Source organism: Panthera onca, chromosome B3 (genome assembly GCF_046562875.1).
Source record: "Panthera onca isolate mPanOnc1 chromosome B3, mPanOnc1 haplotype 2, whole genome shotgun sequence".
Lineage (NCBI taxonomy): Eukaryota > Metazoa > Chordata > Mammalia > Carnivora > Felidae > Panthera > Panthera onca.
The window spans coordinates 135,541,182-136,117,897 of record NC_138344.1 but is presented as its reverse complement, the minus strand read 5'-3'; the positions used below and the strand labels follow the sequence as shown (position 1 = coordinate 136,117,897).

At 45.5% G+C, this 576,716-nt stretch overlaps 5 protein-coding genes, 5 long non-coding RNA genes and 1 other non-coding gene across 31 annotated transcripts; 5 read left to right on the top strand and 6 right to left on the bottom strand.

Moving 5' to 3' along the window:
• Window positions 1-2,491: 2,491 nt before the first annotated feature.
• On the bottom strand, window positions 2,492-13,320 carry CCDC197 (coiled-coil domain containing 197). The gene is given in 8 exon segments (XM_081795820.1): window positions 2,492-3,295; window positions 6,485-6,601; window positions 7,041-7,112; window positions 7,937-8,032; window positions 9,673-9,851; window positions 11,603-11,645; window positions 11,647-11,797; window positions 13,292-13,320. Coding segments are annotated over 8 exon segments (1,248 nt in total). The 3' UTR covers window positions 2,492-2,734.
• Window positions 4,031-5,137, top strand: LOC132670249 (uncharacterized). Its single transcript, XR_009606549.2, has 2 exons — window positions 4,031-4,301; window positions 4,544-5,137. It is a non-coding gene; the product is annotated as an uncharacterized LOC132670249 (long non-coding RNA).
• A 20,418-nt stretch (window positions 13,321-33,738) lies between the features above and the next one.
• On the bottom strand, window positions 33,739-36,108 carry LOC132670248 (uncharacterized). The gene is made up of 2 exons (XR_009606548.3): window positions 36,038-36,108; window positions 33,739-35,049 (listed from the first exon to the last, which is right to left on the bottom strand). It is a non-coding gene; the product is annotated as an uncharacterized LOC132670248 (long non-coding RNA).
• Window positions 36,109-36,156: 48 nt separating this feature from the next.
• ASB2 (ankyrin repeat and SOCS box containing 2) lies at window positions 36,157-78,918 on the top strand. 3 transcript variants are annotated; one of them, XM_060620639.3, is made up of 10 exons: window positions 36,157-36,427; window positions 49,426-49,704; window positions 56,395-56,484; window positions 59,640-59,806; window positions 60,606-60,761; window positions 63,316-63,561; window positions 66,477-66,648; window positions 74,445-75,009; window positions 75,833-75,986; window positions 78,247-78,918. In XM_060620639.3, the coding sequence occupies exons 2-10, from the start codon at window positions 49,499-49,501 to the stop codon at window positions 78,381-78,383; spliced, it is 1,893 nt and encodes a 630-aa protein (XP_060476622.2). In that variant the 5' UTR covers window positions 36,157-36,427; window positions 49,426-49,498; the 3' UTR covers window positions 78,384-78,918. The 3 variants fall into 3 exon arrangements, with proteins under 3 accessions (XP_060476622.2, XP_060476623.2, XP_060476624.2); XM_060620640.3 differs by lacking the exon at window positions 78,247-78,918 and adding an exon at window positions 75,289-75,442 and having other exon boundaries at window positions 75,833-75,943; XM_060620641.3 differs by lacking the exons at window positions 36,157-36,427; window positions 49,426-49,704 and adding an exon at window positions 54,706-55,150.
• On the bottom strand, window positions 50,213-58,056 carry LOC132670247 (uncharacterized). 3 transcript variants are annotated; one of them, XR_013555971.2, is made up of 4 exons: window positions 57,679-58,056; window positions 50,645-50,820; window positions 50,418-50,548; window positions 50,213-50,320 (listed from the first exon to the last, which is right to left on the bottom strand). It is a non-coding gene; the product is annotated as an uncharacterized LOC132670247 (long non-coding RNA). The 3 variants fall into 3 exon arrangements; XR_013555972.2 differs by having other exon boundaries at window positions 50,418-50,545; window positions 50,645-50,823; window positions 57,679-58,055; XR_013555970.2 differs by having other exon boundaries at window positions 50,418-50,545; window positions 57,679-58,053.
• A 2,877-nt stretch (window positions 78,919-81,795) lies between the features above and the next one.
• On the bottom strand, window positions 81,796-90,189 carry FAM181A (family with sequence similarity 181 member A). 5 transcript variants are annotated; one of them, XM_060620645.3, is made up of 3 exons: window positions 90,088-90,175; window positions 87,482-87,662; window positions 81,796-83,231 (listed from the first exon to the last, which is right to left on the bottom strand). In XM_060620645.3, exon 3 carries the CDS (start codon window positions 83,142-83,144, stop codon window positions 82,266-82,268), a length of 879 nt encoding a protein of 292 aa, XP_060476628.2. In that variant the 5' UTR covers window positions 83,145-83,231; window positions 87,482-87,662; window positions 90,088-90,175; the 3' UTR covers window positions 81,796-82,265. The 5 variants fall into 5 exon arrangements, with proteins under 5 accessions (XP_060476628.2, XP_060476627.2, XP_060476630.2 ...); XM_060620644.3 differs by lacking the exon at window positions 90,088-90,175 and adding an exon at window positions 88,697-88,843; XM_060620647.3 differs by lacking the exon at window positions 87,482-87,662 and having other exon boundaries at window positions 90,088-90,189.
• A 27,146-nt stretch (window positions 90,190-117,335) lies between these two features.
• LOC132670243 (uncharacterized) lies at window positions 117,336-122,692 on the top strand. The gene is made up of 3 exons (XR_009606543.3): window positions 117,336-117,787; window positions 121,038-122,573; window positions 122,614-122,692. It is a non-coding gene; the product is annotated as an uncharacterized LOC132670243 (long non-coding RNA).
• A 956-nt stretch (window positions 122,693-123,648) lies between these two features.
• On the top strand, window positions 123,649-126,033 carry LOC132670242 (uncharacterized). Its single transcript, XR_009606542.3, has 3 exons — window positions 123,649-124,070; window positions 124,667-124,717; window positions 125,405-126,033. It is a non-coding gene; the product is annotated as an uncharacterized LOC132670242 (long non-coding RNA).
• Window positions 126,034-184,274: 58,241 nt separating this feature from the next.
• Window positions 184,275-247,013, top strand: PRIMA1 (proline rich membrane anchor 1). 4 transcript variants are annotated; one of them, XR_009606541.3, is made up of 6 exons: window positions 184,406-184,540; window positions 185,219-185,344; window positions 193,113-193,248; window positions 229,004-229,133; window positions 240,416-240,585; window positions 243,940-244,048. XR_009606541.3 is itself a non-coding variant. In XM_060620637.3 (5 exons), the coding sequence occupies exons 2-5, from the start codon at window positions 185,252-185,254 to the stop codon at window positions 244,040-244,042; spliced, it is 462 nt and encodes a 153-aa protein (XP_060476620.1). In that variant the 5' UTR covers window positions 184,275-184,386; window positions 185,219-185,251; the 3' UTR covers window positions 244,043-247,013. The 4 variants fall into 4 exon arrangements, 3 of the variants coding, with proteins under 3 accessions (XP_060476620.1, XP_060476621.1, XP_060476618.1); XM_060620637.3 differs by lacking the exons at window positions 184,406-184,540; window positions 240,416-240,585 and adding an exon at window positions 184,275-184,386 and having other exon boundaries at window positions 243,940-247,013; XM_060620638.3 differs by lacking the exon at window positions 240,416-240,585 and having other exon boundaries at window positions 184,405-184,540; window positions 242,757-247,013.
• Window positions 247,014-255,880: 8,867 nt separating this feature from the next.
• UNC79 (unc-79 subunit of NALCN channel complex) lies at window positions 255,881-517,974 on the bottom strand. 10 transcript variants are annotated; one of them, XM_060620631.2, is made up of 52 exons: window positions 517,068-517,974; window positions 475,993-476,113; window positions 468,760-469,064; window positions 465,265-465,435; window positions 455,538-455,630; window positions 446,415-446,470; window positions 445,601-445,730; window positions 420,017-420,081; window positions 415,100-415,188; window positions 414,429-414,469; window positions 411,724-411,752; window positions 406,478-406,707; window positions 402,413-402,584; window positions 400,811-401,041; window positions 388,104-388,294; window positions 387,410-387,533; window positions 385,303-385,443; window positions 382,974-383,195; window positions 380,653-380,880; window positions 376,346-376,487; window positions 374,524-374,603; window positions 374,291-374,439; window positions 369,378-369,535; window positions 365,748-365,929; window positions 363,395-363,596; window positions 362,143-362,322; window positions 360,590-360,655; window positions 351,911-352,197; window positions 349,452-349,634; window positions 348,701-348,863; window positions 346,029-346,178; window positions 344,228-345,445; window positions 336,463-336,570; window positions 333,052-333,168; window positions 330,187-330,270; window positions 324,825-324,927; window positions 322,434-322,574; window positions 319,557-319,595; window positions 308,920-309,032; window positions 308,746-308,831; window positions 307,684-307,857; window positions 304,446-304,514; window positions 301,378-301,488; window positions 295,706-295,810; window positions 287,497-287,574; window positions 280,235-280,324; window positions 278,012-278,187; window positions 276,881-277,067; window positions 275,201-275,398; window positions 273,315-273,392; window positions 259,256-259,297; window positions 255,881-257,064 (listed from the first exon to the last, which is right to left on the bottom strand). In XM_060620631.2, the coding sequence occupies exons 3-52, from the start codon at window positions 469,004-469,006 to the stop codon at window positions 256,864-256,866; spliced, it is 7,920 nt and encodes a 2,639-aa protein (XP_060476614.1). In that variant the 5' UTR covers window positions 469,007-469,064; window positions 475,993-476,113; window positions 517,068-517,974; the 3' UTR covers window positions 255,881-256,863. The 10 variants fall into 10 exon arrangements, with proteins under 10 accessions (XP_060476614.1, XP_060476607.1, XP_060476610.1 ...); XM_060620624.1 differs by lacking the exon at window positions 517,068-517,974 and adding an exon at window positions 516,883-516,996; XM_060620627.1 differs by lacking the exon at window positions 517,068-517,974 and adding an exon at window positions 516,883-516,996 and having other exon boundaries at window positions 344,228-345,319.
• On the bottom strand, window positions 416,147-416,250 carry LOC132670504 (U6 spliceosomal RNA). The gene has a single exon (XR_009606742.3). It is a non-coding gene; the product is annotated as a U6 spliceosomal RNA (small nuclear RNA).
• Window positions 517,975-576,716: the final 58,742 nt, after the last annotated feature.

Genomic DNA, 576,716 nt, shown 5'->3' with positions numbered 1-576,716 from the left:
GGTTTTAACGAACACGAGAGTTGGAAAACAACCCCTCAAAGGAACTGGTATACCTTAGTGTGTGTGGTCTAAAAAGAGGACATAATTTGATTTTCCCACCATTTTTTTCCAGCACCAGCCACTTGCTAACAATCCAGCTCTCCCAGGATGGTCAGCGGGAAGAGTCTTCTCACACTTGAAGTTACTTAAAGCTGGAATTCATTGACAGGTAATGAGCTCTCAGTCTCACAAAATGTCCAAGCCCCGGACCAACTGGTGTCTTGGGGTCTCAGGGTCTGCATGGGAGGTCAGATGAAGTGACATCTCCTAAGGTACCTGAACTACTGCTTTTTTTTTTTTTTCTTTCTCCAAATGCACTTGAAGGCCTTTCTCCAGCTGACAGGGAACCCAGGAAAACGTACCTTAAAGGGACAGGGTCTGGGCGGAGAGAGCTTCTGTCGGACATAAAAGCCCAGAAAGGACTGAACCCCAGCGTTCGGGTACATGCCCGCAGCAGCACGGCTAAGCCCAGGGCCCCATCTGTCTCTTTCATGAGCCAAGCCCTTCGCCGTGGAGGCTGGGAACTCCTAAAAGACTCAGCTGCCCGTTGCAAATGTAGATTGATGGCTGGGCCACTGTCACCCCAGGCATCTGCTCTGATCGTCCTCCTCCCCGAGGCGTGTGACAAAACATCTGAACCAGACCTACAGAGTCACAACCGGTGCACAGCATGTGGATGGCAGGGGACAGGAAGAAGGAAGCACTCCTCAGAGCCCTCACAGGCAAAGCCAGGAAGCCACAGGACTGTGCCCCGGGCCTAGAAGCGAGTGTATGTCTGGTACCTTCTGGGAGGTTAGACAGGGTGGGGACGGCCCTCCCAGGCTGCCAGGTCCAGGCCCATCACGCAGGCGGGATGCTGAGACCCAGGCATGGGGGGGGTGGTGGTGGTGGTTGTGCTCAAGGAGGAGCAGAACCAGCTTAGGCAGTTAGGATTTGCCGTAATTCTAAAGTGTGGTCCTGGGACCTCCAGCATCAGCACCTCGTGAGAACATGCTAGAACTGCAAATTCTAGGGGCGCCTGGGTGGCTCAGTCGGTTAAGCATCTGACTCTTGATTTCGGCTCAGGTCATGATCTCACAGTCGTGGGTTCAAGCCCCACGTCGGGCTCTGCGCTGACAGTGCAGAGACTGCTTGGGATTCTCTCTCTCCCTCTCTCTCTCAAAATAAATAAACGTTAAAAAAAAAATGCAAATTCTAAGGCCTCTAAGACCCCAGATTGTTGAATCAGAAGCTCCGGGAGCGGGGACACACTCTGTGTGGGTCACACGTCTTCCGGACAAACGTTCGAGTCCAAGAATCGTTGGCCCAGCATGTGCCCACGTTACAGGGAGATGGATGGGAGACTCTAGGTGTCTTTGGAAAGCAGATGTTGCGGGGAGAGGGAGAGCAGAGGAAGGCAGGAATGTGGGAGCCTCCCTTCAAGGGACTGAATGCTTGCGTCCCCTCACCCCAAATTCACATGGTCACCTTCCAGTCTCCAGTGTGTTAGGAGGTGTTAGATCACGAGGGTGGTGCCCCCAGGAATGGGATCTGTGCCCTTATGAGAGAGACCCCCACAGAGCCGCTTTGCCCCTTTCACCCTGTGAGGACACAACGAGAAGACGGCCGTCTATGAAGCAGGACGCAGACCCCCGCCAGACTGCAACTCTACCAGTGCTTTGATCTGGGACCTCCGGTCTCCATAAGTACGAGAGATAAATGTTTGGTGTTTAAGCCCCCAGTCTGTGGTCTTCTGGCGTAGCAGCCCAAGACCAAGCCACCCCCATGTGTGGCCTCTGGACCAACGTCCAAACCTCGTAGCTGGGCCTGTGGACCCCACGATGGTTCCGCAGTCCACCTTCTCAGACCCCCCATCAGGTTCTTCTGGCTCCAGCCAGACTGGAAACCCCTCCCCTCGTGATCCCTTCACTTTCTGAGCCCCGCCCCCCACCATGACCTCCGCCTTCTGGAATCTGACTCCAGCCTACCTGAGATGTCCTCTTTGCTCCAAAGGCCTGTGAGACCAGAACTTGAAACAATGGTCCCCCCTTGGTTCCCCTTCAAGCTGCTCAGAAGACCAGACCACACTCAGCCTCACTGTATGTAGCTCCTCTCACTAATTCCGCAGCTAAGTCCTACCCCTGCTCCTACCGTCCCTCCCTCTGAGCCGCCTGTCCCCTCTCCCAACAGCACCTGGAAAAAGACGACCCTCGGCGCTTGTGGACCGAACAGCAGCATCTTTTCTGAAACTCTTCTTTGAAAGTTAACTCGCTGGTTCGCAGCTGGTCAGTTGCTCTTAACTTGCGACTTTTATCCACACCAAAAAGCCAAGGCAGGCCGGCCTCCAGACGTGAATTCTTTCCAGGGCTGCGGCGGTCACCAGGAGGGTTTTACACCAGTGACACAAGAAAGCCAAACCAGTGCTTTCATCCAGACCAAGCTCTTCCACCCCCAGCCTAAGGACATCCGGCTGGGGAGGGGGAGGGGACTCCCTTAGATGCCCTCTCGCCCAACTTTCCAGGCAGGCTGGAGAGGGAGGGGTTCTGCCTTGCCAAGCTCTCCCCGAGAGCAGCATCCACTCCGGGCAGCTCTGGGACCCTTGGGAAACGCAGAGGGCAGTGACCCTGCGTCTGCTTCTGATGAGACGCCCCCGATGAACAAATTCAGGACCCCCAGCCTGCTGTGCTCTCCCGTCTGCAGTGGGCAAGGCGAGCTCTCACCTCCTAGGCCCTGAGGGGCTCTTTAAGGGAGTTTCTGTGACGCGCATATTCCTAAAAGCTAGGCACCTATCCAGAGCTCTTCTTAGACAAACCCACCTAAGACCTTGACAGTGTGGCCCTGGCTCCCAGGTGCAAGTCCAGCCTGGCAAGTCCCACCTGACCTCCCGCTGCCTCCCACCCGGCGAACTCCCTCTCTTCCCCGGTCCGGTCCGCAGGCTTGTTGCCTGCCAATCCCCCAGTGCGGGGAACAGGCTGCCTCCCACCCACTTGGGGGCACTGTGGTGACAAAAGGAGGCCGAGGGGCTAAGGAGATGGTCCTGAGGCTGGCAGGGCTGGCTTGGTCGCCAGCCTGGTCCGTACGGGCCGGAGCGGGCTGAAGTCTGGGTGCTGGGAAAGGGCGTTTGGGGGATCGAATCTCGATCCCTTGGGCATTTCCTGAAGGACCTGGGGCATCTTCTGAGGCCCTCACTCTTGTCACTGTCCGCTGACCAGCACACTCTGGGTTCCACACGCAGTGATATAAATCTCACTGTCTCCATTTTGTCCAACATAAATTCCTGGGAGGAAAAAGAAATCTCTGTCGCCTGAAGGTGCTTTGACACTACTTCCCAGGGACCAAAGCACCATCAAAGGTTACCTACCCTTCCTTTAACTCTTACAAGCGCCCTGCCAAGCATGTGCTATAGGTGACGGTTGGCAAATGAGCAAACTGAGGCTCAGAGAGGTTAAGTGACTTGCCTGAAGCTGCACAGCCCAGTGGTAGCAAAGCTAGATGACTGAGTCCAAGTACTTGTGTGGTTTCCTGATGCGGTCGCTTGCCTCTTTTCACCGCTTCCTCCAAGAAGCCCACCCTGACTGCCCCCAGCCTCCCTCTCTTAGAGACATTCGTTTCTGAAGGACCTTCTACCTCCAACTCTTAGCACAACGCTGAGCACATGTGGGCGACTCAATACGTCTCGGTTGAGTGATTGTTGCAGGAGACCCACGGGACCCCTTGACATCACCGTGTAATTTCTTCCTTTTTCTTCGGAAGAAGATGAAATTAATGTACTGTGAGTATGTAGACAAACGTGCCCTTATTGAAACCGACATCGCTCATATCACAATGTGAATATGAATAACATGAGTTTTGCCCCAGGGGAAGCCAACGTGGTGAATGGTGTCCCTGGAGCTGGGCCGCTGAGCAGCCCTGACGCTGTGTGAAGTGCTTGTGAGAAGTCCTTCTCAACGGAGGCGCAGGCTTGCTGACTGTTGGCTGTTGCTATGGCAACCCTGGGGCGGGGCGGGGCGTTCCGGGTTCCAGAGGAACCAAGCATCCTGTGTTTTGAACGTCTCCACTGAGCCTGCCTCAAGTACGGAGAGCGAGTTGTGACCTAGAATGAAGCCAGTATTGAAGAGGGCAGCCAGCAGTGTGTGGAAAGGACGAATCTTTGATGAGCCAGGGAGCCTCGGATCACACCATTCCTGAAACCCACCCGGCCGCTGAACTTCCACTCGTGACGCCACCATGCCCTGCTGGAAGAATCAAACCACCTCAGAAAAGGACAAAGTTGGGGCGCCTGGGTGGCGCAGTCGGTTGAGCGTCCGACTTCAGCCAGGTCACGATCTCGCGGTCCGTGAGTTCGAGCCCCGCGTCGGGCTCTGGGCTGATGGCTCGGAGCCTGGAGCCTGTTTCCGATTCTGTGTCTCCCTCTCTCTCTGCCCCTCCCCCGTTCATGCTCTGTCTCTCTCTGTCCCAAAAATAAATAAAAAACATTGAAAAAAAAAAAAAAAAGAAAAGAAAAGGACAAAGTTGGAGGACTCAGAACTCCCGATTTCAAGACTGACGACAAAGCTATAGTAATCAAGATAGTGCGGTATTGGCATTGGGTAGACATCTAGATCAACGGAATAGAATTGAGACTCCAGAAATTAACCTTCACGTTCACGGTCAGTAGAGTTTTGACAAGAGAGAGGAGAGGCCAATGCAACAGGGGAGGATAGTTGTTTTTTTTCTCCAACAAATGTTATCAGGACAACTGAATATGTTTATGCAAAAGAATGAAATCGGACTCTTATCTCATACCATATACAAACGTTTTAACTGAAAATGGATCATACACCTACATATTAGGGCAAAAACTATAAATTTCTTATAAGGAAATTTAGGTATAAATCTTCATGACTTTGGATTACAGTTTTTGTGATAGTTTCTTAGATGTGATGCCTAAAGGCAAGTAACCCAAGGGGGAAAAAGTAGCTCACTTGGATTTTCATCAAAATTAAAAGCCTTTGTGCTTCACAGCACACCATGCAATGAAAAACACAACCCATAGAATGAGAGGAAATATTTGAAAATTGTATATTTGATAAGGGACTTGTATCTAGAATATATCTTAGAATGCAATAAAAAAAAACAACACCCAAATAATCTGATTTAAAAATCGGCCAAGGATCTGAATAGACATTTCTTCAAAGAAGAGATACGAATAGGCAATGAGCACCAAAGAGACGCTCAATGCTACTGTCACCAGGGAAATGCAGAGCAAAACCACAACGAGCTAGGACTTCACACCCACCGGGATGGCTGCATTACGAAAGACAGACAATTCCAAGTGTGGACAGGATGTGGAGAAATCGGACCCTCACACATAGATCGATCACAGGATTGTAAAATCACCCACTTTGGGCAAACAGTTTGCAGTTGATAATAATATTTGCACAAGATTTAAATACAGAGTTGTCATATGATTCAGCAACTCCACACCTAGGTATGTCGCCAAGATAACCGAAAACATATGTCCACCCAAACACGTGTACGTGGATGCCCACAGCAGCATTGGCCACAACGGCCAAAAAGCGGAAACAACCCAAACGGCCATCACTGATGGATAAAGAAAATGTGGTATGTCCACACACAATGGGATATTATCCAGTCCTAAAAAGGAACAAAGTCTTGATTCACACTGTATGACGTAGATCAACCTTGAAAACGTTAAGTGCGAGAAACCAGATGCAAAATGTATCTTGTGGGGGGTGATGAAATGTTCTGGAGAGTAGTGATGGCTGCATAATTCTGGCTGAATTAGAAACACTGAAGGGTACGCTTTAAAAGGGTAAATGTTATGGTATGTGAATCATATCCCAACGAAGCTATTATTAAAAAGAAGGAAAAGACACGCTCTGTGGTCAGTAGAAGCCGGTCTGACATGTTCCCGGCTACTGCAACTTCAGCGTATGACAGATGGGGGGGGGGGGGGTGACAAGGGGAGGCTCAGTGGACTTGACCGAGAGTCCAAAGTGGAAACTGAAGACCCTGCACAGAGGCTTCCTCAGTCACTGAAATGCGCCCTCCCAGAGTGCACACGTGAGTGTAAATGTGTGGCCACACCTGTGTCCATCTTGGGTGTGTTTGTTTGCAGGTGTGTCTGTGTATATTTCACGTGTATTGTTAGGTGTGTAGAGAGCACGTGTGAATGTGTGAGTGTGTGTGTGTGTGTGTGTGTGTGTGTGTGTGTGTGTGTGTATGAGATGCACAGAGAAAGACCGGGCAGGACAGGAGTTCCTTTGCACCTGCCTCTGATCCTATACCTAACGGGAACTCATCACCAGTTTCTTGAGTGACAATAGAGACACCAGGACCTACTGACCCAGGAGCACGTGTAGCCACGGAGGGATGGACTCACGGGGGCTAAACGTGAATGCACCATGAGCGGAGGCCCTGCACAGGCTGAGATTGCCAGCCTGGGGTGGCAGGGAGTCCTCACCTGAATCAGGTCGAGCTTGGAGAAGAGGTCCCTGCTCTTGGGCACGCTGTGGGCGGAGGGCGAACACTGCTGGACCATGTTGTTGATGGCCACGTGCATGTAGTTGAGCAGCTCTTCCTGCAGGAGGAGAAGGAGAAGGAGGGGGAGGAGGAGGAGGAGGAGGAGGAGGGGGAGGAGGGGGAGGAGGAGGGGGAGGAGGGGGAGGAGGAGGAGGAGGGGGAGGAGGAGAAGGAGGGGGAGGAGGAGAAGGAGGGGGTGAGGAGAGGGAGAGGGAGAAGGAGAAGGAGGGGGAGGAGGAGGAAGAGGTCCCAATCCTCTCCCACCATTCCCCCTCCCCAGCTCACTCAGACCAGAGAAGCCACCTTCTCATCCTGGTCTGTGCTCCACTCCCAAAGGGCCTTGGATGAGTCCCTCCCACCGCAGGACCTGAGTGTCCTCCCCTGCCATGAGAGACATTGAACTAACTTCCCAGAGGATCCTCCTGGCCGGAGACCCCCACGGTCCACACCTGGAGCAGGGGCTGGGAAGGGGGCTGGAGGAACCCAGAGCTCCTCACTCTGGGCAGCCCCGGAGTCCTGGGCTTCAGGTCTGTGGGGCTGTGGTCAGCGGTGACAGCCTTGCTTCCCACCTTGAAGAGAAAGACCCAGAAGGGGCTCTGTGAACAGTGGCCAGTCCACTCCCCCTCTAAGCCCCTTGGCTGGAGGTCAGCCACCTGTAGATCCCAACCATCTCATCTTCCAGGATCCCATGGGGCCCGAGAAGGCCCTGGATTCGCTGACCACACTCAGTCCAGGTGCAGTGTGCCCAGGCCTATGGTCCTGGTGTCTTCCCAGCAGCCCCTGAGGCTGGAAGGGTACAGGCTCTGATTTTAGTGAGGACCCAGGGGCCGGAGGGTAACCAGTCCCCATTCCAAAGGCCAGTAAGCAGGAGCTCGAGAGCTTAAGTCCAGAAATCCTGGCCTCTGGTCACGGATTTCGGGCATGGCTTACTCTTTCCAAATAATCACTCTTCTCATCTGTGAAACAGATAGAGGTAAGAACCAAGCAGCATTTAGGAGGGCCTGTCCCGGGCAAGGCCTTGTGCCAAGTACTACCTGCCTACCATCAGACAGTCCTAGGAATTACTGACGATCGTGAGTGACAACCACTCACTTAAAAGCCATCGTTCTGTTATTACCTACAAGCATTATCGGAGGACCGGGTAAGCACCCAGCACATGCCAAGCCCGGGTACTGGTTCTTGGTAGAGCTTGGCCCTTACCTATCTGTGATCTCAGTTTTCCCATCTGTAAAGTAACCTCTGCCCCATCTTCGAGAAGCCCTTGGAAAGCTGACAGTCACCAGGGTGAGGTAAGCAGGGGTGTGTGTGGTGGTGTTGGGGAGGGGGTGATGCTTATTGAGGAGACAGCAGCCCCCAGCCCTGCCCCCGCCCCCATCCCACAGAGCGGGCTCACATCACAGCTGTCCACGTCTCTCTGTTCCAACTGTCACCACTGTTCCTGCTTGCCGCGACACCTCTTTCGCAGCTGACACAGAGGAATCTTGAGGCTCTGCGGTGGGAGGGGCTGGGTCACCTGGGTGCCGCAAACCCTCCTGGGGCATCTGCCCTGGGCCTGGTCCGGAGGAGCTCACTGCCCGGGGAGATCTGAGCCTGATGGGGGGAGGGAGGAAGGGGAAGTCCTGGGTGGTCTGGCTGTTCAAGGTACCAGGAAATGCCCAAAAGAGCATGTCCAGGCTGACTGGGGCTTAATGCTCGCTTCCTCCCATAACCAGACCCAAGAGTCTGTGCCCTTCTGGGCTCCGAGGCTGCTAGGAGGGCACCGTGGAGCAAGGCCGGCGAAAGCTTCCTGAAGCCCAGCCTGCTCTGGTCGATGTAGTGCCGGCCACACCCCCGCCCCCGCAAGGCCCCATGGGATGCGGGCTCAGCCCTGGACCTACACAGGTGTCCTCACTTCTCTGAGTCTTCCTTTCCTCCTCTGGAAAGTGGGAAGAAAAGCACACCTCGGTCTAAGTTGCAAAATTCAAGGTGGCATCGAAAAACTCAGCTTATGCTTAATTAAGATAAATTACAGTGAAGAACATTTTAATTCACTTGTTTAAAAATCAAAATTAAGGGGTGCCCGGGTGGCCCAGTCGGTTAAGCATCCGACTTCGGCTCAGGTCATGACCTCACAGTCCACCAGTACGAGCCCCGCATTGGGCTCTGCGCGGCCAGCTCGGAGCCTGGAGCCTGCTTCGGATTCTGTGTCTCCCTCTCTGTCTCTGCCCCTCCCCCCCAACAATAAATAAACATTAAAAAACATTTTTTTAATCCATGATGAACAAAATATTAACATTTTAAAGAAAGATGAGATCCAACCCGGCACTTGAACGCTCAAGGTTACTCACCTCCCCTTGTCTCAGCGCTAGGAATGAAAGCACTTACCTCCAGGCGCTGGGGTGAGATTTAAATGAGATACAGCAGGTAAAGCTCCCTCACCCTGCCAGGCTGCTCATAAAGGGTCCGGTTTCCCGGAGGCGAAAAGGTGCCAAATGGTGTAGGTTTTCAGTGCTGCCACTAGGGGGCAGAGGCTCGCTGCAAACTGCGCACAACGGTCCTGTGCCAGAATCAACCCACCCTCAGCCGTCCTCTCCGAGTCCCCTTCCCCTCCGAGTCCCCAGGCCCCAGCTTCAGCATGCAAATTCATCTTGCCACGCCTTTGCCTGGCGCAGTTTCTTCTGGAATGGCCGGCCCTCCTGGCAAAAGTTCTATTTATTATAAGATGAACCAGAAAGGAGAGACAGGTGGCTTCTCGGGGCACGAACTTGGGCACTGTGTCCTGTGCCTCAGGACAACCTCCTAGCTAGTTTGCATTGCCATCTGACAGATAAAGAAACTGAGGCTCAGACAGGGTACACACTTACTCAGCTAGTCAAAGACTGAACTGGGATCCGCACCCAGTCTGTTTGAATCTAGAATTCATGACTTTTCTACCCCCAAGAACACGTTTAAGCATAAGCACTGTCAGGGGTCAGCCTGGAGAAAGGGGACGGAAAGGGAGACAGAACAAGGCTCTGGAGTGACAGCCTCACCCAGACCCTCTCAGCAGCCCACCAATGCTCCGAGACTTCCTCGCAGGTGCAGAGGAGACCCCTATGCCCCCGGTTTTATGGGCTAAAGGCAAAGGGCCAGGCTTCAGATAGCTGTTACCGGGGTACGAGCCCTATGACTCTCCTCTAGAGACCCCAGGCTCTGGTGGACGACCTGGTTCCTCTTGGAGAAGGCCTCCAGAGGCTTCTGGATGTCCTGGTTGATGGTGAAGAGCTTCCCATAGTGCCCCACCACGGTCTCCACGAGGGCCTCCTCCGGCCCCTCCCCTTCACTGTGGCCTGTGGAGACAGTGCCTCGGAGGGATGGGTGGGCACAGAGAGCCCAGCCCCCACCTGCCCCCTGCAGTGGTGATGCTAATGAGGCAGATGGGACTTCTGCCGAGGTCCCGAAATCCCAGCTGGAGTCCCAAAGTTGACAGGTGCCAGACAATCCACGCAGGGCTTACTCCCAGATGGCAGGACTGGTCCAGCAACTGTCCGGCCTCATCGCCCACCTCCTGCCCCTTCAAGAGAAGCGGCAACATTAGAAGGACCGCCTAGCGGCCAAGAACCCGGATTCCGGATCCAGACTGCCCGGTGAGACAGGAGACTGTCCCCCCAGGAAAAAGTGCTGACTGGGGGAGCCCACAAGGAGGGGATAGGAATTGTTGCTGTCCTGAGTGATAGGGTCCCCGGCTTTGGTGGTAACCCATCCCGGATGGGGTGAGCAGGGTTGAATTGCTGAGTTAGGAAGACTCCAAACCAGGAGGCTGCTTGAGAAGCAGCTCTGGGTGCCGGGTCTGGCCAAGCCCCATGCTGACCTGGAGCCCTCACCCCTCCTTGGCTTGGTGCTCGAAGCTCTTCGGTGCTGCTCAACTTTCTGGTGCCATCTCCCAGCAACTCCCCGAACCAGGTCCTGGTGCCCCAAACCCGTCATGCAGGGCTGTGGCTCCAGCCTACGTTCGTGCTGTTCCCCCTGCCTGCCATGCTCTTCCCCCTCGCTGAGCTCATTTGAGCCCAATGAGAGGCCACCTCCTCCGCGAAGCCTGCCCTGACCTCCGGGGCAGAGTTCTGGCGGGGGGGGGGCTCTCACAGCTCCACAGTGCTTAGTGCGGTGGCTCTGAAGTCAGACCAGAATCTGAGACCCGGCCCCAGTATTTCCTGGCTGGGCATTTGGGGCAAGTTCCTTAACGTCTCTGAGCCTGGGTAACAGAAGCTCACGCAGAGGGGTTAAAAAAAGATTCACTAAAGAGCTTGGCACAGAGTAAGTAGTTAATAAACGGTAACAGTTATTTTTATTAGTGTAATTTGAGATAATGACGATGAGAAAAATACCTGCTTGTGTCCCCTTCCCTTTCCTAACAAGCTTCTGGCCCGGATGGCAGTGGGCTCTGGGTTGAATCAGGATAAAACAAAACGCAAAGCCCATTTCCGGTGTCTGTGTCATTGTCGTCGGTCATAGCGACACATGAAACAAAACCAAAGACTCACGAAATAGTAGCGATAATAGCTAACATTTACCAGGTGTCAGCTGAATGCCGGGGCTTCTGAAGGGTGAGTTCCTCCATTCGCGTGACCGGTGCGGCTCCCCTTGTACAGATAAAGAAACCAGGACCTCGGGGCGCCTGGGTGGCTTGGTCGGTTAAGCGTCTGACTTCGGCTCAGGTCATGATCTCACGGTCCGTGAGTTCGAGCCCCGCGTCGGGCTCTGGGCTGACAGCTCAGAGCCTGGAGCCAGTTTCACATTCTGTGTCTCCCTCTCTCTCTGCTCCTCCCCTATTCATGCTCTGTCTCTCTCTGTCTCAAAAATAAATAAACGTTAAAAAAAAAATTAAAAAAAAAATAAGGAAACCAGGACCTCGAGAACTTGCCACAGGCCACAGTGGCCTCACCGGGGTTCACGAGGCAGGCTCGCTGGGCACCTGTGCCCTTTTGAACCCCTGTGGCCTTGACCTTTGCGGGTCCTCATGCTGCAGGTGGAGTTCAAGGCTTACTCGGTGTCCTGGCCCCAAGGCTGGGAGGCGGCCTCGGAGGGGAAGCTCCATACATACCCTTGGGGATCTTCTCAAGGACCTCAATCAGAGAGTCTTCAAAAAAGTCTGTGCTTCTCCACCTGGCTCTTCAGCTTCCTCTGCCTGCAGGGACATTTCAGTGACAGGAAGAGCCAGGCACCAGTGCCTTGTTTGGAGGCACCCAGGTCATGAACTCTTGCAAGGCTTTCCCTGGATCTCCTGCTCAGACTTGCCCTGGCCAGTACCCCCCTCTACCCCTCATCTCCACCCCATTTCCTGATGAGCTAACTGAGCCACAACGGTTCAAAGAGCTGCTGTCGTCAGGCACGGGGGAGAGTGGAGTCCAGTCTGTCTGGTGGGGGGTGGGGGGGTCTACAGAGCCTCTCCTAGAGGTAGCCTGAGCCCCCCCCCCCCCCAACAGCTGGTGACCTGGCCAGGAGCTTCACTTCTGTGCTTGGACAGCCCATCTGTAACGACAGTAGTGAGAGCCCCTCCCTGGGATTACGCATGGGGTGCCCAGCACATGGTGAGTGCTTAGTCCGAGGTCGGGAGCCCCAGCACCCCGAGAGGGGAGATGACCGCTTACTGCTGCCCAGCCACGCTTGTCTCTTAGGCGAGCCCCTGAGCAAGATGGGTCTCCAGTAGGGCTCCTGCTCTGCGCCCCGTCAAGGTCAGGGGTCAAGGGCAGAGGCAGAGCGGGCCCCCTCCCCCCTCCGGTCAGCTGGCTGAGCCTCCAGGGGCTGTGGTAGGATCTCTGAGTGATTGCTGAGTGACCCAAGGCAGGCCTCTCTGCCTCTCGTGCCCCATCTTGTCATCCATACAGTCCTGGAAAATGCAGGGAAAACTGTCTTTCCCCACAAACACCATGTGGCCCTGCGCATTATGGGGCTAAACCGTAGTGGGGTCGGGAAGACATTCTAGAATCTGATGGAAGGGTTGGACCTTTTCTCCATAAAATTGCTCACAGACACAGACTTTTGCATCTAATTCAGGCTTTTAAGGGCAGGCTGAAACCGGAGGGCTGCCTGAGGGGAGAGGACCCAGGGTCGCCTTGCAAGTTGACTTGGGTTGAGCTGATAGGTGCAGGGGACGGCCACCCACAGCCCTGCCTCTGACAGGAGACAAGCCTGCAGAGGGCGTGGGATGGCCCAAGGTCCCCCACCGCCCTCACCGGGGCCACCTCTCCCCATTTTCTTCCAGGTGTCCTTGTCCCTTCCCTGATGGCCCTCCCAACGTTCGCTCAGTCCTGGCCACTTAGCCCACCACGGGTGGCGCTGGGTCTGGGGCAGGGGTCCAGCGTGGCCTGGGTCAACTCGTACTTGGCCGGGGGCTGGCAGAGTTCCGTAACAGCACCTGCAGGGCCCTGTCCTTGTCGACAGTCACACTGGCCTGTGTCCCTGGCCACCAACATTGCCCCTCGTTGCCCCGGCTGTGCTAGAGGACGAGGGCCATGTGGGCCAGGTGGGAAGAGGATGGACAGCAATGGCAACAAGCAGGACAGCGGCTTTCTCTCCCTACCTTCCCGACGGTCCTCAAAAGCCAGGGTACGTTCCCGCTCCTAGAAAAGGAGACAGAGGCTCTGAGGGGGCCTGTGACCAGCCCAGGAACACACGGCAGGACTGGATATGGACTTGAGCTCATTAAAGCCAATGTTTGGGGTCTTTGAGCTGCACCCCCAGCTCTGGAAGGGCCAGATTTGCCTTTCTATAGTGGCATTATTGGCCTTACCAGCCCATAACTGGGATCGGTCCCATCATCGTCAAGTCCCAAATTCACCAAGATACCCGGGCCTTCCAACAGGTGCTGGTTCCCAACAAGAGAGTCCCAGGGTCAGGGCTGGGGGCCGGTTCAGAAAGCAACCCGCATGGGGAGGGGACACCTTTGTCACCTACCCTGCCCACCCACCCTCCACCCCTTTATGCATTCAGTGACATCACTGTGAGCGGATAGGAGCTTATCAAAGGACAGTGGGGGCTGGGACAGATCAGTGAGCCCGTAGTCAGGCTGGGGAGGTGGCCTAGGTAACAGGTAGTTTCCACACAGCCTTGCAAAGAGCCCCCGGACCATTTGCCTAAGCCCGGTTCCCAGTTATGACCCAAAGGAGAAGGAAGTCTCCCTAAGCCTGCCATTCATTGGCCATCTGCTGGACCAGCCACAGCATGTGCGTGGAGCAGGGAGAGAAGGTGAGGGGCTACATGGTCAGCCTTTCCAGCCCTGAGCATCAGACGTGAGCTTGGGGAAGGAGGAGGGGGTCCGGTGGACTCACTCACAGCTCCAAGGGCACAGAGCCACAGCGGGGCCGTGACATCATAACGTTGGCTTCTGTCCTTATGACATGTCCACTGCAGGATCCACCCGTGGGTGGCGTGGCCTTACCCCTGCCTCCCTGGTTCAGGTCCCAAGGAGAAGGGGGAGAGGCATCAGTGACCCCAGGGAGACTTGGGCTGTTTTTGTCCTTTCAGGCTGGTCGACTATAGGCAAGGTAGAGGTCATTTTTAATGTCCCCACTCCGCGGGCTCCCCAGATCCCACTGGCGTGCCCCAGGACTCTCCCTGTTACCTCCTTCTACCTGACTTTGCATGGCTGAAGGCTGTGCAGTTCCCCAGCTGGGGCACTGAGCAACCCATAATGACTCAGCCCTGCCCCTGGCTCAGAACCACACCCGGCCCAGGGGAGGGGAGGGGGCATGCTGGAGGGCGCCTCAGGTCCTCAACCTGGGACCAGCCCCTGCCTTATGGCTTGGCCCTGCTACCTGCTGTTGAAGCTGCTGGGCCTGTGGCATTTGGGGGAGCCGGGCCTGGTGCCCTACTAACTGTCCAGGCCTCCCCAGCAAAGCCCCATTTGCTCAGAGCCAGGGTCTCCCGGAGGGCAGCCTGGGTAGCCCTGGCGAGAATGCTGGGGGGAGGGAGGGACCACAGTGAGGGGAAAGGTGGCTGGGGGAGCCAGGGGCAGGGGCTGGGGCCTCTGGTGAGGGGGCAGGGGCAGGAAGTGGGGCCTACGCAAAGGCCCACACATCAGAGGGCAGTGGATTGAGTCCCTGCCGGCCCAGGAGTCCCTGAGCAGGACTCAAGAGAGCTGTCTCTGTCTGACCTCCATGGTTCTAGAGCCCCTCAAACACCTGAGGAGCACAGGCTGAGGAAGGACGGAGAGCAGGGCCTGGTGCTGGCCTTGGGTTCATGTGGTGCAGACGGTCAGAGGTCTGGGGTCTGGGGTCTGGGGTTGCCCAGAGAGTCAGAGCCGGCCTGAGGGTGGGGGTGGGGAGCAGGGCTGGAGGAGTCTCCCAGAGTCGACAATGTCTGAGGTGGTTCTTGAGGATAAGGACGAGCCAGGAAAAGTAAGGTGGGAACATATTCCTGGTAGAAGGAACAGCCGGGACAAAGGTTCAGAGGCAGGAAATAGCATCCAGGTCTGTGAGAACTAGAGGCAGATCCTTAAAAGCAGAAGGCGAAGGTCAGAGTGGGAGCAGTGTGGCTGTGGCCGGACGAGCCGTCAGCAGGAGCCAGAGTGTCCGTGCCAGGCTCTCTGTTGCCTGCGACATAAACCAGTAGTCTGCTCGGGCAAAGGGGGCATCAGTGGAAGGTGCGAGGCAGGCCGCAACATCAGCAGAAGAGCTAAAACCCAGGCTCGGAGAGCGTGGGGGCCCACGGCAACCCTGGAGATCCAGGCAGCAGGAGCTCAGGGGGGACATCCCCCCAAATGGACCCTCCCCTACCCCTTGCCGTCAGCCCCCCTCGATCCCCAAGAATCAAGGTCCTTAGAGAGGGCACCCAATTGGCCAAGCCTGGTCATGTGCCCGCCCCTTGGCTTGACTGACAGTCACATCGTAGGAACTGCACTGGGGGCTAGAAGTTTCCCAGAGCAAATCCCAGGCCTTTGGCGGGAGGCCCGGAAATGGATGCTTAGCGGGTGCTCAGGACACGGAGGCTCAGGGGAGTCCGGCGAGTCTGGGCTTTATCCCGAAGACAACAGGCAGCTGGAGGGACCCAGCGGAAGGAGTGGCATGGTCAGACTGGCATTTTGGAGCATGCGCTCGGGCTCAGAGCGGAGGTGAGGCAGGGAGGCGGGCAGTTCTAGCGTCTAACATTTGTCAGGACACTTCTAAGTGCTTTCCAAGCAGGGCGTAACATCACGTGGCGTGCCACGGGGTCAGAGCTGTCCTTTCGCTGTGGGGAAACCGAGGCACAGAGAGACACACGCCCAAGGCCTCACTGTGGGGAAATCGAGGAGCTGAGCTGTTAATCTAGGAAGCTGGGACTTCAGAAAGTCTGGGAGGTTGAGTTGCTGGGACTTGGGAACCGATCCAGTGGGGATGCCACAAGCTGGGTCATAGGGTGAGGGAGGGCTGCTCCCGGGGGAGACCCTGTTAGCGCCTGTGGGCGTGGGGCCTTCACACGTGCAGGGCAGATGACTGCCCCTCTCCTGGGCTTCAGCAGATCCGGGAGCAGGCCTCCCTAGACCTCATCTTCCTCCAGGCTCCCAATCCCTAGGATCCCATCTCCTGGTCATCTGGGGCCCTGAACCACTTGACCCAGTATGGCCGCAGGCAGGGGGGTGTGGGGACGGGGGAACAGTTTGCTTCCCAGAGAGGATGCTAGTTTGGGTCTCAAGTGTTCTGCACCCACACAAGGCTGGGGGACACACGGGCTGCTCTGGAAACATGTCTCCCTGTCAGGCCCTAAAGAGCGATGCTGCCGAAATTACCAGAGATTGGCAACTATTACGGATTGACCTCCGCCTGGCGCTTTGCCTGGAATCTCTCATCTACTTCTCGAAAAGACCCTCCGAGGTAGTGGAAGCATGGTTCCGTTTTGCAGAGGAGAAAACTGAGGGTCTATGAGGCAAAGGAACTTGCCAAGGCGCACAGCTAACAGCCGGCAGCACGGCTGACTGCTTAACTCGTGGAGCCCAGTGTGACCTGAAAATGCCGGGCCCCTTATTTAATAAATTAAGAATTTGGGGGCGCCCTGGTGCCTCCGTGGGTTCGGCATCTATGTTCGGCTCAGGTCAATGATCTCGAGGGTCACGAGTTCGAGCCCCACATCGGGCTCTCGGCGGCCAGCGCGGAGCCCGCTTCGGATTCTCCGTCTCCCTCTCTCTGCCCCTCCCCGGCTCACGGGCACTCTCTCTCTCTCTCTCTCTCTCTCACTTGCTCAAAAATAAATATGAAAACAATTTTTCAAAATAAGTAAATAAATAATTAATAATTTTTTCAAGACGGCAATGGTAGAACACAAAACCAACCATGTGCTCTTCTGAGAGCAGGCCCCGGGTGTAGGTCCTGCGCAGGGATTTGGACTCACATCCAGTGAGTGATTCCGGAACCTAGTATTATTATTATTTTAATGTTTATTTGTTTTTGAGAGACAGAGAGAGACAGAACATGAGTCGGGGAGGGGCACAGAGAGAGGGAGACGCAGAATCCAAAGCAGGCTCCAGGCTCTGAGCTGTCAGCACAGAGCCCGACGGGGGCTTGAACCCATGAACTGTGAGATCATGACCTGAGCCGAAGTCAGATGCTTACCGACTGAGCCGCCCAGGTGCCCCCAGGACCCATTATGTAACTCTACCCCACTCCTTTCCAAACTCCACCTGCCCTGCCCCCTCCCCTCCTCCCCCCTCCCAACCTTCGCCCCCAAATGCCTGCCTCAGAATCTCTTCTGGGTTCTGGCTCTTTCTCTCCTCTTCCCATCCCTACCCACACCCAGCAGGCTGCAGACCCGGGCCTTCCCTGAGTAGGGGAAGAATCCTGGGCTGTGAGGCACTTTAGAGGAGAAAAGGAGACCAAGGCCAAGAAAGGCTGGAGCTATCAAGGGGACCCAGCTGGTGAGGGGCCAGGTCCCAGACCCCCTAGACCTCCTCTACCTCCTGGGCTGTGGGGGAGGAAAATCCAAGACCGGGCTGTGTGTTACAGACAGCTGGGAACCTTGGGGCCTGGGGGGTGCCTTTCAAGGGCAGAGACACAATTAAATGGCCATAGAACCGCGCCCCGTTTAAGTCTTAACAAGCACTCCTGGGGCTGGAATTTGACCCCAGGGCTTGAGTCTCCCAGAACAGCAAAAGGGACGGTCAGATCAGGCCTCCTGCCCAGATTTCCAGCCCTGCCTGCCCTGTAGCCCCAAATGTCCCCAAGCCCCACGGCCAGCCCTTCCCCAGCCACAGGGCGGTGCTCAGGAGGGCTACCACCTGTGTGACCTCAGGGAAAGTACAAAACCTCTCTGAGCCTCAGGTTTGAAATGTAAAGTGGAGATGATAACGGTGATGAGGGAGCTTGGGGCGAGCTGGGGACAAAGTGCAAGCAAGCGGCCCCACCCCCACCCCCCCAGGCGGGATGCGTGTGACATTCCTCAGGCACTTCTGGCTCCTCAAGGACAAAGGAAAGGAAAGGAAACAAATGGCTGGCGGATAGAGATCACAGTCCTACGGGACATGGGTCCCTCTCAGTTTGCAAATATCTTAGTGAATGACAAGAAAAGGGCAGTCTTACCCATCGCAGCCGAATCCCCAGAAACCTAGAGACTGACAGCATCACCCCTTCATAGTGATGTGGGGAACGAAGGCAGAGGAAATGGCCGGTAAAATTAAATTTCCTCCTGACCTGCAGCCCATTGACAGATACTTGAGGCGAATCCAGAGTGTAACATTCTCGAGGAACCCTCTACCCTCCTAACGTGAATGCCTTACGAGAGGGAAAACTCCCTTAGCTTGACAATAGCAGATCCTCGGTATCGAGTATCTTGAGTATCTTTGGAGTCCTCTTTTTAGCACATCAAAGTCCCTCCGGGGGCCTCGCATTTGACTTTGCCTCCCCAACTCCATAGAGTATAAGGAGCCACTCTTTCAACCCCAGTGCAGCTCTTCCTGCCCACGGGGTCCCGTCCCCGTGCTTTAATAAAATCACCTTTTTGCACCAAAGACATCTTCAAGGATTCCTTCTTGGTCGTCGGCTCCGGACCCCCCGCCATCACCCGAAAACCTAGAACTAGATGCCATAATCCACACCGAGCATCATCTCATGTTTGTCAAAAAAAATCTGTGTGCGTGTATGTGTGTGTGTGTGTGCGTGCATAGGAGAGAGTCTAGGAGGATACGAATGATATTTTTAGGCCTTACTTTAGGGGCAGAGATGTGGAGAAACTTCTACAATCATAACTCTGAGAGCAGCATGCAATGCAGTGCTTGGCACATAGTAGGTGTTCAATCAGACTTAGTTTTTGTCTTGAAAGTTGTCTATTTATTTTGAGAGAGAGAGAGAGAGAGAGGGAGAAAGAGAGAGAGAGTGTGAATCGGGGAGGGGCAGAGAGAGAGGAAGACAGAGAGAATTCCAAGCAGGCTCCGCACCGTCAGCGCAGAGCCCGATACGGGGCTCGAACCCATGAACCGTGAGATCATGACCTGAGCCAAAGTCAGACGCTTAACTGACTGAGCCACCCAGGCGCCCCAGTCAGCCTTAGTTTTGATTCCTGTCACTCCCTTTCCACTCCCTCCAGGTGACAGTGGTCATGATCCCTGGCACCGGACCCTTTCCTAACAGCCTTGTTGCTGGGGCTGACTGCCAAAGGTGGCTTCGGGGAAGGGGTGGAGTGTTGTGAGGCCTGGGTGTGGGTGTAGGGGGTGGGCGGGTGCAAGGAAGACAAGCATGGCAGCTAGGGACGTCATTAACTAGTTCTTCTCGGTCCCCAGCAAGACTTCATGGCAACTCAGTGGAGAACACTGAAGGGTAGGGGACAGAATGGGTTTAGGGGCCCACAGACTTGGGCTCAGATCACACCTCCTCCATGTCCCTGGTGGGTGTGACATTGGCCACATCATCTCTCTTGCTCTGAGCTTCAGTAATGATGGTCCCGTCAGCAAGGCTTCTTGGTCCCGCCTCCAAAATCACCCGAATCCATCCACGGGGCCACCCTGGTCCAAACCCAACACAACGGCCTTCCCCACTGGCCATCTCCACCCAGCAGAGGGCTCTCCTTCAAAAGCAAACCTAACCTCCCATCTCTCTGCCTAAAACTGGTGCTTAGGCAGGTAAATGTTTGAAGGCCCGTCACCCAGGAGGCAAAGCTGGGGTTTGTGGCATTTGCCAATTTCCATGGTGCGTATATTCTCACCGTGGCTGATTTCCAGCTACCAATGGTTTACTGTCCTGCTTGCAAAAGTCCTGAAGATTTCTTCAGGAATCAGGCCATTCCTTCCACATTGGTCTTATTCTCCCCGCTGACCTACCCCAGGGCCTTTGCACCTATAGTTCCCTCTGCTCAGAGCCTTGTTCTCCTAGCTCTTCCTAATGCTTTCTCCTTTTTGCCTTTCAGGTCTAAGATGCCACCATCTCAGAGTGACCTTCCCTGACCATGTCGAACAGCCCAGACCCCGCTTACCTTTGGTCTCACCTCACTGTTGTTGAGCTCTATTTTACTGCTCTCATTACTCTGGACTATCTCCCTGGAGTGTGATCTCCAGGAAGGCCAGGACTGGTATGAAATTGTCCCTGCTAGAGTCTCAGTGTCCAGAAGAATAGAGCAGCAGGTCCTCAGGAGATGCGTGGGTACAAGCAGAGCTTTGGAGATACACAACTTTGGGTCTGAGTTATACCTCCCCACTAACCATCTGCAGAACCATCAAGGAGTCTCTTAGTGTCTTTGACCCTCAGTTTCCTCATCTGCAAATGGGGACAGCAGTACCTATGCGATGCAGCTACTAGGGTCTAAAGACGACTAAGTATAAGGCGCTCAGTACAGTGTCTGTTATTAGCAGAGCCTCAGAGAATGAGAATGGCCTCTTCGCTTGCATGTATTCAACGACAGGCAGCTCATTCCCTCCCAAGGTGGGCTTGTCCACCTCTGAACCACCGCTGACATCTGCCCAAATATGTCTCCCATGGTGTCCTTCCTTTGGTCCTGGCTCAACCACGTCCCCCACCCCACCCCACCCTCACCCCCACCCCCCGGAGTCTCTGGCTATTACCACCACATTGATTGATTGAGCCTATTTCGGCACAGCAGGGACACTAAAGGCGGATGTGATGTCTGGCCTCGAATGAGTCCCTTAACTTCACTGAGCCTCAGTTTCTTCCTCTGTAAAATGGGGCCAGCAATAGTACCTACCTCATTAAGTACTCATGGGCTCTAAGTCAGCTGGTAAACACATAGACTTAGCACCTGGCACGGGGAAAGTGCTCCCGGAACCAGCCACTATGATTACTACTACCCTGCCTGGTGCCTGGCCACTCCCGGATCCAGCGTCTGCCACTTTTGGGTCCACAGCCATTTCTAGTGAAGGCCAGGCCCCTCTCTTGAACGCTCTCCAGCCGAGCTGGAAAAAGGGCCAGTCTGTTTGGGTCACCCACGCCATCTTTACACGCAGCCGTCAGAGCTGACTCTCCCCGTGGACTCAGCACTTTCCCAAGCACCTCTCTCCCCGTCCCCCCCGTCCCCCCCCCAGGGGACTACCTGACCCTGGGCAGTCACTCCATTTGCTGAGCTTGGAGGTCGAGGCCCTAAGCCTCTGGGACACAAACTGCCTTGTACTGGGGGTTGGGGGGGACTGAGTGTCCCCAGCTGGGGTGGCTTCTGCCAGCTCCCTGGGTGGCCTGGACCCGGCCCTCCTTTTAGTATTGTTTTTTAAAGGGAGTCTTGATGGTCATAAAAGTGGTGACAGTGGGGCTCTAACCGGGGAGTAGCAGCAAGGGAGGAGGAGGAGGAGGATCAGAACAGTGCAGCGTCCTGAAAGCCAGGGGGAGAGGGGGCAGGGCTGGAGGGGGAACCAGATCTGCCCTGGCCCCACAGCCCACCGCCTGAGACTGTGACTAGGATGGGCAGGCCCTCCTGAGAATTTGCAAATGTAACTAAGGCTCTGATCAGTGGCCCTGAGACCCCTGGAGGGTCCGGTCTAATCACAGGAGCCCTGGAAAACAACTCTGGCCTGTCCAGCAGGTGCATCCCGGTCCCGAGAGATTTGCCGTGGGAGAGAGATTCAAAGTGAGGGAGGTTCTCACTGGCTGAGATGCAGGGATCATGAAGCAAAGACCTGGGAGCCCAGAAGGGTCCCCGGCCAACAGGCAAAGAGAAAGTGAGGACCTCAGTCCTGCGGCTGCAAGGAACTGACTCCACCAGCAACGTGAACAAGTCTGAAAACAGATTCTTCCTCAGAGGCTCCAGAGAAGATCCCGGGCCTTGATTTCAGCCTTCGGAGACTCGGAGAACCCAGACTTCTGAACTACGGAGCGTCTAGACTGGAACAGGAAACACCTTAAGAGACAGGCTAAGAATCTGGGGCTAGACTGTGGGGGTCTTAGGGACCTCCCAGGCATGAGGAGCAAGGTCAATGTGTGTTTCAATGCCATCATTTGACCTTGCCATTCTAAGTATCCCAAAGCCAGGAGAGTGTTTCCAGGTGAAATCGCGAGGGCTTTCTAGGAGGGCCATCCGTGAACCCCGCTGAGCACGCTGGGGGCACCAATAGCTTCTGGATGCACAGGAGTGCCACACTCCGAGCAGCATTTTCCCTGAGCAGGGGCGGTGTGGAGCCGGGCAGCTGCTACCTAGGCCCAAACAGGCTTCCCCAGTCCTGGGTGTCCTTGTGTATCACCAAACGCAGCCTGCAATTCTCGGACAGTCTGTGCCTCCAGTCCTGCGTCCTGAGGCTGCCAACCCCTCTGACCTGGGAACAGGGTGGCTGGGCCTTGGCCAAGGTCAGAGGACCAGCTGGCCCTTTGTGAGGACGGACGCTCTGACTCAGTGTCTCTGGCCAGAGGATGGGGCTTGGACTCAGAGTGGGTGCCTTTTCCCCGTGTGCTCATTCAGACTCCTGCTGTCCTCAGTTAATCACCACCCTTCCTACAGGCTTCACACTTTAGAAAATCTTTTGTTTGCAGCAAGATTTCACGGAGGTGCAGGCACATGGGGTCCCAGACTCAGAAGTACTTAGTTTCATGCTGTGCTATTGCTGCCTTGAGACTCTTGACGATCTCTGAACAAGGGCGTTGCATTTTCATTTTGCACCAGACCCTGCAATACACACACACATTCTGCTATCTCCCCTCTCCAGAATGTCAGCAGAGGGGCAGTGAGCACACCCATTTTACAGGTGGACCCTGTGGGCGCCTCCAGCATAGGGACCTGGCTGGAATGAACACCTTCCAGGAGCAGGCACAGGGTCTGGGGAGACGCTTCGTAAATACTGTTGCAAAAGAACAGAACTTGCCCTCCAAGAATGGATTGCGAATACTCTGCTTTTCAGACCCTCACCCCGCCTGTTTTCCTGGAGGACAGCCACGGCACAGAGCTGTAAGCGCCTGTGAGTCCCGGAGGGCTGGGCTGCCTGTGTTCTTGGCTGTATCCTCAGGGCCCAGGACGGTCATGGCCACATGTTCAGTGGGCCCCCAGTGAGTGTCGTTAAGTGAACAGAGAATGGACCGGGCTTACAAGAGATGACATACTTGCCCAAAGTCTCGAGCCAGGAAGCGACAGACCTGGGCTCCAAACTGGGTCAGTGGACTCCGAGTCAAGTGCTCACCCCTTGGCCACACAGCTGCCTCCAGGCTCTCTGACCCCGCTTCTGGGAGCCATCGGACCAGGGCGCAGGTGATGGACAGTGACTGCAGGTTGGGAGCTGACCCCTGCCCTGTCGCTTCAAGGGGCCATTTGATAGGAAATCGAGTGTCCCTTGCAAACTTGCTGCGTGTAGCAGACACTGTGGATGCCCGCCCGGGACCCCCCGCCCGGACCACCTGGTCCACGCCTTCAGGCTTCCACCTGGTAGCACCTGCATATCTCACTCAAGCATCCTTTGCCACATTAGAGGCCACATAAGTGCCAGGGAATTATCAGCCTCCCAGGAGCAGTCCTCAACCACTGACTGACGTCCCCCTCCTGTAACAGGACGACTCTGAGGCTCGTCCCACACTGCCGTTCCAGTCCCCAGCCGGCTTTGAGCTTCGGCTGCCCACAGGGCTCACTGGCCCGAGATCGTGCCCTCTCTTAGTTGATTTCCCTCTTCTGTTTCACTTCCCTACCCGCCCCCGCCACGTTTTGTGGGATCCCTTCCTGCATTCACCGTGTAAACTCAAATTCTTGCCTGTTCCCCGGGGGAACCCACAACAAGACTCACAGCCTCATTTCTTTGGAGCTACCTTCTCCTGGGGCCTCCTCGCAACCCCTCCCGGGTGTTGTCACTCAAGTCGTTTCCGGGGGCGAGGAAGTGTGGCCGGGGCTGCTGGCTGCCACAGGACCTGTTTCCCCTTCTTCCTGGGAACGGGGCCAGAAAACATTTCCCGGCCTGTGTGAAGGGACAAGCGGCCAGGGGACCAAGCGCTGGCCAATATAACGTGAGGAGCATCTACCACTGGCAGGCCCAACTGGTAGAATGTCCCATGTGTCATCTTTCATGGTCTTTCTGCTTGCACCTCAGCGCACATGACACCGGTGGCCCCGATGGCAATGGCAGAGCCACCCACAGATGCAGCCTGGGCCCCCGAATCACCTCTGGGTGGAGAGCCGTTTGCCCAGGAAGAATGACAGCTGTGTGTGGATTTTCAAGAGCGAGGAACACACTATTGTGTTGGAGCCATTGTATGTTTTGGGATTTGTTAAGGCAGCAAATATTTACTAATTCAGAGGACAAGAGGCTGGGCCTCAGGAGGTGGGCAGGCCTCAAATGAGTGCTGATTGCTTACTGTCTGAGTGCCCTGAGCAGTCCTTAATCTCCCTGCAGCCTGTCCTATAGGAATCACTGTCCATGCTATGGATGAGGAAACTGAGGCCCAGAATCACAGGGTTGGATAGTGATAGAAAGGGCATTCAATCTGACCCCAAACCCGGTTTATAGTTCATGGAAGGACTCCAGATCTTTCTAATGCCCTCTCTCTCCAAATGTCCTTGTCCTGGTTGCCAACCCCCTCAAGCCTCCGTGACCTCAAAGTTGCTGAGAATTTGGCCACGTCACTGCTAATGGCCAGGACCTGCTCATGGGAGAAAGGGGCCGGAATACCTCTGTCCATCGTCCCGGGGGCATTTTAGGGGCCGCTGCCAGCAAGTGGGGTGATGTCTGGGCCAGTCTCATCTTTAGGCTCCATTCTGGTCCCCAGGGCAGCCTCCCACTGTCCCAACTTGAGAAGGAAGCAGCCCTTAGTCCCGTGTCTGTGTGGCATGAAATGCCCCATGACCCGTTAGGGACATGTTAGTGTATTAGTCAGGGACCCTACAAGTACAATTGTCAGATTCGGAAAGAAAAAGAATGTATATATAGTTCAACATGAATTTCAGATAAACAAGCAAGGAATTGTTTAGGGTAAGTATGTCCCATGCAATATTTAGGACATACTTACACTATGAGTATTGTTGCTTATCTGAAATTCACATGGAACTGGGCCCCCTCTGTTTTATCTGACGACCCCAACTGCAAAACCCAGCAGCAGGCACACGCATAAAGTAAACAGAAGTAATGAATTGGCAGGGGTGTGGGCAGGGTCAAGGGCACCAAGACAGAGGGAGGCATCCGGAGTCTAGCCTGTCAACAGGCGCTGCAGCCTTGGAGGATGGAACCCTGTCAGAGCCCTGGTGGAAAGCAGAGGAGAAGCTGGAGAAATAAATAGCCTCCCTTTCCTCTTGTCCTGCCTACCTGGCCTCCCATTGGTGGACCCAGTCAAAAGCCACAAGGCAAGGACGCTGGGACAATGCTGCTGGGACAATGCTCCGTCAGCCTGCCGGGCACAGAGCGGGGCACAGAAGGACAGAGCGGGGACCTGACAGCAAATGAGGAAGCCAGCTCTGTCCAGAAAAGGAAACTAGGGTTTCCTAATCTCCCTTGGGCTCTGTCCCCTTGGTGGTACTTAAAAGAGGACACTCCTTGCCAAGACGGACAGGGACGGTCACAGATACCACACCCGGGCCCCCAATCCTCCTTAAGGAAGCTCTGTTAAGAGCCCAGCAAGAGGCTCAGAGTGGAGGCCACGCACAGGTGGCCAGATGTCCACGGGGGTGGGGGTGCCTCTCACCCTCACTGCATGGCTGTGACTGACTCCAAGCTCATCAGGTTCTCTGGACTCTTGCATCCAAACCCTCCCCTAAGATTTCTACCGATTCCTGGGGCCCATGAGCCCTCTGCTGTCTCCATCCAGACCTGCCCCTCCCCTGGCAGACTTGGGGCCTATAGCAGCCACCATCCAGGAGCCCGGCCTGTCCTCCACACCCCCTGCTCCCTCTGCCCTCCTCCCTGGCCCAAATTCATCACCCTGTCGCCCTGAGGAGGTGGGAGTCAAGTCCACTCCACACTTTCATCCAAGTATTTCCCAACAAAGACAGCTGTCTCCCCCTCGCCCACCCCCAGCTCTCTTTCTCCCTGTCTCCCTCCCCCTCTCTCCTTCCTCGGCACCCCCCCCCCCCGCCCCTACCCCATCCATTCTGATCCCCTGTGCCTTGCACTAGGCTGTAGAAATGAAAGAAAAGATAGGAATTCTGAACTGCTTAAAAACCTCTCTACGCCGCTCTTGCCCCTGGAGGATAAAACTCGAAGCCAGCCATCTACAAGGCAGGGGTGGGGGCCCCTCACAGACACCGGGTCAGCCGACACTTTGATCTCGGTCTTCCCGGCCTCCAGAACTCTGGAGCCCGTGGCAACAAACACAAGGTGCCCGGCCACAGGTTTTAAGCAAAACGGGGGGCACTGACTGAAAAGCAGAGCTACAACCTGGAAAGTTGGTCTCGGCCTGATATATGGACCCAAGGGCTGTCCTTTGTAGGCCAGCCCCCCCAAACCACCACTCGCCCCTCGTCTCCAAGCCCTTAGCAAGCCTTACAAAGCTCTCCAGATCCAGCCCTGCACGTTTGCCCCTCCCCTCAGCCTACTATGACCACGCCCATCTCCTGGCCTTGCCAAGCTGGCCACAGCCCTCCGAGCCGCAGACTTTGGCTCCTGCCGTAACCCTCCGCCTGGGGTGCCCTGCACCCACCTGTGCACCAGACAAGCTTCGTCTGCCAAGACTCAGGGTGGCAGGCATCTCCTTCGTTGGAAGGCCTCCCCTACCCTCTCCTCCCTGCCCTTCTCCTTGCCTCCACTCCTCCTCCCTGTCCCCATCCCTCCCCTACTCCTCCTCCCTGACCCACCCCTCCTCCCTTTCTACCCCTCTCTGCCCCCCCTCTTTCCACCCTCCCTCTGCCCCATCCCTCCTCCCTGCCCGGACCCTCCTCTTACCCCTCCCCTTTCTACCCCCTCATGCCCCACCCTCTTTCTACCCCCTCATGCCCCCCCCTCCTTCCACCCCTCCCCCCCTCCCCCCTCCCGTCCCGTCCCACCCCTCCTCTCACTCCTCCTCCCTGAACCCACCCCTCCTTCCTAACCCTATCCCTTCTTCCACCCCTCCTCCTGCACCCAACCCTCCTTCTATCCCCCTCTCTGCCCCACCCCTCCTCCTTGAATCCACCCCTCCTTCCTCCTCCCCTCTCTGCTCCAGCCCTTCTCCTGCCCCTCCTCCTTGTCCCCACCCCTCCCCCCTTCCCTGCCCCCACCCCCGTCCCCCTCCCTCTCTTTGAGGCTGTGCCTCCTGACAGGTAGCTCTGGTATATCTCAGCAGCTGACACTGCTTCTGGCTCTTAGTAGGGCACCTGGCATTTAATTTGTGTCTCGAGGATAGAAATAGTAATAGTTGCATTTATTGAACACTTGTCTCAGGCAGCCACTGACTCAGACCGTCTTGGCATGTTACTCGGGTCACCCCAAGCCGCCCCACGAGGAAGGTGCCAGTTATGACTCCTGACCGACAGGTGAGAAGGGCCTGCGCAGAGAAGGGGCACTCAGCGGGCCACCAGAGCTCCAGCCGCTCAGCCCCACACCACCGCTCCGCAGAACCCGCCTGACGGCAGGAGGGAGTGGGCACTCCAAGTGCAAGAGGGTCCAAGGGCACGCCTGTGCAGACAGGTGGAGCGAGGGTGGGGGCACCGAGGGAGAAGGGGGGCGAGGAAGGTGTGCGGGGCTGGTCTCAGAGGCCTCAGAGGCCCCATCAAGACCACCGGGCCACACGGCCTCTCTACATTCTCCCGGGATCTGCCTTTCCCCCGTTTACCCCCCACCCCAGGGGAGGCAGCAGCCCTCAGCCAGACAGGCACCGACTGCCCCGGGTCGGAAAGGCCGCTGGGCACTGTAGCCCACAGATGATCTTTTAGGCCCCAAGCCTCTCTCTCCCGGGACGTGTAGCACAACAGACACCTGATCCTGTCGGCCAGGCGCTGCTGTTCAACACAGGCCCGGGGCCCCTGAGGGGAGGGCAAGGACTGAGGGACCAGCTGGCCGGCCAGAAGGGGCTACAAAACAGGCCCTGAGGCAACAGAAAAGTCGGCTCCCATCCCAGGAGCCCGGAGGCTGGCAGGACCTTGCAGCGGGCCCGGCGTCCACCCCCTGAGCAGAACTCTGGCTGTGGCAGGCGTGGGTGCGTGCCCGGGTCACATGCTCCTCGGGGACCAGGCCAGGAGCTATGACAGTGCAGTTTACAGCCGCTGCTGGCTGTCGGCTGTGGCCCCCGGAAAACTGGGAAGTAAGGGAGAAAGAGGAAGAACAGAGAAAGAGAAAGGAATCTTAAAAATCCAAACCCTGTACTAACTGAACTTGGACATGTATCTCAAAGTCTCTGATCTACTTCCTCAGCTGTGAAAAGGAGACGGTCACATCTTTCTCCCAGGACGGTGTGAGACATCACACGCCCTTCTTCCCTGTGTCAAGCTCGTGCCAGGGGTCCCCGGGGGCTTCCGGGGGGCCAGCCCCCGTGGGGCACGTACAAGACCGTGGGTGTGCACATGTGAGAGAGCCTTGTGCACATTGAGTTCTGGCCAGCAGCCATTATTTTTGAAATTACGTGTGATGAGGGGCCCAATCCCACGATTCACAGACTCTTGCAAAATCATCCGTACCCCATTTTTTAATTTCTGTTTTGAAAATACGTAGGTAGGCTTGATTTGAATTCCAATACTGATTTACGCGTAGAATTCTTGATCTCAGAGAACGAAGACACACGAACGCACTGACTTATAACTGCTCGTTCTGGTTTCACACTCAGGGTTTGGAGGGCCCTGTGTTCCGAACAGTGCCTTTTCTCCATTTAGGGCCCCAGAGAGGGGAACGATTTGTCTAGAGTCACATAGAACTTTCCAGAGGGGCCGAGACCCAGCACCCTGGTGGCTAGGTCCGAGCTCTTGTCAATGTGTCAGCTGCCTTTCACCCCACCTGTGCACACACACACGCACCGAGAAAGACATGGAGAGCCGTATTTTTAGAAAACAAGAGACTTCAACACTGATTTAATATTTTTATAAGACTAGCTCATTCGCCAACTGTCGTGCCAGCTTGTGGATCAAATGCACCTCTTGTCTTCACTTGAAGAGTGTGAGCTCTGTGTGCATAGTGTGCTTGTGTGCACGTGTCCACAGGCACCGGCCGCCGGTAGGAGCCTGGCCGCGGCAGGGCTGAGACCCACCTAGGGTCCCCCCTTTCTTGCTAAATGGAGAAACCCCAAACTGCATAATGATCACCAAGGCCGTTCTTTTTTCCCTGCTCGAACCTGACTGCGTTTCCCTCCGCAGTGACCTTCAGGGCTGGTTTATGAGCACATTCAATGAGCCATGCCTATAATAGTCAAGGGCATTTGAAATCCGAACACCCGGCCCTCCTGATGGCAGCTATTCCTGAAATCCAAAGCCGCCCCCCAAGGAGCGAAGGAGAGACCCCTGCCCCTTCCCCTCATCCACTCAGTGCAGACCTCATTCTATTCACACTGGCCCTTTTCCCACGGCAAGCCAGGCTTTTCTCCACCACAGCACTGTGGACATTGGATGGTGAATTCCATACTGGGGAGGCTGTTCTGTGCTTTGTAGGATGTTTAGAAGCATCCTTGCCCTCTACCCGCTAGATGCCAGTAGCAACCCCCCCTTCAGTTGTGGCCACCAAAAATGTCTCCAGGAATTGTCAAACGTCGCCCGGGAGGAAATTGTCCTCAGTTAAGAACCACTGTTTCCAGCCAACCCCCATCCCCTCCGTCTCTATCAGGAAGTTTAAGCTAATAAAAACCACCAACATTTATAAGGCTTTATTCTAAGGAAGATAAATACATTTTCTTATCAGCTACGGGTACTATCATTTTTCTTTCAATTTTATATATCAGGAAGCCAAGGCTCAGAGAGGTAAAGTGAGTTGTCCAAGGTCACCCAGCTACCAAGTGGCAGTGGAGCTGGCTGGTGACTCCAGAGTCTGGACTTTTAGCCACTGGGCTCTGTAGGAAGTGGCCCCAACCTGACCTTCGGGAGGGGGAACAATGAGGCACAATGACATTGACATTGACACCCAAACTGCCTATACTTGAAGCCTCCGGCTGCTCAGTGGGGCTTGTGGTCTATTGTAAACTACATCCTCCCCACCGGAGCATCTCTGGGAGTCTGCAGGGGTAACAGGCATCGTAAATGTGCTCACGAGGAAGTCCAGCCCGTCTTCCTGTGTGGTGGGATTCCTGCCACTTTGCCCAACGACTTGGGTGGTAGGGTCTGCAGCACGATGTGACCATCAGCCGCTAAGATCACACCGTAAGCTTGGGAAGGAGCTGCAGAGAAGCAGGGAAGGAGTTTCTGGAAGCTGTGGCCTCTGCAAAGCCTTGACAACTCCTCTCGCTGTCCAGCTCGGTTTCCCTTCCCTCAGAAAAAGGGTGCTGGGGCGGATGAACTCCCAGCGCCTTCCAGTTCCAACATTCTTTTCTCTCAGTTCTGTGTGGGACACGGGCTAGTGGGAGGACGTGTCACCGTCGCGGAGTTCACCATGCAACGGGATGCCAGGTCTGCCCCCGGCCCTGCCCCATCACACCCAGAACCCAGGCCCTCCTCATCAGGGCAAGCCCGGGGCCGTCCCCAGAGCGGCGGGGCTGGCTGACACCTCTGTGATGTCACCTCAACCGGCCACTTTGGATTCCCCAAGGAGCAAGGCCGAGGTGAAAGCCGAAGGCTGGGAGCGGTCCACTGCCCTTCGCCTGCCAAATTGGTAACAGCTGCACGCCTGGGGCAGCCACCGTGCTCCCTGTGAGCTCCGCGTCCACACTGGAGGGACCAGGGAGTGCATGCGAGAGGTATCTGCCTTCTCCTTGTCACCGCAGTGATGGGGGGATGGGCCGCAACGTGGCCCTCGCTCTGCATAGATGGTGAGGGGCCAGCCAGGAGATGCTGCACCCAGCAGTCTGTCCAGCATCCGGCACAACCAGGGGCTCATCCCTGGGAAGGAAAGATGGGTGGGAGGGTCTACATGGTGGTCTTGTTGCGAGAGGCCTTTCTCTCCTACCAAGAGGCAATAGAAAGCTCCCAGGCCTGCCATGGACACATTTATGTGCATGGAAAACATGTTCCCAGCAGCTAAGTTGGGTTTAGCTTTGTTTCTGAGTTTTAAAGGGTGACCCAGGCATGGTAAGTCAAGTGACCTGACCAGCTGATCGGGTCAGCAGCCTCCAGGATGGACCAGCCGAAGCCCCACCGGCCACCTGAGCTTGCCTGACCCCTGAGAGATGCCTTCCCCTCCTGCCACCTCCCTGCAGGTGGCAGGTGATCCCCTCCTTCCCTTTCTATAGATGCACCTTCCTCCCTCCCGGGTGGGGAGGAAGAAGTCCCAAGGATGACTGTCTCCTGAGTGCTGAGCCCTGGGTGGGCTCTTTCAGCCCTGGGATCCCATCTAACCCCCTAGCAGCCCTGGGAAGATGGCTCATGTCTCAGAAGATGAGACAGAGTCAGTGAGGTGCGGGGCGACGGCCAGGGTCCCGCTGCAAGTGAGGAACAGGCCGGGATTATCAGACGCCGGAGCCCATGCTGGAAATAAGACGACACGGTGCCAACTGGGATTGCATGTGGGTGGCATCTCCCAACAAGGAAGACGCCATCTGCACAGGACTAGCCAAGCATGTCCCAGCCATGTCCCCACCGGGCCCAGGACACCCTCCGGGGGCAAGACGTTCCCTGGAGAAAGTCGGAACCCTCAGGCAGATGGTCCTGGACACCAGGATCTCGCCTGCACATGGGTCTTTCCCCAACAGATGAGAGCCAGGAGGGACGCCAGATGGCCTCACTCTGTACCCCTGGGCAGGGGTAGCTCACTCTGCCAGCCGAGGACAGTCAGCAGTTTGTGGGGAGCAGGGAGGCTAGTGGCTCTGCCGTTTCTTTCTGTCTTATTGGTCTGCCCTGGCCACTCTTGTCTGAAGGGTCAGTTACGGCTCTGGAAGGCCCCAACCGGCTTCAAGAGCATCACGTCCCACGATTGAGCTTGTACCTCAGTTTTGCTTATTTAAAAAAAAAAATTTTTTTTAATGTTTTTTCTTTGAGAGAGAGAGGGAGAGAGAGCATGAACAGGGGAGGAGTAGAGAGAGGGAGACACAGAATCGGAAGCAGGCTCCAGGCTCTGAGCCGTCAGCACAGAGCCCGATGCGGGGCTGGAACTCACGAACCTCGAGATCATGACCTGAGCCAAAGTCGGACACTCAACCGATTGAGCCCCCCGGGCGCCCCCAGATTTGCTCGTTTTGATGGAAACCCTTGTAAGAGCCCACGGTTCGTCCCCTTACATACATGTGGGGGGCATTGGAGAGAACAGGGCTGGACCAGACAGCCCCTCGCCCGTCCCTAGGGGCCCTCATCCTGTGGGTGTTGCCCCCACATGTAGGGTATTGATAGAACATGAAGCCGTCCTGCCCCTTTGTCCCGTCTGAAGGGTGAGGGCTATGTCCCGACTCTGTGCTCTAGAAATGAGAAGATTTTCTGTCTTCTCTCCCTGGAGTTTGCCATGCCCCCACCCCCGAGCTGAGGGGTTCCGGATTGTTCCAGAGGAAAGTACTGTTGGCCGCACACCAGAGGACACGGTGCCCATTTTAAAGAAAGGAAGAGAGTTGGGGATTTGGCTCTGTCTTCTCTTCAGTCCCCCCCTTCCCTTCCATGGATGCGTCTTCCTCCCTCTCAGGACTTGGCCACCTAAACCCCCTACCATGTGCCCTCTGTCTGCCCCCTACCTCCCATCCAGGGTAAGGATCAGACTCTTCTCTGTTCTTCATCTCTTGAAACCAAAATAAACTGCTATCAAGAGGCAGCCAGGGCCGGGGGCCAGGACACCAAGCCCGCAGGGGTGCTTATTTTAGAGGGTGATATTCCAGTGCTGGGTCAGAGCCTCTCAGGACTCGGCACTGACCCACATCCCAGCTCCCTCCTCTCCGCTTAGCTGGCTCTTCCTGCCTCCACTCTCCCCCTTTTTCTCTCCTTCCTGGAAGAGGCATCGCTATCCTAGGAAAAGGTGCTGCTCTTGGCATCCTCTCTGGGCCCTGCTAGGTGTGGGGCTCTATGAACTGCCCCTGCATCATATACGTGCATGCACACACACACATGTTTAATTATGGGAATTGAGACTAAAATAAACAAGAAGGGAAGTCTGGAAGGGAGAAGCCAGGTGTGGTGTGTGTGGCTGTGCGTGTGGGGGTGGGCGGGTGGCCAAGGGTCAGGCTGAGGCAGACAGACGAGGCTACAGACCTCCCCAGGTCTGACCTGGGAGCTGTGTGGCTTGCCTGGTAGCACATACATTCAACAGTTACTTAGTGAGCACTTACTACGTCCCAGGCACTGTTGTAGGCACTGACACGCAGCAGGGAACAGAAAGACTGTTCTAGGCGGGAGACGTAGGCAATAAACAAACGATATAAATACATAATTGGTAAGGGGGGTGATAAGTGTTATAGAAAAAAATGAAGCGGGATGAGGGACTAGAGAGGGAGGGAGGGAAGGTTCTATTTAGGATCAGAAAATAGAACCTCCCTGGTGTCAAGTGTGAGCCTTGGGGCTTTTCCTTGGTGGTCACGTCCTTCCTCCTGCCTCCCTGCAGGTCGACCAGTTGTTTGCTTTCTGCCTCAGCATCTATCGGTCCCTCTGTTACCCACGTCTCCATGAAAATGCTCCCTGGGGGACTGTTCCACAGGACCACCTCTGGGGTCTTATACAAAGGTGGAGGCCCTGGAAGGGTTCCAGAGATCACTGAGGCCAGGGATTCTCTGACGCTCGATGTCGTTTGTCATCCGGGACGTGCCAATTAAACCTGCAAAAGATACCGCTGAAACCTATCAGATTGGCTAATATGAGAAAAGCTAGCACACCTGGGATTCTTGCTTTTGAATTCCTTTTATTTTTGAGAGAGAGAGAGAGAGAGAGAGAGTGAGTGGGGGAGGGGCAGAGAGAGAGGGAGACACGGAATCTGAAGCAGGCTCCAGGCTCCGAGCTGTCAGCACACAGCCCGACGCGGGGCTCGAACTCACGGACCGCGAGATCAAGACCCGAGCCGAAGTCGGACGCTTAACCGACTGAGCCACCCAGGTGCCCTGCAACCGGGATTCTTCTACGTGGCTGACAGGAATGGGGATTTGTCACTGGTATGACAACTTGGGAAAACTGGTCGCTTTACTAAAGTTGAACACATGCCCACCCCGGGGCCCAGCGACTCCCATCTGAGGTGCACGCCCAACAGAAATGCGGACACGCACGCACCAAAAGACGTGTGCTGGAATGTTCGAGCTATCCTGTCCATCATTGTCCCAAACTCCCCAGAAGTCCACCACCAGTGGAACAGAGAAGCCGGCAGCTCAGGATACCGCACGGCCGTGGGAAGGGACACCCGTCACGTGGACGAATCTCGCACCACACGGGAAGAAGACACAGGGATGAGGCCGTTCGGAGGACATTCAAAACAACCTTTACTGTTAGAGGTCAGGGGAGTGGTCACCCCTCCTTGGCAGGAGGAGGTGGGTGGTGGTGTAGAGACGGGGGCAAAGAGGGGTGCAAAAGTGGGGGAGGGCTGCTAAGATCCTCCCTTCGATGCAGATGCTGAGTGTCCTCTGTTTGCAAAGTTCGTGGAGCTGTGCACCTGTGTGCTTTTTGTGTGTATGATACGTTAATAAAAAGTTTTAAAAAGTCAGTGCTCGTGCTCTGTCTCTCTCGGTCTCAGAAATTAATAAAACATTAAAAAAAAAAAAGTCAGTGGTCGGCCCTCCGCTCACATGCATTCAAGAAGAATCTCCGGGGGAAGAGTCAGGCACAGGTACGTTTCATAGGGTTCTACTGTGCGGCTTCAGGCAGGAACTGCGGACTTAGCCCGGCCCGTTCGTTCTGGACGTGACCAACCCGTGACGTCAACGGACAGGCCGGCCTGTCTTTGTCTTGGGCTTTGCGGACCTTTACTGCAGTGTCAATGCTCCCAGCTAGGATGAGTAAGGTCCAAGGTTAAAAAAAGCAAATGTCCACCAGTTTCCTTTCGGAGCCTTGTGGGTGGGGTTCTTTGTTTGGCCCCAACATTCGGATTCCCTGTTACATGGCGGGTGGGGCTGTGGCTAAAAGCACTGCCTTTTGCGTCAGAAAGTTCTGGTTCAGATGTAAACCACCACTTGTACGTTGTGGGATTATGGACAAGTCCCCCAACCTCTCTGGGCCTCAGTTTCCTCATCTGCGACATAGCACCTGCTAGGAAGGTTGTGTGGGCACAGCAGGATGACGTCATTTGTTAGTGGAGGGGTGCCTGGCTGGCCCTTCGCCCCGCATTAAGAAATCATGCTACGGGGTCGGAAACCCAAAATCCTCCGAGGCAAAAGGGCCTTCGAAATTGAAATTCAGAAGAGTATTCAGAATGGACCAAGTGATGTTTCCAGCCCCCTCCCCCACACCAGCCTGTGGGGATGGAAGCGTCTGGCAACGTGCCAGGAGCATCCCGGACGCTCAGTGCACGTGGCCGTGGGTGTTGTCCTTGCCACCTGATGATGCTGACATCTTGTGCCATTGGGTCTATCCCAGAAACAGGGGCCCTCTTCCCTGGCCCTGGAGGAAGGCTTCCCTCCGCTGTGTGCCTGCTGGGGCTTGTCCACATGCTTGCTTGTTTGCTCCCCTACCCTCTGCAGCCCAGCCGCACCCCACGGCGTCCCGGCCCCCCGCAGCTGGATCCCTGAACCACCCCGCCCCTGTGGCATGCTCTGCCTCGTCTGCCCAGGCCCCTTACCCCAAACCCAAACCCCCTTCTTCCTCCCTCGTTTCCCTTGCTCTCATTCCGTCCATCTTCTGCCTCCCTGCCTTCCCTTTATCCGCCCTTCTCCTCCCCCTCTTCCCAGCCTCCCTGTCTCCCCCCCTCCCCTCCCCCTCTCCTCCCCCTTCTGTCAAGTCCCTCCTGGCTCCATTCCATCCCCTGATTATCTCAGTGTCCCTCTCCCTTTGCTTCCCCGCTTTCCCCAATTATGTCTTCTTCTTTCTTTTCTTCTCTCACTTATGCCTTATCCTCTCCCCCCTTCACCTCTTCCTTCTTCTCCATCATCTCTGCACTTGCCTCCCTTCTCACGCCCCCCAGTGTCCCCGGCTCTGTCTCTTTTATTTCCCCCTGCTCGCTCCCGTTCCCCACCCTCTTTCCCCTTCTCTCTCTCTCTCTCTCTCTCTCTCTCCGTCCTGGGGAGTTCCAGAAACATACCCATATATGGCCTCCATGTCAAGGATCACAAACGACGACGTCACGTGAGGGCCAGTGCTCGGAGATGCTCTCTGCCGCGAAGTCCGTAATTGACGCGCCGCCGTGGAGGAACCGAAGGCGGCATGGCAGCCTCCCCCGGTGCAATCTTCAAACAGGAAATCCGAGATGCACAACATCTTATAGTTTGGCTTGCCATCACTGGTCATGCGGTGGGCCCGAAATAAACTCCCTGCTTCAAAGGAAAGTGCTTCAGGACTGCCTGGGCAGAGCGGCCAAAAGCTCAGGGCCAGGGCAGGAGGAAAACTCAGGGAGGATGTTCTGAATTAAGGCACTCTCAAGAAAACCCTTTTTAGTTCCCCCGAATTGGGCCCCTGTTTCAGAGCCTAACAGGTAATGCATGCTTTCAACGTTCTTACACAGACCTCAGGGAAGGTTGCTTGGCTGGGACTTAACCACTGCGCTGCTTGGTCGCGATTCTTATCATCAGACCCCTTGCCTGCGTCCCTGTCTCTAGTCTCTTGTGTCACAAAGCATGCTGGTGACTTTCACTTTGGACCTGGGGGACGTGGAATCAGCTGTGTGCACACACGTACGCATTCTTCTGGGGGACGCTCACTCACAGTCTCACTCTGCGGTGCACTTCTGGACGTGGAAATGAAATGGGGTTATCGGTGTTGCTATTGTGGGTTCCGTAGGCCTTGGGCAGTATCCGGGGGGGGACAAGTGACTTTCAGAAAGGCTTTCAGGTCAGGTGAATAGATAGCTATTTTTATGCATGGGGGCATCAGTGTCACGTACGTCCATGGAGTGCCTCTGTGTGCACAGTTTTGTGGGGCGATAGCAGCCCGGTGCGGTGAGCTGTGTCTCCAAGCTGCTCGGGGCTTACGGGAGGAAATCCAGTCTGCAAACAGAGACTGACACCATGTAGAGAATGAGAAATGCTTTGTGAGATTTAACAGAGCGCTGAGGGAATGCAGAGACGCTAGAGTGCCTCGTGTGTGTGTGTGTGTGTGTGTGTGTGCGCACAAGGACATATGCAGGGAGGGGACAGCTTTTGAGAAGATGGCTGGATGGATGTCACCAGGCAGAAGGACAGGGCGAGGGACCTCCAGGTGGAGGGGCAGCTGGGGCAAAGGCAGACAAGTCAGGGTGGGTCTGGGGTGTCGGGAAGTGCCAAGTGGCTACAACAAAGGCTCAGGAAGTGGGGCAACACTGGCGTGGTGGGGAGGGAAGCCAGAGGGAGATGCAGATACCCCCGGCCTGGCGGGAAGATGGCACGTTTGCTGATTGCATTGGAGCAAAGGGGGTTCAGGTGCGATCTGACTTTAGGCAGCTCCTTGGGAAGCCAGGGGAATGGAGGGGAATGAGGAAGAAGAGGGGCAGCGCTCCTTAGGGAGGACAGGTAAATGACGGAGACTGCAGGCAGGGCAGGGGCCACCCCCCTGCAGAGGGTAGCAGGACTCTCTGCCCATAAAGGAAAGCTGGGGTGTAAGTAAGGCAGGGGTGGAGAGAGCTCCCGGGGCCCCGGGGAAGAGCCGGCTGGGGCCAGAAGAGCAGCCACGGCCCCTGCCCTCGGCATCTGAGGCCTGGGGTAGAGCAGGGGTGAGGCAGCCCCAGGCAGATGCCCCAGTCACTTCCAAAACGGTTGGATGGGTCCCGACAGCTGGTGGCAGGCCTGTTTACAGCTCGGCCTCCTCCGGGAGCTGGCGGTGGCCCCCACCTGGCGCTGTTCTCGTTTGCATCATCCATTCTTGCACAAACAGGTCAGGCCCTGAGTGCCCCGGGTCCTCCACTGCCCCCACTCCCGTGACCTCACGACGAATAACATGGCAATCAATATCCGCGAGCAATTCATCAGACACCTCCTGGGAGCCAGGCACTGGCCCAGTGCTTGAAGTGATTTCTCTTATTGACGCTTCTCAAGGGCATCCTGAGTTAGAGGTGATCATGACTCCCATTTTCCAAATGTGGAAACTGAGGTTCTGAGAGGTTAAGGGTCTTGCCTGGGGCCAGACAGCTAGGAGGTGTTAAGTTCGGGATCAAACCCTGGCCTCTTGGCCTCCAGGGTTCACATTCAAAGCCACGGCCTCCCTGGGGCCCAGCGCTGCGGTAAACAGACCCGCCCCTGGCACAGTCAAGGCATCATAAGGTCCCTGTATATTGTGGACAGGCTAGATCCAAGAGAGTTCTCCCGAAGGAGTCACAAAAATATCTCTGGACCCGCCCAATGTCCTTCCATTTCTGAGCTACAGAGGGTCAGGCTGCCCAGAGGAGGTGGCCGGTCGCAGGACTGGTTTGTATTTTTACCTTTTATCCTTAGCACCTTCTTTTGGACTAATTAATGCCCAGGAATATAATTGGCTCCTAACTTGCCTGATTTTTTAAAGAAAGGGACACAAAGGAGAGGGGTAGAAAAAGGAGAGGAAAAGCAGGCAAACAGAGAGAAGAAGAAAAAGATTTCAATAAAGGCAGTGGGGGTGGGGAGCGAAAAACAGAAAGGAGAAAGACTTTGGTGAGACCCTGATTCAAAGATTTCCAGGCAGTACTGCGGTTGGATCCAGGTGAGGAGGGGGTCTGGGAGGGCCCTCCTGCCCCGCTGAGCCTTCCCAATGTGCAGACTGGAGCTAGGGTTTCCAGAGCCCCCGGCCCCCCCGGGGCCAAGGTGAGGGCTTATGTTCTCCTGCTGCCCAGGACCAGGCTGGGCAAGGCAGCACTTGGGTTGCAGAAGGGCAGGGGCGATGGCTGTTGGAGTCTCGGACCTGGACCGGAAGGCCCCCTCCCCCGCCCCCCAGGCTGCCGGCACAGATGGCAGGGCCTGCATTTGCCGAATCCTGGGCAGAAACTGGGTTGGGGCCAGCACCCAGACCTGTTTGCAGCTGAGCCCCACTGGTGGGTCTGGCTGCAGTAGGAGAGGGACAGGAAGATGGGTCAGGAGACGTGCGGAGGGGGCTAGGGCCAGCCCCCTGCAGGGCCAGCAGGTGAGGGAAGAGCCTTCCGTCTGGGAGACTGAGGCAAAGGTGACCGAAGGGCCCGGAGGTTCAAGTTTGGGGCCCAAAGAAATAAAATGGAAACCTGGCCTTCATTGATGCTCCTCTAAGCTGGTGCTCACGGCTCTGCCTCAGATTGTGGACCTTTGGGTCTGTGTGGAATTAATGCTTTTCCTTGGAAAACAGATGGTTTTCCACCCACAAACAACAACAAAAATTTTTTTCCATTGTTTTTCCTACTTCCCTCTCTCCTCACCCTCTTTCCTCCTGCTTTGGGTGGCTTCCTCAATGTACACCGATAAATAAATAAACCCCCAAGACTGGTTGTCAGAGATCCACGCAGAGTGAGGTCAGCAAAGGGCGCTCACCTCCAGACCAGACGGGGCCCTGGTCTCCCTGGCCCATCGGATGGGCAGAGCCGGGTGGCATGGCTGAGCGGGAACAGAGCCAGCTTTGGACGGGTTCAAATCTCCGGTCATCACCTCCTACCTGGGTGACCTTGGGCCAGTGTCCACCCCTATCTCAGCCTCAGCTTCCCCTCCATACAATGGGGAGAGAGCCTGTATGGTGGGGGTGGGGGAGACCTGCCGCCCCCCACCCCCCAGCAGTTCCCCTTGGTAACTTCCAGCAATCCTGGCCCAACCTTGGAAGCCTAAAAGTCCTGGCCTGAGGGAAGCCAGGGGCTTGTAAACTGCATCAAAGGGTCGGGGATTAGCAGAGCTGGGAGGGACTTCTCAGAATCTTTAAGAGTCTGGACAAAAGGCTCAGAGTCCCCAGCAGCTGTGAGGCCCGAGAGCCAGCAGCCAGAGGCCTGTCAACACTGCCCCACTGCAGAAACCTACCCTAGGGCTTTGACCTGAGCCCCTCCTGGGGCCCCAAGCAAAGTGGCCTGGATTCCACTCCCCATCTCCTCAGGGCTGGCTCACCCCTGGCAGAAACTTGCAGAGTAAGTGACCCCTGGCCGCTGCCCTGAATTCTCATTGTCAGAGGGTCCTATGAAAAAGAAGGGCAGGGAGGCCAGTTCTCAACCCACTGGGCCAATTGCGACCCAGGCCTCAGTCTTCCCTTCTGCACTATGGGAAGAGCGCTACCCCACCCCACCAGGTACTGGGAAGGTCAGATGGTGCAGTGGACCACAAATACCAGCTCCCTTTATGATTTAGGTTTTCAAGCAGTAGGACCCAGGAAGGGGAGAGAACATTTGAATGATTTACAGCCATGAGCCCTCAAGCTAGAAGTGTATCTGGATTTTCTAGAACCCTCTACAGCCTGACGGAATGGCAGATCGGAGAGAGAAGGTTTGACAGAAACTTACTGGGCTTTGCATGGAGTGGGGTCAAAGACCCTGGGGGCCAAGTCCCCGCTTCCTCGCATGGCCCCGGGCCGTCAGGATTGCCTCAGGCAGAGGCTCATGTGATCTTTGCAAGAAACTGAAACTTTTGCAATTGGCAGATGGGTAGATTATGTATTACATATACCGTATACGCTTGTAAGATAGATGTGCACGTATCCCCATGTACACATATACACATAGACCTTCTGATTACATACATGCGGCCTTCAGTGTGACTCCGGCCTTTCCTCAAACCCACAGAACAGAGGGATGCTGCTGTCGGCTACATGGGGGGAGGACAACGGTCAAGTCCGATGCTGCAGGCTTTCGTCTCTTCCTTGTCGGTTTCTCCCTGATGTGCCTCTGTTTCCTCATCTGTAGAATGGGAACAACAATAGTCTTATCACAGATTTATCAGGCGGCTCAAACTCACAACGTGTGTGAGACCATAAATTAACTGCAGGGGAAGGCATTAGGGGGTGGTTTCGCAAACACACATTGAGATCTGCAGTGACAGATGTACGCGACAGTGTGCTGTGTACGAGCTAAACCGAATGGTGAGCACGCCCCTCTCACACCTGAGAGACTCTTGCGGACACCGAGGAATATTATGCCACACCTGTCATTTGTAGGCTGTTGCCTCGTATATAAATTCAAACCCGCGACTGAGAGGAGAGTGGAACAGGTTGTGACTCCTTCCCAAAGCTCCTAGGACAGCGGGTGACGTGAGCAGGAAGGGCGGAGGGGGCAGGAGGGACCCTGGGGAGCAGAGGATTTGCAATGAGGGGACAGAATCCAGCCTGGGTGCTGACCCCATCACTGACCCAGCCACCCGGTCGGCGGCCACAGCCACAGCCACAGCTTTACCTCCCGACCACAGCTGTCAAGAGAAGGCTGGCTCACTGTTGCTGTCGCTCTTTTTAAATGGAGGACGGTGTAGGAGAATCCAAGCCCCTCAGAAGGCGCCTCCTTGGAAACTGCCAACTGGGAACGAGGTCCAAGGGAACGTCGTCCCAGCAGGGATGAGTCAGAGCAGAGAATCACAGCATCTTGGGAGCCATTGAATGACATTAGACGATTTTCCTGGGCCACTGGCTGCGTGCCTAGTGCTATTCTCCGCATGTATACACGTTACCTCATTTCATCTGATGACGCTTCCAGGGGCTGTATGCTCTGATTATCTCCATTTTACAGATGGGCCGAGTGAGGTCCCTGGGGTGGGGGAAGTAACCTGCTCCCCATCGCACAGCCAATAGGTGGCAGGGCCAGGGCTGAACCCGGGCAGTGGGACACCCGTGGCTGCACCACCTGCCGGTGCAGTGATCTTGACAACAGCTCTGCTTCCAAGGTTTGACTCATTCATTCATTCATCCAGCATTTAATAAACATCTACTGTGCATCTGGCCTTGGGTTACGTCCTGGGGTCATGACACGAATGTGATAGAGTCATGCAATTTGGAAGTTTCTGGATTCTATGGGGAGATAGGCCCAGAGCAGGCCATTAGAGCAATGGAGGCAGCTCTGGATGCCTCAGACATCAGATCAGGGAGGCTTCCTGGTGGAAGAGATGCTTGAACGGCATCTGGAAGGACGACTGGCCATGTGACAGGCAGGGAAGGGCCGGGAAGGTGGATGAGCAGGGTTCCGTCTACGAACAGCCTCACATCTGGAAGTGGCTTGTCCCGGCTCATACTCCTGACCCCGGTCCCTGGTTGAGAGGCAGCCTGGGGTGCTGGATGATGGCTGCCAGTTCCCCTCCTTGGCCCATGCCCTCCCAACCATGCCCCCATCACCAGTTTTCCGATAAGACACCGACGGAACCACTCCTCCCACCGCAGCTCCCAACAGCCCCGGGACCCTACCCTCCGCTCCGGAGCCACTGCCCAGGCAGCCCCTGGCTGGCAGCAAGCTGGGATCTGTGGGAGGGAAGGGACTGAGGGCAAGAAGAACCACTTTGTAAATGCTATTGTTTCATCCTCAGCACAGCCCTGCAAGGGCCCATGTCTGTGTGCCCATATCACAGATGGAGAAACTGAGGCCCAGCTTAGAGGAACACTGACTATGGATGGGCCGGGTGCTGCTCAGAGTGCTTTGCATGTGCTAAGTCAAGGAACCTTCAGAGTCGCTGTTGTCCCATTTTACAGATGCCACCTGGAGAGAGAGCTCCACTGGAGCCAATGTTTGGGGTGTTGCAAAGGGGGCAAGAGAGGGGCCCCCGGAGGCCCCAGGGGTGGCTCTGGTCTCTCCTTTCCATGCTGGTCTTGGACTGGCTGCCCTTGAACTCCCCTCCCTCTGCAGGCCCCTCGTTTCCCCGGGTAAAACCACCTGCCTCCTGCTTTCTCTGGGAAAGGGCTATTTGTTATCCCAACCAGCCTCCCAAAAGGTCCCTAGGGAAGGCTGGCCTCTCTCCAGGACTCAGGCCTAGAAGGTGGCCCAGCCCTGGGCAGAAGCCTCAGAAATCAAGCTAGGCAGCATGCAGAGAAAGGAAACTGAGGCCAGAAGAGGGACAGGGCATCTCCCAGGATCAGTGTCCCTCTCTCTGACATGACATAGGCAGTCTTATTAAGTCCGTTTTATGGACAGAGAGCTTGGGATTCTAAGGGATCACACAGCTAATCACTGGCAAGGCTGTGACTTGAATCTGGTCAAGCTGACCCCACAGGCTGCTTTATAACTGCCCCTGCCGCTGAGACCGAGCAGCGCCAGCCGCCTCCACCCCCCACTCCCACCTCCTCCGTCAGGAGACAGACCCCAGTGTCCCTGGCAGGCATCCCGGGCCTGTAACTGCTTAGGCCCAGGGCTGCAGAGTCCCCTCCTGAAGCTCTCCGGGGCTGAGACCCTCTCCCCCGGGGTCCCTTCAAGGCCATTGTCTACCTCGCCTGTCTGTGTGCACCTTCCTCTGGGTAGGTCCAGGGCCTGATGCGGGCTCCCTGCCCCGGTGTAGGTCAGGCATCCTGGCTGGATGAAGATGGCAGTGTTACCCCTGCCTGGTCTGAGCCGATGCGCGTGCTGGTTACTTGGATGGCGTTCCTGGAACACCGGAGCTCCAAATCCCAGCTTTCCAGCTATCTGTCCTTCCTTGTGTGAACCTTTTCCTTCCCCTTCCTGAACCTCAATGGCCTCATCTGTAAAATGGGAGCAACCACACAGGGGCCTCAAGTCCTTTCAGGAGTGGAGGTATAGAAGAATTAACGTCAAGCCGAGGGAAGACGTTCCTGCTTTCTAGAGCTGTTGTCAGGACAATGCCATGAAATAACTGACAAGTCTCTGGATGCCACCAGACCTGTTGGGGAGGGTCTGGGCCACACCTGTTGGGGAGGGAGTCTGGAATTGGCTGTAGGGGACTGACAGGTCCAGGTCATGCTTACCTGGCTCCTCCCACAAGCGTCTGGTCAGGAAAGGGGCCCAGGAGCTGGGTGCTGTCCTTACGCCTCTGATCAGCTCATGCCAGGCTGCAGGGCCAATGGCTGCGGGAGGGGGTCCTGTCGACTGCTTGCTGGGCCTCCTACCCAGACACTGCCCCCGCACAGGCATCGGCTTCTAGAACGTGGTGAAGTGGGTGGTCTCATTCCCATTGTTACTGATAAAGGAACTAAGGCCCAGCAAGGGGAAGTGATTTAAAGAAGGTCACACAGCTAGTAAGTTGCAAATTGAAACTAGACCTGGGGCTTCTGACATCCGGATCTGAGACCCTTCCCCTACCACCGGGTTCCTTATTTCCTCATGACTAACGCTAAGCTCTTTGCATATGGTAGACCTGTTAAGGTGGCCATAGGGGACCCTTGGGGACAGGGAGTTTGGGGGTTAATAGCACAAACACAAACCAAATGTCTCACTGAGTTGTAGAGGCTAAAGAACCAGAACAGCACTTGGAAACCCAAAACTCTCTGTTTGCAATGGGAAACTGAGGCCCAGAGAGGGGCAGGGACTTGGCCAAGGTCATACAGCACTCTAGTATCAACATGGCTACTATAACCCAGGTCTCTGTCTCTCTCCAGTGTCTTCCCCCTTGTCAACCTGGCCTGGAGCAGATGCCCTCAGATGGGGGCACAACGATGCCAGGCCAGGCGCTGGGCACCAGCCCTTCTGGTCAGTGTAGCACCACGTGCGCTGATTCCTGCCTTGTGCCAGGTCGGGGTGGGTCGAAGCCTGACCCTGGCCCTGGGGCAGCCAAGGGGGTCACCTCTCACTGGGCAGAGCCCATTCCCCACCCTCCCGAAGGTGAGCTGGGCCCACCCAGACCTCAGGCACAGGGAAGCAGGGCGCCTGGGTCAGCTGGGCTGGGGACCCACCTGGTTGCACAGCGCCCCTGTGGGGACCAGAGGATCAGAGGACGCGCTCTAGGCCATCCTGATATTTAACAGGTGGAAAAATCGAAGGCCAAAGAGAGGAAGAGAGGTGCTCACAGTCTGTTGTTATGTGAACCTAAATCTCTTGATTCCCCGTCTTTGGCTATTTTTACGATACACAAAACTAATGTTGATGCTGCTACAAAAAATCAACATCCCAAACATCAGGCACAAAATGATTCTGAGGTCACAATGCCCCTTCCCCTCCTCGAGTGTGGAAAACCAGCATGGCCACCTGACATGTTGATCGAGAAAAGGGTTCTCGGCCCTGGCTACGCACTACAATCGTTAGGGAAGCCTGGAACATTGCAGTGCTTGGGCCCCAGCCCTGGAGGCTTTGAGTCCATCCATCTCGGGTGAGACCAGGGCCTTGGCATGTTTTCAAGACTCTTGGCCAGACCTGAGAACCATACTTTAAGATGATTTTGACTGCATAAAAAAAAAGCCCAACTAACATTTGCTTGAAGCAGAAGGATCTTCAGTCTCTACCTATCAAGCCAGAGAGGGCAGACCAGCATTGGTTCAGGAGGTCAACAATATCATGAAGGACCCAGAAGACCTAACAACGTTCACTCTGTCAAACTCATGGTACCGGCACTTTTCCCCTCATGGTTACAAGATGGTTGCCGCTGCTCCAAGCATCAAGTCCTCCAAACACAAAGCAGGGGTGTGGGTGAGGAGTTATTTTCCCCACTGCTGTCTCTTTTATTAGGAAGATGAAGTTCTTTCTAGGAGGCCCCAGCAGAATTTTCTTTATGTGTCTTTGGACAAAGCTAGGCTATAGATCCACCCTAAACGAGTCACTGGCCAAGGGGGTGAGATCATTCCAACTGGCTTGGAATAATCATGATTCATCCATGGGAAAGGGCACTCTGTTGTCTGAAGAGTTCTGCTCGGGCACTGCTCTGTTGTCTGTTGTTCTGCTGTCAGAGGAGACGGGGGAACTGGCTGTTGGGTAGGCGGTCATGAGGGTACAGTAAACTTTAACCAGGCATTCTCTTCCCATGGCCTCGGGAAGGGGACCCAAGGTCAGGTCCACACGTGAACTACTGACCACAGCCTAGAGGGAGAAGTTGTAGCAGCAGAATACTTCTTGGAAGAAACTAGGCAGGCATCCTGGAAGAAGAGGCACACTCGATCTGGGCCTTGAGGAGTGACAAGGGATCCTGAGGAGTGCAGAAAGGAGGAAGATGAGTCGGCACAGCCCAAGCAAGGGCGCTGGGGTGGGAGCCACAGGTGGGTTGGGGGAAAGGTGCGTCTTCGCCTTACCTGGAAGGTCAGGTGTGCTGGGGGCATGGGTGCAGGGAGAGTAAGAAATGGATTCAAAGGGCTGGAAGTCCCGGGCAACAGGTGCAGGTAGAGGAGGGACTTGGTGAGGTCTGGGGTGTGGGTCCTCAGAGGGGACGGTGGGTGGGTGGGGCTGGGACACCGCCGTGAAGGCCACTGCCGAGGCAGGCAGGAGGAGATCCAGGCCTGAGCCAGCCAGGACGGGTGGAGAGAGGCAGACAGAGGCGAGTGATAACCAGCGAGACTGAGGCAGGGCACAGAGTCATTGTTCCCAAATGCCTGTGTGCTGCTCGCTCGCGAACCTGCTGTCTTCAGACCTGCAGCCTCCTCTAGCTGTGCTTGAAAAGCCCAGACCTGCTTAATAATAACTTTGCTAGTGCCGGATGGAGAAGTCGTTGTGACCCTCAGGGCTGTTAACAGAATTAGAAGGGTATCTATCAATATCAGGGTATTTTTTAAAAATTTTTTTAATGTTTATTTATTTTTGAGACAGAGAGAGACAGAGCATGAACGGGGGAGGGTCAGAGAGAAGGAGACACAGAATCCGAAACAGGCTCCAGGCTCTGAGCCGTCAGCACAGAGCCCGATGTGGGGCTCGAACTCATGAGCCGTGAGATCATGACCTGAGCCGAAGTCGGCCGCTCAACCGACTGAGCCATCCAGGTGCCCCTCCTGCTTTATTCTTTATTCTTCAGTTTTTCTCCTAAGTGGTGGTTTCCAGTCACCTGTGGAGCTTTTCAATAGAGGTGTCATCCCTGGGCCACACTCCCAGAGATTCTGACTTCATTGGTCTGAGACAGGGGGTCCCAAGCACCATACTCTTTAAAACCTAGTTTGTATACTTTTTAATGATTTTACTTTTTTATTCTTTTTTAAAATTGTTATTATCCCTTTCCAATAGGCTCCATGCCCAACATGGGGCTTGAACTCACGACCCCGAGATCCAGAGTCGCGTGTTCTGGACCGACTAGAGCCAGCCAGGCACCCCTACTTTTTAAGTAGATGTGTTATTGCAGTATGATGTGCTCACAGAGGTGTGTAAATAAAGATCACGCTTGAACAGGTTCCTCGCAAAGAGAACCGACCAACCATGTTACCACTTAGCTCAAGAAATACCGGGGGTGCCTGGGTGGCTCAGTCGGTTGAGCGTCCGACTTTGGCTCAGGTCATGATCTCGCGGTCTGTGAGTTCGAGCCCCACGTCGGGCTCTGTGCTGACAGCTCGGAGCCTGGAGCCTGCTTCAGATTCTGTGTCTCCCCCTCTCTCTGCCCCTCCTCTGCTCATGCTCTGTCTCTGTCTCTCTTTCTGTCTCTCTGTCAAAAATAAATAAACTTTAAAATAAAATAAAAAAAAAAGAAATACGGTGTGGTTGGCTCCCCAGAAGTCTGGCCCATATGTCCTCCCAGCTAGTAACCACCAAAGGTCACCGTCGTGACTCTTGTCACCACAGTTTAGTCTTCCTGTGCTGGCACTTTGTATAAACGAGTCATGGATAGATGCTCTTTATGATCCGACTTCTCTTGCTCTCTATGCTTTGTAAGAATCGTCCCATTGTGTGGAGTGGTGGTTTGTCTATCTTGTCGGTGCATCACGCGAACACACCCCAACGCGGTCACCCATTCAACACTCAACCCATTCAAATGTTCAGAGACACTTAGGTAGTTTCCACTCAGTTTTCTTACGAATGGCACTGCTATGAATATTTTGGGGCTTGTTTTATGGTGAATACACGTACATGGTTCTTTTGACCCTAGAGCTGGGACTGGAATTTGGGGGTCACCGGATGCGTCTGTTCAGCTTTGGCAAATGCCATCAATTTTCCAAAGGGCTTTTTACCATCTGATATTCCTACCAACGGTGGTGGGTGATCCGGTCGCTTCACGTGCCCCGCCCCCACCCCCCACCCCCCACCCCCCGCTATTGCACATCTTTTCCATGCGGGCCATTCTGTTGGGTAGACAGTGGTGTTGTATTAGGATCTTAATCTGAACGGCCTCCCAAACACGTGGGAAGTCCGGCATCCTTACATCTGGTTCTCGGCCACTTGGATACCCTTGGGCATCGGTTAGCTGGAGCCCCAAGGATGCTGTGTCACGAAGCACCCCAACTCAGCACTTATTCTCATGCTGTGGGGCTGCGGGTCACTGCAGCTGGGCTGACGTGGGCTTCCGGTTGCAGTCTCGGCTGGGAGGGGCTCCCCTGTGCGGGTTGGGCTCAGGCTGCCCCAAGTAGGTCCACTCTGGGGCCCGGCTAACTGGCAGCGGCTCCGGGGCGACACAGACCCCACTGCACGTGCACATGTCAGTAGCCACTTTTTCAGGTTTACCAACGTTCATGGGCCAGAGGAAGTCACGGGGCCAAGCCCGATCTCAGCGGGGAAAGGAACAGGGATACCCTTGCCTCCGGGGAGCGGGGAGTGAATATTTGCTAAACACACCAAATTATAGCACTGGTATTTGGGGTGGTTTTCAAACGGCCTCATGGGTTCTAATGTTCCGCCAGGGCTGAGAACTACTGACCCACGGTCACACTGCCTGTCCGCCAGTCAAAAGAGAAAGCAGGCTTCGTTGATTTGACTTTATTTCCGAAAATGAGTTGATTCAACCAAAGTCCACTTCTCCCCGAGGCAATTTCTTTCAAGAAGAGAGTCCTTGGAATTCACAGGGCAAATCGTTTTAATGATTGATTTTAACTAGGTCCTGCGGACCCAAGGGGCAGGCCCATGTCTGATTGATCTCTAACGTTCTCAGCCCCGGCCCAGCACAGAGACCAGGAGACGTGCTGGAATGGGAGGTTGTTGGAAGGAACGAACATAGACATTGTTGTGTAATCTCCGTGACGGCAGGGATTTTTGTCGGTGGGCATCATTGTTATATCGCCAGCGCTTAGAGGCACACCTGACACGGAGTAGGTGCTCAATAAATACTCTGTCAGTTAGTGAAGCATGCATGCACGTGTAGACAAGCTGTCTGGGACGGAAAAATGAATGGTGGGCAAGCGGATGGTTGGTTGCATAGAGAGATGTAAGAGCGGGTGAATGGGAAGGTGGGTGGATACATGGACAGGTAGGTGGACAGATAGATCAGGGGACGGGTCACGATCGGTTGGACGGATGATTAGGCAGTTGGATGAATGGACAGATGTAGATGGGTAAATGAGTAGGTGGGTGGACAGATGGCTGCACGGGAGAATGAATCAACGGGCAGATGGGCGAACGAGCGGATGGATGGCTAGACAGGTGGGTGTGTTGATGGGCAGACGAGTGGATGGAGAGATGGGGAGCTGAATGGATGTTTGAGTGGATCACGTGACAAAATGAATAGATAAACAATGATCGTGAGCTTGCCAGAGGAAAGCACAGCCTTCCCTGCTGGTCAACATAACTCTCTTGCCAAACTGTTAGTGACCAGGATGGTTTCGGTCTCGTCACAGGGCTTTCTGACTTACTGCTTTCTCCTCCCCTCGGAGTGCCTCTTCTGGAGGCCGGGGTGAGAGGCAGAAGAGAATGACCATGGAGATCAGCGCTCGGGGCGGACAGCGTACCATCGGGAATGAGGAATACAGCCTGTATAGCAGCCTGAGCGAGGACGAGCTGGTCCAGATGGCCATTGAGCAGAGCCTGGCTGACAAGACTCGGGGCCCAACCACGGCTGAGGCCACTGTGTCCACACGAGCCAACCGCCAACCTGCCCATTTCTACCCATGGACCAGGTGAGCGAGGAGAAGCCAACTAGGATACCCGTGAGGTGCAGATCCCAAACGCTGCTAACCCAAGACCAAAGCCTCGGTCTGTAGGGTACCTTTTTACAGCTTAAAGACTCACGTTTGTTATCGAAACTTACCGAGGTTTGACAGGCCAGGCACTCTAGTAGGCGCTATACTCGTTTCGCCTCATTTAACCCTCTTAAAGACCTTCCAGGAGGCTCTCTGCTATATTCCCATTTTATAAACGAGGACACGGAAGCTCAGGGCTGGTAACTAGTCCCAGGTTGCACAGCTAGTAGATGGTGTTGCGGAGACTGGAACGATCCGGTTCCAAAGATCATGGCTCGGCTTTGTACCACTGGCTTTATATGTGAATGCGGTGGGGTTGATGTTCTGAGTCCTGAGCAGAGCTCCCCACCTTACCGATGCAGTCTTCCTGGGAAAACACGTCTGAGAAGCGAGGGACATTTGCCCAGCAGAGTCACCCATTCCTCCTTGGCTCTGGCTCCCCTGTCTCAGCAGGACCTCAATGGCAGGACCTCCTGGGGCAGCACCGTAGAAATATGATGGGAGCCACCCCCGAAGTTCCACACAGGCAATTCTGAATCTCCTAACAGCCACACTACAAACAGGAAGACAAAGAGGTGAAATCAATTTAGGTGGAAAATATTATCATTGCCACGTATCCTCAATAGGAAAATTACGAAGGAGACTTTTACGTTCTCTTTGTCCTACCAAGTCTTTGGAATCCAGTGTGCGCTTTGCCCTCACAGACCATCTCAGTTCAGGCTAGCCGCATCGCCACGGCTCACCAGCCACATGTGGGCAGCACAGATCTAGAGGGCACCTTCTTTGCAGGAGGTGGGAACCAGAGAGGTAATCAAGCATTGGATCTTAAGATGCTTTTAGGAGGGAAAGCTATGTTTAAAAATGCTCTGTTCCTCACTGAATCTAGGTCAAGTCCGTATTTGGGGGGGGTGGTGGTGGGTGGAATGGTTATGTTCTGTGGCCTCAGGACATGGGCCTCGAATCTCATTGTCTCCAGGGGCGCCTGGCTGGCTCCGTCAGTGGAGTGAGCAGCTCTCAGGGTCGTGAGTTCGAGCCCCTGGTTGGGCATGGGGCCTACTTAAAAAAAAAAAAAAAAAATCTCATTGTCTCCAGCAGCCAGCTGACTTTCTGTGTGGCCTTGGGCAAGTCCCGTAAGCTCTCTTAGCAACAGGGGACAGACCGTCTCTAATATCCAGTCTCAGGTGACAGGGTTAAAGGTGGGTGGTGGTACATCCCAGCCCCGTCCTGATGATAGCCACCAGGCGTTCCCCAAAGTGACTTTGGCCCTTGCTGAGGCTGGACTTCCTCTGCCAGGCAGATTGGGCAAAGACTCGGGCTGCCCTACACCGAGGAACCCCTTCTAAGGGGGAAGATGGGCAGCCTCCTTGGGCGGCGGGAAGGAGTAGGAGGCACCAGGTTACTGGGCTGCACCTTGAGGGTGTCCCATTCTGGAACCCAGCCTTAGAAACAGAAGTGACTTCATGGCCGGTGCTCTGGGAGGCCCTGGTTCCTGTTCCGGCTGGTTCATCCTAAGTCAGACCACAAGTTCCTCTTTCTCAAGAGGAGATCAGATAGAGAGAACATCCCCTGGGGTATCTGCAGCCTTCTCCCCAGTGTGGGGGGCCCCACCCCCCGGCCTCCTGGGGACACTTACAAACATTAGAACGGAGTGGGCTCGTGGGGTCCGGACCCTCACCTCCTCTTTCCTCTGGTGGGCAAGGAAGGACAGACCCACCATGGGACACAAACCCTTATCCAGCCTCCTGAGACAAAAGCTCTCACAGAGGAAGGGAAATGACTTACCCAGGGTCGCACAGCCATCACCTAAGTTCCAGGCACAAGTAATACATGGGAGGGGATTCACCCTGCACCTTCTCACTCCTGATGGGAGCTGAAATCTCCCAGATTCAGCTCTGCCCTTTCATCTCTGGAAGACGGGCAGGCTTGGGTCCTGCTGGGGAAGCCCATGCCTCCCCCACCCCCCGCCCCGCCCCAGATGCACACTGAGTGCTTTCCATGTGCCCAGCACACAGCCTTTCAGCTAATCCTTCCAAAAGCCGCGCAAGGTGGACATTTCTGGGCTCGATGTTATAAACGTGCGCACAGCAGGACCAGGAACAGAACCGACGTCTGTCCCGCTCTGCCTCTCGGACGCTTAACCAGCTCTGCCCATCCTGCAAAGGCCTCTTTTCGTGCCCCTCCTTCCTCCGCTTTGAAGTGGGGTTTGGGTCTCATTACAGCCACCTCCTACCCACAGAGTTTCAGGGTCCCCAATGGCAAGAGACACACTGGTTTGTGCCCACATTCCCAGACATGGCATTTCAAGAAGCACAGGACCCAGTAGAATCCTTTTATCCCCAAATAGCAGACTCGCCATCCAAAGCCCAGAGCAGGTGTCGGGACAGGACATCATACATGTCCCGGGGCTCCACATGGCTGGCTCCTTCTCAATGGAAGGTCACCTCCTCAGCAAATCCTGCCTGATCACCCTTCCAGGTCAAACAGGTCTCCCCCTTACTCGCTCCCTTGGCTGTTTCCTTCATCGCCCCGACTATGACTTACAGTTTCTATGTACTTGTTTCAGCCACGAGGGCAGGGGCCTCACTCATCTTCCTTTCTGCAAAACCTCTTGTCTAGCACACAGCTCTTGACCCATAGCAGCCACCAAATGGCTGTGAGCGACTATTGGGTGAATAAAGGAATGTATAGAAAGGTAGCAGAGTAGAGTGGAAAGAGAAGTGGGTTTGGAGGTTCAAATCCTTCTTCTGTTACATACTGGCTGTGTGACCTTAGGCAAGTTACTTAACCTTTCTGAGTCCCAACAATCTTATCCTTAAAATGGTAATAACAAAAACTTGCCTAGACAACATGCAGTGTTCTTATGAAAAGCAAATAAAATGGCACCTTCTTCACATCTCCTGGCTTGAGTTGATCTTCCCCCACCTCCTCTCTGAGCACCCAGAGCGCCCACGTCATGACCGCCTCTGTTTCATGGACAAGCTTTTGCGTCACTATAGGAAGGCATTATCTGGCCTCCTGAGAGTGTCCCCAACTATACTATACAACCTCTTTGGGGACAGGGAGCAGATATTGCCTACTTTGGTATCCTCAATGCCCGGCAAAGGGCCTAGATTGTTGTAGGTGCCCAAGAAATGTTTTGAGGCAAATAACTGCATTTCAAAACCAATAAAATGCTCTATAAATATAATTTATTGTTTTCACCTTGTGACCAAAATGGCGACTGTGGACGCAAAGGTCAACTGAGACGTCGGGGTTCTAGAAATGAAAGCCAGATCCACATCCCAGAGAAAAGATAACGTCCCCTTCTAAAGCCATTTTTTTCCAATTTGCTTCTCTCCCACCACGATGTAAGGGATGAAGTCAGAAACATGCATAGGGATCATCTGCTGAACTTTGGCCCCCTGAGGGCTCCCTGAAAGGCAGACCCAACTTCCCATCCCATGGAGAAGTAGGGTTCATGCAGCCATGAACCAGAGAGCCCAAGGTTACGATGATGGACCAGCCCACAGTGGGCCCAGGAATCTGGGTCTTCCCAGTTCTTTAAACTTCTGTGCGTTTTTAAGGTTACATTTCTAAGACGACAACGGAGGAAAGCATAAAGTAGAACTTTGTTTGGGTTGATGTGTGCACAGCTGCAGAGAATTCAAATCAAACCACCCACACCGACCATGCTCTTAGGAGGTGCCAGGTGCCTTCCTGGCACCTGGATGTGAATCAGGCCTCGTCCCTCTCCTCCCCAAGTTTGCAGTCTAACAAGGGTCCCAGATGTACACAATGGCCCAGCAGGAAGGGCGCAGCAAAGAGGCTTGCCTCAGTTTCAGAAGGACACAGAGAGGGTCGATTCCCTTAGCCAAGCAGGTGAGTTTTGCAGGATGAATAGGAGTTCGCGAAGTAGGCTGGAGGAAGCAAACCTCTTTGAACCTCTGGTTTGAGCCACCGGTGTTCAGCCGGGTCCAGCCGAATTTAATGGCCTCCCTGGGGTTGTCAGCTCTCGGAGAAGTTGGGGAGCCTTGTCATTGCAGCCCAGGTCCCCACTCTCCCTGAGCCTGACCCGTGTCTGGAGTAGGGGCCAGGACGTTTGGTGACAGTGCTGTACTCCTGACCCCCCGAGCTGCCGCCTACGTGAAGGACGGGGGCCCTACCTGGGCCTCTTCCAGGGCATGACCTGTGCCCACATCCTGCCAGGTTTCTCTTACCTCTGATGACTAACCCCGGTGGTTTTCTCTGCTGGGAATTCCCCCCCTGCCTCGGGGCTGAGGGGAAGTGGGGCCCGCAGCCTTGACCGGGCCGGCTCCCCATGTAGCGTGAGGCTCAGCTCAGCACTCGGTTGCTCTGAGCGCTTGCCCTGCCCATCCCCCTAAAGCCGAGTTCACGACTGACCACAGGGTTCCAGGAGGAGTCCCTGCTCTCTTTCCCCCCTCCCCGGAGACTCTATGGTCTGCATCCCGGGCCCTGGCACAAGGCTTGGGACGGAGCAGGGAGTGGGAAACTCTTGTTGCGCGGGACTCGGCCTGCCTGCTTCCTCCTCTGCGAAGCGGGATCAACATCCAGCCGGTGGGGAGGACAGAAGTGAGGCGAGGCCCTGCACGGTCGTGAGGGACATCCCCGTCACCACAGCTGTCACCCCCAGCCGCCTCGCCGTCCCTGTCTTGCTGTCGTTATTTTGCCATCAGAGATAGTCCTGGTCTTAGGGTGGTGTGATGGGTTTTTATTGGCGCTTGTCGTCTTGCTAAAAACATCCTGGCAGCAGTAACACACGGGCCAGTGATGAAGGTGGCTGGGACTCCAGGATCCTGCGCAGAGACCCAGAGCTCTGTCAGGACCACACAGTGGCGGCGGGGGGGGGGGGGGGGGGGGGGACAACTGTGAGCTGGGCCCCAGGCCGCCTTCCACCCTGCCCAGCATGCTCCGCTTTCCGGGGGGTGGAGAGGGGCCTCGGCAGGGCCAGGCTTTGCACAACCGCCCCCTTCCCAGGATGTGGTCTCTTAGATCTGTTTGACACGCAAAGTTTCCACGTGAGTTCATTTCAGCAAAGGCTCCGCAGCTACAGAAGCAGTGGGGAAACCCCCCCGTCCGGTCGCGCCTCCACATCTTACAAATGAGGAAACTGAGGCACAAAGGGGGGCGGGGGCTTGCTCAAAGTCGCAGGGCCGGTCAGAGTAGAGCCCTTAGAGCCAGAGACAGGATGAAGAGGCAAGAGGCAGGGGCATCAGGACCTCTGCAGACAGACCTGAGTCGGCCTCTGCTCTGCTCAGCTGCGTGCGAGCCCGGGGCAGTGACCCACCTCCCGGAGCCTCAGTTTACCCGTCTGTCAAGGGTGAGGATGTTGGTACCCGCTCTAGAGGACTGATGGATGGGCGCACACAGGTGGTGGTCAGGAAAGGTGAGTAGTAACACTCAGAAGAGCACGGAGGAAGGCAGTGACAGTGAGGAGAATGAAGGTGGCCGGCCTGGCGGTCCCCCCGCGCAGAGATGGCCAAAGCAAAGCAGGCCGGCTTCCTTGCCTTGCCTCCGCCCCCCTCCACCATGACCTGGCCTTGCTGAGGGCACCCACGAAATCTGCAGGTTCTGGCCTATCTTGGAGGAGCGTGGGCCTCCTCAGGGTCACAGTTCCAGCACCTGCAAACACCACAGGGTGCTGGTCACACGTAGCAATGTCCTCAGTCCCACGGGGCACCCCCGAGGGGTGCGGGGGAACCAGGCCAGGCCTCCTGGAGTGTCCATGGCACCTGGCACCCCAATCAATTGGATCTGTGGCGTGGCCACCACACCCCCTTTCACCCCTCCCATCCTCACCAAAGCCCAAGGGGGTGGGGAAACTGAGGCTCGGAGAAGTGAAATCATGATCAAGCTAGTGGCGGACGCGTGCCGAGCACCCCTGTGCCTGGACCCCAGCTGAGCTCACTCGCTGCAGCCTCACGGCTTCCGACACTGGGTTATGCGGAAAACTAAAACCCAGAAAAGCTCAACCTGTCTGAGGTCACAGGGCCGGAGAGTGCCAGAGCCTAGATTTGAACCTGTGTCCGTCTGACTCCAAGCCCTGGCCCCCCCCGATGGCCTTTCGCTGTAACTTCTGTCCTGCGTGTTCCTGGGACAGCAGGACCCTCTAACGAGGACCCGGCGAGGCGGATGCGGGAGTCCAGACCTGGTTTGGCTTCCCAGCCACGCTCCCTTGTCCCCCCGACAACCTCCAAGAACCTCTTGCCCATCCCTGTTGGGACCCAGCCTGGCCAGCCCGAGACTGAGCCCCTTCCATCCAGGGACCTGCCGCTGACTCTTCTCACATCCTCTCTGGTGAAGAATGTCACCTTGCTTCGTCTCTGCCTCCTGCGGGGTTGGCTGGGGAGGGGGCCGTGGGGGCGGGGATGAGGTTAACCTCATTGTTGTCTTATATGGTCATTTAAATCTCCCAGGGCTTCCTCCAAGGGCCAAAAATAATCCGGAGACACAGCAGCTGTGTCCAGCACACAGAGAGGACCCGGCCATCTGCTTTGGTTCAGAGCCCTGTGTCTGTCTGTCAGTCTTTCCCCTTGCGATCCCTCCATCCTGGATCCTGCCTCCGGCCATGACCCGCTTCTCTTATGCAGAGTATTTTTCCCTCTTTCACTCCTGCCCTGCACCCTCCAGGTCGACTGTGCCTCCTGAGAACCCGCCTGCCTCGGGCCCCATGGGCCTGTTCCAAGGGGTCATGCAGAAATACAGGAACTCCCAGCTGGCGTAAGTGACCCCCAGCCCCCGAGACCGTGCAAGTTCACTCTTCCACCTAGGGTTAGTGGGGGGTGGGGAGTGGGAAGCAGACCCCAGGAAGGGGGGCATCCTGGAGGGACCTCCCGGGCACACCACTCCCACGTGTGTCCCCCCTGAGACCCAGCTGAGCTGAGCTTAGCAGTCACAGACTCAGTTCAAGACTGTCAGCGGGGCTGTGCCCGTGACTGAGCCCGCAATGCCCCCCGCGTGGGCCCCGGGGGCCGGAGCAGCCCCGTGGGAGACGGCCCTAGGACCCCCCCCCCAAAAGCCCAGAGGAACTCCGAGCCGAAGCTGATGAGTCAGCCGCACCTTCTGTTTATCTCAGTTTCCCCCCTGCGTCACCGTGGGTGTATCTGAGCATATCTACAACGCTCACGCCCGTGGTCTTTGTTTTGCCTCGTTGCCTGTATTTGTTCAGTGCCAGGCTGTAAAATCCAAAAATAATCTGGGCTGCAGGAGGGGTTCTGTGTGCCTGGCACCAGGGTGCTGGGCTAGGTGCGTCCTTGGAAAACAGATCCGTGCTGCCCCTTCTCCGCCCCCCTGTATCGACCCCAGAAGCAGCTAAAAGCAAAAGAGGGGCCCCCCGTCGCGGGAACCCCTATCTCCTTGCTCCAGTTATGTTGCAGAGAGGGGAGGAGGCAATGGGCCAGTGTTTTGAGTCTCTTCCCAGCTCTTTTCAAACCCTGCCGCCCCGACTTCCTTGGTGCTGTGGGTAGAATTCTGACGGTCTGGAAAAGGGGGCCCCGGACTCTGGTCTCGGCACTGCTGCCCCTTCCTGTGTGGCTGCCTGTGAGTCGCTTTCCCTCTCTGAATCTCCCTTCTCTGTGAGAGAAGGTTGGAGAGGACAGAGCGGCCTCTGGGGTCGTGTCTAGCTCCTCGGTCTCTGATGGTCTGACACCCCCCAGCAGCCTCCCCCTACCTCAGGGCGGGGCTTTGGCTGAGCTCCTAGAGCAGCAGTCAGCATGTGCACCCGAGAGCTTCAGGGTCCTTGCACCACAGCTGGACGAGAGCCAGGCTGGGCGGCAGGTCCTGGGAGTGTTCTCATGAGACTGCGCATCCCCCACCCCCACCCCCCCGCCCCGTCCACGAGAACAGCCAGCCCTCCTCTCTTCCACTTCAGCTGGGGTCCCACGGGAGACCTGCCAGGGGAGCCGGGATACATACCCAGCCGGGCTCTTCCTGACGCCAGCAGGGGCTGCTCTGGCCGCTCGTAAGAAGAGCTCACCGAGGTGGTAGTGATGGCGTTGATGGGGACGTCGGGGCTTATCTGGTCAGTTACCCAGTTTGCTCGTGGGTCTGTAACTTAACCGGCATCTGTGCTCTGAAGCTATTAATAACCGGAGGGGCTGAAAGTCAGGAGGAAGTGCGGCTCACGACGGAGGAAGCAGCTGGGAGGGTCAAGGGGCCGGCCCCGTGGACCCTCGGGGCCCATCCTGCCCCCTGACATGGGTGAGCGCCCTGGGAACAAGGCCTGCCTCCGGTCTCACCTTCTCCATCTAGGAAATGGGAGCACTTATGCAGAACATTCCCCAGGAGTGGATCTGGGACTCACAGCTGTCCTGGTCCTCACTGACGCAAGGATGGAGGGAAGGGAGCTCAGTGAATGAATGAATGAATGAATGAATGCATGAGTGAAGTAGCAAAGAAGTTGTCATTCATAGTAGCCCTGAAATCTCTCAGACATTCAGAAGTTTAAGACTGTGCAGGCTTCATACGTATTAGTCCTTCAAGGATGGAAGTCTTTCAGCAGCTAAAGCTTCTAGGGGTGAGGGTAAAGGGTGAGGAACAAGGAAGGGAAGACCCCAGAGACATGCCCACTGGAAAGAGCCCCCCTCTGAGGGACTCTGGTCTCAGAGCTGCTTGATGTGCAAACTGGCCCCAAAGGTTCCCGGTAAATGCTAGCACACTGCACTGAAGCAGCTCCCACGGGGTCAGTTATCCATCCGTCTGGGGGCCGGCACTGTCTGCCCGAATCCTCTTGGTAGACGTGGTCTTGGTGTAACATTAAATGCAGCCCTGCAAGGCGCAGGGACAGAGGGCTTCCTTCCCTAATTTTCTTTTGGCCACCAAGGAGCCCCGTCTAAAAGATACCCTCAGTTTCCATGTGTGGAAATGAACGAGCCTGCCATGTGTCATAGACTTTCCCTACATGGTGCCCACTTGGAGATAAAGGCGTGGAAGGACCCCGGGTCCTGGGCTGCTCGCAGGGGGACCAAACACTGGCAAGGCTCGACCGGAGCCCCCACATTGACTTGTATAGGCCAGTTTGTCCTCCAAATGCACAAAGGAGGCCGTTGCAAAGAATGTTTTGAACAAGATACAAACAAAATTCCCAAAGAAGCAAGCAAAATGCTAGTAGGGGAGAGGTCATCTTTTTGGAAATGGAAGGAAATAGAAGAGATGAAGGAGTGAAATAATCGTTAGGTTCTGGAAGTTTCCTTCCTTCCTTCCTTCCTTCCCTCCTTCCGTCCTTCCTTCCTCTTCCTTCTTCCTTTCTCTCCTTCCTTTCCTCTCTGCCTTTTTCTTTCTTTCTTTCTTTCTTTCTTTCTTTCTTTCTTTCCTTTCTTTGAATATTTATTGAGTACCTATTATGGACCAGACACTGAGCTAGGCCCTGAGAATGAAATCATGAGAGATGGAAGAAATAAAGGCGCTGTCCCTGTCTTCCTGGGACTCATAGTCCAGCGGGGGACACAGATAGCATCAAATAACTGTTCAGAGACACGCAAAGGCCAATGGTTACATGAGGGCTTATGATCGGAGGCAGGGAGAGGCTGACCTGGGCCTGTGGGCCGCGCTTGACAGGCCTGAGGAAGCTGTGATGGATAGCTGGTGGATGGATAAGCCAGAGGAGCCAAGGTCAGGGCCAAGGTCGGGGCCGAGTTCCAGGGCACGCCCATGTGGTTTAGGAAGGATTATTCTCCTTATTGAGGAGGACACTGCCGGCAGGGGGCTGAGCACCTGTTCCAGACCAGCAGGGGCCAAGCAGGACCGAGTGGTCCCACCGCCAGCACTGCCCCCCGCCACCAGCAGCCCCGCGTTCCCTCTCCCTGTGGGGAAAAAAGCGGCCCGCCCCTCCCCTGCCGCCTGGGTCCTGAGGAGTGCCCCGCCCCTTGCTGTCACAGGCCTGTGGACCCGGTGCTGAAGGCCATCAAGGAAGGTGATGAAGAGGCCTTGAAGGCTATGATCAAGGCGGGCAAGAACCTCGCAGAGCCCAACAAGGAGGGCTGGCTGCCGCTGCATGAGGCGGCCTACTACGGCCAGCTGAGCTGCCTCAAGGCCCTGCAGCAAGGTGAGGCCACAGCTCCGGGTGCAGCCAGGGCTGGGAACAGGACTGGGGGTGAGGCTCCTTCTTTTCCAGAGCGTCTTGGGCAGGGGGAGGGTGAGAGGCAAGATTCTTACCCCGTGGCAGAGTTAAAGTCACCACGCTGGGAGAGAAAAGTGGCTTGTCCCCACCCGCCCTGCTGCCACCGCTCTGGGCCTTTCAGGACAGCAGAGCCTAATTCCTAGAAAAGGAGTGGGGGAGGGCTGACTTTTGGGAGAGCCACTGCCAGCTTGTTCCAGAATGTTCCAGGGGCTGATGTGGTGTGGAAAATACTGCAGCTGTGCCTATGCCCCGCCAAGGCTGTCCCCCACAGCTGTGGGAACCTGGGCAAATCATGCCTCCTCTCGGAGCCTCGCCTTGCCCCCAAGCCAGATGTGGATAAGGTAACACTTGCAGACAGGACTTACCTCTGCCCTGAAGGAGCGTGAGCCCCAGACAGCCCGCCATACTCTAGGGCAGAACCAGTTGTAGGAGACGGAGCTTCTGGCCGTGGCTGGTGGGAAAGGACAGGGTCATTCAGAGAGGGAGAGGGGTTCAACCAGGGAAAGCTTCCCAGAGGAGGTGGCATCTAAGCTGAGATAATGCAAGTGGGAAGCTGAAACAGCCCCGTGAGAGCAACGGAGTCCAGGGCCAAAGGATGGATGGTATATTTAGGTGGATGCCACACATGTCTGCCGTTGGAATTGGGCAGAAATTGGGGCCACCTTTGTGTTGGGAAGGTGGGAGCGTCTTCCCCCTTCACGAACTCCCTGTCTGTTCTCCCCAGCATACCCTGCAGTCATCGACCAGCGCACCCTGCAGGAGGAAACGGCCCTTTACCTGGCGACGTGCAGGGGACACCTGGACTGCCTCCAATCCCTCCTCCAGGCTGGCGCCGAGCCTGACATCTCCAACAAGTCCCGAGAGACCCCGCTCTACAAAGGTGAGCCCCCCCACAGTGGGCTTCCCTGGGGAAGGGTCCAGAGGGTAGGTGGGCAATTGGGAACATTGCTCCCAAAGTGCATAACTCCCTCCCTAGCCCCCCTTCTTCCCAGCCAGGGGTCTTCTGTGAAGGGCGGATGTCTACGGGCCACACTACCCAAGTCCTCCTGTGGGCCCGGCACGCCAAGGAGCGCTGAGGGCCCAGAAACAAAAAGCTATGATCGGTGCCCCAGCGCTCTCCCAGTCCAGTGGGCAGTGACACACAGACAACATAACAGCCAGGCAACAAAGAGCTCGGCATGATGCACCCGGGAGCATCGGGGAGGGCTCTAGCGTTGGGGGTGAGCACCCACAAAAGGGGGCGTCGGAGCTGAGCTGGAACAGGAGGCTGTTTCCAGCTGGACAAGCAGAGGGAACAGCATAGACAGAGGCAAAGAGGTATGAAAGAAAATCTGTACCTCCGGGACATTTAAAACAAACCAGAAACTTAACCTAGCTCATTCAATACATCACCTGAGGACACTGGCATCTCTAGCAAAATCTGAATCATCGTAATAGCTGGTATTTACTGAGTGTTTACTCTGTGCCACGCACTGTTCTTTAATTTAACCCTAATATCCATCTACATAGGAGACGGGCATTACATGGGAGGTATCTCCATGTTATAGATGAGGACCTAAGGCACAGAGACATGAAATGAGGCACCCAGGATTTCACACATGCTAGCAAGGGGCAGACCTGGGATTTAAACTCAGCAAGCTAGCTGCCTCACAGTTCATATGCTGAACTATGACATTATAAAGCGTCCAGTTCATGCCCACGGGCTTAAGCAATCAGGCTTGGGTCTTGCGCATACAAATATGAGAGGGCCTTTACGCTTTGAAAAACTGCTTTCTCGTGTGACTGGTATCCAGTACCTGGAATATTCCACGGGAAGCAGGTGCCTGGCAGCTGGTAACTGGGTCCACTGTAGACCCGAGATAGAAGTGTTTCTCAGAAGTCGTGTCTGTCCGGGCACCAGAGCCATCACCTAGAGGCCGAGCTGCCCAAAGGGAGCTTCCCGAGCACTGGGCAATTCTCAGCCGAGGCTTGGGCCCTGGTGCTGAGTGCACTTCTCCCACGTGCCAAGTACTGTGCCAGAGTGTTCCATGCACTCCCTCACCCAGTACTCTCACAAGGTCCTCTCAGGAAGGTTTTATTATCTCTGGTTGACAGGCGAGAAAACCAAGGCTTCGAGAGGTGGGGAGCTTTGCCTGGGGTGCTGTTTGAAACACTACCCAGGAAGCCCCCTTTCTCTTCTTGCCCTCACCCCTGCCTGACTCGAAGAAGTGGTAAATTTAGACAAGAGCCCAGCAGCCTCCCTGGTGATAACCCTGGACCAGAGCCAACAGTGCATTTAGGTTCTAGAAAGCAATGAGGCTTGGGGCGCCAGGGTGGCTCAGTCCGTTAAACATCCGACTTGGGCTCAGGTCATGATCTCACGGTCTATGAGTCTGAGCCCCGTGTCAGGCTCTGTGCTGACAGCTGGGAGCCTGGAGCCTGCTTCGGATTCTGCGTCTCCTTCTCTCTCTACCCCTCCCCCACTTGTGCTCTGTCTCTGTCTATCAAAAATAAATAAACATTAAAGGGGCGCCTGGGTGGCGCAGTCGGTTAAGCGTCCGACTTCAGCCAGGTCACGATCTCGCGGTCCGTGAGTTCGAGCCCCGCGTCAGGCTCTGGGCTGATGGCTCAGAGCCTGGAGCCTGTTTCTGATTCTGTGTCTCCCTCTCTCTCTGCCCCTCCCCCGTTCATGCTCTGTCTCTCTCTGTCCCAAAAATAAATAAAACACGTTGAAAAAAAAAAATTAAAAAAAAAAATAAATAAACATTAAAAAAAAATAAAAATAGAAAGCAATGAGGCTTAAGAGGGAGGTGTGAGCAGATCGAGAAGACTCGACAAGACTTTGTCTTGTACGCAGAAGACAGATTTTACCTCAGTTTAAGTGTGTAGCCTGAGGAAGGGCTTTGAGCAGGGCTTCTGGGACCCTCCACTTCTCCTGGCTCTGGTGATGTAGAGGACTGCAGCCTGTAGCGCTGGAGAGGGAGAGGAGTCAGGGACACCCTGGAACATTCCAAGGGACAGAGACTCTGGGCCTGATTGCCTGAGTTTGAATCCCTGTTCTGCCACTATCTGTGTGACCTTGGGCAAGTCGCTTAACGTCTCCGTGCCTCATTTTCCTCCTCTGTCGGAAGGGGGATGATGGCACTACATCCTTTATAGGTGACTGGGAGGATTATATCGGAGGGGCCCAGAAAGTGCTTTGAACAGAGCGCCTGCCACCTAATCTGTGCTACGTACACCAGCAAATATTACTGCTATGAGTAGGACTGTTATTTTAGGTGTGCGTCCTGGGTAAAGTGCAGGGACTGGAACTCGGGACAGACCCAGTGGATGTCTGTGGACGGAACGTCTGGCGGACGAACGGGTGAATGGACAAATAAATGAATGAAGTCTCGGCCGGCCGGGTCCGGCCAGGGCCCTGCTGACCACCCCGCTTCTCTGTGCCTGGGCTGCAGCCTGTGAGCGCAAGAACGCAGAGGCGGTGAGGATGTTGGTACAGTACAACGCGGACACCAATCATCGCTGCAACCGAGGCTGGACCGCTTTGCACGAGTCTGTTTCTCGCAACGACCTGGAGGTCATGGAGATCCTGGTGAGCAGAGGCGCCAAGGTGGAATCCAAGAACGCCTATGGCATCACCCCCTTGTTCGTGGCCGCCCAGAGCGGGCAGCTGGAGGCCCTGAGGTTCCTGGCCAAGTACGGTGAGTGCTAAGGGTCCCCGGGTCACGTAGCCCCCCCAAGGGGCAGCGCCGGGGAGGACCTCAGACGTCTGAGGGGAGGCAAGCTTAGGTCATACTCTGACCTGGGAATAGCATCCTCTTGGAGGCCTGTGTTGAGAAGGGATCTGAGGCTGCGTGGAAGCTCGGTGGGAAGCGTGTTGAGACCCACCAGCGACGCCTGCAACGAGGCACAGGCCGGGGCGGGAGGAATGGCGTGAAACACGTGCCGTCGCTAATCTAGCCCAACATCCTCATTTTACGAATGCGGAATCGGAGGCCCAGGAAGGGGAAGTGACTTATTTGCAGTCCCGTAGCAAACTGGTGGTGGAACAAGCCAGACCCCGGGTCTCCTGACACGTCAGCTATTTCTCTTTCCACCCACATCACACCTCAAGGCCAGGAGGAACCTCAGACAGCATTTAGGTCACCTCCTCAGTGTACCCGTGATGAAACCAAGGACCAGGATGGGAAAGTGATTTGTCCAAGGTCTCGCCGCGAAGTAGTGGAGGAGTTGGGATTTGAACCCGGGTCTTGGCACTCTCTGCCTGTGGAAAACCTTAGTCACGTTATCGGGAGAAAAGACACCAATATTGCCCGCATCGTGAACAGAAGACCCCGGGACAATGGGAGGCATTGTTCCGGCTAAAGGGTGTTGTCATTCCGTTCTTCCCCGAGAGAACCCCTTCGATTTCTTTTCTCTCTCTGTGGGAGGTGAACCTCCCTCCCTCCCAACAGAGAGGCCAGGAGCAAGCCAGACCCTCGGGCTGAGCTGAAGTAATTGGTTGAGGACCTTCTGTGTTAAGCGTGAGCACAGGATAGGCTAATGGGGTTTTCTCCATAGCCGTAGGAGGTAGAGAGTGTCTTCATCCCATTCAGTAGATAAGGAGACTGAGGCCCAGAGAGGTGAAATGGTTGGTCACATCAGAGCCTGGGTTCCAACCGCACGCATTTGACTCCAAACTGCACGCTTCTTGCACTTGGCCATGCTACCCCAGGCCTCGAGAATTACCATCGTGGGACTTTGCTTGGCTAAACATCCACTTACTCAGCACGCGCCTGAGCAGTTGAGAAAACAAACCCAGGGCCCTTCCTTGCAGCCAGGGACAAATCTGGACCGACCCGCATGAGAACAAAGGAGCACGGGCAGGGTCCTGGGAGCCCAGGCAAGGAGGCTGGGCAAAGGGCAGGGTGCTCAGCCGGCAAGGGGAACCGGCCGACTCTGAACATCTGTCCAGCTCTCCTGCCGACAGTCTGAGTCAGGGTCTCGCTCCCTTTGTGGGCTGAGTCCATTTTTAAGGCCAAATATTTTTCTTGTGAGAGCGGGCGGCTTTGCTGGCGGGGTCCAGGCTTCCAGGGAGCCTGACTTCAAGAGCTTGGACCCGTTCACTGGCTTTCCCTCAGGGTGGGGGGGCAGAACCAGCCTCTGTGCCCCAGCCCTTCCGTGCTGGAGAACTGGCCTTTGCTGAGTACCTTCTCTGTGCCCAGCACTGTGCCGGGAGATTGTCTTCGTTTGTTTGGGCCACTGTGACAGAAAACCATACGCCGAGGGGCCTACAGCCTCAGGTGCTCATTTCTCACGGTCCCAGAGGCTGGGAAGTCCAAGATCAAGGTGCCGGCAGATTCGGTGTCTGGTGAGAGCCTGTTCCTAGTTTACAGACGGCCACCTTCTCCCTGGGTCTTCACGTGGTGAAAAGCACAAGGCAGCTCTTTGGGGTCTCCTTTGTAAGGAGACTAGTCCCACTCATGACAACTCCACCCTCGTCACCTGGGCACCTCCCAAAGGCCCCACCTCCTAACACCATCGCGCTGGGGATCAAGTTTCCACCTGGGAATTTTGAGGGGACACAAACATCCAGTCCATAGCAGATAGTAACATGTTTTATCTTCTTAAAGCAACACTGACTGGTAGGCATTATTCTTCCTGGTCTACAGATGGGAAAAGTGTGGCCCCTAGGGGCTGCCTGAGGCCACAGGGCTTGCAAGCCCTGAAAAGAAACGGCAGCTAGTTCTCGTCTCTTTCCACTAGGCCAGAAATCAGTTACCAAAATTGAAAATTACCAGAAAGCCTGAGATAAGCAGAATGCCCAGGCAGAGCAGAGCTGTGGTTAACGGATGCTTTTGACTTCAGCCCTTACTGACACTTTCCTGCTGTCTCAGCTCTCTTTCCTTCCAGAATACGGAAGGACTGGTGAAGAGACCTTTCCTCTTCTCTCAGAGAAACCCATGGGGCTCTGAGAAGGAGATGGGGAAGTTGTAAATGAGGCTGATAGGGTCTGTCCCCGAGTCCTTACCTCTCAGCATGCTGTAGTGCCCTCTTCAGAGGGGACAGGAAGTAATCCCTCTCTTATTCCTTGCGATGGAGGGCGGAGGAGGACAAATCCCAATTAAGACGGTTCTTGGGGTCTTTCTTTATTAGGGGGCTCTGCACTCCTAGAGCTGGGTGGCTTCCTCAGAACAGGGTCTGGATGCTTTCACATGGAGCGAGGGGGAAGAGCATGGCCTCTGCCATCAGACCAGCTGCCGGGGCTTCCGCTGTCAGACCCCCTGGGGTTCAGGTTTGGGCTCCGCACTTATGACCCCGGCGGCCTGGGGCAAGTTGCGTGGGTCCTCTGTACTCAGTGTCCTCGTCTGCAACACGCACGTAAGAGTTGTGACTGCGTGGAGTGACGCCGTGGATGCAAAGAGAGAGAGCTCCCCTACGGCAGGGTGCCTGGCGCGTAGTAAGTGCTCAGGAAATGCCGGCGGCAGCGAGGCAGCTGTTCACTTCCGAGAGCGCCCCCCCTCCAGTCTCAGGGTCGCAGAGTGGTTGTTACATGATCCAACGCGCCACGGCGGTTGGCACCGTGCTTGACAGTGACCGCCCTGGTCACTCCTTGATCCGCCTTCTCCTTGGCCAGGCGCCGACATCAACACGCAGGCCAGCGACTGCGCGTCCGCCCTCTACGAGGCTTGCAAGAACGAGCACGAGGACGTGGCGGAGTTTCTGCTGTCGCAGGGCGCCGATGCCAACAAGGCCAACAAGGACGGCATGCTCCCGCTGCACATCGCCTCCAAGAAGGGCAACTACAGGTCAGCCCGGGCCCTGCCACCGATGCTCGCGGCTTCCCCGCCTCACCCACGCCGCTGGAGCGGGGGCCGCGAGCGTCCCGCCCATGGGACCAGGGGGGCTCAGGAGGGGTCAGGGTGGAGGGCGCCTTCCAGGTGGAAAGGAGGAGACTCCCCACTAGTCGGCAAGCTCGAGCGCGTCGCCTGATTAACCTGCTTCACCCTCTGACTACTGTTAACAATCCTTTTAACACGTCTCCGGAGGTAGATGCCTTTACCTCCATTTCATCACACGAGGAAGCTAAGGCACAAAGAGGTCAAGTGACTTGCCCGAGGTCACACATCTTGCAGGCGGCGAGCACTGACCCGCTACAAAAGTCGCTTCTACGGGAATTGCACTCAGGGGGAAGGATAGGAGTCGGGGCCAAGGGATATTTCTGTTGGGGGTGCAAACGTAACCTCTGAGGGGGTGCCTGGCCGGCTCGGTCAGTAGAGCACCCAGCTCTTGAAATTAGGGTCATGAGTTCAAGGCCCGCACCGGGCATGGAGCCTACTTAAAAAAATAAAAATGAAAAAGATAGCCTCTCAGGCCGTTAGCAAGCACGTAGGGGATACACCCAATAATCTGAATAGTGCCAATGATACAATAACACAGACAGTGCCAATGGTAGTAGCTAGGCTTTATTGAGCACTTACTATCTGCTGCACACTTGGATTAAGACGAGAGAAGCTTAAGTTCTCCGGGAGTGATCTCGGGGGAGGGAAGACACACACACACGAACTCATGACATAATGGAAGAGTGTGGAGAGCTGGGCTCCATAGCAGCCCTGGAGGAGAGGGACTCAGGGGGCCCGGAGGCAGAGGTGTGCTAGAGCCGACTCGAACCCGCTCACGGGAGCCGACTGTGCACACGGGCAGCCTGAAATTGGCCATGGTGGGAGGGTTTACACCACGGAAATTGCTGGCTACAACATATCAGGGCCCCCTTTGCTCCCCAGAGAGCCAGTTGTTAAACGTGCACCACCCCCAGCTGGTGGGGTCACAGAAGGCTCTCCAAGGAGGCAAAAGACCCCCAGCTGCATTTGAAGGACACCGGGGCTCGGCAGCTGCCACTCAACTAGCATTTTCCAAACCTCGTTCACAGACTTTCTTCCTGATCTCAGGCGTCTCTACCCTCATTGCTGAGTATTTTCTTCTGAAGACATGTTTACCGAAAATCTGTTTTCAGAAGGAAACATCCATCACACTACTAAATTCCTAAAGTTGCCAACTTACAACTGATTAAAAAAAAAAACCTTTTTTTTAAAAATTTTTTTTTAACATTTATTCATTTTTGAGACAGAGAGAGACAGAGCATGAAAGGGGGAGGGCCAGAGAGAGGGAGACACAGAATCTGAAACAGGCTCCAGGCTCTGAGCTGTCGGCACAGAGCCCGACGCGGGGCTCGAACTCATGGACCGCGAGATCGTGACCTGAGCCGAAGTCGACCGCTTAACCAACTGAGCCACCCAGGCGCCCCTAAAAGAAAAAGCTTTTTACATAAAATTCCATCCCGTGTACCCCAGACGACACACTCTGGGAAACACAGCCTGCCATCAGACAGAGAGAAGAGGGGAAAACACAGACTGTGCGCATTGGTGGGGGTGTTGGCTGTGTTTGCTGAGGCAAAGGGAGAAGGGGGTGAGAGTGACATCCCAGAGAATGAAGTGGAGATGAAGAGACGGACCCTCACAGCCCCAGGCCCTGCTGTGCAGGCCGTCTGTACCTAAGGCCACCCAAAGATGCCCTCTCCACCCAATCTGTCCCCACAGAGGAGACCCTGCCTTCTCTGGACCGCAGGGCAGGCTGCAAGTCACAGGGACCTGGGTTTGAATCCCTGCTGAAGCCATGGGGTATGTTTCTGAACCTCAGAAAGGTTTTCCTCTTCTGTAAAACGGGCGATAGTTACAGCTGCCTCATGGGGTTGCTGCTAGGACTAGTGCAATGGATATGTGTGGCTTATGGAATGGAAATAAAGTGCCCAGCAGAGTGCCAGGCACACAGCAGGGACCCAGTAGGTCTGTGCTCATTCTCTCCCAGGTCGGAGGAGCCTTTGTTTTTTAGTGAAGCCAAGAGACGGGAGAAACCACCAGGTCAGGCAGTGGTGACAGGCAAGACACGTTATTTCCCTTCTGCCCCGGGAAACAAACATGGTTTATCTTGGAGAGAGAGATCCCAAGAATGCAAGAGAAGGGAGGGGCTGGAATCTCCAGGCCCACGGGATCCCTGTACTGGCCTGTAGAGCACAGTCATTCTGGGCTATTTGTTAAATGACAAATCCCAGAACCACTAAACCAGAATCTTCGGGGGTGGGGGCGGGGGCGGGGGGGGGGGGAATGCTAAGCCTCTACCTTTGAAAAGCTCCCTGAGCCGACCAGATACAGCCCATCTACACCTTTGAGGGAATCGCTGATCTCATACAACTCCTGATTTTGTAGAGAGAGATGGGAAGTGGCTTGCCAGAGAGCGGCAGGGCGGGGACTGTCCCTTGGCATCCTTCGATCACACCCAGATGCCTCAAGTGGACCCCGATGTTGGCAGTCTGGCCCCAGTTGGAGGAGAGGTTGAAGGAGCAGTGGGTGCACCTAAGGATGACTAGGAAGCAAGGCGGGTCCTCTCCGGAACCACCTATATGGGCAGTTTGTGTTCCCCCCAAATCTGCTTCAGATTCAGGACTCTCAGAGCGATTTCCCTGGTTACCCACCCTCCATTCCCAGGCCCCATTTCCCTCTGCTCCCCAAGACTGAGAGGGGCCAGGCCCCTTTGGAGGGCTGCCCAACAAAGGTTTAAAGCCGTGTTCCCAGCAGCTTCTGCCGCAGGGCCCATGGCCAGGCAAGTCCCGGGCACTTCACTCCTTGGGCATGTGGCATTAATGGCCCTCTCCGCGCTGACCTCCCATGAGCCGCTCGGGGATTTGATGTGACATTCCATGGGCATTCCGCTCTCGGCCACCTGCCAAAACGCCTTGCCCACCTATAGCATGGAAAGCAGGGCCCAGTAGCTGGTCTCTGTGCTTGCCAGATGATGTCATCTCTGTAGCACATTTAACCAGAGGCCTTATCTTCTAGTTCATTTCCAGTTTAGCAAAGGCACCTTATGAGATTAAAGCTCAACACCAAAGATAGATTTAAAAAAATTTTTTTTATGTTTTTGTATTTGAGAGAGAGAGACAGACCACGAGCGGGAAAGGGAGACACAAGATCCGAAGCAGGCTCCAGGCCCTGAGCTGTCGGCACAGAGCCCGATGCGGGGCTCGAACTCAAGGACGGTGAGGTCATGACCTTAGCCGAAGTTGGACACTTAACCCACCGAGCCACCCAGGCGCCCCACCAAAGACAGATCTATTAAGAAATGGTTTGTGTTGGACAAGACCAGGTGCCCCAGACATCTTTCAAACTGAATTCAGAATAGCACTAAGACCAGAGATTCTCAGCCTTGGCTACATACTGGAGTCCCACGCGCACCCCACTAAAGGGCTCTAAAAACCCTGATGTTTGGGCCTCACTCACCCCAGAGATTCTGATATAAGCCGGCTGGGCTGGGCCTTCAGGGTCTCTAAAAGCTGCCCAGACGATTTCACCGCACAGTGTGGGACAGAACCATTCTTTTAGGGTGCATTTTGTGGCTGGCATTTTGAAGCTGGCCCTTTTGGGCCTCGCTTCTGATGCCCTTGTGTTTAACTATTCTTTCTCTTTTACTTCTAATCTCTATCACCTTTGCAAGCCACTTAAAACTTTTTTTTTTTTTCTTTTTGGAAGAAGGGAGGATAGAGAACATCAAATACATTAAATTAAAAGGCAGATTATAAGGCACATTCACAAGCAAGTGAGTATCCCTATTAATTAAAAGGGAACTCTGGGGCTCCTCCCTAGACCTGCTGAATCAGGCCCTGGATGGCAGGGCCCAGAAGTCTGCATTGTGGGGATCCGCTGAGCTGTTCTGAGTCCTGATGGAGAGCAGGCGGTTTGCATCCCCTCTCCAGCTCCTAGTACCTCGGGACAAGAGGTACACATCCGCCTAGAAGGGTCCCTCGCGGGCAAGAGTCCTGCTGTGCCCTTGGGAATGTCCACAGGCAGATTCCTCCACTGGTGGAGTCTTTTCTGGCTTCAGCATGAGCATCACCTGGGCTCAGAGAAGAGGCAGTCTCTCCCCTCCAAAATACACACACACACACACACACACACACACACACACGGCAGGGTCACCACAGTGCAGCCCGGTGGTTTTGGCAGCCGAGCCATCTGTGGGTGACTGGCTCCCTTGCGAAGGTCTAGTCTGCAATCAAATTACACCCAACGCTGACAAAGGTCACGCCACCGTGACCTCGTGACCCAGAATGCCCGCGTGCTGCGTGTGCAGGGCAAGTGGGGTGCAGTCTCCACGGTGGTCAAGACACCAATGGCCACCGTTTATGGGGTCCCTACTACTCGAGTGATCTCATTTTATCCTGAAGACCAGCCTCAGGGAAAGGTATCAGCGAATTGTGTTTTGTAACCGGGGCAGAGGGATCCCACCTTGCTGGGTTGTTACGACGAGTGAATGCGATAAAGTCCTTAGCTCATTCGGTCATTTCCAGGATAAATGAGGTCGGTGAGTAAAGTACCTCGAATGGCGCCTGGCACAGAGCAAATGCTCAGTAATATTATTTAGGAGGGTGGGGTGCTCCCAGCAATTCACAGGGGCTCCCTAAAGGGCAGCTCTCATCGTCACCATCGTCATCATCACTCTTGTTGTGATTAATTACCTCCCTGTTACACACGTGGTTCAGAGAGGTTGAGTGACAGGCCTGAGATGGCCCAGCACCGACAGACAACATCGGTGGTGTAACCCAGGTCCACAGCCCCATGTGGGACCCCACACCGCCAGGGGCAGCTTGCTTTGACTCGAAGCTCTCTGCTCTGTTCCCTATCACTGGGCTAAAATTCAGGCAGGACACTGGAACCAGGGCAGCAGCCTTGAGGACACCAGAATCCTGGGTGGGGACCCGGGGCCTGGAGAAAAGACAGTGAGGCTGTCTGGGACAGAGAAAGTTGGATTCGTTTACTGGTGGGTCCTAGAAACAAGGTGGGGGGGGCAGTTATTGTGACTGGGGTCCAAGGTCACCTGCCCAGCTGCTGCTCTAGGCCTCCTTGAAATAGCCCTGAGCTGGGTCTGGTCTGGTCTCAGGGCTTAAGCTGGTGGGTGTGGCTCTTGCCCCCGGGGAAGGAAGAAGGGGGGTCGCAGGGAACCTGGCCTCCCAGACACCAAAGGTTCTACTGGGCGGTGGTCAGCTTTGTTCCTCTTCATGAGGTACACTTTGAGCCCTGTGGCCCCAGGACCTGCCTGTGCGAGAAGTAGAGAGACTCAGATCAACGGGGTCACCTCCTCATCCTCCAGCCTTCTGTCCCACAACACGGGCTGGGGAAAAGGAGTGATGATTTGTGTCAGGGCCACCAACGCGGCCACTCCCTGGGGCTGGGGGAGTGAGGCATCACGGAAAGGCCTGGCCTTGGGAATTCTGGACACCTACATTCTGCCCTGGCTTTGTCATCTGCCTCCAATCCAATCTCACCCTCTTCCTCACCCCATGCCCGGGGCCTCAGTTTCACCCCCTATAAAATGGGAGGGCTGGACAGGCTGATCTCCAGACCCCGTCCTGCAGGGCATATTACTTACTCTGCAAAGTCCTACGGAAGCGTACATTAAGATGACTTTATTGTGTTATTAAGATGACGTTTCTGGGACTGTAGGTGACGCTAGTCATGTTCCCACATTCCTGCCGCTTTCCCCTGGTTGGGCAGGGCATTGCTGGAGGCCAGCTGTGACCTGCCGGGGATGCCAGCCCCATCTGGCCAGCGGCCCCAGGGCAGTCCCTCTCGCTGTTCTTTCCCGGGCTCGGGCATGCCACGGCTGTTAGGGAGCATTTGTTGGCGATGGCTGTGGTCCAGGGCGAGGCCCCAGCCCTGCCTTTGACCAGCACCTCTACAGAGTGAGGTCAGGCCTCCTGCGCCTGCACAAATAGAAATTAGGAGGCAATTAGCCCCCCCGGGTGTGTGAACTTCCTTTTGAGGTTTTAGGGGCAGATTTTAGGCAAACACGGCGTCACTAACAATAATAATACTTTCCGCTGAGATCTTAGCAGGAGATCACTGGCATGAGATTTCCAGGAAGCCGCAAAGCCAGCATGCCAGGAGGCTGAGAGGCATGGGAACAGGCCTGGTGGCACCTGCTTGCCTCACCACGGCCACCTCCTTGGTGGCCACGTGGGGCTGGGAAGTCACCTGTCAGCAAGGGTTGGATGGATTGGGGTCGGTGGCGGAAGCTTGTTCTTGCAGGTGGCAGTGGTCTAGGGGAAGAGAGTAATACAAGGGGCCGAGAGCCCCCAGAATTGCTTTACTACCTTTGATGAGTTGCCTCCTCTCTCTGAATCACATCTGTCAAAAGGAAGGTCACAGACCTGCTCAGGCTACCCCACAGGGCGGCAGTGAAGGTAAACTGGGGCAGGCAAGTTAATGCGCAGCGACGCCAAACTCTGTGACCTATCAGCTGTCACCCTGCCTGCGACACAAGACGTACGGCAGGAGTCGAGAGTGTGGCCTGGGGAATCAGACTGCCTAGGTTCAAACCCTGGCTCCATCACTGACTGGCTGTGTGTTCTTGTGCAAGTCACATACCCTCTCTGGGCTTCTGTTTCCTCCTCTGTAAACTAAGATAGCACACGTACTAGCTCACGGGGCTACTGGGAAGATATAATAGATGAATGTAGATGAAATGTTAAGAGCAGTGTCTGATTCAGGAGAGAGCAAAGCCAGGGATCACAGGAATCTCCAGCCTCAGCAGTACCTGACCAACCCTCTCCAGGCCACAGGCAAGGCAGACAGCCTGGGAGAGACTCGAGTTAGGCTTCAGGGAAAGAGGTGTGGAGACTCACAGGAGAGGGGCAGGGACTTTGTGGTCACCAAGGGCTGACCGGGGCCGAGAGCAGGAGTGGTCCACGCCAAATGCATTCATCCGCTCCTGTCCCCCAGGACCTGGCGGCTGCACAGAGATGCAGGACGGCGCAGCCCTGGGGCAGGAAGGGGGTACATTTCTTGGTTTGCCGTTCCCGATATACGGCCTGCACAAGTCCGTCAACCTCTCTGAGCCTCCAGCTTTCTCATCAGCACAACGGGAACGATGAGCCGGACTTTATGGGTTGTGGAAAAGGTTAAACCAAACTGTGTTCGTAAATCCTTTAGTTGTCTCCTGGGACGCTGTGAGCTCTCGGATATGACTGTCACTGTCCCCCTATACCCCCACCCCATCCAGGCAGGGCAGGCGCCGAACTTCTAGCTCCAGATTTCACTACGGGCTCCACTGCCTCCTGCATCAGGTCTGTGGGCCTTCCGGTCCATTCCTTCAGGGAATGAGTTGGGAATGGGGAACACTCTTTACCCTGAAATAAGTCAGCAGGAAATTCCTGAAACCACAGGCCAGTCGGGCTGAGGTCTTTCAGAGCTAGGACTTCGGAGGCCATGGGTTCTGAGAGTGAAGCCTAGCTCCACCCCTTCCTGGTTCTGTGACTTCGGGAAGGTGGTCGAAGCTCTCGGAGCCTCAGTTTCCCTGATCTGCAAAGCGGGGATAGCCGCAGACCCGTCCTTCCCAAAGCGGTCATTGTGGGACCGGCTGGCTCCCCGGCGCCCCCCGCTGGTGGGCCACTGCCTCCTCACACCGTAGTCCCCAGCGGCCCGGCCCGGACCCTCGGCGCCCCCTGCCGGCCGGGCCGCCCCGTGACGCCCCGGCTTGCCCGCCCCACCCGCAGGATCGTGCAGATGCTGCTGCCGGTGACCAGCCGCACGCGCGTGCGCCGGAGCGGCATCAGCCCGCTGCACCTGGCGGCCGAGCGCAACCACGACGCGGTGCTCGAGGCGCTGCTGGGCGCGCGCTTCGACGTGAACGCGCCGCTGGCGCCCGAGCGCGCGCGCCTCTACGAGGACCGCCGCAGCTCCGCGCTCTACTTCGCCGTGGTCAACAACAACGTGTACGCCACCGAGCTGCTGCTGCTCGCCGGCGCCGACCCCAACCGCGACGTCATCAGCCCCCTGCTCGTGGCCATCCGCCACGGCTGCCTGCGCACCATGCAGCTGCTGCTGGACCACGGCGCCAACATCGACGCCTACATCGCCACTCACCCCACCGCCTTCCCCGCCACCATCATGTTCGCCATGAAGTACCTGTCGCTGCTCAAGTTCCTCATGGACCTCGGCTGCGACGGCGAGCCCTGCTTCTCGTGCCTGTACGGCAACGGCCCGCACCCGCCCGTCCCGCCGCCCTCCAGCCGCTTCAGCGACGCGCCCGCCACGGATAAGGCGCCCGGCGTGGTGCAGGTAGGCAGGGGCGCGCTTCCCAGGCCCAGCACCCGCCAGGGTGGCCTGGTGGCGGATGCCCTTCTGAGCCCGGGGCGGGGCGGGGCGGGGGGGGGGGCATCGCGGTCCGCACACCCCGCAGGCCGTGGAACCCCGTGGCCGGCGTGCTTCAGAGGCAGCAGAGCTCAGTGGCTCCCGTGCACGGGTTGCGTCCTCTGTTTGCTCCCCGGTCTGGGGGGATTTAAGGAAACAACAGCGGAGCAGGGGAATGTGGGAGACTGAGGGGTTCATCACCCACAGCAAACCTGCGCCCGGAATATGATGTTGAATGACCCCGATGGGGATGGAGGTGAGAGCAGATTGGCTAAGAGCAGACGAGGTGCAAAGAGGGACCCAGAGGCAGGACGTGGCCGTGGTGGTGACTTAAAAAGTCCGAACTTGAAATGAAAAGGAGGTGAGAAACACCCTTCTCTTGGAGATCAATGTAGTGGTTAATGGGAATCATTGCAGGGCCACTTGCTGCGTGCAAAGAAGGTGATGTTCACATTACCTTAATTCTCGTAAAAAAATAATCCTCCAGTTGTCATAGTCCCATTTTCCAGACAAGGAAGTTGAGGCTTAGAGAGGTGATGTCCCAGCTGCCCGCCTTCCGCTTGTGGCAGTAGAGGCTGTGTTGAGGAGAGGGGCGAGGGCTGGTGGAACTGGATCCTGCCTTAGGCGTGCCCAGTGTCCGTCCTCGAATACACCCCTGCTCTCCCCGGCCTCGGGTCCCCCGACCGATGTGCTCACAGAGGCGCTGCCTTTGGTCCCGGGTGCCCCAGCCACAGTGTGTGATGTCTTCCAGTTCTGCGAGATCCTGTCTGCCCCGGAGATGAGCCGCTGGGCAGGGCCCATCATCGACGTCCTCCTGGACTACGTAGGCAACGTGCATCTCTGCTCGCGGCTGAAGGAGCACATCGACAGCTTCGAGGACTGGGCTGTCATCAAGGAGAAGGCAGGTAGGGGCCGTTGCTGCTGCTGCTGGCGGGGCACCCTGCCCGATTCAGGCCCAGGACTCGGGGCACGTGACTGTTACTGACATTTAACGAGCACCTACTATGTGGCAAGCTCTGTGCCGCGTGTCACATAGAGGGTCTCCAGGACTGTTCTGTGACTAGAAGACTGGCCCTCAGAGAGATGATGTCATCGTCTGAGCCAGGGTCTGCCCGCTAGTTGGTGGCATCTGGGATTCAAACCTAAGTTTGACCAACCCCAGGGTCTCTTTGCCAAATCGAGCACGTTTTAAATGGCTCCAACTCACCGAGGGGTACTGGGACTTTCAGAGTAAGTTGCCCGTGTTTGTGGGCCACTGAGGTAGTGTGGCGGGGTAGAGGAGGGAATAGTGGTCTCGGGCATTTCAAACGGTAAAGTGCATACAAAGCTCCTGGGCATTTTGTTAAAAATGCAGATTCTGACTCAGCAGGTGTGGGGCAGGGCTGCATTTCAGCGTGCTCCCAGGTCTGGTCCACAGACCGCACCGGGAGCAACACTGTGGCCTGTCCACTGACCGTCCAGGTGCCCCACCCCGCAGTGCCCCACCTCTCCCTTGCCACCTTCCTCCTTGATCCCCGTGCCCCGATGAACCCGAACGCACTGTAGGATTTTTCATTTGCACGAATGCCTGGGAAGCACTTGCGTTGGACCCTTGGTCGAGTTACTGGGGCAGCGACAGCGGAGGGTGGTGGTGACTTGCCCACTCACCCAGGGCACAGCTCTAGAGGCTCTCTAAACATTCACCGAGTTCGTGAATCATTGGCTGCTATCACGGTGATCCTCGGCCACTAGAGGACCGAGGAGCAGTCCCTGCTTAGATGTTGGCCCCACCCCTCCCAGTCCCCTTCTGCCCTCCCTAGAGAAGGGTAATCGCTCTCGAGACCTAGTCCCAGGGACAAATGTGCAGAACCCTTCGGTGTGCTATAAACATTTATTAGCAGGTAGTACAAATAGTTCTTAACCGACACCTGCTGTGGTAACTTTAAAGCCCACCCTCCATCTACAGAACACTCTCCACGTGCTTTTTCGTTTAATGCTGTGATGTTGACATTATTTTACCAGACGGAGGGTGGACAGAGGCTCTAAGAGGCGGCAGGTACCCCAGAGTCTCCGAAGCCAGCCAGGCCAGCGGCCCTGTCCTCTGCTCGCCAGTGGCCTTTTACCTTCCTCCTACAAACTCAGTCTTCACTCAGCTGAGAAAGGGACTGAGCTTCCCGGAGGGGAGGCTCTGTCCTAAGCGAGACCGAGCAGCCAGAAATGCATCTGGATGGCATTTCAGCCACCTGGCCCCTCTGCCATTGTTTTCACATTCCCTCCGCATCCCGATCTTCCCGGGATGGCCACGGCCTCCTCGGCTTGGCGTTGCTGTTTCCCCTGCTTGGAATGTCCCTACCTCCCTTCTTCGCCTGGCAAATACCTGCCCACCCACCAAGACCCTGCTCAGATGGCACCATCTGGTGTGGAAGCCTTCCCCACAGTCCTGGGTTGGTTCCTCTGCATCCCTGGCGGGAACACGGGGCCAGGCAGCCAAGGGGTCAGCATGTGTTTGTTGAGTGAATGGATGGCATCCTTTGATTCGGCAAACCCCTCGCCTGTGCCAGACCCTGTGCCCAGGACTGAAATAAATTGCCCCATCACCAGACACATCAACCCCTGTTCCTACCTCACCCCTCCCCCTCAGCTGAGAAAACTCCGCTGTGTGAGATATCCCGGGAGGCCTCCCAGGAGGCGGCAGCCAAGTGGGATTTGGGGACGTGTGGGGAGATGCCCCATCCCTGCCCCCACGCTGGCCTGTCTGCACCGCCAGAGCTCAGAGCTTAATTCCATGCGTGGGGGCACTTAAGCGGTCGAACTCCCCGACCCCTTCGCTAAGACTGTGTTGGGGGGTCCAGGCTGTGTATATACAGGAAGGAGGACAAGACGAGGGGGCTGGCAGATCCGGCTCCAGGTGTGCCCCCCACTACGTCCTCACCTGTGAAATGGGCTTGTACCTGCCCTAGCTGCCGCCTTGGGCCGTGCGGATCGATGAGGGGCGACGAGGCGGGAGCTGCCTCGCCAGATCTTTTCAGCTGGCAGGGGCCGGGGTTTCGGAGCGTGGTGGGGTCCAGGTGCCCCCCTCTTATCCAGTCGTATCGATTGGGTGTCTCCTACCTGCCAGCAGTCACAGAGGCAAACTCTGCTGCTTGCAAACGACACGCTGGCACTTCTCTTTCTCCCCTTTCCCAGAACTCCCGAGGCCCCTGGCTCACCTGTGCCGGCTGCAAGTGAGGAAGGTGGTTGGAAAGCACCGCATAAAACTGCTGGATGCATTGCCCCTCCCTGGCAGGCTGATTCGGTACCTGAAATACGAGAATACCCAGTAACCAAGGCCGTGTGGAGGAGTCGCTCCTCGGACTTTCGCTAAGCCTCAGGACAGCCGTGTCCCCAAATCCCAGGGGGCCTGATGACAGGACGAGGCCGTGGGTTGGCCTCCGTGGCAGCTGGGGCAGCTGCCGTGACCTCACCAGGTCTCTGGGCCAGAGCTTTGCCCGGACCAGAGAACACAACGTGTCAAGTGGGAGAAAAACCCGTGTTTGTTTTCAACCTGATGAGTAGAGCCCAGACTTCCTCTGCCGTTGGGAGTGGCAGAGGCCCCATTCCGGGGGCTGGGCGAGGGGGCAGGGCAGAAGTTGGGGGGGGGGCAGGTGGGAGCCAGCAGGGCAGCCGCAGCCCTGCCCCCAACGCTTTCAGGGATGAGTCTGCCTTTCGGAGACAACCTGCCACCGGGCTGTCCCGGTCCCCTCCCACTTTGTCTGTAAAACTCTCCACTTGACTCCTGAGCTTTTTTCCTGGAGGTGTGATCCGGCGGGGGTGGGTGGGGGACCCACTTGTCAAGTACAATAAATGTTGCACAGATGACACCTTGCCCCGCGAGGTCCCTCTCACTCGACCCCCTCCTTCCCACAGGGCCTGGGGTCTTCGGCGCTGCTCTTGGCGGGTGTAGGGGTGGGGCAGGTGCTGGGACAGGGTGCACGACACCTTTGGGCTTCTGAAAGCCACAGGAGAGCCAGCAGCTGGAGGAGAGGGGGCAGCTTCCTGCTCTGTGAGCAGAGCGGCCTGGGGTTGGTTTTTCTGTCCTGCTTCAATCACCGTGGAAACGGGAGCAGCATCGCAAACAGGGCTGCGTGTCTACAAGCCTCCTGACACCTGGGATTGCCTCGCACACACATGTTTCCTGGCAGCTTGTCCTCGCGTCCTGCTCACCCGTTTGCCACAAAACTTGAGATACCAGGAAGGAAAAGAAATCTGAATACGGGCCACCGTGAGCGAAGGTGCTGGAGGGGTGGCCACTGTCAACCCCTGCAAAGGCACCGAACCGGAGGCACGAAGCCTTGTCCCCTCTGCTGCCCCCCGGGATCCTCACGTGGCTCTGTGGGGGAAGCCAGGGGTTTTGGGGAGCCCCCAGCCCATTTTCAGGTGGGCATGGTTGTGACACCTTCTTGGGATGCTGGGATGCACTGGGCTCTTAGAATACGAGTGCTCGTCAGTACTGGTTGGTCACAGGCACTGGTCAGGGCTCCTCCTCCCCAGGTGTCTCTCCCCAGCCTTGGCCTTCTCAGATCCCGGCCCCTATTCCCCCCACACCCGCGCCCCAACCCAGAAGCTTAAGGATTAAGGCCTGGGCTGGGGCCTGTTCCCAAGGGTCGGTTGTGATTGGCCGGTGCTCGGGTTGTGCTTGGTTGTTCCATTTCTTGACCACCGCTGCTCCAGAGAACGACTTGGGAGCCACAGCCCTCTGCAGAGCCCTCCTCCCCCACCCCCATACTTGGGGCGCAGAGATGTCTCAACAGCATCACCAAACACTAAAAATCCTGAACGTGGTTCCGGTTTGTGCACCCAGCACGTGGGACGTTAGTGCTGGAGATGTGAGGCTAGGAGGTGAGTTCCTGGGTTTCACTTGGAACCAGCACGACTTTTTTGTTCAGGGAATCCTCTGCTGCGGCTGTATTTTTTTAACCACAGCTTTCCTACATGTCTTTGCCCCCAACTTGCTTCTGCCTGGGGAGTCATGGCGCCGTGTGCTTCTGTCCAGCCGCTTCTTAGTAAAGGTTTCTGCTTCCAGACAAGCCTCCCTGCGTTTGTATTCATGCATCACTAGGGTGTCCCCTGGGGGAAAGGAGCCCAAGAGCGGCTCGGGGCAGCATTCTAAGAAAACACGCCTCCCTGGGTTCTGTTCCTCCCCGGGGGGAGGACAGTTGGATGGCCCAGATGACTAGGGGAGGTGACTTTTGGCGAGTGCGGCTTTCTGTCAGGTCTGTGACACTCAAGAGTACCAGGTGCTCCCATCATCCCTACGGCAATCTGTCTATTTTCGGTCATATTTTTCTGATAAGGAAGTTTTGGCCCAGAGAGGTTAAGTAACTTGCCCGAGGTCACAGAGCCGGTAGGTGGATCAGAGCTTCTAACACCTTGCTGTACCGTGTGGAGGGGCAGAGCAGACCAGAGTGGCCTGTGGCGAGCGTCCTGATGCCCCACCCTGTGTGCTAGATAACGACTCAGAACAAGTCTGCCGGCATCACGTGGCATCCGTGGCTCTCAAGTCCTCCCAGACCATCAGACAAACTACCAGAAATCCACTGGCTTCCCAGGGAGCAGGCTGCCCTCCCATAGAGATGCTCCACTCCAGGGGAATCCTAGAGCAAAACCAGGCAGAGTAGGAAGGGCCCTTCACAATCGCTAATCCTGGAGCCTTGTGTTAGAAAGGATTCCGAGGTCATATCCGGCACCCGAGGGAGAGTGACTGTGACTAGTTGAGGACACCTGCCTTGGGTGCAGAAATGGCAGGTACCTCTGTTTGCTATCACTGACCTAGTCCCCGGCTTTATAGAGTGGGGAAACCAAGGCACAGAGGGAGATGAACTTTCCAGCATCATGCTGCTAATTAAGGGACTGCAGTCCTCAGCCAGGGCTGGCCCTGCACCTGTCGCAGTGGTGAGAGCTGTGCTTTGATGAGGTCTGTGTGCTCTCAGCCACGGAGCAGGTTCACGCAGCAGACAGACCCTGGGCCGGTATGGAGGCGCATGCCTCTCCAATGGCTTTGCCCTTTAGGCAGCATCAGGGCAAGACCCAGGGCCACTCCCTGCCACCAGCACCCTGCTCTGTGCATTGTCACAGACAGGGCACCTGGTATGTGCCAGGCCCAGGAAGGGGGCCATCAGCAGGTTACCCAGGAATCTGACTTAGCCAGAGATTTTTTTTTTTTTTTTGGCTTGTCCACAGGGGGCCAAGCTCCAGTGTGTCCTGATTTTCTCTCCGGCCAGGGTCGGGCATGATTGCCTTGGCCCAGCCTCTGCTCTGAGGCCGTAATCAGAGCGGAAGGCATAGCAGAGGGGGACCACTCTCGTCCCACCCCTCACGCTGCAGGTGGGGCAAGGAGGCCCCCGGAGGAAAGGTCCGGCACCACATCCCATTGCAGAGCCAGGACTCCAGCCCCACCTCCTCCGGTACCGGCCTCCTTGTTCTCTAGAGCAGTGTGGACCATCTGGAGATACGGGCCTCCCTCACCCTCTGTTCTTGGACCTGGCAAGCAGAGGTGACTCCCCGGTGACTCCTCTCCACCCTCCTTCCTTTGAGTGGAGCTGCCGGCCCGCAGTGTCCATTCTCAGACACCGTGGAGGTCTTTGGGTCATTCCCGGCCACCCCCACAGCCAGCCGCCTTCCCTAAGCTGCCCTCTGCCCCGGGCCCAGCCAGCATTTCTTAACCTGGGGACCATTCAACCTCATGACATCAAGATGTGGAAACTGCAAAAGAAATGTCTTTATTCTTTTAACCTTAATTATTTACAAAAAAAAAAAAAAAAAAACAAAAAAAACACCTCGAAAAGAACAGAACTGAGATTGGCTTACATAGTGGGTGGCAGGTGAACAGACGTGTAACTCTGGCTTCTGGAGCGGCTGGTGGGCCGGGGCAAAGCCCCGCCGCACAAGACCGGCACGAGGACAGTGGGATGCTCTGTCAGGCTCTGGTCTGGTGGGAGAGGGGCCGGCGGAGCCTGGCCCCACAGCTCCCAAGGCAAGGGCTGACTTGGCGCCTGCCGGAGAAGCCACTGCCCCGATCCTGTCCTCCCCTCCCATCCACACACACAAAGGGAAGAAGGTTCCCAAGAGGCCACGCCACTGCCCAGCTCGCTTCTCGCACGGAGAGCTCCCTGGGCCCCCAACACCCCTACAGGCCAGAGGTCGGAGCCGAGGGCCTCCCAGCCCGGCTAGAGGTAGCCAAAGACATTGAAGATGGGTGGCGGTACAGCCGGCTTGGTGGGGATAGGCTTCAGAACCACGGGTCTGTACACTTTCTGCCCCGGCCCATCCACATCCTTGCAGAAGTGGGCCAGCTCCCCTGGGGAAGCCGGGCTTTTCCTCCATAGGCTCAGGCCGGGGACCGGGCTCTGGGGCAAGGCCCCTGGAGGACCTGGGTAGACCGGCTGTCCATGGTACTGGAAGGGGCAGCAGCTCCAGGCATTGACGCGGCCCACCAGGGAGACCCCAGACATCTTGAGTGGCTCCTTTTCAGCCGGTGCCCTTGGGGATGCCGGCACTGGGGCCGTCTCAGGATCCAAGGGCTCCAAACCTTTGCAATGTTTCTTACCCTCATAGGGAGGTCCCTCCCTGGGGCCCGGCCCCCCGTCCAGCCCCAGCGGGTAGCTGTGGGTGGCCCGAGGCTCTTCCCAGAAGGAAGCGGGCAGCTGTCTTTTCCTCATGGGCACCTGGCCAGGCCTGGCAGCTTCTGGGTTCTGCCCCTGTAAGGTCTGCTCCTTAGAGAGACATTCCTCCCTGTACGGGTTCCCCAGAGCCTTCTCCTTGCAGCCCCCACCCCCGCCGGGACTGGAATCGTGGCCAGAATCGAGGGGCAGCCTCCCTGGCCGGTCCTCGGGTCCCCTTTTCAGGTGAGACTCCGCCCCTCTGCCGGGGAGGCCCCGAGGAAGCCGGGAATACTTCTGGGAGAAGCGTTTGAGCTGCTTCTGCAGGTACTTGCGGTGGTCCACTGAGCGGCGGCAGGGTGCAGACTTGTCCAGGGCCGCCTTGATGTCACTGGACGCCAGGTTCACAAAGTTCAGCAGCATCTTTACGTCACTGTCGTTTGCCATCACCAGGAGGCCACTGCATGGGGCTTTCCATGAAGCGGGTGGGTTCTGCTCGTGGCTGGCAGCTCCAGGGGAGGGCACAGAGCTGACCTGGGGGGACACACAGGCCATTGGGAGTCTCTCCGGGCACCAGCACCCAGCCGCCGCCCCCCCCCCCTCCCCCGAGGCTGCAGGGCCAGCGCCCCTTAGCCTGAAACACAGTCCTGGGCACCGGGCTGCCCATTCAGGCCGCTGAACATGCGTTTCCTCAGCATCTGGGAGGGAACACGCGGGCCCCCTCAGTCCTCCCAAGTCTGGCCCTCCCCTGCAGCCGAGGCTCAGAGAGGCTGGGCGGCTTGCCCAGGGCGGCCCAGCTACAAGTGGCATTGCTGGGGCCGGAGCGCAAGTCTCCGCGTGCCCAGCGCACCGTGTCTCCCACACACCACGCTGCCAACGTGCGCAACTTGCCAGCAAGGTTTTTATTTTCTGAGCCGAGGCCACCGCTCCACTTTAAAGCAAGGCCAAGCCCCTTCTCTCCCCAGTGGTGATGCCCTCCCCCTCCCACCCCCGCCCCCAGGCCTGCTAGCTTCAGCCCCCCCTCTTCGGCGCCCACGCTCCACCCCCGGCGCTCACGCAGGACAGGCAGGACCCCCGTCTGGCACTCAAGCCTGGGCCTGCCTGGCGGGCTGATCTCAGACTGTGGGCAGCGGGGCTCCCCCGCAGAAGCATCTGCAGCAATTTCATGCCTCCTGGGCCACCACCCGAGGCCCCTCGCCCCTCCCCCAGGCCCCAGCCTGCCCCACGCCCCCACCCAGCCGGCGGGAGCCGCCTGAGCCTCCACACTGACCGAGGGTGCGGGCCGGCCCCGGGCCCCCCGCCGACGTGGCCTGGCAGGTTCCCCGCGGCAGACCTGGGCCAGGCCCGGCGTGGCCGGCGAGCTCCGTGCGTCCGGCTGGAAGCAGTCGTGCAGCCCTCGAGTGGGCTGGATGGAGGACGAGTCCCCGGCGCTGGGGGGCCCCTCAGGCCAATCAGGAGCGCCTCTCCAGATACAAAGCATCCCAATCAGGCGGCAGCGCCCCGTTCCCACATTCTTTGCCGTCACAAATTGTCACCATGGGGACCATCACAAAAAAGACAGCTCCCAAATGCAATCATTTCCCGGTAAATTTCTACCCTTCAGCCCCTCCTCCCCTTGACCTCGGTTCCCTGGTTTCTCGAGGAGGCAGTGCGTGTGTGTGTGTGTGTGTGGGTGTGCATGTGTGTGTGTGTGTGCATGTGTTTAAAAAGTCCAGGATTGAGGAGGGGCTGGGCCCAGAAGAGATGGGCTTGCATACCTCCCCCAAAGACTCCAGGCCTACAGCTGCCATGCCCCAGTGCAGACAGACAATCGGATGGGGTAAGCCGGGGCGGGCTCTTTCCCCTCTGTCCTTGAGTGTTGAGTGTCTCTCCCTCTCCCCCTCCCGCCCCGTTCCTCTCTCCCTCTCTGTCTCTGTCTCTGTCTCCCTCTTCCCAGCCCCCTCCCGGAGGCACCGGCCCCTGGCCAGCCTGTGAGGGCAGGCGGCTCGCTGATGTCGGGAAAGGTAGCCAGGGAAGGACTCCCTAACGAGGTGCTGGGATATCCATGGGAAGGGAGCCGGAGCTCTCAGGAATCTTGTCTTTATGTTTGCTTCCTCAATTGAGCTGCACAAAGCCTGAATTGCCCATTCAGCGCGGCCGGACAAAAGGCTGGCGTTGCACGGTCCCCTTGCATTTGTAGTCAAACAGTTAGGGACTTAAATCGAGTCGTCATGATGGAGAAAGAGGTGGACAAAGCCCATAGAATTGCCATCAGCAAACATTTTCCTGTGTCATATTAGCCAGTCTCCATGGCTCCCCCTGGCCTGGGGACAATGGCACAAGTTTGCACACTTGGCTACTGTCACCGTGCCAACGCCGGCAGGGCCGCAAGCGGGCCGCTCTGAGCGAGCGAGGGAGCCCTGCGCTGGCCGCTGGCCCTGCCCACTGACTGGCCGGAGGGAAGGTGAGGCCGCGGGCGGAGGCAGGCTGATCGGCCTCCGTGCCGGCCGACCTGGGGGGGCCCCGCGCCTCCTGCCTTTCTCTGCTCGGCCTCCTTTCCCTTCCACCTCTTCCCCTTCCCGTCCTTTCCCCCCTTCCTCTTCCAGCGTCTCCTCCGGTCCTCCGCTCAGCTGAACGGCCGGGCCGGCGGCCTACACCCCACCTCTGTAGCACGGTCTGTGATTCCAAGGACTCCTCTCTGAGGTCCCCTCGCCCGCATGGGAGCAGTTGCAGGGCAGGCCCAGGGGATTCACCCAGGAGGATGGTCCCACCCCCTCCTGCTGGCCAATAGACTGCTGCCGCCGGCCACAGTGGCCTGGCTTCCAGCCGCCTCCCTCTCTGGCTGGAGGGTCCCTGCAGGCCAAATGAAGGGTTTGGAGGAGAGGGCCCTGTGCCCACAAGCCGGAACTTAATTTAGGGATCGGGGATCGGGCGTGGGATCCCCCGTGCCCCTCCCCCTGCTGAGGCAGCGGGGGAAGCAGGGGCTGACACGGAGGTGTCTCTGGACTGGAGTCTCCCAACCGCTGGCCATCCCCCGCCCTGGACAGCGGCCCCTCTCCGCGGCAGCATGACGGCTAAGTCATCGTTGCTCTAAGCGCTGAGAGCTGAGGGTTGTCTCTGCAGCAGAACCGAGCCCAGCCTGACCGGTACAGGCGGGAACATCCTTGCTCCTCCCAACTGGCCCTGCACAGGGCTGCCCCGAGGTCACTGGGGTGGGCCCCCTGCTGCCCCCTGCCTGGGGGCCAGGTCACACGGCTCGGCTAGTGTTCGAATCCCTCCGTAACCCAGCGCTGGCCCACTTAACCGCCTTCTGCATCATTCTCTGCTGGGACGCTGGCTTCAAACCATCCCGGCCCATTCCCACTGTGGCCTCCTGCAGGCTTGGGGTCTGTTCCTGCTGCAGCCCACCGGGCTTTGCTCGCCGGTGACGTCGTCCCCTCACTGCTCTGCCAGTAGCAAACCCCCAAGGCCAGTGAACCTTGTGGGGTCTGAGTCTATAGCTTAAAAACTCATCCCATAGTGCTCTTATATGGGCTGTTTCTCCTGTGTGTTCTTCCTACTTATTGAGGAGAAAGAAAAGAAGGGAGGGAGGGAGGGAGGGAGGGATGGAGGAAGGGAGGAAAGAAGGAAAGAAGGAAGGAAGGAAAGAAGGGAGGAAGGGAGGAAGGGAGGTAGGAAGGGAGGGAGGAAGGAAGGAAAAAAGGGAAGGAGGGATGGAGGGAGGAAGGGAGGAAAGAAGGAGGGAAGGAAGGAAGGGGAGGAGGGAGGGTGGGAGGGAGGGAGGAAAGAAGGAGAGAAGGAAGGAAGGAAGGGGGAGGAGGGAGGGATGGAGGGAGGAAGGAAGGAAAGAAGGAGGGAAGGAAGGAAGGGGGAGGAGGGAGGGAGGAAAGAAAGAAGGGAGGAAGGAAGGAAGGAAGGAAGGGGGAGGAGGGAGAAAGGGAGGGAGGAAGGGAGGAAAGGAGGAGGAGGGAGGAAGGAAGGGAGGGAGGAAGGAAGGAAGGGAAGAAGGAAGGGAAGAAGGAAGGGGGGAGGAGGGAGGAAAGGGGGAGGAGGGAGGAAGGAAAGAAGGGAGGGAGGAAGGAAGGAAGGAAGGGAAGAAGGAAGGGGACAGGAGGGAGGAAGGGAGGAAGGGAAGGAGGAAGGGGAGAGGAGGGAGGAAGGGAGGAAGGGAAGGAGGAAGGGGAGAGGAGGGAGGAAGGGAGGAAGGGAAGGAGGAAGGGGGAGGAGGGAGGGAGGAAGGAAGGGGGAGGAGGGAGGAAGGGAGGAAGGAAGAGGGAGGAGGGAGGAAGGAGCGGGAAGGAGGAAGAGGGCAGAGGGAGGAGGAGGAGGAGGGAAGAAACTGATACTTGGTCAGCACCTTATATGTGCCAAGAGCTGCAATCAGTGATCACACACGTAGAAGACCCCACCTGACCCCGCGACAGCTCACTGAGGGGAGTACTGCTATGAAGGATGTGAGACTGAGCTGCTTTCTCAAGCCCTCACAGCCAATAACTGGCAAAACTGAACTTGAAGCCAGGCCAGTCTCCGTGCACCCTCTCCCATCCCTATGTTTATAGATCCAAAATGAAGTCTAACCTCCTTGGCCTAACCCAGAAAGCCTTTGGTAATCTGACCCCTAACCGGGGCCTGGCGCAGGGTAGTTTCTCACTAAATGTTTCATGAATCACATATGTTGCCCACTCCACCGAATGGAAAAACTGCTGCCTCTGTTTGTTTATTTGTTTGTTTACTATTTGCCCCACCCACCCATCTACCTCCACCTGAGTGAGCTCCGTGAAAGCAGGGCACAACTGCTCATTCACCTCCGAATTTCTGTAGAACGGCCTCGGCACAGAGTAGGACTTAGTGAAGGAGCCTGGTGACGGCTACGGTTGCACCTGACAACAAATCCTCGGTGTTCCTTCTGGACTGTGGGTGTGTGGAGAACAGGGAGCACCGTTTCATACTTGCATCTCTCCACACCAGACGGGGCCACCGAAGCACCTGTTAAAGGCACATGAGCGGGGCTGACTTGAACTTGAGACTTCCTTCCCCATCATCCGCCGCGGATGCGGGTCTCTGACCTTCCAGCTGCGCTAACCCCTCCTCAAGGTTATTTACATGGTTCAGTGTCAGGGACTTCCGGGTTCTAGTAACTCCACTCAGCACCTGCGTGCGGGGACCAGAGGGCACGGAGGAGGGGGGCTTCCTTTGCTTGCTGCTCTGTCCCCAGTGCAACGTGCTGGAGGGGAGACCAACTCTGTTCTGACGACTTAACAGCCATCTTCTGTCCACCCATCACTGGGACAAACACCCCAACTTTCCCTGGTTTCCCAGACAAACTACCTGGAGCCACCCATCCAGAATCTCTGGACGTCATCTGACATAACCCACTTCTAGAATTCAGCCAACACAGCTGCAGATTGGAACCAAAAGTGAGAGGAGGCAGGTGGCAATGACATGAACCACCCAGCCAGAGGGGGAACCTGGAAGGTCACCTGGGGCAGTGGGCTTTCAAACTGTGTTTACACAAAGAAGCCCGTTAAACAGACTCCTGAGGGAGTCCAATATAGGAAGCAGTGACAGGGACGTGCTAGGAGGGCAGATTTCTTTTACACACCCAAATGCGATAATTTCCGCTTATTTTGAAAACAGCAGATTCACACCAGGAGAGTGTTTTGATGACCTAGAACTTCAAAATCAGGAGTTGTGGATTACAGCCTAGTATCGGTCATATTTTGCTCTGGTTGCAGAACCTATAGAAATCTTGACGTAAAGAGATAAGAGGCTAAAATGGTAAATTTTTAAAAGTCTGTCTTGCTATCTCAGGATAGTCGTCAAATGAAAACAATTCCCCGAGAAGCTTTAGTATCTAGTCCCCGGGGGCGTTAACCAGTTAACTGCCCAGGCTAACGGGTCTAGTGAGCTGGCTTGTGAGTTACAACTCGTTTCAGTGTGTGTTTGTTAGTACAGTTTTTAGCACGTAATATTTTCAATCGCCAAAAATAAATTTTAAAGACAATTTTACGTTTCCACACCTCTGTAGAAAGTTCCGTTCCAAGAGATGGGCCATCTTCCCATTTTAGAGGTGAAGAAGAGAGGCCGGGCAGGGGAGATGATTCACCCAAGGTCAGGCTGTTCTGCACCCTGACGTCTGCTCAGAGCTCGGCCCTAGCCAGCACTCATCACTGGATCAAGGTATATGACACATAGTGAGCCATTTGTTCAATGGATAAGGAAACTGAGGCACAAATTAGCATGGAAACTTGCCCAAGGTCGTCTGGTCAGTAAATGGCAGACCAGGGCCTGAGATGCCGGCAGCCGGGTCAAGACGCTTGGTCGTGACCATTGTGTGATGCTGCTCCCTGCTGACTATTAACTAACTCGCAGGCCCCGACTCCCTCCTAGGGGCTTAGCTAACCCAGAGAGCCAGGCACGCCCCTCCCGACCTGGCGACTTGGGCCTGACCATCTCGACTCCGGGAATACACAAATGCCCCTTCAGAGGCACAGCGGCACGGCCAGCACCTCGCGGACGTGTGACAGACATCACAAGATGATTTATGTAACCCCCTTATATAATGGGAGTATTTCTATCAAAGACTGGCCTGAGGCAGGCTGTCAGCTGTAATCGGAACAGACAGGCCTTTCCACTTTTCTTGGAAAGAAAGGCATTGGGTTGAAATAAACCCCTTTGGCTGCCAGGCCGCCAGACCGGGGGCTTCCTGCCCTGGTGACCTCCTCTCACAGCCAAGGCTGAGCACCAGCCCTCAGAGCAGCCGGAGACCTCGTGATGCCCCACAGCCCTGCTCCCCAGTCCCCGCGCCCCTGGCCATGGCCCGACTGCAGTGGCAGAGACAAGTGTCAGCGTGACCGTCTTTAAGGTCGAGCTAATAGCAGCTGGCTGGCAGAGTGGACAATGAGGATTAAGAGAGATCATCTGGGCAGCGCCGGGGTGGCTCAGTCGGTTAAGCGTCCGACTTCGGCTCAGGTCACGATCTCACGGTCCGTGAGTTCGAGCCCCGCGTCGGGCTCTGTGCTGACAGCCCGGAGCCTGGAGCCCGCTTCGGATTCTGTGTCTCCCCCTCTCTCTGTTCCTCCCCCACACGTGCTCTGTCTCTGTCTCAAAAATGAATAAATGTTAAAAATTAAAAATTAAAAAAAAAAAACATTTAAAAAAAAAAGAGAGATCATCTGTGACCAAGCCTAGTACAGTGCCTGGCTCAGAGTCTGTGCCCTTCCCCCAGCTCTGCCCCTCTGGGCTGGGTCCACAGCTGCCCAGTGAAGCCCAGCCTGGGCACGGCTCACCCATAGAGAGGGGCCGATGTGGCAGGAATAACACAGCAGTCATGCCTTTACGCCCCTGTCGGGTGATCCCCATGGACCACTGCCCCCCACTGATCCCAGCTACTGTGCCACATGTTGGTCACCTTGCCTGTGACTCCGGGAGCCTTTCTGGTGCGTCTCTTCACCCAACGCAGGGCACAGCCAGGAATGAAAAGTCCGTTTAATCTCAACTGCCAACTCGGATTTGATTGGTGATGGCTGGCAGGTGCCCTGTGGAAAGATTCCGAGGGCCCCGCAGGCCTGGCAGTTAGAATGCCCTGATCAGCTAGTCATGCCTTCTGTGGGCGCGGATGGAGATGGGCTGGCTGGGTGCCAGGTGTCCCTGCCTCCAGCTCCCAGTCACAGGCTGTGAAGCCAGGGTGTGCAAAGATTGGCGTTCTGGTAACCCGACCCTTGGGATTTTAATCAAGGGAACAGAGTCCCAGAGAAAGACTGATTTCCCAAGTCCTCAAGCGCTCCCACTTCCCAGACCAGAGCTCATTGACTCCGTGCAATACACAGAGACTAGAGTGGGTAGGCATTTTGGAGAATAGAGGCACTGAGATGTTTAGGACAATGGAGAGAGGAGGTCGCCATGGCAGGGGGTGGGGTGGGGGGTGGGAGGTGGGGCAGAGATAAAGTTAGGAAGAATGGTTGAATCCCCCATTTCTTCTGCATGCAGTAGGCACATAATAAATGTTTGCTGAACAAATCACAACATGGAACAAAATGACTGGTTGGCTTCTGAGTCCTGTTGGGGCCTCCGGTAGCCGGTCATGAAACATCCTGGGAACAGCATATGCTCCGTGGCCCTCCCGGCCACAGCTGTCCCCTGCCAGTTCCACATAAACAATGCACTCTCTCATCAGAGAGGAGCCCTTGCCTCCCCGAATTGGGATTTCCTAAGAGAAAGGTGACAGGGGAGGAGCCCCACTCCCCTTAAATACCGCCATGCACCGAGAGCTTTATAGCTGCTATCTCAGATATAATGTAACCATCCGTAACAAACCAATGACTGAATAAATAAAACTTTCTGAGGGGGGCGTCATCCTTCCCATCTGACAGATTAGGAAACTGAGGCTGCAGGAGGTAGAAAAGCTCTCCTCTGACCTCTGAGCAAAGTGGCCGAGGACCTGGGGTTTGGATTCAGTTTGTGTCTACACCACAGCGCCCCTCAGAGGAGGCAGGGGATATTGTCCCTCTTGGCTTGCCGCCTCTGGCCTCACAGCCCAGCCCTCGGCCTACTCCCTGGGTCACCCGTCCCAGTGCCAACTCGTTATTTCCTGACCTCTGATCACAACTCTGTCTGCAGCCCAGATCCAGCCCAAACCACACACTGTAAAAATTCTCTGAATAAAGTCTTGTCGAGAGAGAGAGAGACATTTGCACAATCAGTAACTCCCGGGCTCCCCAGCACGGTCCTGCTCAGATAAGAAGAGTTACTACAGTGAGTTCAGGAGCCCCCTCACCTCCTCTGGGGTAACGAGGCTGACAGGGTTGCTCAGGCCAAACACTGTCAAACTCAGGTGGCGTTCAGTGCCCTGCACATGGTAGGTGCTCCCGGGAGCACATTTCTCACCGGAAGCAGAGATAATGCACGAACCTTAAGAGTCAGGCAATTACATTCCAGTCCTGCCTCTGCTAATCTGGGCAAATGATTTCGCCTCTCTGGACCTCACTTTTCTCATCTGTAAGATGGGGGCCATTCTACTCACTCTGCTGGCTTGCTGGGACCATGGAGAAAGACTTGGGTCCGACAGGGCTCTAAGACCTACCAAGGCGTGGTGGAGGGGGAGAGAGAACCCCGAATAGTGCCCAAGGGCTTGACCACATCTAGCTCCAGTTCAAAGACATCTGTGAGGGGCTGGCAATGACAGTTCCCATCAGACCTTGAATGGATGATAAGGGTGATGGAAACAGGACCCCAGCTCCACAGATCCCTTCCCGCAGGCTAAAGGATGTGTTGGGTGGCTTTATCTCTGTCAGGATGCAGTGGATTCTGGGAGGAGAGAGTGTGGGCAGAGGAGGGAGGTAAGAAGCATGAGACGCGGGCTGGACAATGCAGGCCACTCCCAGGGCCAGAGCTGCGGATTTTTCCGGCAGGTCCTGCCCAGAGTGGGAAGTGAGGCAGCAGATGTGCGCTGGGTATTCACCCAGTGAAGCCTGGACTTGGATCGTCGGCCACAGCTCCAGGAACAGTGTGCTCCTCTCCTCTGCACTCACAGCCCGGAAAACTCCAAGAGTCTCATGAGTTTTCAGCACCAGTCGTGAGCCGATCATTCCCCGCGTCCGTCTCCAGCCTGCACCTCTCCCCTGACCTCCAGAGTCCTATCCAGCCGCTCTCTTGCTCTCTCCCCAAGGATCTTCCCGATCCTCCAGCTTTCTACTCCCAAGACTGAGCTCCGGGTTTTCTCCCCAGGCTTTTCCTCCTCAAATAACCGCGGCTCTTTCCTTCCAGGTGCTCAGGCCAGACCTCAGAGTCATCCCTGACCCCCGCAGTCATAGCCTTCCATCGGCTTGCCCCCTGGACTCTGCTTGCAAGCTATATCGAGAATCCGACCCCTCGTCACCAGTTCCTCTGCTCTACCCTGGACCCATCTCCCACCGTCTCTCTCGCCTCACCCGGACGCTTCCAGAGCCTCCTAACTGGGCTCTCTGTCCCCCTCCCCACACGCAGAGAAGTTTTACCAAGCTTTGCCCTGGATATAATGTTAATTTAAATATTAATTAACAGTGCCCAGGAGGACACAAGTGAACATTGGAGAGTCACTCTTTCCTCTTCCCCCTTCAATTCTGCCAAACGGTCATCTCATGTGGAGGGAGTGTCGAAAGTCTGCTCCCCACCCCCCAAAAGAGCACAAACCTTCAATGTGGGGCTGCCTTCTAACGCCCTCTGTGAGCATCCTGGGGGCAGTGCAAGGAAGGGTCTGCCACAGCATCGTCTTCTCTCCCCACACCCAGCCCCTAGAAGCTCTAGAAGCTTCTAGAGCCCCACACTGGGAGCTGATGCTCTCTGAGGCCAGTAAGCCCTGGCCAGCACTTTATATACTGGAAAGAGGCACAGAGGGGCTCATGCTCACTCTCCAGATCCTCCAGCCATACTCTAGGGCTCCTCTGAGTACCCCTGTTTCACAGAGGAGGAAACTGAGGCACACAGTGATTTGTTCAGTTTCATTCAGCTGGGAACTGGCAGACCTGAGACCTGAACCCCAGGCCCTTCTGAGTCGGGAGGCTCCTTAGCGCTTTTCATTGGTTTCTTCCTGAGGCCAAGCCCTGCAGAGACGTGCCAGCCCAGGGAACAGAGGAGAGCATCGGTTGGTTGTGAACTTCTCAGACACGCCCAAATCACCCCACAAGGGACCAATCACCTCAGCCAGACCCCTGAAGGTAGGTGTGCCAGGTAAACTGAGGCAGCTTGGGCTCTGGATAAGAGCTGAGCTCCTGGTTGGGCACTTGGCCCAGAGAACATTGTTTCGATGGCTAGTTGAGTGGTGGCCTAATTTCGTCCTCTGCAAAGACTCCATTTTGTATACGGGGTCACTCTCCACCTGTATGCCCTGTCAACTGACTCTTTCCTTCCTGCTGTGGCCCCCTGTGAGGACCCTAATGGCCCCTGTGGATCTCTTTCCTCCAGCAGGCACCCTGAACCACAGCAGAGGTGGTGGGGATCTTGGAGACCCTGAGAAGCACCAGGGAGTCAGACGAGGGGGCTTTGAAGTGACAGACCCGGCTTCACATCTTAGTTGTGACACAAACCAGCTGAGTGACCAAGGATAGGTCACTTAACCTCTCTGAGCTTCCGTTTCCTCCCGTGTCACTGGAGGGACTGCACTCCCAGGTCAGCACTGACCGCCAAATTCCTAGAGGAGGCCCAGTGAACAGGTGGGAGTGCTTCCCATCCGCTCCCCCCACCCCCACCGCCCCCCACCGCTCTAGCCTCACCCGTGGTCAGCATTTCCGTTCGTGAGAGCAGTTCCCTCATTATCAAACGAAGAAACTGAAGCTGAGAGGTGCAGTGGCTGGCCCAAGCAACCCGGTGAACTAGTGGTACGGTCAGGATTAAAATCCTGACTCCCCTGATCAGGGCTCCCACCCCCTCTTTCAATAATGCCCTTGGCTAAGAGGAAAACGCAGGATTCTCCTCTGAGCGCTCAGTCTTGGCCTCAAATGGCCACAAGAGGGCGCCGTGGGAATTCCTCGGGGTCTCTTGCGCTTCCCAGGGAAGGAGCCTTTCAGTTTCAACCTTCATGGCCTCCCTGGCTTGCAGCCCAAGGCTCCTGCCCCTCAAGAACTCTGACCAAAGCCCCCCTTCCACACCCCAGCACTTTGAAGATATTCCAGAGCCCCTGCTCATTCTTCTCCCCTGTCACCCCCTCCACCCGCCCCCCATCCCAGGATTATGTATCCCCCTTTTCCTGAGTAGATGTGGGATCCTTAGAAGCCCCATGTTGTTTTTGTCAAGCAGTTGGTTCACACTGGGCTTCAGGATCCACCCACACTCCCATCTATCTATCCACAAACATCTGCTCAGCACCTGCCGGGTGGGAGGAGGGCGGAGGGGACCCATCAGAATCATCCCCTGACTCATGGGGGGCGTAGTCTAGTGGGGGGGACGGAGTTAGTTATAACATGTGATGACATGATGCGCCTTAGTATGTTAGCTGGAAAGCAAGCAGAAGGGCTGACCGTAGGAGCCTCAGGGTTGGCTTCGGGAGGGTGTTGCCCCTGGGAAGCAAGAGACTTGGGCAAAGAAGGCCTACATTTCCGAAGGAGGGACCCCCACCCCCAATGCTGGACACAGTCTTCTCATCTGTAAATGGGGACAATAATACCTGTTCTTCCATTCCCTCATAGAATGAAAGAATAAGCTCTGGGGTGAATAAAAATGGAAGCAGGCTGGACACTGAAATACCATGTGGACATGAGGGGTGTATATTTTGGCACCAGCATTTTTGTCCCTTCCCAGCAAGCGCTGGTTGGCCGTTGGCCGTATCCAGTCAGCTCGCACTTCACATTCTCCCACATGCACAGTCCCTCGCTTGACCCGCTCACAGATGCATTCGCCACTCGAGCTCCTGGGTGACTGATGAGAGTCCCCAGGGGGCTCCTGCTGCTGGCCCTGCCAGGGCCACCCTCCCCTCTTCCTTACCTTGGTTTTTCGTGAGTTGTTTTCAGGTCCTTGCCTAAGGCTTGTTAAAATCAGAGCCAGAAGGAAGACAAGCCAGGTGACGCTGGAGACCATCTCGGAGCTCCTAGAAGATTGAAATCTGCAAAAGTGACCCCAGGCAGCTATGGGCACACTGCCCCCTGCTCCCACAGGGTGCTGGCCAGGAAGAGTCTGGGGTGAAGAACGCTGTTTGTATGTTGGCATTGCCTGGTCCCCCCCTTTCCATCTTGTCAGATAACACAAATGACAAGCTATTTCCAAGTTTCCCTCTCCAAACAGGGTCCTCCGGGTCTGGGGTGACAGTGGAGTGAGAGGTGAGCCCCCTGCACTCCCCAGCAGCCCCCCTCCACAGCCTCAGAGGACGGCTGTAGACATCACAGAAAGCACATTCACATTCCAGGACCCGTGGTCCTTGCAGGACGTAACACTTGGTTTTGTCTTCCCTCCTTGCCTTGCCATGCCTAACCAGGTTTGTGATTCTCTGATTCTTCTGAACACACACTTCCTCCAGAGAGCATTCTCTGAGAGCAGGCTGGAGCTGCTGTTTCCTAAAAACAAAGCCTCTGCTGGGGGGGGTGGGTCTGGGTCCAGGATCAAATGCTCAGTAGGGTTTGGTGGAGGGGGGCAGGGACTTACCCTCCCTGGCCAAGGAGAACATGGGGCAGCTCAGCAGTAGATTCATGTGCCTACCATGCTCCCTTTCCAGACCCCTTTCCTCTGACCGTTGCCCTAAATACCCATTTTAGCCCGATTCCAGCTGGACTTGAAGGTTGAGACAATCGGGGGGTGTCAGCATTGTCTAAAAACAGTGCTGCGAAGGATGGGCAGAGATAGATACACTTAAGCATTCTTGGTATGAGTGTGAGTTGCTGTCGCCTTTTTGGAGGGTCTGTTGGCAGCGTCTCTTAAAATAGGAAGTAGGTCTGCCCTTAGAGTTCCAAGAGTCAATTCTACAGGAATATGGGCACATGGGCGCAAAGAGTTGTGCCCAAGGATGTTTGCGGAACTGTGCCCGAGGGTGTGTGTTTACAACTGCAACAAACACACAAAAGGAAAGACAAAAAGACAAAGACTTGAAATGTACACAGTACTGTAGCACAGAATGTTTTGTAGCCACTGATAGAATGTCCTGAGGCTACAGGTGCTGACTTAGCAAGAAGGACCTCAAGATGGATGGTTTCATGAAAAATAAATAAATAAAGCTCAGAGTTAGGTGTATCGTATGACCCCATTTATGTTAAAAATAAAAAAAAACAAAGAAGAAAAGGTAAAGTAAAAGGGGCTGCTTGGGGAAAGTGTGGGAGGGAGGCACCCCAAACTGATAACAGTGGTGATTTACGAAAGGTTGTAGGACGGGAGAGGCTTGAAGGGGGTTTCATTTTTTAGTTTATAAACTTCCATTTAAAAATTTTTTTCTCAATGAGCACATAGGTATGTATCATGATTTCATCTCAAATATTTATTTATTTTTTTTTTTTTTAATTTTTTTTATTTTTGGGACAGAGAGAGACAGAGCATGAACGGGGGAGGGGCAGAGAGAGAGGGAGACACAGAATCGGAAAGAGGCTCCAGGCTCCGAGCTGTCAGCCCAGAGCCCGACGCGGGGCTCGAACTCACGGACCGTGAGATCGTGACCTGGCTGAAGTCGGACGCTTAACCGACTGCGCCACCCAGGCGCCCCTCATCTCAAATATTTATATTTGATTTTGCTCAGCATAGTCCTGCTCAGAACCTCTGAAGTAGGTTGACAGTATAATCATTCAACAGCAAACATTTCCCAAGTGAGCCTCTGCTCCACACAGCTCGGAGCTGGGTCCCGAGGACAGGAGACACCGTCTCCACAGAGAAAGGCACGTGAAGGGAAAAGGACCTTACAGCACGACAGAATCTATGACAGGGTTTTCACAGGAACAGGAAGCAGGTATGATCCATTTCCCTGGGTGAAAGTAAGGGAGGCTTCTTGGAGGGAGTGGTGTTTGTAGTCTTGGAGATGATTGGGGTGTATCAGATGCATCAGTGGGAGAAGAGTGGGGGAGTCTTGTGGGCAAAAGCATTGCAGGAGAGGAGATGTGAATGTCTGGTACATTTCAGGGATCACAGTGGGAAGGTGATGAGATGAGAAGGGGCAGGACAAGGACAGAGACAGGGCTGAGCTTTCCACGGATGCACTCTGATGTGCAGGGGTTCAGCCAGCTGCCAGCAGGGGGCGCTGAACCCCCTCAAACCGCAGAATCTGGAGCCCGCGTGGGGGGGTGGGGGGGGGGGGAGTTGGTCACAGGGCTTCCTGTGGCCTGTGGTGCAGGACGCTGGGCTCTCAGGGCCCCAGGCTGGATGCTGAAGGCAGGCGGGTGGACAGAGACCTTGCCACAGACAGTGACCGCCTGCATGAGGATTGGGGGGGGGGGGATGTGTTGGGGGGGCACCTGCCCTGTCCCACTGAGAGACCACCGGGCCACTGGCCGTGCCCTAGAAGGCCACTCCTGAGCTTCTGCAGCGTGGCCTAGGACTTGAGACAGCCCGACACAGTGATTTCATGGATGATGTTGCTTTCCTTTCCCAATGCGTGTATTTGGGTTTAAAAGGAGAGTCCACTTCCAGAAGAGTGTGAGTACGCGGTGACAAGGGAGGCTGTGACCACAGGAAATGAATGGCTGGAGTCAAGGACAGCAGACACGGGGTGTCCTGAAGGCTGAGTCAGCGTGGAGTGTCTGTGGTGTGGCTGACTGCTGTCAGCCCATCCTGTCTGCCACCCTGCCCCCCTTCTCTCTCTCTCTCTCTCTCTCTCAATCAGCTCTTCGCTCCACTCCTCCCAAGCCCTCACTTCTGGGGCCTAGACTCCCAGTCCTGAGTCCTTCCCCTGACATCCGGCAGATCCACCTGGAGCGCTGCTCTGTGCCCGGTCTTCTTGGGGACGCTGGGCCACGACGGGAGACAGACACTAAGCACAGCAGAGCTTCGGGCAGTGATGGCCCTATGCAGGAAACGAAACAGGGCCACGGGACAGATCGGCAAAGGCCTGTCTGGGGAGGGGACGTCAAACTGAGATCTCAGTGTCCAGATGGAGCCAGACATGAGAGTAGGAATGTCCCAGAGAGAGTCCCTGAGGCGGGAATGAGTATGGGGCTTTCAAGAGAAAGGGAAAATTGAAGGGGACCCCTAGACTTTTGGCTGAGCAACCAGTTTGAATGGCAAGGCTGATTCCCGGGAACGGGAAGGCGGCAGAGGACGTGAGGTGGTAGGACACTGAGCGTCAGAGGTGCGGCTGGAATGTCACATGGGCAGTTGGAAATATGGGCTTGGATTCCCAGGGAGAGCTCAAGCGAGAGGCTCCGTGGTGGACAGGTGTCCAAGGCCTGGAGCTAGGTGAGGTTGCTGCCTGGTCTTAACTTATAAAGGTGACTCAGTGGCAACACAGAAGCCAATGCCGTTGAAAGAAAATTTTAGTGTTACTCCCTAGGAACAGGAGGCTGCAGGCCGCATGCAGGGAAGCAGTTTAAGATCGGAGACTTTGAATAATTCGGGCAGGCTTGGGATGCAGGGGTGGTCTCCAGCTGTCGGAGACCTGGCTCTGGGTGCTGAAGGCAGGGGAATATCAGCGTGGTGTGGGGGAGGGCTGGATTTTCGAGTGGCTGGGGTGTGGACCGGGGAGGCTTCGTGGTAGGGTGTCCTTGCCCCCAGGAAAGCTGGACCACAGGGAGCCGTAGACAGCTTTGCTGTTAGTTTGGCCCTGTGATTGATTCATGTCCAACAGACAGAAACAGAATGCAAGAAAAGAGAGAACAGTTGTCCAGGGGACAAGGGACGAGTGAGGGGCCGGGCCCCAGCCCCGGGCGCACAGTATGAGTTAGAGGAGGGGGAAGGGAAGGAGAATGAGGAGTGAATGCCAGGAGAGCCCCACGGTGCCTTAGCCTCAAGGGAGGAAGGCATTCAGTTCAAAGGAAGCGACCAGCTGTGGCCGATGCTGCTGACAGGTCAGGGAGAGCTGAGACCTTGCTTCTGGGAGCCTGGAGGCCCTGGGTGACCGGGACACGGGTGGTACCGGGATGTGCTTCCCAGTTCTGGCTCCTACTCTCCCTGGAGCATCCGGGTCGGTCCACACCCCCCCACCCCTGTGAGTACCTCAATTGTATCCCAAAGGTCATGTGGGGTCCTTGAGGGGCCGTCCACAAGTGAGGGACACCACTGAGGAGGTCAACTGGGGCCCGGTGGAGGGTGGGTTCAGAGAGGGCCCCGCTGGATCTGGGAGGTCTGGAATAAGGGACGGCAGAGCCCTGGGTGGGGGCAGCAGCGTGGGGACAATGTCAGGAGGCCTCAGCGCTGCTCCATCAGGGAGATGAGGGACAGATTCTTGAGCAGAGTGCGGCTTGGAGCTGGGGCCCGGGGGCAGGTGGGCCAGCCAAGCAGAAAGAAGAAGGAGGGTGTCCTTGCCCCCCCAGACTGCTCCCCCCTACACTGCCCCCCCCCCCCAACTCGGTCCACATAGCACTTCTCTGAAATCATCTGGGGAGACACGGCCAGGGCCCTGGAGTCCACACTGTGTCCTTCATTTTGCTGCTTTTGTACATGTCATGCCCTGAACCTAGAGCTGCATTAGTTCTTTCTGGCAAACTCCTGCTCATCCTTCAAGACCCAGCCCAAGTATTGCCCCCTTCAAAAAACCTTCCAGAACCACCCATTGTCCAGGATTGACACCTCGGAGCACCCACAGCCTGGGCTCTGATCTGTCTGGGTCTTTGTTGTTCTATGTCACCCACTCCCTCCCCTCTCTCCCTCAGAGGCCAGGGAAGGACTCTTCCTACAGCGGCCCCAACAAGATCACATGTCCTGCCCTGATGCCGTTTCTGTCCCCAGTCCATCCATGGCCTCAGGTCCCCTTGACAAGCAAGTTAAACAGAGAGCAAGTTCAGCTGACCCAGCCCTGCCTTGAACCTCAATGTTTTCAAGCATTTTAGGCAGAGAGAGGGGCTTGTCACTAAGGGGGAGGAACTTGACAAGTAGAAACACAGCCAGCACCTGATCCCCACTGGCATGGGGTGGGGGGTGAGGGAGCCTTTCCTTAGTAAAATCGCAGGTGCGCTCGGGTGTCTGGTATGTCAGTACCACGACAGTGACAAGAATGCCTTTTCTTGACTCAGCGTGTCTTAGAGAAAGTTCTTCCTGATCCCTCCTCCTATAGATATGGAGACTGAGGTGCAGAGAAGGTCCTGGCCCAGGGTCCCTAGGCAGTTGAGGGCAGAGCCCTTCCTCTGGGGAGCAGGGTGTGGGCTTGGCTCAGAGCTCAGAGCTGGCCTGTGTTGTGGCCCACGTAGGACACACAAGTGGGTGCCGAATCCGTATTAACCAGTGGTTTACTAACAGCAGCTCCAACTCATGGAGCGTGTACTGTGCGCCCTGGCATCCGCCGCTACGCGTGGAGGGTGGGCAGCTTAAGGGTCAGCCCAGTGCTCCTGGTGCCCAGACGGGGCCAGGGCCGTCTGATGCCCTCAGGGTCTGGGCCAGCAGGAGCGGTTCTCCCAAGGCGCCCCCTGGTGGAGGAGAGTGGCATCCCCTCCCCCTTTCCTCCCAGATGGACAGCCGCCAGGGCAGTTTTCACTGCTACCTGCCTCTAGCTGGGCCTGTGTAGGGATTCCAAGTTCAAGGGTAGACGAGGGGTAGAGGTCATTCTGCAAGAGACGTCATTAGTGTGCAACATACTGGGGCCTCTAGCAGGGTGGTCAGCCCGCAAGGAGGAGAGAAGGGAGGCTTGACCCAGTGGGGGTTGAGAGGGTGGGCTCTAGGCGGGGAAGGGGGTAGCTAGCAGCCCCCTTGGGTGGGGAGGACCACTGGCAAGTGGGGTGACTCACCTGAGGGAGACCCGGCACCCAGGACAAGAGTACGGGAGGGGAGGGGAGGGCCCCGTGCTCCCTGCCTGCAAACCCTTCCCCCTGTAAAGCACCTGGCCTGGCGACATGGCTTCCCCCGGTGGCCCCATTGTGGTCTGTCAGGAACCCAGCACCTGGCTGCCAGCCTGAGCCTCTGGGTCTCCCAGTCCAGAAGCCGGGCTGCCTCAGCTCCAGAGCCCATCCCCGGCATGGACTGGAAGGAGCCCACCGCAGCTCAGGGTCCTGGAGATGCAGGACCGCAGCCCCCCACCTCCCCTTAGAGACCTTGCAGGCACCTCTTTTACGACAGCTTCAGACGCGATGCTGCCGCGACACCAGAGGTGAAAGCCAAGGGCAGCCCTTCCGCCTGCAGCCTGCTAGCCCTGCTCGGCCACCCAAGCAGGGGTCACTTGTGAGCTGGGGCTCACACCACAGAGGCTGGGGCTGCAGGGCATGTCTGTCATGCGTTAGGAGTCGCAGCAGCTATTTTCAGCTTCTGTACCAAGGACGTTTGGCTTTCCTGAGTCATCTCTGATTTGGTGAGAAGCCTGACGCAGGCAGGGAGGACATCACCACGAGCGAAGATGCATGAGAAAGGGTGGTGGCACAAGGCCACCTCTGGGTGGGTCATTCATGGCACACGCGGTCCGAAGGTGGAGCCTCAGATCCCAGACCTTGGGCCTGCCCCACCTCTGGAGCCCCCATCGCCCCCGTGACCAAGGAGAGTCACACACACATTCTCCCCAGCTCCATTCCCCCCGCCCAGGATGCAAAAGAACAAAGAGTAAAAAGTGATTCTCACCCCCTCCCCTGCTCCAGCCTGCTGGGTCCCCTCCCTGGACGCAGCCTCTATCTCCGGTTCCTGGCGGGTCCTTCCAGAGACGGTCCAAGCAACTCCAGGCTGCTGGGTGTAGACCCAGTCTGCAACTCCTTCCAGCGTGTATACATTTGTCCACAGATGATAGCACACTCCGTCGGACCACCGGGCCACGGGATCAGTCCACGTCAGTGTGTAAATGAGCTCCTCATTCTTTTTATCAGTCGCATAAAGTCAGGCTCTTAACGGGTATCCCCAATTCTGGTCTCCCCCACCTGACGCCAGAGTCCTGTTTCCAAGGCAGGTGCCCTGCCACGGTCTTTAACTGCCCCTAAACTCTACTCATTCGTAATTGTGTCATCAGTTACTTAAAGCACCAGAGTTTGTGAAGGATTTCATTTTTTTTTTTTCCTGAAGGAATGACGGCAGTTGTAACGTTATTGCTGTAATAATACCAGAATAGGTTAGGAATCTTTCTGACGCATGGAATACAAATAGTGCCCAACTCTCTTAAACGAAAGGGGAAGTTTATTGGCTCTTGTAAGCTGGGAAGTGGAGAGTAGAGTCAGCTTGGAGGGATGGCCGGCTCCAGAATCCAGACGATGTCATCGGGACCAGGTTGGTCTTTAATTCTTCCATATCCTCCCCTCTGGAGGCTTATGCTCCAGGATTGCCTGTGGCAGGCTGGGCACCAGTTCTGTCCCCACCTCGTCTCGACCTTCAGGTCTAGGAAGTACGAATAAGAATCTCTTTTCCAGAAGTCTAAGCGACGGTCTCCCTTCGTCTCTGTAACAGCTCGGCAAGGCTACGCTGCAATGACAAATAGACCCCAAAATTATGTTATATTGTGTTACCATATATATATTGTATCATGTGGTATTATATGTGTTATGTAATATAATTTTCTTATATAAACTATATAACTACATTTCACTGTCATGTCATATCCATGGTGGACACTCCTGGTCTCTTCTCCATCAGGTTGTTCGAGGATTCTGACTCTTTCCATCCTGTGGTCCACCATCCTCTAAGGCAGGAGACTGTAGCTTTTTCTGTAAAGGGCCAGATGGTAAATATTTTAGGCTTTGAGGGTCTCTGTCACATAGATATTGTCTCCTCCTCTTCCTCCCCCTCCTCCTCCTCCCCCCCTCCTCCCCCTTCTCCTCCTCCTTCTTTTTTATAACCCTTTAAAAATATAAAAAAACATTCTGAGGCACCTGGGTGACTCAGTCAGTTAAGCATCTGACTCTCGGTTTTGTCTCAGGTCATGATCTCCTGGTTCATGGGATCGAGCCCTGCATCGGGCTCTGCGCTGACAGCATGGAGCCTGCTAGAGATTCTGTCTCTCCCTCTCTCTTTGCCCCTCCCCCTCTCATGCTGGCTCTCTCTCTAAAAAAAAAAATAAACATTAACAAGTTAAAAAATATATATAAAAATCATTCTTAGCTGTGGGTCAGGCAAAAACAGTGTCCCACAGACCACACTTGGCCCACAGGCCTTAGCTGGCTGCCCCTGGCCCTAGAGCCTTGTCATCTGCCCCTGGGCAGTGGAAGGGCAAAGAAAAATCAGTAACAGATACTCCTGTTTCTAAGCCTCCACTCAGCAGCCACAGGCATCTCTTCACCTCATGCTCCATCACGCAGCCCCAGTCACAGGGCCACACCGATCTTGGCATCTGCACAGGAAGAACAGGAGCTGGGTTCTAGTCTCACTGGCTTTCATAAGGTCCCATGATTATTATTTAATGAACTGGTGGGTGTATCGGTTAGTTTTTGCTGCGTAACAAAACTGTCTTAGTTTCCCTAGGGCCACTGTAACAAGGAACCGCCAACTGGCTGGTTTAAAAGCACAGAAATGTATTCTCTCACCATTCTGGAGGCCAGAAGTCTGACATCAAGGTGCCAGCAAGGCCACGCTCCCTGTGAAATTTCTGGGTGATAATCCTTCCCTGCCATCCCCTAGCTTCTGGGGGTTCCTTAGCTTGTGGCCACATCACGTGACCTTCTCCCTGTGCCGCCTCCATGTTTCTGTCTCCAGAGCTCCCTCTCCTTTCTCTTAAGGACATCAGTCATTGGATCTAAGGCCCACCCCCATCTGGTATGACCTCACCTTAACTTGCTTATATCCGCAAAGACTCTATTTCTGAATAGGGTCACAGCCTCAGATACACGGGGTTAGAGCTTCAACATACCTTCCTGAGAGACACAATTCAACCCATTACACAGGCCATGCAGGCTTCCCACTCCAGAATTCCCACCCTCTCCACACCCCACGTTATGTGCACCATGCTGGCAAGGCACCCTGACTCTGCTGCAGGAGCAAGGCACCAGGTAGGTTTCAGAGACGGAGTCCACTGGTTGTACCCGATCCCAGGTAATGAGCACTCTGTCCCTGGAGGTGTGAAAGCCAGACTGAGTTTGAGAGTCACTCAATTGAAGGAACTTGACTCGCGTGTATTAACAAACTGAGGCTACTGGGCTGGGTGCCGAAAACTGAGATGATTACAGCCCTCCGGGGAGATAAACAAAAAAACAATTGCCTCAAAATGTGGTAGGTGCAATTGTAGGAGGGGAAAAGCACCAAAGGCTAAAGGAAGCCAGAGGTGGGAGAGAGAAAGGTTTTGGGGAAGGCCTTCTGAGGGGGGGGTAGACCAAATGCATTAGATGGGGGAGCTCAGAGGCAGGTCTGGGCCACGTGGACACGGATGGATACGTTCATCACTGGGGGTCAGTAACAAAGGCCCAGGGAGTGGACAGGCCCTGAGAAGAGGGGGGGTGGGGGAAGGCAGGGACAGGAAGGGGAGGAAGAGCGAATGGAGGGAGCCACAGGAGGAGCTAAAGGAACAGAGTTCAAGACAGAGAACAAAGCAAGCGGAGAGTGACAAGCACAGTAACAATAGAAATAAAGCACAAATGATCTTTGTGTTTCCAATGGATTCAGAAATGCATGTAAATACATTTGAAATGGACTCCGGGAACACATGACAAACTGCCCACAGTGGGCGGGGGGGGGGGTGTCACTGGAGTAAAGAGGGGTGGACGAGGGGGATTCTAACTGTATCTGGAATGTTCTGATTTTTTTGAAGGAGAGGGGGGCCTGGGTGGCTCAGTCGGTTGAGTGTCCGGCTTCGGCTCAGGTCGTGATCTCACTATTCGTGAGTTCGAGCCCCGTGTTGGATTCTGTGCTGACAGCTCGGAGCCTGGAGTCTGCTTCTAATTCTGTGTCTCCCTCTCTCTGCCCCTCCCCCACTCACACTCTGTCTCTCTCTCTAAAAAATAAATATTTAAAAAAAAAAATTTAAGGAGAAATATATGTATATAGTATTTCTTTTGCTTCTTTGACATCCACAGAGCAAAAAGACAGAGCGGCTATGCCAAAATGGCAGCCGTGGCCAATTCTGGGGGGCGGGGAAAGGTGGTGGTGGTCGTTTAATCTTCATTCTTAAAATGAGCACATATTATTTTTCATAAACAAGAATAGACTGGCTTTTCCTAAAAAAAAAAAAAAAAAAAAAAAAAAAAAGACTGAAAGCAAAAATGCCGAAGGTCACCTACCAACAGCGGTTAATTCAGAGTATGGGCCGTGTCATATCATTTTCCTGTTGGTCCAATTTCCCCAAATTAAAATGAGGCAAAGGATGGGGGCCAGAGTGGAGGACCCCAGCATCTGGGAGAAGGCCCAGCCTGGACAGCCCTATCTCCCTTGCTTCTCCAGGGACTTGACCTTGCACGGTTTTGGTAAAGGGGGGGAGAAGGAGGAGGAGAAGTTGGAGGAAATGAGGAAACAGGAGAGGGACGGAGGGAGGGGGGAAGAGAAAGGGGTGCCCAGCCAGCGAGCCCCATCTCCAGGGCTGGGGAGGGGCAGGCCTGGGCTCAGCCCCTGGTGCTGAGTCTTTTTTCTTTTTAATGTTTATTTTTGAGAGAGAGAGAGAGACAGAGCTTGAGCAAGGGAGGGACAGAGAGAGAGGGAAGGAGACACAGAATCCAAAGCAGGCTCCAGGCTCTGAGCTGTCAGCACAGAGCCCGACGCAGGGCTCGAACTCACAAACTGTGAGATCATCCGAAGTTGGACGCTCAACCGACTGAGCCACCCAGGCGCCCCTGGGGCAGAGTCTTATTGAGAATAAACCATCTTCTTCTTCCCAGATTGTACAGGGTGCAGCGTTTTCCTGCTCGGGGCTTTTAGAAAGAAGAAGAAAAAGCCTATCTTCTTCCGTATGTTTATCTCACTCCAGGGAATTCTCTGGAATGGAGAAAGAACCTAAGTGGCATTTGTTCGCAGTGAAAAACAGAAGAAGAAGAAAAGCCCTGTCAGCTGGAAAGTGTCTGCGTCACCGTGAAGGGCCCTCTCCCGTGGCAGGGCGCCTATTATTAATACGGACGTAATGACATTAGGCCGCCTGATGAAGTCAGCAGCCCTGGGCCCCGCCACCCCTCATCCTGCACTTACAGCCTCATCTTTCAATTATGCTTTAATTTGAACATCTTCGACAAAGAGGCCAAGAGGAGAACCAAGCAGGTTTTAGCCTGGTTTTTTTTTCCCTCCCCGTGAAGCAAACGAAGCACATTTCAAACTCAAGGAGTCTGGGATCGCTCCCCAAATCCTGACACTCAGTCTTGAAAAAGAATTATGTGAGCCCTGTGCACCTGTCACCAGCGGTCCCTAATAATAACACAGAAGACTTTCAGAGCTGAGAGGATTCCCCGGGGATCAAATCCAGCCTCTTCGCTGACAAGCCGGGAAACTGAGGCCCAAAGGAGCCCTAACTTGCTTGGAGCCAAGCCGGACCCAATTCACAGAGTCTAGATTTCTAAACCTGCATCAGAAGGAGAAAACACCTCCGATGGATGTCGGTGCTTCTGTGGAGCCATCCTGTCACCACAGTAAGTGGAGGGGCCTTCACCGCTCAGATGGGGGCCTCCGGGGGCTGGTGCCCATCAGACTACTCTCCTCCTCCTCCTCCTCCTCCTCTTCCTCCTCCTCCTCCTCCTCTTCCTCCTCCTCCTCCTCCTCCTCCTCCTCCTCCTCCTCCTCCTCCTCCTCGGTACCCGCCTGCAGTTCCCAGCGCCGCCACCAGGTGGCCCCAGGCATCGCCGACCACAGCTTCCCCAGGCGAGCAGCCTGGCTCCACTCCCAGGGGCAGTAAGTGCAGAAGGCTCCGTGTTCCCCGCCCTCCTCCCTCATTGTATATTTGATCAGCTGAACCCTGGAAAGGTCGTGAAGTCTTGGGTGGTGCAGGAGCACAGGGGCTGGGGGCGGGGGCGGGGGGAGGCCTGCAGGTCTCCGGAGCCTGTCACTTCCTATCTCTGAGCCTTGCCTCACTCACCTGTGAACAGGTGAGTACCTAGCCAGCTGCCTCCTAGAGTTATTATGATGATAATGGATGCAAGGCCCTGTGGGAATGGCTGTCCAGAAGTTTCCAAATGCCAGACTGTGAGTCAGAACCCCCCGGGGAGCTTGTTAACAAGATGCAGAAGGTTCAGAGCAGGTAAGTCTCCAGCGAGGCCCCTCCCTCCTCGCAGGCAAGCGGGTGACGCGATCCTGTCTGCCATCTCAACGCAGAATACTGGCGAGGGGAGAAGGTGTCCTGACCCTCCGCCCTGTCCCAGAGCTCTCCCCGGGGGCACCGCGGCTGTCTGCCCACCATGACACCTGCCCACACCGGGGATCACAATCTGGCAGGAGGCCGACATGGAAATTGCTAGCATCCTGCCTGGAAAGCCGTGACCTTGCAGTGGGACGCGGCTCACGCTGGGATGCTGTCACCCTCTGTGAGGTGCACAGCAAGACAGCAGTTACCAGCCGTCGCCAGAGCTTGGCGCTTGCCGGTGACTAATGCTACAGATGAAAGCAGATTTCAAGTCATTCCTGTACAAACATCAGTCTCATCTAGGATTTCTAGAATGTCCTGGGGGTATGGTTAGCACAGCCATGCAGACAACCGGGTCCAACCCGTGGGCATGTGTCCTGCTCAGGCGGCCATGGGACAGTGGAAAAGACAGATTCTTTGCGCTTCTGGGGTTTAGGGAATGGCTCTTGGAGGAGAGGGCATTTGAGCTGGGTCTTCGAAGAGGTGAAAGGGCCCTCCGGGAAGTGAGGGTGTGTGAGAAAAGGGACAGAGGCCTGCAAAAGGCTGGGAAAACTACAGATATTTGGGTAGGGCCAGACAGAGAGAGCAGTGGGCAGTGGGTGATGGGGCGGGAGTTCTGCAGGGGCTGTTCTGGAAGGCTTGTGCCTTGGTGACAAGAGCTGTGGGCCTGGAGCTGTGGCCCAGGGAAAGGGCTGGCAAGAGGAACCGGGGAAATAGTAAGTGTCAGCTCTCAGGGCCGTTGCCTCCGCAGAGGCGGGCAGGACGGATGGAAGAGGAGCGGGTGAGGAGGCGGCCACAGGTCCGGGGGTGCCGGGACCTGCTCTGGTGTGAGCGAAACCAGGGGCAGCTTCGCTGAAACTCCCAGGGGCCACAGAGGGATGAGCAGAGCAAGCAGCACAACACAATTGGGACCAGCTCACTGTCTGACTTTGGACAAGTCCCTTCTTCTCTCTCAGCCTTAGTTTCTTTATTTATGTAGTGAAAAAAGGTGGATGAGGTGGTCTCAAAAGGCCCTTCCAGTGTGGACTCTCCAGAGTTGTCTAACTAGGGCATATCTTTGTTCCTCAAGGAAGCATCAACTAACAAGAATGATGGGGACCTCTATACTGCATATGGGTCACTTCTGGACATGCCCTTCACACTGTCTGGAGAGTCTATTCATGTGCTTCTGGCAAGGACTGCTGCATACAGTTGCACAGGCTACGCACTACACAACTCCAGGCACTGCTATCTCTTTAGGCTGGAGTATGATGGAGCCGTGCCGTCTGCTGAGAGCATCCTGGCTGTTCCACGGACATACCATATGCAGAGCACCTGGAAGGCCTCATTCCGGGAGCCTGGAAACTGTCCCCTAACGTGACCGAAGACAATATAAGAGCCCTGAATCAGGAAACCGAGGGCCTGAGTTCTAGGCTGACCTGCTGTGTTACATGGCAAAACTGTCCCCTCTCTGGGCCTCTGTCCCTTTGTCTGTGAAGTAACAGGGACAAGCGGCCTCTGAGGCCTTGTCCAGTGACTGTGTTCCCACTGCCAGAACCACTCACCTCTGAGGAACGTGCAACAGCTCCCCCATAGCGGATACAAAGATCATGACCACTGCCAAGGTCCTCGACAGACTCCAACATTGAAAGGGCCACACGGCCTCTCCTGGCCCATCTCTGCCAGTCCTGGGAGCCGAGACTTTTCCGTGGGCCTACGTGCCGCAGAACAGAGCCTCCCCTGGGCTCGGTCCAACCCACAGGCTCCCGGGAGTCCCGGGGGATCATTCCATGCGTCAGCGGCTTCCCCCTGGTCATGGCCATGACCTAGGGCTTCATGACTGCCTCGGCTGCCAGGCCAGCATTAAATGTCCAGGCTGAGCGCTTGGTCACCACGGTACCTGACAGCTGGGTGGTTCTTCCTCAAACCGTCATTATGCCCTTTAAATCCTATGAGTGAGACAGCTGGATATGCTGCTGAGGAAAGCAAACAGGGCATTCATCCTGGGGACTCTAGCCCACGGACAGGGTTGATGAGATTCATTGCTTTGCAGGAGCTCGGCCCCATGACGGAGTGTAACGAACATAACGAACAGCATTCCCTCCACACCTCACAATCTATGAAGCTCTTTCCACGCTCATTAAGTCACTCAACAAACACGGAGGGCCTGCTCTGAGCCAGCTCGTGGGGGCTGTCGACACGAACCAGCCCCGGTATTGCTCAGAACTGCTCACAGCCTGCCTGGCTCATAGCTCGTTTGATTCTTATGATCACCATGTGAGACAGGAATTATGCTCACCCCTCCTTTTGCAGCGTGGAAAACAGGACAGGAAGATTAGGGGACTTATCCAAGATCCCATAGCGAAAGGCCAAGCTAAGCCCTGAATGCAGGCAACAGACTCCAAGCCTCAGGCTCTTTGTCCCCTCCCAGGTGCTGTGGCCTGGAGTCAACACTTCCCCTTTCCTTCAGTTTCCTTGTCTGTACAGAGGGAGCCCTGGACCGGTGACCCAGCTCTGACGCGCACAGATCCTTTGATCCCCTGTCTAGAGCAGATTTGGCAAATAAGAGAGTCAGCTCCAAAAATCAAGTTGGCAGATCTAGATCTCTAAATCAAAGGAGACTCTGCCTGACAAGCCAATGGGGCAAGCAGGTGTTCGGGCCAAGTTTGAAATACGCACAACTCACCCTTATAAGCTATAAACACACGGTGATGCGAGTTCATGCTGTCTGTCATCCGGCCTGTGAGTTGACGTCCGCAGTTTCTGAGCCAAGTTTCAGCCCAGAAGCAGACGTTCATTTCTCCCACAGCATCCCACATTGTAAATCAGGTGCTGGGCAGGGAGAGGGGAGCGAGGGGGCTGGACCTGGCCAAGCTGAGGACGGGGCGGGGGGGGCGGCCACAGATCGTGGAGGACCAGTGAGCCTCCACAACAGCCAGGGAGCTCAAGATGTCCCATCCACAGGGTCAGCTGCTCCTGCCCACGGGGCCTTGGTGTAGAGCGCTGCCTTAGAGCGGTGGGGGTTAGGGGGTAGGAGAGGCCCACTGGAATACCGACCCTGCTGTTAGGGTAACGGTGCTTGCCAACAGCTCCCCCTCCCAGAGCCACCCCCACTCTCCATGTTGTTCTGTGTCCCCGGGAGGGTGATCACGCTTCTCAGCGGTTTCTCACAATGGCAGGCACATGCACAGAATGGAGGTACCAGAGAGTGAGGTTGGGTATTTATTTCTCTGGCTCTTTCCCTTTCAAAGATGGCAGGGTCAGCCAGGCTGCTGTCCCCTGCAGCCTCTACCGAGTTTTGGTAATCTCTCACACTCCTTGCCCTTCAGGCTGAGAGGTGACAACGGCTCCCAGGTGTCATCAGCCTTGTTGATTTCCCTTAGCCCTGCCTATGACTTTGTAAATGTCCCCATTCTCAAACTTGTGATTTCTCCCAGGAGGCTGACAATGCCGCCATTACTATATGTCATAGAATCTAGAAATATCAACCTTGAGATGCACTCTTATGTCTATTTCCCACTAAGAATAAATCTCTGCCTTGGAGCGCCTAGATGACTCAGTCTGTTGAACGTCTGACTCTTTGTTTTGGCTCAGGTCATGATCTCGAGATTCGTGAGTTCGAGCCCCACGTCGGGTTCTGCACTGACAGTGCAGAGCCTGCTTGGGACTCTCTTCCTCTCTCTCTGCCCCTCCCCCCCCACTCGCACTCACACTCTCTCTCTCAAAATAAATAAACCTTTAAAGAAAAAATCTCTGCCGTAACAGTGACATAAATGAGACCCTTCAATGGTGATACTTCCCTGTCACTTTAAACTTTTTCATTCCATATTTATCAAAAACACTATTTTAGATCTGTTTAGACCTAGAGGTTTTTGGTGTTTTTTTTTTTTTAAATAATGCATCCCCCTTGTGTGTACATTGAAACAAAAACATAAGCAAAATAAGTCAATCAAGGTATTCCCAAAACTTCTTCACACACTCAGAGCCCCCTCTTGCCATGGAGCCATCACATCCACGTTTGTTCACATTGTACCAGCTCTGGGCCATCGAGGGCACTCGCGGCGCAGCATTCCTTAAAGAAGTGTCCCACTGTTGTCTCTGGGATTTTTCCCCAAGCCACTGCCCACATTCTGCAAATGCTTGTGGGCCAGTATGGGCAATGCCAAGTCTATCATGACTATCAGCCGTCAGCATCAACTGTAAAGTGCGCCTCCGCTCCAGAGAAGGTAAAGTGTTTGTGTTCGAATCAATGAAATATGAGTTTTAATTACATTGACCTTGGGTAAGTCAGGTTGCGTCTCTGGGCCTTCGTGGTTTCATTTGTAACAAGGTAACTTTGTCCAACTTGGATGCAATCCCAATCAAGGTTGCAGCAAGTTATCTTGTGGATATCAACAAACTGGTTCTAAAGTTTATTTGGAAAGATAAAAGACCAAGAATAGCCCATGAAACACTGGAGAAGGACAAAGTCGGAGAACTGACACGACCCAACATCAAGACTTACTGTAAACCTGCAGCAGTCAAGACGATGTGGATTGGTGAAAAAACAGACAAATAGATTGAAGGAACAGAATAAAGAGACCAGAAATAGACCCACACACATAGTCAACTGCTCTTCGAAGGAACAAAAGCAACGCAGTGGAGAAAGATAAGCCGCTTCAACAGGCACACGAAAAAAAAGAAAAAAAAAAAAAAACAACTCAAGATCTGCACACTGACCTTATAGCTTTCATAAAAACTAACTCAAAAGGGGGTGCTTGGGTGGCTCAGTTGCTTAAGTGTCCGACTTTTGGTTTTCTGCTCAGGTCATGATCTCACGGTTTCTCACAGCCCCTGCATTGGGCTCTGCGCTAAGAGCATGGAGCCTGCTTGGGATTCTCTCTGCCCTCTCTCTGCCCCTCCCCTGCTCTCTCTCTCACTCTCTCTCAAAGATAAATAAACTAAAAAAAAAAAACTAACTCAAAATGGATCATGGACTTCATAGAAAACACAAAACTATAAAACTTCTAGAAGGTAACACAAGTGACCTTGGGTTGGGCCATGGCTTTTTAAATCCAACACCAAAAGCGCAATCCATGAAAGAAAAACTGATACGTTGGGCTTCATCAAAATTAAAAACTGTTTTGTAAAAAAAAAACAGTTAAGAGAATGAAAACAAAAGCTACAGATGGGCAGGAAATATTTGCAAAACATACATCTGATAAAGAACTTGCATACATAATATATAAAGAATGGTTAAAAGTCAACAGTAAAAAACGAACCACCCAATTTAAAAATGGGCAAAAGTCTGAACAGGCATCTCTCCAGAGAAGATACACAGATGGCAAATATGCACATGAAAAATGCTCCACTTCGTATGTCATCAGGGAAATGCCAATTAAAACAACAACGAGACACCACTACACACCTGTTAGAATAGCCCAAACCTGGAACATCAAAATCTGACAACATCAAAGGCTGGCAAAGATGTGGGGCAACAAGAAATCCCATTCGCTGCTGGTAGGAATGCCACATGGTGCCGTCACTTTGGAAGACAGTTTGGTGGTTTCTTACAAAACTAAACAAAGGGGGGAGTTGGAGGGCAGTAAAACTTGTCCGTATGATACTCTAATGGTGTGGATACGTGGCATTATACACTGGTCAAACCCATAGAATGTACCACAGTGAACCCCAACTACAGACTCTAGTTAATAGTGACATATCAACACTGGCCCATCGATCTCAGCAAACATACCACACCAATGCAAGATGTTAGCCATGGGGGACACGGTGTGTGTGAGTGGGGCACGTAGGAGATCTCTGTAGTATCTCCTCAATTTTCTGTAAACCCAAAACTACTCTTAAAAAATGAAGTCCATTTAAAAAACCAAGAAAGTGCATCTGTAGCTACCTCCTTGGGCTGCTGCGAAGTTTGAAAGAGATGACTAGGGACCAGCACGTGGTACAGGAGCTGACATGGAAAAGATAGTCAACACCTGTCAACTGCTGGGAGCGTTGCAGTGGTTTTTGGCTGGGCTGGGCTGGATGGATTCTGTCCCACACGAAGGCCATGGCTAAGCGCTCTGCGGCTTACAGAGTCTACACAGACAGGATCTGAATTTCAAACAGCACTCGGTGTTGTAAGATGGTAAGAGCTGGACACAACTTACATTAGGTGAAAGAGGCAGGTGTCCTAAGGGAATGGGCCAAGCATGAAGAAGCAGGAAATGGGGAACTGAACCAGATCAGGGAGCAGTAGCTCCAACACTACAGACCTGGTCCTTGCTTCCATGGACATGGCATTGTAGAATGCATTCTAGAATGGCATTCTCCATGGGTAGGATCTGATAGAAAGTGTGTGAGTTTTTTAATGGGAAAGATTAAAAAAATTTTTTTTATGTTTTATTTTTTATATCTGAGAGAGAGAGAGCATGAGCAGGGGAGGGGCAGAGAGATGGAGACAGAATCCGAAGCAGGCTCCAGGCTCCGAGCTGTCAGCACAGAGCCCGACGTGGGGCTCGAATCCACGAGCAGTGAGATCATGACCTGAGCCGAAGTCAGATGCTCAACCGACTGAGCCCCCCAGGGGCCCCAGGAAAGATTTTTTTTTTTTTTTAATAAAATGGAGGAACGAGCTATGCCAGGCACCCGGGATGAAGTGCCCTCCATTGTACGGAAACTTTAGACCCGCCAGAGAAAGGCCCTGGAGTTCCTGCACTGGGTCCCCCTCCTCCATTTTTCCCCTCAGCAGCTGGTGGTGGAGGGTGATGTTCACCCTCTGTGATTCTTCTCTGTTCCAGAATGCACTGCAGGCACTGGGTCCCTTCTGGGAGTTTTTTCTGCTCTGGGAGTTGCAGACCATAGCCTCCTGGATGTAAGCTCCTACCTTTCATTCCTTCCTTCCAAGAAGGATTGAGGCCTCACAGTAATTGGAAGGAAGCCGAGTAAGAAGTGAGGAACCAGAATAAGCAGGACAATTGGCAGGAGGAAGGAAGATGAACGTTAAGGTTCATTGCCGGTGGCCGGTCAGTGGAGCAGGGACCTGAAAGTGCCAGTCCAGAAACAACAGTGCTCGGGGACTTCCGAGGCGGCCTCTGGTTCCTCAGGGGAGGGGACACTGGCGTCTTTCCCTCTGAAGCAGCATTTTGGGGCCGCTGCCCTCTCTCTACCAACCCCACCTCGGCCATGTCCCAGGAGTGTGACTCTGTACTGTCCGTGTGACCTGCTTCCGAACATGCTGTGGTGAAAGTGACAGTGTCAGCTGTGACCCTAGACCTTGAGGCCTTGGGCACTTGGGCCCAGCGTCAGCACCCCCAGGCCTGCATGCCACACGTGGACAGGTGACCACATGAGGCAGAGGTGAGCCAGGTCCAGCCACCCGTCCAGAAATCAGCCAAGACTGGCTCACAACTACAGAGGGACCAACCAACATATTACGTAGATAGGGGAGAAATAAAAACCGTTGTTTTCAGCTCCTAAAACTGGGTATTTTTTACACCGCTATAGCTAACTAATTCAGGTACATTTTCTTTCTCTAATATTTGCCTATAGTACAACTCGGCGTTGGTAAACCAGGGCCCGAGGGGCAAATCCAGCCTACCACCAGTTTTTATTAATAAGTTTTATTGGAACACAGCCTTGCTCATTAATTTCCACATTGTCTACGGCTGCTTTCAAGTACGTACGGCTTGTTTTGATTTGGATGTCTTGGATTACTAGGAAGCCCGAGCATTTTTCCCATGCTTTATTTCCTTCCTGGATCCTTTCTTTTGTGAATTCCTCGTTGCTCATTTATCTACCGGAGGATTGTTTTTTATGTGTTTGTTTACCAATGCATGTAAGCTCTTTACGTAATTAAAATAATAATTTAAAAAAGCCCAAAGACCAGGTATTAGCCAATAGACAAATAAATAAACAAACCAACAAACCAACAGATAAATAAAATATCGATCCACCTCTGTCCTGTGTGTCATAAATCCTGAAAACCTTTGCAGAGGCATTTCCGTCATTTAGTCGGGTGACTTTGTGCAATTCCCTCGGGCTCCTGAGTTTCCTCATCTACAAGACAAAAATAGAGAGATTTTGTTCATGAGGTTCTTCTGGAAAGTTAGTGAAAGCTGAAAACCACTAGAGAAGAGAGAGGTGTTGTTGTCGTCCCTACCACCCACGCTCACAAACCAGCAGAAGTTAAAGCATTGAAAGTGTCCTGCCTGAGTTTAAGGGTGACACAGAGCCATGGTCTTAAATCACGTTCACGGACCCTGACGTAGCAAGTCAGGATGCTCTCAGGTACAAGTGAGAGAGGGCCCACCTCAAACAGGCTTAAGCAAAGTAGGATATCTGTTGGCTCAGGTGACTGTAAAGTTCAGGGTTGCAGGTACAGCCAGATCCAGGACACCAAACAATGTCACCAAGACTTGCTTCCTTGCTTTCCGACTCTTCAGCCAGCCATCCTCTTGATGCCCATAGATCCTGGCTTGCACCCAACCAGCCCGGCGACCCCAGCACAAAGAGCAGACTTCTTATTCAGTGCTTCTAGGAAGAGTTCCAAGGCCAGACTCCAGACCGGCCGGGGTCACGTGTCCTTCACGAGCCAATCGCCGTGACCAGGGTGTGGCTGATTGGCTAGGCCTGGCGGATGGACCGGCTGCCTGGGAATGGGTGAGGGTGGGTCCCCAGAGGAAAATGAGGGGCTGCTGCTAGACAAAGCGGGCCTGAGCATGGACAGGCACAAACCAGACAGCTCTGCGGGTGCCTGCGGGCCCACATGGGGCGCCAGGGGGGCCAGGCGGGCAGGGACAAAGCTTCAGGCAGACTACCTTCCTGTGTATCTGGTTTGTAGATTCGGCCTGCTGTCAGATTGTGTTTGGGGAGCAGCAGCTGCTGCTAAGTGAGTTTGGACATTCTTGCTGTGGACAAAGGGAGGCATATCCAGAGACGAGGCTGAGGGTGTGTCCCCACTGCAAGGAGACTCAGGACATGAGCACTCCTAGAATGAGCATTTATTAGGCATCTCCTGTGGGCCGGACCTGGGATTACAGCAGGAACGAGACAAAGACCTCTCCCTGGGGCTCACGTTCAAATTACGCAGATGGCAACACGAAAGTTAAGTCCCTACTGTGCCGGGTCATGTTGCAGTCACACAGGAAACGGCACAGGAAAATGTGATAGAGCAATAGGGGTTAGGGGACACTTTGGATGGCCAGGGAGGGCCTCTCTGGGGAAGTGACATTTGAGCTGAGATCTTGGAGAAGGAAGCCCAGGAAAGGAGCACCCTGGCAGAGGGAATAGCACGTGTAAAGGCTCCAACACGGGACGGCGCTTTGTATATTTGAGAAACAGACAGCATCAGCTTCGGAGCCCAGTCAGGAAGGGGGAGAGCAGACGAGGGCGAGGAAGGGGCTACGTGCCGCAGGCTGTACGGGCCCCATCAAGGAGGTCTGAGCACTGGTCCCACACAGGGAGGAAGTACCAAGAGGTGGCGAGCTGGCTGTATGAGGCCAGAGCGAGGCCTGGCTCAAGGGTGTAGCAGTGACCGCTATCAGAAGAGAGTTTCAATTCCATCTCACTTCGAGAGAAGACTTTTCCATCAGTCAGTGGCATCCTACTGCGGAATGGATGGCCTGGAGGTGGTGAGCTCTCTGTCCCCAGAGGTATGCAACCAAGAAACAGTGGCAGAACAGGCTAGAAAGCTGGGAGTGGATGACTCTGTGAGATCAGCAGAGAAATACAGAACCAAACACGATAATAACGCTTAACAAAGTTTACGGTGGCAAAGGGCCACTTAGAACATTTTAGCGGCAGCCTGCTGCGATCAGAGCAATCTCTGGAAATGATTTATTTACATATAAAAATGAGACATTTCTCAACAACCTCGAGACAGCCCCTGGGGCGAGGCTCTCATTGGACAGCGCCTCCCCCGGGTCCGGGATGCTCAGCCCCCGGTCGCCTCCAGCCTCGGCAGGGGGCTGATTGCCTCTCTGAGGGGAGGCGGGCGGCTGCGGCCCGCCCTGCCCGCATTCCGGAGAGTTCCTTCTCCAAAATAAACCTCGCCTAAGCATTTAAATGTGTGGCTGAGCATGAAGTACAGTCAACAATTTTATTCCAAGAATGCAAATGAATCCCTGAGGGGCCAGGAAGAGGCAGAATGCCCTGGCCCAGAAGCTTTTTTTTTTTTTTTTTTTTTTTTTTAGAGTGTGAGTAGGACACAGCAAATTCCACCGCCTGGAGCCAGAATTGGGGAAACTGAGGCTGGGGCATCAGCTCAAGGTCGCAGAGCCGGGAAAAGGCAGAGTGGGCTGGAACGTGGCTGCCAGATGCTTTCCACCCCGCATAGAACCACCCCACCAGGGCGCTATTCCTGTGCACAGAGCACGCTCCCCGATGTAGGCCAGTAGCCCCGGAAGGACGGGTAAGGCGATCATTCTGTGGAAGGGAACCACTCAGTGCACTTCCGCTGGGTCTGTTCTGGGCACCAGTGACCCGGGGGAAGAGGGCCAGTGCTCTCAGTGCCCTGGCAGCAGCATCTGCTGGGACCTCGTCTGGATGGTGCCGTCGGGCCTGGGTCCCTGGCGAGGCTCCTCCCGGACCCCCAGGAGACTGCCTAGGTCCTCGACCTGGTATTGATTAGCCTGGGAACACAACTGGGGCACAAGAGGTAGGGGTGGTCGGCTTCCTTCTCTCTGCTGAAGCAAACGCCTGGTTCCTCGTTCCCTGGAGAATTATAACTCACTTTAAACAAGAAGGCGGATGGCTTTGTGGCTGCCTCCCCCAGCCTCGCAGTTTAGCACCACCCGACTTCCAATTAGCATCATCAAGTCTCCCCTGACACCCGCCTCCTTCCAGGCGCAAAAAGTTTGCTCAAGGGCGAGGCACATTGTTGCACGTTCGTGAGCCCATTGATGGAATATACATTTATTACCACCTGTTTTGAGCCTGGTTCCTATAATGATCATAGTTACCACGGGGGGCCAGCCAATGTTGGGGGAGGGCAGGCATGGTGTCCCTACAGCAGAGGAAAAGACCAGCCTCTGGGAGGCTCAGTAGCCAGTGCAAAGTCCACCTGCCCTGGGAGCCCCGGAGATGGGGTGTAACCCAAGACTGGTTTCAAAGCCTGAGCTATGACTGCTGAGAGGCTCTCCACAGTGGCAGCAAGGGCATTGCTCTGAGGGTTGCAAGAGATGATCTGTGAAAAACAGCTCGTGTCCCTGCACCCAACAAATGTCAGTTCCCCCTGTTATAGGAGGTGGGGGTGAGGGGGAGCTGAGTCACACCGGTGATGTCCCTCTAAGAGTGGCCTTAAAGACTGACCCGGAGGCCATGCTGTGGCCCCGTGGACTCGAGCCATAAGAGAGGTATCATGCCTTGGGAATTGGAGGTAGGGCGGATCCTGCCAGCAGAAGGAATCCAGGAAGGCTGCATGGAGAAGGGGGCTTAGGCTGGTCTGGAAGGATGGGAGAATTTCAGAAGGAATAATTCCTAACTTGCAGAGGAAGAATTCCGGGCTGGCATTCTGTCTTCCAGCGTTTGCCCTTTCAGTGGGCAGAAGCTGCCAACCTGGTGGCCCTGGGATCAATCCCACAGACGTTGCTGTTCCTTCCCCAGTTAGTACCAGAGCCCTCCAGGGCCAGCCCTGGCTCTGTGGGCCTGAGGATGTGCAGGCCTATAGTGCCTGGTCTCTGCTCTTTCCTTGGGCGCCTTAGTTACTCGCCTCTTCTCTGCTTCTGTGCCATTGACTGTGAGCCTCCTGAGGGCAAGGACGGGTCTTGTCCAGTGGCATAGCTGGGCCTGGCACTTGTTCAGCACTGAGCAGGTGCCTGGTGGCCTTCGCAAGGTCACGCCTCCTCCTTCCCGCTACCCACGCCCCACACCAAAACACCAAGACCCTGAATCCAAGCCCAAGGGTTCTGTAGGTGGAGCAAGTTCCCCTGCAGCTGGGAGCCTCAGCTGGCTCACCTGTAAGATGGAGACAAAGGATCCCTGTCCAGCTTCCCTCCGGAGCTCTGGCAGATGGCAGGCGAGGTGACTCACTCAGGTGGGAGCCCTTTTGAAAAGTAAGAGACCCTCTCAGACTCTCTATACATGCACACACAGGAAACTTTTTTTTTTTTTTTTTAATGAACTTGAAAATATTAGAATCTTTTGCTTGCTTTTTGCCTGTTGAAAGTTTTGTTTTGCCAAATCTTTTGGAACATGAACTCTGGAATGAACTACCTATTAGCTAAAAGCTGATAATTGATTATCAGTCAAATAGCCTTGATTAAGTATCATCTGCCTTGTGCGGGGGATGGCGGGGGGCCCAGGGAGAGCAGCCCTGCTTGGAGGAGCTCATAATCTCAAGGGGTAGGAGGCAGCTGACCTGGAGGGTCAGAGAGGAGGCTGTCGCTCAGCCTGAGGGGAGAGAGAGAGAGAGAGAGCGCGCCAGCGAGCAGGAAGGGGCAGAGAGAGGGAGAAAGAATCCCAAGCAGGCTCTGGGCTGTGGCACAGAGCCTGATGCAGGGCTCGGACTCACGAACCGTGACATCAAGACCTGAGCCGAAATCAAGAGTCAGACGCTTAACTGACTGAGCCACCCAGGCGCCCCCAGGCCAAGTCTCAGAGGATGAGTAGGAGACACCAGTGAGGACAAGAAGGCAGAGGGACAGTGCAGCCAAGGCCTGGAGGGGTGGGAGAGAGCGGGAGGGGCTCACAGGCGCCTGGGCTTCAGTCCCTCACTTGCCGGGAGCCCCTTTCCATTGTAATATTTGTCAGCCAAATAAAAACATGCAATCATGTCGAATTTTCTATCCACGATTGTGTTTCCTTCCTTAAAGGAACTCCCCAGACTATGCTTCCAGCCCCGGGCTTTCCTAGAAGCCTGTGTAGACCTGCCCTGTGTAGAAACCTTGTGTCACACCAGACACCTGGGCTTAGGTGACAGGGGCTGGGGAGGTGGTGGTGAAGGAGTTTAAGCAAGGAAGAGCCCAGAAGTGTCAGGCGTCTCAAACTTGGAATGTCCAGAATGGAACCCTCCAGCCACTCTCCAGATCTCTAACCAGCCCCCCCCATCCCCCCCCCCCCCCCCCCAGCTCTGAGCACTAAACGTGACCTTCCAGGTAGATGCTCAGGTCGGACCTCAGGGGTCATCCCTGTGCCTCCCTCCTCCCCACAGCCAACCACCAGAAAGTCTTGTCTGTTCTGCATTCCAGAATTGCCCGGTCTGTCCACTCTGGGTATCCCCCCAGCTGTGCTCCACACCGGAGCATCCGCACTGCTTTCTCCAGCGAGGGGGGGTGGGGGGAGCTACCTGCATTTTCCTCCTGAACCACGGCCATGGCCTCTGCGACCACCGCCATTTCCCTTCCTGCCCCTGCCTGAGATTCTGTTGCGAATAAACCATTCGTCAAAAAGCCAACGCGCTGCCCAGCCAGCCACGTGGCTTCTTCCCCATTCTCACCTGCCTGTCCCCCAGCACTGACCCCTGCCTCCAGGGCACACGGCTCCTGGCTTCTTCCCCCGGGGTCCTGCCACCTGCCTTCAGACGGGGGTGGGGGGGGGAGGACTTCTCTGCGGACTCCTCACGCTCATCTGTACCAGGGACAGAACCACCTCCTTCCCGCCCGCCTGTTGTCCTCCCGTGAAATAAGATAATGGTTCTAAACTTGTTTGTTCAAATTTTACAGATGTGTGAGATGGAGATCCAAAGACGCTTCGGAAGGCTGCTGAACACAAACACGCTCGTGTTGGCCCTCTGCTGGCAGCAGCCGGGTGCGCGGCGATGGTCAGATAAGCTGCTTCTCGGTCCTTTCCAACATTTCTGAGCCCGCAATTCACCAGGCCAGGTGCCGGACCAGGTCCTGGGGACCCATGATGAGGGTGGAAGGAGCAGGACTTCTGCAGGATGAACACTCCCCGCCCCCCTGCCCCCCAGGAACATAAATTACTCATCATGGCCATCTGCACTTGCCGGCCACCTCTGTAAGTCACTTCCACCCCGGCTGTCCCGTAAGTAACTTGAGGACATGGGGAAGAAGTCCAGGACTGGGCGTGGCAAGCCTACGTCCCCGCTCCCCACCCCCAAGTCCTCTGTTGGAGATCCCAAGAGGCCTCTGCACTCTGCCTTCCGGAACCCCTCCTCCCAGCTCCTCTGTCTGTGCTGCTGGGACCGGCTGGTGGCTCCAGCTGGAATGCCTTCTTCACTGACCGCCCCCCTCAAAGCTTCACCTCCTCTTTTGCACGGCCCATCCTCAGGGAGGCCATCGCTGGTCTCCGAGTGGGCTGGCCTCCCTCTGTGCTCCCATGAACATTCTGTCATTAATGATAAATTCTGGGTTTACTTGTCAACTCATGCCCAGGACAAATATAGGGGAAAGACCTAACTCACCGTTGTGTCTCCGACCCCAAACTGAGCCTGGCACATAGTAGGTGTTCAGTGAACATTTCATGAATGGATGAATGGATGAATGAGGAAGCATCACTTTCAGCCAGCTCTGTGTGGGGCTGTCCACATCTTATTACCACCACACCCATCTAAGCCTAGGAGCTAGGTTTTCCAGAATCCCCTCTGTCACAGGTTAAATGGGGTCTCCCTCAAATCCATATGCTGAAGTCCTAACCTCCAAGACCTCAGAAGGTGACCTTCTGTGGGAATCGGGTCCTTACGGATGTAATTAGTTAAGATGAGGTCATGCTGGACTAGGGTAGGTCCTTAATCCAATAAGACCAATGTCCTTATACAAAGGGGACACTTGGGCACAGACTCTCATACAGGGAAACGGCCCTGTGGAGACAAAGGCTGAGATCGGGGTGATGCTCCTACAGCCGAGGATGCCAGAGGTGGCCAGCAAACCCCCAGCAGCTCGGGGAGGAGCCTGGAGCGGGTTTTCCCTCCCAGCCTCGGAAGGAAGTGGTCTACTGCGACACCTTGATCTTGGACTTCTGGCCTCCAGGGCTGTGGGACAATACGTCTCTGTCGTTTAAGCCGCCGGGGCTGGTGCTGCTCCTGCAGCCCAGGGAACTAATGCAGCTTCCGGCTGGGTCTCACCAGTGTGGCCAGCTCCTTTGAGACTGGAATGTACCGTCATTCTCAGGAGGCCATGAAGATTGGGGCCAACCACTCCCTAAGATGGGGGGTTTCTCAGGCCACCCCATCTGTGAGTGCTGTCTGTGGGGACCCCGGGCACCTAGCCGCTCCCCTGCTCTAGGGGTCTCGTGCTGAGGTTTGGTGACTGTCCCCTGCTCTAGGGGCCTCGTGCTGAGGTTTGGTGAGTTTCTCTGAGCCTCCGGGCCCCAGCCCCTCCCACACTCAGCAAACCTCCCCTCCTCCACTGCAGCCCTGTTCTCGTGTCACTTGCAGTGGCTGTTTCCCCGACCAAACGCAGACTGATCCAGACTTCAGAAACGTCAGGATGTGGCCAAATGCTGCCCTCACTCTTTAAGGTGACACGTTCTTCATCAAAAAGGCAATGAACGGGCCACCAGGAGTACTGACAGTGACAGTCACGGTGACAGGTGCTCTGATGGATGAGCTTTCATCTCTCCGCTCTTACGGCGACTCCCAGTCATGCCCACCCGAGAGAGAGCCTTCTCTCCGGGACGACCCCGTCACTCACCTGGCAGAAGCAGGTCCTGTGTCCTGCAATACCCGTGTGCTGCTTACAAAGCTGGAAGGGCTGAGAAAGCCTTGCTGGGGATGTGTGGGGACCAGTCCCAGATGTCGTGTGGTCTCGAGGGCAGCATTCGAAACCACCTCCCATCAGATCCAAAGCACACTCGGCCACACGCTCCTATTAGGTGTCCTGGAAGAAGGTTCCAAGAACCAGGTCATCAGGCACATCTCCCAGTGAGGAAGGGACAGTGCTTAAGTTTCAACAGGTACTTTGAGGACCTAGAAACCTTGAAGGAGCCCGATGAATCCAACACAAAGCCCACAAGGGATCCTCAGGCTCCCGAAGTGTCCACTTTGCCCTTGACCTGTCCTCCAGCACGCCTAGGGGCACTTCCCTCCACCTGCAGGGCATCTCCAGCACCTGGTACCCCAGCACTGGATCCTTCCCCTGCCTTCACACCTTTGCACTTGAGTTTCCACTGCCTTGTTTAGTCTCAGGCCAAGAGGCAAATATTACCATTCCCCACTTTCTAGAGGGGAAACGGAGTCCCAGAGGGGCTAAGCATTGTGCCTGACGTCACACAGGGAGTAGGTGGTGAAGTTGAGGGCGGGCCTCGACTTTCAACATGAGAGCAGTGGTTTTCAAGCTTTAAAGAGTGGGAGCTCATGTGCAAAATGCAGATTCCTGGGCCTCGCACCAGGTGGTTTTGATTCAGGGTCTCTGGGTGAGTCTCAGGGACAGATGAATCTATTGCCGCTGGTTCATGGCCCGCATGTGGGGTGAGGGGCTGGGGGTGGGGGGGTTAGTAAATGATCCCACCCATAAAGTAGATCTTTCCTTATCTGCCCACCTTCTCCCAGCAGCTTGCCTTCCGGAATCTCCCTCTACACACCCCAAGGCGTGTTCCCGCTGACCCCCCTTTGCTGCGATGGCTCAAATCCCAAGTCCTCCACTCACCAGCTCTAAGACACCGGATGAGACATTTAACCTCTTCTTGTCCTGATTTCCTCCTCTGTAAAATGGGGAGCACACTGGGACCTGCTTCAGAGCGGTTACGAGTTTGAAATGAGTTCAGATACAGAAAACACTTGAAACAGCGCCTGCATGGTAAGCTCTTGATAGATATTAGCTGTCTTTATTATTACAACCATTCATGTGGTTGTTATTACCGTGGAGCTATTTCAAGGGTGTTTGTCTTGTCTACACGATAAGATTCTAAACTTCTGAAGTGTGCAGAGCTTAGCACAGGCTGGGCCATACGGTAGATGATAAATACTCAGTGAGTGTATAAATTAATCATTAAATGCATAATTAATCACATCTTGTAATTAATATATGAAGGAACAGATGACAATGACCAGGGTAACAACACTAAATAATAATATTCTTGATCCCTTGATGGTCACTTAATACAGACCAGGATTCCATTTCTCATCGCAGCGAGAAAACTGGGGCACAAACCGGGGCACAAAGAACTTAAGCAGTTTGTCCATGTTCTTGAGCTACTAAGTACTTGAGCTGTTTTTTCACTCCAAACTTTTCCGGGGCAAGAGCTCGTCTCTTCTTAACCACAACACTGCATTGGTTTTCTCTGATGAAACTGGAAAAAGTTGCTGGCGGGAGGTGAGTAGCAAAGTTGCTACAAGTTGCTTGCTAGCCTCTCCAGGGGAGTAACTGAATCTTGTTTAATTTTGTTTCCTTAGCGCCAGGAAAGGAATTCACATAAAGTAGACACCTAAGGAAATGAGCATTGGGTGTTGCATGGACGGGTGGGGTGCATGGACAGGTGGGTGCATGGACGGGCGGGGTGCATGGACGGGCGGGGTGCATGGACGGGCGGGGTGCATGGACAGGTGGGTGCATGGACAGGTGGGTGCATGGACGGGCGGGGTGCATGGATGGGCGGGGTGCATGGACGGGTGGGGTGCACGGAGTGGGTGCACGGACGGGCAGGGTGCACGGACGGGCGGGGTGCACGGGCGGGCGGGGTGCACGGACGGGCGGGGTGCACGGACGGGCGGGGTGCACGGACAGGTGGGTGCACGGACGGGCGGGGTGCACGGACGGGTGGGTGCACGGACGGGTGGGGTGCATGGACGGGCGGGGTGCATGGACAGGTGGGTGCATGGACGGGCGGGGTGCATGGACGGGTGGGGTGCATGGACAGGTGGGTGCACGGACGGGTGGGGTGCATGGATGGGTGGGGTGCATGGACGGGTGAGTGTGTACATAGATACATGCGGAATGGATGGGTAGGGTGATGGGTGGATGGATGATGGAGTGGAGAGAGCAGGTGGGTGCATGAATGATGTTCAGTTGGAAGGGTGGCTGAGTGGATGCACCTGTGGGCAGATAGGAGTATGATGAGTAGGTGGAAGGATGGGCAGGTGGCTAAGTAGGTGGCGGAAGTGAGAGAGTGTCCTCTCCGTGTTATTCTGCAGAGTGACACTCAAAGAACCCCGAGACAGGGAGACGTGGAAAACAGATGTGCATTTGGAGGTGAAAGAAGCTGAAAAATCGTTGCTGGCAGTGCTGTTCCTGGAAGGGAGACGAAGGCGAGAAGACACATTTGGGTTACAGGAAGAGGCGGCCCCTCATTCAGCATTTTTAGTCTATAAGGGCCCAGGGCTCTGCACTGAAAGCACTAATTGGATTTCATTAAAGCGAAATAGATTTCCTAGCACTGGAAGAGCCAGTTCATTAATTTCACACATGCTCCACTGGAGGAAGGCATGGGGAAGGGCAGCCAGCCCCAGTCTCCCCAGGCTAAGATCAGAGCTGGGAGCCCTCTGCAGTTTGGTGCAGAGCCTGGATTCTGAGCACCTGCTCCATGCCAGTGCCTGGGCTGGCCATCGGGGGTGCAGTGATGAACCAGATACAACCGCCACCTCCGGTAACTCGGTCTTGGAGGAGGCAGCCACACAAGGCAGGGCGTGCACAGTGACAGGGTGCTGGACAAGGGTAAGCAACATAGAATGTCTGACCTGTGCTGCTGGGGGTCCTGGGGGTAGGGTGGAGGTAAAGAGCAGAGAAGGGAGAAGTTGGCCCAGCTGCCCTAAGGCTCACGGGGCCATGGCTCACGGGGCCATGGTTTGCACGAAGGTTTTCATGCCCAGAGTGGGCAACACCAAGGGAGGAGAGAAGCAGGGGTGCTGGGGTTCATCTAAAATTCTTCGAAAATATTCACTGAACACTCATGGTGTGTCAGGTGTGTTCCAGGTACTGGACATCCAGTGGAGCAGACCGACCTGGTGCTGGAGCTGAGAAGAGTGGTCTGGGCCGGAATTTTAAATTGGGGACATTTGAACATATAAAAAGGTGGTCAATGCCCCGGTCCGGATGACGTCACCAGGGGAGAGAGTAGGAGGAGCGGGGGCATCTTAGTTCTTTCTTCCTCTCAGAGCGAGAATTCCTTCCACACCTTCCACTGACAGGTGGCTCCCCAGCCCCTGCTTGCATGCTCCAATGACAGGGAGCTCACTACCAGCCAAGCCACTCCTGCCTGCTTTTGGAAGTTCTGGCTGTTAGTTAAATTCTTTTGTATGTGGGCCAAAGTCTCCCTTCCCTTTTGATTTTACTCCTTTGTTCTGATTCCATCTTCTGGAGACCCGGCCCGTCCAGTCGGCTCCCCCTTTGCCATGATCTGCTAGAACCCACAGATGTGGTTCACCACACCTTCCTTCTTCTCCGATAATGGGGCCCTGGGTTTCTTCTGAAGGTACCGCACCGTCCCCTCTGCCGTCTCCCATCCCAGGAAGCGACAAAGTCTTGTTTTAACTTCTGAACCATGGCCTTAGAGACCAGAAGAAGAGGGGACACTTAAAACTAAGAGACTTCCCTTTTGTGTCTTTATTAAACACACCCAGTTCCTTCTGCCACTCTTAGCTGCCTCAGTGGCTACCCCAGATATTTTTGTCTCTGGGTTGGGGTCTCCACGCTGGAGGTCATCACATGAAACCAGCGGCCATACCAGGGACCCCCTCATCTTACACACACTTTTTTTATTTATTTTTAAAAATTTGCTTATTTTTGAGAAGGAGGGGAGAGAGAGAATGAGTGAGGGAGGGACAAAGAGAGAGGGAGACACAGAATCCGAAGCAGGCCTCAGGCTCTGAGCTGTCAGCACAGAGCCCACACGGGGCTCGAACTCAAAAACTGTGAGATCATGACCTGAGCCGAAGTCGGACGCTTAACCCACTGAGCCACCCAGGCGCCCCTTACACAAACTCTTTTATAACAACATTGGACCCAGCAGGACTTCCCTCTTTGAGCGGATGCTTTGGCAGTCTGAGTTGCTTGTCTGCTCTCAACCTTCCCTCAGTGTGATGTAGCAACTTTCTCCTGCCAGCGGTGACCCTGAGGGCTTCAGGCCAGCCCAGCCAGCTTCTCTCCTGCCTCCTCTCCCCACACAGTCTTACCCAGCAGGGGAGAGGCTCAGGCTGTCTGAGTTCTCTATGAAATCTCGGGGGCAATAGAGGACTGTCCCAACAGGCCTGGGTTGTCCACACCTGGCACATTCCAAAGAGAGGTCTGGCCCTTGATAGGCTCCTGAGAGAAACCCTCTGAGTCCTTGGACTATTTATTCTTCCTGCCAGGAGTGTCTTTGGGCCATGCTGGACAGTCCCCACAAACAAGGGGACTTAGGATGGAGACTCTGGGCCCCATGCTATCAGTCTGATGTCTGGGAGACTGAGTAAGGTCAGCCATGTCTCCGTGCGGAGCTGGGCACCACGGCACCACGGTTCTCTGTCGCCCACTGTTGCCACACGAATCAGGCACCGTGTGTAAGACTCCACTGGCAGAGGCACAGGGAAGCTGGTGCCTCGTGTCTCCTGGACCCCACCCTGCGCACCTTAACCCCTTGCTGATTTCAGTCTGTGTCCAGTCGCTGTTACAAACCACAGCCGGGAGTACAATAGCTTTCTGAGTCCCGTGAGCCCTTCCGGCAAATCATCAAACCTAAGCATGGCCTCGGGGCCCTCGAACACACCTGCTATCACAGAATCTGTCCTGTTTCACGACATGTTTGTGCCCCCACCCCCACGCCCCCAGACCGTGAGCCAGGATCCCAGGGTCCAGGTTTCAGCCCCATTTCCCACCATCCCCACTGGTCCTGTTCTGTGAGCTGGATACAACAGGCAAGGCTCTGGGTTACCGTTGACTTCCCCTGGGCTGCCTTCTGAATTTGCCTGACGAATTGTGAACCTGGGTTTCTCAGGCCCGTGTTGTATATGAGGGGCAGGACTCTCAAACACGACCGTCCCCCTGCAGACCATCGTCGATTTTCTATCTGGGACAACAGTGCCGTTCACAGCTTTCAGGGACCGTCCCTTGCTCTTGGGTTCTGGACGGAAGTCCACAATGAGTCAAGCTATGCAAAGCTCAGCAGAGCCTTGGAAGCCCCTGCCGCCATCCCCACGAGATACTGGTCTTATCTGCTCACGGCTGAAGGGGCTTCAGCCCTCGTCCTCACTGCTCTGATCCCTGAGAAAGACAAGTGGACCCCTGGCGGCTTCCAAGGACGGTTCTACTCACACCCCAGGCTACAGAGGGCCTGAGGTGACCATGGCCATGTCAGCACGGTGGCCCCTGGGTCCCTCCAAGAGAAACACCAGAACTGTCCTCTGCCGGTTTCTTTGGCAAGAGGTTAAGAAAATAGAAAACAGCCAAGTCTGAGAGCAAAGAAAATCCTATTTGGTGACTTCATTGCTGGGCCTGAGCCGGCCGGGCTCCACAGACCTGCTGGAAAGGACAAGTGTCCTCGTGATCCATGGCTATGATGAGGCTATCTCCTCCCTCGTCCCACTCCCTGGCCCCCTCCCCTGTGTCCCTAACCAGTGGATGGCTGGCCTGAGAACGTCTCGTCTGCCCAGGGGATGAGGGAGGGCTGGGGATAAGGGAGGGGGAAATTCACATCCTTTTTTTTAAATGTTTCTGGATAAGCGATTGGCTCAGACTCGAAAAAGCAAGACTAGAATCCAAATATTTGTTTGATGCGTCTGGTTTATAAAGCACGTTTCTTTTTTTCTTTTAATTTTGTTTTACTGTTTATTTATTTTTGAGAAGGAGAGAGAACGTGAACAGGGAAGGGACAGAGAAAGAGGGAGACACAGGATCCAAAGCAGGCTCCAGGCTCTGAGCTGTCAGCACAGAGCCCGACGCAGGGCTCGAACTCACCGACCGCAAGATCATGACCGGAGCTGAAGTCGGATGCTTAACCGACTGAGCCACCCAGGCACCCCTGTCAAACACTTTTCCAACCGTTACCCCACCTGAGCCTCATGATGATCCTGGCAACTTGGCAGGGCAGGGTCTCTCCTCCCTGCCCCCAACCTTTTCCAGACAAGAAACAGGATCAGAGAGATTATATGGCTCAGAGGGCTGAGTTGCTCTAGAATCTGGGGGTCTTTATGCAGGTGCCTGGCAGACCAGGTCACCCACGTTGGCTCCAGGAGGAAGGGAGCTGGGTGGGAAGACTAGTCACGGTCCACCAGAGAGCGGCTCTGGGCTCCCCTGCCGTGTGGCACTTGCTCAGGCCATCCCCTCTGCCAGGAGCCTTCTTCCTAGCTACTGGTCAAGTTCTTCTAGCCCCTGCAGAACCCCACCTAAACATCACCTTCTGGACGAAAATTTCAGGATGTTTGCAGGCCAGCCAGATGTGCAACTCCCTGGGCTGTCACAGCTCCTGGAATGACTCTATCACCCTGGTTGTTATTGCCACACACCTTCCTTATTGGATCCTAAGCTCCCTGGGGACACAGGCTCCGTCTGTCATCCCTGCAGCTCCAGCCCCCAGCACAGGGCCTGTCCCAGAGGACATTAAACTCTTTAATGTATAGTGGCTGAGTGAATGAATGAATCGATCCATCAAATCCAGCTGCCACCCCATGTATTTATTATCCACAAAGCAGAGTGCCCTTTTCTTTTTCTTTGCTTACGCATTTACTTCTGCTCAAGAAGCACACGATTATGTTTTTTGCCGTAAGCCATTCAAGCACTGCAGAGAAAGCCCAGCTTCCCCCACTCCCCATCCCCACCACCACCCATACGCTATGTCTCCTTCACGCCAGTCTTCCCCTGAGGGGAGCCCAGCCCAGGGGTCAGTGTGGGGTGTCTCCTTCCGGACCTCTTGATATACACTGAAAGGGACACGCGGAAACCTACGACTTTGTATTTTGTGTATCTTTTAACATAAATGATTTCCTGTTGTGTATCTCACTCTGCCACTTGGTCTTACTGACTGATGTATCTTGGACCTCGCTCCTCGTCGTTCTCAGAGAGCTCCCTAGGTCGTTTTAGTTGCTGATCTATTGTTTGTTTATCCAGACTCTTTAAAAAAAAAATTTTTTTTTAATGTTTATTTATTTTCGAAGGACAGATAGAATGTGGGTGGGGGAGGAGCAGAGAGAGAGGGAGACACAGAATCTGAAGCAGACTCTGGGCTCTGAGATGTCAGCCCGGAGCCAGACGCGGGGCTCGAACTCACAAACCGAGAGATCATGACCTGAGCTGAAGTCAGACGCTCAACCGACTGAGCCACCCAGGTGCCCCTAGACTCTCTTTTTTTTTTTTTAAGTTTATTTTGAGAGAGACAGAGGCAGTGAGGGGGGGTGCAGAGAGAGAGGAGAGGGAATCTCAAGAGGCTCACGAGGCTCGAACTCACGAAACTGTGAGGTCGTGACCTGAGCCAAAATCAAGAGTCTGACGCTTTACCAACTGAGCCACCCAGGCGTCCCCTAGACTCTTCCCGATGGGCACTGAGGCTTTCCCCAATTCCTCCTCCCGACAAATGATGTTGCTGTCGGTACCAGTCAGATAATCTCCTTTCCCAGGTGAGCTCCTTCCAGATGCCTACTGGAGACCCAGGGAAACTCTGGTCTTCCTCTAGACAATGTGCACAGAGGTTGGTCAGAATCTTCAAGCGCCTGAGACCAAAGGCATTTAGTCCAACCCCTGCCTGAGGTTTGTTACCAATTATACAGCAACCGGGTCACTGCTTCAACAGCGCTCATCACCTCCCAGGGGAAACTCATTTCGCGGTACGGTGAACAAGGCTCGCGTTCCGACACTCCTGACTTGGGGGCCTGGGGCCTTGGGGTCCAAGCCTCAGATTCCTCTTCTCTAGATCAGGAACGGTGGCCCTTGCCTCCAGGGCGTCTGTGATGGTTACATGAGATGGAGTGGGCCCTGGGCCTGGAGCAAGGCCAGCTCTTTGCAGGCTCTCAGCACCATGGCTACGGGCATCCATGCAGGCCTTTGGGGGCCGGCCACTGTCACGGCCGCCCCGAGCCCCCTCCCTGCTCAGCCCCGCTCCACCACGTGTCCTCATGTCGCCCTTCTGATGGCGGGTCACCGCGGAGGAACGGTTTTCTCGTATGTTTGGAAACGTGAACTTGGTGTTTCCTTATGTAAGACAAGACTGGAAATTCACCTGCTGCCAAAGTCGCTGACGGTCAGTGTTCCGGAATCCAAAATAATTTGTATAAGCGCCAGCTCCCTCTTTGCAGCTCCTCCTGGCACCGTAGAGCCGAGGTTAGAAGAAAAGAAGACAGATCAGCAAAGGACCTGCCGGGGTCGGGGTGCAGACTCCCCACCCCGGGGCCCCAGCCCCCCACCCCCAGTGTGGCTCGGGGTTCAGCAGGCCTGGGCGGGGTGAGCCCGCGAAGCCCGAGGGGTCTGGTGTCAACCGGGGTGCTGTCCTGCCCCAAGCCGCACAGTGAAGAGGGCCAGAGCCAGCAGGAGGGTGAGGGAACTGGCCTGTTTCTGGGAAAGACCCCACCCCTCCGGAGGAGTCCATGGGGGCCGTGGGGGGTGGGGGTGGGGGAGGGGTCGGAAGGTGGACTTGCATTGGCTGACTTGAGCTTCACTTCTTTGCTGTGTGATGCTGGGCAACTCACTCACCCTCTCTGGCCTCCTCATCCACGAAACGGGAACGGGGCTGCTCTCTCACTGGGTTGTTGCCCCAGCACGTGCAAAAATTCTTGGTGACATCTCAGGTCCGAAGCATCCGACGCACGTCAGGCCTTCCTCTTAGGACCCGCTCACGCAGCAGAAACAGGTAACAGCTTGCTCGAAAGGCCAACAGAGAGGAAGGAGGCCGCAGGCTCGAGCTAAGGAGCCGAATCGCAGGGCAAGCAGAGAGAAGAGAACTGGGATCAGGAGGAAAGAGCAGCAATGTGCTTCCTCAAGCCTCTTTTCACTCCTCTCCCCTCTGTATTTACTTCGTATTAGTCCTCGGCCCATGTGGCCCTGGGCTGATCTCCGGCAGGGGCAGTGGGTGTCTGTGGGGCTCAGGCACGTCCCCCCACCCCCCCCCCCCACCCCCACCAGGCCTGCAGCAGGCTAGCCCGTGCCCCTCCACCCGCACCTGCCGCCCGGGACTTGGAACACACTCAGGGGCCGTGGCATTGTGACCCCCTGGTTCCCTTCCTCCTGTGGTGTAAAAGGGCCCTCACTCAGCCTCACTGTGACCCACATTGCTCACCACTCACCATCCCAGCACCCAGGCTCCTGAGAAAGGCCAAGGAACGCCCACCCATCCTGGACCTCAGGCCGAGGCTGTCCCGGGGCACAGCAGAAACAGGAGACACACACACACACACACACACACACACACACACACACGGAAATACAGAGAGCCAGTCAGCGAACAGAGGAAGAGGGGGAAAAAAACCTGAGACCTACAGCCCAGGGCTGGCCAACCCAGAGAGAGAGCTACACAAAGGGGAGGGTGAGGACTCAGGAATGTAGGAGACAGAGACTCAGAGACGCAGAGAGAAAAGACAGAGAGGGAGCTGGAAAGACAAACAGGGAGCAGGGCCAAGAGCGCAGAGCAGAAACCTGAGATTATTCCGCAGGATGTTGGTAGGTGTTCGGAGGTAAAAATGGTTCCGTTGTCAAACGAGTCAGGTGGAAAGCGGAAAGCGCAGGGGAAGACAGGAACAAGAAAGGCTGTTTCCTGCGGGTGGGTCTGTGCTTCTGACATGCTAATGTAGGTGTGAATCTTCGAGATTGACTTTAGGTTTCCCAGCTAATGTCACCACCACAGCCACCAAAGACCAGAGGAAAACCCGGTGCTTTGAGATACGCTGACAAAGAGATCCAGAGGCAAATGTGGACACAGACACAGAGGCCTGGAGATGAAGGGGATGCAGACAGACAGAAGGACATGGAAAAGCAGACAGAAAGAGGGCTGGGACACAGAGAGAGACACACACAGAGTGACCGAGAACTTAATGCAAAGAGAGAGGCAGGAAAGACAAACACAACGAGGGCAGACTCAGAAAGAGGGGCAGAGACACAGAGACAGGGGCCGTAAGAGAGACACAGAGACCCAAAAAGAGAGAACCGGGGCACCTGCGGGGGCTCAGTCGGTGAAGCTTCAGACTCTTGGTTTACGCTCAGGTCATGATCTCACTGTGAGTTTGAGCCCCGCTTCCGGCTCTGTGCTGACAGTGCAGAGCCTGCCTGGGATTCTCTCTCTCTCCCTCTCTCTCTGCCCCTCCGGCTCTCTCTCTCTCATTCAAGATAAATTAATAAACTTTAAAAAGAGAGGGAGAGAGAGAGAACGGGTTGGCAGGGCCACCCTGAATCTAAAGCCAGAAAAGCTCTTGCTGGTCGTGAAGTGTAGAGCCCAGTGTTGTCCAAGTCCTCGGATGTCGGGGGACAGCCACCCCCCCTTCCCCCCCTCCAGGAACAGCCAAGTCTGCCTAACCCAGAGGACGCCCCCCCTGGGGACAGACCCTTAACCTGCAGCAACACAGAACCAGTAACCCCTCCGAGGAAGGCCTGCAAAGGACACCCAGCAGCAGCCAGAGGCCCCCGAGGGAGCACTGTTGCACTCCTCTCTGCTTCTAGAAAACCGGGGCAATGCAGCACTGGTTGGCACCGCGGCTCCGGAGGCTTCCGGAGGGCAGGGCTGACATTAATCTCCAAGAGTGAACTGAACTGGTTTTAAGTGATCTGCCATTAATCATCTGGTGTTTCAGGAGCCTTCAGGTTAGGAGATCAGCAAGAGACCTCAGGGCCTGTCACAGGGGTTAACGCTCGCTTAACCCAGCAGGGCCACCGCTCCTTCTAATCCCTGGGATCCTGCCTGTTCTGACAAAGAGCGGGGCCTAGGGGACTTCTCTGGAAACACTCAGGTCCCCGCCGCGGCAGATCTGTTTGTCCCTTTGTCCCTTGTGCTACGGTCTGGATTTGGGTGCCAGGCAAGAGGTACCAGAAGGTTCAGAGTCCTTCATTTGCTGCCCTGGGGGAGGGGGCAGGGGAGGAGGGTGCTGGCTCATGGTGGTCACACGGCTGCTCACTTCTCCTCACGAGATCTTCCCGAAGCACAGATATGAGTGACTTCTCCCCCTGCTCCTACGCCTTTCATGGCTCCCGCTTGCCACACTGTCTACCTGGTCGTCCTCAGCCCCAGCCCTGGGGAGATGTTTAAGCAGAACTCTTCACGGCCCTGACTGCTCTCTGACATACTCTGAGGCCCGTCCCACAGGATCTTTCTTCTGCACTGGCTTCGCATTCTGTGTTACGGGGTGATTTACGTACCCCCCACCCTCCAGAATTCACACGCTAAAGTCCTCAATCCCAGTACTTCAGAATGTGACCTTATTTGGAGAGGAAACTTTATAGCCCACTCAAGTTAAAATGAGGTCACTGGGGAAGGGGCCCTAACGCAATCTGGCCTTATGCAAAGGACAACTTCAGACACAAAGACACATACAGGGGGAAGACGGGTGTGAAGAGGCATAGGAAGGAGATGGCCTTCTACAAGCCGAGGGGAGGGGTATGGGACACACCCCTCCCTCGCAGCCCTTAGAAGGAACAGCCAGCTCTCCCAACACCTTGAGTTGGGACTTCTGGCCTCCAGCACCGTGAGTCAATAAATTCTCTCGTTAAGGCCTCCAGTCTTTGTCACAACAGCCATAGGAAACTCATACATTCTGCTTGGCCCGCCCTGACCTCGAACTCGCAGCTGAGTTGTACGTTATTCCACACCTCACCCTGTGACCCGCTCATGCTCAGTGTCTTACCCAACAGACTCTCCCTATAACCATCGCAGCCCCCACGCGATATTGAGAGGCATGTCTGGGAAAGGCCCGATGCATTCTGGGGCTTTTTCTTCCCTTCTCTGAGGAAAGAAGAGTCGAACACAGGACTGATTCTCACCTACCCACTCCATGGGGGCAGCTCCCTAACTGACAAGGCACCATGGTGTGCTCCAGGAACTCGAATAACTTAGCGAACTCAAAGTCAAACTCGTCATCTCCTTGCCTTCCCCACTCTGTCCCCAGGTCCCCAATCTGGATTAGTGCATGAACAGACCCCCAGTTTCCAATTCGAAGAGCCAGAAGTCGTCCTCACTCCCCACACCCCATTGGTCATCAGTTCCAGTCTGTCCTATGTAAGAAATGTCTCTTATGCCTGGTCTCTTTCCACAGCCACTGGCTAGTACCTGATCTCAGTCTCATCACCTCATGCTGGGTTGTTCCAGAAACTCCTAACTGACCTTCCTGCCTCTCATCTTTCCCCTCTCCAAACCATATCCCTGCCTCTGTAGAGCTAATCATGTCATTGTCTTGTTTGGAGATGTCAGTGCCTGATGAAATCCATACCTGTGACCAGCACCCTAGGTTCACGTCTCATTCCTTCCCCACCTTGTTGCCACATAGTTTCTCGGACGTGCCCCACCTTTTCTTGCCTTTAGGGCACTGCACATGACATTGGCTCCGTCTGGGATGCCCTCCCAGCCTCTGACTTTGTGTCTGCCTCTCTTTGTTCATACCTCTTATTAGCACTAATATTATATCGTTGTTTATTTATGCGTTTCCTCATCCATCAGCCTGGAAACCTCTTGAGATATCAGCCCAGAGCCCAGGTCTATAAACATTTGGTGAGTGATGCCTGAACGGATGCACACATGCATGGATGGATGGATGGATGGACAAGTAATTATCGGTCACAGGTCATGTGTTGAGGCTTGCCAGAAGACCACTATGGCTGATCACCAGCCTGCAGATGCCGAGGATTTTGGGGCGGGGGGTGGGGGGGGGTAGGGGTGGGGGTGGGGGATGGGCTGGTGGTGGGGAGGAGAGCAGCTGGGCTGTAAAATCCAGCTCCCGGCTCCAAGGTTGAGCTCAGCTTCTTTCAACTACCAACAGAATAATAAATAGGAGTTCTTTTATTTCAAAAAAAATTTTAATGTTTATTTTTGAGAGAGAGAGAGAGTGTGTGTGAGCAAGGGAGGGGCAGGAAGAGAGAGACACACACAGAATCCGAAGCAGGTTCCAGGTTCCGAGCTGTCAGCACAGAGCCCGACATGGGGCTCGAACTCACGGACCGCGAGATTGTGACCTGAGCCGAAGTCGGACGCTTAACCGACTGAGCCACCCAGGCGCCCCGGTTTTTACAATATTCGGATAAGTTTATTCTAATATCATTGTCGTTTTTTAAATCCTCTGTATTTTATCATATGCACTTACCTTACCCTGAGAAGGGGTCCATTGGCTCCCCTCAGCGGTCCACGCACAGAGGTGGTTAAGAAGACCTCCATCGTAGCAGAAGTCAAGGGCAGCCTCAGCAGATGTGGGAAGCCCAGGAAGAAAGCAAAGCCTCTGGCTTAGCCTGCCCTGGCCCGACCGCCTCTCGTCCACACTCCTCCGAGCCCCGTGCACAGATGTCCACTCTCACTTGGGCAGACGTGGAAGCAGAGGTGAGTCCATCATGGAGGGCCACCCAGCTGGGCCAGGCTCCCCGCCTAGCACCCCCGCCTGGGCCCGCAGCAGGTTTCAGGCAGCAAGAATCCTCTGGGTGGAAATTTTGAGATCTGACATTCAAAAGCGAAAGCTTCCTCCCAGGCCCGAAAGGATAATCCCCAGGTGTTTACGTGTCTCTTGGAGCTACAGGCAAAAGCTTGCCCCGGCTGCCAAGAGAGGGACACATGGACGGAAAGGCGCATGGTCGAGAGGCTGCCAGGCCGGGAATTAGCACGTGCTGCAGGGTGCAGGCCCCAGGCCCCCATTCTCCCAGCGGTCAGAACTTTCTGCTAGTGGCTCCCAGCTGAGCCCCTCCCCTGGAAGGCAGGCCGGAAGGAAGGTGAGTACCCTGAGGCCACTCCTCATCTTATCTCCAGGCAGCTGGTCTCCAATGGCAGTCCCCGTGGGGATGCAAAGACCCAACCCCCTTGCCTTAATCTGGAACCCTCGGAGGGCTATCCAGCTCCAGAGCCCCTGTGGGACTGACTGGTTGGCGCCTCTACTGCCCCGTTTTCTCTGCCCCTCCTGCTGGGACACACCGGAGGTGGAATTAGGAAGCTGCGTGTGCCACCACATTACAGACGGTGTCAGTAAGGCACAAGCACGAGCCTGTGGCTCGGGAAGTGCTCCCGGAGCCACGGACACCAGGCCATAATCTGCTGAGGACTACAGACCCCTTCTCAGTATCATGTTTGCAAATGCATAAAATCAAATGCAGAGAATGGCCACGTGGGTTTTGGGTACATAGCCAACAGACATATTCTAGAGCCCACACAACACAAGGGCCTGGAGACTGCTGGTCTGCTAGATCAGACACAGGAGGGAGACGTTGGTGGAGACGTAACTGCCCCCAGAATCTCTCCTTCCTTTCTCTTTTTTAGTAATAGGATCACCAGTCTCCCTGAAGTTGGGAACATGACCACCCGGCTACGGCCTGTATGAGTTTGTTTCAACTGCCATAACAAAAGTGTAGCAAAGTATTTAAGTAACAAAAATTTATTTTCTCACTGTTCTGGAAGCTGGAAGTCCAAGACCAAGGTGCTCACAGGGCTGATTTCCTCTGAGGCCTCTCTCCTTAGCTTGTAGAGAACTGTCTCCTCCCCGTGTCTTTACGAGGTCTTTCCTCCGTGCGTGTCTGTGTCTTAATCTTGACAGTCACATTGGATTAGGGGCCACCCATACGACCTCATTTTAACTTGATTACCTCTTTAAAGACCCTAACTCTAAACACAGCCACCTTCTGAGGTACTGGGGGTTAGGACTTCAGGGCATCAACTTAGGGGGACACAATTCAGCCCCAAACAAGCCTATATTCCCCAGCCTCCTTGCAGGCCCTGGGACTGAGCTCAGCCCCGTGAGCTACGTGCAGAAGTGTTGCGAACGGCTTCTGGGGCAGTTCCCTTAAGTGGAGCCATGCACCCAGCCCACCTTTGGTCTTCTCCCAGTGTCTGGGGCACCTGCCATGGACACAGATGGAGTCTCGTGTCAGGATAGCAGAGTTGGGCACCTGGGTGGCTCGGCTGGGTAAGCGTCTGACTCCTGATTTCGGCTCAGGCCATGATCTCATGATTGACTCATTGATCTCATGATTGGTCCGTGAGTCACTTCACGAAGCACAGCTGTGTGCCCTTCCTGGACTGTCACTGTAATGGCCACAAAGCCTGGACAGCCTACAACCACGGGCACATAGTTCACTCACGTGTTTGCAGGCTCTGGCTGAGACCTGCCGGTGGTCGAGCTTCCGTTTGGGTCCGAGTGGGCTCCACATTCCTCTCATCTTCCCTGGTTAGCTGGGGATTGTTCCTTCAACGCCAAAAAGCAAGAGAACAAGAGGGACAAACAGAAACATGGAAGCCTTCTTATAGCCTAGTTTTGCTGGAACGTTTTGTTTCCTCCCACTTCCTTTGATTTGGCTATGGCAAGTCAAATCCTTGAGCCTTACGTGACAGCACAGGGGAGCGTCTGGTACTTCTAGCGAGGGGAGTGTAAAGAAACGTGGCAAAGAATGCGAGTCTAGAAAGGGGTGATGAGAGGGGCCAATCATTTACCATATCTGCCCACATTTAGACATTTATGTGAGAAGGAAAGCAACCTCTATCTTTGTGAGTCACTGTCTTTTGGGATTCTTATTACAGTGGCTCAGACTAACACAAGACCTAGGGTGTGTCCCACCTAGTGCAGCCAGCATGGGGAAGAGCTGAAGAGTGAGACTACAGAGACTCCGTCGCTGTTTCCAAGAGGCGAGCTGGGGCCAGAAACAGAGGGCTAGCCTGCAAGAGTCGGACACCAAGGAATGGGGGTAGAATCCAGTCGAGTGGGCTTGTTTGTACTCAGAGAGAGGTGAAGGGGAGTAGTTGGCCTGGTTATGGGACCGCCAGGAGAAAGAAGAGAGGTGGGAGAGGGGTCGGCATTAATCTCCACATTCGACAGATACTGATGGCGCACCTACTGTGTGTCACAGAGCACCTACTATGTGTCAGGTGCTGCACTGGGTGCTCTCCCCGCCACTGAGGAGGTTAATACTGCCTCCAAAGCACAGCCACCCTTAAACACCTACGCGCCTTACAGAGCAGCTGGGGGAGGGGTTATCTGGAGCGCACCTGAGACGGAGGCATCTATGGGAGGGACTGACGTCTCTCTCTCTGCCTGTAGGTACACGCCTTTCGTTTGGGAGACCCCCTAAAAGTCCCCTGGAACTTCATGAGGATATTCCCTGTATTTCTGTTTTTCTTCAAAATGCTGTTTCAAAGGGGACTACAGGTTGTGAGGACATCGTGGCCCCAGGAGGGCTCCCCTACTCTTCCCTTACGGACTGCACTGCTTCGGGTGGGGTGGCGGGGGGGCTAAGAACATGGGCATGGGTTTTAGAGCCCAATTGTCTGGGTCCCAGTGCTGGCACCACCTCGCGCTAGCTGGGTCACCCGAAGCAAGTCAGTTAGCCCCTTTTGTTGTTTCGTGTCCCCACTGCCCCATGGGGATGATGTGAGCATTAAGAGACTAAATACATGTGATGTGCTTAGAAGAGTGTCTATAGTGCACAGGAGATGCTGTTGCTCTTACACCACCCAGCCTGCGAGCCTTTGTCCAGGCTCCACCCACAAAGACTAAGACACCCCGGCAGGAAGCACAGGCAGTGGCCATATGATACCGGCACAGTCGCTGGAGAAGAGCTGACCCAACAGCAAATCCAAGACAGTGGAATCCTGAGTCCACAGCGGAGACAGCCGGCAAACACCCCAATTTGTATTCATGACCGCCCCCCCCCCGACCACCCCCAACCAAGACTAAAACGCGGGCAGCCATGGATGCTTCAGGAAATGGAATGAAACGGGACCAAGACAAGGGCCTTTGCAGAAGTCTGGGGGTTTACTTTCCAAAGAGGATACAACAGAAGGCCAGTGGACTGGGGACACCAAGGACGGTCCAGGGATGGCTTAAGTACACTCTGCTTAAGGCAGGTGCACCCGCCTCCCAGTGCCCCTGCAACCAGCATTTCGTTTCCCGTAAGGGATGGAGCATTTGAGGAGACCCAGAGAGAACGCCTGCAAGTGAAAGAAATTGACCAATCACAGTGAAGCCTGCCGTGGACAAGCTCCTCCCACCAACCCTAAGCTCCAATCAGCTTTCTAGTTCCCACTCCGAGGTAGGTGCGTCCAGCCAGTGGCCACCGGACATTTGACAGTGGCCAGAACAAACAGAAAGAAGGAAATCGGGGAAAGGAGAACCACGCAGGAGGAGAACTTTTAAAAAACCACACAAATTATTATTAGCATCCTCAGAGTGATAAAAGCATGATAATAACAACCGTTATACCCAACACATAGTAATCTTTACAAAACCCTATGAGGCAGATGTAGTGGGTACACTTGTGTCCCCGCCAAAAGATACATTCAACCCCTAACTTCTTATTTGGAAATAGGGTCTTTGTAGATGGAATCACGTTAAGGTGAGGTCACATGAGAGGAGGGTGGGCCTTACTCCATGGACAGGTGTCTTTCTAAGATGAGGGAAATTTGGACTGGAAGACAGGAAGACAGGAAGAACTTCATGTGAGGGAAGTGTCTACAGGCTGAGGAATGCAGACAGCCATCAGGGGTCAGCAGGCGGCATGGAGCAGATTATCCCTTGGCCCTCTGGGAGGACCCACCCTTGATTTCAGACATCCGGCCTCCAGAAGTGAAATAATAAATTCCTATTCATTTATGTCATGCAGTGTGTAATACTTTGTTATGGCAGCCTTAGAAAACGAGCGTAGCAGGTACTATCGTTTTAATCCCCATTTGGTGGATAGAAAAACCAAGACCTCATGGTGCTAAGCACCTGCCCGGGGTTCTACAACTGCTGAGTGGGAGCCCGGCTTTGTCATCCAGGCACTCTGGCTCCAGAGCCACTAAAAATCCTGAAACAAGAACAGGATGCCGTCTGCTAAAAAAAAAAAAAAAAAAAAAAAAAAAGGAACATCTGGGGATAAAGTCAGAATGCTTGGAAATAAACACATGACGGTCTTCATGAGAATTCAACAGAAGGGTAGGAAGATGAACTGAAGGAGATGTGCCAGATTTTATTTTTTAAAAAGTGATCTCTGCACCCAATGTGGAGCTTGAACCTACAACCCCAAGATCAAGAGTCACACGCTGTACTGACTGAGCCAGCCAGGCACCAAGAAGATCTAGAAAGTGGAGGAAAAGGCAGAGAAATTAAAAATAAGAAGATTGAAGTTTCAATAGCCGTATAATAGGAGAGGAGGAAGAGCCAGAGAAAGCAGAAGGACAGGGCAGTGGAACAGGAGGAAGTGACAGACATTGGGTTCTGGACTGAAAGGGTCTGTTGAGTGCCGAGGACAGCGGGCAACAATAAACCCACTCTGGGACCCCACATGTGCTGGTGAGATTTCAGGATGCGGGGCGCAAAGAGAAGATGTGACAAGAGAGAAAAGGATGGAAAATCCAAACGTTGGTGGAATTCTCAACAGCAGCAATGAAGCCAGGACTAATGAAGGAATGCCTTCAAGATTCTGAAAAGTGTTCCCAGTGTAGAACTATGTAGCTAGTGGACTATCAACTCAGTGTATTGCCAGTGAGATGCTCCGAAACGCAAGGTCTCAGAGGGTTTACCTCCTGGGCTGGCCAGTCGCCAAGATGGTCCCATGATTCCTGTCTTCTGGTATTCCACCCCCTGCTTCCACGTTGCGTCAGATCTGTGTAAAGTAGCAGCAAATCGATGGTACGTCTCTTCCAAGACTGAGTCATAGAAGACGCTGTGGCTTCTGCCCTGCTCTTTCTCTCCTGGTTCGCTGGCCCTGGGGAAAGCAAGCTGCTCCGTAGTAAGGACACTCAAGCAGCCCTGAGGAGAGGCTCACACGCTGAGGAACTGAGCCAACAAAGAACTAAGGTCTTCGGTCAACAGCCATGTGAGTGAGCTGTCTCGGCAATGATCCGCCACCCCCACGACAGGCCCGCGGCTGACTGCAGCTCTGGCTGACGGCTTTACTGCCACCTCCTGAGGGACTCTGATCCAGAACCACCCAGCTAAGCCACTCCCAGGTTCCTGACATGCAGAAGCAGCGTGACATCATGCATAGTTGCTTGAAGCTGCTACATTCGGGGGTAATTTGCTATCTGTATCGCCTTAGAGCCAATGAAATACAACATTTGACTCTTTAGGTGCAAGGTATACGTTTGGTTGATACAAAAATGACAATGATGACAGAGAAGAAGAAGGAGAGAGAGGAGAAGTAGGAGAAGGAAGGAAGGAAGGGAAGGAGGGAGAAGGAAAAAGGGAGGGAGGAGGAAGGGAGGGAGGAAGGAAGGAAAGAAGGAAGGAAGGAAGGAAGGAAGGAAGGAAGGAAAGGAGGGAGAAGGAAAAAGGGAACAAGGTGGGGGGAGGAAGGAAGGAAGGAAGGAAAGAAAAGAGGGAGAAGGAAAAAAGGGAGGGAGGAGAGAAAGAGGGAGGAAAGAAGAGAGAAGAAAAAGAGACGCAATGATGAAGTCTGTGTCCACAGGACAGTGGCCTCACTGCTGCATGGCCTGGACCCGCCTGGACCAGGATGGCGTAAAGACGAAACACAACCCCAGGGTAACGCGGAAGAAGCACAACTCTCTTTTTTACCACGAGCCTTTGTTCATACTTCTGTCGTCGTTAGGGGAGTCTCACAATTAGCAACGAAGCAAGGACACACTTGCGAGCAGCAGCGGGCCACTGCGAATGACCAACTCCCGGACAGGCAGAAGACGGCATTGTCCGAAGCAACCCGCGACGTGAACGTCCACTCATAGCGTCCATCACTCACCAACAGGCTTGTCTAGTTGCAGATCTGTCTCCCCGCCCTGTGAGCTCTTTGAAGGCGGGAACTGTGCCTTTCGTCTTTGAACTTTCCGGTGTCTCGTACAGTGTTTGGTACACAGTGGCGCTCAATAAATACTCATGGGAGGAAGAAAATGACTGGGTTAATGAACTCCGGTTGAGGAATTAGTGGGGGACGGGGGCGCCCGGGTGGCTCAGTCAGGTAAGCATCTGACTCTTGATCTCAGCTCAGGTCTTGATCGCAAGGTTGTGAGTTCAAGCCCTGCATCGTGCTCTGCACTGGGCATGAAGCTACTTAAAAAAGAAAAAAAAGAAAAAAAAAGGAATTTGTGGTCGACAATAGAATCATACTCTAGCCCTGACTTCACATCAGTTATGACTCGTAACTTGCTACATGATCGTGTTCAAGTGAACTCTCTTGAAGCGTGTATAATGGGTACATTGGGTTCTTGTGAAAGTTCAGCTTTTCACAACTAACTGCCTGTGGGTCTCTTTTTCTTTTTTTTTTTTTTTAAGTCCCTAATTAAAAAATTGCTCCCCTCCGTGGAAAAAATACCTCCTGCAGTTGCCAAGCCCATTATCTAAGCTGTGAGCACATCTGGTTCTCGCAGCCGGAAGTTCAGAGGTGGCTGTTTCCAGGCCTAGTGAGTTCAGTAGCCCATCAACATTATCAAGAACCCCGACTCTTCACCACCCCTCCCCTGGGCCATGTTTGGGGCCCAACGTCGGGCCTCAAGCTGCTACCCTGGAGACACAGACGGGAAGGCCAGGTAACAGACCTGAGGACAGACAAGCAAATCACTGGCTCAGATCATTTTCCGTACTTGGCAGAAGCAGAAGTGGGAACACAGAGAGGTGAAGTAACATGCTTCATGTCACACAGCAGAGCCAGATCAGTCTTCTTTCCACTGAGTTATGATGTGTCCCGTCTCATACCTGTTCTCTCTCCAAGAGCAGCGGTCTCACCCTACCCCTTGGCTGGGAAGGAGTGATGGAGATTTGGGAGATACCACCTTCGCGTATCACATGACCGTCAGTTTAATGCTGGATGTTTGAAAGCCTCCCTACAGTAGCTACCTCCCCTGTGCTGAGAATGTGGTGAACCCAAAAAAGGCCCTGGTAGACATTGACTATGAACCAACTATCAGGCCATACTAGTGAATTATGGTTCATGATGTTAGATGTGATAATAACACTGGGGCTCTGTAAGAAGACATCCCTCACACCCCTCTTTTTTGAGATGCAAATGGAAGTATTTATGAGTGACGCGACATAAAGTCTGCAAATTCCTTTAAAATAGACGTGGGGGTGGGGTGGGATAAAACTAGGATGGCAAAATTTTGACGGCTGTTTCAGGTAAGGGCGGGGCACGTGGTAGGGTCACCGTTCTCCGTACTCCTAAGTGTTTGGAGATATCGTAATAAACATTTCAAACAAGTGAAAAACAAATTTCCAAGTAAACGGCAACATAGCCTCCTAGGGAAGCTGTCCAAGGTTCTGTAGAGTTAGTGATGGAAACAGAGGGTGCTAAAAATAGCTGAGAGTTATTTGGTTTCTCCACATGACATCTTTGATAATTTATCATCGAAGCTCACATTCACTCCGTTTGTTCTCTGGATGCCCTGGATGGAGCTTGGCTTCGAGGGGAGAAGGGAATGTCCCCCACCCCTCCATGAATACGTCCTCTTTCAAGTCGTGATGTGGCCTGGGAAGGAAGGGCTTTTCCCTGCCCCACCCCCACCCCCACTGCGGCCTCAGTTTCCCCATAGAACATTACGCATGCGGCTCCCCGCTTGGACTCCCTTATAGGGTTCTTGCCAGGGTCAGATAAGGCCTTTATTTTCTTGTTCAAAAGTGAGACATGCTCGTTGTAGGATATTTAGAAACCAAGATAATCAAAATAAAGAAAACGAAAGCCACGCACAACACTGCCCCTTCCTAGCGTATAGCTAATGTTATTGTTTTAGTATATCACCTTACAGATTGTTGTTTACCATACATACGTGTTTGTTGTTGCTGTTAATTTACAAAAACAGGCTCAAATCACATAGAATTTTGCGTTTTAACTTAACACGTCGGGAACACCTTTTCCTATCATCACAAATTCTTCCACAACATGATCGTATAGTTTAATCATCGCACTGCTTTCCGCTCTGGGACTCTACTATAACTTATTTAATCAGGGTCCTTGCGGGAGTTTCTTAGGGCCCCATAACAAAGTGCCACCATAGGTGGCTTAAAACAAAAGACACGTATTTTCTCATAGTTCTGGACACCGGAAGTCTGAAATCAAGGGTTGGGTCCTTCTCAAGGGGTTCAAAGGGAGACTCTGGGGGGTGGGGCACAAATCAACCCACAAAACCGTGCTAGGGGGGCTCAGACACCTGATCTCTGAGGGCTCACCATGTGCCTCATGTGCAGACTGCTGCTCCGGAGGTCATTGCTGCTGCTGGACAGCAAAAGACAGCCCTGTATCTTCTTGTTCTTGTGCCTTCCGTTCTCCACCTTTGCCTCCCCCTCGCCAGCTACAAGCCAACAAGGTGTCCGGAAAACATAGTTTGCATTATAGAGCAGAAATGGGCGGAGGGGAATGGAATCGACAGGCAATAAATAAATAACTGTCTTAAAGGCTTTCGATACGTATTATTCTATCATCTTCTAGAAAGTTTCTACCAACTCACACTACAAGTTGCTGCTAACAGAGAGAGCATGGAAACATCTAGTTCCAGAGTTTTGTAACACCGGATGTTATCACTCAGAGCTTTGACCTCAAAAAATTCTTCCCTGTCTTCTTTTGCGTTTCTTGATGCTGAATATAGTTCTTATGTTTTTGGCCATCATGTTTATTGCTTGCTTTATGAATCATTGAAATATAAAGCTAAAATAATTAAAATGTCACATTTTATGCCCTTTACCCATTTTTATGACAATATTCGCTTTTTTCTTATCAATTCATAACACTACTTTATGCATTAAGGATATTAATCCTTGCTCTACAATACATGCTGCAAATAATATTTTCTCATTATGGTTTGACATTTTGTTTTATTTATAGCATTTCTAATGTCAGGCTTTTCAATTTACATGTGGTCAAATCTATTAATCTTTTCTTTCATGCATTTGCCTTCGGTTTCATGCTTAGAAAGCTCTTCCCCAGGCCAAGATTACATAAATATTTCTATTTCCTTTATGGTTTCTACATTTGTAGCGTTAAAATTTTGTTTTACATTTCAGGTTTTACATGGGATTTATTTGCAGATACAGTATAAAATTAGAAATCATTGAATAATGGATTTTTCCCTCTAGAATTTGGAACATCATCTTTATCCTTTGTTAAATTCATATACAAACATACTTTTCCACATAGATATGAATATATAGAGGTAAATCTCCCTCTATTTCTGCACTGCCACTTTTACTCCATGAGTCTATCTGATCATGACACCGTATCACATTTTCACAAAAATGTCAACCAGGTGGCGATTGCCTCTGTACCCCCGCCAGTGCCTAGAACGGTGGCTGGCACATAGTATGTCCTCAAGAAATACATGTTGAATGACTGAATGGACTACTTCTGTGCCAGAACCGTGTCTCGGTTTTGTTTTTAAGTCAGGCTTACTTAGGTATATCTCACATACGGTAAAATTCTCCCTGTTTAGTGTCCAGCGTAATGAGTTTAACACACACATATGGTCAGGGAATCACCATCATGTCAAGATAAACAATAGTTCCATCACCTTCAAAAAACCTCTATCAGGTTAGAGTGGGAGAGAGGCAAAGCATAAGAGACTGTTAAAAACTGAGAACAAACTGAGGGTTGATGGGGGTGGGAGGGAGGGGAGGATGGGTGATGGGTATTGAGGAGGGCACCTTTTGGGATGAGCACTGGGTGTTGTATGGAAACCAATTTGACAATAAATTTCATATATTAAAAAAAATAAAAATTTAAAAAATTTAAAAAATTTAAAAAAAAGAAAAAAATGAAAAAAAAAACACAAAACAAAAAACCTCTATCACGCCTTCGTTTAAATTAATTTTTTATTTGAAATTGTGGTTTAAAAAAGCCACGTAGTATAGAATGTACCGTGTTAGCCATCTTTATTAAGTTTTTAATTTAATTTAATTTTAAGTCGATTTTTATTTATTTCGAGGAAAAGATAGAGGGGCGCCTGGGTGGCTCAGTCGGTTAAGCGTCGGACTCCGGCTCAGGTCATGATCTCGCAGTTCGTGAGTCCGAGTCCCGCATCGGGCTCTGTGCTGACAGCTCAGAGCCTGGAGGCTGCTTCGGATTCTGTGTCTCCCTCTCTGTCAGTCCCTCCCCCACTTACCCTGTCTGTGTCTGTGTCTCTCTCTCTCTCAAAAATTAACATTAAAAAAGTTAAAAAAAAAAAAAAAGAAAGAAAGAAAAAGAGAGAAAGTGGGGGGAGGGGAAGAGAGAGAGAGGGAGACAGAACCCCAAGCAGGCTCTGAGCTGCCAGCACAGAGCCCAGTGTGGGTCTCGAACTCACAAACCACGAGATCATAACCTGAGCCAAAGAGTCAGATGCTTAAGCAACGAAGTCACCCAGGCACTCCAAGCTTTTTATTTTAATTTTAGGATAGTTAACATACACAGTTGTATTAGCTTCAGGTGCACAAAACCATGATTCAAAATGCCTTCCGTTACTCAGTGTTCATTATGGTAAGTGTGCTCTTTACATCTTAACCATTTTTAAATGTAATGCTAAGTATATTCACATCGTTGTACAGTGGATCCCAGGGCTTTTCCACTTTGCAAAAGTGAAACTCTGTACCCATAAAACAGCAACTCTTTCAGTCTGGCTTCTCTCACTCAGTGCAACGCGTTTGAGGCTCATGCGTGTTGTTTTCAGTATTGGTAGGTCATTCATTCCTTCTTCTTGTTCCGTGATATTTCTTTGTATGGATGTATCACGGTGTACCCGTTTCCCAGCTGGAAATAAATTTGGGTTGTTCCCGATTTTTATTAAAAAGAAAAAAAGCTTCATAGAGCATTGTTATAGGGAAACCATCCAGGAAACTGCCACAGGTACACCAGTCGTGGCTGGAATGAGAGGAGCACTAGGTGTTCCTGGCACGTGGAGATAAGATTTCCCCCTGGGGGACGCCTGGGTGGCTCAGTCGGTTAAGCATCCGACTTTGGCTCAGGTCACGATTTCACTGTTCATGAGTTGGAGCCCCGCATCGGGCTCTCTGCACGGAGCCTGCGTCGGACCCTCTGTCGCCCTGTCTCTCTGCCCCTCCGCCCCCCTCAAAAATAAATAAATGTTAAAAAAAAAAAAGATTTCCCTCTGGGAGTGAGGGCAGAAGGGAGCTACACGCAGTAGTTGTGGAGGCTGCGTGTGGTATCTGAAGGCTTGTGGGAAGCAGCCAGGTCCTGCCCACCCAACTGGGCCAGGTGGGCTCACAGGCAGGGTCGCGGGAGGTGGGGGCATTAAGGGCATGGGCCCTGCAGGCAAGGAACTCTGGGTGTGGATCTTACCTCTGAGGCTTCCTCCCTGGGTCACTGGGGCAGCCTTGAGGCCTGTTGGAAGCCTTGGTTTCCCGTCTGTAAAATGGGGGCATGATAGCATAATTCCTCACCTGAAGCAGTTAGCGCCACTGCTGGCCCAAAGTAAGTGCTCAATAATTGCTACTTTTTATTAACTATCATTTCGGAAAGTGAAGCCAGACCTTGAGAAAGAAAGTGACATATGGATTAATTCGGCTGTGTTTTTCTGAAGGAAGGGGGTACAAACAGTGCAGGTGGTTATGGTAGCTCTGAAACATGCCTGCAAGTTGCCCAACATTCTTCTTTCCAAGAGATGGGCCTATATCCTCTCCCCTTGAATCTGGGTGCACTTGTAACCACTTCCACCGATAGAAGAGGGCAGAAGTGAGGCCACGTGACTTCTGAGGCCAACTCTACCTCATACGCAGGACCTCCTGCTTTCCTAGCCCTGAACCATGATTTTAATGTATTTTTTAAAATGTTTTTATTATTTATTTTTGAGAGAGAGAGACAGAAGGAGAGTGGAGGAGGGGCAGAGAGAGAAGGAGACACAGAATCTGAAACAGACTCCAGGCTCTGAGCCGTCAGCACAGAGCCCGACACGGCGCTCACACCCGCGAACTGCGAGATCGTGACCTGAGCCGAAGTCAGACGCCTAACTGACTCAGCCCCCCAGGCACCCCCCTGAAACACTATTCATTAGTAGTCTGACTATGCTGATGCTTGAAGTTCCAGTGGGGCTACCATGTAGTGAATCCCTGAGAACACACAGCAAGAAAGAGGTCCAAACAGGCATCTTGGCCAGGGTACCACAAGGATAAATAAAGAAGCTTCCAGATAATTCCAGCCCCCAGCCATGTGAGTCATCTGTAGCCTCTGGGTGTTCCTAGCTAACGTTCCCTACTGAGACATCATGGAGACAAGCCATCCCCTCCGTGCCCTGTCTAAATTCCTGACCCACAGTATTTGTGCACACACACGTACACACACACACACACACGCAAAAGGTGGATATTTTATGTCACTAAGGTTGGGGTTGTTTTGTTACAAAGCAATAGATAACCAGGATGGCCATCTAGAAGGAATCGAGAGTGAGAAAGAAAAGGAAGCCAAATGGGGAAGATTCATCTGTTTCTCTAGCAGCTGGAGGTAGCCACACCCACCTCCTCCACTCAAGAGCCATGAACAGTGTTGGGAGAAGCTACCGGACGTTTCTGTAGCCTCCGTGAAATATCCCCCAAGAACGCATAAGTTTGCTTCCTCTGCTTTTGTGCCTACAGAAAACCAATGGATAACTAACACAGCCATGATGGCCAGGAATATTCCAGACACCGGAGAAGTTATATCAATGTTGTAAACAGATAACCCAACTTTCTGGCTGGTACATCAGTCTCTTAAGACTTTGATATTTGTGACTCAAGCCCCACTGGACCTCCTTAGCAGTCCGGAGGAAAGATCTTGGGCTGAGTCTCAGTTCAGGCTCTAAATCCCAGACACCGTAGGAACCCTGGCAAGGCATTTGGCCTCTGTGGGCTCAGTTTTCTTGTCTATGAATTGGGTCAAGGGTATATCCTTCACACATACTACTGTGGGGGGTTAAATGAGATAGTGTCTGTAAAGGGTCTAGCACAGTGTGTGACTCATAATAAACCCACTGCTGATATTGTTTAATTCTCTCCCTTCCCCCAGCAACATGGGGAGCAGATTCTGGGCAGAGGGATCCCCTAACCCTCCCTCCCAGACCCCGGCACCACCCTCAGAAAGCCTGGCCACGGGCGGCCAGCAGAGTTGCTCTCCGACTCCCGCCCCTCCTGCTGCAGTGATGCTCGCACAAGTGGAAGCTAGCTGTTGGCCCAGCTGTCGACACCAGCTGGCTCCTGCATGGACCCATAGACATCTCTCCACTCTGCTCCTGCCCCCCCAGGCTCCGAGGCTTGAGAGGCTGAAGAGCAAATCAAATGGAAGCCGACAGAGGACGGATCTCTGGGATGATGGAGTACAGTCTCCGAAGGTAAACAGCTCTGTCCCATCGATTTGCAGGACAGGAGAGAAGACAGAGCTTGGGAAATTACAGCCCCATCAGGCTACCATCATCTCCTGCAGCTCATGAAAGTGATCAACAGCCCTTCGGCCCTCATTTTAAAGATTAAATGGGAGGAAGCATGACTCCGTCGGATTTCAGCCCAAGCTGCTGGCGGCCCCGAATGCCAGACAGTGTGATAGATTGAGTTCCTGAAACACAGAAAGACAACAGGAACCTCCATATTTCACTGGAAGAAGCCAGTCAGGCTTCTTCATCTCCCAGGCTTAGGGACAGACCCTTGTGCTCCCGTGGGGGCTCAGGCCCAGGCTCTGGAGCCTCAGTTTCAGAACAGCAGGGAAATCTGTTTTGGTTCAGCACACATTAGGCATCCAGTAAATGAAGGAATGAATCAGTGAATGAACGTATGAATCTTTGTTCTGTCTTTCTAGCCATGAAATCTTGGGGAGGTCACTTTGGACAGGTCAAATGACCTATCCTAGCCTCAGTTTCCTCATCTGTAAAATGGGACCAGGAATATTTACCTTGCCAGGGTTGCTGTGAAACATGAAATGGCATCATACAAGGAACACAGAGTAGCTGGCGCCTGGTACAAGGGAGAGGCAAGGGAGAGGTCAGGTGAGAGTGCCAGGTGTGAGCCACGGCCCAGAGGGGTAGGATGAGAGCCAGGAGGGCAGGCAGGGTGAGGGATGGCTCTGTGGGGCACAGTCCTGAGGTGTTCGGGGCAGCCCAGGTTCACCATTTTCATTCTTTGCCCTGCTCACTTGTCTGTGTCCCGTGGGTCCCAGAGGAATCATACAGAAGGTTGTGACCTGTGCTTAGTGGGCCCTTTACTCTCAGTGGCATGTGAATGGTACTCACAAAGGATTCGGAAATGGCAAATCGCTTTGTCAGGAATGGTTCTGAAGGTGTCATGGAGGGAAGGGCATTTGTACCAAGACAGGATGGACAGGGCATGGCTGCTGGGGCAGGAGCCCAAGTGTGTTTATGGACATGGTACGCCTTCTATGGAGGCTCCAAAAGCCAGATGAGGACTTCACACTTAAACACCAAGGCACTGGGGAGCTATGGAAGGTTCTGGAGTAGGAGAGTGACTACCCAAAAAAAAATAAAATCCTTAGCTTTGTTAAAGTGGTGTTTTGACTCTTCCACAGAAAGGGGTTAGCAGTTCAGCATTAGTCTCTAGAGCGGAAAGAGGGGAGAAAATATCAGGGACGTGGTAGGATGAGGACGAATCATGGGCTCTGGGTTCAAGCCCCCGCTCTCCTCCTCAAGGACACCAGGCCCAAGGTGAGTCACTTCACTGCTCCAAGCTTCGGCCTCCTCTGCCTGGCACGTGGAGGGCTGTGAAAGGGTCCCAGGGCAGCAATGCTAGAAGGGGCCCAGCATAGGCCCCCAAAAGCAAGTTTGAGCTGCATTCCATTCATATTTTGGGTTAAAATAGAGGAGTGGGAAACCTGGTGAAATAAGTTATTTTGAAGGGTGGGGGAGGGGAGGTGGCAGGACCGGGAAGTTCAGGCCTTTGGAGGTGGGTGTCCCCCGCCTGCCCTTGGGGAGTGTTCTGTGGACGATGCCTCCTCGTGGGGCCTAACTGGCCCTGGGTAGGCCCCAGGGTTCTTCTCTGCCCCTCCAACTTCTCCAAAGCCCCAGGGGCCTGTGGGCCGAAACAGGCTAAGTAAGGGTTTCTTCTTTCATTGGGAACGGCTTCTTCTGGGCCAAGGCTGCCTGGTTGCAGATCCAATCGGAGCCAGGGTTCCAGGGAGGCTCCCTCTGTGGCCCACGTGGCATCAGGATCGTAAAACTCTTCTGTTTCCCCAAAGATGACAAGCGGACTGAGAGACAGGAGGTGAGGGTGACGCCCCAGCCTGGTGACCGGGATCTGGGATCGGGACTCGGTGTGTTGGCATGAAATCCTCGATGCAGAAGCCACGCTCCGCAGCTTGGCAGCCACTGGCCTTGGCAGCTGTCCAACGTCCCCAGAGCCACGGCGCTGACCGCCTTTCTGCTTAAATAGGCTGGGCCTTCCCAGAACAGGCAGAGTACTATGAGCCCAGGGTCCACCTGTCAACACTCAGCTCAGCGGGAGGTACTAAGTCAACGGTCCCGGCAAGATCTGTTTTAAGAAACACAGTGAGGGAAGCAAGCTCCCTCCCCACTCACGACTCTCCTTTGGACCCCCTGCGGCAGCCCCCAGCTGTTTCCTCCACCTCCAGACTCCCCCTCTGCCCCGCCCAGTTTAACCCTGAGCTTGCGGCCAGATTGGTCCTTCCAAACTGCAGCTCTGGCCTAGTGATTCCCCAGCTCAGAAAGTGTGCTGGGGCTGCAGGCACGGTCTCCCTGCCTCGAGGCCCATCGCAAATGCCACCTCCCCCAGAAGGCTCTCCGGATTGTATTTTTTGGTGACTGCCGCCTTCATAACTCCTGTCATATACTGTGTCACATACCAGAACCCATCCCAAGGCTGGGGGTGTCACACACAGAGCCAAGGAAGACAGGACACGAGGAAAAAGTGGTTCCTCCCAGGGAGAGCTGACGGCTTCCCAAGGAGCCCACAGCCACCCAGCCACGTGTCGAATAAAGGAACATAGTCTCGCGAAGAGTCACCCACCATAACTGAGAGGCCAGAGAGGCCACATGCTGGGCAGGTGGTGTATGTGTGTGTGTGTGTGTGTGTGTGTGTGTGTGTGTGTGTAAGGGAAGCCCAAGGGATGGGAATATCCCAGGTTGGCAAATTTAAATCAAATCACAGGGTATTAGAACTGAAAGAGACCTCAGACCGTCCAGTCGGACCGTTTAGACGGAAGGAGGCCCAGAGAGGGGTGGGATTGCCGGGTAGAGACGTGGGAATCATTATTTAATACATCCGATCATTTGGTCATTTATCCTTTCAGTGATCCGCCAGCCTTCCCAGGCCCCTGTTAGATTTCAGACTTCACGCCGGATTGTGGGCACCCAGGGTTGAAGAAGAAATGGCCCCAGGTCCCGTGAGGCTGAGATTATGTGGGGAGTCAAAGGGCCAGGCCGGAGGTCAGCCTGAGTAGAGGAGGCGGGTAGAGGCCCTGCCAGGGGTGGCAAGGTAGGTGGACAAGAAGTGATCCTGGAAGGCTTCCCAGGGGAGGTGATGTCTGGTCTGGGTATGAGAAATGTGTAGGCTCTTTCTGGAGGATCGAAGCAGAGTTAGCATGTCCCCTGCATGCGGACTTCCTGCCCAGTGCTCTTCCCAAACGCCTGTGCATGGCGGCATTTTACCATCTCAGCCCGGAGGTTAATTGGAAGACATGGGCCCTCTGTCACCCCGATTTGGTCCAGCCTTCACAGAGCCACAGGCCCAAGACCACCGAGGCCCTGTGAGGATTGCATGACTGGAAAGGCCCGGTGTGACTCAGGGAGAGGCCCTGTGGGGAGACAGAGACCAAGGGTGACTCTGGGGCAGGCCTCGTGTTAAATGATTAGACCCACACGCAACCTGACTCTTGGAGTAGAGAAGACTTGAGGGTTCGCTGGGCCATTTCACAGATGAGAAAGCTGAGGCCTAGGCCGGAAGAGCTTTCTGTTCAAGGCCACGCAGCTATTCAGTGGCAGAACTGGGACCAGGCCAGCGTGCTCGCCTGGGCAGTAGTCAAAGAAAGCAACGTTTATTCCCTCCAGAATCCCGGAGATATCACAACACGCGATTTTAAAGGGCTTTTAAAACTCACAGAAACAAGCAAAAAAGAATGAGAGCCTGATAAGACATACAATCAAGAAGAAATATAGAGGTGACAGCTTGTGAAGGTCTGCTGTGGAGCGTGTACTGCATGAGGTTCAGTTGGTTCCCCTTCCTCCAGGATGGCTTCCCTGACTCCCCTCTGGCTGTACTGGAGCCTCTGGTGAGCATCCTGAGCTGTGTGTCTTCACCTTATATCTTCATCTGTACTTGAACCTGACAGACCTCTTCTCCATGGGACTGGAAGCTCCTTGAAGGCAGATGGTGTCTCCTTTATTGCTGTGCTCCACTTACCCGGCACACGGTAGATACCCAAGAGACAGGGGTAAGTGAATGACTGCACAATAAAAGAGTGAGGCCTCTCTGCAGATGCAGGCAAAGGAAAAGAAAGTCTCTTTTCCTCTTCTGTGAATTGAATCTCCCTCCACCCAACCCTCCATCCATCCCTCCACCCATCCCTCCTCCCATCCATCATCCTTCCACCCATCAACTACCATCCCTCCATCCATCCCTCCACCCATCCCTCCTCCCATCCATCATCCTTCCACCCATCAACTACCATCCCTCCATCCATCCCTCCACCCGTCCCTCCTCCCATCCATCATCCTTCCACCCATCAACTACCATCCCTCCATCCATCCCTCCACCCGTCCCTCCTCCCATCCATCATCCTTCCACCCATCAACTACCATCCCTCCATCCATCCCTCTTTCCACCCATCACTCCCTCCCTCCCTTTCTCCCTCCTTCCTTGTCCCCCTCCCTCCTTCCCTCTCTCTATCGTCCATCTGTCTGCGCATCCGGTAGCATTTCTAAAGCACCACCACGGGCAAGCCTCTGATTTAAACAAAGGGGAATGGGGCCTGGTGTCTAAGTGAAGAGCCCTCTGTTGGCAGGGACCTTCCCAGAAAATGATCATCAACGTTTTGGAGAATACAGCGGAGTCATTTAGAGATGTGATTTAGTCAATATTTCCTGGTCCCTGAAATTCGTCTCTGTTAAATGACCAACAAAAGGCCGAGGTCAGGGAAGCACCCTGACAAGACTGGAGAAAACTCAGTGTGACATGTGATGGGGGAGAAATCCACCTGCTGGGGTGAAGCTGCCGGAACCACCAGGAACCTTCCTGTTATTAGCAATCACTGCACTGGGGCTTCTGACAGTCAGCGCACGGTCCCCCACTCCCCAAGCTCTGATGCAAGCAGTGACCACGGACCTCAGATAATGGCAGGACAAATCCCCGCTGCAGGAAGCCTTGGCCCCAGCTTGCCTCAGGTCAACCTGCCGCGTGGACCAATGCCCCTGAGGACCCTCCTGCCCCTGGGGAATCTGACCAAGGGCGGCAGTAAAGTCAGCAGCTACATATTCTCTGCAGAAAGACATGCCTTCAAGTTCATTGCTCCCTTGAAGATCCTGATTGCGAAGTATCATTCTTCCCCTTTCCCAGATAAGAAAACAGAGGCTCAGGAGGGTGACCCGATTTGACAAGGTGATAAAGTTTGCAGCTGTCAGCAGGAAGGGAGGCTCAGTTCCCTGACTGATCCCCTACAAGGCCTTCTGGGGATGTGACTCAGTATCAGGACATAATCAAAAATCCTAAGTGGCATCTTCTAGTTTACACCCAGAGTGAAAACAGCCCAGTGCCGCGCAAGGAATGAGGAACACACCAGGACCTAGAATGACCCCCCCGCCATGGTCTTCCATTACCCAAGGATAGGGGCAATGCCCCCTTTTCGAGGTTTTTCGAGGCTGATCGAGCCCCGTCTTCGTTCAAGTTCTGTATCACTCAACTCAAAGCAAAAAGGCGTTCCCGAGGCCTGCCAGCTGTCATTTCTATAAGGAAATGAAATTCGCTTTCAGAGCCCAAGGCCATGCTGATGACAAAATAAAGCCAAGTGGGGTGAAGCAGGCTCAGGCAGGGCATGTGCCAGGGAAATGCCAGAAAACCTCCCACGGGGGCGGCCCGGAGTCGTGACTGAGATGCCTACACGGTACACACATACCTGCAGGTGCACTCACACGCACGCACGGGAGGCTCTGGGAACCAGGGATGTCAGGGGAAGACATTTAACCTGGAACAGAGATTTGCGGGGGGGGGGGGGGGGGGGCACTTGAGACCTGTAAATACTTCAAGGGGTGGTTACGAGGGAAAGAAATCAGAATTAATTTGAACAATATTTACTGCTCATTGAGCACCTACTATGTGTCAAGCCCCGCACTAGGGGACCTTCATCTTCAGAATCAATCAACTTATCCTCATTTTATTTCTTTTCTTTTTTCTTTTTAATTTTTTTAATGTTTATTTATTTTGGAGAGAAAGAGACAGAGCTTGAGCAGGGGAGGGGCAGAGAGAGAGACAGAGAGAGAGGGAGACACCGAATGGGAAGCAGGCTCCAGGCTCTGTGCTGATAGGCTCTGGGCCCACTCGGGGCCCAAACTCGTGAACTGTGAGATCATGACCTGAGCCGAAGTCGGATGCTCAACCGACTGAGCCACCCAGGCGTCCCCAACTTATCCTCATTTTATAGATGACAAAGCAGAGGCCCAGACTTGGCATCCCTTGCCTGAAGTCAGAGTTCTGATAAGGAAGGGGGGTGGGATTTGAAGGCAGCTCTGTCCTAACCTCTATATTACTCTACCTCCCAGCAGTTAAAAAATAAGAGAATAAAACAAAAGGCAGGTGGCTCCCCAGGGCAGAACTGAATCTGGTAGGGAGAAGTCACAGAGAGGAAGCCTCTGTCTGGATTCAAGAAAGAACTGAACGCTGCCCGGTTGACCCCAAGTGGATCCACTGGTGAGACTCCTGTCCCAGGAGGTATGCAAGAAACAGCAGAAGCCGCTCACTAGGGATGACCTGATGGTCGGTTGGCTCCTGTGTCTGAGGCCAACAGAGGACCCTCCCCACTCCCCCACCACACTCACCAGGGCTGACAAGCCCCTGAGGTGGTGGCAGTGCTGTGAGCTCCCAGGAGGGGACCTCGCCCACGCCTGTCTCAGCAGCGTTCCAGAAGCAGCCACGTAACAGCCCCACCCCCGCGGGCGCCTGACCTGTGGGTCGAGAAGCCCCCCGGGCGGGGGGGTGGTTCCCACGCAGGCTACACAGTAGCTGAGTCAGAAGCTGCCTTGCTGTCACCACCGCCCCACAGCCCTGCCTGTGGCAGGTGCTGGAGGGAGACAGCTGCCCTGCCCACCGCCCCTGAGTGTCATTGTGTCACCCCCGCGTGCTGTTCTCCAGGCGCTGTCTTCCGCCTTCGCTGCTCTGGAGCACCTTCTGAGTGCCTACTGTGTACCAGGGCCGTGGTCAAGAAGCCGGTCTTGGAGTCCAACAGTGCTGGCTTCCCCACCCCTTTCCCGTGCCTCGGTTTCTCCATCGTCAGGACTGAGAGTATATGGCCCTGGCTGACGGGAGGACTACAGGAGCCGATGGACCTAAAGGGCATAGAAGGGTGCCTGGCACGCACCGGACAGCGGTCACTACTGCTCAATGAGATGGCAGAGGTGATCCCGCTTCAATAAGTGAGGAAACGGGCTCAGAGAGCCACTGGCTCACGATCACATGGCCGGCAAGTGGCAGAGCCTGGACTAGAACCCACGAAGTTCAGACACCAAGTCCAGGTGGCTCGCCTCCCTCCTCCGCTCTTGGGGGGGGGGGGGCGCCCAACCTCTGGCCCGCCCCAAACCTGACCGTGCCTCAGCCCCAGCCAGCAGCGCCCCTCACCCATGCTGTGGCTCACACCTGGGGGGTGTCCCTAATGGCCCTCCCTCCCTGCTGCCCCCACTGGGCCTTCCCACCAGCTGCGGGCGGGGCTCTCAAAGAAAAGACCGCAAGGTTATGATACAACCGGGCAAGGGTTGGTAATGGCAGAGAGAAGGTAACGGGGAGCCGGAGAGCCTGGGATTCTGACCTGACTAGGAACCTGCAGCTTCTTGACGGAGCCACCTTGACCCTTTCCTGTTCTGTCGGACGGGGTCATGTCACGCCATCTCCCTCGCTGGGTTACTGGAGGGATGAAATGAGATCACACGTAAGAAGTCACCCCAAGGGTTGGTAAGGACTGAGAGAAATAGGAACTCTGGTGTGTGAAATGGTGTAGCTGCTGAAAAGAGCAGTTTTTGGCTCCTCAGAATTAAACACAGGATTCTGTGTGACCCACTCTTAGGTACAACCCAAAAGGATTCAAAAGAGACTGAAACGAGTACAAATATGCACATGTCGAAGCAGCACCGTTCACAACAGCTAAAGGGTGGACACAACCCAAATGCCCACCGAGGCATGAACGGGTCAAGAGACTGGTCTGTCCATGTATAGAAGGTTATTCAGCCCCAAAAAGGAGTGAAGTTCAGATATGCTACCCCACGCAGGCACTTTGAAAACTGGAGGAAGCTGGACACGATAAGTCACATACGGTAGGATCCCACTTCTATGAATGTCTGAAGTAGGTAAATCTGTGGAGGCAGAAAGCAAATTCGTGGCTGCCTGGAGAGGAGAGACTGGGGGGCGGCTGCTTAATGATTTGGGGGTTTTATCTGGGGGTGATGAACATGCTTTGGATCTCGCAGAGGTGGTGATTGTGCAATGCTGTAAATCAGCTAAATACCGCCACATTTTTCTCTCGAAAGAGTTGGTTTTAAGTTGTGTGAATCTCACCTCATTAAGAAACCAAAAAAGGGCTGAGGCTGCTGGGTGGCTCAGTCGGTTAAGTGCCGGACCCTTGGTTTCTGCTCAGGTCATGATCTCGAGGTTCATGAGTTCAAGCCCCTAGTCGGGCTCTGTGCTGTTAGCACAGAGCCTGATGGGGATTCTCTCTCTCTCTGCCCTTCTCCTGACTCATGCTCTACCTCTCTCTATCAAAATAAATAAATAAACTCTAAAAAAAAAAAGCAAAAAACAACAATAACAAAAAAAACAAAAAGGAGTTTGCGCAAAGTGCCTGACATGACGGAGTCAGACAATTGACTTCAGGTCGCGGCTCAGCTGAGCTTTTCAGGATTTTCTGCCCTGAAGAGGAACAGAGAAATGGGTGCCCCCTGGAGGGGGTGTGGGGTCAGAGGAGGACATTTTAAATCTTGGAGATCCTCACAAAGTCCTTGACAGGAGAATGGGCAGAGAAGCCAGCACAAGACAGGGACCCTTGCTTTGTCGTCCCTGGGGGGCAGGTGAAGCATGTGGGCCCAAGGGCAAGACCATGAAGACAGCTGCGTCCACTTGATTCCTGGGCGAGGCAAGGCCGCCAGTTGAGAGGGGGAAGCCGGGAACACGTGTGGGACCGAGGGCAAGTGTGACATTAACTCAGACAGCATAGAGGGGTGTGGGAGGATTTGGGGGCAGGGCAGAGGCACCCAGGGCACCTAGAGGCTTGGGCGAGTGGCCAGGCTGTGGATCACATGGTCAGGGTGCTTCTCCAATAAATAACGCAGTTGGGGAACATCTTCCTGCACAAAGCCATGTTTACATTGCACGCACTAGCTTCTCAGAACCGAGTTTTCGGGGTGCATGTGGATTGAGGCATTAGGAACATTTTGAAGATTTGTGACCGACGCTGAAAGAATATTGGTAACTTGCTTTCCCCAAACCATTCAGCTCTTGCCACCCCAGCAACCTAAAAGAGAGGGTTCTTTGCTGTTCCACCGCCAAAAGGCCGTCCTGTCGTTAAAAACCAAATCCTTCCTAATTTGATAGGAAAGAGGAGTATTTCACTATCGTGCTCGCAGCTGTTCCATTTCTTTGATTCATGTTGGAGTGAAACATGTTTTCATAAGCTTATTAGCTATTTGTCTTTTCTCTTAGTATAGATTGCCCTTTCGTGGCATATTTAAAGAGTCTCCAAGGCAAATCTCAGTGAAACAATGGCCACACAGCCCATGAGGAGCGATGCGGGGAGCAGGCTTGTGGCTATTTATTTTTCCTGGCAGCTGTAATGGGCATGAATAAACAAAAAGCCAGTAAACTGAGTCAGGGCCACAAGCAGCATATTGGAAAGCTAATTTAAGATCAAAGGCTTTATTTACACCGTCACCCCTCTCCTTATTACATACACACCGACATACGCAAACATATGCCAACAACAGTGAGGAATTATTTACGGGGTTCTATCTCAGCTGAGCTTTTTGTGATGACTTTTATTAATTATTGAATAATCCAATAAATAATTCATGATTTTCCTGCTGGGGAAGGCATGATCAAAAACTCATGAGTACAAGTCAAGTCAACCCACGGTCTTCCTGAAGCTGGGCTAAACCCTGATCGTACTTCCAGGCAGGGGTGAAGGAAGGCGTGAGCATGTGTATGTGTGTGCACATACATTTGAGAGCGTGCACACCCCTGCATGTTTGCCAATGAGTGTGGAAGCCTGTGTGTAAACAGGCGTGTGAGTGAGTGTGCATATGAATGCACATAGAGCATACTGTGTGAGTGCACGAGTGGAGGTAGACATCTGGGAAAGAGTGAGTGGAAAAGGGATTTCTCTGCTGACTTCTTATTCTGCACATTGTTCTAACAGCTTTGGTCTCCAGTGGTGAGACTGGCGCATGAGTAAACTATTCTCCTGACCCAGCTAGGGTCATTACCTGCACAGATGTCACTTAATAAAAACATCCAGATTTCAAGGTAAAATAAAAAATATGCATGCACTGGGGACCGGTAAGGAGCAGGGCAGGAGACAATGGGGAAAGATAAGGAACATGGCTTCCACCTTTTCCCCCTTTATTCCCCAAGCTGGGCTTCTCAGGGCTTGGTGCCTGATGTTACTGGGTCAAACGGTTAGGAGAATACAAAAGATAAAGAGAAGCAGCAGCTCCTTTGAAAAGGAAGGCGAAGCAGGCAATCGACCCTGACCTCTGTAGCCTCAGCATGGTTTCTTTCTGAGCCCTTTGGGGAGGGGCCTGGGGCTCAGCCTGAGGATGTGATGGCTCCTGCGGCCAATCTGAATACCCTGTGTCCCGCAGTTGTTCCTTATTTAGTGTTTCTGGGCTTCTACTTACCCCATCTTCATAGGGAATTCCTGCCTGACCATCACTGGGGGCCATCGCTAGAGCTTTGCAGAGAAGTGAGGGCTGCAGGCCTGGGGTCCTCAGGGCCTCTTGGGAGGTGGAATGAATAGGAAACAAGGGATAGATCTCAGTCCGCATCTGGTCTCTACCACTCGCTGGCTGTGCGACGGGGCCAAGTTGCTCAGTTTCCTCAAGGGGAAGTGGGACACTATTAACTATGAGGTGGGAGGGGATGAACTAACAGGATTGTGTGGGGAACTAAGTGGGCTGACACAGTGCCTGGCAGCTAGCCGGGTCAGGATAATAGTTTACTCATGCACTGCTCATCCCAAGGGGAAGCACCTGGGCATCCTCCGGTCCCCCAGTGCCCCAGGTTGGTGTCTGGTTGTATTACTGATTACTGACAAACACGCGGTAAGAACTCCAGCTCTGGCTGCGGATACAACACTTCTCCGTCTAGTTCTCTCTTCTGGCTTCACGCATTTTGAGGCCCCCATGTGCCAGCACATTTATGATCGCTCTTTCTGTTGTATACCCCCACTTTATCGTTATGAAATGTCCCTCTTTCTCCCACATAATGGGCTTTGCTCTGAAGTTTTCTCTAATATTAAGACAGTCACACAGCAGCTTTCCTTGGGTTACCATATGTGTGGTAATGTAAGGGTTAAATTGTACCGTAAAGCTAACGCTTAGCTTGAAAGATAACAACTTTGTTCTGACACTGAAGGTCAAAAGATAAGAACCTTGCTTTTACTCTTGTAAATCATACTTCACACTCTTGTGAATCAGGCTTTACCAATGAAGGAAACAAAACCTCAAAAAGAGCATCAGAGACAAGGTCAAGGAGATCCACTGGTTGCAACTTAGTGGCAGAAAGTCTAAAATAATCACCTCATTCGATAACTGTTTCTGACTCATCTGGCAACTATTTCTAACTCATCTAGAAACTGTTTCTCTGTTCTGTTCCCAGATAACGATAAAACGATGTGATCGGCTTTAAAAACTCTGTACCCCGGCTGTTCAGGGCCACACTCTTGTCAAGAGTGTTGGTCCCGATCGGTCGGCCACACTCTTGTCAAGAGTGTTGGTCCCGATCGGTCGGCCTTGCCTCTTAGCGACACCGGCAACGAGTGTGCGGAGGTCCAGGTTCGAACCTGCAATAAATGACCCTTGATGCTTGGCTTTGACTTATGACTCTGGTGGTCTTTTGTGGGAGGTTTCAGAACTTCGGGCATAACAGTAACCATCTCTTCCCATCCTTTAACTTTTAACCTATGTCTTTGCAGTTAAAGTGAATTTCTTATAGACAGCATAGAGTTGGGCCTTGCCCTTTTTCCAGTCTGGCAATCTCTGCTTTTTAACTGATGCATTCAATTCATTTACATTTAGTATAATTGTTGTTATGGTTGAGTCTAAGCTTATGACCTTGCTAATTTTTTTTCTACTTAGCTTTGTTTGCTTTTCTATTTCTCTTGTACTGCTTTCTTTTGCGTTAATTTTATACTTTTGCCTTCTATTTTATTTCCTCTACTGCATTTTTAGTATACTTCTTGCCTTTATTTTTACTGGCTGCTCTGCGGATTCTAATATACGACCTTAACTTCCCACAGTCCACTAAGAATCAATATTGTACCACTTCGTATTTTTCTCTTCATATTTCTCAAATTTAAAAACGTTACAAGAGTACAATTATATTTACTTTCTCATCCTTGATGATATTATTGTCACAGACTTGACTTCCCCATGCATGATAAACCTGAGATTACAATGGTATCTTTGCTTTCAACTGTGATGTGTCTTTGAAAAAACTAAAAGAAGTAAAAGCTAGTATGTTATATTTGCCTACATCTCTGCCATTTCTGATGCTTACATTTCTATCTTTAGATTTGAATTTCCCTCTAGATTCATTTCCATTCAGTCTGAAGAACTTCTTTCAGTATTAACTGTAGCATAGGTCTGACGGTGACAAACTCTCATTTATCTGAAGCTACCTTCATTTCCCCCTCATTTTTAACAGATTGATTGAGATTCAATTCACGTAGCACATAATTCATCCATTTAAAGTGTACCGTAGTTTGGGGTACATTGCAGAACTGATTTTTCAAATTGTGATAAATAATTATAGAATTTTCCATTTGAACCATTTTTTTAATGTTTGTTTATTTTTGAGAGAGAGAGAGAGACAGAGAGAGCTCCAGCAAGGAAGGGGCAGAGAGAGAGGGAGACACAATCTGAGGCAGGCTCCCGGCTCCGAGCTGTCAGCACAGAGCCCGACGCGGGGCTCTAACTCACGCACCGTGAGATCATGACCTGAGCCAAAGTCGGACGCTGAACCGACTGAGCCCCCCAGGCGCCCCTCCATTGTAACCATTTTTAATGTACAATTCAGTGGCATTAATCACACCCACAATGCTGTGTAACCATGACCACCATTTCCAGTACTTTTCATCACCCCAAATAAGAAATATAAGCATTAAGCAACAACTCCCCATGTCTTCCCCTTCTGGTTTACGTTCTGTCTCTATGAATTTGCCCAGTGTAGGTACCTCATATAAGCGGAAGCGGGCAATATTTGTCCTTTTGTGTATGCTTTATTTCACTCAGCATATCTTTTCAAAGATCATCCTTGTTGGAGCAGGTATCAACAGTGCTTCATTCCTTTTTAAGGCTGAATAATATACTCCATCGTCTGGCTATACCACATTATCCACATCCCATCCGTTCACAACGGACGCACGGGTTGTTTGCACCTTTCGGCTTATTGGGAATACTGCTGCTGTGAGCATGAGTGCACGAACATGTTTGAGTCCCTGCTTTCAATTACTTTGAGTTCATCCATATTGTTGGAAGGTATAGAATTCTATGTTGACAGTTATTTTTTTTTTTCTTTCTCTGCCTCAAAGCTCTTATTCCAGGGGCACGCGGGTGGCTCAGTCGGTTGAGGGTCCAACTTCGGCTCAGGTCATGATCTCGCGGTTTGTGAGTTGGAGCCCCACATCCGGCTCACTGCTATCAGCACAGAGCCTGCCTGGGATCCTCTGTCCCCCTCTTTGCCCCTCCCCCACTCACACACACACACTCCCTCTCTCTCTCTCTCAAAAAAATAATAACCGTTAAAAAAAAGTAAAGATCTTATTCCATTTTCCTTTGGGTTTCCACTGTTTCTGATAAGACGTGAGCCCTGATTTTTGTTGTTCCTCCAAGTGTGATGTGCCGTTTTTGTCTGGCTGCTTTCAAGGTTTTGGTCTTTATATTTGATTTTCAAAAGTTTGACTAAATTGTTTTCTAGGTGTGGTTTTCAAAGGCTTGGTGAGCTTCTTGGATCTGTCAATTAACGGTTTTCATCAAATTTCATCAAATTTTCATCAACTTTTATTTCTCCAAATACTTTTCTGCCTTATTTTCTGTCTCCGTGCCTTCTAGAACTCTAATCCATGTGGGTTACACTGCTTGATATTGGCTCAGAGGTCACTGAGGTGCTGTTCATTTATTTTTAATCTTCTTTTTCTTTTCTCTGTTCTTCACACGGGATATTTTCTGTGGACTGTCTTCGAGTTCACGGACTCTCCAATCTGATGTTGGAGAGTGAATGTGGATGTATCATCTCATTTTTCTGGGCTAAAACATTCATATGGTTCCTTTGTTTCTGTTTCTGCTGTGATTCCTCATCTGTTTACTCAATCAGACCATCTTTCCTTCAAACCTTTGAAAATATTTATAATAGCTTCTTCAATGTACTTGACTGCTAATTCTCACATCTGGGTGTCTCTGAGTTCCTACTCACTTCTTTCTTTCTTAATTATTGGACACACAGGGACTCAAATAAAATCTTCTCACTTTTTATCTGTGTGACCAGGAGTGGACCAGGCAGAGAAGGAGGCAGGAGAGAGATCTAGGCCTAGAGATAGGGAAGAGAAGGCCCACTGGGGAGATGCAAATTAATGAATTCCTCTGGGTCTCAGTTCTTTCATCTGTGAAATGGGAATAATAGTTATCCCACAGGATGGCTGTGAGGACTAAGGAAGACAATGTAGGTCAATTGCTCAGTGTGTGCTCTGGCTCCAACTGGTCCTCAACAAATGACATCTGTCGTTACAATTGTTGTGTGGATTGGCCCCTGCTCCCTCAAGATACCCTGGGTTACCCCACCCACCCTATTCACCCACTCCATCAAAGAGAGTCATACCTCTTTTATAAACATCACTGTTCAGAGCTTCATGAACCATGAGCACCTTGATGTGACTGGTGGGGTGAGGCATGTGCCCCTGTCCATGGAGTCAGAGAGAACTAAGCACCATGAACAGTCAGCCGAAAGAAACACTGGGCGAAGAGTCTGCAGGACTGGGCTTTCATACGACCTTGGGCAAGTCCGTCATCTCCCTGAGCCCCCCAAATCCTCTCTTGTTAAATGAGAATAGTGACACCTACCTCTTGGGGTGATAAGGATTAAGTGGAATAACATGCTTAGTGTCTAGAACATAGTAACCCTCAGTTCATTCGCGTTGGTCTTCCTCATTCTGTTTATCATCATCTTCACCATCACCAGTATCTGCCTCCCAAGTTCACTGAAAGAAACAGTGGGCCAAGAGTCATGCATTTGAGTTAAAGGGGCTGGGGAGGACTGGGAATGACTTCAGATAGGAGAGGGCCACATGGGGGGGAAAGCCTAATGCATGAACCAGGTACTTATGGTCTTAGGGCAGAAGCAATGAGTAATAATGAGACGTTGATGCCATGAAAACGAAATGTCAGTAGCACATTACAGGCAAAGTGCAACTGCGGCCTCCACGAGACCTGATACAATTCACGCTAAATGCAGTATGAGCTTCAATTACAGCCTTACAGGGCTGGAGGCACAGGGCCCCCAGGTTTCCTGGCCTATGGGGAGTTCCCAAAACATTGCAGCTTCCTCCCCCATGTAACAAACTATAATAAGCTGTTCAGACTGTATAACTGCTCCTGGCTTCTCCAAGAAGGGCCGCTTCTGTTGAGAGCAACAGGTGCGCACTGAGGACCTACTGTGAGTCAGGGACACGGTAATGAACACACTTTGTTCCTACTTTGGAGACCTCACAGCCTAGTAGGAGAGCCTGGGGTGAGCAGATAATGCAAGAACGTGCGGTTGGGAGGTAAGCCCAAGATATTGAGGGCACAGGGAAGGGGCAACCAACTCCAGATGGAGTCATCAGAAAGAGCTTCTTGTAAGAGAGAGTTCTCATGAGCTTAATCTTGAAGGCCAATAATAGCCACCTTTCATTAAACACCTATTACGTGCCAGGCTCTTCACATACGTTATCTTACTTGATCCATAGGACAATCCTGCAAAGCAGCTGTTATCATTCTTTTTATATGGAAGGGGACACAACTCCAAAAGATGTTAAGTTGCTTCACATGGGTAAATATCATTTTATATGACTAGGTCCCTACATTAGTTTAGGGACCAGGGCCTGGTCCTAGAAAACTGGTTCCTTTGGTGGAGGCCCTGAGACCCCCCACTCTAGATGCAGTATACATCACGGACAGGACACCTGGGATCTTATCCAATCTGCCTTTCAAACCTGAGGCTGCCAATTTCCCAGATCCATCCACCAAGCTGAATTTTCTTAGGCATGGACACTGGCCCAAATTGGGTCCAGGTACACTCCAATACCTGGACACTGGGTGTGGCTCATGGGATCTGCCCTTAGGGCCAGTCCAGCAGGCCAAAACAGCTTTGCCATTTTCCCCTTCCCCAAGTTTATGCCCCAGTTCCCAGCCTGCTTCGTGGCCAAGAGAGGGTAACAGCATGAATTCCCCATTTGGCCCACCCACAGTGACAAAGTCTACCCAATAAGTGATTAATTACATACTTTAATTGGCTTGGTGACCACCACCATCCTGGGCTGCCTCCCCAATTCTTTTCCTCCCATCATCCTCTTTAATTTTTATAAAAGGTGGGATTACATGGAAGCATCAAGGGTATGACTCTTATTGAGGGTGAGAAAGTCCACGTAGAGACATGGTTATTTTGTTAAGGCCATAAGAGGAAGTCTATGCCCTTTAGAGCAAAGTTGAGGCTTCCCTATGGAGAGGATGGTGTTCCCATTACTATGGCGGCAAATCAAACATGGCGGCATAAGATAGCCCTTTGCTCATCGATTCTGTAGGTCAGGGATTTGGGAAGAGCTCGGCTGCAGTTCTTGCTTGGATCCCCTGATAGGTGCAGTCAGATGTCGGTGGCAGCTGCCATGTGAAGGCTTGATGGGAGCTGGAGGATCCTCTTCCAAGGTGGATCAGTCATGTGGCTGGCACGTTGGCACTGGCTGTTGGCCAAGAGTCTTGGTTTCTTCTCCGTGAAGCTGCTTGAGTGTTGCTCTCATGGCGTGGCAGTTGGCTTCCTCCAGAGTAAGATATCCAAGAGGCCAAGTTGGAAGCTGCAAGAAACAAGCTCCCTTTTATGGCCTAGTCTTAGAGGTCACACACTGTCACTTTCACCATATTGTAAGGGTGACCCAGGCCAGACACGATCCATTGTGGGAAGAGGCCACACAAACACATGACTACCAGGAGACAATACTCATCGGGGCCATCTTGGGTTCTGGCTTCCATAGATGTCATTCCCAAGAAGAAAGAAGGATCCCCCCCAGGTGGGAATGAAAACAATGGGACCCAAAAGGAGGTGCCACATCCCTCCTGAGGTTCTAGATTTAGAGGTGTCGAGATGTCCAGCCATGCTCTCCTAAACTGTGGGTGCCATATAGTGCTCACCGCATGAAATTAGACTGCGGTCTGATGCCAGCTGCAGCTTTGGTGAACAGTTCCTGGTCACGCTGCATAGTCCCACCTACAGTGCCAGCTACATTTTGCTCTCCTGCCTGGTGCTTGCTTGGCCCCCACACGGGGCAGCCCAGAAGTACAGAAGAGTTAACCGCTACCAATGGGAGTCAATGGATCCAAGCCCTAGCCCCTCTTAATTCCCAGAAACAATTCTGAGGCTCACTCTACCCCGTTTCTTGAGGGTGCCCGGTGGACATGAGCCCCAGTTGCCCACAGCAGCCCAGTCATGCCCTCATAGCTGCCCTTGTTCTCCTTGTGTGTCTCTCCCTCCCTATTCTCTCCTTTTAAGAACCAATTCCATTCATCCAACTGCTCGACTCTACTTTCAGGGGAACCTAAACTAAGACAGCCAGCTTCACCTCATTTCCTTGTGGGTCCCATTTTCTAAATTCATAATATTCTCAGCTGCTTCTCCTACTCAGCAGACACTTTTTAAACACTTGATCTGCACCAGGCACTGGGACTCAAAGGAAAACCAGACATGATGTCAGCCCCAAAAGACCTCAGCCTCACGCACGGCAGTCCTAGACAGGGGAGTCGAATATTGGAGCGTGGACCCGGTGTCCCAGGCAAGGACCTCATGTCCCAGGATGTGACAGGAACCCAGAAGAGGGGTCTCAAAATCAGACAGGGGTCTGGGAAGTCTTAGATCATTTATATTTGAGCTGAGAGGTCGGGAGGATGAAAAGTCGTTAATGAAACAAAGCAAGGGGTGAGGTTCGTTTGGGCCAAGGGAAATGCTCGAGAGAAACAAAAGGGAACGACATTGTCAAGAAACTACTGGTAAGGCTCGTGGCTGAACACTTCTGGAGAGCTTTTCCAAATGCCCAGTCCTCCATGGATTATTTTATGCAATCCTCCTAAGAGCTTTGTGTTATATGCATAATTATCCCCATTTTATTTTTTTTTTCAAAGTTTAGTTATTTATTTTGAGAGAGAGAGAGAATCCCAAGCAGCCTCCGCAATTGCACTGAGATTGCAACATGGACTCGAACCCACGGACCCGTGAGATCATGATCTGAGCCAAAATCAGGAGTCAGAGGCTTACCTGACTGAGCCACTCAGGCACCCTGATGATCCCCATTTTATAGATGGGAAAACGTAGGCAAGGGTTAAGTAGCTTGCCTGTGGTGACCCAGCTAGCAAATGGCAGAACTATAATTCAAACAAACACGGATCAATCTGACTCTACACCCCAAGGTCTTAAGCCCAGAGTGTGTCTGCCTCTCGGGTCAGTGGTGCGTGTGGAGAGGCGGGGGCGGGGTGGGGAGGCAGAGCTGGAAAACAGCAGACTCTGAGAGTTGAAATGAGGGGGTGACAGGATCACATTTGGGATTTTCCAAAGATAATTTTGGGCGTTTCTAGGACATTCCCTTCCCTGCTCCAGAGGATGAGAAAAAGGTCCTTGTCCATACCGGGCCTAGAGGGGTAAAGGGCACACAGCATCCCCAGAAGCTGGAGTGCGGGTGGCGGCCGTTATTAACATGGTCCCCCTCCCGAGCCATGGTGACTTTGTCCCAGCGAGGTTCAGCAACACCTCCCCACTCAAGCAACTGCGCCCCCCCCCCCCCATACTAACCTTCCAGGGTCTAGGATTTTATTATGGACAGTGACATGCTCTTTCAGTTTTCTCCCTCTTGGAAAGCATAACAAGCATCACCTAATGAGCAACAAGGGCCTCCAGGGTGCAATGATATACACCATGACTACTTTTGACTCACTCTGCTCTTTTCCAGAACAATCTTAATTAAGTGGAAGGTGCCAGTAGCTCTAAAAGAATTTACCAACCGCCTCTCAAAGTAACTCTGATTAATAGCAAAGGCACAAAAGTGTCACCATAACCAGGTCACATGACATAATACAAATGACTGTCTGTTGCTATTTTTAAGTAATGTTTATTAGAATCCCTCGGCGCATAATAAATTTAATTTACGGCCGCTTGCAGCCCAACTTACACATGGCCTCCTGTGGCTTAGCTCATTAACACACTCAGGGAAGAAATGAGTTTTCTCTTGAATTCTCCTGTTCTATTTCTCCTTTCTAATAAGGCCAGATCGTGAAACTCTTCGGGAGAGAATTTCTCCATCGTCCCCAGTAAAAATCGGCTTAAATGCTCAATCTCTTTAATTATCACAGAAGTACACAGCACAAATTCACGTTAGGTGGCTCAGGGCGGAGCTGGAGGAAGAGACAGTGAATCATCCGTGCCCACGTGAGGGAGTGTGAACCCTGAGAAGGGAGGGCCAGAGCGGGAGGCCTGGAGAGGCCTGTGGGGACCAAGAATATTCCAGCTGGAGAGGTGGAAGCCTGTCAACAAATGCAACTATTGTCATTGGCCCTTCTAGAGAGCAGCAGGTGAGCTCTGATCTAGGAGGCCAGGGACCCAGGGTCTAATTCTGTTTCTGAGGTTGGGTTAGAAGTCCTCCGAGGGCTTCCCATGCTGTTAACAGTCTGATTCTTTCCATTTCTTTCTTTTTTTTTTTTTTAAGTTTATTTATTGATTTTGACAGAGAGGATGTGTGAGCATGAGCAGGGGAGGGACAAAGAAATAGGGAGGGAGAGAGAATCCCAAGCAGGTTCCTCACTGTCAGCACAGAGCCCGACGTGGGGTCACGACCTCAGCTGAGATCAAGAGTCAGACGCTTAACGGACAGAGCCACCCAGGCACCCCTGATTCTTTCCATTTCTTGGCCTGAGGACCAAATTCAAAGATCAACATCTCAATCGAACTATCTTACAAGAACAGGAGTCTAGAAGCTTGTTCTGTAAAGAGCCAGATAGCAAATATTTTGGTCTTCGCAGGCCAAGAGGCTACATCAAGGATATAACAGAGATACTTACATAGTAAGAGGGAAGACGTTTTCACAAATTATTAATGATGAAATACAAAGTATAATATAGGAATGAAATATAATACGAATTAATTAATTATTAATTAATTAATTAAATTATAATAGCAGACTTAGGTCTACCAAGGAGAAGGATGGGATTCCTCTTATGGGACAGCATTTGTTTAATTGGGGTTCAAAGCTAATGTTTACTTACCTATCATCACCCTGATGGAAAATATTCATCTGTAATAACCGTTCTTAGCACACAAGGTGCATAAATCAGGTGGTGGGCTGGATTTGGCCTCCAGGCCATAGTTTGCCAACAACTAGCCTACAATAGTATCTAAGAGTATAAGGTCACAGTCGGATTACCTGGGTTCAACCCTGGCTGCTCCAGTGAGTAGTTGGCAAGTTATGTAATCTCTCTTTCTTTTTTTTTTTATGTTTATTTTGTTTTTGAGAAAGAGAGAGACAGATCGTGAGCAGGGGAGGGGCAGAGAGAGAGGGAGACACCGAATCTGAAACGGGCTCCAGGCCCTGAGCTGTCAGCACAGAGCCCAACGTGGGGCTCGAACTCATGAACTGGAAAATCATGACCTGGGCTGAAGTCAGACGCTCAGCCGACTGAGCCACCCAGCCACCCATCACTTGGTGCCCCAAGTTATGTAATCTCTTGTATCAGCTATGTACATCTCAATAAGGCTGCTAGACTTCAGTGGTCGATACTGAGAAGTATTTGCTCGGCTCCTGAATCTGCCGGGCCCCCTGATCTGGGCTGGGTTCTGCAGATCTAGGTGGGCTTGCTCACGCCCCCGCAGGCAGTGCCGAAGGACTAAGCAGCTTTGCTGATCTTGGCGGGGCTCGCCCACAGGCCGGAGGTTGTTGCTTTGGCTGAACTAGGGTGGCCTCGGCTGGGAGGCCTTGAGCAACTCAGCTCTGTTCCATAGCTCTTTCCACCTTCTGACAGGCTAGGCAGGCGTGTTCCTACCTCTGGGACACAGCAAAGGCGGGCATAAGAGGGAAGTATATAGCAGTCCAGGCCTTTCCAAAGAAGGAAGAAAGGTCTCAGATACACAACCTAACCTTACACCTTAAAGAGCTGGAAAAAGAACAGCAAACAGAACCCCAAACCCGCAGAAGACAGGAAAGAATAAAGATTAGAGCGGAAATCAATGCTATCGAAACCAAAACAGATCGATGAAACCAGGAGCTGGTTCTTTGAAAGAATTAACAAAATTGATAAGCCACCAGCCAGTTTGATCAAAAAGAAAAAGGAAAGGACCCTAATAAATAAAATCAAGAATGAACGAGGAGAGATCTCAACCAACACAGCAGAAATAAAAACAACAACAAGAGAATATTATGAGCAATTATACACCAATGAAATGGGCAATCTGGAAGAAATGGACACATTCCTAGAAATATATAAACTACCAAAACTGAAACAGGAAGAACCAGGCCAGGCCCTGCTCTTCATGTGGCCCCGGAAAGAGAAGCGAAAAGAAGACAGAGACAAACCCAGTGACGGGGCGCCCTCCAGGCTTCCGCTTGCCTCACACTGTCCAGTGTCCCATGGGTCCAGAGCAGGGCCCAGGGGTCCAGACTCGCAGTGGGAGGGCAGTACCAAAGTCACAGGGCAAAGAGGTGGATGCCACGAGGGGTAGAATCACTGATGCAGACTCACTGTTCTTTGCGTTTTTCCCTATCTATGAAATGGTCAGCAACAGTAGCTTCCTTAAAAGGTGCCGCGAGGGCTCTTTCCGCCATGTGAGGATATAATGAGGAGTCTGTAACCCCCAAGAGAGCTCTCAGGAGCTGGCCACGCTGCTACTGTGATCCCAGACTGCCATCCAGCCTCCAGAACTTTTCTCAGATGACAAATGCCTCCTGATACGAGCCTTCCGCCATACAAAGATTACCAGGTGATGTGCCCAGGATGATCCTCCCTGCATCAAAAACATGCTGAGAGGTGCCTGGGTGGCTCAGTCGGTTAAGCGTCTGACTTCAGCTCAGGTCATGATCTCGTGGTTTGCGAGTTCGAGCCCCGCATCGGTTCTGTGCTGACAGCTCAGAGCCTGGAGCCTGCTTCGGATTCTGTGTCTCCCTCTCTCTCTGCCCCTCCCCTGGCTCACACCCTGTCTCTCTCTCCCTCTCAAAAATAAATAAACATTAAAAAAAAACCACGTTGAAATGTCAGAACTTCAAGAAAACAACAGGTCTCTCACTTTTCAGCTTGTGAAAGGTTTCCTAGGAATGCTCTGTTTCCAGAACATCGGGAGGAACCCGTATGTGAGGTTTTGATGAGCCTCCCCATGGAGAAAGCATACGTGAACATGAAGAAGACAGAGAGGAAAACAGAGCCAAGGAATGGAGAGAGACCAAGTCCTCGTTTTAACCCAGGAGCCAGCCACACCTGGGGGTTGTTTTATTTTTATGAGCTCATAAATTCCCTTTTTTTTTTTTTTTTTTGGCTTAAGGCAATACGTTAGTGTTTCTGAAATAATTCTAATTTTCAAAAGTTTCCAGCAGAATTGCATTATCAAACTGCTTTCCCAGGAAGCTGTATAAGTATCCCACCACCATCAAAGGTGTTTGAGTGCTTCTTCCATTGCGTTTCCAGCATGAAATGTTGTTACTTTGGGGGAAAAGAAAAAGGCTGCCATGAGGATAGAGGGAGTTAATATCGTAATGCCTTTAGAACACAGTCTGCCACTTAGTAAATAGCCAAGATATCATTTGTATTGCCTGGTTTACCTACTTTTGGTATTAGCATCTTAAGTCTAATAGCCTGGTAGCATCCATGCATGCTAAGGATCTAAAAATAAGAGTGCCTGAAAGAATGATTTACCCTAGGGCTCTTTCAAAGTGTCATCTATACTCAGGTAAGTGTGAACCATGGGGGCGCCTGGTGGCTCCGTCGGTGGAGCATCCAACTCTTGATTTCGGCTCAGGTTACGATCCCAGGGTCGTGGGATCAAGCCCTGCGTCAGGCTCTGCACTGAGTGTGGAGCCTGCTTAAGATTCTCTCTCTTCTTCTGCCCCTCCCTTACCCCCCCAACTCAATTTAAAAAAATTAAAAAAGAAAAATTCATTAAAAAAAAATAAAGTATGAATCACGGATGCAAGAGGAGGTCTGGTAGTACTCCTACCCATGAAGGAAGTAGAGGGGCTGAGAGAGGATCTCGTCTTCCAGGGACACACTCTAGGTTGTCTGGCCCCACTCCCTCTTGCATGGGCTGGCTGCCTCTTCTTAGACTCCTCTTTCCCTCTCCCCAAGGTCAGTGTCTTCGTTGGTTGGCTGTATGAAGGGTTTGCCTCCCTCTTAACTGTCCTCCTGGCCAGCAGCTGCCATGGGGAACTCGCCCCCTCCCCCTGCCTCCCTGACCTGAGGCTGCTGTCTGTTCTGTTCATCATGATTGTGTCAACGCGAGGGGCTTCTCAAGCCTCCCCTAAGGAGGTAGGTGTCTCCTTCTGCTTGGAGTAGGACCCAAAAAAGGGCCCACGTTATGGGAGGAAAAGGGAAATCTTTGAGTAAGTAAGTCCCTTGTAACATATGTAAGTGTCCTTCCCTCAACACTGCCTCTGGGGTTCCTGTTTCTTGTCCCATGTCCTGTGGGTGATATATCACTTTTAAGAAACCTAGCTTATGAAACTCTATAGTGAAATCGTCAAAAAGCTGTGAGAGAAATTGCTAGTTGTCTAGCTGTTCCCCAGCATCAATATGTCTGTTAATTACTCATAATGGATTTTCTGATTTTCAGCTGGGCACATGGCTACTCTAAATAGGAAATGTGTTTTCCAGCCTCCCTTGTACCTAGGCGTCGTCATGTGATTATGCCCAGGTCAGTAGGAGATAAGCAGAAGTGCCATTTGAAACTAGTGGCAAGTGGCCCTAAAGGGAGGAACATAGCCTTCTTTCTCTCTTGCTTTTTCCTGCTGGCTGGAATGTGAATCTGATGGCTGGAGTTCAAGCAGCCATATTGGACCATGGGGTGAAAAGAAACCTACATGCTGAAAATGGCAGATCAACAAGCTAGAAAAAGCCTTCACCCTGCTCTGTGGAGCACCACAATAGCCCCAAACTCCCTTTTGCCAGAAATAAACTTCTATCATGTTTAAGCCTCTTCTGATCACTTCTAGGATTTGCATGGCACTTTAGAATCGACAAAACCTATTCCCATTTATGTTCTCTTGTGATCTCCCCAGGCAAAGAAAGTAATAGTATTCTTCCCATTTTACAGATGAAGAAACTGAGGGTCAGGGAGTTTTAGATGATTGCCCAAGATCATACAGCTAGGCAAAAGCTGCTATCCCAACGTAGACTGGGTAACTCTAGGTGGAGGCTCTCAATCAGCACTTGGCTCCCATCTGCCCACCCCGTACGCACGTCCCCCTCCCCGGTGTTGCCAGTGTGTGTACAATGCTGTTCTCTTGCTTAAAACCATTCGGTGCTTCCCCACTGCCCCCAGAGTGAATTCCAAAATGTCTCAGCAGAGCTCAAGAGTCCCACCGTGGCAGAACCTTTCCCTTCTGCAGGCTCGTCTCTGTTCTCTCTACTCTCCCCCAAGCCAGGCCCGAGAACACAGGCAGGAAACAACAGTCCTAAGATTCAAACCCAGCCCTGTTTGACACCAGAGTCAGTACGTTTTCCTCCTAAATCATGAGTCTCCCCAGTGCTCATTATTCACCCAAGAGGGTAAAAGGACAGCTGGACAGGTCCCCCCTATAACGCAGACTTCAGGCACCACAGAGGATGAACGAGCTTGGCGGGGTGTGGACACAGGGGAGGGGGTATCAGCTGGGATCTGAAGTGATGAGGACTTTGCCAGGAAGACAGAAGGAAAGCTTCCAGGCAGAGGAAATGGCTTGTGCAAAAGCAGGGAGGCATAACCAGCAATGTGTGCAGAAAACCGGTTTAGTGAGTCTAAAGCAGAAAGTACAATGGTGCTGAGACAGCGCTGCACAGATCCTTCCTGCAAGTTTGCATCCTGCGCCCCCTTCTCCCTCAGTCCTTCCCACACCGTGTCTGTCATCACCTCATCCCTTCTCTGCCTCCCTGCCAGCCCGGGAGCTCCTGGAGGGAGGACAAGGATCCTGTCTTGGGCAATTCTGATCCCCAGTGCCCGAGCCTGGGACACAACGTGCATTCTACACACGTTTGAGGAGTGCCTAAATAAGCACAGATTCTCTCAACCACATTTCAGGGACGATCAGACCAAATTAATCCTCCTACATCACACTCTGAGACAGGCGCGCTCTTAGAAAAGTTATAATGAGTAGCTGAGTGTTGGGCCGGTCAACTCAGGGGTTCGTAGGAGCTCTTCCGGCTCCTGGATGGCTTCTGACATTTCTGACTAAAGTAAATGGCAAAATCCTCATTCCCTGAAATATGTACAAAGCTCACAGACAGACAGGTTTCCAGTCAGAAGCCATTCTGTGAAAATCCCAGTGTAAACACCAAGAAACAGAGTTCGGCAAGCTTGCCCCACGATGAAAAATCACCCAGACGTTCCATCATAAGACGCAAAATGTAAAACTTTGTAAATGGTTTTTCTTTTCATTCACTCGTCCGTTCACTCATTCAGCAAATATGTACCAGGCCAGAGTAGGTCAATGCCATTCTATGGGGAGGTGAGGCAGCTTGGGCCTGCGGGTTTGAGAAGCAGGGAGGTGGCAGGAAGGGTAATAGGAGAAGGCGAGGTCCCTAGGCGAGGGGGACCCTTCCCCAGAGGTCCAGTGGCACATGCTTTGAGCTGTCGCTCTCCAAGATTTCTGGAACTATTACAGATGGGACGTTGCCAGGAGCCTGAACTCAAAGATGAATAAAACAGGGGCGTCTGGGTGGCTCAGCTAATTGAGTGTCTCATTCTTGATTTCAGCTCAGGTCACGGTCTCAAGGTTTGCAGGTTCAAGTCCCACATCGAGCTCTGCAATAAGCATGGAGCCTACTTGGGATCTCTCTCTCTCTCTCTCTCTCTCTCTCTCTCTCACACACACACAAAATAAATAAATAAACTTTAACAACAACAACAACAAACATGAGTAAAACACAGTCCCTGCCCCCCATGGTCCACACAATTAGGAGAGGAGGCAGCCTCAGTCAGATGGGGTTCCTATGAGGCCTGCCCCGCAAAGGCACGGGGATCAAAGCTTTACAAACTTTGTTTCTAGTATTCCCCGCTGTAGCCCAGCAAGGTGAACATCAGCATCCTTGTTTTAGAGTCAGGGAAACTGAGGCTCAGAGAGGTTAAGGGAGCTTTCCAGATTCCATTCAACTGACATCAAAATCGAGGTTCTTTCCACTAAGCCCATGCTCTGCACACCCCTGACTGCATATGTCCTGATAATTAGAGTCCAGTAGGAGGGGTACCGTGATGGAGGGGTGCGTAAGACTGAGAGAAGGGAGCCACAGGCTAAGCAGATGAAAGGAGAAGGCATTCTGGGTGGAGGAAACAGTGTGAGCAGGGCAGGGAGGTGGGAGAAGGCAGTTCTGGGGAAATGCAAGGACAAAGCACAAAGGGGCGAATGAGTGGGGAGGGGCTGGAGGGTGGCTGGGTGCTAAGATAGGGAGCCTTCTGGGGAGTTTTAATCGGGGAGGAGGGATGCCCCTATTTGTAGTTAGAACACGTGTATATTTCTCCTCCCTCTAATACAATGTGAGATCTTAGAGAATAGGACCTATCTACTTTACACTGTCGGCTCCTGCTTGGTGTAGCATACGTTGGGGCTCAGCTGAGTTAGCTCTCCTGGCTGCGCTGGCATTTGGATTTGACTGGCCTGCCCGAAGGGGTGGTCACCAAGTCAATCCAATCAAATGTCCTCTTGAGTCATATCTGTTCAGCGTCTCCGTTGACATAGGAAAATGGCACTGGTCCAGATAATTTTTTCCTGATAATTTTTTCCAAAATTTTAGTTTTTTCTTAGGGTTTAAGAAAAGATGACAAGGGAAAGAAGATGCAGGTGGTTTTATTTTTTTTTTTATTTTTATTAAAAAAAATTTTTTTTAACGTTTATTTATTTTTGAGACAGAGAGAGACACAGCATGAATGGGGGAGGGGCCGAGAGAGAGGGAGACACAGAATCGGAAGCAGGCTCCAGGCTCTGAGCCATCAGCCCAGAGCCCGACGCGGGGCTCGAACTCGCGGACCGCGAGATCGTGACCTGAGCTGAAGTCGGACGCTTAACCGACTGAGCCACCCCGGCGCCCCAATGCAGGTGGTTTTAAAGTGAAGTTTAAAGTCTGGGCTTCTTTCTGACTCTCTTCCACATCCAAACATCTAAGTTCAAGGGATTTGGACCAAAATATTCTTGGGAAACAGAGTTAACTCAGAGTTTGAGGCAAGGCAAATCTACCCACCTGGCCCCACATAATGAGTCCTGCTCAGCTTCTAGGTGACTGGCTAGGGGGTGGGACCAACCCGGGAAGGCCAAGTATGGCTGGCCAGGTCTCAGACAAAGCCTACAGGAGACTGGGTTCCCCTTCCCCCATACCTGGTCAATCAGGAAAACGTCCTCTCTGGACACAGTCGCAGCTGACCCATAAAATGTGACATTGACAATTACATATTTAATTCAAGCTTAAGTAATGAACAATTTGGCCAATCCCAATGTCTTTTTCAATAATTGCATGTTTATCTGCAGCATTTGAAAACATAATTAGCCTGCATGATCTCATGGTTCAATAATGAGTACTCGTAACGCATTTCCTTTGTTTTTTTGTGTGTGTCTTACTCAAAAAAGATCCCCGATGTCAAGGAGCGCTCTTACAAAAGGGCAGCGTCTTTGCCCCTCTATCCTTCAAAATAATTAGGGATGGCCTTTTTTGAGCAGTTACTTTGTGCCAGGCTCAGTGTTTATATGAATTATCTGTTAATTCTTCCAAGAACGCTGAAATCTAATTACAGTTGACTGTTGAACAACATGGGTTTGAACTGCCCGGGGCCACTTATACAGATATTTTTCGATAAACACAGTACAGTATCATAAATGTATTTTCTCTCCTTTATGGTTTTCTTTTATAAACTTTTTTTTTTAAAGTTTATTGATTTATTTAGAGAGAGAGAGGGGGAGTGTGCATGAGTTGGGGAAGGGCAGAGAGACAGGAAGACAGAATCCCAAGCAGGCCCCTCACCGTCAGCAAAGAGCCGGACGTGGGGCGCGAACTCACGAACTGCGAGTTGAATTTAGGGGAACACACTCAGTTCGTACCACCAGGGGTACTCCGCCCTGTGCCCACTTTGTGACCGTAAGCCTCGATCCTCCTGGTAATCAAGGATGATTGGCCTGCCAGTGCAGCAACTCTTCTCTGACTGTTGTGTCCTTAGCACGAGGAGCCCAGGGAACCCGGTGGTAGTTACAGCTTCTGGTCTAGTGGAACGCTGACTGTGTTCAGTGCAGGAACATAAGCACGGAGTAGCACTTGGGCTCTGAGGGGCCGGCCAATCCTACTTCTACACCTAGATTTGTGTATTCTAGCTATTGGAGACACTTCTTAGCTTGTTGATTTTTTTTTTTTTTCAAGAGAGAGCACGCGCATGAGTGGAGGAGGGGCAGAGAGAGAGAGAGAGAGTGAGAGGAGAACAGAAGATCTGAACTGGGCTCTGTGCTGACAGCAGAGAGTCTGATGTGGGGCTCGAACTCACGAACTATGGAATCATGACCTAAGACAAAGTCGCAGGCTTAACTGACTGAGCCGCCCAGGCGCCCCTGGAGGCATTTCTATCGACTCACGCCTCATTCAGGAGAATGTTGCCGAAAATGCCGTGAGCCTCCATCTCCAAGTTGATGCCATGGCTGTGCCTTCAGCAGGCCATTCGGGAAACACAAGGCTGGCCAGAGAGAGAGGCTGGTTGACCTCCGGAGCATGGATCATCCTATCCAACTAATTGCTGAGAGCTTCCTTGGCAACGATGTTCTCTGGTGAGTATTAATATGGGACAGAAACGTGCCCGAGCTCATGCCTCTACAATTTTCCTGACCTCTATGCCCCTGGGTTTCTAGTCTCATTCTTTCCATGCTCCTAAACACTTACCCCTGCACACAGGGGCCAGTGTATGTCTGCACTTCAGGCCCCTCTCCTTCCGCCCCTGAACGCGGATGTGATGTAGCCGTGCCGTTCCCAACGGGCACCAACATATTGTGTTGATCTGTGTGTCGATGAGGCCCGGTGCCTTCTTGCTCCAACAGACTATTGTACAAAACTCCCCCTTGAGACTCCAGGTACGAGTTAAGGAAGAATCTCAGCAGAGTTGGGTGAGAGAAGAATTGGGCCATCTGTCTGGGTAATGTAACTGTTCCTTCTGGACCTGTTAGAGCCTGGTCCTGAGTGGACCACGTCCATCACATGTCAGGTTGCTGCTGGTCGTGACTGATCTCAGGACTCAGTGGCATCGCGTGTCCTTCAAAGGAACCCAGCCTCCCCTTCAAGCCATGGGCTTTGCGCCGTGAAAAAACTCAGAAAATTTTCCATTGCAGTAGCTGATGTCATCTTTTTGCTCTAACGTTCTAGATTATTTTAAAGAAAATTCATACAAATTGAGCAATAACCTTGTTAACTCTCCATCGATCTCATCCCTAGTGACACCGTGATCTTCGAGCCATGGACGTAGACACCTACCGCTCAAGGCACCCTAACTGCCACTCCGGCTTTGTTTTCCATGTGGTCATCACATCCCCTTTGCCTCTCATGACCTAGAAGGCCAGCTGGCCTTGGATGCCAGGGAGTCAACTTCACCACCACTTCCGGTCATCGAACCCGGCCTTCCTTCCTTCGGAGGATCGACACCACTGAACTTCTCAAAGATGCTGCTGCTTCCCTGACTCCCACCTCCCACTGGGCTTTTCTCTCCAGCTCAGTGAAGAGAACGCCCTCAGGACCACCCCAGGAAACTTAGCCACAGGGTAGATTCTCAGGTCTTGGGATTCTAATATTTGCAGCTCTCTGGGCCCTCTGTTGTTTTTTTCAACATTGTGCCAAAGAAGTTCTGGCATCTCACCTTATTTCCTACAGGCTATTGTCATGAGAACCAGCACCGCGGTGCAAGGCACCTGCTGCCATTAGGTCATTGCTTGGTCTCCAGGCCAAGAGGAGCTGTTTTTTTGTTTTTTTGTTTGTTTGTTTGTTTTCTGACAAAGGGAGAGAGAGATGCTTCTACCAGCCAGCAGATTTAGGGAGATCTGAGGTGAGGGGTCTAAGATTTTTCAGGGCTTGTCAACCAAATGTCTCTATTCCAGATCACAAGGTCCAACTCTCTCCCCATCAGAGCCCTGACTTGGACACGGGACACCTGCGTGGTTGCACGCCAAGACTCCTTGTCAGCTCTGCCACCCCACATACCAGTTCTGGAGCCTGACCTTCACACAGTCTGTCTTGTGGATGTCAGTTGGCAAATGGCTTCCCTGAGCCTATCATTGGCTTTCCAGTGCTGTCAGAAGCCATCTAACCCCACAGTCCTTATGATTATCATTTCCCCCACGTCGATCACGCACAGCAGCCACGTGACCTTCCAAAGCCTGGCTTTCTACCTGCATCTCATTCCAAGTAGCCACGGGTGAAGCTTCAGAAATTGTAGGGTCGCTATATGCCATATACGACCCTGCTTACCATCAGTAATGGGGCTCGTATTGCTTCCAGACAGATCGCAGTCCGGCTCCAACATTCCATCCTGAAGATCGGCTTTCTAGGGTCACTTGTGGTACCAATTGTCTGTAGTTCCTGGGGAGACAGAGCATGAAGCAATGCTTGCTTGCTAATCCTTTATTGAGGGATACGACCCTCGGGCAACAGACGTGAGCGGGCAAGGGGAGTGGAGCAAGCGAGGGAACACAAGGCTGTGTGCTACTGAGCTGGCCATGTCTTCAGAAGAACACACTGCCGGTGGCCCAGTCGTGCCTAACTCGAATCTCCTGACAGGCCCAGTGAGACCACTACGATCCAAGCACCGGATCTTTCCTCCTTTCACTGGTCAAAATTTGCCCCCCTGCAGTTCTGAGCAGTTGCCCGGTCCCCTGTAGGCAGATCCCAGGGACTGGGAGGGGGCCCATGCCAGAGGCTGTTCTTTGCCCTAAGGCTGTGATGCTCCACAGTGTTAGGAAGGCCAGGAGGTTACGGGCCCAGAGGTACACAGAGAGGGCCGAGCACAGGAGTCCTGAAGACCAGAATGTATAATGCAGGCCTCCCAACATATAAAACCTGCCCAGGTCCTTCCAAAGAACGGGACGACTGCCTGGGGCTCAGTCCTTCTCAATCCCAGGTGAGTGGCTGTGTGAGCCCGGACAAGTTCCTCACGTCTCTGAACCTGTCGAATGGAGCAATTACCTTCACCTCGAAGGGTTGTGAGAATGGCATTAAATGTGATACGAAGAACATTTTTTAAGCGGTAAAGAGCTCCGTGTACAAACATGACAGGTTGCTGTCACATCTAAAGACTGGAATCACAAACTGAACAAAATACCCTGACTGGCTTAAGTAGAAAGGCATTAGCATAATCAATGTTGTTTTGACCTCAGCTGATGAATAGTGGCTCAATTTTGTGACTCATCCTTCTGCTTCAAACTATTAGTGAGAGAAAGTCACCTGGGAAGCCCCCTCTTTCAATATGTTCTTACCATCCCTCCTCCCTTCGTGGTTGTTGCACAGGACAGCACCAATATCTCACTTGTGCCCGGGTGTATAACCCTCCTCAAATGCTCTGTCTGACCTCAGTAGGCACTCAAAGACACCGTGTATGGAATGGATGAATGAGTGCATGAATGAATGAGTGAATGCACAAGTATCTCCACCTCTTTGCCCAAGGGATTCCCAACACTTGAAATACTCTCCCATTCCCAGAGGCCATTTTCATCTAGAAGCCTCGACTGCCTTCTGCCTCATCCACATTCCTCTACCCCTGCTTACAGCAGACCCCTCTCTTGCACCACAGCTGGAGGGCAGAATGGCCGATTTCACCATCTGTCTCCTTGTCTGCACCCCAGGCTCGCGGGGGGGGGGGTGGTGAGGCACAGAGTCCCATTCACGTTTCTCCCCCCATGTCTTCTTGGTTCAGATGTGGCTCTAAAGAGTCTACCCGGAGAATAGTCTTGGGTGAGCACTCTGCATGCAAGAGGTCCCTAGAAAACTGGTCGGAAAACTGGTCTGCAGGGCAGTTTATACTTGGAGTGTGTGTCTATATGGGTGTGTGTCTATACGGGGTGATGCAGGGTGCCCGCAGAGACTGTGAGAAGGAACTGAGTAAATGTTTCTTCAGTGAGTCAACTACAGTGTCTGACTCTCCACTCTTAGTCCTGGGCTCTTGGTTCCCTCCTTCCCCCCACCTAAAAATAGGATTGTCCACGCTTTGGGGGACCTTCTGGAAGGCCATCCATCAAAGCGCTTCCCAAGCGCTTACACCGGATAAACAGAGCGGCTGCGCATACCTGCGGTGCGGTCTGGGAGGCCGGGGGCAGCGGGTTTGAACGAAACGTGGCAGGCTACTTCGCGACCGACTTGTTGATAATCTTGCCTCCAACAGAGGAGTTGGAGACGGTTGAGGAAAAGCAGTGGTGGAGAGGTCCTCCCCAGGGCCGCAGGCAACTCCCTCCAAGACGCAGCGTGTGGTTGGAGAGGTCCCTGCACTGAGACTACAGAAGGGACAACAGGGCCCTTGGCCCCGGGAGGGCCGGCTTGCCCCTTCGAGCCACGACACCCAAGGGGACACTGCCGTTCCGAATGGGGCGGGGGGAGGGGAGACAGTCCGCAAGGACGGAGCGCAGGAAGGGGTCTCCGCGAGTCAGTCCTTGCCCCCTTCCCGCCGCCCCGGAGAAACTCGGGGGAAGGGCGGGCGTGGAGCCAGACCCCCTGGGGCCGGGAGTCCTCTTCCTCGCGGGTGAATAAATAAATTATTAAGCTCCCAATACACAATAGCCTCGCTAGATGGAGACGAGGAATCACTGCAGCGGCGCTGGCGGCGACGGCGGGGAGCGCGGGCGGGAGCGCAGCTCCGGGCGGGAGGCGGGCGAGGCTCTGGCGAGGCTCACGTCTGTTTTCCTTTTTCGTGCATTATTTATTTCGCCTCCGCCCGCGGCCCTGCTGCCCGAGCGGGCGCACCCGGGCAGCGCCTCCCGCGGGCCGGCGTGACGGACGAGGACGGCTCCGGCACCCCCGCGCCCCGGGCAGCCGCGCGGCGCCACCGGGAAGGGCGGGGATCCGGGGAGGCTCGCGCCGCCCGCTCCCGGCGGCTCGGAGGAGACTTTCCCCGCCCTCCCCTCCGCCTCGGCAGCCCGCCCCGGCCCCGGGCGCGGGGTGCCGCCCCTCCCGACCCGCGCGCGGCCGGCAGCAGCCCGGAGCCGCCGCGCCCTGCGCCCCGTGCGAGCGCGCCGCGCCCGGCCCCCGCTCGGCAGCCCGCGAGGCCCCAGCCGCGCGCAAACTTTTGCTCCAGTGCCCGGCGCTCCTCCCCGGCACGTGAAGCCCCCAGGCGCCCGCGCAGTCGCCAGGGTGAGGACCGAGGCCCCGCCTAGAGGGCGGGGGACCGGGGAGGCGGCTGGCTTTAAATGGGGGCCGTCCGGCGGCTCGGGGACAGTCTGCCGCGGGGGGAACGCGGACTTCCCTTCCCCGCGCCGAGGATCTGCTGGGGCCGCCGCCAGGCAAGGTGGCGTGAGGCACCGGAGGGGTGCGGGCGGAGAGGGAGGCCGGAGGGAGGCTCACGCCCTGAAGCGGGAGGCCCGGGCCGGGGAGAGCGCGCGAGGGCGAACGGGGTGCGCACGGAGGTGCCTATGTTGCAGTGTGCGCAGTGGGGGCCGGCGGGGCAGGGAGGGTGCACGCAGCGTGTGATTTCCCGGTGTTGTGCATGCAGGGTCAGCGAGTGTGCAGGCATGAGTCGGTGGGTGTGCGCAGCCGTATCTGTGGGTGTGCAGGCAGGGTGAGCGGTGCCCGCCGGGTTTGAAGTGTGCTCACAGTGGGAGTGAGTTGTGCATGGCTGGGGAGGTTTCTGGGGAGATGCACTGGGCTAGGTTAAGTGTGCTTGGCTGTTTCTGGAGGTGTGCATGGAGCTAAAGTGTGCACGCAGGATTCTGGGGTGTGCACGGGGCCAAGGTATACACAGAGGGTTCTGGGGGTGTGCGCCAGGACAGAGTGTTCTGGGATGCCGGCTTCTGTGAGTGTGCACGAAGGGTCAGCGAATGTGCAAGCTGGAGTGAAGGGGCAGGCTTGGTTTATGAGGGTGCCCCAGGGTGCCCACCGCCCAACCGGGACTGCTACGTGTGCGGGTGCGCGCGGGAGACGGTGCCCGCGCGGCCTCCGCCTGACCAGGGCTTTGCTCCCCTGACAGTTCGCCCCGAGTGCGCGGGTGCCGCGGGCCGAGATGCTCCTCCGGGACTTGGTGCTGCGCCGTGGCTGCTGCTGGCCTTCTCTGCTGCTGCACTGCGCGCTCCACCCGCTCTGGGGCTTCGTGCAGGTGAGCGGCGGCAGGGGGTTGTGGGCTACTAGGCAGGGAGGTGCGGGCTCCGCGGGCTGGACCGGGGGTGGGGGTGGGGGTGGGGGGGGGGGGTGGCACTGCTTCCTGCAGGCGCCCTCTGGTTGCCCCTGGCGAGAGTTTAGGAAAAGTAGAGGTGCAAGCCCTCCCGCTCTCCCCACCCCTCCATACTCTTGCCGTGAAAAGATGGGGCAAAACTCCAGGGGGAGGCCTCAGTCCTGGCGCGCTAAGGCCTGCAGGACAGGGCCTGGGAACAGAAAGGGCTTGGGAGTGCCTTCTTGATGACAACATTCTGTTGCAGAAATGTGGGAAAAGAAACCGTAGAGCACTAGCACACTTAAAAAGAAAATGGTCCCAACAATATACATTCTTTATTTCCCACCAGAATCACTAATAAACTTCCACTCGGTCTTCTTACCCTGGAATTGACACAGCAGAGGCTGTGCTACTTGTAGGCGGCGGAGTTGGAGAAGTGCAGGGATGGTGCCCGGTGGCCACTGGTGGGGATGGAGGAAGGAGCTGTCTGTAAGGACTGCCTGGGGCTGGAGTCCTCACCCTGGGCCCCCTAGACCCCCAGGGCAGAGGCCAGGAGGCCAGCAGCTGGAGTTCTGTCAGTTAGGGTCAGGGAGAGGGTTAGATGGCATGGCCCCTAGTACCTCCCAGGATGCCCACGGTCAGTGGTACGGTGGAGTGGTGAAGTGGACTTTGGTGTCAGCGCTGAATTTGGAGCCCCGGCTCTGGCCCTCGCCGGCTCAGGACCTCAGGCAATGCCTCTCGGGGCCTCGGTTTCTTGTTCCTCTCTGTGCCGTTACAAGACTTGGATGAGATCAAGCGAGTAAAGATTGCTTAAAGCCGTGCCTGGACCGTAATCAACACTAAACGGTAGCTGCTGCGAGTAATTGATACTAGTAATGGTAATGCTGCTCTTCTGTCTGCATGGCCGGGCACTCTGTTGATCACGACAGAGTCTGTTGGAGATTTTTGAATTCTCAGTGGCTCAGCAGGCGCTGGAGGGCATTTTTATTGTTTTGAGCATTGAACCGCCCAACCCTGGGGTCTTTGCATCTTCATGTTCTTCTGGTGGCATTTTGGGGGTGGGGGATCGTTCGGATGGTTGCCCTGAACAGGGAGGGAGAAATCAAAGAAAAGAGGATAGGGGGAGACCCCTTGCCAGTCTGCCGCGGTCCGTGAGCTGTCCCGAGGGATGGGGCCCCCCTGGGAACCAGCTGTCGTCTGTCCCGCTCAGATGGTGGCCTGGGTGATTATTGGGGAGCACCAGGGGTTCTCATGCTGGAAGGAGCGTGCTGGTTGAGCGGGTGGGTCAACCAGAGTCTGCCCCCCACCCTCAGCACCAGGCTTATCTTCTCTGCTCTCTTGTCTGGCTTGCCTCTGTCTCCCTCACCATTGTTTTCCTTTTGGAATTGACAGCTTTGTTTAATGTGTGAAACAGCAGTTATTAAACTCAGCTGTGCCGCCTCGGGATTCAGGGTTTTGTCACTTGTAAACACTCGGGCGGTTTGGGACCAGCTTCCCTTGTTCAACTTTTAGTTGAACCTCAGATGTCAAGTTCACTGTGTTTTTATATTCGTTTGTTTACCGTTTTCCCTAACACTTTTTGCAGCTGATATGTATAGACAGCCGCATGATGATGTTGTCAGTCTCCAAGACTGGAATTCTGTGGTGTCGACTAGCAAGACTGAGGCAGCAGACCCCCTGTCTCCCCACCATGACCACCAAAAGAAATAATTTTGTGACAGCAGCTCAGTTTTTTTAACCACCTCTTTCAGCCAGGCCGTACTTACCCAGGCGTGTGTGTGTGTGTGTGTGTGTGTGTGTGTGTGTGTATGTGTGTGCATGCGCTTCAGATGCTGTTACTCAATACAAATCAATTTTTGTGAAAATCAATTAGAAAAGGAGTCCTCCAGACAAGTAAAATGGGTAAAATCTTGGCAGGAGGCTCTGGAAAAATTAATCTACAAATGATAAGGACCGAGAAGCCAGGGGAAGAGGGGCTTTAGAATGGATGGATCTGGTTGTTAAGCAGAAGAGCTGAATCCACGGGAACGGAGGGGAGAAGAGAAAAATACAAGTGCGCAAAGCCATGTATTTTCCTTTAAGTGGAGAGGTTAAAATCTGTCACATCATAGGAGTTCCTTGAATATAGAGAAAGAACTCAGAGCTATCTGTGTTTTCATAAGCATTTTGCCAGAAGAATCCCCCAAAGTTGTAAGCATTTGCGAGACGGAGACCGACATATCAAAGTGCTGTAATTAATAGGGTAATTGGTGAAGCAAGAGACCTGTGGTCCCCCCAAAGCACCAGGTTCCCACCTTGCAATCCGCCTGACGCCTCTGGCTGCCGCCCAGATGATAAGGAACTTAATCGTTAAAGTCAGATGACATTTAAATTGCCACAAGGTTGGTGGGGGCATTCCCTAGCCTTTCCCCTTTCTTCTTTAATGTGTCTGGAATAGCGATTCTGAGCTTTTGTGATTTAGGGTTCTTCTAAGTTCACTTCCCGATGATTCCTTTTTTTTGCAAGCAAAGAGGATGACAGGCTGGCAAATTTATTAGGTGTGACAGGAGTGTGTCTCATCAAGTTACTGTGGTGCTGGCCTGTCTCCATAAAAGATGCCAGAAGCCATCATCTTTGTGGGCGTCCTCCAGGGAGACAGGCTCTGATCCGGGCCAGTGGGTCTCTGTGCGCTAAAGAGGAGCCACCAGCAAGGCTGAGCTCATTTCATCAGTAGCATTTATTGGGCACCTACTGTTTGCCAGGCCCTTTGTGAAGTGCGGGGGCAGTCCCTGCCCTCATGGCACTGACAGTCTGGCACTGGAGAGATAATTAAGTAATGATAGGTAAGAGAACTCAGCAGGAGCAGACAGCTTGGAGATGAGACCCGATGGAGGGGTCAGAGAAGCCTGGCAGGTGGAGGGCTTCAGCTGAGGCATGAACAAGGACAAGATAGGAGCAGGATGCCGTGTGAAGGAAGCCTCCAGGCAGAGGGAATAACCCTGAGCCCAGAGCAGAGAATGGGGCACTGGAAGAACCTTGGGGAGGGGAGGGGAGTCCCAGGTAAGGCTACTATTGTAAGCCGCTAACCTAGTGTCTTACAGCTTGGACTTGATCCTGAGGGCCGTGGGAGCTGTCGAAGGTTTTCAGCAAGAAATGACATAATCTCAGCCTGGCATTTTAGAAATCTTGGTCCAGGGGCGCCTGGGTGGCGCAGTCGGTTAAGCGTCCGACTTCAGCCAGGTCACGATCTCGCGGTCCGTGAGTTCGAGCCCCGCGTCGGGCTCTGGGCTGATGGCTCGGAGCCTGGAGCCTGTTTCCGATTCTGTGTCTCCCTCTCTCTCTGCCCCTCCCCTATTCATGCTCTGTCTCTCTCTGTCCCAAAAATAAATAAAAAACATTGAAAAAAAAAATTTAAAAAAAAAAAAAAAAAAAAAAAAAAAAAAAAGAAATCTTGGTCCAGCCCCACTGACAAGATAGATTTGGAGAGGTGGGGGTGAGGCAAGAGGCAAGGAGGCCGCGGAGGGGAGCAGTTGCCAGATTTAGCAGGTAAAATTGCAGGACATCCAGTTAAACTTGAATTTCAAATCAACAGTGGCTCATGCTTTTAGTGTAAGTATATCCCATACGATATTTGGGACATACTTCTACTAAAAATTGCTGTTTGTCGAAAATTTCACAAGGTGTCCTGTATTTTATCTCACAATCCTAAGTCAGAGGCAGGTGCTGCCCTGGGAAGATACAACGGTGTCCTGGTTTAGGGCGGTAGTAGTGGGAGTGGGGAAACATTGATGGAGTTAAGGGCTATTCAGGAGGTAACATCCACCGACCCGAAAAGCTGCACTGATTGGCCGGGAGTGAGCGGGAACCGGCAACCATGGAGCACCATGGACCCCAAACCACAGTGGCAGGTACCAAATCCAGGTGACTGTGGGACTTACCTGTCCCTCAGCCCGCTGTCCATGACAGCAGCGTTGACAAGATTCTGGCCCCAGGGGAATGCTGCAGAGCAGGGGCAGGAAGGCAGGGGACAGCAAAACGGGACCAGAAGTGGTCACAGGAAGTAATGGTGTCAGCTTTTGTTCGGCGGGCTTTAGGCAGGTGGTTGACCTCCCTGGGCCTCTGCCCATTTTTAGTCAAGTCCAGCCAAGAGCAGGTGACCTCAGGGGTAAGTTTCTTCTCCTTGTGGGACTCCCCACGATTCAAAGCAAGCAAGCCAGGTGTTGAGACAAGTTCCCAGTGCTGAGATTGTTTTCTCTACTGGTCTAAACACAACAACCGCCAATCTGCAGAACCCCCGAGGGGACCCAGAGTTGGGGAACAGAAGAGATCTTGTGTTTCTCCACTGGTGGGCAGACCATCCCCCAACACGTCTTTTCATTGTGCACCAACTGAATGCAGGGCCCTGTGAAATCTTAGCGCGTTACTTAGCCTTTCTGGGTCTGTCGTCCCTATCCGAGCCCCCGCCCCACCATAAGCACGGATGACAATACTTGCCTCTCTCCGTGATCTTCATGAGAGTGAAACGAGAGCCTGTTTCCCATGGCTGACACACAGTAGGGCTCAGGAAGTCTCACTTGGTCAGGACTAATAAAGCACAGACCCACCCACCACCTGCCTGCCCCAAATGCTCACGGCTCAGTGTGGGCAGCGGACATTACCAAACAGTGGGGAAAGTGCCCAGAGAGAAGGGTTTACGAGGTGAAGAAGCTACCCTGGGCAGATGGATCTATTTTCTGGGGTGGGGGTGGGGGACGTGGGGCTCAGGAAGTTGGCAAGTAACCAGTCAAGAGAGGCTCGGCAGCCACAGGCTTGCACTGGACCACACCCCAGTGAGGGGCCCCAAGTGGGGTCCACCCCCCAGGGAGAAGGACAGACAGCCAAACACCAAGGAACCATGGATTTTTTTTTTTTTTTAATTTTTTTTTTTTCAACGTTTTTTATTTATTTTTGGGACAGAGAGAGACAGAGCATGAACGGGGGAGGGGCAGAGAGAGAGGGAGACACAGAATCGGAAACAGGCTCCAGGCTCTGAGCCATCAGCCCAGAGCCTGACGCGGGGCTCGAACTCACAGACGGCGAGATCGTGACCTGGCTGAAGTCGGACGCTTAACCGACTGCGCCACCCAGGCGCCCCGTTTTTTTAATTTTTTTTTTTTTCAACGTTTTTTATTTATTTTTGGGACAGAGAGAGACAGAGCATGAACGGGGGAGGGGCAGAGAGAGAGGGAGACACAGAATCGGAAACAGGCTCCAGGCTCTGAGCCATCAGCCCAGAGCCTGACGCGGGGCTCGAACTCACAGACGGCGAGATCGTGACCTGGCTGAAGTACCATGGATTTTTTTTAAGTGCCATGCGTTCCTTTGTTCCCTCCCCCTTCAGCCTTGAAACTTGGCCCCGGCTCCCCCACTGATAATTTCATCGCATTAAACTCTCTTATACATCCGTACCCTTATATCCTCTCACAGAAAACTGGGTCATCGTGTTGGGCTGGGTTAAGCAGACGTGCCTCTTGAACTCTTGCATAAATTGCCCCTCGGAGAGAGGGAGAGTAATTGCTTTAGCAGTGGCATTGCTTGACGTTTGCACACTGGTGGAATCCAGCAGAGGAACGCCCTCGGAGGCCAGCATTGGCAGAATGGAGCCTTTGAGCAACCCCCGTGGTCTTAGAAGGTCTTAGAAGGTCAGAACCAAGAGGGCAGCTCAATGGCCACGGGAGAGCTGACAGGTGCACTGGTGAAGCTGCTATGCCACGAGTTAGGCATCTCCATGGACTGACTAGGAGAGGCCCACCATCTGAGGATCTGCCCTTCCCGGTGGGCGATGAGATTGCCTTTGGAGTTTGAAACTCACTCCATGGCCCTCTGAAAGCATGCACCCTCTAAACGGTCGCAAGCAGCAGCTTCTTGGCCCGGTAGATATTAAGTTAGGGCTGTAAATCAGTCCACCTCCTGCTGCCATCCCCCAGTGGTCATTACCCAGCCTGTTCAAGGCCTCCAAGTGGGAAGGGAGTGTCGGAGCCCCGTGGGGTCTCTCTGCCGGGCCGGGGACACGCACAGAGGAGGAGGCTGCATGGGGCCTCCAAAGGCCGTCTGCAAATGCCTTTCCCAATGGCAGGCTGCATTGCAGGTGGCTGGTTGCAGAGAACCTGGGGTTTTGGGTTTCTACTCCCCTGAGATGACAGCCAGAGAAGTTACGGTGGGCTTCGTTGAGGTGAGGGTGACCGCCAACTCTTCCCTCCAGGCCGTTGAATCTGCTTGTTCCCTGGGACGGGCACAGAGCCGGAGGCTTATGGGTTAGGGCCCTCTGCTGCAGGGAGGGACGCTGGCGGTGTGTCTAAGCCAGCAGTTCTCACGCGGGCTAAACAGAAGTCTAGCCTGGGGACATTAGACAAAATAGTCATGCCCAGCTCCACCTGCAGAAATTTTGATTTAACCGGTCTTGGGAAAGGCTCCGGCACGAGTTTTTGTTTTTTTTTTTAAAGCTGCCCGGGAGGTTCTAATGTGCCATCAGGGTTTGGAACTACTGGTCAAGCACAGCCCCCGTCCTTGTTTACAAGTGACGTAATGAAGGCTGGTGTGGAAAGAGTACAGACCAGGAGTCAAGAGCTATGGATTCTGGTCCAGTTTTTAATACTCATCCATTCATCCATCCGTCCGTCCATCCATCCATTCACCAAGTATTTACTGTATGCCAGGCATTCCCTTAGTGGCAGAAAATCCAAGGCCCAGCCGCCACCCCTGTAGAGCTTATAGTCCAGTGGTGAAAACAGGTGGGAACCAGGCAATCACCCAAATGTAGATTTTTGCCCCACAGAGTGGAACCTGGTACCAGGAGAGCCTATACAAGGAGAACTGACCTGGTCAGGCATGCTTTCCTGAGGAGGTGATAGCCGCTCTGAGTAATGGACAAAGCGAGAGAAAGGTGTTGGAGAACATTCTGGGACGCTGGAGCAGCATATGCAAAGTGGAGGGGGAGGGGCGATGCATGGCCAGGGTCCAGGGAGTAGAAGAAGGGCATTGAAGGCAGAGCGGAAGCTGAGAGCATGGGGTGCGGTGGGGCTGGAAATGTCAGGGGCCTCCTGAGCACGGCCCTGTGGCCACATGATCTCCTGAGCTGTGGGCAAGCACTCGGGGATTGCTGGGAGGATGTGGATGGTTTGGTCCTGTGTTTCCCACAAGACCCCTCCGGCTCTCTTGCTCACATGGCCTGGGAAGGTAGGCTTCCTTCCTCAAGATGGGGGCACCTTGGCCTGAGTTGACGGAGGAAGGCTGTCAGGAGCTGTGGACAGAGAGAAGGCGAGGGCTTCTGGAGACTGGAAGAACGGTTGGCTAGGGTTACTGAGGAGGTAAAATCAGTATCCTGTCACCACATGGTGTGGGAACCTTGGGCAGCCACTTCTCCTGCCTGGGTCTCGGTTTCCTCATTTGTACAGGAGGGAAATTCTGAGAGTTAACCATCAAATTCTTGTCGACCTCTCATTAATATCCAAGTTACTTGTCACGGCCTCAGCGGGTCCCTGGCAGAGCTGGGACTAACACCTTGGTCTCTAAACCTGCCCGGCCAGCCTCCCACAACATCGTTCCCTTTGAGCCAAGCCCACGCCTTCATTCTTCCCCTCGGCGGTCTTCGGGGAGGATCCCGGGTTCCACCCTGGCTGGGATCGGGTGGCGTGGGTCCATTTCCCTCCTGGTGGCCTCATTGTCTTCTCTCGGGCGCGTGTGCCCGTTTCTGCAGGTGACGCACGGTGAGCCCCAGAAGTCCTGCTCCAAGGTGACCGATAGCTGTCAACACATCTGCCAGTGCCGGCCCCCTCCCTTGCTGCCCCCACCGCCCCCGCCCCCACCGCCTCCCAGACTCCTCTCCGCCCCAGGTAAGTAAAGGTTTGTTTCTGGGGTTCTCTCTGTGTTTTCCGGGCCCGGAAAGGCCCCGGGAGCAGAGCAGAGGGCAGCCTTGCTTCCTTTGTAATTTTCCACTGGCCGAGCAGGAGGGAAGCCAAGGCCCAACTTTTCCCTGCAGTCTGCAGAACGCCTTTCCCACAGAATGTTCCTGCGGGATGGAGGAGGATGTCTCCATCGGTTAATCAGATAAAAGTCAATCTCCATTTGATGAGTAACTCGGCCTGGATTGTTTGAAGGCCAGAGCTTGAGAGGGTTGCAGCCATCGGGCCAGTCTTAAATACCCTCCCCATGCGCATGCTTTCATGTCTCTATTTTAATTCGCGCTTGAGGAGGCGATTGGTTAGGAGCCCAAGCGGAGGCTCTGGGAGCGAACTTACACAGATGCCTGACAGCCATTTGCAGCGAGTTCTGCTAGAAACCTCCCTTTCACTTGTTTGCCTTGATTTCATCTACGAACAGGTTGATTGCCTGGTCATTCAAACAAAGGAGGGTTTTTCTTTAGCCAGAAATGGCCTCATCCTGATTCTCAGGGGTTAAGTCTCCTGCTTACAATTGCTGGTTGAGAAGGTCACTAAACAGAGATTCTGCATCTTGGATGGATCACTCCGCGTGCGGCCTCTAGACCACCTGTGATCGTGTGTGGCTCTCTCTCGCTGAACACATCTCCGTTGAGTTATTCGGGGCATATGTTAAATAACCTTGACGACGCTTATTCTCCGGTAGATGGTGTCTTCGGGCTCTCGGTGACAGTGATGCAATGTTCTAGAGGATCTTTGCAGTTCAGATGCATTTCTGAGTTTGGTCTGCTAGGCCCTTACCTGTTCCCATTCTTCCGTGACACCTGTAGCCTGGTGCTTCTCTGAGGGTGGCCCTCAACGTCACCTGAAGCGTTCCTTTTAAAGTGTAGCTCAGGACCCACTTCTAACCCACCCAGTCAGTCTTTGGGTGCGGCTTAGGAATTGGCATTATAACAAGTTCAGAGATGATCCAAATATAAGTTAAGGTTGAGAACCTTGGCCTACCGGGCTCTCTGCTCCAGGCCTCTGAAGGACCCTGTAGCCCAGGATGTTCACCTCCCTCTCTCTCCTGGGGGAACCCCTGGGCTGTACCGGGGGGGCCCAGCCTCAGGCACCTGCCTCTGCAGATCACTCCCTTCCCCCTTTCCTTCCTTTGGAAGCCCTCCTCTTTCCACTTTTTGGGCAACGAGCCTGTGCCATCTCCTGGGCAAGCCTATGCTTGCATCTGATTGGTCCACGTCCCCCAGCAGGGGTCCCTTCCATCCGCCCTGCTCTAACTGAGCCTCTGTGCCAGACACAGAGGTGAAAGACCATTCTGGTCTTCGGGGGTCTCTCAGCCTCAAAGAAGAGGCTCAAAAAGTGGCCTGAGAGAGCACAGGTAGCCTTCAAATCTTTGAGTAGTTGGGCCACAGTAGACAGTAACATTGACCCGAGTCTTAAGGCATGGATAGGGTTGTTCTAAGTTGATGAGGAAGGTGTGGGGAAAGGACATCAGACAGAAGGAACAGCGTGGGCAGAAGGGTGGAAGCATGGCTTTGTGAGACTCAATCATGGGAGTCCCAAGCCCTTCAGTGGGTCGGAAGGAGTTGTCAAGGGGCGGAACGTGAAGGGCCTTGTGTGCCTGGCTGAGGAGATCACATTTCATCCTGTGAATTGTTGTTTGCCAAACATCATTCATCATATCCAAATACATCCTGTTATTTGCCTTAGTTTTTATTTCGTTAATGTTTATTTACTCTTGAGAGAGAGAGACAGAGAGAGACAGAGAGACAGAGCATGAGCAGAGGAGGGACAGAGAGAGAGGGAGACACTGAATCCGAAGCAGGCTTCAGGCTCTGAGCTGTCAGCACAGAGCCCGACACGGGGCTTGAACCCACGAACCATGAGATCGTGACCTGAGCCAAAGCCCGACCCTTAACCGACTGAGCCACCCAGGCGCCCCTGCCTTAGTTTTTCTTTAAATAGATTCATTTTTTTTGTTTATACTAACCAATTTCCAAAAAAAAATCTTTATATAACTACTGAAATGAGTCAATGAAAAACCAGTATCATTGGCATAATTAGAGGGTGACCATAAAAATAAATGCAATGAACACAAAACAGCGTTTCAGAGTTCTAGCTTGTTGTGGAAGGTTCCGAGCTCAAGGCTTTCCCTCTTCTTGTTAAAAAGGGAGAGGGTGCGCCTGGGTGGCTCAGTCAGTTAAGCATGAGACTCTTGGTTTCGGCTCAGCTCGTGATCTCACAGTTTTGTGAGTTTGAGCCCCCCTTTGGGCTCAGTGCTGACAGCACAGAGCCTGCTTAGGATTCTCTGTCCCCTTCTCTTTCTCTGCCCTTCCCACTCTCACGCTGTCTCTGGCTCTTCCAAAATAAATAAATAAACTTTAAATACATTTAAAAAAATAAAAAGGGAGAGAAGCAAGTGGTAGAAAGATAGATGTCAGAGCTTGAGCAGGGACCGGGTGGAGATTTTTCTCTGTAAAGAAATCAGAAGGCTTGTAAGAGAACCAAAAGGGGCCTAAGTTTCTTGTTCTGTGTCTCAGTGTGTTGGCGTGCTGGGTCCACCTGCCATCTGCAGTCAGCTCACTTACCTGCAGGGACATGCACCCCACCCTTTAGAAAACCGGTGCGGGTAGCAGTGAGCCCACAGAGGTGTTACGCGGGAAGGCGGCAGGATTCCGTATCGTCTTCTTCAGAACGGTCAGCTTTCCCGACCATGTGGAGGGTGGCTTGGGGGGTGAGCTGCCGGACCGGAGTCGAGTGGGGAACTCGTCGGAGACTGCAAGCCCCAGACCACCCATCAGGGCCTGGAGCCAGGCTGAGAGCTGCAGAGAAGGGGAGGCAGGCAGCGAGTGCCTCGTGTGAGGCGAGAGAGGCCTCCTGGTGGGCTTTGGGCCTGAGGGCTTCTGGGGGCGAGGAGAGCAGACGCAGTCTGGTCCTGTGGCGGGGCTCTTTCAGTTACACATAGCTGCGATACCAAAACTGGGGAGAGAGATGTTAGTTTCTCAGTTCATGTGTCGGGACGTTCTAGAAGCAGGTCTTGTATGATGATAGCATTGGATCTCTGTCTCCGCCTCTCTGTCTTCTGAGTTCTCCTGGGTTGCCTCTTCTCTCAGGCTGGCCCAGTGTCTGTGGCTCCAGGCTCTGGGATTCCATCACCCTTACAGTTAGTAATCTTCCTACAAGGGGAGCTTCACTTTCTGAATCCTTCAACTGAAGTCCCGGGGCTGACTGTCATTGGACCAGCTTGGGTCACATGTCTGTCCTTGGACCAGTCAAGGTGGCCTCCGATGGGATGGAATAAGCTGATTGGTCAGGCCTGGGCCATGTGACCACCCTTGGCGTTGGCATGTAGGGATAGAGGTTAAAGGACAGATGGCTTTCCAAGGGAGGAGCTAGGTAGAGGGGCTGTATACAGCCCAAGGACGAGGATGTGGACCCTGGGCAGGTCAGACAGGGGAGGCACCCCACAGCCATGGCCTCCCTGAGGGCGTGCGAGGCAGATTAGACCAGTGGCAGAGAAAATATTTTGCACAATTCGCTCTGTCCTTGTCGAGCCCAGCCTAGACCTTGCACACGGTGGTGCCCAGTAAATGTCAGGCAGCTATAGAGCCACGTCGCAACTTCAGCCTGTTCTGTAATCCCCAAGGGAGTCGCCTCTCCCAGCAGGCACGGGGCTTCAGAGCTATGAAGCTGCTGTTGTCATTTCGTTCAGTAGGCGTACATGGGGCTCAGCAGGGCTGGGCACTGTGCCAGCGGCTGGGGAGCCAGCGGAGAGCAAGAGAGGAGCCGTTCCTGCCCTCATGCAGCTCAGTTTGCAAGAGGTATTGGCAGGAGCGTCCCTTCCTGCTATCTTTCTGGAGACACGGCATGTAGGCACGTGTCGCCTTTTGCCCATCGGATGTGCCTTTCGTCCCTTGTGCTGACACGGGCCTCTCCTTCACTGGCCAGCATTTGCCAAGCGCCTGCGTTGGGCGCGCTGGAGGCACACAGAGGTGCACAGGGACTTGTCCTCACCAGCAGGGGCTGGAAGGGAGCATCTGGGAAAGAACTCTCCAGTAGATGTTGGATGAGGTGGAGCAGAGGGAGGCCAGCCAGTCGGTGGAGGAGGGGGAGCGGCTGAAACCCGGAGTTAGGAGCCCGAGGATCAGGCAGAGGACTCCCTGCTGAAGGAATGTTTGTCTGTAGGAGTGGGGGTCTGGGGTAGAGGGAGAAAGAGGGAAGGGAGAAACCTCTATGCGTCTTCAGGCAGACCTGTCCAGTCTCCCATGAAAGCGACTGCCAGAAATGCGTATTGGAATTGTTGGATGTTCACCATGTGGCCAGGCAGGCAGGCCTCCCTCTTCATCCAAACAGCACCCTGCTGCTCAAGGTGACCACCTTGCCATGTTTTGCCCAATACTGTCCTGGTTTTACCCCTGAAAATCCTATATCCCGTGAAAGCCGCCAGTCCTGGGCTAACCGGGACAGCTGGTCTCCCTTTTGCTGAGCCACTCTTGTCTGGCAGAGGCAAGGTGGTGTTTTTGGGTGTTGATTTGTTTGGTTTTGGCATGTTTGTTTTGTTTTATCACGAAACTTTCAAGGACGCTGCCTCCCCCCCATCTCCATCTGGAACTCATTGCTCATGGGGGCAGCTCAGCTGTGCGTTCCTCTGTTGGGGGGGGGGGGTACCCAACCCTGTGCCACCCCTCCCAGCAGCCCTGAGAAGTCTGTTGAGTCCCACCTGTCAGTGGAAAGGAGCATGGAAAAGCACCTCCACTGTCTGCCCTTTGTTCCTCCGACTCTGCCTACGACCCTTTGCACTTAAAAGGGGCAGCTGGACTTCGTAAACTTTTACAAGCTGTGGGCCAGAGGGAGAGGCTTGACCAGTGGTTCCCAAACATGAGTGTGGTCAGAATCCCCTGGAGGGCTTGTTTAAACCCAGGTTGCTGGAGCCGGTCCCCAGAATTCCTGATTAGGTGGGTCTGGGATGGGGCCTGAGGATTTGCCTCCTTCCCACATTCTCAGCTGTTTCTCCTGCTGGCCCGGGGCGCACACTCTGAGAACCAATGTCGGAGAGAATGACAATCAGGGCAGGGAACCTTAGAGTCAGACCCAGCCCTTCCACTCCTCGCTCTGTGACCCTGGGCACATCCCATCCCTCTCAGAGCCTCAGTTTCCGCACCTGTAAAGTGGGGCTAGTGATACCTCCTGGAGAAGGCATTGCTGTGAAGGCTGGAAATTATATAGGCTGCACTTGGCAGAAGCTATGTGCTTGAAAAGCACTGTTACAACCCAGTGACTCATAGCCTGGCTTTCCTGCCCTCCAGACCTGGTGGCAAATCCTTCTCATTAGCTAAGTGATTTGGGCAAGGTACCCTTTTTCTTTTTAATTTTTTAAAGTTTATTTACTTATTTTGAGAGAGAGAGAGAGAGAGAGGGAGCATATGAGCAAGCAGGGGAGGGGCAGAGAGGGAGGGAGAGAGAGAGCATCCCAAGCAGGATCCCAAGAATCTGTCATCGCAGAACCCGATGTGGGGCTCGAACTCACGAACCGTGAGATCATGACCTGATCCAAAATCAGGAGTCGGACGCTTAACCAACTGAGCCACCCAGGCACCCCTGAATAAGGTATCCTTAACTGCTTGGGACCTCAACTTCTGCATCTGCAAAATGGGGCTAATGACACTACCTGGGGCATGTGCGTGGTCGTGAGGCTTCGGTGACATGGGGTAACCACCTTGCGGAACCCAAGTAACACTCCATAAATGGAAGCTAATAAATAATACTGGACGTGCCTGGGTGGCTCAGTCGGTTACATGCCTGGCTCTTGGTTTCAGCTCAGGTCACGATCTCGAGGTTTTGTGAATTCAGGCCCCGCGTCGGGTTCTGTGCTGGCAGCGTGGAGCCTGCTTGGGATTCTCTCTCTCCCTCTCTCTCTGCCCCTCTGCCACTCATGCTGTCTCTGTCTCTCTCTGTCTCTCAAAATAAAGAAATAAACTTTAAAAAATAAAAAAAAATAATAATACTAACAGTAACAGCCATGATAATGAAAGGTCACTGGCCTCCAGGCTGGGCATTACTTAAATGTGGTGCTGGTGCCTCTCTGTTGTCCAAGGGGCAGCAGGTTAGAAGCTTGAGGATGAAGTTGGCTCTTGAAGGGTGTGTAGGCTCCCCTAGGTATTCGACAGGAAGGAAAAGGTTTCCAGAGAGTTCCGCCCATGCCCCTTGCCAGGTTCACAGTCAACCAGAGTCCTGGGTATTTCCGGAAGGCGTGGGCAGGGGTGAATCCTGGCAAAGGTGACGGCGTGCTGGGGGCAGCCGCCGGAGTTCAGGACCTGGACTCACTTGGTGGATGTCGGCGATGCCCACTCGTCCCCGCGTGTGACTCAGACGGCGGAGGCCGCGGAAGGAGACGCGTACTAGCCCTCAAGGAAGAACACGGGCGGCCCTCCGTGCAACCTGCTTCTGAGGCTGATCGGGCCAAAAATAGCTGTGGCAGAACAGAGGCGGGCGCCTGCGTTTCCACAGTGCCTGTCTTCACGGAGTCGAGTCACCGATAGAGATTTTATTTTTGCATCTATTTTATTCTTAGAAAAACCAGAAGAGAGGTTAAGTGACTCCCCAGAGGTCACACAGCAGTGGTGGAGCTAGAATGGGGTCACCTGGTTCCCAGACCTGTGTGCCAAGGGCCAAGTTTGAACAAAGAGAAGCAAATGGGAGTGTGGGAGTTCTAGAATGCTTTTTTTTTTTTTCCCCACTCACCCAGAACACTAGAAGGAAACCAGTGGTTGGTTGCCGGTGCTGAGGTGGAAGCTTGCTTTCCTCATCTCATTTAGTCCTTAAACACTCTTTAGAGTAAGTGGTATTATCCCCAACTTTTGTGAGGAGCTTAGGGCTCAGAGAGGGTGAGTTACTTGTTCCAGGCTGCCCAGCTGGTAAGAAGGGGAGGTAATTCCTGCTTCCCGCTGCATCTTTTGCCCACCTCTGCCCCTCTGTGGCTGACCGTCAGGGTCAGGACCCCCTTTCCTTTCCTTGATCGGGCCTTACTCCTTCCTGTCTCAGAGGCTTTGCATATATGAGTCCTTCTGTTCCAGGCTCCTCCTCAAAGTGGTTGACCTTAACTCTCGCAGACCTCAGCCCAGGAAAATCCTCCCTGACCTCCACAGAGGTCACACCATTCCCAGGTCCATCTATGGCCAAGGAACAAATCACCCCAACAGTTAGTGGTTAAAAGCACAACACGTGCATCATCCTTTCCTCTCATGGTGACGGGGTTGACGGGGCTCCACCAGGAGGCTCTCGCCTGAGGTCCTTCCTGTGATTTCAGTCCCTTGGCTGGGGCTGGATCCATCTTGACGGCCTCGCTGCTCACGTCTGGTGGTTGGTTCCGGCTGGTGGTTGGGTCCCCAGCTCACCGTGCCCACCTCCGGACATTTTTGAGCAGAGGTGCGGTGTGGCCTCTGCAGAGACCAGTTCCCTAGTGAGGAGGCTGTCCTTGGGTCCAGGCCAGAACCGGTGGTGGGGGGCTGGATGTGGGGGCGATGGTGAGGTGGCAGTCTTAAGCCCCGGTCCAATTTAAGATGGTTTTGGAGGCCGGGGCGATAGGACTCGCCTGGTGGCTGTGGTTGTAGGGGAGGATCGGGGGCAGGGATTCTGCTGGGTTTTGTCGATGAAGGAGCAGAGAAGCCACAGGACGTCACCCACACTGCCCCCTCTCCTTGGTGCTCAGGACGTTGGTGATCTCACCAGTGGGGTCGTCGAGCAGACTCGTACGGTGCCACGCAGGGGTCGGCAGAGGCTCCAATGTCCCGCAGCGTGTTTAGCAGCTGCCGTTTTAAGGACACAACCTCTGGGGCTTTAGCACAAGTCCGGGGGTTAACGACATTTCATTGCTATAAAGAAGCCAACGAGAGTTTCTTCTTGGTTGTAAGGAGTTTGGGGCAAGCGGAAGAGGAGGCCCTCAGAGGCCTCTAAAACCGAGGGTGGGTGCCCCAGGTGAGGCCGACCCCTGGGACCGGCCTTCTCCACAGGCTCCTTACGAGAGCATGGCTGCCATGGTGCTGTCCTTGCCAAGAGGGAGACCTGATGAGGGACCGGAGGCGTCACCTAGGGCCCATGTCGCTTTGCACGTGTTTCGCTTCATGGCTGCATTGGCGAAGCTGGTCTTCACTGTCACATGCCTTTGGACCCGCATTCATCCAATTTGTGGGAGACGGTTTCCATGCTGTCACCTGTGAGCCACTTGCAGGCTCGTGCATAGGAGGACTGGGGGGCTGGGCCTGGCTCTGGCCCTTAACAGCCGTGCACTGGTCACTCAGCACCTCTCTGAGCTTTATGCTTATCTCCCTCCAAAAGTGGCTGTGGAAGTGGAAATAATATGTGAGGGCCTTGCCTCACATCTGGCACGTTCTCACTCTTAGTAGAGAGGACCTCTTAGTCAACATAATCCTGGCTTGAGCAAATCTCGTATCCCGACTGGCCTTGGCTCCCCCATCCATGAAATGGGCTGGGTCCGTCTCGCATCCCACTCTGTGCTGAGCACAGTGCGTGCGTGAGCCTGATTTTTGTCTCTGGACGTGAGCGTCTGGTATCCGGAAGAGCTCTAATAGTTGCTGGCTCTTTCTTTCAAGTGATTTTATTTTTTTTTTAAGTACTGAATTTTCTTCTCCCAATTCAATAAATGGAATTGTCTTCCATTTATTTGTTTGTATCCAGCAAATAAAATATTACACATTTATGTGGACTCTAATTTAGTCAACCAACCTTTATTTGTTGATTTACTGAGCAAACCGAGTGCCAAGAGGTTGTGCCTTGGCAGGTCCTGGGGCTGCAGAGATGAATTATCCACAGCCCTGCGCCTCCAGTTGGATGCCGGAGCTTTGGCTGCTGGGAGGTGTTGGCATCACCTGGGAGTGTTAAAAATGACTGATGCTCGGGCCGAGCCTGGAGGGAGGTGGTTCTTGTCTGAATCGAGGTTGAGACCCTTGGCTGTAACCAGAGGCATGAGGCAGGAAGGGCTCTGTGCCAAAAGGAGAGGAACAGGTGTGTGCAATTGAGTTAGGGGCTGGAAGGCCGGTGAAACTTGCACACGAGTGAGTGACCTCCCAGTGCCACCGTAGGCGCTGGGATGTCCCCAGAGTCAAGGCCAAACTGGACCCTGGGGACATCCAAGAATCCGGGATCTTAGGAGGGGTCGACTCGGCACAGGGGTGGAGATGGGGAGATACACCTGTTGGCCAGTGCTCGCTTCCAGCCCCGACGTGGACCTCCAGGGTGCTCTAGAGTCATATAATATAAAGTTCACCATTTTACAATGTACAGTCAGTGCTGTTTTTAATATCGTCACGAGGCTGTGCAGCCATCACCCCCTACCTAATTACAGAGCATTTTCATCCCCCCACAAGGAAACCCCAAACCTCCTAAGACAGTCCCTCTCCCAGTCCCTATTCTGGACATTTCACATAAACCTGGGTGCCTCGGTTTCCTCATCTCCTAGCAGGGATGAAGCCTCCTTCCTCAGGGTGGTTGTGAGGAGGAATCCAGACACCGTGTGCGGGCTCAGCCCCCTGCCTGGCGCGGGGCAGGTGTTCGGAGAGTGTGGCCTCCATAATGGAAAGGGATCCTGCAGGCGCACGATCCTGGCTAAAAGGCCCCGTCTGCTGCATTGGGATCAAAAGCTGGTTCTGGCTAATTCTGGCCTCGTGTGGACCTCGTGGGGCCCTTGAGCGGGTCGGCCAGGCTTGTATGCAACCACGGTTAAAACAGTGCCAGCCCCAGGTGATCACCCTGTCGATGTTAGCGACTTCATATTATGGCAGAATTCATATAGGATGTCTCACTTGTGTCCGGGACAAAGCAGCCACTCTGACCTATTAAGTTTCGGGTCCGACCCCTGAGAACCAGGACTATTGAATTCATCTTCATCCGCTGAGACAGCTCAGAGCCTGACGCAGGGAAGGTGCACACTGAGTGTTTGAATAAATGAATGCGTGCGTGACTGGCATGAAGACAGAAGATAAACTCTCCAGGAGCAACGGGGTTCGGGGGGGGACTAACAGTTTTGAGCGTGCCATTTGCCAGGGAGCATCTGGGACCGTGTCTTAGTTCGGGCTCCAGAAATAGGTACTGAGACAAGAATTCGGGTACAGGTGGCTATTTGGGAGTTGAGCCCAGAAAACACCCATAAGGAGTGGGGGAGGGAGACAGGGCAAGGGGTGATGTCAAGACAGTTATCCCTGTGGGCAGCCCGAGGGCGCTCAGTCCTGCTGGGGAGCTCTGGGAAATGGTGTAGGACAGCACCTAAGAGGGACCCGACCTGAGGGCCGAGGTTAAGAGCTGATCCCGGAGGGAGTGGTTCCTCGGCAGTTGGAGCCGAGTCAGTGAGCCCTGGAAGGACACCAGTATCCGCTACAGGCTGTGACCTTATTCCCCTGTTCTTGCCATGGGTGACCTCGCCCCTGGCCAGACCCAGATGGGTCTATGCCTTCCAGGAGTCCGCACCCCTCTTTCCCACAGATGAAAGCACATCAGCGCTCATTGGGATACCTAGTTTACATATTTACAGAGCAGTAAATCATTCACTGCTCATTTACTCATTCAACAAATATGTGTAGATGTCTCCATCGCGGTCAGAGCACGACTCAGCGGGTGGGGCAGGGAGAGCCCATAGGGAAGGTTCATGGGGGAAGAGCGGGGTTCCGTTTTTTCTCACGTGGAATGTGGGATGCGTGCGGACGGCTCGAGGAGGCGGAACACGGGAATTGCGGACAAAACGGAGCACCGAGAATCCCCAAGCAGTCAAGCTGAGTGGAGAGCGTCCCACCCGGAGCAGGAGTCCTGCAGGAGGCGGTGGGGGCGGAGCTGAGGGGGAATGATTGGCCAGGTGAAGGCTGGGCGCAGAAGTGGGGAAGAGCGGCGTGCTCTTGGCAGAAAGTTTGGCAGGGGCAAAGGATCGGAGGCCACAGAGAGTCTGTCCATCCCGGGACTGCAAATGCACACAGGGCTCGAGAGAGAAGCTAGAGGAACATGGGCAAGGCACAGCATGAACAAGTCCTGGACTTGAACCTCAGGCAGTGCAGAGCCCTGGCCCGTGTGCGTGGAGAGTCACCAGCTGAGGTGCCTTCAGACAGCCCCGGTGAGGGGCTAAGTGGCAGGGACGGAAGACAGGAAGCAGGGAGGAGACAGTGGCCCAGGGGGAAGAGTGATGGTCTGGGTCACGTGGCGGCTGTGAGCAAGGGGGTCCGGGGCTTGAGAAACTTCTGGACTAGCGACCCACATTTGTCCGGGATGAGCGGAAAGGAAGACTCCTGGATGGCACTATCTGATCAGATGCCTCTCACGGAGACCGGACACAGAGGGGGAGTGTTCCAAGGGCTTAGCAGGTCCAGATTTTGTCACGTGGTGTTGGAGGTGACCTGTGATAGGAGGACGCAGTCGGCTGGTGGGTCTGGAGTTGAGGGCGAGGCCTGAGCTGGCCCTAAGGGGGAGGGGGTGGGGGCAGTGACACTGAAGCCACCAGAGGTCACCCAGGGAGAGAGTGGGGAGGACAGAGCCTGAGGTTTGGGAGGAAGAGGCTCCTGAGAAAGGGTAGCTAGAGAGAGGGGAAGAGAAAGACCAGAAGAGGTGACTCGAGAGGAGGGAAGGAGCCAGGGCTTGGGAGAGTTCACAGGATTAGTAACCAGGCACTGGTCTCTACCCTCCCCATCCACTTCTCTGTGCCTCCAGAGTAGAGAATGATGGAGTTTAAGGACCTAGAGCTCAAACAGGTGGGTGGCTCCCACTTGGGGACCATGGGGAAGCAGGTGGGGATATAAACCAGCATCCTCGAGGGGGCCCCCAGGAAGGCGTTAGAGGTCACTGTGGGCCTGGAAGGTGGGGAGAGGTCCGACTGGCCTCCCAGAGTGGGAAGGCCATGAAGAAGGTAAGGGAGCCGGCTGCACGCGACTGGGAGCAACCAAGGGCCCCCAGTGGAGGTGTGGGTTGTCTCAGGAGCGTGTGCCGTGGTAGGGCGGGGGGGGCAGGGGTCAGAGGCTGAGTTTCCGAGACTCTGAGAGGGAAGCTGGGGGAGGTGATCACAGGGCAGGCAGACCTTTATTCATTCAAACATTTCTCGACCATTCCTACGTTCTAGGGGCTTGGGGTACACCACAGAACAGAATAGATGCAGAGCAGAGCAAAGCGAATAGGATACACCTGTGAGCTGCATGGTGTGCTAGAAGCAGCAGGGGCTGGGGAGCTGGGGAGTGAAACAGAGCAAGTCGGGGCTGGGCCGGGGCAATCCGAACAGAGGGTGGCATTGGAGGAAAGCCTCACGGTCAGTGACGGAATGGAGCTCGCTGGCCCCCGGGAGCCTGTCCAGGTGGAGAGCACAGCCAGGCTGGGGCCTGGGTCAGGGACTCGCCCCGGAGAGGTTGAGAAGCAGCCAGGGGCCCGTGTGGCTGGAGCAGAGTCAAGGGAAGGGGCTAAGAAATGACAGTGAGGAGAAGCAGAGTGGATCATGTACAGGCCCACCGCGAGGGTGTCATCGGCACTGGGCGTGAAATGCGGGGCCAAGCAGGGCGTAGAGGAGGGGCATGATCGGACTTGTTCCTGATAGGATTGCTCTGGCTGCTGTGTAGACCAGACCACGGGGGTCGGGATGGAAGCAGGGGGAGCAGTTTGGAGTCCTGTTGCAGCCATCCAGGTGAAAGGTGATGGCCACGGGGAACGGAGGGCACCAATAGGTGGTGAAAATGGTCACATTCCGGATGGGAGCCCAGTGTGTTTCTGAATAAGCCAGGTTCCAAAGCGCTGCATCCTGGGGGCCCAGGACAAGGAGCAGAGAGGGAAGGCTGGACCCTGTAGTTGCTCCAAAGCAAGTGGCCACAGTGGACTGTTCTCTGGAGCGGCCCCAGCGACGGTAGGCTGGGGCTGTCCTCGAGTCGGGACTGAGCCATTTGGTTTCGTGTCCCAGACAGCCGCTTGACGTCTCTGATTCCACCCTGATTCCCAGGGTTCTGACGAAGTGGCCTCGTGAGTGGCCTGGTGTTGGTCTAATTAAAAGGGGAAGTGACTTCTGCACCTGCTGGTTTGGGGGGACTCTATCACCCAGTGCTTCCGAGAGGGAAGCCCAGAGTCCTTCGTCGCTGTCATGGGTGCTGGGACCAGGCTCTGCAGCCTGGATCCGCTCTGGGGCTGCCCTCACAGGGCCCCAGGACTGGTGTTTCGAAAACTGCCTCCATACTGGCACCCAGGCCTGGCCCAGGGCAGAGGTCCACCATGGAGGGACCGTCATGGGGGTTCTTCCTGTGGCTATGGGAAGAGAGTCGAAACATGAGGACAGTTTCTCTAAAGTAAGTGAATGCTGACAAATGACAGTAACAATGAAGAGGCTAAATATGGTCAGAAGCAAGAAGCCAGTCTTGGTTTCTGCTAAAAAAAAAAAAAAAAAGTTCACAGCACCAAAGTCTTCTAACTTTGTTAGTCGAGAAGCAAATGAAACTAGAATTCGGATGCCCAGAGGGAGACCACTGCAGGTGTTCAAGAGGACCATTCACTCACTCACACACTCATTCACTCAATAAATCACCTCCTGAACATTTACTCTGGGCCAGATACAGTGGTAGGAGCTGGGGATGTGAGCTGTAACGGTGGTTAAAGGCAGAAATGGAGGCTACAGGGAGGGCTCTGCCTTGGACAGAAGGCCAAGGCCAAAGAAGGCCCTTCAGGCTGCCTGAAACTTGAAGGAAGAGCCTTGTGTAGACTGGGGAGGGCATGCCAGGCAGCGGGTACAGCACATACAAAGGCCCTGTGGTGGGACAGCTCTGCTGGGCTTAGTGATCAAGGGTGAGAGAGGCATTATATGAGCATGGGGGCGGGGGATAGCACCAGATCTCGCAAAGCCTCATAAACCATGCTTTCCATAGCACAAAGCTGGATTTTATCCCCCAAAGTGCCATGGGAAGACATTGAAGAGGCTTGGACCATGTAGGTGGCACTAATGGATTAAGTTTTTAAGGCAGTCGTTGGTGGCTGAGAGGAGAACGGGTTGGAGGGGCAAGAGGACCATGGGGAAGACTCTTCAGGGAGCTACGGCAGTTGATAGAAGACGGGGGCCAGGCCTGGGGCAGTGGCTGAGGGGAACGTGATCCCAAGTGCAGTTTGGACACAGAGCCAGCAGGGTGGGATGGAGGAGGATGAGGAAGGAAAGGAAGGAGTCGAAGGGAGGAGGCCCGGAGATGAGTTGGTGCCAGCCGGTGTCTGTGAAGAGTTTGGTGGCCCTGGGATCATCTGCTGATTTACCCAGCTAGTGTGAGATGAGTTTCTCCTGCGTCCTGGGCTCTGGGTCGTGTGACCCGGAGATGAGTAAGAACGGCTCCAGGCCCTGGCTGAGCTCCCGGGTCAGGGGATGGGGATGAGAAGTTGCCATCCAGCAGAGAGTACAGCGGGTACAAAGCACTGCAGGAGCCTGGAGGCCGCGGGCCCTGAGCCATCAGGGATGACTGCTTGGAGGAGGTGGCGTTGAGGTGTCTCAGAGAGCAGTTGGGATTTTGAAAGGCAGATGCAGGGAAGGGTATAAAGGTGCTTCTGGTGGGAGGAACGGCCTGAGCAAAGGTGGGGAATCAAGAAGGTCCGAGGCCTTTTGGGAACCTGTGATTTTCCCTTTCAGGACTGTAGGATGCCAGGGAGGGTAATGGGAGTGGAAGTGCCTCAGGGCGGATGGCCCAAGGGGTTTGGATGTGATTCTAGAATAGCGGAAGGTTTTTGAGCAGCTGAGGTAAGCGACCGAGGTGGTGTTCGAAAACTATTAATCTTACAGAGATGGGAAGGAGGCAGGGTCCACTGCACATCTGTGTGTCTGTGCTCAGTCCCTGGCTGTGGCAGCCATCTTTTTCCAAGATGGCACCAAGACGTTGGCCTTCACAGATCAGTTTATGGGGATTGATTTAGGCTGCCTCTCTGTCCCATTTCTCTCTCTGTGGTTAGGTTGCACATGGGGATGGTGTCTTTTAGTCCTGTAGCACGGGCCTTCCGCAGTGTATCAAGACTGGGCATGACCTGGCAGTGGCATCTAGCCTGCCCTTTGGCCTCGGGAGAAGGAACTCAGTAGAAGTTCGAGGTGTCTTGGACCAGACTGTCTGCGAAGCTTCCAGACCGTGTGTTCACACCAGGGCCTCAGCTGCCCTCAGAGCGGGGTGGTGACGCTTAGTCCCACATGGTTGGTTGCTCGCCTTTCAGGAAGGCCTCCTCTCCTTGACGTGTGGTAGTTGAGATTATGAATGGCCCTCCAGTTGGCATGTGGGGCGGTGGGGGCACAGCAGCTGCTTCCTTTCTTACTCCATCCGCTCTACCAGGAGAATTACCGGGTTTAAGAGATTCTAAACTGTGTGTTGGAAATTCAAGGCTACCTTGAGTACGCAGGGAGTGTTTTCATTCTTTCTCCTTCCCCTCCCTTTCAAGCCCTTTCCCTCTTATTCCAAGTTCATACTTTTCCAAGCTCAGATGAGTCTCCTGCACGCAGCGCACGCACACGCACACACACACACACACACACACACACACACACACACACACACACACATTGGCAGGAAAACAAAAGGAAGAGATGGGGGGAGGACTGTGCTTAAGAAGACTTCAGGTCATGGGGCTGTTATCATGGCGCATTTGTCACATTTGTTCAAGATGGTGTCAATCTGGTTCACACACTCGTTCCCTCTCACCTTGAGTTGACTTTTATCCTACCAGTGGTTCCAAATCAGGGTAAAAACACCCCTTAGACCAAGTACATTTGGAAATGTGGGGGTATTCACTTTTTGGTTGCTATAATGACGGGGGGGGGGGGAGACGAGTGTTACCTGCCTTTAGTAGGCAGGGGTCAGGGCTGATAAATGTCATGCAAGGGACAGTTTTACACAATGAAGTCCCTCCCCTTTATATTGATAGAGACCCTGCTGAGAAAGTGCTTAGCCAGTAAGCCTTCTTTTGAACCAGCCAGGTTTCACATCCTAACCTGATGTCCCAAGGAAAGCAGATTCTTTCCATGTTTTGGAAAACTCAGTGACCCACCTTGCTACCGTGGAAGACAGTTCCCGTCTCTTTGGATGATTCTGTTTCACCCTCGTATGATAGTGTTGGGCTAGTCCACATTCATTTATGAAGTATTTACGAAACACCTTGCCAACAACAGAGAAGCAAGATATCTAAGACCTGGTCCAGTCCTAGCAATCTTTGAGGACCCACTAACTTGCAGGCCCCTGGGAGGCAGAGAATGGGTCCACTTCATCCCTGCATCGACCCCATGGAGCCGACCGCATGGCGCCTTGCTCACAGAGCACTAAGTAAATTTGTGTGTGTTGAATTGACCCAAGGACTCCCGCCATGGTTGTTGGTATTCTGGTTGGCTGAAGGACACGGCTCTTTGGGTCCATCACTGGGGCTCTGCTCTACTCAATGCTTTTGAATGTTAACACGTGAGACTGAACTTTTACACATAGTCTTATGTGGTCAGCTACTTTATTAGGCTGCATCTTTATAGACTTCATGGCTTTCTTGATTTTCCTTAGCCGTCCAGTCTTAGATCAGGTGCCCTGGAAGCAGAGCCTGAGGCAGGGATTCAGGTGTGTTATTAGTGAAGGTGTGCTTTCAGGAAGAAGTGGCAGGGGTGTGAGGGAAATAGGGCAAGAAAGGGGAAGGAGTCCATTAAGGGTATGGCTTCAGCTAGAACCTAACTTCAGGAGAGCCTGTAGGGAGTGCTGGCTTGTGAACAGCTCCAAAGAGCAGACCATGAAGCGAGGGATAGCTGTTTATGCCACCATATCAATGAGTCAGTGGCCATTGACTGTGCCAGTGATCTGTGGGGGGCCCCAACAGCAAATACTGCACTTCCCTCTTAGAAGTGAGGAGAGGGCTGCCTGGGTGGCTTAGTCGGTTAAGCATCCAACTTTGGCTTAGGCCATGATCTCATGGTTCATGAGTTCGAGCCCCACGTCGGGCTCTGTGCTGACAGCTCAGAGCCTGGAGATTGCTTTGGATTCTGCATCTCCCTCTCTCTCTCTCTGTCTCTCTGCCCCTGTCCCTCTCATGCTGTGTCTATCTCTCTTGCTCTTAAAAATAAATAAACATTCAAAACGAATTAAAAAGAAGTGAGGAGAGCCTCCATCCAGCTAGATACTACACCATATGCGCTAAATTTCTTGGCCCCAATATGGCGCATCCTGCTGCTATAAAGATGGACCAAATTTCCTTTTCCTACTTTAAAAAAATGTATGTATATATATATATATATATATTTTTTTTTTTTTGAGAGAGTGCAATGAGGGAGGAGCAGACGGGGGTGGGGAGGGAGAGAGAGAGAGAGAGAAAGAGAGGGAGAGACAATCTCAAGCAGGCTCCACACTCAGCATGGAGCTCAACATGGGGCTCGATCCCATGACCCTGGGATTATGACCTGAGCTGAAATCAAGAGTCAGATGCCCAACCCACTGAGCCATCCAGGCACCCCTACTCTTTCGACTTTTGAGATGGACAAGTATCTCTCTCAGCTTCTCTCCCCTCTGGTTCCTTTCATTCCTTCCTTTCCCCACTTCTGCTGAACTTCGGCTCCCAGAAGGCCAGAGCCCAGCGCCCTGAAGCGCCTTGGGGAGCCTGAAGTGCATCCTGCGGCCTTGTGCCCTCCTGGGAACCCTGCATTCCTGCACAGTCAGAAACACACAAAAGGATTTTCGTCTCATCTCTGAGAACATTCTGGGCCTTATAGCCAGCAAAGCAGTTTATCTCCTTATTCAACTCTAAGATGCTTTCTGCCGGCCACTTAAAGCCCGGTGGGATTAGCCGGCTCTGCCGTTTCCACCAAAGTGCTGCTCTTTCCCGGACAGTTCTCAGGAGTGTGGGCAGGAGGCGGCGGTGGCTGACGTTTATTAAGCACTGCTGCCTCTGAGGGGCGGCCACTAAGTAATACGACTAATTCCTTTCTTGCTTTTTTTTTTTTCTTTCTTTCTAACACACATCCCACAACTTATCCATCCTCCCTTTGGAAGTTATCCCACTAAGTGCTGGCTCTGGCAGTTTTGTCACTGCCTGGAAAGTTTCTAGATTCTTCCCTACAAGGGTTTGAACGGGCCAAAATGGGGAGCGAAGTTCAGCAAAGACCGTGGGGAAAAGATGGGATTTTATTCTACATTTGGTAAGAAACTGGTGAAGGGTATTGAGCAGGAGTGTGATACGATCTGATTTACATTTTATGGGGAATCTTCCAGCGGGCAGAGAATGGATTGGGGGAAGGGAGGATGTGTAGCTAGGAGGCTGTTGTAAAGGGTGGAGGGAGGGACTGGAGGGGGGGCCAAATCTGAAGGCAGAACTGATGAGAGGCATTTGTTCGAACAGAGGAGCCAGTGAGGGAGGTTGTCAGGAAGGACCCCCAAGTCTCTGAGTTGAGCCTCCGGGTAAGTGGGTGATTGGGAGGGAAGGAGGCTGAGGGGTGAAAAATGAAGAGTTCAGTCTGGGGCATATAAAATATGAGCTGGCCTGTGGACCGTCCAGGTGGAGATACTGAGTCATGGTGGGAGGTATGAATCAGCAGCTTGAGGAAGGTGCTGGAGCTGAAGCCATAAATATGGGAGCTGCCGGCACCTGACTGGTCTTTGAAGCCAGCGGCCTGGAGAGCTCTTCTGGGGAAAGAGTACAGATAGAACAGGGGCCAGGTGCCCGCAGCTGCAGGACCTTTGCCCCCCACCCCTTGGGTAAGAAGTCAAGGTCAGCCAGGGCAAGGCCAACGGCAGCCTTAGGACCTAAGAACACTACATGAACTTTTCTTCCCATTTTTCTGGACGACAGCTTCCTTTTCCTCCTTTATTCCCCAAAGAGATGGAGCAAAGCTGACCGTTACCCTAGTCGCTGCCCCCCAAGAGGTACGGGAATGGCAGCCACGGTGGATGCCACACCAGTGGGCCGTGGCCACGCCCAGTGTTTGAAAAGAAAAATAAATGATATTTAACCGTCAAAGATGTCTCACATTTTGCAAATCCTGATTTCTGTATTCTCTTTTAAAAATCAGCATCTTGAAATGCTTTTGAAAGGCAGTGCTTTGAAAGGAAAGGCAAGGTTCCTGGCAAAGGCCAGGAACTCAGAGTGGTGTTCCTCAAGGTGACAAGGGGGAGTTTGGGGGCAGTGTTGGGTCAGGAAGGGGAAGAGCGGAGGAGGATGGCCTTTGGAGGTGGGGGAGGAGGGTAGGGTGCCTGCAGAACCAGAAAGTGTGTCTGTCCTGTGGTTTGCGTGGTGGTCCCTTCCCTGCACTGGCCCCAGGACAGCTTCAGCAAATGCCCGGCCCTCATCACTACCTGAGAGTTGGCTCTGGAGGTGAGGGTAGGGGGTAGGAGGGATGCTGAGTTGGCCTCAGGGTGCATTTGGCCCTAGGAGCCCATCACCTCTGGTTGACCACACCTCCATCCAACACAAGTACTAGAAAAGCTCCACGTTGCCTGTCAGCTTGCAGCCGGGTGTATTTCCGAAACCTGAAAGCTTCAGATTTTAGATAAGTGGTATCGCGTATATACTGTGGATTAAGGAACGCTGCCAGAAGCCCAGCAGCGTTGGTGGGTATCGGGGCATCTGGGTGGCTCAGTCAGTTAAGTGTCGGACTTCAGCTCAAGTCATGATCTCACGGTCCGTGGGTTCAAGCCCCGCGTCGGGCTCTGTGCCGATAGCTCAGAGCCTGGATCCTGCTTCCGATTCTGTGTCTCCCTCTCTCTCTCTCTGCCCCTGCCCTGCTCACATTCTGTCTCTGTCTCTCTGAAAAATAAATAAACATTAAAAAAATTTTTTTTTAAGAAATATGTGGGTACCACACTAAATGAGACCATATCCCATCAAGACCGTAAAGGACCCCACTTCTTGGCAGCTGAGGTTTTGCCACCAAATTTGTTTGGGCAGCAAACTACCTTTTGGGTTTGGAAATGACAAATAAGGAGTTGAGGTCCTTGAAAAACAGTTTCTCCCAAACTGGTTATATAAATCATGGCACAGCCAACAGTGACACTCCATTCAGCTCTTCAAGAAAAAAAAAAAAAAAAAAAAAAAAAAAGCAGTTTGGTTCATACCAATGTGAAAGCATTGCCAAAATATATTAAATGGAATAAATATTTTATGTCACCAATGATAGCAGTCCCAATGTGTATGGGTCTATTAGAGCTTCTATAGACTGGGGAGCTTATAAACAACAGAAATTTAATTCCCATAGGTCTGGAGGCTGGGAAGTCCCAAGATCAAGGTACAGGCAGATTTGGTGTCTGGTGAGGGCCCCTTTCCTGGTTCATAGACGTCGCCATCTTGCTGTGCCGTCTCATGGCAGAAGGGGTGAGATCTCCCTGAGGTCTCTTTTATGAGGGCACTGTCCATTTGTGGGGACCCCACCCGCATGGGCCTAATCACCTCTCAAAGACCCCACTTCCTAATCACCTTAGGGATTAGGTTTCAATGAATGAATTCTGGGGGGGCAAAAACGATCAGTCCCTTAGAGGGTCTCTCACATAGCCTGCTCTCTCCAAGGATGCGTCAGAAATTGGTTACAGTAGTGGTGGCCTCTGGAGAGGGGAACTGCATACCTGAACTAACCCCTGGGCCTCCTTTTCCTTCACTGACCAGTTTCTGGATATCTCGAGAACCTTCAGGGTTATTGATCCTATTTTATGGTTCAGAAGATTCCCCAGAACTGGGGAATGTCAGCATCAGAAGAGCTCTTGAGACTTCATCCTGTCTGGACGAGGCCGTCCTCACCTCCAAGGCCCCATCGATGTCCCTGTCAAAGGAAGATGAGGGGACAGTCAGTTAGGGTGACCTGTCTGGCCAGCTGTCATGAAAAATAAAGAGCAGACGGCAGTGGTGGGGTTCTTGAGATGCTCCATGCCCGCTGGGGTTTAGAACAATGTGTCCGGGGAGCCGGTGACTGTAAGGAATTCAAGTGAGGGCAGATTTCATCCTGTATGTGATATAAAAAGTTACTCTCTAATTTCTCCCTTGGGAAGAGCATTGCTTCTGTTTCTCAACACTCCTGGGGTCCAAGGTGGGCATGAGGCAAACTTTGTGCTCCTAGGCCTTCCTCCTCACAGACTCTTTTGCTGAGGATGTCCTGCCCTCAAGAGGATTAACTAAAGGGCTGGAGAAGCCTGGGGGCACGGCTAGGGACACCCTCACAGAGGCCACAGGTTAGAGGTCACAGCATCTCCAGGCAATGTTAGAATCTGTTCTCCCAGTTGGGCCAAGGTGCTCTGCCAGTAAAATCTAGTTAACGGTGGTCTTTACCAGATTTGCAGTAGGATAGGGGACAAGGAGGATGGACGTTGGCATCAGATTGCCCTGGAATGCTGGCTTCTCTGCTGACTTTTCCTCACAGAGTTTGTCCTCTCTTCTGTAAGTGGGGACAGTGACATCCATGTCTCCTGACGGAGCGGGAGACTTAAATCACGTAATATGCATGCGCGAAGTGTGGCTCGACAGGTACGTAGCAAAGGGGGCTGCTGTTATTACCATTATGTTCGTATTAAGCTCCTTGAAATATTTTGAAAATAGAAAGCTATTCCTCCATAAAGTTTTCTGGAACCTCGGGCATTTGCTTGTCTGCCCGTGGATGACAAATAACAAACACTAGTGAAGGCTCAGAAACAGCCTGGCAGGCCCGGGCCAGAGGTGTGGCATTTTGCATGAACGTAGGTGATGGTGACGTGACCGTGTAGGTGGCAGTCCTGGCGTCTTTTTACCATGGCAGAGATGTTCCCGGTTCGCACGACGGGACTGAACGCGTTTGGCCTCCTGCCCTCGGATTCGGAGCGGGTCAGAGAAGCCATGCTCCAAAGTGCTTTCCATTTATATCACGAGGGGAGAGGGCGGGACCATCCCTGCAGTCAGGCCAGGGTCGGTTCCAGGGGCCTGTGAGAAGGGCCCCTATTGTTGGGCTTCCCCCCAGGGAAAGATGATGCCGTTCTACCAGGCGGGTCAGAGGAGCGTCCTCTGAGCGTGGCCCCTTCTCCCACCAAGAAAACAGGGCAATATGAGCAGTGCCTGTTCCCTGCTCCCCAGTTCTGTGTCAGCCTTGCCAGCCACCCAGGCCAAAGGCCACCGTTTCCTGGAAGAGATGTTGGCCTGCCCCCTGCCCCTCCGGAGAGTAAAAGGGCTCCTTGTTCTCGGATGGAGAATGAACTGGCCTGTGGGTGGCAAAGGCACATTGTCTCCTGCTTTGGCAGGGAGAATTGTGGATGCCTGCGAAATAAGGCATTCGACTCTTCTTGGACCCTGTTCCAGGCAGTTCCGCCGTGGAAACTCTGAGCAGTTGGCGGGGTTGGGGGGGGGGTGGGGTCAGCGTGGAGGCAACTGGCCTGGAATCGTCGGTTCCAGCTGGAAGGCCGTCAAGCTTAACTCCTTGAGTCGCTGGCTGGGGTCGGTGAGGTGCACTCTGGGAGCTGAGTCAGGTCTGCACCACTGGCTGTGTGCGCGTGGGAGGCATCGTCTCTGCACCAAGTGTAGGAGCCAGGGAGGAGCGCTGGAGACCTTCCAGGGCCCCGGTTTGCAAGTGGGAGGTTTTGCTCCCCGGGGAACATTTGGGCACCACGGTCGGGAGAGGGGAGCTGCTGGCATCTAGTGGGTAGAAGCCAGGAATGCTGCCCGCCAGCCCACGGGGCGCAGGCCAGCTGCCCACAGCAAGAATGATCCAGCCCAAAATGTCAGCAGTGCCGAGGCTGAGGGACCCCGCTGCTCTAGGCTAAGGTCATCACTTTCGTTTGGCAGATGGGCATTCGAGGTCCAGATTGATGAAGTGCTTGCAAAAGTTCAAAGGGTTTCCAAGACAACGCCGGAAGCCAGGTTGTGTGGCCCTTTGGAGCGAGCCGCTCGTCCAGAAAGAGAAGGAAATTCCCAGACAGGAGCTTGTTGCCAGGTCGGGACCTTCTGCCCAGTCTCAGCACGCCCCGTCCCTTGGACAGGCTTGTCCACGGGTAGCGCGGCTGCGGGGTCTCTGGGCCGCAGACTTGGCCCCATTTCGCCGCAGTGACACCCGCAGTCATCACAGGGGGTGCAGCCGGGAGCGGTCTTCTGCTTGGTTATCAGTCATCTCAGAGACACGGCGGCCACTTTCTGGATTGCAGGTGTCGGTCTACTCACCAAGCCTTGTGGCTATAAAAGGAGCGAGCCTTTGCACCGAGCGTGGCATTAGAACTCGCCTCTGCAAACTTACAGGGTGCCCTCGGCGTTAGAACAGAACGTGCCCTGCATACTCACGGGGTGCCTGTGGTGTCATACCGTGCCTCAGCACCCTCCCGGCCGCCCCAGCAGCGGCCCCAGCAGCCTGATCGCTCACAAGCTCTGACTCTGTCCCTTCTTTGGCAGCTCGGTGACTTGGCCTCTTTGGCCCTAGGAATCCTCAGTTTCGTTACCTAGAAAATGGCGCTAATAGTCCCCGCCTTGCCCTTTTTGGTGGGAGGGGATATGAGCATAAAAGGACCTAAGAGGGAGGTGCTTTGGAAACATCTGTGTCAGCAGGTTTGTGGCTCTTGCTTCACTTTGGGGGGGGGGCGGGCACCAAACTAGTCTTGCTGCCTTTTTAGAAAGGGAAGCAGAGCGTCTCTCCTCTCATCGCCTGGCCCAGCGCCATCCAAGCAACCTGCTGCGATGGTGGAAATGATCTATGTCCGTGCTGTCCCGTGTGGTAGCCGTCAGCGACATGTGGCTATTGGATTTTTAATTCATTTTGTTTTAATTAATTTACATTTAAAGTAGTCGCATGTTTTATATATACCATAGTGCAGCCATGGACCGTTGGTATGGGTTTGTTTCCCTCTTTAATATATGGTTTTGTCCCAAAACCACACACATTTCACATTCCTCTTCCTTCCTTCCTTCCTTCCTTCCTTCCTTCCTTCCTTTCTTTCTTTCTTTCCTTTCTTTCTTTCTTTCTCTCCCTTCCCTTTCTTTCTCTCCTCTCCTCTCCTCTCCTCTCTTTCCTTCCTTCCTTCCTTCCTGCCTTCCTCCCTCTCTCTCTCTTTCTTTCCTTCTTTTCTCCCTTCCCTTTCTTTCTCTCCTCTCCTCTCCACTCTTTCCTTCCTTCCTTCCTTCCTCCCTCCCTCCCTCTCTCTCTTTCTTTCTTAACAAAGATCAACTAAGCAGTAGTGATTTTTCTCAGCTGTGTCCCCATCCCTTTTGGGTCACAACCTGGACAAAAATCATTCTTAGCTTAAGCCAGCAGGGACCTTTAAACAGGACTTAGGCTCTGTCTGGAGAAATCGCAAAAGGTGGTTCTGGGAAGGAATCTGGAACATAGAAAGCTCACAGGAACCTCTTAGGGATGTAATTTCATCTATTCGATGCTTGAGAAAGCAGGGCAGGATCCTTTGCAACTTGGCGACCTGATGCCTACGGTTCTTGACGTGGAACCTGTCCTGAGAGCCAGCGATCCCAGAGGAAACTGGAAGGCAACGGAAGATATGGGACTGGGAAGGGCAGGAAGCCAAGTGAGAGTCCGGGAGGCCTGAGCGCGATCCTGTGGGGGGGTGGGGGGGACTCTGGAGGACCGCTTACGCTCTACCATTGCTCCCAGCCAGCCGCAGGGAGCCAGACTGTCCCGTGTAGCCCCTGTTGGTCACTGGTCAGGGACTGTCCGAGGTATGGGGGAGTAAACTTCCAGGCTCCCCGCCTCGTGCCTATCCACTCCAGCAGCCCGGAGGCAGCCTTCCAAAGAAGGGCTCCAGGGGCCCGGGAAAGTCAAATGTAGCTGCACATTCCCTTGCAGCCCAGCACAGGTGGGAAGCACCCCACCTTATAGTGCGCACCTCCATGGCCAAGACAGACTGGGGTAGCTGCCGAAGATGCTGTCTGAGTGCCAAACGAACAAAAAGCCCCCGGGCTGCCCCACAAGGGATCGGTGGGAGAGGGGAGGGGCCAGCGGCTCTCTCGTGTGCCTGAAACCGCCGCCCCAGGAATGGCGGGAGCTGCCTGTCCCACAGCTAAGCTTCTTATCAGATTGGGAGCCAGAAAGAGTCTTGGAGGCTGGCACCAAAGCAGCGGGCTCCACCTGCCTTAGAAACCAGCCTGTTCGACTGTTGGACAGTTGAAGAGTGTAGACAGTTCCCAGGGATATCAGTCCTAAATCTGCCCAGTGTCATTGCCTCTGCCATTGGGAGAAGGCGTCCTTGTAACCCCCGGGGTGATAGTTGGCGCATGACTACGGCTGATCCTCTCCACCAATGTTCCAAGGAATGGATGGGGGGCTTATGCAATTTCAGTGCTTTATCTACGGTCACCTGGCACGTGTGGTCTGCCCAAGTCGGGATCCAAACTCGGGTCTGTCTGTCCTCTATGCTGCTGCTGTCTCCTCACGGTGTCATTGCTAAAATCTCAGACTGGACAGAACCTGAGGCACATGCCTCGAGACCTCCCGGCAAGCCATTGGTATGACGTTTGGAGTGAAGCGCCCTTCTGAAAAATAATATAGAAGGAGTGAAATGTTTACTTGCAAGATGCAAATGGGGTATCCTTGCAGGATGCTCTCAGGTCACTCTCCTAAGCTTGTCTAGTAATCTCAGCTTAAGATCACCCCAAGAGTTAGGTAGAAATAAGACGCTTTGTTTCTGTAAAAGGCCAGATGGTAAATAATTTAGGCTCTGCAGAGCCACGCAGTCTCCGCTGCAGCCAGAAAGCAGCCATGACCACATATGCACACGTGGGCGTGTCTGTGTTCCAACAAAACTTTATTCCCAAAGCAGGTGGTGGGCCGGGTTTGGCCTGGGGCTCAGAGTTTGTGCTGCACCCCTCTTCAACATGATTACAGCTGTTTAGACGGAGAAGGCTCTACCTGACTAGGCACTCTTGAGGCTCCATCACTATTAAGTGCCCTCTGGAAGGGAAGAAAGGAATTCACCATCTGATATACTGTATCAATTTAGTTGATACTCGGTATCTACGAGCTCCAGGGCCCTGCTGAGCATTTAATACACGCCCTCGGGAGCTTTTTCCCATCCCAAGGTCATGAGCCTCTCACAAAGAAAGGCAAGCTCATTATTCTCGGTCAACCTGCGCCGTCTCCGTGTTTTGCTTTGTGGTGCCCTGCTCTTTGTACCTAAGGCACAGGCACAACGAAGAGCCTTGGGGAGACAGGAATCGCTGTACGCATTTACCTAGTGATTACTGAATCCGTGTCCATTCTCCGGTAGACTGTAAGCATCGTGAGGGCAGGGTCCCTGTTCTGTTTCGCTGACCCTCTTATCCCCAGTACCTAGGTCAGTGCAGGCGCCACACAGAGTAGGCTCTTCGCAGATACGAGTGAGCGAGCGGATGGGTCCGCGAAGGGTGAGGAGTCAGGGCCAGGGCAATGAGGGTGGGCTCCAGGGGTCACCCAGGGCTGTCCCGATGCGGCACCATCTCGTCACTTCCGCGGTGTTCCGAAGCTGGCGCGTGTGGACCGTCTGGACAGCGGTGCGTCCGCAGCCCTGGGTGGGAACAGGAGGCTCGGCAGATCTGGGGAGGGTCCCCCAGAGCAAGGAACAGAGAAAGGATGGATCGCAGCTACTAAAAACGAAGAGTGCTGTTGAGTAACAAGTCCTGGCCTGAAGGAGCCTCACAAAGAGGGCCGTTTGGCCAAGGAACAAGGGGAGGGGTGTTCTGCACTCGCCACCAGAAGCATAATTAATGGCACCAGGCAGCGGCCTGCTGTTCTCGGCTCCTGCCCCGGCCTCTGCCCAGATCTCTCCCTCGCATCAGGAAAAGCCGTGGCCGCCCCCACCATGGAGACCGAAACCGATTCATAATTTTCCTTTCCTAATTAGGCACGGGAATGATGGAGACAAGTATTAATAATGTATTGGGTTTTTTTTTTTTTTTTTATAAATGCCCCCCTCAGGAGCCGGGCCTGAGAACAGCGTCCTTGATGATAAGCAGCCACACTGCCACCACGCTGGGCTCCGTGCCCGGGATGTTAGGCAGAAATAAATAAATCAGAGAAGTGAGTGTCCCGTGGAGCTCGGGCAACAGGCTGGGAGTCACAGATGGAAAGGCGCGGAGCCCCTCACTGGGGCTGCAGCGGTGGGGGGGTGGGAGGTGGAGCAGGGAGGCTTGGGTGCCAACTGCCCGCACCCCCTTTCCTTCCCCGGCTGGCCTAGGCCAACCCGCGTAGGACCTTTCTGTAGGGCTGCCCCCGCTTGCCCACCCGGTAGGGCTCAGCCTAACAGAAGCTTCCCTGATGCCCAGGGTGACACCCATGATCCCTTTCTGTGCACGGCATCAATCCCTCCACGTGACCCTGTCTGTTTGTCCCAAGAGTGTCTTTCCACGGTCTGGAGCCAGGCCTGGATCTGCTTGCTTGTTTTTGTCTGTGTAGCAATTGTGTGTCGGCCCTGGGACCAGATGTCTGGGTTCAGATCCCAGCTTGACCGCCTGCCCGAGTGAAGTTGGGCACCTTCACGAACCATTTCCCCTTCCGGCCCGGCACTGCACACACCCCCTGGGCACACGGCAACCCCCTGCCCGGCCCCTGCGTCATCACACACCGTGGGGGAACCCGTCCTGCCCCCCTCGCCCGGTCCCCGGCAGCTGAAGGTGGCTGGGCTGAAAAGACTGGCCCCGGACTGGACTCACCTCAGGTTCACAGCCCCAAGCCCACTGCCCCCCATGCACCTCCCTGCCCCAGTCCATTTGCTCGCCTGCCCTCTAGAACACCAGTTCACACCTTCCCTGCCCCACGGAGGCCCAACACCTCCCCCATTCTCACTCAGCTGCTGACCTCGCTTCCTGCTTTGCTCAGACAACCGACACTTGTTGGAAGGAAAGAAAGAAGCAGCCACCGACCCCACCCGGTCACCCACCCACACACTCTCCTCTCACCTTTCCTACACATCGGGGGCCCGTGTACGGGGACCCACCCTCTCCTGGGCCACACCCAGCATACGCACACACTCACGTGCACAGGTGCGTGCACACACACATCCCATCTCCCATCTGAAAATCCTTCCGTAGCCACCACCTGTCCCCTCAGCTGTGGCTCCCTGTTCTGCTCCCCTTTGCATCAAGGTTCCACCAACGAGCTGTGCGTAATTGCTGTTCTCTCTTAAATGGCCCCACTCAGACTTCCTCCACCGGTCCCCCAACGCCGCCTCTGCATGGGCAATGGTGGCCGCCATGTTGCTCTGTCCAGCAGTTGGCTCTCAGTCCTGTCGCATTTGCCCATCTGTCAGCTGCAGTGGACACAGCTGACCGCCCCCTCCTCCTCCTCCATGTTCTTCCCTGACCTGGCTGCAGGACTCCCCATCACCTTGGGCCCCCCCCCAACCCCGCCCATCCTTGCTGGCCTCTCTTCCCAGCCTCCTCTGTCCTTGGCCTCTACATGGAGGTGCCCCGGGGTTCAAGTCTGAGCCTCTTCTCTGCTCCGTCTGTGCTCCCGCACTTGATGATCTCAGGGCGGGGTGCTGACAGCTCCCAGGTTTGTGCCTCCAGCTGAGGCTTGGTTCTGAACTCAGAATCTGCTGCTTGCTCGCCGTCTCTCTTGGGGTGTGATGGGATTGTCAGTCCTCAGTCCCGATCTGCACACCCAGCAGGCCTGCCCTGCCTTGGCCTTCCCCATCGTTGATGAGAGCTCCATCCTTCCACCTGCTCAGAGTCACCTTTAATTCTTCTCTGACTCTGACACACACACACCCACATTTCCATGCACTCGACCTTCCGGAAGTATCCAGAATCCACCCTTTCTCCCCGCCTCCGCTGCTGACCCCGATCTAAGCCATCATCCTCTCTGTCCTGGGCTACTGGCAATGACCTCGCGGCTTCCCACACTGTGCCGCCCTACCGCGTGCATGCGTGTGTCCACTCTAAGCAGAGTGATCGAGCCGACATGCACGTCAGACCTGACCGCCCCCCCTCCACACCCACAACTGGCACCTCGTTTCTCGGTGTAAAAGCCCAAACCCTTCTCGTCTCCTCCGTCCTTCCCTGGCCTGCTTCATCCCAGCCACACGGGCCTCCTTGCTGGTCTTCAGACATGCCAAGCCCCCGCTGACCTCAGGGCCTTTGCTTCGGCTCTTCCCCCAGGCAGCTGCGTGATGAACCCCCTTATCAAGTCCCAGTCTCTGCTCACGTGTTGCCCCTTGAAGCCACACGGCTGTCCTAGTTCACACTGCAACCCACCCACCCTGCACCCCAGCACCCTCAGCCCCCCAAAGCCACTCTGTTTAGGGGTAAAGAAGCACATGGCAGTGTCCAAGAGAACAAGAGGCCTTTCTCTTCCCGTCCTTCTCCCTTAACAGCAAGGAGACAGTTCAGGAAGCTCCTGCAGACTTTTCCTCTCGTGTCTTCGGCCAGATCTGATGATGTGCCCACCTCTGAAGCAGTTAGGGGCAGGAGGGCTGGAATGACTGAGCCCGGCTCACAGCATGGAAAACACACCTCTGGGCTGGACACGCCTCCCTGGAGCCTGAGCCCTGTGGAGCGTGGGGGACGTAGAGGAACCTCCGGCCTGGGGGTGGGGGCGGGGGGGGAATTGGGAAGACTGTACCGTACCCAAAGCCTGAACCAGATTCTGGCGAAGAAAGGGGGGAGGCCCCCCCGACCCCCTTCAATCGGAGGTGCACATGCTCGCTGTTTTCATTGGGAACAACTCCAGAGGAGACTTTTTTCTCCAGAAATGGGGGTTTATTTCAGAGGTTTGCATGGGGTGCCAAGGTCCGATCTTGTATTTGTGGCTGTAAAGTCCGGCCAACACACTCTGGCACCTTCAGGGCGGGAGATGAGCGGCCCCACACCCAAGCTGGCCTGCATGGGAGGGTGGACGCCCCTGGCACAGGCCTCCCCGTGGATGCCCTGTGCCCATGAATGGATATGGCAGCGGGCTGAGTCGGCCCCTTGTGTTCCGGAGACAATGGGCTCTGTGTGGGGGCGGGGGGTGGGGGAGGAGGCCGCCCCATACCCCCTCCTTCCACGGCAGGGCTGGGGACACTGAGGCAGAGGCAGGGAAAGGGCTTTCAGCCACGAAGGAGCTTCTGAGAACCCGTGTCCTTCGTGGGCCCCGGGGGCAGGACCTAAGGCAGGGCTGAGGTGTGGGGACAGGTCTGCCCCTCCGTTCCTCCCCTCCTCTGAGCTCAGCACCCTCCTTTGTCCACATGAAATGGATTCTGCTGCCACATGAATGTTTCAGCAAAGCTCCTGGACCCCTCACCGTCCTCACGAGCCCCATAAACCAGCGGTGCTTTACGTGAGTATGCTGAGGCAGGGGCAGAGAGTGGACAGCTCAGAAACGCTCTCCAGAGCTTCCCGGTATGTGTATGTTCCCAGACGGCTGCACAGTGTCCTCAAGTTCCTTCCTGTGGGCGAGAGGGCGTGGAACAGAAGGGACAGAAAGGGACCCCCCCCCCCCCAGCTGTGCCAGGAGGCTGTCCGTTGGAGCGGGGCTGTGTGAGCGAGGCCCGGGCCAGCGTCCGACCACTTCCCCACGGTAGTGGCTGCACGTGTCCTCTGGTTGGGAAGCAAGTTCACGGACATCAGCCCCTCCGAGGAAGCGGGTCACAGCTCAGGGGACCCTTGACAAGCCTGTGCTCAGCGGTTGTGACCCACTGATGGGCTGATACCACGGCTGCCAGCACCAGGCAGCGGAAGGCCACCGCGGGCCCCGTCTCCTCCCCGACCGCAACCCAGGCCAGGTCGGGAGGCTGACATTTGAGCGCCGAGGGGTCAGTCAGGAAACTGCAGAGGCCCAGTGCGTGCCCATGGTGTCACCAGCTGTAGCTGGCACTCAGGCCGTACTCAAGAGACAAGGAGCCATGAGGGCGCGTGGCTGGACGCCCCAGGTGGCCACATTTGGGGTCAAGAGATCGAGCCGCGGATAAATCCTTAGACTCCATCTCACCATAGGTAAAGTGTCAAAACAGAGGATGTGGCTATAACTCCCTTCTTCTGGGAACCGTTGGAAAATATCTTGCAAAACTGAATTGTTGCCACGCTGCTTGCTGTCCCCTTGATTCATTCACGCCCCGCTCGGTACCCTCCGGTCCCTCAGGCATCTTCTGCGTACAGCCGGCCAGGAGACAGAAGCGGCGGGTTCCCCTTGGCACGTATGCGTTGAGTTGGCCGTGAGTGCCGGCCAAGGCACATCTGGGTTGACATCTTGATGGCTCCGCTGGCTGTGTGGCCTCGGTCTCCCCACTCCCCAAGGGGGGTATCAGTGGGCTCTGCCCTGTCGTCACTGATAGTGTACCTTGGGATCGGTGCTCAGCTGTACCCTCGGGAACCCTGCCTCCGCTGTCTCATCTGATGCTCACAAGAACCCGCAAGCAACGCAGGGAAGGCACTGGTCCCCAAGAGCATCTCCTCTGTCCTGCTCACTCCCCGAACTCTCAGCTCCATCTCCCCCACTTACCCAGTTGTCTGGGCCCTGCTGGCTTCTCCCTTCCGGTCCGCTCTTTGCAGACTCTCGGGCAGCCAGCGGGGGCAGCCACAACTCCCTTCTTTGTTTCTTGTTCTTCAGAGATCGCTGCCTTCTGTTGCCTTGATGTCCACTATTTTGAAAGCCATCGCTGTATGTATTGGTATATTTTTGAGATGTTTGTGGGGTCTGTGTAGGGGTGGGGGGCAGATCTGGCCCCGTTACTGTGTCTTGCTAGAAAGCAGAGGTCCCGAATGTAAGTTCTTAACGATGCATCTCTTGACTGAAACGCCGGCGGCTCCTTTGATAAAGCAAAGCGGAGCCTGGGTGGTTCTCCACTGTGCTCTCTAGTTGCCACTTTTATTATCTTTACAGGCGTCAGGAGTGGTTAATGTATACAGCAGACAGAGCCTTACTGAGTCCCAGGAGAGAGGGTATTTCGACCCCGGAGAGGTCATGACAGCTGCCGCCTTTCTGTCAGTGTTGGCAGAGTCTTGGCCACGAGCAAGGGGGCGTGTCGGAGGGGGCGGAGCTCCACAGCCTCAGGTCCTGCCTCAGCCTCCCGGGTCTGATCACCTGCCTCTCAGGGACGTGGCCCTCCCCCTTAATCCTTAGCACCAAATGGCCTCCTCTCCTCAGCCACCGATCACCCTCACCTTGTGCACATTAGCAAATCTACGTGTCTGGTCCCCTCTTGGAGCCTGCTGGCGGCTTGAGCGAGGCGACCAGGTCTCAGCCAGCTCTGTAGTGATCCATGGGCGGCTCATACCAGACCTGGTAAGGGCACAGTTTCTACTGAATCCATCTTTGTGCTCCCAGCTCCTAGCATGGTGCCAGGCACAGAGGGTTGATAGCAGATGGTTGGTGGATGAACGAACGAACGAACGAACGAACGAACGAATGAGCACCTTCATGATGCTATCTTCTCAAATATGCACCATCAGCCTGCTCGCGTGGTAAGCTGATCACATCTGCAAAGGAGTGCTGGCCACACCAATGGGAAGGACGTTTAGGCAGGAGCAGACCTGGACTGCAGCCCAGAGCCTGGTGTCCCGACCCTGGCCCCTGGGAAAGCTGCTTCTTGATCCCGAGGGTCAGTATTTCTCCCTTTGCTGAAACGATCCAGCTCTGAGAGTCCCTGATCCTTTCTAATGCAAAAAGAATGACTGGGGCAGGGATAAATCAGGATGCATTCTTTGAACACAAGAGCCGTTTTCTTGGCAAAATCCAAGATGTATGCTTTGGACTGGATTCACAAAATACCTCCCTCTTTTTCATATCTGTTAGCTTTTTGCCTTGAGTAGTTTCCCCGCATGCCCTGCTGAAGGATATGGGGGGCCCTCCCCATAAGGACCCTCTCGAGTCTCCCTGTTTTCTGTATCAACCGTGTTTGAAAAACATAAGCAAGAAGGAAATCCCCACCTCATTACCAACGAATGTGAGGAGCATCAAAAGAGGTGCTCTGAAATTAACTCTCAAATTCCAAATGAGGTTTGGAATCAACTCTTCTGTTTCCAGTGGATGGATTTTCTCAGCAAAGGCCCTGGTGGCATTTTTGGAGGGACAATCCTACCTTGTAGGAATTTCCAGGTCATTGTTGTTAACCTCTGTAGCTCTTTGGCTCAGTTATTGTGGCAATCATCGTCAGCCTCCCTCCCCATATTTCCAAGTGCCCTCTGGAGGGGGGCTGCCCCCAGCTGAGAACACATTCTGGGGATGTGTGCCCCAGCCACCTGTGGGCCATTGGTGGGCAGGTGTGAGCGTCCCCTTGGGCTGTAGGCACGGCCCTTGGGACTTGCCCGGAGGTGTTAACAGCCTGAAGTAGAATTGGCAGAAACCAAAATTGCTTCTCTTTGCAGTGATAACAAGGAGGCAAGCCCTTTGGGGTTGGGACTCAGTGTATCTGGTTGCATTTCTGAGTGTCCTGCAGTGACCATGTAGGGAAGACCCGGCCTTGATCTGTGCTGAGTCACCCTGGGGAAGACTCAGGGACACCCCAAAATGAGGAACTGAGTGGGGGGAAGGATTTTGTGTTTGGTACCTCACCAAAAAAGAAAAGCACTGAAGGGATTCATCATGGGAAAATGAGAATTCCATTGGATTTCCTTTCCCTTATCTTAGAGTTTATTCCTATGTTGAGTTCCATATTGTATATCTTTTCAGTGTTGGGGTTTCTAAAGGCCTGATCTCACCCTGGCTGAGGGCAGCCGTGTGACTCAGTGACATCCTGGTCCCGGGCATTTCTCAGGTAGCATTTCTGAACCTGCTTGGTTGTGTGATGATCTGAGCCCCACCTCTGGGGACCTTGCAATTTGTTAAAGGGGCTTTAGCACCTGCTCCCTGTGAAGCACATAACGGCTTTCTGCATCTCCCCACCCAGCGGCAGCAATGCCACAATCTGATAACAGTTCAGGAACCTGTAACCCCTCCTCGCTTGTTCCTCTCTCCTGGTTCAAGAGTAAAAGCACTTTGGAAAACGAGTGGCAGCTCCTTATAAAGTTACTCGCATGCACCATAGGACCCAGCGAGCCCACTCCCAGGTATTTATCCAAGGAAAACCTGAAAACATGTCTATACCATATATGCAAGTGATGATAGCAACTTTATTTTTCCAGCCCAAACCTGGAAAGAGCCTAGGAGTCCACAGCAGGTGAACAGATAAACAGATTGTGGTTTATTCCTGTAGCAGACTATCCCTCAGCCATCAAAGAGAAGGAACTACTGAAATTTGCAACAACGTGGATGAATCTCAAAAAAATTTGCTAAATAAAGGGAGCAAAAACACACACACACAGACACACACACACACACACACACACACTGCAGGATCCATTTTGTGACTTTCAAGAACAAGCAAATCTAATCTATGATTTTAGAAAGCAGAATAGTGGTCGGGGCACCTGGGTGGCTCAGTCGGTTAAGCAGCCGACTTCAGCTCAGGTCATGATCTCACGGTCCATGAGTTTGAGCCCCGCATCGGGCTCTGTGCTGACAGCTCAGAGCCTGGAGCCTGTTTCCGATTCTGTGTCTCCCTCTCTCTCTCTCTCTCTCTCTGCCCCTCCCCCACTCACACTCTGTCTTTCTCTCTCTCTCTCTCTCTTTCAAAAATAAAGATTAAAAAAAAATTTAGAAAGCAGAATAGTGGTTGCCTGCAGGGCAGGGATTGACTAGAAGGAGGCACAGGGAAACTTTCTGGAGTGATGGGAAAATTCTGCGTCACAATAGAGGTGTGGCTTACGCTGGCTAACTCATTTGTCAAAGCCAATCAGACCACACGCATCAGATGGGTAAGAGTCACCGTACGTAAATTACACCTTGATGATTATGACAACATCAGTAATGATGGTGATGATGGTGACAAAGCCATCCATGGTATCCTTTGGGAAGTCATTCACTTTATTCCCCATGTAGTGTTGCACCCCTGAAGGTATCTGTTATTAAGTAGACACAGATCTAGGGCAGTGTCTTGATTCCCTTTACATTTAGTCACAGGTCTTGAAGACCTGCCCAAAGCTAATAGCGTCCGTATATCTGTCCATCCATATGTCCCGCCCTCCCACCCTCACCAGCCCCCCTCTTTCCCTCCCTCTCTCCCTCTCCCTTCTCTTTTGCAATTTGGGGCACTTCTTTCCAATCGTCCCTGAACCTGTCAGAGCCTCCAGGATGAGGCTGTGTGATGTCTCTGCTTTCCTCAGAAGAGCGAACCAGCTTTGCTGTGAGCCTCGTCTACACCAGTGCTGCGGGCCGCCGCACACAGCTGGTGCCAAGAGGGAGGACAGGATCACCCCCAAGGACCCCCATGGATTGAGTAACGACAGAGGGGCCCCATGGCAGCCAGAGTCAGATGCTTTGTCAGTGACAGACTTTTCCAAATTTTGGCCGCCCGTGCAGATTGAGACAGCTGTAGGCGCTCACCTCATGGGCCAAATCCAAGAGGGGAGACAGCCTGCCTCTTAGAAGAAATCAGCTTACCAAACTGACATCGACGGGCCTCCTCCCGCCATGTGCCCTGTGAGCCCTGCTCCCCACCCCCACCCTCAGAGCAAGCGGATTTAATGCCTCAACTGAGAGAATGAGATGCTCTGTTATTTTTCATGGGAAATTAAACCTGACCCTGCCGTCAGTTAGCTCATGCCAGGGGAGGATGGATGGCCCGGGGCTCAGCGCTTAACCCCTGCTCGGAGCACCCGCCTGGCGGGGGGCCAGCCATGATGTCACCTGCCGCCGGGGTGGGGGCAGGGACGGCAGGACAGGTCATTCTGGTGAATGAAGGATGGTGAGGCCACCGTGGTGTCACCACCCCCGTCCACCTGTGACACGGCCGGCACCCGCTCATCCAGAGGACACTCAGCCTGTGCCTGTGTTTTTCAGCCCCCAACTCTACCTCGTGCCCCGCTGAGGAAAGCTGGTGGTCAGGGCTGGTGATCGTCATCGCGGTATGCTGTGCCTCCCTGGTGTTTCTCACTGTGCTTGTCATCATTTGCTACAAAGCCATCAAAAGGTGAGTGTTTACCCAGCTCTGAGCCCCAAGGGGGCGCCACCTGGGCCGGGGGCTGCTCGGCCCAGCCCCATCATGCTTTTTTTTAAACTATAAGAATTGTCAAGCATTTAATAAGCAGAATATATGATGAATGCCCATCTTCCTTCAGCAAACACTGAATGAGCGCCCCTTGTCAGGCCCAGTGTAGCACGTGTGTGTGTGCGTGTGTGTGTGTGTGTGTGTGTGTGTGTGCATGTGTGTGCATGTGTGTGCGTGTGTGCGTGTGTGTGCATGTAGTGACCCTATCTGGAAGTCACAGGCCCTGCCGTTGGGAGCTCACTCAGGGCGCCTAGGAGTAGAGTTTGGAAATGATCCTTGCAGGGTGGCTGAGGGAGGCGCCATGCAGCTTTGGAGCAGGAACTGGGTTTTGGAGTCAGATCGAAATTCAGATACCAGTTCAAACGGTGTGACCAGGAAGAAATCACTTTAACCTCTTTGGCCCTCAGTTTCCCTATTTGTAAAATGGGGGGACAGCGCGCCAACCTAATACTGTTGTGAGGAATGGTGACGTGCTTCTGTAAACAGTACGCACGACACGTTTACTCTGCAGTGCCCGGCATATAGTAAGTGCTCACCGAGTACTGCCCCAGTATCCCTTGTCCCGGTAATTCCAGACGGAGGAAGAAGGATGACAGAGAAGCCATGCTTCTCTGGGGGGGAAGAGAGAGGTTGAGATGCCTCAGAGAAGGTTTTCAGTGAATGTGACACCGAAGCTGGGTTTTGGAGGATGAAGAGGAGTGTTCCCGGGGAGTCGTAAATGATCCAAACAGCAAACTCTCTTTCAGTAATACTCGCTGTCATTTCTGTGACTACCAACTCACTTTGCCCTTCCCAAGTGATTACCAGTCACCGTCCCCTTGTCAAATTGGGGTCCTGCCGCAGAGTGTGGCTATTGTTGGGTCCGAGGAGTACTGAGGGTCCTAAGTATGGTAGAATAGGCCATTCTGTGGATGGTACCCCCTGGAGATACAGCACAGCAGCTCCAGCGATAGCCTCCAGGCTCCAAACAAAATGCAACCCCCAGCCCCCAAGGACCTTGGGGGAAGATAAAGTTTAAAAGACAAACAAAAATGTTGCAAAATGCCCAAGTGTCCTAGGCATTGTGCATAGATTTCTTTTTTTTTTTAAGTTTTAAAATTTATTTTGAGGGGCACCTGGGTGGCTCAGTCGGTTAAGCGCCCGACTTCAGCTCAGGTCACGATCTCGCGGTCCGTGAGTTCGACCCCCGCGTCAGGCTCTGGGCTGATGGTTCAGAGCCTGGAGCCTGCTTCCGATTCTGTGTCTCCCTCTCTCTCTGCTCCTCCCCCGTTCATGCTCTGTCTCTCTCTGTCTCAAAAATAAATAAACATTAAAAAAAAATTTTTTTAAAAATTTATTTTGAGAGACAGAGACTGTGAGCGGGGGAGGGGCAGAGAGAGAGGGAGACAGAGAGAGAATTCCAATCAGGCTCCAAACTGTCAGCACAGAGCCTAATGTGGGGCTCGAACCCATGAAATTATGAGATCAAGACCGGAGCCAAAACCAAGAGTCGGACCCTTAACCCACTGAGCCACCCAGGTGCCCCATAGATTTTTTAAAAAGGTTTTGGAAATTCCCAAAGGCCCAAAGTTAGGGGATCTATATTAAGAACAATTGTAAAACCTGAAATATTTCACCATAGCCTTTTAATCCGTTGTTCTATGTGATTTGCTTTAATAATTGAAAAGCAGAAAGAGTAAAATATCAAGTTCAAAGTCTTAAAACGAATGCACGATCGGGCACGGAGGGTGAAGGGCTGTTTTCAGGCAACAGCCTGCATGCGTCCCAGTGGCCTGGTGGGAGAGGCAGGACAGGGGGCCGGGGCCAGGTCCAGGAAGTCCACGTGGACAGGCCAAGCCCCGGGGATCTGCCTCCCAGCCAGGAGCGCCTTCTGCTCCCTGCTCTCATGTTGTGAGGTCACGTCCAAAGCGATGACCAATCACAAAGAGTAGCTGTCATCCAGTGTCTCTTCCACAGCCGGGGGGGCTCATGGCCTCACCAGCATTCCCTCAGTTCGTCCTTGCCACACCTTTTTCCAATCTGCTGCGTTTTATAGGCAAGGAAACTGAGATTCAAAGGGGTAAAGGGAGCTGCCCCGGATGGCATAACCGGGGAGCAATGGACTCAGAATTGGAACCCAGAACCACAGGACTCCAAAGCCCAGCCCTGACCATGGCTCCTATACTGTATATATATATACTATACTCCTATACTATATATATATATATATATATATATATATATATATATATATATATATGTATATATACACACACATATATACATGTATATATACATATATATGTGTGTATGTATATATATATGTGTGTGTGTGTATACACACACACACACACACACACACACACACACACATACACACACTATTGCAAGTATTGAGCTAAGAACACACCTCAGTATTCCTGTTTGCCTTTCCTCGAGGGTGCCGGGTACCTGGGGGGTGCCTGCTTCTTTGTGGACAGAAGGACAGATGGAGAGAAAGGCCCTGCAATTCAGGGGGAGGCCCAGGCGTTGGGAGACTCCCAGGGGCCACAGCCAGTCCAATTCCCAAGTGTTTCATGGGCGTCTACTGTGTGCCAGGCTCTGTGGGGACAGAGACAGGTGAGATCCAGGTTGTGCCGATGGGCTGCTCACCTGACCACAAGGCGGCGGGGTCAGATATGTGCAAGAAGCCTTTACAAGGCAGGTGGCGATGAGGCTGCTGGGTGTTTGCGAGGACGAGCACGCCATCCACCAGTAGACTGCCTGGGGGTGGGCACTAGTCCCCTGGAGGACGCCCCTCCTCCGCTGCCCCAAACCTCTTCTCAAAAAACATGCTGTCTGCTCCAACGTAGGAGGGCAAGAGGGCAGCATCAGGAGAACTAACTGACATTAAGAGCTGACTGTGGCAGTGTCGGCAGCTGTGGCGTGCTAGGCTTTGTTTCAGTGGAGCTAGGGGTCTCCCAGGAAGGCGTGTGGGGGCGCCTCCTCACCTCCCCTCGAGCAGCCTGAGGGGGCCTCGTGTCTGCCCTCTGTCCCCTTCCACAGGCTCTGAGTTCTTGGGAACAGCTAAGATCTGTTCTTAGCTGAATACTTTCATACTCAAAACTGTGCCTGGAGAGACACAGAACTCAAGCCACAAGGCTCAGGGTATCCCTTCCGGGTGTGTGGGCGGGGCTCCTTCCAGGGGTTGTAGGCGGGGATTCCTCCAAGGTGTTGGGCCGGGCTCCCCTCCAGGATGTGGGCGGGTCTCCCCTCCAGGGGCGGAGGCTGGGCTTCCCTCCAGGAGTATCTGCTGGGCTCCTTTCCAGGGAATGTGGGCAGGGCTCCCTTCCAGGAGTGTGGGCGGGGCTCCCTTCCAGGTGTGTGGGTGGGGCTCCTTCGTGGGTGTGGTGAGTTCAGGGAGCCAATGGTGCTGGTGAAGCACTCCAGGACTAGTAGCAGTGGGGGTGGTCAGCACCCCTGGGACCGGGACAAGGGGAGGAAATTGTGCCACAGGAACTAGGGAACTGGAGAGCCCAAGACTCAAAAGAGGGGCCGCTTACCAGGATCTGTGCTTGGAACAGCTGGAGATGAGCCCCAAAACAGGAAAGGAAGAGGAGAAACACCCCAGATTTTCTCCACACTCCCTGGTCTCCTGAGCAGTGCCTCTCATTAGCCAAACCCAAGGAACAGGAGAGGCCAGGACCAGCACTGGTAGGCATCAGCCCCCAGGGCACAGAGCAGGGAGAGAGGAGGGAATGGGTGAGTGGGGGCAGTAAAGACACCAGCACAGTCCCTGTCCCCTGTGCATCCGCACCATGATCTGCATCCATCCTCTTCTGGGCAAGCCCTGGGACTTGGGGTGAAGACCCAGCCCTCTGCCCCTCCAGACCTCATAATCCATAAAGGGCATCTGGCACACAAAGATGGATAGTCAGTGACAGGAGGGGGCTCCGTTCACAGTCAAGTGGAGACAGAAATAGAGGCCAGCACTTCCAGAACTGGCCTGGAAGGACTCCGTGGGAGAGGCTTAATCCTTTGGGGGAGGGAGAAGGAGGCAGCCCATGTTACAGCCATGGAGGAGAGCAAATGGCCCCCACTGCTGACCGAGCTGACCTCTGCCGGGGGCTGTAAGAGATAGCATCGTGCAAGCCAGCTGTCTGTCTGCATTTTTCTCCAGAGTCAATGGAGGATTTCTTGCTCACGGCCAATTCCTTTTGGTTAATAATTCATTGGAAACATGCCTTTTCTCTCAGGAAACAAAAGCATTTCATGTCACTGTAAAACCATTAAAAGGAAAAACCAGTGATAAACCCGGCTCTTTTTTTAACTCTCACAGCCTGGAGTCCCTAGGGGAGGATTTCTGAGAGATCTCTGTGAATGGCCCAACACAGCCTTTGGGAGTCACATTGCTGGGAGGATGGTTCTAGAATCAGCTGGGGTAGGAAGGTGGTTCTGGAGATGCCAGCTTGGCTTGGCATCTGGGGTGCAGGCCGCAGGGTCCACAGGCCTCTGCAGGGATGGGAGGAGACAGGAGCAGGTGCAGAAGCAGCACCCCGAGGTGCCCCCACTGGGCGCGACCTTGGGGGGAAGTGGGAGGTCTAATCAGCACTTCCTACACATAGACTTAGTGAATCAGACTTCGTCCTGTGACTCAACAGACGCACCTGAGGTCCCAACTCTGTGCTGGGTGAAATGGTGCTCGAGAGTGGGGTCTCCCAGGAGAGGAGCCCGAGGAGGGGCATCTCACCCAGACCTGGGGCCCTGAGAGGTTTCTTGGAAGTGGCGGGGGGGGGGGGGGGACTGGTGTTAACCAGACCAAGATGCTGAGAAGGGGAGTTGCTCACGGTGAGACCAGCACATGCAGTGCCCTCCAGGTCCCCTGCCAGTGACCCCAAACTCTGCGGGTCCCCAGCATGGGAGCCCACACAGCTTGCATTTCGGTGGCCTCACTGCCGTGAGCTGGCTTCTTTATTCATAGCTGCAGGATGATTGAACCCCAGACCCCTTGGGTGGTCTGTACACTTGTGCCCCCCCCCCCCCAGGCCTCCTCCCCACCACCCCGCCCTGGGCCTGGCATACACATGACATCAGACAGCCTGGGGTTGTTAAAAGAACCTGGGACTGGGAGTCCAGACCTCTGAGCCCCATTCCCAGCCTCAGCACAGCTCAGTGAGGTCACTGTCTTCCCTGGGCCTGTCTCCCTTACCTGTAAAATGAGGGTCCTCTAAGTCTCTGTTCAGCTCCTGAGCCTTTGTTTCCATCCCTAGATGACAAAGAGGATTGCCCCGAGGGCATTCCACGTCTCAGAGGTATGAATGCTGATGGAAATGCTTGCCAAGGGCTAGGCCAGGCGGCAGGGCCGTGCGTGCTTGGCACAGGGGCTCCCGTCGTGGGGTGGGCGCTTCAGGCACAGTCCCTGCCCTCAATGCACACACCTCTTCCTGTGGGGAGGAGAGGGTATTGACCAGACCACCCCCGGAAGGACCACGTATTACAATCAGAGAAGAGTATCTGAAGGGAAGAGAGGAGTATCTGAGGGAAGAGAGGAGTATCTGAAGGGACTACCAAGGGGCCCCTGGGTGGCTCAGTCGGTTAAGCATGCGACTTCCGCTCGGGTCATGATCTCAAGCTCGTGAGCTTGAGCCCCGCGTCTGGCTCTGTGCTGACAGCCCGGAGCCTGGAGCCTGCTTCGGAGTCTGTGTCTCCGTCTCTCTCTCTCTCTCTGCTCTCCCCTGCTCACGCTCAGTCTCTCTCTCTCAAAAGTAAAAATTAAAATAATAGTGATGATAATAAATGAAAGGACTACAAAGTGAAATAATGCTGTAAGGAGAAATAACAGAAGAAGCTGTCGGCCCAGGGTGGGGTAGGAACCTCAAACGAGCAGTGATCAGTGAGAGTCATCTAGACAAAGCTCCAGGGCACAACGTGCCCACTGCCCAGGTAGGAGGGCCAGGCCTCAGACCCCGGCCAGGCCAGGGCGAGGGAGGTCACAGGCCTGTGGACTCTTGAGAGTGACGCCACCCTCCTAGAGTGGCATTTGCAGCTTCTCTGGCAGCCACACCCTTCCTGCAGGGAACACCGTGTGTGGCAGATAGATGACGCCCACCCTGTCCAAGCCCCTCGCCTGGAGCCACCCCCGTACCCCAGGCACACGCAGAGCACCTTTTCTCCTGGGGCCATCCGTGGCGCGGGTCCTTCACCTTCCGCCGCCGATTTGCCATTAAGCCGCTAGACAGCCGTTTCCTTCTAATTTACAAGGTATTGGCTGAAAGACCGATCAAGGGACTGCAGAACAGTTTGGCTCATCCTGCAGACCATTAGTCGCAGACAACTAGGGCGCACACTGCTCGCTGGGAGTGAGCTCAGGCGCGCGTGGGCCGGAGTGAGCCTCAGCACACACGTTATTGTGGGACTCTGGTGCTCCTCGGCTTGGTCCACAAATATTGACTGAGTACCTACTATGTGTTGAGGACTCGACTAGGCTCCAGGGATGTAGAGGTCTACACCATGAGTCCAAGCCCCCTCACCAGTGGAGGAAATGGATTGAATACACACACACACCTACAAGTTAATACCTGAGGTGCTTTTAATGAGTGCTGTGAAGGAGGGGAGAAGCCTGAGAGTAATGGAGAGAGAGAGAAGGGGGTGGGAGACGGGTTGCTCCCCTAGCTCCGAGCCAGGAGCACTGTGCCCGCTTCCCGATGGGGCTTTATGGTTAGGAAGTACCGTTAGGAGGGCGCCTGGGTGGCTCAGTTGGTTAAGCATCCGACTTCGGCTCAGGTTCGTGGGCTCGACACCCATGTCGGGTTCTGTGCTGACAGCTCGGAGCCTGGAGCCTGCTTCGATTCTGTGTCTCCCTCTCTCTCTGCCCCTCCCCTGCTCATGCTGTCTGTCTGTCTCTCTCAAAAGTGAATGAGCATTAAAAAAAAATTTGTTTAATGTCAAATGTGCCACAAGTCTGTTAAGAAAAACAGCAGTCCCTGACTGCCCCCCCTGTTTTCTCCCCCAAGTCACATTCTTGAGAGGCAACCATTTCTGGGTGTCAGCTCTTCTTCTGGTATTTTCTCTCCATATTCTTCTTCCTCCTCCTCCTCCTCCTCCTCCTCTTCTTCTTCTTCTTCTTCTTCTTCTTCTTCTGTTTGTTTATTTATTGAGAGGAAGAGAGAGCAGGGGAGGGGCAGAGAGAGAGAGGGAGGGAGAGAGAGAGAATCCCAAGCAGGCTCCACCCTGTAGGGCAGAGCCCTATGTGGGGCTCAACCCCATGAACCATGAGGTCATGACCTGAGCCAAAATCAAGAGTCAGATGCTTAACTGGCTGAGCCACCCAGGCGCCGCTGTCCCCATATTCTAAGTGATAGTATATACCGCTGTGAGAATTCTTGTTCAATTTCACACACTATCTGTTGACTTTCCAGTCTGGAAGATGCAAGTCTCAGCCTCCTAACACAGCACCCACAGACGTACAAAACACTGCCCCTCTCCCCGTCCCCTGCCTACAGGTGTCTCCCTGGGGGGCGATCGGTGACAAGTGTCTGCCTTAGCACGATACACGTATTGTCTGCCGCTGACTCATTTCTTGTACTCTGATGTGTTTGCTGCCTTGGAGTGAGAGCGCCTCCTCTCAGTGTGGGCTAATACATCAGGTGATCTGTCCCTCTGTTCCATGTTGGCCTGGAGGCTCTGTCCTCTCCAGGAGGATGGTAACTCCCTGGGAACTTGGCTACACTCAGTTCTCTCCCTCTCCCATCCTCCGTTTCTCTCTCCAGCCTGACGCCACGGTGGAATTTTTTCAGGACCTTTCCTGAATCATAGACTCCACAGCAAATCAGCCAGTGAAATTAATTTTCTTTTTAACATTGACATTCTCTTTGGAGCTCGGGGGGGCTGCCGAGAAGGGTTGGTTCTTACGGAACATGTGGCAAGCAGAGCAGGCCTGGAGGCCTGGGGCTGTGGCCTGCCACCGAGGGGTGGGAACGAGTTTCCTGTGGTGTCTGAGCCAGAGTGAGCCTCCAAGGTCGGGAGGAAACTGAGGCCTGGCTGGGGAAGAGAGCCGCTCAGGTCGCAGACGTTTCTAGCCCCTCCTCTCTGACGGCTGAGCCCCTCCTGCTCCTCACTCAGGCCCCGGCTCTAAAACCACCTCCTCTGACTAGCATCCTGGCCGGGCCTAGACCCTTCTTTCCTGCCGAAGCCCCGGAGTTGTAGCTCTCCTTGATTCATGTTTCTGCTTTCTGCTCTAGGTAGGTTAACGGTGGTGTCTTCTTTTAAATGTTTTGTTTCTTTTAATTTTGAGAGAGAAAGAGTGTGAGCGGGGCAGGGGCAGAGAGAGAGAGGGAGTCACAGAATCCAAAGAGGCTCCAGGCTCTGAGCGGTCAGCATGGAGCCCGACGCGGGGCTCAAACTCACAGTCCGAGAGATCATGACTTGAGCTGAAGTCAGACCCTTAACCGACTGAGCCACCCAGGCGCCCCATAATGTTGGTGTTTACACGTGCATGTGCCCCCGCGTGTGTGAGGGGCTGTGTGCACACACATGCCCACCCTTGCACACGCATCAGAGGTGGAAAGCGGTCACGTCTTCCTCATCCCTGTCCCCAGTGCACCTGGCACGTAGTAACTATTCCATGACTTTCTACGGCTTGAATGGAGGCTTGTTTACATAGACTTGCCAGATTCTACCTTTCAAATGAGCAAACTCTATTTAGAATTTCAGTAAACTCAGTTCTGTTTTGTTTTTTTCTCTCTCTCTGGGTAAGTGGAGGAGGATCTGCTTTAGAGTACATAACACGCGCCCGATTTTAAGTGCCAGGCCCCTCCCCTTCACCAGTTTGGGTGACCCTCTGCCAGCTGTGCTCCCCTTCCTCTGACCCTCGTGTCTTGAGCCCCTCACTGTACTCAAGCTGGAGTACATGTGCGGTGATTCAGCAGCCCCCTCCCCACGTCCAGGGTGGCCCAGCCTCCCCCCCCACCCCCTCACTGGGCATAACACTCTCAGAGGAGCCCCCTCCCCTTCCTCCCCAGCACACACACCACCAGCCCAGCCCTCTCCCCCTGGCTTCTGCCGACCTGCAGAATCAAGGGCAGGGCTGGGCAGGAGGAAGACAAGATAGGTGGGGCCCAGGGACTGGGGACAGGAGTGGGACGTCTTTTTTTTTTTTTTAATGTTTGTTTATTTTTGAGAGAGACAGAGACAGAATGCGAGTGGGTTAGGGGCAGAGAGAGAGGGAGACACAGAAGCAGAAGCAGGCTCCAGGCTCCGAGCTGTCAGCACAGAGCCCGACGCGGGGCTGAACTCACCAGCTGTGAGATCATGACCTGAGCTGAAGTCGGACGCTCAACTGACTGAGCCACCCGGGCGCCCCAGGAGTGGGACGTCTTCATCCGGCCTTATCTCGCATGAACTTCTGGGAGCGAGATATTCACCTTGAGTGCATTTTGGATTCCTGGGGTCTCGAGACTGGGGCTACCTCGTGCGCCAAAACCTCTTGGGCCATGTAGGGCCCAGTGCCAATGATTGGGCACTTGAGACCCAGCCATTCCCATCTGTCACTTCTCCCTGCTGCCCCCGTATGTTCTTGTAGCAACACCACCCCCAGGGGCCAAATCCAGCCTCTCCGGCTGGGAATCAAGAGCAGCACGTCTGGCTATACCATGAGTCAAGCCAAAGCCAGTGCGCTCCGAGGAGGGACCGCCTCTGGCCGAGTGCCGAGCATGGGATACGTGACCTTTGCTGCTCCGAGACTACCCGACCTCCTTCGGGACCTCGGCTGGATTCAGGGAGCTGGTGCTTGTGCTTTGTTGCAGGCCCGAGACTCAGTCTTCTCACTCCGGGGCCACTGCCATCCTCCAGGTGGTCCAGGGCTCGCTGTTCCCCACTGGTGGGGTCAACACACAGGCTTCTTCTGAGTCCCCTATGCCGCAGTATCTCATTATTATCACCTCCACAACCCTTCCTCCAAAAGAAGATTGGGCCCAGAAAGGGTGGAGGCAATATGTGTCCCCACCTGCCTTGGGCTGAGACGTTTATTTGGGCTCATTTGTTACCACCCCCCCCCCCACGCCCCCAGAAGGGACCCACCTGCTGTGGTGGGTGATGAAATCCTGTCCTGGCGGGAGGAGGTGGGCAGCAGGGATGAGCTGCTTTTTGTAGCGGGGACCACATAGCGCTACAGGCCAGTCATTGACAGAAAGGCAGGCAGATTGTGGGCGCTCTCGGTGCCAGTGGGTAGGTCCCTGCTTCTCGGGGGCCCTTTTGTCACCAGGAAGCTGTATCCCTCTCTGAACTCATCTCTCTAGACATGCTCGTTGGAGGTCGCGAGGCAGGGTGAGGGTATAGACCGGGATGCCTGGCGTAAGGAGTCCTCCAGTGGCTCCCCACGGCATGCAGAATGAGATCCAGATGCCTCACCCTGCTGGCTGGGTCCCAGGGGTGAGCCGAAGCCTGGGAGACTCACAGACGCCAGCCTTCGACTTGCTCAGCCGGAGGTGGCTGAACAAGGAAGCCCTAGGGAGATGGTCAAACAGCGGGGCCAGCTGGAGCGTGAGGGTGCCGATGGGCTGCGTCCCTGACTCCCCTTCACCCAGGTGGTGGGGAAAAGTGTGCTGGGCTGGAAAGGAGGCCGCTGCTTCTCCTGGCCAACGACTCCCTTGGTGGCTCGGAAGGGCTCTTTTTGGCTTCTTCACCCAGGTTTGGAGAAGTCTGCAGGCCACAAAGGCATCTCATCGTGGAAGGGGGTGTGTGTTTGTGAAGGGGTATGAATGGGTGTGGTGTGTGTGTGTATGGGTGGGGTGGGCTGTGTTTGCATATGGGTGTGTTTGTGTGTGTGTGTTTCGGGGACGATGCCTTCAGAAGAAGGGAGTCTGAAACTGCTACACTTGACTGAGAGCAGCCCCTTCCGCGGGGTGCGTGAGACCAGAAGTGAGCCAGGCAGCCCTCCCTTCTTAGGGTGGGACCTGTCATAACATTGTCAGCAGGGTCCAAGAGGGGCAGCTGGGTCCCGGCCTTTCCTGTCCTGGCCCTTCCCGCCCGGCCCGGCGTGCGGGTGGAGGCGGCTCCTGCGGAGGCCATGGCTCGTGGCCCGAGCCCCCCGGAACTGTCAGCACAGCGCCCCGTGTAAAGAAGTGCCTGCTGCTTGCCAGGATGGGGGCGAGGGGGGAAGGAGTCTCGGGGTGGAGACCCCACCCTCCGACAGGCAGGAATCCCGGACATGGCCAAGGAAATCTCACCTCCCTTTCTCTTGGTTTTAGGAACCAGGCCTTGTAGGGAGTCGTCCGTGGCCATCTCTTCCCACACCAGGGTGCACATGCCTTACTTTGGTTTAGCGGGACCAGCCCTGGCTGGCTCACAGCTCTGCAGAGCCACGCTGGGTCCCGGCGAGCCTCTCTGGCCTTTCCTGAGCCCCACGGGCATCCATTAGGTAGGAAGTCTGTGCAGACTGGAGAGCGCTGGCCGTTGCCGGCCAACAGGACAGCTCCCCGCTGACACCTTTCCAACAGCAGTGCTGAGAGCTAACAAACACTTATGGAGCACTTGCTGTATGCCAGATGCTCATCTAAGTGCTTGACCTGCATTAACGTATCTAATCCTCCCAACAGGCCTATGAAATGGACACCATTATTGTGCCCATTTTATAGACCAGGAAACTGAGGCACAGAGAGGTTAAGTGGCTTGCCCAAGGTCACATGGCTGGAAGTAGTGGGGCCTGGGTTCACTGAGGCATGACATCTCAGCACTCGGGCAGCGTCACCCTGTAGTGCCCTTTAGTGGAAGGATGGTGGGGGGGGGGGGTGGGGAGGTAGAGCCATCTCCTGTTGTAGGTAAAACTCCAGATTCCACTGGGCTCCTGTGACTCCCAGACAGGCTTTGGGAGGGGGCTGGGGCAGCAGTCCAGGGAGTAGAGCGGTTGGGGGCTTAGCTCTAGTAGAGGAGGGGAGCAGACCGAGCCCACTTCTCAGGAGAACTTTTGGGACACTAACCCCTCCCCTTGCCATGCCCAGGCTCCTGGAATGTTCCTGTAGGGGTGCTGGGCCAGCCACCGGGTGCTACTTTGCTGGGTGGAGCCCCTATCCAGACGCCCTTTGTCCTGGGACAAAGCTGGTCTTTGGTGGGAAGCTGGCTGGGGCCATTGAGAAGGCCCTGGGGCTGTCTCCTGGCCTTGTCCTCAGTGTCCCTCTGGCCAGGCTTGCTTCCTGCCAGGCCCTCTGGGCCAACATTTCCCTCCAAGGCCCCAGGAACGCAAAGGGGTGTCCTAGCCAGCAGCCTGGCTTTAAGAAATGTCACCTCTTCTCCTGGCAGAAGTCCTGCAGATTTCCTACCCTCACCCTGAAAAGGTGGGAACTCTGTGCCCTCCATGCTTTGCCCATTTCCATGGGAGTTCCAGACGCATCTCTCCATTATCCACTCCTGAAGGCCCTTCATTCAGCCTCATCTCCCCCGACCTGGACCCATTCCAGTTGATTTTTCAGACTAGCCCAAGATTGAATATTTATTAGGGAGAAAAGCCATGAAGCGGTGTGGGTTTGGGCTCAGAGATTTTTGCCTGTTAATATTTTCTGGAATCCCGATCCTGATGTCCCTCTCCCCCGTCCTCATATATTGATGATGAATGTAGGAATCTCACTTAACTCCCATCGGTGGCCTCATGGCGAGAGCAACACAGGATCTCACTGTAAGAAAATATACCCTCCACCCGAGTTTCCGGGCCATGCACGCCCAGAGTCAGAAATGACGCCCACCCAGCAGAGTCAGAGCCACTTGAAGCCCCTGGGAAGGAGTGGGCACAGGGGAGACATGAAGGAGACTGAGGGAGAAAAGGCCCAGGGGCAGAGGTTGGCTCAGAAACCATACTTCCACAAGCCCATCACAAACAAGGACACTCGTCTGACCCCTACACACCTGGGGGTTCCAGAAAGTGTCTGTAGCATCTAAATTAAGCGGGGCTCTTGGGATATGCTGGGTTAAAGCAAAATGAGACAGGCTTCTTGGAGGACTCTCGAGAACTTTTGGAACTCTCCAGGAGGAGGGAAGTGGGAGGCCTTTCCAAGCTGATGGGACCATAGAGCCTGTTTGCGGAGATAATGCCCTGCTGGGAATGCTGACTTAAGGGAAAGATGTCTGGACCAGGATATGGCGGAAGCAAATGGCGGTCCAGGCCGCAGCACCAACCAGCTGGGAGCCCGTGGGCAAGTCATAGCTATCCCTAAGCCTCAGTTTCCCCACGTAATGGATCTCTTAACCCCAGGCCTAGCTTCTTCAGGGGACCATTGTGAGAGGGGCCAGAAACATCTGTAGCTGAGAGTGCTTTGTCCAAAGCGTAATGCGCCACGGGAGGAAGTGCTGGTTTGCATCTCACACTTCTAGAAGCCACCGTGGCTGAGCCTGACACCCAGAGTCCGTGAACTTGGGTTTCTCTCTGTGGTTTGTGAGCTAGTTTCTGCAGCAAAAAAAAAAAGGGAAGGGAAGTTACTAGATTTGATCTCAGGGTGTTGTCTCTGAGCGGGCCTAATAATCCCACCCATGAAACTACCGATAACCACCTTGGAGACCCTGCCTCCCCTAAACTAATTCACCTCAGACTTTATTCCATAGGCAGCAGACTAGGCTCCAAGTACCAGTCCTCAGGCTGGGTTCCTAGAGGCTCCGGGGACGTTGGAGAAGGCAGAAGCAATCAATCACCAGGTTTTCAGAGATGGCCTTAGACATTCAACAGAGACAATACACAGCAAAGGCTAGGTCAGGCTCAGCCCCAGCGTTCCTGGGGACAGAGGTGACTGAGCTACAGCCCCACGGGCCTCAGATTCACCCGAGAGACAGCAGTATTGTGATATGGGACTGGGCTCCACAGCATGTGTGGCCTAGATCCAGAGGCTGTCGCCAGGGGCCTGGAGGCCTCCTGAACCAGCCAGGAGAGGAGGTCAGATTGGAGCCAGGCCAGAAAGTAGTGCTGCGAATTCAGAACCTCTGCGAGTGAGCAAGAGCCTTCTCAGAGCCTCCCACCCAGCCTTCCTGAGCCTTGTATGTATGGGAGAAATGGCTCTTGGGGTCAAATAGCCTCTGGAATGGTCTTCAAGTGGCCTGACATTAAGTGCTTGAGAACCACTAGTATGCACTTAGTTCGGACACTCGCCATTACATCACCGCTGCCATTGACACAACCATAACCATCAGCATCACCACCGCCATTACCATAACCGCCGCCGTTGACACAACCATAACCACCACCACCGTCACTTCCACCGCCAACTCCACCACCATTTCCACCCCCATTACTCTTCCCACCGCCCCAAGCCACCATGGCCACCACCAGGCGTCACCGTCACCGCCATCCTCTTTGTCACCTTTTCCATGTACCTCTGACCGCACAGAGGCAAGGCTGCAAAATCCAACCTCTGGCGCCTCAACTCTGCACCCCCAGGTATTCCTCTTCACAACCGCTTGCTCATAATCAGAGATCAACCAAAGCCTGACTGTACGTCTTACACAGGTTCTCCGCTCTTATTTGTCCCAAACAGTCCCAATTCATTATTAACAGCTCTTGTCCCCGCTTCATGATTAACAGCTCTCCTCTCTCACTCTCAATTGTGTCCTGGTGTGTACGACACACTGTGTGGTCCCCCTCATTAAGACCACCTCCAGCTCCTGATTGGCCCCCACAAGGACCAGCGGCCCAAGGATACTAACCCAGAACAGAGTCTGGTGGCCTGCCTGGAAGGACATGATGCACCTACCCCTGCCATTGGTCATTAACGGGTGTCCCTGCCTCCCCTCCCAGGAAACCACTGAGAAAAGAGGAGAATGGCACCAGTGTTGCTGAGTATCCCATGACCTCCTCGCAGAGCAACAAAGGGGTGGACGTGAACAGCGCTGTGGTGTGAGTCTGCAGACCCCGGGCTCGCCGGCCGGAGGGGCACGTTGGTGGCATTAGTGGACACGGGAAAGCAGGAGGACACGAGCTGACTCTGGGCTTGTCCAGGATTTCCCAGGGAGAAACCATCCCGTTCCCAGCCTGCCCCTGGTCAGCTCTCGGGCCAGCTCACCTGCGTGCGGCAGCCGGGGCCGCACCGCCACACCCACTCTTCACGTCTCTTCTCCATCTTGGACTTGATTTACTGTCTCCCAACTGCGCTCTGACAAAGGCAGGGAGTCTGTCTGTCTGCTGGGGTAGGGGGGCATCCTACCTTAGCCAAGAGAAAGGTGATCCAGGAGTCACTTGCCTGCCAGAAAACCTCTCCTCCTCCCCGGGAAGACTGCTCTCCATTCACCATGCGTCCCAGCAGAAGCCATCAGCACAGCCATGAGATGTCCCCTTCCAAAGGTGCTTCCCACACATGTCTGTCACCCCATCGGCGACTTGTCTTTAGTCTTCAGGGCCTGCCTCCTTTCTTCCTGTTCCCTCCCACACCCCCGGCGCCTGGCTCTTGACTTCTGACTCCTGCCACGGTGGGCTGTGAGCCCAGCCTGTAAGGTCCCCTCCTGACTGAGCAGACAGAGGGGCTCTTTTACACCCAGAGCTAGTGTCTGACCTTCCAGAGGCAAAACAAGTCACTGAACGCCACGCCAAGGACCCGGGAAGGACAGAGCCCCCTCTACCCACTCGCAGACTCATTTCCACCCCTGATCCTCGCAGGAACTGATGCCTCCATGTGAGCCACACCCTGCCTTCATCCGGAGAGGCCACCACTCATGCCAAGCCCAGCACTTTGGGTTAGGCTGACCCGGCCTGGCGCTGGGTCTCCCCGATGACCCCCTAAGGCCCTTTCCAGGTACTCAGACCCTCTCCGGAGAGTCCCCAGCCTCTCTTCATCCGGAAGGAGGTGGTGTTCTCCCAGCGGCCCCCTTCGAATGTCTTGTGTTCTAAAAATGCTGAACCGTCCAGAGGGGTTGGTGGATGAAGGGAAGGAAGGGGAGGGAGGGAGGGAGAGGACCCTCCGGGCCTGGTGATCTTGGTCCCCCGGCCTGTTTCCCAGGTGGCCACCCGACCTGTGGGCACATCACTAGGCCCGTGGGGACAGAGGCCTGTGGTCTGGCATCGCCCGGATTGGGAGAACACTCCTGACCCCGTGGTTCCCTCACCTCCCATACACTTGCTCAGAAGGAAGTGGACACATTTAACGGTTCCGCTCTCTCTGTGTAGGAACTGAGCTAGGTGGACTCCGTCCACTTTCCAGACCACCAGTGTGGTTCTCTGAAGGGTATTTGGGCCACAGTGAGACTTTGCCATCCAGGTAAGCCTGACAAGACAGCAAACAAATCCCCGTTTGGGCTGAACCTTGGAAATCCACCTTGGGTTGGGAATCCCTTTGCCCATGGAGCTGTGTTCCATTGTGTTTCGGAGAGCAGAGGGGAGAAGGTGAGTTTGCTGTGACCCTCACCCGGGTCCTCCCCGCAGGTCAGCAGGAACAGGCTGAGGACAGGCCCAGGCCCATACCCTCCCAGAAAGGGCTCTGTTCTTCCTTTGGGTTTTCCTTCTGTGTGAGGGCCTGTGTTTGGTTTGGATTTGCGTTCTGCTTTCCCTGCCTACCTTGGCATGGCACGGTGCCACCAGTGGCCTTTGTCACTGCCTCGAGCTGGTGACAAAGGGCCAGGGGATGTGGGTCTGCAGCAAGGCTCTTTCCCTTACTGCCTGTAGCCTGCCATCGAGTTCCCTGCGTGTTCCCTGAAGAGACACTCGGGCAGGACCCCAGCTCTATGCACACGGCACCTTGGGCTCAGAAGTGATGGGAAGACACCTTCGGTCAGAGGGGAAGGCCCTGACTAAGGGGTCATGACGTGATGGGCATCCAGCCTGGGGAGACCTCAAGGGAGGCAGGGCACAGCCCAGCTTTGCACAACCCCACAACTCCCACCTTCCCTCACCCTGGCTGAAGCCTAGGAGGTTTTACAGTTGGCCTAACCCTCCAGCCGCAGGCAGGGTTTCCCAACTGTGCACCCTTGGCATCCACCTCGCTCTAGGGACACGGCCAGGGCTCCACGAAAAGCTAACATTTGCGCATAAATTCCCCCCACATCGGGTTTGTAAAGTCTCCTCTCTCGGCTAGTGCAAACCAAGAGAAGAACCCAGTTTTTAAAAACGAAGTCACACGAGAATTCAACCCCACAAACCTAGAACTGGCCATTTGGATACCGTCCTGTGTGCCGCAAGGAGGCCTCACTGGATTTTTCGCTTAAGTGACAAGAAGCATCTGTAAAACCACACCAACCTGGTCTTTGAAATCGGAACTTTTGTTTAAGGAACGTATCTGCAGCCCCTAAACGCAGACCAATCTTCAGGCTAGCCCAGACTTTGAGGTCGAGAAATGCACATTTCTTGTCTGCATTTTCTCAAATGGATATTTTTTAACTGTCTCCTAGTTGAGCCCGACTTAGAATGGCATATAGGATCTCCCAGAGTTTTTAGGTGTTATTTAGGAGCTTCTAAAGCAAGTTTTGGAAGAAAGACTAATAGCTATAAAAATATAGACATATATATTATATATAGTTATATATATATATTTAAAGAGATATCTATATCTATATAAAATTACTGTACTCTCTGAATCTGTACACAGTCTGACTTAAACAGCCCAGGTAGTATGGGATATCTAATGCATGAATGTAAATATCCTGAGATCTGCCTTCCTCGCAATGTGCCGTGTGCATACGGGGAGAGGGCTCTTGTCTCTCGTTCTGTCTCAACGGACAAATGTACAAGTGGTGCCGTCTTGTCCACCAGCGAGCCACTAATGTGGATTTTGTGCTGAGACCACGCAGGGAGCAGGACCGGCAGCACTGGGGGGGCAGACTGGATGCTACTTATGAGGAAGAAAGTACCATGCCTTTTTTATTTTCAATAAAAATACACTTATACAGATGATTATCAGCTGTCTTTTGTGGCAGGGGCCTGGTCCTGGGCAGTGGGGGGCATGGGAAGGAGAGAGTGGGCTGAGTGTGGGGTGTGACCCTTCTTTGAGGGCCCGGGGGGGACCTGCTTCTTTTCCATATGGTTTCACCATAATACCCAAGACTGGCATTGATGGGGACTCTAAGGTCCCAACCTTGTCTCTCCTCCCCCGCACTCAGCCATCTTGATCCTTGACTCAGCTGAGAAAACCAGCCCTCCCAGTGTGCCTGAGACTGGGAGGTTTCCCTAAAACATGGCACTTGCAGAAAAGTGCCTGGGTGGCTCAGTCAGTGAAGTGTCCCACTTCAGCTCAGGTCATGATCTCACGGTTCATGGGTTTGAGCCGTGCCATTGGGTTCTGTGCTGACAGCTCAGAGCCTGGAGCCTGCTTCAGATTCTGTGTCTCCCTCTCTCTCCCCTCCCCCATTTGTGTGCTCTCTCTCTCTCTCTCTCTCAAAAATAAATTTAAAAAAAGTTTAAAAATTTAAAAAGAAAAAAACCCAGAAGTAACTAGGAATTTTCTGTGTTGCTCCTTCCATCCCCACCCTACACCTCCTAATTTAAAAACAAATGTCCTCCCTTCCAGACTCTGACACAGGGATAACAACATTCCAAACAGGGATTCCTAGAAGGGCAATGCCCTGCTGCAAAGAGAGGGGCGCTCTGATGGCGACCTTACAGGCTGGCAGATATTCTGCTCACGTGGGCTCGCGGCCTGGAAGTGAGCCCAGCCCAGGGAAGTACAGTCCCCGCCCAGGAACACGGAAGGGTCCAAAGGGTATGAGGTCGTTCTGAAGCTGCCCTCAAAGAGCAGGGCGGAGGAAGATCTGGTGCCTGGGCACTTGTTCTGTGGAGTTCCAGGTGATGCTAGCTTCAGTGCCACTGACTTCTGCCTGGAGGGTTGCCCTTAACCTTTGAAACAGGATATAGTCTCAGGGGCTCACGTGTTCTTTATGAGAACTTGCGGTTTCATTTTTATGCCAAACTTCAAAAAACAAATGTCATAAGCATGCCTGGATCATGGGAATACACACAGAGATTTTCAGAGCCTGTATGTGTGTTCACAGCCCGACGGTGACAAACGTCATGGTGGGGGATGAGAAAAGAAGCCAGCTGGGCGCCATGGCCGGCTTGCCTCCCCTCTGCCAGGCCTCGGCACCCATCGTGCCTGGGCACTGCCTTGAGTGATCTCCCTTCTGTGTCCCCCCACGCTCCCCCAGCAAGCTCGTCCAGGCCCCGGGCGGCAAATCCCCTCATAGGCACCTGATTCCACGTGTGCACCTCCAGCCCCAGCTGTCCCTGTCATCTCCAGACTTGGGTTTGTCCAGAAGCTCACTTGCTGTGAACAGGCGGCTCATCGCAGCCCAGCAGGACTCCCAGATCCCCCTCCACTGCCATCTTCCTCAGCTCCACGCGTGGCCTCGTCGGCCACCACCGTGTCTCAGTGCAAACCCCGACAGGCATGCTTTATGCCTCTGTGCCTTGGGCCAGTGACCGATAAATCAGCAAGTCCTACCACCTCCCATCTCCACATCTCTGAGATCCAGCCACTTAACACAGCTCCCCCTACCCGGGTCCAAGCCACCGCCGCTTCCTGCCCGGACTACGGTGAGATCCCGACCTCGGCTTCCTGCTTCCACCTCTGTTGTCCCCACCATCAGCTCCCACAAAAGCTGGGGGAATCTTTACAAAACACAGGTCAAATCATACGTGAATTAAAAACCTGCCCATGGGGGCGCCTGGGTGGCTCAGTTGGTTAAGCGTCCAACTCCTGGTTTTGGCTCAGGTCACGATCTTGCAGACTGTGGGGTTGAGCCCCACATCTGACTCTGCGCTGACAGTGTGGAGCCTGCTTGGGATTCTCTCCCTCTCTCTCGGCCCCTCCCCTGCTCTCCCTTTCTCAAAATAAATAAACATAAAAATTTAAAAAAAAACAAAACTGCCCACGACTTCTACAATTATAATAAAAGCCACACTCCTTCCCCTGGCTCACGAGGCCCTTCCTGACCTGCCCCTTGTTTCTCCTTCACCCCCAACCCGACCCCTCCTCCTGTTCCCCTCCTCTCCCTTGGCCACCCTGGCCTTCCTGCTGCTCCTTATGTGCCAGCTGATGCACTTACAGTCACTCTTTCCCCAGTGATCACCTTGTGGCTTTCTTAGGCCCCTTAGTCATTCTCCCTTCTATTGCCTTAGTTTATTTCAGTACAACGCTTCTCACCCCTAAGAACCCTTGCTGACACATGCACGCATTTACTGTCTTTTCCCTCCCACGAGAATAGAAGTTACCTGGGGTGCCTGGGTGGCTCAGGCGGTTAAGCATCTAAGTCTTGATTTTGGCTCAGGTCATTACCTCATGGGCCGCGTTGGGCTCTGCACTGAGCGTGGAGCCTGCTTGGGAGTCTCTCTCTCTCTCTCTCTCTCTCTCTCAAGATAAATAAATAAACCATTTACAAACAATAGAAGGTGCCTGAGAACAGGGACCCCACTCTGGTGTTTGGTCTTATTCAGTGCCGAATCTCCAGCCCCTCAAACATTGCCTGGCACAAGAAATATTTGTAGAATTAATTAACTGTGGGTTGTGAATGTAACACCATACACACAGCATAGAGAAAAAAATACAGCATTTTATTGCACATAACTTTCGAGAGTCTCCACCTCATTGTGGATGGGGGTGTGAGAGGCAGAAAAACCTGGATTTGCAAAATCAATGGGATTCAGGCCTCTTCCTGTTTAGTGGGTCTCTTTGGGCTGTCTCTTGGGTGGACCATCTTCCCAGGCCTGCTCCCTTCTAGAAGGCACCCAGGTGTACCCCTGAGCAGGTGCCTGGGGTCTCTGGCACAGAGGGAACCAAGCTCAGATGGAGTGGTTGAGGTCCTGGCAGGTGTTGGGGCCAGACTGGGCTGCTTCCCCTTCAGGTGACAGCAGGACTGTGCCTGGGCCCTTCTAATCTCTGAGGGTGAGCAGTCTGCCCCCACGGCTCCAGATACAAATGTCTGGGTTGCAGCAATCTCTTCTCCTGACCGTGGCCTCTGCCCAGCTTCCTGCTCTCAGCCCCAGCCGCGGGGACCCTGGAATCTGTGCCCTCATGCAGGCTGGGAGAGGGTTGCCGGGGCTGGGGTGCAGACTCCTGTGTGCAGCCACCCCCTTCCCACCGAGGCTGCCCACGGCCACAGGCACTTGTGAGGATGGCATGCCACAATGTTGTGGGGCTCCCGGGTGCATATCTATCTGGGTATTTTTACAACCTCCTCACCCCCATGAGAGAGGATGCAGACATGCCCGCCTGGCCTCTCAGCCCTGCCCTACATTTGTCTCCCTTTTTCTTTTGTCAACGATCCACTAGGGTCTAGGAGAGCTGGGCTCTCTGCTTCCTCCTCCGATCTGACCCGAACTTGCCCTACATCTGAATCTCCTCTTGGCTCATGCCATCCATGAAGCTAGACTGGGGACTGTGGTTTCCTGGAGAAGAAGAAAGAACATATCCATTTATTATTTTCAAAATACTATTCCCATGACAAACACAAAGACGTGTTCATACCATGTGAAGTCCAAATGATGACAGAACAAGCCATATGGAGGAGGATTTCCCAGTTGCTCATTCAAACAGAGGAACGTGGAGCCTTGAGTCACCACATGGAGCACCGCAGCGTGGGAACGCCCACACTTGGAAGAATTGGAACCAAATTCCCATTGCAAGCTGTGATTTCATTTCAGCAAAACACCAGCTGTCACCTGGCATTACAGTCTGAAGAATAAATGGCTGCATGAACATCGGGCGCTTAGCACAGAGCCCGGCATACCTAGCAGTCATGAGTGCTCCTTAAAGGCTAGCTGTCATTCTTGTTTATGATCCTCTCTCTCTCTGCTAAGTACCTGACAGATATCATCACGTTTACTCTTCACAGAAAGACTGGAAGAGAGGAATTACCACCTCCATTTTGTTACCGATGAAACCAAGGCTTAGCAAGATCAAGTGACTTGCCCGTGGTCAGAGAACAGGTCTGTGGCAAAGTCTCGAACCCATCTGGCTTCCCGGCCTGTGTGCACCTGACTCCCCCAGCCCTCGGCCCAGCGTTCAGCAGTCTGAGCTGCGGGCTCTGGGTACACCCCGCTGTCTGGAACTGGCCCGATGCCCCCCTCTGCAGAGCACCCCCACGCCCCCGCACCCCCAGCTCAGCGGGGGCCTGATTGTCCTCACCTGGAGTGTTTCTGTCCTTCATGCTTGATTACTTGCTGGTTCCTTTCTTTTCCAAGTGGCCACTTGAAGGAGCGGAAATCAGGGCGTCTGCCAGCCAGCCCCCGGGAGGCTCCCCTCTCCACCGGGCTGCTGGTGGGGGCCTGTCTGGGCTGCATAATTAAAAAGCCAGCTCTTTGTTCAACCAAATCCGAGGCTTCTGCCAGCGTCCTGTGCACCCTGCAGGGAAGAGCTGGTGCCTGACATCACCCGCTGACCTCCAGTGCTCTGAGGTGGGAGAAACCAGGATGGTGGCAGACCGGACAGACCAGCCCCAACCTGAAATGAGGTCAAATGGATGGATGGGTGGCTGTGGGGAGCGCCAGGGGCTCCAGCCAGTGGCCATGCAGGTGGGGGCCGAGGAATGATGCTGGGGGAGCAAGGCTACTATGGGCTGAGAAGACAGCCCCAAATCCTGCTTTGCCACTGGCTTGCGGAGGGAGCCCATAAAATGCGAGGTCAGGCTAAACTGGGTGGCGAACGCACACGCCTGCAGGGTGGGACAGGTAAACGCGTGAAGCAAGCCAGGCCCTGTACATCAACCTAGATGCAACAGGACTTTTGCTGAGAGGCTTTTGGGGTTGGCCTGCTTGGGAGGCAGAGGTCAGAGGTCAGTAATGGAGCCCGTGTGCTCCATCAAAGAGGTTTCAAGCCAAAATGAGAAATGACAAACTGAAGCTCATCAAACAGAACATGGGATGGATGGGCCAAGTTCAACCAGTTGTCTGCCAGGTGGTTACTTTTGGCCTACATTGTTCTACCTTGTTGGTCAGGTGAGTAGCAAAGGACTCCAGACATCATCGACTATCAGATTATGTATCAGAAAGAATCAGGGATTTAGGAGGCAGGCAGATCTGGCTCGAATTTTGTTCTACCTTCTACTGAGTGACTCCTACAAGTATTTGGTCTCTCTGTGCCTCCGTTTCCTCATCTGTAATATGGGGTTGATAATAGAAGTGCCTTCCTCCCATCATGGTTGTGGAGACTAAATGAGATGCTGTATCTAAAGTGCCTGACATATAGTAAGCCTTTATATATGGCAGCTATGATTATAGTTAATTGGGGCCAGTGTCCGTAGGGCTGCGAGAACTCTCAACAGGCCTCCAATCTAAGAGTTCATCATCATGCTTTTAAATTCATACATTTTTATCCTTTTCCATAAAACTGTTATATTAAGTGGAAAACTATAAATGATATATTTTGCGAGCATAATTTTTCCCCCAAATAAATGAATTCCCAAAGCAAAGGGGAAAATGCCCTTGTCAGAAGATGTGATACTGGCTTGATGGAAATTTATGATGGATGATCAATAAACAGAGACACCAAGATTGAGCTGCTCCAAGAAGCCCTTAGATTTCTCTATCCCATGCTCTTAGCACATGTTAATCAAAAAAGCCCAGGAGCAGAAAAAGGTAAGAGAAATGAACATTTACTGAGTCTGACTTGGGAGTCAGACTCCATCCAGTCCTAACGTTATTACAGCTGGCTGCATGACCTTGGATAAATTATATAATCTCTGGTCCTCAGCTGCCTCATCTGCAAAATGGGAATAATAGCGTGGGGGGTGCACTAAGAGGAGAGAAGGTAATATGTGTAACATGTTCAGTACCTAGTACATCCCCAATAAATGATTGCTCTTGTGGTTTCTCTTGGATCCTATTCAAGAGGCTTACTGCTTGTTGCTCCTGCCGGTGGAATGAACTGGCCAACCTTTCATGCATAACATTTCAGTCCCCAGAGGGATCAACTCTCATAAAAACATGGCCTGGTACTATTCCATTGAGTTCCAACCACTCCCATTACTGTCAAAACACTCAACCCGCCCGATATACATATTTGCATGTTAATTGTATTAAAGAAGTATATGAAACAATCTGCATTGTCCAAATATCACCGGAGGCCCTTCGACCCCAGCTCAGGGAAGAGTCCTGGTGGATAACCCATCTTCTCCCATCCGATCCAATCTTAGCTGGCCTGTCGCAGCAAACGGCACAGTTGCTGCAACCGCTTGACTTCAGATGAGACTCTCTGGGAAGAGATTTGCTGAAAACACCCAGTGAGAGGCAGAATGATACGCTTGTAAAGGGAGGATACACGGTGGAGACTGGACGCCCTTGGCTAATGACCACGTTTGGCTCTCATGGCCTGTAGGTCTTGCTTCTGAGGGACTAGCGGAAGGAAAAACCAGGTGACTCTGCAGCTGGGAGCTGTTCCCTTGAGTGGTCTTCACAAGGCGAAGGCGTCCCCAGTCTTCCTGGCGGTCCATATCTCCCAAGTGCCATGTGAGCTTTCCATCACCCCTGGGAGATGGGTAGATATCTCCATTTTATAGATAAGGAAAAACAGAGGTCCACAGAGGTTTAGTATCTTGTCCAAGGTCACCCAACTAGTAAGAGGCATGCCGATGGCAAACAATCATGGGATCTATGCGTTTGCAGATTTTGGTTCATTCTACCCTTGGGAATCTCAGAATGTTCTGTTCACACTCTAAGCCAGTAGGATTCCATGGGGGAAGGAACACTGCTTGTATGCCTTGACCCTCTCCAAGCCAATAGTTAACACTGGCCAAATCTGGATCAGGAAAAGTGTGTTGGACTCCCTCTGCCTTCTGTGGCTGCCAGACTGTCACTGGGGGCTGGGGGGGTGGTATAGCCGGAATCAACATGGGCAGTGATTGAGAGACCAGTCCTTGGCATTAGCCAGCCTGTGGTCAGGTTCCAGCTTTGCCTCTTGTTAGCCATGTGACCTTGGGCAAGCAGCTTTACTTCCCTAGGCTTTAACATGACAAAAAGAATAACTCATAACTTTTATTGAGTGCTTACCACGTGCCAGGCACTGCTCTCTTTGCTTGCGTCCTTGTATCACCTCAACAACCCTATGAATTAGAATGTGCCATTACCCCCATCATACAGATGAGGAAATACTAGTAATGACATTTCAAAAGCCCTGAGGTGGCAGGAAGCTACATCCATGCAAAGGTTCAACACAGTTTCTCTCAGTGGCCTTCAGCTAGGCCAGGGGTCAGCAGACTTCTCTGCAAAGGGCCAGATGGTGAATGTTTTAGGCTCTCAGGGCTGCACGTCTCTGTCCTACCTCTTCAACTCTGCCCTTGTAGCACAAAAGCATCATAGACAGGATGTACACGGTGGGTGTGACTGTGTTCCGATAAAACCTTACAAAAACAGGCAGTGGGCCCACCCCTGATCTAGGTGAATGGCTTCTCCTCTTACTTGTTAGGGCCAGTCCTGCTCAACTCCCATCTGTCCCCTCTTTTCTCCACTTTTTTCTTCTAAGAATCTGAGTCGGACTCACCCCGGGGGTGAAGGGGGGTGAGTGGCTAACATAAGGATATAAAAAGAAGATGAGGACACTGGGGAATGGGGGTGAGGGCAGTGTAGGTCAGAGAAGAGGCTTACTGGTCTCTCTAAACCAGTGGCGTAGGCAGGGTCCCATCAAGGACAGTATTTGGGTCAGGTTGGCAGGAAGGTGGGTCACGGTTCTCAGGGGCAAGGAGGCAGACCTGGAGGAAAGGAAACATGTCTGGACAGTAGGAAGCTTTAGATGGGGGCCCAGTCAAGAGGGCTGAATTGAGGGCCCATCTCCGGCCCTTGGAGGGAGGGGAGGGGGGAAATGCAAATACAAAGGGACACTGAGCCCACTGAAAGAGCTGGAGCTGGAGAAGAGCCTGTGGAGGACTCTGGACTTTGCTGGTAGGATGGGACGGCTAAGATCCCGGCTGTCTGCAGCAGGGTGGGCTCAGGACTAGCAAAGGGTTGGGCTACAGCTGAGCCGAGATGGGGAAGTCAGTTAAACCCCTCACGGGGAAAGCGAAGGCCTCCCGCTCCGGCCTGTGTCTGTTACCCGCTCCAGGAATCGCTGCTCAAAACAAAGTCACAATTCAGCCCTTGCTGAGCCCACTGGGTGGCTCAAGAAAGACCTGTTGCTTAATCAAGTCCATTCAGTTCAACAGACATTAGTTAAACCCGTACTACGTGCCAGACCCTGGGGATAGAGACAGGACATAACCTCAAAGCTGTCACAGTTTACAAGTGAGAGAAATACACGCACAACTTTCTATACGAGACAGAACATTCACAGAGGCATAACCAAGCCCAACGGGGAGCCTTCTAGCTGGGGATGGCCTTTCAGAAGAGCTCATTCGGAAAATATGAAGCATGATCATTGCTATGTTCTTAATCTAGGAACCGAGTGGCTCCCTGCAAATTTTCATAGGGACGAAGCTCTCCCACCTTGTCTTTCTAGAACTCACGTGAAACACTTAAACATTTGAGGACTTGTTTCCCCCTGAGAAGCATGAAGAGATCGGACTTCCCAGCAGAAAAGAGAGGCCTCCTAAAAACCAACATAAAAAATAAATAAATAAATAAATAAATAAATAAATAAATAAAATGGCCTCGTGCCCTCAGGTCCTTCCTGGAGAACAGACTTCAAGTAAATTGTGTATTTCTCTTACCAAAATGACCCGAAAGAAAGCCTTTCCTCTCAACAGTTGTACTTAAGTTTTAAGGGAAGTTAGAGGAGTTTTCCAAGTTTACAAGAAACGTATAAACTGATTTTAAAAAACCCCAGGCTCACAGAGATAATAAAAAATGCATTTAATAGCATTTCAATATACAGCTTAAATGTATAGTAAGTCTTCTTGTCGTCAGTGCATTACAGGGATAGAGAAGAGAAAGATCATTTGTGAATGCACAGTCAAATGCTAAGTAGGAGTGCTGATAAATCTTGGTGTTCTTACACTATTAAAATTCTGTTTTATGAAACATAACTTCAGGTGCAGTGTTCTGTGCCAGCGTGGGGAGTCGTCTGGTCCAGTGTGCGATCTACAGTTTTAAATTGAATTGTATTACAAGTATTAACAAAAGAATAAAATTTATTATTCACAAAACTTAAGTGGTTGTCATAAAGCTTACAAGAAAGTACAGCCTAGAACGAATGAGTTGAAAAATTAGTTTTAAAAATAATAAAACTTACTGGACAGTTTTGGAAAATGAGATTATAAAACAAAGAAAAAAACAATTGGCACAGGTTAACCACCTAATTTCTAAGTGCACTTTGTAATGGTCCTTGCAAGCTGCCACTTTTCCCAGGATAATGACAAAAAGCTTCAGTCAAGTGTCACTGGCTTGTGGTGACGGGTTTTTTATTGCATTGCCAAGAGTGGATTTTAAGAAAAAACACTACAAAGGTTTCAAAAACCCTATTTATTCTCTATCATCAAAAATAGCAACAGGGGGACTTATACAACTTTTCTGTGAGTACCCACCAGTCTATTTTTTTTTTTCTTAAAAAAAATAGAAGTTAGTTAAAGAAAAATGATTTGGTTTTTTAAAAAATAATGTAAGGAAACACTTAATCAGATAGCCCAAGGAGTCATCAGAAATATGTGTAGCAAGAAAGCTTCATTGTTGGCCCTCTCTGGCCTTTGCACGTCTTTTACTAGACTAGAAAGAGAATGGACAGTACCAGTATGTTCCCCAACCTGCTTGGATCAAATTGTTTTGTTTTGAAACCCATTATTGCTAAACCAGAGTGTTGACACTGAGAGCCGAGGAGTCCACTCATAGAGGATAAAATTGAGAGGCTGCTTCCGAGGACTGGATCTCCACCTGGGCCATTTTGAACTGGGTGCACTGCAGCCACTTGCGAAGGGCCACCAGGCTGGCACTGCTCTGGGCGGAGCCCGGCAGCGTCCGTAAGCTGTGGTGGTTCACGTGGTTCTGAATGGCCTGGAGGCGAAGCTGGAGTCCGGCAGATAAGTGCTGTTAAGAAAGGGCAAGACATCTAAGTTTAGTTTCTTTCCTCCAAGTGGGCACGGTCAACCCAGGGAGCGCCGGCTTGGGCATCTTCTGCAGGCAGAACTCCTACGCGGTTCAAGCGCTGTCTGGCCTGAACAGGAAGGCCAGCTCTCCAATTTGGCAGCGTGCGGGGCAGGGGATGTGGGCAGGCAGCATGATTCTAAAGTCACTCTGGCCCAGATCCATCCCAGTAATGCCAATCCCAGCTTGACTCATCCATTGCAACGGGCACTGACAGCTGACACGTATTCTTGACCCCTGGGCGCTTATTCACCACGAGGGCCTGGGACAGCGGCGAAGGGCCTGGGCTCTGCAGCTAGCTCCCTGGGTTCAAATCCTAGCTCCTTTGTGGACAACCCTGGGAACAAGGTTTTCCGGGCTGCGTTTGGATTTTCTCATGGACAAACTGGGGAGAGTAACACCTCGTGGGTTTATTTGTTTGTTTTTTAAGGATAAATGAGTTAACGGAGGGTTTAGAACGGAAGTTGGCGCGTAATATGTGCTCATTACATTTTAATCATGGTTACAGTCTCTCTGTTTTCGTGTTAGCGCACACAGAGAAGCTAGGTCCAAAGCTCTCTGGGCCTCCTCAGAGTTCAACAAAGCAGGGGCAGGGGCAATCCAATGCCTCAAGGAGGAAGTACAAGTGACTGTTTTCATAGTAAAAGTTAGTGGGAGATAGGTCTTCGGCGGTGTCGGGGCCCCCACCTGTGGCCACAAACTGCACCAACACCACGAACAAGACCACGCCTGCAGTCACTGCAGATGGCTGCATTTCTCTCTCCGTGTCTGGGTACCTTGAGGTCACGCCCCCCTTATCTCAGCCAACATCCCTCCCCAACTCTGAGAAGAAATTCAGGCAGAAGGTTTCCATCTTCTGCCCCCTGCTTGCCCTGTAATCCTCACGCCGTAGACGGAGCCCAGGTTTGGGTGGAGCAGGTGGCTAAGCTCTGCCATCATAATGTCAAGTAACTTTACTAGTCATGGAGTAGGTTTCGCCCAAGTGATGACAGTGTGTCACTTGAGGCGGGGTCTGGCAGCGGAAAAGTCACTGGGACAGGGTCTTTCCCTTCCTGACTGCACCCCCCGCCCCCAGTTACCCTTCTTTCTGGTCCTATGTTTCCTCATATGTAAAACAAGGGATGGGGCCAGATCCTTGCCCTTCTAGCTCAAGTCCATCATTGATTCAATGTTATCCTTCCTTAATAGAATTCTTCTTGTCATAAAAAGTCCATTTTAGGGGCACTTGCGTGGCTCGGCTGGTTGAACATCTGATTTCGACTCTGGTCATGATCTCACAGTTTGTGAGTTCAAGTCTCGCATGGGGCTCTCCGCTGTCAGTGCAGAGCCCACATCGCATCTTCTGTCCTCCTCTCTCGGTACCCCCCCCCCCCAACTTGCACTCTCTCAAGAATAAATAAGCATTTGTTTTAAAGCCCATTTTATTTAAAAAAAACACAACCTTTTTAATGTTTATTTTTGAAAGAGAGAGAGAGAGAGCATGAGCGAGCAGGGGAGGGGCAGTGAGAGAGGGAGACACAGAATCCGAACAGGCTTCAGACTCTGAGCTGTCAGCACAGCTGACATGGGGCTCAAACTCACAAACTGTGAGATGATGACCTGAGCCAAAGTCAGACACTTAACTGACTAAGCCACCTAGGTGCCCCATAAGTCCATTTTATTTTTTACAGTTCATTTAAGTAATCTCTACACCCCACGTGGGGCTTGAAGTCACAACCCCGAGATCAAGGGTCATACGTTCTATTGTCTGTCTGAGTCAGCCAGGCGCCCCACAAAAAGTCCATTTTAGTGGCCAGGAGATAGCAATGAACACGCGTGGGCCCAGATCCCATGTGTGTCCTCTAAAGGTAGGGTAGGCCTGTGTTCTGGTCAGGAACTGAGCCTCGTCTGGACTCTGGGATCCCCCCTCCACCCACATCCTCATAGAGAGCGAACAGGACGCGCGTGGCCCCTGCTATCACCTCGGCCTGCACGGCCCTTACCTGGCCCAGTCTCCCACTTTATCAGCACTGGGCGGCCGAGAGCAGGGTGAATTCACCTTGCTCCATGGTAAGTGGAGCATCAGTGAGCCCTGGTAATGTCACGACCCTTCTCTGGAGGGGACTGGGCTTCCAGTCCACCAGGGATGACTTACCTTGGTATTTGACTGGATCATCGGCAACCACATAGGTATCAGCTGTGTGGAGAAACACAGAGGCCTTGTTATTAGCGGTCTCCATCCCCACCCCCATTCGCTTCCATTACTGCACAGGAAAGCAGAGCACACAGAACCCCTTTGACATCACAAAAGGGTGGGACCCTGCTGCGGAGTTATCCATTAACAGGAAAACATCTTTCTGAGGCCAGACCCTGCTGAGCTGGTGGCATTTGGAGGTTAATAAGTGCCCCATGAGTGCCTGAAACACACACTTTAGAGTAAATGACTGATTGTCTCTTGAAAGCGACCACACATGGGAAATTAAATGTGTATTTATTTAATTAAATCCTCACTTTCTTGAAACAGAATTTCCTCCACGGGATCTCTGAGACGGAGTCTCCGAGTAGGATGGCGACTCTATTTGCCCAGAGTCGTTAAGAAAATATCGCTGGGAATTGGTTGAAATGCTTCAGTGATGGAAAAAAAAATTAAGCCCCAAAGTAGCCGGGCTGTGATTTGCAAGGTGGGACACAGCAAGAGTGACTTGGCCCAGAGGTTTGGACAGCACAGGTCACATGCAGGCGAGCAGCGGGGTCCCTGCTCCGACAGAGGGCGAGGTGCTCAAACTGCAGGCATCTAGGGAGCCTCGCCCTTCTGCTGCCTCTCTGGCCCACCCTGAGCCCCTCTGCTGTGCCTTTCCTAGGAAGCCACATGGTGTCTGGCCCAAGGGCCTCCAGGAGCAGCTCCCCTCTCCCAGCTTTGGTTTCTCAGCCATGTTTCAGCCCTCTGGAATATAAGGCTGCCTTGTAAATCCACAAGTTAGGGACAGAAGACAGTGTTTCCCAAAGTGTGTCCCACAGGACTCTAGTTTGGTGGGTTTAAATGGGGGAGGGAGCACTGGTACAGTAAGTTTGGAGATGCTAGGTTCCTTATTACAGCATTGCTCAGATCTTTACTGTACTAAATATGCATCATATCACTTCACTCTGTTCCTTCCAACCCTCTCTACTCCAAATTCAACAGAGAAGTACAGTGTCATGGGTTGAATTGTGCCCCCTCATGGTCCCTACCCACACTGCTTCAGAATGGGAATTTATTTGGAAGAGGGGTCAATGCAGACGTAATTGAGTTAAGCTGAGGTCCTTCTGTGGTAGGGTGGGCCCCTACCAGTATGACTGATGCTCTTATAAAAAGGGGAAGATTTGGACACAAGCCAAAGAAAGCCAAAGACTGCCAATCAACCTCCCGAAGCTAGGGGGTCAGGATAGAGCAGATTCTCCCTCACAGCCCTCAGAAGGAACAACCCTGCTGCCCCCGACCTCGGACTTCTGGCTTCCAGACTGTGGGATAAGAAGTTTCCATGTTTCAGCTGCCTATTCTGTGGTGCCCTCACAGCAGTCCTAGCAAACGAATTCCGGGGCACACTCCAGGAAGCACAGCCCACAGCTTGGAGTGTGCCAAGGGTGAGGAGGTGTTAGGGATTCAGTTGATGCTGAAGCGTGAGGTTCTCAGGAGGGGGGGGTCATGAGAAACATGTTTAGAAAAGCAGAGGTGAGGCCCCTCATCGTCCACCCATGATGCCTTGGGGGGCCACATCAAGGGATTTGGATTTGTTTCCAAATCCAATATAACTTTGAAGAGGGAAGCCCCATTCACCATGAGTGGAGCTGTGTCCAGAAAAGTCACCGTGGCAGCAATCTGCAGACTAGGATGAGGAAGAAGATGGACCATGGAGGCCAGGTGGAGGCTGCCTCGATGGTCCAGGTAAGACCAGGCGTGGCTTCCAGGAGGGAGAAGGGTGGCTGCCTGCAGACACAACCTGAGAGGGTCTGAGGACAGGTCTGCTCTTTGGAGCGAGGAAAAGGTCAGAGCAGAAGGTGAGGTTTCTTTTTTTAATATATTTTTTTAATGTTTATTTATTTTTGACAGAGAGAGAGAGAGAAAGAGCACGAGCGGGGGAGGGGCAGAGAGAGAGGGAGACAGAATCCGAAGCAGGCTCCAGGACCTGAGCTGTCAGCACAGAGCCTGACGCGGGGCTCAAACTGTGAGATCATGAGCTGAGCCGAAGTCAGATGTTCAACCGACTGAGCCACCCAGGCGCCCCGAAGGTGAGGTTTCAAAGTGTGGGCAAATGGGAGGAGAGCTGTGCCATGAACAAAATGAAAGAACTAGTGGGAGGACTGCTGGGATACAGGATAATGACCTGTTTACTACTCATGGCCACGGGCCACAAGGCTCATGTGATTCATCCACACACACACACACACACACACACACACACACACACACACAAACTTAGTGAAGTGACAAATTACATTTCTCTCTATGCTTTTGTTCCCAAGGCTCAATCTGGTTGCAGTTCTGCTTTGAGCATTTTGTTGAGATACACAATTTGCTAATTTGACTTCCACTGATGTTCACCCCTAAGCACATGGCTCATGTTGCAGCCATGTAATACTCCATCTCTAGCATAAATATTGTGTTTAGGAATGTGGTATGATATGTACCAGATGATATAATTGGACAAAAACTCAAAATATCAGAAAATGACATTTTCTCTCTGCCTCCTCCAACCACCAACCCTTATAAAAAACTTGTGGGATTACAAACGTCAGAGACAGATAAGGCTATGCTCTCTGGCCATTAGCAGGATTGGCTCATGTAAACATTCTGACTGGGAAAAAATAAACTAGTCTAACTACTTCCTCTCCAATGTCTGTACAGCAAAAAACAAGCTCTAAGGGTCCTAATGTCTACAAACTTGCATTGACTTTTGACCTATTTAATATGGAGCAAGCCTATATGCCTCTTGATATTTAGGAAATACCCAAACTAACCTCCTGCTAAGATCCTGAGGGACCAAGGAGGATAGAAGCCAGGACGCACTGAGTACTCTGACCCTGGGTGGACACCTCTCCCAGTGCTATTCTTGGGGCTAATGGCCTGTATGAGGCAATCAAGGGGAATAGTGAGGTTGGGTTTAGAAGGGTTTTTGCTATTAGCCCATTTACAAAACACGTGACTGTATCATTCTAAAATATATCCGCAAAGGCCCTTCAGGTTTGTGACTTAAGAATCACATGACTGAAGTCTTCAAGTTAAATCTCATTATTATTGATAGCATTATATAAGCCAGCAGTCATCCTATTTCAGGAATGCTAATTTGACTTACTGAATAACACTCATTTCAGTTCTCTTTTCCTAGTGGCTCCCACAAAGCTGTCAGTAGGAATTAGATGTAATTTATTCTGGGTTGTGTAATGTCATAATAAAGTTGGTTGGATTTTTTTTTTCCTCTGCAGAAACAATATCCAGAAAATGGAAGGACAATAAAAAAAAAAATAGGTTGCTTTCCACCAAAATAAAAGTGATACATTTCCTTTTATCTCGGTTTATGCTACAGGATAAATGAAGACTTTCTGCTCAGTTAGACTGTATTCATTTCACTCCATGTTTGTTCTAGCCCTCAAAACTAAAATTAGTTGTAAAACTTTCTCTTTCAGCAAAGATGGAGTAACAAAGACCAGATTTTACCCTCTTGCCTAGAATGAGTAAAATTCCAGATGGAGTGTATGAAACAATGGTTTTCAGACACTGGGCATCAGCAATGTAGCACAGTGATCCCCGAGGGAGAGGAAACAAGGTAAGCCCTACAATATCTTAGCTAACTGCTAGAAAGCTTGCCAGCAGTAGCACAGGAGGAGGGACCTGGGAAGAGCCTAACTATCTTCCTGAGTTGAGATGGAGCTGTGAGTCCAGGGAGGTCAAGGTGTGTAGTCTGTCAGGCAGAATACTGCAGAGGAGAAGAGCTTCACAGAAAGAGAGCACGAGAGAGAACTCTGAAGATGCATAAAGGGTCCCCCTTGAGTCTTCAGCTAAATACTGACCAGTGCACACATGTAAGAAAAACTACCCGAGGCTGAAGAAAAACAACCCCAGGAGATTAGAGAGGTGATCACATGGCACCAGCAACAGTTTGTGTTCCCACAAGCTGGTGACAGTAGACAATTCTTACATTTAATAGAACATCAGGTAGAATACTTAGAAGGTTAGTCCCTTAATAGTGAAGAAACATTAGCTCTAGACAAAATGCAGCTCTGATCACCTGGCAAGGCTTACAAGCAAGTTTCAAAAGGAAAATAACTATTTCTAAATAATTTAACTATAACACAGAATACAGCTCAAAAATATTTATAGGGATACAAAAATATCCAGCACTCAAGAAAGTCAAATTCAAAATGTCAAGAATGTAATAAAAAAAATACCAGGCATACAAAGAAGCAGGAAAAGGTGACCTATAATGAGAATAAAAATCAATCAATTGGAAAAGACCCCAAATGATACAGGTAACAGAATTAATAGAGAAGGACATTAGAACAGTTATTATAACTACATTCAATAGGGTCAAGAAACTAGAGGAAATATTGAGTGTGTCAAGTAGAGGCAAAGAAGGAAATATTTGAGGAAACAATAGCTGATACTTTTCCAAATATAAAGAACACTACAAATCCACAGATGCAAGAAGTTCAACAAAACCAAGCACAAGAAACACGAAGAAAACTACACTAAGGTGTTTCACCATCAAATTGCTTAACAATAATGGTAGAGAGAAAATCTTAGAAGAGACCAAACAACAACAACAACAAAACCATATATTACATACAGGAGAAAAAAAGATTAGAATAATACAGATTTCTTGTTGGAAACAATGGAAGCAAGAAGACTGGAGGAGAAACATCTTTACAGCACTGAAAACAAACAAACCTTTGAACCTAAAATTCACTACCCAGTGAAAATATCTTCCAAAACTGAAGGCAAAATAAAAACATTCTCATACACAAAAGCTGAAGCAATCAGTCACCAGCAGACCTGTGTAAAAAATAGGTTTTGTTTTGTTTTTTTTTTTAATGTTTATTTATTTTTGAGAGAGACAGAGACAGAATGCAAGTGGGTTAGGGGCAGAGAGAGAGGGAGACACAGAATCCGAAGCAGGCTCCAGGCTCTGAGCTGCCAGCACAGAGCCCAACGCGGGGCTTGAGCTAACGAGCCATGAGATCATGACCTGAGCCAAAGTCAGATGCTCAACCAACTGAACCACCCAGGCGCTTCAGACCTGTGTAAGAAATAGTAAAGGAGGGGCGCCTGGGTGGCTCAGTCGGTTGAGCATCTGACTTTAGCTCAGATCGTGATCTCACAGTTCATGAGTTCAAGCCCTGCATCAGGCTCACTGCTGTCGGCTCAGAGCCTGCTTCAGATCCTCTGTTCTCCTCCCTCTCTGCCCCTCCCCTGCTCGCACTCTCTCAAAAACAAATAAAACATCAAAAAAAAAAAAAATTAAAGAAAGAATAAAGGAAGTCCTTTGAGCAGAAAAAAGATAGAAGTTTAGATCCATAAAAGGAATGAAAAACACTGAAAATGGCAAATATAAATATGGCAATAATAGCAAATATAAGTTAATATTGAAAAAAAGTTTAAGTCTCTTTAAGAGATAATTGTTTAAAGAACAAATAATAACAATGTATGGTTTGGTTTACTTCTACACATGTTTATAACATACACAAAGTGGTATAATATTACTTGAAGGTGGTAAGTCAAAAATGGATACTATAAACTCTAAATCAACCACAAAAAAACCCTAAGACAGGTAGCTAATAAGATAACTAAAAAACACACTTCTACTTCTAAATGACTTGTCGGAAAAGAAGAAATCAAAAGGGAAATGAGAAAGTATTTTGAACGGAATGGAAATGAGAACATATAAAAATTTGGAAGAACGCAGCTAAAGGAAGAAATTCAGTGCATTAAATATTGATGATAGAACAGAGGTTTCTCAAAATAACAACCTTAGCTTCGATCTTAAGAAACTAGAAAAAGAAGAGGAAATTATAGTCAGAGTTTAATCATTATAAATTCAATCCAAAAGAAGGCAAAAGAAAAAAAAAGGAACAAGAAACAAAGAACAGATGGGAATTACAGAAAACAAATGGCAAGGTGATAGATTTAGGCCCCCAAATGGCACAAAACACATTAAATGAAGATGGTTTAAAGACCCCTAATTAAAAGGAAGGGATTGTCAGATTGGATTTAAAAAAAAAACAAAACCCAGCTACATGCTGCCTATAAGAAATATACTTGAAAAATATAAAGACACAAATAGGGTAAAAAGTAAAAGAATGGAAAAAGATATACCATCCTAACACCAGCCAAAAGAAAACTGGACTACCTTTATTAATATCAAAGTATGGTTCACGGCAAAGAATATTAATGAAGATTAAGACAGCCATTTCAAAATTCATTTCATTAAGAAGACATAATAATCCTAAATATTTATGCACTTAATAACAGAGATTCACAACACATGAAGCAAAATTGATAAACCTGAAAAGACAAAGAAATCCATAATTATATATCAATACCACTTTCTCAACAGTTGATAGAATAAGTAGACAGACATATGGAAGACTTGAACAACACTATCAATAAGCTTGAACCAACTGGCATAGGAAACTACCTGACAACAGCAGAGGACATATTCTTTTCTAGTGCACACTGAGCATTTACCAAGAACAACTATATTCTGGGACATAAACAAGTCTCAGTAAGTTTAAGATGACTGGAATTATATACAGTATGTTCTCTGAACACAAATGGAATTAAAAATCCGTGGGCACCTGGGTGGCCCAGTTGGTGAAGCATTCAACTTTGGCTCAGTTATGACCTTGCCGTTAGTGAGTTCGAGCCCCACGTCGGGCTCTGTGCTGACAGCTCAGAGCCTGGAGCCTGCTTTGAATTTTGTGTCTCCCTCTCTCTCTGACCCTCCCCCGCGTGTCCTCTGCCTCTGTCTCTGTCCCTCTCTCAAAAATAAATAAACATCAAAAATTTTTAAAATTTGAACTGAATGTAAATGAGAACACAGAATATCGAATGGTGGGATACCGCTAAACCAGTGCTTACAAAGAAATTTATAAAAGACAAAAAAGATATTGTTTATAATAGACAAGAGTGATTAAATCTAAAGTAATCAGAAGAAAGAAAGTAATAAATAGAAATGAATAAATAAATAGAAATGAATAAATAGAAGAAAGAAAATAATAAACAAAAAAACAAAGAGAAAAATCAATGAAAACAACTCCAAAGCCTGGTTACTGTAGTTTGTTAGTCAAAAGCTCACTAAAATTGATATGTCTCTATACAGACTGACAAGAAAAAAGAAAAGAAAAGAAAAGAAGTCACAAATCCCCAGTGTTAGGAATTAAAGAGGTAGCATAACTACTGATCCTACAGATATTAAAAGTATATTATAAACAATTTTATGCCAATAAAACTGACTACTTTGATGAAATGGACAAATTCTTTGACACTACACCAAAGATGACTCAAGAATAAACAGGAAACTTAAATAGCACTATATCTATTGAAAAAAATTGAATCCATAATTTAAAACTCTTCTGCAAAGAAAATTTCAAGACCAGGCAGTTCCAATGGTGAATTCTATCAAATATTTAAGTGAAAAATAATAATAAATCTACAAAAACTTTTCCAAGAAACAGAGGAGAGCCAGGAGTTAAGATGGCAGATAAGTAGGGGGACCAGAATTTCCCTTGTCCCTCAAACACAGCTGTACTGAAGTCAGACACTTGGAATACCCAAGAATACAGGCTGTGGAGTGACAGAGAAATCTCTACAGGTGGACAAAGCTTGGTGGGACAGAGGTGCCTATTCACGAATTGGAAGAGAGAAAACGGTGTCATAGGTACAAAGAGGGGGAACCCCTTCTATGGAGAGACAAAAGGAGGTAAAGAGTGGCTGTGGAAGTGTGGTTTTGTGTTTGGACAAGAGAAAAACCTCTCTGGACCATGGACTAAGGAACGAAGAATAGGGAGAGAGCCAGTTTCTACTTTGCAAACAGGCTTAAGAGCTAAAGACTGGAGTTTTCAGGGGTGCGTGACTTTCCCAGGACTAGAGTGTTGCCGTGTGCATTCGCCTGGCGGGGAGGGAGCCCGCCTCCTCTCCTGGCGGGGAGCGATCTCGGGGGGCACGCTGGGAGAGAGCAGGCCCCTCCCTCGATTACTGTGGGAAGAGGGTGTAGTGACCCCCAATGACAAAAGACCCTGCAGGCAACAGCCAGAGGCCCTTTGTTGGCTGCACAGCATGGAGCTACCCCAGAACTAGGTCCACGGGGTGTGGGGTCCTTTAAGACATCAGGTTTTGAATCCCAGCCAAGTGCCTAGGAGGACACACCAGCTGCCTGAGCTACTCTGTGAGGGCTGCCTGAACAGGGTGGTTTGAGACACCTGGTCTGGGGAGGAGATATTCGGGTGTCACTATTTTTCTCCCCATAATCAACATGGTGGGGCTTCAGGGAACAGCACAGTGGCCCCCAGTGGAGGTGGGACCCGCCTACACCAAACCCCGCCTCTCCATGCCTGGTAACTGTTTATCTACCAGAGTTTATCTGTTTATCTACCCGAATGACTCCACCAAAAAACTGCTAGAACTGATACATGAATTCAGCAAAGTCACAGGATATAAAATCGATGTACAGAAATCGGTTGTGTGATATACACCCATAATGAAGGAACAGAAAGAGATACCAAGGAACCAGTCTCATTTACAATTGCACCAAGAACCATAAAATACCTAGGAATAAACCTAAACAAAGAGGTAAAAGATCTGTATGTTGAAAATTACAGAAAGCTTATGAAAGCAATTAAAGAAGACACAAGGAAATGGAAAAATATTTCATGCTCATGGATTGGAAAAACAAATTACCCAAAGCAATGTACATATGCAATGCAATCCCAATCAAAATTGCACCAGCATTTTTTACAGAGCTAGAACAAACAATCCTAAAATTTTTATGGAACCACAAAGGACCCTGAAAAGCCAAAGTAATGTTGAAAAAGTAAACCAAAGCTGGAGGCATCACAATCCCAGACTTTAGCCTGTATTACAATGCTGTAATCATCAAGACAGTATGATATTGGCACAAAAACAGACACATAGACCAACGCAATAGAATAGAGAACCCAGAAATGGAACCACAAACGTATGGCCAACTAATCTTTGACAAAGCAGGAAACAGTATCCAATGGAAAAAAGTCTCTTTAGCAAACAGTGTTGGGAGAACTGGACAGCAACGTGCAGAAGAATGAAACTGGACCACTTTCTTACACCATACGCAAAAATAAATTCAAAATGGATGAAATACCTAAATGTGAGACAGGAAACCATCAAAATCCTAGAAGAGAAAACAGGCAACAACCTCTTTGACCTCAGCCATAGCAACTTCTTATTTGACATGTCTCCAAAGGCAAGGGAAATAAAAGCAAAATTGAACTATTGGGACCTCATCAAGATAAAAAGCTCTGCACAGCAAAGGAAACAGTCAACAAAATTAAAAGGCAACCGACAGAATGGGGGAAGATATGTGCAAATGACACATTAGATAAAGGATTAGTATCAAAAATCTATAAAAAATTTACCAAACTCAATACCCAAAAAAACAAATAATCCAGTGAAGAAATGGGTAGAAGACATGAATAGACACTTCTCCAAAGAAGACATCCAGACGGCAAACAGACACACGAAAAGATGCTCAACACTATTCATCATCAGGGAAATACAAATCAAAACCACAATGAGATACCACCTCACACCTGTCAGAGTGGCTAAAATTAACAACCTAGGAAACAACAGATGTTGGCGAGGCTATGGAGAAAGGGTAACCCTTTTGCACTGTTGGTGGGAGTGCAAACTGGTGCAGCCATTCTGGAAAACAGTGTAGAGGTTCCTCAAAAAATTAAAAATAGAATTACCCTATGACCCAGCAATAGCACTACTAGGAATTTATCCAAAGATATAGGAGTGCTGATTTGTAGGGGACATGTGCCCCAATGTTCATAGCAGTGCTATCAACAAGAGCCAAAGTATGGAATGAACCCAAATGTCCATCAACTGATGAATGGATAAAGAAGGTGTGGTATATATACACAATGGAATACTACTCGGTGATGAAAAAGAATGAAAGCTTGACATTTGCAACAACAATGTGGATGGAAGTTGAGGGTATTATGCTAAGTTAAGTAAGTCAGTCAGAGAAAGACAGATATCACATGTTTTCCTTCACATGTGGAATTTGGGAAACTTAACAGAAGACCATCAGGGAAGGAAAGGAAAAATAAGCTACAAATAGAGAGGGAAGCAAACCAGAAGAGACTCTTAAATACAGAGAACAAACTTAGGGTTAATGGCGGTGGTGGAGGTTGCGGGGGGGGGGGGGTAGTGGGAAAATGGGTGATGGGCATTGAGGAGGGCACTTATTGGGATAAGCACCGGGTGTTGTATGTTAGTAATGAATTACGGGAATCTACTCCTGAAGCCAAGACTACACTGTATGTTAGCTAGCTTGACAATAAATTATTAAAGAAAAAAAAACAGAAGAGGAAAGAATACTACCTAAATCATTATATGAGGCCATCATTACCCTGATACCAAAACCAAAAATAGTTATTACAAGAAGAGAAAATTACAATCCAACATCCCTCATGAACATCAATGCAAAAATTATGTTAAAATGTTAGCAAATAGAATTCAGCAAGATATAAAAAGGATAATACACATCACAACCACATATGGCTTGTCCCAGAAATACAAGATTTGTTTAACATTCAAAAATCAATCCATAAAAAAGAATACTCAAATGACCATCTCAATAAATGTAGAAGAAGTATTGGAAAGTCCTGCATTTATTTCTGACAAAATTCCTTAGCAAACCAGGAATAGAAGAGAACCTTACTCAACTTGACAAAGGGTATCTATGAAAAACTGACAGCTAACATTTATATTTAATGAGGAAATACAGATGCTTTCCTACTAGGAAAGCAAGGTTTTTCACTCTCATAACTTCTATTCAACTTGTACTAGAGGATCTAGCCAGAGCAATGTGACAAGGCAAAGAAATAGAAGGTAGAAAGACTGGAAAGGAAGAAATAAAACTGCCTTTATTTGCACATGACATAATTGTCTGTACAGAAAAGCTGATGAGATCCACAAAAAAGCTACTAGCACTAATAAATGAGTTTAACAGCTTATAGGTTATAAGGTCAATATAAAATCAGTTATATTTCTAAATACTAGCAATGAACAATCAGAAATTTAAATATAAAAACCCAAAGCACTTATAATACCCTAGGATTATGATAATGTAGCGATAAATTTGACAAAACATGCTAATCTTGTATATGGAAAACTACAAAATATTGCTGGAAAAAGTATTTTTTTAAAAAATAGCAAGATAGGGGCGCCTGGGTGGCTCAGTCGGTTGAGCATCCGACCTTGGCTCAGGTCATGATCTCACAGTTTGTGGGTTCGAGCCCCGCATCGGGCTCTGTGCTGACAGCTTGGAGCCTGGAGCCTGCTTCGGATTCTGTGTCTCCCTCCCTCTGCCTCTTCCCCACTCATGCTCTGTCTCTGTCTCTCAAAAATGAATAAATGTTAAAAAAATTTTAAAAAACTAAAAAAATAGAAAGATATACTGTGTTCGTGAATTGGAAGACTCAATATTGTTTAACATCTCAGTTCTCCTTGGGTTAGGCAAAGGTTTTTAAAAATACATTAAGGCATGATCCATAAAAGAAAAATTTGATAAATGTTAGTTCTTCAAAATTAAGACCTTCTGCTCTTCACAGGACACTCTTAAGATAATGAAAAGACAATTGCAGGGAAAATCTTTGCAAATCACCTATCAGATAAAGGACTTTGCCTTAAAACTCAATTATAACAACAACAACAAATCCAACCCAATATTAAATGCACAAATAATTTTAACAGATACTTCACCAAGCAGACATATGGATGGCAGACAAGCACGTGAAAAGCTGTTTAACGTCATCTGTCAATAGGGAAATGCAATTTAAAACCATGATGAGATACCAATACACAATTCTTAGGGTGTCTAAAGTGAAAGATTGACTATACTAAGTATTGACAAAGATGTGCAGGAACTGAAATGCTCATACACTGCTGGTGTGAATGTAACAGGGCACAATCACTTGGAAACCAGTTTGTCAATTTCTTGAAAAATTATACACATATCATATGGCTTAGCCATTCTGCTCCTAGGTATTTATTCAATGTGCATGACAGCGTATCTTTACACAAAGACTTGTACATGAATATTCATAGCAGCTTTATTTGTAATAGCCCCAAACTGAAAACAGCCCAGATGTCCATGAATTGATGAATGGAAAAACAAAAGGTGATATATCCATGGGGCGCCAGGGTGGCTCAGTCAGTTAAGCATCTGACTCTTGATTTTGGCTCGGGTCATGATCTCACAGTTTCATGAGTTCGAGTCCCTACAGAGCCTGCTTGGGACTCTCTCCCTCTCTCTCTCTGACCCTCCCTTGCTCACACTCTCCCCGTCTCTCTCAAAATAAATAAATAAACTTAAAAAAGTATTTTAAAAAGGTGATATATCCATACATTGGAATACTACTCAGAAAGAAAAAGAAATGATCTACTGATACATGCAACAAAATGGATTAATCTCAATGTTACTCTGAATGAGAGAAGGCAGGAAAAAAGTCTAAGTATTGTATAAATCCATTTATATAAAATTCTAGAAAATGATAAGTAGCCTATGGTGAGGGAAAACAGACCAGTAGTTGGGGCGCCTGGGTGGCTCAGTCGGTTGGGTGTCCAACTTCGGCTCAGGTCATGATCTCACAGTTCGTGAGTTTGAGCCCCACATCAGGCTCTGTGCTGAGAGCTCAGAGCCTGGAGCCTGCTTCAGATTCTGTGTCTCCCTCTCTCTCTGCTCTTCCCCTGCTCACACACTGTCTCTCTCTCTCAAAAATAAATAAAGATAAAGGAAGAAAGAAAGAAAGAAAGAAAGAAAGAAAGAAAGAAAGAAAGAAAACAGACCAGTAGCTGCCTGGGGACAGGGATGTAGGATACAGGAGTGGTGGAAAAGAGCAACTAGAAAGAATATGGGAAACCTTTAGGGGTGTGAGGGACATGTTCATTAACTTGATTATGGTGATGTTTTCACGGATATCATCTATGTGAAGACTTACCAAATTGTACATTTTAAATATGTAGAGTTTACTATATATAAATTATACTTCAATGAAGCTGTAAAAAAGAAAATCAGGTATGATCATCTGAGTGTCAGATCGTTTCTCTCATGGTGTTGACTTTTGCTGTTGACTATCAAACTAGAGAAGCTCTCTCTACCCCATTTGAAGCAGCTACCTTGCAGTGTTCGGACAACAGTCAAGTTTTCCCTGAAAATGGGTTGCTTTTCTCCAGCACTGTGTGAGTTAACTTGACAAGTGACCATAATTGAAGAATAGAGACACCCAAGGAGTGAAATTGCAAGTTATAAGGCCCCAAACTGACCCACTTTGTGTGGTGGGGGTGGGGGCGATGGCTGAGACAATGGAATCCAGACATGACAGGTAAACGGGAGTGCTGCAGGTAGAGGAAGGACAAATAAAAAGGCAGGGAGTGAGAAACCCAGTTCTCCTTTACTCTCATTTTTTATCACAGTAGTATGCTTCTGAGGTCCTTGGACAGATAACAAATACTTAAATTACACCCATAGACTAAACAGTGATTTAAAATAGTAATATTAGAAAGGAACTTAATTTATCTGAGAGAAAAGTGATAGCTACCAAGTCAAACAATTAAAGACCATTTGCCTTGGTTTTCTGGCTATCTTGTAAGGTGGGGCATCACCAACCAATTTCTATGACCATAAGGTCATTTTCAGATTGACGTTCCCCAGTAATATTTTAATGACTTGTGTTCACAGGCAATATTGGGCCAACATATTTAACCCAGGTAGACTTGGTTCCAGTGGTAGAACAAGAGCAAAAATAACATGATAACCATTTGGTGAAGGGTTGTCCCATGAGCCTGAGTCCTCCAGCCCCCAACTCTGTCAAAACTAAATCGGTTTCTTTTCCTCTTCGAAGTCACATTCAAAGTAAATCCACATTTGTTTTTAGCAGCAAGAATCAGTCTCATAAAAATCATAAGATTTTCCTACCTTGACAAAAATTGTTGAATTGCACTCTTGCAATGCCTCCATTAAACTAATCACGTGGAGGCACACCATTTCCACCATCTGAAACAACAAACATGAAAATCAGGTCCACTCCCAGTAGCGCAGAAACCTCGAAAGCTAGTCTGCAGCCACAGAGGATCCATGCCATGTGCCCGCGAGGCTTTTGGCACAATGACCAGAGGGGACCGCAAGCAGTAGTGCTTATTCACCTCTAAAACTTCAACTAGAAAGTGACTTTAAAAAGCTCCAGAGGTTTTTCATTTGGCATGCCTTCCTTATCTAACTCAGGGCTGCCAATGGAACGGGGTATTGATCTTGCTAATCTGCACTGAATTGTGATTCATACCAGAGGATAAATGCCTTCTGCTTCCCTCCTTCCAACTACAGAACTTGGGCTTATGTCCTTTTCTTCATCTTGACCCTTTTTCCACAGTTTCTTCACCTGGAGCAGCTGTTTAATTTATTACACACCTGTCTTTGTGGCTTTGTTCTCTAGGGAACAAGGTAGCCACGCTGATGACAGTTCAAAAGTCCCTGATCAGAAATTCCTAAGGCTGGATTTTAAACACTACAAGGGAATTTTACCAGACTAGCATACATAGTTTAACACATTTTTCAGAAAAAAGTTAACTCAAATCTGTTAGTAGCATTATTTGTACAAAACTCATTTGTAACATTCATTTCTAACATTTATATGTCAAAGAGATTTGGAGCAGAGATATTAATGGTGTCAAAAAACTAGTATCAACAGAAGGAAACCGAATCTCTATTTAAGGCCCCGGTTTCATTGCCTGTAAAGTAACAGAATGCTTGATCTCCAAGTTCTTCTTCAGTCTCAGACTCTATGATCCAATAAATTTCTCAGAACTGTTTGTGCACCCTAAAATTGCCACATAAATTTCCTCTAAATTGAACTAAAATACCTCTCTCCATACAGAATTGCCTCATAACATCTGCTTCTCTAAAGAAAAGAAAGTGCTTCACTAAAGGAAATATATAATCCCCTTTCCAATTAGAGCTGAAAGAAACTGTTTCTTAGAGTACTATCAATCAATCAAAAGTCATTTCCGTTATGCCTTTTGTGGACGGTGCGTTGTTGAGTTTCTGGGCACACTGGGATCATCGTTATGATGTTCTTCCAGATCCCCTGCCCCTCACAGAGGAGAATTAGCCTGATAGAGCCCCCCATAACCAAGATACTAACTGTTGCTTTCTCCACTGAGGATCCTCCTTCAAAGTAGCAAAGGACTTCCTTGTAAATTCCTTCCATACACCCTCCGAGCCTGACTTCAAAGGACTAATCCAAGCTTGTTCGATGAAGTGGGCTCATGCCAACAATACCTCAGATATTTTCCAGTGAGGGTTAGAGCAGCCCCTCTCTTGGTGAGGCATCTGAGTTAAAACTGAACTGGATTTGAAGACTGGGGGAGCTCAGGTCCTCCTAGGGCAACTCAGAAGGGTGAGGCCCTTTTCAGGGTTTGAGCCCTGGGTAGAATGAACATGTGTGGTTGGTCTGCTCTTAAATACCACCAGAGGATGACCCAACTGGCTCGGGTTTTTCCAAATTGCCTTGGAATCCAAAAATAATATGAATCTCCTTTTGACTTTATAGCACAAAACAACCCTTAAAGGTAGATTTCATATAAAATAAATTTTTGGCACTAAGCAGAGCAAACAAAAGTTTCTACTAAATTTATTTGCTTGCTCTGTTTCTCATCAAACTTATTATACAAGCAGAACATCCAGCTTAAAATGTAAAAACCCATTGATATAATATTACAATTGAGACCCTTAAAGAACAGATAATGTGAGGGCTGGGTGTAGGTTACACCTTTTATCCACGATGGGAAATTTATTCGTGGACTCACCACTTTGTTGTGAGCCATCAGCTGAAGGATGCTGGGTGTCACCCTGCTCCAAAACTCCAGTGCGGTCAGGATCGCCGTGAAGCTGAATTCATTCTGACTTTGGACATTTGTAGCTACGGCACTTTGTTCGCAATATACGGTCCAGAGCTGAGCAAAGATAAATGCGTGGAAGAGAGAACACATATGCAGCACGGAGGTCTGAAAAGGAGGAGACAGGAGCCATTACATTTCAGTGGGCTACAGTGCTCCACAGGGCCCATCCCACACGGTCTCGGCCTTCTGAGGAGCACGGCTGAAGCACATCTACTTCCAGAGATCGGAGGCTGAAGGAGTTCTCTATGAGTTACGGATTCGTGATTCACCACCTTAAGACAATCTGCTTTCGCTCTGTCAGTGGGAGTGTGCTGAGAGAACAAAGCATCTTTCCAAAGAGAAGGCACCTTAGCTTGCAGAACGCTACCCACCGCCTTGCCTGTTAACAACAATGACGTTCTCATCCCTAAACTAGATCAGGGAGAATAATCATTCTACCATCTTGAGGTGTTTCCTCGCCTGTGACATGGGGATGATAGTACCCTCCTCAAAGAGCTGGCGTTAGGAGGAATCAGGTGGCATATCTGAACACATCGCCCAGCAATGTGTTACTAATTATACTATTACCAGTAGTAGAAGTGGCAGCAGCAAGCACTAGTGGTGAGCACGGACTGAGCATGCACCTACAATGTCCCAGACACCGTGCTAAAGACTTTCCAAAGATCGCTTCCATAATTCTCAAACCATCCCCTCGTCTCTTTTACAGATGAAAAACTGGAGCTCAGAGAGGTCACAAGGTCAAGGTACCTTGACAAGGTACTTTGTACAAATGACCAAGTACCATCGTTAGGAATCAAACGCAGCTCTGGCTTGAAATACTAGGAACTGACTGCCTGGCCCCTTTTGCAAATATCATTCAGGCTGTTTGGATGGTGCTCTACTTTACCACAGAGTCAGCTTTCCCTGGCCCACATCCCAGCTGCTCCCAAACCCACCCTGACTTCCCGGAACTTGCCTAAACTTGTGAAGGGCCCTTGGCTTCTCTTAGCTGATTAGTACCAGTGTGTCTGGTTTGCTTACACTGGCTCATGACTGATGCCAGCCTTGGGTTTACTTTATTCCCTTAAGCACATCATCTGTCTCTACAATTTACTAAGTTCCTCTGTGTCGGTGATTCCAGCGTGTGCTTTAGTGAGTTCCCAACTGGCCTTCTTATTTTCATTTTGAATCTTTATGGATCTATCTCTAGAGATGTGAGTTGCAAAGATAGTGCATGAAAAATCAGAGCATAAATTTTCCTCCAATTCATATTCGGTTCCAAAAACTGATCATGGGATTTTTATTATATTTCTAGCCTTTTATTTCTCTTCATTATTTTGAGACAGAAATGCCTAGGAAGCTAACTCTTGCCTGCCTCCATAATTTATCTTTATAAAAGTAAACAAAGACAATTTAAGGGGGAAGAAAAGACAGTGTGGGAACTTAAACAACTTTAAATAAGGCATTAGCACAAAGTTGCTTTCCTAACATCCACAGGAGGGCAAGTGATAAGATGCATTTTCTTCTCAGAAGAAACATAACAGGCTGATAACGGTTTCCATTAGCAATTTCGATGCCTATGGTCTTAAGGTTGCAGAAATCGCTTACCTTTGATTGCTCTGGAAATCCAATCAGGATGACAATGAGATGGTCTGCAATATGAGAGCCGGCATCCAGAGGTATGGGCAGGCACGGAGAGGAGGCATTTGGACACACCGCGTTATGAGTGAGGGAGCCCAGGAGCAGCCAGGACAGCAGACGGATGCGGGAGATACACTCGATGAATTCTTTTGGCCTATCAAGTAGAAGGAAGTGTTAACGGCGATTTTTATGGTTTCCGTTTTGTTGGGCGCTCACCAACGGCTTATTGATGGCATTAAAAGTGTGGTTTTATAGGCGATTACATACAATAAAACACCCAGGTGACAGTGCCAACAAAATGTATCTGTTTTTCTGTATCTGTATCTGTATCTGTTTTTCTGCTCGCCCTCTCTAATCCCGGACCATAGCTGCTTGAGCAACGAGCAGCTTCTGGTGACAACACGGGATTAAAAATCATTCTTCCACCAACCTTGCTGCCCTTCTGACTAGCTGCTTTTTCTAAACTCTTTCCTTCCTTCTTAGAAAGTCTCACATCCCCACTAGAGGGGAAGGAATAGAGGCGGAGATGTAACACACGCCACCCATTTTCTTGCCCTGCAGTCATTGTCTCCTGCTGCTCTCCTGCCCTCCTGCCCGCCTCGCCCCAGCTCCAAGCCTTTGCCGACCGTGCAAAATGGAGTGCTCATAGAAACCAGCCCATGGGCCCCTCTCCTTTCTCCGCCTCCTTGCGCTCTATTTCATCTTTGCCATGGATTTTGTTCAAGCCACAATCTAACATGCTCCTTGAAGGCAGAAGTTATGTAAGTGCTCAATAAATACCTATTGATTTATTTAACTAGTTGAAATTAAGAGTTAAAATTGCACTTCGAAGCTCCAGGTTTTCGTCATCCATCAGGATATGGCTGAGGTTTTCGTAGGAGGGGAAGTTCCTGTTGCTGTCAGCATAGCATGGAAGTGCTCGTGTTCAAAAACGCTGCTAGGTCAGCAGGTATGGAGATGAGGCTCACCTCCTACCTTCCCCACCATCACACTGCACTCCCATCAATCTTCAAGGCATTCATTTGCTCTGAGTCCCAGAAAACTCAGGGTGGTTCCCTGACTCACCGACCCTCACTGCTAAAATAATAAGGGCCTTACCCTTGTTGCATTGCAGAAGGGGGATGATAGAGCCAAGGCAGGTAGCGAATCACAGCCTTGTTATCTCTGTGGTTGCCCCGTGAGATTTCCATGGCTGTGATCTGAGCCAGCCCAACTTTGAGGTGTCCACCAAAAGTATCTTCATGCAGAGGCTGGGAACATGTCTTCATGTGGCTCTGCAAAAACAAATGGTATTTCATGGCTTTGGCAGAGTACCTGGAAAACTCCTGGTTGCTCTTTAAAAAGATCAGGTTGTCATTCCCTCACCTTCTGTCACCACTCCCAAGTATACAACCCATTTAAACTTCTTCAATGGTTTCCCATTTTTCTTAGGATAAAGGGGGAGAGGGGAAATTCCTTAGCATGGCCTAAAAAGCCTGGAATGATCTAGTGACTGCAGACCTCTGCATCCTACCCCTTCATCCCCTCTACGCTGGCTCCCTCCCATTACCAGCCTTTGCTTGTGCTGGTCTCTCTGCCCGAAACACTGTTCCTGCCTCTCTTCACTTAATTGACTGCTATTCATTGTGCACGTTTTAGCTCAAGTGTCACTTCCTCCAGGAAGTCTTCCCTGACCTCCCTGGCTAGGCCATATCATCCTATTAGAAGCTCCTATACCACTGTGTACCCCTTCTTCAGAGCAATTATGAAAGTCACAATTTTACTTTATGTTATATGAGATTTTCATTAAAATTGGCACCTCACTACCCGACTATAAATTAAATGAGCATGGCTACTGTGTCCTTTTGCTCATTGTTGCATCCCTACATGCCTAGAACAACACCAGGCACATTATGGGTGCTTGGTACATATTTGTTGAATTAATGTAGAAAAGTTCCTTTTCTTGGTGTGGCTTAGTGGAAAGAGCACTGAAATGGAAACTGAGACCTAGGCTTCGGCCCCAGTTTAGGCCACTTGCCACTTGGCCTTTCTAATCTGTCTCCTAAATTGGAGGGTTGGATTATATCTCTAGTCCCCAACCTTTTGATCATCATGGATCCTTCTTACTGTTTTTCTCTGTATTTTGAAAGTGGTTATAAAGCTAGCTCAAGTGTTTAGGTAACGAGATCTCCTCTTCTTGACACTTGATGCCAAAGCCATCTGAGTGTGGGCCACCAGATTCGGCACTCAGTAACCAGCGCGTGGTCAAGTACCAGGGGGGCTTACTTAGGAATGAGTGGATTCAGATACTGTGAGAAGTCACCAGTTTAAATTCCGATTCTACTTTCCACCTAGCATTTGCAAATCCATCCCTATCCCAAGAAGCACCTGGATCATTGGAGCAGAGTCTAGAAACTGAGTTGGGCAATGGAGGAACCTCATTTGTAGCTGATGAGCTTCTGGGACGACTAGATCCTGTTTAACCAAAAGGATCATTTAGTGCCAGGTTGCCGTCTGGCTGTTCCTTGGACCATGTTTGGATTCCCTTCTGCCCTCTGTCCAGGGCCTTCCCCAAATCTCTCAAGACTACCAATCTTTTAGCTCCCTAGTCAACTCACGGCAAGGAAGCTGACTTACATCAGTGATTCATCCCACCCTGTGAGGCACTCAGTCAATAAGCTCGACAACTTTGCTGGGATCTTGTCCACATGCAAATCAGAGTTTGTCCCATCCCTTGTCTTTAATCATTTTCTTGAAGAAGAGAGCTTTGATGCAGATAACCATGAAAGGCTTATGTTTGCATAATGTGTTCCAGTTTACAAAAGTCTCTTTGCACGCACTGTGCCACATCAAACCTCCTAACAGTCAGTAAAGGTAGATATTAGGCTTGTGTCACAAATGAGGGAACTGAGGCTCAAAGGTAGTTAAATGACACCACATGGCATAGTGAAAAGAGAGTGATCTGGTGCCGCTACAGTCTTAGGCCAACCCTGACTCCACTGCTTATCGGTAGCGCCACCTTGAGCACGAATCACAGCACTAACCCAGGCCTCGGTTTCTACATCTGTAGAATGGAGACGCTTTAACAGGGGGCAGCGGGAGAACTGAACGAATGGCCAAAGTAGAGCCGTGCACAGAACTCCTGCCATGCAAACAGCCTTTCCTTTCTCTTTTCCCTCTTGCGCAGGCTGAACTCAGTTCTCCAGGCTCCCAAGACAGGGACTGTTAGCACCACAGCTGCCGCCCCAGGTAACAATAAGCCCCATCTGGTCTGCGTAAGTCCCTAAAACTGCCTCTGTCTTGCTCACCTGAGAAGTGAGCAGTGTAGGTAAGCCCTCTTACCTTCAGTTTGGTGAGAGTGTGCATGTCCGCCATGAAGTCCAGCACTTCGTTGATGTACTGCCTCACACACTCCATCGCGGCCGTCCCACACTGAAACACAAGGACACCGCTGGGTGGGCCCTCCAAGCCACCGCCTTCACTTTGGCCCTGACTGCGGTCACTGTCTTGTTGTGACTTCACGCTGTTTACTAACGAGTTGTTTCACATTCTGGAGTTCTGACTCACTCCGTTACTCTCCACCGTCTGTGACTGTCTGCCCGCGGTTTGGACAAAAATTGATAAAAGGTTTGTGGCGAAGAGGTAAGAAATGGGCGGCCTGGGGTAGACTGGGTTAACATGCTTTTTTCCCACTGGGTGATCTAACTGATTTTTGTTTGCTTGTTTTTGTTCTTGTTTGTTTTTGTTTGCTTTTAATATAATTTATTGTCAAATTGGCTAACATACAGTGTATACCACGTGCTCTTGGTTTCAGGGGTAGATTCCCGTGACTCATCGCTACATACAACACCCAGTGCTCATCCCAACAAGTGCCCTCCTCAAGGCCCATCTGTTTTTGTTTTGTTTTTATTTTGAGAGAGAAAGAAGGAGAGCACAAGCAGGGGAGGGACAGAGAGAGAGAGAATCCCAAGCAGGCTCTGCACCATCAGCGTGCCGCCCAACATGGGGCTCAAACTCACAAACCGAGATCATGACCTGAGCCGAAACCAAGAGTAGGACCCTCAACTGACTGAGCCACTCCTGTCTGCTTGTTTTTAAACTGGTCTGGGGGCACCAAGGTGGCCCAGTCAGTTAAATGTCTGACTTCGGCTCAGGTCATGATCTCACAGTTCGTGGGTTTGAGCCCCACATCAGGCTCTGTGGTGACAGCTCAGAGCCTGGAGCCTGCTTTGGATTCTGTGTCTCCCCCTCTTTCTGCCCCTCCTCTCTCTCTCTCTCTCTCTCTCTCTCTCTCTCTCACTCTCTCATAAATTAACATTAAAAAAAATTTAAACCAGTCTGTATACAAAAATTATCTTATGTAGAGCCATTATGCATCAGAGTCTTTATGACATGAATCACCCTAAAACTACAGTAACCCTTATCACTCTGGGGAGTCTTAGATACACATAAAATACGTGCCACCTAATTCTAACACCAGAATCTCGAATCTTTTTCCATCAAAAAAGAAAAGTATATAAACAAACATCACATTTGCTGAAAGGGTCAAAAATTTTTATTTTCAAGTCACTTACAATCTAACTCCTTACACACAGCAGGCGTACTATTAAATAGATAAACGTGATTGCTGCGTTCTTGCTAGGGATAAAGCAAGAAAAAAAATGAAATGAAATGATCAGCTTCCCCACACGCACTGGCAGCATGTTTGGGAAATTTTAAAGGCAAAGAAAGCATACTTGTGTCTCTGGTTATTAAATGACATAAACCTGCCCAGGGCAGTGCAGTGAATTTAGGATTATAAGCAAAGAAAAGGAAACCGAACAGGCGGGCTGCTACATCAAAGCTGTATGAGAAAACCCACACATCAGGCCGGGTGTAATGTGGATGAAAAGCAGCCGTCTTTGAAGCCATCTGAATACTATGCTAAGGCCTTTCTTAGCTTTCTTTTGGAAAATCTGGAACATTATATACTTAACTAGCTCACCCAGTGGCTCTCATTTTCCCATATTCATGTAAATCTGCACAGCCCTGAACTGTATCACCTCCCATCTCTTCTACAATGTTACGCCTGTCAGTTCCTCTGACAGGATAACAAACAGTAAAATAAGGTCATTGGCGGTTCTGTCAGAGTGTTTTCCAAGCATTTCATATGTTCTAAGGTTTTCTTCTTTTAATTTAAATCAAGTGAAGGAATTATAAAAGGTTATTGTGTTCTTGCTTTTGGAATATTAATCCTTTGGTGCAAGAAAGGATTTCCCTCCGATTTATTCCATTTTCTCTGACCTTTCACATGTCATGCAAACAGGAGCATATACTCTGTTCTTTAATTTCTTGAAAGGGATTTGTTTCTCTCATAGGCAATATTTTATATCATTTCAGCTAGGCAAATGTCAAAGAAAATAATTACTAGGAGCATTATTCAATATTTGTCTTTTCACTTTGAATTTCAAAGAATGAGAGCAAAGAGTTTACTAATATGCAGTTACTTTTGCTCTAGAGACAGGATCTACATCTAATAAAAGCCTTAAAATATAGGATCATCTTAGGGAGCCTCTACACTTATAAAACAAAGCATGCAATTTCTAACCCCCCCCCCTTTTTTTTCTACTTTGCAAAACATAAGCATAGCCCTGATGTGTTGTTTTAAAAAAAAGAAAGTCAAGCTCCACTTGTTTTCAAAGGCCTATATTTATTTCAATGGGAAACTGATGATAAGGTGTTGAAAAAGTACCCTAAACTCAAACACATGAACGCAAGTGAATCATATCCAATTCTTCCTTGAAACTTATGTCTGATTTTAAAGTTATGTTTCTTAGATTGTAAGGAACATATGCTCACTGTGGAAAACTTGGAAAAACAGAAATTAACAAAAATCACATAGTCCTAATTCTTGTCCTCCATCAGTGAAGCCACTACCACCGGTATTTCCTTCCAACGTGTTTTGAACACATATAACATACACATATACATATAATTTTTATAAGCCTGAGATCATTTTTTTGTAATGTGCTTGTAAATTAAATCCATCATAAACATTTTCCAATTATTTATTCTTTTAAAACTTGATGTGGTAGCCACATAATAGTCTTTTTTATAGATGTATCTTACTTTTTTTTTTATTATGAAATGTATTGTCAAATTGGTTTCCATACAACACCCAGTGCTCATCCCAACAGGTGGCCTCCTCAATACCCATCACCCACCCACCCCTCCCTCCCACCCCCCATAAACCCTCAGTTTGTTCTCAGTTCTTAGGAGTCTCTTATGTTTTGGCTCCCTCCCTCTCTAACCATTTTTTTCCCTTCTCCTCCCCCATGGTCTTCTGTTTGTACCTTGCTTTATTTAAACAATACACTAATGCTGGTCAACACCAAAAAAAAAAAAAAAACCCAAAAAACCACAATCTGATTTAACAATGGGCAGAAGACATGAATAGACATGCTTCCAAAAAAGATACCCAGATGGCCAACAGACACATGAAAAGATGCTTAATATCACTCATTGTCAGGGAAATACAAATCAAAGCCACAATGATATATCATCTCACACCTGCCAGAATGGCTAAAATTAAAAAGGCAAGAAATAACAAGCATTGGTGAAGATGTGGGGAAAAAGGAACCCTTGTATAGTGTTCGTGGGAATGTAAGCTGGTATGGTCACTGTAGAAAACAGTGTGGAGGTTCCTCAAAAAACTGAAAATACAAATACTGTAGGATCCAAAATGTCTACTACTGGGTATTTACCCAAAGAAAACAAAAACACTAATTCAAAAAGACATGCACTTCTATGTTTACTGCAGCATTATTTATAATAGCCAGGATATGAAGGAAACTTAAATGTCCACCCATAGATAAATGGAGAAGGAAGATATGGAATGGAATATTATGCAGCCATAAAAAGGAGGAGATTGTGCCATTTGAGACATGGATGGACCTAGAGGTATTATGCTAAGTGAAATAAGGCAGACTGAGTAAGACAAATACCAAACGATTTCACTCATACATGGACTGTAAAATAATAAGGAAGTATAAACAAACAAATAAAAAGCAGAATCAGACCTATAAACACAGAGAACAAACTGATGGTAGCCAGAGCAGAGGGGTGAGGGTGGGCAAAATGAGTGGAGTGGGAGACACAGTTTTCCAGTTATGAAATGAAGAAGTCACAGAAATAAAAGGCACAGCATAAGGGATATAGTCAATGATACTGTAATAGTGTTCTATGGTGACCTAGCCTAGGGGTGAGCACGGCGTAACATAAAAACTTGTGGAATCATTACCTTGTACACCAGGAACTAATGTATCCTTGTGTGTCGGCCATACCCAAATTTAAACAATTTTTTAAAAAACAATATGCTAATGTTAGATCTTAATTTTGCTTCCATATTTTTACTATTTTAAATGCTGCTTTAATAAACATACTTTAATAAATATACTCTTTATGTGTGTATTAAATTATTTTCTCAAATATATTACCAGAAGTAAATCGTCAAACTGTTTTTCAGCAAAGTTGCACCAATTTTCACTACCACCAGCAGTTCATAAGAATGCTTGTTTCACATCATCAATAACTTTAATAATTAAGAAAAACCTATTGAGTTGCTAGCTGATTTTAATTTTATATTTTAAAATATTTTAATACTTTATATCAATTTACAGTTCACTGATTACTAGTGAGAGTAAGAAGTATATTTTGAATGGCTTATTGGTCACTGGAAAGGTTCCATAAATGGATCTTATTAACTTTTTTTTAATGTTTTATTTTTTTGTTTTTGAGAGAGAAATAGTGTGTGCACACAAGCAGGGGAGAGGAGAGAGAGAGAGAGAGAGAGAGAGAGAGAGAGAGAGAATCCCAAGTAGGCTTTCCGCTGTCACTGCAGAGCCCCATACGGGGCTCAGTCTCATGAATTGTAAGATCATGACCTGAGGCGAAATCAAGAGTCAGTCACTCAACCGACTGAGCCACTCAGGCGCCCCTATAACTGTTTTTGTTTTTTCATTGCTATTGGAATGTTTGTCTTTTACTTGTTGACTTCAATAAAGCTTTTATTAGGGATATTATTTTTTAAGCCAGCACAGAGGTGGCAAATGCTGTTTTAAAGAATTAAACAACCAGGAAACTAGTGAGTGTGCAGCAGAGACTGGCTAAGTGCTCACAGTACCATTTCTCTTCCTCCCTAGCATGTGCCTAAACCAGATTTTCCATCATTGCTTGCAGTTGGGTGTGCCCATATGACAGTTCTAGCCAACAGGATGGGAGTAGAAGTAATAGGCATCATTCAGACCTGGCCCATGAGAACCTTCCAATGTACCATATTCCCTTCTCTTTCCCCAGCCACCAGCTGATTGCAGAGAGCTGCACGTAAACTTTCATTTGAAAGTCCTCCTTCTTCTGCTAATCAGGATACCCATTCAACCTTTATATGAGCAGGGTGCCTGGGTGGCTCAGTTGATTAAGCATCGGATTTCTGCTCAGGGCATGATCTCAGGTTTGTGAGTTCGAGCCACGCATCGGGCTCTGTGCTGACAGCTCAGAGCCTGGAGCCTGCTTTGGATTCTGTGTCTCCCTCTCTCTCTGCCCCTCCCCCACTCACACTCTGTCTCTCTCTCCTTCAAAAATAAATAAACATTAATTAATTTATTTAATTAATTAAACTTAATTTTATTAAACTAATTAATTAGTTTAATTAATTTTTAAACTTTATATGAGCAAACAATAAACATTCTGTGTGTTAAGTGGCTGGGAATTCATCACATGGCATCCTTCATCACCCTAACTACTAAAAGCTCTTTAAAAACACATAGTCTAGGGGCACTTGGGTGGCTCAGTCAGTTAGGCATCCAACTCTTGATTTCAGCTCAGGTTATGATCTCACAGTTTGTGGGATCAAGCACCATGTCGGGCTCTGCACTGACAGCACGGAGCCTACTTGGGATTCTCTCTCTCCCTCTCTTTCTGCTCCTCCCCTGCTCATGCACACTCTCTCTCTAAATAAACTTTTTTTTAATTTAAGAAGCATAGTCTAGTAATTCTACTCCCCAAAATCTATTATAAAAAATAGTCTCAAATATGGACAAAGATTTAAACACAAAGATGTTTCTCATATATTAGTTACAACTGCAGAATATTGAAAATAATGAAAATATACAAAAATAAGTAATGTTGCTTAATATTCTCTTTAATAGGTTATGTTTATTTAGCATTTACTATATGTCTGGCATTATGCTAATATGCTTTGCATACATTATCTCACTCAATCCTCAAACTAGACATTGGGCCCTATTATATCTCATTCTATAGATAATACAAATCAAGAATCGTAGGTTAAATAACTTTCCTGATCACACAGCTGGTAAATGGCAGAACTTAAACTCTGGTGTGAGTCTAACCCCCGTGCACTTAACCACTATTTTATGGTGCATTTGCATGAGGTAATAACTCTGCAGCCACCAAACTTTGGGGTAAATGCTTATAACATATGAAGCCAGAGCCACATTTATATACTATGGTTTGAACTATGTTTAAAAAAACATGCACAGAAAAAGTTAAAGTAAATACATTAATATGTTGGCAATAAAATTATCTCTGGGTTGAATTACTATTTTTTTCTCTGTCATAGAATTTCTCCACATCAAAAAAATTAAATAAACAGCATTTTAAAAATATAATGTTTAGCACTGTGGGTAAAATTGGTATACTTATAAGTGTAAATAAATAAAACCCTTTTAGAAAACAATATGAGAATACATACCATCAAGATAGTCCTACTCTCTAAGGAATTTATGCCAAGGATATAATTCAAAATAAACATAATGATGGTCTTTGTAGAAATATATGTGTGTGTGTGTGTGTGTGTGTGTGTGTGTGTGTGTGTACATACTGGCAATGAAACTGGAAAGTAAATAAACTTCTAACAATATGGAAATAAGCAAATTAGCATACTGAATAGATCAAAATATGAAAAAATTTTCCAAAACAATATTTCTGATTGGCAGAGGGATTACAGCTGATCCTTTTTCTTTTAAATTTTCTCTATTAAAAATTTAAATAATTTTTTTCAATGAATAATTAATATCTCTAAAGTTTCTGAGTTTCACTGCAGTCAACTTGCTACCAATGTTATTGTGGTTTCTCATCCTTAGCCCTTCGGTGAGAATCTTAACCTATTTTGCCAAATAGTTCACTAATGGGAATTTTTTAATTTTCAGAGGAAATATTGTAAAGAAAAACAAAGTATCACAACGCTTATTTCTTTCTGGCAGTAGTCAAATCAAATTGGTTAACAGGTGCCAGTGTAAGAAAAGTGATTCTGGAATAATTGAACTATAATCAAATCTATTTTTTATGTCTGGTAATTTCTCTCCTCCCCTTAACTGGCTGCTTCAATTTTACTCATGTTTCCTGGAATTAAAAGTTTCCACAGGCTGGGGTTAATATAAATTTTCACTACCTCTCTTTAAAAAAAATGCTAACATGTTTTCAATTTTACAGTGTTTGTTCTATCAAAAATGAGCCAGGACACAGGCCAAAAATAACTTCTTTAATAAATGGGGAAATAAGAAGAAATATAAAATGTAGAGATGATTAATTCAGTCAGGACTTACTCCAGGTACAGAGGCAATCATCTGCTTGCTCAGGATTGTTGACTCAGCTAGTTTGGTTCCAGCATCTGCACAAATAAACTAGTAAGAAATTGAAAGCATAATTACTTTTAAGAGCACTTGGACAGTAATAAGTTATTTATAGTTTTATTAACTTGGCCTACTTTCATTAGTGTTTACTCCCGTGACAATCTGCCCTGGATATATAGGACTTGCTAATCATGACAGTTGTTCCTATCAGAAATTGAGGATCATAGTACTGAGATTAACACATGGATTCTTACTTTACCCAGACAGCTCAGTGGCACTGAAATGGTGCATTCAATCAAGGGAGAAAGGAAAGACATCAACACTGTCAGATTTATTCTGAAGTTATTATATTTACTCTCTAGTGCTTCTCGAGAGTTCCGGACTTCTCATAGATTTTCCAGATTTCTATCATTATACATTTAAAATGAAAACAGAAATATAACAAACCTCATTGTGAGCAATCTGCCTGTGTCTTCTCTACCTTCACCCATGCCTATCCTCTGTGCTGATGATGACCCCACCCCCACTCCTGTCCTTGCCCCACGGAACACTTCACACACTTCCACTATAACAGTTGCGACCTTAGACTGCAGTGACCTATGAAGTCTGTTTCACAACCTGCTACAAGCTCTCCAAGGGCACAGACTCCATCCATGCATCTGACCTGCCTGACTAGCTTCCTGCCTGACATCATGGAGGGGCTCAGCAAAACTTGGTGAAATGGATCAATTAACCAATTATGACAAGCTCAGGATAAGGACACATTGGCCAGGTTCCAATTTAATTTACTTCGTTACGGATTTTTATAGGTGTTTCCCACCTCATGCAACACCCAGCTATTTATTAATGGTTTCAAGACAAAGTTACACATGAAGTCTGCAGACTTTGCTATGAGCTAGTAGGTCCTGGTTAATTTGTCCTCTCTGGCCTCTGGCCGGTGGTCCCAACAACTTTGGGGTCCAAAGCTGCTGCTGTGCATGGTTCAGCGGCTCTGAAAGCTTTCACACTGACAGCCCTACCTTCTAACCCATTCCACTCTCACTCTAGAAGAGCACAGAAAAGTTAGGAAGATCAAGATGAGGAGTTCAGCAAGGCAGGCTAGCTCCCTGGCAAACTGGGGAGAAGTAATACGGGTTAGGGTGCTAGAGAAAAGCTCACGCGGGCCTGATGAAGACCAGAAACCAGCATGTTGTCAGGCTAATCAGGGGTCAGGATCAGAGCATAATAAATAGGTAACAGGCTTTGGCTAACAAGGCAGAGATTTAGGCCGAAGACCTTCTGAGGGCAAGTATCCCTGAGGCTTCTCATTCAAGGCTTTGTTCAAGAGCTGGTCATCAAGTGTGGTCCTGCAAGAGAGGTATTTCAACACGTAACTGAGCTGGGGGCCAGAGGACAACAGGCAGAGCCTTCTCTGAAAGCCACATTGCAGGAGCAGATACATACCACAACTCTACATTCATGTACAGTCATTTCCGTTTGCCTCAAATACAGTTCCAGAAGGCTGAGGAATCTATTTGGCCATTAACTCTGAATCTAGCAAAGAAAGTACCAGCAGGTACTATCCAGGGAATACCTGCAACTTTCCATTATTTTATTCAGGAATGCTTACGTCTTCTGTCAGCTCTCTAACTAGGACTTATTCCTAATATAAGAAAAAGTAGGGGTGCCTGGGTGGCTCAGTCGGTTGAGCGTCCGACTTCGGTTCAGGTCATGATCTCACGGCTCATGAGTTCGAGCCCCGCATTGGGCTCTGTGCTGATGGCTCAGAACTTGGAGCCTGCTTCGGATTCTGTGTTTCCTTCTCTCTCTGCCCCTCCCCTGCTCATGCTCTGTCTCTCCCTGTCTCAAAAATAAATAAAAACATTAAGAAAAAAAAATTTTTTTAAAAGTAAATACATCAGAATTTTTTTTTTTTAAAGGAAAGCCTATAACTTTGGCCAGAACATGTCAGTAAGAAAAAGTAAAATATCTGATAGAAGTACATGATCAAAAGAAGAAACAGTCCCAACCTCCTGGCAGATAACACATGTTTTCCCATAAAATGTATTTTCAAAAGCTATCAGAGTCTGCAATCTAAGACAAACTACTCATAACTAAGTTTCAAAACCTCTGTCAGGATACCAACATTTTAATTAATTTCTTTGCAACAGAAATGAGAGCCAAGAGAGGCCAGAAGGGAGAGGACAGAACTGCACGTAAGCGTGAGAGAAGGGAAGTCAGGGCAGTGGAGATGCTCTGTGGTGGGTTCACACCGGGGGCCCCCAAAAGTGTGCTTGCCTGGCCTGGCTGTACCCTTGAGAGCAAGAGAAGATTCGCAGAGAAGCGATACTTCAATGTCTCTATCTCCCCTGAGCAGAAGCCTTTCTCACCTATGACACTCAGCCAAGCAGAATGAGTAGCATAATGGAAGGACGGTGTCAGCCACGTAGCCCCAAGATATGAGGCCAAATTAAAATGTTTGGTAACTCTTAGAAGTCAGAATTAATCAGAAATCCCCCCCCCCCCAAATTTATGGAAGTACCGTGGAGAGTCTGGTGTATTAACAGGTATAAAAGTGGATAAGCCTCTAAAACCATCTACTATTGGGGCGTCTGGGTGGCTCAGTCGTTTAAGTGTCCAACTTCGGCTCAGGTCATGATCTCATGGTTTGTAAGTTCAAGCCCTGCGTCAGGCTCTGTGCTGACAGCTCAGAGCCTGGAGCCTGCTTCAGATTCTGTGTCTCCCTCTCTCTTTGTCCCTCCCCAGCTTGTGCTCTGTCTCTCTCTCTGTCTCAAAAATAAACACTAAAAAAATAAAAATAAAAATAAAACCATCTACTATTTATTTTTTATCAAGGCATTTAAATCCAGTGTAATTGCAAGGGGCGGGGGGCACCTCAATGGCTTAGTTGGTAGAGCATGCAACTCTTGATCTCGGGGTTGTGAGTTCGAGCCCCATGTGTGGTATGGGGCTTACTTATTAACATTTTTTAAAAGTTTTTTTTTTTTATCAAATATAAAAATAAATCCAGTGTAATTTTTATATAATATGTACAACTAAAACCTTAATAAACACTTCTTTTTACATAGCTGCCAACCATAAGCTGAAAAATCCCATTACAATTTTATAGAATTGCTCACAATATAAAGACATAACTAAAACTCAGAGAGGGGACGGATGTCTGTTGCAGAAGGAAGAATTTCATACTTTGAGACAGAAATATGCTACTGAAACACACACTCCCACATGAATACAAAAGAATACAAAAGAAAGGCGATATCCATTATGTGTCTTACTAAATTCATTATCAAAATGAGACTCAAAATAGTATCTCCACCTCTCATCCAAAGAGTGATCAGATTATTACTAACTCAACTAATGTTAATACCCCACGTCAATAGTATCTGTGACTTAAAAAGAGGCGTCCCTCTGTCAGTTCTTTGTCCTCTAGCCCACCACTAGCCTGTCTTTAAAAGAGAAATCTTTCACCCACACAGTTTCTTACACTTGACTGTACAGGTGTATCCCACACAGTGGGGGTGCTCCATGCAAATCAGCACAATGTCTACTCTTAACACATAATAAGGGCTGAGGAAATTCGTTTTGATTTAGGCTCATATAGCCTTTACAGAAGCTTTTAATGAGTTATCACCCTATTATGAAAATTCTGCTTTAATCTATCTAGATAACACTTATGATAACCTATTACACCCAAAATATCTCCAGCAGACCAGCAGCAAAGATGTCATAAGTGAAAAGTTAAAATGTTGACAGGTCTGAATTAAAACAAGATAGGGCATCTGTCCAATGTGCAAAAGAACTATATCCTGGTGGTTGACAACTTAGATTCTGAAGAATACATATATTTTTCTTATTTGGAAAATCCTTTCCTACCTCCAAGCCTCTTTTTCTTTAAAAAATAAAACATCCACTTGTGCGTTTACGGCCTTCAGACGTTATATGCAGGTAAAAACAAATAACAGGAGTCTATGGCTAGACGACCACAAGAGAGCAGGTGGGAGATTTCCCACGATGCCGGGCCTCTAGAAAGAATTTCTAGGAATTAAAACAGATTGGTACCTATCATGACCCTGAAACATTTAAAACTTGGATGGCCACACATCCCTTGGGCAAGTGTTTCGTTGTTCTTTAAGGGCAGAGTATTTGATAAACAACAAAGGTATCATCTATCTATGAGAAGAGTATAAATGGCTCAAGGCCTGTGAATTTATCTATCTAGGACATTATTAGAGGGGTAGTAATGGAAATACCCTGGTGGTCTCTGTGGGATGGAAGAATGAAGGGTAAATCCAAGGTCTGAGCAACTGACTATCTTGCCAGTGTCACTCATGATGGATCACCAGGGGAGTTTTTCCTTCCAATTGTTGCTTTCTTTTCTGTTTCCAAGTTCCATTTTCAGTTCAGCAAAGCCACCCCCACTGCCATCAGATTATGTTTGCTGATATCTGTGGAAGAAGTCACTGTTGGCCCCAGACATATTATCTGTCCATACTGTGAGCCTGGTCCTCCAGGTGCCAGAAACTGATGCTCATCAGTAAAGAGGAAAGCTTTTCTCTGACTGCAGACTACATTCACTGGCCTAAGAGAAGCCACCAGAGAAAGGCTATCACCTCCGCCATCCTCCAGAGAACACCTGCAGGAACCAGGCGGTCAAGGGCAAGAGAAAAAGGAACTGGGAAACCCTACCAAAAGATGTCCTATTCTTGAAGAGAGACAAAAGATGCTTCTCCCTCAACTCATGAGGGGCCCCATGGAGGACCTCTCTCCGTGGCTTAGCCAGGAACTACCAGGCAGAGATGGAAAGTACTTTGGTTTTTTAAAGCATGACTCACTTTTATTTCTCTCAGTAATGAAAATGGACTGTATATAGAACAAAGACATAATACTTCAAAATAGCATAATGTTTAATATTTTTTGTTGGGAAGATTGAAACATTATTCATAAAGTTGTTTCTCTTTGGCATGACCTCAAATCTTCTCTGAAATACCTCTCTAACCCAAAGAATTTTACAACTAGATTCTTAAAATGTAATGATTCCATGACAAATACATACTGGTTTTAAAAAGACGGAGATGGTATTTATTTGAAATGGTATATGAGAATCCAAAAAAAAAAAAAAAAAACAAAACCACATTCAGAACAATCTACTTTTTTGGCTTCTTTATTCCTAAAGCTAATTTGTTTTTGTTATTTATTCACCTAGCTGTGATACAATAATCACTGTTTTCATGGTTTCCTTAAACACTGGGCAATTTAAACTGCCAGTGTTCTTTTTCTGTCTTGTGACAAGTGCTTATTATGGTTGACTAATGTACTTCACAGAAAGCCAGGCCCCAGCAGCAGTCACTGAACGGCGTGCTAGACCCCAAGAAGATCAGCCACATAGATCAGCTCTGCTCAAGATTGAGGGCAACTGAGGAAACGTTCTCCCATGGAAGCAGGAAAGCACCTTCAGCATCTGGAAACCCAGGCTGTTTCGAGGCGGCAGGTTCCCATCCAGAACACTAGCAGAAGCAAGTGACTCCCAGACACTGTCAACCTGCTAGCTTAAATCCCTCACGGGCTTTTTCACTAAGCCCAGTTCACTTGCCCTCTTCTCCAAACCAGTGTCGATCCCATCAATCCTTATGGTCAGTTTGGGTCACAGTTGTTGGTACTCAAAAGCAGTGGTGCTGCCCAGGCATAAGTAGGAAGGGCTGGCCAGTGGCAATCCACTGGTAGAGATTCAAAGTCTGCCTCTCCTTAGGAAGGCCAGTAGCTCCTGGCTCTGATTTGTTCTTCTGTCTTCCTCTGGGGTTTTCTAGCATCCTGATACAATGGGAGCCATTTCATTCTGACTATATTGTACCTGACATTCACTGCTGCCACTCGCCAGCCATCACTGTTCTCAGCCAGCTCCAGTGTGCCCTGCAAAGCTAGGCCATGGTTCACTGAAAGTACACCAACTTCTTATTAAATCTCATGCCTTCGAGAAAAATTCAATTCTGGTTCTAAGGATTAGTAGTATATGGCAGGGGAGGAAGGAGATCAGTAGTGAATCCTAGATAGTAAATGATGGGTATGGTTCCTCCTCTTCTCCCAGGTAAACTCCTGAACTTCGGCACATACTTTAAGGTCCATACGGTCCCTCTTCTACACCACACTTCCTTACTCAGTGCACACCTCTGCTACTGTACCCATCACCCTGTGTTGGAAATGCTTGCTTACATGTCAGCTTCACCTACTGGACAGCAAATTCCTGGAAGGAAGGAGGCATGGCTTATTCATTATTTCCCCAGTACCTGGGCCAGGTCTGGGCTCCTAGTGGCTTAATGAGCCTCCTTCCATCTCCCAGGCTGAGCTGGCCACTCCCTCCTCTTCAGCACTCTACATACTGTGCAGACTTTCAGTATAGGCGTTAGCACATGATCAGGATAGGGTTTATGCCTTTTACATTGCTATACCCCTAGAATCTAGCCCCAGACAGATGGCCAGTAAACATCTATAGATACTACTGAAGGGTCACATGGGGCCACAGGATGGAAGACAGCACAGTTCAGGTCAGTGTAGGTTATCAGTGCAGGGAGTGATTTGAGAAAAAGCAGAGTTTTAGCAGAATTCCTTTAGTTAGCCAGAGGCTGGAAGACCGGATTTGTGTGCAGAGAGAGGAAGGCACTGCAAACAGCTAGGAGCTCTTACGGTAAGAGGGGCGAGTGATGCAAGGAGCCCGACCAGGCTGTGTACAGACCCTGTGGTCAGATGCGGACACCACTTCTGCCAGCTGTGTGGTCTTGGGCAAGTCACTGTACCTCCCTGAGCCTGTCTCTCATCTGCGGTCCAGAACTAATACCTCACATGGCGGTAAGGATTAAGGGTAACATGTAAAGCACCCAGCATAGCCCATCACAGGTGCTTAGAATGTTTCCTTCTCCCTCATCTCTCCAAATGGCACCCAAGGTACCTAAGATTCAGGGAAACTTGCCTAGTTCCTTGATATCAAGCTCCCATTTTCCTCCAGTCATTTAACTTCAACCTTGTAGGCCAAGCCCCTGGGACGGGTCTTAATGCTCATCGGGAAGAAATAAAACAGCTGTGACTCGTTTACTGCGCACTTTGCACAAAGGCAGTCTGAATGATACTCTCTGGTCCTAGCCCTGGCTCATGGCCAAGTTTCTTTAAGTCTAGCCTCAACCCTTGGGAGTATGAGGTGGGGTCCCATGTTACCTGATTTCCTCAGGTCATTATCCCTAAATTTGTCCCAACTTCCTGTTGAAGCCTCCCTCCCCCCCCCCCCCACCCCCATTGCTTGAAGCCAGTCAGCCTCTCGTGCTGAACTCCAACCTCATAGAAAGGCTTTTGCCTGCACCCAGTAGTCCTTTGTGGTCTAGCTCAAATGCCACCTCCTTCAAGAAGTCTTCCCTGATTTCACATCACAGGGGATGGGATGCCTCCTGCTCTCAACTCCCCCCAGGACTTTGTTATATCTCTTTCTCTCTCTCATGGCACTAGTCATAGCTGGTCTCATGTGATTAAAAACCTGCACGCTTGTCTAAGATGATGAGCTAAGGGAGCTAGGGATGGAGGGCTCCAGCCCCTCACGAGCAACCCTACAGCCAAAAGCACCAACTCTGTAAGTTCTCCAGAACCTGCCTTGTATGCGTTCAAGCCCCTCTGCCTCAGGGCTCCCGTGGGTGCTGGTGCTTTTCACATCCACCTGCCACCATGCTCGAACTCTGTACGTCCCACCACGGAATGTACCTGGTCGGGCCTACCCTCACCCTCAGCTCTTCAGGGAGATTTGGTGACCCACCCACATGCATGGGACTCTGCAACCAGACCTCAGCCTGGTGACCCACTAGTGGCTTCATTAGTCCTCTGTCATCTCCATTAGCTGTCAATGAGCTGCCCTCCGACCTACCTGGCTGTAAATTTCTTGAGGACAGAAATTATTGTTTCATTATTCTCTTTGCCCCTCACAGAACTAGTTCCACAGTAGGGACAAAATAAATACTCCTTTTTTGTCTTGTTTAGCCAGTGGAGGTGTTAAGTGTGTAATATTGGTTCGATCATGGCTCAGGTAAGATAGATTATTTCTCAGTTCTGGGCAGAGATTTTTGATTTTTGCATATGCCCCACACCTTCCTTAATTTTTCCAAACATAGTGGATCTCGTGGAAAGTATTTCAAACAACACATAGGCCCACCTGGACAAGCAGGAGGAGGTTTGTATCTGGTAAAGGGGATTTGAGCTTCAGGGCCTGCAGGAGTTCCAGAACAACACTACGAGACAAGTAGAATTTATCCCGCTCCTAAACAGAACAAAAGAGAAGAAGGTAAGCTATTTCTAAAAACTCAGAATAGAACTGTCAAAAGAGCTTCCAAAAGATTCACAGATCGGAAATGAAAAACAGTATTTGAATATGCATAATGAACTGTCCTTAAGAAATAAAATTAAAACTGAAAGGAAAAAATTAAAAAGGCATTTTTGTGTGTGTAATGAGTTTACTGAAGCACCCAGAGCACATAATTCAACGGGTAAGAAAAAGATAGGAGGTCTCTTCAATACTGAAATGGCCAGATTTGGTTTTTGCTTGCAGGAAATGATAGGTTCTAAGAAATGCAGAAATTAAATCCAAAAGCGTTTTTTTTCCCAAAAGAAAATGATTTAGAGAGAAACATATACAGCTGTTTCCAGGGGCTCATACCCTCTCTGAGGAACTTACTTTTCAAATGGACTGCTTAAGCACACAGAAAAATAAATGGAACATACTAGGTACCACCACTCATCTTTGTCACATTGTAACATTTGCTTTATGTAATGTCACAGAAACAGTGGAAGCTTCCTGTATGGTGCTCTCTTTTCTTTCTCCCTTCCTTGAAGTAGTCACAATTTTGAATCTGGTGCTTACTAGTTCATGTATGTTTTTACATATCCATACGTATGTATGCCTCTGTTACAAGGTATAATATTATTTTTCCGTGCTTGTTTTTAACTTTCTCTGACAGTATCATACTGTGCATCTCTTTCTGCTTATAATTTCTCGCTACATTATATTTTTGAAGTTAGTTCCTATTGATACATGTAGTTGTGGTTCTTTTAACTAGGGTTTAACAATATTTTATTAGAAGAACATACTGAAATTCATTGATCTGTTTTCCTGTTAACGGAACATGAGATTGTTTTCAATTTTGCAAGTTTTTTACCGTCAACTATAACACACATGCATAAAAGGACATAAAACACAAACGTGCAGATAAATGGGTTCATATAGACTGAACACCCAGGTCAAACAGCAGCATGTCACAAGCACCTTGGAGCCCCTCATGTGTCCTTTCTTGATCATAACCAAGGAACTGGAGACCCAATGGGTCTGCATCCACTTTCTTTTCCTTTTCCTCATTTTCACTCATGGTATATACTGCCACCTGTATGCCCAAATAGCCTTGCGTGCTGAACACTTTTTAAAAAAATTATTTCTAGAAATCATTTGAGGCCTGAAATGTTATCTTCCTCCAAAGAGCTTTCTGCCTGTTTTTTGCCAGGTCCCTGGAGGTACTAGCCTGGTCCGGGGTTTACCTTAATAAACACACAAGCCTTGTAATGTCTTATATTGGGCCACCAAAGGGCTTGACACTGAGCTCGATCTATGTGAGGACAAGTTCACCTCTGGGTTATCTTTATTTTGTAGTCCTGACCAGACAGGGATGGGCTGCAGGGGTGCAGGATCATACCAAGTCCCTGCTCTTGGTAGGTCCTGGATTCTGACTCTTGTTCCCCGAGCCTCCTGGATCTTCTAGAACTGCAGCTCAGCCTCTCAGTCACATCCCTGCATTTCTGTGCTCTCCCGGATCTTAGCTGGGTGATTCATTTAAATCTGGTTAGCATTTTGATGCTTTTAAGAAGTTTTCAGAAAATATCTTGCTCATTTTTTTAAGCTTTTAAGTAGGAAATGATCTAGCCCATAATTATCAGGAAAGAAGTCTAAACTTTTTATTGAAATTATACTAAATTTATAGGTTATTTTATGAGAATTAGCTGTCTTTATTATGCTGGGTCCTCATCCATGAACATGAGATCTGTCTCCATTTACTTAATGCTGTTTAATAAAACTTTCTGGTTATCTCCATTAAGTTCTTGCACATTTTTGTTAGATTTATTCTTTGTTGCCACAGGAAATGACATTTTACAAGTATATTTTATAATCATTTGTAGCTGAATATTAAAGGTGGATGATTTCTGGGTATTCATTTGTAATCAGCATCCTTGCTGAACTCTTACAAAAGTTTTGAAAAGGCAGATTTTCCTTGGTTCATTTGTAATCATATCATCTATGGAAAGTGAGAGTTTTATTTTTCCTTTCAAATCCTTACACCTTTGATTTCTTCTTCCTATCTTACTGAATTGAGTAGGACCCCCTGGACCATAATGAATAGAAACAGTGATAATGGGCATTCTTGTCTTACTTACAATTTTAAAGGGACTACTGTTGGCATTTCACCATTAAGTATAACATTTCCTAGAAGTTTCTGGTAGGCACAAGCTAAGGAATTTCCCTTATATTCCTAGTTTGACAGGAATTATCACAAATGGATGTTGAATTACATAGAATGCTTCTTTTGTATTTGCTCAGATAATGATATAAATTTTTCACCTTTCATCTGGTATCATGGTGACATAAATCAATGTTCTAATATATAAACCATTCTTATACTTCAAGAAAATCCTCACTGGGCCATGAGGCTTTATGTTTAACACATTAATTTGCTATTATTCATTCAGAATTTGTATACCTTAGAAGTAGAATTGGCCCATAATTTTCCTTTCTCCCACTGCCCTTGTCCAGTTGGTGTCAAGAGTCTACTGGCCTCACAGAGGATGTTGAAAGTGTTCCCTGGTTTTGATTCTCTGCACAAAGTGGAGCTCAGTCTGTTCCTTCAGTGTTTAACAGAAGTCATCTTTAAAACTGGGACGTTTTATAGTTACCCATTCCAATTTTTAATCATTTAGGTCTAGCCATTGTTTTCCTTAGTTGTAGTGTGTTACATTCTTCTAGAAAATTGTCACCTTGTCCAAGATTTCAAATTTACCCACACAGAGTTGTTCATTTCAAAATCTCTGCTATGTCTACAGTTACATAGACACTATGTCCCTTTTTCACTGCTGATAGTCTTTATCTGTGCCTTTTCTCTGCTTCTCTTGATCAGTCTCACCAAAGTTTTGTCAAAACCTCAAAGCCCCCTTCTGGTTGTACTGATCCTCCATTGTAGCTATGTTTTCTATTTCATTAATTCCTGATCTTATCTTTATTATTTCCTTCCTTTAAATCTTCGTATGGTTGCTCTGTTATGCCTATTAACTTGACTTGTTTACCTCATTTTGTTTCTCTTCTTTTCCAAGAGAAGTATTTAAGACTATGAATCTTCTTCTAAATATCTCTGTGGCTCCATATCTCAAACTTTAGAATGTAGTATTTTCATATTTGTGTAGTTCTAAATATTTTTGTAAATTCTCCTATCTCCTCTGATCTATGAATTATTTAAAAGTATATTTCAAATTCCAAATATAGCAGGTCCCAGACACCATTAATCCATTCAATATCTCTGTACGAATTCGAAAAAGGGACACACACATAATACAAATACACACACAGCCATGAAAAAGAATGAAATCTTGCCATTTGCAACAATACAGATAGACCCAGAGGGTATTATACCAAGTGAAATCAGTCAGACAGAGAAAGACAAGTGTCTCATGATTTCACTTATAAGTGGAATCTAGAAAAACAAAACAAACAAACAAAAACCAGATTCTTAAATACAGAGAACAAAATGGTGGTTGCCAGACGGGAGGAAGGTGGGATGATAGATGAAGCAGATAAAGAGGATTAAAAGGTTGTAAATATAAATAATTCATGGAGATGAAAAGTACAGCATCGGGAATACAGTCAATAATATTGTGATAATGTTGTATGATGACAGAAGGTGACTATACTAATCACAGTGAGTATTAAGAAATGTATAGAATTATAGAATCAATATGGTGTATACCTGAAACTAATATAACACTGTATTTAATTATACTTGAATTAAAAAACCAAATAAGCAAAATAAAATTAGATACATGCAAATCTAAAAAACAAACTTTGAGCCACTAAGCTCCCAAGACAAGCAACTCCCCCACCCAAGACTGCTACAATATCAGCTTATATGCTTCCCACTCTGGTTCTCAATCTCCTCTCCAATTTTGCCCCTTTCATTCTTATAAAATTACCAATACATTTAAAATCATATTCATTACATTTTACCCAGCACTTCTATTATTTTAAGCGGGACAGTTTTCAGGTATTTAGGCTGCCAGATTGCCAGAAGGAGAAGTCCACAAAGCCCTTACCTTTCTATGCCTTTTCTTTTGATTAAACAAGGGAGAATGCTCAGCTAGATACTGCTCTTTCTGAAACCATTTCCAATAGTTTCCCATTATCTGTGAAGAAGGTGGGAACACCCTAAGACTGAAGCTTTCTACAAGTAATAGTTATTTTGAGTTTGACCACTGGAGATGGGCAGATGACAACAGGAAGTAGAAGGCCACTAAAGCAATCATGGGGTAGGAGAGCATATAATGTATAAGGAATGTTCAAAACTAAGAATATCTTGACTTTAAAAAAGTGGAAGTTCCTCTGTGGTCAATCTCTATAGTGCACAACATAGAAAGTACAAATTCATTATGGTTCTTCCCCTTTAAAAAGTGCGTAATTCAAACAAACCAAGCATAAAGAAAATTAAGAAATAAAATAACTTCTTTTCATTGTATATCTTTTCATTGCATCTGGTACTGTGTCCTATAGATCTACTGTTTTAAGTGACAAAAAAAAAAAAAAGAAGTTATTTTTCAGGAAGGATTTGAAAGAAGAAAAAAAAAATGCTGATTATTTAGGTAGTTAGAAAACTCCAAGCAGAGTAATAAGTTTATAATCAGAAAGACTAAAGACAAGATTATCATGGAACACTTAACACGGCAGAATGGACACAAGATGGTAAGAAAAAAAGGACAAGAGTGTTTTAAATAGAATGAAAGACTTGATAGAAAATTAAATTTTTAATGAGGAAAATAAAAGGCTTATAGAAGTGGACAACATGAAAAATGGAATATTCTAGATGTTCAGGGGAGAACAACAGAAACAGAGTCCCCACTGAAAAGAAACTTGGAAAATTTGGAAAGTGGGTAACATTGTACACTGTTCTTGAGGGCAGACGTGCTCCCAGTTGGCCTTGCTTTTCCTTTAGGACAGCATCTACCAGCTCCAACAAGGCTGCTACAGGCACTGGGCAAGCAGTACTTTTCCACTCCTCAGCAGTGGGCCAGGGGAGAAGAAAGATAATGCAATACAGAAACCATTATGAAGGCAAGATGATAAAAGATGAGATTACAATCTCAGAGGCCAAGAACCCAGAAGTGGAGAGACAAACAAGTGATGAGAATTAAGGAGCTCTCCTCAGGATTTTACAAATGACAAGCTGATATTTTTCTACTTTGGGTATAAAAATGACACGGAGTTATGGCTTGCCCACTAATCATGGGATGGTGAACTTGAAAAGGACCTCAAGAGGTCATTTAGAACCACTATCTCGTTTTACTCAAAATCTCTCTTCTCTTCTAAACCATATGAGCCTCATTTCTCCAAGTTTGTATATTTAAGATACAGTTTATATAGATTTGCATAAAGTGTTTCCTTCCTGTGATATTTATTAGACCTCAGTAGAATTACTCATTTTTAACTATAGTGAAGCAATGAACGGAACAAGCATTGACACCGGTTAGAAAGAATGTTTCTGCCAGTTTTCAGTTTCCCCAGAACAAACGGATACGCAACCTTACCTTTGTGAAAGCTCGGTAACACAAACCACACACCTCCACCAGGTAGGCTAAAGTGAAGACGGCATTCTGAATCACAAAGCTGAGCAGTTTTGAAAATGGTTCCAACAGACTCTGTAATGAGATTGGGGCCAAATAAAACCAATTGCTGATTCTTTCATTAAAAAAAAAAAGTATTAAAGTCTTCTGATACTTAAACTAATGGGATCATTCCTTTAGTTAAAATCTGTTGCCAGGTGGCTAGTGGAGTAACACTATTGGTCTAACAAGAACAGAACTGTACATTCAATCAGTGCCTTTAAAGAGCATGATTTAATCATCTTGTTCCTCAAAAAAAAAAAAAAAAAAAAATTCTTACTTTCCCAGGTGGCCTCATTTATAAAGCTATTCAACTCCAATTTTGTCCTTATGTCCACCCCCAGCAATCAAGACTTTGTGAGGTTTGTTCTAGGATTTTCCACTGTATTTCTCAGAATCTGTAGGCATCTCTGGGCTCATCCATCCAGCTCCTTTAAAGCCTCTCATCTCAGTTTTAAGTTGCACAAACCATCCAGCAAGTAAGTACAAGGCACTATTCACTCAGATAATGCTCATCATTAACCAGCTTCCTGCCTATGTGCATCAGGAAGGCACAGTTTTGGTTTCTCCATCTGAATCCCACCCCTAACGGGTCAGTTTTAGATCCATATGCTCTCTGAAGTCATTTAGAAACACTTTTTTTTTTGAGCACCTACTAAGTATCAGGCAGAGTTGGATGCTTTTATATGTTTTTCCCATTCAAATTTCTTACGACAATCCTGGAGAGACGGTATGTTATAATAGTGACACAGGCCTTAGAATCCCACACAACTGTTCTCAAACTCTGGCTCTCTGTGACCTGGAATAAGTGATTTAACCTCTCTAGACTTAGTTCTCCTCTCTGTAAAACAAGGATAACAATGGTCTCCACCTCATTAGCGTTGCAGCGAGAAATCAGGAGATAACCCAGGTAAAGCACCTGGCAACAGTGAGTCCTCCATTGCTGTTAGAACTCTGGAGCTTTGGTGCCCCTATTTTCCTCTGAGACTTAAGCAGGCAAGCAGCTCGCCTAAGGCCATACAGCTATTGAATGGAATTCAAATCCAAATTCCAGGGCAAGTTTCCCAAGGCAGAACCACTCTTTAGGGGAGACAGAATTTTAATTGGACTCCAAAAGACTTCATGTGATTTCCACTACTCCTCAACCTCCATAGTCCTAATTGTCTGGATTATAAAAGTAAACACACTCGATGCACAAACGCAGGATCTGCAGGAATGTACATACGAGGAAATAAAAGTCCATAATCCCACCACCTCGAGATAACATTTTTACATACTTCCTTCTTTGCTGCATTCCAATTCACTTGGCTAAAATCTTACACACATCCCATCCTACATTTTGTTAATTGCATTTTGTTAATAATATATAAGAAATTTGCAGTGCTATTTCTTTATAATCATCCATTTTAATGGCACAAAAGCCACATTTTATTATAAATAACATCCCACTACATACGTTTTTATGTGAAGTTTACATTTTCATTTTCTTCTTTAGAAGAGATTCCCAGAAAAGGAATGATTAAATCAAAAGATATGAGAATGTTTGTGATCTTTTTTCTTTATTAATACAAAAATGAATTTGTTACATGCTAGTTGCTGCTGAGGATAAGAATTATGTCCTTTGTTTATATTCCCCACAGAAACCCATATAGAAAATCTTAAAGGAACCTCTTGAAACAGTACTGTTGATTCAATTATTATTTGCTCTGTTTAATGTTGCCTTGAAACATTGATGATGGATGAATAAGGTCAGGAATGTATCTCCAGTTGATATATACTGCATCTTTACTCATCAAAAAAGGAAACCTGAATTCAAACCTATACAGAAACTTGTTCTTTTATCCAGCAATCACATAGTGATGGGGCAATATGGTACAACGGAAAAATTAAGGAGGCTGGAATCAAAGGGTCTAGGTTCAAGTCTCAAATTTTCCACTAACCAGCTATGTCATCTTGGCCAACACAATTTATCTCTCTGAGCCTGTTTCCTTATCTATAAATGAGCAGATGAGATCAAGTGATCTCTTTGTAACTTTCCTGCACAAAGTATTAGTTTATAAAAACACAGTCAAGGTATGAATTTACAGGGGGTGGGCTTCTTGGTATATTAACTAGTAGTTACAAGCCATTGCAATACAAACTATTGCACCATTGTGTATAATGGAATACAAGCAGGAATACAAAGGTGAATGAGACACAGTGCTGGACTTCATGAAGCTCACAGTCTCACTGGGGAAACGTTTGTACCATGTAAGTGCTAATATAGAAAGCTCTATAGAGTACCGTGGGATCTGATATAGGAGGAAGTTGCTACGGAGAGTTCATATCCATTTTTTGAAATTTAAATGGGATTCAGATTATCATCTTGAAGAATGAGAAGGAGTTCGACTCACCAGCAAAAGTATAAAGCATTTCAGGCAGAGGAAATGGCCTAAGCAAAGGCAAGGAAGTATGAAATTAAATAAGATTATAAATGTAAAGCAGTTAGCATAATGCCTGCCATATGGTAAGTGTTCAACAAAGAGTGCTTGTTGTTTTGATGATAATGATGATGATTCTGAAAGTAAACAGGAGGCATGGGGGATGGTACAAGTAGCCCAAGCTGAAATTAGAAAGGTAGGCTGGCAAATTAATGAAATACCTTCTTGTATGCCACATTAAGGAATCTGGATATTATCCTAAAAGAAATGAGACGTGATCAAAGACTTTTAAGCACGGAACCAAGGCATTAAGATCTGTGTTTAGAAGGATCACCTAGATCATAATATGAAGGGCAGCCTGGTGGCCCTGGCCCAGGATTAAGAGGACTAATAGCAAAAAATGATATTGTGATGTATTAGAACTCTTCATACTAGAAACTGTCAAGGTGTGTGAAAGTGAAACATTCAGTATGCAGTAACCATTTCTCCAGTATTACTATATGCCTGTCTTTTTAGGTTAAAAAAATAACTAAATAACCAATGGGTTGTTTTTCTGAAACATACAATACATACCCTTGTGGCATTGGTAGAGGGTATCTTCAAGAGGCAAATCATAATTCTCAAACTGGAATCTAAAGAACACTGTGAACAAATATGAAAACAATAAAAGTCAGTACCCTTCTTAATGTATCTTTTACTTCATGTATTTTTTATAAGCATTTATTTTAGGGGGAAAAATCTCAAATACAGCTGCCTCCTTACAGTTTTCTATGCCATATATTCATGCTGAAAAAAATCCTCAGGTTTTAAAAAAAACATAATTAAGCCATTAATTAAGCAATGTTAAACAACTAAATAATTAAACACAGCTCCTAAACTACTTCTCAAAGATATATTCTTAAAATTAAATCAGATAGTTGGATAAAGAATTGAATGGATGGATGGATGGATGGATGGATGGATGGATATATGAATGGATGGATGGGTGGATGGATGGGTGGACAGACTGACAGAGAGGTGGATAGGTAGGTATTAAATGTGTCCAACTCTAAAGAGGTACACTAATTTGTGAAATTTTCCCATGTTGGGAAAAAAACTACTCAAATCTATTTAAAATCATTAGGCTTATTAATCCAAAGAACCAGTTTCATCTGCCCTTTCTCTGTTGCTAAAGGATATGACAAAAACCTGGGAAAAAGCAGCAAAATTTCTACAAGAAAAAAATCATGCCTCGAAAATCTATTAGAGTTGCATTTTGGCAAGATTCCATAATCAAAATATACTTTTAAAATTGATTTTACTGGTATGGGGAGGAAGGGGAGAAATGTTACAACAAAAATAAATCTTATTTAACACAGTAAGCCTATCACAATGGTAGGCTATAGTTAAATCCCTGCAGCTGTGTAGAATACTAGCCTTTTAAGATAGTACAAATTAAGCCAGTGGTTCCCCAAGAATAACCCCTGGACCAGCAGCACTTCTAATTACCCGGAAACTTGTCAGAATACAAATCCTCAGGTTGTACTCCCAGTGAATCAGAAACTCTTAGAACAACGCCCAGGAATCTGATTTTAGCCAGTCCTGCAGGAGCACTGGTGCACTCCGAAGTCTGAGATCCACATCTCTACACTGATGAGAACTACAGAAGGTTTTTCGACAGTTTAAGATTTTCCGAAGGTATTAAAAACAAAGCAGAAGATGACCAGAGACAGTGCCTGGATCTGATCTACCAGGGCAAGTTTTTGCTTTAATTCTGGAAGTGTTTTACAGGTGCCTTCTAAGGGAATTAGTGGTCTATTTAATCTGCTTAACACCCATCGGAGTTCATGTGACATTTACACTACTTTAAACCAGGGGCTGAAAACTGGCTGTTCATTAGCTCCCCACGGTGTTTTAAAAACCAGGAAATATCATCTTCAAAAACATGGGAAGACCAAAGATACGAAGACTTAATTCCCACATGACAATTGGCTGGTGTATCGCAGCATATGGACTCATTAGAAGGGACCGGTTCTTTCCTGTTCTCAAGGGTCCCAGTTCTCTGTATAACCGTATCCCATTCTACTCATTAACCTTGTAGTTAGGGTCCCTATGGGCCAGGCTGATTGTCACAAATTAGGCTTACCAGTTGTTTACTGCTGGCAATACTTCCAATTGGTCAGTGATCAAGTTAAATATTTTGATGATCGTATCAACCTACAGGCATGTGAATTTGCCATGCCTGACTCACCCCTTCTCTTCAAGTGTGTGGCTTTATGCAATGAACAGCCCTGAATGGCTCTTGGTCCTAGGGAGGCTCCATGTGGCCGTGTTAAAATGCATCACTTAATCTTCTACATGTGTATATACAGTATCTATATACCACATGGTTTCAAAGTACAGTACTAACCCTCTTTGCTTGGATTTACTCAGCTACTCTATATTTGTGAGCAGATAGGATCATAGGATGTGAGAGATAGTAAAGATTTCAGAATATCCACTTGTCACAGTAACTTCCAACTCAAAGAAAACAGCACACACCAAGCTAAGGGTCCCTGAATTATCCTTACAGACCCTATTTTGGGGTCACATATTCCAAATCTGCCAATTTGGAAAAAGGCATTATCAGGGGTGGTCCATCTTTTTTTTTTTTTTTTAAGTTTATTTATTTATTTTTGAGAAAGAGGGAGAGAGAGAGAGGGAGAGAGAGAGGAAAGGGCAGAGAGAGAGGGAAAGAGAATCCCAGGCAGGCTCTGCACTGTCAGTGTGGAGCCCATGACCTGAGCCGAAACCAAGTGTCAAACACTTAACTGACTGAGCTACCCAGGTGCCCCGGGGGGTGGTTCATCTTTAAAAAACATTTTATATACATGTAATACTCATTTGAGAAACGGTGCTACCAACATGTAACTTCACTTGTCAGATCAACAAGTGATTGATTTTATTGTGAGTTAAATATTTCTGTGATCTGCATAAAGCTCGAAAAGCTCATGGAGCAAATGAGGTTCAAAGACATAGAAACGACCACTACCAGCCACCTCCTTTCTCCCTACTACAGAGACTAGATGCCTTCAATTCGCCCCTGCTGTAGAAGGACTCTAGGAGACTATTAGTGGAGAGGGCACTGGGTCAGGAGTCAAGAGTCTTGAGTTCTAATCCTCACATAGCCACCACCTCTCTGATTTTGCAGTCCCCTATCTGGAAAATGGGGGGCATTGGAAGGGATGGTTCTTATGGGTCTCTTCCAGCTTTAACAGTATAGAGTTCTGCTTCTGCATTTAATGGACTCATGTCAAAAATGCTCCTTAGGTCACGAGATTCACAGCTAGGTAATTGTGTGTGTATTCTTGGAAAGTGGTATGGTGGCCACAGGGAGGGGGCAATGGTGGTAGTGGTAAGGCAGCCAAACAGAAACATAATTATCACCTTGGCCTTGCAAGTAAGTACTTTACTCACAAACACGTAAACAATCACTTCCCTTTAGTTTTCGGAAATTTAGCTTTACATGGTATGTCTACTCTCCTTTTAGACAAAACTATGTACTTACTGACTTACGCATTTATTGAAAAAAATTTTCTAGATAAACACCATCTACTACTATCTTCCTGATTTTTAAAAATCAACTGGAAACATGAAATCACTATGTCAAAATGCCTAACACATTTTGCTTTTTAAGTTTGTAACACTTGGAGACAACAAGCTACAGAATGCTCTACACTCTGTGGCTAACAGAGATTCCTTACAGCCCTTTATGAAACATCAAATCTCTGTAAGCAGATGGTCTGCAAACTGTAAGATCACAATTGCAGATGAAATCCTGGACTCAGCTTACCTTCAGAGGCAAAACACAAGGCAGCTTGGCAAAAAACGTCTGAAACTGGTTGCTGATTGTGGTCCAGAGGCTGCTAGGAGAATCCATGGGCAAAGCTTCCATGAAGGTAGCAATGTTTTCCAAACAGCGTATCATAGCACCCCCTGCTGGTAAATTCTTTTTGTTATTTAGACCCTAAAAACACAAAAGCATAGGCAATCAACTGCTGAAACAGCTTGGGGATTCATAGAGCTATTTGTCGAAGATCAGCTTTAAAAATCACACATTCACGGATTAAACATGTGTTGTGTGCCTACTATACAGGCTGTTCGGTGTAATTGGCAGGAGGTGAACAGAGAAGAATCAAAAAATTCGGACAAACGGGAAAAACTGTGACTTTTAATTCAGTGGGAGACGGTGAAATGTGAGTAAGAAATAAGAAACACGTTTTAAGGATCTGCAGTTGGTGTGGTTAGGTGCTAAGAAGACACAATGAACGATGCTTGCTGGAAACTCCACTGGCCAAAGCCTGAGAGTAATGACTACAGAAGCAGCGAAGTTTATAGGGCCATTGGCCAACCCTGCAAGCTAACTGAGAACGCTACAAAGCAGAGGACCCGACACGTGAACCCAAGCGTCCGGATATGAACCGGCAATGGAGCTGAGAACTGAGGTCGTCTCATGACTGAGCACAGAAGCAGGACCTGAATCCCAAACCTCACGCTAAATAAGCAGAATCCAAGTCTCGCAATACAGTGCACACGGCTCCACCCACTGCGCATTTGGAAAGCCTGAAAGCTCAGTGCAGGTGAGCGCTTAACAGCTGCCATCCAGCCCTCAGTTGAGGGTGCCCAAGGAGCTTTAAATAAACCGTCAATCCACACACAACAGCAACGTCCAATTGGCACTCTTCCATACGTTGGCAATTCTTATTTTTAATTAATTTTAAACATTTAAAGAATTTAAGATTAATTGGACGTGTGTTAATACTTAGTTTAAATTTAATTTTTCAGTTAAATGACAGGCCTTCTTCCTCAGCTGCGATTTCGGCGGGGGCTTAGACAGTCATCAAAGCAAACCTACCTCCAAGAGCTGACTGAGAGCAGCGAGAGAGCTCAGCTCATTGAAGTCCATGAGAGACGTGGCTAAGGTCCGTAAGAAAGTCCCATCTGGAAAGTCAACAGTCAGATTTAGAAGCATTGGGGTTTCAGCGAGTAGCCACGTTTGTGGTGTTTGGATTCCCTGTGGAGGAATTACCTTTGATAGTGCTCTGGAACAGCTGTGGGAAGATGCCGTTGGGGGCCAGCTGATGGAAGATGCAGCGTAGGAACTGCTTGGCCACCCCCGCTGCGTTGCCGGGAACCATCATGCTGGGGGGTGAATGGGGAGAGAAAAGACAAGGACCCATGGGGCAACCAGCGTGAGCTTAGGTATTTCTGTATTTGTTTATTTTTTTTAATGTTTATTTTTGAGAGAGAGAAAGAGAGAGCATGAGTGGGGGAGAGGCAGAGAGAGTAGGGGACAAAGGATCCCAAAGTGGGCTTTGTGCTGACTACAGAGAGCCTGAGGCGGGGGATCCGGCTCACAAACAGTGAGATCATGACCTGAGCTGAAGTCTGATGCTCAACCCACGGAGCCACCCAGGCGCCCCTCTGTACTGGCTTATTTAGAGTTCAGGCATTTACACACCAGTCCTCTTATGGAATATCCCACTGTCTTTTTCATCAGTGAGATGAAATACTGCAGTTGCACGGAATCCCTGTTAATAAGAAGCTTCTAGAAAGAGAGAACCAGGAAATGTCAGAGGGTGCCAGACTAATTCTTCCAGCCACCCCAGAGTACAGATGAAGGTTCTGAGGCCCAGAGAGAAAATGTGACCCACGAAGGCTACACATCCAGAAAATGGCAGAGTCAGGATGAAAACCGGGATGAGATTATCAGCAAGATCCTCCCACGAAGGGTCATTAGCTAAAGAGAGCTGATCTGAGGGAAAATGCAGGGAGGGAGAGATGTTCATACCTAATGGGAGACAGGACAATTTTTCTTGGGGTGCCTTGAGCTGGTACTTACAGAAAGGAGAGGGCTTTGATCTGTGCAGTCGATCCCCACCCTCCACATCACTTATGCCCATGAAAACAGGGAGCCAAGAGGTGATATGTGGCCCCAGAGACGAAAGGATCAGGAAGGATGTTCCCAGAGGTGATTAGACAGTGAGTTACCAAAGGAAGAAAGAAGAAAAAAATCAAAGAGCCCAAATAGGTCGGTGGTAAAAAGTCCCTTTTACTAAGCTGTTATTATGCTACCCAGAAATGCTGATTCAAACTCACAGGTCAAAAACATTCTTCATTCAGAAATGACATCAAACTCACACAAACTCTTTCAAAAATTAGGGAAGGAGGGAACACTTCCCACCTTATTTTATGAGGCTGGCATAGCCCTAAAACTAACATCCGATAAAGTCATTACAAAACTAAACTATACTAAACTAAACTAAACTAAACTAAACCAACAGTCTTCATGGACATTGAATCCAACTATAAACAGGATGATGGTCCATGACCAAATAGAGTTTATCCCAAGAATGTAAGAAGGACTTAATATTCAAAATCCAATCAATGGAATTCAATATATTAAAGAATAAAAGGCTCAGTAGGTTACACATCTGACTCTTGATTTCAGCTCAGGTCATGATCCCAGGGTCATGAGATTGAGTCCTGTGCCAGGCTCTGTAGTAGGCATGGAGACTCCATAGGATTCTCTCTCTCCCTGTCTCTCTGTCCTTCCCCTGCTTGCACATATGTGCTCTCTATAAACAAACAAACAAATAAATAAATGAGTTACCATCTCACACCAGTCAGAATGGCTAAAATCAACAACTCAGTTAACAACAGATGTTGGTGAGGCGGTGGAGAAAGGGGAACCCTGTTACACTATTGGCAGGAATGCAAACTGGTGCAGTCACTCTGGAAAACAGTGTGGAGTTTCCTCAAAAAATTAAAAATAGAACTACCCTACGACACAACAATTGGACTTTTAGGAATATATCCAGAGGATACAAAAATGCTGATTCGAAGGGACACATGCATCCCAGTGTTTATAGCAGCGCTATCAACAACAGCCAAATTATGGAAAGAGCCCAAATGTCCATCAACTGATGAATGGATCAAGAGAACACACACACACACACACACAGGAATACTATTCAGCAATGAAAAAGAATGAAATCTTGCCATTTGCAACAACACGGATGGAACTGAAAGGTTATGCTAAGCAAAATAAGCCAGTCAGAGAAAGACAGATATGATTTCGCTCATATGTAGAATCTGAGAAACTTAACAGATAAACATAGGAGAAGGGAAGGAAAAATAAGATGAAAACATAGAGGGAGGCAAACCATAAGACACTCTTAAATACAGAGAACAAACTGAGGATTGATGAGGGTAGGGGGCTTGGGGGGTGGGTTAAATGGGTGATGGGCATTAAGGAGGGCACTTGTTGTGATGAGCACTGGGTATTATATGTAAGTGATGAATCACCGGGTTCTACTCCTGAAGCCAAGACTATACTGTATGTTAACCAACTTGAGAATGAATGAATGAATGAATGAAATAAGATATAATTGAAAAAAATAAATAAAAATAAAGAATAAAGGGCAAAAGCCATACAGTTATTTCAACAGATACAGAAAATGCATCTGACAAATTTAACATCCATCCATGATAAAAACTCTCAGCAAATTAGAAATAAAAGCAAACATCATCAGTCTGGTGAAGAGCATTTATGAACACCTACAGCAAGCATAATTAATGGTGAGATACCAAAGGTTTTTCTGGTAGAGCAGGAACAAGGCAAGGAAACTCACTAACATCTTTATTTTTATTACTGGAGATCCTAATCATTACAATAGGACAATAAGAAAATAAAAGGCATGAAAATCAGAGAGAAGTGAAATTGTCACTATTTGCAGACCTGACTTTTTTTTATATACAAATGCTTTTAGATTCTATGAAATCTTAAAAAGCAATGACTACAACTAGTAAGTGAACCCAGATTATTACATTACAATGTTAACATAAAAATTCAATTGCATATTTATACACCAGCAGCAAAAAAGTTGGAAAATTTTTAAAAATTCCATTTATGTTGGCTTTAAAACACTCAAAATTCTTGGGAATAAATTTAACAAAAGATGTGCAAAACCTCTACGCTGAAAACCACCAAACACTGCTGAGACAAACAAAAAAGACTGAATAAAATGAGAATATACACCATATTCATGAATTGAAAGACTCAGTATTTTTGTGCAGTTATCCCCAAATTGATTTATAGTTTCAGTACAATCCCCACAGGCTTTTCTCCCCCAAATTGAGAAGCTTACTCTAAAATGCATATGGAAATTTGATAAATTTATAACATCCAAATCAATCTTCTTGAAAAAAATGAGCCAAGTTGGAAGATTCATACTATCAGACTTCAAGACCTATCGTATAGCTATAGTAATCAAGACAGTTTGATGCCAGCTTAAGAGTCAACATACAGATAAACGGAACAGGATAGAGTCTGGAAGTAGATCAACCCTAATGTGGCTGTTTGATTTCAACCAACACCAAAGTGATCCAGTGGGGAAAGAGAAAGTCATTTCTTTTAATGGTGCTAAAATATTTAGGTTTCTACATGGATAAAAAGGAACTTCAACCCCTACCCTCACACCATACATAAAAATTAATCTGAGGGGCGCTTGGGTGGCTCAGTCGGTTAAACGTCTGACTTCGGCTCAGGTCATGATCTCACGGTTCATGAGTTCGAGCCCTACGTCGGGCTCTGTGCTGACAGCTTGGAGCCTGGAGCCTGCTTTGGATTCTATCTCCTTCTCTCTCTGCCCCTCCCCCACTTGTGCTCTGTCTCTCTCTGTCTCTCAAAAATAAATAAATATTTAAAAAATTTTTAATTAATTTGAGACTGATCATATAAATGCTAAATATAAATGCTTACACCATAAAACTTTTAAAGGAAAATACTGGAGAATATCTTCTTGATTTGAGGACAGGCAAAGACAACAGGAAGAAATAGTCATAAATTGTTTAAAAATTTTAACACAGTAGTCTTCACCTGAATTAAAAACATCTCACCAAAAAATATATTAACAAAAGGAACAAGTAAGCACCAGAGTGGGTGAAAATATTCTCAGGGCATATTTAATAAAGGACTGGTATTTAGGATATATAAAAAGGTCCTACAACTCAACCCAGTTGAACATGTACAAAAGATTCCAACAGACACTTCACAAAAGAAGACTTACAGAGGGTCTTGAAGAGCACTTGATAATATACTCAACAGCATTAGTCACCAGAGAAATGCAAATTTAAAGTATAATAAGATACCCACCAGAATGGTTAAGATTAAAAAGACTAACACCACCAAATTTTGGTAAGGATGTCAAACAACCAGAAGTCTCATACAATCCTGGTGGGAATACCAAAATGGCACAACCACTTTAAAGACACGATCTGCTAGTATCTTATAAAATAAAACATACACCCATCCAGGAACCCCACAATTCCATTCCTGGGTATTTATCTAAGAGAAATAAAAACATTTGTTTCCAAAGAGACTTGTATAATGGCCACAACAGCTTTATTTATAATAGCCCCAAACTGGAAACAATGCAAATGTCCATCAACAGGAGAATAAATAAATAAAGTATGGGATAGTACTTAGCTGTAAAAAAAAGAAACAAACTACTGATACAGGCAACAACATGGATGAATCTCAAAAACGTTATGCTAAGTAAAAAAGCTCAGACACAAAGAAGCACAAGCTGTATGATTCCATTTATATAAAGCTCTATGGTGGAAAAAAAAAGTAAGGCTAGTATTTGCTTATGTGGGTGGGAATTGGGAAGATGCATGAGGGGACTTTCTGGGGGTGATGGTAATGTTCTATATCTTGACAGAGATTTAGGTTATGCAGGGGTATGTATTTTCAAAAATCAGTGAAATGTACACGTAAGATATGCATACTCTCTAGTAGGTAAATTTTGCATCAAAGGAAAAAAATCTTAAATTTTTTTTAACGTTTATTTATTTTTGAGACAGGGAGAGACAGAGCATGAACGGGGAGGGTCAGAGAGAGAGGGAGACACAGAATCTGAAACAGGCTCCAGGCTCTGAGCTGTCAGCACAGAGCCTGACGCGGGGCTTGAACCCACAAACCATGAGAGCATGACCTGAGTTGAAGTCGATTGCTTAACTGATTGAGCCACCCAGGCGCCCCTAAGGAAAAAAATCTTAAAGTCAAACTTCAGTCAGTGATAACTTTGCTGAAGGATATATGGGGGAAGTATGCTAATATCTGAAATTGACTTTGAAATGCATCCAAAAATAAAATAGATTGATGATGGGTGGGTAGAAGGAGAGAGGGATGGTTGGATATACGATAAAGTGGGTAAAATGTTCATTGTAGAATCTAGGTGACAGGTATATATGAGTGTTCACTATTAAGTTCTTCCAACTTTGCAGTATATTTAAGTTTTTACAAGAAAATGTTAGGGGGGAAAAGTTTTAAAAAATCTATAAAGGAGCATAAAAAAGAGGAGCAAATATTCCTAAAACCAAGAGTTACAGAAGTACAGTAACAACAGCACCGTCTTATGGTTGTAGGGGTCGGTACAGTTATGCTAACACATATCCTCTTTCACTGGGACCTCACAGCACATACCCCTGTGACCTAACAAGGCTATGCACTGGTATCCCTCTTTTATAGATGAGAAAACTAAAGCAGAGAGATTAAGTGTGTCCAGAGTCACACACAGTACCCACTCTTGCTCTCCTCTGGTTCTTCCTCCCCACTGCAGCCAAAGTAGCCTTTCACACACACATCCCCTGCTGCATAAAAATCTTTCAGCAGCTTCCCACTGCGGCTAGTAGGAAGCCCAAGATATTTAATATGGTTTATAAGCCCGTATACACTGGCAAGCCAATCTCAGCAAGAGCTCACATGTCTGTGCTCTAGCCACACTGGACTTTCTGTGACTCTCCCTACACAATCTGTTCTTCACCACCTTCAGACCTGTGCACATGCTTTTTCCATAGCGATTTGCATGGTTAAACGCAACTCATTTCTTTCACATCTTAGTTTATTTTTTTTAATATAAAATTTATTGCCAATTGGTTTCCATACAACACCCAGTGCTCCTCCCAACAGGTGCCCTCCTCAATGCCCATCCCCCACCCCCCATCAACCCTCAGTTTATTCTGGAGTCTCTTATGGTTTGGCTCTCTCCCTCTCTAACTTTTTTTTTTCCCCCTTCTCCTCCCCCACGGTCTTCTGTTAAGTTTCTCAGGATCCACACAAGAGTGAACACATATGGTATCTGTCTTTCTCTGTATGACTTATTTCACTTAGCATTACACTCTCCAGTTCTATCCACGTTGCTACAAAGGGCCATATTTCATTCTTTCTCATTGCCACGTAGTATTCCATTGTGTATATAAGCCACAATTTCTTTATCCATTCACCAGTTGATGGACATTTAGGCTCTTTCCATAATTTGGCTATTGTTGAAAGTGCCACTATAAACATTGGGGTACAAGTGCCCCTATGCATCAGTACTCCTGGATCCCTTGGGTGAATTGCTAGCAGTGCTATTGCTGGGTCATAGGGTAGATCTATTTTTAATTTTTTGAGGAACCTCCACACTGTTTTCCAGAGCGGCTGCACCAGTTTGCATTCCCACCAACAGTGCGAGAAGGTTCCCGTGTCTCCACATCCTCACCAGCGTCTATAGTCTCCTGATTTCTTCATTTTGGCCACTCTGACTGGCGTGAGGTGATATCTGAGTGTGGTTTTGATTTGTATTTCCCTGATGAGGAGTGATATTGAGCATCTTTTCATGCGCCTGTTGGCCATCTGGATGTCTTCTTTAGAGAAGTGTCTACTCATGTTTTCTGCCCATCTCTTTACTGGATTATTTGTTTTTTGGGTGTGGAGTTTGGTGAGCTCTTTATAGATTTTGGATACTAGCCCTTTGTCTGATATGTCATTTGCAAATATCTTTTCCCATTCCGTTCATTGCCTTTTAGTTTTGTTGATCAAATATTGTTAAAATGTCGTGCAGAAGATCGATTCAAGTTACGTCTGAAGGGAGTTCTCTGTGCCTCTTGGATTTCAATGCCTTTTTCCTTCCCCAGTTCAGGGAAGTTCTCAGCTATTATTTCTTCAAATACCCCTTCAGCACCTTTCCCTCTCTCTTCCTCCTCTGGGATACCAATTATGCGTATATTATTTCTTTTTAGTGTATCACTTAGTTCTCTAATTTTCCCCTCATACTCCTGGATTTTTTTATCTCTCTTTCTCTCAGCTTCCTCTTTTTCCATAACTTTATCTTCTAGTTCACCTATTCTCTCCTCTGCCTCTTCAACCCGAGCCGTCGTCATTTCCATTTTGTTTTGCATTTCATTTAATGCGCTTTTCAGCTCCTCGTGACTGTTCCTTAGTCCCTTGATCTCTGTGGCAAGAGATTCTCTGCTGTCCTCTATACTGTTTTCAAGCCCAGCGATTAATTTTATGACTATTATTCTAAATTCACTTTGTGTTATATTATTTAAATCCTTTTTGATCAGTTCATTGGCTGTTGTTATTTCCTGGAGATTCTTCTGAGGGGAATTCTTCCGTTTGGTCATTTTGGATAGTCCCTGGAGTGGTGGGGACCTGCAGGGCACTTCCCCTGTGCTGTGGTGTCTAACTGGAGTTGGTGGGCGGGGCCGCAGTCAGCCCTGATGTCTGCCCCCAGCCCACCGCTGGGGCCACAGTCAGACTGGTGTGTGCCTTCTCTTCCCCTTTCCTAGGGGCGGGATTCACTGTGGGGTGGCATGGCCCGTCTGGGCTACTTGCACACTGCCAGGCTTGTGGTGCTGGGGATCTGGCATATTAGCTGGGGTGGGTAGGCAAGGTGCACGGGGGCAGGAGGGGCAGGCTTAGCTCGCTTCTCCTTAGGTGATCCACTTCAGGAGGGGCCCTGTGGCAGCGGTAGGGAGTCAGACCCGCTGCCAGAGGGGTGGCTCCGCAGAAGCACCGCGTTGGGTATTTGCGAGGAGCAAGCAAGTTCCCTGGCAGGAACTGGTTCCCTTTGGGGTTTTGGCTGGGGGATGGGCGGGGGAGATGGCGCTGGTGAGCGCCTTTGTTCCCCGCCAGACTGAGCTCTGTAGTCCGGGGGCTCAGCAACTCTCCCTCCCTTTGTCCTCCAGCCTTCCCGCTTTCCGAGCAGAGCTGTTAACTTTTGACCTCCCAGACACTAAGTCGCGCTTGCTGTCGGAACACACTCCGTCCGTCCCCTCCGCTTTTGCCAGCCAGACTCGGGGGCTCTGCTTGGCCGGCAGGCTGCCCCTCCACCCCGGCTCCCTCCCGCCAGTCCGTGCAGTGCGCACCACCTCTCATCCTTCCTACCCTCTTCCGTGGGCCTCTCCTCTGCACTTGGCTCTGGAGAATCCGTCCTGCTAGTCTTCTGGCGGTTTTCTGGGTTATTTAGGCAGGTGTAGGTGGAATCTAAGTGATCAGCAGGACACGCGGTGAGCCCAGTGTCCTCTTACGCCGCCATCTTTGTTAAAATGTCAATACTACCCAAAGCAATCTACACATTCAATGCAATCCAAATCAAAATTGCACCAGCATTCTTCTCGAAGCTAGAACAAGCAATCCTAAAATTTGTATGGAACCACAAAAGACCCTGAACAGCCAAAGTAATATTGCAGAAGACCAAAGCAGGAGGCATCACAATCCCAGACTTTAGCCTCTACTACAAAACTGTAACCATCAAGACAGCATGGTATTGGCACAAAAACAGACACAGACCAATGGAATAGACTCTAGAATTGGACCCACAAAAAGTATGGCCAACTAATCTTTGACAAAGCAGGAAAGAATATCCAATGGAAAAAAGACAGTCTCTTTAACAAATGGTGCTGGGAGAACTGGGCAGCAACAAGCAGAAGAATGAAACTAGACCACTTTCTTACACCATTCAGAAAAATAAACTCAAAATGGATAAAGGACCTGAATGTGAGACAGGAAACCATCAAAACCCTGGAGGAGAAAGCAGGAAAAGACCTCTCTGACCTCAGCCGTAGCAATCTCTTACTCGACACATCCCCAAAGGCAAAGGAACTAAAAGCAAAAATGAACTATTGGGACCTCATGAAGATAAAAAGCTTCTGCACTGCAAAGGAAACAATCAGATCTTAGTTTAAACATCGCTCCTTAAGGGAAGCCTGTCTCTCCTCCCTTCCTCCCATTACCTAGACTACCTCAGCTCTGCCTCATATACACCCACCCATCTCCCATCTCAGTAAACGGCACAGACATCTACCCAACTGTTTGGACCAGAACCTAGGAGTCATTCTTGCCTTCTCTCTTTCTCTCACACCCAACATCCAGTCTATCAGTGAATTCTGTTGGCTTGACTTGAAGAACATTTCCTGAATATATCCTTAATGGGACCTCTTCTCACTTTATTAGCTTGCACCTGCACCACTGAAATGGGCTCCACACTGGCTCCTCTGTTTCCACCCCTGACCCGCTTTCCTGCATTACCTATTTTCTTTTTTTTTTTTTTTAACGTTTATTTATTTTTGAGACAGAAAGAGACAGAGCATGAACACGGGAGGGGCAGAGAGAGAGGGAGACACAGAATCTGAAACAGGCTCCAGGCTCTGAGCTGTCAGCCCAGAGCCTGACGCGGGGCTCGAACTCACGGACCGTGAGATCATGACCTGAGCCGAAGTCGGACGCTCAACCGACCAAGCCACCCAGGCGCCCCATGCATGACCTATTTTCAACACAGAAGCTGGAGTGGTCTTTTCAAAACACAAGTTAAGTCATGTCGCACCCGCGCCCCGCCTCCCCCCCTCCCCACTCCCTGTTTCTCCCAGTTAAAGTCCTAACTCCTTACAATGACCTCCTGGGTCCTACCCGGCCAGCCTCACCGTCACCTCGTCCATCTCCTCTCCTACCCCTTCTCCCCACTCACTCTGATCCAGCCTGCCTTAGTCTTGTTCCCCAAATATCCTGGGCACTTTCCTGACTTACACTTTTGCATTTGCTGTTTCCTCTGTCTGGAACATTCTATAAGTTGCCACCTGGATCACTCTCCCCCTTTTTCAGGTTTTGTTTGAATACCACTTCCTTAAAGAGGCTGTTCTTGACTGTTACTACATCCAAAATACCACCTCTGGTTGTTCTCTATCTCCTAGACTTAACTGATTATTTTTCATAGCATTTAGCACTGAATGATACTAAGTTACATGATCAGTTTTTTTGTTTGTTAATTTGCTTATTGTCTGCCTCCTCAACTGGAGCAGAAGTTCCAGGAGAACCAGGCTTCGCTGTTTAGTTAACTGGTGCCCTCAGTTCCTAGTGGTCACTCCATAAGTATTTACTGAATAACTGAATGTTATATGGTCTCCCCATACTTTTTGTTCATAGCACTAAGCACTGTTAACAATCATACATCTGAGCAAATATTTTCTTCTTGTTCACCTCCCAGGCAGACTGTAGGCCCCACAAGGAAAGGAATCATGTCACTTTTGCCCCGAGTTGCAACCTAAGTACCTGGCACAGTGCCTGCTACAGAGTGGACCTAAAATAAGTACTGTTGACTAAAATGAGTGCATGCATGAAAAAATAAATAAATAATAAAATTAAATGGGTGAATGCATGAGTGGGTGAATGAACGAATGAATGAATAAAGGCATGCACAGAAAATGAATGAATGCTCTCTGGGGCTGCAGTGAACCTAACAATATTCCCTCTGTGGTACACCCTCTGGTGTTTTAGAAACAGGATGAACATGCACAGGGGACAAAAAGAACGTGAGATTTGGGCTCACTTTGGCACCTTACCTTTCTGCTTGATTGGAAAAAGTAGTGCTGGATGCCAATCTAGGAAAAGCAAACAGAGTTACATGAATATCTTAAGTTTTCATGGCGAAATGTATGAGTACTGCAGTAGGACCCATTGTGGCCCCAGTTCAGATGGGGAGACAAGAAAAACTGTTGGCAATTCCCCTGCTTCTGGACAGAGCCACGTGGTGGTCAGTCTCCCGGGTTCAGCTTAGCCCAGTTCCTGAGACCTGCTTTCTGCACCAAATCAGATGTTTCCACGGAGATGCACAGAGTTAAATTTGGTTTAATATATCACCCGGCCAATCTACAAATTGGCCTTTACAGCCAGGTTAGACAGATAATCAGGACAGCATTTGACCCAGTCTGTCTCTTTACATATTAACTCAAAATTCATTTCTTTGTGTTCCACCTCTGAAACGTAACCACAAACTAACCACAAACTATAAAAGCCTCTCTAAGAGAGTAAAACAGGCAATAGGGGTCTCTGTCAACTAATCTGTCATTAATCAACTAAATGACATATTGAGAAGAGAAATGTACTAAGTAATCAATATGTAACGTAATTTTTTGTCATTATATGGTTCATACACATGGAGATCTTCTATATGCATAGTAAGAAAGAGAATGTCTAAGCCCACTAAATTGGTGGGTTTAGAAAAACGTGTCTTCATCAGTAAGACATTGAAGAAACAAATGAGGAGATGCTAAAGAGTTGATGTATTTAAGACCACAAGAGAGCGCCCAGGCAAGAATGCATCTGGAGAGGAGGGTCTAGCAACCACTAACACAAGACACCGCTCCCCGTTGCTTTGCTTAATGACACTACAACGAATCAATAAGCGCTGGCAAATCAAATAAACCGTCATTAAGGGTGCAGCAAATGCAATCTTGATGGCTATATCTAAAAAAAGGGGGGTGGGTAAATTTTAAGGGGGAACTAAGTAGAGAGCCAGCTACAGAATCACAGACAGCCTTGGGTGATAAATGCTGAGCTTACATACTCTTAGAACACCCTGGGAATAGTTCCTGTGGGACTAACACAAATAAACTAAGTGTTCGTAAATCCACATTACCTCATCTGGAATTAAGGCATGCAAGGAAGCCCTGAATCAGGTGACGACTGAATCCATTTCCTGGTAGGTTTGGAGATCAGGCTTAGGTTGCTAAGGACTGTGGCAGCTGCTTTAAGTGCTCCTCCCCCCTACCCTGTCTCCTGCTAGTCTACCCAAAGGAGGTAGAGATTTAAATATATGTATATGCAAGCAGGTAAAAATATATCTGCTACTGTTTTTCCTTCACTTACCTTCAAAGCTCACATCTTTACATCCAGCAGCTGGCAATGCTTGAACATGGTTTATTCTCATTTATGTTAAACAAAAATGAAATAAAACCCCTCTATATATCATTTACAACTTAGACCAGCTATTTCAAGGAGATGATAACAGATCAGACCAATAATGCTATCTGACCTACATCTGAAAAGTACTGATGGTAAGAACCATGACCTTGCATAAATAAAAACTCTCAATTCCACAGCTGGTACATTTGTTCCATAATTGCTATGATTAGGTTAAAATCAAGGACGTAAATGAGATTAACTCATCTTTTCTTATCTATCTATCACCCACTGTTCATCACTGCACACTGGCTATTTCTAGGTATCAGAGGCACAATAGTTTTACCATCTCCTAAGGATATACACTTCCTAAGGACACTACGGAAAAATCTGGGGAAGGAATGTTAAGGGTTGAGGGGTTTTTTAATGCTTTCCTGTTTGTCTTTCATTTGAAATCAGCATTTCTTCTTAAAAAGAAAAAAAAGACCAACTTTTAGCTCCATTACAATTTATGTTCTTTCCCTGCCTCGAATACCAGGAATTGGCAGAATCCTGGTTTTTCCCTACCTCCTCCATAGAGACCTTCCCTAAGAAATTCTTTCCAGCCTGAACTTCTATAGCACTTAACTACGTGCACCACTCGTTACAGCTCTTAATCACATCCTATCTTGTATGGCTCCTCAGTTATTCCGTACATCACTGAGCTCTTCAACAACTAAGCCATAAAGGGCTTCAGGGCAAGGGCTGGGTCTAATGCCCACAGCCTGCAGCACCTGACTTTGTGCCAGCACACACCAGAAACTTAATACATTCGTGCAGAATTTAATCCGGTCCTCTCCGATAAGCTGTGCATGCTAGGACTACAATTTGTCACTGAATGTGAACTTCACTTATATCCATGAAGCACGTCACTTTTCTTCAAAAGTCCTATCCACTAAGTGGAGTTTTCTTAACATGAACATTCTCAAAGTAGATTAAGTTTAATCTCCCTTCAGTGGGGCTTTCAGCCCAAAATATGTGCATCCTTCCCTTTTCTGAGTCAGAAGTGTGAAACTACACTCCCAACTTCCCCTCATGTGACAATGCTCCAAGATTTCAAAGTGCCTTGAGAACTCATCTTAAATTAGGTAAAGAAAGATAATAATATCTAAATCTTACAAATAATAATATCTAAAGAATATCTAATAAGAATATCTCAAACTTGTAAACTGTTTAACCATGAACTGTGCACAATTCTGAGTACTATTCTGCACACCAGCCTATGCAGTCATTGAGGGCAACAAATATTAGACTTTTCTTAGTGCAGTTTCCTCTCGCTTTATTCTGACACAGTGACATTGTGACTCATGACCAACACAGCTAGGGCATTCAATCAAAAGTTTGGTCCATTCAGTTTTTAAAATTAGTCTGCATTGATCCCACAAATATCAAACACCTATAAGGTTACTGAATGTTTTGCTTCTGAACTGATCGTTTTTATTTCAAGCTGTAGACTGAATAAGGCCCCTTCCCCCACTGAAAACACAAGTGATGTTCACCTTCCCACAGACTGCATTATATCCAGCAACAACGGGGCTGCCAAGTCTGGGCTTAGGTGAATGAATGTGGAAAGGACCACAATGGCCAGCCCAAGGGTTTCCTCGTCATATTCTTCAAGAATGGCCCCACAGTCATGGCATCTGCAAAGAAAACAGAGGAACGCTGTCCACGAAAGCCGGCAATGTTTCCAAGACATAACAAAGTATATACAGCCATTTCTGGTGAGTCTTGGAGAAGTCCCCAAAGTCCCTGAAAGTCTCCAATTAAAGCGGTCCCACTCTCATAATCAATAGTAGACTCCAATGCCACCCTCACCGTAGACACAGAAACAGCACACACGGCGGAAATCAGGAAGGTTCTTTAAATCACTGAAAAGATTCAACTCACAAGCATCTGGCCCACAGTGAGTGCCAATCAGAATAACAGTTTGGAGCTTCTGGTTGAGGAATTTCGTGCATGTAAAGTTATTGCTAGAGATAGTCAGTGACTAGATATTTTTTTCATCTGTTGAAAAGAAAAATGCCTTAGGCACAAAATGGAAGCTTTCCTAAGCTGTCAGCTTGAAAAATGTCCCATTTGTGGAGGCAAGATAGGGGGGTTAAGCCAAGAGAACACTCTAGAAAACCTGGGGAGTCTGGATCATAGTCTCTTCTCTACCACTCACTTAGATTAGCCTTACGAGCTCCCCACGCCTACTCAGTGTAGTGTGTAAAAACACAATGGCCCTGCTCCTACGTGCCTTCCAACTTATTGCTCTTTGTAGTGTCTAATGTAGGTTCAATTTAGTTCATCTCAACCAAAGCCACAGCCCTTCTATTCAGCCACAGCTAGTCAGCTTTACAAAGTGAAGGGGAAAGTCTCCTGGGAAGAGCGAGTGAACTAGAGCACAATCACTAGCACAAACTTATTTAGGAACTTCCTAAATGCAAACTATATATATGAAGTCCCTGGAGGCGCCTGGGTGGCTCAGTCAGTTAAGTGTCCAACTTCGGCTCAGGTCATGATCCCACGGTTTGTGAGTTCGAGCCCTGAGTCGGGCTCTGTGCTGACAGCTCAGAGCCTGGGGCCTGCTTCAGATTCTGTATCTCCTTCTCTCTCTGCCCCTCCTCCACCCACGCTCTGTCTCACTCTGTCTCTCAAAAATAAATAAACGTAAAAAAAAAAAAAAATTAAATCATGAAGTCCCTGGCAAACGGACCTTTTTAAAAATAGAGGATTCACATTTGGAACTGAGAAAGAAGAGAAACAGAGTGCACACAAAGATTGGGACATGGAGGAGTACACAAATGGGGACATTGTACCAAAGGAGGAGCCAAGAAGAGCCCTCCTCTCGCAGCGAGGTGCTCCCCACGTGGACATCCCAAGGCAGCTCTTCACGGTGGACACCTTCACTTCTTCAGTAATGACCGCTGGCTGTGGCCAGCTGCACGGATCTTCACGCCGGCCCCTGACAACACACACTCTTCCTCCCTTTATCCCAACCTACCCGACATGCCACCAAACTTGGAATCCTGCAAGTCTTATTCTTTACCATACTCACTGAACAGGCACCTGTGTGCCAGGCAAGGTATAGGGAGCTTAGAGTATAAAATACAGAAGAAAGAGTCCCAGGCCCCTAAGGGACTCCTACTCAATTAAAGAACCCATGTGTATAAGCAACTAAATAATCAAAATACAATGTGGTAAGCAGTAGAATAGAGAGATGTAGTAAATACTATGGAGATTAGGACAATGGTATGATGAATTCTGCCTTGTGCAGTCAGGGACACTTTGCCTTTAGCTGGGTCCTGAGGCATGAATAGTTGTTCACCAGGCACAGAAAGTCCAGAGAGAAGGGCACCTATGTAATCACAGACGGGAGAACACATCAGGCATGCTCTGGAGAAGGGGAGGGGGCTGGGGAAAGAGCTCCCGGTCAGGAGTGGTAAGGCCGTACCTTCACAATCTAAAGGGCCTTTATTATGATCAAAGGCATTTGCACTTTATCCCAGAAAAGATCTGGGGATATTGAAGGCCGACAAACTGAGAGGTGACCTTACTAGTTTGGGATTCAGAGAAAGGATGCTGCTGGCAGGATGGGAATAAGAATCAAGTCTCAAACTGAGTCCGATCCTAACAATCTGAACCTTCTAATAATCAGTAAGTGGATATTATTTGCATTTTTGTCCAGACTGAAAAGGAACGTGCCCTGGCAGAAACAGATCCTGTCCGTGCAATGAGACTACGTTTCTGAAACAACAAGTGCATATGAACACTTGTGGCTATGGTCAGTTGAAGAACACGTTATGACGTAAAGCACTGCATGACTCCTCTGGTGCTTTCTCACAACCATGGTGAGCGAACTATCAGACTCTGTAAACACGGGGAGCGGAATGACTGTGTGAGCTTACTTGTCTGTCATCACCGTCGGCTGCTCGTCCGTGAATTCTTCGGGTGCCGGCACAAACATACTGACGATGCTGGGCGCTGACAGCAGGCTGGATTTCGTGGCACCTGGGTGAGCAGCAATGAGACACCTGGTGAATAAAGGTCTGTTTCTGGGGGCCGGGAAAAGCCCCATCCTCCTCTTAGAAATCTTCCCAAGATCACACGGGATGTGACATGATCAGCAACACTGCATTGTGGTAAACCCTCAAAGGTAAAATGAATTCAAGAAAGACTGCGATTTGTTTCTGTTTGTAGGATTTCAAGAGCTAGACTCCTAGCTCTCCCTTTGCCTTCTGACTTGGAGGACATCAGAAAGAGCTCAGGTGTACCAACAGGGGACGAAGACGAAAGTGGAAAAAGGGGGAAATCTATTCAAGGGCACCCTCAAATGAGTTACAGCCCTTATTTTCTAGGCATAAAGGGAAGATGTCCTTATGATCCTACATTTCCCGAATTACAAATGTGTACCAACCCTAAAATGCTGCCAATTTGAGAAGAGAATAAGATCCCAGAACTCTACTTAAGTAAGGGGAGGTGTTTGAGCTATCAAATATCAGAACAGCTTTCTACTTTGGAAATTAGTATCATAAGCCCTGAAGCAAAAGACTTCATTTTTCAAACTGAAATATTTATGAGTGAAATATCAAGTGTTTTGAAGGAATCATCCAGTGACTTCAGCTAATAAATACCGGAGTTTAAAACTTTGGGTTTTGATGCCTTCAAAGAAATCTAAGACAGGAATCTTGGCAACGTGCTCTAGTGATAAGTGCATCTAAAGAGCCAGCTGACCATTCTCTATTAAGGAAACCACCAGGGCTGGACTGATTCTCCAGGAACAGTGGAAACGAGGCACTCCAAGAAGAATCTCAAAGGAACAATCCAGGATAACGTCACGTTCTGCAGACTGATAACTGGGACTCAAGAGTTTTTCAGACAGCAAAGAATGCAGAAAATCTCAAGGGTCATTAAAGAATCTATTTCTCTTCTTTCCCGTCCGTAAGATGGCGGATGCAAAAGCTGAGAAGCCAGATACTAAGAAGAAGAAACCTGAAGCAAGGAGGCTGATGCTGGTGGCAAGGTTAAGAAGGGCTAGGTGGCAAGACTAAAACGCCAAAGACGGGGAAGCCCTGTCCTAGTCAGAGGAGTTGGAAGATATTCCTGATCAGCTATGTATTCCAGAAATACCACATACAAAAGGAAGTATTCAGCAACTAAGTCTAGGGTTGAAAAGAAAAAGAATGAGAAGGCTCTTGCTGTTGTTACAAAACCAGTCAGTGGTGACAAGAATAGTGGTACCCGAGTGGTTAAACTTCACCAAATGCCTAGGTATTATCCTACTGAAGATGTGCCTCAAAAGCTGTCGAGCCACAGCAAAACCCCTTTCAGTCAGTACATGAGGAAACTGTGAGCTAGAATCACTCCTGAGACCTTCTTGATCATCCTCAGTGGACACCACAGAGGAAGAGGGTGGTTTTCCTGAAGCAACTGAGCAGTGACTTGGTATTTGTGACTGGACCTCTGGACCTCCATCAAAGTTCCTCTGCATGGAACATACCAGAAATTTGTCATCACCACCTCCACCAAAATTGGTATCAGCAGTGTGAAAATTCCAAAACGTTTCATTGAAGCTTACTTCAAGAAGAAGCTGCATAAACCCAACACCAGGAAGGGGAGATCTTCGACACGGAGGAAGAGAAATACAAGGTTATAGGGCAGCGCAAGGTTGACCCAGAAAGCTGCGGACTCGCAAATTCTGCCAAAAACCAAAGCTGTTCCTCAGTTTTAGGGCTACCTCCAGTCTGTGTTTCTGTGTTTTCTTTCACAAATGGAGTTTATCCTCACAAATCGGTGTTCTAAATTTCTTACAAAGAACCTGATTAAATAACTGATCCATTTACAAAAATAAATAAATGGTTTCTCATCAAGAATTGGTAATTCAGTGCTGAAAAACAAAACAAAATTGTATGATCTTCCCATAAATAGGAGAAAAATAATGATTCAGGGAACTGGTTTTGAAAAGAAATAACGTAAAAATTTTAGAGACCTAGTGAAGTAGGCAATGTATTTCAATATGAGGGAGAAAAAGAAAAAGGGCATTGAAGCCTCTGAAGAATCAAGATGCTTCCACACTGTACAGACTCCCTTACCTGATCAAAGGCTACAAAGTGTGTTTATGAGAAGCAGGAGGCCCTGTAGACCCAAACAGCAAAGGAAAGTATCTAAAAGCATCTTTTTTTTTTTTTAAATTTTAATTTTTATTTAATTTTTATTTTTTTTTTAATATATGAAATTTACTGTCAAATTGGTTTCCGTACAACACCCAGTGCTCATCCCAAAAGGTGCCCTCCTCGATACCCATCACCCACCCTCCCCTCCCTCCCACCCCCCATCAACCCTCAGTTTGTTCTCAGTTTTTAACAGTCTCTTATGCTTTGGCTCTCTCCCACTCTAACCTCTTTTTTTTTTTTTTTTTTTCCTTCCCCTCCCCCATGGGTTTCTGTTATGTTTCTCAGGATCCACATAAGAGTGAAACCATATGGTATCTGTCTTTCTCTGTATGGCTTATTTCACTTAGCATCACACTCTCCAGTTCCATCCATGTTGCTACAAAAGGCCATATTTCATTCTAAAAGCATCTTTATGTCACTTCCAAATGTCCCTCATGGGCATCTAATTTTACTATGATATTTAACAGCTATTTCTGAGTAACATTCGTTCCTACCTGTACTCAAGTGTATCATTAAAAAGGATCTCCAGTTGTTCTCATCACGATGGTGCTTTGAGTTGAAGCAACGGTATTTATGATTGTAGCATAACTATAAACTGATGGAAAATAGAAAAGGCAAGAACTGGGCCAAGATAAAAGGTGGCATGATTGATCATTAAACACTAAGGTAAACAGCACAAAGTCACTTCAAGTAACCAAAACACAGAAGGTTGAAGTCCAATATTCCACATTTCTTAGACATTGACAGCCATGCCTACCAGATGCCAAAATGCCTGTGCTAAAAGTAGAAAAATTCAGCCCACAAGATGGTGATATATACACAGTTTTACTAGGAATGAGAAATTGAACAAAAGACCATGGGGGAGGGGAAGAAAACAAAATGGTTAGAGAGGGAGGGAGCCAAAACATAAGAGACTCCTAAAAACTGAGAACAAACTGAGGGTTTATGGGGGGTGGGAGGGAGGGGTGGGTGGGTGATGGGTATTGAGGAGGGCACCTGTTGGGATGAGCACTGGGTGTTGTATGGAAACCAACTTGACAATAAATTTCATAATAAAAAAAAAAAAGAAAGGAAAAAAAAAACCTCTTGAGTGAAGGCTTTCAGAAGATTATTACCAATTACTATTAAATAGAAATCACAATTCAACTCAAGAAAAGGGATGGAATCAAAGTCATGTGGGTGGTTTCAAGCCAATTATTACCCAACACAAATGCCAAGACAATAGCATTTTTAGTGTTTTTGACAATAGCATTGTGAAGTTGCTTATTCACGTGACAACACAAAATATGTCATGCAATATTTATGGCAGTCATCTATAAAAGATATTGGGTGCTGGCTCCCATAAGGCAACATTAGCTGAATCAATGGATTTCTGAATATTGCTAATAATATGGGAGCAGACTAATGTATAAAAAGAAGGTGGGAACCATAAAAGGAAGCTATAAGACCTCAGCTACTTTTTGTTAGAGCTGAGTTACAACTAAGTCTGTAATATTAAAGGCAATCCCATTATCCCCCAGTTGTGGGCAATACTTCTGGATAGTACCACTATGGTTCCCTTACTGAATACCCAAAGTGCACTCTATATGGAACTGGGAACAGAACTAGAAGGTTCTCAGAGACTTGAATAAAGAGAAGACTTCCTCCAAAGACCAAACCCAAAGCTGGAGATTTTTTTTTTTTTTTCAACGTTTTTTTTTTTTTTTTTAATTTATTTTTGGGACAGAGAGAGACAGAGCATGAACGGGGGAGGGGCAGAGAGAGAGGGAGACACAGAATCGGAAACAGGCTCCAGGCTCCGAGCCATCAGCCCAGAGCCTGACGCGGGGCTCGAACTCACGGACCGCGAGATCGTGACCTGGGTGAAGTCGGACGCTTAACCAACTGCGCCACCCAGGCGCCCCAAAGTTGGAGATTTTGACCAAAGCCCCTTTGGGAATCTTAGAGATAGGGGATATTATAAAGGTGTTGGTTTGTCTCAAAGCACACATGTACCCATCAGTCCCTTAGCTACATCAATGGACTTCTTCAGTTTACTGGGAAAGAGACTCACTTTCTGTCTTTGTTCCCATGACCTCATTCCGTTTTTGCTGCTACTAACTTGGTCACTGGACCGTGGATAAGCACCAGAGTTGTTTGACCATCCTGACTTCTGTTCATAAAAGCTTTTCCTAGGCCCGTAAGTGAGAAGGGTCTCACCGCATACAGGGGCTAAAACTGCTACTCATTGCCCAATGAATATTAGCAAATGCCAAAGATAAATGTCTCCTCGTTCCTAAGGAAAATTAGAAGAATGGTATGGTTCTGAGTGATATGGTCCTAAATAATAAGTCTGCTTGATTTAAGGAGCTAGCTAAGAGATGTGGTCATAGTTCATTTGTTTATTTGTTTTTGTTTTTGTTTTTGTTTTTGTTTTTGTTTTACAAATGATGGTGAACCTTGCTTTATGAATTGAAAAAGAACGAAAGTAATGATTAACTAGCCATGAGAAGAATTTTGAAAATACATATTCTGATGATCTTGGCACAGATTTATCTTCAGCTTCCTCCTATGAGCAGCATAAAGCCCAGTGTGTATTTGGTGCAATTTCCAATTTCAGATTTCAAAGAAGCTATTCATCTCTGATCTCAGCATTCTACACTTGATCTTACCCAAAAGGCCGAGAAGCGATCTGATCTCAGCATTCTAGAATGAACACAGATAAGCTAGACCATGTTCAGAGAAGTTACACAACAATACAGACACCTGACATGTATTAAGAAGAATACCAAAAGACCCAGGGACAGTGGTCTAGAGAAGATTGAGGGAATACGCAATGCATGGCTCTTTTCAAATGTCTGAAAAATTATGTGAGAGACTAGACTTGTTTTGTGTGGCCCCAACGGTTAGAAAGTCACCCTAAGGAAGAACTTTCTGTCGATAATGGTCAAAGATGAGGTACCATGCATTCCCAGCCCCTGGAGGTATTTTAGCAAAGGGTGGATCCACTCCCTGGAGCTGCTGAAGAAGAGCTTTCAGCCCCCGCTAGGGGACCGGGTGATTGACATACACAGTGTCTTCCAGCTCATCCAGTCTGAGATTCCACAGCTCAACTAACCTCTCATTCTCAATGGTTGTCCCTCCAGGTCAGGGTTTAGGCACATCGGCACATTGCATTGGCGTTTCCCGGGCTGTATCTGTTCTGTGGATAAATAGAACATTTCAGTCTTCAGTGTGGTCAATTTATCACGACTCACAACACAGAGAATTTAACAAATAATTTCTTGGGGCCTTTTTTTTTTTTTTTTTTTTTTTGGTCATTGTTATTGTTGATTATTGATATTTACAGGAAACATCCTAGATGTTAGGGGAGGGTTGTCTGGGCTTTCACTACAAACCTTTCATTCAGGTATATGAAGTGCAATTAAAAGCAGGAGAGCATCTAAAACTGCCCCCCAAAAAGTGCAGATTTTCTACCTCCTCGCCAAGAAAGCTCAGATACTATCATCTCTTGATATGAAATGAAAAAAAAAAAAAAAAACCAACTGAAAGGCTAATGTCACAGCCATGAAATAAATGTATTATGCAACTCAGTAAATACATAAGTGATCATTTGAGGCAATGGCCAGAAAAGTCATACAGAAAACATGCGGAACTGGTAGCAAGGACATGGCAGATGTTTCACTGAGGGCTGGGGAACAGGAAGAAGGGAACAGGGGAAGAAATGGAGAAGTGGTGCTTCCGGAACACTTGTTTCCTATGAAAGATGAGACAAAGAAGCAACCATCGGATGTGCACGGATGGAGAAGAGGCAGGTATTCAACGAGGAAGCAGGTGCATGCTGAGGTGAATCGATCATGACCCAGGTTTTAGACTGCCTTTCGCAGTGTCTACATGATTAGACTTGTTCCTCTGGGGACCAGTGAGTCACTGAGCCGACACGTGTAGTATAAAGTGGCACACCACCTAATACCAAACTCTACATTCATCGATTCTCCCATGGTCTTAGATGCGGGGAAAACTTTTTGTGGCACTAATAAAAACAGGCGCATTGAGATGACGCTCCAGTGGGACTTGGTGGCTAGAGAACCAACTTGGAGAATGGAGAACAAGCCCAGGAAAACGGGTGAAAGAAATCCAGGCAGCATGTCAATGGTGAGTATTAAGTGAGAAGCCAGAGTGATGTGAACAAGGCTGAAGTTTGGCTGAATGGGAAACATTCAGTTAAGTGGGTTATTTGGCATCATGTAGATTTTCTAAAATTAAAATTTGGGTTTGACATTGAGATCTTTTTGCCTTTTTATAACTCCACTAAGTCAATCAAACTAGGTTGCAGTTGTAGTCTGAATCTGGAATGGTTAGCTTAGACTGAGGTACTTGCTACAGAAAACAGAAGCATGGTAAAATAATCTTCAGAGCCCCAGCTCAACCTACCAAAAGTGGGGGGTGGGGGAGGCATTAAATTATCAGAGAACTAACCAAACAAATGCTTCCATTCTCAGTTAATCACATAGTTTCATCTCAGTAGAGGGAGAAACAGAGGGGCACCTGGGAGGCTCAGTCAGTTAAGCGTCTGAGTCTGGATTTTGGCTCAGGTCATGATCTCATGGTTCGTGAGTTCAAGCCCCACATTGGGCTCTGCGCTGTGGGATTCCCTCTCTCTCTCTCCCTCTCTCTGCCCCTCCACCACCCCCACCTCACTCTCAAAGTAAATAAATAAAGAGAGAAACACAGTCCTCTCTGGTGTGGACAGAAAGACCCCACCTAGACCCAGTCAGCTGTCAAGGCTGGTTATCCTATCTTTCTCCTTGTCTCTCTTGCCTGTTGGCTTTGGGCCATTACATTTTTCACTACCACTTACCACCAAAAAGAAGATAAAACAAGAAACCTTTAAAATGTTAAGAACTCTTATAAAGGCCAGGAGAGTTGAAACTATTGGTTAAATGTAGGCTTGGGTATGGTGTGGGGGCCTAATTTATCTAGCTCTCCTTTTTGGAAAAAAACAATGGATGGGGGTGGGGGAGATAAGATAAAATGTATGTGATGATTATAGTTTTGAAAAAATGACAGTATGTCAATATTTTGGTTTTGTAGACATAATTCCCGGCCATAAGGAAGGATATTGAAATAATAATCTCATATAACTATGGCCAGAAAGTCCTAAACCAAGACACGAAAATAGTCTGGTACAGGTGTTGGTCCCCAGAGCATACCACTGTAATAAACTGTATCACTTTCATAGTGCATGTACGTTGCAAAGTGCTTTCACATATGTCATCTTGTAACTCAAATGGCCCCTGTGATTAGAAAAGAGAAACACGAAAGGCAGGCACTCAAAAGAGCAGGCTTGCAAGTTGTACGTGCTCGGAACGTGGTAACAAAGTTTAGAAAATGCAGACTGATCATGTTTAAAATAGACATGTCATGGCAGCCAATTCTTACTTTAAAATTGAGGTTAGATGCAATGCCACTATATAAGCATGAGGGTGTCCAACCTGGTGGCCCTGCTGACTGAAGTACAGAGCTCATATTCCCAAACCTACCGGCGGATCATGACATCGCTAAGCTATGTTGTTAGTATCAGTATTAGTGCTAATATTCCCTTATTTGGGGTACTTTACAACATAGAGAATATTGGTAAACTGGTGTTTCTGTTTGTTAATCCGCATTATAAAATCATAATTCCACTCCCTTCTATAGGCATTTACATTGTTTAACCCCCAGATAGGTAACCTAATATCTGGAATCCGGGTCTTAGAAGAGAAAGAGTTGGACCAGCCTAAACGGACAGACAGGTGGCTCTAGAGCACTGGGAAAGTTTAAATGGACTTATTCATTACCGTAGGTTTAAAAGAAAAAAATTATTTGAACCACAAAACACAAGAGAAACATCTAATCCTTAACACGAGAGAGCAGAGGGGACACACAGAAAGTGGCATTAGCTGATCTGAGAGGTAAAACAAGAAGAAAAGGCTTGACCCACCAGTGTCCCAGTTGCTGATGTTATGGGGGGCGCTAGACTGATGCTCCAGCTGTCGCTTCATTAACTGGCTCATTGTTAGAGCTCCCAGGGATCCCCTTTTCATCTGCCTATACTGAGCTATATGGAGGAAATTAGGACATCATTACTAGGGGGCATAAATTTCCACAGCACACAAAGGCTCTACAAATCCATATAGAATCTTAATTGAATCTTTATTGGCGACTTGTAATTGTTCAGCAAATTGTATGCTCTTGTCCTAGGCAAAAACTAAGGCACATTGCTATTCCCGGTGCCTTTCTTCCCTCAGTAAAAAAAGAAACAGTGCCTATGAGCATTTATCTGTAGTCTGTAGAATACCTACAGTTGCAACAACGTGGTTACTTTCATTTACTTTTTCATTTGTACACTCTGCCTTGTTCCAGAAAGGATTTAAGGCATATAATACTACTTTGAATTTAAAGCTTAACTTCTTTTAAAATGGAGCTTGTGCGTCCATAGTTTAAGGCTCCATTATATCCCCGTAAGGTGCCCATATATATGTGTATACATGTATGTTTTGGACTAAAATGACACATATCAACCCCAATTTTTAGAGAGGGAAATTGAAGCAAATGAAATTATGTTACTTGGGAACCAAGTAGCAAATGGGGTGGTCATAAAATCAAAACATGCTGACTCCAAAGTCAATGCTGTTTCAATCTCTGGGTGAGCCTCTGCCTACTGTTTCGGAAACGTGAATCGAATCACATTCCACAGGTGTATTCCAGTACACATCTTTGTTTTAGAAAATAATGGTAATATTTTTATCCTGCGATTTAAGCATTGACAAATGCCCCACCAAAGAAATGTCAAGTTATGAGCATTTCCAAACCAGAAAAACAATGAAAAAACACTTCTGCCAGTAGACTGTTGAGTGAAAAAGCAACTTGCCTCCTACCCTCCTATGCCTCTGTCAGTGTCCCCATCGGTCTCTGCCACCAGCCCAGTGAGAAAAGCAGAGAATCAGTGGTGTGCCTTTTCTACATGATCCCAAACTCCTGGACATTTGAGAGCATGTGGTTATTCACTCTCTTATGAGGACAATTTCAGAAACCGAAGTTCTGAACTGCAGGCCCTAGAAGGGGATGGTAGAAACCGGGATGAGTGGATGGCCCCTGGAAAGCTTTAAATGTTATACCCAGGCTTCACAATCACCATACCAAGACGGCAACTTGGTGAGATGTGAAATCAATTATAACATTTTGAATGTAATTAGCATGCTGTTTGATTCATGGTAGTCACGGCATGGTTAGCTACAGAAGGATCATCTAGCAAACTGATCCAGAGAGAGGGGTGTGATGGGAATTCTTGTGTCTTGGAATCCATGTCAGCTAAATTCACCAACATGGGAAATCTCTGATTCTTGTTGACTGGCGGAATTTACAATGTTATGACTCACTGGAAATGGTGCAGCTTCAGGTAAAATACAAAAGCAGAAATCTTCTAGAAGGCTTAACCAATTTAAAAATTAGCATGCTCAAAAGAGGACTTAAAACCTCTAGTGATTTCATAATTTCTCCAATTCTCAGTTGTTCGTAAAGACAGCAGAATTCCCTGAGAGTAAAAACCCTTAACGTTTAGCTCCGTGTGTGGGGTGCCTGGCATGATGCCTCCAAGAACACACCAGCAAGAGCCATCTAATACATGCTTTTAATGGAGAGGAGGAGGAAGGTGCAAGCGTAATGAGGCACTATGCTAACTCCAAAGAAGCCAGACTCAGTCATGACGTTAGGATCATGAGACAGTGGATACACTTATTTTACGACACATTTAACTAGCACTCAAGTCAAGCTGACTTAGCCACCCTATCCCAATTTATACCCAACTTGGAATTCTAATTAGAATTTGCTATCTTCTTTTTTTTTTAGATGACTCATGTAAATTAGGAGGAGACAGAATACACTTGCATGATTTTAGTATGTGGGCTTAAAAGTGGGCGTTTTATTATGTTATCAACAGACTTTCATGACAAAAGAGCAATTACATTCAGAACCAGCTGTCCTTCCCTGCTACCAAAAGGGCAAGTAACTGTCACTTGAAAACACCTTCTTAGAATTTCTATAATCTCTATTATAAGTGAATTTGAGTTATTCTAAGGCAGTGGGTTATACCAAAAAAGAGCACGGACTTGCAAATCAAACAGACCTAGCATCAATCCCTGTCTCTATCACTTAGTAGCCACCTGACTTTAGGTGAGTCACTTAGCCTCTGTAGCCTCTGTTTCCTGGTCTATAAAATGGGGTCAATAACACCTGCCACGCGAGGCTGATGTAAGGATTAAGTAAGATAACAATGTGTGTAACCATTTGGCACAGCACCCAGCCAAAAGTACCAAATAAATGGTGGCTATTATTACTACTATGACTATAAAATCCTTGAACAAGGGGTGTCTCTTATTTATTCACCTTTGACCCTCAGTCGCAAGCACAGGGCCCGGCACCTGGCAGACAATACATAGTTAGTGAATGAACGAATGCATGAATGGATGAATAATGAAGATGACGAGGCTGTTCCATACTACCAGTCCAGCACTTAAGTTAGGATCTTTATTTGGTCTTCAGGATCATCCTCATTTAAAAGTCAGTCAGAGAAAAATTAACCAGCTCCTCAGGCAGCGTTCACATGGAACACAAAATAGGCCAGCGCGTGGCATGAGGGCTGGCAGGAAGTGCACCTCTGTATCTCTGATTCCTGCTGAGAGCCTCCCATGCTAGAGTCCCTTCACTGGCCCCACTGAGCCAGGTGGACACTTTACTGTCACCTCAACGGAACTCATGCTCTTCAAGGACCAGATCTAGGACCTGACCACAGAAGGCAGTTTCAAAACAGTTGCCTCCTACAGATCCTGTAGAATTTCATGCCATTTGTATTTTCAGATCCAAAAGGGCTAGATCCAATCATGACACCGGGATCATGGTATATCTGCTACATTTATTTTATGATAATTTAGATAACATTGTGTCAGTGATGGAAGTGATTCAAATTGAACACAGGTGTTCAATGTAAAATTCTGTCACAAACAGTGCTTTTCGTTTATCCCAAAACTAGTTCCGTGCCTTAGGTTTAGGCTAGTCACACACAATTCTTATTTTATTTAATTATGAAATTCGGTGATTAATCCGTAACAAATTAGGATTCTTGGCCAATCAGTAACCGTAGTGATTTAGCAAACACTTGAGATATTGACGAAACTGAGCCCATGCCTCAGGATCTCTGAGATCTTACAGCAGAGTGTCTGTCACCCAGGAAGCTAACACAACATGTATAAAAAAAAAACCCGCCAATACCAGGAGTGTGAAAATTGAAAACAATGCAGTAGTTATTGCTCCAAAATCAATGTATAGGTGAAGCGATCACCAAAGGGAATCTTACTTGATATTGAGGAATGGCTACTTGTTTCTGGCACCCCTGCTTCTAATGTTGGGGCAGATGAGGATTCTCGTGGCATTTCCAAAGTTGAAAGTCCTTTAGTAGAGGGATCTACAAACAGAAACATTATTTAAAGCTCAGGATATTGAGTAAAAGCAAGGTCAAGAACCTTTTCCATATCTTTTCCCTCTTGCTTAATACACCCATTCGAATCATTCTGTATGTTCTGGCCCCGTTAATTACTTTAACAGAATTTTATATACACACTGGTTTCAAAATTCCCCGGAGAGTTGCTTCCACATTACCCTCTGCATCTGTGGATATGCCTCCCAGAGGTTAACAACAGAGCAATTACAGAGTTAAAGCTCCAAGCATGCCCCTCCCGCATATCCTCAAGCAGGTTACTTAGCCTTTCCAGCACTGAATTTCTTTTCATCCACTACCTAAAGACGGTTACAGTTCATTCCACCATTCCACTTTGTCCTGGCAGTAGCCTACTCACTAACTACATCTCAATTATACAGACAATTCTTCCTCCAGAAGATCTTCAAGATACCCCCTTCCCCCCAAAAAATACAAGCCAAAATATGGGTCATGTGATCCTCTTACATAATCCCTGAACACCCTGTCCTTAACCTTCCCCAAACTTAACACACTATAATGGAATTCTCTATATACTTGTCTATAACCTTTGCTAAGCTGTAAGTATTGCAGAGCAGAGATTGTATCTAACTTGGAATAAACAGTATTAACTCAGGTTTTCTATTTTATTCGTTGCGCAAGAAACAGACCGTATCATGTGCTCCTTCTGTTTGACAAACGTATCTAAGAGGAAATATCTTCTGCGTATACTATTGTCTTCTCAATCTATCAGTAATGGGAAACAAGCTGTTCCACATTATTCTAGGTAAAGATGATCCTTTAAAACTTGATAGTTTATCATAGCAAACCCCCTAAAATTCTTTACAAACGTCTCTGCCACCTTAAAGCAACACTATATACTGAAGAGTGAGCAGCCTGGCGTTACCCTATAGGCTTCCATGAATGTTCCATGCTATCACCTGGGGGCGCCCCTCCTACATGGCTTCACGTTCTCAAGCTTCACGGTGATTCAGTCCCATTCTTTTTATATTGTCAATTTTTCTCTTGTCCAGGGTAAGTCACCATACACTCATCCATATGTACATCTGAGGTATGCAGATGCGAGTCTATTATTAGATGATCACTAAACTTGTAGGGAATGAAAGTAAAATTGATCCTGGGTGAGATCCTGGGAGGAAAGTTTTCAAGCACTGATGCTAGAACATCCGCTTTTTGACTCTCAGAGGTCTTTCTGAATAGATATGATTGCCAGATTAGTAATTTCTTGATTAAAAAAAATAAGTATAACTGTTACAGTGTTTCCTGCACCCTCTTGAGTAATTATGCACAAAATGACTACCTGTTTTAAATTACCTTAGTCACTAAGATATTAGAGATTAGGTTATTACTTTTCTCTTAGGTATTGTCCCCAAACCTCTAGTGAAAAACATGCACAATCAAAAAATAATAAATAAATAAATTAAATAAATAAATACATACATACATACACAATCACCTCTCTTCACCCTCATCTGCCTCTGTTTTACGTATGCCTGCTACCACGGCACAATAATCCCACCAATAATATAGAACAAGAAAGCTTAAAGTTCATTTTCGAGAATTCTTTGAAAGACCATTGAGACTTTTAGAGTTTTGCTGTGCTTATTGAAATCTTTGGTGTATCTCTAATTTTAAAGAAATGTAATTTCTTTACTGTAAGGTAGTTGTTAATAATTGCTAGTGTACAAAGATTTCATAAGCCAGGCCAATTTTTGCTCAATCTTAAATCATTTTACAAAACCTTCCATTTGTATACAGTTTAAGACATACAACAAATATTTGAATAGACCTATACACTTAGCTTAAAATATTTTATTCAGTTAAAAAAAATTGTTTTAATGTTTATTTTTGAAGGATAGAGGCACAGAGCATGAGCAGGGAGGGGCAGAGAGAGAGAGGGGGAGACACAGAATCCAAAGCAGGCTCCAGGCTTTGAGCTGTCAGCACAGAGCTGACGCAGGGCTCGAACTCACAAGCTGCGAGATCATGATCTGAGCTAAAGTTGGACGCTTAACCCAGTGAGCCACCCAGGTGCCCCTTTATATTTTTATTCAGTTTTTATAGTGATGTGTAGAAAATGGCATAACCACCCGTTCAATCGTCAAACATTTGCCAAAGCTGTTAGGCACTTGATATACAATCAGTAAACAAACCAGGCAAGAATCCTTGCCTTTGGGAACTTTCATTTTAGCGGGGAGAAACTGACAATAATTAATACACATAAAAGTAAATTTTAAGTTAGAAGAGTAATTCTCTGTAGAAGAGAACCAGAAAAGAAAGGATTCCAAGATGCCAGACCGGTGGAAAGGTGGGGTGTGGTCCAGGCCTCATCGGGAGCCTGGTGTTTGATCAAAGGATCAAAAGAAGTGAGAGAGTGAGCTGGGCAGACAGGTGGGGAAGGCTGTTTCAGGCTGAGGGAACAGCCAGTTGTAAAGACCCTCAGGTGAAGCTATGTGGGGAGGGCTCAAGAAATGGCAGGAGGATTTGCAGAACATGGATGGAACTGGAGGGTGTTATGCTAAGCGAAATAAGTCAGAGAAAGATACCATATGATTTCACTCATATGTGGAATTTGAGAAACTCAACAGATGAGCATAGGAGAAGCGAAGGAAAAATAAGATAAAAACAGAGGACGAAAACCATAAGAGACTCTTACATACAGAGAACAAACTGAGGCTTCCTGTGGGGGGATGGGTTAAATGCGTGATGGGCATTAAGGAGGACACTCTTCAGGATGAGCACTGGGTGTCATATGTAAGACACGAATCACTGGGTTTTAGTCCTGAAGCCAAGACTACACTGTATGTTAACAAACTTGAATATAAATTTTAAAAAAAGAAATGGCAGGCAGTCACTGCAGCTGGGTAGAAGCAATGTGGTGACAGAAGCACAAAATGAAGTCAGAGAGCTAATGAGAATCAAGACCACACAGCACTTCAGGAATATAAAGGACCTAAGCTTTTACTACAGAGGAAATGGGGAGCCACTGGAGGGTTATAATCAGAGGAATGGTATAAATCTCATGTTTTAAAGGCTTGCTCCACCTGCTGTGTTGAGAAGATATGAAGACAATAAGGGTAGAAGGTAGGGGACCAGTTAGGAAGCTGCCACCACTGACCCAGGTGAGAGGTGTTGGTGGCTCAGGGCCAAGTGGAAGAAGGGGAGATGATAAGCAGGGACCAAATTCTGGGTATATTCTGAAGGTGGATTAAGGTGCCCTGACAAAATTGAGGATGCCCAGTTAAAATTTAATTTCAGATAACCAACAGATAATTTTTTATTATGACTACATCCCGTGTAATACTTGATAGATATGGCTCCAATTCTTCACTCCTCCTTGAATCCATGTCCTTTGTCATGTGACTTACAAGTTCCTCCCTCATAAGAGGCAGGGTATATTTCCCTCCTGATTTGGGGTTTGGCCAGGTGATTTGTTTTGGCTAATGAAATGTTTGCAGGCATAGCATGACCAAAGGCTTGAAAAGCACCTGTGCAATTAGGCTTGCTGTCTTGTGCCTCTGCCATCATCATGAGAGGATACTCCTGAGCTCCAAGACTCCCAGGAGGAGGTCGGCCACCCAGCTCAACTCAGCCTAGATTAGCCAATCCACAGTAACCAATAGACTGTCCAATTAAATGAGTACCCATTACTTATCCCTAGATGTTGCAGAGATTTTATGCTTGTCACACAGCATTCTTCCAGCAACTGGCAACTGATGGAGTTGTCTCAGCATACAGACAATACGTAAAATCATAAAAGTAGACGAGATCACCCAGAAGAGTGGGTGTAAACAGAGGACTGAGACTGTAGGGCACTCCCTTATTAGGGAGATAAGGAAGAATCAACAAAAGAGTTTGACAAGGACTGACCACTGAACAAGCAGAAAATAAAGAGAGTATGGTATCGGAGAAGCCAAGTAAAATGGGGAGAGGCGGGTAAGAGCTTAGAACTTACCACTGGTGACCTTGTCAAGTGATGTTTGGGTGAACCACTGGGGATGAAACTTCATAGGAATGATTAATTCTTTAGAAAAAAAAAGAGTGAGGGGTATCTAGATGGCTCAGTCAGTTAAGCGTCCAACTCTTGATTTCAGCTCAGGTCATGATCCCAGGGTCATGAGATCAAGCCCTACACTGGGCTCCGTGCAGAGTGTGGAGCCTGCTTGGGATTCTCTCTCTCTCTACCCCTTTCCCACTGGTGCCCTCTCTCTCAAAAATAAATAAGTAAACCTCAAAAATAAAAGAGAAAAGAATGGGAGAAAACTGGAGATAATGATTGTATAGGCAACTCTTTAAAACATTTTGCTAAAAGGGGAGGAGCAAAATGAGATAATAATTGGGAGAACTGGGATCAAGAGCTTTTTTTGTAAGAGAGAAAAATAAGATTATGTTCGTATGCTCACGTGAAGAATACCTTAGGAAGAAAAGCCTAAGGAGGGAGAAAGAAAGGAGAATTTCTAGGCCTATGCCCTTGAGTAGGTGAGAGAAGTGGAATCTTGTCCACATGTGGAAAGGCTGCCTTTAAACAGTAACCAGATAGTTCACCTATAGCCCAAGCCAGAAAGGCCAGGTGTACAAGTGCAGACATTGGAAGGCAGGCAGAGGAGGCAGCAGGAGGCTGTGGACATTTCTTCTGATTCTGTCAAACAGGAAGAGTAATCGAAAGTTTGGAAACACAAGTAGCCAGGACACAGTCGCTTAGGAGAATGGAAATGTGAGTGGGCCACAGAAATATGGTATGATTGCCAGGTAGTTTAAAGAGCCAGTTGAGGTCTGGCGTCATGAATCTGAAATGAGACCAGCCACTATTGGTATGTGTTTTTCTCCAGTCACACTCATCCAATACCTATCTGTACCTACTGCACCTACAGATGCTGGTAGGTGGAAAGGTGGATCTGACAAGGTTGTGTTTAGCCAAGCAAGCCTGAAAAAGCAAAGGCCAGGGAGGATGCAGCACCGGGGAGGGTTACACTGATTGACCTGAGTAAGGAAGAGGAGAGGAGACGTGAAGTATGGGAGGGACGTGAAAGACAGTAGGACTGACACAGCGTCATCCAGAGAGAGGGAAATAGAAATCAGAGAAGAGGAGACATGAGAATGACATGGAAAGGCTGCACTTTTTGGCAAAAACAAGGTCTGTGACGTGACCATGGGAAGGAATAGCTGAACTGGGGTGGAGGTTAAAAACCAGTCACTAGGGCAGACAAATTCAAGGAACTAAGAAGCCAGAGCCTCAGAAGAGTCATCTACTCTAATATTGGAATCACTAAGAATTAAGGCAGAAACAGTTTAGAAAAGAGTGAAAAAAGAACCAGGAGTGAAACTGTCACCAGATTAAAAAAAAAAAAATCAGGGGTCAGTAATATGAAGTTCAGAGCTGGGTGTTTTCAGAAGTAAGGTGGGAATGGTCTGAAAGGGGCAGTGATGAACAAGGAAGGTGCTTACCCGTGACCCAAGCCCAAGGGCACAAGGCAGTGAGGAAAACTGTGTCCTCAGGGAGAGCTGGTTTCCTCTGGACTAGGGCATGAAGGGAGCCATCAGAGGAGAGAGCATATATGAGATTTTGCTCATGAAGGACGAGGGAAGGATTTCAGTAGTTAGCGTAAGTTGGAACAAAGGTTCAGAACAGGAGATGTGCAGAGCCTTCTGGAAATTAGAAGGGCAACCTGGGCCTTCCTGCAGGGACTCACATGCATGAGACAAAGTGCTCGATGCGGTTAGACCTGGTGGTTCAAGGCAATCAGCAGTGGTAAGGCTCTGAGTTTGGAAGGACTAGGAGCCTCCCTTTACTCCAGCTGACAGAGGCAAGAAGGTCTGGGGAAGCCTGTGTCTTCCTCTGAGAACACAGGCCTCCTTCCAGCTCCCAGATCTGTGTGTCTGTGGGAGGTGGGATGCTATACAGATATAAAACTGTGACAGTACTGCATATCTTAGAAACATTTTAAAGACATATTACCATAATTGTCAGGTGCTTTCCTCTTGTTCTGATAACAAATGTATTAATATGAAACCAATCTCCCCCCAGGTAGCCTGGGGAACAGTCTGACATAGGATGAATAAAGGAGGCAAAACACACACACACACACACACACACACACACACACGCACACGCACTACAACCTATATATCATACACACCCACTCTGTGGACTTAGTTTCTTATATATCCCCCCTATAGACTTTATATGGCGGACTTAGTTTCTTATGTATCCCCCCTATAGACTTTATATGGCTTCTAATATACCTACCCTATAAAAGTCTATAGTCTCCAGGTCAATGTTTTCCTTCATCTATATGTAGCAATTTTCCTGGCTCCAAACAATCAAAAGGTTTACCAGTTTCCCTAGAAACCTTCTTAAACGTTCTTGTTATTACCAGGATCTTATTCTTCCTGCTACCTGGAAAGGGTCTTCCCATGACCCTTTCCAAATATACTCATGTTCATTCAACAGATTTTTACAGACCCCTTTCAAGGTACACAGCTCTGTCCTAGGAGGTAGAGAACAGCTGGAAATCTCAGGAAATGACCGGGGTGAATAAAAGATCTGAACGCCTCGTCTTAGGAGTTGATTTTGTGTGGAGCCGTGGGAGAGGAAGGACTAGAATCAGGGCAATGGTTCTGGCACTGCTACTGCCTATCTGTGGGACCGGGCACATGACTTCCTCAGAGTGTCTCCTTGTACAGAAAAGGACAGGTTTTCCACTACAACTTTCCAAGATCTTTGCCAGTTCTCAGCGATCCACATGCTATGAATCTACTACAATAATCATCCCTGGCCAATTTCATTTTTTCTAACAAGCCACATTATTTTGTTTGTTTGTTTGTTTGTTTGTTTATTATCTGAGCTGAGACACAAAGTGTTGTGATCAGCATTCTGGTAACACTGCAGAAGACTGTGTTTTAGGATGAGGTGGACTATTGGCTGGCCACCTTTCCAAATTCTCTTTCTTAAAAACAGTGCATCCAAGGAAATGTGAGAAATGACTCCTGAGGCAGGAAATCCAAGTGCTGTGACAACTTCACCATGAACTGGTGCCCATGAACTAGGGTCTGGGTTGTAAGCTGGGTTTTTCGGTTCCTGAGGACACACAATGCCCACCAGACTACTGACGTTTGGTTAGAAGATGCAACCAGCTGTGGACCCTACATGATTACAGTCAAATTCTTAACCATTCCCAAACGCTCTTTGCTTTTCTGTAGCCCTTCATGTTTGCTCCTTCTTTGGACTACATGTCAAAGCTGGCTGAAATATAGGAAAACAAAGAGAGCAAACAGAGTTCAAATTAATGACTTTTTCTGTTTGGAAGGAAGACTGCGATGATATTTGGGATATCTTGATATGAGTTAACTATTTATTGCCTCTTCTTGCCAAGGAGGCCAAGAATTGACTGTAAAGCTTTAGAAACAACAAACACAGAAACACTGATGGAGCCAACAGAACCACATCTGAATCCAACACGCTCTAGTAAGCAGGAGGCATTCGGAATGATTCTGAAGCAATTATAATGTCACTCCCTGACATTATAAGATTGAGACTTCGATGCCTAGTCAGTGAGAGACCCTAACAAGAAAGAGGCACAGACTCGATCGAACACAAGGCTGGGAGAAAAGAGAGAGAGGCGCTTACCTGGATCTTTCTGTTCTCCCAGCTTGTCTAGAATGTTGAAGGAAATGTCCAGGTACTCTCTCTGGATGGCACTGACAGCGATCTTCCTCTGTTTTCTCTGCCTGGGAACAATCTGGATCTTGAATTCGGACTCCTCAGCGCCCTCCTCTTCGGTCTTCCTCTCCGGATTCTGTTCTGTATCCGATTCGGCACTGGCTTCCCCCTTCTCACTTTCCACTGGGTTCTCAGCATCCTCGGGGACTTTGAGGAGGACGGTTTTTGCCCCTGAACTTGGCATCGGCCCACTGGGCTTCTCCTCCTGGATGCTGGGCTCTGGGCTGTCGTCCAGTGACACCTCAGGGAGAGCATATGACTTCTGAAGGAGGTCTCGTTTCTGCTTCAGCGTCAGCGGGCTGCCACAGGGAAAGTCCTGTGGCTCCCCCGGCTTTGATAATTCTGCGGAGTCCGTGGGATCCTCCAGAGCTATGAGCGCCGAGTCCGTGGCACCTGCTGACTGGTTGTTTCCTGAGTCCTTGGAAGAAAAGTCTTTGGAACAATCCTCCATGCTCACTTGCACGAGGGGAGGCGTGCTGAGGCTGGGGACAGAGCGGGGGCTGGGGACTGAGGGAGAGGAGGTGGCCTTCTTAGCAGAGGCCCCCTCATTTCCTGGGCCCGTGATCTCCTCTTCTTCATCGCTCTCTACTATTCGGAGAGGGGGAAGGGGCTCAAACACAAGGGAGTCGCTGTCAGACGTTGAGAGCACCGAGCGTTTCTCAGGCCCAGATGTTGAATCGGAGGACAAATCTATCAGATCTAAATCCTCTTTAGGAGCAGGCTTTACAGGAGAATCAACCTTGACCTCAAACGTCTCCATGCAGTTTAACCGAACTTCGGGTATCACGGGCCTGCGAGCTTCCTGGAAACTTTCCATTGCTGGGTTCTCGGGTGGTTCGGGGTCGTCGGGCCGAGTAGCAGAATTCTGTCTGGGACGTCCGTGGTCATGTCTTTGCATGATGTAAGCGGCATGGACGGGAGGCTTATCTAGGTCACACCGGTCTATGCAGGACTTCCTCCGGTGCTCGTCTAATGTAAACAAGAGGGAGTCTGCATTCCCTATATCAAGAGATTTTTGTTTTAAAGAGCGCAGCTTTTTTTTCTGAATGCTTTCTTCTCTCACACAGTGCAGAATGCTGTCTTGTAATGCACCCGTTTCTCTATATTCGGCCAGTTCTATTTCACCTGATTAAAACAGAAAAAGCTAGTACTATTTTACTTGGAGACGTCACATTTTTTCCCCCTCATACTTGGGCACACAATTGGCATAAATCACAACCACAATCCCGGCTCCAATAGGAGGTAAAACTGACTTTCTGGCCAAGTTTTTATAAAGTTCAATTCTAATTTCGAAAACCAGAAAAACTCTGGAATGAAAGAACCCGAAATGGCAGTTTAAGATCTTATTTCCATAATCAGGCTTCAGGATAATTCCTCAGCTCTATTCATTTGTGCACAGGAGAGGGGAATCGCTTTTGGCTGAGGCAGATCTAGGAAACTGTATTCAAATTGTGTGGAAGAGAAGCAAACATTTTGCAACAAATCAAATCAAGCAATGGCCCTCTAAGACGATCATGACGTTAATGATGTATCCATCCAGTCACGTATATATATAAATGCATATATATATATACTGTTTGTGCATACATATATATAAAATCAACAGTATTAAAATGTGTAGTAACATAATAAAATTAAGATTTCACCCCAAACAAACGGTAGAGTACAACATTTCTGCATAAAATTACTAAGAGGAAAAAATTCATACTTCTCTGAACATTCATCTCAACCGGCTGATATTTCACCATTTTGCTGCCGCCTATTCTTTTCAATCTTGCAAAAAAAGTTTGAGACTCTTTATTGCAGGGTCCAGTAGGTGTATCATGAATATCAGATTCATCAAAAACACTATCTTCTTCTAATTGGGGAGAGAAAGTCAAAATTACACTTAGGAGGTTATTCTCTCTTAGGCTGTGTCTACACAAGCATTTCAACGAAAGCATGAGGGAACAAAGTCTGAGGTGGTTTCTACACCAGCTCAAGTTCTGGCCACAGCTTGGTATTTCATCCAGATGTCAAATTATCCAAATGTTGACAGAGCAACCTGTTACAAGGTGGCTCTCATTTCCCATGTGACAACTGGCAGCACTTTCAAGAGAGGCATCTCAATATTCTAATAGGGCCTTCGTGGGGACACTTTTCCAATGCTCTTAAAATCGGATAACGCATACATTTCGGGAATCTGTGACACTCCTTGAACATGCCTGCTTTGGGTGAATTTTCAGGCTAATTTGGCAAAAGAGAATTCAACACAATGAGTAGGTCTTGCCCTTTCCAAAAACATATGCCTTCCTGGGATTTGAGAACTGGCATAGACACAGCCTAACAGTACATGCACCTTATACTTTGTGAATGCAAAATACTGTACTCTACATTTGGTAATGAGACACACGACACACAGAAAAAGCTTAGAGAAGCCACTGGTCATTTCAAAAGCTCCACAAATGAGTATGGACTGAAAGAGTAAACAAAGGAAAAAGAAAACAGAAAATAACATTCCCCCCTATTAAAGTAAGACCCTTCTCTGGGGAGTTTGCCATGTGTAACTGTTATGAATCCTAGAAAGCCTCTTTGACGCCGATGATCCTGAGGCTCCGTAAACAAACCTATCACTTAGAGTGCCTAGCAAGATTATTTCTGGTACTCTTTTATCCCTATTTAGCTACTTTTAAATCAAAGATAAACCCAAAAACATATTAATGAGGAAAGGGTTGCCATGTTGCAACCCACAAAGTTCAGTTGATAAATTTTCTTCTTTCATCCTTTGGAAAAGCCAAAGCCCTATACAAAGCAGCAAAACAGAACAAAACAAAACAAAACAAAACACTACAAAAATGCATTTAATACCACAGTAAACATAATTAACCTACTAGTCAAGGTGAATATCACTGAAATCATAGTACTTGGCCTATTTTTATGTCTATCCATATGACAAAATAAGGCTCGGGTGTATTATAGCGATTTAAGATTCCTTGAGCATTCGGGGAGTACAAGAGAGAGCCAAATTTTAAGCATTAATCCTGTCCTAAGACACAAGACTCTACCACTAAATGAAATTTGAAGCAGCAGATGATAGATAATCATACTAATCTCTTTGGGTCAAATAATAACTAAGTGTTAATGATCAAAATGATACAAAACGTCTGCAAAGAAGACAAAGCCTATCAGATCCCCACGTTTCTGGGGAGATGCCACACAATGATCTGTTCTATTTCTTTACATCCTTTAAAAAATATATTCCCTTTAGAAAAATACAGTTTTCAAGGAAATAGTTATGTGACTTCCGTTAGGTAATTTTGAAATAATTCTCAAAACATACTGAATGAGAGATGGAAGGACTTCAAGATGGCTCCTCCCATTCAGAAAGGCTCATGTGAGACTGGCCCAAATGCTGAGCCCAGATTGAGGACCTCTGTAGTTTAATTGAGTCTGTCCAATTTTCCAGAAACTAGGACCAAAGCTGGTAGACAAGATATTCTTCAGGAAGGATTGGAGTGCTACCAGAACTTAAAGAACTTCGGTCTCACAGTTCCCGTCTACGGCCAACCTAGATTCTTGGACCTTTCAGCAATAAATGAACACTGGTCCAATCCATCCTAGTGAGGTATTTCCAGAGCAGTCCTAACAAGTCAGAATCTACACAAAGGGTCATGGGGTGCTTGGCCTTCTCCCAGGATTAGATTAGATGATGTCACCTTTTACAAGTCTAGACACCTTGTGACTTGCACTCAAGACATACACCTTGGTTCTTCATCTCTCATCTGAAAACATCCAGGCTGGGATTTTACTCTATCTAAAGTTTCATTCTACTGCCTTCTTTGCAGAAAAGCTATCAATATAAAAAGTGTTGATACTGGAAATAATTTAAACCCACGCAGCAAAAATTGCATTTCAGTTGCCGTAAATCAATTCTTACTGAACAAGGAGGCTAGGAAGAAGCAATTGAGCGAATTTAGATTCCATTCAAATCTGTGAGCACAAAGTTCAGGAGGAAACTAGAGACGACAAGATTATGGCTCATGGTTCCACGGAGTGCTGACCAAGATGTACTTCACAGCCCAAAACAAGATGCTTCCAACGCACAGGAAAAGGCTTACAGAGGCTACTTAACCAAACTGCCGACAATTTTTTTTTTTTACAACACATTTCTCATGAAATGGGCTTTAGAAGCATATCAGTTATTTCTCTGGAATGCTCATTTAAAAAAAAAATTAAAGCAGCAACATTCATAGGAAAGTTGGAACGTTAACGAAGCAGTAGGCGGTTTTTTGATTCCAGAATGATACCAGGGGGCGTTCCACTATCTCCTGAAAAACATTGTCCAGAAATGTATTACATATTCAAGCTAAGTTTGGGGTAGAATTGAGATAGGTAAAGTACCTTTTTCTTTTTCGCTGTATCTGCTTATGTTACTGTTGTCACTGTACAAAGGTCCTGCCGTGGCATGGGGCTTGCAGCTATGATACTGTGCATTGAGTGTATTGACTGTTATGTGAATCAGATGCAGCAGGACCTTGCTGATATCGCAGTCTCGGTATGGGTACTGCTCAATAAAATGGAGGGAGAAAAATATAAACAGTTATTTTGAAGGGTAAGTTTTTCCACTTGATCTTGCTGGATGTTTTTCTCAGTACTTCTCGGGGTGATAAAAAGAAATATACAGAAAAGCAAAACCGTTAAGTTTTTATTATGGTCTTATTTTGACAAGGGATCACATTCCCTTCTACTTGTACCAAACCACAGACGGCAATGCGTGCCAGTTCACAGTTACAATTCCTTTCAAGGAAATTCTCTGGCATGAACGCAATTTTAAATATTTTCTTTGTTTTCTGACATAATAATTAAAACAAAGATAAAATCTGAGATTCTGACCATAAACAGAGATTGTTGATCTCAGTAGCCTACAATTTGTTATTTTTTGTTTTTGACATTTGTAGCACCTCCACTGGCCTGGTCTCTATTTCTATTTCTATTCCCATGGATTTTGACTTCTCAACACTAATTGTACATCATGATTCCTTCTCTGAAGGTCAAATGACTCTCCTACAAAATTCTCAAATTAGATCTCTTCAGTGTTCTCCTCTCTAAGAGAATCATTGCACCCTAAAAAGGAGTGACGACAGCCACTCACCTTGTAAAGGATGACAAGCAAGGCCTTCAACCACATCTGCCGGATGTGAGGTTTTAGGGACCAGAGGGAACAACGAGGTGGCTGTTGGAAATAATGCCGTAGCTGAGGACAAGAGCAGTATTTGAGCACCTGAACCACCAAGGGGAGAAGGTGTTTGCCCAAGTTAATGTTATAGTCCATAACCTGAAAGAGGAAATATACTAGTAACTGAAGGAAAGCTGTAAAGAATGTTCGCAAGCCTAAAGGAAAATTTGAACCATCAGAACAATAGGCAAAATATTTAAAAGGCATTTCACAAAATATTAACAGTAATGGCCAATGAACAAAGAATGGGAAATGTTAAACCCTACAAGAAATAAAAAACTTGTAAATTAAAATCATTTGAATCCACTTAATTATCTAATTGTTTAATGTATCCACTAAATTATGAATTAAAAATAAAATTTTATCTATTAAAATGTCCTATTAAACTATTAACTAGAATTAAACTAGAATCAATTAAAACACCCACTATTGGTAATCACTGGGGAAAACAGGCATTCTCAGATGTCACTGGCAAGAGTATTATTCAACACAGACTTTCAGGAGAGCAAGTTAGCAATATCTATTCAGAAGTAAGAAAAGGTACTTACAGACCCCAATACAGATTTAAATAAATCTTAAGGAAAAAATCAGACAACTGTTGCAAGATGTATACATAAAGATATCCAGCCTTATAGTCACTCCAAATTTGAAAATAACCTCCATAGTCAACAATACGAGATTAGTTAAGTGAAAGATTGTTTGTATGACAACACTATGTAGCCATTAAATGGGATATGATACAAATTTATTTACATGATATCAACTTCATAATAAAGTTTAAAAGAGGTTACGTATATTTATCCACATGTATAATATGATCCCATTATTGTAGAAAATATGTGCGCGTATACATGTATATATGTATATACGAATGTATATAAATTTGGAGCCAGCAGTATACACCAAAATGTTAGTGACTTATTTTGTCATGGGTTTCCTGGAGATTCGTATTTAATCTTTTGCTTTATTAAAATAAATATGCATAATATAAATATAGAAAGAGAGTAGGGGGTGCCAGGGTGGCACAGTCCATTAAGCGTCCAACGCTTGATCTCAGCTGAGGTCATGATCTCAGGGTTCATGAGTTTGAGCCCTGTATCGGGCTCTGCACTGACAGTGCAGAGCCTGCTTGGGATTCTGTCTCTCCTTCTCTCTGCCCCTCCCCTGCTTGTGCTCTCTCACTTTCAAAATAAACTTAAAAACATTTTTTTTTAAAAAAAAAGAGAGTAGTGAGGGAAGAAAAGAGGAAGGGAGGGGAGTCTGGACCTGAAATGGAGGATCCCTTCATCATAAACAACTGAGTATTCGGGTTGATCCGTCTAGTTACCAGGATCAGCAAAAGACAACTACGTACATATTGCTGCCAATTTGCTTATCTGTGTTCATTATATTACAATCTATTTGAACTAATTGATAAAAGCTACCATCACTGAGCTCCTACCATGAGACAGGCACTGATTAAAGGCTTTGCAATATGGTGTCTCTAATCTTTCAAAAACAAAAAATCTGTTACTAATGAGCAAAGAAGCAGGGGATGCCTAAGGCCATAACAGTTAATAACAGTGGCAGAGTTGAAATTCATAGCAATTTCTCTCTAGCCCCATGTTCGACACCCGTTGCAGATTGGTTCTGGAGAGTGAGATTTGTAGCACTGGTCAAATTAGGCATACATATACCCAATAATAACATTAATTCTGCCCTCTATCCGTATCTGAAAGGAATTCTCACAGTGGTGGATAAGATACGTGTGCAGGATGTTCACTGCTGAGCTGTATGGAGTGGTGAGGAGATGGGAGCAATATGAGTGTCCATCACTGGGGGAATGACTATCCATCACGGGGGGACTGGATAGTTAAAGCATGGTAAACGTACACCACGGTGTAAAATTCAGCAGTTAGCAGTAACAGACAACACGGAAAAAGCCAGTGATGATAATGTAACATGGAGTAAGTCGTATGATTAACTCAATTCTCCACTTGAAGCCAAAAAAGATACGAGATTTTTAAAAACCCATAAACAAAAATTCTACACTCCCTTACTGTTTAATGGGTAGAGTTTCAGTTTAGGATAATGAAAAAGTTCTAGAGATGGATAGTGGTTACATAACAATGCAAATACACTTAATGCCACTGAATTATATACTTAAAAATGGCTAAAATGGTAAATTTTATGTTAGGTATGTTTCACTCCTGCCCCCACCCCAAAATTCTATACTCCCTGTAAGTCTTACTCATCTCATACTCCTTTCCACACACCCCTACCTGATAAAGTGACTTGTGTAAACCTTTACACAAAACCAATGTTGGCCAAATGGAACTTAATGACTTGCTTCTCCTAAAACGCCAACAATAGGGCTCCTGAAAGCTTACACTTACTTGGGCAATTCCTGCAATAAACGCATTAAAGCAAGTAGACAGGCGCATTTTTTGAGGTGCGATCATGAAGCAACCTTCCTGTTGGTCATAGCCAAGTAAGACGTACAGGTGCCGCTTGACTGTGTTGAAGGCCTTCGCACTGCTGATGTCTGACTCGGCACTGCTCTCGTCCTTGGCCATGAACTTCATGAGCACTGTGATCAGCTGGTGAACTGTCTGGTGGTCGATCCCAGCATCTTCGGGGAGCAAGTCCTTGATGGTGTTGTCATTCTCAGGAGACTGTTGTCCTGTCAGTGCAAGAAAGGCCATCAGTGAGTGGCTCCCTCACAGGGAAGTTCACACTAAAATCACACTAAATGGTGTCGATAAAGCACCATTCTAGCTGCTTCCACTAAATATTGAAAGGGTCTGTTCTGGGCAAATTTAAAGGCAAACTATGGCTACCGAGCAAAGCATTAGTCCAGGGGTGGACGTTATTGTGTCCATCCACGACCAAGTAATTTGGGAGTAATAAGGGAATAGAAATAAAAATAAGGTACTAGAAAGCACGGTTATCTTTGAACAGCAATAAAAATACCTAAATAAGCTTTGTATTTAGCAATTTTTTAAGTCTCTTGGCAAAGTTTTATCCTCAATGATAAAGATAAGTTTCTCTTCCAGCTTTGTAAAATAAGCACATAAAGATAACCACAAAAATAATATCCTAAAATCCACTGAGCACAAAAACATCCACTGAGTTATTTTGTTTAAACTATTATCTCAATTCAGATATGTTCATCAATCAGCTGGTTGGGGTGGCGGGGGGCGGGGGGGGGGGGGGAGTAAAGTTTTCTTTTCCAAATCCTGAGATATTAGCAGTGTGTGCTCTTTGAAGGATATAGCCAAAGTTATAAATAATAAATTATAGTCCCTGCTATATGTAATGAGAAACATATAAGGGAGGGGACAGACAGAAAGAAAGAAGCATGAGCTTTTGAAAACAGAAAAGTATCACATGAAGGTGAGCTGAGAGTTTACATAGAAAGAAAAAATACCTCAGTCCTTGACTTACTCTTAACCTAACAAATAATTGTATCTGAGCAGCTCCCTGACACTGACTTTGTCTCTGTTATTTTTCAAAGTCAAAAATTATACCCTGTCTCCACTTGTTTTTCTGCCTCTTCTGATCTGGCTTGGTTTGGGACTTTTGGTGAAGGAAGAGTGAGATTAGCTCTTCTATATTTATGTTTGGGGCCTTATTCAAGGGTTATTTGGGGTTTGAATTCGTGCCCTTTCTTTGACAGGCAACATCAGAATTTCTCAGTTGAAAACAAGGTTTTTGCCTGGTGGCTTAGGTGACACACACCAGCAGTCTCGTCTCTCATTCTGCCAGAAAAGTTCTGCTAAACAATGACAGGCTTTGGTTACAAACCATTATAAACCAGACCTTGATTATATCTGGTATAATTGTGGGATGAAGGCTACAAAGAGGAGGTAGGTAGTAATTTATATCCATTAACTCCTCAACTAATTTGGCCAAGTCTCAATCTTTCAGGACACACCCAACAGAAACGAGAAAGAGGAAATACTACTTCTGGGGACTGAGGAAACCAGCTGTCTCAAGGCCAAACACCTCCCTAGAGCAGTGGCATGAAAGTAATGTCAACTTCAGAATTTACTAGTTTAGAAGTGAGGTAACAAGCTTGGCTGTCTAGTTTTCCCCAGATGCTCAGAATAATGTCTGTCTGTTCCAGAGTGATATACTGAGAAGGGGTCATTGGCAGTGGGTGAACAGCAACATTGTCAACTAAGTCTAAGAGCCTCTCATTTAGGGGAAACCACCCGACAAACTTCAATAGGACCCTAGGACATTAACATTTTCTATCTGATAGAGTCTGTGTATGAAGAGTAAATGTGTGCAATGTACTTTAGAGAAGGTTTCACCAAAAACTATTCCTATAAAACCTAAGGACTGTTTATTACAGTGTTCTATATGCATCAATGACAGTGATCAATAATTTGCTAACACCATTATTTATGAGGCACACATCAGCCATCAGGAAAAAATAAGTCATTTATGTGGAACACCCTATTTTACCAAGAGGCCAGAAATGTGAAACATTGCTGTATATTACAATTAAATTAAATGTCTGAAATAGAAGATCAGACCAAAAGCAATACCTATGTAAATCCTCATAAAACAAAATAGGAAAAGTTTAGAGAACCATCTTTCCGGCATTGAAAAATATTTAATCTTGATTTTTTTTTTTTTTCTCTTCTCCAGACTATTACTTTACAACTAGAAGGAATTATTGCTTTGGGCAAGATCAGGCCAAGAATGTCACAAGTGTGAGAATGTAGGCTCCCTGCAGGGTTCAATGTTATTGTAACAGCAAGTGATGGCTGTTACAATATAGCTCCATTCCTCAATTTATTTCAGCTGGGGGTGGGGGGTGGGGGCAAAATTTAAGGGACTTTGTATCACTATCCTGTGAAGCCACCTCCAAGTTCGGACTGGCTAGACTCCAAAATCCCCGTGTTAAAAATGGAACAAAGGAGCGTTTGCGAAGGAGTCACTCTTTGTTTATGGCCCTAAGTATCCAGGGACCTCAATACAGAAGTAAGGGGGTTCCAAACAAGGCTGAACTAAGACACTGGCTCCTCATATCATTCCATCCTAGTTCAGGTCTAGAAAACAAATCATCAGACTTCATCTTTTAAATATTTCAAAACCCTTCCCATTGTAAGTAGACGTTCATTTAAAAAGTATGTAACCTAACCTTTCTGGTCAAATCCTATTTTCCTAACGATTAAGTACCACTTCACGAATGCCCTATTTTCATTTGAAATATATCTTCATTGATCTTCAGTGTTTTAGTTTTAAGTTTGCTGCTCTTTCTTTGCTTCCCCTGAATAAGCAATAACGAGTGATCTTTAACCATTAAATGTACTGAAGAAAAAAAAAAGAAATAGTTGATGAAACTTTTTCATAAAGTGGAAAAAAAAAATCTTTCAATCCAAAATTTACTCCTCTAGTGTGGGCTTTGCAAGTCTATGCCGTGTCTATTATCTTTCTTTACAACAGCATAAGTTTGTCACTGGGACACTCTCCATAAAAAAAAAAAAAAAAAAAAAAAAAAAAAAAAAAAAAAAAAAAAGGTTTCCTTAATCAAATCCCTAAGAAAAATGAGCTTAGAAAAGCTGGAGTTTTCTTTATTGATAAGGACAGTATTACTGGCTTAGTTATCTACAAAGGGTATGAAATTTCCATTTTAAAACTGAAGGACTATGATATTTTCTCTAAGATGTGACAATTAAAACACTTTGGAATTCTAGTTTTGCATCATAGTCTATGAAATTCCTGTATCTGTTTTTAACTATGGAGATTTAACGTGTTGAATTTTTGCTTTTACCATTTCTCTAAAGAAAAATTAAGTATCTTTATAATCATGAGGCAGAGTCACTCCTACCATAAATTTATCATGGACTGTTTCCATCATAATCTGTCCACAGAGTGGCACAACTGATTGAAACTCCAAAGTGTAATATAATTTTATTTGATGATTTGAAACCAGGCAGGATCAGGATCTGCTTTTCCAGACTTATCTCCTATTACTCCACCCCAAATGGTCAACATTCTTACAAGCTGGGCTACATGTGGATCTCAGAACATAGCCAATACTTTCCCACCCTTGTATCTTTGCTCAGGGTGATATACTCTCCCAGCACCCCCAACCCCAGCCAATCTCATCCTATGAATCTCAGAAGCCATTCTTACTACATATCCCCACCCTCCTCTCAGCCTCTCAGAATTTAGGGTGTGATCCCTAAATTCTATAAATCCCCAAAGACAAGAGAAGAGGGAAGATGGGAGAGAAGAATGGGGGGAAATTTCCATTATCATTTCCTAACTCTCATGTGGCAAACTGCAAGGCAGAACTTTTTATTTTATTTTATTTTATTTCATTTACATCCAAATTAGTTAGCATATAGTGCAACAATGATTTCAGGAGTAGATTCCTTAATGCCCCTTACCCATTTAGCCCATCCCCTCTCCCACATCCCCTCCAGTAACCCTCTGTTTGTTCTCTCTATTTAAGAGTCTCTTATGTTTTGTCCCCCTCCCTGTTTTTATATTATTTTTGCTTCCCTTCCCTATGTTCATCTCTTCTGTGTCTTAAAGTTCCCATATGAGTGAAGTCATATGATATTTGTCTTTCTCTGACTAATTTCTCTTAGCATAATACCCCCTAGTTCCAGCCACATAGTTGCAAATGGCAAGATTTTATTCTTTTTGATAAGGCAGAACTTTTTATTTACTCATTTGCCTATTTCCCTTACGGGAACAAAGGCTCCTTGAAGGTGAATGCTATGTCTTACCCATTTTTATACCGCTCACAGAATATGGGGCAGGTTCTGACATATACTAGATGCTTATTATTCCTAAGTGTCTAAGTACACTGAATTCAAATAAATATCTCTAATAAATACTTCTTCTATATAGGAAAAAAACTGATGAGGTCCCCAAACAGCAAGGAAGTGGCTAAGGAAATAGGGAATATTCCTCTGTGTAAGTGGACTCACTGACCCCCCTGTCAAGCCAACAAGTGATAATTAGGTAGAGGAAGGAAGCATACTTCCATGAGCTTGCTCTGCATCTGTTCAGAGAAACCAATGATCAAGCACTGTAAATGAGTGTGTATTATGTTGGTAGTTCTAATGACACCACCTCATCGATCTCCCTGGCCCATCAACCCAACTTAGACCTTCATTCACAGTTCTGTTGTGTGTGTGCACAGCCACAAAAGGGCTGTAAAGCTGGGGCCAGTGACTAACTCCATATTGTCATGTGCTCCCCATCCTTGCCTTTGCCTCTTCCTATCTCACATCCATGCCTTCCCACCCTATCCACCAGTCAAGGCCTGGCTGTTGCCCCCCAAGTCTCTTCCTGCTGTACCTGCTGTACCTGATGTGAACCAACCTGTAGCACTGTCACATTCACTCTGGAAGAGAGCTTACTTATGTTCATCCTTTATCTCCCTTACTTGACTACAAGCAAGTTGAGAATATAAAAATTTCTGATGTGTCTTTGCATTCTTCATATTTCCTAGTATTGCAGGTGGCCAATAAATGTTTGTTCAATAGAAACTATCATTTCCCAAAATGATTATTTCAAACAGGGCATTCCTATAAAAATAACTGTTCTCTTTGAGTTACTGGATCTTAATGATCAATAGGCATTTTGCAAGTTAGTGAAGATGTGAGTTATTAACCACCTCTAGAAAGAAAAGAGAGAGCCCTTCCAAATTACTTCCAAAGAAGTAATTTGAGCTTGCTCTGCTTGCTCTGCACTTGTAATGCTCTGCATTTGTAATGCTCTGCATTACTTCTTTGGAAGTAATTTGGAGTTTTAGGCTGGGACACTAACGGCGGGGGGGGGGGGGGGGAAGGAGAGGCCCATACAAGAGAGTTTTACCAATGCTACGTAGCATTGGACACCTTCTCTTGTTGATACAAATTCAGACCAAGAGATCTCAAGATCTCTCTGCAGGCTGGAGTAGAAATGAGAGTACCCATGTTGCTTTAGGGATTAGGATACTTCTAGATCAATCTGGGGATCCTAAATGGGAAGTTCTTTTGGTGTGGACGCTCATGACCTTAAGGCACACTGTAGCAGAAATGAATGCCCAGGTTAGCTCCATAACCAGACTAGTCTTTATGTGGTACAGGGCAGGAACACCCTAACATCAATGCATCAAGAGGTAGTTATAGTGGAGAGAAAGCAAATCAAGTCTCTTGAACTCAAGCATTAGTCTCCAACTAGTTAGTTATATGTGATCTTGAGCAAATTATCTAAGCAGAATTACTTAATCTCTGAGGACCTCAGTTTTCGTATCTACATGTAAAGCAAAATTAATAATAATAATACTTTATACATATCCAGAATTGTGAAATCAAAATTAGATTACTCATATTAAAAACCCTCTTAGTAGATAAAGAGGTACTATACATATATGAAATGTTATTCTTATTATTATATACCTATCATTATTTAATTCTTTATTCTGGGGGATGAGGAACAGGTTATAATTAAGCTCCCCGTGACCACATGGGGTGGATACTAGTTTTTCACTGGTAGGCTGTTACAACCTATCAAACTGTTATATTATATTCAATTAATATTCAACAGGTATTCTGAATCACCAAAGGTAATTCCTGGTATTCACAGAATCAGTGAAAATATACCTTATAAATAATTATAATTATACCAATTTCAGATTAGCAGGTGAAACTGAACATTTCATCAATTAGGATTAAATAAAGGTGCTGAGCTCCAGTTGGCAGTTACCATGCATGCCTTGCACCAGAGATCAAGATGCCTGGGCTTGAGACCCAGATCTGTCACCAACAGCTTGTGAAACGTGTTCCTTTCTGGGAACTTCAGGTTCCTCTTCTGTAAAATGAGAATGTTAACATACCTCTAATTTTCCAGCTATAATTTCCTGGGAATTTCATTTATGAGCAAAGGTCTTTGATTTGACTCATAAACGTCATAAAGGAATGCAGCTCTTCACTAGCCTTGTGAAGTACACCTTCTATACAAGTGTATTTCTGATGCAAAATTTGCCGTATGTAATATGTAAAAGCTAAGATAAAAAAGCCATTAGTTACAAATCCAATGCCAAAAGGCTCAGCCTAAACAGCAATTAAAATAAGTCTTGCTGCATAATTAAAGGGCATATGCTATATTTCAGGCCCAGTCAATAAGAGGTCTTGCACAGAGAAGCTCAAGACTTGGACGGAACAAAAGTATGTCCCGCAAGTAACAAGTTCTTCAGTTTCCATTTAATTACTATCTTAAACCATCCTGTATAATCTTATGATTATCCTGGCATGTCTTTGCTCCCAAGGTAAAAAATATACTGTCTAGTAAACAATAATGCAAAAATGAAAAACTAGTTTGAAATGGCCTCTTAAGCTAAGCCAGTTGTTTCCAAATCTAAACGAGTTTTTATTATGGTGGTGTAAATTACCTTTCCAGGAGCTTTACCTTTATATTTAATATAAACAACGCTGTTATCTGCCCCATTTCTATCTGGTCACTTTTAGTGGGACAATTAAGGCCTGAAGGCTTTTTTTTTTTTTTAATGTTTATTTATTTATTTTGAGAGAAAGAGAGGGGGAGGTGCCGAGAGAGAGAGAGAGAGAGAGAGAGGGAGAGAGAGAATCCCAAGTGGGCTCTGCACTGTCAGCGCAGAGCCCGATGAGGAGCTCCATCTCATGAACCTTGAGGTCATGACCTGAGCCAAAATCAAGAGTGGGATGCCCAACCGAATGAGCCACCCAGGTGCCCCTGAAGGCTTTTTTTTTTTAACTTCAAGAAACATATGTATACATTTCCCCAAAGAGAAGTGAGAGGAGTCCTTTGGTTGGATTGTGAAAATGGGTAATAATAATAATTAGAGACTTTAATTGAATAATTAATTCAACTAAGACTTATGACAAAAAGAAAAGATGGGGTAAAATAAAAGATAATTTATGAAATTGCATTAAGACTCATCTCAAAAAGACCTCATTGTAGGGAAACTGGATGGATTCCACATTGGTAATGAAGCTAAGGGTCAGAGGTTGTTACTTTTATTCTTTTTTAAATCCCAGTACAACTGAGGCATGAGCAATGCAAACACCAAGGTAGGGGGCCTCAGCCAAGGGCTTGCTGATCCTTCTTTCTCATCAATTTTAAGAGAAAATACACTCCGGCCAACACCTGTCATTGGCATTCATAATCTTTGGGGCTCTCTCTTCCCCCCCACTCCACCCCTAGCTGCCTCTCCTTCTGGCATCATTTTTTATAACACTTAGCATACACAGTCTTGAAAAGCCTCCTTACTTGAAATTTTCCTTTTGAGGCCATTCTGAAGAGTTTATCTTAAAACTATTCTTAGATGAAAAACCAAATGTTCTAAAGCATGATAAATGGGTGGTAATTACCAAGTTTGTTTTTGACAAAAAAGCAGGTATTCAGACCCTTCACAACCCTCCCAATGCACTGTGGCATTTGTACAGACAACATTCGATCTGTCCCAGCCTTGCCAGTGCCCCCTCAATCCTTAGGATCGATCCTTCATGATGAACTGTAATCTCTCAAGGGACATCAAATGGTAGTTACACTGAACCAAGTTGAATATGATCCTATGGTCTTCCAAACAGTTGAAATCCTCCTTCCTCGGAGACACAGAAATGCGCGTAGAGTCGCAAATAATCAAGGATGGCTACGGGGGATGGGTGAGTGATGGTGGCTCCAATGTATAACCTTTTAAAATGTAAATGAAATGTATGTTTTTTCCTATAGCAGGTATAGATGAACATAATATTTCTATGTGTAAATACACATACAAATATAAGCAGAATGTATACTTCTAGTCATAACGGCTCTCTGGGAAAAAAGTGCATATTCAGGTAATGTGATACCTCTTACTGGACCAAAAGTGAATGGGATCAAAAAGTCATCTGCCCACGTTAAGAGAGACAGAACTGCTATGTCAGGGGCTCAAATGCTTGGGCCTCTGGGGTAAGACCCTTCCAGTTTGCAAACCCTAAATCTAGCACTCTGGTCCAGTTACAGGCACTGCATTCTTTACCTTGTGCACCTGGGGTATGGACACTTGCACACAGCCCTTCCACGTCAGAAGTACCTACCTGGTGTCTGTTCGGGTGTCCCACCGAGAGCTGGAGCAGACTGCTCATGCCTGGTCAACCTCATAGCTTAAAAATCAACAACAACTCTATTTAAATAAGCATTAAAAACAACTTGAGCCTAGAAAATACACTCAGTGCTAACTCACTGGATAGGAGGGGCATGTTCAAGTTTCGTTGTCCCATTTGTAATTAATGTTGCACAAGAGATGTTTGAGTCACAAAAGCTTTGTGGTTTTATGTGAATCTCAAGAACATCCTTGAATGTTATTTAAACTCTTAATCTTCAAAATTGTTATGTGGAGTCAGTTAACAAGAAAGAACAATAAATGAACTTTATATCCCCAAAGTGACGAGTTAAGTTATAAAAGAACTGAGAAATTCATAGAAATTGTCATTTATTTAATCTAGATATCAGTTTCTAGGATCTGATTCAGTCTTTCCTGTAGCCTAGCACTAATACAGGTTATTCCTAAATGGCCACCTGCTATTATCTCTGCTCCCTGAAAAACTGAGCTATTGGTGGCTTAAAGGGCTTTCATTGACTCCTTCCAAACTTCACAAAATCACATTTCTATAGCTTGTCATAAATTAGAGAAAAATGCAATAAATAAAATCAAATCATATTTATGATTCAAAATGATTATGCTATATTAGGTTGTCTTCTAATAAATGCCAATGAAAAAAGCAAACCTTTTCACTTCTGACAGGATAAGAAATATGTCTTATGGGGTTGTGTTATGGATATCACAGCAGTTGTTTAAAAATTAAATCATTTAATAAATTTTACAAGTTAGTAACGTATTTAAATGTGCCCATTCACTGGTATGGTGATTTAGTTATGAATTTTTAATTATTCGTCATTCACGAGCCATTGCTAATCATTAGTGGTCATTTAGTCATTTGGTAATTTAGGGAAATTTTTGTTCTCTTTCCAAGTGCAATATAAAGAAAGACCTTTAGAAAACAAGTATATGTGGTCTTTTTTTAAGTTGGCGATGAAGCTTCTTTTTATGTATAAATTATCTGGCGAAGTTGTGCAGAAATTCAACTTCTCCTCAGCCTGGTTCTTCCTTTTCAAAAGCAACCCTTATTTTTGGTTTGTCTGGGAGCTTGTTTGACTGTCTCCATCATGCATGAAAAGCAAATGTACGCCAAATTTCCACTCTGCCTCCTCCGCTGCCATGGGTCTGACCTGTCTACGTCTTTTTGGGGAAGCTCTTTGGTTACAAGGTTGGTCGTGCACACCTTCGTATCATAGGACTTAGGAGCGAATGGGGCTTCTGCGTTTCTGGCCAGGCCTCAGTGGATTTGTTGCCGTCTACATTTCAAAACAATCTACTGCTGGACCAGGGCTTTGCTTCACCCACAAACTGGAAAAAGCCCCCCATAGCACTGACATCCCTGGGGTGACCCTCTAGAGAATCTGAAGCCCAAAACTGCTGAAGGAGCTCAGTTTGCTAAATATGCTACTCTCTGTGAACATTCGACAAGACAAGGCAGCCTGAGAAAGACATTAAACAGATTTCAAGGAAGGATGGAAGAAGATACTCAACGAATTTTGGAAGTTAAGGTCTCAGGGAGGGAGAGGGCCCTCTTGGATTCCACAGGCCCCTTCACGCTGTCTCTCAGAGAACGCACACTCTTCTGGCGGTTCCTCGCAAAACGAGCCCTCTTGATCTTCCACAATGCCGCATCACTGAGATTAGCGACATTGGTCCTTACAGCAGTGATAGCTGTGCAAAAGGAATCAGATGTTATTTTCTTTAACAGGCTACGTAGCACAACTAGTTTGAAACAATCCATCTGTGTATATTTTCAAGATTAAAATACATCTTTCATGGATACATGAATCATTCATCTCTCTTTCTGTGGTGGGTCTTATATAAAAAGTCATCACTATAGAGGCACCTGGGTGGCTCACTCGGTTAGGCATCCGACTCCTGATTTCTGCTCAGATCATGATCTCACGGTCATGAGATGGAACACTGCATCTGACTCTGCACTGGGCATGGAGTCTGCTTGGGATTCTCTCTCTCCCTCTTCCTCTGCCCCTTTCCAGCACTCTTGCTCTCAAAAAAAGTCATCGCTATTGCCTATCATGACTATTGCCTATGATTTTCCCTTTTTCTTATTTTTAATTTTTTAAAAATTTTATTTTAGAGAGAGTATGCAAGTGGGGGAGAGGGGCAGAGAGGCAGAAGGGAAGAGAGAGAGACTCTTAAGCAAGCTCCATGCTCAGTGCAGAGCTGGACACAGGGCTCAATCCCACGACCCTGGGATCATGACCTGAGCCAAAAATCAAGAGTCAGACATTCAATCGACTGAGCCACCCAAGCACCTCTCACCTATGATTTTTCTGTTTAAAGACTGTAAGATTGCATTGTCTAATTTTTATTATCACTGGATAAATGGTTGAGTGACCAACTTTTCCCATCTATTTAGAACTGTAGGTAACTAACTGATTAATAAGCATGTAAGAGTGAATTTGCAAAGTGTAAATATATCTCACAAAACTGTTCACAAACATTGCGTGATGACTGAATAATATTTAAGAAACACACCATCAGAAATGGTTATCATAGGTCCTCAGGGAAATGAGAAGAGTTTTGAGGCTGGAATGCCAGAAAATGGTTAACCTATGGATTACTAAAGAGTTACTCAATAAATATTTGATAAACTGAGTTCATGAAGTCAGGGTATCCTTCATAATGGGAAATTAAGTTACAGGCATAGTATTGTCTGCTTTTCTAGCAGGTACAAAAACAGTTACTGTGACTGTTTAAGGCAAGCTCTTCTTTTGCTTACTTGTAGGAAAAGGAAATTCTTTGTTACAATCCAAATGTAGCTGAGCTTCCAAAGAAAGTGTCTCAAATCTGTTGACAAAGAACTCCCAGCTCAAAGCAGGAATATCTTGCTTAAGAAAATGCAGGAGTAAAAGCTTGCTCAGTATTGTGGGTCGATCTTTAACCACAGTATCAAACTGGAAATCAAGACAAAGACACAGACCCTGGGGTAGAGAGGGGAGAAAAGGTAAGTCAGATGTAAACATCTAAGCTACTTCAAAGCAGCTACACTAAGCAAAGTCAGTAAAACGAGGTAACCTCCTCAATCCATACATATAATGTAATATAGGATAATATAATGTAGAATACTCCAACTAAAATCTTTTTTCATTGCAAGTCTGGTAGAAATAAAATACAGAAGAGGAACTTCTACTTGTAGAATCTCTCTTGAATTTTAGTTCAGAAATCTAAATTAAATGTATGTTATTGGTTTTTAGATGCATTCCCTAATAACCACTTGATCCAAATGCTCTCAAACCAATGTTTCTTTTTTCAATGTCTGTAGTTTCTATCAAGAGAATCATACTTCCAAAGCTACATTGTAGAATACACAATACGGTTTTCTAATTCCCTTTCAATGCTATATTCTGTGGTTCTGAAAGAAAGTAAACTCATCTTGTCATCTTAGAATATGAGTGGAACACAGAATCTTAAAAAATCAAAGTTGGAATGGATTGAGCTTCCATTTCTCTAGTATATGAGCCTGCTTACCATTCCCCCGGCTCCTCTTTTTCAAAATTTATTTATTTAAATTCAAGTTAGTTAACATACAGTGTACTATTGGTTTCAAGAGTAGAACTCAGTGATTCATCACTCACATATAACACACAGTGTTCATCCCAACAAATGCCCTCCTTAATGCCCATCACCCATTTAGCCCATCCCCCCACCCATGAAACTTAAAAGCCATGCTTCACTCAACCATTCTATTAATTCATTCAACTCTCATTTGTTGAGTGCCTCCTACATTCCACACCCTGAGCAGGGATAGGACCAACAGAAAAGGCCTATCCAGAAGACAACTGGGAATTTTTATAAGAGAAGATGTGAGTCCACACTTAGCAAAACCATCTCATTTCTCAGCTCCTGTGCTTTCTTCTTGGTCCCTTTTAGAGGAAGAACCTTTACTCTGGATTGGAAGCAGTGTATACACTCAATAGTTAAGAATGTGGACTTTATTATGACTCAGACCTGAGTTTGCTCTGCCACGTACTAGCCATGTGACTCTGAAAAAGTTACCTACCCCTTCTGACCCTCAGCTTCTCTATCTATAAAATGGGAACCCACAAGGTTATTGTGGGGATTAAATGAGACCATGGATGATGGGACACTTCTAATACACTGTCCTGGAAAGACAGGACCTATTTGACAAATTTTAACTTTTGCCATGATTATTAATTTTAATTATAATGATATAATAATAAGCCAGGTGCCATTGTGGGGAAACAGGAGATCAGACCTTTGGAGGTTCTAGTCTCCGTTCTACTACTAATTCACTCTGTGTCCTTTAAAAAGTCACATTCTGGGGCACCTGGGTGGCTTAGTCGGTTGAGTGTCCCAACTTCAGCCTAGGTCATGATCTGGCTGTTCCTGAGTTCGAGCCCCACATCAGGCTCTGTGCTGACAGCTCAGAGCCTGGAGCCTGTTTTAGATTCTGTGTCTCCCTCTCTCTCTCTGCCCCTCCCCCGCTCATGCTCTGTCTCCCTCAAAAAAAAAATAAATAAAATAAAAAATAAAAAGTCACATCATCTCTCCGAGACTTGGCTTCTCCAATTATAAAATAAAGGTGCCAAACAAAATAAATGCACAACTCTCGCCAGGTCTCATATTTCATGTTCCTTTGACTTTAATTTGTGGTGTTTCATTTTGATAGCATATTTGCCTTCTCATGTTTTGCTTTGATTTATACAATAATTCATCACGGAGATTTCTCTTAAAGTAACTAGCAATTAAAGACAAGAGCTCCCAGCCCAGGAACCAGCCAAATAGTATAAGATAAACCAGCTTAGTGTAAAAATCTGCCATAAAAAAAAAAAGTTATACCATAATTATATCTGTCAAAAGTGACATCGCCATATGGACAAAGATAAGAAAGTATTGACAAATAAAAACAAAAGGTCTGTTAATAAGGTGTGGTTCTGGGATATTTTCCCATTTGAAAATTCCCACTGTTTTTGTCCTCCTTCTCCTCCTCCTCCTCCTCCTCCTCTTCCTCCTCATCATCATCATCACTACTGTATGTGTTTATACCGCTACGATTTGGTTGACCAGAGCACCATCTGCAGAGCAGATAACACACATCTGAGGGCCGTCACCTGCAATGCCGGCCTCTTTATGGTGTCAAGCAGGAGACCGGCCCTGGTAGCCACGGCTGGGTTGACATCCTCCACAGCTGTCAGAAAGCAGCAGAAGGCATGTGCCAGGGAGTACTTCAGCAGGTGGTTTTTGGTGACTGAGTGAATATCCAAAAATCTACAAATTACAGCCACTTTCTCCACTGCAAAGTAAAAGGCAGAGGGGAAAAAGGGGGGGGGGGACATTTAATAAGCTAAGAACTGAACACATAAAGAAAAAGTTAACTCTGGGCCCCCACACACTATTTTGAAATACCAAAAGGAAATTTTAATGCCACCTTCTTGCATGTTCCATCTCATCTGGCAACAGAGACCATTTCTACCTTAGTGCAGTACTTTCCTGTGGGTTTGCCTTTTTTTTTTTTATGGTCTTCCTCACTGTTTAATTCAAACTACATTTCAAACTATTCAAAATGTCTCCATGCTCATTTCTTTGTCCATTCCATAAGACCTTCTGTGGACCACACAGGGAGACAGGAGGTGTCCACCAGGCCTGGCTTTAGATTCTAGATCCCCTACTCCACCCTTAATATGTCATGGCGTGAAATGACAACAAATGGACTTCCCAGGGCTATAGCAGCCACATATTTTTTATGTGCAATATATGCTTTCTTACTCGATAGATTTTTTTAATTAAGTTTCTTTAATTCTAGTACAGTTAACATACAGTGCTATATTAGTTTCAGATGTGTAATATAGTGATTCAATAATTCCATACATTGCTCAGTGCTCATCATGGTAAGTGTACTCTTTAATCCCCATCACCTATTATCTCACCCATCCCCCCACCCTACTCCATAAGTCAGTCAGTCTAATTATTCTGAAACTCTATATTAAATGACTCCAGGGGCGCCTGGGCGACTCAGTCAGTTAAACGTCCAACTTCAGCTCAAGTTGTGATCTCACAGTTCATGAGTTTGAGCCCCACATTGGGCTCTGTGCTGACAGCTTGGAGTCTGGAGTCTGCTTGGGATGCTGTGTCTCCCTCTCTCTCTGCCCCTTCCTTGCTCATGCTCTGTCTCTCTCTGTGTCTGAAAAATTAATAAACATTGAAAAAATTATATTAAATGACTCCAGGCACCCTTAAAACATGGCTTTATAAGAAGTTAAAGTAACTAGTTAAGTAACAGAGTGCCATGAAAATAAAACTTTCATTACTTTGTTGAAAGCATTCCAGCAGCCTAGAATATTCTTCCTGTTCTCCTCTACTTATTGCTATTGCACCATCTTAAAGAATATGCTGCTGAGATTCTACTTGTTCTGTAAAGTCTACTCTGACCTAGAATGGCCTTTTGGTCTCATGAACTCCTACAAAAATACTACTCATTTACATCCTATTCATTTACATAGGATATTTGTGTGCTCATATATAGCTATATGACATGTCTTCTTTTGTGGTCTTGAGTTATATTTGTATCTTTAGTTTCTTTTTTTAAATTTTTTTTAACATTTATTTACTTCTGAGAGACCGAGAAAGAGACAGTGTAAGCAGGTGAGCAGTAGAGAGAGAGGGAGACACAGAATCTGAAACAGGCTCCAGGCTCTGAGCTGTCAGCACAGAGCCCGATGCGGGGCTCAAACTCACAGACTGCAAGACCATGACCTGAGCTGAAGTCGGACACTTAACCAACTGAGCCACCCAGGCGCCCCTGTATCTTTAGTTTCTTAACCTCCTACGTGTTTATATTTGGCTTGATCAATTAAATTATTAGTTTCTTGAGAGCAGGAATCTGCTCTTACATTTCTTTTTATTGGTCCCATAGTACCTAGTACATATAATACTTATCAGTAAATTCACCAATTCACTTATTTTAAAAACATATACTTAAAAATATATTTATATATTTAAAAATGTGTGTGTGTGTGTGTGTGTGTGTGTGTGTAACTAAGAAACTATCCCAGGTACTTGGAGGAAGATGAAAGTAAGTGGAAAATGAATTGTTACAGACTCAATGTTTGCGTTCCTCTCCCTCCACACCAAAATTTGTATGTTAAAGCCCTAACCCCAATGTGATGGCATTTGGAGGTGGGGCCTTTGGGAGATAATTAGGTTTAAATGAAATCATGAGGGCAGGGCCCCCATGATGGGATTTGTATCATTATAAGAAGAGGAAGGGAACCAGAGCTTTCTACCTTTCTCTCTACCATGTGGGACACAGAGAGGAGGCAGTCATCTACAAGACCGGGAGGGAGACCTTGCCAAGGAACCATATGTGCCGGCACCTTGACCTTGGACTTCCCAGCCTCCAGAACTGTGAGAAATAAATGTCTGCTGTTTAAGTCCCCCAGTCTACGGTGTTCTGCTACTACACGAGCAACCTAAGCACACTAACATATGAGTCATTCACAAGTCTTGGCTTAAAAGTCAAGTCAACGAAAAGAAATAGGAAAGGCACAGCTATAACTGAAATGTAATTTTTAAAGCTATAAATGCCACTAATGAGGTGTAAATAAAATGCCAAGGAGACCAAGAGATAAAGAAATAACTTTCCACTGAGGGAACCAAGAAGGTGGAACTCACTAGTGGCATTTGAAAGAGGATCAAATGGAGGCAGCATTTGAATGGACCTTGAAGGAAAGAGGATTTCAGATGGACAGCAGAGGGGCCAAGGCAAGGGTGTTGGGAAGCAAGAAGCGATGGGGAAACTGCAAGGGTATGTTAGATAGAAGAGTAGGAAATGAGGCTGCAAACACTCACATTTAGACATCCAATGCGACAACATTGGATTTATCATATAAACCAGCCCCAGGGATTCACCTGGCACTGAAAAATAAGAACTCTTTGAGGTGGCTACAGATTACAGATGAACTCTTAACATATAACAGTCAACTCATCTAATGGAACTTCCATTTCTTGGAGGAATTTTGGACACACTAAAATACACAGAACCATTCAGTAAGGCACACCATGGCACGTGGGCCCTGCTTGGTGCTCCCTAAGAATAGGAGCCCTAGCAGACTGGGATGACAGTGAAGGCAGCAGATGCAAGGCTATAAGAACATGTCCAGGTTCCTTCCTTACCATGTTCCTCTGAGCACCTGCCATTCTAAGCACCAAGAAATTATACCCATCACTGCACCAGACTTGGTCCCTGATGTTTCAATGGCAAGGGCATAACAGCAGACTATCAAACTTCACTGAATTGCCTGCAGACTTTGTTAAAAATGTAGATTCCTGGCCTTACCAAAAATCTGCACTTTTAACATCCCCAGTTACTTTGTACCATGTTGTATTATATATTATGTTGACCACATAATATCATGTATTATGTTGACTATATAACTTATCATTCAAGCCAGGATCTATTTGAGAGTAAACAATTGTACAATTAATAAATGTACCTAGGAAACAGTCATAAAATAGGACTATCCCAGGCAAACCTGAACAGGGTCTTCCTCCATAAGAACCACTTTGCAAAATACTATTATAGAGGAAGCTCGATTAAGTTGAACCACCAAAGAACACTAGCAAGGAAGACAGCACTCTTTAAAAAGAAAGGAGAAAAGGGAAAGCCAACAAGAGACATCATGACTGGACATCTGGTTTACCTTGTAACCCCAAGAGAATTTTTAAGCTAACACAGAGGTTACCTGCTTCAAACCTCATCTTCCAGTCTTTGCTGTTGAAATTGCCATTTATAATTGTCCAGAAGATGTCAGCACCATGAGGAAGTGACAACGCATGGAGAAGCAGAGGAACTGCTAATGAAGACAGTTGGGAGAACTCAGATTTGACGACTCTCCACAGGCTGAGGAAGCAACAAGAAGCAAAGTGGTCAAAGTTGTGATAATGTTTCTAGACAACAAATATGAGGGTGTCTGGGTGGCTCAGTCGGTTAAGCGTTCTACTTCGGCTCAGGTCATGATCTCACAGTTTGTGAGTTCGAGCCCCACATTGGGCTCTATGCTGACAGCGTGCAGCCTGCTTAGATCCTCTGTCTCCCTCTCTCTCTGCTTCTCCCCCACTCACACGCATGCTCTCTCTCTCTCTCTGTCTCAAAAATAAATAAACTTTTAAAAAAAGGAAACAAACACAATTATCTTAGTTTATGGGAAATGTCGTTAACAAGCGACTGGTAGGAATGCTTTTGGTGAAATTACAGTCATCCACAAGACTATAAACCTCTGGTAAACTTTTCCTATGCTCTGTTCTGTTCATTTTTTTAAAGAGATTCCTTTTATGTAACAACATAGGAAAACGCCACTTAATATTACATATTAACATAAAAATTAAAAATCGTATATTAGAAATCAGATATATAAATGAGCAATGACTCAAACACTATACAAAACTGACATTAGTTCTGGGAGTGAAAGTGATTCTTTTTTAAAATTTTCTTATAGTGAACATCTGGGGAGTTTTGTTGGTTTTGCCTGCCCAGCAGCCTTTTCCTCTTTATTCTAGCAAAGAACAACTCTTTCTCTGTTAAGAACAGCCTCTCCACCCACTGGCAGGCCCGTCATTCAAGGTCTCCCCCTTCCTTAATCATCAAGAGTGAACACAAAACCAAGGTTTTTCAAAGTAGTTGAAGGAAGCAAACCATATACTAGAGCTGACAGAAAACCATCTCAGTGACACAAAAAAAAAAAACCCTGGATTTCACCAGTTCCATATGGCCTTCCCAATTCTCTAAGGCAGCCTTGTTTGAAATTAGGAAAATAATGTCCTTCCCCAGATCCGTCATTGTCCGTCATGGCTTTGGTATCAGAGTGGTGCTTTGAGGAAAAACCTTGGCTACGTACCCCAAAGGCCAAGGTGGAGACCCCACAGCACCAACAATTGATTTGGCCTGGGTCAATGGCCTGTAAGAGGCTGCTTTAACAACAAAAGTCAGTCCACATAGGATTCCCACTCCCATGGAATTCACAGAGCTTCTGCCTAACTACTCCTGACCCTGCTCCTTCAATGGCTTTTGCCTGGATTTGCTCATCCTTCTGTCCAGATCAGTCCTAGTCTTCCCCATATCCAGCTCAGCCAGGTCTACCCTTCCACCAGCTCCTCCCATTACACCTGTAGAGTCGCCATTTTATCATGAGGAAAGTTCTGGAGACCCTCCACCTTTCCCATTGTATGCTTCTGTACTGGTTTGAACCGTATTCCTACCCAAAATATTCCTAATCCCAACTAAGACTTCTTTTCCTTCTCTTTCATACTTTTCTCCCAAATATCAATCCTCCTCTGATTTCATTTGCCTCCCATCTTAGCCTGGATCCCAGAGTCAACCATCTCCTTACTCCAAAATTCCTTGTCCCCCTGACTTCTACCAAAATCACAAATCCCCACTTCTGAATAAACCCACATTGCCCCCTTTTCTCATCCACTCTCAGACCCCTGGGACTAACTTGTCCTACTAATTCCTGCTAACTTGATCCACCACAAACTGGTGCTAACTAATTTCAGCTTGACCCTGAAGCTGGTCATTCTTAGATTACTTCTGGTGGACACCCTACTGCTTTCTTCTATGAGTTATTCCATCCTTTTTTCCGTGTTCCTTGAGCTCCCAACCTAATCTCTATCCTCCTCCCTCTCAGGAAAAGACATTAGCACTCATTATTCTTAAGGTTCAGTAATGAGCTCTCTTTGACACGTTATTACTCTTTTCCTTAAAATATATTTCCTTACAAAGGAAAGAACATCCTTCCTCTCTTCCACCCACCCTTTGTTCTTGATCACATATTCTTGCCTTCCAGGACCTGGCTCTACCAACTACTCCCTTTCCTCTGAGCCATTCCACTGACAATAAATATTTTCAGATCTTTATCCTAAAAAATCTTTGACATCTACTCCTTTTCCCCTCTAAATATCTGATCTCTCTCTTCCTTCTCTAACAAACTTTTCAGAAGAAAGTTCTGTGTTATATCTTTACATTCCCAAAGCCCTTGCAATATGCTCTTTGCACTCCCTTAAATGTGGGTGGTCCCTAAGGATCCCTCTCTAGGGATCCATATTCATGCTATTTAAGTACAACTCTGACCCTGTTCACTGTTTTAAGATCTTCCATAGATCTCCAAACATCATAAAATGAAGTCCTTATCTTCAAGGCTATTCACACTTGCATCCCAACCTACTTCTCTAGCTTTATTTTCCATTACTCCCCTAAAGCCACACCATGCAGCAAAAAATAAAACCTTGGTACCACCTACGTATGCACTACTCACTTCTTGTCCCTTCCTTCTAACCCTGCCATCTTTACTCTTGACATTCCAACTTTCCACAAAATGTCCTGCCCATCTCACATCTCTACCTGTTAAAATTTTATCATCCTCTCAATGTCTATCCAAATGGTATCTGTTCCTGAGCCCTTCTCTAGTCAACCAGAAATGATCACTCCCACCCTCAAACTATCCAAATAGTCCATCACACATCCCTTGGATTGACAGTGACTCACATATACACAGGGTGACCATGTGTCTCAGTTTATACCAGATCTTAGTCTACTTAATACTTATTGTTTGAGGTCATTATGAACATCACCCCTTCTTCATTCTCAAAAGTAGACCAATGTGAAGAGCAAATTATGTGGTCACCTTCTGTAAAAATAGTATTCACCCCCTTCCAAACTAGATTGTGAATTCCCAAAGTGCCTAGAATAAAAACATGTATCATAAACCCCCAATAATATTTGTTGAATGAATGACTCAATAAATGAAAAAATGAGCGAAGACAGATAAAGCCTCAAGTCAGTTTTGTCACCAAAACTTTTCTTACCACCTCATTCTCTTACATATAAATGAGGATAATATTTTTCTGATTTCCTTCCTGGAAGACAATAAGTTACTTTAAGGTTCTCAGGAAGAAAAACTCTATATAAATCCAGGGCAATATTTTATTATTTTTCTTAAAATGCTTCAAAAGTGTCTAAAAATTACCTTATCAGACAATATGCAGAGAGATTTCTGATGTCTGTTAGCACTTCTATTTCAAGTAAGAAATTGAGTAAGTCTTTAGTAGCAATGTTATACTAGATAATACTATGTATAGAGTAACTTAGCACATGTTGACATTTTTCTAGGGGACACTATATTCTTAAGCCATCCAACAACTGATTTCTAACTATTCCTTTTTTTGCCTTTTCTATTTCTAAAGAATCTAGCATTTTTCCCCTTCCCCTCCCCCATGGTCTTCTGTTAAATTTCTCAAGATCCACATATGAGTGCAAACATATGGTATCTTTCTCTGACTGACTTATTTCACTTAGCATAATACCCTCCAGTTCCATCCACATTGCTTGCTATAAATGGCCAGATTTCACTCTTTCTCATTGCCAAGTAGTATTCCACAGAGAATAAACTGAAGGCTAATGGGGGGGTGGAGGAGAGGAGAAAGTGGTTGATGAGCATTGAGGAGGGCACTTGTTGGGATGAGCACTGGGTGTTGTATGGAAGCCAATTTGACAGTAAGTTATATTTAAAAAATAATAAATAAATAAAGAATCTAGCAAACAAAATTACTATTCCTCATGTTTAAATACTTAAAAATCAGACTCAATCAAAGAAATAGAAGTTATACCTATGACAATAAAAACAAAGAATGTTCAGTCCCTATTAGCAGAAGACAGAAAATAAATTAAAGTGAAATGATATTGATCATTAACTATCCATTATTTATTGATTGTTCAATATTGATATGCCAATTAATTTTATTGATACAAAGGAATAGACAAAAATTTATCAGGCAAACATAAGACAGTGCCTACGATATGTTTTTAAAATTTTTTTTACAGTTTATTTATTTATTTTGAGAGAAAAAGAGACAGCACAAGTGGGGAAGGGGCAGAGAGAGAGGGGAAGAGGGAGAATCCCAAGCAGGCTCAGCACTATGAGCACAGAGCACGACCTGGGGCTTAAACCCATGAAACTGTGAGATCATAACCTGAACCAAAACAGAGTCAGATGCTCAACCAACTGAGCCACTCAGGCATTCCTACAATATGTTTTTAAAAGCTAATAAAAATGAACTGATTAAACTCGTAAGGTAAGTAAAAATACAAAAACCAGGAGTTTCCTAAACTTTAGCTGTAATCAGAAAATATAATGAGTGGAAAAAAATAAGGTTTGTAATAACACTAAAATTTCTTTCTGGAAAAGAACAACAACAACAAAAAAGGCAGAATGAAAATAATGAAAAACATTTGAGGAAAATAAAAGAGGACTTGAATAGAGAAGTCTTATAATTTTTTAAAGGAAATGTTCTTAATTAATCTATACATTTATTTCAAATTTCATCAAAACCCAAATGAAATTTGAAATTAAAAAAAAATCTAAATAAAGTCTTTTAAGAAAAATAGACATTGGAGAAAAACAAAGATAATTATAAGATTAACGAGACTGCCCTAAAATATAATAAATGATATACTGAAGTTAAAAAAAAAAAAAGTCATTCCTATAGGCAATTGGGCTGTCCAGGCTCCCAGAAATAACCCAAATGAGTTGGTAAGACTTGTCCTAACTTTGATTTTCATAGCTAAGGTCTAAAATAGAAACAAACAAACAGGAAGACTTACCTTGCAATCAACATATGATCCTGAATGTAGGCTAAAAATTGAGGATGGTCTTTTCTAGCAATGTATAAACACTCTCCATGTAGACAGAGAATCTTCAGGCAATTGAGCATATTAAAAAGAATGTCTGGCTCTTCAAACTTAGCCATTTCCTATGCACAGAACCACATGGTTACTGAGTTACCCTAAATAGCAATGCCACCAAAGCAAACCCTTAAATATCTCAAAAAACATACCTGGAAAATGGTGTATATTAGTCTCAAAGTTACTGGAAGCTGTTGGTAGCAAAACTTTCTCTCAGTGTCATTCTTTATTGCTGTGAAGAAATTATTACACAAAGGTTAGCATACCTCTTCCTTTCCCACCACTCATGACCTGATAAAGACCATAAAACCAAGAGGAGTAGAAATAAATATATACTACATTAAAAGGCATGTTATGTAATGCTTTTATTGGCTTTCCAGGGTAGCATATATCCCTTCTATGATGCAATTTCAGGAAACCTTCTAGATTCAGGGTTCTCAGCTTCCCTTTTCCACTGTAGCCCACCATATATTCAGATGTCCTTGACTCCCTAAAGCCACCCCATCCCAGCCCTATGCTCCTGTGGTCAGAGAGTTTGGCTGCTACCTATAGGGCCTCGTGTCTGACTAGGTATGCCTTCCTTATTGAAAAGGAGATAAGAAGGTATTAAAGAGAGGTATTCAGGTTGTATTAGCACCTAAGGAGGAATTTATCCCATGGACTCATGCCAAAGGGAATTTTTTTTAATGTTTTATTTATTTTTGAGAGATAAAGGGAGACTGAGCATGAGCAGGGTAGGGATGGGGGCGGGGGGGAGACACAGAATCCAAAGCAGGCTCCAGGCTCTGAGCTGTTAGCACAAAGCCTGACATGGGGCTCAAACTCACAAGCAGTGAGATCATGACCTGAGCTGAAGTCAGTTGCTTAACCATCTGAGCCACTTAGGCACCACTGAATATGCCTAACTTCTTTAAGACACCTGGAGGGGCGCCTGGGTGGCTCAGTCAGTTAAGTGACCCACTTCGGCTCTGGTCATGATCTCACAGTTTGTGAATTCGAGCCCTGATCTGGGCTCTGTGCTGACAGCTCGGAGCCTAGAGCCTGCTTTGGATTCTGTGTGTGTGTCTCTCTCTCCGCCCCTACCCTGCTCATGCTCTCTCTCGAAAATAAACATTAAAAAATATTTTCTTTAAAGAAGTTAGGCATATTGAAATCAGAACAACTACTCATGATTTTATTTTCCTGTGAGTCTAATACCTTTGCTCCTACAGTGGGGATGGTGGTCTATGGTACATGAGGCATGCTAGAGAAAAGAATTCACAAGTTAGCCAGATGCAAAAACTAATCTAAAATGTTTTCAAATCACTATTCTAAGTTTTGGCAATTACTGGAACCAGAGACAACAGGAGTCAAACTCTCTTAGCATATACACTAAATAGTTCATTAGCAATCTTGCACTTGAATGTTATTTTAATATTTCTTTTTTTTTTTTTTTTTTTTTTTTTTTTTTTTGAGAGAGAGAGAGAGAGAGCAGGAAAGAGGGGCAGAGGGAGACAGAGAGAACTTCAAGCAGGTTATTGGATCATAAGTGAAATCCTTGCTTCCTTTAGGGCCTGGGGCACAGAAGCTGCATGAGCTCAAGTTCCACTGGCTCTCTCCCAAAACCCTCTGCTTTGGCCAAATGCCCTACATGGCTGTCGAGAGTGCCAGAACCCTCCTTTCCAGTCGTTCAGCCTTGGATCAGAGCTACTTCTCCAGTGAGAACATGATACGCCATAAGTAGGAAGGTGCTGCTAACATGACAGGTTTTGTTGATAAGAAGCACGTGCTGCCAGAAAGATGCTCAGTGACCGCGGCTCTACTAGGAGCACATCCTGGACCTACTCACTTCATAATCTGAGGGGAAATGGTTCATTTGCACCAGTCTCCACTAGGGACACCAAGCCTGAACTTGCCCAAGTCGACAGTAATCTAAAAAACCAGGGCTCTGAACGTTAGGCCTGTGCAAACTGGGATATGCCAGAGTTCACCTACCAGCATGCTCCGTGGACTCGGCGCGACTGCCTGGGTTTTCCCCATGCTTGGTTGCTGGATTCTCCTCCTCCTCACCTTCAGGGCCTATAATAAACTCTGGTCTGGAAGAAAGGAGGCTGTCCTCAAGGCTGTCTGTGGGCTCCTGAAACAGATACGACAAGCAGCCAGGTGAGCAGCCTGTTGGGGAGGTAATGAATGGTTTCGCTAAGTTCAATAAAGATCGACTGAGTGCCAGCTGTGTCCCAGCCCTGTACTGAGCCCCAAAGGGCAAATGCACCTGCCTCAGAAGAAATGTGAGTTTCTTTCCATACTAATTAAAAGAGATTTGGGTCAGCTGTTACCAAAACATGTTCATTCCCTTGAAATAAATATGGAAAAATCTCAAAAACATTGCTAAATCGGCCTAGGTCGGCTTTCCCTATGAGCCTGTCTCACTCACCAAGTGATTCCAATCCATGCACATTTTGTTCAATAATAGGACTTAATTAGCAGGGAATAATAAAGGGCTCACAGCAGTATATTAAGACACAAACACTGGTTGTCCAGAGAAGCCAAATTTTTAGGAGCAAGAAATTGCTATAACATGTGAGTTAAAGAGAGTTAGGTATGGCAACCCAAGTGTTCATCAACAGATGAACAGATAGACAAAATGTGTTATATACATACAGTGAAACATTAGTCAGCCTTAAAAAGGAAGGAAGTCTGACACATGCTACAACATGAATGAACCTTTAGGACACTGTGCTAGGTGAAATAAGCTAATCGTGAAAAGGACAGTTATCGCATGGTTCTAGATATATGAGGTCTCTACAGTAAGTCAAATTCAGAGACGCAGAAAAATACAATGGTGGTTTCCAGGGACTAAGAGGAAGGGGGACGACAGGGAACTACTGTTTAGGGGATATAGAAGTTCAGTCATGCGAGATGAAAAAGTTCTGGAGATTGGCTGCACAGCTATGTGAATATCCTGAACACAATATATTTATAGATAATACATGTCATATATAATATATATGTATAAAACAAGCTACTAATACAGGTGAAATTGGAAAGATTAAGTGAGAGAGAGCACTCCTGTGGCTGCCACTTAAAACATCCATCTCCAATTATCCTTCTACCAGCCTTCTTCTTTCCTTCAAGTCCCACTTCAAATATCCTCTTTTAAAATCATACTATTTTGGTAACACTTTAACCACTACACATTTTCTCGAGAATTATTTGACAGCCAGCTCAAAGTGAGGAGATCAAGACGGATGAAGTGCTAGGACACCCACAAGAAAATGAGCACAATGGCTGGGAGGGCCCTGAAGAATATCTCTGCCAACTTCACAATTTTGTTAAGGCTAAACCTGTCCTAGGTCACCCATGAGCAAGATACTAAATCAAACTATAAAGTGAGTTGCATGAAATTCGATATGGTAAAGAGTTTCCTGCTATTTACTGACTCCTCAACATTACCCACGTGTCTGGAATCATCCTGCTGTGTGGCAGGGACTGGTGTTGTCCATCTTGCATACTAGCTTAAGCCTCCTGCTAGCCCCCATGTCACATCATCGCCCTTTTATCCCCTGCCTGTCCCAGGAAGAGAACTAAAGAGCGAAAGGGGCTGACATGCACAGTGAAGACCATGCATTCTAGGGCACAGCCCTCTTTTATTGATGGGCATCTCTCCCATAAAACTTTGAGAGAGGAGAACAGAATCCTTTGGGTTCACCTCCAAATCTGTTACTTCCAGCACATGACAAATGTCAAAAGCATCATGCACATGGGAGATTATTTGGATGGCTCAGTTCCTCCACACTTCTGCTTATTCCTCACTTCCTGGGATGGTGCTGGGAAAATGGACACAGTAGAGACAGCCTGCTGGGGACAGGGTAGGGCTCGGGACATCTGCCTCCATCACCTTCACCCTTTCATTCCCTCCCTGAAAGAGAAGTCTGTACTTCATGCAGCCACACCCTCAGCTGATTCTGTTCTTAAACACACACTACTGGAATCCATGGTTACTCCCATCCCCAAGGGCATAGAGGACCCTCAATCTCAAAATCCCTGGGCACATTCAATCCTTTATTTTTCCTCTTTTCTCTTCATGTGAGCGACTATTCCTTTTTTTCTAAAACTGCCTCCTACCTTGGTTTTGGAGTTCTTGTTCTCCCCTGGCTCTTCCCCTGTGTCTCTGGCACCTTCTCAAATTGTTTCTGGTCATCAGTTCTCCTGTTTTCCCTCTAAACAGTTGGTACTTCCCAGAATGCTAGCGAGGCTCTTTTCTCATTCTATGCATCCCAACATAATATGCTGGCGGCTCCAAACTTTTATCTACTTCTGACCTTCTTCCTAAAACCAGATCCACATACCCGCTGGTCATGACAACCTCACCAGGATATCTGAAGGCATCCCAATCCACCATGTCTGAATGTGCGCGCGTCATGCCCACTCCTGTCAAAAAGATCACTTGTACACCAGTAAAAATCTTTTATAAACGGCAACATTATCAGTTCCCAAGCCAGAAAACATGGGTTTGTCCTCAACTTTTGCATACCTCAATGCCAACTAAATCAGCACTGATGATTCTCTTTCCTAAAAATCCACCAGGCCTGCCCCTTCTCTTATCCCCACCACCATTGCTTTAATTCAGACTTGCCCATTTCCTCCCTGAGTGACCACATTAACCTTCTGACTAGATGCCTGTCCCCAGGGCCCAAATCCTCCAATCCCTCTTCTCCAATGGCAGAATGAATTTCTCAGATTCATCACATTGTATCACCACCCTGATTAAATTCTTCAGCAGTCCCCCATTCACCAAGACAAAATTCAAACTTCTTAGTTTGGCAGGCAGAGCCCTTAATGAATGTGAAAATAAGACCGAGTCCATCTTGCCTGACTCAGCTTTCATTCACTACTTTCCCATTCTGCTCACTGCTCCAGCAACACTGAACTGCTTGCAGTTTCCCGAATGTATCATTCCCTGCTTTCTTCTGTATCATTAAAACAGAGAGTTTTCTGGGTCTCAAAAGTCCTTCTCTCCTACCACCTTCCTTTCATTAACTCCACTCCTTTCAGATATGAACCCAGGAGCTCTCTCCTTCCTACCATACCTCCAGGCTGGATACGCTGACCCTTGTCTGCCCCCACAGTCCCCTTGTTCAGACCTCACCCAGCACACTAATCACTGTGTCTAACGGTTTTTCATTTATTTAAACATCTCCTTGATTAGACTCTAAGCTTCTTGATTTTAATTTGGGTTTGTTTTTTTTTTAAAGTTTATTTATTTTTGAGAGAAAGAGTGAGAGAGAGCACAAGAAGGGGAGGGGCAGAAAGAAAAGGACTGTCAGCATGGAACCTGATGTGGGGCTTGAACTCATGAACCATGAGATCATGGCCTGAGCTGAAATCAAGAGTCAGACACTTAACCGACTGAGCCACCCAGATGTCCAATTTTAATGTGTTTTCACATCATCTAGAACTGTGACTTTTTTTTTTGGTTAAGTACCCAATGACAATGTTGAAAGACCATACTACAGGGATGTTATTTTGCAACACATAGGACAAACGAGTTCAGTAGGTGGAAAGGTATTTAAAAACTGTAGAAAAAATTTACTGTATGTATGTTACACCTCAAAAAGATTTTTTTAAGAAGTCTCTTTCTACTTAGATAAATATTAGTGGAAAGGAAGAAAAAGAGAAGAAAGTAAACAAAGGCCCGAATAATACAGATCCATCTACCTTTGATGGTGTGAGGGTATTTTGGTGATGTGTGTGTCTTAAATGAAAACTGGCTAAACAGTAAATAACTAATGTATGGAGTAGCTAATGAATGGCATATGTTAGTTGTTTCCTATTGAAACAGTTTTCTTGGAAAGTAGGAAATGAAGCAAAGCCTTTATCAGTTGTTGATGAAGTCAATGGGTTTTCCAAACCAGGGTTACCTAGGAATTCTCAATACCCATATCCAATCTATGTCCTCGATATTTGATACATATATTTTATATTTTCACTGTTATCTGAACTTTGTGATAAAAGTTATTTCTGGAATACCAGTAATGCTTTGTATTTATGAAAATTGTATGAATGGATGCTCCACCACACTAACTCAAGACTCAAGAATTCTGTATGATATAGCTCCAGCTCATATCCCTTTCCACGAGCATAAGTTGGTGGAAGGAACAGGAAAATTTCTCTTTTACCACAGTCTCACATATAACTCAGCATAGAGCATAATGTAATATTGGAAGAAGACACCATTATACATGCTTCTACAGGCATTATCACTATCAGACAAGGGCAACCTCATTTTTTTAACTTCTTACCACCAGCCGGCTTTCTTCTTTAGGAGCCAGTCTCTCCAAGAGTTCACAAGCAAGCTGATAGCAGAGAATACTAGACTGACATAAGTTACACTCAATTGCCTTTTCTTCCTTCTGGCAGGTGTGGGAGCCCCCCCAGGGAGCTTGGAAGACATTGTTTATAATGGAAATAATGTCCTTTGATAAGCTGTGCTCTAAACCCATCGTAATCCCATCATCTTGTAACTCCATCTGAAAGACATCAAAATAAAGGCCAAAAAAAACCAAAAAACAAAAAAGAAAGAAAGAAAGAAAAAAGGAAAGAAAGAAAGAAAGAAAGAGAAAAAAGAAGAAGGAATTTGGTCCTTTTGTCCAATATTCCACTGGCATACTAAATGGGGATAAAATTTACTAACAAAAATATTAAGTTATTTAAAGATGATAAGAATTATAGACCATGAATATATATTGCTTTCCATGGATTCTTCTAAAAAGACTCTAAACACAAGACAAACAATGGGAATTATTTTTAAAATCACGTAGGACATTTTAAAAAGTTGTTTTTTAAACATCACTTTGTGAGATTTTACACATTAAAAAAAATGCTGCTCCTCACTTAACGTCCAGATCTTGGTTTCTAAATACCATTTATCCATTATCCACTAAGAGGAACCAGGGCTCCTTGGAGAAATGGCTGATTTCAAGGTTGGGGCGAGGAAAACATAAAATGACCCTGGAACATCTTGTTATGCCAGAAATTGAGGAAGTGTTCAAGGAATGACTGGGATATGTCAATAGAACACAGGAGCCAGTCTAAAGGGACTCCCACTGGTCAAATACAGGACAATATGAACACCAAAATGAATAATCATAGTAACAGATTTTAACTCACTGAATGAAATAAGAATTCATGTGTACATGCAGATAAAAAAACAAATAAACATAGAAATGGGAGAGAAGAGAAACTGTTTCCTCAGTAGAATGCCAGCTAATAAATTAAAAGAAATGATAAAATTAGAAAATTATCATTCGGTAACTATAATAGTAATAATTGATCCAGGCATGAATCAGCCCTGGATGCTAAAACTATTAGGTAAAAGTCTGATGAGAAACAGGAAATCTCAGCCTGCAAGTTACTTGTTAATTACAAAGGGGGAAATAGTGGCTTTGGAGTAGAGAAATTTGGCAGAAATCACCTTCCCAAGTTACCACCACCAGGTAAGGCAACATTATCATGTCACCTGCCTCCTGATATAATGCACTGAAAAGGATATAAAATCACACTAGTAGTGTTACTGCCAAAAAATGCTTAACCCAAATAGATTCATAAAGAAACATCAGACAAGCTCAAATTGAGGAACATTCTAAAATAACTGGACTGTACTCTTCAAAAATCAAGAAAATGGAAGATGAACAAAGACTGAAGAACTGCTCTGGATTAACAAAGACTAATGAGACAGGACAAATATTTGCAACGAAGTGATGCTGGGTTGTGTCCTACATCAAAAAAAAATTTTTTTCTTTTGCTATAGAGATATAATCATTATATCAATTTAAAAAATGATTAGTTTCTGTGGGTCAGATAATAGATAATAGTATTATAACAATATTAATTTCCTAATTTTGATTGATTTCCTTATTTTGTACTTGGTTATATAAGAGAATGTCCTTATTTTTTAGGAAATACACTCAGAAGTATTTAAGGATAAAGGGGCACCATATTTGCAATTCACCCTCAAGTGGTTTATTTTAAAAATTCTACAATTCATACATACATATACAGATTAAGAGCAACAGAAATAAATGTGGTAAGTGTTAACATCTGGAGAATCTGGGGAAGGAGTATTTGGGAATTCTTTGTGCTATCCTTGCAACTTTTCTGCAAGCCTGAAATTATTTCAAAATAAAAAGTTACAAAGAAATGTTCTCCCGACCAGACTTTTAAACTTGTCTTTTAAAATTACCTTCAAAAATCAATTTCTAGAATATATTTAAATCAGCCCATCACTATAGAGTTGTACCTTGCTCTTTCTAACAATAGCATGACTCAGTTCCCCAAATTTGTTCAACAGAACTATGTTCAACAGATCTATGTTCAACAGCATCTAATGATGCTAGAGTGTTTCTAAAATTCATATGCATTCTCACATGTCAACATTATTGCAGATATTCATACAAGTATTTTTCAGACTCTAGGGAATCCCAAAAGGAGTTTGCAAAATGTCTTGAGTGATGTTGCATCATTTCAGCAAGTATGAAGATGTCAAACACATAGCAAGAATCACTATACAATGCTTTCCCTTATTCTTCACCTCTGAACTAAAGGAAGCTCATGCTTCAGCTACCTGCTTCAGGAGAAGATCAAACATGAGGATGAAACAATTTAGATTCATTTCATCATCTTCACAATCAAAGTCAATAGTCCTTCCTCCTGGATGTCCAAAATTCTTGAAAGGGCTACGAAATGGACTACGCATAGGACTCCGAAATGGACTCTGAAAAGGACTATGAAATGGACTCAGCATATTGTGCTGAACTCGTCGGCCAGGATCAGAGGCAACACTCACCTACAAGAAAGAACATCAACACACATAAGTGAACTCACAGAAGCTAAAATGGCTTATATAAAATATCTGGAGACTCATGGAAGGTATTTCCAGCTGTCACACTGATTTCCTTCCTTAGTCAATAGCATTAGTACTTTCAAATATTATGGATCTTCTCAAAATATAAAAACAAGAAATAAAATCATCTAAACTTCGTGACTGTCAGGTGAATGAAACATCAGCACCCTGAAGAATGAAGGCAGCTGTCTTTGCCATTATATTGTTCATCCCATCACACATTTCCAATTAAAGTAAATTGTTTGCATCAACCTAAAACCATAACCAGATATTGCAAGATCAGTTTGAGAATCATGAGCACAAAATCTCAGTTTAACATGACTGATTAAAGAAGAATGGCATCTGGATAGTACAATTATCAAACTATCATGGGAAAACAATATATGTCAAATTGTTGTACTGGTTGTACTGATTATTCTCCATTTGCCTACCCAAGCCCCTCACTGCCCTCTTCTGCCCTGCTCTATGCCCAAGGATGCCAAGGATGGAGTCTTTCCCAGCTTTCTTGCAAGCTGGCTTCCAGTTGGGGTCAATCAGTGGGAGATACCAGCAGAAGCCCTGAAGCTGATGGAGACAGAGGTAGACGTGTATCTCCCACCCTCTGCCTGCTTTGATGCTACATCTCTGGCAATCTCTCCACTACTCTTCCAGCCAGCCCTTCCTTAAAATTTCAGTGCTCAATGGGCTCCAGGAACTCTTTTCCTTGTTCCTTCAGCCTTAGGGGTCTAATGGCTTCCTACTGAGCTGTTGCTGATGTCTAGGTGCCTCAACCAACCCTTATTGCTCCCTTAACTTTCCCCATAACTCTATAGGCAAAGTCTCCATGAAAGTCCCTTCATTTGAACCATCTAGGATAAATTCTGTACCAGGACCCTGACTGACATACCTGTATATCACTCTGAAATCATATTTTCTCTCTTAAAGATATAATAACCAGAGAGTTCCTTGAACACAATATTTAAACTAAAGAAAAAGAGTACCCCACCAAGAGTCAGAATATCTGGATATTGATAGTGTTGTCTACGGCAAATCACCTCAACTCACTGAACCTCAGGCTAAGTATTTATAAAATGAGGACAATGAGCTCTTCTCCAACTGCCTCACACAGTTCTGTGCTATGGTTCACTGTGAATATATTGCACAGTATAAGGCACCAATTAAGTTATGTAATATTAAAGGTTACAGAAGAAACAACATAAAAATGTTTGCCAGCTGGTTCTTATGAGGCAGACAAGAAAAGTAATGATGATTAAAAATCAAAAGAGAGCACTGAATACAAACTATGATCCCATGATTCTGATATATTTTCTAGTCCCTAGATATCAGGTAGAATGACAGTAAGAAAAAGTGGTATGGAGAGGCTGACAAGGGAAAGTTGCGAACAGTCCCTGCCTACCGTCACATTGAGAGTGAACCTCTCCAGAACTGATCCTGGTCTAGGAATGTCAGCACACCAACAGAAGCTCTATCATGTCCTCTACAAAAATATTATCAGAAATTCCCAATAGTTTTCCTACACCTCGGACTAGACTATGCTGACTTTTCTCATTCACAGAAGTAAAAAGGGGCCCCCCAAAATGGGCTCAGTTGGTCCACAGTGACAGCATCACTCACAGTAACCATCAGATGACCACATCTTCTCAAAACATGATAGAACAAAACACCCAAACTCCTCATCCCCAAAGTGAAGCACTGATCTGCCTAACAACTGGTAAAGAATTCTTATTCACCAGGAGACCAAAAGAAACAAAAAAAAAAAGAATACCTCAAAGCTACTCTTTTTGCTTTCATCAAGGATGAGAGATAGCTAATAGGTATGTGCAGGAGAAAACTCAAAGGAAAATGAAAACTCAATAATTTATTGACTGTAGATTATACAGAACATATTTTAGATCAATCTTTTCTATTATTTAATGTGCTTAAAAGATTAACAGAGTGAGATGGGATGAAAAAGCATTTTTAGAGAATTTTACTATGATGCTACTTTTAGACCTGGTATAATTGACAAAATCTTAACAAGTAAGACAAAAACAGTTGTGGCAATAATTACCCTTCGAGCTGCAAGGTTCCCTGCCAGTTCACTGACTCTTGATTTTCTTTGATTTGCCAGTTCTTTAACAGAATTAACTCCATCAGAAAACATACTTATCAATAGTTGAAGTGGAACCATGATGTCTAACTCCGATAATACCTGGGGAAAAAAGGCATATATCCCCCCAAAATATAAACTTTAAAACTCAAAAAAAAAAAAAAAACTGCATTTAACATTTTTTCCCAAAGTGAACTACTGAACATAAGGATACTTAGCCTTACGTATATTCTATCAGCACAGCCAACCTCAATTTTTCATAGTAAAAACTCAAAGTTATTATTGGACCTTCTATCTTCCCCACTCCCCGCAACCCATAAACTGCCATGTTATTTCTATTAAAACTTCTAAGCATCTTTTGACATTGTCTCCTCTTTTCCATAGCACTGCTAGTGCCTTACTCATCATCTTCCTCCTGGACTAGTGTAACCTGTGTGCGATCTTCCTCCAGTCCATCCTCCCTCTGATCTGACTGCGCCATCTGGCCTTGCTTTCTGATACAAGCTCAGGTACCCTCTGCCAAAGTCAAGTGACTTTATCTGTAATGAATTTTTGGAAATAGATGCATCTTTCCTTCAGACAGAATTAATTCATCCCTCTTCTCTGCTTCCTTAGAACTTTGTACATACATTTATTAGAGCAATGATTACTTTTCATTATATTTGACTGTTTGATACTGTCTCTCCCGCTGTGAGTTCCCTGAAGCTTTAAGGAAGTGTGAGGACAGGACCATCTCTTATCTCATTTTCATCAGTGCCAATTACGATGCCTGGCACAGAGGAACTCTATAAATGTTTCCACAATTAATTAATAAATGAGTCGGCTCCAATCACTATACTGTTCACTCTGTTCCCCAAATGTTAGACCAGAGGTTTAAAACCTCCTTCAGTTGCAGAACCCTGTCTTCAAACCAGAACTCTGGGAAAGCCCAGTCCATAAAACATGCAGCTGTAATTGCTCTAGCCATGCTGAGGACAGAGGTTTAGAGCCCTTTCTGCTCACCCCTACAGAACTCAGCCTAAAGGGCATGTAACTGAGTAACAACACCTAGCTATCTGTAGAAGGACTGGCTTTCCTAAAATGAGAGAGAACCTTGCTGAGATCTGCTTGGGGATGAAATGTTACAATTCTGGGTCCAAAAGGTACTTTTTTAAAAATGGTCCCTTTACTCTTTCTCAGTTGTGAAAAATATTGTTCCTCAGTTTAGAACCCAGAAAGGCATCTTCATGACTTGAAAATTCATCCTTCTGTGATACAGCAACGTATCTGCACCCACAGCGAACCTAAACATTGACTCTGGCCTCCTTTTTTGAAACTAGCCAAACTTTCTGACAGACATTCAACTCAATTTAATGAATTTTTAAGAACATTCATCAAATAAATACAAGGCCTGTGCCAGATGTTGAGAGGAAAGGATGAAGGGAGATATGATTTCGAAATGAGAAAAGCCCTGCCTGGTCCCTGCACTCCATGCATTTGCAATCAGGAGAAGAGACAAAAATGAACTAAATATTAGGCTGAATAAAATTTACACAAGGAGCCTGTATGAGTACTGGGGGAAGGAATAGTGAATTCCAAAGAGAAAATGGGGGTGTGAAGAAAACTTCATAGATGAGATCATTTTTGAGTTGGGCTTTAAGGATACGCTGGAGTTACAAGTGCAGACCGGGGAGAAAGGCATTCCAGCAGCTCATGCTACTCCCTAAGGCAGCAGCTCTCAACCTTCCCAAGTAAAGCACCTATTTAACATCAAAAGATTTAAAAGAACCCCACAAGACAGCCTATTATACTTTTAGAATCTATTGATGGAAAAATACATAAGGACCAAAAGCTATTATGAATTCAGTAATAGTATTGCATAAATCTGTACTCTACTAACCATAATGATAGACACATATATACGACATATAGTTATTTACCTATGCAAGGAGTTATTAGTCTATAGACTACCCTCAGCAAACATGCAAATTTATAGACTCTGCAATAACTCCCCGCTCCTCTACCCAGGGATCTAAATTCCCAGGCTAAGAACTATTGCCCCAAATGATTAAAGGTACCATTTACTCACATGAAGCCACAGTAAAGCTTGTTCCTGCACAGAGGAAGGGTATCCTGTGAACCGACAACTAATAAAGCCAAACATTTCTTCCAATGAAAAAGGTAGAGGACAGAGCTCAATGTCAAACATTTTGCTGGAAAGCAGAGCAACAAAAGTAAATGACCAATGGGCATATATCAGGGTTGAGTTGCATTTTTTAACTGTACCTTATTTGGGGAGCCAAACACTTTAGATTGGGCTGTGTTCCAAATATTATTATCATGTTTCATTTTACTATAATAGTTTATTTCATTAGAATAAAGAATTCATACTGTTGTTAATAACATTAGTGTTTATACTCATATCAGGCTTAACAGAAAGAATTGCATTTCTAAGGAATTAGAGTTGCTCCCCAGCATCTAAAAACATTATCCCCTTGCATTCTCCCCACTTTATTCAAATCATAATTATATTTGAAAATAAACAAACAATATGGTGTATCTATTATTCCACCAGAACCAAATTTTTTCTCGACAATTCCAGGTCATCTTAGCACAGTTTATTGCAACTGCTTCATTTTGCACCTTCAGATTTCTCTATAGGGTTGTTAAAAAGTAAACAAGATTATATAAAATACTTAACACCGTTCCTGGCACACATTACATGCTCAATAAATGTCAGACATCATTATAATTGTGGTGGCTTCATTAAACTACTTACCCACCTTAATACTTCCCTGAATTCTTTTAACTGGTTATCTGGGACTTCTGTTCTGATGGCTTCCAGCCACTCGGGCATAATACACTCCCACACAGACTGACTGATCACATTGTAGGGGATCAGGCAGAGGATTCGGTTGAGACCTTCCTTCAACTGAGTCACCGTGCTGCAGGATTTATCCCAGTAACCACCAACCTGATGGCATTTCCACAGCCATAGGGGAAAAGAACAAAATGCACCTGTTAAGGTTATACTCTAAGGACTTCCTAAAGGAGATGGATACAGAGGAAGACCGAAATCCATTACATCTGAATTGCGGGCCAAGTATCTTCCCAGTGAGATATGTAAGAATCTATAAACCATCAGGATACATTAATTACAAAAAAACCCCATACTTACAAATAGGTCCAAATATTAATCACAGACTGGATTTCAACTATTCTACTGCAGTCCGAATCTCACACATGAATTAAAATTCCAAAGATTTATTCCTAACAGGATGAGCACACAATTGGAGCATTATTATTTCTAAAGTTTCACAAACCCATTACAAATACGTGCAGTTACACCTGTGCTTCAGAGGAATATAGATTTCTACTACTGTACACTTTGCATTTAATATTTTTCAGTATGGAAAATAAAGTGGCAGAGAGTGCTATTCTTCCCTGTGCTATATTATGCCACAATTTTTCTCCTAAAAATGTTCTAAGGATGGATGAATTCATTAATTAAAAAAAAAAACAAACGTGTTTTTTACTAAGATAGTATATTAATTTTCTAGTGCAAAAAAAATTATATCGAATTAAATTCAGGTTCTGTTCATAATTCCAATGTCATTTATTTATTTTTTAATGTTTATTTTTTGAAAGAGAGAGAGAGACTGAGTGCAAGTGTGGAAGGGGCAGAGAGACAGAGGAGGAGACACAGAATCTGAAGCAGGCTCCAGGCTCTGAGCTGTCAATACAGAGCCCCACACAGGACTCAAACCCACAAACTGTGAGATCGTGACCTGAGCCGAATTCAGACGCTTCACTGACTGAGCCACCCAGGTGCCCTTATAATTCCAATTTTAGATAAAGACCTTATATTCTTATTATGTATGTCAAAGTAACAACAGCTCAACTGGTCCTGAATCTTTACCATATAATACAAGAATCGTTGGAAACTACCTTATTTTAAATGAATCCAATTTTAAACATTTAATTATTATTCCTAGAATTCTAAGTTATTGAAAACAATTAAATCAATTCTATTTAAAGCTCAAATATCTATTTGGTATCCTATTTCCAAAATTCTAGATGATTGATTAGAAATTTGCAGGAAGTGACTACATTTCTGGGACTGTCACTGTTGTTACATACACTCAGAGGCCCACGGGGTTTTTTCTTGTTGTTGTTGTTTTAAAGTTTATTTATTTTGGGGGTGGGCAGAGAGAGGAAGACAATTTCAAGCAGGCTCCAAGAGCTGAAGGCAGATCCCAACGCGGGACTCAAACTCACGAACCATGAGATCATGACATGAGCAAAATCAAGAGTCAGACGCTCAAACTACTAAGCTACCTAGGCGCCCCAAATGCCTACTGGCTTTGAGTCACATTTTGGAATAAGTATCTCTGGGGTGTTCCTAAATTGTCAATAGCTAAACAATGGATCCTTTGATTTGGAAAAGCTGTCATATTTAAAAGGATTTTAGAGAGTTCTCACCTTAAACAAATGTCATATTACCAATATGGGAGGATCAAACTGGTAAGACACAAACACACACAAAAGATCACAGCTAGCCTAAAGACTCCCCTAGCAAAATTCTAGAACAGAAATCAGATTTAGAACAAAAATTAAAATCTGCCCCTACCATGAACTCCCCTCCACCACCTTCTCCTGCAAATGATCCAGTCAGAGGCCCATATTCAGAGCCTGATAGGAGCTATCATAGAGGCCTTCCCTCCAAAGTTTAATTGGGCTAAAGTGGAATGACATACTCCGAAGGAAGGAAAATATCCTAAAGTCTTCGCCAAACAATTTACAAAAATATTGCAAAGGCACACAGCTCTAAATCTACACATCTCAGAACATAGGAATCTTCTGTTTTCCCCTTAGTTGGAAATCCTCTCATTGATATAAAGAATTCAAATTAATGCAGTCAAGGGGGTAGCCCAGCTCCTTAATTAAATATTATCAAGGCTGCCATCTTATTCTTTGAAGAACTAAAAATAACTGTCCTCGCCTTACTAATCGAATCTTTACAGAAAACGTAATTGTGGTTCTGGAAGTATCCCAAAGCCCACCCATGCTTCTTCCCAATCCCAGAGTTTCCCCTATTCATCTCAAGATGCCTGCAGATACTACAGAAAGTCAGGACATGGGAAAAGGGGACTATGCTGCACTGAATAAACACTTTATTAGTAATTGTCCCAGGCCTCAGCCTCCTCAGGCAGACCCCCCTGAACCCTCCTCTGTACTAAGGCCTCAACGTGGACCCACTCAAGACTTCAGACTCAGCACAAACAATGTTGCCCACCTCCCAAACCCCTCCTCCCTTAAAATGCCTGCTCCTAAAAGCTCCATGCTACCTAGAGAATTCATTATTTGTCCCAATCAAAACCCTCTTAGACCAGTGACTTTAAAAGTTTGCATCCTTTCTCTCCCTCTTTGAGATGTAAATCTTCTACCCCTCAGAACTATCTTCTCAAGGTCCTGAAAGCATCTCTCTAAGATGCAAACATCCAAGGAAATAGCTGGCTCTCAGGCCAAAGGGATGTCTTGCTTTTACTTGTACTATTGCCTCCTGTGATTAAAAAAAAAAAAAAATTAATTTAAAAAAAAAGGAGAAATTTATTCTTCTTCCTGAGAAGCTCCAATTAACACCCCCCACCCCCCGCCTTAGCAAACCTCCAATGCCTTTTTCCTTAGCATATTCCAGCTTTTAAAAATGGATAAAGAAAATGTGGTTTATATATACAATGGAATACTACTTGGCAATGAGAAAGAATGAAATCCTGCCCTTTGCAGCAACGGAACTGGAGGGTATTATGCTAAGTGAAATAAGTCAGTCAGAGAGAGGTATCATATGTTTCCACTCATATGTGGAACTTGAGAAACTTAACAGAAGACCATAGGGAGAGGGAAGGGGAAAAAAATGGTTACAGAGAGGAAGGAAGGCAAACCATAAGAGACTCTTAAACACAGAGAACAAACTGAGGGTTAATGGGGCGGGGGGAGGTGAGGGAGAGGGGAAAATGGTTGATGGGCATTGAGGAGGGCACTTGTTGGGATGAGCACTGGGTGTTGTATGTATGCGATGAATCATGGAAAACCAAGAGCACACTGTATACACTGTATGTTAGCCAACTTGACAATGAATTTTATTAAAAATAAATAAAGATTGTAGGCACCCCCCAAAAATAAAAAAATAAATAAAGTAAATTCAAAAAAATAAAAAGTAACTTCTTAGTGGACTAAAATAACTAACTGCCTAAGGCTGAACCACAGCCTTCATTACACATCAGGGCAAATAAAAAGATCTTGAAGGTCTCTCCAAAAATATTGATAAAAAGCTTTAGTCCTTACATTGAACAGGTTAACCACTTGTTCTATCTGCTAGAAACATAATTTGAATAAAAGTGATGATGAAAAGTGAATTTGAAAAACAACTCTTACATAAACTAGTGAGTTTTGTATTACTATGACAGTCTCTACTGTTAAGGTCTCTACAGATATTTCTTGACTCAAAATTGCATTGTGTCCCAATAAGCCCATCATAAGTTGAAGATACTGTAAATTAAAAACACACTTAACACTCCCAACTTACCAAATATCATTGCTTAGCCTGGCCCACCTTGCATGTGCTCAGGACACTCACATTGGCCTACAGCTGGGCAAAATCATCTAACACAAAGCCTATTTTATAATAAAGTGTTAAATAGCTCATGTAAGTTATTGAATACTGTACTGCAAGTGAAAAACAGAATGGCTGTGTGGGTGCGCAACGGTAGCTGGTATAGCAAAGGTTGACCCAGTGACCACGTGGCTGTCTGGGAGCTGAGGCTCGTGGCCCCTGCCCAGCATCATGAGTGAGGATCATACTGCATACCACTAGTCCAGGAAAAGATCAAAATTCACATGTTGAAGTACGGTTTCTACTGAATATGTATCACTCTTGTACCATTGTAAAGTCGAAAAATCCTAAATCAAACCATGGTAAACTGGGGACCATTTGTATGTGTGTCTGTCTATACTTTTGCATAGGTATATTATGTATATGTGATATTTTGTTACTTCTGAATGGTATTGACAATTTACAAAATCCATTAAAAGATCTATTCTAAATGAGTTTTAAAAACGTAACTTATATGAATTAAATATTCCCCAAACTCTCAGAAATATAGAAAGTAACCCAAATGTTTTTCAAGTTCATGTGATTTGGGTAAATCTTTCATAAACAAGACGAGATTCATATAGTTGGTTTAATAAAAACAGTTGTGTCTTCTGAGTTATCAGCAGTGAGTATAATCTAATCATACATTTTTATTCTATGTCGGTTTTCTAGTCAAGTAAGTTAATATTATATTTACTAGATGTTTGAGATTATAAAATGTATAGATTTAATTTTAATTAAATTAAATTATTATTCTGACAAGCTTTATTTCAACAATAGCTGTGTTTTATAATATGTCTACTTAGTAGTTTCCAAAATGTTTTTGATAGCTTGAAACGAAAGTTATACTAAGTTACATTAAATGGTATGTACCTGTTGAATATCTAGACCATTTCTAAATAAGACAAAACACTGAGGGGTGCCTGGGTGGCTCAGTCGGTTAAGTGTCCAACTTTGGCGCAGGTCACGATCTCACAGTTTGTGAGTTTCAGCCCCATGTCAGGCTCTGTGATGACAGCTCGGAGCCTGGAGCCTACTTTGGAGTCTGTGTCTCCCTCTCTCTCTGCGACTTCCCTGCTTGCGCTCTGTCTCTCTCTCTCAAGAATAAATAAACATTAAAAAGAAAAAAAGACAAAACACTGAAACATTAATTACTGAATACAAGTTTATATACTTTTAGATTCTTTTTTTTTCATGTTTATTTATTTTGAGACAGAGAGCACAAGTGCATGTGAGAGGGGGAGGGGCAGAGAGAGAGGGAAAGAGAGAAAGTCCCAAGCAGGCTCTGCATGGACATGAGTCTCGACCTCACAAACCATGAGATCATGACCTGAGCCAAAACTAGGAGTCAATGCTTAACTAACTGAGCCACCAGGTGCACCTACTTTTGGATTCTTATTATGACAGAGAGACTAAAGATATTTTGATCTGTTAACAAATATGTTCTTTTTGCCATATTGAGAAATTATACTATGAAATATAGCTCTTGAGGTTATAAAGTAGTATATTCATAAAATTTGCTAATATGCTACAAAACACTGGTAGGTGACAGGAAATTCACAAACTGTCTACCTCTTGGTTTTCTCTGAAAAATAGAGGTTATCAAGTGTTGAAAACTATGATCAATATATATAAGTGAAACTATTAGAAATAGTAAGAGTGATGGAAAAAACTCCATATGCAGAATATTTAAGGAATATATGAGACAATTTTGTTAAGGACAAAAAGAGTAATTCTGTCCTAAAGTCATTCTGTAGAGGTGGTGTGAAGGCTTTCTAGAATAAAAAAAGAGTAAAGTGAAGGACAAAAACCTGAATAGAAATAAAAAGTTGTAAAGGATGGTGTGGAGGGTGGGGGTGGAGGACAGAGAGAGAATCTTACCTTGTGTGGTCAAACTGGCTAAGATTGATAGGGAAAGTTTTTTAAGTGAACTTTATTTTTTTATTTTATTTTATTTTATTTTATTATTTTTTTAAATAGGAAATTTATTGTCAAAGTGGTTTCCATACAACACCAAGTGAACTTTAATATTAACAGTGTAGCAGTATAAAACCTGTGTTTGGGTTTTTTTTTTTTTTTTTTTGTCAATGTTTATTTATTTTTGAGAGACAGAGCACAAGCAGGGGAGGGGCACAGAGGCAGGGAGACAGAATCCGAAGCAGGTTCCAGGCTCTGAGCTGCCATCACAGAACCCGATGCAGGGCTCAAACCCATGAACCATGAGATCATGACCTGAGCCAAAGTTGGACGCTTAACCAACTGAGCCACCCAGGCACCCCTGAGTTTGGTTTTCTTTCACAGAAAAGGACAAAAGTTTTTTGGGTTACTGGTGTGTTCTTAATAAGAAATTGCATGCAAAAAAAGCATTTGATAAAATATAGCATCATTTCTTAATAAAAACCATCAAGAAAAGGGATAGAAGGGATAGAAGGATCATACCTCAAGACCATAAAGGCCAAATATGAATGACCTGCCACTAATATCATCCTCAAGGGGGAAAAATTGAGAGCTTTCCTCCTAAGGTCAGAAACATGACAAAGATGTCCACTCTCACCACTGTTACTCAACACACTGTTGGAAGTCCTAGCCTCAGCAATCAGACAATATAAAGAAATAAAAGGCATCCAAATCGACAGGGAGGAAGTCAAATTTTCACTCTTCGCAGATGACATGACACTCTGTGTGGAAAACCCCAAAGACTCTACCTACCAATAAACTGCTAGAACTGATACATGAATTCAGCAAAGTCACAGGATATAAAATCAATGTACAGAAATCAGTTGCATTTCTATACACCAATAATAAAGCAGCAGAAAGAGAAATCAAGGAATCAGTCCCATTTACAATTGCACCCAAAACCATAAAATACCTAAGAATAAACCTGATCAAAGAGGTGAAAAATCTATACACTGAAAACTATAGAAAGCTTATGAAAGAAATTGAAGAAGACACACACACACACAAATTCCATGCTCGTGAATTGAAAGAAGAAATATCGTTAAAATGTAGATACTACCCAAAATAACACCAGCATGCTTCACAGAGCTAGAACAAAAAAAAAAAAAACCCTAAAATTTGTGTGGAACCAGAAAAGACCCCGAATAGCCAAAGCAATCCTGAAAAAGAAAACCAAAGCTGGAGCCATCATAATCCTGGACTTTAAGCTGTACTATAAAACTGTAATCATCAAGACAGTATGGTACTGGCACAAAAACACTCAGATCAATGGAGGAAAATAGAGAACCCAGAAATGGACCCACAAATGTATGGCCAACTAATCTTTAACAAAGTAGGAAAGAATATCAAATGGAACAAAGACAGTCTCTTCAGCAAGTGGTGCTGGGAAAACTGGACAGCGACATGCAGAACAATGAACCTGGACCACTTTCTTACCCCATAAACAAAAATAAACTCAAAATGGATGAAAGACCTAAATGTTAGACAGGAAGCCATCCCTAGAGGAGAAAACAGGCAACTACCTCTTTGACCTCAGCCACAGCAACTTCTTACTCAACATGTCTCCAGAGGTAAGGGAAACAAAAGCAAAAAGAACTATTGAGACCTCATCAAGAAAAAAGGCTTCTGCACAGCAAAGAAAACAGTCAGCAAAAAAACTAAAAGGCAACCGACAGAATGGGAGAAGATATTTGCAAATGACATATCAAATAAAGGGTTAGTATCCAAAATCTACAAAGAACTTATCAAACTCCACACCCAAAAAACAAATAATCCAGTGAAGAAATGGGCAAAAGACATGAATAGACACTTCTCCAAAGAAGACATCCAGATGGCCAACTGACACATGAAAAAATGCTCAACTTCACTCATCACCAGGGAAATGCAAATCAAAACCACAATGAGATGCCACCTCACCCCTGTCAGAATGGCTAACATTAACAAGTCAGGCAACAACAGATGTTGGCAAGGATGTGGAGAAAGAGGAATTCTTTTGCACTGCTGGTGGGAATGCAAACTGGTGCAGCCACTCTGGAAAACAGTGTGGAGTTTCCTCAAAAAATTAAAAATAGAACTACCCTACAACCCAGTAATTGCACTACTAGATATGTATCCAAAGGATACAGAAGTGCTGATTCAAAAGGGCACATGCACCCCAATGTTTATAGCAGCACTATCGACAAGAGCCAAAGTGTGGAAAGAGCCCAAATGTCCACTGACTGAAAAATGGATAAATAAAGAAGATGTGGTGTATGTGTGTGCGTGTGTGTGTGTGTGTGTGTGTGTATAATGGAATACTATTATACTGAATTACTGAATACTATTCAGCAATTAAAGAGAATGAAATCTTGCCATTTGCAACAATTTGGATGGAACCATAATGTATTATGCTAAGTGAAATAAGTCACTCAGAAAAAGACAAATATCATATGACTTCACTCATATGAGGACTTTAAGATACAAAACAGATGAACATAAGGGAAGGGAAGGAAAAATAAGATAAAAGCAGAGTGGGAGACAAACTGTAAGAGACTCTTAAATATACAGAACAAACTGAGGGTCGCTGGTGGGGTGTTGGGTGGGGGGATGGTCTAGATGGGTGAGAGGCATTAAGGAGGGCACTTGGGATGAGCACTGGGTGTTATATTACATGATGAATCACTAAATTCTATTCCTGAAATCATTATTATACTAATATCAACTAATTTGGATTTAAATTTAAAAAAAAAATAATAATAAAGTAAAAGGATAAAAAGAAAAGAAATTGAACAAGGTTTTTCTTTACCTTTTCAATAATGTGTCTAGGAAACAACTATTCTGTGTCTTACCATAATTTCCTGTGCCCCAAGTCCTCAATTATTTAAGAGAACTAAGTCTTCTCAATTAAAACAAAAAAGCCAATTTTTAATTAGCATGTTACATCCTATATTTACTTTTGAAATCTTTTTGTCCTTGTGGTTAAATGGATAATTAAGTATTGTTTCATAGTGACCCTGTGATCCTGGTGAATTAAGTGTTTAAACCTTTTGACATTTCTGACAACTTTTCATATTTTTGCCTTCCCAAAATCAAGTCCTTAATAAAATCTTGATCTCAAACTGGCTTTGAGATTTCTGAGAGGGCCTCTAGAAAATCTCAAAGGATTTTTTTCTTTTTCTAGTAAAATAAGATATTAGGTTTCCAATAACCAATTAGGTTTATTTGATATGTTGAATTGCATGAAAAGCATCATCAAATACGAAGAGATGCTTAACCTTCCCTAGCTTATATTTGTATAGGTAAAATGTTATGAAATTTCTAGCAATTTGTCATTACTTTTCCTGCTCATGACATAGCCTCCTGATGCTTTCCCTAATGTGATCATAATTCCAGTACTCTCAGAGGATCTGATTATAGCCATTTTTAAAGTCTTTTATCATTCACAGTCTGTTATTGTTTTTTTTCTGATGTTTTCCTGAAAGCTCTTGTGATCAACCACTAGATAGAAGGCTTTGGCTTTAGCAAAAAGAACTGTCTCTGAGACCCAGGAACAGTATGACAGGCAATACTGAGTACAAGCTTCTGGTGGTATTGCATGCTGCCGGCCTGAGAAAGGATTCCAGAACGCTGGTGGAGAAGCTGATGTGTTCCTAAAACTGCTACCCAAGATTAAAAGGAACAAAAGTTAATTAGATGGGGTTGGGGCACTTGGGTGGTTCCGTTGGTTAAGCATCTGGACTCTGTGTCAGCTCAGATCACAATCTCATGGTTTGTGAATTTGAGCCCTACATCGGGCTCCACGCTGACGGTGCAGAGCCTGCTTGAGATTCTCTTTCTCCCTCTCTCTCTCTGCCCCTCCCCACCCCTCTCAAAAATAAATAAACTTAAAAAAATTTTTTTTAATTAATTAGATTAGGTTGAATGAACTGATGAAGAAAGGTAATCATTTTTGTGTTTTTTTAGTTTGGAACTTTGCTGGCTCTTTAATGTTCTATTTTCTGGATATAAGGTTTTTCTTAAACTAGCTACAACTCACAAGAATTTAGTAGATTATTTTTGTAAACAACAACAAAACACTTGTCTTTTTCTCCCCCAACATCTGACCCTTCAGAGTTCAGAAACTCTTAGTATTTTTATTTCCATGCACAAGTTTCTCAATCTGTCCTCCTTGTAACAGAACATAATCAGAAAAACTGGTAATACCACCAAGGCTTTGCCTAGACTGTCATAGTAGAGAAGGATGTGCATAGAATCAGATATGACCAGTTTTAAGGAACTAAGGTTGACATGAAGGAGCCAGTGCTTACAAAGCCCTCTTGGAAAAAACAGGATAAGCAAATACGAAATGTTACTTTCTGAAAGGTCCAGGAAACTTAGAATATTTTGGTGACCTTAGAGATAAATTTACCCAAATCTAGAGGTACTGTAGATGAAGTATGATGACAAGTTACTGGCTTAGCATCCTAACCTCTAGCGGTTTCTAAAAGCCCAATCTGAGATTCTCCATAAACATTCCAGCAAAGCCAACATTAAAGGTTTATTTTGGTCAATTACCATTGACTGTCGCTGCATCTACATAAATAATTAGGCCAAATTTAATGAGACTAGTCTTACTTTGTGAATAAGATTAATCTTATTTTGATTATCTATGATCAAAATGGGGGGTGACTATAGACAGAAATTTTATGTTTCAATGGAAAACTATAACCCACCCTTGTGAATTATCAGAATCTAGTCCTGCTCACGGTCTTTGAGCTATTTGTCACCTCCTCATAAACTGAATCCTGCTGTCTCGCACATTTTGTCAGTAACTGGTATTTCCAATTTTCCTCCCACCCTGCTTACTTGGTGTCACTGAAAACTAAAACCTGATGGTCTAGATCCTATTGAGACTCTAGGTTGTCTTGTCCCAAAGCCCTGCAAGCCAGAGTAAGACAATTTGATTTGAACTTCAAAGGACTTGTGGCAATAGCCAGGGCCAGTCAGGAATCTCACCAAACACCAGCATCGCCCATGCGCTGCTCATAACCAGGACAGAGACACTGACGACCTCACTCTATTGTCTAAAGACACTTTGAGCCCAACATCTGCAAATCCTGACTGGCTGCCCTCTGGCCTTGGAAACTAGGTTTAGAGTCTACTGTCACCATTAATCTCAGGTTTTTTTGTGTTTGTTTCCTTGTCCTAATCTATGCCTGCTTCCTCCTTTGCAGATCTCTTACCTGGAAGCTCCTAACCCAAATCTACAGCAATCAACCTACCTTCCTTTTGGTGTGAAACTTCTCTCGAAGTTTCAGAGGAGAGAAATGTGCGGAACCACTCAGACCCCCACACTTGTCATAAGGATCATTTTAATGAAAACGTTAGAACTAAAGAAGATGCAGAAACTTTATCCCAACTTCCCTTGTCTGACTAAAGCAGAGCTTTCAGAAATATCATTTCCATTAAAGGGAGTAGTTACCTGTGAATTCAGCTGCTGTGGAGACAGACTGCCCAGTGCCACTAAGTATCAAAAGGCTCAAGAGAACCTTCCATATCTTCCCATTCCAGCCCTAACTCCCTACCCTACACTTTTTATCTTTGGCTACTGAGGGAGATGCCCATCACTGATATGCAGCAATGTACTGAGTACTGACTATAAGTATAAATAAACTTTGTCTTTTCTCTCCCAAATGTGTCTGTTACAGGCCCTCAGCTACCATTTCCTCTTATCTTCGATAATCAGATTGGACCAATCCTTTACTATTCCAAAGGAAATAATAATAGAAAACATATCAACACAGTCAAATAATGCCACAAAATAGGGAATGTCTGTTATGCAAAACTCCAATTTTATATGTGAGTCAGTAGGTGGCACCAAAGAAGAAAAAAGTATATCTTGAATCACCCACAGAACTACTCTGTGTCCCAGAAACCTAACGAAAGCTATTTCTCTAGATGGTCTGTGTTCTATTTTATCCTTAAATGTCTTAATTAGACTGAAAAATGCCTCCCTATCTCATTGAAAACAAACCAAAATAATCACAAAATAAAATCCAGAAAATATCTTGAAAAAATGTCCTATATTTCTGCCAAAAACTGATTCTGGACATCCACCTTGCTAAGTTAGACACAAATTATATTGTATTTTAAAAATATGGGGTCTTACCAGCTGTGTATATGAAGCCTATAATCCACTAAGCAAAAGGATGAGCTCAGAGGAATTTGTCCTATAAGCTGGAGGAAAGGGAGCATTTTGGCACGTCCTATGCCTTTTGTGGCATTCCAAATGAGAGGGCAGGGATTTCTGCCATTCACTTCTAGAAATTTATGTGAAACCACAGAAATTGCTCCTAATCAAATGTTAGCCTTTACACAGACAGTAGACCAGAGAAGGACTGAGACCTTGCAATCTCATAGAAAAACTTTTTTCTTCTGTTTCTTAATTTAAAAAAATACATTCAGCAAAGTCAGGGAAGAATCCTCCCTTAAATTATTATTATTTTTTTTTAATTTTGAGAAAGAGAGAGAGAGTGCACGAGCAGGAGAGAAGCAGAGAGAAAGTAAGAGAGAGAATCCCAAGCAGGCTCCAGTCTATCAGCTCAGAGCCCTATGGGGCATGACCCCACAAACCACACGATCGTGAGCTGAGCCAAAATCAAGAGCCACCGAGGTGCCCCATTTTTTTATCTTCTTGTAAATTCTTAAAGATATCTCACATATTCGTTTTACCATTCTTCATCCCAAACCAACATCAAAGCAGCACATCACCTAAAATGTAGTTGCTCAACTAACCTCATTCAGCTGTATTGACTAAAATAAGGAGAGATGCTCTTCTATAGACAATGATAACATGCTAATGGCTAGGGAAGTGTTTCTCCCAATTCCTCTCCAACAAGGTCAGAGTGGGGGGCCTCCACTTACCCTGGCAAATTCCATTGGTTTGGGAAGAAGGCACATGACCATGACATCAAAGCGAACATCACAGACTGTCTTCAACCACTTGGTGACAAACTGAGGCTTCAGTTTTTCCACCAAACTTCCAACTTCATCATCCATCATATATGCCGTGGAGTGGAACCACTGAAACACCATGGCCACCAGCCTGGCCAAGCTCTCTGTAGGTGTGTTCTCACTGGGCGTGCAAAGGCTCACCTGGAAATGGGCAGATTAGACTCTGCTTTAGCCTTCATCCATTTTACATCATTAAGATTCGTTTAACGGCAAAAAAAAAAAAAAAAAACAAAAAACGGTTCCCAATAATCCATCTAAAGTAGGCAGTTTATAAATGACACAGGATCATTTAACCTAGAAACTGCATTCCTTACAGGGAGAGAAGTATTGCAACAATAATTTCCCCTCGAGATTGCACCTTTCGATAAGCCTTTTCTCCTAGAAGAAACCTATTTTGTAATCTACACTAGATCAATGCTTTTTTAAAAGTTAGGTCTGCAAAGTGAAATTTCATAAATATCTTCAGTGAAAAAATAATCTACCTATGTTTCCATTCTAAAATTATCAGATTTAGCTAAGGATTTTCTATCAGTAATAATTCTGAAAGCCTAGAGCCCCCTAATTCAGCACATTACAAATAGCCTTTTAAAAGCAGCTCATCGTTTATTCATTATTCATTCTGCAATAATCTTTTATGAAACACAATAGTAGGAGTCAGGAATGTACAAATAAATAAAACAGTATCCTTGCCTTCAAAGAGTTCATAATAGCAGTCATTATGTCATTAGGTAGTAAGCTCTAGGAGCAAAAAATGTGAAATCAGCAATTAAATACCAATTTGGTAAGACAAAACAAAACACAACTTTTTCAGATAACCATGTAAAAGCATAAAGAGATATATTACTATGGAGACTCAATCTATGTCTCCGTTGGGCAAAAACAAAAGTCTGCTTCTCTAACAGAACTGCCATGTTCAGCTTGCATGGAATTTGGGACTGGGATGTTTGATCTTTACTGAATGAATGTTGCCTGTGAATCAGTCAAAAACAATCAAATTGCCTGTGTTAATACAGCTCTGATTTTTCTGGTTGTATGCAAACTTGCCCTAAATAAACAAAAAGTACCACAGATACTGAACTTTCAAGAAAAATGTCATGTGTATAGATGATAGGATGCGAATGATCTGTAAATTATATTGACTCGGTTATTTCACAACATACCCTAGCAACATTCCCATCCATTTTCTGTCAAAGGTGCATTTCAAACAGTCAAGGGTCTGGCCGGTAGGCTTCAACACCTGGCTATTCATTAGAATCAACAAGGAAGCTTTTTTAAAAGTTCCCAAGATGCTAGGGTGGGATCTGGGCATTGCCATTCTTTGAAAGCTTTCCCAGGGAAATTCAATGTGCAGCCCAGGGTTGAGAGCCACTGTCCTACAATATAGAGTCCCACCGCTAAGGTTAACTTTTCACTATTCACTAACTTCTTTAAAAAGAACAGGAAATATTCCTCATTGGTGCAATGTTGTCATGAGAAATAAGAAAGCAGAGAATAGCTAACTTATTTTCTTACTAAAAACCATATTCCAAATTGACTGAGTAGTCGCTGGTCGTGTTTATCATCATCCTTGTTGTCAAAGTCAGTGTTATCCAGGGAATGGTGGGAAGAGGAAAGTCCCAGCTGCCGCCGGCGATTCAGCTCATATTCCCGCTGCTCAGCATGGAACTCGGCTTCTTTCAACAAGCTGCCAAAGATGAGAGATGTCAAGTTAGGTGATCGAAAAACACATTCTAGGTTATGACCTATTCAGAGCAACCACTTCGTGAGTACTCAGGCATAACTGGCTGCTCTCCTTCCAATTGGTAGAAGTTGCTCCAACAGGCCTAATTTCAGTTCTTTACTATGTTGTACTCCATCCCCATTTCCAAAGTGAATAAACTGAGGCACAAAGAGGCTGCTTCCTCCAATCAATTAGAATCAGGCAGAACTGATGCCTTCTGGCTTCCAGTGTACCAACCATCCCGCTAGACGCCAATACTTCCCCTAGATCTAATCTGAAGTTATGTGGACCTCAAATGCATGGTACAAAGAGAGACTGAAGAATTTATACCCAAATGGAAAAATACTCAATATCTAATATTCAAAGATCTGGGAGGTTGGAAGATGGCGGCATAGGAGGACGCTGGGTTCACCGCGCGTCCTGCTGATCACTTAGATTCCACCTACACCTGCCTAAATAACCCAGAAAACCGCCAGAGGATTAGCAGAACGGAGTCTCCGGAGCCAAGCACAGACGAGAGGCCTGCTGAAGAGGGTAGGAAGGGCGGCGAGGCGGTGCGTGCTCCACGGACTGGCGGGAGGGAGCCGGGGTGGAGGGGCAGCCTGCCGGCCAAGCAGAGCCCCCGAATCTGGCTGGCAAAAGCGGAGGGGACGGACGGAGTGTGTTCCCACAGCAAGCGCGACTTAGCATCTGGGAGGTCAAAAGTTAACAGCTCTGCTCGGAAAGCGGGAAGGCTGGAGGACAAAGGGAGGGAGAGTTGCTGAGCCCCCGGACTACAGAGCTCAGTTTGGTGGGGAACAAAGGCGCTCACCAGCGCCATCTCCCTCGCCCATCCCCCAGCCAAAATCCCAAAGGGAACCAGTTCCTGCCAGGGAACTTGCTCGCTCCGCGCAAACACCCAACTCTGTGCTTCTGCGGAGCCAAACCTCCGGCAGCGGATCTGACTCCCTCCCGCTGCCACAGGGCCCCTCCTGAAGTGGATCACCTAAGGAGAAGCGAGCTAAGCCTGCCCCTCCTGCCCCCGTGCACCTTGCCTACCCACCCCAGCTAATACGCCAGATCCCCAGCACCACAAGCCTGGCAGTGTGCAAGTAGCCCAGACGGGCCACGCCACCCCACAGTGAATCCCGCCCCTAGGAGAGGGGAAGAGAAGGCACACACCAGTCTGACTGTGGCCCCAGCGGTGGGCTGGGGGCAGACATCAGGTCGGACTGCGGCCCCGCCCACCAACTCCAGTTAGACACCACAGCACAGGGGAAGTGCCCTGCAGGTCCCCACCACTCCAGGGACTATCCAAAATGACCAAACGGAAGAATTCCCCTCAGAAGAATCTCCAGGAAGTAGCAACAGCCAATGAACTGATCAAAAAGGATTTAAATAATATAACAGAAAGTGAATTTAGAATAATAGTCATAAAATTAATCGCTGGGCTTGAAAACAGTATAGAGGACAGCAGAGAATCTCTTGCTACAGAGATCATGGGACTAAGGAACAGTCACAAGGAGCTGAAAAACGCTTTAAATGAAATGCAAAACAAAATGGAAACGATGACGGCTCGGCTTGAAGAGGCAGAGGAGAGAATAGGCGAACTAGAAGATAAAGTTATGGAAAAAGAGGAAGCTGAGAAAAAGAGAGATAAAAAAATCCAGGAGTATGAGGGGAAAATTAGAGAACTAAGTGATACACTAAAAAGAAATAATATACGCATAATTGGTATCCCAGAGGAGGAAGAGAGAGGGAAAGGTGCTGAAGGGGTACTTGAAGAAATAATAGCTGAGAACTTCCCTGAACTGGGGAAGGAAAAAGGCATTGAAATCCAAGAGGCACAGAGAACTCCCTTCAGATGTAACTTGAATCGATCTTCTGCACGACATATCATAGTAAAACTGGCAAAATACAAGGATAAAGAGAAAATTCTGAAAGCAGCAAGGGATAAACGTGCCCTCACATATAAAGGGAGACCTATAAGACTCGTGACTGATCTCTCCTTTGAAACTTGGCAGGCCAGAAAGGCTTGGCACGATATCTACAGTGTGCTAAACAGAAAAAATATGCAGCCGAGAATCCTTTATCCAGCAAGTCTGTCATTTAGAATAGAAGGAGAGATAAAGGTCTTCCCAAACAAAGATCTGTAAATGAGCAACAAAGACTCCTTTTTCAACCTGCTAAACAAGTCATAATTTTTTTTTCAGTTTATTTATTTATTTTGAGAGAGAGAGAGAGAGAGAGAGAGAGATAGAGAAAGTGCAAGCAGGGGAGGGGCAGAGAGAGAGGGTGAGAGAGAATCCCAAACAGTCTCTGCCAGTCAGTGCGGAGCCTGATGCAGGGCTCAAACTTGCCAACTATGAGATCATGATCCGGGCCAAAACCAAGAGGTGGACACTTAACTGACTGAGTTATCAGGGCACCCCAACAAGTCATAATTTGTAAGAATAAGACCCAATGTTGGCAAGAGTGTAGCCAAAACTAGCAATTTCATACAATGCTTTTGGCATTATAAATTCATATGCACACTCTGAAAATCAGTTTGGTAATGCATCAATAGCCATTAAAGCATTCATACCCTTTGACCCAGCCAACCATATCTGGTCGTCTACCCTAAAAAAATAAAAAATAGAAAAACAGCACTATTCACAACAATATTTATCACAGTAATATATAATAGTAAAAATGGAAGCAATCTAAAAATCTAAAGGTGGAGGGAAATAATCTAGATGAAAATTATGTTTCCACTAAAAATGGTAAATACAGAAACTATCTAACAACATGCAAAAGAGCTAATGGTATAATGTTATATCAAAAAATTATGATATACTGTGATTATAATTCTATAAATAAGATGTGCATTTGAGTAAAACTAGAAGAACATGTGCAACACTGATAATGATGACAGCAGTATAGTTGGTTTTTTCTTCTATTTCCAAACTCTCTGTAATGTTTCATTTGACAAACATTTATTGCATTTCTACATGCATCAGCCACTGAAGTAAGAGACACAGAAAAGAGTCTCTATCCTTAAAACATACAGTCCAACATTATTTCTTTAATTTTTAAAAATCTGGCTTCAGTGACTATTATGCAAAAAGAGAACAAGTCTAAAGTTATCATTTCCAAAGCTCCTTTTTCTGTCACGTGATAGGAGAGAAAGCCAACCGCCTGCACGACTGGGCTCCTGTCTCACTGGAGAGCCCGCAGCTTTACCCCAGTACTGAATTACCTAGAGCTCGCCACACTTTACAGTGCACAGTCAGGCCTCAGGCACCCCCTTCCCACCCCTCACTCTGAGGGGTGCCTCTGCTTCACTTTCCTAAAACTCTGCTCTGCACTATCACTCTGCTTACCATACTGAACCGCAATCCTGTGCTTCTGTCTTTATACTCCCTACATAGGTAAGGTGAAGGTGGAGACTACATTTTATTCTCTCTTGTCTCCCAAGTGCCTAACACACACTTGGCTGAATGAATGAATTAAAACATCGTCACTGGGGCGGCTGTGTAGCTCACGTGGTTAAGCATCTGACCTGGGCTCAGACCATGATCTCATGGTTTATGAGTTCCAGCCCCGCATAGGGCTCTGTGCTCTGCACTGACAGCGCGGAGTCTGTCTGGGACTCTCTCTCTCTCCCCCGCCCCCCTTTCTCTGCTGCTCCCCAACTTGAATGCACGCACACACACACACACACTCTCTCTCTCTCCCTCAAAATGAATAAATAAACTTAAAAAAAATCATCACTGCTTTATGGAAGGTGAGAGGCTAGGCTGAGGGCACCTGAAGTTGAATGAACTTTACCAATGTGCCAAGGGTGGCTCAAAACCAAGGTGGTGTTTCCGGTAGACCACTAACCAGCTGTCTGTTACCTGATCACAGCCTCCACGGCGCAGACCAGCTCCTCGGCACCGCATTCCCGAGTGTTGATGGGTGGAGGGGAGGTCTGATAGAGGTGGGTCTCCGACGCAGCCCCCACTTCATTGCTGTGATGATTCGAGTGGCATCTCTTGCAGTACCGAACGGGCCTGTTTCCGTGACGGCCACAGCAGCCCGCTGAAAAGCAGGTAACAACTGCTCTTCTTACATGGGAACTGCAGTTCTAGAAGCAAAAAATAGCGAAATCAACTAAAACTGGTCACTGAGGTAAATGGTGCTAAGAAGTGGAACAAACGGAATGTAAAGGGGCCTCCGAAAGTGGCTGCACATTTCTAAAGTTTCCAAAACACGGGTCACTCCTAACCAGTTACATTTCAGGCAGAGCTAAAAATGAAGGTAAGATGCGGTTTCTATTGGTGTCAGTGGCAGAAAAGCTCTAAAGAGGGAGGAGTGGAACTGTGTTGAAAAGCCCTCTGTAAAGCTACCTCAGTCATGGGTTGGGGATGGGGCGCTTTCTGGATTATTTCCAGTTAGTGTTTCAAGAGTTTTCAGCAGAAATATGGAGGAAAAAACCTAAAACTGTGGTCCAGAGAGAGTGCATCACAGCACATCAGAATAGGAAGGGAATAATTTCCCCCAAATTACTTTCAAATTACTTATCCACCACTGAAGGAGCAGATTTCCAGTGCAGCTCTCCTGTCCTTGCTGTGTTCAAGGACAGGTAGGGGGCCCTAAGCAGGCCTCCCACCCACTCACGCCCTCCGCCAGCATTCTTTCCATTAAGACCTAAAGAATACATCAAATACGTCAACAGACACCACAGGAATATAGCAAAACACAGCAAGAACCATTCATAGAACGAGCTGCTGACATCAACTATAGGCAAGGAGTCAACAGATGAAGGGATGCCAATGAGAAAAGTAGGGGCACGTAAGACAGATTCCAGAGTCCAAGGGGGCTATGTCAGAGCTGCCCTGACAAGAGGCAGGGGAGAGAGTCACCATCTGAGGAGCTGTGAGGAAACGCTCCTGACTTCTGCAAAAATATGTGTCCCAAGTCTGTGAGAGATGCCACACCATGTGCTCAACATCTTGTGTCCTAAGAGCTTTGCAGACTTTCAATAGAGCTTATAAAGATGTGAACACCTCGCGGGGATGTTATACTATAGGCCATTATGAACTCAGAGCCTGGTGAATATTTGAGACCCCTCCATGACAGATCTTTTGAGGGCAGAATAAGGAAGGAGGCCAGCACAAAACCTACACCAAAACACTGACAATGTGTTGAACTGCCTATCAAAGCGACCATTTCAAAGTAGGGTTTGTTCCACCTTGCTTTTAGCACAAGGCTTTGGACCCTGGTGTCAGCAAATCTCATTTTCTAAACAGGACTCAGGCCTACAAATCATAAAAGCCAAGTGTAACATTTTTGTAATTTTTTTTTCTTTTCATTAATAAGGTTTTTAAAATTATTTGTTAAAATACAGTGTGTTTATTCTGCAACTGAGGCCCAAGTCTTGTAAGCATCCAACTCAGTCCTGACTCGAAGTGGTGTATTTTTCCCGTGTGTCCTTCCTTTCTCACTCACACACTAACTTTCATTCTGGAAGCACAAGAACCCTTATTGGCTTAGGGCTTCTGCTTGCCACCAAACCAATACCACACCACTAGCAGTGTGGTATATATCAGAGCATGTTCTTAGTGTTTAATTTCTTCCTCTTCATTATAATTAGTCTTTGTTCCTCTGGCATTCCCACCATTCTATAAACAAGAGAATGTGGATATGGGTTTAGTGGGTAGTTATTCACTATAATAAAGCCCTGAAGTTTAAGGCCTGCAATTTACCATCCTATTTTCTGTTCACATATTATTTACATTCTTCCCACATGCAAATTCTTGGCTGGAGGTTCAAGGTCTTGTCATCTAAATCAAGTCCAGCTGTGTATGAGGCTCTTTGGGTTGGCTTCCTCAGGTATGTTTCCATTTGCCTTGAATCTAGATGGACTCATAGCTGCTTCAATCAAGAGAGTATGGCAGAAGTGATACCTATATGACTCTTGAGGCCAGATTTAAAAAGACATGCAGCTTCCACCTGGCCATCTTGAAATGTTCTCTCTTCAGATGCTTCCTCATTGGAATACTCAGAACTTTGTCCTGGCCAAGCCATGTAGAGAGGCAATGGGTAAGTCTCTTGTCAACAGCGCTGCATAAGCCCAGCCTTCAAGTCACCCCACCCGAGAGCCAAAACATATGATCTGGAAGCCTCTAGATAATCCCAGCCCCCAGTTATTCAAGTCTTCCCTGATGAGACCTCCAACATCATCAAGCAGAGACAGGCTATGGACTGTGCCCTGTCCCAATCCCTGACCAACAAAATCTATGAGCATAATTAAATGGATTGTTGGTTTATGCTACTACATTTGAGTGATTTAGTGATTTCTTATGCAGTTATCTGGATACACACCAACTAGGAGTCAACCTGCTTTATCACCATGTGCTACCAATTCTAAATAATATCGGCAATAAAATACTTTGCCCCAAAATAACCTTTGCTTGACTTAAGTTCTAACCAATTCTTGTGGTTCCCACTAAGTTTTAATAAGCCACAGTCAGTCCTCAACCCATGTGGACTCAGTGATATGCATTCATTTCAAAAGTAAAGTAGAGAGATTTCCCAGAGATTCAAATTCAGATGGGCATAGTTTCTCCAGCTACTCTGTTTCACTGCTTTGAACTTTAAACATAAAAAAAAATCCCAACCTGTCTCACAGAATGACAGAATTGACATAAATCAAAGTCCTTCTCTTTACCTTTACAATCTTGATGCTTATTTCAAACCCACTGTTCAACTGTAGGAATATGTACTCCAGAAGAGGTAGACACAAACTGTACCCAAAGCAAGCTCAAACAATTCTGAACTATCACGAACTTAATGAATTTTCTCTAAATTAACTTTCATATAAAACACATTTATTAAAGGATAAGTAATAAAAATCTGCTAATTTGAAATTTATTACTAAAAATAATTTTGTCATATAAAGTAGGGCAGTGTTAAAAAAATGATCCACTCTGGGTATCAAATATGTTAGGTATACCACCAGAGTCAGGACATACTAATTTGGAATATAAAACTGCTTCTCATCCTCGTCCCTCCAGCTTATAAAAGATTCTCAAAGTAGGATATAGCCTCAGGATAAAAAATCAAATCAAAAATATGCTGACTGGCTGCACAATCCTCTGTTAAAACTTCAGAAAGATAAAAGATGGTGATGCTCAGTTGAGCCTTTCAGCTAGAAGAGGGCTTCTAATAATTTTAAGGGCAGACTGAAATGCCCCAAGTACAGAAAGGACCGTCCCCAAAAGAATTATAGAGGCGGTTTGGGGGGCACTGAACTCCAATGAGATTTATTGAAAATCCACAAGGTTTTACAGAAAGTCTTATTAGCAAAAGCACCATCGACTTAGACTACAGGGGACAGACACAGTTCAACATGAAAGGAAGTCTATGGGACCCGACCTCTGCATCAGGGAGCAAGCTAAGGGAGCCCCTCAACTGCACCATGTGCCATTTCTTCTCGGAAAAGATGTTTCAGAGAGTAAAGAATGTAGGAGAACAACAATGGATTAGGGAACTACTCCCAGGATGTAAAACCACATCCTAGTCAAGGCACACTCGCTATCCCTGGAGACAGAGGAGCCGTTGTCATGTTCGTGGCTGGAGCTGCTACAGTCCTCCGACAGCTATGTGCTTCCATTTCCTCTTCCAAATGGAGGCCTACTGCTGTCATCCTGTCCCTGTCTCACCATCTTGTGTAGGGTGTGGAGGGGGCAGGTAACTTGCCTTTTTAGTTCACAGGTCTCTGGATCAAGAGAATTTGTACCCAAGGAGTTTCATCAGTGACCAGACCATATGCAGATCACAAGATGATGAACTGAAGCCATAAATGGATTTAAGACTTTAGGAGGTCTCGTAAGGTGGTGAAAGTATTTTACATGTGGAAGAAATGTAAGTAATTATGTCCGGAGGGTAGATTATGGTAGATTAAATGTGACCACGGAATTCTTGTCGCTCCTTTTCTAAAGGGGAGAGGTCTATGTCCCCACTCCTTGAATCTGGGCTGGACTTGGGACTTGCTCTGACCAGTGGAATGCAGCAGAAGTGATGCTGTGTGACTTAGGAGCTTCAATCTCAAAAGGCCTTGTGACTTCCTCTCTCATTCGCTCAGAACACTGCTGCCTTGTGAACAAATCCAGCCTCGCCCCCTGGAGGATGAGACACCTAATGGAAAGAGGGAGAGCCAGACACCCCTGTCATCCAACCATTCCAGCTGTCCCAGCTGAGGCCCCAGACATGGGAGTGAGCTCATCTGGGGCCAGCCAATCCCTAGGCTACCCACCAATTGACTGCAGGCACATGAGTGAACCTAGGGGAGTTTATCAAAAGAACTGTCTCATTGAGCACAGGCCAAATTGCCAATCCACAGAACTGTGATCAATAAATGCCTGTTGTTACAAGCCATGATATTTTAGATTATGTGACAACAGATCACTGAAATAGCCCTCCAAAGGTACCCACTCATGACCAATTCCTAAACATTTAAGTGACTTGTACATGGTCTCATAGGTAGGTGGGGATAGAGCTGGCCAGAAACCAAGGGTCTCAACCAACTAATCCAAAGTTCTTTGTATGATGCCTTACTACCTTCTCTTGTACTTTTCAACAACTAGAACAAGAAAAGAAGATGGAAATGGCTCAGGGAAACTGTTATGAAAAGTGGCTATAGGCAATTTGAAGGTAGAATCTTTAGAGATTTCATTCATCTTACATCTAAATGAATGTTTTCTATATAAATACAGTCAGTCTGGGTATGTTTTTGACACACATATATTGAACTATTTGCACTCCACTTCAAAGCAATAAAGATGTCTAGCACACAAGATACATCCTTTACCAAGGTTGAGGTAAAAGCTTTTTGTAACTAGAGTCACATATGCTTTTATTTCAGATTACATACCAAAAACACTGTGCGTAAGATGGGTGAGCAAAAGCAGAAATGGAAAGAGAGACCATTCGGACACAGTAATCTTGCATGCTCAATGATTTATTTTCCCCCTTCAGGAATACAGTGACATGTACATACTGGGAAACCGTGGTGCAGAAATGAGGCAGATGTCAATGAATGAATTTACATACAAACACAGCAAATCATGCCCCCACCACACAGATAGTTTGCTCTTACCTTTTTCTGACATATAGCAGATATTTCAGCTGTAAGGGGAAGGTACACAATATATTAACAAAGAAAGACAGCCCATTTTAAATGAGGGCAGCCACGAAGGTGAGTAAAAGCAAGCTTAGTAACACAACCTCTAGACCTGACCAAAACAGCTTCTCTCTTGTCTTATTGTCATCTCCCTGTGTTTGATGAGGTTAGGAACACCTCTATGCTGCAAATACTTCCCCTATTCTTAAAAGTAATTCAACCTCCTCAGACATGACTTAGAATTCAGATCACATTAGGGGCACCCGGGTGGCCCAGTTGGTTAAACGTCTGACTTTGACTCAGGTCATGATCTCACGGTTCGTAAGTTCGAGCCCTCATCAGGCTCTGAGCTGACAACTTGGAGCCTGGAGCCTGTTTCAGATTCTGTGTCTCCCTCTCTCTCTGACCCTCCCCCACTCACAGTCTGTCTCTCTCTCAAAAATAAACAAACATTTAAAATTTTTTAATAAATAAAATAAAATAAAATAAAATAAAACAAAACAAAAAGAATTCAGATCATGTTAAAGCCAAAGCAAAATAACATTCATCTCACCTCCTCATCTGACATAGAACAAAACTGAGGTTTGCATAACTTCTTCAACATCACACAGGCTATCAATTGATAAAGGCAGATCTAGAGATAACATCTCTGGATTCCCTGTTTGCTGTCTTCCATTATGCTACGACACCAAGTTGATGTGATATATTTAGAGCTTCACCATGGAGATGATTTGCTATTTCAAAACTGTAGAAAAACCTTACTAACTTGGATTACTCAGAGACGAATTATTGATTTATATCAGTCCTTAACTAGTGTAAAACCACCTACATGCTCATTTCAGAGAAAGCAATTGGCAAACTCATGGATTGGCCAGTTGGAGTAAGGCGCTCAAACTACTGTCTACTTCAGGATCAACAAACAGATACATATTCTTTTCAGTGGGCACAGCAATTATTTTTGTGAAAATTGATGCTTGAGAATACTTGAAAATAATTTTTCCAGGAATATGTTAACATTCCCCATGAAATAGTTAAGTGTTCAAAAAATGAACTGAAGCATTACTTACAGTATAGTCTATGTTAAAATTTATCAAAAAGGTCAAGATAAATGTCTCCCAAACTGGAAATTATGAATTAGTAGATGCTAAACTGATGAAATTTATAACTCAGTTTTTAAAACTGGTTTTGAATAATTAATTGTTATTAACTGTTTGATATCTTAGAGTCTGTCTTAACCAGAAGTTAGTGTCACACCTCTAGATAAATAATTAAAAGTTATTACAAGTTTTCTTCCAAAGATGAATATCTTCTGGAGAAGGTGACCAGAATTCAGCAACACATCTGATATTTAAAAATGTAGTTTTGCTCCTGACTATAGACTTCACCTTGGAGCACTGGCAGTTCACTAACAAGGTAGCCTAATTTAAGGAGGGAAAAATTTACCTTTACCCATAAAACCCAAATCTTTTCACAGTTATTCTTATATAAATTTTCAAAATGTCTCTTTGAAGGATATAGAGGCTGACATTACTGACCCATTTTACAGACAAAGATCATTCACTAATTTATTTCTTAAGGGTGAGATGACCTAATATTAAAAGTTAGACTACAGGGCACCTGGGTGGCTCAATTGGTTAAGCGTCTGACTTCAGCTCAGGTCATGATCTCGTGGTTCGTGAGTTTGAGCCCCGCATCAAGCTCTGTGCTGACAGCTTGGAGCCTGGAGCCTGCTTCAGATTCTTTGTCTCCCTCTCTCTCTCTACCCCTTGCCTGCTTATACTTCGTCTGTCTTTCTCTCTCAAAAACAAACATTAAAAAAAAAAAAGTTAGACTACAAAGAAATAGTGTAATTATCATCAAGAAAATGGCCTTAAGTTGTTTGTTTTTTTTTAATGTTCACAGAATTTAGTTAACATAAGATTTTTACAGTTCTTCTTAAATATGGCCTTTCATAGAAAGTCTTCTATTATCTACCTCTGAAGTCATATATCAAAGCTCCTATGGACCCCCAGCTTTTCCACCTTTCATCTTTCCTCTGCTTTCCCGAATAATTTTCCCTGGTCATTTCAGCCTCCAATTAAGTGGCTGGGATACCTGCTTCCAGATGTGTGAAGGAAACCTCTGTCTGGGACCTGCCACCTTACAAGACATAGCTTTCAGAACTCTAACCAACTACAAACATCACAGTCCCGTCTTTTAACTGAGATGAGTCACCTATACTTTATCCCCACTTTACTAGGGAGACTGAGTCTCAGAGCAATTAAATGATGTTCCCTAAAAACACAGAGCTAGTAATAGCAGTAGGAGAAAGCCCCATGATTCAGTGTTCTTCCCACTGATGTTTCCTATTCCCTTTCTGACCTGGCACAGCAAACATCATTGGCAATGCCTGTTATACATACAGAAAATCTCTTAAGACATAATTCAGCAGGGCTTTTGTCACACAGAATCTTAATTCCAACATCTACCCTTAATTTCGGCAAAGGTGATACCTCTTCCTTCATTATTAAATGTGTGGGTATAAGGAAGACATTGATCTAATGCTTCATCTCAATGACTATTCACAGAATATAATACTTTGGTTACTGTCCTTGTAAAATAATACAGTACAAAAGGAGACAAACCAACCATGCCATTAGTCATGATTACTTATTATTCATCCTTTCTCATGTAAACCATACCTTGAGGCAGAAGCACATCAATGAGCCATTCACTGTGGTCCCTGTAAAGAAAAGCAAAATTCATTTTTGAGCTTCTTTTTAATGTTACCCTTCCACATGAATGTTTATAAGCTGCACGCTATTACTAAGAGGCTTTCGATAGAAAGGAAATGTCATTAAGAGCACTATCATAATCAACTTTTTAAAAGTCTAATGCATTGCAGCTAAATTATAAATTATTGGCATTTCATCATATTCACTTATCTTTAAATGATACTTTCCAGATGCTAGTGAAGCCAACCAAAGTACAGCATGATGTGTACAACCCTGAGTGTGATTCTGTGAAACTAACAAGCAGAGAGAACCCATTTGAACTATACGTCACGTTTGAAAGCCATGGTTTTCTTTTCTTTTTCTCTTGTGGCCTTTTTTAACCGGGTCACTTGAAAATTGGAGCTGTTTTATTAAGTGTCACTGCTTTCTCTTATCACATGGGGAGAAGTACTGCAATTTTTCAAAGCTGAAATCTCTCAAATGAAAATTTGCTATATATCAAATATTTGACAAACTAACCTTTAAAAAACAGAGAGGTTAGTGGGAAATGTGGGCAATGTAACCAATTTAATAAAACTGGTTGTTCTTATCTTCTCTGGTTACCCTACTTTCTCTTCTTGGAGGACTCTTATACCTACCCCGCAATCCTCTGGCTGCATTCTTCGCAGAGATACAATGGGGGTGGTTTATCCCCTAGAGCTACTGACAGGGAAGGGTCGATACACATCTGAAACACAGGAAAAGGCAGAATGAACTCTCCTGTCCTGTTTATCACAATCCCCACATCGTAAGTGCAATCGTGACAGATTTTCAAAAGCAAACTGGAATAAATATTGTTAGTAAAACCCATTTTAACCTATAGCTATTTTTGCTGCACTGGCTGAGGAGTCCACACTGGAGATGTAAATGTGGCTACTGTGGTTTTTCATTTCTCCTGTTGTCTGCAGTTTCAAGTGACAAATAGTGTCAAGAAATCCACCCTCACTCCACAAAGAGAAAAAATCTTGTTCAATAATGGCTCGAATTGCCTCTGTATTACTCGTACAGTAATTCCTTCTCGAAAGTGGTAAACATAGCAATCTCTCTTTAGGAAAAGGAAAACATATCAAGATTTTAAAATCATAACTGCTACCAAAATTCTGGCAGTAGAGAATTTTGCTTCTTAAAAGAAACCTCATTCAAAAAATTTCCCATGAAATCTAACACTGAGCAATTTGCTTTTCTTACTCTGAAATCTAAGTTCTATATCAGTCATCCAATGTTACATTTTTAGATGTTTTTTCCTTACACACATGACCTGTGGTTTGCTTAGCTCTGTTCAATTTTGGATTATTTATGGCTCAGTTTTCATGAGCCTAAGCACAGAGATGAAAAGTGTTAATTTTGCTGTTGATCATCAGTGTATTTTCCAGTATCTAGATATTTAAAATCAAGTGAATGCAACTAGCTAAGTTTTGTACTTTGCATCCTGTTAAATGTCTATAACTTACCAAAGTCATTTTGAATTCTGTTTTCCTGTCCTTCAGGAAATAACGAATCCATGCTATAGCTGACTGTACAGATAATGTGCCTAGGACACAAATTCCTCTGGAACTCCACTCTGACTTTTTTTTTTTTTTTTTTTAGCTGTTTTTACTGATTTGGGAGGAAAAATGAACTGAACTTATAACCCAAACAGCCTGACATTTAAAGTTAAAACCCTGAAGAATTTTGTGTGTCATCCTTGCACAGGGACCATGCTAAACTTCTCTGTATCATTCCAATTTCAGTATATGTGCTGCCGAAGCAACTATATGTGCTACCTGAAGAGTTTCAATAATTGGGGGAACAAGAGTTAGAACTCCTAAATTTCAATCGTTATACCATCAAAATCTGTAAATTATATATTCCCTGATGTTCCAAGTCCAGTGTGAAAATTTTCCTTAGATAAGTTTCATGCTTCTTTTAATGCCATGAATAACTACTTTTTGGTGTGTTAATCCAGGATTAGCAAACTTCCTGGAAATGATCAGAGAGTAAATAGTTCAGGCTTTGTGGACCATACGTTCTCTGTCACAACTACCCAACTCTGCTGTTGCAGCATGAAAACAGCCATAGACAATAATACACAAGTAAATGAGCACAGCTATGTTCCAATTAAACTTTATTTACAAAACAGTCAGTAGCCCAGATTTGGCTATGGGCCATTGTTTGCTGACTCCTGTGTTAGATAATTATCTGGGCTCCAAAGTATTTCATAAAGTGATCTGCAAACAGAACCAAGGAAAACCAAAAGCAGAGTGTGATATAATGAACTCTAAGTTCCAACATATTTTCATTTTGAATCCTGTAGGAGCTTTTGGCTCTTGCCTAAAAAACACTTTTTTGCAATGTATTGCAACCAAAATAGATAATACTTTTCTATTTGGCTAATCATCACTGCCTAGTGATAAAGCTCACGAATATGGAGAGAGTATTTTTTGGACGGATAAATCCACTTTCCCTGAGTCTTTCCCATGTACCCCATGAAATCTGTTCTTCAAAATAGTTACTTTACTTTCATTTCTAGTGAGTCATTGATACTCCTGTCAGGTAAACATATTTTTTCATTCCATTCAAAAGGAAAAACTCCTAGGCTGTTAGAACTATAATCACTAGTGATTAGCTAGGTGACCTCTGACATGTTCAATGAATTAGTTCATATGACCCATCACATTTGTGGATAGTAGGGTCAACTCTGTTTACTCTGAACAGGCCAGTTTACATCCATATTAATATGTTCATATCTGACTGCTGCATTAAAAATAGTTATTTTCCATTTATAAATACAATGATGCCCAACGTAAAGGCTTGAGAAAATGGAGAGAAGAAGAATATTTAAGTAACTCATTAACCCTCCATTTCGATGCAATCACTAATAACATTCTAATGAGTATTATTGGTTGTTTTTCACTATAAATATGAATATAGATGTATATTTATGTGATTTTTAAATTAAATTGGCATCATACTATACAAATTCACGACTTCATTTTCATTTAACATTATTCTGTACCTATCTGGATGTTGCATACCCTCAACCTATATGTCATATGGTCATATCTATGTGAGTTTGAGGAGTGCTTATATTGTAATGAAAAAAACAATACTGAGCCAGACCTGTTGTCGAGCAAAAACAGCCCCAGCACTGAAATCATTAACAAGAATGTTACCTTTCCAAGGAAGCAGAGTAAAAATACAAAAGAAAACTCTTCAGGAAAACTGGAGTTCAGAAAGTAAAATCTGGAGGGCGATAAAAATGTTTAGGCAGACAGAGATGGTAGTTACACAGCATTGTGAATGTGCTAAATGCCATTGAATCATTCCCTTTAAAATGGTTACTTTTATGTTATATGAATTTCACTTCAATAAAATGGGACTTTAGAAAGTAGGATGGTGTGGCCTGTCCTGCACAACTGGCTACAGGGACCAGCTTGTAAGAGAAAGAAAAGCAAACCCAGACCAGGGCGGTGGACTAACCCATTTGCCTAGAAGGGAGGGAGAAAATCTAATTTGTGATGACTTCTGTGAGTAGAAAATCAAAAGTCACTACTAATCAGGAAGTCAGAAGACTCCTGAGAATGCAGGCTGACATAAGATCAGGAGGAAAGTAACCAGAAAAATCAAACAAAAAATACCTCCTTTCTATCCATATCTGAGTAAACCAAAAGAAGGCATTGTAACATAGGCAGAAAGAGAAAAGGGCAGCTATAGAAACTAAAGTAAGGGAGCTATGCAATTCTCACCACCGTGAAGAATTAAGCTGAATTCCATGGCTAAAATGAACTCACATGTGTTTAGCTCAAAATGTCATCACACCAAAGAAAAGTACCTTTGAACCCCAAATGTTTGTGGAATTTCAGAGGAGGGGCACACATAGTAGGATGGGTAAGAACTATGCTTCCATTAGTGAGTTACCCTCACACACGCTCTTTCTCAACATAAAGTCATTCAATGTGCCTTCTTTAATTAATTATTTTATTTTATTTTTTAATGTTTTATTTATTTAAGAGGGAGAGAGAGAGAGCACGCGCCAGTGGAGGAGGGGCAGAGAGAGAGGGAGATAGAGGATCCAAAGCAAGCTCCACACTGACAGCAGAGAGCCTGACGTGGGGCTAGAACTCATGAACCGTGAGATCATGACCTGAGCAGAGATTAAGAGTTGGAGGCTTAATCTATTGTGCCGTTCACACGCCCCTATTCATTTTTTATTTTAGAGAGAGAGAGCATGAGCAGGGGGGAGGAACAGAGGGGGAGAGAGACAAAGAGAAAGAGAAAGAGAGAGAGGGAGAATCTTAAGCAGACTCCATGCTCAATGCAGGGCTCTATCCCATAACCCCGAGGTCATGATCTGAGCTGAAATCAAGAGTTGGATGCTCAACTGACTGGACCACCCAGGCACCCTTCAATTTGCCTTTATAAAAGCAGAGATCAAGCATAATAATACAACAATGTTCTTTGTTAGTAAGGTATATCCGGATGACAATGTTATTATTGGCACTCCTCTGACATTTTTGGTATATGAAACACATTTTGGGGTCCCTTTATATTTCTTTTTTGGTTCCGTGTATATTTATATTTCTTATGTCTCATTTTACCTCTTCTACTCTGTTTCTATAAGATGATACTATTATGTTTCTAATATTTGGTAATCTTTATTATTATATGGTAATCTATTATTTGGTAGTCTTCCTGTCTATAGAAGAGAGGCAAGCTCCCACGACACTAGGTTCTAACAATTATCTGTGAATTCTAATGACTTGACCTAACTCCCACTCTTCGTAATATAAAAATTAATCCTTGCAAATCCAGACACAGGTCTCTCCAGCCAAGTGTTGTATCCAACAAATATACCATAAATAATTTTGTTAAAAGGTGTGATTATTTTTCCTAACATTCAAATTCAACAATTTAGGGTTATAACAAAAGAACTAATTTGATGTGGCAGAAAAAGAATAAGGCTGAGAGTCAAAGTACCTGGTTCTGGCTTAGAAAAGTGTCTTGGCCTCTCTAAACCACTGTTCCTTACCTCTAAGGTACCTTTCCATGTGACTGCTGCCCAACTACCTCTTAGTCATTTTGATTAAGTCATATCTGTGATCTGAGCTAAGACTTACCAATTTTATCAAGTTTTTCTATGACACTTGAATTCATGTAGTCATACACTAGACACTCACAATTTGAAATGAGTGAAACAGGGGCAAAGTACATTTCCCTGAATTTATTAGCTCAGACAGAAGCCAAATAAGGACTATATAAGTGTTTCACCAGGAGTATTCTGATAATTACTCATTGCTACACAGCAGTTGACCATGAAATCATAGCCAAACCTGCAGACACCACTATTCATTGCTCTGTCCTGAACCAACCCACCCAAGTACAGTCAGATTGAACACAGAGATGCTTGAGATTACTACAGAGCATAGGCCTTTGCTTTACAGAGAAGGATGTGATCTACTCCATTTCATTCAGCAGTTTGCTCCTGATAATTTGACCACTGACAATACAATATGGCACCAGGTCTAATAAAACAGTACCTTCACAGCTGGCTTGTTAATTGCATTGTGGCATTCAATGTGCTGGCAGTGGATGGGATTCCAAGCTGTAAAGCAAAGCATAGCTGATGAATACTTCTCATTGAAATTACTTGTGCCTTAGTAAAGGCATAGCAAATACTACACTAGTTTTCTTTTTCCTAAATAGAACCATCATAGGAAGGCTTCCTAAAATAATCATTTTTTTTTAATCTATGACAAATTTAACAATTGAACAAATATATCACAACTCCATACATTTTCCCACGGGGAAATACAAGCTAATATAATGTGGCATACATGGTACAATAACATTACCTCACAGTGATATATACCATTAAGTTCTCAAAGGTTTTGTATCTATGGTTTCACTTCATCCTGCCAACAAGTCTGTAGGATAGGTATAGCAGATTATTAACTTCATTTCACATACGAGTAAGTAAAAGTTAAAAAGGTTAAGTAGCTCACTACGGTCACAGAGTTAGTACCTGACAAGCTGAGACTAGAACCTCTATCTCTTGGATCTCAACACCTGCTCTTTTCATTGTAGTGTATACTATGCTGAACATCCTAGATTTCTGGCACCAGGAAGTGCTTCAAACTGATAATAACTGAAATGAATGCTAAGGCAACTTCCACTATTCCATTTCCCACGCCATTCCCAGCAAATGTGGAGACTGAAAAGATGAGTTTCTTGCCCAAATGAAATACATCTCTCTCTCACACCACAGATTGGGACCCACAGACTAATGTCTGCTAGTTTGTTAATACCCACTCCTTAACACAGTATGCATGCAGAATATAGATAAGAAACAAGTGATCTGGGATAGATTGGAATGAAAGTCACAACAAGTATTTATCATCATCTAGATGATTCTGTAAGTCAAAGCACTTAGCTAACAATATTCCATCATTACAAAATGCAATAAAAGTACATATTTGGAAGTAGGACATTTTTCTAAATCACCAAATTCTAATCTTATAGGACTATGATTGGCCTAATATACAAGAATTTGCAGATGAGAGGATATTCTTACTTACTTATAAATCCAATTGTAATTCAAAAACATGTATTGATAATATTCCAGACCTAATTTATGCTCCAAATATAAAGTGTTTTTTTTTTCCCCAGGGGTGTTCCACCTTCAAATCTTCTAGCCTACGGTTAGACCAAGTATAAGATTATGTGTCTGATTTAAAATTTAGGAAAATATGGTCAACAGAGCCATTGACCTTGAAAAATACACAGTGGGTCAATTTATGTAGAAAGAAGATAAGAAATATAGACCAGAAACCACTACTCTAATAACACAGTATCATATTGCTTATATGTTCGAGAGAAAGAAAGAAGAAATGAGTAAGGAATGGATGAATGAAGAAATAATTTGAATATAGGCATTCCAAAACTATAAAATTTGTTTACTACATGTGGAAAAGTCAGGATGAAAATAGAGAGTAGCAAAAAAAGTTTTCTTGTGTAACTAGAGAAATCTAGAAAAAAAGAAAGAAAAAAGACTGCCTTTAACAAGTATAGGAGTTGCAAATACATGGGACAAGTATCTCATTCCTCCAATCCCAAACTCATGACAGATATCACTAATCCATAAGAGCCTTCCTTCCTGCTGAGTCCAAAACTGGCCTTAGGATCCTTCTCAACACTGAGCTTCAGAAAGTTGCCACTAATAAAACAGAGTTAGCACACAAGATAAAATATGCTAGCCATTTCTGAATCTCTATATTATGAGAATATTTGCAGATCACTTTACAAATATTAAGAATCTTGACACTTAGAAACAGCGGTAATATTCAAAATATATAGCAACTGCTATGGCAAAGGCACAGAGAAATAAAAATGTACAACAGCGATAGCACTTTATCAGGGCTCTCAAGACTCCTGCTTTTCAAGAAATTAATGCTTTATATGTGGGGATATCCAGGAGGTCCTACCCCTCTAATATTCTATTTCATTTTTACAGAGTGTCACTGAGTTAAGAAAAGATTGTAAGATACCTCACTTAGTTTACCAAAGTCACACTAGATTTAAACTTACTAAAATATGGATTCTTAGCCTTTCTTGTGTATCAAAAATCACTTGTCAAGATTTTAAAAAATATGATACCTGAAAATCATGTTAGATCTACTGAATCAAACTCTTTACTTTTTTTTTTTTTTTTTTAGAGAGAGAGAGAGAGAGAGAGCATGTGAGTTGGAGAGAGGGGCAGAGTAAGAGAGAGAGATAATCTTAGGCAGGCTCCAGCTTCAGCATGGAGCCTGACACAGGGCTTGATCCTACAGGCCTGGGATCATGACCTGAGCCAAAATCAAGAGTTGAATGCTCAACCGACTGAGCCACCCAGGGATCCTAATTACAAGTATTTGTAATTAGGAAGAGCACTACAATTGATTCTGATATAGGATTGATCTACATACCTTACCATATGGCAAATATACTCATGATGGATCTCCCTTCATTTGAAAATAAAAACAAAAAAACATAATATAAAAACATGGTAGGTAATAAATCTGCTTCCAACTACAACGGAGCAAATGGTATTAAAGATGCCTTTCTACTATAAACAACTAGAAAACTGGAAAATATATATGAAACAACTGTTTTCAGAAACTGGACTAGGTAGTGTAGGACAATGATCCTTGAGAAAAGAGAAACAATAAAGTCAGTCTTACAATCAACATGACTTTCATCCCGGAAGTAATTTCTAGACCTTGGACATAGAAGGAGAAAGATAAGCATCCACAAAAACTTGAGTTTAAAGAGGCAAGGTGGCTTGTATTTGCTGGGTAGTGTGCCAAAGAAGAGGGAGCTATGTGAAGAAAGAGCTCCAGAAATTTGACCAAGAATCCTTTTGGGTCTTTGGCTTTATACTAAGAAGAACACGTGTAAGGCAAAACTCCATTAGGCTGCATAGAAAACAACTATGGAGGATCTGTAAGCAGAATAATTCCTACATCTCATACAGGACTGGTAGATATTCAAGTTCCAACCAGTCAGAGTAAAGGGAACTCAGTGAAAACCTAGGACATTCAACAGAGATGACTCTAGCAGGTCATACCTTAGCAGTAGGGCTAAACCAACATTAGGGACAAGGCTATTCCAGGCTTACCCTAACAAAATATAGGAACAGGACTTAAAAGTGTAAAGTTGATCCACCAGTAACTTGATAGCCAAAACAAACCTCAAAACACTGTAATGAAAGACAACAAAATCCAGATACTCAATAATGCAATACTCATTAAGTCCAGAATCCAATTAAAAAATTACTGATATTTGGAAAGGGAGGAAAATGTTACCCATAATCAGGAAAAAAACTGACCAATAGAAATAAATCCAGAAACTATAGAGACAAGGTAGTTAGCAAACACGGACTTTAAAACTGCTACTTTAAAACATATTCAAAGGAAAATATGAACACAATGAGGATAGAGATGAAAAATAATAAAAGAAAAATGAAATTTATAAAATTAAAAATATAATATAGAACATGGGAAATTCACTGAATAGGCTTAATAGCATATTAGACAATGCAGAAGGAAAGATCAGTGAATTAGAAGACCTAACAACAAACTATCAAAACTGTAGTAGTGGAAGAAAAATAGAGCTTCAGTGAGCTGTGGGAAAATATTAGGCAGTATAAAGCACATGTAGTTAAAAGTCCAAAAGGGGAAAAGGGGAGGAAGAGTGAAGACATTTGAAGAAACAATGGTCACAATTTTTCAAATCTAATAAACACTATAAGCCCACAGATCTAAGAAGCTCAGTGAATCTTAGGCAAAATTAAATCAAAGGAAATCACACCAAACTCATTATAATCAAATTGATTTAAAACCATGATAAAGAGAAAATCTTAAAAGCAGCCAGGAAAAAAAAAACACATTACTTACAGGGGAACAAAGATAAGAATGATCGCTGATTTCTCGCCAGAAACCATGCAAGCCAGAAGACAATGGAACGACATCTTTAATAGGCTGAAAGAAAAAAACTGTCACCTAGAATTCTATAGCCAGTGAAAATATCCTTCAAAAATGAATATGAAATAAAGGCTATTTGAAGACAAACACAAGATAAGAGAATTCATTGCCAGCTGGGCTCCACAACAAGAATTGTTAAAGGAAGGCTGATGGAAAATGATACCAGATGGAAGCTAGGACCTACACAAAGGCATAAAGAGTTCTGGATACAGCAAATATGGTGAATAACTGCAAAAGACCTTCTACTTATATTAGCATGTTGTTAAAAGATGATTCACTGTTTAAAACAAAAATAACAGCCATGTATTGTGAAACTAATAATATATATAGAAGTAAATATTTGAGGGGCGCCTGGGTGGGTCAGTCAGTTAAGCATCAAACTCTTGATTTCAGCTCAGGTCATGATCTTACAGTTTGTGAGTCCGAGCCAGGCATCAGGCTCTTCGCTGACAGCACGGAGCCTGATTGGAATTCTCTCTCCCTCTCTCTTTGCCCCTCACCCCCCCCCCCCACACACACACTCTCTCTCTCTCAAAATAAATAAATAAACTTTAAAAAAAGAAGTAAATATTTGATAACAAGAACAAAAAAGGATGAGAGGGAGGACATGAAAGTGCACGGGGTTCTTACACTACATGCAAACTAGTATAATATTATTTGAAGGTAGACTGTGAAGTTGAAGGTGCATATTGTAAACCCTAGAGCAATTCTTCTTAAAAGGAGGTATAGCTAATACAGAGATAAAATGGAATGCTAAAAATAACCAAAAAGAAAACAAGATATTAAAAAGAAAAGAGACAAAGAATAGATGGGACAAACAGAAAATGAGTGTAAGATAATAGACTTAAGTTATTTGTAATTACATTAAATGTAAATGGCCTAAACAATAATTACATTATATGTAAATGGTCTAAAAGGCAGCGATTGTCAAATATCATTTAACTTTTTCAAAAAGCATGGCCTGAATAAATGCTGCCTGTGAGAAACACACTTGAAATATAAAGATAGATAAATTAAAAGTAAACAGTGGGGAATCTGGCTGGCTCAGTCAAAAGAGCATGTGACTCTTGATCTCGGGGTCATGAGTTCAAGCCCCATGTTGGGTGTAGAGATTACTTAAATAAATATTTTTTTTTTAAAAAGTAAACAGAAAAGTTATACCACACTAATATAATGCTAATCACAGGAAAGCTGGAGTGTCTATATAAATATCAGACAAATAGACCCCAGAACAAAGAATATTACCAGTAATAAAGAAGGATATTTGACAATGATGAGTCAATTTATCAAGATGACATAACAATTATAAATATGTGTGTATCTAATGATGGAGTTTCAAATTAAATGAAGCAAAACTGAGAGAACTAAAAGAGAAAGAAGTCCATAATTCGTGTTGTAAATTTCAACAATCCTCTCTCAGTATTGAGACAGTATTCTGGTCCATTACACAAAGCTCAAAAATTTAGATGGAGTGAAATCACAGTGTAAGTTTTCTGACCACATGGAATTAAACTAGAAATAAATAGCAAAAAGATACCTGGAAAATCAGCAAAAACATGTACATTTAAACAAACACACTTCTACACAATCCATAAATGAAAGAAAAAGTCATAAGGAATATTAGAAAATATTCTGTACTGAAATACAATGTAATCACACCATATCAAATTTGTGGGCTGAAACTAAAGCAATGCTTTTAGGTAAATTTATGGCTTTAGACTCTTAAATTAGAGAATTAGGTCCAAATTAATGATTTATGCTTCTATTTTAGTAATATAGAAAAACAATTTATGCTTCTATCTTAAAGCAGAAAAAAGAAGAAGTTAAACTCAATATTAAAGAGGGAATCACAAAGATAGAAGGCAGAGATCAATGAAATTGGAAACAAAAAAACCAATAGGGAAAATCATAAAACCAAATGATGGGTCTTTGGAAAGTTCAATAAAATTGATAAACCCTCAAGCTACCCTGATGAATAAAAAATAGAGAAAAAAACAAATTACCAATATCAAGAATAAAAGGTAGAACATCACCACAGATTCTACAGATATGACAATAAATTTGGCAAGTTGGAAAAAATGTATATGCCATTTATTCCTCAAAATACAGACTACAAAATTATAAATATGACTGGACAAAAAGTAGAAAAGTAAAATGTGACATAATATTAAATTGAATTCATAATGTGAAACCTTCCTACCAAGAAAACCCCAAGTCTAGATAGATCCACAAGTGAATCCTCTTAACTATTTAAAGAATAAATAATGCAAACTAATTTTCTTTCAGAAAATAGAACAGTAAGAAACTCTCCCAACTCATTTTATGAGGCCAGCATTACTCTGGAAACAAAGCCAGATGACATTATAATAAAAGGAAACTAGATCAATGTCCCTCATAAATACAGGAGCAAAATATTTTAACAAAAACTAGCAAATTGAGTCTGGCAATATAATATAGCTGACAATGTGGAGTTTATCCAAGGAAATACAAGGTTGTATTAACAATGCAAAGCAAATCAATGTAATTTACCATATTAACAAAATAAAGGGAAGAAGTCATGTGATCATCTCAATAGATGAAGATGTATTTGACCAAAATTGACATTCACTCATGATAAAAACTCTCAGTAAACTAAGAATAGACAGGAACTTCCTTACTCTGATAAAAAAGCATCTGTTAAAAGCCTACAGCTAACACCAGATTTAATGCTGCATACATGCCCCATAGAGACAGAGGGAGAAAACAAAGATAGTCACTTGCAGTACTTCTATTTAACACTGAAGTGGACATATGAGCCAGCACAATGAGGAAAAGAAAGAGAGAAAGGAAGGGGCGACAGGGAGAAAGAAGAAAAGAAGGAAGAAAGGATGGGAGAGAGGGAGGGAGGGAGGAAGGAAAGGAGGCATGGCAGGAAAAAGAAAAATGTTTAATTATATTAATTTGCCAGAGAGTATAATCATGTACATAGAAAATCTTAAGAACTTAAAAATAAGCTACAAAAACTAATAAGTGAATTTAGCAAGGTTGCTGGATATGAAGTCAAAATAGAAAAATCAATTACATTTCTATATAATGGCAATAAACAAGTAGAAATATTAAATTTTTAAATACTATTTACAACAGTATCAAAACCCACAAAACATTTAGGAATACCTTTAACAAAATATCTGTAAGACCTATACACTGAAAACTAGAAAATATTGCTGACACAAATTAAACAAGGCCTAAATAAATGGTTAGATAGATATGCCATGTTCGTCAATCGGAAGACTCAATTTTGAGTCTTTTCTCAAGATGTCAAGTTATCTCTTTCTCCATTTTAAATAGCTATACTGGGGTGCCTGGGTGACTCAGTTGGTTACGCATCTAACTCTTGGTTTCCACTCAGGTCATGATCTCATGGTTGTGAGATCGAGGCCTGTGTCAGTCTCTATGCTGGGCATGAAGCCTGCTTGAGACTCTCTCTCCCTCTGTTCCTCCCCTGCTAATGCTCACTTGCTCTTTCTCTCAAAAAAAAAAAAAAAAAAGTAGCTATACTGGACTTTCCTGTGATGTGTACCAATAAAGTTCCTTTTGTTGCTTAAGTCAGTTTCAACATTCTGTTATTTCCAACACAAAGGAATTCTAACTGATCCAAGTTCAGAAAAAAACAAAATTTCAGAATTCCTCTTGCCAAAGTAATTTTGATGATTTGAAGTTTGTATTGAATAATGATGTCTTAGTCTTTTGGGGCTGGTATAACAACCTACCACACACTGAACAGCATCCCACATTCATTACATTTATAGGATTTATTACCAGTATGCATTTTTTTCATGCCTATTAAAAGAAGAACTATTACTGAAGGCATTTCCACATTCATAGAGTTTCTCTCTAGTTTGAATTATCTGGTATATAATGAGGTTTTTCTGCTAAAGGCTTTCTGGCTGAATTTGCATTCATAGTGCCTCTCACCTGCATGAGATCTCATGTGTCTAGTAAAGGATGATCAATCAGTAAAGACTTTCTCACACTTATTACATCCATAGGGTTTCTCTCCAGGATGGACTCTCTGGTGTCCAATCAGGTATGACTTCTGACTAAATACTTGCCCTCATTCATAAGGTTTTCTTACCTGTATCAGTTTTTTTCATGGGTAATTTGAAATTAATTATAGTTGAATAATTTCTCATCTCCATTAAATTCAGAAAGCTTCTTTCTTCTAAATTAAGTAAATCTAAGTTATCTTTCAAACTCCTTCCACCTAAGGCATGTTCATGGAGTTTTTGTCTGGATGGGACAATGTTTACACTGAGATGAAATATGTTTGCAAAAGCTTCATATTCATAGACTTTCTGCTTAGTAGGTGCTTCATCATAAACGAAATTCACTTGATTCAAAAGTCTCCTTAAATTCTTGGTGCATTCCTATTTGATTACCAATTTCCTAGTCATCTCCTGGACAACCTGGAGGTGGTGTTCCTTCCCCTACTATCCACAGCTGTCCTCCTGACTCCAATGTGAAGATCATATCTGATATGGAAACTGAGCATCCCACTGATGTGAAGTTCCTATATTTCCCTAGTCTCACATCCCTAAAGGTAGTCCTTTAAGCAGGATCAAGCTGCTGCCACTTTTCCAGTGTTAAGTCAATGGCCATATCCTCAAAGGTCACAGATCAAGCACAGAGAGTATAAGTAACTTGACAAGGTCATGGAGCGAGGTCATGCTGGAGTCAGGACTGCACCCATGCAGCCTGGCTTGCATCTTTGCACATATATGGAATGAACATAGCAATCAGGCCACATGACGATCTAGCTGATGCTTCAGGGGTGGCCAGTGGTCCAGTTGCCTGGCCACAGCCTCCTCATTCACACAAGTGGGGCTCCCTTAGGCAAAGATACATGTGCACCTGGCCCAAGAGACCCAACAGCCCTAGCCTGGCACAGGCCTCTGCACCCTTAGGGTGAAGAGATGGAAGCCATGCACAAGATGGTCCCCACTGGTGGGACTTAAGTCCTGGTTCAGGCCCACCTGGCTGCTGCATGGGCCAGGACAGCACCACCATGAGGCACAGTCCATACTCACCTGGCCACTAATGGGACCAGCAAAATTGATTTTAAAAAGAAAAAAGTGAAGGACCAACCAAACATATACTTCAAAGGAAAGGAAATATTATGCAGACACTTGAGAGAAAACATGTCTGAAAATTATCTAGTCTATGAGTCAAAATATTTTAGGAAGGTATTATAGCATCTGCAACTTGATGTAAGAACACATGGCCTCTATAAAAACAGAAGTAGAAAGTCACAGAAATTCATGGTGAGATGGGAAGCTAACAGAATGAGATAAAAAGGAATTTGGACAAGAGATATGATAAATATAATTAAACTAAAAATGAAATAGCAGAATTAGAAATCCTAATTCAAAGCAATAAATAGAGCTGATGGGGGGGGGGGGGAGTCAAATAAGTTACACAGTAAACCAACCTGAGAAGCTAAGAATATAGAAGATAAATGTATGGGAAATAGTGGTTAGAATAGCGACACAGTACAGAAAATGAAATTTGACCTATGAATTATAGGTATTCCTGAGGGACATACCAACCTGAAAAAGCAATAATTTAAAATTTCATTAATGAGAAATTTCCTAAAAAAGACTGAAAAGGGATCTGAAAGCACTCTTAACATTATTGGTGAAAGTCAATAAAAAGATACTCATACATAAAGATACTTAAGAAGTCTTTTTAATAAGTAAATCTCCAAGAATTAAGAACGACCAAAAGGATTTCTATAACAGACAAATCACACTTGTCTAAGATTTGTCTTCTATAATTCTAAATGCCAGAAAATAATGAAGCAATATTTACATATTTTTCACAGTGAAGCAGTCTTCTTTCATGTGTGAAGAAATAGAAAGACATTCTTAAATATGCCTGAACTCAAAAAATACATATGACCTACATTCCACTCTTGAAAATATTACAAGAAAAAAGTTTAGGTTCCATTTCCCCAAAAATGACAGACAAATTAGTTTAAGCTGATTCTCCTACTGAGAACAATTACAAAACTGGACAAGATTAAAAGCAAAACCAACAACAACAAAAACAGAGAACTTTAGGGGGTGTTAAGGGGCCATGATCCAAAAAAAGAAGGCATCATCAAAAGGTGGACCTGGCATTTGATGCCACACCTCCTTCTTTACCTATTTCTCTATATGCCAATCCCACAAGATGAACAGATTTCAACAAACTATTTGAAGTAGGGGAACAAAAATTGAAAATGGGAGACCAAAAAATCCCCCTAGGACGTGGGCAGAGGTCTCAAAAGGCCACACCATAGAGTACAGGGGAACCAGAATTAGACCAACCCTCAAAGGGACTGAGAACCAGCCTCAAATCATCTCAAGAATGGATTATAGGTCTTCTTTTTTTAAGCTGCACTAAAGTGACCTGGATTGCTAATGTCCATAGCCTCAAAATTTCCAGAAGCAAAAGCAAATCCTGTTTGAAGAAATATAATCTTCTAAACCTCAAATTAGCTCTACAGTTTTTCTATCGGCTTGCACACAATTTATAATATATACAAATATAAATATATATATGTATAAATAATGAATGAATAAATTTATACACACACACAAGACAAGTAAACAAAAGAAACAACAATAAAATCAGAATTTTCAGAGATTCAAAAATTGAGTTATCAGAAACCAACTAACTTTCAAATAACTATGCTTAATATGTTCTATAAAGTAAAAGACAAGTTTAAAAATATCAACAAGGAATTGGAATTTCTTTTTTAAAGCACCAAATGGAAATTCTAGAACTTAAAAATACAGTGAGCAAAACTAAAAATACAATTGGGAGGCTAAAGGATTAGTGAACAGGAAGACAAGTCAGAAGCAAGATTCAGAGTGTAGCACAGAAAGATGAATATATATATAACTTTTAAGAAATATTGGCCACAGAAGAAGAAAGCATTAGTAAACTTGAGGACAGATTAATATAAACCCAACTAAAGCACAGACAAACTTTCCCCCCTCCCCAAAGCGGGGCAGTGGGGGATGGAATACCTGAGACCTCTGAAACAATAGAAAATATTTTTTTAAATCCTAAGATGAGAGGTGACAAAGAAAGGGCACAATAAATACCTGTAGAGGATAACAACCAACATTTTTCCAACACTGAAGAAGAACATGAAACCACAGATTCAAGAAGCTCAACGAATCTCAAATAGAATAAATAAAAAGACCTTTACTCTTAAGCAGATCATAATGAAACTATATGAAATTTAGTATCATTACGAAGCACTGAAAATCAAGAAAAAATCTTTAAAAGAGGCAGAGAAAAAATACATTACATTTAGGGATACAATCATAAGAATGATGTCTAATTTCTGTCTGATAATTTGTTTCATTATCAGAAACAATGGAATGACATCTTTGAAGTCTTAAAAAAAATTCAGATTACAGTGCAATTACAGTGGAAATCAAAACAAAAAATTATTAGAACCCAAATATCTGAAAAGATTCTTCTAAATAACACAGGCAAAGAAAGATCTAGCACTAGAAATTTTTAAATATTTTTAAATCAATGATTGTAAAAACACAACAAACCAAAATTTGTGGGATACAGCTAATGTAGAGCTTAGAGGGAAACTGATAACCTTAAATGGAAAATTAGAAAAAAATTAATGTTGAAAGCCAACAATTTAAGCTTTCACTTCAAGAAGCTAGGGAAAAGAAAGAAGAGAAAATTAAATTCAAAAAAAGAAAAGGAAGAAAATAGTAAAGACAAGGGCAGAAAGCAATGAAATACATAACTATTACTGTTTTCTTCTCTGTTGTTCTTGTTTTAGTTCATCTAAGTATTTGTAAAAAAAAAAAAAAAAATAACACCTTTCCTGGATAAAGCTCTCGATCAACTGGAAATAAAACAAAATGTCTCCAAACTGACCATAAAGGATATCTGCAAAACCCAAGAGCTAAACCCACACTTAATGGTGAAATATTCCCTAAAGTTAGGAGCAAAGCAATCCTGGCCATTCTTACCACCTCTATTCAACATTGTTCTAAAAGTGCTAGGCAATGAAACAAACAAACAATAAATGTTAACAAAATTAGAAAGTAGCAAATTTGTCTTTACAGATGACCACATTTATATAGAAAATCCGACTAACCAACAAACTACTAGAACTAATAACTGAATTTAGCAAAGTCATGGGATAAAGATGAATATGCAAAAATCGACTGAATTTCTGCATACTGTTAATAAACAAATGGAAATTAATATTTTAAATAATGCCATTTACAACAGCAACAAAAAAAATCAAATATCTAGCAACTAATTTAACAAAAGAAATACAAAAATTCTATACTGAAAACTACAGAACACTGTTGAGAGACTTAAATAATGAAAACTTAAATAATGAAGAAATATATCATGTTCATGGATTAGAAAACATATTTTTGCAATGTCAGTTTTTTCCTAATAGAATTACAGATTTAACACAATACAGATCAAAATCTCAGCAGAATCATTTTTGCAGAAAGGAAAGCCAATACTAAAATTTATATGGAAATGCATTAGACATAAAATAGGGAAGATGATCAAAGAAGAAAAACAGACTTGCAGTATCTGACTTCAAGACTATAAAGCCAAATTATTTAACATAGTTTGTACTGGTATTCAGATCAATGAAACAAAATAGACTCCAGAAATATACTCACATATATATGACCAAGAGGCCAATATAAGCCAATATAAGAAAAAGGATAAACTTTTTAAGAACGGGTGCTAGAACAAACCATAAGGAAATAAATGAATCATACCCACCACACACAAAAATTAAACTTAAATGGGGGAGCCTGGGTGGCTCAGTCGGTTAAGTGTCCGACTTCCGCTCAGGACATGATCTAGCGGTTTGTGGGTTCCAGTCCCGCATCAGGCTCTGTGCTGATACCTCAGAGCCTGGAGCCTGCTTCAGAGTCTGTGTCTCCCTCTCTCTCTGCCCCTCCCCTGCTCGTGCTCTCTCAACAGTAAATAAATGTTAAAAAAAAAAAAATTAAACTTAAATGAAGCATACACCTAAATGTGCAAGCTGAACTAAAAGCTTCCAAAAGAAAACAAGGGAGAATATCTTCATGACCTTGGAGAAGGTACATATTTCTTAGAACAAAAAGTCACTAACCATAAATGAAAAAATGATAAATTTTAGTTTATCAAAATTAAAAACTCATGCTCATCAAAAGACACTGTTAGGAGAGTAAAACAGCAATCCTAGATTGAAAGAAAATATTTGTAATATATAAATCTAACATATGACTCCTACCAAACGACATAAAAAAACAACTGTATAACAATAATAAAAAAGGCAAACAAGGGCGCCTGGGTGGCTCAGTCGGTTGAGCGTCAGACTTCAGCTCAGGTCATGATCTCACAGTTCGTGAGTTCGAGCCCCGCGTCAGGCTCTGTGCTGACAGCTTGGAGCCTGGAGCATGCTTCGCATTCTGTGTCTCCCTCTGTCTCTCTGCTCCTCCCCTGCTCACACGCTGTCTCTCTCTCAAAAATAAATAAAGATTTTTTTTAAAAAAGGCAAACAATCCAATTAATGCCTATGCAAAAGATTTTAGCAGGTACTTCATAAAATATCTAAATGACCAATAAGCATATGAAAAAATACTCCACATCAGTCACCCAGGAAATGCAAATTAAAACCACAATGAGATACACACCCCCCCAGAATAGCTAAAATTTAAAACACTGCAAAGTGTTAGCAAGGGTGTATAGTATCTGAAACTCTCATACATTGTTGAGTGAAATATAAAATGGCATAAACACTTTACAGAGCTGTTTAGAATTTTCTTATAAACCCTATGACCCAGCAATTCCACTTTTAGAACTATATACCCCAAAAAAATGAATGCATATGCCCACACAAGATTTGTATAAAACGTTCATAACAGCTTCATGTATGTTGGCCATAAACTTAAAACAAACCAAATGTACATCAATATCAGAGTTGAAAACAAAACAAAACAAAACAAAATTGTGGTATGTTCATGCAGTGGAATACTTACTTTTAACAATAAAAAGAACTACTAATATCCTCAACAATACAAATTAATCTCAGTAACATGTTGAGCGAAGAAGTCAGAAATAAAAGAATACATACTTTGATCTCTACTTATATAAATCCCTGAATTATATGAATATAGGAATTATACATAAACAGGAGTAGTGACTACATCAGAGTGGAAGAAAGGGCATTAACTGTTAAGAGTCATGCCATTACTTTCTGGGGTGATGGAAACATTCTATTATGTTTATGTGGGTAATGATTAAATGAGCATTATACATTTGTCAAAATTGATCCAGCCATGCACTTGATACTTGTGCACCTTGCTATATATGGAATATGCCTTTAAATAAAGTATTACACACACCAACAAAAGAGAGATAATGCCTGACAATTTCCCAAAACTGATAAGAGATATCAAGCCAAGAAGTCCTATGAACCTCCCAAAAAGACAAACATAAATAATATCGCAACTAGATGTATCATAGTAAAGCTACTGAAAAAATAAAAAATAAAAAAAATAAAGAAAACCTACTCTCAGCAATGGATAGATCATCCAGACAGAATCAATAAAGAACGGCATATTTGAGCACTATAGACCAAATGAACATGACAGACATGTACAGAACATTCTATCCAACAACAGTATAATACACTTTCTTCCCAAGCACACATGGAACATTTTCCAAGCTAGACCATATATGCAAGCCACATATATAGAGAAACAGGCCACAAAACAAGTCTTGGCAAATTCAAGAAGATTAAAATCATACCACATACCTTCTCTGACCACAACAACATGAAACTAGAAATCAGTAACAAGAAGAAAAATGGAAAAATCATAAACACATGGAAATTAAACAACACTCTCTTGAACAACCAATGGGTCACAGAAGAAATTAAAGGGGAAATAAAAGTTTCCTGAGACACAAATGGAAACATACCTATGAGATGTGGTAAAAGCAGTTTTAAAAGGGAAGTTCACAGTAATAAATGCCTACATTAAGAAGCAAGAAAAATCACAAATAAAAAACCTAACCCCACTAGAAAAAGAAAAAAAACTGAGCCCCAAGTCAGCAGAAGAAAGGAAATAATTAAGAGTAGAGCAAAAATAAGTGAAATAAAGAACAGAAAAACAATAGAAAAGATTAAACAAACTAAGAGTTGGTTCTTTGAAAAGATAAACAAAACTGGCAAATCCTTAACTAGACTAACCAAGGAAAAAAGAGAGAAGACCCCAATCAACAAAATTTTAAATGAAAACAGAGACATTATAACTGATACCCCAGAAATACAAAGGATCGTGAGAGGCTACTGTGAACAACTGTATGTCAACAAACTGGACAACCTAGAAGAAATGGAAAAATTTTTAGAAACATACAACTTACCAAGACTGGATCAAAAAGAAATAAAAAATCTGAATAGACTATTAGTAAGTAGATTGAATTAGTAATCAAAAATCGCCCAATGAACAAAAGCCCAGAAACAAATGGCTTCACTGATGACTTTTCCCAAACATTTAAAGAAGAAAACACCAATCTTTCTCAAACACTTCCAAAAAAAATCAAAGAGGACAGAACATTCCCAAACTCATTTTATGAGGCCAGTATTATCCTGATACCAAAACCAGAAAAGACACTATTAGAAAAGAAAACTATAGGCCAATATCCCTGAATAATATAGAAGCAAAAATCGTCAGCAATACTAGCAAATACTAGCAAACCAAATTCAGTAGCTAATAAAAGTATCATTTACCATGATCAAGTAGGATTTATCCCTGGGATACAAGGATCACTCAACATATGCAAATCAATTAATGTGATACATCACTTAATAGAATGAAAGAAAAGAATCATATGATCATTTCAATAGACACATAAAAAGCCCTCGACAAAATTTAACATCTATTCATGATAAAAAGTCTTAAACTACATGCCAGAAACATCTCAATATACTAAAGGCCATATGTGACAAGCCCAACAGTTAACAACATACTCAGCAATCAGAGGTTGAAAACCTTTCCCCTAAGATCAGAACCAAGACAGGGTGCCCATTCTCACCACTCCTATTCAACATAGTACTGGAAATCCTAGCTAGAACAATCAGGCAAGAAAAGGAAATAAAAGGTATCAGAGTTGGAAAGGAAGAAGTAAAATTATCCCTATTTGCAGGTGACATGATTTTTATATAGAAAATCCTAAAGACTCAACCAAAAATCTGCTATATCTAACCAATGAATTCAATAAAGTTGCAGGATACAAAAATTAACATATAAAAATAAGTAACATTTCTATACATTAACAATGAACTTTCTGAAAAAGAAATTTAAAAAACTGATCCCATTTACAATAGCATCAAAAACAATAACATTATTAGGAATAAATTTAACCAGAGAGGTGAAATATCTCTAAACAGAAAACTATAAAACAATAATTAAAGAAACCAAAGACACAAATAGAAAGGTATTGCATGTCCATGGATTGGAGGAATAATTATTAAACTATCACTACTACCAAAAGCCATCTATAGATTCAATGCAACCCCTATCAAGATTCCAATGGCATTTTCTACAGAAGTAGAAAAAACACTCCCAAAATATATATGGAACCACAGAAGACCCCAAATAGACAAAGAAAGCCTAAGAAAGGAGAACAAAATAGGAGGCAACACACTCCCTGATTTCAAACTATATTAGAAAGCTACAGTAATCAAAACACTATGGTATTGCATAGACACAGACAAATAAACCAATGAAACTGAATCAAAAGCCAGGAGATAAACTGAAACGTATACAGCCAACTAATATTTGACAAGGGAGTCAAGAATACTTCAATGGACAAAGACAATTTCTTCAATAAAATGGTGCTGGTATAATTTGACATTCATATATAAAAGAATGAAACTGAACCACAATCTTATACTACTCACAAATATTAACTCAAAATGGATTAAGGAGTTAAATGTAAGACCTGAAACCACGAAACTCCTAGAAGGAAACATAGGAATAAAGCTCCTTAACATGGGTCTTGGTAATGATTTTTTGGATATGACACCTAAAGCATAAGCAACAAAATCAAACTACCTCAAACTAAAAAGCTTCTGTACAGCAAAAGAAACAACAAAGTGAAAAGACAACCTCCAGAATGGAAAAAAATATTTGCAACACATATATCTGATAAGGGATTAGAATCTAAAATACATAAAGAATCTATACAATAACCCAATTTAAAAAATGTACAAAGGACTTGAATAGCTGAATAGACATTTTTTAAAAGCAGATATACAAAAGGCCAACAGGCACATGAAAGGATGCTCAACATCACTAGTCACTGGGGAAATGCAAATTCCACAGTGAGGTATCATCTCATGCCTGTTAGAATGGCCATGATCAAACAGACAAGAGATAATAAATGTTAACATGGATGTAGAGAAAAAGGATTCCTTGCACCGTTGGTCAAATTATAAATTGGTACAACCACTAAGGAAAACAATATGGAGTATCCCCCCAAAATTAAAAATAAATCTATCATATGATCCAGCAAGTCTACCTCTGGGAATATATCCCAAGGAAATAACAACACTAACTCAGAAAGATATCTGCATGAATGTAAAAGAGCAGCATTATTTACAATAGCCAAGACATGGAAATAACTTAAGTGCACACCAATAGATGAATGAGTAAAGTTGTGATATACACACACAAAGGAATATTATTTAGCCCATTAAAAATGAGGAAATCCTATCATTTGCAATAACATGGATGGACTTTGAAGGCATTATGTTAAGTGAAATAGGTCAGACGGAGAAAGACAAATACTGTATGATCTCACTTATATGTGGGATCATAGAAAAAGAGAAAAAGAGATCAGAAAAAGAGATCAGTTACCAGAGGTGGGGTGGGGAGGAGGAATTAGAGGAAGGTGGTCAAAAAGTACAAATTTTCAGTTATAAGACACATAAGTAGTAGGGATGTGATGTAAAACATGATAAATACAGTTAACACTGCCAGATGATATGTAGGAAAGTTGTTAAGAGAGTGAATCCTAAGAGTTCCCAATACAAGGAAAATATTTTTCTTTTTTTTCTCTTTTCTTTTCTTTTCTTTATATTATATCTATATGAGATGATGGAGGTTAGCTGAAGCTACTGTAACAATAGCAATATATGTAAATGAAACCATCATGCTGTATGCCTTGAACTCTTACAGTGATGTATGTCAATTATTTCTCAATAAAACTGGGAAAAGGTATTTTTTAAATTTCAACAAAATAGAAAAAAATTCAAAATACAAAAGGCAATTTACCTTCAAAAGAGCAACAATGACAGCTGACTTCTCAATAGAAACAATGAACATGAGAAGATCATGAAATATCTTCAAAGTGTGAAAAGAAAATCACTGTTATAGAATTCTATATACTAAGAAAATAGCTTTAAAAAATAAAGGCAAAATAAAGATGTTTTCAAACAAACACTGAGAAAATTTATCCCCAGTAGAAGGGCACTAAAGGAAATATAAAAACGTATTATTAAGGAAAAATAAGTAAATCCCAGATGGGAGCTTAGAAATATAAAAAGGGGCAGGGGGCGGGGCCAGAAAAAAGAAAATCAAGTGAATATTGGCTGCAAGGACCAATAATAATTACATGTTGTAAAATTATAAAAAATAGAGAATATAGCATGGAAGTTTGGAAGGGCTAAAAAAAAAAGTTAAAATCATCTGTCATTTCACAGGAAACGGTAAAAGTGCTATTTTATACTAGACACTGATATGTCAAGAATGCATGGTATAATCTCTAGGGTAATAATTAAAAGACTACAGAAGATTGAATAATTCAATAAGACAAAGACAGAATACTTAAATATACTCAATCAGTGCAAAAGAGGCAAAAGGGAGAGAAAAAAAGGGAACCCAGAAAAGGCAGGAGAAATAGAAAGCAAACAGAAAAATCGTGAATTTAAAATGAAATATGCCAGTAATTATATTGTATATATATGGACTAGGTGCTCCAAACAAAGGCAAAAATCATGAAAATTGACTTTAAAATATAGAACTCTATGCTGCTCAGAAGACACACATGAAATATAAGAATGTAAAATGGTTGAAAATAAAAGGGTGGAAAGTTACAGTATGCAAACACTCATGAAAGCTGGTACAGCTATATTCATGAAAGCTGGTATAGTTATATTAGTCTAAGACAAAGTAGATTTTAACACAAATAAGCATTGCTAGAGATAAGACATACATTTCATAATGATATAAGTTTCAATTCACTTGAAAATATTGCATTCTTGGGGAGTCTCAGTGGTTCAGTCAATTAAGCATCTGATTTCAGCTCAGGTCATGATCTTACAGTCTGTGAGTTCAAGCCCATGTCAGGCTCTGTGGTGACAGCTCAGAGCCTGGAGCCTGCTTTGGATTCTGTGTCTCCCTCTCTCTCTGCCCCTCCCCACTCACATTCTGTCTCTCTCTGTTTCTCAAGAATAAATACACGTTGGAAAAAATAAATATTGCATTCTAAATTTGTAAGCACCTAATAATGCACATATCGGCAGAACTACAAGGAGGAATACACAAATCCACAGTCATAGTAGGAGATTTTAAAATTCTACCCTTGGTAACCAATAGAAGAAAAGATGCAATAAGGATATAGAAGTTTTAAACTACACAATTAACAAATTTTATTTATTTGACATATATAGAACACAGTAGCAAACAACTACCAAATACAAGAGATGTTTTTTAAGTATACAGAACATTACAAAATAACCATAGGCTCAACCCTAAAGAAAGTGTAAGAAGTGTTAAAGAAATGAAATAATACAAAGTATGTTGTCTGGCCACAGAGGAATCAAACTATAAATCAATACAAAATTTCACAAGGAAAATCCCCATATGTTTAGAAATCAATCATCATCCTTCTATATGACCCATGGGTCAAAGAAGAAACCATGAACTTAAAACTCAGCATAGCAAAGGAGGTTTCAGCCAGTGCAATAAGTCAACAGACATAAAAGACTTAAGGATCGAAAAGGAGACATTAAATTGCTATTATTTAGCAGTAATATAATTGCACACACAGAATTTTTTTAACTGCAAATAAATTATTAGAATTAAAAAGTGATTTTGCAAGGTTTCTGGATACAAAATCAATATACAAGAATTACCTGCATGTCTACATACTAGCAACAAAGAGTTAGAAAGTTTAATTTTTCAAAGATGTATCACTGACAATAACATCAAAAAAATAAATACCTAGGAACACACTACATGAGATATAGGTAAACCACCTACACAGAAAACTATAAAACAGCATTGAAGGAAACTAAAGAAAGTCTAAATAAATGAGATATGCTATGCACATGGATTGGAAGATTTAATACTATAAAGAAGTCAGTTCCCCATATTGATCTATAGATTCCAGGAAATGTCTGTCAAAATCCTAGTAGTTCAGGTGTGTTTGTGTGTGTTTAACTTAACTCTTTAACTTAGCAAATAGCTAGGAATAACTTTGAAGTAGGAAGAAGAAAATAAGGGGAAGGAGAAAGAACAGGAAGAAGAGAAATCAGGGGGAGACAAGGAAGAGAAAAATAATAACAAGGTAGAAAGACTTGCACTGAAAGATATAAAGTTTTATTATTAAACTACATTAATTCAGTGTGGCTTTGGGGAAAAGAAAAATATACTAATTAAACTAAATAAAGACCCCAGAGAACCATCCTTAAATAAACACTTGATTTATGATAAAAATGTACCAAGCAGTAAGAAGAGGTCAATCTTTTCAATAAATGATGTTGAGTCCACTGACTATCCATAGAGGAAAAAATTGACCATTACCTCACACCATACAGAAAAATTAATTTCAGATACATCTAAATGTAAAAGGTAAAATTTTGAAAACAAATCAAGTATTGCCCCAAATGTGGAATATAGACAAAAATAACTCTCATATACTGGTAATAGGAATATAGTTTAGTACAACCCTTTTTGGAAAACTGTTTGCCATCATCCATTAAAATTAGATATATGCTGGGGGGGGGGGGGGAGATGTAAAAATTACATATGTGCACACCCTTTGATCCAGCAATCCCACCATGGGCCTATATCTAACAGAAATGTGTGCATGCACACACCAAAAGATACATAGAAGAATGTTCAGAGCAGTGTTACTTGTAATAGCCAAAAAGTTGGAACAACCCAAATATCCATTAATAGTAAAATCAATACATACACTGTAGTACATTAATTTTGTAGAATATATGTAGCAATAAAAACGAACAAAACACAGTTATGCTCAACCCATAGACAAATCACATGCACATACACACAGACACACACACACACAAATAATGCATGATTCCATTTATATACAATTCAGGAATAGGCAAAACTAATCTTGGATGTTGGAGGTCAACTTAGTGGTTACCTTTGGGGTAGAAGGAGGAGGTAATCATGGTGGTAAACATGGTGGAAGATGTTCCCCATACACCTAAAATCTGTGTTTTTCCATATGAGTATAAAGTACAAATATAAAAGGTTTAAAATACTTTTTTAAATTTGTGGAGATAAAATAACAAAAAGATAAATAAGAAGTCAATAATGGAGAAATTATGACATAAAAGTACTGGTAGACTTTCTTCTACTCGTATACAACTCAAGAATCCAACTGTACTAAGGTAAGGTTAGATATCTGGTAGCCTAGCCCAAAGTCTAACCTTGTAGTACTTATTCTCAGTTCATTTTTATCACTTCTGCAACAAACTGTCTTGGAAATGTAGATCTTGTGCTACATCTTTTGTTCCATAGTTCAGATGGAAACCACACAACAACCAGTGCTGACCTAAATTATTTACCAGTTGAGACACCGTCACACACATACAAAAACAAAAGACTCAATAATTTCTTTCTCCCCCACAGAAGCAGAGTGTTATAGGACAACAGAATGGCTATTTCCATTGCCAAGAAACTTCTTGTAATTCTTGCATCTTTAAGACTCATATTCGATGAACAAACTAATTGAAGGAGTTTTTGTTGTTGATAAATAGTAATAAGCCCAAAAGAGGCAAACATTGCATCTTGCCAAATCCTCACTATTTGATTTTTACATCAGATGTAATTATTCCTATGTCACTATGCTTAAAAAACAACAAATAATTTATATACACATATATAAAGTTAAAATAATGGCTAATTACTAACAATTATTAAATCTAGGTGGCTATAGATATGTTCATAGTGTTAGTCTTTGAACTTTTCTGATCTTAAAAATGTCGTAATGAAAGCTTGGGAGGGAAACCTTGTATAATTATATACAATATGAGCTCTATTTCATTTTAAAATACATATCAAAAAACTAGAGAGAAATACACCAAAATGTTAACACTGGTCATCTCTGGGTAGTAGTATTCTTTTTTCTTTCTTATATAGTTCTATAATTTTTCTAAGAGCAATGTTTCCTTTTAAAAAATTAATATTACTTTTTAAAAAAGAAATAAATCACTCAGAAAGCATACAAAAGCTTCTGGTCCCTAAGAAAGTATTTCATATTTGAGTTTCCAAGCCCATGAAATTCTGTATCCATATAACTTTTATTATTAAGAATAATGTATATATAGAGTCAGAGTAACAACTAAATACTGATGATACCCTTCAGTGCATCTTTCATTGTGACAGATGTTGTAGAAAATTTCTTTTTTTTATTTAAAAAAGTTTTTTTAATGTTTATTTATTATTGAGAGACAGAGAGAGACAGAGCATGAGCAGGGGGAGAGGGAGACACAGAATCAGAAGCAGGCTCCAGGCTCTGAGCTGTCAGCACACATGCGGGGCTCGAACTCACAAACCACGAGATCATGACCTGAGCTGAAGTAGGACACTCAACCGACTGAACCACCCAGGCGCCCCTGTTATAGAAAATTTCTAATGCTCCTGCTAAAGTTTAATTAAAGAACTGAATTCAAAGAAGCGATGTCACACTGTTAGAACAGAAAAATGTGGGTTTTCAATGAACATAATGTAAGTCCAGATTCAAGCTGTGTGAATTTAGGGATTCTCTGTGTGAATTTAGGGATGTTACTCAAACTCTGTGTCCCATTTGTCACCTATAATGTTTAAATAAGAAAACCTACATCCCAAGATTTTTGTGAGGATTAATTGAGAAAATGTCTGTAAAACCCAATATAATGCTGGTCCATAACTGTGTTCAGTCAGGATAAGGTGAAAGTATTAAGTGAGACAGAAGCAGCTAGAACAATGTCTGACAAACAGCCATTGCTAGATCAATAGTAATACATGGAGCAGAATGATTCATTTTTTTCCCATGATCTCTTGTTTCCTGCATAGAATGCCATGGTCAGCTAGGATGGGGGTTCCAAGAGAGTCACTACCCCAGGGCCTTGGACAGTGCCTGGCAGGTAGCAGGCACACAATGACACACTTGAAAGAATGAAGGTGGACGGAAGTACAGTCACAGCAATGGACTGAAGAATGGATGCCGGTAGACACAGGCATCTTGTTCAGATCGGCCAAGAAAAGATGAAAGAGTAGCTCTGATCTCAGTAGACACAGACTGAGCTATTCTGGGGAGACATGGTTGACTGGCTCTTCCTAGCAGGTAGGGTCACAGGGGTAAACGGAAGCTGCTGTCAGCCTGCCAGGCTTCTGGGATGCTCTGAACAGGCGAATCTCATCATGCGGCTTCTCCGTTTAAAACCTGTCAGTGGTTTCCTTTTGCTGTTAGGATAAAATCCCAACTCCTTCACAGGCCCTGCCAGCCTTTCTGCTTATCTCTAGCTGCTCTCCTCCTGTCACTCCATTGTCTGGCTGCACATAACCCTTTCTGGTTCCTAAATAGGATCATGCTATCTCTGGCCTCTAAGTCTGAACCCATGTGTTCCTCCTGCCTCAAATTTGCATTTTATCCACTCATGATCCCTTCTCCCTTTGACATCTAGAGTGTGCATATCTTTCAGGTGTCAGCTTACATGCGAGTGACACATGACACATGACAATTTAACCCTCCCCAAACTTGCCCACCCTCAGGGTGAGGTCAGAGGCCCCTGCTGCATATTCCCATAGCTCTTTGTATTTGTTCTGCCTTTGCCCCTATTACACTGTAAAGCAGTTTCCTGGTCTTCCCCGGAAAACTGAAATGTCCACACACAGTGATTTTAGTCTGTTTTCATCACTTTACCACTCGGTGCCTAGAATAATACCTGTCGACACCCTATAAACATTTGTTGAAGAAGTGAATCAGTTTCCATATCCAGACTGCATTAAGCTCCATGGGGTCTGGTTCTGAATCGGTTCTTACGGCATCAGCAAACAGTGCCTGGCACATAATAGTTACTCTTCAAATATTTATCAAATAAATTTCATTTGATACTGGTTCCCCATTCATACATCACGTCATGCTTATTGCAGGGATATATTGAGAAGTTGAATATTCCAGCCATTTCATGTATTTTATTAGTGCTTCCAAATTTTTTCCTTTTTTTATATTCAAATTATCCACTTAACAATATTCAAATATTCTCTACTATCCATGATTTAAAATACCAATGATACCAATTTCCATTTTTTAAAAAGGTACTATTTACCTTCATTGTTTTAATTAATATTATTACTACCACTAAAGCCAATATTATTTTTTCTGAATTCAGAATAAGCCCACCAGAGACCATCAAAGCCCAAAAAACAGGTGTTAACATCTCTTAACACTTGGCTTTCATCAGGAACATAAATCAGACACCTGAATTAAGTTAAATCCCCTTTGAATCACCTCAAATCATCATGGGAAAGACAAGTAATACCAAGAAAGAAGGAGATTCTCAGAGGATCAGTGTACAATCTCACAATAACTTGAATAAAAGCTATCTTTGCCAAAATATCCACTTCTCCTATTTTCATGAAAATATGTAGACAACTAGGTGGGGGGACAGAGCAGGCAAGGACATCAGAAACTCCATTAAGCATAGGTTCCTTCTTTGATTTTATAATATACAAACATAAACAATAGGACTCAAGGTGTTTTTTTGTTTGTTTGTTTGGTAAATACACATCTTTACATTTAAATTCAACGTTTACTTCTTGGTTATTACACAAATATTCACCAATTGTTGACTCTTCCTGTCCAACTAGGCTCTCACGGTCTCTTAATTTTTATTTAGTGTATGAACTGGTAATGTCAAATGTGCAAGTCTTCTCCAAGCAGAATTAGCCAGCTGAGGTTTTGCTAAATGGTGGGCAAACCAGCGGCAATACTCACTGCTCACACCTTTGATTCAGCTTAGCGATAGTTAACACCCACGCCAGGTGTACAGCGAATGAGACTAAGACTTAGGCTATTTGCTGCAATGTCATAAATGCTCTTGAAATTGACTTTCATTAATTGATTTTATAACACCTAGTTTCAGAAAGGGTTTATGACAATGTCTCAAGGCACATAAATATAATCCAGCAAGACTAAAACAAATAATAAGTAGGTGAGGCAAATGTGGCCGAAGAGAATTAAAATGGGGCATCCCAGGGCTTATTCTCATCTTACCTGTGTACTGCAAGCCCCTGTATTCACTTATTGCCCCAGGAGGTTTTAAATTGGGCCAGTAATGGAACAACATCTGTACAGCCGGAGGTTTCACTTGTGAAGGCCCATAGGCAATCACGTATAAAAGATCCTAAAGGAAACAGGAAGCATATTTTGACTTAGCATCATCAAATAAAAATACAAACAGCTCACTTAGTATTACCAAAGCAGTTAAAATTCCAATAGAAGGGTTGGGTGGTTAATTTCCCTGACATCTCATTACCTACGTCTGTTTCTCAGATGAGATCATCTGAGATTAAAACATTATTTTTTATTATTCATTTATTGGTTCTGTAAATAAGCCCTCCCTAATTCGCCCTCCAGGTAATGGGCAAAACTACACTGTCTTTTAACAAATTCTTCTCTATCCAGGATAACGTTAAAGAAAGATTTTAGAATAGCATAAACCAGTTTGCCAAACACTGCATTTTAAAAATAGTTTTCTAAAACATATTTCATAACATTCACATCTCCTATTTGAAAGAAGACAGATTCTTGAGCACCATTTCGAATTAAATAAAATTGTCATGTAATATAGTATTTGCTAAATTATAAGAATAAGAGATACTCAATTACTTTTTCTGTCAGGCTACTGTGTTAGTCAAGTAACATTTCTGCTTTAAATAGTAAGTTAACCAGGGAGGAAAGAACTCCAAGTTCTGCCACACCAAAATAATAAGACACCAATAAATTTGACCTTTGTTTTGCAAACAATTTTTACTATATTATATAAATTAAGTTTGTGGCAATGAGTTAAATTTGGCCCAAAACTTACTTTCCAGACTTCTTGCTTATATTTCATGAGGCATTCCAATAATTGACAATGATACACTGTGAGGAAGAAAATATAATTTGAGCATGAATTGTAAATACTAGATAAAATATCCTTTGAGATATAATAAAATATATTAGTATGACTTTACACTCTAATCATTAAATTAGAAGTTACTTATTTCCAAAAGAATAAAATTGGATTACTATCTTACAGATACATAAGAATAAACTCAAAATGGTGGAGCCTGGGTGACTCAGTTGGTTGAGCACCCAACTTTTGATTTCAGCTCAGGTCATGATCTCATGGTTCCTGGGATCGAGCCCCCCATCAGGAGCCTGCTTAGGATTCTCTCTCCCTCTTTCTCTGCCCCTCCCCAACTCATGTGTGTGTGTGTGTGTGTGTGTGTGTGTGTGTGTGTGCACGAGTGCACATGTGCACGCATGTGTGCCCGCTCTCTCTCTCTCAAAATATACAAATAAGTATTTTTTTAAAAAAGAATAAACTCAAAATGGGGGCACCTGGGTGGCTCAGTTGGTTAAGCGCCAGACTCCGGCTCAGGTCATGACCTCACGGTTCGTGGGTTCGAGCCCTGCATCGGGCTCTGTGCTGACAGCTAGAGCCTGGAGCCTGCTTCAGATTCTGTGTCTCTCTCTCTCTCTCTGCCCCTTCTTGGCTCACACTGTCTCTCTCTCTCTCAAAAATAAATAAACATTAAAAATTTTTTAAAATTAAATAAGAATAAACTCAAAATGGATTAAAGACATAAATGTGAGACCTAAAACCATAAAACTCCTAAAAGAAAACATAGGCAGTAAACTCTTGGACGTCAGCCTTATTAGCAACATATTTATGGATCTGTCTCCTTAGGCAAGGACAACAAAAGCAAAAATTAACAAATGGGCCTACACCAAAATAAAAAGCTTTTGCACATTAAAGGAAACCATCAACAAAACAAAAAGGCGACCTACTAAATGGGAGAAGATATTTGCAAGTAATATGTCTGATAAGGGGCTAATACTCAAAACATAAAAAGAATTCACACAATTCAACACCAAAAAAACAAATAATTTTATTAAAATATGGGCAGAGGACCTGAACAGACACACAGATAGCCAACAGACACATGGAAAGATGCTCAACATCACTCATTATCAGAGAAATGCAAATCAAAACCCCAAAGAGCTAACCCTCACACCGGTTAGAATTGCTAGCATCACAAAGACAAGTAATAACAAGTATTGGCAAGGACAGGGAGGAAAGGGAACCTTTGTGCACCATTAATGGGAATGTAAATTGGTACAACTCTTGTGGAAAACAATATGGATGTTCTCAAAAAATTAAAAATAGAAAAACACCACTGGAGGGGTTGTGGGAGGGGGGATGGGCTAAATGGGTAAGGGGCGCTAAGGAATCTACTCCTAAAATCCTTGTTGCACTATATGCTAAATAATTTGGATGTAAATTTTAAAAAATAAAAAATAAAATAAAATAAAACAGAAAAATACCTATGATTCAGTAATTCCACTACTGGGTATTTACCCAAAGAAAACAAATACACTAATTTGAAAAGATACATGTAACCCTATGTTTATTGCAACAGTATTTACAAAAGCCAAGATAGGGCAGCAACCTAAATGTCCATCAATAGCTGAATGGATAAAGATGTGGATATAATATATACAATGGAATATTATTACTCAGCCATAAAAAAGAATGTAATCTTGTCATTTGTGAAAACATGGACAGAACCAGAGAATATTACACTAAGTGAAATAAGTCAGACAAGGAAAGACAAATACCATATGATTTCACTTATATGTGGAACCTAAAAATCAAAACAAACAAACAGAAACAGACTCATAAATACAGAGAACAAACTGATGGGTGCCAGAGGGAAGAAGAGTGAAGGATGGGCAAAATAGGTGAAGGGGATTAAGAGGCAGAATCTTCCAGTTATAAAATAAATAAGTCATAGAGATGAAAAGTACAGCAGAGGGAATACAGTCAACAATATTGTAATAATATTGTATGGTGACAGATGGTTACCACATTTATCACAGTGAACACTGAGTAATGTACAGAATTGTTGAATAACTATGTTGTACACCTGAAACTAATATAATTGTATGTCAGCTATACCTCCATAATAAATTTTTTAATAATAACAAAAAATTTTAATAAAATAAAAAATTACTTATGTCCTTATAGTATTCATACATTTCAAAAATCATGTAAGCCCTTGACTTTATCAAGCTTTTGACTGAGATCCTTCCTCTTATTAACAAAAGAAATATTAAGGAAAATCCCTAGCAACAATAATCATATAATATAAACATATCAATGAGATCAAGAACTACATAGGATAAAAAACTGCCCAATAGGATTGTAATAAAGCCTCATATTTATTGAGGGTTCATTATGTGCTGGGTATTGTTTTAGAAGTCTTATACATATTATCTCATAACCACCATGTTGCAATTAGGAAACAGGCTTAGTTTCCTATCTTGCCCAAGGTTAAACAAATAGCAAGTAACAGAATGATAGATTAGAATGGGAGTCTTTTATCATTCAGTCACCAATTTCACCTTGTTGAGGAATTCTTAGAAGCTATGCAACAGCAAGCTTCTTTGATTTGCTTATGTTTACTTGCCTATGTTTACTTGTCACCTAGTTAGACACCTGTTTTGCATATTCCTGAAGCTGTCGTCCAACCCTATCACAGCACTGAACCAGGTTCCACTTTGGTCACCAGTGACCTCTGTGTCATTGAATTCAATGGACATACTTCAATCTGCCTCTTATTTGACCTTCAGAAGCACTCAGTAGTGCTGACGGCTGTCTCCTTTTCAAAATACTCTCTTCCCAGGGCACCTGGGAAGGTTGAGCCCAATCCATTGAGTATACGACTTCATCTCAGGTCATGATCTCACGATTAGTGCGTTCGAGCCCTGCATCAGGCTCTCTGCTGTCAGGGTGGAGCCCGCTTGAGATCCTCTGTCCCCCTCTCTCTCTGCCCCTCCCCTGTTCATGCTCTCTCTCAAAAATAAACATTTAAAAAAAATTAAAAAATAAAAACCTCTCTTCCCTTGATTTCATGACTAACCCTCTTTTATTACCTGTAGCTGACACTACTGTTGCTACTCGAACACTATCAACAACCCTTTCTTCCTCGTGTATCTCCCAATGCACAGACTACAAAGCAAGACACATTCCCAGAGCCCCTGGCAGCTAGAGATGGCCATGTGACTCAGCCCTGGCAAGTTAGACCTAAGAAAGAATCCACTGGGGGCTTCTGAAATATTTTTCCTCTGTGATGAAAGAGGGACAACAGGAGACCTTTCTCTAATTACCCTGACTGATCCTGTTACCTGTTTGTGGATGTGATTATTCAAGAATATAACAAGTCCCACTGTGACAGCCATCTTGCAAATATGAGAAGTCCAAGAGAAACACAAAGACGCCATCTCAGTCCCCTGATACTGTGGCGCTGTCTGTAAGACTTCCTACTAAGTAAACAAAGTAAACAACAAACGTTCTTGTAGTTCAAAACACATCCTAACAGATACAGCCTCTCTGCCTCCTTGACAAGTTCATCCTCTTCTACTAGATCTTTATCTATTGGAGTCCTTGAAAGCCCAATCATAAGCCCACTCCACTTTTCATTCTATGCTCTCCTCTCCCCTAAGCAATCTCACACTCATATACAACTTCAGTTACCATCTATATGCAATTCAATAAAGGTCATTGAACATTTATGTGTAGGTTCAAGGTTCATTACCTCTAGCCCAGAGCTCTGTACGGAGTTCCAGACTCATAATTCAACTTCCTAATTACCACTGCCTCTTTTTGGAATATTTATTGATTTGTCAATATATTAGGACCTATAAAAGAGTTCTGCTCAAAGTATCTTAAAAATTCACATTTTAGGGGCGTCTGGGTGGCTCAGTCGGTTGAACGTCCGACTTCACCTAGGGTCATGATCTCACAGTCTGTGAGTTCAAGCCCCGCGTCGGGCTCTGTGCTGACGGCTCAGAGCCCGGGGCCTGTTTCAGATTCTGTGTCTCCCTCTCTCCCTGCCCCTCCCCCATTCATGCTCTGTCTCTCTCTGTCTCAAAAATAAATAAATGTTAAAAAAATTTTTTTAAAAATTCACATTTTAAATGGTAATTTATATATCCTTATATATATCCTTATACATTAAAACAATTGAAAATTTTGATCTTAATTTTATAATAATATATTCAATTTTTTATGTTAATTATGTGATTACTAACTTTTTTTAAAAACTTGTTTTATTTTTTATTTTTTAAAATTTACATCCAAATTAGTTAGCATCTAGTGCAACAGTGATTTCAGGAGTAGATTCCTTAGTGCCCCTTACCCACTTAGCCCATCCCCCCTCCCACAACCCCTCCAGCAACCCTCAGTTTGTTCTCCATCTTTATGAGTCTCTTCTGTTTTGTCCCCCTCCCTGTTTTTATATTATTTTTGTTTCCCTTCCCTTATGTTCATCTGTTTTGTCTCTTAAAGTCCTCATATGAGTGAAGTCATATGATTTTTGTCTTTCTCTGACTAATTTCACTTAGCATAATAGCCTCCAGTTCCATCCACGTAGTTGCAAATGGCAAGATTTCCTTTTTTTTGATTGCCAAGTAATACTCCATTGTATGGATATACCACATCTTCTTTATCCATTCATCCATCGATGGACATTTGGGCTCTTTCCATACTTTGATTATTGTTGATAGTACTGCTATAAACTTGGGGGTGCCTGTGTCCCTTCGAAACAGCACACCTGTATCCTGTGGATAAATGCCTAGTAGTGCAATCGCTGGGTCGTGGGGTAGTTCTGTTTTTAGTTTTTTGAGGAACCTCCATACTGTTTTCCAGAGTGGTTGCACCAGTTTGCATTCCCATGCCTCTTTTTTTTTTTTTTTTTGAGGAAGCTGATTTATTTGCAGTGTTGTGTTTTGGTCATATGGAATTATTACTGAGATTATGCATGAGGTTTTTTTCCAGTTTTATTGAGATATAATTGACATTTAACATTGTATTAGTCCAAGATATACCATCTCCTCTTCAACATCTCAAAGACATCTTGAACACAACATGTCCAAAACAGATCTCATGAGCTTCCCTCAGAAGCTTGGTTTTCATCTTCTAGTGTCTCCTTTCTCAATGAATAGAACCACCATGCATTCAGTTATGCAAGCCAAAAATTCACTATATCTAATATGTCACCAACTCCTATCAATTTTACTTTTTAAATACTACTTTTCTTGGTCTCAACTGCCCCTGACTTTTACATGCCAAGACAAACGCAATGGCTCCTCAAGAGTCAATCTACATCCACTCTGGTTCCTTTTTCTTTTATTTATTTATTTATTTATTTATTTATTTATTTATTATTGAGAGAGAGAGAGAGAGAGCACAACCTGGGGAGGGGCAGAGAGAGAGAGAGAGAGAGAGAGAGACACAGAATCCGAAGCAGGCTCCAGGGTCTGAGCTGTCAGTGCAGAGCTTGACACAGGGCTCAAACCCACAGAACATGAGAGCATGACCTGAACTGAGGTCAGACACTTAACTGACTGAGCCACCCTGATTCAGTTTAAAATCTACTCTCAACTGCAGTCAGGGTGACACAAGTACAACTACCCAAAGTCCTCCAGAGCCTTCATATTAGACTCAGGATAAACACAGGACTCCCAAGCAGAGCCCACATATGCTGCATGTTCTGGCCCATAGATGTCCACGATATTACCTTCCATAAGGCAGCCCTTACACTGAGCTCCAGCTGTACCAATCTCTCAGCCCACCTGCTTACCAGGCTCTCTTCTGACACATGAGACTCTTCTATTTGAACCCCTTACCCCTTGTAGGCCTTGTGAATCCTACGCATCCTTCAGTCCTCAGACCAAAGGTTACTTCCCCAGAGAAGCCCTCTCTGACATCTTCATGAAAAGAAAAACCCCAGAGCGCCTGGGTGGGTGGCTCAGTCGGTTAAGCATCTGACTTCGGCTCAGGTCATGATCTCATGGTTCCTGGGTTCGAGCCCCACATTGGGCTCTGTGCTGACAGCTCAGAGCCTGGAGCCTGTTTAGGATTCTGTGTCTCCCTCTCTCTCTACCCCTGCCCCACTCGTGCTCTGTCTCTCTCTCCCTATCTTTCTCAAGAATAAATATTTTAAAAAAAGAAAAATCCCCTCTTATAGAGTCTCATAGTACAAAGTGCATCTTTCAAAGTGCTTATCACAGCTGAAACTTTATATTTGCTTTTAAAATTACTTAATTAATGTCTTCTCCCACCACTACCATATAAGCTCCATGAGGCAGGGGCAGAGGTCAGTTCTGTTTTGCTAACCATGGTGTCTCCAGTGTCTGGCACGGACTAGATATTCAGTGACTATTTACTGAAAATATAAATAGCCCTCTAGAATTGGAATGTTGTCATTAAGGCATCAATGAGTTCACAAGTACAGATGTTCCAGACCACTTTCTCTTTCTCCATATGGCTGTCACTTGAACCCAGTTCACAGTAGTCCACTGACTGTCCCATGAACACACCTGGAGAGTCCCTGTGTTTAAACTGCTTGCCCTCCCAGATTGTCCCACTTACCCTCTCAATCAAAACTTTATCCATATTTTAAGACCCACACTTTGCTCAAGTGGCCCAAAGCCTTTCCTGATCATTCCAATCCATAGAGTTCACTCCCTCTGATGAATTAATACTGTCTATAGTACACATTTTGTACTTTCTACATTCTACTTTACATTGTAAATTAATGATTTATGTGAATATGCCTAATATTTCCAATTAGACCTAAGGTCTACAGCAAGCACCATACCTTGTATTTCTGGGTGGTTTTCACAATGTCTAGCTCAGAGCAGTGAACAAAGGAATCAATCAGTTGAGCAGGTCTATGCTTCATCCTTGATATACAATGGGCTACAAGGACCAAGCTGCCACTTGCTGTCTTCCCCAATAAAAATTCAAATGACAAAATGACGCCCTACCACTTGGTCCCTGAGAGCCCCCTGGTGGATATCGCCTCACTCTTAACAGTTTCCCACAACATAAGACTAGTTTTGAGTCCCAAGTGTAATTTTTAGCATGGAAAAGCTGGCTATAAACATTCCCCATGAACAGATCAAGATACAGATTTGGGAATAACAGAAGTAACGCAGCCTGATCATAGTGGTTTTCCAGTGAAACGCTCAATTCCGAGAAGAAAATGGCAGATTGCAGCAACTTGCATAGCTCTTTATTGAGCATTTACAAGGTGTCTGTCACTATGCTACGTAAGCATTTTACATATACTTAACTCATTAAATGCTCACAACATTTTAAGGCATTGCAGAAATTACTATTCCTGTTTTAGAAATGAGGAAACTTGATCTTAGGGAGGTTAAAAAAACTTGCTCAAGGTTAACACTAACTGGCAATTTGCTGGTGAGCTCAGATATGACCCGCAAACCTCTAACCTCATAATTTTAGGGCCCCTACTCTACTGTCTCCCAACTTAGAAATTAGGATCAAAGGCTCAGGATGAGATTTCAACTTACACCCTCCAAATGAAGGGTGTTTTCAAAAAATAATATATAATAAATATAAATGACATTTTGAGGGCCCTCCAAGCCAGAGTGAGATAGGAGACAGAACTTCCAAAAAACTATACGTTTTAATTACTCATATAATAATCACAAGCCATTTCATATTTAAAGGGTAATACTCCAAATGAAGAAGCATTAAGGTTTCAAAATAAAACACTTTTGGGGCACCTGGGTGGCTCAGTTTGTTAAGCATCTGACTTCAGCTCAGGTCATAAGCTCACAGTTTGTGAGCTCTAGCCCAATGTCGGGCTCTGTGCTGACAGCTCAGAGCCTGGAGCCTGCTTCAGATTCAGTGTCTCCCTCTCTCTGCCCCGCCTCACTTCTCTTCTCTCTCTCTCTCTCTCTCTCTCTCTCTCTCTTTCTCTCTCAAAAGTAAATAAACATTTAAAAAAAAAAACACTTTTAGGGGCACCTGGATGGCTCAGTCAGTTGAGCCTCCGACTTCGGCTCAGGTCATGATCTCACAGTTTGTGAGTTCGAGCCCCGTGTCAGGCTCTGTGCTGACAGCTCAGAGTCTGGAGCCTGCTTTGAATTCTGTGTCTCCCTCTCTCTGCCCCTCCCTTGCTCATGCTCTGTCTCTCTTTTTCTCAAAAATAAACAAACATTAAAAAAATTGTTTAAACGCTTTTTAAAATAAACAACAATAAAATAAAAAATAAAATAAAACACTTTTTCCCCATCCTGCGTCAATAATGTAATTATTATTTATTATGTAATTAAGCAGAAGATTGAAAACAGTGCCACCAAATTTGTTCACTTTCTATATAAACAATACATGAAAATTAAAATTGAGTTCATATCATAGCATGTGATGCCAACAGTCAGCCCCTTTTTCAGGTCAGTTTCCCAAAGTTCATATGCAATTATACTCATGAATGAAAAGCAAATTATACAGATGAATGGAAATGACACCAGTCCAACATGAGTCATAAGAGAAGAAATACAAGTCAAAACAACAAGATATTCTTCTTCATCTGTCTGACAGAATACAAACTTTGATAATACTCAACGACAGGTTACTGTACTCTCCTATGTAGTTAGTGAGACTACTGAAATTGTTTCAAGTCCCTTAACTTATTAATCCCTCTTTTATGAATTTGTTCTAAAGAAATAATTGGAAATGTAGTAAAAAATTCATGTTCAAGGATACTCGTGTGGCACTGGAGTAGCAAATTCACAAAGTATTAACAGTAATTATCTTCAGTCATTAGAATTGCAGATGATTTTTTACATTTCTAATTTAACTTATTCCTATATACTTACATTCAATTTCTAGTCAGTGTTCTAAAATTGCCCCAAACATTCAAAAAATATGACCAGCCAGCAAGATTACTGCTAATAGCAACAGGCAAGGTGAATTTATTTCAACCCGAAAATCTGTCTTGTAACACATCCCCAGTTGTCTATCCACAAAGAAAATCTCTTCCCACATGAGAATTTCTAGCTTACTTATTTCATATCTTGTTTAACAACTGTTTCTGAAATTAGTCAAGCCATTCAAAAGGCCACTTACCTGGGTTGGATGTGTATTGCATTGCAATCATTAGCATGGATGATGCAGACAGAGTAACATGGGCAGGAACGCCTTCTCTTCTTGAGGAACCCACTGAAACAAAAAATCTTTTGATTAGACACAATTAGTCTGTATGTATACTTCTTGTCATACAGCATGATAGCTGAGAGGAAACTTTGTTTAAAAGTCTGAACCAATTCAGTGGATGTTTTGCACAAATAAAAGCACAAATTCTGTCCTAGCATACAAATATTACATCTGTCATCATCAATAGCACACATTTGGTAAGAATCTCCAAGGAGAAGAAAGAGTGCCAGAGCGTGATGTCATGGCTTTATCAGAAATATACTTAGATGCAATCTCTGCTCCCAAGATGTTTACATCTAGGTGGAAAAGAAAGAAAAAACAAGATCCTCATGTGCCCAAATATAAAGGCATATTGAAGGTTATCTCAATAAAAGTAAAAATAAAAGGTTTATTTATTTTGAACTCAACTTGAATGTATCACCTTTCAGAGATGCAAATGAAGTAATAGTCCACTTATAATAGGGGCCTTATTAATTCAGTTACACAAATTTCAAATCATGTATTATTAAAAAAATTGTCTATTAATTTAAAAATTATTTTCAGCTCTCACATATCATTTAACAATTTTATTCAAACCTTCACATGTAACTCAGCAGCAGCATCTTCATCACCATGAGAACCACTTTTTTACTTTTCCAGAGCTTACCATCTTCATATCCAACTGAGTTGTTTGAAAGAATGCATTTTTCGAATCTGTGAATAACACTGTCACTGAACATTTTAACCTGTGCCACAAGTATTCAGTCACAAAGCAAGCTGGTTTCTTCAAAATTCATCTTGTAGCTGTGTATCCATGGTCTCCACATGATAATCACTTACATAATGCTTTTAAGACATCTTTAAGTGGCTTGTTTACGATGCATCCAACACTATATTACATTTCTTTCTCTCTCCTTTTTAGTGGTATGTCAGGGAACTCCAACAAGCATTCAAAACTAGCACTGATGGAGGTCATTCGGGATAACACTCCACAGAGCTGCTGTCTCCAAAGAGTACTTTATTATTCTAACCAGTAATTGAGAGAGGGCTCACATAGAAGAAACTTTAAAAGCACTGAAACATAAAATGAATTCCTTTTCTCAGGGATAATTGCAGAAGTAGGAGGAATCTCTCCTTATAGTTAGGTTTGTGGCAGATCATCAAGAAAGCATGAGCAGAACGGTGTAGAGTGAGCATGACACCCTCAGTCAACCCTCAGTTTCCTCCACACAATAGAGAAAACCACTAATGTGGGCAACAACAAAAAAAATCAGTTGACCCACAAATCTGCTTTATTTTATTTTTATTATATTTTACATTAAAGTGCAGTACATGGAAATAGTATCTCAACTCCATCCATTAAGAATAAGGCAACTTATAATCATACACATGGATAAAAGAACCATTAAAACACTACAAGATTTGTCATGTAATAGAGAAAACAGAAAATTTTAACATGATTCTATTCTTTTCTTTAAGTAAAAGAAAGACTTTGAGCACCACAATGGATGGTTTACAACAGCTTTACAGACATAAGCAAACAAATAAAGAAAAGGGATCTATCATTATGTTCTATTTACCCGAATTTGCTTTTATTAATCATTCACAGCTGGGATGCTGCTACCGCCACCAAGCTGGTGATATTCAGGTAGATGAACTAGTTTGGCTGTGCAATATAAATGGGTACTAATAATTATACAAAGATATGCAGATCATGTCAATGCTCTTAGATGGTAAAGTTGATTAATCAAATGAGATTAATCAAGGGAAGAGAACTTTGAGCCAAATACTAAAGAACAAGATGCATTTTCTCTCAGATTTAGCCAGGGAGCTTGTTAAAATTCAGCTTTGGGGCCCGTATCTAGAGTTTAACTCCATCAGTTTGGAAGCAGAAAAGGTACAAGTTTAATAAGCACATCATGTGACTCTGATCAAGGGGGCCCTTGAGCCTTGTGGGAGAAGCATTACTAGAGGGACAGGAAATAAGAAAGGAAGCACTCAGTAAGGTGTCTAGATGTGGGAGCAAGAAGTGCATGCCCCGGTGCCCTTTGTTCAGGGCGGTGGCAGGAAAATCTAGTCTCTGACACACTCGAAGAAAAATAATTACATACGTTTAAATAATTATCTATATCTGTATCTATATCTATATATGTATACACATCTATATATGGTCCTCCTGGGACAAGTGTTTTCACCTTTGTTTAAATTCATCTGAAACTTTTTAATAATAAATGTTTCTAAAAAAAAAAATAAAATGACTATTAAGGGAGTCTGAGAATCCCTGTGCCTGGAGGCCTTTAAAACTGGGAGAGATGCCCAAAATGTCTTGATGATTTAGGTGAAGTCTATTTGGAGACTAGCCCAAATGGCTCTGTGACCTTTGCATGTCCCTTTTACCCCTACAGAACCGTGCTCTCCGTCAAGTATGGTCAACCACAAAGCCAAAAGTGTTCCCCTGGTTCAAGCCCTAGGAAATTGGCTCCAGGACCTCTATAAACAGACAGGGCTTTGCAATTGCATAGCCTTCTGACAGACTGAATAAAATTACCACAATTCTAATTAATAAACATGCACAGGCACACATCATTTATTGAATCTTGGTAAAAAGGCATGATGTAAACAGATGTGTAGCTTGTCCCCGTGCGGGTGTATAAAGCCAAAGCTACATACAGTGGAAGGAAGAAGAGAATTAATCCAAATAAGAAAATTTTATATGTAATATTGTGCTCAGGAAATACAATTAAAAGTTTTAAGACCTATTTCCTGATCCTCCAGCACCACCAGAACAACCATTTCTAACCTTTCCTCTATGAGCCATAACTCATAGGAGCTTAATCTCTTCCTGCATCTTATAGTTCCTAATGTACTATCCCATACAGCTTTCTTACATGATTCTCACCCAAAAAACAATGAAGTATATAGGGAAGGCCATTTTATAAACAGAAATCAGATTATTTGCATGGGATCACCAACTTAATTATTAGGACGATAGCCCAAGTCACTTAACATCACAGCTAATGTTCTAGTGACTTATTCACTCAAAATTCATTTAAAAATTCAAAGAGTATTCTTCCCATAGCTCCCATGTCCCAGGCATTGTTCTTCCCCTGGAGACACAGTTGTAAACAAGACAGGTAAGCCTTTGTCCTTATGGAGCTTAAATGGTCAAGTTCTGCCATCCAATATGGTAGCCACTAGCCACATGTGGCTATTTAAATTAATTAAACTTCAATTAAATTAAAAATTCAGTTCTTCAGTCTCACTAGATACATTTAAAGCACTCAGTTACCATATGTGGCTAGTGTACTAGACAGCATGGAGGTTTTTTAAACATTTCCATCATTGCAGAAAGTTCTATAGACAGAGCTGTTCTAGAGGAAAAGGCAAACAAGTACCTGTGAAGAAATGTAAAGCAGGGCAAGGGAATAGGTAGAAAGTGATGGAGCGTCCTGATTTAGCTTGAGGGTAAGGAAAGGCATGTTGAAAGATGAGACACTTGAGCTGAGACCTAAAGAGAGTGAGGAAGAATCATAAGACCATCTGGGAGAAGGGCTACTGAGACACAGGAAAGCTTAGTGCCTTTATGAAACCGCAGAATGGCCAATGTGGATAGCATGGAGTGAACATAGAAGAGACAGTAATAAAACAGTAAGGTCAGCAGTGGCCAGAGCACAGAGGGCCGTGTGGGCTAGGGAAGGACATTGAATTTGATTTGTCAGAGTAATGGAAAGTGATGAAGGAAGTGACATGGTCTGATTTACATGTTTGGAGGATGGCTCTGGCTGTTTGGTAGAGAACAACTGTAGGACTGCCAGGAGTAGAAGCAGGGAGACTGGTTCAGAAACTACTGGACTGGTCCAGGTGAGAGATGGTGATAAGAAGCGGTCTGAATTGGAATATATTTAAATAAACCCCACTAGCCTTATTATTTTTTAAGGGGTAAAGGTAGGAGAGTCATCTGGGAAGAAGAAATACATTCTAGTGCCATCCGACAGAACCATTTCCTGTGCTTGGGCAGACTGCACTGCCTGAATTAACAAGCATCTCTGTGTAATCACAGGTATTTGTATTCCATGAGATAGGGTTTGAGCATAAGATACCTATGCTTACCTTCAGAAGGGCCTATCAATTCAACATAATGGGAAGACTGCGACATCATGACCCAAAAGTCCATGCAGCATTACAATATTTGTAGACTGCTATATCAATGAAAATCATAGAGACAAGAGTGCCCATCAACAATGCAGAGGTGAAGTGCCTGACTGGCTCAGTCAGTAGAGCATGCAACTCTTGACCTCAGAGCTGTAAGTTCAAGCCCCATGATGGATGTAGAGATTACTTTAGAAAAATAAAATCTTTAAAAAAAAAAAATGCAGAGGTGTTCTGTCAGATTCTATGCGATCAAAACCTATTCTGGTCATTATTGTTACTATACAACAAACTCTAGCGGGGGAAAAATCCCAAGCCCCAGACGCTGGCCCCTTTTCCCAAGCTATGTTTAAAATAATAAAACTTTAGGACAACATGTGAATTGGTACAGTATATTGGAATTAGTTGCAATGGGATTTGACATGTCTGTCACAAGACTGTGGATTTGGTCTGTTACACATTTGTTTAACATGACACAATATTCAAAGGCCATTGCTGTATGTTATCTTCTGGTCTTCACAACAAACATGGGCACGGGCAGGGGAGATCATGATAATTCACAATTTTACAGCTAAGGAAACTAAAGTTTGATGAGGTTAAGAGATTTGCCAATCGGCGAAAGACTACACAATTCAGCTCTTCGGATTTCTATTCCAACATATTTCCACAAATTGAACAATAAAGCTCTTACAAAATAGTAAGACCTATTTTATAAAAACAATCATTAGTTAATAAAACAAATTTTATATCTAGAAGAATATTTAAATGTCATCAATATGTGGTGTTGGGTTCTGACTGTCTTTTTTTAAATATATATATTTATTGGTTTTTGGAGGATCATAGAAGCATCACAGGCATCCTCTGTAATAGTAGTAGAAGACAAATGATCCAGGGCTAATGGCCTGGAACCAGATACTCAATTAACCCACACAATTGCTTTTAAGTGCAAAGATCTAAATGAACCTTTATTTTTCCTAAGGGTAAGTGATTTTTTGAGGAAATTTAAGTCTAGGCTACCAAGATACACTAGAAGGGTCTTTCACCGATATCATCGCTCAGTCTTATTATCATCTTTGAAATAACACAGCCTATATCAATTAATGTTCATTTGGGATCCGCTTTTCTCTTCTTTGCCAATATCCATATCATCTTCCCAACATCCATATTTCAAGTTGGTCCACAAATCACAGACCCTTTATTGCAAAAAAAGAGGTTTCCATGGTGAAATGCTAATGACTTTTTCAATTCTTAGTACTCCTTTAATATTTTTAAAAACAAAAAACAGAGCCTATTGCACACATTTGGAATAAAAAGAAGTATATCTTATTTGTGGAAGGAGTTAAAAAGAAAAGATTATGTCAGATGAAATTTTTATAATAAATTGCAGTTTTCTCTGCAGCATATCAAAAGGAGTGATTTAAAATAAAGCCACAGTACTAGATTTATTGACAAAAATGATGGGAGGGCATAACTGACAAACACGCACGGCCCTTACATGGAAAGAACCGTAATACTTCATTAGATCCACTTCAGAGCTTGGCGCTTCATAGTCTATGTTCTTAACGACACTAACATTTAACACCTGAAAAACTGTCCACATTTTACATCTTGACCTTGCGAACACCACACCAAAGGCATAAAATCTGTCTTGTCTTGAAGATTTTATCAAATAATCAGAAAATGCAGCCTCCTTAATCCCCTAACATCTCGGTCCTGAAATGAAAACATTCTGGAAGAAGTTAAATGCTCCTCTCTCATTTCGGTCACAATTTCTACACATCGAAACAACTTCCAAAGACAGAAACGACATGGATGCAAGCAACAGACACATATTCTCACATCAATTCCTTTACACGTGATTAATCTGGAACCCGATTCCCTCGTTCTTTGGGTCTGTGTCTTTACAAAGAAACAAATACAAAAAAAACATCTCAACGGGGCGCCTGCGTGGCTCAGTCGGTTAAGCGTTTGACTTTGGCTCAGGTCATGATCTCGCGGTTCATGAGTTCCAGCCCCGCATAGGACTCTGCGCTGACAGCTCAGAGCCTGAAGCCTGCTTCGGATTCTGTGTCTCCCTCTCTCTCTGCCCCTCCCCTGCTCATGCTCTGTCTCTCTCTGTCTCAAAAATAAATAAAACATTAAAAAAAAAAAAAACACCTCAATCATTTAATAGAATGTGGTTTTAAAGGGTATTACTACTGGGGTGCTTGGGTGGCTCAGTCGGTTAAGCAACCGACCCTTGACTTCAGCTCAGGTCATGATTTTGTGGTTCTTGAGTTCCAGCCCCACATCAGGCTCTGCACTGACAACAGGAGCCTGCTGAGGATTCTCTATCTCCTTTCTCTCTGCCCCTCCCCCACTCGTGCATGTGTTCTCTCTCTCTCAAAAAATAAACTTTTTTTGAAAAAGGGTATTACTACCATTTATTTTCAAAGATTTAAAGGCTCCTCAACCCACAGGGATGGTAACAATAAATGGAAGTCACAAGTAAGAAACTAAAACCAGAGCAATAGAGATAAATGAACTAGATCAACAACTGGGTTACAGGAAGACATGTGCCTCTTACATAAAATAAGATTGATGTTATTTAACCTAGAATTAGTAAGCCAGAAATAACCTTAGAGATGGAACATGTTTTCCAAAACTCCCCTTTACAGCTGAAAACACAATGGAGCCCCAGAGACATAAACAGCTTGTTCACAATTTAAATGAACACCAAGTTAATCTACCAATAAGTATTAAAATTCATACACATTTTGTAGACTCAACTTAATATTTTGTTCCCCTCAGTTGCCAAGGCTCACACATTTAAAGAAATAAGGATTCTAATGTGACTTTAAGACATGTTTTGGGGTCTGTGCTTCTAATTAAGTAGAAATTAATAACCAGGGATGAAGAAACAAATTGCCAGTCATCACAATGCTTGATCAGAGTGAAGCATAACTTCAGAGGCCTGATATATTCAATGCCTCTCCCTAAATTATTAACTTATTCCTAAGAAGGAGGGTAGAGTGAATTTAGATTAATTATTACAAAGATGCTCCTCCTCACCTGTAATTCTTTAAAAATAATAATAATAAATAAGAATTCCTATGCCTAAATTTCACAGTTAACATAAGTATACAATTCTAAGACTGTATTGAGAAGCAAGCGTTTGTCAGGTTACACAGAACAAAAAAAAAGAGAGAATGATCAATAATCTATTGCTTGAACCATACCATCGGTCTGCTAATGTTTCTGAATCACCATAAAATTTAGGCAGAAGACAGACTCTTTGCTTAAAAGACATGAAACTACAGGGGCGCCTGGGTGGCTTTGTCAGTTAAGCGCCCGACTTCGGCTCAGGTCATGATCTCACGGTCTATGAGTTCGAGCCTCGCGTCGGGCTCTGTGCTGACAGCTCAGAGCCTGGAGCCTGTTTCGGATTCTGTGTCTCCCTCTCTCTCTGCCCCTCCCCTGTTCATGCTCTGTCTCTCTCTGTCTCAAAAATAAATAAACATTAAAAAAAAAAAATTTAAAAGAAAAAGACATGAAACTATAATTCCCTAGCTAAAATTAAGCTTAACTATAAAATAAGTAATGTAGCTTAAAGGTACCTATGTTTGCCACTATTGTTACATAGCAACAACTTTAATAAGATGATAAGCACATAAAATTAAAAATGGTGAAAAATGGTCACTAGGAATCGAATGTGACCAATAAAGGTATTTTAATGGCACAAAAGTTTAGGGAAGGAGAGCAGTAAACTAACGCTTAGTGAACACCTGGCATTGAGCCAGCCAGCACCTTACCAATTTCCAGGTGAATCATCTCTGTTATCACAACCACCCAGGCAACTATTATGATTATTCTTCTTACATAGGTAAGAAACAGAAAGGTTAGGTAACTTGCCTAGGGCCACACAACTAGTTTGGCAGAAGAGCTGTGATTTAAATCTACATCTGTTTGGCTCCTAAATCCACAATCTTTTCAGGTTATCCGCTGAAGTATAGATTGATTCATAATCTAATTCTTTTTTTTTTTTAAGAGAGAGAGAGAGAGAGCACGCAAGAGCAGGGGAGAGGGGCAGAGGGAGAGAGAGAGAGAGAGAGAGAGAGAGAGAGAGATTATCTTAAGTAGGCGCCACTCTCAGCCCAGAGCCCAAAGCAGGGCTCGATCCCACGACCCTGGGATCATGACCTGAGCCAAAATCAAGAGTAAGACATTCAATCGACTGAGCCACCCAGGCACCCCCTGTAATCCATTTCTTTACAAAATACTTTAGAAGGATTCTGATCATAAAAACCAACCCAATTTGGCTTTTTCTCTCTGCTCTCATGTGTGGAAAGCCTATTAGAATTAATCTGCAACACTTCTCCAAAGAAGACATCCAGATGGCCAACCGACACATGAAAAAATGCTCAACATCACTCATCATCAGGGAAATACAAATCAAAACCACCATGAGATACCACCTTACACCTGTCAGAATGGGTAACATTAACAACTCGGGCAACAACAGATGTTGGTGAGGATGCAGAGAAGGAGGATCTCTTTTGCACTGTTGGTGGGAATGCAAGCTGGTGCAGCCACTCTGGAAAACAGTATGGAGTTTCCTCAAAAAACTAAAAATAGAACTACCTTACGACCCAGCAATTGTACTACTAGGCATTTATCCACGGGATACAGATGTGCTGTTTCGAAGGGACACATGCACCCCCATGTTTATAGCAGCACTATCAACAATAGCCAAAGTATGGAAAGAGCCCAAATGTCCATCGATGGATGAATGGATAAAGAAGATGTGGTATATCTATACAATGGAGTATTACTCGGCAATCAAAAAGAAGGAAATCTTGCCATTTGCAACTACGTGGATGGAACTGGAGGCTATTATGCTCCAGTGAGCATAGTGAAACAGAATTCAAATCAGCTCCACATTTATAACAAACTTGCACATGAGTTGCAAGCCTTTTTTCAAAGTGTTTTCATACGTATTGATTCACTTTATCATCACAACATCCCTGTGATGGGAAGTTAATGCTAGCATCATTCTGGAGATGAGGTATCAACAATGTGAGATGCCTAACACCACACAGCACATTTACAAGTGAAGCTGAAACTAGGATCTATATGTCCTGACACTGTCTATTGCTCTTCCCATCACAATCTTCTGCCTTCAGGTGCAAAAGATAAGAATTTCTATACCTGAGGCAGCACTCTCTCCATACTTTTTTCTTAAGTTACACAAAATACCATAGTTTCTATGTCAGTAATAGACTATGCCTTGATGTTTTCTTCCTACTCTATAAGATCAAATTATGCAAGTAAAACAATTCTAAGGTATAATCATCATTCATTTCTTTGATTCTCTCCATAATCATCATGCTGAAATGACAATTTAAATCACAGCACATGTATATAGCAAGTGATTTCATTATAATCTTGAAAATCTATAGCCTAAAACAGTGCAAGCAAATTCCATTCGTACAATATGTTAAAAGAATCTAGTATTAGGTAAGATTGAACTTACATATAGCCATTGGTAGAAAAGATGTGCTAAGATATTCAATAATATCCTTGTGCAGAAATGGAGGAAAGGTAGCTAACGTTGATATCATCGTGTAGGGCAAAGTACTCAGAATATCATCATTGAGAAAGGGTAGCAAACATGTAGTTGTATAAAATATCGACTGTCCAAGATCTACAAAACAAAAGTGAGTAATCAGTCACTGAATATTTTGCCATTTAACAAAATATGCTAATTCTATATTTTTAGTTCTTATGAACTGGCTTAAATTGAAAACAGCTTTGCTCCCTTCTTATTAAGAGCTCTGAAACATAATGCTCAGTAGAGTGCATAGACAGTATATTTGTTCAATAAATGACTGGTGAATAACTGCATTAAGAAATATAAATATCGATTTCATGAGCTTTTCCTCAACCCTCTATCAATCTTCAGTAACACTGGGTATTCCTATTATTCCTTGATTTTAGAAACTAAAAGCACTTTCCACGTGATCATGAATCCTAAAATGTTGTCTAGCATTCTTACCATCATTACATTTTACACAAAGTAACTGTGGCACAAAGATGTTACATTATTTACCCAACGGAAGTTTTAGCAAAGTCAAGGGCAGGACCGGAAATAAAGCCAGGCTATCCCTGCCCCATCAACCAAAAAGCACAGTCTTCCTACATCTGGAGTGTTGAGGAATGAGGGAACATGCATCTTCCAGTACAGCAGCATATTCCGCAGGTGCCAAAGAAAGGAAGCTGTAAATTGATGTTGTGTGGCCCTGTGCATTCAGTTATCAATCATCACAGAAGGATGTACTACCTAGTGGTAATCTTCCTATCAACATCTTTAAATGGGGAGAGGAAGAGTACCTACCTCACTTCTAGAAGGACTGTTAAGAGGCTTAAATGAGATTAATATAGAGTGCTTAACACAGCACATAATGTGTGCTCCACAAGTATGGCCATTGTTAAATATATTAATAGTGTTACTATTATTACCTGCACAAGGAGCAAAAATAAAGGACATTCAAAAAAACCATAACTATTTAGCTTTAGAATGCATGTACACCAAATCCCAATATACTGAATATATCTTTCTGTTTTTAAGTGGGCTTCATGCCCAGCGCAGAGCCCAACACAGGGCTTGAACTCACACCCCTGAGATCAAGACCTGAGCTGAGACCAAGAGTTGGGTGTTTAACTGACTGAGCCACTCAGACACCTCTACTGAATATATCTTTTGATACTTCTGGATCTCCCAATTTGTGTGTCATCAGTCAGGACCTGACAAGGAAGATGTGGATCACTTTCCTGTCCACTATAAAAGAAAATTATTGGGTTTGTTTGTCTCGCAGCAGATTTACCTTCTTAGTGCAATTTTGATGCCTAATGTTATTTCCAACTATCATGGAATTAACCTGCCATCTCAACAAGCACATCAACTGACAACAGAGAGGATGAGGCCACCCGCACGCTGGTGAGTGAGGGTCAGTCAACCTTGGCCTCAAGCTGATAAGACGTAAAATTCATAGGTTGTTTTACTAAGAATTAAATGAGGCTGTGCGTAAAGGACACCTTAGCTGCATTGTAACGTAGTTACAGAACATTAGTGCTGAAAGGCGCCTGAGAGCCAATCTGGAATATCTTTCAAGTGAGGAAACTGAGGCCCGGAGAAGGAAAGTGAGGGCCCAAGATCGCCTGACAGCTGGGAGCTGAACTGTGTCAAGAATGCAGCTCTCACCAGTGCACAGCCCTTCCCCCTGTGGAGACACCGCCTCGAGCCCTGGAACGGTAGTTCACACGCTCAGTACACAAAAGAGTCACCCAGAGGGCTCAGTAAAAATTTGGATCCCCAGGACACACCCCTCAGCGATTCTTATTCCTAAATCCCAGTGTGGGACCCAGAATTCCATATTCAAACTCCCTCAGTGATTCCAGTGTTGTTAGGAAACACTGCTGAACTCCTTTTTTTACCTCTAAGGGAGAGTCTAGTTTTTCCCTCTCTTCTAAGAACAGAGAACACAGTCTACAGATAACAGTGAAGAGTAAAGTCGCAACATAGTTGTAGGTAAAAAGCAAATATATAAATCATTCCCCCTGAAACTGTTGTAATTTAACACAGTTAAATTGCAGTTAAATGGATTGTGAGTTATCAAACTGAATGCTTTTTATCTTAATAAAGGGGCTCTAACACAGTGGCCCAGCCCAGGACCAGGCAGGTCTACAGTGACCTCAGGACAGGTTGTCACAAAGGAAAAGTACTGATGAGACCACCACCACAGTAAGCTCTGGCAGTCTTATGTTCAGAGAGTCATCTCTTTGAAATTCTGAGTGGGTACAGGGATCACAGTAAAAGTGACTGGGCTCAAAACAACTACAAAGTTACACAACAAGCAAATTTACAAATTTCTACATTTTTTTATATTCACTATAATACAGAACTGTAAATATAAGAAAAAAAAACAAATTCAACAATCATTATTTCATCATTTTTAAGAAAGTAGGTTTTTTTAAATTTTTTAATTAGGAACACATCTTAATAAACCATTAAACATTCTCTTAGGAGAGTTAGCTGCAAGTAAAGGGCGAAATAACTCCCACAACTCACTCATTTCCCAAATTCCAGTTTCTCTATACAGTGAAACTTTGGGTATCGTACTTCCAGAGACCAAATTATCAGTGTTTTCAAGTTAAAATGCTGTTTTAACCCATGTTTTAAACATTCATTCTCTGGAAAAATCCCTTTTCTTACTCCATGGTTTTCCATTTGATTCTCGCAAATATAATACTGAATAGTTAAACAAGAGATATTGTACTCCTTTTTATGGGTTAGAAAATGGTAAGCAAGTGAGATAATGACATTGGCTAAAACACACTGTGGAAAGGGAAAGCGTTAGGCAAAGAAGCATGCTCTTAGGTCACTGTCCCGAAGCATCCCTAATAGTGTGTAGTATATGCCACATACAGCTTATAGCAGCACCATATATCATACCGACCGCCAACACTTTGTAATAATAACTAGTGATCACTGGTTAAATTTGGAAGAGTTCTTAGAGATTTATTCTCATCGAACCTCCCGGATTTAAAAGACAGGAAAAGTAAGTCCCAGGGAGAGTCTGTGATTTGCCGCGAAAAATCACAGGATTAGTCAGTGGATTTGACGTGCCCTTCAGGCTCCATCTCTTACATTTTATGGGGGGCAGGTTTCTAAATCTTAGCCCACAAATCATAATTCCAACAAGCACCTCCATGATAAGCAGGTAAATTCCCACTACAGCTCTACTCGTCCTTCCAGCCCATTCCCCTCCAAATGTAGGCCGACCTGGGTAACATCCCTCTGGTCATAAATGAGCGAAAAATGACAGGATGGGAAAAGCCATAATTAAGTTTCCATATAAGAAGGCTTTAGCCACACAAAGACCTTTTAAGCAATTTATTACAGTAACAACGGTCTCCAGCATCCATAAACATACACATACATTCTCAAAGATTTTGATTAAATGCTCACCGTGTTGGCCGTGCTGGAGTAAAGGAACTAGATCCAGAAGAGTCACCAAAGTCACGTAGAGGCCTTGATAGTCCAAAGAAGGGTAGTCTGACAAGTGAGCATCACGACTTTGCAGGCCGCGTTCAGAGGGAGCATCTCGCAGGACGCTGTAAAGGAGGGAGCGAGTAACAGTAGGGTTGATGGAACTGACCTGCGGTCTTAGAGATGGGGTGAGTGGGAATGGCACAGGAAAAAGACACATGGTCATGGGCACTGTCAAATTGGAGGCATCTTGGTTTTCCTTCTTCCCTGTGCGGGACAAAATGCTGTTGGGGGGACAAGGAAAAAAAAGAGACAACAAAGACACAAAGAACAGCACATTACATTGAAATGACACTCTAAAACAAATAATAAAACTCCAGATATATCCCACATAAGATGCAATTGCCACACCAGCAGTGTCTACACATCGAGCAGGGGTCACATAGCTTCGTGCTCAGAAATACCAATAACGCACGGTTTCTTTCGTGGAAATTGCATTGCATCTCATGTGTTATCTGGTTAGTAAGGAGCAAAAATATAAAAATGCATGTTTCAGTGCCAAACCCATGTTTTACAGTTTATCGGTTTGGTGAAGGAGAGGTTTCCTCGAAGGAAAAACAATGGTTTCATCTAATGAATTAGGGCTTTTACACTAATTAAAACAAGCTTTCAAGGCAAAAGAAGTTTTCAGCTAGACTGTCTTAATCGGGTAAACAAAAACCTGCAAAATATAGGTATGGCACTTGCAGAAACATGTTTTAGCAAAGAATAAACATGTGTGTTTATTAAGAAAGTCTTAAAAATCACATGTTTATTGCATCAAAATAATGTCTATATGTATATTATGATACTGTTTCATGACATTCTATCAGTATCATTTGAGATAATGAAGTTTAAACAGGCATATGAATTTAGAAATAATACATATTTCTAAAATGTTAGCTAAACTACATTGGAAAAGCTATAAAATAATATATAGTAGATGGTCCGTAGCATATGTTTGTGAACTAATGATAATGGTTATTTATGTGTGTTTTTTTTAATTTTGCATGTTGGGGAGGAAACATTTTATTTTATGAATACAAACATTGGTTTATTAAATAGTTACCTTCAAAATTCTAAAGACTAGGCAAGCAGTATCTGCCATATAGCTGCACATCATACAATAGTATCTTATATATTACTGCTGCTACTTACGTTATTATTCAACAAAACTCACTAAAAACTAAAGGAAAGATCATTTAGAAAGTTAAAAAAAAAAGTTTAATGGGAATAAAAATAAACTCTAGAAATAAACTAGCTTTCTTTTAGCCTTCATTTTTAAATAAAAGCCTTTTAGTAAAAGCGATAAAGCAGAAAACTTGTTAATTTAAAAATAGAAGAAATAACTGCTTGGCCAGATGTTTTAAGTTTTTAAAATTAGGTTTACTATTTATCATCAAAGACAATAGTTATACATTATAATGATAATCTCTGCTGCGCTTACAAAGTGCTTTTATATAGTACACTTATATGTGAATCAAAATAGATAACAATTTATAAATGTTTCATTACATAAAAATAACCTTGTTTTACACTTACTCTATGTGCATCAAACATTACTAAGTTCTTAGTTAATGATATTACATTTACAATTTTACAGTGGTGTGAAGAATTGGTTAGTGTCGAGCATGCTTGCTATTTCAAATTGACATTTATTTTTATTTACTCTTAGTGCAAAATATGTTACAATGTAAGAAAAATGACTACATGCTTTTTATTTTCCATGTGCCTAATTTACCTCGATTTCCTTTGTCTTCTGTTACCCAATGTCCAGGGAAAAACAATTAATAATAATAAAGATAATTTCAGAATAGTTATGTAATACTTCTTAGCAAGAAATAACTTAAGATTTAGTGTTGTTTTTTTTTACTTTTAAAGGGATTAAATTAACCTTTTTTGTGTGTGATGTATTTATCTTAAAGTAAGATACATATACTTTATACTTTACAATGGGATAATATCAACATTCCAGTACCATCAGATTTTCCATCAGACTTTATAGTTTCCTCATATAACTTGATTATTCCTAAATGTACCACCTTTAAATGTTATGTTCTTGATAAGCCCAGTCACCAAAAATCTATTTGAATCCTGGAGGGTTCTATCCCACTGAAAATTCCTTTAGAATCATAATGGATATAAGTTAGAAATACTATTTCCCAAATTTCAGTCCTAAGTTAACCCTACTACCTACATCTTTTCAAAATTACAAGATGTGGATCTTCTAGAAGTGGTATAGAAAAACAACATTTTGCCTTAGAGAATAAAATTAGCTACATATCATATATTAATGCTATCCTTTAAATTAAGTACCGTTCTGTCATCAACTTTTCCTTGGTGGGGGAAATATAGCACATTATTTTTTTCGAGTATACTTCAGTATTGTTCCAAAGTTGGATATAATTTAAGACACTAGTCAAATCAACTTTGGAGACTCCATTTTGATATTTTTCCCTTCCTGTATATGTGGGGTTCCCAAATGATAGCAGCAACAAGTTCATACATGCAGGGAGGGAGAATGTCAGCATTGAAACAGTAAAACTTCTCTCTCACTGCCTCTAGATTTAATAAGTAGGTGAGGTTGAGGAAAAAAATGGCTGAAATGAATTATCCATGAAACCAGTTTTAAATTACCATTCATGTTTCAATGTAAGGAAATGTTTTCATTTGTGGTAAAACTTAAGAAGGGCTCATGAATCAATGTACAATGCATTGTGATTTTATGATGTTTTGTGAAGTTTATTCAGAAAAAAAAAAAAAAAACTTATTTCCCCAACCAAACTGTCTAACTCGGGAATGATAAAACCATCTACCCCATCTAAAATTCTTTCCCAGAGGACTAGACACCCAACCAAAAAGAACATTAAGAATGCCCTGCTCAGAAGAGTTTGACCCAGCAACCAACTTTTCACCTTTCCTTTTCCCTCCTGAGATCCTCTTTATCAAATGTTTACTTCCAACATCAAGAGGAACCAAGAGAAGAAGACCCCTGTGGGTATGGAGAAAGATGAAAAGTTGCCCTGAGGTATTTATAGCACATAAAAATAATACATCAAATAAACTTTCTATAAGCTTATAAATTTTGACATCTTAGTTGAATCTATACACTAAATAAAATTTACTTTATCATGCGATACTCTAAAGCTACTCTGTGGACTTCAAATCAGTCATTGGAAGGTCTGTTTTCTTCCTAAGCAAGTAAAAATTACAATTCAACTAAGCTTATTGAACTGAGACTAGAATCCCTTTTAAAAAACATATCAAACATTTTCTAAAGAGTTAGCAGCAAGTAGTTTTCCCCAAACATAATGATTGTTAAAAAGATTTTATGCGCAAGCAGCTGGAATGGCACCAGAAGAGAGATCTGGGGGAAGGAGTTCCAAAAGACTGCATGACATAGGAAGACTGGAAACCTTTAAATATTCTGCCAGGTAAGAGGCAAGATCCTTAAAGAAGAACTTAGATATTTTAAATATGGCCCCAGAATGCTTTCAATGTAAAATGGACAGACTCCTCTGTAGCAATGAGGGGGGGATTAAACTAGATGATCTTCATAGTTCCTTCTAATACTAAAAGCAAACAAAAAACTAAACTCTGAAGTTGTGTGTAAATTGTGTGCCTGTTCCCATACTTAGGTCCCTACTAAATTAAAATGAGTACAAGTTAGCACTCAGACAAAATTTTACCCAGTACCCCAGGTCACTGCTAGATGAAATAATGCTCTAGAAGGGTTACTGCAATGGATAAAATCTGGACCAAAGTCAACTCAATTCAACAAATATTTGTTGACCCTCTTCTAAGGACCAAACTCTGCTCTAGGCTCAAGGGTTAGTAAGCTGAATACCCCGTAAGACTCATCTTCTACTAACCTAAAATTTAGGGAACCCCCATGAACTACAATGTGAGTCTAATTAAGAGCTAAGTGAACAGATGTGGACTATTCAACCACTGATATAGTTAATTACGGTAACACATAATCTCTCCGCTCCTGTGGATTAAATTAATTGAAGTTAAACACCTAGGCTAATCTCTGCCTTTGGGAATATGTACAAAGTCTACTGAAATCAGTAAGAGTCACATGCCACACATGAATACCAGAGGACTATTCCTCTAAAAATGCAATTCTGACTCAAATGAAGCTGCTGGTACTTCAAGTTGCAGATTTTACTCAAAATAATAATAATTTTAATTTCCTTGAGAATATCCAAATAGACAGAGGGTTACTCTGTGAGAATTTGTCTCTAATTCTTTCTTCTTGTTTCTTTCCAAGAATCTGCATTCTGAAAGCAAGAAGTGCTTCTGAATGTAAAAGTCGTCTAAAATGCAAAGGGAACCAACTTGTTAGTGAGTAGAAACTCTTACTGTCAATAATCTTGGACACCAAATACCTAGACCATCTTATCTGTCTTGAATTTTCTAATAGCATAAAGAAAATTAAGAAATATAAATATTATTATTATGGATATATATATATACCAACAGTGAAAGTGGTCATAGTTTGGTCCAATGTAGGACAATAGTTGTAAGTTCTATATTTCCAATAAACAAAAGAAATTAAAGAATTTTGCGTTGGGTTTTGTGGGGTTGTTGTTGGGGGTTTTTTTGGTGTTTTTATTTATTTTTGATTTTTGCTTTTTATTTTTTTAATGCTGAGGTAGGCAAAAAGAAGAAAGAAATTGCATTGGGTTCAGCCCAAGAGTTGAAACCTCTAAGCACTGAAGTTCAGCCTGTGACATGTTATGTTTCTTACTGTTTTCTTTCTTCTTCCTACTTCATGTGAGTGTGTCCTATAGGCTATCAACTCTGCTCTGACTTACTACCCACAACAAATTGCTAAGTGAGAGACAGCTAAAGCATCTGGGAATTAAAACACTATCCAGATCACCTCAAGTACAGCTCAATTTAACTTCCAAAAAGTTGGCAAATCTTTGCACTAAGCACTGCCTTTCCTCCCTTAATCTCAAGGAAAACCAAAACTATGCCAAGAACTCATAATGGATGCTGGTATTCCCAAAGGCCAAACCCAAGTATTTACTAAAAGAAGTGTCTTTGCACCATGATAACTAGTAATATGAGGGAGAAGCAATAGAGTGTAATTATTGAGAGTATGCTGTGGATTAAAACCACCAGGGTCAAAGCCAGGTTCCAACGCTGACTAGATAGGTGACTGAGCAATTTCTTTAACTGCTTTACGCTTTAGTTTATTATCTGTAAAATAGGTATAATACTACATTTATTTCATATAATTATTATAAGGGATTAAATGAGATGACATGTATAGTTCTTAGAACAGTGTTTGACACATATAATTACTAGTATTATCATACAATATTGCTATGATAATGGTAGTTATTGTTAATACTACCATTAGAAGCAGCTGCTGATATTGTCTTCCTTGAAAATGGTGGAACTTAAGAAACACAACAGATGAACATAGGGTAAGAGAAGGAAAAATAAGATAAAAACAGAGGGTGAGGCAAACCTTAAGAGACTCTTAAATACAGAGAAAAACTGAGCACTGCTGGAGGGGAGGGGAAGGGGGCATGGACTAATTGGATGTTGGGCATTAAGGAGGGCACTTGGATTCTACTCCTGAAACCAATACTACACTGCATGTTAACTAACTTGAATCTACATAAATAAATTTTAAAAAGAAAATGGATTCAGCTCAATGGCACAGAATCTTCTCCAACACTACTTGAACAAACTACCTTAACACCAGTTTTATCATTAAAATGCTATGAACCATGATCCTATCCTAATAATCCATGGCTCAAGAAAATGGAAACTTCATGTCTTGCAAACATGACTTCAGTATCCTAAATTTCCAAACTTTCTGACACAATGACTAAGACTTAAGCAGTAGGCTTCAAAGTGCCAACAAATGTCACGGTTTCTTTGCAAAGTGAATTCAGAATCTGCTTGCTGCTGAAAAAACGCCTCCCACTTTGAGAACTTCCAGAATTTGTGATAAAGGACAATGTTTCCCGTTGAGAACCCTGACCTCAAAGACAAAAGGAGAATTCAAAAGAGCAGGATCAGATGCTTGTATATCAATATAAACAAACTGATTATTTCAATGAACACTGAGCAAATAATCCCACTGCAATTTGAAAAGAAGGGAAATCGCCTCTACTTACTAAGCAAGTATGAAATCTATGAATCTGATACACAGCATCCCTTTAATACAGAATAGGGACACCAAGTGTTCTAAAGAAGACAAGATACTCCAAAGAATAAAAACAAAGATCAGGGCTGTAGAAGACGAGCAGCTGACTTAAACGCGTGAAACTTCTTTCTACAAAGCATTCAGACTGCCAAAGGCTCGCCTTGGACAAGCGGGGACTCCAGGGCAACTACACTCAGTCGGAATTGGTGTTCCCTCCCTAATACCTGTCTCACAAAAATGCTGCTGTTACACAGCAAAAAGAAATAGTAGCAAGTCAAGTTGTGTGTTTCCAATATCAGATTTGGAGTGAGAAGATCATGGTAATGGGGAGACCAAGCCTTAGAATGTAATGGAAAGTGAAGCGTTCCCCTTTATTCTTCAGTGTTATTTCCCAAACAACGGAGTCTTTACTTGAAAGGCTCCCCTTGTTTTTCCTAAAGAGAACCATGAAGTAGATAGGTCCCTCCTGTCTCCGTCTTATAGTAAAAGCATCCAGGATTTGTTTTTCATTCCTTGTCCTCCTCAGAATTTCCACATCAATTGTAAAGCACGTTGAACGCTTGAAGTGTTGCACAGATTGTTATTACCATACATTATACTTCAAGAAACAGGAAATACTATTGATGAACCTAAAACACTACTTCTGATTTTCTTTAAGACCGTGTTTCTTATTAATTTTAGCAATGTAAATTCTCCTGTCAATCTCATTCTATATTAATGCCAGACATACAACCTTTATCACTGTATAAATCGCTTGAAAAGATGTAAAGTGGAGGAAAGCAGGCGGTAGCCATGCAACCCTTTTTTTTTTTTTTTTTCAGTTAGGCCTGTGAGCTGACCTGCTATATACACCCAGAGAACTTGAGTCCAGACTCTTCTGGCAGAGCACTAGAAAACATAAGGCCCTTCAAAACTTTCAGTGCGATAAAAGTTTAGGTCCCAATCAATTCAGCAAAACTACCTAATAATTCTTTTGAAGTAGAGGATATTTTAAAGCTTACCTTAACAAGGTCTGAGAAAAGTATTTCAGGGTGTTTGCAATATCTGTTCCTGAAGGTACAGGATAAATGTTGTGAAGAACCCGGTTATGATATTCCTGTAAGTACCGGATCTTGGAAGCAACTAGATAAAAGCAAAACAAAAAAAAAAAAAAAAAAGAAAAATTATCTTGTAATATGTATTAGGTACACAGCTTGTTGGGTTTTCTTTTAATGATTAGATACAGGAATTTAATTAGTATTTTAAGGAAAATATGCTAAATTTTATTGGAATGCCATGATAGAAACAATTTAAAAGATCTTTAATTTCTTATAATTGTATCCAGCACACAATTTTTTTTAAGTTATCTGGCTTAATATCCTATTCACAAATCTTCCATAACTTTTTTTATCACTAAGAAAGGCAATGCTCCAAATCATTGTATAATCACCCCCAAGTTAGCTTCTTATTATCAAAATAATAATAGATATAAATCTCTGCCACCAGAGAATTATATTTAAGATTGCTTAACTAAAACTGAAGGAGAAAACTCAAAGGTCTTTCAACAATACTCCAAAAATCCTGAAATATAGGGAGTCCGTTGCACAATGGCATCAGTCAAAATCAGATTTTTAACTCAATGTGATCATAAAAGCACGTAGTATGTTTACTGAATGTTTGAACTGTGAGAATACGTTAAGAGGAGAGTAACTTGGTGAGTGTTGAGTAAGAATATAATGACTGGATAGTAATAAAAATATGAAAAATAAATGTCACATTTTTCCTTCCAAGGAGTTTCATAAATTAGAAAACTTCCTAATAGCTTTTCTGAGCAGAGCTGCTCATATCTTCTCAAGATGCAGGAGGGACTCAATGGGCTTGTTTACCCTCCTAGACCTACCTGGAGTCACCAGCATTGTCCACATTCCTGACCTGACCTTTGACCTGGCTGCAGTGAATGGCCCAGTGCTAGTCATTCCTCTTTGCAAATCCCAAGGGGCCATGGTGATCACCGTCTCTCAGGTCTCCTCTTCCACAGAGCTCTCAACACTGTCCATTTGTCCTTTCAATCTTTAAGGCTACCAAGGGAGCCTTTTAGGTGGTATGGCTCACTGTCAGCAGTTAACAGAAGACATATCAAGTCCTGGAGAAGCAAGGTCTTGCTGTTCCCAACAGCCCATGGAAACAAACTCCTGGATGCAATTCTAACTGAAATGCTGGCGTAAGCAACTTAAAAAAAGTCATATGCTTTTGACAGGCGAAGAATCACAGAATGATGAAATAGAACTGGAGGGACCTTAGCGACCTTTTCTCATAACCATTTCATTTTAAAGATAGGGAAAATGAGGCACATAGGTAGTCAATGGCAGAGGTAGACCAGAATTTATACCCTTAGTTCCCAACCTGTGTTCCTTCCACTAGGACATACTCTAGATTACGAATCTGAAATGAAGTCAGTATGCAGATAGTGGGTGTTTGTTGCATGATATCAAAGCAATTTTTAGCTACTATTAGGTTAACCATTGATTCTAAATCCCACACATACCATTGATCAAATTTGCCTTTCCTCCCCCCTACTACCTGCACTAATCCCATAATATAGTTATCATTTCCCACAAAAAGAAGTCTAGATTGCAGATAATAATACCTTGAGTTTGTATAGCACATCACCTCTGAAGAAAGCAACAAGTTTATAGCCGTTGTCTCAATGAACCCCATAAATGTTTGGTTGTAAATAACTGTTTTCCTGAGATGAGGTAAAAAGAAGGGATACTTGAAAATGTTTCAATTACATAATCTACAAAAACCCATTTTCTTCTCAGTGTTTTTGATCTGCTGTTAACCACCTTTGAAAAAAATCACATTACTGGGAACCTCCCCGCCCATTAATACATAGTTCCAAGTCCCAAATATTTCAGGTATGTTCTAGCTAGCATATGTTCTCAGCTCACCTACCACCACAGGAGTGCTCTGTTACTGTGATTTTTCACAAGCTTTAATATTCAGCAGGTTTCTGTCAAGTATTTCAGGGACACCATTAACCATCCTATCACCTAAAGAAAGGTGTTGATGGTGTCAGCTGTGGACAATAAACTCATGGAAAGAGAAAAGCCATAGATCCCAAACTCGATGTTTGCTTGTAATTCAAGAGCTACAAAACCATCACTACACAACAAAAATAAGCATTTAGAACCACGGGTGAAATGAATGGATATTCTTTTTATAGTTCCTTTTGTTAAAATGCAGCAATGGCTCCTTTCAACAGGTATCCAAACATGCAAGGGAAAGCAGAGACAAGAATCACTCCCTTCTTTGAGAAGTGATTTTAATATTTTACAAATGTCACATTGCATTGTCTTTATTTACTTACCTGTTTATGTTTTGTATATCAGGTTGTAAGTTTCTTGAGGGCAGAAACTGTATCTTACTCCTGTCTCTATACCAAGCCTAACACACTGCCTGACACTCAGTAAAAACTCAATATATTTGCAGGATAAATGAACAAATGAATTATTATCTTAATAATACCCCTTACCAATTGGGGGCTTTTTTTTATTTTGCATATATACATCTGTGACTCCCACACTAGATTGTTGACTCTTTTTACCCTAGTGCCGGACATCTAGTAGATACTCAATAAATAACTGATGAGTGAAGATGATAACAGGGAAGAAAGAAAGAGGGGGAGAGAAAGAAGCACAAAGAGAGTGGTGAGTAATCATGAAAGACAACTTGTAGAACCTGTTGGAAAATGTTCAAGCTAAATTCTGTATTGGTGAAATGCAACAAAATCTTAGCAATCATAGATTTATTTAACTTTCATGTTTTCAACTATTTGAGAACATCCAGAAGGTCCCTGACATACAGTAATGTGTAATTATGCTGAGAATGTGAACAGAATGCATTTACATTTCAACTTTGTACACAAAAAAAATGGTCATGTAGTTGGTTAGTAAGCCTATGTGAGCAACCAGCAGCCTCGCTGCAGCACTGAGTTCTTACTCTTTACTCCAATCATTTACCAGAATATTGTATAGAACCTCAGATAATTGAGATATAAACAAACGATCTCCAAGCTCAACTGACTGTAAGACTGTAAGACTACCTTTTTGTAGTAAGCTCCTATCCACCCTCTTCAATCACTGTTTCATCCCTCTCCACGTTCTTCAAAACTCCCCCACACCTACTCTTTTCCTTACAGTTTTAAGGAAACAGAAGTCATCTGTTACAGACTGCATTGTGCCCCCCCCCCAAAACACATAGGTTGAAGGCTTGATGTCAAAATGTGACTATTTGGAAATAAGGCCTTTAAAATGGTGAATAAGTAAAAATTAGACCCTTGGAGTAGGCTTTGATCCAGTCTGACAAGTGCCCTTATAAAGAGAGGACATTAGGACACAGGAGAGACACCAGGGATACATGTGCACAGAGAAAAGGCCATGTGAGGACAGGGAGACAGTAGCCATCTGCAAGCCAAGGAGACGGGCCTCGGGAGAAACCAAACCTGCCGACACCTTGATCTTGGACTTCTGGCCCCCAGGACAGAGAGAAAATTAATTTCTGTTGTTTACACCACCTGGTTTGTGGGAATTTGTGATGGCAGCCCTAGGAAACCAACTAATACACCACCATAGAGGAAATCCTCCAATAGTATAAGCCAGAGCTAAGGGTCTAAGCTCTGAAATCAAACACTTCTGGATTAAGACTTTGGTTCTACTTCTACTTAACTCCTTTTTCCTCATCTGTAAAATAGGGATAATCATAGCAACCTCATGGGGTTACTGTGAATATTAATCACTTACTGTGCCAACCACTTAGCATAGTACCTAGTACAAACTCAACACAGAGTAGACAGCAAAGCCTACTTGCATCTCCTTTCTTTTTCCAATCAAACATCATCAATCAGACCACTAGTACTCTCCCTCCCACTAAGTCATGGCCATAAGCATTCAAATAAACTCTAGAATCTCCCTTGTTTAAAGGGAAACAAAAACTCTCTCCCTTGACCTGACATTCCCCTCCAGCACTGGCCTCTCTCTTCAGAGCCAAGATTATAAAGAGTTGTGTACACTCTCTCATTTCTCCATCACTTCCAATTCTTGGACTCACTCCTGTCAGGCTTCCACCACCACCACTGCCCTGAATCCCCCTTTCCCACCATCATCTGGAGCCTCCATGTTGCCACATCCAATGGGCACTTTACCATCATCATTTTCCTGGATGTTTTAGCCCATTCCATACAGCCAATCCCTTCCTCCTTGATACACCCCCATGGGCTTCCCAACAACCCCACATTCTAGTCTTCCCCCTTACTGCTCCAGTGCAGCCCCTCACTGAGCTCCACTACTTCCTCCATTACTTGATGTTTAATGTGAGAATTCCTCAGGGCTCAGGCCTAGATTCTCTGTTCCTCTGTCTCCATATTCTATCCACAGGCAATCCCACCCATCCATAGAGCCTGCAGCATGATCTATGCCAACTACTCTTAAATTTGTATCTCCATCCCAGATGGGCAGCTCTTCTGAGTAACATACCTCATCAATTCAATTTCTCTACTTAGGAATCTTACAGATATCACAAAGGCAAACATGTTCCACACTGAACACTGAACACTTATCTCACCCTTTACCCCCCCCAAAAAAAACCTATTCCACCATCTATACAATCTACTAAGTCACTCCAACAAAGTATTCTGAGAATCATCTGACAGCTCCTTTTCCCTCTCCCTCACACCCTTAATCCAACCTGTCACTAAATCCTGTCAATGGATAATATACCTCCAAAATATACCTCCAATCTGTCTTCTGTTCTTTATCTTCATGATCATTACTGGGCACCATCACCTCCCCATCAATTGTGAAAGCCCCTTATTCATCTTCCTGGTTCTCTCTTGCCTCTCTCCAGCTCTTTCTCCTCAGAGCAAAGAGATTTTTCTAAAATATAAACTATCTCAGGGGCACCTGGGTGGCTCAGTCAGCTAAGCATCTGACTCTTGATTTCAGCTCAAACACTTCAGCTCAGGTCATGATCTCGCAGTTTGTAAGTTTGAGCCCTTCATCAGGCTCTGTGCTGACAGTGCAGAGCCTGCTTGGGATTCTCTCTGCCCCACCCCCATGCACTCACGTGTATGTACACACACACACACTCTCTCTCTCTCTCAACATAAATAAACTTTAAATAAATAAATAAATAAATAAATAAATAAATAAATAAATAAAATAAAATATAAACTATTTCACGCAAATCCTTCAGTGGCTTCCCATTGTCCTCAGAACAAAATCTAAAATCCTTAACATATTATACCAGGTCCCTGCCTACCTTCCAACTTTGCATCATACCTTACCAGTCAGACATACTGACTCTTGCTCCAGTTTTTTGAACTGGCAAAGCTACTTTTTGCCTAAAAACCTTTATATGTACTTGTCCCTCTTCCTACAATGCTTTTCTCTCCATGTTTGTCTGGCTAACTACTACTTCTACTTCAAGGCTGACTTAAAATATCACTTCCTAATGGAGGTCTTCTCTGACTTCCCTGTCTAAACTGATTCCCTTTCCTCCACCTTCATTTTGCTCTGTCATCATACCCTATGCTTTTTTTTCCCCATAGTAGTTAACACAATTTTTAACACATATTTTGGTGATTTTTTTATTGTCTCTTCCAAGTGGACAATAGGCTCCAAGAACTAGGTCTTTTGTTCTCTATTATATATCCCTGAGTGCCCAAGGAATGCTGAATTTGCTGGGCCCCAGAAAAGATGAAAGGAAAGAAGGGAGGGAGACGGACAGTGGCTTTTCCCCGTGGTTAAACTCTATTTCTTTATGAAAATAGCCAAGAAAGCCAACTGTTAAAGTTGTGATAAAAATAAAGAAAACACAGAAAGGAATCTGAGAAAGTGATGAATTTTATCCAGGTGTATGCAAGTCTAATCTCTGCTCTGCTCCTAGCCCCACCATTTGCTAGAAGCTTTGCTACATGTGGAGAGAAACATCCACAAGGGCAAAATTCAGGCATTCATTTTAGGCATATACAAATACTTCAACAAAATTAAGATCATATAGTACATAAGTTTTAAATCATTTTTTCTTTAAATCTTAAGTATTTTCCTATGTCACTAAGTATTTTTAATAACAACCCATTCCTATTTTTAAATTTGTATCAATCTATGCTTATTACCATAAAAGTAAAAAATTCATATTAAGTTCAATGAAGAAATAAAAATTAACTAAAGGCGCCCTATTCAGAGATAACTATACTTAACATTCTGGTGTATTATCCTTCTGGGAAATTTTCTTTGCATAAACTCAATTTACAAAATTGGGATTATTCTGTAGCTTTAGAATCTGTTTTCCTCACTTTCTATATCAGAAATACATTCCTACATCATCATTTTAATGTAAGTACATTTTATTTATGCAAGTAAATTGTAATTTATGTCACCGATCATCTATCTGTGAGATTTGGGGTTATTTTTCATTATTCTATTCAATGCTGCAAAGAATATCCTTTCAAACATGTGCACACATCTTCAGCTATCTCCTTAGAATACATTTTTAGTCACAGAATTGCTGACTCAGACAAGAAATACTCATTTTAAAGCTTTTCATAGGAATTAAGACATTTTCCTTCAGAAAGACTGTTTCTCTTTATATACCAGTCATGCACATATGAATAATAATGAACAATGTTTATTGAATGTCCACTATTTATCAGGTGCTCCATACACATTATTTTTTAATCTTCACAATAATATTATGGAGTGATTATTATCATTTCCATTTAATGTTGACTAAACCAGGGTGCTTGGGTGCCTCAGTCAGTTAGGCATCCAATTCTTGATTTTGGCTAAGGTCATGATCTCACACTTTGTGAGTTTGAGCCCCAGGTCAGGCTCTGCACTGACAGTGTAGAGACTGCTTCAGATTCTCTGTCTCCCTCTCTGTCTGCCCCTCCCCTGCTCATGCTCTCTCTCTCTCTCTCTCTTAAAAATAAATAAACATTAAAAATAAATAAATAAGGTTGAATAAACCAAAGCTCAAGCATAACTGACTCACCCAAAACACAAAACTAGTAAGTGGCAGATAGTTTCCTGGCTAGAAGCTAGGCTTCTCCTTCAGGCCACACTGTTCTTTAATTATTCTTACGAGCTTAATAATATTTAATTTCATGATATGGCAGGAAATATTGATATTTCCCCTATTTCACTATTTGAGGATTGTGTTGTTTCCAGTATTTCATTAAGGAACACTGCAGTGAGCAGATGAAATATTAAAACTAAATGAGTTTTACTTTTGTTTTTAGAAAACACAAACTGATACTTGTTTACTTCATTGGTACCACAATTTTCTTCTTGAAAAATCAAATCCTGTTAATCCTTCAAGGCCCATCTTAAGAGTCACACCATTCATGACTGGTTGACTCTAGACATTATCACCATCTCCCTTTTCTGACTGACTGCTCAGAGCACTCATTATCTGCCTCAAAAATTTTGTCACTTCATTATATAAATTTATCACTGATAATAAACTGGTCCAGATGGTTCTAAATTAGTTTCATGTTTGCAAATACAGTAACCCTAACAATACCTTAATACCTTTGAGGATATAACTGTCTTATATGCCATTTGTAATTCCCTTAGAATTTGTCACAATGCTAGGTACATAAGAGATGGTTAAAATGTTTAACACATTTCATCTTTAAAATGTGATGTGATGTTTAACACAGTGGTTAACATGAATTAAAGTTTAAATGTCACCTTTGTTATATCCTATTAATACTCTCTAAATAAATTCTTTAAAACACTAATGACATTTATGCAAATAAATAATTTCTAGATAAAAATGTGTTAGTATAAAATGTAAATAGTGGAGGTTTACTCAGTTTTCCTGTGTCTCTTGTGTGAACACAGAACATACGAACGCAGCCCAGCTGATATCTTGATTGTAGCTGGTGAGACTGAAGCACAGAACATAGCTTCACCACATGAAGACTCCTGAAAAACTCAAACTGTGAGCTTCCTTCAACAAGCAAACCAAAATGTACCTAGGATCTAGCTTCGTTTACTTTTTTGTTTTGTTTTTAATTTCTAATTCTTATTTTTTTATTTTATTAATTTTTTTCTTCCTCCAAAATGACAAAATGAAGGAATTCACCCCAAAATAAAGAACAGGAAGAAATGACAGACAGGGGCTTAATCAACACAGATATAAGCAAGATGTCTGAACTAGAATTTAGAACCACGACAATAAGAATACTAGCTAGGGTTGAAAAAAGCATAGAATCCCTTTCTGTGGAGGTAAAAGAAATAAAATCTAGTCAGGACGAAATTAAAAATGCTATAACCAAGATGCAATCTCGAATGAATGTTGTGATGGCAAGGATGGACAAAGCAGAGCAGCGAATCAGCAATATAGAATATAAAATTATGGAGAATAATTAAGCAAAAAAAAGAGGGAAACAAAGGCAAAAGAACATGACACAAGACTTGGAGAACTCATGACTATTAAAAAGGAATAACATCCAAATCGTAGGAGTCCCAGAAGATGAAGAGAAGAAATGGAACAGAAGGTTTATGTGAGCAAATTATAACAGAAAACTGCCAATCTGGGGAAGGACACAGACATCAAAATCCAAGAGGCACAGAGAAATCCCATTAGACTGAACAAAAACCAACCATCAACAAGGCATATCATAGTCAAATTCACAAAACACACAGACAGGAAAGGAAAGAATTAGGAAAGCAGCAAGGAAAAAAAGTCCTTAACCTATAAGGACGACAGATCAGGTTCGCAGCAGACCTATCCACAGAAACTTGGCAGGCCCAAAGGAGTGGCTGGATATATTCAATGTGCTGAATCAGAAAAACATGCAGCCAAGAATTCTTTATCCAGCAAGGCTGTCATTCAAAATAGAAGGAAAGATAAAGAATTTCCCAGATAAACAAAAACTAAAGGAGTTCATGAGCACTACACCAGTCCTGAAGAAATCTTCAGGGGGACTCTTTGAGTGGATAAAAGACAAAAGAAAACAAAAAAGACCAAAAGCAACAAACTAGGAAGGACTGGAGAACATGACCAGAAACACCAACTCTACAGGCAATGCAATGGCACTAAATTCATATCTTTCAGAATTCACTCTGTCAATGGACTAAATGCTCCAATCAAAAGACATAGGGTATCAGAATGGATAACAAAGTAAGACCCATCTGCATGCTCCTTACAAGAGACTCATTTTAGACCTAAAGACACCTGCAGATTGAAAGGGGATGGAGAACCATTTATCATGCTAACGGCTGTCAAAAGAAAGCTAGAGTAGCCATATTTATATCAGACCAACTAGATTTTAGAATAAAGACTGTAACAAGAGATGAAGAAGGGCATTATATCATAATTAAGGGGTCTATCCATCAAGAAGATCTAACAATTATAAATATTTATGCCCCCAACATGAGCGCACAAATATATAAATAAAATAACTACAAACATAAAGAAACTCATTGATAATACTACCATAATAATAGGGGACTTCAACATCCCACTTACAACAATGGACAGATCATGTAAACAGAAAATCAACAAGGAAACAATGGCTTTGAATGACACATTGGACTGGGTGGACTTAACAGATGTATTCAGAACATTTCATCCTAAAACAGCAGAATACACATTCTTCTCGAGTGCACATAGAACATTCTCCAGAATACATCACAGACTGGGTCACAATCCAGCCCTCAACAAGTACAAAAAGATCGAGGTCATACCTTGCATATTTTCAGACCACAACACTTTGAAACTCAAAATCAACCACATGAAAGAATTTGGAAAGATCATGAATACTTGGAGATTAAAGAACATCCTACTAAAGAATGAATGGGTTAACCAAGAAATTAAAAAGGAAATCTAAAAGTACATGGAAGCCAATAAAAATGATAACACCACAGCATAAAACCTCTGGGACACAGCAAAGGCAGTCATAAGAGGGAAGTATATAGCAATCCAGGCCTTACTAAAGAAGGAATAAAGGTCTCAAATACACAACCTAACGCTGTACCTAAAAGAGCTGGGGAAAGGACAGCAAATAAAGCCCAAAACCAGCAGAAGAAGGGAAATAATAAAGATTATAGTAGAAATCAATGATATCGAAATAAAAGAAAAATATCAATGAAACCAGGAGCTGCTTCTTTAAAAGAATTAACAAAATTGGTAAACTCTAGCCAGATCGATCAAAAAGAAAAAGGAAAGGACCCAAATAAAAAAAATCAAGAATGAAAGAGGAGAGATTACAACCAACACTACAGAAATACAAACAATAATAAAGGAATATTATGAGCCATTATATGCCAACAAATTGGGCAATCTGGAGGAAATGGACAAATTCCTAGAAACATATAAACTACCAAAACTGAAACAGGAAGAAATAGAAAATTTGAACAGACCCATAACCAGTAAAGAAATTGAATCACTAATCAAAATTGTCCCAACAAACAAGAATTCAGGGCTGGATGGCTTCCAGGGGAATTCTACCAAAGATTTGAAGAAGAGTTAACACCTATTCTTTTGAAGCTGTTCCAAAAATAGAAATGGAAGGAAAACTTCCAAAGTTATTCTACGAGGCTAGCATTACCTTGATTCCAAAACCAGACAAAGACCTCACTAAAAAGGAGAACTACAGACCAATTTCCCTGATGAATATGGATGCAAAAATTCTCAACAAGATACTAGCAAACTGGATCCAACAATACACTAAATACATTCACCACAATCAAGTGGGATTCATTCCTGGGCTTCAGGGCTAGTTCGATATATGAAAATCAATCAGTGTGATACATTAAATTAATAAAAGAAAGGATAAGGACCACATGATCCTCTCAATAGATGCAGAAAAAGGCATCTGACAAAATACAGCATCCTTTCTCAATAAAAACCCTTCGGAAAGTCAGGATAGAAGGATCAAACCTCAAGATCATAAAGGCCATATCTGAAAGACCCACAGCTAATAATAAGGAGGACACTTGTTGGGATGAGCACTGGGTGTTATTTGTAAGTGATGAATCACTAAATTCTATTCCTGAAATTATTATTATACTATATGTTAACTAACTTGGATTTAAATTTTAAAAAATAACAAAGGCTTAAAAAATGTAAATAGTGCAGAAATTTTTTCATAATTTATTTTCCTCCCATCTCTCATATTTTCCTCCCAACTCCAAATAATCATTTCCCTTGATATATTCCAAAATATTTATAGGTTCTTCATTATCATTTGCAAAATTTACTCATTTTTTCTTCAAGTGGACCACTCATTTTCCTTCTCATGACTTGAACCCTAAACATTCTGGGTAACTGTCTTGGAGTTGTCACAATGTCCCGCAGACAGCTCTGAGATGCAGTGTGAGTTCCCACCTATACCAACGTGTGACCTCAAGCAAATCACTTAATATCTCTGAGCCTCAGGGGTTCTTGTTTGTCTGTTTTGATTTGTTCTGTTCTGGTTTTGCCAAATGAGAAATTAAAATAGTATTTCCCCCATATTCTTTATAAGCTGGTTATTAATGTTATAGACTTGAAAGCATATACCCTAATTCCATCTTAATTTTTATTGGTTTCTTCTGCTGCTACATAAAGTCCAAGACTTTATGGATTTGCTGTCATTGTTCCCTTTTAAACTAGTCATCTTCTTTTCAGCTAAGCTTTCACTGAGAAATGATAGACATAAATAAAGAGGTCTGGACATACTTTACAAATTTGGAGTACTATAAATATTTACCACAATGGTTGAAGTAAAAAAGTATGCCTCATACCTTTTTCATTTCTTCTCATAATTAGAGGATCAGTAAAGAATCAGACATCCTTCTTAATCACCTTGCATATCTTAAGAGATGACTTTTTTGTCTCCCAGGTCCTTAAGATTCTACTTTTTTTTTTAATTTTTTAATTACATTTATTTATTTTTGAGAGACAGAGTGAGACACAGCACAAGCGCGGTAGGGGCAGAGAGAGAAGGAGACACAGAATCCAAAGCAGGCTCCAGGCTCTGAGCGGTCAGCACAGAGCCCAACGCAGGGCTCGAACCCACAACCATGAGATCACGACCTGAGCTGAAGTCAGACACTTAACCAACAGAGCCACCCAGGCGCCCCAATTAAGATTCTACTTGTTGGTCCAATTGGTTCTATCTAGAAATCAGCTCTAAAATCTACTCTCTTCTCTAACTGCACTGACATCACCTTAATTTAAGCCTGCAAAAGCTCTTTCCGAGATTATTGCTGTGATATCCAGACTGAAACCCTTAAGAACCCTTTTTCACATGATCTTCCAGAGTGATGGTTCTAAAATGCAAATCTTCCTCATTTCCTGCTGGTTGAAATCCAAGCAATTAGCTAGAAGAGTCCAACATGAACAGATCCCTGTTCATCTGTCAAGCTTCAACTGTCTCTTCCATATGTATCACAGTGTAGCCATAATGACTTGCAAAAATCCCAATTCATATTGCTCTTACCCTTCCATAGTTTTGTACACTATTGTCTCTGCAGGAATACAATCCATACTTGTCTGCCTGGCCAACTCCTAATAATCTTCAAAGCTCAGTTGTAACCACTTCCGCTATAGATAACTAACCCACCCTACCACAAGATACATCTCTTTGGTGCTTTCATAGCACACAAGGCTTCCCTCTATCACAGCACTTACCACTATATTCTATAATCATTAACTCATTCACTGTCTCCTCACTAGGCTATCAGGTCCTTGAGATCAGAAACTGTCTCTTTCATTTTTGCATTCCCAGAATTTAGTAAGTATCTGGTTCTAAATAAATGTCTGATGAACAAGAATGAATGAATGAATTCATATATCACATGATTCTTGGTAGCAAAGCTGTTTCAAATTTATATGCCTTTCATGGGCTGGTTTTGGATCTTGGATATGACACTAATTCCCTCTACCTCTTCTTCCTATTTCTGGTAGGAAGGACAATTTATATCACAAGAACTACTGTATCACCTTCTTCCACAGTCCCCAGTTCCACCACTAGCCATCTTGGGGATCTTGTTGAAAGTTGACTAAAGGGCTGAGGATGTACTTGTGTCTACACAGATGGAGAGAGAGAGCAAAAAATTACCTACTCCAAGAGTCAAGAGGAACAGACAGAAAGCCCCGCTCTAAAAATTTAACAGTGTGAGAAACCAGGCATGACCTTATAGTCATAGGACAATATGTGCCCCATTCTCACCTGACCAGCTCAAGGAACAGAATCAGGGCAGAGGAATATAAATAGTCCTTATCCTCTGAGTCAGTCTCAACTGAAGACTAGAGCTATGTACCCCCAGGTTCAGGAAAGTGAGATACCCTCCATTGAAGCATACCCTTAGGAAGGATAATTGGCAAAAATAATTTCAGGAGAAGTAGAAAATATACAGGGCTTGGCACAGCTAAAATTGGTCCTAATCTATTCAGAATGAATTAGGGTCATTTCCTCCACTACATAAGGACCATAGAGAACTTCTGAGGGCAGAGGTGCCAGGCTACCCCATTTGAAGACACAACTTGAAGCTCCGATATTGGTAAAGAAGTCAAGCTGAGGGAACTTTGGTTGGGAATAAGGCTCTACCAACAGACCAGAATTTAGAGTCTTGTCTACTGCCCACTGAGCCTAAATTTAGCTCGTTGCACTTGAAAGTCCTCCTTGTATTTAATGTCTGTCTATCCTTTATTTTCATGTGGAGTTTGGGGTGATGGAGTTAGGCTTTGGTCTTTTTATTTGTTTACTTTTTACTATGGAAACTGTAAATACGTAATAGTAGAAAGAAAAGTAAAACAAAGCCTTGTACCCAACACTACACTATCACATTTGTTTTTTCATCAGACCATGCCACTTATAAATACTTTAATATAATCTCCAACTAATAAAGACACCTATAATTGAATACTACTACCACACCCAATAAAATTCACAAATAAATCTCTTAATATCAGGGGTCAAACAAGATTTGCAAGGGGCATTTCACGAATTGCATCTGCATCCCTTCATCATTCCCTTCTGGTATCACAACTTCATTATGCACTCACCAGGCTCCTAAGGAGGCTCTAGAACACAGAGAGTTTGGGCCTGTGGTCTCATCTGCATTTCTGCCCCACATACCAGCTCCTCCAAGCCTCTCAGTATTTATTTCATTATATACCTGTAATTGTCTGCAGCTACAAGACACATCTCAACCCTGTTCCTTACATCACCTCCAACAACTGGAGCTTTTCACACACGAAAAGTTCCATTTCATAGACAGAAAGATGGAGGAACCAAGAGTTAAAAGCCGAAAGACTGGGGTCAGCTAAACTAAAACCCAGCTGTCAGATGAATTCAGGCTCTTCTACTTACTGACTATGAGAACTTGGGTAAAGTAATGAACTTCTATGAGCCTCAATTTCCTCACCTATAAAATGGGGATAATGATATCTGTCTCACAAGGTTGCCACAAGGGTTTTTAAATATTACATTAATAAACTACTTAGCACAATTACTGGCACATGGCAGACAATAAATTGCAGCTATAATTAGCAGCCACACGTGGGATCCTTCTCCTTTCCCTTTCCCAGTCCAAAACTCTGAACCTTAAAAAGGAATAATCTGTGGAGTAAGGAAAACACAGCAGTGATATTTCATCAACAAAAGTAAGCATAACCTCCTACACACACACACACACACACACACACACACACACACACACACACACAATCTACTACTGCATTTGGTACTAAAATCTAGTTTTATATTCAGAGACTTATCATTTTTAAAGAATAAAAAACAAATATAGCTAATAATAAAGACATTCCAAAGTGGAGATGTGAGGAGAACAATTGTTTGGGAGGTCTACAAGAAACCAGAGCTCTTTGCAAATCCTTGATCAAAGGATGATCCTTCTTTGAGGAAGGTCGTCCTCTTCAAATGAAAGCAAAACCTCATAAAAAATACAAACGAAGAGTGATGGAAAAGGATACACCTATTTAGAGAGTTAAAAGAGTCAAATCTCCCTTCAAAAGCAAAAAAAATTCAAATGTCACAAATTTCATTGTTAATTCATCCAAATATTCATATACTTACATATATGTTCCTCAGTGGGTTTTAGTTCCAGGTGGCAAACATTACCTGGAACTTTCAGCAGACAGGGTAGATCAGCAAAGAACACTCCTGTTCTTTGGCAAGTGAGGCCAATACCATCAACATCATTACATTGTGTATCATTACATTCTCATCATCAATTACATTTGTATAGCCATTTACATTTTTTAAAGCACTTCCACATACATTATTCAGTGACATTTCTGTGCAGTTAACTTTTAAGAAACACTGTAAGTCAGGAGTTGAAGGGAATTTTAGATATCAAGTAAAAGTTAGGCAACAAAGGGAAAGGAAAAAATATCAATATTCTTATTCATTAGATATTGATTGAACACTCACTATGTGCCAGGAACTTTGAACTGTGAATAAATCAACAATAAGAAAGACATAATCATTGTCTTATGGGTCACAATAATCCCAATAATAATTCTAAATTCTGAGTATTTACTTTGTGTCATAAACACAAAAACAATAGTATTACTATTATTATTCCCATATTACCAATGAGAAAAACCAAAGCTCTGGAGGTTAACTTGCCAAAGGTCACATAGGAAGTAAATGATAGAGCCACTTTCTTTTTTTTTTTTTTTTAATTTTTTTTTTCCAATGTTTTTTATTTATTTTTGGGACAGAGAGAGACAGAGCATGAACGGGGGAGGGGCAGAGAGAGAGGGAGACACAGAATCGGAAACAGTAGAGCCACTTTCTGACATGTCACCTATAGAGAAACAACTGAACTAGTTATAGCCCACCATACATTTTTCAGCACTTTTTTAAAAAAACACGTAGATACATAAAATCACCCAGTGCTTTCATGCATGAATTAGTGAGACCTAACCACTTGCCAAGTAGAAAATGTCTTAACATGGAAACACTGCATTTGCCAGAGATGGGGCACTTGTAATAAAGAAAAGGGAAAAAGCAATGTATTCAAGTCAAAAGAGAAGACTACTGTTCGAGTTTTTATTGCACTACTGGTCAGGAGAGTTTGTTCTAGGAACTATGAAAGATTCCATGATGTGATGGAGAAAATGATAAAGGCAGTGAATTTCTTCAAATTGAGAGTTGTGTTGGATATTAGCAATGATCTGACATGGAATATGGAGCTCCATTCTATTTTAATGCAATCAAGTCAGGTTATAGAAGTTTCTTTTAAAAGTTTATTGAGCAACCTCCTCAGATCAAGATTTTGAAATTGAAGAACCTAAGAGGCCAAATCTTAAGTAACTCCCACCCCATCCAAAGAGAGATTCACAAATTTGTATCTTCCTTCTGATGTGACATCTGAATACTGTACTTGAAACTACAAGGGTGAGGGTGGAGGGTGGGAAACAGGAGCATCACTGATTTGTTCAAGGAAGTATAAACCCAGATACAGATTTAGCAGATGAAAACTAGAGAATGTTTTAATCTATCACTACTAAACTGTACTGCACTCTCTATAATCACAGATTTTTGAGGAACTGAGGAACTATGTGGTGGAAATAATGTCAGAGATATACAGAGGCTGATGTTTCTTTATAAAAGACCAACATATATAAACATATAATGTTTCTTTATAAAAGACCAACAAAGAGAACAAGAAATTGTTCTAAACATCTATAGAGAAACATACAAGAAACAAAAAGAAACATACAAGCAGCTACAATAGAGAACAAAGAAAGCAACAGGGAATGCTTTCTTTACATAAGGTGGTTTGGGAAGGCTTCTAAGAAGAGATTGCATCTAAGTTAAGACATAAGAATGAGAAGGTGCTAGACATGAAAAAGTAGGAGAAAGTTTCTGGGTTAAGACCACAAAGTGAACACAGTCATCCAAATCATAGCATCTGGAATGCCACCAAACTACAGTAAAAAGACTTTTTTTAAAGACAAGAAGAAAGGGACAATAGGCCACAAGACACACAGCAACATGATATTGGAAGCTTGAAAGCCAGTAGACAAGTAACAACTGACTTGGCAGAATCCCAGGCCAGCAGCAAGGAAAGCTGAGAACCAATCATGTGCATCTCAGAATTCTCAAAAGACATGGAACTGGCAGTACCAGATAGCTCCAGAGCTAGAGATGCAGGGAAGGAATGGGAGCTATAAAAAGAGGGATTGGCTGAAAGCTATTTAAGAAGCAATTGGGTCCTTACATTTTCTCCCCTACCTCATCCCTGAGAGAGTACCTCTCCCCAGATCGCTGGATCTAAAGTTTTTTGTCTAAAGAGAATATGCAACAGAGGGTCTCTGGAATGGAAGAAACCAAACACAGTTGAAGACCAAAGTAACTGACCTAAACCAAGGAAATCTGGTGGCTATATGAAGTGTGAATACAGAATACAGAACCAAACCAAGCCCTGCCCTCTAATACCTAGCAGCCAGACCCTCACTCTTCATGCTGGAGAATGGAAGCTCCTTTGTAAATCCTTCCTTCTGTGAATCTGACCAATCAAATAGGAAAGACCTGAAGATAGATTGCGATGTCAGGGGTTCCCAATAAATGGCTCATCAAACACACAGGTTAGCTTCTTAGTCTGAACCCTTAACTGTGAGTAGATAGTAAAGAATGGCCAACCATCTAAAATAAAGCCTCTAACATGGAAGACAGGCAAGAAAGAACAGAAAATCAACTGTTTGGAGAAAAAAAGAATCTATGTAGAAGAACATCTTCAAAAAAAAAAAACTGTTATTACTGTCAGAAACATGAAAGATTCCACCTATGAATGAATGTTCAGGTGCTATAAAAAAATACACAGAATAAAAGAAAACAGAGTTCTAATAAATTAAAAGAACATGACTAAGGAAATTAATAACTAACAGAAGGGCTAGAAGATAGAGATGAGAAGATTTTCTCAAAGAACAGCAGGAATAGACAAAGTAAGAGAGAAATATGATCAATCCAGGAGGTCCAACATCAGAATAAAGGAGTCTCAGAAAAAGGCAATAGCAAAACGAGAGGAGTTAAAAACATTAACAAAATTAATTAAGAAAATTGTAGGGGCGCCTGGGTGTCTCAATGGGTTAAGCAATCGACTTCAACTCAGGTCATGTTCTCATGGTTTGTGGGTTCGAGCCCCATGTCAGGCTCTGTGCTGACAGCTCCGAGCCTGGAGCCTGCTTCAGATTCTGCGTCTCCCTCTCTCTCTGCCCCTCCCCCATTCATTCTCTCTCTCTCTCTCTCTCTCTCTCTCTCTCTCTCTCAAAAATAAATAAACATTAAAAAAGAAAGAAAATTTTAGAAAATAGCAGATTAAAAAGACCCATCACAATAAATAAAAATAAACACATAAGGCATATCATAGTGAAACGTCAGAAACTGATGGCAGGGAAAATATTCCATAGGCTTTTAAAGACATTTTTTAGGGCCACGTGGGTGGTTCAGGCTCAGTCACTTAGGCATCTGACTTCAGCTCAGTCATGATCTCATGGTTTGTGAATTCGAGCCCCACATTGGGCTCTCTGCTATCAGCACAGATCCTCTGTCCCCCCCACCTCTCTCCCTCCCCTGCTTACACTATCTCTCTCAAAAATAACATTAAAAAAATTTTAATAAAAACACAATAAAATAAAGACTTTTTAAATTTACATCAGAAATCAAAATGGCTTTGGATTTCTCAAAAGCAATACAGGAAGCAAGATAAATAATGAACTCTGAAAAAAATTATTATGAAAGTAGAATTCTATATTCAGGCAAACTATAAATCAAGAATAAAGGCATACTTAGACATTCATGATTTCAAAAAATTTATTTCCCATGCGTCCTTTAGCCTGGAAGAGACCCAGTTGTACATCAGCATAGAGGGCCATCTGTCACTACGAAAGCACTGTGTGTAGCTCAAGAGACAGACTGTCGAAAGATGTCATCACCAAGAGCCCTACAGCCAATATACTGGATTTTTAACCCAAAGCAGAACATCTGAGAGACTGTGGCCCAGATTCTTAATTTGTTCTTGAATGAGTAAAGTTCCTATTCTCTTCCACAGTCTCCTGAAACAACTAAGGACACTTATTTTACTCCCAAAGAAGTGTTCTTCCTTGACCTACTTCTAAGATCTAGAGGTAGACCATGTGAGCTTAAGTAAAAAATACAAGAGTAACCCACTCCCTAATCATATTTTTGCCAAAAGTCCAGGTCCTGAAACACAATGCCATATCTGCCAAAAGCCCCAACTGTGGTGAACCCTGCTTTCCTTGGACTGACTCCTGACCTTGCTCAGAGATGTCCCCCAGGAGGGGCTCTCAAGGACACCAAATTCAGACTGTGTCCCAGACACTATGTTTGGCTTATTTTCATAAAATGAAAGACAGCTCAGAATTATGTATATAATTTCAAAAAAAAAAACAACAATAAATGCAACACATAAATACAACACATAAATACATAAGTACAAAACAATAAATACCCAAATCTGGGTACCTACCACCCAGATTAAAAGGCAGTACATTCCCTACCTTAACCTGTATCCAGCTATAATTTCATTCCCCTTGCTCATCGTAGAGGTATTGACCCTTCTGTTAGTCAGTCTGTTGCTTTTCTTTATCATTTTATCCTGAACATGTGTATAGCATATATAAACACTACATTATTTAATTTTTACAAACTGAAGAGCAGGGGGCCTGGGTGGCTCAGTCAGTTAAGCATCCAACTTTTACTTTGGTTCAGGTCATGATCCCACGATTTGTGAGTCTGAGCCCTACATCGGGCTCTGCGCTGACAGCACAAAGCCTGCTTGGGATTCTCTCTCTCCCTCTCTCTGTCCCTTCCCCACTCACGCTCTCTCTATCTTTCCCTCAAAATAAATCAGTAAAACTTTAATAAATAAGTAAATAAAATTTAAAAATAAAAAACTGAAGAGCAAGCACAAACCCAATGGTGAAAGGAAAACACAATATTGCCACTGATTTGGACACTCCCATATTTACATGTTTTGGTCCTCTCTAAATGGCAACAAGAAAAAAGATAGAATAAAGGGGCTTTCTAAACTTCACTTTGATACAAGCACAGCCTGTTTCTAAAAGCAGCAGCCACTTATTCAAGAAATGGATTTTAAATACCAAAACATAGGGTTTTTTTTAAAAGTCAGGTTAAGTTGCTAAAAGAGGAGGATTCTGGGAAGAAGGCAATGACAGCAGCATTGTTTCTTAATCAAACCAAGCCTCTCCATTAAAAACAAATCAATGACAATTGCAAACCCAAAGACCGGCTGACAGTCTATAACAAAACTGGGGTGGCAAGGTGGCCCCATGAACCAAGTATGAGAGGAGGGAACAACTTCTGACAGCTACATGCCCATGTGATATCAGCACCCATGCTAAAAGACCCAAAAGGAAAGCCTTTGAACTTCTGATGGTCCTCTGGACAAGAACTCCTAAATTGTCCACAGATACTCAGTAGAAACTGTGGTGGCCCAATCTGAAAGCCAAAGTCAAAGCAAGAAGGGTGTTCTTCAGATGATAAGACCTGATAGTGATGATGAAGCAGTCTCAGCTATAAAAACTAACAAACCAAGGCAACCGTCAAGATAAAGCCCTGTGCTCAGAAGAAACTGCTGGAAATAGAATCCCAACTGAACAGTGTAAGGATATGAAATGCAGGAGAGAAAGAAAATCTGAATAAGAGTGGGGATAGGAACCAAGGAAAGTAGTTGGCAGAAAGTATATGAGGATATTTTGTATCACTTTGCAAAAACAAAAACGAAAAGAAAGAAGAGAAGCCCTAAACTTATCCAGACCTCTCCCCCACTGAAATTATAGAAAAACCTATTCTGCTTAAAAAATGAGCAAAAGAAAATTCCATACGAATTTATCATAGGAAAAAAGAATAGGGAGCAGAGACATGTGCACTAATCAGATGAAAACTGTTAACCTAGTATTTCAAAACAAGCTGAAGGAAATTGAGCTGTGTTACTGAACACACTGAAATTAGCTGACTAGAGAAAAGAGAAATTTTTAAAAAGGTGAAAGGACTCTGGAGAGAATTAGAAATAAAATAAAAGATATTTTAAAAATGAAGACTAAGCCAGCAGAAACACAGGAATAAATAAACACAATGGATAATGCTTAAGAAAAATAAACCATGGAAAAAGAGAAATTCTTAAAAATGAAAAAGAAATTAAGGGCTTTGGGTTATGATAAAATAAAGCTCTACCAATAATCCCAATTCCTCTCACATAAAACAACTACAAAGCTTAGACACAATGAAAAACTCCCTGAAGGTAAAGGAGAATAGATTTCCAGTCACCAAGGAGGACAGAAGACAGGCAGCTAAACCAGTTAAGTTCCCAGCTCCAAGGCTTTTAGCCTGGGGCTAACTGCAATCCAGGCAGCATGCACCGTGCTGAAGGCAGACATAGAAAACCCACAATCTTTTTGGCCTGGGGAACCAGATAAGGAATGTTGGCAAGCTGTGAAAACTGGCTGGTGACAAAGCAAGAGGAGGAACCCCACCAAAAACAAAAAGAGCAGGACGGGGTACCTGCAAACTCCAAACATTCACCTCCCTCTCTAACACCTGAACCACACAAATACAAAGCAGACTCAAAGCAGCCTAGTTAAAGATAAAAGATCTAAGCGGAGTAAGAGGTTACTTCATAAGTAACAGAGTCTGCGGTTCAAGCCCAGCCAAGAAAATGACCTACTAATATAAAGAAAACATTCTTCATCAGTGGGAAATGACAGAATCCAAAGTATCCACAACTTCACATTTATAATGTCCAGGACAACAATCCAAAATTATCCAATACAAAGAGCCAAGAAAATGAAACACATTTCTTCTGAGAAGAAAAGAAAATCAGTCTAGTTCCATCATGAAATGAAACAGTTATTGGAACTAACAGGCAAGGTATATGGCGACTGCTAGAATTATCTTCAATGAAGTAAAACAAAACATTCTTTCAGTGCATGAACCTCTAATCAGAGAAATAAGAAGTCTCCGCAGAAAAATAAAAATAATTAAAAAAGAACAAGATGGAAATTCTAGAACTGAAAAATATAATTTCTGAAATAAAAAAATTCACTGGATAGGCTTAACAGCCAAATGGACATGACAAAGGAGAGTATATGAACTTGAAAATAGATCATCAGACAGTATCCAAGATTGAAGTACAGAGAAAATAAAAGACTGGGGGGAAAAAATGAACAGAGCTCCAGAGACCTATTAGATAATATTACACAGTAAAATTATGGATGTGTAATTGGAAAGAGAGGAAAAAAAAGAATGGAGCAGAAAAAATATATGAAGAAATAACAGCCAAAAATTTCCCATGCCCATAGAGACCCATATGATAGTCAAACTGTTAAAAGCCAAAGATAAACAACGTATCTTGAAAGCAGCTAGAGAAAAACAATATATTACATACATAATATGCACGTATTGCAATTGATGGCTAAATTCCCCTCTGAAACATGAAGGCCAGATAAAATATTATCTTTAAAGTACTGAGAGAAAGAAAAAAAACATCAAATCAGAATTCTATATTCAGCAAAATATTATTCAAGGATGAAGGCAAACTAAAGACATTTTCAGAGAAAAGAAATCTAAGAAATTTGGTCACAAGCAAAGTTGCACTACAGAAAAGGCTAAATGGAAGTTTTGGGGTAGAAGAGAAATGATACCAAACAGAAACCTGAATCTTCAGAAAACAATGAAGACCATCAGATATAACATATCTCTTGGAAAATACAAAAGACTATATTTCCTTTTTCTTCTTAATTTCTTTATTAACCATATAACTTAAACCATATAACATTAAAATCGTAACATTGCCTTGTGGGGCATATAACATATGTAGATGTATTACATTTAATAACCATAAAATAGGGGCACCTGTGTGGCTCAGCCAGTTGGGCATCCGACTTTGGTTCAGGTCTGATCTCAGCGTTTGTGAGTTCGAGCCCCGCGCCGGGGTCTGTGGGAGAGCTCAGAGCCTGGAGCCCGCTTCAGATTCCATGTCTCCCTCTCTCTCTGACCCTCCCCCACTCGTACTCTCTCTCTCTCTCAAAAATAAACATTACAAAATTTAAAAAAAAAAAACTATAAAATAAAGAATGATATGGGTATTAAGGGTACAAGATTTCTATATATTAGCTAATGTTGGACATGATTAATTGTATATTAGCTGTGAAAAATCAAGGATGTGCATTCTAAACTTTTTAAGATTTTTTCAGTAATCTCTATACCCAATGTGGGGCTCAAACTTACAACCTCGAGATCAAGCGTCACGTGCTCTAATGACTGAGTCCGCCAGGCACCCCCAGGATATGCATTCTAATTGCTATGGCAAACTTTACTTAAAAATGCAAAAGACAGTATCTTAGAAGCCATAGGAAATTGGGGGCGGCTGGGTGGCTCAGATGGTTAAGTGTCTGACTCTTGATTTCGGCTTAGGTCATGATCTCATGGTTGGTGGTTCAAGCCCTATATTGGGCTCTGAGCTGACCACACAAAGCCTGCTTGGAATTCCCTCTCTCCCTCTCTCTCTGCCCCGCCCTTGCTCACATGCTCTCTCTCCCTCTCAAATAAACATTTTTTAAAAATTTTTTAGTATTTATTTATTTTTGAGAGAGAGCACAAGCCGGGGAGGGGCAGAGAGAGAGGGAGACACAGAATCCAAAGCAGGCTCCAGGCTCCAAGCTGTCAGCACAGACCCTGGCATGGGGCTTAAAACCACAAACCACGAGGGTCGCCTGGGTGGTGCAGTCGGTTAAGCGTCCGACTTCAGCCAGGTCACGATCTCGTGGTCCGTGAGTTCGAGTCCCGCATCAGGCTCTGGGCTGATGGCTTGGAGCCTGTTTCTGATTCTGTGTCTCCCTCTCTCTCTGCCCCTCCCCCGTTCATGCTCTGTCTCTCTCTCTGTCCCAAAAATAAATTTTAAAAAGTTGAAAAAAAAAAATTAAAAAAAAAAAAACAAAAAAAAAACCCCCACAAACCACGAGATCATGACCTGAGCCAAAGTCAGACGCTTAACCAACTGAGCCACCCAGGTGCCCCTAAATAAACACTTTTTAAAAACGGATTTTAGAAACGAAGCTAATAGGAAATGTTTAAAGACTATAAGGCAATTAATGGAAAATATATGCCACAAAAATAGTAAATAAAAGTAGCCTGGAGTAGCATTATTAATATCAGACAAGTAGATTTCAAAGCAAAATATGTTAACAAGAATAAAGAAGATACTTCAAAATGATAAAATAGAAGATTCAATAGGAAAACATGACAATCATAAATAAGTATGAGCCCAATAACAGAGCTGCAGAACATATGAAGCAAAAATTGGAAAAACAGTTTCATAATCATAGTTAAAAACTTTAATATGCTTTTATCAACTGATAAAAAAACTAGACAAAAAATAGCAAGGACATAGATTTAAACACATCACTCTACAACTACAGAATACTCATTCTTTTCAATTATACAGGGAATATTTACAGTATAAACCACATTCTGGACCATAAAACAAGTCTCAATTAATGCCAAAAGACTGAAATCATATAGATTATGTTCTCTGACAAAAATGGAATTAAGCTAGAAATCAAAAACAATAAATAAGATGACCAGGAAACATTCCAATTATTTGTAAATTAACACAATACTAAAGAAACTTGGGGTCAAAGAAAAATTATGCTATAAATTAGAGAATATTTTGAACTGAACAATTATGAAAATACAATCCATCATAATTTGTGGAACGTGGTTAAAGTAGAGTTTACAAGGAAATCTGTGGCTTTAAGTGCCCATATTAGAATAGCAGAAAGGTCTCAATTCAAAAATATAAGCTTCTAATGGAGTACTATGTGGCAATGAGAAAGAATGAAATATGGCCCTTTGTAGCAACGTGGACGGAACTGGAGAGTGTTATGCTAAGTGAAATAAGCCTTACAGAGAAAGACAGATACCATATGTTTTCACTCTTATGTGGATCCTGAGAAACTTAACAGGAACCCATGGGGGAGGGGAAGGAAAAAAAAAAAAAGAGAGAGAGAGAGAGAGAGAGAGAGAGGTTAGAGTGGGAGAGAGCCAAAGCATAAGAGACTCTTAAAAAATGAGAACAAACTGAGGGCTGATGGGGGGTGAGAGGGAAGGAAGGGTAGGTGATGGGTATTGAAGAGGGCATCTTTTGGGCTAAGCACTGGGTGTTGTATGGAAACCAATTTGACAATAAATTTCATATATTTAAAAAATATATATATACATATATATGTGTGTATATATATATACATATACATATATATATATATATATACATATAAGCTTCTACTCTAAGAAACTAGAAAAAGAGCAAATTAAATCCAAAGTAAATCAAAGAAAGGAAATTGTATAGATAAGTGCAGAAATCAATAAAACAGAAAAACAGGCAAACGTTAGAGAAAATAAGCCAAATGCTCACTATTTGAAAAGATCAATAAAACTGATAAACCTCTAGATAAGTCAAGAAAAAAGAAAGAAATGTAAATTGCCAATATCAGAAATGAAAGAAAGACATAGCAACAGTTTCTCCAGATATAAAAAGGATAAAGGGATAAGAGGGATTGTTACAAATAACTTTGTGCCAATAAATGGACACCTGGACAAATCTAACAAATGAACAAAACAGACATATTCCTTGAAAGACACAAAAAACAGAGGCTCATGGGTGACTCAGTCAGTTAAGCATCCGACTCTTGATCTCAGCTCAGGTCATGATTTCACAGTCATGGTATTGAGGTACACATCAGGCTCCATGCTGACAGCAAAGAGCCTGCTTGGGATTCTCCCCCCTCTCTCTGCCCCTCCCCTGCTTGCATGTGCACGCATATGCATGCACTCTCTCTCTCTAAGTAAATAAAATAAACATATTTCTAAAAACACACAAAGAACAAAACTGACAAAGAAGAAATTAAAACAATTATAACAAAAAACTTGAACACCTCCAAATCTATTAAATTCAACATAAAATTTAAAATTTTCCCACAAAAAAGGAAAAAAAAAAAGGCTCCAGTGGCTTCAGTCATGGATTTTATCAAAACCTTAAGGAAAAATAGGGGCACCTGGATGGCTCAGTCGGTTAAGCATCTGACTTCAGCTCAGGTCATGATCTCGCAGTCTGTGAGTTCAAGCCCTGTGTCAAGTTCTGTGCTGACAGCTCAGAGTGTGGAGCCTGCTTCGGATTCTGTGTCTCCCTTATTAGCTGCCCATCCCCCCTACCACACTTTGTCTCTCTCTGTCTCTGAAAAATGAATAAACCTTTAAAAAAATTTTTTTTAATTTAAGGAAAAATGAAGATTAATTCTACACAAACTCCTTCAGAAAATACAGAAAAGGAGAACACTTCCCAACTTATTTTATGAGGACAATTTTATTTTACTCTGATTCCAAAACCAGGTAAAGATACCACAAAAAAAGAAAACTATAGACCAGTATCTCTCAAGAACATAGATAGAAAAACTCTTAATAAAATATTAGCAAATAGAATACACCACCATTTTTAAAAGATATACATAATGACCAGATGCAATTTATTTCAGGAATGCAACATTGGTACAATATTGTGAAAGGCTCAAAGCATTCTACGTAAAACCAATAACCAAGCAAAGATGTCTGCTCAAATAACTTTCATTTACACTGTTCTGTAGGTCCTAGCCAGTGCAATAAGGCCATAATAAAAAATAAAAGGCATAAATATTAGGGGTGCACAGGTGGCTTAGCCAGTTAAGTGTCCGACTCTTGATTTTGGCTCACATCATGATCTCATAGTTCATGAGTTTGAGCCCCACATTGGGCTCTGTACTGACATCATGGAGCCTTCTTGGGAGTCTCTGTCTCTCTCTCTGCCCCTCTCCCACTCATGCTCTCTCACTCTCTCAAAAATAAATAAACATTTTTTAAAAATTGTAATATTTATTTATTTTTGAGAGAAAAAGAGACAGAGCATGAGCATGGAAGGGGCCGAGAGAGAGAAAGACACAGAATCTGAAGCAGGCTCCAGGCTCCAGCTGTCAGCACAGAGCCCCACATGGGGCTCGAACTCATCAACCATGAGATCATGACCTGAGCCAAATTTGGACATTTAACCAACTGAGCCACCCAGGTGCCCCAAAACATATTTTTTAAAGGCATAAAGATTGGAAAAGTAGATGTAAAAACATTCTTTATTCACAGGTGACATGATGGTATGTGTTGAAACCTTAAGTAATACCCCCCAAAAAGCTACTAGACTAATAAGTAATTAGCATTGCAGCAGTGCAGGATATAAGATCAAAATAGAAAAACTAACTGTATTTCTCTATACTAACACCAAGTAATTAGAAAATGAAATTTGGAAAACAACTCCACAAAAATACTTAGGAATAAATTTAATGAATGATGTAACAATTGCAAGACATTATAAAGGGAAATCAAACAAGACCTAAATAAGTACACATACGTCTCATTCCAAGAATTAGAAAACTCAGTGTTCCTAAAAAACTCAGTGTTCCTCAGTAATCCTCCTCAAACTGATGTATTGGCCAAAATCCAAATAAATTTCTTTTGAAAAACAATGACATGTTGGTTTTTAAATTTACATTGATAGAAAAGGACCTACAATAGTTAAAATAATTTGTAAAAAAAAAAAAAAAGAACAAAGTTGGAAGATTTATACTACTTGATTTCAAACCTTGCTATAAACTTACAGTAATAAAGAGAGTATGTCACTGGCCTAAGGATAGACATATAAATGAATAAACAGAATAAAGTCTAGAGAGAGACCCAGATATATGATAGGCTGATTTTCAACAAAGGTACCAAGATAATTCAAAGGAGACAAGATATTTTTTTATAACAAATGGTGCTGGAACAACTGGATACTGTATATGGAAATAATGAACCTCAAACCTTACCTCTTGCCAAACATAAAGATTGACTCAAAGTATTCATAGACCTAAATGTTAGAAATTAAACTATTATATTTCTAGAAGAAAACAATGGAGAAAATCTTTGTGTCATTAGGTGAGGCAAACATTTCTTAAACAGGACACCAAAAGCACAAATTATAAAAGAAAAAAAATGTTGGTGAATTGGACTTCATGATTTGAAAGTTTCACTTCTCAAAAGTCAGTTATGAAAACACAAAGGTAAGCCACAGACTAGAAGCAAAATTTTTCACAACAAAGAGCTTGTATTTAGAATCAACAACTTTTACAACTCAACAAGAAGGCCAAAAATCTAACAAAAGATTGAAAGAGACATGTCCCATAAAAAGATATGCAAATGGCCAAGAAGCACATAAAAAGCATCACTAGTCCTAAGATAAATGCTAATTAAGACCGCAGTGAGATACCACTACACACACCTACTAGAACAACTTACGTTAATACCAAGTCAATGCCCAGTGCTGGTGAAGATGTGGGACAACTGGAACTCCCTCCTCCAGTACTGGTGGGAATGCAAAATGTTACAGCCACTTTGATAAACAATATGGCACTATCTTATAATGTTAAATATTCATTTACCATAATACCAAGCATTTCTACTCCTAGATGTTCACCCTAGAGAAAAAAAAAATATGGCCCCATGAAAATATGTATGCAGATACCTTTAGCAGCATTATTTGTAATAGCCAAAAACTGAAAACAGCCCAAATATTGTATGCATACCATGGAATACTGCAGAACAATAAAAAGGAGAAAAATATTAATATATACAACAATAATTAGCCTCAAAGACATTATGCTAAATAAAAGAAGTCAACAGAAGACTATGTTCTCAATTGTTCTATTTATATAAAGTCTAGAAAACACAACACAATAGCAACAGAAAGCAGATCAGTGTTTGCCTGAGACCAGCAGTAGAGGAAGAAGATCAAGAGCAAAGGTGCAGATAAATTGGTGCAGCCACCATGGAAAACAGTACTGGAAGTTCCTCAAAAAATTAAAAATAGAAATATCATATGATCCAGTAATTCCACTACTGAGTATTTACCCAAAGGAAACAAAAACACTAATTATAAAAGATATATTCATGCCTACGTTTACTGCAGCATTATTTACAATAGCCAAGATACGGAAGCAGCCCAAGTGTCCATCAATAGAAGAGTGGATAAAGAAAATGTGGTATATATAGGCAATGGAATATTACTCAGCCATATAAAAGGATGAGATCTTGCCATCTGTGACAACATAGATGGACCTAGTGGGTATTACACTACATGAAATAAGTCAGACTGAGAAAGAAAAATACCATATGATTTCCCTTATATACAGAATTTAAAAATCAAAACAAACAAAAAGAAGAAACGGACCCATTGCTGCAGAGAACAAACTGATGGCTGCCAGAGGGGAGGGGAATAGGGGGATGGGCAAAATGAGTGAAGAGAAGTAGGAGATATAGGCTTTCATTTATGGAATGAGTAAAGTCAGGGGAATAAAAGGTACAGCAAGGGGAATACAGTCAATGGCACCGTAATACCATCATATGGTGACAGATGGTAGCTACACTTGTGGTGAGCAGAGCATAACGTACAAACTCATCAAATCACTATGCTGTACAACTGAAACTAATGTAATATTGTAAGTCAACTACACTTCAATTTAAAAAAGAGCAAAGGCACACAAGGACTTTTTAAGATAAGGGGACTATTCGTTATACTGGTTAGGATGGTAGTTACACTATTATATATACTTAGCAAAATTCATTAAACTCTGCCTTGAAAATGGGTGAATTTTTTATATATATTATTTCCAGAAAAAAAAAGAAGGAAGAAAATAACATGTATTCCAATACGTAGGTACTTGGGCATGTTTACACTAGAAGACATAATGACATAGTCAGATGCTTGTACTTACTTATACTGAATAAGTTTGAATTTGTGAGAAATAAGATAATATTCAACAGAACGGTTTCATTTTTTTATTTATATTTGACATTTCAAATTAAGGATTAAATAAATATATTTCTATATATATGTGGAATCACCATGAATAAGCTGATTCACATATAGAGAAATAAAAGTACATTGTGTGGGTGACTCTTAAAAAACTCAAAAGAAATGAAGAAAGATTTTAAAAACATTCAACAGAAAGTGATCCATACAGAAGATAAGCAAAAAAAAAAAAAAAAAAAAAAAATTACATATGATAGGGATCACAAAGAATGTCAAATAATAGAACAAAATAAATACTAAAACTGTTCCAGAACACGTTCCTAAAAATTTTTTTTTTTAATCTTGAAATTAGGGCATCTGGGTGGCTCAGTCAGTTAAGCTTCTGACTTCAGCTCAGGTCATGATCTCACAGTTCATGAGCTCAAGCCCTGCATCAGGCTCTGCGCTGACAGCACGGAGCGTGCAACCTGCTTCGGATTCTGTCTCCCTCTCTCTGCCCCTCCCCCACTTGCACTTTCTCTCTCTCTCTCTCTCTCTCTCTCTTTCTCAAAAATAGATAAACATTTAAAAAAATCTTGAAATTACATATTGAAAAGACACACCACAATTATTTCAGCATGGCCAACACAGAATCATATTATAGTTAAAACTACTTTAAAGAAAAATTAAAAAATTAAAATTAAAAAAAATTAAAAAAAATTCTTAATGCCCACCCCACCCTCAAAAAAAATAGTATAACATATGTAAAATACTCAAGATAAAGAAATATGAGTCAAGGGTTTTATATCTCACCAAACTGATGTCTGAATACAAGCTGCAAACTACTATAAACTTGCCAAATTTGGGATACATTGGTCCTGTGAGCCCTTCCTAAAGAATCAATTAGAAAAGAACATTCAGACAATCAAAAAGATTGAGAAACAGTAATATAAGAATCCGCGATGGTCATTAGATATAAATATACCTGTAGAACAAAGCTAAACTGTGGTTATAAAGGAAACAATATAGTAAATACAGTATAATTATCAATAGTTGGGGTGAGGAAATAAGGAGTACATATGGATATGATTGTCTAATAGACACTAATTGGAAATAAAAGGATATTACTTTAGATCAGATAGTGGAGTAGAAGGAGTAAGGGAGAAGAGGTTACCAGATAACTTCAGTGTTGTTTAATGTAGGCAACCAATAAGTATGCCCCCCAAAAATGGACTAATGGTATATAAAGGTATCAGTAAAAAGTTAACCAATGAAACACACAAGCAGATAAAACCCACTACATGATGAAAAAGCACAGATACAAAAGATATAAAAACAAAACAATATGATAGAACTGAGGCCAAACATATTAATAATATCAATAGATGTAAATGGACTTAACTCACCTATTGAAAGAAAAGGATTTTCAGATTGTCTAATAAAGCAAAATCCAACACTATGCAGAATACAAGAGACACACCTAAAACAAAGAGATTCAAAAGAGTTAAAAATAAAAGGATGGAGAAAGATATATCAGGCAAACACAAATAAAAGAAAATAGGGTTCATAATCTTGATATCCAACAGGGTGGAATTGAGACCCAAAAGCATTAAAATGTATAAAGAAGAACACTTCATAATGCTTAAGTCTACAATTCACAATGAAGATAATATAATTATTAACATTTATGCACCCAATAACACAGCAATAGCCTTCATTAAGCAGCAACCTACAGGAGATGAAAGGAGAAATAGACAAAAACACATTAATAATAGACTTTAACATACCTCTCACAATCCAAGATCAAGCAGATGAAAAATCAATAAAGGTACAGAAGACCTAAACAACATAAATAAGGTAGATCTTATAGATCTACATCAAACTCTGAACCCCAGTAATAGAGATTACAACTTCTTTTCAAATACACCCAGAATACTCACAAAAACTGACTAAATCTTCGGCCACAGAGAAAACCACAGTAAGGTCCAAAGAATAGAAATAATGCAAATATCATCCTCAGATTATAATGCAATAAAAATAGAAATCAATAACAAAATTTAAAAAAACTAAAATATCCTTCAACTTTTAAGCAACTCCTGGATCAAAGGGAAAATACAAAATTAAACTGTAGAATTTCTTGAAAATGATAATTAAAGCCTGACATTATCAGAATCTGTAGGCTACAGAGAAAGGAAGGATCAAAGAAAAATACATAGCATGAAATGCCTATATAGAAAATATTAAAATAAATAAATTAGCGCCCGACTCAAAAAGCCTTCTAGGGAACACCAAAATAAAACAAAGAAATCAAGGAAAAGGAGGATTAATAATAAATGGCACAAGTTAATTTAGAAACCAAAAAAAACCCAGTAGAATCAATACATAAATCCAAAAACTAGTTCCCTAGAAAAGAAAGCAACAATGGACAAACCACTAATTCACTCATGACAAAAGGAGGGAGGGGGTAGTCAGGAGAAAACATAAATATATAGCATTAAAAGCACAACAATTGAAATGACAAGGAAGTTAAAGAAAATTTTTAGAAAAGTTCAAAGAGACTCTTTTGCAAATTTTTATACAAACAAATTTGAAAACTTGGATGACATGAATAATGTTTTAGAGAAATAAAACCTACCAAAATAGACCCCAGTAGAAACAGAAATTCTAAACAGAATAAGAGTCATAGAGGACATAGAGAAAGAAGTTAGAGTTCCACTACAAAAGAGCACCAAGCCAGATGGTTTCACAAGGGAACTCTCACAAACTTAAAGATCAGGTAACCCCAATGTTACTTTAATCATTCCAGAGCATAAAAAGAAGGAAAACTTCCAAACTCATTTTCCATAGTGAATACAACAATGTTCTCAGATCCTGACTAGAACTGCTCCCAACCTCCACCCCTACAAAAATAAATGAATGAATACATAAACATTTTTTTTAAGTTTAAATTTATTTATTTTGAAAGGGAGAGAGACAGCACACAAGTGGGGTAAAGGCACAGAGAGAGTGAGAGACAGAATCCCAAGCAGGCTGTCAGCACAAAGCCCGATGCGGAGCTCCAGCTCACAGTTGGTGAGATTGTGACCTGGGCCAAAATCAAGAGGCAGGTGCTTCACCAACTGAGCTACCCAGACACCTCTATAAATAATTGTTTTAAAAACCTGTGGACCAATATAACTCATGAATATCAATGCAAAAATTATTAAATAAAATATGACAAAATCTAACCCAGCATATTCATAAAGTTAAGAGAGGTCATATGGCTTCCAAAAATATAGAAAACTCAGCACCAGTCAGGTTTTTGTAAAAAGCTCAATAACATAGAAATTGATGGATACTTCCTTAGTAAATTATCTCAGCCCCAAATAATAGCTTATTTAAAAGAGAAATACTAGAGGCTTTCCTACGAAAATTAAAAACAAGGCAAAAATACCCACTATCTACACCATATTTAACATTGTGTTGGAGATATTCACCAATGCAATTAGAAAAGAGAAAGCAATTCAAGATATAAGAATTGGATAGAAAAGAAAGGATAAAATTATTTCCTGTTGTTCACAGACTGTATAATTATATATACATTGAAAACTCCCCCAAAAATAAATGGCAAACTGCTACACAAAGATCATTTAGTAAAGTAGGATTATAAAATTTGCATACAAAGATCAATAGCATTCATGTAAAAAATTAGAGATGGAAGATAGACCCCAATTATGATAGAAAAAAAAGAGAAAATACTAAACATAAGGTTAACAAAAAATTCCAAAGCATCCCTAAAAAGGCATGAAAAGACTTGAACAAACGGAAAAACATATCATGTTGTTAGATAATAAGATTCAATATCCTGGGGCACCTGGGTGGCTCAGTCAGATCATGATCTTGATTTCAGCTCAGATCATGATCTCACGGTTGGTGAGTTCAAGCCCCATATGGGGCTCTACTCTGACAGCACAGAGCCTGCTTGGGATTCTCTCTCTCATCTCTCTCTGCCCCTTCCCTGCTCGCGCACACACACTCTCTCTCTCACTCTCTCTTTCTCTAAATAAATAAATATTTTTAAAAGTAAGATTCAGTATCCTAAAGATATTAGTTCTCCCTACATAAGTTATTTTCTAATTTTAATGTGATACTCATAAAAATGCTATCAGGCTTTTTTCTGAAGATATATAACTTTATTATAAAATTAATTTGGCAGATTGAGAAAGAATAACCAGAAAAGTCCGGAAAATGAGAACAATGCTGAGTGGCGGCCAAGGATTCTAACAAGATTCTCTACAAAAATTTTAGCCTCCAGTAAGAACAACAACAACAACAACAACAACAACAACAACAACAACAACAAAAGCAATAATGGTCACAAGGAGCAAGCATTGTCTCTCTATGAATAAGTCATGACAAGTTCATCAATTTCCTATTATTTTCAGGGACCTAGACAGCGCATCAAAGGAAAGCTGAAAATAGAGTATATACACCTCAGCACAGTGGGATGCCCCTGAGTACTCAACTGTAATCTTCTCTAAAACCTAGTACAGAGTCTGACACATTGTAAACACTCAATAAATATTTGCTAAGTAAGTGAATGGACAAGTTGATGAAATATGGATTGCTTGGTACCACAAAAGAAGAGAAAAACAAGACAAAAATATAACATATGAATTGAAAAAAACTAAAAATTCTAAATAAAATGGTTGAGCTTTCCATACTATAGAAAGCAAGCTTATTGATAAAAATACATTTTGCTTAATGTACTTCTTGATGCAATAAACATTTCAGTTCTAAGCCAATATATGTGCTCATCTACGAATAGCTACTCCTATCTTTTCAGAATATAAGTAATAAGTGTGAGTTTACAACACAACGATACTATAAAATGAAAATCCCAATGTAAAGCCTACTTATAGGTTGAGTAATCAATACATAAAACTTGAACAGATGTATTATCAAAGGATCCACATTAAATTACAGCATCACAAGTCCCCAACTTCAAATGTATTGTCACTTTATCATAAGAAAAACAGTTGGCTATGTACTAAGATTGGCTACCAATTAGGAATCATAACTATTATGCTGAATATAGTAACAGAAAATTTTAGCTAATGAGAAAGAAGCAAAACCACAATTGACATTCAGAAAAAGTATAACTTGTTATATAAATACTATAAAATTTGATTTAGCAAATACGTTTTATATACTTTTAAAGTGTATTTTTATTTACTTGTAAATCCAATTGAAAAGCATGCATTCTGTATAGTTTATATTCACATTGTACTGAGTGCAAAACTTCACATTAACAAAAATGTGAAATCTTCAAATTAATGTATCCAAAAATTGGATTATGTAATCCTTCTTTATAAATCCTTCTTTATAAAAAGACATTTAATGCACTCTCAATCATTTTTACCTTGAAGAAACAGCTTTTGTGCATACACTGTGCTCTAGACAATGGTGTTTGCACACTGGAGACACAAAAATGAACATAATACAGTCTATACATAAAGTAAATGAGGTCACCTAACAAGAAAACAAATTATTCCATACAGTGTGAGTACACGAGAGGGGCGTACAAGGGGAGACTGGCAATCAGGCAGGGCTTCCAAGCTAAGTACTGGACAAAAGAAAGGCAAAGAAGAGGGCATGGAGAAAAAGAAAGCATTTCAGGCAAAAAGAAAACAGTACATTGGAGGAACTGGAAAAAAAAAATCCAAAATAACTAGATCAAAGAGTTGGGCAGCAATTTAGTTGCATGGGCTAGAATCAACAGGGGTTGGTGATTTGTTGTATCTCTGTGATAACAGAGAGTAGGAGAAGCTTAAGAAGACTCCCCAGTTTTTTCACTTGGGTGAATGGGTAGATGGTAGTGCTATTCATTAAAATGAGTAATATCCAAAGAAGTACAAGCATGAGGGAGAAGACAAAGAGTTTGGGTTTGAGATGACTATAGGATGCCTGGATAGAGATAGAGGCTTTTGTTCAAGAGACATGTTTAGACTTTAAACTTGTATTTGGGTGCCATCCACATAGAGGTGATAACTGATGAAAGTGAATGAAACCAAGAACCTGTGCAATTTAAAAAAGGAGGGGGGAACCTAATGACAAAATGCTGTTCATAAAAAATAGGGAGAAGAAAGTAGCCCTAAGGGAAATAATCTGAGTAGGAACAGCCAGAAAAGAAAGAAGAAAAGAAGAGTTCAAATTTAAAATGTGGCAACTACTGTCAAATGATGCAGAGAAACCATGTAAGACAAGAGCTAAAAACCATGTGCTCTTTTTGCTACCACAAATACGGCTAATAACCATATTCCAATTTTTGTATGTGTGAATAAAACTAGTTTTCTCTATAAGAGGTTAGTAATGTTGTTGTGCCAAGATTTCTAAATGACTACAAGTTGCAGTACTATTCAAAGAGGTGTTTTTCTATTATAATAGTAATACAACAATATTCTATTTACAGTAATATAATGTACATAAAATAATTTTTTAACTATCAATTTCTTTTTTTTTTAATTTTTTTTAACGTTTATTTATTTTTGAGACAGAGAGAGACAGAGAATGAACAGGGGAGGGGCAGAGAGAGAGGGAGACACAGAATCTGAAACAGGCTCCAGGCTCTGAGCGGTCAGCACAGAGCCCAACGCGGGGCTCGAACTCATGGACCGTGAGATCATGACCTGAGCCGAAGTCGGACGCTTAACCAACCAAGCCACCCAGGTGCCCCTCAATTTCTCTAAACATGACCCTTAAAGATGCATGGGACAGGGCCAAGTTCAACTTCAATTCATAGTGCTAATTATCTCTACTCTTAAAAGTGTTTTTCATATAATCAAAAAGACTTTTAGTTACTAAGATAAAGATGTTGAGCAGGACTGGGGTACCTGGATGGCTCAGTCGGTTAAGCATCTGACTTCAGCTCAGGTCATGATCTCACAGTTCATGAATTTGAGCCCTACATCAGGCTCTCTGCTATCATCACAGAGGCCCCTTTGGATCCTCTGTTCCCCTCTCTCTCTGCCCCTTCACAGCTCATGCTCTCTCTCTCTCTCAAAAATAAATAAACATTCAAAAAAAATGTTTAAGATGAGTAGGATAAGCACATTAAAAATAGCATATATTCACATTTCTATAATTAGCTTTTTTGAATTTATACTCAGCAGGCTAATTTCCAAAATTGACAAACATTTTGATGGATATTTATATAAGTGATTTGTGTTTATCAGCTACTACACCATCATTGTAATACAAAAAGTGATGGATAGGGATTTCATGCTTTAGAAATCCTCTGTTTAGATGATTAGCCAGTGCCTTGCTAGATATACCAAGTCAAGGAATTGCCATGCAGAAATCTCCTCCCACTTAAAATGGGTTAGGCTGACTGCTGTAGAGGAGACCCAGAGACAAGGAAAGGAGAATAAAAAATAGTCCAATAGACCATGTCCCATTTAAATAATATCATGGTTACTTTTTTTTTCTGCTACACTCTGGGGGGGGTGAGTAGATCCAAATTTATAATTATCCTCATTTTAGCAGCAAGCATAAGATTTTATACTTGGTAATGATGATGATAATAATAGCTAACATTTATTAACCCCTCATTATGTGCCAAGATTCTGTGCTAAGCACTTTTCCATGGATCACCTCATTTTAATCTTCACAACAACTATGACTATCCCCATTTTATAGATAATACAGTCAAGGCTTAGAAAGGTTGAGTTAACTTGTCTAAGGTCACAGAGATTGCAAGAAGCAGAGCCAGAATTTATACTTAGGCAGCAGTCTGATTCTAGAACCCCAACTCAACTTCTGCTGTTACTGAAAGATGCTTCTTTTGAAAGAGCACATCCAAAGTACTCCAGATTATTCCATTTTAACTCTTAGAAGACAGAGAAAGGGAGAGGAGGTGGATTCCTTAGAACCCCAAATAAAAGAATCATTTCAGATTCTACAGCAACTACAAAAACATTTTCACTACAGTGAATGTTGTAAGAAAAAGAAGCATTTGGAGGAAAAAAGTTTTAGCTCTGTGCAGTCGCCTTAAGAAATTGCTAGGAAGCTTTCACCTTCTGTTATGATGTTCTGCACATTATACAGGAAACAGAGTGAATGTATAAAAACAGCTCCAAACTATATCCTAGCTAATACTAGTCTCTCTTTCATCATTATTACTTATTTCACACAAGAAAATATCACTACATAAAAATAAAATCTTTTTTCATATATCTGTGATACATTACATCTCAAAGGTAAATCACGTAATCTGTTTGGATTGAAATGCAAGTGCTTCCTCTTGCTGGTTCAACCAAACTATCTCCACTTCCTGCACCAGTGAAACCTCTACCTACATCAAGACGCCTCAGGAAGAAGAGCAATAGAAATAATATTGTGACATTATATTAAACCTCATTCTTCCTCTTGGTCCTTAGGCAAGTGGTACTATGCATAATCCTGAATTCAGAGGATAAATAAACTCTCTAGTTCTCTCCTGTTCTGGTGGTCTTCGCATCCAGTAGGAGAGAAAAATCTCGTAGCCTTCCCTTCTTTCTCCTTCCTTCTAGCCATATTCCTACTAAGTCCAAGGATAAAATACCACAAATCTGCAACTTCTCTTTATTAAAAAGTATTCACCCTTCATGAACATCAACCATGCAGATTTTCATGTGTTTGCTCTATTTTCAGGTATACAATGTGCACTCAAGTGACAATACATTCATGTTAGTGCATGTAAAACAGAAAAAAAAGAAATTTTTAACTTCCCTTCACTATAAATAAAGATACCTCAAAACACCCAAAACATCTTTATCCTTTTCACAGCCTATTCCCATTTACCTCCTTTGCCTTCCAGAACAGAACAATTAGGACAAATAAAGCTGCTACTATTATCCCTTAATTCATAGATGGAAACTCTGAGGCACTAAAGTATTAAGTTAATTGCCCCGTGTCTCACAGTTAATCAGAAGGGCATGAAAAACTCAAATCCACATGTTCTAACTTCAAATATGGTGTCCTTTCCATTATCTACAGAGGGAAAAAAAATCTGTTTTACAAACACTTCTAAAATAGCTTCTTAACTACACACTACCTGCACTACACAACCAAATCCACCAGTAGATTTTATTCATCCTGGCATTAACTGCCCAGGAAAGAGACAAGACAATGCATCCAGTGCATCTCAAATATAACAAGGAAACGAAAACACAGAAAAAAGACAGTAATACTCACTGGTTTTAACCTGAAGTCACATAATATGTAACTATAAAATCAAATGACAGGTGGTGGGTTTTTTAACATACTATAATAAAACCTTCAAGGGTGTGATATTCTTAAGTGGAAAGTTCACACTGATTCCAACTATGTTACCATTACTCAAAACATAATGCATTCAATTTGTTTGAAATCCTATGTGGAAGCAAAATGTTTCTTTGAGGTTTAGATTTAACTTTTAAAAACAGGCCAAAAAATTCACAAAAGAACTTTCTGTTTAGAAGAGATGGAATATTAAGAGGGAAAGAGCTATCATTTCTTGAGTTATTTTATGTGCTAGGCTCACTACTCAATCTTCCATGTGTATTCCCTCGTTTATAATCACAACGCCATCAGCATTATTACCCCAGGTTTACAGATGAGGAAATAAAGTTTACAGACATCAATTATCTTGCCCAAGGTCAAACAGTAAATGGCAGAACTAGGATTCAAACCAGGTGTTCCAGATTCCAAAAATAACATTGTTAAGAGGTACAAGCACTGGATGGTAGGTGGGCATAGAGAATCTCTAATGAACCATCAATCTGGGAATTCTGCGAGCCTTCAGTTCATTTCATCTATCTGGTGAATAAGTGGCACACTGCATATGCATATCATATACAACATACTGCCCCACAATAATGAGACTACTGTGTCGGGTGTCTCACAAAATGGCTTTTATAGCCATTCCAAAAAAAGAAATACAAAGACTTAAGTAGTGACAGGACAGCATTATCAACTTAACTGTGTACTTCTTTGAGAGAAACAAGAGTCAATTAGATGAACCAGTTCTGGCATATTTGTTAAAAATTCAAACTCATTGCTTAATAAAAATATCTTTTATTTACAAAAACTAAGTTCCTGAATCCCTCAAGTGCACTGGGGAAAAGATTTCACATTAATCAACCTACGAAGTACATACCACCGGCCTACAAATGCGCACTGCAATAAGAGAGGCTATAGGAAGCATATTAGAAACTTCCTCTGTCCACAAGGAGTTAGCAGGTTGTTTCCAACCAAACACACTGGGACAACTAAAATCCTCTTGCTATTTGTTGTAGTTTGTGTGAGCTGCCCTACAAAGGAAACCTCTTTGGAAAAATAATTAGATCATTTTCTCAGAGCCCCTTTCACCTTCATGCAAAGCACCAACTCTTGCTTTAACCTGTGGTTGGGGTTAGTTTTTGCATCAGTGTAGGTATTCAGGAGTTGATTTTCCTCACACTGGTCCAGAATTCTGCCTGACTCCCGGCTCCCTCTCCCTTCTCTCCTTTCCTGTCTCTCCAACCCGAAGTGGAAACTGCAGACTCAAACTCCCCGATGGCTCCAGCACCTAGAACTGGGCATGCTCAGAAGGCCAGGCAGGCTTTGGTTGCACTGACAGTTCCCCGCCCCTGATTTGCCGCTGCCCCCCTTCCCCCACTCCAACAAGAGATACTGAAATGTTTATCTGAAAGATATGAGGCCTCTTTTTCCCGAGAATGACCCCATTTCAATTTCATTTCGCAGGGTCTTTCAGTCTTGCGAAACCCCACCACAAGCCCGAGAAGACAGCATTATTTTTCAGCACCGGGGACAGCGCCGCGTTGCCATCCACGTCCACCCTCCCCCACTTTCTCTTCCGCCCCCCACCCCCCACCCGCCCCAACCTCAGCCCCCACCCCCGCACCAGCACGATGCCAAGGTCTCCCGGCAGCCGCAAACGCCGCAACTGCAATAGCTCCCAGCCGGAGGCCGGGCCGGAACGCCGGGCCGGCTGCTACTTACACTGCTCCGCTTTGGTGGACATGGTGCTGTCCAGATGGAAAGGCTTTGCCCCAAAATCTGTGTCGTGTGAGCTCCCTCGCTCCGCCAGCGATGTTGCGAGGAAAAGAGCGCATACCCCCCACCCCCCACCCCCTCGCTTTCCCCCTCCCTTAGGCCCGTGTCGCTACCATTCGGACAAAACGCACATCAAATTGCAGAATTCGGTCCCGGAAGGTTAGGAAATCGCCCCCGGAGAAATGGGTGGGATTTAATAGGCGGCCAAAGGCTTCCTGTCCGTCCCCTCCTGGAGCTGCCCGCGTTGATGTGGGCGGGGAGACCGAAAGGAGAGAGCAAGCCGCGGCTCCTGGTGAAATGGGAAAATGGGCTCGACCGGGGGAGGAGTATTTCCATTCATAAGGCGCTCGGAGGGGACGGGTGTTTCCCAGAGAAAAGCCTCTTAAAGTGCCGGAGTCCCCGACCATTTGGATCTCCCATTGGCGTTCTCCGGGCCTGTAAATCCTGCTCCGGGAGCAGCCCCGGCGCCTCAACGAGGTGACCGGAGAGGGACACAAGTGCGTCCCACGCTTGGTCTCAACCTCCCGGAGGAAGGAGGGGGAGGCGGATCCGGGGCGGGCTGGAGACAGCCGGGGCCGGAGGGCGGCGAGGACGCTCCAGAGGACCGCGAAGAAGGAAATGCACAAGTAACCCTCAGCATGGCTTCCCGGCGTGCTGCGGTCCGTGCCCTCTGCCTCCCCTCTCTGATGGGCTCTCCTGCTGATGATTAGTATGGGAGGTCCCACTGCCTGGGGGCTGGGAGACGACTTAAAAAGTTGGGGCAAAGGAAGGAGGAGAATTCCACGGAAGGTGAAGCTGGAGGGCCACAGAAAAGAAAAATGAAAGATTAGAGACAAGGAACCCAGGTGTGTTCCCTTGCAACCACCCAGAATGGAAATTGGCACGTGAGGAAACTGGCACGTGGCACTGCTGAAAAACCAAATGAAGCCAATGGAAAGGGGCATCATACATGTTAATAGAAGATACTTAAAGAATCAACTGCGGAGTGGAGGGACGTTCTGAGCCTGGACTTAGAGTCAGGCAGAACCAGATTCAAGACACTCATTTTAGGACCAATCTTTTAATGTCCTTGAGTCTCAGGTTCTGCATCTGTAAAATGAGAATAAAACCTGCTTGGTCGCTGAAAGACTTATTGGGCAGATCAAATGGTCATGGATGTGAAAGTCCTTCTAAATTAAAGTCCTTTTAGTTAAAGTCTTTTTAAAATTAAAGTACTGTACATTTGCCAACCGCTGTGACCACTCTTTAATTCAAATAACCTAAATAATTTGTGAAAGCTAAGAAGCAATGATCAAAGCACGTTGATTTAGCAAAAGCTATGGAAACAATACTGTAAGAGTTGAGCAATTGTTTTCAGTGCTAATAACTGTGGTGACTAAATCAATATCAATATTTTTCCATCTCACCAAAAAAGAATAATCCTTGGGGCGCCTGGCAGAGTCAGTCGGAAGAGCATGAGACTCTTGATCTCTGAGCTGTGAGTTCAAGCCCCACGTTAGGTACAGAGATTACTTAAATAAATAAAATGTTTAAATAAAAATAATTTAACAATTAGAAAATAAAAAACTTAAAAAGCATAATCCTTATTTTAGGGAAAAGGATGTTAAATTGAATATGATACATACAACACATTCAAAATAAATCTTTGACAATTAAGAAAAAAATATGTGACCACATATCAAGAAACGATGTTTCTGAATAGCCTGAAAAAGTCTTCTGACAGCAAGGAAACTGCCCATTATGCACACAGTGGCAAAGCTCTATAATAGTGGCAAAAATGTTAACAATTTAGCTCTTTGGGGTGCATACACAACTAAGACTAAATCACCTCACTGATTGACAGGTTGGTCTTCCTAACCAGGCTGATCACCCTACACCATTGTTCATTCCTAAAAATACATCCCAGAGAAGTTCCATTTTTCAGTCAAAGATAAATGGTGGTGTAAAGAATAATGCTGACGAGTTAATTTGGGGTAAAAATAAACTAGAACCATTCTGAAAGAAAATATGAATATAATATAAATCTTTGAAGATATCAAATATTGTGTGATTAAAAGAAGGCTCAATGATTTACTCAGAAATTTCTGGAAGGCTTGAGGCTTTGATAAAGAAAACAATTGGAAAAAAATTTAATGGTGTCCTATGGGTAACCCAGAAAGAAAGCAACAATGTGTTGGAAACTACTCTTCCATGGCCTGCTTACTAATCTTGCTGTTTGTCATGAATTAAAACCTCCTACTACCCCACTGAGAGTGTAACATTGTTAAGGGGTACAGACTCAGGAGTTAGATAGCCTGAGTTTGACTTCCAGCTCTGCTTCAGTGTGACCTTAAGCAAGTTTCTTCTCTGTCTCAATTTTTCTCACCTGCAAAATACTCATAATAATATAGCTACCTCAAAGGTTGTTGTCAGGATTAAATGAGTATACACAAAGAATCTAGAATAATCCTTGACACATTTTAATGACATGAGAATCTAGAATAATCCTTGACACATGTGTTTGCTTTTGTTAGCGTTACTGTTCAAGCCATTGAAATGTACCCATTCCATTAAGGCTAGTTCTGACTGTTTCAAACCCTTCAAAGCCTGAAATCATCTGTATAATTGATACCCTAATTAACAACCTAGGCTCTTACAACCTCAACCTTCTAACATGCCTATTGAGCTAATTCACTAACCTGGATCATATCCATTATCCACTTTCTCCACTCCAACAGAGGACCTAAATTACTACTTCAAACAAAGATGAACCTCTACTTCCCTTTGTCTCCACCTACCTGTGTCAACCTTTGTTTCTTTTATTCTACTGCAAAAGGAGTGCCTCTCCTCATTGCCAGGTGAAATGCCCTTTTCTAAAACTATACCTCTAATTAAAAATGCTCCCATGAATTGTCCTGTCTTTCCAACATTTTAAGTCTCTATCTTTTCAATGGATTGTCCCATTCTGGTCACAAACATGAATCCTGGAAAAGCTGTACCTATCATAATAGCGAATCAGTGATCTCCATTTCTCCACCTACTGTCTCCATTTCTTCAGCATCCCACCTATTAGCAACTTTTGCTGAAACAGTTTCTTTCAATAGTCACTAATAATTTCCTAATACTCTATTACAATTATCTTATCTCTTGATGACTAATTCCAGCATTTCAAATATCTCCCTATTCATTTTTTTTTTTTTTAAATTTTTTTTTCAACGTTTTTTATTTATTTTTGGGACAGAGAGAGACATAGCATGAACGGGGGAGGGGCAGAGAGAGGGAGACACAGAATCAGAAACAGGCTCCAGGCTCTGAGCCATCAGCCCAGAGCCTGACGCGGGGCTCGAACTCATGGACCGTGAGATCGTGACCTGGCTGAAGTCGGACGCTTAACCGACTGCGCCACCCAGGCGCCCCTCCCTATTCATTTTTAAAACAACCTCTTCCCTTAAGTTCTATACTACAATGTTCTGAAAAATCTTCCCCAAACCTTTTGATGTCCTTTTGTTTAATGAAGTTATTTCCCACATAAAAATATAAAAAACAATATAACCACAACTTTTGCCACTACCCAGTGCCATTAGATCTTAATATAGTCATATTTTCATTAGATACTTTATTTAAAAGAAATAAAACATTTTATTTTTTTAAGATTTAAAAAAAATTTTTTAACGTTTATTTCTGAGAGACAGAGAGAGACAGAGCATGAGCAGGAGAGACGCAGAAAGAGAGGGAGACACAGAATCCGAAGCAGGCTCCAGGCTCTGAGCTGTCAGCACAGAGCCGGATGAGGGACTCAAACCCACAAAGTGCAAGATCATGACCTGAGCTGAAGTCAGACGCTTAACCGACTGAGCCACCCAGGCGCCCCTAGATTTTTTTTGTTTTAAGTAATATCTACATCCAGTGTAGGGCTCAAACTCACAACCCCAAGATCAAGAGTCACATGCTCTACAAACTTGAGGCAGCCAAGTGCCCCAAGAAATGAAACATTTTAGATTCATGAGAAGCCCCCATAAAACTTTCCTAACTTTGTAGTTAATCAAACCTTCATATATCTGTACTATTCAATTATTCATTCAGCAAATACTTATTGAATACTATATATATATATCTCCCTGGAGATACTATAGAGAACAAAGAAAACACCAATCTCTGCCTTCATGGAGCTAATAGTCTAGTGGAGAAGAAAAAAAAAATTAAATGAGGTAAACATATAGAACACTAAAAACTGATAATTGCATAAAAGAAAAAATGCTACCCCAGGTAAACAAGATAGGAAATGTTTGAAGAGATTGGAATTCTGGATAGGGTAAAATTTCAGATAGGGTAGCTACAGACATACTATATATATATCTGCAGCCCAAACTATAAGAGTTGTTTCACATATTTTTTTAATTTATATAATTAATACTATACCATACATATCTTTCTGAGAGTTAACACTTTTCAGTCAACATCGAACTTTGACTTAATCACATTGGCACATATAGCACTAGTTTATTCATCTTTAATATTGTATAGGATTTCATTTTATAAATATCCCACAATTTATTTACCTCCTGTCTTATTGATGAACATATGGGTTATTTTGCCATTTTTTCCTATTACCAAAAAAAAAAATGCAATGATCATTCTTACATATGTATATATGTGCAAAAATTTGTTTTAGGATATTCTAAACTTCAACTTTTGCTAGCTATTGCCAAATTTCTCACTAAAATTATTGTATCAACCTGTACTCCCCTCCAGGTTCCACTTGCAGTATGTCCAAATAAATGATTCCTGGACCTACCCTTTCAAAGATAACAGCTACAAACTGAATAAAATACAAAAACAAAACAAAACATAACTTACCTGAAGCAATTGAAGACCAACCAAAAGCAGGTAGATTCTAGAGAGATGATAACACTTGGAAGAAGTAAATGGCACAGGAATATGGGTTTCCATTCTCTATTGCTTTTAGACTGGATGATGGCTTCAGTTTGTGCCACACAGGGTGGCTAAAATTCCAATAGCTTGCTCACAGATATTTTTGGTCTGAATTACCAAAGCACAGAGTTTAAAACAACCATATCTACTGGAAATGGAAAGGGGAACTGCAAGAAAGTGAGAGCCAGAGAGAAGGAAATATAAATTATGTGTCTCTGTCCAAATCTCTAGCTGATCCCTGAACCATACACATGCAGAACTGTGTGCAAACAATGACAATGCAGATAGGAATAAAAGAACTAAACTCAGACTTAAGCTGCCACCAAAAAGTTAGTTTGTAGTTTTACTCTATTTAAATTATCTACTAAAAAAAAAAAAAATCAACACCTTTTAGAGGAAAATAACAAAATACAGAATCTTCACAGCATAACATTCACAATGTCCAGAATACAATTCAAACTTATTTGACACATAAAGAATAGGATCTTTTCTCAAGAAAAAAAAGAAAAAAGAAAAAACAAGATCCAGAGTTGGAATTAGCAGACAAGGATTTGAAAGCCTAATTCTGCTCAGTGAGGCAAAAGAAAATATGCACATAATGAGTGAAAAGATAGGAATGCCAGCAGAGAAATAGAAAGGTTTTTTTAAAATTTTTTAATGTTTATTTATTTCTGAGACAGAGAGAGACAGAGCATGAGTGAGGGAGGGGCAGAGAGAGAGGGAGACACAGAATCAGAAGGAGGCTCCAGGCACTGAGCTGTCACCACAGAGCCCGACGCGGGGCTCGAACTCACAAACCATGAGATCACGACCTGACCCGAAGTCGGTCTCTCAACCAACTGAGCCACCCAGGCGCCCCGAAAGTTTTTTTAATAAAAGAGCCAACTGGAAACTTTAGAACATAAAAATACAGTATTTCTAATTAAAATTTCACTTGGGTGGGCTTATGACATAAAATAGATGAAATAGTAAACCTGAATATAAATTTATGGAAATTGCCTAATATGAAGAAGAGAGAGGGGAAAGATGGTACAAAATGAACATACCCTTGGGACCTTTGGGTCATTAGCAAAATGTCTAACACGTGTGTAGTATTAGTCATAGAAGGAAAAGATAGAACAGGCAGAAAAAAAATACTTAAATACTGGCTGGAAAAAATAACCCAATTTGGTGAAATAAAATTTACAGATTCAAGAAGCCCTGAAAACATCTAAGCAGGAGAAATACAAAGAAAATCATGTCCAGCTCCCATTAGATTCAACAAAAACTGACCATCAACAAGGCATATCATAGTCAAATTCACAAAATACTCAGGCAAGGAGAGAATCATGAAAGCAGCAAGGGGAAAAAAGTCCTTAACCTATAAGGAAGACAGATCAGGTTTGCAGCAGACCTATCCACAGAAACGTGGCAGGCCAGAAAGGAGTGGCAGGATATATTGAATGTGCTGAATCAGAAAAATATGCAGCCAAGAACTCTTTATCCAGCAAGACTGTCATTCAAAATAGAGAGATAAAAAGTTTCTCAAACAAACAAAAATTAAAGGAGTGTGTGACCACTAAACCAGCCCTGCAAGAAATTTTAAGGGGGACTCTCTGAGGGGAGAAAAGATGAAAATATAAAAAATAAATAAAGACCAAAAGCAACAAAGATTAGAAAGGACCAGACAACACCACCAGAAAGTCCAACTCTACAAGCAACATAATGGCCATAAACTCATATCTTTCAGTACTCACTCTAAACGTCAATGGACTCAATGCTTCAATCAAAAGACATAGGGTAACAGAATGGATAAGAAAACAAGATCCATCCATATGCTGTTTACAAGAGACCCACTTTAGACCTAAAGACACCTGCAGATTGAAAGTAAGGGGATGGGGAACCACCTATCATGCTAATGGTCAACAAAAGCTGGAGCAGCCATACTTATATCACACAATCTAGACTTTAAAATATAGACTGTATCAAGAGATGCAGAAGGGCATTATATCATAATCAAGGGGTCTATCCACCAAAAAGACCTAACAATTGTAAGCATTTATGTACCAAATGTGGGAGAACCCAAATATATAAATAAATTAATAACAAACATAAAGAAACTCATCCATAGTAATACCCCACTGACAACAATGGACAGATCACCTAATCAAAAACTCAACAAGGAAACAATGGCTTTGAATGACACACTAGACTGGATGGACTTAACAGATATATTCAGAACATCTCATCCTAAAGCAGGAGAATATACATTCTTCTCCAGTGCACATGGAACGTTCTCCAGAATAGACCATATACTGGGACACAAATCAGCCCTAATCAAGTACAAAAAGATCAAGATCATACCGTGCATATTTTCAGACCACAATGTTATGAAACTCGAAATCAACCACAAAAAAATTTGTAAAGGTAACAAATACTTGAAGACTGAAGAACATCCTACTAAAGAATGAATGGGCTAACCAAGAAGTTAAAGAGGAAATTAAAAAGTATATGGATGAGCACTGGGTGTTGTATGGAAACCAATTTGACAGTAAATTTCATATATTAAAAAAAAAAAAAAAAAAAAAAAAGTATATGGAAGCCAATGAATATGATAACACCACAACACAAAACCTCTTATGACCGCCTTTACTGCATCTGGGACGCAGTAAAGGCGGTCATAAGAAGAAAGTATATAGCAATCCAGGCCTTCCTAAAGAAGGAAGAAAGATCTCAAATACACAACCTAACCTTACGCCTTAAAGAGCTGGAAAAAGAACAGCAAATAAAACCCAAAACCAGCAGAAGACAGGAAATAATAAAGATTAGAGCAGAAATTAATGCCATCAAAACCATAAAAACAGTAGAACAGATCAATGAAATGAGAAGCTGGTTCTTTGAAAGAATTAACAAATTGATAAACCACTAGCCAGTTTGATCAAAAAGAAAAAGGAAAGGACCCAAATAAATAAAATCAAGAATGAAAGAAGAGAGACCACAACCAACACAGCAGAAATAAAAACAATAATAAGAGACTATTATGAGCAATTATATGCCAATAAAGTGGGCAATCTGGAAGAAATGTACAAATTCCTAGACACATATACACTACCAAAACTGAAACAGGAAGAAATAGAAAATGTGAACAGACCCATAACCAGTAAGGAAATCAAATTAGTAATCAAAAATTTCCCAAAAAAACAAGAGTCCAGGGCCAGATGGCTTTCCAGGGGAATTCTACCAAACATTTAAGGAAGAGTTAACACCTATTCTCTTGAAGCTGTTCCAAAAAATGGAAATGGAAGAAAAACTTCTGAACTCATTCTATGAAGCCAGCATTACCTTGATTCCAAAACCAGACAGACACCCCACTAAAAAGGAGAACTACAGACCAATTTCCCTGATGAACATGGATGCAAAAATCCTCAACAAGGTATTAGCCAACCGGATCCAGTAATATATTAAAAAAATTATTCACCACGTAAGTGGAATTTATACCTGGGATGCAGGGCTGGTTCAATATCTGCAAAACAATTAATGTGATTCATCACATCAATAAAAGAAAGGACAAGAACCATATGATCCTGTCAATAGAGGCAGAGAAAGCATTTGAGAAAATATAGCGTCCTTTCTTGATAAAAACCCTCAAGAAAGTAGGGATAGAAGGATCATACCTAGAGATCATAAAAGCCATATATGAACGACCCAACGTTAATATCATCCTCAATGGGGAAAAACTGAGAGCTTTCCCCCTAAGGTCAGGAACAAGATAGGGATGTCCACTCTCGCCACTGTTATTCAACATAGTATTGGAAGTCTTAGTCTCTGCAATCAGACAACACAAAGAAATAAAAGGCATCCAAATCGGCCAGGAGGAGGTCAAACTTTCACTCTTCGCAGATGACATGATACTCAATATGGAAAACCCTAAAGATTCCAGCAAAAAACTGCTAGAACTGATTCATGAATTCAGCAAAGTTGCAGGATATAAAATCAATGCACAGAAATTGGTTGCATTCCTATACACCAACAATGAAGCAACAGAAAGAGAAATCAAGGAATCTATCCCATTTACAATTGCACCAAAAACCATAAAATACCTAGGAATAAATCTAACCAAAGAGGTGAAAAATCTACACACTTAAAATTATAGAAAGCTTATGAAAGAAATTGAAGAAGACACAAAAAGTGGAAAAAGATTCCATGCTCCTGGATAGGAAGAACAAATATTGTTAAAATGTTGATACTACCCAAAGCAATCTACACATTCAATGCAATTCCTATCAAAATAACACCACCATTCTTCACAGAGCTAGAATAAATAATCCTAAAATTTGTATGGAACCAGAAAAGACACCGAATAGCCAAAGAAATCTTGAGAAAGAAAACCAAAGCAGGAGGCATCACAATCCTAGACTTCAAGCTATACTACAAAGCTGTAATCATCAAGACAGTACGGTGCTGGCACAAGAACAGACACTCAGATCAATGGAACAGAATAGAGAACCCAAAAATGGACCCACAAACGTATGGCCAAGTAATCTTTGACAAAGCAGGAAAGAATATCAAATGGAATAAAGACAGTCTCTTCACCAAGTGGTGCTGGGAAAACTGGACAGCAACACGCAGAAAAATGAACCTGGACCACCTTCTTACCCCATACACAAAAATAAACTCAAAATGGATGAAAAACCTCAATGTAAGACAGGAAGCCATCAAAATCCTCAAGGAGAAAGCAGGCAAAAACCTCTTTGATCTTGGCCGCAGCAACTTCTTACTCAACACATCTCCAGAGGCAAGGGAAACAAAAGAAAAATGAACTACTGGGACCTCATCAAAATAAAAAGCTTCTGCACAGCGAAGGAAACAATCAGAAAAACTAAAAGGCAACCGACAGCAGAATAGGAGAAGATATTTGCAAATGACATATCAGATAAAGGGTTAGTATCCAAAATCTATAAAGAACTTATCAAACTCGACACCCAAAAAACAAATAATCCAGTGAAGAAATGGGCAAAAGACATGAATAGACACTTCTCCAAAGAAGACATCCAGATGGCCGACACATGAGAAAAAAAGGCTAAAAATCACTTATCCTCAGGGAAATACAAATCAAAACCACAATGAGATACCACCTCACCCCTGTCAGAATGGCTAACATTAACAAGTCAGGCAACAACAGATGTTGGCAAGGATGCGTAGAAAGAAGATCTCTTTTGCATTGTTGGGAATGCAAACCGGTACAGCCACTCTGGAAAACAGTATGGAGACTCCTCAAAAAGCTAAAAATAGAACTACCCTATGACCCAGCAATTGCACTACTAGGCATTTATCCACGGGATACAGGTGTGCTGCTTCGAAGGGACACATGCACCCCATGTTTACAGCAGCACTATCAACAATAGCCAAAGTATGAAAAAAGCCCAAATGTCCATCGATGGATGAATGGATAAAGAAGATGTGGTATATCTATACAATGGAGTATTACTCAGCAATCAAAAAGAGTGAAATCTTGGGGCGCCTGGGTGGCGCAGTCGGTTGGGCGTCCAACTCAGCCAGGTCACGATCTCGCGGTCCGTGAGTTCGAGCCCCGCGTCAGGCTCTGGGCTGATGGCTCAGAGCCTGGAGCCTGCTTCCGATTCTGTGTCTCCCTCTCTCTCTGCCCCTCCCCCGTTCATGCTCTGTCTCTCTCTGTCCCAAAAATAAATAAATGTTGAAAAAAAAAATTAAAAAAAAAAAAAAAGTGAAATCTTGCCATTTGCCACTATGTGGATGGAACTGGAGGGTATTATGCTAAGTGAAATTAGTCAGAGAAAGACAAAAATCACATGACTTCACTCATATGAGGACTTTAAGAGACAAAACAGATGAACATAAGGGAAGGGAAACAAAAATAATATAAAAACAGGGAGGGGGACGAAACAGAAGAGACTCATAAATATGAAGAACAAACTGAGGGTTATGGGAGGGTCTGTGGGAGGGGTGATGGGCTAAATGGTAAGGGGCACTAAGGAATCTACTCCTGAAACCATTGTTGCTAACTAATTTGGATGTAAATTTTTTAAAAATAATAAAATTAAAAATTAAAGAAAGAAAGAAAATCACGTCCAGGCACATCAGATTCCAAATGACAAAAACCGAAGATAAAAAGGAAATATTGGAAGCAACCAGAGAAAAATGACAATTGCATACAAGAAAATATCAATTCTACTAGCTATTGATTTCTAATCAGAAATAATGGAAATCTGAGGGGGGGCTCCTGGGTGGCTCAGTCGGTTAAGTGTCCGACTTTGGCTCAGGTCATGATCTCATGGTTTGTGAGTTCAAGCCCCATGTTGGGCTCTGTGCTGACAGTTCAGAGCTTGGAGCTTGTTTTGGATTCTGTGTCTCCCCCTTTCTCTGCCCCTCCCCTGCTTGCTCTCTCTCTCTCTCAAAATAAATAAATAAATAAACATTAAAAATATTTTTAAAAGAAATAATGGAAATCAGAAGATAATGAATCACATCTTTAAAGTGCTGAAAGGAAAAAGGAAGCTGTCAGTGCAGTATTCTATATCCAGCAGAAATATACTTCAAAATGAAGACAAAATAAAAACATTTCAGATCAAAGAAAACCAAAAGAATTTATCATCAACAAATTAGCACTCTAGGAAATGGTAAAAGATACTCTTCAGTCTGATGAAAAATGATACCAGATGAAAACTCAGATCTTCTCCCAGACTCTGGCTTGTTTTTCATTTGTTTGTTTACAGTCTTTATTGAACACAAGTTTTAAAATGTAAATGTAGCCAAATTTATCAATGTTTTTCTTTATAATTTGTGCTTTTTGTATTTCAAGAAATGTCTTTCCTATCTCCAAGGTTGTAAGATATCCCTATATTTCATTCTAAAAGTTTTAAAGTTTTACTTTTACATTTAAGTGTTAATTACAAATTAAATTTACCTTTGTGTATACTGTGAGGTAGGGTTTACTTTTTCCCATATGGATAAGTATCATGCTTAAACATTTACTAAATTCTTCCCTAATAATTTCTTTTTTTTTAATGTTTATTTATTTTTGAGAAAAAGAGAGAGAGACAGACAGACAGACAGACAGACTGTGAGTGAGGGAGGGGTAGAGAGAGGGAGACACAGAATCTGAAAGCAGGCTCCAGGCTCCGAGCTGTCAGCACAGAGCCCAATGAAGGGCTTGAACTCATGAACCATGAGATCATGACCTGAGCCCAAGTTGGACACCCAACCGACTAAGCCACCCAGGCACCCCTTCCCTATTAATTTCTAATCCCGTGCCAACTTTGTCATAAATCAACTTTTCATATATGCATGAAACTGTTGCCTACAGTTTTCTCCTTTTCTTCCATACTATTTTAAATATTAAAAAATTTCTTTTTGGGTGCCTGGATGGCTCAGTTGGTTAAGCATCTGACTCTTGATTTTGGCTCAGGTCATGATCTCACATTTCTTGGGTTCTAGCCCCATGCCGGGCTCTGCACTGACAGTGTGGGACCTGCTTGGGATTCTCTCTCTCTCCCTCTTTCTCTGTCCCTCCCCCCCACACTCTAAATAAATAAACTTTTAAAAGTTTTATTTTTTCCTCTGCTCATAGACTGTGTTTCTAGTCTTTTACTGATTACTTATTTTAAAATAAAATGCTGAACTATAAATTTTTCTAAGAAACTCAAACTATCAGTATTTCTATCATCTTTGAAATTGAACATGACTCCCCATTTTGTTATTGTCTAAAGTTTGTTTGCCTTTTAAAATAAAACTTCTCATTCATTTCACCAACATATTTTGCAACATATTTTATTAATTTCTGTGCTCACAATTATTTCTTGTATACCATACCTTACTTCTGAGTTCACTTTTCTTTCTTACTGAAGTACATTCTTTATTTTTTTTAAATATATAGCTCGAGAATTTCCATATACTGAAATGTTTCTCTTTTGGTCCACACTTTCAAATATATTTAGCTGGGTATAAGATTCTAGCTCAAAATCATTTTCCTCTCAACATTTTGAAGATGTTATTTCATTGCTTTCTGGAATCCTCTATTGATGAAAAGTTTACTGTCACTCTAACTGCCTTTTATTAAATAATCCATTTCTCCCTCTCAGTAGCATTTAAGATATTATTTTGATCATCAATGTTCTGCAGATCCACTATGATGTGTCTACATGTAAATTTATTTTATATTGTTTGGTATTAAGAGTACGCTTTCTATCTGAAAAGTCATGACATTTTTTAATTCTGGAAAACATCTACCATTTTCTCTTAAATATTTGTTCTCTACTGCTTCTTCCCTTTTCTTGTTGTGGGATTTCTGTATGATATTTCATAACCTCTCATTCTATCCATATCTCCCAACTCCTTGCTTATATTTCTTATCTTTTCACCTCTCATGGAGCATTCTGAGTAAATTCTTCTGAATTATCTTTTAATTCACTGATTCTCTTTGTGTCCAACCTGATGTTGTGTCCCAACTATTGAGATTTTCATTTCAATGATGTAAATTTTTCATTTTTATATATTTAGTTGTATTATTCATATCTACTTGTTCTCATTTCATGTACATTGGATATTTGTTCACAATTTTTTCTCTCTACGAATTTTAGTCCTTTAATCTAAAACATACTTGTTTTAAAGTCTTTGATAGCTTGTTCCATTAAAAATAAATTTATTTATATTGAATTCATCTTATAATTTTCCTCTTGGCCATGTTTCTTGCCATTAGACTTATTTGTGTAGTCTTTGTTTTAAGGTATCTTATTTAAGAGGATTTTGTTCTCATTTTTCTTTTTCTCTCTCTTTTCCTCTGTTTTCAACCTTTCCATACCAGCTCTCATGCCAGCAGATAAGATTATTAAATAGAAATATCACAAATCAGCAACAAGTGATTGGGCAGTTTTGATTCAGTCCAAATCTCAAGGCTATCTCAATACCTTCCTGAATCTCTATGTTTACAGTGTGCTCTAAGCTGTATGTATCCCAAGCAGGAGCCAACAGTTTTGGGTTTTTTTTCAGACTCCTCTTAAGGTGGAGTAGGGCTGGGGAAAGCAGAAGACTTCAAGCAGTAATTGTAGTTCCAGTTACTGTCTTACATGAAAAACTTTAATCCCCATTACCTTGGAAGAGCTAAATCCAAAATACCATTGCCTACTTTTAGCCTGGAGTCCAGTAGGCTTGTGACATCAACTCTACTCAAAATTTCTATTTCAGTTGTTTCCAGTATAAATTGGTATTTATCTTGTTTTGAGCTCAGCCATATTTTATCTATCATTACTATAAGTTTAGGCCCAATGCATAAATATACTACCATCTTGGCCAAGTAGAATCTGACTACTTCTCCACTGACTCCTCCTTCATCTTTTGCATTCTAGTCCCCCCAAATGGGAGTCATTTCTCAAAGCATCAGCCTTGGAATTCTTTTCTTTTCTCTAAATATCTCCCTCCTTCAGATATATCATCCATTCCCCTGCTTCAACTACAACTTACATGTTGAAAATTCTCAATTCTCTTTATTTTTCCCCAGCCAGTCTGCCAAGATTCAAGCTCAAATTCTTAACTATTTGATAGACGTTTATATCTGGATGTCCCATTAGTACCTTAAATTCAATATATATAAACCATGCATTATTTTCTTATCCCCCATCAACACCTTTTCCTGATGTTACTTATTTGTTTTTAAATGTTTATTTTTGAGAGAGAGAGAGAGAGAAAGAGAGCGAGCATGAGCGGGGTAGGGGGAGAGAAAGAGGGAAACACAGAATCTGAAGCAGCCTCCAGGCTACAAGCTGTCAGCACAGAGCCCAATGCGGGGCTCAAACCCACAAGCTGTGAGATCACGACCTGAGCTGAAGTCGGACACTCAACCGACTGAGCCAACCAGGCGCCCCCTGATTTTTATTTATCATAATGGAGCCATTATTCTCAGTGTTACCTAGACTTGAAATCTCAACGTTGTCTTATTCTCCACTATACTTCATCCATATACACTAATCAGGCTTTGCTATGGACTGAATGATGTCTCCCCCATCAAATTTATATATTAAGCCCTAACCCCCAGTATGATGATATTGGAAGGTGAGGCCTCTGAGAGAATTGGGATTAGACAAAGCCATGAGAGTGGGGCTCTCATGATAGATTAGTGTTCTTACAAGAACAAGAGGAGACAGAGCAGAGCTTCCACTCTTTCTCTCTCTCTCTCTCTCTCTCTCTCTCTCTCACACATGTGAGGACACAGTGAGAAGGTGGCCATCTTCAGCCACCCTCACCAGAGAACTAAATTGCCCAGCACCTTGATCTTGGATTTCCCAGCCTCCAGAACTGTGAAAAACAAATTTCTCTTGCTTACGCCATCAAGTCTATGATAGCTTATAGTATTAGCAGACTAATAAAGACTAAGTCACATCATTTCCTTTTCAGAATCATCCTCGAGTTCAATTCTTTCTTGCCATGTTTTTTACTGTAACACTAATCCATTTCTTCTTGATTTCACATATGAATCATTGAAACTTCTTCCTTGGTAGTTTCCCTAATGTTACTCTCACTCCACTCTAATCCATTCTTCATGCTGCTCCAAGATTAATCATCCTAAAGTAGTATGTACCATAGATCCCAGTACCCTATCCTATAGTCAAATTGATCCTTGTGATTTCTCATCATTAAGCCTTTATTCGTGTCATTCCCCTTGCCTAGAATTCCTTTCTGTACATTTCCACGTATTAAAAGTCTACCTCTACTGTTCAATTGCTTATTTTAGCCATAAAAATCCTCAGCATTCACTCAGAAAAAATTTCTCCTTCACTGAACTCCCACAATGCTCCGCCTGTGCTATTCATATGGCTCTTATTTGTTCACTTATACCACATACTTATGGCATCTATTTACTGTTAGTTCCTTGGGAATGGGGTCATTTACATACTGACATCAAACCTAAGAAAAGGCTTACCCACAAGTACAGTAAAAAGAATAAAACCTTTGAGATAAATTGTTATTCAAATGTTGGCTCTGCCAGTGCTTAACGTTGGGTGTATTAAATTTCTCTAAATACTAAATCTGTCAAATACCATGCCTGATACCCCTGCAGCTTCTTAGGTACATTGACCCAAAACAGCCTCTACTGAAAGACTATAAGAAGTTCCTTCCAAAAAGATTCCCCCTCACAGAAAGGTAAACAAAACTGTTTTCAAAATGAGCAAGTTAATCATGGTAAGTGAAGAGCACAGATATATAAATAGGCAAGTAGGGATCCCTGAGATAGGTCAATGGTAGACCACTCACAAAGACCCACAGACTGAGCTTCTAAGGTTCCTAAAACTCCCAAGAATTATGAATGACCATCTCATTCCAGGCTCTATCTCAGCTTGTCATGGTTCCCAGTCTTCCTCAGGCCTAGTAATTTAGCTTTTCCCAGACAACTATTAACTAAGATTCCTGTTTCCTATATTCACAAGCACGCATGCACGCACACACACACACACACACACACACACACACACACACTTCCTTTATTTGATATAATAATATTTGCATATCTTCTTATAGATGTGCAAATATTACCATATTATTATACTAAACTATTAACATCATCATGAAATAATATGTTATTATATTTTATATTAAAAAGTAGAGCCACAATTCCTCTTAGGAGGTCAACTGTATTACTCTAGTCTAAATACTCTGACAAGTGCTTGGGAAAAGAAAGTCTTACAGATTTGGGTGTGGAAAGAGCTATTCTGCCATGGGTAAAAGGTATTTTCCTATTATTCATGATAAAGTGAGAGAAAAGAGAAGGAGAAAGTAGAGACAGAAAAATGATAGAAGTCTGTCCAGTGCTTGATCTGACTCCTTTCTGTTCTCCCCTGAATATTCAACAAAGTTAGCTAAATAGTAAAAAGTCTTGGTGCAAAGGGATATTTTGTGGAAAGAAGAGTCTGGGCTTTATGGTCAAAACAATATGAGACAAAACTTACATAATCTCAGAAATGCAGGGATAGAGGGTGACAGAAGCATGATAAAACATGACAAAGGAACAAGTAAGTACCAAAGAAAGGCCGATTTAACCAGACGTCTACTGCAAAGAAAGATCCCAATTAATCTAGGATTGCCCCCACAATAAAACTTCCACTGCTTGTGGTAAGTTTGGGTTCCATAGAAAGAAAGGGGCCACAGCTAACATGCCAAATTCCTTGTATCTGTAAAATGGGTAACAACGACCACCTTTAAAGGTCAGATGTGAGGATTAAATGAAATATACATGTAAATTGTTTAGCATGGTGCTTGGCACATATTAAATGTGTAATAAAATTAGGCCTCTTTTTTTCCTCAAAAATTGTAAGAGATGAACAGGAAAAAATAGCAAAAAAAAATGACTGTACAGAATAGACTTACTATTGATTCATGTTGTCTAATTTGAATAGGGCCTAGCAATCATTTCACATATTTCTTTTTGATTCCCTAGTAGCCATTCATCATTCTGTTATGGACGATTTCTTCTTTTAAAATTTTCTTCTTCCCCAGTATTTTACCAAGAAAGTTTACATAACCCAAAGTGAGTTCCCCTGTTTACCCCAACATATACCTTCCATTTCATATTCATTTCTACTTCATGTCTGTGGGTACATGAAGCAATTCTTTAGGTTCTTACCTATCCAAACCCTATCTATTATTCAAAGAGCAGCTTTCCCTCCTACATGAAGAACCTCCTGACAACTGCAGCTGTTACTGATTTCCCTCTCCTCTAAAACCCTTCAACATTTATAGACTAAAACATTCAGGAAATCCTAAACTATCTTAGATACTCAACACTTCATTATGGTTTTGTCTTGACAAACTACAAGTGATTTACCAGGTGCAACTCCTGTGAGCCACAATACCTCTACCACACTGCCCCAGGAACATGCAACAGACATCAGGTACATAGAACTCTCTAGTCTAGTCTGCTACTCAAAATTTCCATCTTAAATGAATCACTGGGCCTGCTTATGTGATTAGGCTCTACCAATTACTGTAGACATTTCCTATTTCTGCCCACATTTCCAAGTTTATGTGTAAAACTTATGCACCCTTCCAAATTTATGTGCAATATTATAATCCAGGCCCGAACTCTGTCTCTTCGACATAATGTTGTTGCTTCACTACCCTGGATGCCCTACCTCAAATTCCCTTGGCATACAGTCCTCCTGGTTACACTCAATCTTGTGCCAGGGGCAAAATCCCACCTAACTGGTTTACCCCAATCTGATAGATTGGACTAAATCACAAGATTCTCATGGCATGCAAAAATATATATCTTATGCTTCTGTATATCCACATCATGTAAAACAGAGCAGCTAAGTTCTTCACAGGTACAGAGAAGATGTCAGTAAAAAGAGGGAGTAAGAACTTCTGAAAATTCTTTTCCATAAAAGCAAAAGGAAAACTAGCAAAAATGGTCGGAATCGGTTTCTGAACTCTGGAAATTAACTAAAGGTTTCCAGCAATCCAAGCAGCATTTTAAAAACAAACAAACAAACAAACAACCACAAAAACCCTGAGTCTCAGTAAGAAGAGAGAGCTTTGTGGCATTTTAACTTGCCCTAGTCCAATCCCCCACTCTCCTGCTCTGAGGCAGCCTTGAAAACTAACAGACTGCAATCGCAGTGAAAACTAGCATCTGGCAGCCACTGATTGGGATAGAATCAGCTGGGGGCTTCTTCAAAGCCCAATTCAAAGAAGATTCTCATTATCTGGTCTGCCTAATGGCTTCCTGGAAGATTGCACTTACAAAGTTGTCTGTGTTTAACCTGACTTGGGAGTTTGCCCAAATGCAAATACAAAAAGACTTTTCTTGAGGCATTTGTCAAAAACAATCCCTGGCAATTTTTTAACTTCACAGCTGCCTGAGGGGGTGTATAATATTTGGGGTAAACAACACGGCAACCAAAAAGCTTAAAAGGAAAAGATGGAGAATGAGATGTTGTAGGGACTTTGAAAAGCTCCAACATATTCCTAAAAATCTAGAAGACCATCCACACATAAAGGGCTGTGTATATGCCCAAAGGTGTGCATTGCTCAGGAAATACCTGAGAAGACCCTAAGCTCTCACCTCTGGCTGATCATAAGATATTATACATGAAGTGAAGGCTAAGATAGAGTTGCCACTTGCCTGGCTGAGAGTTGAAAGTTTACCCCCAACACACACACACACACGCACGCACGCGCGCACACACACACCTTCAACAAAGACTGGAAGGCTTGTTGGTTATAAACAGTTAAATCTCCATCCAACAATTAACTGACTGCTAAGCTAACTAGAGACTTCAGTGGCGACACACAACAAAGAATACAGACTTTACATAATTAATTAAGAAAACTCACTAGCTAAACAAGCTATAACAAAACAATAACAATAACAAACCCTGGGAAAAAAAGAAGAAAAACCAGATTCCTAGAGTTACTACATTACGTGATTTTAAATGTCCAGTTTTTGACAACAAAAAAACTGAGAGGCCAAGAAACAAGAATGTATGACAAGTATACAAGAAAAAAAAAAGCAACCAATAGAAACCGGCCCTGAGAAAGCCCAATGTCTGGACAAAGACTTAAGTCAGCTATTTTAAATATGTTCAAAGAACTAAAAAACAAAAAACAAAAAAACCCACACATATAAAGGACTAAAGGAAAGTATGAGAACAATGTCTCACTAATTAGATAATAGCAACAAAAAGGAAAACTTTTAAAGAGCCAAGGAGAAATTCTGGAGTTGAAAATAGTGACTGAAATGAAAAATTCACTAGACAATCTCAGGGAAAGATTTAAACAGAAAAAGAACATCAGGGAGCTTGAAGACAAGCCAATTGACAGTGTTCTGTATGGGAAACAACAAAAAAAGTAATTTTAAAAACTGAACACTGCCTCAGAGACATGTGGGACATGATCGAGCATACTAACATATGTGTAATGGAAGTCCCAAAAAGAAAAGAAAGATACAGACACATTTGAAGAAATAATGGCCGAAAACTTCCCAAATAGGATGTAAATATTAATTTACACATCCAAAAAGCTCAACAAATGCCTAGTGGGATAAACGCAGAAAGATCCACACCTAGACACATACATCACAGTCAAAAGTCAAAGACAAACAGAATCTTGGAAGCAGTAAACAAAAAGCAACCCAACACTTAACACGTGAGCCTCAGCAACATTAACAGCTGATTTCCCGTCAGAAACCGTGTATACTAGCGGTGCCTAAGTGGCTCAATTGATTAGGTGACAAACTCCTCATTTTGGCTCAGGTCATGATCTTGCCATTCGTGAGATTCAACGCTGCATCCAGCTCCGTGCTGACAGGGCAGAACCTGCTTGGGATTCTCACGCGCTCTTTTCTCCTCCCCTACTCACGTGAGCACTCTCTCTCAAGATAAATAAATACACTTAAAAAAAAGAAACCATGTATACTAGAAATGGTGGGTGATATATTCAGGGTACCAAAAGAAAAAAAGTTATCAACCAAAAACTTTATCCCCAAAAATGAAGGTGAAATTAAAATACTCACAAATAAACAAAAACCTAGAAAATTCATTACTAACAGATCATCCTGAAAAGAAACATTAAAGAGAGTCCTAGAAAAGGAAATGAAAGTACTCAAATCCACAAGAAGAAATAGAGTACTGTAAAGGTAATTACATAGATAAATATAAAAGGCAGTAAAAATGCATTTCTTGTAACTCTTTTTTCTCCTATATGATTTAAAATGCAGCTGAATAAAGCAATAATCATCAATCTATGTTGACATGAGGATAAAATGACTTAATACAAGTAACACTCTTAGAAAAGTACCTGGCACCTAGTGAGTACTTAATGATGAAGTATCATTATTATTGTTATCAGTTATTATTCCTGTGTGTGAAACTTCGGTGGAGATAACCACATAGCTAGAGAAGGCTAACCAAACCTGATGATCAATGAGATCATAGATTTCACAGTCAAATAGCCTTCACTTCTGTCTTGAGAATAGTAGAACTATTTATTGGTGGAAGCTGGCAGTTTGAAAGAAGTCATGGGTTCTAGGAATTCTATTTAGAAGACATTTAGCTTGAAGTGATGGTGGAATGGAACATTCAAACATCCCAAAGAAATCTAAAATAATTGGACTGGAGTTTGAATAGGAAGTAAAAGCCTAGAAATTATCATCATAAAAGTGATGGTTGAAGTAAAGGGATAACAGTAGCTTCCTAAGTGAAATAGTATGTATACAGAATAGCAGAGGGCCAAGGATTGAGACTTCAAAGAAAACTGAAGAATGGGGGTGGGGGGGGTGGGGGAACTGGGCAAAGTATAAATATTTTCTAGGAGGAAACTAGTCAATCATACAACAAAAAGAAAAATGATTCTTGAATTTCTAAGAATGATGTGGCTTTTAAAAATTGGTTCAATTTAATTGTTTCTATAAGAAGATTCTAAAGAAAATGCTAAAATAAAAGATCCTCTACAGTATACCTAAGAGGTTTTTTCAAAGATTTTATTTTTAAGTAAGCTCTACACCCAACATGGGGCTCAAACTTATAACCCCGAGATCAAGAGTTGCATGCTCTACTGACTGAGCCAGCCAAGGGTCCCTCCCTAGAAGAGTTTATACATGCATACTTCACATGACTGTGCTCCTGAAATGTAATTTCACCAAGAAAAATAGCAAGCATACTTAAGTAATGCTTTAATGTCTTTATCTCAAAATTATTCTTGACAGGTAAAAATTTTGGAAATAAGCCTGTGTCATTTGGCTCACTTTGATAAAGAAAGGAATCTTATTTCCTATGTTAATTATGAAGAACTCTAACCTTTATTCTCAATAAAATATTAACTGAAGTCATCAAATGTAAGGACCAGTTTCTGAAAAGAGCCCTATTTAATGACTGAATGCTAGGTTATTCCAAGAAACATTTAATGAATCCTATTATGTGACATAGATTCTGTTCCTCATTCTCTGGAATATCAAAGTCTCTCTCTGCTACCTGATGCAAAAGACCATAACTAAGAAGCTAATAGGAAATTTTGGGGTGCCTGGGTGGCTCAGTCGGTTAAGCGTCCAACTCTTGATTTTGTCTCAGGTCATGATCTCATGGTTCGTGGGTTCAAGCCCCACATTGGGCTGTGCACTGATGGGTGGGTGCAGAGCCTTCTGGGGATTCTCTCTCTGCCCCTCTCGTGCTTGCGCACACACTTTCACTCTCTCAAAATAAATAAATAAATGAACTTAAAAAAAAAAAAAGGGGGCGCCTGGATGGCGCAGTCGGTTAAGCGTCCGACTTCAGCCAGGTCACGATCTCGCGGTCCGTGAGTTCGAGCCCCGTGTCAGGCTCTGGGCTGATGGCTCGGAGCCTGGAGCCTGTTTCCGATTCTGTGTCTCCCTCTCTCTCTGCCCCTCCCCTGTTCATGCTCTGTCTCTCTCTGTCCCAAAAATAAAAATAAAAAAAAACGTTGGAAAAAAAAAAAAAAAAAAAAGGAACAGTATTCTTAAAAAAAAAGAGAATGTATACTTTTCTGTGTAAAGATATTGTACATCTTTTCATTGATCTATTCCCAGGGTATTCTTTTTTATACTACTGTAAATGATTGGATTTTTTATTTCATCTTATAACTGTTTCTGGCTGATATACAGAACTATAATTGATTTTTGCTTAGTGACCTTCTATCCTACATCTTGCTAAGCTTATTTATTAACCCTAATAATTTACTTGTACATGTTTTTGTTGTTGCTGTTGTTGTTTTCTAGAGAGAAAGAGACAGTGTGCAAGTGAGAACAAGAGGAAGAGGGAAAGAGAGAATCTTAAGTAGGCTTCATGCCCAGTGTGGAGCCTGGGTGCAGGGCTCAATATCAATACCCTGAGATCATGACCCGAGCTGAAATCAAGAGTTGGATGCTTAACCAACTGAGCCACCCAGGAGCCCCAACTTGTACATGTTTTTGGATATTCTTGTACACAATTATCTGCAAATAGTGACAGTTTATTTCTTCATTTTAACATATATTCTTTTTCTTATTGCACTAACTAGCACTTCTAGTACAATGCTGTAGAAAAGTACAGGTAGGCATCCTTGTCTTTCACATAAGAATAATCCCTTTACTTTCAATTTTTAGGATTGTGTCTCTAGTAATATAGGTGGATTTTTTAAACCAGTATGAATATTCTAGTAGATAATTTTGATTTGTTAAAATTTTTGATTGGTAGTAAAATTAAACAAAAAGTCTCAGCATACCAGAAATACCTTTCCTCAAGCCAAACCCAAATACAAATAAAAGCTAATCAAAGAAAAATACAGGGGCACCTGGGTGGCTCAGTCAGTTAAGCATCCGACTTCAGTTCAGGTCATGATTTCACGGTCTGTGAGTTCGAGCCCCGCGTCGGGCTCTGTGCTGACAGCTCAGAGCCTGGAGCCTGCTTCAGATTCTGTCTCCCTCTCTCTCTGCCCCTCCCCTGCTGATGCTCTGTCTCTCTCTCTCTCTCTCAAAAATAAATAAACATTTTTTTAAAAAGTTAAAAAAAAAAAGAAAAATGCAGATATAAAGCAAAAGCAATTCCTAACTCATTTGTCGTGGCAAAATGAACAAAACTGGAAAATGGGCTTAACATGGGCTTAAAGGTTCAGGGCATGTGGTATAGTAGAATCACTCTGAGAAACTACTAGACAAGAAGAAAGGACAAAAAGGGTTTTGGATTTTATAGAAATATGTAAATCCAAGCCTGATTCACAAGAATGCTGTGTCCCATTGCTTCTCACATTGACTCTGATCAGGACACTGTAGTTACTATGTTCATATTGATTTCTCTATTTTCATTATTCCCATCCCTAGGAGAAATCATGGCCTAGAGAAAGACAAATGGTCACTCTCCTGTTGGCCCAAATTAGAGGTGACTGGGACAAATTGTGCAGCCTGTTGCTTAGATTGTGTGCCTGCCATTACCACTACCCAGGATAGCTGGGCTTGCCCAGACAAGGAAGTAACACAGGGAGTCAACACACTTGTAATTAGGAGTGACAATGCAGGGTTGCAGGACTCCCTCCAGACTGGGGCCTGCCACCCTTTACACAGGCCTGGAGGGGAGAAGGATCCAGCGTCAGGCTTGGTAGCTAGCTCAGAGGTTTGTTGGGAGAGCAGTCCCCTCCCTCAAGTGCTGTGGGAAGGTACACTGCCACTTCAAAGACAAAAGATCCTGCAGGGGCCCACCAGCCAGAGGCCCTTGGTCAGCTGGGCAGAGTGGCACTACCCTAGAACCAAGGCACACAAGCAGGATCCTTTGACAGCAGGGTCTGAATCCCAGCTGAGCACCCAAGAGGCCCATGACACTGTGGAACGAGACAAACTGGCCCGCTCCCGCCCTCATGGTACTGTGAGGACTGCTTGAACAGTGTGGCTTGAGACATCCGGTCAGGGGAGGAGAGACTGGGGTGTCACCATTTTTCTCCCCATCACCAAAAAGGTGGGGTTTCAGGGAACAGGGCAGTGGGCCCACAGTGGAGGCAAGGCTGCTTACACCAAACCCCACCCCTCTGCGCCTGGTAACTGCTCTGCCAGACCGAGATTGACACTGACCAAACCAGAGGGCCCCTCCTCCAGAACCAGCACAGCCACTGGTTCTGTCATCAGACATCCGTCCAGTGGTTTTGCATTTTCTGATTTGATTCTTGGTGAATTCTTATTTTATATTTATACATATTTTTTCTTTTCTTTCTCTTATTTCTTCCCTTCTCTATTCTGATTGTTGGTTTGTTTAAGCAGACATTTTTAATCTATTCTTTTTACACCTCTTCTGTATCTCCTTCTTCCTTATTTTCCTCTCTCTCTCTCTCTCTCTCTCTCTCTCTCTCTCTCTCTCTCTGGATTAAGCTGTACAGTTTCTCTGATTCTCTGCCTGGTCAATTTCTTTTCCTTCTCCTTGCCCCTGTCATTTCTCTCTTTGTATGGGATAAGGCTTCTTCCACCACCACCCCCCTTTTAAATTTTTTCCAGAGTTACTTCAACAGACAAATCAAAGCACACCTGGTGGAAGGTCCAAACCACCATTACAAGCAGGGAGATAAAGCAACCAGAATCACAACAACAGACGGCACGCAACACACTCCCTTCCTCTGGAAAAGGCCAGGCCATAGACAGTGTATGACCCCTTTTTAATATAGTAGTGTTCACAGGTGCAGGACACATAACAAGCTATTAAAACACATAAAGGACAGAAAACTAGCCAAAATGATGAAACCAAAAAATTCTCCTCAAAAGAAACTCCAGGAAGAAATGACAGCCAGAGAATTGCTCAAAACATATATAAACAATATATCTGATCAAGAATTTAGAATAATAGTCATAAGACTAATAGCTGGGCTTGAAAAAAGCATAGAAGATAGCAGAGAATCTATTGCTACAGAGATCAAAGAACTAAGAGATACTCATGACAAATTAAGAAATGCCATAAATGGGGGCCATCTGGGTGGCTCAGTCAGTTAAGCATCTGACTTCGGCTTAGGTCATGATCTTCACAGTTCACGAGTTCAAGCCCCACATCAGGCTCTGTGCTGACAGCTCAGAACCTACAGCCTGCTTCAGATTCTGTGTATATGTGTCTCTCTCTCTGCCTGTGTATATGTTTCTCTCTCTCTGCCCCTCCCACACTCATGCTCTGTCTCTCTCTCAAAAATAAATAAACATTAAAAAAAATTCTTTTAGGGGCACCTGGGTGGCTCAGTCAGTTAAGCATCCAACTCTTGGTTTCAGCTCAGGTCATGATCTCACAGTTCATGAGAATTCTCTCTCTTCCTCTCTATCTGCCCCTCCTCCACTCTGTCTCTCAAAATAAAATAAACTTTAAGAAGAATTTTTTTTAATTTTTTAAAAAAGAAATGCTATAAATGAGATGCAAAATAAACTAGATGCAGTGACAGAAAGGATGGAGGAAGCAGAGGGGACAATAAGTGAAAGAGAAGATAAAATTATGGAAAATGATGAAGCCAAGAAAAAAAGAGATAAGAAAATGCTACACCATGAGGGGTAAATTAGAGACCTAAGTGATTCAATGAAATGTAATAACATTTGTATCATAGAAGTTCCAGAAGAAGAAAGAAAGAAAGTTTATTTGAACAAATTATAGTTGAGAACTTCCCTATCTGGGGAAGGAAGCAGATATCCAAATCCAGGAGGCACAGAGAAGTCCCTTTAGAAAAAACAAGAATAGGTCATCACTACGGCATATCATAGTGAAACTGGCAAAATACAAAGATAAAGATAGAATTCTGAAAGCAGCTAGGAACAAATAGCCTTTAACCTACAAGGGTAAACACATAAGGGCAGTAGCAGACCTGTCTACTAAAACTTGGCAGGCCAGAAGAGAGTGGCAGGAAATATTCAATGTGCTGAATAGGAAAAATATGCAGCCAAGAATCCTTTATCCAGCAAGGCTATCATTCAGAATAGACAGAGAGATAAAGGCTTTCCCAGACAAACAAAAACTAAAGGAATTCATGATCACTAAACCAGTCCTGGAGGAGATCCTAAGGGGGCCTCTGTGAGTGGAAGGCTACAAAGACTACAAAGGACCAGAGACATCACCACAAGCATGAAACCTACAGATAACACAGTGAAACTAAACCCATATCTTTCAATAATCACTCTGAATGTAAATGAACTAAATGCCCCTATCAAAAGACATGGAGTATCAGAATGTATAAAAAACAAAGATCCATCTATATGCTGCCTATAGGAGATTCATTTTACACCTGAGGACACCTGCAAATTTAAAGTGAGGAGATGGAGAACCATCTAGCATGCTACTGGAAGTCAAAAGAAACCTGGAGTAGCCATACTTATATTAAGACAAACTAGATTATAAACTAAAGATTGTAACAAGAGATGAATAAGGGCACTATATCATAATTCAGGGGTCCATTCATCAAGAAGAGCTAACAATTGTAAATGTTTATGCCCCCAAGTTGGAAGAGCCCAGACATATATATCAATTAATCACAAACATAAGCAATCTTATTGATAATAATATGGTAATTGTAAGTGACTTTAATACTCCACTTAAAACAATGGACAGATCATATCAGCAGAAAATCAACAAAGAAACAATGGCTTTGAATGATACACTGGACCAGATGGACTTGACAGATATATTCAGACTTTTCATCCAAAAGTAGAATACACAGTCTTCTGGATTGTATGGAACATTCTCCAAAATAGAGATCACATACTGGGTCACAAAATGGCCCTCAATAAATATAAAAGAACGGAGATCATACCATGCATATTTTCAGGTCATAACGCTATGAAACTTGAAATCAACCACAAGAAAAAATTTGGAAAGCCTCCAAATACATGGAGATTAAAGAACATCCTACTAAAGAATGAATGGGTCAACCAGGCAATTAAAGGAGAAATTTTAAAATATATAGAAGCAAATGAAAATGAAACACGGCGGTCTAAAACAGCAAAGGCACTCCTAAGAGGAAAATACATTGCAATCCAGCCTATCTCAAGAAATAAGAAAAATTCCAAATACAAAACCTAACCTCACACCTAAAGGAACTAGAAGCAGAGCAACAACAACAACAACAAAAACAAAAAACAAACAAACAAGCCTCAAAACCAGAAGAGAAATAATAAAGGTTAGAGCAGAAATAAACAATATAGAATTAAAAAGAAAAAAAAAAACAGATCAATGAATCTAACAGCTGGTTTTTTTAAAGAATATACAAAACTGATAAACCCCTGGCCAGACTTCTCCAAAAAGAGAGAGAAGACCCAAATAGATAAAATCATGAATTAAAGAGGAGAGATTACAACCAACACCCCAGAAATAAAAACAATGATTAGAGAATATGACAAAAAATTATATACCAACAAACTGGACAACCTGGAAGAAATGGACAAATTCCTAGACACCCACACACTACCAAAACTCAAACAGGAAGGAATAGAAAATTTGAACAGACCCATAATCAGTGAGGAAATTGAATCAGTTATCAAAAATCTCCCAACAAATAAGAGTCCTGGGCCAGATGCCTTTGTAGGGGAATTCGACCAGACATTTAAAGCAGAGTTAATACCTATACTTCTCACATTGTTCCAAAAAATAGAAATGGAAGGAAAGCTTCCAGACTCATTCTATGAAGCCAGCATTACCTTGATTCCCAAACCAGACAGACACCCCACTAAAAAGGAGAATTACAGGCCAATATCCCTGATGAATATTGATGCAAAAATTCTCAACAAGATACTAGCAAATCAAATTCAACAGTATATTAAGACAATTACTCACCATGATCAAGTGGGATTCATTCCTGGGTTACAGAGCTGGTTCAGTATTTGCAAATCAACCAATGTGATACATCACATTAATAGAAGAAAGGATAAGAACATATGACCCTGTCAATAGATACAGAAAAAGCATTTGACAAAATACAGCATCCTTTGTTAATAAAAACTCTCAAGAAATCTGGGATGAAAGAAACATACCTTAACATCATAAAAGCCATATTTGAAAGGCCCACAGATAATATAATCCTCAACAGGGAAAAAGTGAGAGCTTTCCCCTCGAGATCAGGAACATTGCGGGTTGTCCACTCTCACCACTATTGTTTAACACAGTGTTGGAAGTCCTAGCCTCAGCAATCAGACAACAAAACGAAATAAAATGCATCCAAATTGGCAAAGAAGAAGTCAAACTTTCACTCTTCACACATGACATGATACTCTACATGGAAAACCAAAACGCTCCACCAAAAAGCTGCTACAACTGATAGATAAGTTCAGCAAAGTCACAGGATATAAAATCAATGTACAGAAATCGGTTGCATTTATGTACACCAGTAATAAAGCAATAGAAAGAGAAATCAAGGAATTGATCCCAATTCCATAAAATACGTAGGAACAAACCTAACCAAAGATTATAAAAGATCTGTATGCTGAAAACTATAGAAAATTTATGAAAGCAATTGAAGAAGACACAAAAAAATGGGAAAACATCCTTGCTCATGGATTGGAAGAACAAATATTGTTAAAATGTTAATACTATCCAACGCAATGAAAGAAATTGAAGAAGACACAAAAAAATGGAAAAGCATTCTATGCTCATGGATTGAAAGAACAAATATTGTTAAAATGTCAATACTATCCAACGCAATCTACACATTCATTGCAATCCAAATCAAAATTGCACCAGCATTCTTCACAGAGCTAAAACAAACGATCCTAAAATTTGTATGGAACCACAAAAGACCCCAAATAGCTAAAATAATGTTGAAAAAGAAAACGAGAGCAGGAGGCATCACAATGCCAGACTTTAGCCTGTATTACAAAGCTGTAATCATCAAGACAGCATGGTATTGGCACAAAAACAGACACATAGACCAATGGAATAGAATAGAGAACCCAGAATTGGACCCATAAATGTATGGCCAACTAATCTTTGACAAAGCAGGAAAGAATATCCAATGGAAAAAAGACAGTCTCTTTAGCATATGTTGCTAGAAGAACTGGACAGCAATATGCAGAAGAATGAACTTGGACCACTTTCTTACACCATACACAAAAATAAATTCAAAATGGATGAAAGACTTAAATGTGAAACAGGAAATCATCAAAACTCTAGAGTAGAAAACAGGCAACAATTTCTTTGGCCTCAGACGCAGCAACTTCTTACTTGACATGTCTCCGAAGGCAAGGGAAATAAATGCAAAAATGAACTATTGGGACCTCATCAAGATAAAAATCTTCTGCACAGCAAAGGAAACAATCAATAAAACTAAAAAGCAATCTATTGAATGGAAGAAGATATTTGAAAATGACATATTGGATAAAGGGTTAGTATCCAAAATCTATAAAGAATTTATCAAACTCAACACCTGAAAAACAAATAACCAGTGAAGCAACAGGCAGAATATATGAATACACACTTTTCCAAAGAAGACATCCAGATGACAAACAGATGCCTGAAAAGATGCTTAAAGTCGCTCATCATGAGGAAAATAAATCAAAACCACATTAAGATACCACCTCACACCTGTCAAAGTAGCTAAAATTAACAACACAGGAAACAATAGATGTTCCAAGGATGTGGAGAAATGGGAACCCTCTTGCACTGTTGGCAGGAATGCAAACTGATGCAGCTGCTCTAGAAAACAATGTGGAGCTTCCTCAAAAAATTAAACATAGAATTACCCTACGACCCAGAAATTGTACTACTAGGAATTTATCCAAAGGACACAAAAATGCTAAATCAAAGGGGCACATGCACCCCAGTGTTTATAGCAGCACTATCAACAATAGCCAAATTACAATAGCCCAAATGTCCGTGAACTGATGAATGGATAAAAGAGATATGGTATACACACACACACGCACACGCGCACATGCACACACCACACACACAATATTACTCAGTGATCAAAAAAATGAAATCTTGTCATTTGCAACAACATGGCTGGAACTAGAATGTACTATGCTAAGCTAAATAAGTCAGTCAGAGAAAAACAAATATCATATGATTTCACTCATATGTGGAATTTAAGAAACAAAACAGATGTACATAAGGGAAAGGAAGGAAAAATAAGATAAAAACAGAAAGGGAGGCAAACCATAAGAGACTCTTAAATACAGAGAATAATCTGAGGATTGCTGGAGGGGGTGAGTGGGGGGGATGGGCTAAATGGGTGATGGACATTAAGGAGGGCACTTGTTGGGATGAGCATTGGGTGTTATATGTAAGTGATGAATCACTAAATTCTTCTGAAACCAATACTACATATATGTTAACTAACTTGAATTTAAATAAATACATATTTTTATATATGTTATTGAGAGTGTGTGTGTGTGTGTGTGTGCGTGTGTGTGCGTGGAAACGAAACAAAAATACATCAAGAATGGTTCCTATGTTTATTTCTGGTATAAGCAGCTGAAATAGAAACCATGGCATCTTAGTTTTGAGATTCAAGTATGATTCACTTCTAATCACATATCACTTTGATTCACTTACCACTTTGATAAGCTTAAATTACTTGTGTTATATTCCTAAAACTAGATCCTATCGCCTCCATGTTCAAAGCCCTTAAATAGCTCTCTTGTACATATAATAAAAAATGTTAAAATCTGTAACATGAGGGGCGCCTGGGTGGCTCAGTCGGTTAAGCGTCCAACTTCGCCTCAGGTCATGATCTCGCGGTCCCTGAGTTCGAGCCCCGCGTCGGGCTCTGGGCTGACAGCTCAGAGCCTGGAGCCTGTTTCAGATTCTGTGTCTCCCTCTCTCTCTGACCCTCCCCCATTCATGCTCTGTCTCTCTCTGTCTCAAAAATAAATAAACGTTAAAAAAAATCTGTAACATGATCTATAGGCCATCTATGATTTGACTCCCACCTATCCCGTATCATTTTCTCACAACACTTTGCCTCCTACCGACAACACATACAGTTATATAGTTTTCTTTAGTTCTATAAAATATCAAGATCTTAGCCACAAAGGGTCTCCTGCATGATGTTCCTTCTGTATAAAATTTTAATTTCCTTCCCCACTCTCCACCTCTTTATCTTTTAGTACTCAAATTATATATCATTGTAACAAACATATCTTCAATGACTCCCCATCCCCAACTTCCATTAGGTCCCCTGGTTAGTCTTCATATCTTACCTGTGATAATATATTTAAGTTTACATGTTTGTCTCTCTCCCACTCTAGACTGAGTTAGTCTAGATTAACTAGACTAACTAACAGTGATGTCATTTATTTAATTCCTAAGATATATCCAGTACCTAGTACAATGTATAGTGTATTCAAATACTGAATGAATGAATGAATGAATGAATGAATGCATACAGGAAGAAGAGCAGATGTGAGGGGAGAGAGATTTCAGGTTGGATATTTTTTTATGTTTATTTACATATTTTGATGGGGGGCCGGCCAGAGAGACAGGGAGATAAAGAATCTTAGGCAGGCTCCATGCTGTCAGTGCAGAGCCTCATGCAGGGCTCGATCTCACAACCCTGAGATCACGACCTAAGCCAAAATCAAGAGTTGGACACTCAACCAACTGAGCCACCCAGGAGCCCCAGGTTGGATATTTCTAATGTGAAATATCTATGCAATAGCCAAGGGGAAATGCTAGGCCAACAGATAGAACTATCTGGATTTCAGAAGAAAGATCTAGGATAGAAAGATTGATTTGGGAGTAATCAACAAGTCTATGGTAACTTAAGTCACCCAAAGGTATGAGAATATATAGACAGAATGAATTTTAAACATTTTTTAATGTTTATTCATTTTTGAGAGACAGAGAGAGACAGAGACAGAGACAGAGAGTGCATATGTGTGTGTGTGTGTGTGTGTGTGTGTGTGTGTGTGTGTGTGGCATAGGGGCAGAGAGAGAGGGAGACACAGGGCCAAAGCAGGCTCCAGGTTCTGAGCTTAGAGGAAATTTTAAACAGAAGGGGAAGGGAGGCTAAAACTAAAAGGACAACCAAACTTTTATTCAACATAGTACTGGAAGTCCTTACCAGACCAATTAGGCAGGAAAAAAAAAAAATAAAAGCCATTCCAAATTGGGAAGGAAAAAATAAAACTGCTGCTATTTGCAGACAAATGATTTCATGTATAGAAAACCCTAAAGACGCCATACACAAAAAACTATTAGAACGAATAAATGAATTCAGTAAAGTTACAGGGTATGAAACTAACATAAAAACTGTTTCACTTTTATATACTACCAATAAACTATCAGAAAGAGAAATTAAGGATAATCCCATTTATAACTGCATCAAAAAGAATAAAATACTTAGGAATAAAATTAACAAAGCAGATGAAAGACCTGTATACTGAAAATGGTAAGATACTGATAAAAGAAACTGAAAATATAACTAAATGGAAAGATATTCCTTTCCCATGGACTGGAAGAATTAATACTGTTAAAATGCCCTATATTACCAAAGCAATTTACAATTTCTTTTTTTTTTTTTTAACGTTTATTTATTTTTGAGACAGAGAGAGACAGAGCATGAACGGGGGAGGGGCAGAGAGAGAGGGAGACACAGAATCAGAAGCAGGCTCCAGGCTCTGAGCCATCAGCCCAGAGCCCGACGCGGGGCTCAAACTCACGGACCGTGAGATTGTGACCTGAGCCAAAGTCGGACGCTCAACCGACTGAGCCACCCAGGTGCCCCGCAATCTACAATTTCAATGCAGTTTCTATCAAAACTCCAATGGCACTTTCCGCAGAAAAAGAACAATCCTAAAATCTGGATGGAAGCACAAAAGATCTCAAACACTCAAAGCAATCTTGAGAATTGATAACAAAATTAGAGGTATCATGCTCCCTGATTTCAAACTTTATTACAAAGCTACAGTAATCAAAACACTGTGTTATTGGCATAAGAACAAACACGTAGATCAATGGAACAGAATAGGGAGCCAAAAAATAAATCCATGCATATATGATCAATTAATTAAAGACAAAGGAGGCAAGAATATGCAAAAGAGAAAGGACAGTTTTTTCCATAAATGGCATTGAGAAAACTGAACTGTTATACACAAAAGAACTTATACACCACTACCTTACAGTATACACAAAAATTAACTCAAAATGGATTAAAGACTTGAATGCAAGACCTGAACCCATAAAACTAGAAGAAAACATAGACAGTAAACTCCCTAATATTGATTTTGGTGATGACTTTTTGACCTGACTCCAAAGGCAAGGTCAACAAAAGCAAACAAATGGAACTACATCAAACTAAACAGCTTCTGCACAAAGCAAACCATCAAGAAAATGAAAAGCAAACCTACCTATTGGGAGAAGATTATTATAAACAATACTTCAAATTAGGGGTTAATATCCAAAATATATAAAGAATTCATCCAACTCAATAACAATAATAACAACAAACAATCCAATTAAAAAACTATGGAGGATCTGAATGAACATTTTTTTGAAGAAGACATACAGATGGCCAACACTTACATGAAAAGATGCCCAATATCTAATCAGGTAAAAGCAAATCAACACGACAATGAGATATTACCTCATACCTGTCAGAATGGCTATTATCAAAACAAAAAACAAAACAAAAAATAACAAGCATTGGCCAGGATGTGAAGAAAAGGAACCCTCGTGCACTATTGATGGGAATGTAAATTGGTGCGGCCACTATGGAAAACAGCATGGCAGTTCCTCAAAAAATTACAAATAAAACTACCATATGATCCAGCAATTCCACTTCTAAGCATTTATCTGAGGAAAATGAAAACACTATGTCAAGAAATAAAGGAGTAAACATGAATTCCCATGTTTATTGCAGCATTATTTACAATAGCCAAGATAGGGAAACAACCTAAGTGTCCACTGATGGATGAATAAATAAAGAAGATATGGTATATATACTTATGAGATGTGGTTATAATATAATACATAGTATATATATATATATGTATATAATGAAATACTACTCACCCATTAAAAAAAAACGTGAAATCTTGCTATTTGCATGTGACAACATAGATGGACTTTAAGGGTTGAAGGTATTATGGTAAGTTAAATAAGTCAGACAAAAATACTGATTGATTTCACTTATATGTGAAATATAAAAACAAATGAAACAAACTCACAGACACAGAGAACGGATTGGCGGTTGCAGGGATGTGCAAAGAGGATCAGAGTGCAAAATTCCAGCTGTAAATAAGTCTTGAGGATATTATGTATAGCATGGTGACCATAGTCAGTAATATTGTATTGCATATTTGAAAGTTGCTAAGAAAGTAGACCTTCAAACTTCTCATCATAAGAAAAAAACTGTATGACTCTTATGGTGATAAATGGTACCTATACTTACTGTGGTATCATTTCACAAAGTATACAATATTAAATCATTATGTTGTACAACTAAAACTAATATGTTATATGTCAATTATATTTCAATTAAAAAAGGAAGGAACATCAAATTGATAGGAGATAAATAAAAAGTGTGTGATACTATAACTGTGTGATACCATTGAGGAGATTATAGGCACATCTCATTTTACTGTGCTTCAAGTTATTTTGCTTTCTCAGATACTGCATTTTTTTATAAACTGAAGGTTTGTGGCAACCCTGCATCAAGCAAGTCTATCAGCACCATTTTTCCAAAAGCATTTGCTCACTTCGTGTTTCTGTGACATATTTTGGGAATCCTCACAACATTTGAAACTTTTTCATTATTATCACATCTGTTATGGTCATCTATGATCAGTGATCTTTGATGTTACTATTTTAATTGTTTTGGGGTGCCATGAACCATATCCATATAAGATGGAAAAGTTAATCGATAAATGTTGTGTGCTCCACTGATTAGGTTTTCCCCCATTTCTCTTCCCCATTCTCTTGGTCCTCCCTATTTTCTGACACACAACAGTATTTAAATCAGGCCAGTTAACAACCCTAAAATGGGTTCTAAGTGTTCAAGTGAAAGGAAGAGTTGCACATTTCTCACTTCATATCAAAAGCTAGAAATGACTTAACTTAGTGAGGAAGGCATATTGAAAGCAGAGATAGGCCAAAAGCTATGCTTCTTGCACCAGGTAGCCAAGTTACAAATGCAAAGGAAAAGTTTTTGAAGAAAATTAACAGTGCTACTTCAGTAAACACACAAATGATGAGAAAGCAAAACAGCCTTATTGCTGATACGGAGAAAGGTTTTTTGTTTTGTCTTGTTTGGGGCTTTTTTTTTTCTTTCCTAATTTTTATTTAAATTCTAGTTAGTTAACATATAGTATAATATTATTTGTAAGAGTAGAATTTAGTGATTCATCACTTACATATTACACCCTGTACTCAACACAAGTGCCCTCCTTAATACCCATCACCCATTTAGCCCATCCCACACCCAACTCCCTCCATCAACCCTCATTTTGTTCTCCACCATAAAAAGTCTCTTATGGGTTGATTTCCTCTCTCTTTTCCCTCCTTCCTGTATGTTCATCAGTTTTATTTCTTAAAACTCCACATATAAGTGAAATCATATGGTATTTGTCTTTCTCTGCCTGCCTTCATTTGCTCAGTAGATAGCTCCATCCACATCATTGCAAATGGTAAGATTTCATTCCTTTTGATGGCTGAGTAATATCCCATTGTATATACATACCACATCTTCTTTATCTATTCATCAGTTGATGGACATTTGGGCTCTTCCCATAGTTTGGCTATTGCTGATAATGCTACTATAAACATCAGAGAACATGTGACCCCTTCAAGTCTGTATTTTTGTATCTGTTGGGTAAATACCTAATAGTGCAATTGTTGGATGGTAGGGTAGTTCTCTTTTTAACTTTTTTAAGAACCTCCATACTGTTCTCCAGAGTGGCTGCACCAGTTTGCATTCCCACCACCAGTACAAGAGGGCTTCCCTTTCTCCACATCCTCACCAACACTTGTTTCTTGCGTTGTTAATTTTAGCCATTCTAACAGGTGTGAGGTAATATCTCATCATGGTTTTGATTTGTATTTCCCTGATGATGAATGATGTTGAGCATCTTTTCATGTGTTTGTTAGCCATCTGGATGTTTTCCAAAAAATGTCTATTCATGTCTTCTGTCCATTTCTTCACTAGATTATTTGTTTTTTAGGTGCTGAGTTTGGTAAGTTCTTTATAGATTTTGGATACTAACGTTTTATCAGATATGTCATTTGCAAATATATTCTCCCAATCCATAGGCTGCCTTTTAGTTTTGTTGATTGTTCCTTTCATTATGCAGAAACTTGATAAAGTCCCAATAGTTCATTTTTCCTTTTGTTTCCCTTGCCTCCAGAAATGTGTATAGTAAGAAGTTGCTATGGCCAAGGTCAGAAATTGCTGCCAATGTTCTCTTGATGGTTTTCTGTCTCACATTTAGGTATTTCATCTATTTTGAGGTTATTTTTGTGTATGGTGTAAGGAAGTGGTCCAGTTTTCCCAACACCATTTGTTAAAGAGACTGCCTTTTGTCCATTGGATTTTTTTCCATGTTTTGTGAAAGACTAATTGACCATATAGTTGAAGCTCCATTTCTGGGTTTTCTACTCCATTACATTGATCTGTATGTCTGTTTTTCTGTCACCAGTACTATACTGTCTTGATGACTACAGCTTTGTAATATAGCTTGAAGTGTGGAATTGTGATGCCTCTAGCTTTGCTTTTCTTTTTCAAGACTGCTTTGGCTACTTGGGGACTTTTGTGGTTCCTTACAAATTTTAGGATTGTTTGAGCTCTGTGAAAAATGCTGGTGGTGTTTTAATAGAGATTGCATTAAATGTGTAGATTGCTTTTGTAGTATAGACATTTTAAAAATGTTTGTTCTTCCAATCCATGAGCATGGAATGTTTTTCCATTTCTTTGTGCCATCTTCAATTTCATTCATAAGTGTTTTATAGTTTCCAAAGTACAGATCTTTTATCTCTTTGGTTATGTTTATCCTTGATATCTTATGGGTTTTGGTGCAATTGTAAATGGAATTGATTCCTTGATTTCACTTTCTGCTACTTCATTATTGGTGTATAGAGATACAACAGATTTCTGCATGTTGATTTTGTACCTATTTGCTGAACTCATGTTATCATTTCCAGAAATTTTTGGTGGAGTCTTTTGGGTTTTCTATATAGAATATTATGTCATCTGAGAATACTGAAAATCTGACTTCTTCCTTGCCAATTTGGATGCCTTTTGTTTCTTTTTGTTGTCTGATTGCTGAGGCTAAGACTTCCAGTTCTGTTAAATAGTAATGGTGAGAATGGACATCCCTGTCTTGTTCATGACTATGGAGGAAAAGCTCTTAGTTTTTTTCCTTTGAGGATATTAGCTGTGCGTCTTTCATATATGGCCTTTATGATGTTGAGGTATGCCTCTATGCCTTCTTTGTTGAGGGTCTTTATCAAGAATGGATGCTGTATTTTGTCAAATGATTTTTCTGCATCTATTGAGAGGATCATATAGTTATTTTCCTTTCTTTTATTAATATGGTGTATCACATTGACTGATTTGTGAATATTGAACCACACTTGCAGCTCAGGAATGTGAATGATTCTTTTAATGTACTGTTGGATTTGATTTGCTAGTATCTTGGTGAGAATTGTTGCATCCATGTTCATCAGGGATATCGGCCTGTAATTCTCCTTTTTATAGTGGGTTCTTTGTCTGGTTTTGGAATCAAGGTAATGCTGGTCTCATAGAATGAATTTTGAAGTTTTCCTTCCATTTCTATTTTTTGGAACAGTTTGAGAAGAATCAGTGTTATCTCTTCTTCTTTAAATGTCTGGGAGAATTCCCCTAGGAAGCCATCTAACCCTGGACTTTTGTTTGTTGGGAGATGTTTGATGATTGAGTCAATCTCTTTGCTGGTTATGTGTCTGTTCAAATTATCTATTTCTTCCTGTTTGTTTTGGTAGTTTGTGAGTTTGCAGGAATTCATCCATTTCTTCCTGATTTCCCATTTTTTTGGCATATAATTTTTCATAATATTCACTTGTAATTGTTTGTATTTCTTTGGTGTTGGTTGTGATCTTTCTTTCATTCGTGATTTTATTTTGGGGGTCCTTTCTCTTTTCTTTTTGATAAGTCTGGCGAGGGGTTATCAAATTTATCAATTCTTTTTAAAAAATCTCTTAGTCTCATTGATCTGTCTTAATGTGGTTTGTTTGTTTCTGTATTACTTCTGGTGTTATCTTTATTATTTCCCTTCTTCTCTTGGCTTCAGGTTTTATTTGCTGTTCCTTTTCTAGCTCTACTAGGTATAAGGTTGAGTTGTATATTTGAGACTTTTCTTATTTCTTCATGTAGACTTGTATTGCAATATACTTGCCTCTTAGGACTGCCTTTGCTGCATCTGAAAGGTTTTGGACTATTGTGTTTTCATTGGCTTCCATGTATTTTTTTTTAATTTCTTCTTTAATTTCCTGGTTAACCCATTCATTTTTTAGATGTTCTTTAACCTCCATGTATTTATGGTCTTTGCTAATCTTTTCTTGTGGTTGTCTTCAAGTTTTATAGTGTTGTAGTTCTGAAAATAAACATGGTATGATCCCAATCTTTTTGTATTTGTTGAGGCTGATTTGTGACCCAGTATGTAATCTATTCTGGAAAATGTTCCATGTGCACTTGAGAAGAATGTGTATTCTGCTGCTTAGGATGAAATGTTCTGAATAGATCTGTTAAATCCATCCAGTCTAGCGTGTCATTCAAAGCCATTGTTTCCTTGTTGATTTCCTGTGTCAATGATCTGTCCAATGCTGTAAGTGGGGTGTTAAAGTCCCAAACTATTATTGTATTATTATCAATGAGTTTCTTTATGTTTGTGATTAATTGGTTTATATATTTGCATGCTCTCGTATTGGGGGCATAAATATTTACAATTGTTAGCTCTTCTTAATGGATAGAGCCCTTAATTGTGACGTAATGCCCTTTTTCAACTCTTGTTACAGTCTTTGGTTTAAAAATCTAGTTTGTCTGATGTAAGTATGGCTTCTTTGACTTTCTATTGACGTCCTGGCATGATAGATGGTTCACCATTCCTTCACTTTCAATATGCATTTAGCTCTAAAATGAATCTCTTGTAGGAGCATATAGATAGGTCTTGGTTTTTTTATCCATTCTGATAGCCTATGTCTTTGGATTGGAGCATTCAGTCCATTCACATTCAGTGTGATTATTGATTGATAGATATTAATTTAGTGCCTTTGTGTTACCTGCAAAATTGTGGTGTTTCTGGTGATGTTCTCTGTTCCTTTCTAGTCTTTGCTGGTTTTGGTCCTTTTTTCCCCAAAAAGTATCAATATTTCTTGCAGAGCTGGTATAGTGGTCATGAACTCCTTTAATTTTTGTTTGTCTGGGAAACTCTTTATCTTTCCTTCTATTCTAAATGATAGATCCCAAATATCTAGCTAACATAATTTATGAAGGTGACTACACTAAACAAGATTCTCAAGGTAGACTAAATAGCCTTCTGTTGGAGAACATGCCATCTGGAATTTTCACAGCTTTCAAAGCTTCAAAGGATAGGCTGACTCTTCCCTTGTTAGGGACTAATAGACCTGGTGACTTTAAATTGAAGCCAATGCTCATTTACCATTCTCAAAATCCTAGGGCACTTAAGAATTATGCTAAATCCACTCTGCCCATGCTCTATTCTATAAATGAAACAAAACCTGTATGACAGTACATTTGTTTACAAGATGGTTTACTAAATATTTTAAGCCCACTGTTGAGCTCTACCACTCAGTAATATTTCAAAATATTACTACTCATTGCATGCTACAGAGAAATCACTTGTGAAAGAGTCAATCAGTGAGGCAAACTTCACTGTTGTCTTATTTTAAGAAATTGCCACAGCCACCCTAACCTTCATCAATCACTACTCTGATCATTCAGCAGCCATTGATATTGAAGCAAGACCCTCCACAAACAAAAGATTATGACTCACTGAAAGCTTAAATGATGTTTAGTATTTTTTAACAATCACGTATCTTTTAATTAAGGTTTATACACTGTATTTTTAGACATAATGCTATAGCACACTTAACAGACTACAGTGTAATGTTAACATAACTTTTACATGCACTAGGAAACCAAAAAAATTGACTCTCTTTATTGTAGTGGTCTGGAACCAAAACCCACAATATCTCCAAGGTATGCTTATACACTTAGCTATAATCAAAACACATTGTGTCCATGAATCAAAATTTGGCAGCAGATCTAGAAGCCATTAAGGGGAACCAGTGAACGGTGAGTAAGTTGAGAACTACTTGTCTCTGAGGGTTAGACTCACCTCAGAGCATACCATATTCTTCTGATTCCCCCTTAATTCATAATTAATGGAGAGTTAACCACATTTTGGCTTTCTATCTCAGGTCTACTCTGCCTATACTCTATAAACAAAGCCTGCATGATAGCATGGTTTATTGAGTATTTTAAGCCCACTGTTAAGAATTATTTCTCAGAAAAAAATTCCTTTCAAAATATTACAGCTCATTGACAATGCCCCTGGTCACCCACAGCTTGGATGCAGATGTACAAGGAGATTAATGCTTTTATGCCTGCTAACAGAATATCCCATCCATACTGCAGCCCATGGATCAAGGAGTAATTTTGACTTTCAAGTCATTATTTAATAAATACACAACACAAGGCTACAGTTGCCATAGATAGTGATTCCTTTGATGAATCTGGGCAAAGTAAATGAAAACCTTCTGGAAGGTATTCACTATTCTAGATGCCATTAACAACATTCATGATTCACAGGAAGAGGTCAAATATCAACATTCACAGGAGTTGTGAAGTTGATTCCAACCCTAATGGATGACTTTGAGGGGTGCAAGACTTCAGTGGAGCAAGAAACTGAAGATGTGGTGGAAACAGCAAGAGAACTAGCATTAAAAGTGGAACCTGAAGATGTGACTGAATTGCTACAACTCTTGATGACGTTTAACAGATGAGGAGTTGTTTCTTACGGAGAGGCAAAGAAAGTAGTTTCTTGAGATGGAATCTACTGCGGGTGAAGATGCTGTGAAAACTGTTAAAAAGACAACAAGAAGACTATTACATAAACTTCATTGATAAAGCAGTGGCAGGGTTAGAGAAGAATGACTCCAATTTTGAAAGAAGTTCCACTGTGAGCAAAATGCTGTCAAACAGCATCACATACTACAGAGAAATCATGAAAGGAAGCGCCAATCATTGGGGCAAACTGCAGTGTTGTCTTTTTAGAAATTGCTCCTGCCACTGTAAACTTCAGCAACCAGCACCCTGGTCAGCAGCCATTCAATACCTGAGGCAAGATCCTCCTCACCAACAGATTTTGACTTGCTGAGAGTTGAGATGATAGTTAGCTTTTTTTTTCTGCAGTATTTTTTAAATTATGTACACTGTTTTTTAAGATGTAATACTATTGAACACTTAATAAACTACAGTGAAGTGTAAACATAAATTTTATATGAGCCAGGAAATCAGAAAATTCATTTGACTCACTTTATTGTGATGGTCTGGAACCAAACCCCTAGTATCTATCTCTGATGTATGCCTGTATTTCAAAAACAGACTAAATAATATCAAATACTGCAAAAAGATAAGGACTAAAAACTGTCTACGAGATATAGTGACAAAACCACTGACTTACGATAGCAGTATCAATGGAATGATAGGAACAGAAATAGATTTTCAATTACAGGCTAACATCAGTATATTTTGGCTTTAATTCCAGACCACCACAATAAAGCAAGTATCACAATAAAGCTACCAAAAACTTGGACACTTATGTTAAAAGAGGGATCTTAGGGCCTTTTCTTCTTTTTTAAAGGCTGGAAGCTGAGCATATTTAAATTATCTGAGATAGAATCAATAGAGTAAGAAATCAAATTTAGACAACTTCTAGAGCTTTATATCCCAGAGGAAGGATGTAGGACCCAAAGCACAGGCAAAGGGATTCAGCCTTAGAATGGTAATTCCCCTTCTCTGCACTAAGAGGAAAGATGGGGAGAATTCTGTTACATTTGTAGATGGAGGGGGGGGCAACAATTAAGGAACAGTTTCAACTTTCTCTGTGAATTAGAAAATGAGGTAGTCTGCTAAAATTGGGTAGAGAGCTAATAGAATAAAAAGTTCACATATACAAGATTTAAATTAGTCACTACCCTGAAAAGTAAAGGAAAAGAGAAAAAAATTTTAGGAAGCATTGTGGGATTATGAGTATGGAGACAATGAATTTCTAATAGCACTAACCGTGTGATTCTATGATTTCCTCTGCAGCACTTTGCCCAAGCCAAAATTGAGGGACTATGACTGATCCATGGTTTGTATTCTGAAGAGTACAATGAACAAAAATAAAATAAAAAATAAAAATAAAATAAAATAAAATAAAATAAAATAAAATAAAATAACATGGCAAATAAGTTAAAGGTATTGGCAATAGAACACTTAAATGAAAGTAGACAAGGTGGAAAGGCTGGGTAAGTAAAAAAGAAAAAAATTGCAAGGTCCTAATGGAGAAGAATCGAGTGGAAATCTAACTAATGCCAAGTAAAGGTGTGGTGGGAACAATGTAGTGATAAAGCTGAGTAGAGTGAAGGCTGACATAACGTAGATGACATTTGAGAAGTGATTTTCCCCATTGAAAGGCCTACCCAAATATCATATTGTATGCACTTGTTTATGGATAAAATATAAATAGGATCAATTTTATATACTTATTATTAAATCTTAAATACTTTTAAATAATACTTGATTTATAAAATTTAATTCTTACTAACTCAGGTTACCATTAAAAAAAAAACCAAATGCCCTGTTCACACGGTAAGCCACAAAATACTTCAATAATTATATATTGATTTGAATAAAGCAAAAAGCTAAAAATTCCTCGTCTAGGTCAACCTGTTAATTTTACAGAAAAGGAAACGGGATTCTAGAAGTCAAGTGATTTACCCAAATTCAGCAACTTGCCATAGCAACAGAACTTTAAAAATAAATGGAACTTTTCAGAAAAATGTTTCCTGTATTGAAAAATAACTCACTCCTTATCCTTCTAAATAGAAATATTTCATAATTATCAACCTTTCTTTTAAGAATCTCAGAATATTTGTCACAAATATTTTATCATGCTTAAAAATTACTGTGTTCATCATGCTTATAAATTAAAATATTACACAATTCATAAGCCCTTGCCTAATGTACAATTTCTATGAATTTCTTTGCCAAAAATTATCAAGGAAAAATTGATCTGCTCAGTCAACATAGAAGATACATTTTATTTACACTGCTGATTGAAGTTATTTCATTTCTTTTATAATCTTCCTCAACATAGCACTACAGCCATTACTAGAAAAGATGAATTTGGCAAGTGAGATGAACCTATTTGTCTTACCAGCAGTTTAACCACTCAACTGGTATACAAAAAACAAACAAACAAACAAACAAACAAACAAAAAGCTCAGAATATGTGCCAGGCATTGAGTTATGCACTGGAAAAAACAAGATAGGAACTATCTTCCATACATAATAGAGGCTTACTAAGTACCTGGTTATAGGAAGGAGCAATTTCAGTCTTCTGATTAAATATTTTGACTTATCCACTATGCTACACCTAAAGATTAAAAATATTATATGTCACTCTACCTCAAGGAATTTTAAATCTGGTGGTGGAGATGAGACAGACAGGCATTATACATACCCACTAATGAGTTAACTGTATCAGATGCCAGAATTTTATATCCAACTGGATGTTGGCCAATAGAGTACTCATCTGGGAAATGGACAGTGAAAGTTCTAATCCACCAATGATATCACTATCAAAATATTTTATAATTTTTGCAGTTTTCCCTGTCAGTTTCACTAAGATCATTACTTTATTATCAAATCTCATTTTAAGTGAAGAAGTGCACTACTTCATTTATTCCAAGTCAAGCCCACATTTTTTAAGCTATTCCACAAAACTCCAACCTCAAGGGATGGTTTCTCCAGCCTTACTTCTTCCCAAAAGAACATCCTGCAAATTCTTAAAATTTCAAAATAAGAATTTCCAAAATGATTCATAAATGAGAGCAAGACCTCCTCTTAAGAATAAAACTTAATCCCCGTTATTTGTAGATTCCATGTCTGCAAATTCTCCTACTCACTAAAATTATTTTCAAACTGAAAATCAATGCAACACTTTCACATCATTCACAGACAGAGTGGCAAGAAATTTGAATCATGCAGTGCTGAGGTCGAACAATGACAAGTTCTGCCTTCTTGTTCCAGCTCTCATTCTGGAATACTGTAAATTAATGTCCTTCCCATAGCCTATTTGGTCTCACTTTTTTATAATTTTGTCCTTTTTTGTAGATGGATTCCCTGTTTAAAATGGACCCCATACATAGTGTTTAAATGTTGTGACAAGGCTCACAGGAACCTAATGTGTTATTTCTCCTAGGAGCATTGGTTCCAGATTCACTAATTCAGTGTTCATGGTGACTATTATAGAGTATAACTACCCCAAATAACAAATGTGACACTTTCATGCATTGAAAGTTAAATAACGTGACAGGGCAATAGAGTTCACTCATCAAAATGAGCTACCACCTCCCAATACTGAGCATTATTCCATGAGAATAATGTCAAATAAATGGTTCAGAAAATAGGTGCTAGGGTTCTAGAGAAGAGACTCCTTTTTTTTTTTTAATGAAGTTTATTTTGAGAGAGAGAGAGAGAAAGCACACATGGGGGAGGGGCAGAGGGAGAAAAAGAATCCTAAGCAGGCGCTGCAATGTAAGCACAGAGCCAGATGCAGAGCTCAAACTCACGAACCACGAGATCATGACCTGAGCTGAAGCTGGATGCTTAACCAACTAAGCCACCCCAGTGCCCCTAGGGAAAAGACTGTTATTCCTATAGTTCAACAGTTTCCCCAGCCAGGACAAAGGTAGAGCAGTCTTCTGTCATTAGCTCTAACGTATACCGGCAGGTATCAAAAGCTTAAGCACAAAATCATCAGAGTCAGAAAAGAAAAAAGTAAGTTCAAAATGGGCAGGAAGTTCAAACATGGTCTTGGTGAATACAAGAAACCGAAATAGAGCCTGTGTCCTGATGGGCCAGAGTTCTTTAAAGGGCCTAAGAGTGGGTTTGACACGAGTGAAGAGAGAATGTAAACTTAAGTGGGTAAGATTTCAGTAAGCCACTGTACTCATACCTTTAAATTTTAAAAGTATCACACCGTTTTCATGGTTTCCCTCTGAAAAATTATTTTACCCAATTGTGACAGTTTAATTTTGTGTTAGCTAGGCCACAGTACCCAGATATTTGGCCAAATGCTATTCTCGATGTTTCTGTGAAGGTAATTTTTGGACAGGATTAATATGTAGCTCAGTAGACGTTGACTAAAGCAGATTGCCCTCTACAATGTGCGTAAGCCACATCCAAGCAATTGAAGGCCTTAAGACAAATACTGACTTTTCCTGAGAGTTCAATTTCACCAGCGACTGACTGCAGACTCAAACTGCAACTCTTTCCTGAGTCTCCAGTCTCCAGCTTGCCAGAGACTCTCTACCTTGCAGATTTTGGACTTGCTAGCTTCCACAGCTGTGAACCAATTCCTTCAAATCAATTAATCAATCTCTCGCCCTCTCCCTATATATATATATATATATATATATATATATATATATATATACACACACACACATATACACATACACACACATATACACATACACGTACACACATATACACGTACACACACACACACACACACACACACACAAATTGTCGCAGTTTCTCTGGAGAAATCTAACACACCAATATAAATTTCAAAATGCAAGTACAATATTGAAGTAATTAGAATGCAAGTCCTCCATGTCCTACAAAGGCAGAGATCTATTTTCGGTTCATTGACCTTGGACAATACCTGGCACATCAACAAATGCAATACTTGCTGAATGAATATTAGTAAACATATATTCTCTTAATAACTTCTATCTATTGATTACTCTGTTTCAGGCACTATGCTAGAAAGTGTCTTATTTTTGTTCAGCATTTTATTCCCCCACAACATCCCTTCAAGAGACCAATTTTAAGTTCCCATTACATACATAGACAAGGAAACAGTCTGAGTTTAGGTCTGTTGCCCACAGTCACAATAATTGGCAAAGTGAGCTAAAATTCAAACAAATGTATATATGATTCTTCAAACCTGACTTATAGAAAATAACAAAATCCATAAATAAGGAGAGGTGCAAATAAAGTACAAAGATAATTACTAAATCCCAGGCTGTAGAGGCAAACTTAAGACAAATTAATAAAAAGTTGTATTTATCCCAGTGGAAAGTCTGGATCTCACTACTAAAAGGGGCAGTACCAGGGCTGGGTGGCTCAGTGGGTTGAGTATCCAACACTTGATTTTGGTTCATGTCAGGATCCCACGGTTGTCAAACTCCACACTGAGCATGGAGCCTGCCTAAGATTCTCTCTCTCTTCCTCTGCTCCTTTCCCCCTGCTCATGCTGTCTAAATAAAAATAAAATCAGGGTGCATGGCTCAGTCAGTTGAGCATCCGACTCTTAATTTCACTCAGGTCATGATCTCACGGTTCACAAGATGATACTCCATGAGGAGCCAGGAGCCTGGAGCCTGCTCAGGATTCTCTCTCTCCCTCTCTCTGCCCCTCCCCCACTCTTTCTCTTTAAAAACATTTTAAAAATAAGTAAAAATTAAAATAAATAAATGAAGGGGGAGGTACCAATGGAACATTAAAAATAGTAAGAAGTGGGGCGCCTGGGTGGCTCAGTCGGTTGAGCGTCCGACTTCAGCTCAGGTCACGATCTCACGGTTCGGGAGTTCGAGCCCCGCGTCAGGCTCTGGGCTGATGGCTCAGAGCCTGGAGCCTGCTTCCGATTCTGTGTCTCCCTCTCTCTCTGCCCTTCCCCCATTCATGCTCTGTCTCTCTCTGTCTCAAAAATAAATAAACATTAAAAAAAAAAAAATAGTAAGAAGAATCATTTAACTTACATTACTTACTGCTACATATCTAATCTTTTAATGTTGATGCCGCTAAATACGTGCATTCACTCCCATAAAATACATTTGATGGCGTGACCGCCGCCATCCCTGACCTTCTGTTGCCGTTCTTCTTATTCTATTTTTCATCATGAAATTCTCATCAGCTTTCACTGTCAAGAAAATAATCTGAGATCACATACCGTGCATGAATGCTTCAACTTTATTCAACATTTGGAAATGAGTCTACAAACTCATCTGCACGTTACGCACAGTACTAAAAAACTGCAAAATATTTACCAAAAACACACGGTTGTGAACTGAATACCCACAATGGCTGCAGCGTCAGCCCAGCTAAACGCTTTTCCTCCTTTAAGCAAGCCACCGCTTTTTCTGAAAGCTCCTCGGGTGTTAACGCAGCTCCACAGCTTCTTCCACCTACGCTCTTCTGAGGTCGCTCAGATTGCTCAGCACGTACCCGCTCGGTGCTAAGAAGGTCGCAAAAACCATCACGAGCGCAACGGCGCTGTCCTGGGAGAGAAGACGAAAAGCGCTGTTAATGCCTGCGGCTCGCCGGGCCAGTCCCTCGCGGCCGAGCAAGATCCGCGTCCACCTGCCGACGAGTGTGGCCGTTCGGTGACGCGGGCCTCACGAGGCCTGAAACAGCAGGACTTCCTTTCCTAGATGACCCAGCTTCAACCTGAGAAGCAAACACCTCTTTCTTCTTCCGCCCCCCCCGCCCCCCCACCCCCCCACTCCCCCACCCCCCCCACTCCCCCACCCCCCCACTTCCCCACCTCCCCCCCCACTTCCCCACCTCCCCCCCCCCCACTTCCCCACCTCCCCACCTTTCCGACCGCTGCACCCTGGATCGCAGGTGCTGCCCAGGATTCCCCGCGTTGGCGGGCAAGCAGCCGGCGAGACGACGTTCGACGGCGACGGACACCGCGCGGCGCAACGATGGCTCTGCCCGTGCCCTCTGCGCACTCCCCGACGCCTCCCCCGACCGCCAACGGCCGCCCGTCACCGACGTCCCCTGCTCATCCCCGTCCGTCGCGGCTCTCCCGCCTCGGCTGCGCGCTCCTCGCCCGCCCCCGCCGCCGTGAGGCGTGGGCCGCCACTCACCACAGACAACTTGGGGTGCTGGCGGCGGCGGGACTCCGAGCGGGCCAGGCGGCGGCCGGGTTGGAGCCCCAATTGGGTCACGCGGCGGCGGGGAAGTAGGCGAAAAACCAGCAGGCGGGGCATGGCGTCCGGTGAAGCGAAGCGACTGGAGGCTGAGGAGACAGCAAGCGCGAGAAGACGTGAAACGCGGCCCGACGGCTGGAGCTTCCAGGGGGCTGATTTGCGCAGGCGCCCGGGGCCACAGGGGTGACCTCCCCACCGGCTCCGCCCCGCCCCTGCCCCGCCCCTTCCGCGCAGTACTCTACTAGTACTCTGTTAGGCTCCGCCCATACGCCCACTCTTTACGCTCAGCCGGATCTGCTCAACCCCCACCCCCACACACATTCGCTTCAGTCCCCGACCGTTTTCCTGGGCGTTTCACCCGCATTACCCCTCGTCCCTGTGCCCGTGGGCTCAATGTCTCTCCCCTGTTCGCCCTGCTCAGCCCCTCCAGCCCCACGTTCAGTGTTTCTCAGTGTTCTTCTGGGTAAGGCGAGACACTCAACCCCCTTCACTTACTTCTCTTTGTATTTCTGCCCTCTCAATGGGCATTACTTCTCATTGGCAGAGTTTATAACATACTCTGTTCTCTAATGTTATTTTTTCCATATATTGTCTGTAAATTAATTCTCAAGAATTATCTCCCTTGTGCTGATAATATAACAAATATTCATGGTAGGCTCAAATAGAGCCATCCCAGTAGCAAAGGTGATGTCACTAAACTTGTAGCTCTTGAAGGAAAAATGGAACTTTTTTTTTTAATGTAATGCTGTAATAAACCTTTACCCATTCTAAAATGATACAGTTTCTTCACATATTTTAAGCCTATTACACAACTAGCGTTCAAGGATTTCCTTTAATTGCCCAATTCCTGCAAACTGATTATCTTCCTATTTCTTAGATTCCTATTTCATTTTGCTGTAACACCTCCTTAGGCAGTTCTTTTAGGAGTGGTCTGTAGGTGATAAATTTCTTAAGTCCTTGGATATAAAAAAAAAAAATCTTTGCTTTGCTCCCCACTTACATGTTAATTTGGCTGGCTATAAAACTCTAAGCTCAAAATCATTGTCCCTCAGAATTTTTAAAGCATTATTCCTTGTGTTCTAGTATAAAGCATAACTGATGAGAAGTGTGATGCCAGTACATTTCTCAACTCTTCATTTTTTTTTTCCTTTGAAATCTTTTTAAGAGTCTTGTCTTTGGGCTTGTGAAGTTTCTCCAAGATATGACTAGATACAGGTCTCTCTTCATTCATACGGGTTAGTACTGGGTGAAGACATGGATCTTTGGCTCTGGGAGATCTACTTTTTCTTTACTTTTAATCTGAAACACCTATTAGATGTATGTTGGCTCTTCTTTATGGGTCATCTCTGTCTCAACTTTTCTCTTTTGTTCTCTTGTTTTACATTCTGGGAGAGTCCTTTGATTTTTTTCCTCTAGCCTTTCTGTTGAGATTTTCATTTTAGAGTTACATTTCTAACACTTATTAAATATTTGGGGGTTTTAGAGTCATCTATTAATATTTTATAGATGCACTGTCTCCTCAAATTTCTCTGAGAATATTAATTTCAACTTTTTTTAAAGTTCACTGCTATCCCATGAACAATGTCTGTTTCTTCTAGGGTGAATTCTTATTCATTTTGGTCCTGAGATTTTGCACAACTCTCTTCTGGCCCATGCTTGTCCTTTTGTATTGACGAATATGAGGAGCCAGATGAATTACTTGGGTTGTTTTCTATCACCAGTCCCTTTCCAAAATGAAAATGCTGATTACATGATCTATGTGTGCAAGCTGACTGTCAACTGGTGGGAAGGAAGACTTCCTCTCTCACCCCCATGCCAAAGTAAGGTTCTGCTCTAGGCTTTCCAACTGCTCCTATCCAAGGACATAACATGATTTCCTTAGAAGAATTTCTCTATAGCCACTACCTAGGACACTGCCAAAATATGCACAAAGTTGGGGGAGAAGAAGAGGAACAGCAAACCCACACATCCTTTCCACTCACTGTTTTCCATCAGTTCCCTTGAACTTGTGCCTTTCCTCCCACTCCGGGTCTTTGTAGCTCATCATTTAAGTAGCTGAGATGCTATGGAAAGCATCTCTGTTGTTCCCTGCAGCCTCTTGTGTGCTAAGAGCTATGGCTCCTTCTTCTCTGCTTTACCAATCCATAAGATCACATTTACCTTCAATCTTAGGGAAATTCACCAAAACTACATTGCTGATACAGCCCTGCTCCTCCACCTCTTATTTCACTCATGGGTTCATTTCCTCTTGTACTTCTTTACTGTCATTGTAATGGGATTTCAAGAAGAAGGATTGATAAATACAGAAGCTCTTCATCTGCCTCAAAGTGGATGCCCCACTTGAGCCATTGGGATTTACTAAATGTCATAGGAAGCTACTAGAGTTTCTAAGCAGGGACAATGTGAACTGATTTCCATTTTTTAATGATCACTCTGGCTGCTCTGTGGAGAAATATGGAGTGAGAGGTCATTGCAGTCATTGATGCCCGCTAACCACATGTGTTATCCAATATGACATCTATCAGGCTTATGTGGCTTCTGAGCCCTTGGAATGTGGCAAACACTGCTGAAGAACTGAATTTTTGGTATTATTTAATTTAATTTTAATTTGAAAACTTGATGACTGATTCAGTTATTGAAGAACTTCTATATTGGGAAAAACTTGGATATCTCAATCTACTTTTTCAGCTATACTTTTTATGAAGTCTAAATATAGATGAAGTGTTTTGGATGAAAACTTAGCATCCAAATTGAATTGTGACTGTAACAGCTAAATACAAGAATTTAGTGCCTTAGTCTGTTCAGGCTGCTATAGCAAAGTACCACAGACTGGGGGGCTTAAGTAATAAACATTTCTTCCTCATAGTTCTGGAGGCTGGGAAGTCCAGTATCAAGGTATAGGCAGATTTGGTGTCTGGTGAAAATTCACTTCCTGGTTCAAAGACAGCTGTCTTAACGTGTCCACACATGGTAGAAGGGGCATGGGAGCTCTCTGAGACCTCTTTTAGAAGGACACTAATCCCAAGGAGCTGGGGTGGCTCAGTCGGTTAAGCATCCAACTCTTGGTTTCAGCTCAGGTCACAATCTTACAGTGGTGAGATGGAGCTCTAAATCAGGCTAAGCACTGGATGTGGACCCTGCTGAAGATTCTCCCTCTTCCTTTACCCCTCCCCCGCCCATATGCCTGTGTGTGCCCTCACATGTGCTCTCTGTCTCTCTCTCTCAAAAATAATAAATAAAAATAAAATAGGGGCACTAGTTCCATTGGTGAGGGCTCCACCCTTATAAGCTAATCACCTCCCAGAGGCCCCACCCCAAATACCACCTCCTTAAGAGTCAGAATTTCAACATATGAATTTGGGGGAGAGGAATACAAGCACTGAGTCCGTTGCATTTAGTAAGAAAAAAGAATGCAGAATATCTCGGGGCACTTTCGGTGGCTCAGTTGGCTAAGCATCCAACTCTTGATTTAGGCTCAGGTCATGATCTTATAGTTTTGTGAGTCTGAGCCCCATGTATGTAGGCTGACCATTCAGAGCCTGCTTGGGATCCGCCCCACCCCCACCCCTCCCCTGTTCAAGCTTTCTCTGTCTCTCTCAAAATAAATAAATAAACTTTAAAAAAACAAGAATGCATAATATCTCAGTAATAAAGTGTTTATATTGATTACATATTTTATATGATTTAATTTTAGGTATATTTGGTTTAGAAATACACTATAAATATTAATTACACCCATTTCTTTTTATTTCTTTTAACATGGCTATTAGAAAGCTTAAAATTACACATATAGTTCACACATGTCTTGGACAGCTCTGCTCTAGAATTTTATCCTGATCAATTCAGGTCCTGAATGAAAGTGCCTGGCCACTTCCCTAACCTCATCTCCCTATCTCCACTCTCCCCTTTGCTGATAGTGCCCAAGTCACCCTAGCCTCTTGGATCCACCTAGCTTTTTCTGTCTCGCTTGCTTGTCCCTGCCCAGAAAATCTCCCCCACACATTCTCACAGCTCACTCCCTTACATCATTCAGTCCTTGGACTGCCCTGCAAAAAACAGCTCTGACCCTGCTGCCAACTGCTCTCTTTCCCCTTCTCTGCTTGATTTTCTTCATGGCCCATAAGGATCATCTGAACGTATACGTTTTGTTTGTTAATTGTGTGTCTCTTTTGCTAGGAGGTGAGTATCACAAGGGCAGGCGTCTTGTCTGACTTGCTTACCAGAACACACTCCAAAGAGCACCTCACACATAGTAGGTAATCAGTAAATCTTTGTTGAATGAATGAATGAATGCTCATACCTCTGTGCTCTCTTTTCCTTTCCCTACTAAAGACACTGTCCAGAGAGAGTGGAGGATTAAATGCTGAGGGGAATTATACCCCCTCCCAAACAGCAGAGGCTGACAAAATAGGCAAGGAAGGGACTGCATTGTGAAAAGAGAGAATGAACGCATGTGGGAAATTTAGATAGTGGTCATCTCTTTGTAGCCATGAGACTAACCATGGGAGAGCACGACTAGACAAAATATATTGATGTATGACTGTTCCCAGATGTTTCTCTCCTTCTACGGACCAAAGAGGACTCTAGTTTTGCCCACTCAATTTCATCCTCTACTTTACCCTCCAAGAAAGGTGTCAGAAATACCTTTTGAAGATACCTTTTGAAGATACTTTTAGGAACAATCTTCCGAAGAGTCGAAAAGAAAGAAGTGTGAAGAGTCCTACTTTGTGAGTAAAGTAGAAAGAAAAATGAAGGAAAATTGTGAGAAGGATTGCTGTAGTCTGTGTGTCCCCCTTAGGATAGCTGAAAAAATTGAAATGGAAACTTGTAATTTTGAAATTGTTTCTGGGTCACAAATTCTAGGTCTCAACTGACATATCTGAACCTGGACCACATGGTTGATAACTATAAAAGTTACATACATTTAGATCATTTATATTAAACATAAATAAATGTAATTGATAAAAAGCAAAAGTTGTCAGATTGGATTTTTTTAAAAAAGATCCAACTATATACTGTCTAAAAGAAAACCATTTTATTTTTTAATTTTATTTATTTTGAAGGAGAAAGCGAGCACAAGGGGGGAGAGGCAGAGAGAGAGAGAGAGAGAGATTATCCCAAGCAGGCTCCACGTTGTCAGTGAGGAGCCCGACGTGGGGCTCAATCTCACAAACCGTGAGATCATGACCTGAGCTGCAATCAAGAGCCACACTCTTAACCAACTGAGCCACCCAGGCACCTCAGAAACCCATTTTAAAGATGAAGATATAGAGAGACTAAAAGTACAATGGTAGAAAGAGATATTGCATGCATATAGTGCTTACAGAAAACTGGAGTGGCTATACTGTCAAAGTAAATATCAGAGCAGGGAATATTAGCACAGATGAAGGGAGAACAATTCATGAGCCCCACATTGGATGCAGAAATTACTTAAAAATAAAATCTTTAAAAAGGAACAATGAGCTATCTCCTTACACCTGTTAAAATGGCTATCATTAAGCACCTATGCAGCTCAGTCAGTTAAACGTCTGACTCTTGATTTTGGCTTAGGTCATGATATCCAGGTCATAGGATCAATCTCTGAGCTGGGTGTGGAACCTGCTTAGGATTTTCCCTCTCCCTTTCCCTCTGCCACCACAGCTCACATGTGTATGCTCTCTCTCCCTCTTTCTCTCAAAAAATAGTAATAATTTTAAAAATGGCTACCATCAAAAAGACAAAAGAAAATAAGCATTGGTGATAATGTGAAGAAAAGAGAGCCCTTGTGCACTGGTGGTGGGAATGTGAACTGTTGCAGCCACCATGGAAAACAGTATGGAGGTTCCTGAAAAAAATTAAAACTACAACTACCACATGATCCAGCAATTCTGGGTATTTACCCACAGGAAATGAGAACAGCAATTTGTAAAGGTATTTACCTGCACTTCCATTTATTGAAGCATTATTTATAGCAGGCAAAATATGGAAACAACCTAAGTGTCTATCAAAGAATGAATGGATAAAGAAGATGTGATACACACACACACACACACACACACACACACACACACACACACGTACACACGTACACATGTACACAACGGAACATTATTCAGCCAATAGAAAGGAGGAAATCCTGCCATTCAGAACAACATGGATTGAGCTGGAGGACATTATGCTTAGTGAGATAAACCAGACAAAGGAAGACAGATACTGTATGATATCACTTACACCTGGAACCTAAAAAAGCTGAACTGGTAGAAACGTAGAATAAAATGGGGGTTACCAGGGGATGAGAGGTAGGGGGGGGGGGGAAATTATCCACCACAGTCAAGTGGGATTCATCCCTGGGCTGCATGGCTGGTTCAATATCTGCAAATCAATGTGATACATCCCATTAATAAAAGAAAGGGTAAGAACTACATGATCCTCACAATAGCTGCAGAAAAAGACATTTGACAAAATACAACATACTCCATACTCTCTGGATAAAAACCCTCCAGAAAGTAGGGATAGAAGGATCATACCTCAAGATTATAAAGGCCATATTCGAAAGACCCACATCTAATATCATCCTCAATGGAAAAAAACTGAAATCTTTCTCCCTAAGGTCAGGAACACAAGGATGTCCACTCTCACCACTGTTATTCAACATTCTGTTGGAAGTCCTAGCCTCAACAATCAGACAACACAAAGGAATAAGAGGCATCCAAATCAGTAAGGGTGAAGTCAAACTTTCACTCTTTGCAGATATGATACTCTGTGGAAACCCGAAAGGACTCCACCAAAAACTGAGCTAGAACTGATCCATGAATTCAGCCACGTCGCAAGACATAAAATCAATGCATATAAGTCAGTTGCATTTCTACACACCAATAATGAAGGAACAGAAAGAGAAATCAAGGAATCAATCCTATTTACAACTGCACGAAAACCATAAGATACCTAGGAATAAACCTAATAAAAGAGGTGAAAAATCTATATACTGAAAACTATGGAAAGTTTATGAAAGAAATTGAAGAAGACACAAAGAAATGGAAAAACATTCCATGCTCATGGATTGGAAGAACAAATATTGTTAAAATGCCAATACTATCCAAAGCAATCTACACATTCAATATAATCCCAATCAAAATTGCACCAGTATTCTTCCCAGAGCTAGAACAACTCTAAAATTTGTATGGAACCAGAAAAGACCCCAAATAGCCAAAGCAATCCTGAAAAAGAAAACCAAAGCTGGAGGCATCACAATCCCAGATTTTAGCCTGTATTACAAAGCTGTAGTCATCAAGACAGTATGTTATTGACATAAAAATAGACACATAGATCAATGGAACAGAATAGAGAACCCAGAAGTGGACCCGCAAATGAATTGTCAACTAGTCTTTGACAAAGCAAAAAGAATATTGATAGTCTCTTTAGCATATGGTGATGGGAGAACCGGACAGTAACATCCAGAAGAATAAACCTGGACCACTTTCTTACCCCATACACAAAAATAAACTCAAAATGGATGAAAGACCCTAATGTAAGACAAGAAGCCATCAAAATCCTACAGGAGAAAACAGGCAACAACCTTTCTGACCTTGGCTGCAGCAACTTCTTACTTGACATGTCTCCAGTGGCAAAGGAAACAAAAGCAAAAATGAACTATTGGGGACCTCATCAAGATAAAAAGCTTCTGCACAGCAAAAGAAACAATCAGCAAAACTAAAAGGCAACTGACAGAATGGGAGAAGAAATTTGTAAATGATATTTCAGATAAAGGGTTAGTATCCAAATCTATAAAGAACTTATAAAATTCAACACCCCAAAAAACAAATAATTCAGTGAAGAAATGGGCAGAAGACACGAACATATACTTTTCCAAAGAAGACTTACAGATGGCTAACAGACACATGAAAAAATGCTCGACATCACTCCTCATCAGGGAAATACAAATCAAAACCACAATGAGATATCACCTCACATCTGTCAGAATGGCTAAAATTAACAACTCAGGCAACAACAGATGTTGGCGAGGAAAGAGGAACCCTCTGGCACTGTTGGTGGGAATGCAAACTAGTGCAGCCAGTCTGGAGAAAAGTATCGAAGTTCCTCAAAAAATTAAAAATAGAACTATCCTACAACTTAGCAATTGCACCACTAGGCAATTGCTAGTAGTATCCAAAGGATACAGGAATGCTGATTCGAAGGGGCACATGCACCCCAATATTTACAGCAGCACCATCAACAATAGTCAAGTATGGAAAGAGCCTAAATGTCCATCAACTGATGAATGGATAAAGAAGATGTGATATATAAACATACAATGGAATATTTCTTGGAGATGAAAAAGAATGAAATATTGCCATTTGCAACAAAGTGGATGGAACGAGAGTGTATTATGCTAAGCAAAATAAGTCAGAGAAAGACAGATATCATATGATTTCACTCATATGTGGAATTTAAAAAACAAAACAGATGAACATAAGGGAAGGGAAGCAAAAGTAATATAAAAACAGAGAGGGAGACAAACCATAAGAGACCCTTTTTTTTTTAATGTTTATTTATTTATTTTTTTTGAGAGACAAAGAGACAGAGCATGAGTGGGGGAGGGGCAGAGAGAGAAGGAGACAAAGAATCCGAAGCAGGCTCCAGGCTCTGAGTTGTCAGCACAGAGCCTGATGCGGGGCTCAAACTCACAAGCCATGAGATCAAGATCTGAGCTGAAGTTGGGCGCTTAACCAACTGAGCCACTCAGGTGCCCCAAGAGACTCTTAAATACAGAGAACAAACAGGGTTTCTGGCAGGGTATTGGGTGGGGGATGGGCTAAATGGGTGAGGGCATTAAGGACACTTGTTGGGATGAGCACTGGGTGCTATATGTAAGTGATGAGTCACTAAATTTTATTCCTGAAATCATTATTACACTTTACGTTACTAACTTGGATTTAAATCAAAAAACTAAACTAAAATAAAATAAAATAAAGAAATGTTTAAATATTTATTCACTTAAAAATAACAGTAATAAAAAAAAATAAATAACAGTAACAGTTGCCTGACTGGCTTAGTTGGAAGAGCTTGCAACTCTTGATCTCGGGCTCCTGAGTTCAAGCCCCATGTTGGGTGTTGCAATTACTTAAATAAATAAAACTTAAAAAAAAAACAACAACAACAACAACAGTAGGGGCACCCGGGTGGCTCAGTCGGTTAAGCGGCCGACTTTGGCTCAGGTCATGATCTCACAGCTCGTGGGTTTGAGCCCCATGTTGGGCTCTGTGCTGACAGGTCAGAGCCTGGAGCCTGCTTTGGATTCTGCGCCTGCCTCTCCCTCTGCCACTCCCCTGCTCACTCACAATCTCTCTCTCTCTCTCTCTCTCTCTCTCTCTCTCTCAAAAATGAATAAACATTAAAAAAATTTAAAAACAGGGGCGCCTGGGTGGCTCAGTTGGTTAAGCATCCAACTTTGGCTCAGGTCATGATCTCGCGGTTTGTGGGTTCGAGCCCCACTTCGGGCTCTGTGCTGACAGCTTGCTCAGAGCCTGGAGCCTGTTCTGTATTCTGTCTCCCTTTCTCTCTGCCCTTGCCCCGCTCGCACTCTGTCTCTGTCTCTCTTAAAAATAAATAAACATTAAAAAAAATAATAATAAACAACAAAAAAAAAACCAGTAACAGCTGCGCCTGCCTGGCTGGCTTATTCAATACAGCATGAGACTCTTGATCTAGGGCTTGTAAATTCTAGCTGCACACTGGTGTAGAGATCACTTAAAAATGAAATATTAAAAAAAAAAAAAAAACAGCAACCAACCCAGCACATACTAACATAAATAACATTATGAAATACAATTTTTTTAATAATGATAAAGGAAATGTTCTACTTTAAAAATTTTTTTTTAATGTTTATTTTTGAGAGGGCGAGAGAGAGATAGAGAGAGAGAGAGAGAGAGAGAGAGAGAGAGAACATCAGCAGGGTAGAGGCAGAAAGAAAGGGGGACACAGAATGTGCAGCATGCTCCAGGCTCTGAGCTGTCAGCACAGAGCCCAACGCTGGGCTCAAACCCACAAACCGCAAGATCATGACTTGAGCCGAAATCAGACACTTAACCACTGAGTCACCCAGGCACCCTGGAAATTATCAATTTTTAATGTTTGCGGGCCCTTCTCCTGGGCCCCCAGGGAAACTATAGTTTAACTTTTACTACGGTCAGAATGACTTCAAAGCTTGAGCTCTGTTTCTGCCCCAAGCACACATTGTACATTTGCTTCGTTAGCAAATAACCTAAAAGAAACATTTCAAACTAAAGATAAGAGTAAAAAATCCCCCTAAGTTCCGTTCCCATACCTCTGAAGCCTGTAACGTTGCACAAACTAAAAGCATAAGATAAATCCTGTAATTTTCTGGAATGTCCTTCATCATGATGATTTGTAACTCTTGATGTAACAAAAAACATATACAACCCTGTATTAAACATGACTTCTCTGGAACACTCTCTTCCTTGTGAAGATTGTATATCCTGGGCAGCTGTCCTTACTCCACTCTAAGAAAACTCTCCTCCTCTTGGCACCTGGGTGGCTCAGTCGCTTAAGCGTCGACTTCAGCTCAGATCATGATCTCACAGGTTTGTGGGCTTGAGCCCCACATTGGGCTCTGTGCTGACAGCTCAGAGCCTGCAACCTGTTTCAGATTCTGTCTTTGGCTCTCTGACCCTCCCCTGCTTGTGCTCTGTCTCTCTGTCTCTAAAATAAATAAACATTTAAAAAAAGGAAAACTCTCTTCTTTTTTTTTTAAAGAAATTCTAAAAGGTTTGTTCATCTTGCATCAACGACAGTGACAGAAGAGTGGCATTCTTCTACTTTTTAAAATTTCTTTAGGGGCGCCTGGGTGGCGCAGTCGGTTAAGCGTCCGACTTCAGCCAGGTCACGATCTCGCGGTCTGTGAGTTCGAGCCCCGCGTCAGGCTCTGGGCTGATGGCTCGGAGCCTGGAGCCTGTTTCCGATTCTGTGTCTCCCTCTCTCTCTGCCCCTCCCCTATTCATGCTCTGTCTCTCTCTGTCCCAAAAATAAATAAAAAACGTTGAAAAAAAATAAAATAAAATAAAATAAAATTTCTTTAAAGCATGACCCAATAGAAGATTTGGCCACATGAATTTTCACATCTGCTTTTGCATTCAGTCTATGTTGATATCCCATGTCACGCAGCCTCTGGAAAATTCCATCATCCCCTCTGCAGAGAATGAGTGAAAAGGTCAAATATCTTAGCTTTATTAC

Coding starts and splice junctions, on each gene's coding strand:
- ASB2 (XM_060620639.3), top strand. CDS start 49,499: ATGACCATGGAGATCAGCGCTCGGGGCGGACAGCGTACCATCGGGAAT. Junction 56,485..59,639: donor TACAGGAACTCCCAGCTGGC/GTAAGTGACCCC, acceptor TTGCTGTCACAG/GCCTGTGGACCCGGTGCTGA. Junction 60,762..63,315: donor AGAGACCCCGCTCTACAAAG/GTGAGCCCCCCC, acceptor CCTGGGCTGCAG/CCTGTGAGCGCAAGAACGCA.
- FAM181A (XM_060620643.3), bottom strand. CDS start 84,177: ATGCTTTGTATCTGGAGAGGCGCTCCTGATTGGCCTGAGGGGCCCCCC. Junction 83,232..83,967: donor GGGGCCGGCCCGCACCCTCG/GTCAGTGTGGAG, acceptor GTGTCCCCCCAG/GTCAGCTCTGTGCCCTCCCC.
- PRIMA1 (XM_060620637.3), top strand. CDS start 185,252: ATGCTCCTCCGGGACTTGGTGCTGCGCCGTGGCTGCTGCTGGCCTTCT. Junction 193,249..229,003: donor CAGACTCCTCTCCGCCCCAG/GTAAGTAAAGGT, acceptor TGTGTTTTTCAG/CCCCCAACTCTACCTCGTGC. Junction 229,134..243,939: donor TGCTACAAAGCCATCAAAAG/GTGAGTGTTTAC, acceptor CTCCCCTCCCAG/GAAACCACTGAGAAAAGAGG.
- UNC79 (XM_060620624.1), bottom strand. CDS start 516,904: ATGTCCACCAAAGCGGAGCAGT. Junction 336,571..344,227: donor GGGAGAACAGAAAGATCCAG/GTAAGCGCCTCT, acceptor TTCTGTTTGTAG/ATCCCTCTACTAAAGGACTT. Junction 295,811..301,377: donor GTTACCGAGCTTTCACAAAG/GTAAGGTTGCGT, acceptor TGTTCTGTTTAG/GAGCGGGATAAATTCTACTT.